This window comes from Aulostomus chinensis, chromosome 9 (assembly GCF_037954235.1).
Source record: "Aulostomus chinensis isolate RoL2024-O1b breed Wild chromosome 9, RoL_Achi_v1.0, whole genome shotgun sequence".
In the NCBI taxonomy this organism is placed as follows: domain Eukaryota; kingdom Metazoa; phylum Chordata; class Actinopteri; order Syngnathiformes; family Aulostomidae; genus Aulostomus; species Aulostomus chinensis.
In genome coordinates, this window is record NC_141328.1 from 14,395,126 (window position 1) to 14,860,125 (window position 465,000).

A 465,000-nucleotide genomic window follows, 5' to 3' on the forward strand; every position below is an offset into this window, starting at 1 on the left:
AAGGATCGGATCAGGGGAACAGCAGCCCTGTATCGAGCCCAGCAGCCCTCAGCTGTTCAGCACTCAGGACAGAGCTCGGCCAGCCTTCAGCACCATGGACAGAAGCCTCAATGCACTGCCCCCTGTAGGGCTAAAGGAGAGCTACAACCAGTTACAACAGCCGCCCTAGTGCTGCCAGGGCTGCACCACCGCCCGGCCTGCTGCCTATGTGGAGGTTAATATTTAAAGAGCTGCCCGGCAGCTGGAGGATGGGGGGGCGGGGGGGGGGGGGGTGAGGATCTCCTCACACACTCTCCTCATTAGGTTTCTACTCATGCAAACTTTAAGGAAGCACTATGAATGAAAGAAGGCCCCCCACAGCAGAAGGAAATCACTAGGTAGTAGTAGAAGTAGTATTTTACTGTACTGTTGCGCAGTAATCTGACGGTTTGGCCAACGAGCCTAAAATAACCTGGAACTGATACTACAGGCCTAAATCGCCGTGATCCCTCTCATTTAACAAACTCATCAGCTTTGTTCTCAGCCAATCAAAATGCAACCCTTTGTCATCGTGTTCCAGAACAGCCAATCAGACCAGACCAACCAACACTTGTTCACATAAAAAAAAAATACTTTAAAGTTACAGAACAAGTAAAACACATCAGTCCAGTTGGTAAAATAATTTATTCTGTGTTCCTTCTTTCTATGATTCAAAAATCTCCATTTCTAGATAAATGTTTTGACATCTGGCTAAAACGTCATTCAATCATAACTTGAAAAATGAGAAGAATTTATAACATCTGGACAGTACAATTAAAAGAGTACTTTGCCAGTGAATGATGAAGGTCTACTGAAATTAGGTCACCTGTGTAGTAGAAATGTACAGGGTTTTATTTTAGTCATGCTTGAGAAAAGGCAGGAAGGCTTGTTTTCGCACAAACAAAAGAAAACCTACAACTACCACAATTCACTGAACTGTAGTGAGAGCTCAAGTTGTGAAAACAGACACATTCCAGATACTCCATGACTAATTCAGACACTGCAGGCTACTGTACTATGTCTCTAGGAATTTGACTCTACACTGTAAATATGCTATAATATTTCAGCTGTTTAGCTTCCCTTTTTATAATGTTCATATATTGGCGGTTTCCTTTAGAGTCATGTCTCCTATAGTATCCCCTTGGTTACTGAACATTGAGCATGACAGCGGAAGACTTTTCTTCATGAAAAATAAAAGAGCTTAAACTGTTTGACTTTACCTTGGGCTCCTGTATTAACTCAGGTTCACTATAACAGACTTGTGGGAAGGTGGCTGAACTGCAATAGTTATTGATTTTGCCTTCTTACATCAATTTTTTTGAGCTGTATGTTTTTCTTAATGTACAATTTATATAGTAGAGGTCATCACGAGGATGCCAGGTCAGCATGAAGCCATCATTATCATTATCATTAACAAAACTCTCATTTTTACAACCAAGGGCAGCAGGGGTGGATTACAACATGCAGTGGTTTCCATCGTCATCTTCCGCTTATTCCTACACATTAAGGGTCGCGGGGGGGGCTGGAGCCTATCCCAGCGTCAACGGGCGAGAGGCAGGGTTCACCCTGGACAGGTCAACAGTCCATCGCAGGGCAGACATAGAGAGACGAACAACCATTCACACTCACATTCATACCTCACACTGTAAGTCAAAATGTTGATCACATGCAAGAAACAAAAAAAAAAATAGTGTGCTGTTCCTTTGGATTTCACCTGTGTTAAAGAGTCCATTGAACTATTTTGTACAAGCCAGAGTTTATATTCTGAGAGCACTGATCTTCATTTGTGAAGGAGCTGAGGCTCCAGAGAGTTCTTTGTGAGTGATGGTTTGTTTTTATTTGTTTTTTTCAAGAGCACAACCAATAAGGTTTACCGTTCTGGGTGGTACTGCATGAAAATTCCCTTTTTCTCATTATTAAAACAATACTGTCAGATTGGTCATATATTTAAATAACCTCGACAACCATTTAATAAAATAAGGTAAAGGTAATTTAATTTTGTTTTAGGAGAATGAGCAAATCATTTATACATTTTTCCCCGATTGGTAGAAAGTATTGATCACAGTAGATTGTGTTTAAACAATAAACTGCAATATTAGTCTGCTACATTAGTTTGTAGCCTCTTGTCAGTACTGACCTGGTATTTTCTACACAGATGCCAAAAACATACTCACGGGTGTGAATGTGGGTGTGTTTGGTTGCCTGTCTGTATATGCATCCCTGTGATGGACTGGCAACCTACCCAGAATGTACGTCTTCTTCTCTAATTCACGCCAGAGTTACATCATAATCATTGTATTGATCCTAATTTCGGCTGAGTTTCATTTATCTTTTATCCACCTCATTGCGGGTTAAAAAAAAATGGGTAACATGTCTGTATACTCCGGCACAGTAGGTGGCGGTAGACACTTTCTAAGCTAATTTTACCGTTCGTTATGAAAGAAAAGGAAGAAGAACCTTGCAGTCTGACTCCGGAGCAGAAGGTAGCGCTAATGCGCCAACAAGCTAGATCCCAACCACCGTGGAACAGCAAGAAGAAGAAGAAGCGCAAGAAGAAGAAAAAGAAGGAGGAGGAGGAGAGGCAGAAATTCCCCCGCTGGCACAACAGGGACTCCTGGCTCTTACCACCGCCTCGTCCCCTCCCCCTCCTCCTCCTCGGTCAGGTAAGTTTAGCTTTTGAACAAACCAGAGATGGAACACTTGTTTGTCCGGACTTGATTATTTGCTCTGCTGATATTTCAGACAAACTCTAAGGTCGAAGGACATGAAAAAGCACGTCAAAGACCGAAGTTATGTTGTTATTGCGGTGTAGATTCGGTGGTAGCTTTTACCAAATCCTGCCAACGTGAAGGTTAACGTAGGAAGTTGGTCATTACACTGGTTACTAACGTTACCAACAGCTTGGTTAAATCTGCAGACTGCTAGGTTAACGAAACTTCTGTTCTTCTTTTGTACACAGAGAGACAGAGACAAGTCTGAGGCTCTTTTACCTGAGTTTGTGCTGTTTTTTTATTTTTAATTTTTATTTTTTTTACCCTTTTCGTCCACGCATTGACAGAATTCATATGGAAGTGGCTTTATACTGTTTTTGCAATACTCGAAAATGGAGTAGCTATTGTCTAAACTCTATAAAGTTCTAGCAGCAGCGACAGTTGTGCTCATCTAAGTTCAGCATCTTGAGCTGACATGCAAACATTTGAATGCAAAAGACGTGTACCGGGATGGTGATGACACATTCTTAACATAGTTGTGCTGTACTGAAAGAGTCGTCAGAAAGCAGAAGCAATGAAGATCTAAAGACATAAATTTGTTTCCAAAAAGGGAAATATTACACCTCACACATTCAGAAAATCATAATAGATTTTGCCAGTTAAAGTCTGGTAATATAATATGCTTATCTTTTTTTGAGAAGTAAAATCTGTTTAAGGTTTATATGATGTGGCTATTTAACTTGCTATAACTCTAACAATTGATGGCCACAAAAAGAGAAGGGGCCTCATCTCTACACCAAAACAGCTTCTCACCCATTCAGATATATCAATAATGAAATGACCATGACAATGTATAGTCCCCTAAACCAACATGTCCAATACTTTTGGTCTGTTGGTGACACTTGGGGCTACTGTAGGGCCGTGAAACTTTATTTTGCCCGTTTTATAGGCAAAATTGTAGGCTACATGTCTATAATTATATAGAGACTTAAGTATAAGGGACTGGAAATTAATCAAAGGTTAATTGTAAATGTAGGACTAATCATGTCAACAAAATGTTACTTCTGATGAGACCAGTCAAACATTCATGGCTCAAAACATCCATCATCAACAGACTTTAGGTAGAGAGGTTGTATATGTGGTGCAGTTATGATTCCAATGTACATTTTTAACAATGAATATGACAGGGTCCATACAGGAGAGAGCCATACAAGTGTGTGTGTGTGTGTGTGCAGGATGAGTGTGTCCAGCAGGCTGGAGGTGTTGTGGCAGCTGGCTGAGAGCTGTGGTCTCAGTACCCTGCAGCAGGGCATGCAGCAGGTCTGGGGTCTCCTGCTGCTCTGTTTCATCTGCAGACTGTGCTTCCGCCTGGGTGAGAAACACTGACTGCACATCAACATTCTGCTTAAGCCTTCATGCGTAGACTTGTCTCATCTGCTTTGGATATTGAACTGCTCAATCATCATTCTTCCATCCATCCATCCATTTTCTACTGCTTATCCTGTTAAGGGTCGTGGGGAGGCTGGAGCCTATCCCAGGTGCCTCTGTGAGAGAGGTGGCGTTCACCCTGGACGGCTCACCAGTCCATCACAGGGCCAACACATAGAGACAGACAACCATTAGCTCTCACAGTCACACCTACAGTCAAACCCAGAACCTTCTTGCTGTGAGGTGACAGTGTTAACCACTACACCACCATGCTGCCCAATCATTGTTCTTAGGTACCTAAAAAGTTCCTGCATTTTCAACTACATTGATTTCTCATCATAATGATCAGTATTTCACAGCATGTTTTTGTGGGTCAAGAGCACTCTGATCTTACCTAAAAGCTAAAGGGAAGAATGAACATATTCATGAATTATACAGTTGTACTTATAGTGTTTGAACTCACAATAAATTGGCCCATTGTCTATAATATCCTTTTTTAAAGTAAAAAGTAAATATCCAGTACACTGAGAGGGGGGGTGGGGGGTTCAACAGACTTTCTACACACATTTATAGTCCAATAAAATGATGTCTTTCCAGACTTTGTTTTTGTTTTCCTCAAAATTTCTTTTTCATATTTTTTTTTCTAAAATGTCTTCTGGAGCCTTCTACATACAGTAGATTTATTAGAATGACCAGCAGCCCTGCCTTAGTGACACAGCTTTCTTCATGCAAACATATGCAGATGTGCTCATGTGTAATGTGGAGTATTTTCCTCTTTGTGTTTCTCAGAGGGTATTTCTACTGCCAAACATGTTGTGTCCGCGTTGGCTGGGATCTGCGGCCTCTTCATGTTCTTTGAGCTCCACATGCTGTGGGTGCTGCTGCTCAGTGGGCTCTGCTACCTTGTTCTGCTAATGGGTCAACACTCCAGCAGCAGGGGCCTCTTCCTCTCAACTACTATCCTCATCTACCTCCTGATTGGGTGAGAAAACGCTATTTACTAAACCTGTTATCAGTTCGGGTCGGGTTTGTTGAAACATCTTCACAGGCTATTTAGCACTGGATGCTTCCACCCAGCCACATGTCCATTACTCAAGGTAACAAACCCGGAACCTTCTTGCTGTGCTACCCTATTAATTACGTTAGAGCCACAATATTTATACAATGATGTGCAACCATTCTCTCTTTTGTCCAATTTAGATGATGATAGACTGAGCTGAATTATTGCAATTCCATACACTGATGGAGAACACATCAGCAATTACAAGGACACTTATTTAAGGACATTTCAGCACAAACCAAGAACCCTCTGATCATTAGTGTACAAGCTTCAACAGATTTACCACTCCAGATTTATTGAAGATGCACTGACATGTGTTTTGAGGTCCACAAAAGAATACTCTCTTCTTTTCTTGTAGCTCAATATTTTGTATTATAAAACAACAACAAAAATCCTCATTAAAAATACTTAGCATACTTGAATATTTGTCACGTTACAAATCCTTCATATGGGATGTTCTTTTAATATCAGAAATTGAAGTTTCTATGAATAAAAGTGACAACAGTCTTCCATTGTCAAACTATGCACATCATAGTCATTCTACATTGTGATGTTTAAATATTCAGCTGTTGGAACAAGAAGAAAAACACTTATGGGGGACTCCCCCCCCCCCCCCCCCCCCCCCCCCCCCAAGTGTAGAGAGTGCTGTTATTTAAGGGAAACCTTAATATAGCCGGTCCTCCTAACGTGGTCCTCAGCATTGTATAGAGCTTGTCTCCTGGTTTTATTCAGGGTTAGTCTGGTGACTGCTCCCACAGATTCAGATGTCCCAGGAATGCTGAAATGGCTCCTCGCTAGTGCGTGGGATCAGCTTTCCATCAGCTGCAACGCCTGGTGACAATGGGAACATTTTGCACAACTGGCACCTTGACAACATATTGTACATCAGCGTCTCCCTTTTGCTGTGACTCAGTGAATATGGCTGTGCATTTGTTTGCACACGCTTGCCCCCCCCCCCCCCCACGCACCTGATGTGTGTTTGCACACACCCCAAGAATATGAATAGGTTATAAATCTTAACTGTTGGTTAAGACTGGCTCGTCTGAACATTGTAGATCTCTTGGTAAACTAGCTAGTTTTTCCTATTATTTCTAAACATAGTGCTGCTGTTTGGGAACAAATTAACTTAAAAAGAAACCGCCCTAACTGCAGGTTTTTTTTTTTTTATTACAGATTTGTAATCACATTTTTCCATTAAAAATCGTTTTAATTAGGGCCTGAGCCAGAAGGTACTTCTGGCGAAGACCCTATTATGTTTGCTCGGCAGAGCAACACATTAGCAGCACTAAAAACACTAAAAACACACACTAAACAGTGTCCCAGGCCCCCCCAACACCCATGAGGCAACTGGGCCAGACGACCCGGAGCCAGTTTTCACATACACACCCATTCAAAACCTGGTATTATACTGTTCTTGCTCTCAATGAGTGCGCGCTATATGCGCATAATGCGCATAATGCGCATAACGCGCATAATCTAATTTGACCCCCTGAACATGCATGAAATTCGCTGAATTTCGGCACAATCGTTCGGTATGTCTCAACATTCACTAATCAAAAACAAAAACGCCACAAAAGTCTATAGCGCCACCTAGGGAGCCACACAAAAAAAAGATAATTTTTTTTAATTTCGCGCGCTATAACTCCTCACACAAAACTCCCACAGACATGGGACCAACACCGTTGGACTCGTCTCATCAAGCCGAACAATTCTTACACTCTGACCCCTCACCTATCTCCAACAGAATGTCCACAAATTGGACAAAACTGTCAAAATCAGGACTTTTTTTACTCCCCGAACAAAATCTATCTCCTCCTAAACCGTAAATGCCAGGGCTTCCAAACTTTCACACATTACTCTCCCAACTGTGCTCTTCAAAAATCTTTAAAGGCTAATATACTACGCGCTCGGTTTGGATTTTATAAGCCCTCAAAGTGGGGGAGACACGTTTCACGCTTACAATGGAAGTCAATGGGGAGGCCGTGTCCTCTCATGATACATACTCTCGAACAAATGCTTCTCACGTCTATACCATACATCGCACAGCTTTTAAAAACATATCACTGTATTCCTGACAAAAATCCCTACAAAAATATGGTATTTTGTGTTACTTTCCACCAACGTAGGCCGAGTTATTCAGCTTTTACACACTACATTTCTCTTAATCCTCCACTCTCTCCACTCTAGCACAGATCAAAGAAAGTGCAGCGGGGGAGGGGTTCTTAATGGGCCAGCTGGCAGCTCTGCTCTCAGCTCTGACAGAGATGGCAGAGATTTGTTTACTGTAGTCATGGAAACCACAATTGGCACTTCTCTGCCCTCATGTACATACTCTCATACAAACACTTGTCGCTTCTAAATTAAAACACTCACACCTTCAGAAAACACACCATTGAATTCCTGAGAAAAAACTCTACGAACTGATGTCTTTACATTACACTTTTGACCAACATATGCAGAGTTATGACTGTGTTTGTCAGTAAAACTGCCAAATCCTCCTCTGCTCTCCACTCTGACAGAGATGGCAGAGAGCGAGCAGAGAAGGGAGGGGCTCTTAAAGGGCCGGCTCTCAGCTCTGCACTCACACTGTGCAGCGCACTGAGGCTCGTATCTTCTAAACTACAAGGCCTAGGGATTTGCCGATTACACCGTTGGATTCGGGCCGGTGTCAAGGACGCGGCCGTAGGCCGCGTGGGGGCTCAGGCCCTAACAACGCTGCTTGCAGCTTTAATTAGGGCCTGAGCCAGTCCCTGGCGAAGACCCTATTATGTTTCGAAGTCACACTCGCCACTTCAAAAGTAAATTTGACCCCCTAAACATGCATGAAAACTCACCAAATTTGGTAAGCACATCGGGTGCGGCGAAAAATTCGATAATTAAAAAAAAAAGAGGCGCTCTACTCAATAGCGCCACCTACATACACAAAAAACCACGCCACAGACTGTAGGAATGTCCTACAGACATGGGACAAACACCATTGAACTCGTCTCATCAAGACGGATAAATCATACACTCACACCCCTGACCTAACTGTAACAGGATGTCCACAATTTGGACACGAATGTCTAATTTTGGACAATTTTGCGCCCCGAACAAAATCTATCTCCTCCTAAACCGTAAATGCCAGGGCTTCCAAACTTTCACACATTACTCTCCCAACTGTGCTGATTGAAAGTTGTTCAAGGTTAATATACTACGCGCTTGGTTTGGATTTTATGAGCCGTCAAAGTGGGGGACACACTTTTCGCCTTACAATGGAAGTCTATGGGGAGAGCGTGTCCTCTCAGGGTACATACTCTCGAACAAATGCTTCTCACGTCTATACCATACATCGCACAGCTTTTAAAAACACACCACTGTATTCCTGACAAAAATCCCTACAAAAATATGGTATTTTGTGTGACTTTTGACCAACGTATGCCGACTTATTCAGCTTTTACACACTACATTTCTCTGAATCCTCCACTCTCTCCACTCCAGCACAGATCAGACACAGTGCAGCGGGGGAGGGGTTCTTAAAGGGCCAGCTGGCAGCTCTGCTCTCAGCTCTGACAGAGATGGCAGAGAGCCAGCAGAGAAGGGAGGGGCTCTTAAAGGGCCGGCTCTCAGCTCTGCACTCACACTGTGCAGCGCACTGAGGCTCGTATCTCCTAAACTACAAGGCCTAGGGATTTGCCGATGACACCGTTGGATTCGGGCCGGCGATCCGGCCGCGGTTAGGCGGGGGCTCAGGCCCTAACAACGCTGCTTGCAGCTTTAATTCTGTTTGCTTTTCGAGTTTGTAATTGTGTCTCTATTGTGTCGTGAAAATATTTTTATCCATACCCAACCCCATGGATGTGTTTTGTTGGTTCACATTATGTTCTAGCGTTGGACTGGCTATGGGGTGACACACCCATCAAGGTTTCCCTGTCAATTAAGTTCCCGGTGTCGTGTTCACGTGTTGTAATGTTAATTTTTTTTCTCTGTTCTCGTTTCAGAGAATTGCACTTAATTGATTTGGTGACCTGGCATAAAATAAGAGGTAAATATTTCTTTGTTTGGTGTGAGAATCTGGTGTTGCAAGTTTTTTTTGTGTTGGTTTTTTTTGTTTCGATGTTTTTATTTCCCATCCAAAACGGTACGGCCTCACTAACCTTTACTTCCATTACATAATGTAGTCAATATATTCTTGCACTTTTTATTGTGCTGTTTCTGCCAAGAAATTTAATCTGTAGCAGTTTTGGCCTCATTGCCCTAATCCTTCATCCCCCGGCCCGTGGAAGGAGTCACCTACGTCATTTCTTGTTAACAACCTGCCAAAAGTGAAGTGTGTCTGTGTGTGTCTTTGTGAGGCTGTCAGATGGTGGTTGCTATGAAGGCCATTTCTTTGGCATTTGACCTGGACAGAGGAGCGCTGGGCAGCCTCCCTTCCTTAAATGAGTTCCTCGGCTACATTCTCTTTGTGGGCACGATTGTCTTTGGCCCCTGGATTAGCTTTACCACTTATAGGACCGCCATCGAGGGCAGCAAACTGGTGAGAAGTCTGTGTGTGTTTGCATGCATTCATGTATAGTCCTTTGGAGCTTATACATGTGTGTGTTCCACAGAGCTGGCCATGGCTTCAGAGTTCCTCTCTCAGCCTCCTCAAGAGTCAGATCTGCCTGCTGGTGTCCACCTGCATCGCCCCATATTTATTCCACTTGTTCATCCCCATCCACGGAAATGAAGTCACGCACAAGTAAGGGAAATTTTGATGTTTCAGAACTTACAGTGTCTGTTTATCTTCCTCTGCTTCCAAGGTTCATTTGAATCAGGTAAAGGTTTTGGGGTCATCGTTTTCAAGTTGTTAGACAGTACATTTCTATCTCTCTGAGGCACGATAATGCCATCAGTAGCAAATTAAGAAGTTATTGATTCTGTTCCACACTGAATGCTATTTCATGATTTGGTCTTTGGCTGGTGTCACCACACTGAATCCAACAGAACAACTATATAAAAAAGCCATCAAGGTAAAATCGTATGCTTCTCATCACTGTTCAATTCTTGCATGGTACAACTTGCTGAGTTTTGAAAATCTTAAACATTTCAAATATTGCTGCCTTATTTACAAAACCCTCAACAGGCTGGCTCCTCCCCCTTTGGAGGAATTTTTTTAGATGGCAACTTTAAAAAAACAGCGTAAAAGCATGGTTACTGTCCCAAATCTGCACTCGTGAATAAAATACTCACCAGCAGCTTAGTACAGTATAACTGTTGCCATTATCTCTTACCCTATCCTACTTTATACTGTTATTTATTGAGGAGCAGCTGCTAATATTGTCTGTTTTAATAGAAATGCATGTGGCGATCCCATGCTGCAGCACACAGCTGCATGGGATTGTTATCTTTTTAGTGCCTTTTGTTTTTTTTTTCATTTGTTTTCTCTGTGTGGAAACAAGCGAGAAAAAAAACTGTGCTTTTTATTTGTATTGTCGTCTGTGTGTTATTTATGATGTGTCTGTCTTTTGATGTAAGGACTGTGGATGAAAATGAGCTCCTAGCTAATATTGCATATTTGCATCATGAATGATATTGTGCCAGGGCTTTTGAGGTGCTGTGTCACATCATGGAGTCAAAGAGAACTGTCTTCATTAATAAACACCCCAAGTAAATCTGAAGCCACATAAATCAGTCAATCAATCAATCAGTCAGTCTTTATATAGCACCAAATCACAACAAAAGTCATCTCAAAGCACTTGACACAAAGAGCAGGTCTAGAACCTCACTCTTCAATTCAGATGAGAGAGACCCAATATTCCCACATGAGCAAGCACTCAGCCACAGTGGCGAGAAAAAACTCCCTTTAGCAGGAAGAAATGTCAGGCAGAACCAGGCTCAGAGTGGGTGGCTCTCTGCCTCAGCCAGTTGGGGTTGAGAGGGGGAGGAGAGAGATGGGGTGGGGGGTTGGGGGGCAGGGGGGTTAGAGAGGAGAGATGGAGGGGCAGAGAGGAGAGGGGAACACAGGGCCAGGACAAGAGAGTGGTTGGTCCAAGAGAGGAAGCAATCAACCCAGCATCTACAGCCCCAGGTGACCTGCAGGGCAAGAACTCTGGGGAAGAAGTTTCGAGAACTCTGGGGAAGAAGTTTAGGTTAATGGATGCTTTGATACATGCGAATGTTGTGGATAAAGATGGATCTAAACAGAGAGGGGGAGAAAGCTCAGTGCATCATGGGTGTCCCCAGATAGTCTAAATCTGTAACAGCATAAACTAGTAGCTGGTCCAGGATAAGCCTGACCAGCCCTGACCACAAGCTTTATCAAAAGGAAGGTTTTAAACCTACTCTTAAATGTAGATAGGGTGGCTGACCCCCGGACTGAAACTAGAGGATGGTTCCACAGGAGTGGAGCCTGATAACTTGAGACTCTGCCTCCCATTCTACTTTTAGAGCAATTGGAACCACAAGTGGACCTGCATGCTAGGAGCGTAGTGCTCTTGTTGGTTCATAAGGAACTATGAGCTCTTTCAGATATGATGGAGCCTGACCATTAAAAGCTTTAAAAGTGAGGAGCAGGATTTCAAAACTCTGTTCTGGATTTTAGTGGAAGTCAGTGCAGCGGTGCTAAGACGGGGGGTGATATGGTCTCTCTACTCTGCAGCTGCATTCTGGACCAGCTGCAGACTCTTTAATGACTTGTTAGTGCAGCCTGATAATAAAGAATTCTAATAGTCCAGCCTAGAAGTAACAAATGCATGGACTAGTTTTTTAGTGTCACCTTGAGACGGAAGGTTTCTAATTTTAGAGATATTGCGTAGATGAATAAAAGCAGTCCTAGAATTTCTTTGATGTGAGAACTGAAGGACAAATCCTGATCAAATATTACTCCTAGGTTCTTAACAGCGCTGCTGGAGGCCATAGTAATGCCATCCAGAGCAGTCATACCACTAGATACTTGGGCCCAAGCACTATAGCTTCTGTCTTATCAGAGTTTAACAGTAAAAAGTTATGTCATTCAGGCCTTTATGTCTGTAATGCATGCATTGTACTTTTGATAACTGTTGGCCTTCATCCGGCTTTATTGATAAACGGGCCAGAGTTGGTACCAGATAATCAACCACAAACATGGAGAAGCACAGAGCTGGGTCTTTCACTGAGGGTAAAACAGTGGTCCTCATCTGACCTGTGGAATGTAAATCCATCCATCAGGCTGAGAGAAGCAACAAGGGAGTCCCTTAGTTACAACTCAAAGTAAAAGAATCCTCTTCAGTGTGGAGAACCGTCTCTGATGCTTTGTGTCTATGTTGTGCGTCTCTGCCTGGTGTCTGTGTCTTGCACAGGTGGCTCCATGCCTATGAGAATGCCTTGTCTTTCCACTTCAGTAACTACTTTGTGGGCCACTTGAGTGAGAGCATCAGCATGCTGGCAGGAGCCGGCTGTGCTCAAGACAAGGACAACATCAAGTGGTGAGTTGAGCCAGAATGGGTGTTCCTGAGATGACACAGACAGCCTGCTACCACAGTGATAAGTAATAGGTATCCATTAAACAATATTTAGTCTAACCCACATTTACTCCTTGTTAGTCTTAATAGTAGCTTGGAACAACAAAAACCCACGTAAGTAATTTTACTGAATAGGAATGGTCATTTTTTATTTGATGACATAATTGCAATTGCTTAATAATCTGTTTTTTTTTATTGATTCTGCATTCATAATTGAACACTTTTCTATGGCTGACAGTAATTCCTTAAAAAAAATGGTATTGCTATTATTACCAAATAAGACGTGAGAAATCATGAAGGTTTATAATCAGTAAAACTAAGTAACTTCCAGTGCAGTTATTTTGTCTTCAAAATAAAAGAGCAGTATTATTGTCAGATTTGGCTTGAGAGCCTTATTCTGATCAATTCTGAGAGGAGGTCAATCTATTCTGTTGCCGTCTTGGTGTGATTAATCATCATCACTCATCTCTCTCATTTGGGCTACATTGGGTTTTTTTTTTTTTTTGCTGAGTTGTTATTTCTCCATTTAATCATCGTGTTTTGCTTAAAATAGAACCTTTCACAATCGATGTTTCCTTTTTGTTGGTGTTAAGGCAGAAAGCATTTGTGGGCAGTGGGCATTATTTAGCCAGCTTTGCGGATTCAGTCCAATTACATCCCCCCTTTTTTAAATTAATAACAAAAGCTAAGTGAATACGCAATTCTCTCTTCATTTTTATATCAGTTATGTCAAAAAAATATCATCTGTTAGATGAATAAACCAGGAGGTAAGAATACAGCACTCTGTACAACACAAACAAACTCTTAAAACCTACAGATATATTAAACGTCGACTTCGACTATAAATAGACTTGATTAGCATAGATTCAGCATTGGGCTAATATTTGATCAAATTCTATCAAACCTAAATCTAATGGCCTCCAGACAGTAGGCCAGGTTAATTGGTCAGTTTACTCCTGAAGGAAAATGTGGTTCTGGGTATAAAGCCTAATGTGAATTTAGGACATGGCAGAAATGTGTCCTCTACTGTCTGAGGATGGAGGAGTTTGGTCTACATGGGTTAGAATGTCATGGACGCCATGACGAAGATTTATTTGTGTAGAGGTAAAAAAACAACAACAAAAACAACAACAACAACAAAAAAACAGTCATCATACTTTTTCCAGGAGGCTTAACAATGGAGTGTTGAGTGATTTTGATGTGCGCATGTGTTCATTGTTCAGGGATATGAGTGTAGTCAAACCTCTCAGTGTGGAAATGCCTCGATCCATGATCCTGGTGGTAACGTCATGGAACATCCCAATGTCCCGCTGGCTCAAAACCTGTAAGTAGCAGCTTCTGCTCTGCCTTTTCCACAGAAAGTCTATCAGGTTTTTACTCTCCTAGTTTGTGTAGTTTAACAGCGGAGAGGTTTACTGCTGATATCCTGCAGTCAGTTGAGGAATCTCTCATTTCAACTTTTACTCAGCACTTTTCCAGGAACATTTGATAAAAAAGTTTGGATTTGATGCTTGAATTTCTTCTCTAACTACTGAGCCCATAAGGTGACAATGACTAGAAAAAGAAACTGTGCTCTGCATTAGTTTCATTACTATACTAATACAAAATTATTCACCAAACTATTTGTGTTTTATAGTTTCATAAAAATAGAAGTCGGTAAGATGTTTTTAAATTTCACTCAAAAATTTAGGACATAAGACAATCGGGCTCTATGATACACTAGTAGAATAAAGACAGTACTAAGTATGTAATGTGATGTAATACTGGTTTGTAGACTTCATAACCAAGCAACCTTTTAACCTCACGGAGAGAAGAATCCGTATAAAAAAAAACACTGAGTTCCCACTCTATTGACTCTGTAACATTTTGTTGACACGCAGATGGAGGTGGAAGTGCCATAATGGTTAAATAATTAAATCGTGCTGAATTTCTTCTTTTTAATCTCATGTAAACATAATTTTTTTCTACAGATCTTTTGGTGTGGGTTTGACAAGAAATTTCTACATTTGAAACGTTAATAATAGAGTTATTGTTAATAATGAATTCAAGTGTGTTACTGTGTTATTAAAGTTTTTATATGGTCCGCGGCCATCAGATGTCCCCAGTACATGAGTGTATTTGTATGACGTTGGTGAAATATCCTGGTGTGAGCAGGAACTCTGCTGGGCTGACTTGGCCTTGGGTGAGAGGGTCTGGTGAGGGGGGGGGGGGGGAACTGGTGTGGATATTTGCACAGTTTGAACAGTGCCCCTAATTTAGAATTTAGAAGCCGGCTCCAATGATTCAAAACATCTAATGTTTGGTTGAGTTCATGCAGACAATGTCACGGTGATGTCATTTTGCTCTATTTCTGTGCATCTTCCTCAGATGTTTTCAAAAATGCCATGAAACTGGGGACCTTTCCAGCCATCCTGGTAACATACACAGCCAGTGCCTTACTGCATGTAAGTACGATGCTCACTTCTATCCACAGTACACTAAACCACGTCAGAGCCATATCAGTCTTTTCCTCTAAAACACGTACTCTCCTGTCGGTATGGGTATATATGACATGCTCCTGTCACCCAGTAGTGCCATGCTGTATCTGTTCACTGAAGGGACAGATGACATACGGAAGCCTCTCAGCAGTAATTCCAACTGATGCACAGTCACATGTGTAAAATGCAAAACAACTTGCTGTCGTCATATGAGCTACATGTGGAGTTTGCTTTCAGGGTCTGAGTTTCCACCTGGGAGCTGTTCTGCTGTCGCTGGGCTTCATCACATACGTCGAACATGGTAGGAATGATATTTCTGCCAGTCCAAATGAAAACAAATGGTATTTTGTACATCATTTGTTTTGTCACCTGTTAAAAATTTGAAATGTTGCACAGGTCAATGAGATATTTTTATCACTGGCTGAGTTGATCGTCACAGTGAGCTAAAGAGAAGGTGATATACAGCACAAGAGGTACTGAATCAGAACAACAAGCTATGTTAGCTTTCCTGTTAAAGTTTCATTTAATAAATGTCAAGGAAACTTCAACCAAACATTGAAATGTTAATTTTACCATCCTGGCTGCAATCCTGGACTATAATTCGGGTCCTGCATCAAACACTTTCACCTCCCCAGCTGTTGCCAGTCAAAGACACATACATATTAATATTTCACATTGAGACAAAAAAATCAGAAACACAAACAATAGCGAGACCAAAAACTCAATCAGGACAATACATGCATCTGGTCTGAGTCTATGGGTAGAGGGAGCAGCACCTTTTCCACATGTGGGGATGGCCAATCAACACAGATATACACACACACACACACACACACACACCTACCTCTCCAGCTGCTGTCAGACACTAACATAACAATGTGCTAACCACTGAAGATATAGAACTTTACCTCATCCAAAAATATTGATTGTCATTTGATCAGTTGTTGCCGTGTTGTGCTTTCCATCTTCAGTTCTGAGAAAGAGGCTTGCGTCCATCTTCAGCGCCTGTATCCTGTCTAGGCCCTGCCCCCCCGAATGCTGCCATCAGAATAAGAAGGTCAAGCTTCATTCAGATCCAATCAGTAAAGTCTCATGAACTCAGTACTGTCGTCATGCAGGAGGACAAGAATCATGATCATGCTAACCTGTCTTGACTTCTGGGGTTTGAGTTCAAGGGGATGAATGGGTTCATAACATTAGCATCTAAACCCACTTTTTTTCCCAATGGGTAAAATATGCCAGTGTAGATAACACAATTATCAGTTAGAAAAAAAAAACAGTGGCTTACTGTTGCAAATCCCACCATAGGAGCAATTAACATGGGTTTCATTTTGAGAGTTGCTAACCACACCTCTAACACAATCACCCTATTTATACAGCCCCACATATACACGCAGTTTTGATTTTGTTTTGTTTGTTTTTTTATTTTACCACCACATGTATGGTTCTCTAATGGACTGGTCACCCTATTGTGTACGGAAATTCTTGTATCACTTTCAAATATTTAAGCCCAGTTTCTGAGGTCTCTTTCCCACATCTTACTGGTGGCCAAGTTATCACAGTGACACCAGATCTGAATATGACATACAGAAAGCCTGAGGGCTGTCTCACTCAGACTGGTTTCACCTGGAGCAACCAAAAAAAAAATTAGCGGTGTGTGTGATTATTTTATGCATTTGGTTAATGAACATCAAGGTAGAGCTGTTATACCACCATCCCTAAAAGAGGTCCCTTGGTCTTTAATTCCTGGAAGGAAATCCTGGTTTTCAGTGAAGGTTCTCAGTTATCAAGGTCACAGTGCCTCTGCAGTTCTGTAGTAGTAGACACATCAGGGTTAGAATCAAGATTTTAAATTGGCTCAACCATCCATAGAACCCAACAGCTTCCATGCCTTGAAAGTGTTTGAAACAATTTATTTGTACATGCTGGTCTGCTAAGGTAGGAAAACAAATGGGTACATCTCCACTGGGCAGCTTCTGTGCCGTATAGAAGATTTCTATTCAAAACTTGATTTATTCATGGAAGAAGCAAGCTTTCTTTTGCATTGTTACCTTGATAATAGAATCATACACACAATTAAAGCTGTAAGCAGCGTTGTTAGGGCCTGAGCCCCTGTGCTCGCTCTCTGCCATGTGTGTCAGAGCTGAGTGCAGAGCTGCCAGCTGGCCCTTTAAGAACACCTCCCCCACTGCTCTGTCTTTGATCTGTGCTGGAGTGGAGAGAGTGGAGGATTAAGAAAATTGTAGTGTGTAAAAGCTGAATACCTCGGCATACGTTGGTCAAAAGTCACACATAATACCACATTTATGTAGGGATTTTTGTCAGGAATACAGTGGTGTGTTTTAAAAGCTGTGGGTTGTATGGTGTAGACGTGAGAAGTATTTGTTTGACAATATGAACCCTGAGAGGACACGCTCTCCCCATAGACTTCCATTGTAAGCGTGAAACGTGTCTCCCCCACTTTGACGGCTTATAAAATGGGAACCGAGCGCGTAGTATATTAGCCTTTCAAGATTTTTGAAGAGCACAGTTGGGAGAGTAATGTGTGAAAGTTTGGAAGCCATGCCATTTACGGTTTAGGAGGATATAGATTTTGTTCGGGGAGAAAAAAGTCCTGATTTTGACAGTTTTGTCCAATTTGTGGACATTCTGTTGTAGATAGGTGAGGGGTCAGAGTGTATGAATTGTTGGTGTTGATGAGACGAGTCCAACAGTGTTGGTCCCATGTTTGTGGGACTTTCGTGTGAGGAGTTATAGCGCTCTAAATTATAAAAAATTATCTTTTTTTTTGTGTGGCTCCCTAGGTGGCGCTATAGACTTTTGTGGTGTTTTGATTTTTGATTAGTAAATGTTTAGCCAGACCGGTCAATTGTGCCGAATTTCAGCGAATTTCAGTGAATTTCATGCATGTTCAGGGGGTCAAATTAGATAATGCGCGTTATGCGCATTATGCGCATATAGCGCGCACTCATTGAGAGCAAGAACAGTATAATACCAGGTTTTGAATGGGTGTGTATGTGAAAAGTGGCTCCAGGCCGTCTGGCCCAGTTGCCTCATGGGTGTTGGGGGGGCCTGGGACACTGTTTAGTGTGTGTTTTTAGTGTTTTTAGTGCTGCTAATGTGTTGCTCTGCTGAGCAAACATAATAGGGTCTTCGCCTGAAGTACCTTCGCCTGAAGTACCTTCTGGCTCAGGCCCTAAATATTGGGAACAAGAACAAAGATGAAACCATTATCAAAACCACATATATTATTGAAGAATTCAAGTGAACCAAACCCCATTTTAATGCCAGCTGGAAATGGCACCATATGTCTGCCTTAGTCTTTAGTAAAAAGAGGGGGGGGGGGGGAAGATGAAGTTTGCTCCATGAACATGCACTCACTCTGCTTTATCTCTGTGTGCCCCAGGAGTATTGGGTGCTGCTGCTGAACCTGCTCTTCAGCTTCCTGACTATCTTCCACCTCACCTACCTGGGCTCAATGTTTGATCCCGGAGTTGATGAACAGGAAGCAGAAGAGGTAAAAAATTTTCAAAAAAAACAAGAATCAAATTGGTTTCTCACACAATTATTTCTGAGATAGCAATTTGCATTTATGCTGTAGCAGATCTCCCTACCAGGAAGGACCAGTTGGTTGAACATGTGTGCACTTGCTTGTTACTCCTGTTTGCAGGGTTACACCGCCATCCACACCATCCAGAGGTGGTCTGAACTGAACTGGTCCAGCCACTGGGTCGTGTTCGGTTGCTGGGTCTTCTACCGTTTAATCCAGTGATGTCAGTGAAGCACAGTGGAAGTGCTGGTAGATTTTAAATGGGTCGGTGGGACCGAATATCAATGCATTGAGGTCTGACTGAAATATCTTCTCACATGGACATGAGAGGGACACGAGGACTATTTTCTTAGCGCACATTATTAGCCACATGAGTGCTGTTTGTCTCCAGATAAGATGATGGGTCTGATCATTTTGTTGCAAGGGTCTTACATCATGTTCACATCCCAAAACATTTCAGTTTTAGATTTCTATACATTTGGATTTGAAAGTGTCTGTGTTATATTGTGTTTTTCTACCGCTACTATTATGTTTTGTATTTCTTCCATTAAATATTTCTGTAAATGTAAATGAGCAACTGTTTTGTCTTAGTCTGAGATCAGCGTCACAGCAAACAACCCCTCTACGTTACCCTGATATATGGTGACTTGAGGAACGAAACACTGGTAAATGTGGAGATTGCAGATAAGCACTCTGTACTACTGTTATGATTTCCAGGCTAAATCTAAAACGCTTGCTTTTGCACCTGTGCGCACAAAAATTTCATCCTCAATTTCTTAAAAAAAAAAAAAGTGTCGGTGACCACCAAGAAAATATGTTCACCTGAGAGATGTGACTTGTCAGCATGCTGATTTATTAGGAAGGTCAGGTTATTAAACAGGTGAGTGTTTTACTAGTCATGATAGAAGGACACTTTCAAATGGGCAGGTTTATTTCGTGCAAAAAAGACCTTGGAGGCACCCAACTACAGCTACTTGCACCTAAAGCTTCAGAAATGCTTTTTTTATTTAGGATGTCAGTATTTGGCGAGCACCATTTCCCATTGATCAGGCGATGGTTTGTTCATGCTTCTTAGATAGCGGCACCCAGTTGCTGGCTATTAGCAGGATTTGGAACCTTTCGCTTCCAGGCGTGCTCAGTGGGTGATAGATTTGGGGAGGATGCAGGCTGAGTAACAAGTGAGATGGTTTCAGTTTCTAGGAACTTTGCCCAGATCATTGCAGAATGGCAGCGTGTTTCATCATGCAAAACAGAATGACCGTTGTACAATAACAAAAAAGGATCAAAACCAAAAGAAAAGTTTTTAATTTTTGTCCTTGATATGAAGTGGGGCAGCACGGTGGTGCAGTGGTTAGCACTGCTGCCTCGCAGCAAGCAGGTTCTGGGTGGAGTCTGCATGTTCTCCCTGTTCCTGTGTGGGTTCTCTCTGGTACTCCAGCTTCCTCCCACAGTCCAAAGACATCAAGAGGGGACGAGGCTGATTGATACTCTAAATTGACCGTAGGTGTGACTGTTAGTGTGAATGGTTGTTTGTCTCTGTATGTTGGCCCTGCGATGGACTGGTGACCTGTCCAGGGTGAACCCTGCCTCTTGCCCAAAGGCAGCTGGGATAGGCTCCAGCCCCCGTGACCCTGAACAGGATAAGCAGTAGACATTGGATGGATGGATGGATATTGAAGTGCCGAAAACACTGCTTGAATAGAACTATGGAATGTTGAACAGGAACTCCTCATTGGGGTCAATAAATATGGAGAAATTAAATCCCAACTTCTTTAGGGAAAGAAGACAGAACAAAATTAAAAAAAAAACAAAAATCTGAATGAATCCTTTGAGCATAGGAGTCTGTGAACTGTCTATAGAAACGCACAAATATACAACAGAACATGTTGAAACAAACGGTTGGTGACCTACACAATCATTCCATTACTGCACTGATGGAAACACATGTCAGAAATCACACATGAATGGCTCAGATATCAGCTTCTGAGATCACAAACACAATCCATTTTTCCCAGTGTTGCAAAAATTCATCAAACCAGAGATTTAGCAAGAAGATCATTCCCTCCATATTCTGTATAGAGCTGACAGTATCTATCCAGTCAGTCTCTGTGCCTCTGTGTTACAGCTGTCTTCCTGGCCACTAGTAGTATCTTTAACAGATACCTGTCTTGCTCTAAAATATAAGCTGTGATATTTCTTAGATACATTGCAGGAAAGGAGCAGTCAATTCCCCCCCACCCCACCCCAGAAAAAAAGGTGTGGCAAATTTCCAATTATAGAAAAATTCGGAATAAAAAAGTTTATGCAACGTTCATTTATTGTGTAAATGCTGTGCTCTTGATGTGAGAATACTGATAACAGTTCAATAGCTTTCTTCATATGAAGACGTAGCCAGATACAGGATGGACTTGGATCTGCTACCGGTCCTCTTACCTGTGTCTAGTCAATCATCAGCCAGGTAAACGGTTCAGGTCAACACGGAAATGAGGTGATAAAAGGAGACCTTGGAAACGTCGTGGCCTCTCATCTCTGATCCAGGGACTTGGTTGCTCGGTCATTTCAGAAAACTTGTCAGGTGAAGTTGATGGTGACTTATCTGCTCTCATCAGTGTGTCTGCTGAGTGTAGAGAATGGGGCGAGGGGCCAACTGCAGCTGGATTGGGCCCGAGATCCCTCTGTCCTCTGAAATGTTCAGCGGTAAGTCAAATTCTCTTTATACTTCAAAGTTGAATGCTACTTGCTGATGCTGTTGATAGTATTGATAGACCTTGATTGTTAAACGTTGTTAAAAATGCAAAAAGCTTTGTAAAATGTTTAATATACAGTCCAAAAACAAATCGCTCGATTCATCAAAAAAATTTGGAAAATGGTCTTCAACACACTGACTGAGTTGGTGCCATCAGTTTTCATTTACGGGCAAAGTTATTTTGGGGGGTTTTATTTTAATCCCACATTTTGAAGTTGATTAATAATCAAAAATGAGTTGCGCCAACAACTTTTTCCACGTCCTTTTTGAGGAATTCTTCAGAGTAAAGTACATAATTGTAATAACTAATTTCATCTTTTAAATTTCATTTAAAAATGTCTCACAACAGAAACCAAGATTCAAAATCTTTTCAATATGAAACATTGTATCTTTTACTGAAGGTTTTAGACGGAAAGCAACACTCTCCACTGCTTTTGTTCAAAAATAAACTACAGGGTTATCACGAGGTAACTTACACGATGTACATGAAAAAGGAAAAATCGAATCATGCTTTCACCCTGGAGGGCAAATTAAAAGACATCACTGACTTAACATACTTGTCAAATGAAACTTTATCATTCTCATGGTCGCCATATTACACTGATGAAATAGAAGTGGCGCTAGCTCCATATAGCAGTACAGTCACCATGACTGGCTGTAGCTAACCCTCCACACCCAAGTCCACTATTGGTCCCCTCACAGTTGAGCATATGAAAATCCAAAAACCGGAGTAGAATTTTTTTTTTTGTAAATGAACAATATTCATTGGGAGAATAACAATTTTTTTTTCAGCTTGCTGCTTCTCTAAGACAGTTTTATATATTTAAAGTTTTCCATGCATGTGACATGAAAGGGCTTAATTCCTGCATACACATTGGGAATTTTTAGTTTTGAAGCCAATTTTTTTTTGTAGTCAAGTAATACTGAATTTAGAATTTAAATGGCACATGATATTAACATAATGCAATGACCGAAGTTATTATTTCGACACAACTCATCAAAAATAATGTTTGAATGTAGAAGGTTTGTCTTATCTAAGAAAATAAAATTTGTTTTTAATATGTATGTGTTTACCATGACTTTATACAAACAGGAAAAATCTGTAGAAAAGATGGCAGACACCATAAAATCCTTTTTTGAATCCAAATCATATAGCATTTATGAGAAGTGATGAAAGGATGAGCTGAAACCACATAGGAACCAAATGACAGAGTGAAAAAATAAAACATTCAAAAAAGTTAGAAAACGAACTAAAATCAAATTATCAAAGATGGCGGCACGGTGGTGCAGTGGTCAGCACTGTCACCTCACAGCAAGAAGGTTCCGGGTTCGAGCCCTGGTTCAGGCACAGGATCTTTCTGTGTGGAGTCTGCATGTTCTCCCTGTTCCTGTGTGGGTTCTCTCTGGTACTCCAGCTTCCTCTCACAGTCCAAAGACATCAAGAGGGGATGAGGCTGATTGATACTGTAAATTGACCGTAGGTGTGACTGTGAGTGTGAATGGTTGTTTGTCTCTATGTGTTGGTCCTGAGATGGACTGGTGACCTGTCCAGGGTGAACCCCGCCTCTCACCTGAAAGCCACTGGGATAGGCTCCAGCCCCCCCCTGTGACCCTTAACAGGATAAGCAGAAGAAAATGGATGGATGGTTGGTTTGATTATCAAAAATATGCCGCAGCGTGGTTCACAGATCAAAAATGAGAAAGAAATGGATACATGAATGAATCTTCCAGCAGAAACTACTTCAGGTTTTCTACCTAGGTGAAAAGTTGTAGAGGTTTCAAAAGAAAAATACATTTAAAAAAAAATCACAAAGTGTTTCAGAATTCCTTCCATTAAAAGTTTTTACTGTATTCATATATTTGTTGACACAACCACCCAGGGACAGGAAAGTCAGTCATATTCAAATTCAAGATCATGAACTTTTTACAAATATTAGTGTGTGATTTGATCAGACTGTCTCTTTTCTTAGCCATTAAAAATGAGCTGTGGCTCTTCCTCATCCCGGCTGTCCTTGCTGTCATTTCTCTGGGGGTGTTTCTGGAGGAGGTTGGCTTCGTTCTGCGCCACGTGCCTTCCTCCAGACGACAACGTCTTTATATGTGGATATTAGGAATGTACCCGGTAATGCCATCTTCCTCAATCCCACCACACCTAAAAACCTGTCATGTATGTAGAGTATTTCGCTGCCTCTGTGCGCTATGTTCCAGCATTTGACTGTACTGTCTATTTCAGGTGTTTGCCTTCAGCTCCCTGATAGCACTGTATGTGCCCCGCTCCTCCTCCCTGTGCAATTTCATTGCTTCCCTGTGAGTCTTGGCATGAATGCATTGAGTATTCAGATCTGTTGTGCGATGGTCCTGGTCTGAATGCATTCGTCCGTGCAGATATCACTCCTTCACCCTTCTAAAATTCATGGGACTGATCACAGACTTCTTTGGAGGGAAAGCTCAGATGCTGGCCACTTTGTCTGGACAGCAGGTCCCTCCAGATCCTGTCCCCTGTTGCTGCTGCTGCTGCCTCCCCCTGGTGGCTGTCAACAGGTACACATACCACACAAGCCTTTGTGGGGGCAGCATTTCATTTCAATAAGATAAAACATCCAATAACCAGAGGTCTTGTACCTCTTTAATATCTGGGTCTTCTTTAAAGCGTTAAGTGCAACCTGGATTTTGTGGCTGTTCCATCGATTGAGAGGGAGACGGAACCTGACTGTATCTGGATTTTGCATGGAGTAGACTAATGTTGCACTGTGGTGCATATATCCCTTCTTGTGACCACTTGCTGGTGCTAGAGAACACACCCTTACCCTATATTATATTAGTGTACATCACATAAGACACCAGAATCCTATAATGAAATTATGTTCGTTACGTCAGGCTTACTTCCTGTAAACACTAGTTCGGACAATGGATTAGAGCCTGTTCAGACCTGGTAATTAAAGCAGTTCAGAGTGATCTGATGAAAATAATACAGATGTGAACATATCCAGTTGGTGTTGTCTAGTCCAAGTCTCAAAGGTACACACCTCCACTCCGTTACTGGCTGCAGGGTGAAGCTCCCATGCAGGGTAAATGGAGAATTAGGAGGTGATCATGCTGAAAGAGTATGGCACAACTATCATGTTCATAACAAAATAACTAGCAAAGTAAAAAAATCAAATACAAGCAAATCCAAAGAACTGTGCAGAAACAGATATAGCCACGTACGTCTAATGGGCCGCGAGTCCCAATCGAGAGGGATTTTGTTTGTCTTATCTTAATTTTTTTTGGAAACAATACTACTTGCACCTTTAATCTTATGTACAACATATGTACATGTGAGTTCCCTGCTACATCTGGAGCAGTACAGATCAGTCGTTCTTTGTTGGACAGAGAGAATGAGACACTGACGTGCTGCTTCTTCTCTGCTCATCTGTGCAGCAGCAGTCGTGGCTGGATGATGGCTGCTGTGCTGCAGCTCTCTGTTGTCCGCAGTATCCTCTTCTTTGTTACGCTGGTCCTTTGGACTGATGAACAATATGACTATGGAGACGTGAGTCACACTTATTATGTAGTGGTGCTGTTATCTGTGATGGTGTAACATGAAAAGCATGAAGATGGCAACTGTTGTCTGACAAGCAATTTTCTTTCAATGTTTTCTGGGTTTCCAGGTGGATTCAGTCAACCCCAACTTGTATGTAAATGGTATCATCTGTGTTTCGACCTTTGTGTCCTTCTATGGCCACCTTCTCTTTTACAAAGCCACTAAGAACACTTTACATCACTATGGACTGGGAGCCAAGTTCATCTGCATTATCCTTGTGTTGGTGCTGTGTGGACTGCAGAGTGGCATCTTGGAGACCATGGGAGCTCTGGAGGTTATCCCCTGTACACCACCTTTCTCTGTCCTGACAAGGTCCCAGTGTAAGTCTCTCGACGTATCCCTCTGTTTTTTTTGCAGAACCAGTATAATATAACAAATACCAACATGCTTCAAGGATACATACCCCTCCATGACTGGGGTCTTGATCTTGCCTTCATAAACTGAACAACCGACGATTGCCCTTGCAGTTTATTTAATAGGATATTAGCACAGGAGGGACTTAGATTCTCCACTCATGTATTTGGGATTATTTTGGTTATAAAACTAATGCAACTGTTCACCTGAAGGACCTAAATGAGGCTCAGCAACATGTACAGTAGTGGCTATCATGAACTACTGGCGTACTGCTCCAAGTATAAGATGACCCTGATTATTGGACAACCCCTTTTTTAAGATATATTTCCTAGCAAACACAACAATAGTCACAAAATTACATTATCCGGAAGCATTTATGAATAACTTATCCACAGATAGATCGATCGACAGATCGATCGATAGATAGATCGATTTTTTTTGGGGGGGGGGGGGGGTAATCAGGCTTCATCATTTTGTACTGGTCCCAACATCAAAGACAGAAAATCCACCTGAAAGCTCTAACTATTTACATTACAACAAGTCAGATAACAGTCATTAGAAGTCATACTTCCATTCCATTACTAAAGTCAAATGGGAAGAATGTCAGGGGTTTTATTCTTGTTCATTAATTCCAGTGACTAAAGAGAAGTAGTTTGTAAGATGTTCATAACTTTTTGGGGAAGGCTAAGTAGCAAAACAAGTAGATTCTCACATTATATATGAAATTGTTGCTTGTCACGGTACTCACAAGCACTAGACATCACCGGCAAGATAGTTTGGAGGTGGATCCACCAAAAGTTGACTGGTTACTAAAAATGGCAGCAGCATTATCAGACTTATGAATGAATGTGGTGGTGGACTGTGTCAATAATACCATCAAACATGTGTCTTGTATCCAACTTTAGTGATATACCACTACTGTGTTATTGTGGAGATGTTCTGCATTGGCCTGTACGCACGCTATACTTTCCGTAAGGTGGAGCCAAGTATGTTGGAGGATGTGATGGAGCCAGTCAGGATCTGGCGGATGGAGAAGGCTGTTCAAACAGATGATGTTCTGATGCCCCACCACAAGCCGAGCCTGCTGTCAGCCGAGGTGTGCCCCAACCGCGGCCACGTCACTGCTTCTAATACTGTTTACAACAGTGACGAGGACAGCTTGTGCAGGATTGAGCACACACCACTGGATGAATTCTCCTTTCCTCAAGGCAGAGATCGGAGACCAGTGGAGCCCTTGGATGAACCTGGGCTCGATCTGACTCATATTACTGTTAGGGCTGATGTGAACTACCACAAGTCTAAGGATGTCACTGTGGTTTGACCAAAACATAAGAAAATGAATATTAGTAAGGCTAATCTACATGACCAAAGATTGTGGTCTTGGCTCACATCAGGGCAGTTCCTGAAACACTTGGTTGGAAATTGTCACATGCAAAGGAGTTCTAGCCAGCGGCCTCATGACATGTAAAGTTAAAAAAAAGGTTTTTTTTAGCTTGATAAAATCCACAGTCTGCTTTTGGGCGAGAGGCGGGGTTCATCCCAGACAGGTCACCAGTCCATCTCAGGGCCAACACATAGAGACAGACAAGCATTCACACTCACAGTCACACCTACGGTCAATTTAGAGTATCAATCAGCCTCGTCCTCTCTTGATGTCTTTGGACTGTGGGAGGAAGCTGGAGTACCAGAGAGAACCCACACAGGAACAGGGAGAACATGCAGACTCCACACAGAAAGATTCTGTGCTGGAGCCGGGACTCGAACCCGGAACCTTCTTGCTTTGAGGCGACAGTGCTGACCACTGCACCACCGTGCCACCTATAATCCCACCAAAGATTTTCAAATGATTTAAATCTGGTCAATGAGAAGGCGACTCCATGACATTCCAGGATCTTTTTCTCATCCAAGCTTTTGTTGACTTGGAGGTGGATCACTTTCCACAGATCACCAAGGTTTAATTTGTCAACAGAAGGCATCACCTTCCAGTATATATATATATATGTGTATGTATATACACACATATATACATACACATATATATGGGTACGTATGTAATATATATTGCTTTATTGTGATTTTTCTGTAAAAAGAATAAAAGTTCTGAAACTGTAATGACAATTATTTGGAAAACTACAGAACTTTTAGCCAAGCCAAGAAGATCCATACTTGCGGAACATTTTTGAAGCCATTATTTTTGTGATAAGATTTTGAGGTTCTTCATGTTGCAATAGGGAGATAATTCTGTAGTGAATAGTAAATGAGCATTGTTATTATGAGATTACTGCATAAATTAAAAAAAAGTTTGACTGCTGCACTGTGCAGAGTTGCGTGACTTTTTTTTAGAAACATTTGGAAATGCATGTACACACACAAAAGAATAATTTTCTTTACCTTTTATGAAACACTAAAGTTACACTTTGTTGTGCAGTAAATCATGCAACTGTACCAGAAGTCTTCAAAATAATCAGTATTTAAGAATTGTCACTGTAATGAGGCTGGTAAATTTTTGGGGGGGTTATAGAAACTTATTTACCACCCGCCCAAGAGCCAGACACCCTTCTCTCCTCTGTGCATGAGGAGCTGATACCATCCATCCATTTTCTACTGCTTTTCTCAGGTAGGCTCGTGGGGGTGGGGGGGCTGGAGCCTGTCCCAGCAGCTTTTGGGCGAGAGGCGGGGTTCACCCTGGACAGGTCTCCAGTCCATCACAGGGCCAACACATAGAGACAGACAAGCATTCACACTCACAGTCATACCTACAGTCAATTTAGAGTATCAATCAGCCTCGTCCCCTCTTGATGTCTTTGGACTGTGGGAGGAAGCTGGAGTACCAGAGAGAACCCACACAGGAACAGGGAGAACATGCAGACTCACACAGAAAGATCCAACAAGATCCTGCAAAAGCTGGAACCCAGAACATTGTTGCTGTGAGACTACAGTGCACCTCCCTGCTCTCCGTGTTTGTGAGGAATGCTTTGGAGTCAGCGCATGAACTCAAGACTATTGCTAGAGAGCAGGTGGGCCTGCTGCTTTGTGAGCTCATAAATGTTGCCATGCCGCACTTCTACAATGAGTGACAGTTTGTGTACAAGAGCGATATTTGTGTTGTTTTTATTGACTCCCAACACGCTGATATGAAACAAATCCAACATGGCCATTGATGTCCCTCCTATCTGGCTGCACCTGGCAGAAGTCATCATCCCCATGCTCCAGAATGAAGATGTCCCTATGTGACAGCTCTTCAGATGAGTGCTGAACATAAGAATGATAATGATGACAATAATACTAATATAACTGAGTGAAACACTGATTCATGATTTCATTAAGTCTTAATGTGCCTAGTATAAAACATCAATGCAAACAAGAAAAGATTCCTCCGGAAAAGAAGTTCAGTATGACTAATGTAACTTGAAGTTGGAGACAAGTGACAAGCTGAACTGTGAATTTATTTTCAGGGAGATCTCAAAGCCTCTGGTGCCTCAGGGGATCCTCTGTAAGCAAATGCTATGTTGTCTGCAGACTGATGCACACATTTCCACATTCATTTCAATCAAAACCAGTTCTTTATTCACTCCTGTGAAAGATATTTCCTCCTAGTTTGATAAGCAGTTTTTAGCAGATGCGATGTCTCTGTTTCTGCACCCCTAGCATCCCGAGGAGGTCAACATCCTGTGGACAGGAGCAGGGTTGAGTTGGACTGACTTCTTGTCCAAGGAGGACTATGTGGAGGTAGGTGAGCAAGCTGTGTGGTTTAACGTTAGAATTCCTTCTGTTTTTGATGTTGTTAGTTAACACATGGAAGAAACTGGATGATCTTAAAGACAGATGTCAGCTTACAGTATTTTAAAGCATCTTTGTATCACACTTCAGAACCCGGAGTTCATGGCAGTAAAGGGGACCAAAGAGAGTCCTAGTTGAGGGTCCCAAGTGTTGAGGAGCTGAGCCAGCAGCTGGAATGCTCCTCTGTGACAGCACCAACAACCAGCAGGTCACAGAATGGGTGGAGGTTTGTGTCACTTTAGTTTTCATGATCAAGCCGAGCTCCAAACTAACTTTTTACCTCAAGTCCCACGATTAAGATTCTTAATGGAGATTTTCCTTCACTGTTCTTCAGGTTGACTTGGATGAAGAGCTGCAAACAGTTGCCCCCTTTTTCACTTGGCTCCGCAAGGAGGATGGCCAGAAGTCAGAGCCGCAGACCCCTTTCAGCAAGAGGCATTCCAGAACCTATCTGTAGTGTCTGTATAGAAAAGGGTACCATTTTGTGCATGTATTAAAAAAAAAAAAAAAACCTCAAATACCATAATGGATATCTGAGATTGTTGGTGCAGAAAAACAATTTGAATTACCACCAAAACCCTTCAAATGCTGCCAACTCATCTACCTCGTTCAAAATTCCAGATGTCATAAATATACAAATGTTTGTCATTATACATGTTTAACTGCTAGAAATACAATGTCTTTTACTTCTCTCTAAAGTCCATTCTCCCGGTTTCTGACCCGGAACCCTCAAAGTTCCACATTATACTCGCGTATGTTGAGTACTGGACCAGGATCAGCTTCCAAAATATTCTGATGTGACATCATCAGAAATTCAGTGAGCTTAACGAAAATGGAAACTTTCACCACCAACTGTATGAATGGCCTTCAAACATTCAACTGTAGGAATAAGAAAAACACCCAGAATAAACTTCATGGGTTGTTTTCGCATTTGAGAGCATCAAGCCACACAAATTTTGGGGTACGTGTCAGCACCTCCACTAATAAAATCATAGTAAATAATAAATAACCTTTCATAAATTATTAATGCTTCCATTGTTGTATTTCTCCTTCAGGAACTTTTCAATTATTCACCACTCCACAGCCAGAGGTTAGCGGTTAGCGGTTAGCTTGCCAAATTGAGACATCTAAAATTGAATATGTTGTTTGGAGATGACCTAATGGGATTAAGTCAAGTCAACTTTATTTGTATGGCGCCAAATCCCAACAAAAATCATCCCATGATACTTTACAAGTAGAGCAGGTCTACCCGTCCTTGTAACAGGCAGGAATATCGAGCAGATCCAGGCTCAATGGGAAAGCCATCTCCTTTAACTGGTTGGGGGGGGGGAAAGAGAGCAGGAGAGTGGGGCAAAGACAAAGACAGATGATAGAAAAAGACAGATATAGAGAAGGAAAGAGAGGGGCAGAGATAGAGGAAAAAGAAATGTGGGCGATCATGAAAGATGGCGATGTGAGCGGGGCCGAGGGAAAAAACAAGACCGATTTCCTGCTCTTTTTTTTTTTTAACTAAATGGTTTAAAAAGAAGTTGAGAAAGGCTGTACTTGCATTTGTTTTTAAATACTGTTATTTCATGATAATAGAATATTATCTTGCTATCATGAGACAAACTCATGTAAAATAAAGATTTTTTTTATTCATACATCACATGATATACAAACTTGTACATCTGCCTCTTTCTGGTCCCCATCTACCTGGCAATCAATCTCCCCCTCTGTTTCTGTCCCTCTCCTTATGTGTCCATCACTTCTTACTTATCTGCATGTGCGCGTGCACACACACACACACACACACACACACACACACACACAAAATAACTATAAAATTGGCTAGCAAAAACATAAATAAAGACATTTTATTTATTCATCATTTAACACTGATAGAGGTGAGGCTGGAGGCCTACTGAAAAGCTCTGGTCTTGAAATTACCTCACCCGCACGTCCCGACTAAAAGGTAAGATTATAGATCATCCTAAACTCTGCTGATCCAGCTCCAAGGTCGGGGTACGACAGAATCATGTTGCTTGGAACCACATCCTACTTTCTTTGGCTGCTTGAGAGAAAACTAGAAATCTTGCTTTGTGTCTTCACAGGAGCTGACGTGGAGACTATAAAGACACACACACACACACATACACACACACACACACACACACACACGAGGCCCATCAGTGGACAAAACCCTCAATGCAACATAAATGAATGTCCACATCAAGTTTGTAGTGTGTGTTTAAAGTTTCAGAGCTGAGAATGGAGCAGCACGTTAGCCCTCTGACCATAAGACTTTACAGCACCAGAGGGGACAGTGTAAAAGGTGACCTGGATCATCCCATGATTCATTGATCAATTGGGGACAGGCTACAAGATGGCAGGGTGCACTTCTCAAGAAATAGTCCATTTATTAGTTACACCCATTTAACAATAACATGTCCACTGAGGCATATGGAGTATGTGCTCCTCCAAATATCATCCTGTGTTGACAGCATCATTACTCATCAGCGGTTCAGTTCCAAGCTGTTCAACTAGAATCAGGGCTTTCTATAAAACCTCTGAAAAATTGGAAAAAAAGATTTGTAGAGTCTTCCCTTTGGTGCCCTGCAGACTTTCATTTACAAAAATTGTGAATGGTGGAGGTCAGTGATTGTGAAATAAATCCAATAGTTCCGTAAATCATCCTTGAGATTAAAATGAAGTGCATAATAATGAATAAGACTACCAAATAATGGTGGACTTCAACACAGGCAAGTGATTGTGTGTGATTCTGAATGGTCATGATGCAGATATGAGATAGAGATATGAGACACACGGGCAGAAAAAAAAACATTTCTGACATAAAAGCTTCATATTTTACAGAAATTTTTGATAATAAGCTCAGGATAGTTTGTAGTCTCTCACCTTGTCCTGGCAGGTCTTCGCTGCCACCAGGAGCAGCTGCAGCACACTGACCTCCTGTCAAACCATCCAGCATGTCTTTGTACTGCTTCTTATGGTGAGGGCGGATGAATACGCTGAAGCCTTCAGAGAGGAGAGACAGACAGGTGAGAGATCAGGAGGAGGCTGGCGAGCATCAACAGGAACTCCTTCCGGAGGGATTATCTGGAACCTACGGACGAGCAGGCTGAGGTCCTCCTCTCTCTCTGTCAGCAGGCTCACTACTGTGGTCACCAGGGTCTCATAGTTGTCCGTGTGCTTGTACCTGCGGATGGCTTCAAAGAGCTGAGCCGATCGCTCTGCTCCTAGGGCTTTCTTCACCTCTGCCAGAAAGGAAGCGTGGACTTCCTTCTTTACAACAGAGCCTGATCAACACAAGAGCACATTCTCAACACCTGACGTGTCCGTTGGCAGAGTGTGTTGGCATGTGTGTGTGGACCTGGGTAAACCGACTGTAAAAAAAACAACAACTGGTAAACCTTTTCCCCTTTGCAAGCAGACAAGTTGTTTTCTGAGGCTTTCTTTTAATGTGTTTGTAATTTTTCCTTGAGTGTTAATGTTGGATATCGTGAGCCCACCACATATACGACGATATGAAATGCATCATTATTTTTTTTGATTAGCCAATTACTTGATCAACTTTCCACACTGTTGGTGCTCCACATATAACCGAAAAATCCCAAAGCGAGCATCTGAACATGGCAAATGTGGTTGTATTGGCACAAGAAATTCATATTTCAATTAAGGATGCTAGTTCTGGTCAAAAATAAAAATGTTATTCCAAACACCTACGCAGGGAAATGTTTGGATTACACACATCGGTCCACTTGACATTATCAGAGTTAAAAGTGCTAATGTACAATAACATTGAGAGGCCAGCGCTGATGTCACTTTGCCAAGTCTCAGTTAGCTTTAAATGCCCTTATTGCACAGTTGTAAAGGCGACACCATCCCCACGCGCAGAGGTGGTGCTGCCTTTGTAAACCTGATTATGACCGTCTCATTTGTTTTTCAGCATTTTTTTCTGGTCATAGAACAAATATGACATGTAACCTATGTTGAACAATTAGAATCATTTTTCAGAATGGATTAATAGATACACATTTCTGCTTGATATTTTATGTCTGAATCTGCAAGCGGGCCTTCATAGTAACATTATGTGCATAACATGTTAAAACTCCTAAAGAAGAGACTCGATGGTCTTTGTAATTAGGTGGTGGAAACAAGTGGATACATGTTGTTATCAGTTACAGGACAAATAAGTTGTAATATTGTGGTGTACAAGATATCAGTTAAAAAAAAAAATCCAACATTGTGTATTCCTAAGATTCTATTCAGTGAATCCAGCAACTAGAGTTATTCCTCAGCAATTATCCTTTGCTGTGGCAGACCATTATCTAGCCACTTTTATGTGATGTGTATATATGATGTGTAGCTGGAGTAGCGGGAGAGATTTCCAACCTATCTGCCAAAACTGGGAACTGAAGCAGTTCCTGTTGTTGAGTCTGTGCGTTGTGCTTCACACAGTAAGTCTCAGCAGTCTTTCCCTAAACGGGGTTTGTCTCCATGCAGGGACATCAGAGGAGCATCGTAGCAGCCTTTCAGGTTTCTGCTGCATTTACTGGTGCTAGTATGGAGTTTGGGTCCTTACCAGGTTTAGTGTCTCTTAGACCTGGACGGTTAAGGTGCTGTCCTCCTTGATTGAGCTGCTGTGTATTCAACTGACTGCAGGTAGAGGACACACCAGAGCTGGACGACACACCCGCACTGGTGTGTCCGCCTGTTGCTACCAGAAAAACGAGAACACTATTAATATCAGAATATCAACAGGTGGTTCCTTTGTTTGTCAAGTCTCTACACACCGTCTACGCTGTTGTTCAATGAGTAATCATCATCGTCATTATATGAAAACTAAACCAAGAGATGATAGTTTTCATAACTTTTCTCCAAGTGGTATGATCATGTGATTATTGAGTCGATGCTGGGCTGTGCTAAAGTTGCCATTCATGATGTGGTATCACTTCATTCACAGAAAATACAAGCTTCCCTTCAGCTGCAGGTAATTATCCTGTACTCAGCCATATTTTTCATAATATGCAACAACATTGTCCACAAGTACTGAATTATGTATATTTTTGATCTAGAATTCCAACAGTGTCAGAGAACTTGGAAGACGTATGCTCTGATATCTAAACTGGGTTTTATAAATTAGCCCCAATGAGTAGGCGCCACGTTATAGCGCATCCGGAAGAACCAAATCAATACCAGAGAGCTTTTGTTCCTACCACTGTTCAGCAGCAGTGTTTTTCTCTCATCCTTAGACAGCGAGTGATCAGGTTTGTATCCACAGCCGCAGCCAGTCAGCTCCAGGCACTTCTCATCAAATCTCTTTTTGTGATGAGGCCGTACAAACTGGTAAAAGCCTGAAACACAGAGGAAATATTAGGTTTACAGGTCAGCTGGTGACACGCTTCATCTGGTTACTGCAGCAAAAACGTGATTACTGGCTGAAGAGTACAGCATTCATTCAACTCTACTCCAATGCTGGTTTGGTTAGCTTGTAATAGCTGTTGGCAGAGAACAGCGTCATAGTAAGGAACTTGCTGTTATGGGCGCTTTCTTACACCGATTCCTGTTATTACATCGACTACTTCTGTCTTCAGAAATGTGCTTCGGCGTACTCTTTTGCCGCCATGTTAGATAAAGTCTAAACACCGCCAGTCTACACAGAATGTCACCAATTACGCAATTGCCAGTCACAAAAATCAGTGATTCGATACATCCACACACAAAGCTGTACATTAGTTTTCACAGACTCATTTTGACAGAAACTCAAACAGTCCCACTGACCAATGGAATGACCTACAATCACTTGGGCGTATAAATCAGACAGTAAGTGTGCTGCCAAATGTCTTTTGACTCACCACGGAGCAGACTGTGAGTATTAGCATCTTCATTCAGGACAGCCGTCTCTGACAGTAGCACGTCCAGGTCATCAGTCCTCTTGTAGGTCTGCAGAGCCTGGACAATTCGGTCAAAGTTGGCCTGGCTCAGGGACTTTTTCATCTCTGCCAGGAACATCTTCGCCCTGCTTGCTTTGCCTTCCTCAGACACATCCTCCAACACACTCCTCTTCAACAGAGTTCAGGAAAAATACACGTCACATCATAGGCTCTGTTCAGGGAATAAACCATGCCATTTTCCAGTGTTTGACAAATCTAAAACTGAGAAATGCAGTTGTACACGTTTGTATTGTATTACATTTCTTTTCAAAGTAATAAAAGGTCACGAGATATTTTCATGGGTTTTGATAATTAATTCTAAATATAGAAACTGACAATGTTTTTTTTTCCCCCTATGTAAGAGTGGGGGGGGGGGGGGGGGCTTGGATGTCCATCAGTTATTCAAATTGGCATCATCATCAAGTATGTAGCATACTTGTGGATTTGCATTTGCACCATCATGATAAGGCACTCAGAAGTTACAAACCTAATTCACTCACTCACTTTAAACCATACACCATCCGACAATGACACGTACCTTTTCTTGGACCAATTTTATTTTGCGTTTTCCTCCCCGCAACTCATCATCCATCCTCTTGTCATACTGAAGAGACAGTGTGGAAAAATGGCTTCCCTACAAAAGAAAACGTCAAATCTGAATCCTCTTGGAAACAACATGACAAATAATTGGACTTTACTCATGGTCTCAGGCAGAACATTTTCCCCATTTCAACACAAATTCTTGAAAAAAACATATTGTGGACATAGCAGGCCATCTTCACTGGCTCTAAGACAGAAAATGGTTTACTTAGGTCCTGAGGCTTGCCAGCTGTGTTCCATTTAAACTAAAATAGGAGAAAATCTTTGTAGTAAAAGAGAGATGACTTTAGTGGAGCCCATGTCATTCTGTGGAAACATAATTAGAGCAGATGGTTGCCAACTCCAAGCCTGGTTTCTGTTATAATCACCAACTACCATGTCAGGATGACATGGTGCATATAGAAACATCATATTACAAAGAGCCTGGGACAGCAGCTGTTCTGATATGACTATAAATATGAAAAGATATGATATGTAGAGGGTGGCACGTGGTGCAGTGGTGAGCTCTATCACCTCACAGCAAGAAGTTTGAGCCCCAGCTCGAGGATGGGATCTTTCTGTGTGGAGTCTCCATGTTCTCTCTGGACTGTGGGAGGAAGCTGGAGTACCAGAGAGAACCCACACAGGAACAAAGACATCAAGAGGGGACGAGGCTGATTGATACTCTAAACTGACTGTAGGTGTGACTGTGAGTGTGAATGGTTGTCTGTCTCTATGTGTTGGCCCTGTGATGGACTGGTGACCTGTCCAGGGTGAACCCTGCCTCTTGCCCGAAGGCTGCTGGGATAGGCTCCAGCCCCCCCGTGACCCTGAACAGGATAAGCAGTAGGAAATGGATGGATGGATAATATGTAGAGCTATGTAGAAAAACTATCAGAAGTCCCTCTTACCTTAACCTCCCCTAAAGCATCATCATCTGCCCCCTGTCTTTGGTTGTCACCGCGCTCCAGGGCATCCAGCAGGTTAGCTGGTTTCATCTGACTCTCTTGCATCTCAGACTCATATTCGATACAAATTCTGGCCATCCCTTTAGTTCCAGGGTGTCCATCTATGAGCAAGAAGCAAGAATGACAGACAATTCCTTGAAAGTTTTAGCACTGTTGAGAGGTCTGCAAATCCTGCCGCTCTCTGCACTCACTCAGCCTCCTCCTCTTCAGACTGGGAATGTGAGTGTCCAGCACCTTGGCTTTCTGGGTAGATGAGGAGCTCTGGGTCCCTGAACAGGAGGTAAAGCCAGAAGGCGGAGGTCCTGATGAAGACTCTTCACCACAACTCTCTGGTCTGGGCTTCTTCTCTGGCACAGGCCTCTGACTCATACAAACACAACATATCAAGAGTGACCGCAAATATTCCCCCGACGCAGCACCTCGCAATCCCACTCAAAGCTTCTTGTCTGCCATCCTGGCCAACTGTCAAAGAGCTACAGAAAAGATGGATGAATGTGAGAATCTCCATAGTAGGACTACTTGACTAGTATTACTCAGACTTCATTGGCTAAGAGCCACATAAACTTCTCGCCAAAGGTAGTTATTATTCAATTAGTCATTAAATGAAAGAAATTGATTCTTTTTCACAAAAACTGATGTTCTCCTCCTGGAATGACTTGAATCATAACACGATAAAAACTGACCTCAGTAATAGTTAAGAAAGAGCTGTAATCCAACTGAGTTCATAACCAAACCAAAAGCCTGTTACCTACCAGTTTCTGTGCAACTCTGAAGAACTGAGAGACATCGCGGACAATGTTCCCGAAGTTGTCATAGAGACGCACATAAGGCCTGACCCACGATGGGAGGTGAGCTCGGGCCTCAGAGTTCTTAAACCTGAGGAAAAATGTCAGGTTATGGCTGTGAAAATGAAAACAGCAGTGATACTGGTGGGCGCATTCATGCAGCAGCACTTGGCTACTCATGACTCATTAGATGGGGAAGTTGTGATGGTGACTGTTTCTTCTACGTTAATAAAAACAGACGGCACCTGATCGATGTTACAGGCAGCATAACGGATTCCACGGCTTCTCCAGACCCTTTCACGTCTGCCGCACATGCTCAGGGTGAACATGCTTTCATCTGTGATAAGCACAGGATGCCAGTGGTGGCCCTGCCAATTCTGGTGTTCTATGGCAAACGCCAATCAAGTTCCACAGCGCCGAGCAGTGAGCACAGGACCATTAGAGGACATCAGGCTCTCAGGCCACCCTCATGAAGTCTGTTTCTGATTGTTTTGCAAGAGACATTCACAGCAGTGGCGTGCTGAAGGTTATTTTGTAGGGCCCTGGCAGTGCTCACCCTGTTCCTTGCACAAAGGAGCAGATACTGGTCCTGCTGATGGGTTAAGGACCCCCACGGCCTGTTCAGCTGTCCTACAGCAACTGCTTGTCACCTGCAATCTCCGCAATGCTCTTGAGACAGTGCTGGGAGACACAGCAAACCTTCTGGCAATGGCACTGCCATTCTGGAGGAGTTGGAATGCCTGTGCAACCTCTTTAGGATTCTCATGCTACCGCTAGTGACACTGACCCTCACCAAATACACAACTAGAGAAAAACAGTCAAAAAATGAAGAGGGAAAAAAATGTCAGTGGTCTCCACCTGTAAAACCATTCCTGTTTTGGGGGTTGTCTCATTGCTGCCCCTCTAGTGCACCTGTTGGTCATTTCACACCAAAAGCAGCTGAAACTGCTACCTCTCTGCTACTGACCAGATCAATATATCAATATCTCAGAAGTTCAACTGACTTGATGCTATACTCTGATCAAAAAGTGTTCCTTCGATTTTTTTTGGAGCAGTGTACATTCCCGTTGAACTCAGAAGTCCGAATCTCTTAGTTACTGGTGTGGGCTTTCTGACTCCGAAAACTGGAGATACCCAACAAACCCAGAGATTGCAATTCAACATGGCTACTTCGCACATTAGTCATGTGAACACACATACATGGGCTGAAATGGCCTAAGAGTCCTCATTATTGTGAGCAGTCAAACATGTGACTACACACACTAACTGTTGGCTGTTGATGCAGAACCAAATGTAGAAAACTTTCAATCCTAACAGATATTTTTCAGGATCAGAATAACTTTAATAAAAAAGTACAGATCAAACTTGTGGACATGTTGCCTTCCTAATAAAGTAAGTGTAGATAATATGAGGGGTCTTGATGACTGACCTCTGATCACACAGGAAGATGGCTCCATAGTCATCCTTGTGGCGAATGACTCTGCCGATGGCTTGGTTCACAGCACGGAAAGCTTGTTCTCTGTACCACTGCTGCCCTGTAAGGTACTGCATGTGTGCATGCGCGCACACACACACACACACACACACACACACACACACACACACACACACACACAAAAGAGTAGTGATGAACAGGGATAGAGCCTGAAATCAGTTGCTGTTATCAGGACTGAAACTTACCTTCACACCAGGAATTTTCTTGCGGTTCATCTCATCCAAGAATTGCATCTTCAAAATGACCCGAGGGTCCATTCTGGGGGGGAAGGGAAGCCCAGTGATGATGACACCGCGGCCAAATTTGTCTGCAAAATCCAGACCTTCGCTAGCCTGCCACAAGAAGACATGTGAGTGGTCTCATCCTACATGTGATGTGAGAACGTTCTCATTCAAACACGTGACACTTGCAACATATGGAAGACTAATTAACACCTCAGACATCTGTTGCATCATTTCAAACTCATTAGCAGATTTGTCTATTCTCTGTTGTCTATTCAGCCAATAGCAGTTTGCACATCTAGCCCACAATCTACCAAAGCCACTGAGAGTCCACACTGAATGGTGGTGCCCCTTTCATTGAGTGAATTGGAACAGATTGTGTTGATGACAGGTGATTCGTTCAGCCAGTGAAGTCCTGAAAGATCATATGCCATTTAAACGCAGCAGAATTGGTATATGTGGCAATAGAACAGGTACATTACTGTCAAAATTAAGGGTGGGTACCGCAAGGACCGCACAACACAATATGTATCAAAAGTCGTGGGGTCACCATATGATAGCATCACGATATATTGCGATATTCTACAGGAATGTGGTGTCTTGGTAGGTGAGTTTACATGTTTATGTACGCCCCTTGTCACAATGTCCATTATCTCCTTTCATTTGCGTTCTATTTGACTGCTCCAGGCGCCATGGACACCTAGTAAACTCACCTTGCCCCGACACACAGCAACAAAGGTTCCTCCTTTGCACGCAGAGTCACTGACTTTGTTGTAGTAACCGTCCATCACCTGAGAGCAGAACAACAAGATCAGTGGCTATAATTATTTCGCTACTTCCATAAGCAAGTCAGGAAATACTGTTTATCAAATGGTTCCGCAGCCTTGGTGACCACTAAACTTTCTGTGGTCCATAGTGAAGATTAAACATAATGGCTATAAGAAAAAGGATATACAAAAGAGATAAAACTAAAAAAAACTACTCGAGGAAGGATCAAAAAGTTACACTGTGGTAAGTGTGATGAAATGGTAGCAGCATTCGGTGCATCTTTAGCAGCTTTTAATGACAATTTGTTTTGCGTGTCAGATATGTGAGGAAGCACAGCAGTCCAAGACCTTACTGAGTGATAGATAAACGTATTAGATTAGGGTTGTTTTGGGGTGGCAGTATGAGGTGACCTGAGCTGGCACCTGGTGTGAGGATATCTTCTACTTGTGTTTAATACTTTGTTGAGGAACAGGTCAGGTTTTAGAATAAGTATCAAATTTCTCAAAAGACAAGGAGGTTATGATGGAGTGATGGAGTTAAACAGAACAGACGAGTATGTTTGCATGCATTGAACTGCGAAGTGCCAACCGAGGAGCTTGATTTTCATCAAGTTGTAGTTTATGGCTTATGTCTAGCTGCTGGGGACTATATAACTGTATAGTATTTTAAGTGAAAAAAGGACTGCATTGCATGACTTTCAATAAGGGGATTCAAATAAGTGAAGCACTTTCTAATCATTGCTATTCCTGGGAAGAGAGAGGAGCTTTTGGAACAACGCACTCACCTCAGAAAAGGTTCCCTTTCCTTTAGGTTCCACAAACATAGGCTTTACATTCTCTATACGCTCTGCATGTCCACTAGACTAAGGAGAAAAAACACACACACAAATATACACATCATTAATTTCTCAAATTTGTTTGCTATAAACTGGCCATATTAACATTCTTCACCCATTTTATGAAGAAGAGTACCTTGGACAGTCATCAATATTTGAAAGATGGTTAAAGATAGTTGCAGTCTGAATTTCCACTTACTTTCCAGAATTCCAGAGTTTTTTCCATTAAGGGGAAGGAGGGAAAAAACACTAGGAGGCCATGAGGAACCACACGGCTCAGGTTCACTGAGAAGGTAGCACACCAAGAGCAACTGTCATGAATACTGCAAGCTCACATGAAAGCAGTCCTAGTGGCCATCTTAGTTGGTAGAACATGTCTTTTCCGGCTTTGCAGAGCAGGTTAAACATCTTTACAACACAGAGATTTTCCTCTTACCAACAGTATTTCCCAATGATGCCATGTTTTCAGGAACAAACCTGTTGTACACAGAGACAGGTTTGGATTTGCCTTATGCCAGTTGTATGGGGTGGAACCCTATTAAACATTAAAGTAAGGCAAGCAAATATGTCAGATTTTAAGGACCAGTCTATTCATTTTAGTGGTGGAGTGGCACACTGCAACCCCTCATTCCTCCCCCCTTAAGGAGAACATGGATCAGTACTGCAGGGCAGATTGACGTAATGTTAGCCTCAGAGCTAAAAGTTCAAAGCCCCGGTGGACCGGTGAAATAATCTTGTATGTCGTGTGGCCAGGGTGGCGCTCACAGACTCTTTTTATTTCACACCAAACTACACTCACTGACACCTCTCTAACTTTCCTTGCTGGGCTCGCTAATGTCCAGTAGCCTCACAGAGGGCCTCGTTGTCTGGATCAGCTCTCTTCCTTCATCAGTTCGTTTCTCTCTCTGTCATCATAATGTCTACCGTTGTGGTCGCCATGACAGTCAAACAGCTGCGTGATCAGCTGAACGTTGCCCTCTACTAGCTTGTTCAGACAAAACAGAACTCTAACACGTTGCTATTCGTAATATTTAAATTGGCGTGTCCAAGAAATGAGAGGATGTGCAGAAACACCTGCTAAGATGCCAGAAAATAGTGTTTGGTTGGTCCATTCTGATGACAGGTAATTCTATAATAATGAAAACATTGTTATGAATATTGCATTTAATTTGTGCCAATAATCCATCAAAACACAACACACAGGACCTTTAATAAGGTCTGTTCTTATACTCAGGAGCTGGAGGTTGATATTCTAAGACCAAAATTAGTTTTAGCTGAATAAGAAAAAGACAAAGGATATATTGTTAATAATTAATTAATTAATTATATATTTGCTAAACCAAATAGGCTTTAAAATCATATAAAACATGCAGAGGGGTGTGTATTGTGTTGACAGCGAGTACTGACCTTCTGTCAAATGCTGAACTTAACAGCACACTGTCTGGGCCTCTTTCAATGATGCTAACAAAGATCTGGTCTCGCTCAATCACATGGCTGTTCTCCAAACTCACTTCAAAATTTCTACATAAACAGGAAGCACAAAAAACACTGATGAAGGTCAAGCTTCTCCTGCTGTGAAGCAAGGATGAGCAGACTTTGGCACTTGGCATTCAGATCAGTGGTGAAGAAATGTTAGTTTATCTGAAGCGGGGGGGGCAACATACATCCTCATCTCAGCAGTGAAGGAGGCCAAAGGTGAAAGGGTCCCACTGGTCAGGATGATACAGCGAACACCTTGATTCTTCAGATCCTGCATGCTGAAGCCAGGAGAGAAGCACCAGTAACTCAGAATGTTGCCTGAAATATGCAAAGAAATACATAAAAGCTGATTTTAGCGAGTTTATTCAGAGAGACTGCACAAAAATAAATAAATGATTCCATAATGGCTAAGGAAGAGGTTTGCCTCATAGCGTTGAGAAAGTTCAGCAGCAGAGTGGAAACAGTGACGGAGAAATCACCACCATCCATCCATCCATCCATTTTCTATACCACTTATCTTGAGGGTCATTGGGGGGGGGGGGGGGGGGCTGGAGCCTATCCCAGCTGACATTGGGCGAGAGGCAGGGTTCACCCTGGACGTGTCGCCAGACTGTTGGAGGGCCATCAGGAGCAATTAGGGGTTCAGTATCTTGCTCAAGGATACTTGGACACGGTCACCGGGGGAAGTGAGGATCGAATCAATGACCCTTCGGTTGCTAGACGGACATTCTACCTCCAAGCCATGCCTCCATTTTAAATACATTAAAATGAATTTGAGGGGTAACCCAAGATTCTATTCATGATCCACCTCTGTTTTTGATATGTAAATAAAAGCACAAATTCAATATGAAAACAAAAAAAAAAAAGTCTTCAATTTCTAGAGCTGTGACCATAGTTCAAAATAACTGTATATAAATGTGATGACTGAATGCGGCAGTCTGACATGTCACAGGGTGTGGAGCATTCACATCACCTTGTTTCTTTGATGAAGATGAGGCCCATACATCAGTGGTTGTTTTTTTCTTGTTAAAGCTGTTGTCTTGATGGATATGAACCTGTGCCAAACACAAAGGTAATTCAGATGATATCACTGCATACGTAACTTAAGAGTGTAGATACTTAACACACCTTAAAATGAGCCGTGTTGGACTCCATCTGCTGCTTCTGGTCCTTCTCCGATGGTTCTCCACAGAACACGAGCTGCAAGAAAATTTGATTGTTGTTGTCGTCAACTGAAAAAACAGAGTTCCTTTTTATGAGTTATCCATCCACTTCAGTTAAACTTAGGAAGCAATGTTCCATACATTTTTGGAAACAAAATCCAAAAATCAATCTCATGAGGACACGGTTTGTGTTTTCTTTCCTTGAAAGGCAAGTTTGTGTCTCCAAGTAGAAATCTGCGCACAGTCATTTTACAAGACTGCTGCTCACCCAGATTTGATAAAAAAGGTACACAAACTGAGACTCACAAATATCTTGGTTTTCTTACATTCGTACCTGAGGAAAGTTCCCTCACAAGGGGATTCAGGTGTGATCCAAAATTTCTCAACAAAGTGTTGGATTGAAAATCTACTGGTACATTGCAGATTTCACCCTTAGCTCATACTAAAAGACATTGGCATTTCATTACATCTGACAATAGGGATGTACATCCAAAATTTCAGGCCATATACTTCCCCTATTGGTTTGCAGTGGGAAATATTAAAATTGGACCTCAAATTGGACCTTGACCTTCAAGTCAGCCCTACCTGTGTGATATCACAAAGCTTCTGCAATCCACTCGTATTGAGGAAGATTCCTTGCTCTGATGAGAAACACACAAAACATTTGTTACAAATAGGACTTTGCATTGAAAGAGCTTGTGTGATGCAGGATGGCATACTAAACACAAACGTAACGGGTCCCACATTCCCTGCTCAAAACAATATTGAAATAGAAGAATGTAGGAGAGCAATACTGACGTCCAGTTAAGTATCCAATGATTGCCTCCAGAGCTTCAAACATGTGCGCCTTGCTTTTGTATGTCAGGTGGGCTCTCTGGAGCAGCTCATAGATGAAGCTGAGACACACAGGGGACACGGACACAAAGACAGCTTTTTTTGAAAATCTTCTCACCTGGAGTGTCATTATGCTGTAGAATAGGCTTTGTTTATAGTCACACTTGGAAACTCACTTTCTTTTTTATATTCCTGCCTTCTGGCTTATGGGAGACTGCATGATATAACAAGACCAACATTATTCAAGTCTGAGAACTCAAGTAAGCAAGCTGGTAAATATGAGGGGAGATGCCCAGTGGGTGGTCAATGAGCAAAGTTTGTGATAATAGCTGAGGGTCAGAATGAAATTCCACTGCTACATTCACACAAAGGAATTTCCAGGTTTCTTGGAACAGCTACACAAACTGTGTGGGAATATGCCTTGAGCATGAATATGAAATGCTGGCTCCCTCAGATCACATACAAATGGTATCTTAGACTCAACTGAAAAGTGTTTGCTTGACTGATTATATATCGAGTTCAAATATGTAAAGAATAAAGCAGAAGAAATTGTCAAGCACTTCATGACTTGATTTACATATTTAAGAGGGAGCAAGACAAACTTACCTAATCCCTAGCCTTCTCCAGAAGTCACTGATTTCCTCCTTATTGAGCTTACCTAATACTAAATATCTAATAATTGATATCATTTTAATTTGTGAATACATTTGTATGTAATACATACAAACACATAGGCATACATCCAAAAGTCAAATATCTACAAATTTACATCATTGTTCATATTAAAAGGGTGAAAATAAACAAAGAAATAAGTATTGTTATTTACTCAAGTAAATTTATGACTGTAGTGTAGGTTGAACATCAAAAACACGGTGAGAACACGCAGTGGTGACGGAAGGTGACAGTTCACCTGGCTTCACCTTCAGTTGCTTAACATCCATCCATCCATTTTCTACCACTTATCCCATTAAGTATTGCGGGGGGGCTGGAGCCTATCTCAGAGGCTTTCGGGCGAGAGGCGGGGTTCATCCTGGACGGGTCGCCAGTCCATCGCAGGGCCAGCACTTATAGACAGACAACCATTCACACTCACATTCACACCATCTATGCAAATATTTGTGCTTCACATAAAGATTGAGATTTAATGCCTCACTTGCACATTCAAACATAACTTACACAAATAAACTTAAAATTCTACATATAGAATGAAATGTGTCATACAATCTGTCATCAATTCCCCACCTCCAAAATGTTCATATCCATGGGTCAGAGCCTCTGTGGAGGGCCACAGATTGAACAGTCATGGTTGGCTTGTACAAATTCAGATGTTTGCTTCATAAGTGTCCTACTCTTTCTTCTGTGTATTCAAAATTTTAAAATGAGGTCCCAGTTCTGCACTAACCTTTCTGTCCATTCGAATGGACATTTTTCATCACCACTGTCACAAGTGCTTGTTCTTGGAGGAAATGTGGAGTCTCATTAAAATAAATGAATTTAGATTTTTGTTCTAGATCTTCTCTATTTAGAAAATGTCATGAGATGACTTTGGTTATGCTTTGGTCCAACGTAAGTAAAAGTTGGCTCGGCAATCTAAGAGCAATGTGATTTTATGTGATGAGGTGTGTAGAACAGAGAAGTCACTGTCTCTTGACTCTCTACCTGCTAACTTTCACTTACATTCCAGGTTTTGTGATGCCTTTGTCACTTGGAACCTCATAGGAATCAATAGCAGCTTCCAGATCCAGAAGCATCTCTGTAAGAGTGCAGATAAAACCAACAGATTGACTAATGATCCAAGTTACCGCTGACTGGTCTCCTCTATTGAAAGAATTAATACTTACGTTTGACCTTAGCAATGGTCTCTATATTTATTTTCAAACCTGAAAGACCAAAAAAATGATAAGCAGGAATGAAAGTAATAAACTGTAAGGACACATTTGCTCTCTACATTCCCAAAAAAACTTTAACCTCATGTGTCAGTCAAATGTACGTGAGACCAAGAGCTCGTCAGACCTGAGCGGAGGCCTTCTACATTGAAGTCGGAAGAGAGAGAGTCCTCAGCACCGGCCTCTTTAGCCTTCTCTAATAGCAGTTTGTCCACAGCGCTGATGGCTGAAGCGAGGTCATAAGGCGTAAGGTCAAAGGATGTCACCTCCTCACACGTCTTCTCCTGCACACAAGACACCCAGATGGGGTTGAACACACTTGTGCAAACAATTTCCCAAGAAAAACTCTCTGTGATCCCTCATTGTAAGATCCTAAATTGATAAAAATGGTAAATGAACAAATATATGTGTTCTAATAAGTGCTTTACTGATCCTAGTCAATCTAAAACTGTCAAAATGTATATTACAAATCATAGTTGTACACTGATGGTTCATGGATGGTACAATAATCCATTAAGGGGGTCTTACCACGTTGTGAGCCTCATCGAAGATGACTACAGCTCCATTCAGCTCAATATTGTGTGCTCTGCGGCTCTGTAGAACCGAAACAAACTGAAGAACATCACCATTTATTTGAATAAGAGGGCTACCAATCCTACTGTAAGATCTCGACACGTTAATTCAAGTAAAAAAAACAAACAACCAAATCGACACTGTGTGTGCCTGATGTGGTTTTGGCAGGAAAGACCAACAGAATTACCCAGTTAACGTCAGTTTAAAAAATGAGAAAAAACTTTTCAAGACTGTATGATCAACTAAATATTTTTCATCTGACAGGTGGCACTGTTTTACTACTACTTCACAATGAAGTACAATCTCACTGAAACACATAAGACATTATCTTCTACACTGTGTTATACTTGTATTATAATTTTAATCTTCTGTAAATGTTTCCCCTGTACCTTTCCTCTACTCCCTTCCTTTAACACCTTATTAAAAATTTAAAAGGGTCATTGGACACGTTATTTTATTGCAATTTCAAATACATTATTTGGGAATTAGGATTATTCCGAGTTTTCTCAAAGTTTGCATCTTCAGGTATCTATAAGACATTGGATCGATGACAAGAACAGAAAATGATAGTTTGCAATCATAATGTTGCACAGAATATGGTTTGCTGACATTTTTATAAGATGATTTTCTCCCTTCTTTAATCCCCTGGGTACTGAATTATACTATTGGTGGTACTAAAGCACTCCGTGCTTTGTCACTCACAGCAGTCCGCAATGTGGGTGTTAACGTACCTTTGTATCCAGCAGGTAGTTATATGGCGTGAAAATTACATCCGCCTGCTGTTTCAAGGAACGGGAGAGGTAGTACGGGCAGGCCCTGCAGAATGAAAATGGACATTTTATAATTTCAGTATCCAAAACCTTTTCTTAGGGTGCTTTTAGAACTCAGCAGTTAGAGTGGTTAAGGTTTGATTGTAGTGAGGACACACTCCAACCCTTGTCCGAACCAACTACGAGCAGAAAACAAACAAGTTTCATATGTAGCCAATGGCCTAAGCCACACATATTCTTGTAATTCTAAATGTTTTTTGAAACCATTCACTTTTTTCCTTCAAAATTAACTGTCAAACAAATAAAAAGTTCAACTAAAATGGAGAGGACTGCTTCGGACCACAGGTGAAATCCCCCGTTTGCTCGATATCTGGGCCAAAGACGTGATATTTTCCTGTGCTAAATTCAACTCAAGCTTGTGAGCTATGAAACTGAAGTGGACAACATTAGAATATAGTGATGTGAGCACCCGTGCTTTCATCATATTAGAGTATTAGTACAAGACAGATTAGAGATATTAGTACAAGCTTGATGTACCAAGATGCTTTTAATCATCCCAGTGCTGTAAAATCTGGTCCTGAGCAGCATACGGCAGGGAAGACAGGGATATGTGATGGGGACTAACACGTCAACTCTACCATGACTGCTTCAGTCAACCACCCGGCTGTAACCCATAGTTGAAAACCATATGCAATGATTCATACATGAATGAGAGCGAGAAGGCAGGGTCTGGTAGATTCCCTTTGTCCTTACAGGGTAAAGATGACTAAATCAAGGAAGTCTCTGATTTATAGGTGTGGTGAAAAAAAAAATCGATTATTAATTAATCGCTATTGTGTTATGGACGAGTATGACTCCATGATTACATTTTCAAAAATTGATTCTTTTTTTTTTTGCATTGTTTTATTTTGAAAAAAAAATCATATCCTGCGGTCACCGAAAGTGGAATGTGACACGCCTGCAGCGGCGGCCAGAGCGAGGCAGCGAGTGAGTGGTAAAACGAGCGATGAAGAACCGGCAGCGATTAGCAACCAACCACTTCATCAAGCTCCATCTGGGCTCAAAGCGAGCGTGACTCACACGCTCTGTCGACATTGTCGGACTAAATTGAAGTACTGCGGCAATACCAACAACTTGAGGGCTCACGTCTCCCGCTTTCACCCGGAGGAGGCTGCGTGGGTTAAAGACGACCATGTGAAGCCCATCATTCTGCCGAATCAACATACTCTCGACCAGATGACAAAACTACCCCAGAGCTTGGAGCGAGCTAAAAAAAAAAAAAAAAAAAAATCACTACGTCAATATCTTACTTCATTGCAAAAGATTTGAGACCATACAGTGTTGTCTGTGTAGGTTCTCATTCATCCAGGTCATCGTAGATCACTTACGTCCAGTTGACCAGATTTTACTTCGCTTCGAACCATACAGTGTTGTGGAATACAAAGGCTTCCACTACGTGGCTACAATATTGAGCCATGGTATGGGGTACCATCCCGGAGCTTTTTTTTAGGGCCTGAGCCAGAAGGTACTTCTGGCGAAGACCCTATTATGTTTGCTCGGCAGAGCAACACATTAGCAGCACTAAAAACACTAAAAACACACACTAAACAGTGTCCCAGGCCCCCCCAACACCCATGAGGCAACTGGGCCAGACGACCCGGAGCCAGTTTTCACATACACACCCATTCAAAACCTGGTATTATACTGTTCTTGCTCTCAATGAGTGCGCGCTATATGCGCATAATGCGCATAATGCGCATAACGCGCATAATCTAATTTGACCCCCTGAACATGCATGAAATTCGCTGAATTTCGGCACAATCGTTCGGTATGTCTCAACATTCACTAATCAAAAACAAAAACGCCACAAAAGTCTATAGCGCCACCTAGGGAGCCACACAAAAAAAAGATAATTTTTTTTAATTTCGCGCGCTATAACTCCTCACACAAAACTCCCACAGACATGGGACCAACACCGTTGGACTCGTCTCATCAAGCCGAACAATTCTTACACTCTGACCCCTCACCTATCTCCAACAGAATGTCCACAAATTGGACAAAACTGTCAAAATCAGGACTTTTTTTACTCCCCGAACAAAATCTATCTCCTCCTAAACCGTAAATGCCAGGGCTTCCAAACTTTCACACATTACTCTCCCAACTGTGCTCTTCAAAAATCTTTAAAGGCTAATATACTACGCGCTCGGTTTGGATTTTATAAGCCCTCAAAGTGGGGGAGACACGTTTCACGCTTACAATGGAAGTCAATGGGGAGGCCGTGTCCTCTCATGATACATACTCTCGAACAAATGCTTCTCACGTCTATACCATACATCGCACAGCTTTTAAAAACATATCACTGTATTCCTGACAAAAATCCCTACAAAAATATGGTATTTTGTGTTACTTTCCACCAACGTAGGCCGAGTTATTCAGCTTTTACACACTACATTTCTCTTAATCCTCCACTCTCTCCACTCTAGCACAGATCAAAGAAAGTGCAGCGGGGGAGGGGTTCTTAATGGGCCAGCTGGCAGCTCTGCTCTCAGCTCTGACAGAGATGGCAGAGATTTGTTTACTGTAGTCATGGAAACCACAATTGGCACTTCTCTGCCCTCATGTACATACTCTCATACAAACACTTGTCGCTTCTAAATTAAAACACTCACACCTTCAGAAAACACACCATTGAATTCCTGAGAAAAAACTCTACGAACTGATGTCTTTACATTACACTTTTGACCAACATATGCAGAGTTATGACTGTGTTTGTCAGTAAAACTGCCAAATCCTCCTCTGCTCTCCACTCTGACAGAGATGGCAGAGAGCGAGCAGAGAAGGGAGGGGCTCTTAAAGGGCCGGCTCTCAGCTCTGCACTCACACTGTGCAGCGCACTGAGGCTCGTATCTTCTAAACTACAAGGCCTAGGGATTTGCCGATTACACCGTTGGATTCGGGCCGGTGTCAAGGACGCGGCCGTAGGCCGCGTGGGGGCTCAGGCCCTAACAACGCTGCTTGCAGCTTTAATTATTTTTATTTTTTTTAAAACACACAAGTCGATTCCAAGTCTTGACGATGATACAAAGATTCTAGCGCAAGAGTCGCTCAAGTCTGGTCCCAGGGTGCAATGACACGTGATTCTTGGACATCCAGAGCCACCATCTCATATGAGACTGTTGCACCTCATCGTGTCAACAGTGAGTGGAAGCATACTTCAAATAACTGTGAAAAATTATTGGAAAATCAATAATCGGCAATCCAGAATCCTTAATAATCGAAAATCTGTTGGTAACTGAATTGGGACCATAATAATCTGAATCAAATCAGGAAATCAGACAGATTAACCACCCCTACTGATTTACTATTAAATTCACTAGACTTGCAAAGAAGGGGAATATAAACATAATCAAACTTCTTACCTATGTTTGGTGCCATATTTGACAAGATCTTCCACATCCAGAATAGAATTCACCAGGTCTCTGTCGGTACTCTTCTCTGAAGAAGACAACATGCAAGATCATCCATCCATCCGTTTTCTACCACTTATCCTGTTGGGGGGGGGGGGGGGGGGGGGGGCTGGAGCCTATCTTAGCAGCCTTCAGGGGAGAGGCAGGGTTCACCCTGGACAGGTCTCCAGTCCATCACAGGGCCAACACATAGAGACAAACAACCATTCACACTCACAGTCACACCTACGGTCAATTTAGAGTATCAATCAGCCTCGTCCCCTCTTGATGTCTTTGGACTGTGGGAGGAAGCTGGAGTAGCCTTGTTTTATTTGAAACATATTTTCATTTAAATCAAAGTCCCTTCAGCTCCCAGATTTTGGGACACATGGCTACATGGATATTCAATAAAGTGATTTCTAATTTGATGTTTTCTTTCTAGATGCCACTGATGTCTAAAAAGATTTCTTCAAGTGTCAAATCTTCACCTTCAACATTATTGTAGAACGCACACGTCCTGGTGGAGACCTTTCCTCTGCACATATGGACCTGGAAAATGCCAAAGATGTTAAATGAACAGCACTACAGGTTTGTTTGATTGTTCATGTATCAGCTGATGTCTGCCTTTCACAGAAACATACCAGTCATGTTTAGCCTCCATTGTTTTGCTCACAATTGTGCTCCCAAGTAATCAGGGGTATAACTTTACAATAAAAAGGAGATACACAATATTGAAAGTCAATATTCATCAAGATCTTTATAAAGAAAATATATGATATTTACATACTGAAAAACACATGTAAACACCGTTTCCAAAATATCTGGAAAGATGAGCCTATAAATTTATATTTACAAAATTGTTTGCTCATCCTAAATAACCAATTATGAGCTAAGCTAAAGAGAATTAAGGAAAACATGAGGAAAAACATCCTACTGATCCCAATACATTTAAAAAAATGATGGATATCTGCCCATCCTATCCTGCATTCCGAGACTTAAATTCAGTCTTGCATCAGCTCAGAGACAACCTGATCATTGCCTTGCAGTTCAGGACTAAAATTGTTCAACATGTGCCTTTTACAGTCCTCTCAACCAGAGTCATCACATGATCAAAGCTGGTCACTTTTGCATATTTCGCCTGCTGGGGAATGATGGTGAGGTTATATAGAAATTACACGGGACAATGAAGTCTGTTTGACGGTTGGTCATTTGAGCCAACAGCAACGATATTTTTCATACGTTACAGGCATTTCATTCTTGTTATTTTCCATAAGTCGATACGGAATTTCATTTGGTGTCCTCTGTTTTAATTTTCATAGGCCTCATCCCTGCACTTTGTCTGCAAGTCAAGAGCTGAACTGACCCCCAGGCCTTGACCTGGGTCTGGGAGTAAACCTGTGGTGTCTTCCATAAATGCTTTATAATCATAAAATTGTTGTTAGATCACTTATCGATAGTAAAGCACTTATGGCGCCAGCGTTGTCTAGATAGCATAGCTGTGTTTAGACTGTTTGCGAGGTCACATTTGTGCCGTTGCTCCAATGAGGTGCTACTGGTAGTGTCTGACTGTTGACGAGGGGTGGAACTCAAATGTTCTGGGCGAGTTGACTCAACTTCATCTCACCGCGAACCTTGGACTTCTGTATCAGATAGAGCCAGATCCAGCCTGTTTCTTGTGTCCAACAAATTTTTTCTTCTCATAAAATTCCTCTACAATAGTCGGGAAAGGATGTTGAAAAAAAACAACTAAATAAATAATTGGGGTGTATTGGGGTGCGTTCTGGATTCTGCAGTCACTGATGCTATTTTTGGAACTTCCCCTGCAGGCTCTTCATTGAGTGACCAGGTTCTCACCAACTCCCCTGATCTAGATCTGATCTGACCTGATCTTCCCTGACCTGCCAGTACTCTGTCACACACACGGTGTACAGTCAAACAGTAACAGATCAGATTAACATCTGCACACTATCACAATATATGTTCATATCTAAAAAAAAAAAAAAAAAAAGACTGAGTACAAGGATAAACGATGAGGAAGTAGAAAGGAAAGAGAGAGAGAGAGAGAGAGAGAGAGAGAGAGAGAGACAGACAGACAGACAGAAAGACAGGGAGAGAAAGAGAGAGATATTTAATTCCCTCACCTTGATGTGGTTGCTTTCCTGACGCATCACTTCTGGGTGGATGCACAGCTGCTCTCTTGATCCCAACACACACACTTTAGGTCTGACAAAAGAAAAAGTCACTCAAGGGTGGAGAGAATGAGCCATACTTCACCTAAAAACTGTATTTTACTCACAAATAGTTATCTTGAGCTTGATTTGATAATCATTTAGTAAAACAAATTCATAGACATTTAATGAAACAATCCAATTGTTTCAGGGAGTTATCAGGCTTTGTTGATTTGTTTTATTTTGTTACTGGAAATTCAAAACACAAAACTGTACTGTACATTCATGCATATATATGCATGTAAAAATGTGTCTAATCTACCAGACATTTAGCTGTTGGTGGGCTTAAAAGTTCAGTTTGAACCCTGTGCACAATAACACTCAATAATAGTCCCAAAAAAAATAATGAGGACTTGATTTTGTACGCTACACACATAACAGTGATACTGCATGATGTATTTGTTGATTGTATGTGTGGAAACAGGGGCGTTTACCTGTATGAAGTGTTCTTTAGCTCACTGACAACTTGGGCGAGCTGGGAGTGTGTCCTGGATGCATATATAATCTTGGGAACATCTGTGTAGTTGGCTGCAAAACAGTGACATCACACAACAATAATGAGAATCATAAATCATAATAATGATGATTCAATTTCAGAGTTATAGCAGGCAGGAGAATCTAGAGCCACCGTCCCCTGTTCAGCCAGCCTTCAGACATTCAGAGTGTGTTCCCACCTGCTATTAAGGCTGAGCACTTCCAGTCAGATCGCTCAGGACAGATCTTAATATCAGGTGTACAATTGTATGGAGCATGACAAGAGAAAAATGTCCAACAACTCACATCAACTTGAATGAGCCGAGTCACTTCAGATGTGCGTCCATGCCCACATTAGGGATATACTTGTCCAACTCTGATATTTGTCCTTCACGGACTCAATTGAATTGGTTATTGGTGACAATGCTGCCTACGATCATGAAATTTAACTCTGTGGTATTGCATAATGTTGTGCAGACTACGCATCATCTGTAGGCCCCTAGAGCCCCTGCAGCAGGCTGCATTTTGATTGAAGGGCACGAATAGCATGGAGAGATCCAACTGCATGGACAGAGCTAATAACATGGAGAGGCTAATAACATGGAGAGAGCTAATAGCATGGAGAGAGCTAATAGCATGGAGAGAGCTGATAGCATGGAGAGAGCTAATAGTATGGTGAGAGCTGATAGCACGGAGAGAGTTGATAGCACGGAGAGAGCTAATAGCATGGAGAGCGCTGATAGCATGGAGAGCGCTGACAACATGGAGAGCGCTGATAGCATGGAGAGAGCTAATAGCATGGAGAGAGCTAATAATATGGAGAGAGCTAATAGCATGGAGAGAGCTGATAGCATGGAGAGAGCTAATAGTATGGAGAGAGCTAATAGTATGGAGAGATCCAATAGCATGGAGACAGCTAATAACATGGAGAGAGCTAATAGCATGGAGAGAGCTAATAGCATGGAGAGAGCTAATAGCATGGAGAGAGCTAATAGCATGGAGAGAGCTAATAGCATGGAGAGAGCTAATAGTATGGAGAGATCCAATAGCATGGAGACAGCTAATAACATGGAGAGAGCTAATAGCATGGAGAGAGCTAATAGCATGGAGAGAGCTAATAGCATGGAGAGAGCTAATAGCATGGAGAGAGCTAATAGCATGGAGAGAGCTAATAGTATGGAGAGATCCAATAGCATGGACACTGCTAATAGGATGGAGAGAGCTGATAGCATGGAGAGTGAAAAGCATGGAGTCAGTGAAAAACATGGAGGGTGAGAAAATCATGAAGGGAGAGGATAGAATGAATGGAGCTAATAACATGGAGGGAACTAATAGGAAAGCTTCAGCAGCTTTCAAGTAGTTTTTACTTAACAAGTTTGCACTTAATTATTTACTTTTTATATCAATACCAATTCTGTAAATTTATGTCAGTACTTATTTATTACATGTTGTTTCCAGTGTTAGCATGGCAGTCAAGCTTGATAGTACCTTACACATGGAACTAAGATCCAGTCTCTTCAACACACTGAGACATGGCTGGTATCCTAAGCCAAAGTATTGGGCTTGAAAACGTTACTGGTGCAACCCTAATCTAAACAAGTCTGACAGTGTTGTTACACAGCAACGTGTGTTAATTCTTCTCTTCTACTAGCAGCCCCTTCACGGTGTGCAACATACTGTCTTTCATCTTCATGAAAGGTTTACGCCATCACTGGTCTCTCCCGGCCTGAATCTTGTTCCTGACTAAACACTGTATATTCAGTTTGATGTGATCTGAACATACTCGGTGTATCACCATCTGTAGCAGCCGTCCCCCAGGAGGCCAGGGGTGTGCCCGTGGACATCTCCTCCTTGTTCATCCTCTCAGCTATCTTGTGTGCAGAGATGGTGTCCTTGACGTGCTCCCTCCAAGCCAGGGTGGCACACAGCAGGCACAGGGTTTTCCCCGTACCCGTGGGACTCTCCAGAACTCCATTCACATTCTGGAACAAAGAGAAAGACACGGACATGGTATCACAATCTGGAGAGAATTCTGGAAAACTCCTGGCATATTAAAATTCATTCACAGAGGTTTACAGATCTGTGTTATCGTCTGCTTCGTATTAACATTTCATATGACATGTTTCAGCAAATGACCACAGTAGTAACATGAGATTGTTAGGTTTACATAGACTCTTGTTATTCCTGCACGTTCCCTCAGCACATGGCTCTTTAGACAGCAGGGGTTCGTGCGCAGACTACATCTATTAAAAAAAACAAAAACCTTTGTATTTAAGAGTTGAATTGAAATCCAGTCTTAATTCATTTGCAGTTCTGGTTTAAAATGATGGTGCCAATCCACACACCAATCCAGAGTCTATTAAATTGCTTCCACTGAACCTGCTGTAGTGAAACTCAAGTCCATACATACGAACAGTATGGAATGATGAAGCGGGACTTGAGTTAAAATCCACTCCCATGTCAGGCTCTGTACCAAAATGGTAAATGGACTCAATTTATATAGAGCCTTTCTACCTTAGCAGCACTCAAGGCACTTTACAGTGTCATCTCATTCACCCATTCACACACACACTGACACACTGATGGCGAAGGCTGCGATGCAAGGCACCAACCTAGCAATTATGGGTTCGGTATCTTGCCGAAGGACACTTCGACATGGTCACTGGGGGTGAGGATCAAACCAGTGACCCTTCAGTCCTTCAAGGCGGCCACTCTACCTCTGAGCGATGATGCCCATTACGCCCATATCAACACATTGTCACACACACACACACACACACACACACACACACAAACACAGAGTAATGAGAGTGATGACAAGTTTGAACCCCAAGCTGTGGGATGGGACATCTATTTGGTTTAACATGCATTCAGCAGCAGGTGAGGGACAAACACATCATAGGGATGCAGCTTTCCCCTTCATGTATCTGTTTTTTTTTTCTCTGTTTGCCAGAGTTTGCTAGCTCTCTTATCTTTGGCTGAGTGTGTGCAGCCACTGTCAACCCCCATCCTAGTGCATTTGCACTGTGCCAATTAACCGGCGAGGCTGCTGGATTTGTGAGATCCTGACAATTAATCTTGCAAAAGCTTCAAATTATGCACTTCAATTAAATTAAAAAGGCAAATAATTGATATTTGCAGGTAGGTATGTACAGACTTTCAAAAACAGAATGAAAAGCTAATGCTGACCATGAGGGCAGAGTTTCACTCTTTTGAATGCAGTACCACACGACTACAAAATGTACTACCGGTCAGTGGTCTGCTGATGTGTTTCTGAACAGGTGTCTGCATGCTAAACTGGACATTCTCCACCCAGACACATTGGTTGCTGTTCATAGGAAGCAATACGGGCAGAAGCTAAGAAACCAATGAGCAGTAGACAGGTTTTGCTTTCTATATACTGTAGTTGCAGAATATCTCTGGTTGAGGAAATGAGTGGATTCCCAGGGTGATAGTGGAGTAAACAGGACCAGTTGTCTACGGAGTCCAGCCTCACTTACAAGAGGAGTGGGGATCAGCTAAGATGCCCACTCACAAGTGATGGACTTTGGCTGGAAAGAGACCGTTCAGCCAACACCAGTCCAAAAGGACACGTCAACATGCACTGGTGTGGAGCAGAAGTGTCGACATTGGTTCAGGTACCACATCCACCAGTCGGCGGTAGCGTACCAACAATTGTTCACAAAAGTGGACAGACACATTTCATTCAGTGAAGAAAAGTTACTTCTTTTAAGTTTTTTTTTTCTTTTAATCAATGGAGCATCATAAAAAAGCACTTTGTTGAATTTACTTAGAGAAGAGTCATTTTAGGCAGGCTGGGTGAATCAATTACAGCTGCTGGTAACAATATTCCCTTTGTGTGTGTGGGGGGGGGGGTGGTATGTGAAGAATCGAACCTTTCTTTCTGTGTATTTTATGGTTTAAAGTCTAGTGTGTTTACTGTTTTGTATTTTAGAAACTTGATTGTGTAGTCGTGGACACAGTTACCATCCTACGAAAAGGATCCTGGGAAATCGCGTGTTGTTGTGAAACTCGTGTTAAGTGAAGCCGCCACCCGTTTCAATTACTAAAGAATACACAGCTCAGCGCGACGTCAACCATGATCTACTTGACGTAAGAGAATATCAAACGTGTGTTCCTGAAGGACAGCGCAGGTTGGTGGATCACCTCATGGAACCAAAACCACAGCTAGTGTAGTTCAGTTTTCAAGTGTTGGTGACGAAAATGTTGGGTCACCGCAGGCTTCCGCTGGTCACGGTACCGTTTACACGATGACTGTCACTCACCCTCTGAAGACATTCGATCACTCTGCTCATGTACTCCTGCTGACAGTCGTAAGGAGTGAACGGGAAGTCCACAGTCACTCCTCTGAGTGACAGTGAAGGCATCGCGGATCTCCTGGAGCCAGTCCCAGCACTCTCTGCCCCCAACGGTACTCTCCTGTACACTGAAGTGACCGTTCGCGCACCTCTCAATTACGGAACCTGGACGAACAGGTGGCTGCGTGTCGGTGAACAGCATCTGCAGGCAGAAACGTCCTCATCTCTCTGTGCTTGGCGCCAGGAAACCGCTGCGTTTGGTACACATGCGCAGTGCACAGTCACCGTGATGACGTAGTCTCCGGTGCCTCCAAGTACTCACAGAACAATGGAAATATTTCATTGTTGCTATTCTGGCAAGGTTTTATCATTGTAAAATCGTTTAAGCCCATTTTTTCTCATAATATCATCTAATGCCTCATTCACAATTTGAAGAGGAAAAAAAAAGTCGTCCTAGCCTGGTTAATAGAGGTTTCAGGCTTTATTCACCCGGATGGTCTTATTTTGGTCTAAAATCAAATCAGTACATAAAATCTAATTTCAGAATGACTGGTGTTTGTCATCATACCCACGCAGATCAAACTTTTCAGTCTTCTTCTTAGCTACAGTATGTTTACATTCATATATCCTTCATAGCATGATTTATCCCTCACTTGATACTGACAACAATTACTATTAATGGCTGCGAACATTTTCTGAACAATAGTTAGCATAGTTAGCTCTTTGACCTTGACATGTCAACAACAGATTCTTCATCTACTTCTTGCTGTTGCTCATGTCTACTTCTGAGCACAAGTAACATGGACATTTTCTGAGGGGCACACATGTCAATGACAGGATCCATGGAGAACAAGAAAGCCCCTTCACTGTCATCCAGCACTGGTGACTCAACTGATGGGACCATGTAGAACTTTCAGAACTGTATCACACTCAAGAGTCATGACTCACCAAGACTGTCACTGCCACTTGAAAAACTCATTTTCCACACACAACAATGACAAATATACATGTATTCTATTATTATAATCATTGTCATATTCAGGTACAGTGAGGGGACAGTGAAAATCTTATTCCTTTCCAGGGTTGGGGAGAATGATCTTTTTCGGGTCATAGTAGTTCTCTTCTATGAGAGGCAGACCCTCTTTCTCTCTCTGCAGGATCAGACGCTCAGCCTCTCTCCTGGCCCACTGCTGCATCCTGGAAAAAGACCAAAAAAAGGTCACACACACGGTGATAAAGGTTTCATAATGAACTTGTTTGCATCCTGAGGGCTATGAAAACAAGCAGAAAGCTCAGGGCCAGTGACTTAGCACTTGACTCTTAAATGCATGTCTTGTGACCACTTGTAATTGAACTTAATCACTCTCCTTTAGATTAAAAGCATTACTTAGTCCTGCGTGTAAAATTTTAAAACAACATATTCAACCTCTTTTTCTGTTTAGCATGTTGATCGAAATATCCATTCATTTCATGTTGCCATTTTAATTCTATTGAAGGAATTATCATCTTTTTTGGACTATGTCTGGTTTATGAACCTGTTAAGCCGATTGCGGAGACAGACCTGCTTTGTTGACTTTTACAGAGACAGCAAGGCGATAGCAATACTTTTCTGTGATTATTGAATTGGAAATTAAAAGATTCCAGCACACTTTCCCTTTTGTGCCTTTTCTCAATTTTTTTACTCTATTGCACACACTGGGGAATAAGCTACAATCAGTTAAGATGTGGGGTGTTCTGCCCTTGGTGTTAATACTGAGGTGTGTTGTACACATGTATACAGGGATTACCGCCCCCTTTTTTATCACTAGTGTTCATGTAAATTTCAAGCCTCTTCAAGGTGAGAATGTAGGTGTTAAAACCTTATCAACCTAACAAACCTTTTAAGGTCTTGGGCTGTAACTGTTGACCAGTCTCAGCTGCAGGTGAGTGATGAGGCATCCTAAACTAGCTATCTCTGTTTGCAAGAGCTCACATCTCTCTCTCAACACCTTGTGTTTTACAACTACAGAGACATTCAAGTGGCAAACTTAATTCAGCTCCGTGAGGCTATTCTCAGTGGTGGAAAATCAGCAAGTGGCATGGCACAGCTAGCAAGGCGAGTAGCTAGGCATGCTAGCTGAGGTCCATGATGGCTCCACATCAACAACAGCTGCATGCCACCACATCATCCTGAAATCTCAGTGTGATAAATATTAAATGTGACATGTACTCTATTCATTTTGGGAGAAACTGACACCTCACAAGTTTCCTGCTATCAGACACTGCAAATGTTACCATGCCACTCTCCTGCTACCAATGCTGAGTGCCCACAAGGAAAGGTGAAATAAGCAAGACTTTTGATATGATTAGCAGTTTGAGAGAGAGAGAGAGAGAGAGCGAGAGAGAGAGAGAGAGAGAGAGAGAGAGAGAAAAGTGGGTGGTCCAACATACTGAAAAGCTAAAAGTATTCACAACTTGATGATAGTTAAGCTGTTCCAAACAATCAGCATCTTGCCTGTCACAGAAGGTTTGTGCAGCGACACGTTTTATTATCTGCAAAATTTTTCAGGAACAAAGCTTATCTTTACCTTCAGAGGCTGTCAGATAGCAAATGTAATCATGATTTAATAAATGAATCAATTCATATTTATGAGTGGGAGCAGAAGTGATCCCAGACAGGCAAAGATGAAGTGAGGACTCACCCATGGTCTGGTAAGTAGTGGAGGAAGGTACCGCCAATGACCAGAGCCACTGAGATGCCAAAGAAGCAGCCCAACCGCATGTTCCACTCATCAATCACCGGGTCATCAGAGAAGCCATGGTAATTGGGGTTCTGGAGCACACAAGGATGAGAGAGATAGGGTACAGTCCAAAGCCATGCTGTACGGTCATATCATCTTGGATCAAGACAGGACGGGAGGAGTTGACCATTAACCGTTTGTATAAATATTCAGATATTACAGGTGTTGTGTTTATTGACATGCAGTGACGTCACTGGCTGTCACACGGGGCCAGGTTTGGCGTTACCCAGCTTGAGCTTAAGCCTTCCCCAAACCTCTATGACATGCATTTCGTCCGCTAGCTACATATTTCACCGCAGACGAATGTTAACATTCATCTCCAATCATAGACAGAGACTCACCTTGAAAAACTGGTTGACCTCCTGTTGACCGGCAGACCCCTGAGGACCGTGCTTGCCGGTCACAACGGTCGAACCTGTGGCACTGCTTGATTCAGACTGCGAAACCAACCGAGCCTGTACATTTGGGAGGGTTCCGGATAAAGATGGTCTGAGACGTGCTAGTCGGATCAACATTTCGCCTGTTAGTAATGGATACCTCTATTCCGGAAACGGAAATATGAAGTTCTCTTTCTCCTGCTTTTCTGAGTTGACAGAGCTCAATACTGCCGACAAGAGGCGGCGCACGGTAGTGCAAGTCAGTTCTAAATAGGCAAGTTCCATCCATCCATCCATCCATTTTCTTCCGCTTATTCCTGTTGAGGGTCGCGGGGGGGTGAAGCCTATCCCAGCGGCTACGGGCGAGACGTGAGGTAGGTGAGGTTATTTCTCATTAACTTACTCAGGTGATTAACACGCAAAATAAAGTAAAATCTGTCTAAGTTAGTTAGAATTACAATCGAATAACAGTTTCTACCTAAACATTGTTGGATATCTTGGAGAGTTAGCGCAGTTACGCTAGACAGTCAGCTTTGGCTCCACAATATGACACATTTTGAAAACGATGGCTGCTCTAACATGCTCATGAGTGCAGCATATCGATTCAAATTCCAACGGGCCACCAGCATCCAACTGCTATGTCATATCTGTGTCATGGCTAACTTGGGTTGCTGGGTCATTTACCTCATCCTTTGCCTCAACCTTCGATCTCAGATGTCCTTCAATCAAAATTTCTGTGGTTTAGACTTTAAAAAAAAAAAAAGCTCTGGAAATAAATTTTACATTTGAACAACAAACCACTGCTATTGGGCCCCCAGGAATTGTGGGTCATTTCATCTCATGTGAGTAAATCATTGTTAAAACTTCAAAATAGTCATGTTAGCACACATCCTACAAGCTCATTGCAAAATACATACAAACCACTCTCCCAGTAACTTGCATTGAATATTTATTTATGTCCAATATACAACCAGTAACATTTTTGTGTTGTATGATTAAACTTTTGTGCATGTAAATAATTTAATGATGAACAAAACTTTTTTTTACAAATGCATATATTGCTAGCTCATAGTTCAGCCAATGACTTCAGTTCTTTTTAAATCTGCTATTAAATACTGATATACAAAAGGAGGCAAAACTAATTATAAGAGTACAATGATGACCACAATAACAAGGACCCCCCATGACCAATGACACCCCTGACGCCAGCAGCTGTCAAAGAGTGACTCCCCTGTTGGAGGCGGACTGTCAGAGAGCTTGGAGACCAACCAAAATAGGCCACTTAGAGTCCACAGGTCTTCAAGTACAAAATCACTGAAGAATAAAAGTTTGTGTTTCAGTATTTCTCTGAAATGTGCAACAATTCAAAAGACTTGCTGACTGTGGTGTTTGATCACATGATGTTCTAGAATATAAACACTGAGAGCAACAGTGGTGTACCGTAAGAAGCCAGGAGCAGCTGAAAATCTGGCTTCATATCTTTTCCCTCAATGTGAAAGTGGACGAGAAACAGGACTTAACTGTTCACCATCTCTATATCATGAGGAGGACCAACACCCTTTAGAACATTATACATCCATCAGTTCACAATTCACACTGCGGGCAGTTTAAGTATAAAGCATACCACGACACTTCATGACCATGTTCTATTAGGGTTGAAGGTCGGACGTTTGTGCTGCTGAACTGTACTGGGACGTACTGAGAGGTGCATACAAGTTGAAAAAAATATTAAAAACAGATCTCAGGATGACCTTGAATGCTTTAACGGGATTAACAAACCTTAGAGATTATAAACTCATTTAAACAATGCAATTAAGTCTCATTCTCTCATTTATGCACAGAATTGGACATTTGAGAATATGTGAATGATGTCCACTTCATCAATTAGATGACACTGGACACTCAAGACACTTCTGACTCATGGCTCAGCCAATAATGATAAGAAATTTGGTTTTGCAGAATATTATGTCACAGAGCAGTGTACCTTTGACCTTTTCAGTATAACACATCATCTCTTCCTTTCATCTTTCAGACAGTTATGTGAAATTGTGTCAGTCCCGAAGACTTCGACCTCCAACTTCTTCTGACTACGGGAGGGGGGGGGGGATGTTTGTGTCAATTTGAAGACTTTCCTCAAGCTGCTTCTGAAACATCATGTTCATAAGTATGGCACAGATGGAAAAATACAAAGAAAACTTAATGACATAATGACTCCAGTCCAAAGATCAACAAGACTAGAAGCGCATCATGACATCATCTTGAGACAAGTGTCAAATGTTCACTCAATTACTGTTATTTGACATCATTTAGGTTTAGTTTTCAGCATTTCGTGTAAATCCAAACTGATTTGTTCGAGGGTATTTTCATTTGACGGTGGTTTCATTGTTACAGAGTGTCTAAGAAATCTATTTCTTTTCTCGAAAGCAGCTTCTCAAAAAATGTCACTGACATACAGCACTCACAAATACAGTATACACTCAGTGCAATTCAATCAATTGCTTTGATCGATCTGAAACGTTTAACAATGGCCGACTGTCCCAGTGAATGTAATGCGTGACACCAAGCATGTTTTGAGTCAAAAGTCAGCAATTGGATACCAACCATATCCATCTGTCCCACATGGACTGAATGTGCCTCAAACCTAAAACGCTGAAAGCAACACAGTTTCTACATAAAAGAGAAAGATGATTAATCGTTCAAGGCTACTGACGCAAACATGTGAGGCACGTTTGTATGAAGGTTCGTGGTTTTGTCTTGTGCTCTCTGCTCTGCATCACATCCTATTCCGCTTTACTAATCCTTCAGCCAGGACTGTTAGACCTCCTCACCACATGAAGCAAGTGTAGATGTGTGACACCTACAAGGGGCAATTCAAGAAGCTTCATGTAGACAAACGTGTCCAATGTTCCCTTGACATAAAACAGAACATTGACATTTTTTTGGGAGTCTTTGGGAAACAGCAGAAACCAAAACATGATGCAAATCTGCAAAGACCCGTCCAAAACATGACAGAAAAGAACATACAGATTGTATGCAGTGTTTCAAAGTATTTGTACTGTTCCAATTTTTCTTCTTTGAAGAAAAAAAAAAAATCTGAGATGTGTTCTGTAGCCAGAGTCGAACATGTAACTGGCACTTGTCCCCTCAGCTCAACCTCGTCTCATTCAGGATCATAGAAGTCATCTCTCCACAATATTTACACATCAAGTGGAGACCTGCAGAGATGTTGGTGTGACTGAAGCAGAGACAGCAAACACATCAAGCTTATGGCAACAAAATGACACAATAAAAAGGCAATATCCTTTGGATTAAAAAGACATGCTGGAATGTTACTGTCCAGGTCCATGTCTCTGGCTCGGCCACCCATCAGCACTCCAAAAAGAACACTGCTACTAAGCAGCTGGGGACAACGTGGCTCGCTTCTTCATGGGCCATTCCAGGGCCGTTCCAGAAACTTGTTTAGCACTTTCATACAGTTGGTAGTCCAGTGAGAGGCATTACAAAAAAGGTGATAATCACAGCAGCAAAGGTAATATAAGGCAAGGTCCTCTGACTTCTGGCCTCTGCTTGGTTGAGCTCTGAAAACATCCTACCTCCTAATCAACATTCCCCATAATGCAGTTTAACAGCATCTCTTCCTTATCACATGTTCAGGTAGTTGGGATTGTGGAACAGCATTTAAATAACATGAGAGAAGGCAAACAACCTCGGCGTAGCCTATTTCCACCAACTCAGTGTTAGTGCCTCAGAAGGTCAAACTTTCAACCGTTGTCTGTCAGTGACTGACAGGTGACGTTAAGTAGCTAGTCAGAAGACTAGCGTCATGACAGTGACACGTTTATACATCATCACAATTACCTCCTGAGTACAGCCTAAATCAGGGTTGTCAAACTGATCTGCTAAAGGCCGTGTGGCTCCATGTTCTCATTCCAACCAAGCAAAAGCGACACATGATCCAACAACTAAGCTGTGTGGACACACAGTAGCCCAGTAGCCCAGTAGACCCCCCCCCCCCCCCCAGCCCGAGAAATCTTTCAAGCACTGTATAAACATGTTGTCCTCACCAAATCACAAGTGTTGGTATTTGCATGTGACAGCTCAGCCTCTTTCTGATGCTCTCTGATTTGTATGGTTGTGAGGTTGATTCATAAAGCCAAGACATTAGTGTAACCATTAGCGTGTATGTATTGTCCATCACATCTGTACCAATGGCATGGCAGTTTCATGCATTAGCAAGGAGGCTAAAACCCATAAGCACTAGTATCAGTTGTCAGTGCATCTCTTAAGGTGTCAAAGAGTGAGGTTTGCTCATTGCACAGCACTACTCTCTGGCCACCATAGCACAGGCATAAACTTTGCATCTTTCAATCAATTTATCATTAAATTATTACTTATATATTACTATTAATTCATTAGTAGCACTCAGTAATTTGAGAAATGTCTTACTCTTGTATTGGTGTGTTTTTTTTATTTTTAAACCTGTAAATTTTGGAAAGACTGACTTGGTATCCATGCTCTTTTCCTGCAAAAGTCATTGAAGACATCATTTAAAAACAAGACCAAACCTTGACTTCCAATAAATAAGTCTCACAGCCTTGAGCTTTTAGCACCACAGGCTTGCACCTGTAACCCAGCCATTCCCATTTTGTCTAACATGTCATGCATCATTAAACTGAGAGGATGTGATGAGAAGGGCAATTCTTTCATCCCTTCTTGAAGTACGGACAACAAAAGCCTTAACTTAAGAGGTTAAGGAATATTTTTAAAAAAAATTATGTTGTTGCAGGCATAATGAATATATGTATTCAAGCATACACAGAATGAAAAGATAAGTACTAGCCCATTTCCATGTGTGAGGCTGTCTAAAAAATAAAACCACTTCCATCAGTCTTCTGACAAGTTCACTGAAGAAGGCGAGTCAATGAGACACTGGGGATCAAGGCGTGGGAGAGAGAGGGACATGAGTTGTTGGCGAGGGAATGGTAGTTGCAAGGTTGTAAGTTGAGTTTGGAGAAGATGACTGAGGGGATGCTAAAGGACTGTAAATGGGCCTGGCAGAGAAGGTTGAAGAAGGGGAGTGTTGAGCAGCAGTAGCTGATGTTGGGGAGTCTGAGCTAACCTCATCCCCTTCTTCTGAGTCCCACACTTCACTCTGCAAGTAGTCTGCAAATAAGGCCTTGGCTCTCTGCAGCACCCTGCTTAGGTTGTGGCGCCGCACAAGGCGATCAAAGTGCATGGCTAACTCATTGTAATCCAAACTGTTTTTAATGATATGATCCCGGTGTTCCAGCAGAATGGATAGGCACAGGAAAAGCATGAAGGGATTGCCTTTTCCGAACTCTTGAGGAGGCGGAAGTGAACATGGTTTGATGCTGGTGGTTTCAGCTTTTGCAGAGTTAGGTGTGTTAGCTGTGGTGCTTGGGGATTTGTTGCCAGGAGAAGGGAGATTGTTGCAAGATGACTTGGAACCAGGAAGCGAGGGGCCTCTTCCAAAAGACAAAATAGGTGAAGAAAGAAGGGATCGATTCTGTGTGTGCGAGAAAGATGCTGCAGATGATTTTACAGCGTGGGCTGAGGGTGAGATGATCCCAGTACTGCTGAGCACTTGGGCGGAAGAATTCAGTACTCTTGAGACAGTTCTTGGTAAGGCCTCTCTTCCATGAGCTGTGGATTGTGGAGGAGAATCTGGAGAAGCACCTGGCCAGCTGGAAGGAGAAGCTGAAGGTGTGTGAGCAACAGATGAGCCTGTTTTCCAGGGGGGTAGGCCACTAGGGAACTGAAGAGGTGGTGAGCCAGGTGAGGAACCATTGCCACAGTTTTTAATGAGAGGTGTTCTTTCTCCTGGGTCCTCCTCACTGTCAACTGTGGACTGGCGGAGAGGAATTCTCGATACTGACCTTGAAGGTACCAGCCCCTGTGACTGCTCAACTTCCTGCATATCAAAGCTATCTTCATTTTGGCAAGTATAGTATTTAAACTCTCCAAAACTAGTTTGCCTCTCTAAAGGGGGAGCTGGTAAATCGGCCTTTTCCATGTTCTCTTGTGACATATCCAAATCCTGCCTGTCCTTGTCCTCTAAGACAGCATCCGTGCAGACATCTGGTTCTTCTCTTGAGGGTCTCAGCATATGTCGTCTCCGCTGCTTCTCTTTTTGTTGCTTGTCATCTCCAACACAGATCTCCACTGTCTTGTCTTTATCTGTGGATTGTACCATGGCTTCATCTGCCTCTGATGGTGGTCCAAGAAGCTCCACTTCAGTTTCAGGAGGGTCTGGGGGCAAAGAGCTCCAAGTAACCTCCAGCATCCTCAGAGCATCGTCAAATGCAAACTCTCGCTTGAGCTCCAAAAGTAACCAGCGGTAACAAAAAAAGAGGTCGTCAGCTCCTCGGGATACCAGATAGGAATAGAATTCAGAGTCGGAGTACTGAAGAAGTAACTTTAGATGCTGAAACTTAATAGACATGAGCTGCCCATCTGGCCGGAAGTTCCCCTCCAAACGTTTCATAATGCCACAAAAGCAAATGAATGCATGAGCTTCATTGTCCATCACCGCAAGTATAGGTGAGGCGATGTCACTCATTCCTTGACAGTATGAAATCTGGAAAACAACACATTCACACTCGTTAGACAGTAAAACTGACAAAGACAAGCACAGTTCTAAATCAAGAACATAGTTTTTGAGAACAAAAAAAAAAACTATAAATAAAATTTGCAGAAAGACTAAAAATCTATACTTTCTACAACAGAAACTAAAAATTGCTGAGGTTTTTTTTCCTATAAAAAGGTACATTTCTCACATTTTCCCCAACATTAAATGTGTTTGTCCTTGAGCCACAATGCAACTTTCCACAACCTTCTTGGATATGTAAAATAGTACACTAACTGGGGTCTGTTAGAGGAAAGGTAGACCCCAAAGCCTCACTTATCAACGTGCAGAAATCATTGCATATTTAGGTTTGATCTCAAGGTTGTCAACTGTAGTTGCTCATGATATTGAGATTTATTTAAACCAAAGTTACTTGTAAATATTAAAAGCTGAAGCTATGCATTTTCATTTGAAATTATAAAGCCAACAAGTCACATGATGAAGGATCGCTTGACACCTGTGGATGTGTAATGGCGAAGGTCGTAAGGAGATCTGTGAGGGCTGTCAAATGTGGACTGTCTTCTGAGCCTGCATAGTATGGGTGGGCTCGGTCTGTCCTCAGGACATCTTTGAGAACATTTCCACGGATAAAGTCAAGGTCCTCGTTGCTGACTCGGGCCTTCCATTCTCTCTTTAGCTGGTCATACTCCCTCGTCTTCCGCTTCATGTAGTCCATTCTTTCCTGTCCGCTCAGCCCGTCAGGGTAGACATTCAAGAGGTACCGCCAAACAACCTATACCACAGCAAACAATGCTTACAGGAAAGATTTTGAAATCATTTCAACAAGCTAACTATTCATATATCACACTCCTTAACCAAGATAATTATCCTACAGTGGTTTTTTATGCAGGAGACACAGGAAATGACATGATAAGCTTGTTTCCATTGAGCTTTGGTGTGAAGAGTGGGGAAAGGCTTAACAATGACAATGTGTTTATATCGCAATCGACAGATCAGGGATCCATAGATCGATCAGTCAATAGATCGATAGATATACACACATCATCAGTTGTGACAAATGAAACAATATTTTTCTAATATTTCTCAAACACTGTGCTCTGAATCACAAATAGGAGTCTGTGGGAACCAGAATCAACCAGGACAACTGACAAACTAACTGGACCAAATGTGATGACTGATTAAGATGTTGAGTTGCACCTTGCGCAGCGAGGGCTCCACGCCACCGTGGTAGATCCGTAGTCGCAGTTCCTCCGGTCGTGTCAACTGACCCTGTCCGTTAAGGTAACTGTGAAATTCAGCGTCACTCAAAGGGGGCTTGAAAGGCTTTATCTCCTCCCCATAGGACCAGCTGAAGGCCTGCTGGACTCTTGACAGGGTCCGGCCCACCTGAACACAAGTATAATGTGAGTAGTCTATCTAGTAGGGGGAGTGTGAAGAAAGTTCCAGAATGCAAAGCCACCTGTGACAATAAGGACTGGGTGAAGGGAAGAGCTGCAGATGCCAAAGACCTGGTCCTATCAGCAAGAAGCTGCTCAGAGCCGATCACATCTTTAGGGCTGATGATGTCCCAGTCCTCCATAACAGGACCTACGTTTGAACAGAAGTCGAACTTTGTAAAAGTATCTGAGACAATCATCACTTCACAATGATATATAGTCAACGTGATACATGGACTGTATTCATATAGTGCCTTTGTGGTAGTCAAAGAGCTCTACAAATACCGCTCAAACCAAGCAAAAGTTAAGGGATCTTGGACACCTGGTGAAACTACAGTATCTTTGTGAAATTATTAACTTGTGTTTCTAAAATATTGAGGGGCCAGGCTGTATTTATGCAGCTGGGCTGAAATCCATGCTCCCATCCATGAAAATAAACAAAGTTTTGCACAGAGATACAGTCCTGTGCCAAACTTCCTAAACTAGCTTGGTCACCTAATAGTCCCGATGGCAGTGCCACACCAACTGCCTACATGAAGCTGGCAACAATTTTGAAATCCATCACTCTGTTTTTCTAAACAACTGTCAGACTTGTTAAACCAATAGCTCCTTCTACATTTTAGCTCAATTAACAGCAAACTTGCTCAACAGCATTTTCAGACTGCCCTCCAGAAATCAGTAAGACAGATTTTAATTGATCAAAAAAACTGGCATTTCAGCATGACCACTATTGTAATCACTCCAGCAAATTCTCCCTAAAGGAACCTTAAATATTTATGTAAAAAATGAATGGTGCAAAATTTCTGCATTTTGTCTTAAAAACTGAATATTTTAAAATGATTTTTTCGTTGCCCTTATTGTCCTTAATTTTCCTAGGGGAAAATTGAGCAACATTAAACATTAGTTTGTCTCTTGTGGAGCGATCGACCTTTGTCAAAAACAATTGCAGGTATCTCTGTGTTGTCTAAATGGCGTACATGCATTCTCAGAAGTTTGTCAAAAAGTAAAGTTTTTAAGCTAGTTTGAAATCTGCTGTTACAAGTAACACAATGAACCACAATCCTTCAGCATTCTACCCACTTCTACACAGCTAGTTCCAAACTTATCTATTTATTATTGGATTTCTCACTCACATTCACATGAGGGAGGCATTTAGGTCAGAGGGTACAGCAGCAGCTGTCTGGTAATGGTTCAAACCTTGGATCTTCCAGGCCTTGTGTTGCCTGGTTAATACAGAGTGGGACTTTGCTCTAGTATGACGATAAACCTTGATTTATTCCTATTTCTGAGAACCTTCAAAGTTTTGATTATTTCTGTGAGCTGTATGTTGGATGCAGCACTGCTCTTACTGTCTTCTGAAGGCTTGATATCCATCTTTAGCTGCAGATATGGTTTGGCTGCACTGACGAATGCAACATCCAAATCCCAGTCAGACAACAGTGACAGATACACCTCAGCACCACTTCGATCTCGAGAAAGATAGCTGATACTGAAATTTCTCTTCCTGGTTTGAGGAAGCAAACACACACATGCACGCGCACACACACACACAAACACACACACACACACACACACACACACACACACACACACACACACAGTAGCTCTTGTTAGGACTTAGGTGTGATAGCTTTGAGTGCGGACCAGGGTGGTCCCTCTTACCCGTTTAAATCAAAGGCTCTGATGAGAATATGCTGCAGGACCTCCAGTGACGTTATCTGAGGATCAACAGCAAAGGAGCGGAACTCCACAGGAAGCACCCCGTCACATTTCTGAAAAGCATGACATAACAATTTGTGAAAAGTTCCAACAAAACATGCCACTCTTAACCCACTGAGTTTTGATCAAAAACAAAGGTCAGAAAATCACTAGCTTTTTGCTCTCCAAATGTCACTGTGGACGCAACAAGTGTGCACTATTGAGAGAGTGGGGAACATGCCAGCCATGCCTCAACATCACAGCTAAAAAGACCAAAGTTTGGAGATTCCTGCAAACCGCCACTGAATTAAAATGGAAAAAAGAATCACTGTAAACCTGAAAGGGTAGACAGTAAGTGGTATGTTCAATGATATGCAAAAGTCATCAATGTGTAAAATGTAGTTACACTGAGTCTGGTAGTCAATTATTTGATCTCAAGCAAGGACTTGCAGACTTTCGCCCCCTCCTGGGTATAGAGGCGCTTGACAAAGGACCTCCACAGATTTGAATCTCACGATATCCATATTGCTTTATACAGAAAGATGCCTCTCATCATCATTCGGAACAGAGGAACATCTGTACAGATGTTGATAACATAAATGCTATCCCTTTTGCGTGTGAGAAATTGCTTTCTTCATTAGCTCCAAGCTTAGATTCTTCTGCAACAGCCTTCATGTTCCTCTCTGTCTTTTTTTTTTTTGTCTATATACAGTTAGCCTAATGACTTTAAGGGAAACTGATATTTTTCCACAACAATGTAATAGTCACTGAGGAAGAGAAACTGCATCCACCATGGATGGCTGCAGCACTATCCTCAAGCTAGCTGGGATAAGTTAACCTGGATAATAAGAGAATGTACAACTAGCTGTGGATAAGTGAGATGTGCTCCCGCCACCGATAAGCATGAAGGGATTCTGTCTTTCAACTCATATTGTCAACCTGAGGACACCAGGACTGGACTGGTACATCAACAACAAAAATCAGAACTGAAATTTTGGCCTTGACCTGCCCACTGCAATCAATTGGACACACCTGGGGCCAGCAGTTTAGGCCCATTTTAAAAGATCACACTGAGTAACAGAGGAAGAGGAGCCAGGCCAACCCTGCTCCAAGCAAACCTTGTGGGACACATTAATATAGTGAATCATATCACAATTTCAATATTGCTGCAATTAACTGCAATTTAGATATGAGATGAGATCAATACTGAGCCGCAGAGCTATTTTTGATATAAAAAGGCATCAAGTTATGTCAACTGTAAGAAAGAGCATTTGAAGCAAACCAGACAAGTGTTGAGAACAGTCACTTATACTGTTTATGACAAAAGATGCCTCAGAGACGATAGCTGCTTCTCTAACCCAGCCTGTTGTATTTATGTGGACACCAGTCAGCTGGTGAACAATAACACCGCGTGAGAGGCTCTACAGCTAGACCTTTCACCTCAATAGTCAATAGTACAATATCACAAAATTGTTATTCAATAATTAACAACCAAACCGCAATGTTTTATTAACCACGACAACATGAATCCAGCTGACTTTTGACGTCAATAAATATTGTCCACAGCGCGCGCGCGCGCACACGCGTTCGCTGAGCATACAGGTGACGTCAGTCTGCGAGGGTTGATATACAGCGATAGCACTGCGTATGATAATGGGCTTTACACGACAACAGTGACTGTCATGAAGAAGACATGGCTGTGGTGGGGGGTCTGATGAAACAGAAAGCAGAACTGATATAGCTGTCCCAGACATGACGTCCAACCGCAGGACGTGGAACATTGACGTTAGCACAAGCCGACAGTAGGAGCTAAGACAGTAGACAGGTTAGCTCACAGGAACGGTACTTATAGCGAACTAACTATCTTAAAGGTATTGTGGTCCTACCTTGACTTTGACTCGAACCACCCCCCTCTCCTCCTCGCCCGCCATGGTCGGATCAGGGTGCTTGTTTTTCTTCTACACCGACATAGTGAGCAGCACTGAGAGAGGGTAGCATTGGCCGAGCTGCTGGTTGGTGACTTCTCTTCTCGTGTTTTGATTGGTGGCTGGATATGAACATATAGGTGAAATTCCACCACCTCCTGGACTGGAGTATGAACCGCATTAATTTGGAATTACAGTACAGTTTTACTTGACAACCTTTCATAATACCACAGTGGTGGAAAGTAACAAAATATATTTACTCAAGTACTGCACTGAACAACAGTGTTATGGTATGTATGCTTTACTGAGTAATAGTATTTTATGGTAATTTTTACATTTACTCCCCTACATTCAAAGGATATATAGCACCTTTTCTTCCTTACATTTACAGTATCTGAACCCATCAGTTACTGGTTACTTTAGAAACGAAGATTTTGCATAGAAAATAGAAGAAGAAGAAGACATAATCAGAGAAGCACAACTGGAACACGCAACTTTTAGAGGTCAGTGGTTTTCGGATTGAATGCTCCTACTGGAATACACAAATATTATGCAGCAGGCTTTTCATTTTGATACTTAACTAAACTCAAAATGGCATACTTCTATACTAGAATCAGTAGGATTTCTACTTTTACTTAAACAAATTAAATGCATACTTCTTCCACCACTCCAATACCAGGTAAATGTCTTAACACAACCACACTAGACACCAGCACTCATCAAAGTTACCAGTGACCTTCTACTGGCATCAGATGAGGGACTCGTCTCTGTCCTATTAGATCTCAGTGCAGCTTTTGATACCATTGATCACCATATCCTTCTACAGAGACTGAAACATGACATTTGCATTGAAAGAACTGCACTAAACTGGTTTAGGTCATATTTACTAGGTCGATCTCAGTTCGTACTACCTAATGATAACCCCTCTGAAACTACGACAGTCAGTTATGGTGTTCCACAAGGCTCTGTGCTTGGACCAGTCCTCTTCACCCTATATCTGCTTCCACTAGGTCACATTATGAGGAAACACTCAATTAATTTTCACTGTTATGCAGACAATACGCAGCTGTACTTACCGATAACACTGTATTGTCAGGACGCCGTCCAGCTGTGGTCCGAGTCAAACTGGGGGGGATCACGCCATCAAACACGGTAAGTACCAGTACTACATTGTCACGTGCCCGGGAGTGCAAACTTCGAGGGTACAACTGAACTCAAAAAATAAGAACCAAGTGTACTTAGCTTGCGCATACCTCAAAGTATTTGCTTGATACATGCACACCTGATAAATAGTGGTCAAGTATTGACTCATCCATATCACAGTGTGACAGGAACCAGCGCAGGACACACGGCAGCGATGGTAGCTGCACGAAAATTGCCAAATAGCAAATCAGTCTACTGACGCAAGTTTGACTGAGCTTAAAATCAAAAACACTCCACGGGTTAAATGTACCCATCATATACAGCTGCACACAGTCATTTCTCCTCGACAGCAAATCGCAGTATCCTGTACAATAAAACCACCACTTGGTTTCTTCTCAATATAACCTGTTAGTGATAACAGAAAACAAAAACAATCAGCATTTAGCATGAGGAAAATGATTTTTTCTTTATATTTGAATAAATCCTGGGAGTGGCAGTGACTGTTACTAACATCATGTTTCTGGTTGATTTAAAAAAAAACATGCTGTCATTGCAATTTAAAAAAAAAAAAAATCAACTTTGAGGCTTCAGGACAATTGTATTACCAGACAAGCAGTATGGAGGCTTTTTAGCAGTTTGCTCATCATAATGTGGACAGACCTGAGACAGTGTGTTAGAATTTTATAAGTAAACTATTTCCATATCCTTTCTGATCTGTTTAGAGCACAGGAAACACATTGGGGTACACCCGTTCCTCTCTTCTTGTTGACGACTTGTGTATTCACAAGCCGTCCTGAACTATGCTCACATGAATAATGCTATGACAAAAGAATACATTCAGTTCCACTCAGAACACGAAGCTGCCCTTCCACTTTATAAGGCATCTTTATTGAAACTGGTACCTTATATACAATAATACTTTGCTGATGAGCTGGAAATTATTATTAATGGCCCACATTCTCACTCAACATATTTAATGGGACAGACAGCTGAAGAAAGAACATGGCGGGAATATTTTCTGTCTTAAAAATTCCAAGACAAAGACATGATTTAAACCAAGATATGAAGTGAAAACATTTCACATAGCAATAAGAAAGCCTCCACTTGTTCTGGGATTGTACCCTCAGCATGTCCAGCCAGAGACAGCAGTTTGAAATGAAGCACGGACATGTCATCTGGTGCTATTAATGCATTGGAATGCTAGGTTAGTGGTGTAAAGAACCAGAGTGTTGTGGTGCTGTCCAGGTCCAACTGCTACCAGTTTGATTTAGCCTTCTAGGACTTTGGCAGCGAGGGCAGTGTTCTCCTGTCTGATAGCCTTGTAGTCCTCCAGAATCCTCTCCAGGTTAGCTACCGTTTTATTACTGTTCTCCGTCTCAATCTGTGGACAGTTTCAGAAAAAAGTTACACACAATGTCTCAGGGTGGTCCGTGCATGGTAATAAGGAATATTCTAAGACTTTGGGAGAACATAGTGCTTTAAGAACATTGCCTACAATGAAGCAGGAGAACTCCAAGAACACTGGTGTGAGAGAGATTCATGTCTGACAGCACCAAAAAACTACAACTAATGGTGGTGAAGGTCAGCGCAGACATGGCTGCTGAAGTTAAACATCTCGATATTTCACTTCCCGAACATGTCCATACTTGACGTTTGTAGGTTGCAGCATCTCTAACTCAGCCAAGGGGAACATGTGATCAGTGGTGTCGGTCTGGCTGTTGGCAGGATGAATAAAAATGTGGATGGATTCTGACTAAATCTGATACAATGATAGAACTTCTGAGCACAGAAAAAAAAGTGTTCTGATTTTGGAATTGATCTAGGACTGTATCCAATGATGCTGTATTGCCTTGGAGGAAGTCAGCACTCTCTGATTGCCCTCCAGTGTAAAGTGTTGCTGTCTAGGTCAGGAGTCTCAGTGAAACGTGGAATCAAAGTAAATAGATAAGTGATCATCCTTGAAGGTCTCCTTTCCAGTCCATTGACCATCAGCTCTTTCCAAATTTTCTATGCTAATGGTGCCACCTACAGGCTGTGGCCGCAATTTCCACCCATTGGAGTATTCCTCACAGGTTTGAAGGAGAAGAACCACACAACTAACCTCCTCTCATTGAATCTTTCCTAACTGTATCTCTGTCAAGAACATGGAAAAACCTACCTGCTCCTCGAGATCTCGAATCTCTCTCAAGATTGTACCAGTGTCCTCAATGGTTTGGATCAAGTGGCTGCAGTTCTGGAGAAGAATACAAGATGGTGAGAAACAGTGAACTCATTCTCAAATGAAAATGACTCAGAGATATGATGTTTGTCATACCTCATGCAGGGCAGCTAGGTACTTGTAGGATTTGCGGACGGACTCGTCTTTTTTGGCATCCTGAAAATTATGACCAAAAAAAAAAAAATTGTCAAAATGGTTTTATCCAAACAAATATGACTACGAAACAACCATATGAAATATTCTCATGATTCAAGAGCACCAACAGGCTACAGTCAACCGCTTTTGGAAAACATTTGAACTCATGATGAAGTTTCATATGCTATATAAACTTTACTTCAATTTACTTTGTGAAGATAAAATAAAAACACACAGCACCAGTAAAACATTTTAGGGAGCCTCCATTTTAACTCTCTCTGAGCACAACTTCTGATTTTACCATTTCAATCTCCAAAATGGTAAATGGACTCAATTTTATATAGTGCTTTTCTACCTTAGCGGCACTCAAAGTGCTTTACAGTGTCATCTCATTCACCCATTCACACACTCACACACTGATGGTGAAGACTGACATGCAAGGCGCCAGCCCACTCATCAGGAGCAGTTATGGGTTCAGTATCTTGCTCAAGGACACTTCGACATGGTCGCCGGGGTCGAGGATCGAACCAGCGACCCTTTGGTTGCTGGACGGCCACTCTACCCCTGAACCATGCTGCCCACTAACCCTATCAATGTATCCCAGAGGAGTGCAGGGTGAGCAGCCCTAGATCATCAGCAGTGAGAAAACACATGATCCCACCACACAGCTGTTGACCCGAAGAAGTTGGTGTTTCCTCATACAGCAAAGTAATTGATACTGTTATACTTAACACGTAAAGTGTATTTTGTCCTAAAGTACCTGTCTTGATCTCACAAAGATGTTTTTTTCCCCCTGTGCATCATTTTTGTGACTGCAGAAATCAGAAAGAGCTACTCATATAAATTAGCTTGAAGATAATGGTGCTCCATTGTTATCAGCTACAAACAGCAGAACACATCTGTTTCCCAATTCCAGCACATCATGTGATATAATTTACACTTTTTTTTCATCCAGACATATGCTCAGTAATCCACAAACACTTTGATTTGACCTAAAAAGAAACTAACTTGAACACTTCAAATTTGTTGCTTGTTTACGCAGCCCTAATTGGGACCAGTTGGCACATTCAGTGGATCCATTTTACTGCTCACATTTGTCCATGCACATTCACGTTTGTGGATTATTGGGCATACTGCTGGATTAAAATTACATGGATTATAGCCAATGAAATGTTTTTGGATTGTTTTGCGGTTAGTTGTAGTTTATGGCCATAGGGCATTGTTAATCGTCCTTCTCCTCCTCCTCCTCCTCCTATGCCTTATCCAGGTGGTCCAGGTTGAGGGGGCAGCAGCCTAAGCAAGGAAGCTCAGACTGTACTCTCCCCAGCCACGTCCACCAGCTCTTCCGGGGGAATCCCGAGGCGTTCCCAAGCCAGCCAAGAGATATAATCCCTCCTGCATGTCCTGGGTCAGCCTTGAGGCTTCCTCCCAGTTAAGCATGCCTGGAAAACCTCCCGAGGGAGGCGTCCATGAGCCATCCTAACCAGATACCCTTACAGATGGGGACCACCACCCCGGTCTGCCACTCCAAAGGCACCCCCCCCGGATGTCCACGCAATGTTGCAGAGATGTGTCAACCAAAACAGCCCCACAACATTCAGGGCCTTGACATACCTGGGGCAGATCTCATCCACCCCCGAAGCTCTGCAACCGCGGAGTTGCTTAACTGCCTCGGCAACTTCTGCCCCAGAGATTGGATGACTCTCCTCCCAAGCACTCCCCAAACTCTGTTTACTCCATGGAATATGTGTTGGTGGGATTGAGGAGTTCCTCAAAGTATTCCTTCCACCGCCCAATTATCTCCCGAGTTGACGTCAGCAGTCTCCCGTCCCCACTGTAAACAGTGTTGCCCCCCCCCCCCCCCCCGAGGTGACGGGACGTTTTGCCAGAACCTTTTCGGGGCCGACTGATTGTCATTCTCCATGGCCTCACCGAACTGGTGAGTGCCAGGTCAGTGCGGCATCTTCCCCTGCCAACTCCCCACCAGATGGTGATCAGTTGACAGCTCAGCTCCTCTCATCACCCAAGTGTCCAGAAAACACGGTCCCAGGTCAGATGATACAACTATAAAATCGATCAACAGCGACTTGCACAGAAGTCCAATAACTGCACACAACTCTGGTTCAGATCGGGAACTGCCGTTCCTCCCAATAACGCCCCTCCAGGTCACGCTGTCATTGCCCACATGAGCGTTGAAGTCCCCCAGTCGGACAATGGAGTCCCCAGTAGGGGCACCATCCAGCACCCTTCCCAAAGACTCAAAAAAGGGTGGGTATCCTGAACTGCTGTTTGGCGCATAAACGCAGGCAACAGTTAGGACCCGTTCCCCAACCCGAAGACGCAGGGAAGCAACCCTTTTGTCCACCAGGGTAAACCCCAATGTACAGGCAGAGAGTCTGGGGGCTATCAAAAAGCCCACCCCGGCCCTCTGTCGCTCACCCAGAGCAACTCCAGTGAAAGAGAGAGTTCAACCCCTCCCAAGGACTTGGGTTCCGGACCCGGAGCTCGGTGTCGAGGTGAGGCCAACTATATCTAGCTGGTAACACTCAACCTCTTCCACCAGCTCCGGCTCCTTCCCCACCGGAGAGGTAACGTTCCATGTCCCAAAAGCCAGCTGCCATGACTGGGGATCAGACAGCCAAGGCTCCCGCCTTGAACTGCTGCCCAAACCACATAGCACCGGACCCTTCCGGTTCCTCCTACCGGTGGTGGGTCCAAGGGAGGACGAGTCCATGTATCCCTTTCGGGCTGGGCCCGGCTGGAACCCATGGCCTAAGGCCTAGCCACCAGGCGTTCGCCATCGGGCCCCTACCCCGGGCCTGGCTACAGGGCGGGGCCCTGATGCCCCTCCGGGGTGGGTACTTGATCTATCTTCCATGAGTGGTCTGTTGAACCGTTCTTTGTCTGGCTCTTGGCCTAGGCCCAGTCTGCCTTGGGTGACCCTCCCAGGGGCAAAATGCCCCCGACAGCATAGCTCCTAGGGTCACTAGGGCACTCAAACTCCTCCAAAACGATAAGGTGACAGGGCACTGTTCGCTTCAAGCTAAATATATGTGGCAGGCTCTTTCTGCATTCCGGAGTCACAAAGGTGATAGAGGAGGGAATCATGTCATCATTAACTCAAGACACCTATTTGTGAAGACATAAATTGCTAAATACAATATTTCGGAGAAGCATCGCTTTAAACACAAGCTCAGGCTGAACTTCCTTGCTACTGCACAGTTCACCTGGGACAGAGGCTACTGTGTTGCAGGACAGTGTGAAATCTGCAATATGCATACATACATAAATGAAAAATGATTCTGGCATTACTGATTGACATTGTGTGACTGTAGGAAAATGATTAGATATAACAAGTGATGATTAGATATAACAAGTGCATTGGCTCATTGTTTGATGTTGTTGTTTGTTCAAGTGAACATTAGATTACAGATATATGTTAGATCCAGAATTTGACAAGAATATGGAATTAAAAACCAAAAAAAACTCTTTGTTCAGACCTTAAAGACCAGCTCATCTGTCACAGCAAAGGTCCGGTCCAGTTTTCCTGTCAGGTTGTTGATTTCTTTCTGCAACTCCTTTGTGTCTGACAGAATCTGTAAAAAGTCAACATAGTTTGGATCCACATCAGATATGCCATTCAATTTTTAGCCCTGACTCTGTCTTTTATTTAGAGCGTGACAGATGACACAGCCAATCATATTTTGCTATTTTAGTGGGCAGTATCCAGCTAGGTTGGTCTCTGTGACAATGACAGTCACATAAGTGTGTCAGTGAGAACAGTATCGGCTGAAGTATAAAAACAAGTGTGGTTTCTGTACAACAGACAAAGAGCAACAAATAATGAATTTTCATGCTCCTCAGCTGCTGGTGCAGAGCATCCCTCTAAACATGTGGATGCCCACACTGTTAGCACTATAGCTGTGGTTTTTTGGCGAGGACAGCCTTCATTACAGTGCACAAGCATGTGAATGTGTGTGTTTAGGCTCTCTTCACTCACTCACTCACTCACTGCAGTGAAAACCACCGTCTCAACATACCTTTGTAATTTCCTCCTTCTGCTTCTTGATGTTGCTAACAATCTCCAGAATCCTCTGTGTGTATGCAGCCCGAGATGCATCCTGGGGCAAATTTTCTAATTCTGTGACCTACAATGGAGGGAAACAAGAATAATATAAGTTGTCAGGCCCACACCTGGAGCACATGCTACCGAATGTGTTGTTAAATTCACCCAGACTAACAAGTAACCTCAGAATAGCTGGGCTGTTTCCTAGCTTTGCAAAGTAACGTGAATGGACTGATACCAGTCGTTTGTAGATTTCTTCCTTTTTCTTGGCCTCTTCTGTTGACACACGGATTTTTTCATGCAGAGACTTGATTTCAGACAGCTTCCTGGAAGATTCCAGCTACAAAAAATGCAAAGAAATGCCCAGTCAAACTTTGTTTTACTGGAGAAACTGAAGCTCTGTGGTTACAATCTCTTACATCGTGATTACTGCAGATTTCTTTGAGTCTACGGTGCTCATCAATGAGTGGAGCTCTGTGTTTCTCCCACTGAGACGCTAGATTCACCACCCGCTTGGCGCTGGCCTCCACCAGGCCCTGCAGGGACAAGAGAAACCTCCCACTGAGTCGAGATGGCTGATGGAATTGCTCAAATGACACATTGGTTCATCTCTCCTACCTGGATCTTCACCAGGTTGTTCTCTGCATCTGGTAAAAGGTCAATTGTTTTCTTCTTCAACTGCACCTTTTCCTCCTCCTCACTGTTTCCCAGCTCTCGCTGCTTCAACTCATCCAACACCTACAACCAGATACATGCATAAAGGTAGAAGAGGCATTCCTTTCATTAGGAAATCCTACATCCATTCAGCATTACTCCAAATCAGGAATGTTTGTCCCAGATCCCAGACTGGGTAAAGATAAATGTAATCTACACACACCAGTTGAGTGGGTGACGCAAATGCAAATGAAAGCTGTTTGCCAATGCCAACTGCCAAACAACTTTAAAGTAAGAGTTTCACAACCACTGTTGCTAATTGGAGGAACGAATGTAGGTCAAGACCGATGGAAGGTTCACAACCCAACTTGTCTTCAGCAGATCCACAGGAGGTAATCTGCAGCCCAAGAAACTCTCCATTGGGAAATACAGTACAGAGACTTACAGAAAAGAGAGAGATCCATGGCAATCCTTAGCTCACATGCTACCATGGTTTTGTGTTTATTTTGTACTGTAAGATGTGCAGGTTGTGGATTTAGTAAGCAAATACTAATATAAAAGACGTTATGCCTTTTGTTGTATTGCTTTGAAGACTGTCAAATACTAACACCTATGTGATGTCACCAAAAGGTTTATTGCAAAAACTAACATTCAAATAAGTATCAACATATTTAATTTTTTCAGACGTTTGAACATCTCTTTTTGAAGTTTTGCTATCCCTAGTATATGATAGAATGAACTCCACAGAGCTTTATAATACATGAACTCACTGACTTTTGATTGAAATTACATTCATTGATTATCCTGCTTAAGCCTCAAAAACTCCTCAAAACACAGTGCGGAGAATGCTGGCCTACAGTAAAAAACAGAGTCTTTTGGTTAAACTTTGAGCCGAACAGTCCCTTCTTCTGTATCTGTCTTAGTCTGCTGAGACGCCAACTGTCCTCTCAAGTGAGTCAATGAATGAAGAGTTTTTTTGTCTTCAGCAGAGCGGTGGTGAAGCTACAACGAAAGTGTAACTGAAGAGCACCAGCTGGCACTGTCCATTTGCTGCTTTCAGATAGATTTAATGAGGTTCTGTTACAGGAGCTGTTTTGAGTTTTAACTCAACAACTGTGGGGCCCTCTTGGCATTCTGTGACATACCTGCTGATCCAGGTCTGTCCTTGCTCAACACTCAAATGCATATTTCAAATGGGGGGCAGAGAGAAGACTGGACGGAGGGGTCATTTCCACAGTTTGTAACCCTACTTTTTGTTATGTTCATCAGTCAAACTCCCATTTTGAAATGTCAGAATACCATTGATTGTCTTGATGGTGTGTACAGTAAGTTGGTGTGTGTTTGTTACCTGTGCATTAGTAACACTCATGTGCTTCATTTCTGTTGTTAGTTGCTCCACATCAATGCAGAGCTGCTGAAGCTGCTGCTGCAGTGAAGCCAGCTCTTCCTGACGGAGCTGGACATCACCCTCTGATTGGCGCACAGGGGGGATGGAAGCAGGTACTGCTGCTGGCTCCTGGATAACACACACACACACACACACACACACACACACACACACACACACACACACACACACACACACACACACACACACACACACACACACGACAATCAAATTGTGGATTTAGAGATTGGTGGATTGGTTGAAAAATGCTCAAACTTCAACTACAGTACATTGCTTTTGAATCCCTGTGCTCCTGAAGGATTGCTTACTTGTGAGAAAGTGAACTTCTGTGTGTGGGTGAAGTGGGAGCCCTTGGTCAGGATGTGTTCAGGAGGGGTGGAGCCTCTGAACGTCTGCAGTAGTTCGGACAGGTCAGAGGCGGAGCGGAGACCACCAAAGGCACTTTCAGGAGAGGACAGGGCAGCAGGTCGCAGCTGCTCCTCGATACGTTTGCGCAGTCGGGTCAGTTTCCTGGCCCTATAATCCTGTTGAGGAAGACATACTGGATCAACATGGAAGCTTACAACAAGTATGTTTCCTGATAATTGTGCTGACCATACGCAAAACTGACACATGACAACTTTGGTGATTGTTACCAAATTTGAGTATGCTACGAGTTGCAAGTGATTTGATCACCAGTGGACAGATCTGACTGCACATGTGAACACACTCAGAGCTGTCCATCCATTCTGAACAGAGTCTCAGCTCGAGTTGTGAGGATCCAGTGAAGTAGTGAGAATGTGTCAAGCTGTCAAAGATGTTCATGTGAGTGTAGCGAGCGTGGTGGTTTGCCTGTGGTGTGAGGCGAGACAGGAGCCCCTGACTGTTCCACTCGTTGTCCCACTCCTGCGCCGCACTCAGCTCAGCTGTGTGCTGCTCCAGTAAGGACGCCACCACAGAGGCATGATGGGAGGGCTGGGCAGTCACAGGGGGAAGAATATCCCGTTGGTAGTCTTTCCTCTCTGAAAAAACAGTGTGCCACACACCACGCACAAACACACGCACACAAACACACGCACACACACACACACACACACACACACACACACACACACACACACACACACACACACACACACACACACACACACACACACACACACACACACACACACACACACACACACACACACACACACACACACACACACACACGTTTTTCTAATGCCTCCAGCATGTGTCCTCTGTAGAATTGAGGAGGGATCTGAATGGACTGGCAGCATTATTTTGTTCAAGGTCTTTATTTATATCCTAATAATATTAATCATATTATCATGTTACCCTACATGCAGACACCTTCTTAGAGATCATTGTGCTCTCAAATTTAAAATGAAATGATAAGGACTGAGGGGTAAAAACAATAGCAATACTTCTCATTACTAATAGGATTATGAAAAAACAAGTTTGAGCTTTGTGGTTGTCTTTAATGTTATGAAACAGTGTGCTGCGCAAGAACAAGTGCGAGGGCTCCTTTCTATTCACATTCACAGTGGCAAGACTCATAGGCGAGTAGTTGGAGCAAACTAACTACACTACAAAAGACTGCAGTAAAGAGAGGTCACTTGACTTCTGTAGTTTGGAACTCTGACTAAAACGAAACCAATAACTGTGCTGAGGAAGATGGCAAAAGAAGCGGCCTGTTGGATTATATGAATCAATGCAAGTCGCTGGAATACTAATTAAGACAATAGCCCTGAATTAGAGTTATCAGACCACAAACGAATTTCACACAAATATCCAGCAAGAAGGATCCAGCATGGACTGAAATAAGATTCATCATTTAATTGTTCTGCCCCAGATTAGTGGAATGTTCAACTGTTTGGCTGGAAGCGTTTGTCATGTTCTGACCGTGGAAGGTTGAACAATAATATGCAACCATCTGACCTCTACATCTTTCACTCAGGAGAAAAAAAAATCTCTCTTTAAACATGGTAGAGATAATGATTTGACATACTGTGATAATTACGCACAGATATGAAGTCTTTCATTGTTAGGGTTAGTATTTAGTAGTAGTAGTTAGTATATGTATTTTAGCTATACTACCCAGTCCTAGAAAGGTCATTTGTCCACCACTTGAAACTCACATTCTGACTACATATTAGATTAGGAATCATTGTCCATGTGTGCTAGACTTATTGTCATGTGGGGCAACACAACGCTCATACTACCTTTTAGCGAGGTCTTCCCTGGATCTGCAGTGCAGTGTGGTAAGCTGAGAGGTTGCGTGTAGAAGCTGTACAAGGGTCCTGTCATCTAAACAGGGAAGACAGGAGACTTGTTAGGTGTGGGATTTTAACATTTTGGATAATTTGGTAGATATCTGATGACATTTGTGTGTCTAATACTGGTACATTCACGTTTTTCCCCACCTGATGGCAGAAATCATCAAGTCTTCTCTGAAGAGAAATCAACATAATGATGCATATACTCATAGCACCCTCACACCACAGATACGGCTCTGAGGTCATTTAGCATAGGAAGCAAAAGTCTGATGTTGTTACTTTAGCAATTTGACATTTTGGGGGAAATCAGTATGTTGGCCAATGCTAACAGTTCATTTTTAAATCTAATATCTGCAGATACATTGTGTATTCCAAGTAAAACCTGTGTATACACCGTATACTACATTGTTATTATCAATGATGTCATAAATGGTACCATGTGAATATTAGAAATAGTAAAAAATAAAGTTGAGGACTCTAGATGAACACTCACAGTACAACAGTTTGTGTACATCAGGTTTCTATCCTGTAAAATGACTTGAAACAGCCCAATTTGAAAACTCTGCTTCATTTACAGACACCGAAGTGCAACTTTAGAAGAGTTTACTTGTGTTTCACCGTGCAGTGGCAGTCTGCAGTTTGGAGGCAGCCAGGGGACAGCAAGCTGGGCTTTGATGGCAACAGAAATGGCTCTCTGGAGGACCACGGATTTACCTACAGGAGGAGAATACAACTTACACTGACTCAAACTGTACCTTGCCCCCCATGAACCCCGAAACCCACCAGCAGTAACACTATTTATCACAGCCATAAGCTGTAAAGAATACCAAAGTATCATCTGAATCCCAAACCTTAAATAGTTCACGAACTTTAACTTAGCCAGAAAAAGTAACCAAATCTAAGCAAAAATTGGGATATTTCATCATCATCCCTTTATCTGTATGTCTACTTTAAATATTTACAAAAAAACTGTTTGTGCTAACTAGATCCTTTAAAAAAAAAAAAAAAAGCTCTCCTCCATCAGCCATGATGGACTCAGGTGAGACTGACAGGGATCACACTGTGTCCATAGAGTTGCAGAACAACTGAAGGTCAACTCTGTGACCTCTATACCTGTTGGCTGGTCAGAGGCCTCAGCACTCTCTCTGGGCAGTTTCTCCACTAGGAACATGAGCAGGGAGCGAATCTCCGGTTCGTTGCTGTACAGGAAGGTCTGGTAGCCAATCTCTCCTTTATATCCAATATCCTGCACAGACCAACAATTGAAATATTAGGAGCACAGGAGGTAGATGTGCACTGTCTAAAAACCTTACCGAGACAAAGTCAATCCAGGGACAAAGACCATGACATGTGGTGTTAAACCTCTGTATTTCGTTATTCAGAGCAGATCAGACACATACGCAGCTGCTGAGTCTACTGACATAACAGACAATCAGAGGAACTGCATCTGCATATATTTATACGCAAAACATATAGTCAGTTTGTTACATATGTGTTGTTAAAAACAGATGCGGCCAGTCACCAGTATTATGGTTTGAAATTTACTCTTCTATGCACTCATTCAAATGCTGCTCACACGTCACATGTCGGTGAAGAAAAAGACTCAAGAAATAATTAGAAATAACTGAATTCATCATACAGTGTATCAGAAATTCGTGAAAACATCCAAAACTGCAATATCTCGCAGAGAGGAAAAAAAAAAAATCCCACATCTTTCCCAAAATGTCAGGGCTTAGCTGCTGGCCCCTGTTTGACCCCTCTCCCAGGTTTATTCATGCTGCTGACAGACAGACAGACAGACAGACAGACAGACAAAAAAATGCTCAACTTTCAGTGACCTTTGTGCTAATGAGTAAAAGCCAAGTGACTATTTATGTGCTTTTATGACACAGATACTGGCCTCAGCACCAGGGTAGCAGCTAATCAGTTTCCCTTATACATGACATTCCAAGCTGTTGCTGCAGGCTGGGTCCTGAGAGAAAGGCTGTACAATTAATCTAAATTTATCACAAATCAGGCTATGACCAGCTTCAATTTTCAAATAGCAATATTTGTTAAAAGGCGAAGTATGTATCAAAATACCATTGTACATTAAATATTGTGGCCCTGCTGGACATCCTGCCTACAAAACATTTTCTACAGACCTTAAAAAAACATCTTTGTTTGATACAGATCCACACAACAATCACACCATTGTCATTTGAATGGCGTTTTTGAATAAAATTATAGTAATAGTGTAAAAATTACCATTTCCTCTAATTTCACATGGCAATCACAATATTAGTCCAAATAATTGCAAGAACGTGCAGCAGCTAGAACTGAGCCCACTTTACCTGGCAGGCCTGGGCCAGGCTCATGCCCACTCTGAAGCGGGCAGACATGCCAGGGGGGAGGGATGTGGGCAGCGCGCCACCCAGGCCTGGATCAATCACCCGGATACATCGAACCACCGCCTCCACGATAAGCTCACTGCTGAACGCTTTGACGCTGTCCACGTCCTCGCTCACTTCTCTGCATGTCAGGGGGCACAACAACACAAATTACAAGGCACAGCATAACTCATAGTAAACTGATAACCATGACATTACCTTACCTTGTTGTTACAGTCCAACCACTACAGAGTTAACAGGTAACGGCTAATTGTGAGTCAAGCATTCCGCTACACTGTCATCTCTCTCAGGATCAGTTCTCATTGGACTTGTACTGGACTATACTCGTGGTCCAGTTGTTTGGATCAATTAGCATCTATAAAAAAACATCACACGGACTCCCGTGGCACCAAGTAGACGCACATAAAACTAGAAACACTTGAAGAGTGACAAGTAGACACATTCTAATAATCAGATGAATGCATTTGATAAAACACAGTCACCATGAAAATATCCAAACCTGCAAAAAACTGAGCCTCACATCTGGTGGGTTGCAGGAGAACTAAGAGTGAACAAAGTTAGAATTTACAGAAGGCATCCATTAAGTTACTGGTTGTTTTTTGTTTTTGTTTTTTTTTTTGCGACTTGGATGGTTATAAGACAATAGGGTTTTGTCTGGACCTATTTTAAATGTAAAGTGTCGTGGGGATATTTAATTGAATGATACTGAATTGATTTTTTTTTAACTTTATTTCACCCGTGTTGTATCAATTTAGATGAATGAGATATTAAACTCACAAGATAAAAGAATGATAACAGTGAATAGTTTCCCATGTGTCAAAAGTGGTGTTCTAGATGAATCAGACCGAAAGTTAATTATCAGTGATGTTTTATATGCAGTTGTTGATCCACACAAACCATGTAGCCTGTTTTAAGGGCACTGACCACATGAATTGACAACAGTTCCTTGGCTCCATTTCATAAAATTGGGTGGGTATCATCAGGTAGGATCAAATATGGAGTATTTGTGAAACATAAGCTGTGTTGTCAAACCTCTGTACATATTGTGGATCAGTCGCAGTAAGCTGAAAAAATTCCTGTTTCATGTGATACTACAATAACGTCAAAATGGCATTTAGGTGCCATGCATCAGTTATAGGTTTTCATTCATCCAAACAACTCATGAACTTGTTAAAATGTGTCCCCAGAACCAACAGACATGGATGTTTCTCGGATGAAATGTGTTTCTCCAACAGAGAGGCAATATAGTTTTATGAGTCCAAGTCCCGTGAGGTCCTGATGATGAAACATACGACGGACGATTGCGTTTTAAGGGTCGCGGGTTTGTTTTAGAATTTTTTATTCTTTTTGTTTTCATAAGACAGGTTGCCATGCTAACGACCATTACAATTTACAAAAAACGTCGCACTTTTGTATTCATACTCCCGAGTTGTCTCAGAAAGTGACGAATCTGCCAGTCTGACGTTGGTAAATGGTGTGTCCAGTTGTCATGTCTGCAGCGGTCACCAGTTAACTGGGTCTCCGGATGGACTGTAACATCGGCACATGTGTCTTATCATGTGATGTTGACGCTGCTGATACTTTGGGTCGAGCTGGTTTTCGACTGGCAGCTAATGGTGATGCACGAATGATGATGATGATGATGATGCTAATCAAAAGTTTGAAGTAACCACTACCAGTTAAGGTTGTGACTCCGTTAACCACCTGTTGACAGGCCTAGCTGACTTGATACTTACGTGCCGACTTGTTTGAGGGCGTGGATCAAAATATTGTCAACTTCTTCCATTGCTGAAGCTCCTCTGTCTCTTAACTAGCTGGAATACGGCCGAGCAGCTGGTGCTACATCCAGTTAGCTGGTATCAGTGTGGGCTGGCAATGGGAGATAGCAGGCTAATGCCAAGGAACCAGTTTCCATCTTCTGTCAACTAGCAACTAGCTTCTAGCAACAAAGAAAGGCCACCACTCTTCGGTACTTCGGTCCGTTAAACTCCCCACTAAGGTCCGACCGTGCTGCTCAGAGATACCAAAGGAGTCTGACCGCCTTATTCGCCCAAAACCTAACACATTGACAGTTCTAGTCTTGTTCACTGGGAGGAAGTGTTGAGGGTGCAGCCGCGGTGTTTCTGGGAGGTTGAGTATCATCGATGGACTGATCGAAAGAACACAAGGAAACACGGCAGCTAAGAACTACACCTCCCAGCATGCACAGAGACAGACAGTCTCATGACCGGAAAGGTCTTTTTCTTTTTGGTCAGTAGTACTGAAAACATGTACATACAGAAACAGCAAGGCTACAGCTACATTAGCACACGACACGAATTAGATAAGAAAAAGAAGAAATAAAGCAATTGATTATTTGATTAAGTAAAATGAATAAATCTATTTTCTAAATGTTGCTGTCAGTCTGAAAGTCCTTAATCATATAACTATGACCTACATTATCAAAATGTCTCTGTAATAAGAGACACCACTGAAATATTTTGTATGACATACATGGGGTTATGTCTGTGTTTGTTTGTATGTTTTCAATGACCAACAAGAATTGTGGCATATTCTGACAAAAGTCTACATTTTTTAATCTGAAGAAACAATAATCACCAAAGATGATTCATAGATCTTTAGTATTTGATTTGATATATATTTATTTTGATCATGTAAATGACAATATAATAAAAACATAAAAAATAAAGATAATAGGTGAGCAATGAGAACTGAAAACAAAAAAAACAATAATTTATTTAGTATATTCCTAGAACATAAAAAAATGGGCTCTACTTTTGCATGACTATGGTATTTGCATGATTATCATATTCCTTTTATCAGATTTGTCCTTAGGAGGGTCAATAAAAAGCCAGTAGGTCACTTATAGTTGTTTTCAATTGCTAAACAAGTTTCATGAAAATGAGATCCACTGGAACTTCATCACCCTCTTTGCGAAGCTCAGGTCTTGCCTGGTAAAGGTGTTCATACTTTTTCATTGGATTCACACATTTTTCAAATCTGCAATCAAATCAGTTAATTCATATTTAATTTACAAAACAATAAAAAAATTCATTCATAAACTTGCAATTAATAGAAAAACCTAAAATGCGTATTTAAGTGCCAAATGAATAACTTGTTAATAAAACAAATAAAATACAATTCCACTATGTAGGTCTAGAATGGGCTCAGTGCATGACTTCCCAGATCATCAGGGAGTCTGTGTAACAGATCTAAACAAGATATGACTGCTTAACACCTATTGGGATGTACAGTAATAGATTTGTTTTTGATCATATGCCTGATTATGACAATATATTTTTCCATCCATACCAGGGGGGACAGAACCACCTGGATGCCATCTGAATAAACCTGTTGTTTCAGGTGCCAAGAGGGCCAGCACTCTATTGCCATATACACTCACTAGCTACTTTATTAGACACACCTGTCCAACTGTTCGTTAACACAAATTACTTATCAGCCAATCACATGGCAGCAACAGTTCAAACCGAGCATCAGAATGGGGAAGAAAGGTGATTTTAAGTGACTTTGAGCGTGGCATGGTTGTTGGTGCCAGACGGGCTAGTCTGAGTATCTCAGAAACTGCTGATCTACTGGGATTTTCACTCACAACCATCTCTAGGGTTTACAGAGAATGGTCCAAAAAAGAGAAAATATCCAGTGAGCGACAGTTCTGTGGGCGAAAATGTCTTGTTGATGCCAGAAGTCAGAGGAGAATGGCCAGACTGGTTCGAGCTGATAGAAAGGCAACAGTAACTCAAATAACCACTCGTTACGACCAAGGTATGCAGAAGAGCATCTCTGAAGCACAACACGTCGAACCTTGAGGCAGATGGGCTACAGCAGCAGAAGACCATGTCAGGTGCCACTCTTGTCAGCTAAGAACAGAAAACTGAGGCTACAATTCGCACAGGCTCACCAAAACTGGACAACAGAAGATTGGAAAAACGTTGCCTGGTCTGATGAGTCTTGGATTTCTAGTGCGACATTCGGATGGTAGGGTCAGAATTTGGCGTCAACAACATGAAAGCATGGATCCATCCTGCCTTGTATCAACAGTTCAGGCTGGTGGTGGTGGTGGTGGTGTAATGGTGTGGGGGATATTTTCTTGGCACACTTTGGGCCCCTTAGTACCAATTGAGCATCGTTGCAACGGCACAGCCTACCTGAGTATTGTTGCTGACCACGTTCATCCCTTTATGACCACAGTGTACCCATCTTCTGATGGCTACCTCCAGCAGGATAACGCACCATGTCATAAAGCTCCAATCATCTCAGACTAGTTTCTTGAACATGACAATGAGTTCACTGTACTCAAATGGCCTCCAGTCACCAGATCTCAATCCAGTAGAGCACCTTTGGGATGTGGTGGAACGGGAGATTTGCATGATGGATGTGTAGCCGACAAATCTGCAGCAACTGCGTGATGCTATCATGTCAATACGGACCAAACTCTCTGAGGAACGTTTCCAGTACCTTGTTGAATCTATGCCATGAAGGATTAAGGCAGTTCTGAAGGCAAGTGGGTCCAACCCGGTACTAGCAAGGTGTACCGAATAAAGTGGCCAGTGAGTGTGTGTGTATGTGTGTATGTATGTATGTATGTGTGTATATATACACACATATACATATATATATATATAAAATTATATATATATAAAATTATATATATATATAATTATATATAAATATATATGTATATGTATATAAGTAAAATGAATAAATCTATTTTCTAAATGTTGCTGTCAGTCTGAAAGTCCTTAATCATATAACTATGACCTACATTATCAAAATGTCTCTGTAATAAGAGACACCACTGAAATATTTTGTATGACATACATGGGGTTATGTCTGTGTTTGTTTGTATGTTTTCAATGACCAACAAGAATTGTGGCATATTCTGACAAAAGTCTACATTTTTTAATCTGAAGAAACAATAATCACCAAAGATGATTCATAGATCTTTAGTATTTGATTTGATATATATTTATTTTGATCATGTAAATGACAATATAATAAAAACATAAAAAATAAAGATAATAGGTGAGCAATGAGAACTGAAAACAAAAAAAACAATAATTTATTTAGTATATTCCTAGAACATAAAAAAATGGGCTCTACTTTTGCATGACTATGGTATTTGCATGATTATCATATTCCTTTTATCAGATTTGTCCTTAGGAGGGTCAATAAAAAGCCAGTAGGTCACTTATAGTTGTTTTCAATTGCTAAACAAGTTTCATGAAAATGAGATCCACTGGAACTTCATCACCCTCTTTGCGAAGCTCAGGTCTTGCCTGGTAAAGGTGTTCATACTTTTTCATTGGATTCACACATTTTTCAAATCTGCAATCAAATCAGTTAATTCATATTTAATTTACAAAACAATAAAAAAATTCATTCATAAACTTGCAATTAATAGAAAAACCTAAAATGCGTATTTAAGTGCCAAATGAATAACTTGTTAATAAAACAAATAAAATACAATTCCACTATGTAGGTCTAGAATGGGCTCAGTGCATGACTTCCCAGATCATCAGGGAGTCTGTGTAACAGATCTAAACAAGATATGACTGCTTAACACCTATTGGGATGTACAGTAATAGATTTGTTTTTGATCATATGCCTGATTATGACAATATATTTTTCCATCCATACCAGGGGGGACAGAACCACCTGGATGCCATCTGAATAAACCTGTTGTTTCAGGTGCCAAGAGGGCCAGCACTCTATTGCCATATACACTCACTAGCTACTTTATTAGACACACCTGTCCAACTGTTCGTTAACACAAATTACTTATCAGCCAATCACATGGCAGCAACAGTTCAAACCGAGCATCAGAATGGGGAAGAAAGGTGATTTTAAGTGACTTTGAGCGTGGCATGGTTGTTGGTGCCAGACGGGCTAGTCTGAGTATCTCAGAAACTGCTGATCTACTGGGATTTTCACTCACAACCATCTCTAGGGTTTACAGAGAATGGTCCAAAAAAGAGAAAATATCCAGTGAGCGACAGTTCTGTGGGCGAAAATGTCTTGTTGATGCCAGAAGTCAGAGGAGAATGGCCAGACTGGTTCGAGCTGATAGAAAGGCAACAGTAACTCAAATAACCACTCGTTACGACCAAGGTATGCAGAAGAGCATCTCTGAAGCACAACACGTCGAACCTTGAGGCAGATGGGCTACAGCAGCAGAAGACCATGTCAGGTGCCACTCTTGTCAGCTAAGAACAGAAAACTGAGGCTACAATTCGCACAGGCTCACCAAAACTGGACAACAGAAGATTGGAAAAACGTTGCCTGGTCTGATGAGTCTTGGATTTCTAGTGCGACATTCGGATGGTAGGGTCAGAATTTGGCGTCAACAACATGAAAGCATGGATCCATCCTGCCTTGTATCAACAGTTCAGGCTGGTGGTGGTGGTGGTGGTGTAATGGTGTGGGGGATATTTTCTTGGCACACTTTGGGCCCCTTAGTACCAATTGAGCATCGTTGCAACGGCACAGCCTACCTGAGTATTGTTGCTGACCACGTTCATCCCTTTATGACCACAGTGTACCCATCTTCTGATGGCTACCTCCAGCAGGATAACGCACCATGTCATAAAGCTCCAATCATCTCAGACTAGTTTCTTGAACATGACAATGAGTTCACTGTACTCAAATGGCCTCCAGTCACCAGATCTCAATCCAGTAGAGCACCTTTGGGATGTGGTGGAACGGGAGATTTGCATGATGGATGTGTAGCCGACAAATCTGCAGCAACTGCGTGATGCTATCATGTCAATACGGACCAAACTCTCTGAGGAACGTTTCCAGTACCTTGTTGAATCTATGCCATGAAGGATTAAGGCAGTTCTGAAGGCAAGTGGGTCCAACCCGGTACTAGCAAGGTGTACCGAATAAAGTGGCCAGTGAGTGTGTGTGTATGTGTGTATGTATGTATGTATGTGTGTATATATACACACATATACATATATATATATATAAAATTATATATATATAAAATTATATATATATATAATTATATATAAATATATATGTATATATGTATATGTGTGTATATATACACACATACATACACACATACACATTTTATTTCTATATATAATTTTATATATATAATTATATAATTATATATAGAATTATATTATTATATATATATAATTATATATATATAATTATATATATAATTATATATATATATAAAATTTTATTGCATCTGTATGACAACCACAAATAATAAAAAATAACACTCAAATCTACACGGTGTCTTCAGTATGTTTAATTTTCAGAATGTCTGTCTCAAAGATAAGAAACATTTTCCCTAAAATATTCCTAAAACTTTCAAATGTTTGGTGATAACCATCTTAAAATGTTATGTTATGATGTTCGAACACTTGCATAACATTTTCAAAACGAAGTTTTTATTTGTTTCCCTAATTGATGTTCTTAAATCTGCAGTTATGGACTCATTTTATATAGTGCCTTTCTACTTCAGTGGCACTCAAAGTGCTTTATAGTGTCATCTTATTTCATCCATTCATTCTCACACTCTGATGGTGGAGGCTGTGATGCAAGGTGCCAACCTGCTCATCAGGACCAATTAGGGGTTCAGTATTTTGCTCAAGGACACTTTAACATGGTCACCTGCGGAAGTGAGGATTGAACCAGTGACCCTTTGTTCGCTAGACGGCCACTCTATTTCTGAGCTATGCCACCCAGAACAGTTGACTGTTGAGTCCTCATGTCTCCCCAGACAAACCCATGCAGATGCACACATGCTTACAGAGGTGCTATGCATCAGACAAAATGAGAAAATCATATTTACCCTTTCTTGATTGTATACAGGCTAGCTTCTTCACATTTTCATCTAAAGACAATTAAACCATAATGAAATGTTTGAAATATGTTGTTGACACGATTCTTGGAAAGACTGGAAGGAAGTGGCAGGCGCTGAAGGCGGTCAACAGAGCTGAGGCATGGCTGAGGCACAAAACCTTAGTGGACATGGTGGCTTTGGGCTGGTCAGGATTTGGCAGTAATCCAAAACCTCACTATGATAAATCACGTGGGAAGGAGAAGCACCAACTAGTCCAGGATGAGATACGAGCAGAGGTGGAGGAAGAACGCTCCAGCAAGATGGTCGGCATGTACAAACAAGGGGCATGGACAAGGGTGGACCATGAGGAATATCACAAAATCACCTGGGCAGAGCTCTGGAGAGCCGAACCACTGCACATCAAGTTTCTCAGTCAGTTTATCCCAAGCCCAGCAAACCTGCACACCTGGGGCCTGGCAGACACTCCTGAGTGCAAACTGTGTAAGACGAGGGGTACTGTGGAGCAGATCCTGAGCTGACTGCCTGAAGGCTCTGTGGGATGGTCGATATCGCTGGCACCATGACCAGGTTTTAAGGTCTCTGGCTGACTCAATCTACACAGTAATCCAGATCAGAAAGACCCAGCAAGCCCCTAAACAATCTATCACCTTCAACAGAACTGGCCAGAAGGCTCAACATCAGCCAAGCACCTCAGGTGGGCTTCTTGCCACTGCTCGGGACTGGCAGCTTCAAGTTGACCTAGGAAGACAGCTCAAGTTCCCTGATTGTTACGACTTCACTCTGCCCAGATGTGGTTTTAATATCCAAGTAAACAAAGCAAGTGGTTCCTCTGAAATTGACAGTCCCTTGGGAGGACCAGACTGAAGAGGCCAACGAGCGAGCAGGCGAAACATGCCAAACTCACTGCACAGTGCTGGAGCAATGGCTGGAAAGACCGCTGTGATTCAGTTGAAGATGGGTTATGCTGGCCACTCAGTACACTGGACTCTTAAGCTCCTTGGAGCAATGGGACTAGAGGAGCCAACAGTTTCTTTATTATACTGTGCAAAACAAACCCTCTGCAAGGCTCCTAAGTAAAAGGCTGGGTGGGTATTTTTAGGCTTGTTGGACTTTACACTATAGATAGCATATCCACTACCTCTAATGGAATTTTCTTTCAAATGCTCAATATAGCTGATATATACAGGACTTCTTAAATACAGGATACATTACATGCAGAAAAAACAAATCAATCTATTTCCACAAAATTTTATTAAACATTGCAATGAAAAAACAATGTAACTGAGAGAATGTTCACAATAAAAAAAAAAATGAAGTGCAGGTTGGAGTACTCCTCTGCTGTTTTCAAAGTGAGGACACACCTTCCCCAGCACACATTGATACAAAAGAACCATTTCCAGACAGTGCATTATTGGTTCTAAAACATCGGACCTGCTTGTGAAACCGCTTAGAGCGCTGGAATAGTTAATACTACACAAATGATTCAAGACAGGAGCTAGCAGACACTGTGGTCTTGGAAGGACTGAGGTGTGCACCAAACACACGAGAAGAGAAGAAAACAATAGGAATGTAACAGCAAACTCAGAACATAATGTTCTAAATCCTGATTATTATTCTGTGACAGAGGTACACATACCTGCTCATACTGCCACACACAGGAAATCAACACAAACAACTCCATATCCTGAAGAGACATGTAGAAAAGGCACAGGTATGGAGTGTTGGTCTCAGAAATGCCCTCAGTAGGAAAAGACTGAGGGTCCTGCTATAGCACCCGTAAATGTGACAAACAATGGAATCATTTTTCAAACACTGCAACACAGAAATAACAATTGAACAAAAGAAATAAATGGCTGTATTACAAATAGGGAAGGCTTTTTTGGGAAGCACGGCTCTGGTAGAGGGGAAGTGCTTGGAGTAAACTTGCAAAAGTGATGATATCTGGACTGGACCAGTCCACAGTCCCATTTTCTTTGAATTCAGTGACCTAATTGGTGGAGAACCAGTGTGCTGGTAAGGTAAGATGTGTGGATATCCTGCCGACCTAGGAACACCTCCCCCCTGAACTCAACCAGCCCACCAGTACACCACCAGGCCAGGTGTTGGTCTCTGCTCAAGTGACAAAGGTTGAGGTGTTGCCATTGGAGCCCCCATCAGATTGTTCGGGGGTTGTACTCAGGCAGCTTTTTCAGTTTCTCCTGCTCTTGTTGACTGTCCTGTCTGGCAATAATCAGAGAGTGACAGTAGCCCATCACCACCTGGAAAACAAACACATAGTCAGACCCATCTGGAGCAGACACTCTACAACCACTGAAAGCAAAGTCAGAATATGTTAAGATCGGACCTTCCACATCTGGACGCGGTCTCGCTCACTTAGTTCCTTAGTTAGGAACAACGTTTTGATATTATTACCATTGTTTTGTCAGAGCTGGCATTGAGAGTCTATTGTGAACAATTCTGACTGGAGGTCAGGCACTTCTGCTGCTAGCTTGTGATTATTCACAGTAATGTAACACCCTGGTCTCCCTACTTGTTTTCAGATATATTACTATTTCCTACATTCTAAAAACAGATTTCTGAGGAATCAATCCTCCCTTCAGTGATTCACACCATTAGTGGAGTTGATTGATTTTTAAAGCGACACACTTCTGTAGACATGTACTGTAGGATACTTGTCCATTTACCTGTTCAATGTAGATGCCATCCAAGGTCTTGACCTCTTGGGCAGTGGTGGAAGATTTGGGTTTGTTATCTCCATATCCCTGTACAGAAGAAAGAGATGATGCACTCAGCTCCTTGCTGGATCACAGAAGCCTTGATTCCAAGCGATAAATGCTACATGGGAACAATGGCCTGAGATGTGTGGCAGAACTGTGCAGGTGCAGACAGAACCAGAATGACTAACTATGAAATGGGATCATCATGTCTCCGGTGAAATACCCCATATGCCCTTAAAGCAACCCTACCAACAGTGTAATGCTGCTCCCATAAGTGATTTTAGACAGTAGGCTGTTATTCTTGAAACAGAATCCATCTGTTCATTTTAGACGGGTGCTAAGTCACCAGCTTTAAGGCAGAACATGCCCTACGCTACCTTATTTCACCTAAACAAGAGCAAAGCAGGTTATGGCTGTTGAGGAAGCTAAAGTCACATGTTCTGAGCCAGCCACGGCTAAATTTAAAAGCTATTTTGAACTTAGATGAATGAGTGAGGCCTGGGGTCTTACCAACTCTCCAAATGTGGGTGAGGGTCCCCAGCTGATGGTGCTCTCATCTGCAGCAATGATGATGCTGCTCTTCCTGGTAGCCGCAAACACAGAAAAAAACACAACTGAACAACCATGAGGAACTAGACGTGAACAAATCCATGTCCCCAATCCAGCCATCCATCCCTTTTCTAAACTGCTTATCCATTAAAGGTGGGGGGCTGAAGCCTATCCCAGCTGACACTGGACGAGAGGCAGGGATCACCCTGGACGGGTCACCAGTCCGTCGCAGGGCCATCAGAAGCAATTAGGAGCTCAGGATCTTGCTCAAGGATACTTTGACATGGTTGCCGGGGGAAGTGAGGATTGAACCAGCAACCCTTTGGTTACTAGACGGCCACTCTACCTCTGAGCAATGTTGCCCCCCACTCGTCAACACTATCAGCTACTGTTTATTTTGTTAGTAGTCAGCAGAGACTGTAAACATAATGGGACATAAACACACAAAGAGGAAAGAACAAGTGAAACCCCACTCACCCACATGCCAGACTGCGTATCTTCCAACCACACAGATCCTGAACAGATTTGGGGTACATGGTGGACTCTCGGGAAGTGTTTGTCACCCCCCAGAAGAACAGACCCCCTGTTAATAATCAGATATTGATGAGTAAAGCAGCACATACAAAAAAAGTTACTGCTCATTTGATTTCATATTATTGTGTATTTAGGTCACTTGTCAAAGTGTAGTGTTACATAAAGAAACTGTAACTATGAGCATTTTTATAGTTTGACCAGTAATGTCACCTAGACTATGAGCGAGGCTAAGCACAGAAATCCAGTCTTACCCATCTCGCTGACTGCAAAGGAACACTGGTAGCCCGTATAGATCTGACTGGCACCACGCCCAGGGAAGTCAAATAGTTTGACCAGTCGGGGCACCATCTCATCCTTCTGCTCTGTGTGTCCCAGGCGCCCGTAACCACCAAAACCCCAGCTGAAAACCCTCTTCTGAGAGTCCAAGACCAGCTGCATACATGCCAGTTTCAGTGGAAACGTTAACAGGACAACTTTGTCAAGAACGACTTTGTGTAATGAAGCAAGAACTGATTGTACATGGAAATCACACTTAACATAACTTAAAGGTGCACTGAGCCTTGTTGAATGGTTTCAGCGCAATTTCATTTTTGTCCCAAATCGTAGGCATCTCACCTCGATCTGCTAGCTGCCTGCCCCCTGAATACACTATGAAAAAGTCCAGTCTCTGGAGATGACACAGTTCTCAAAAATGACAAACACTGAGTGCACAGGATGTGCACATAAACATAACAAACCACGTTCCAGCCAATCACTGACAAAATGATTGGGGATGGGTGGGGTGTTAGTGCACGTGCATACTTACAAGCAGAGTAGATTGAGTGATGTGGTAGCAAGATGCTAGATAACTGGACGGTGTCTAACAACTCTTTGTTACACTTTGGGAAATGGCTGAGGCACTACCAAAGAAAGGGTGCTCAGATGAATATTTGGCGAGAAGAAGAGAATGAGAAGGAATGAATGAAGACCCGCATTTACATTGGGGAATCGTTTTAAAGGTGGCAAGAACTCTGCCAACAGAAGGGCTTCCTTTCCCATGCACAATAGGATAAGTTCTTACTTGACAAGTAGGTAAACGTGAAAATTGGTTGTTGTATATGCATACGCTGCTCACAATACAAATATCGTATCAAGACTTATAATATAAATTTACTCACTGATCAGCTAGTTTGCTCTCATCTTAGTGATGTTAGCCAAGCACAGGTCCACTTTCCATGTCAATACGTGTTCATGACATTTACAGAAACATGGTGGAGGGGCAAGCTTGCTCTATTTTTGTTTTGTATTTAAAACAAAAGTCAACGGAAGTGATGTCAGGCAACAAAGCTTAGTGCACCTTTAATTGTTAATGGATTAGTTCTCACCGTGTGGTTGGCTCCACAGGCAACATCTCGGACCACCACATTGGGCACTGGCATGATTTGGCCATCCTTGGATTTCTCAATGAAGATGGCCACTCGCCGAGGAATCAGTTCACAGTCAAACTCGATGCGCTGGGCACGAGCGATGAACTTCCCATCACTGTTGTGTCCTGGAGTGAGTCACACAGGTCAATAGCGTACTACTTCTTCCAAGTCCATCCATCCATCCATTTTCTACCACTTATCCTGTTAAGGGTCACGGGGGGCTGGAGCCTATCCCAGCAGCCTTCGGGCGAGAGGCGGGGTTCACCCTGGACGGGTCAACACGGGCAACGCATAGAGACAGACAACCATTCACACTCACATTCACACCTATGGTCAGTTTAGAGTATCAATCAGCCTCGTCCCCTCTTGATGTCTTTGGACTGTGGGAGGAAGCTGGAGTACCAGACAGAACCCACACAGGAACAGGGAGAACATGCAGACTCCACACAGAAAGATCCCGTGCTCAAGCCAGAGCTCGAAACCAGATGCTTCTCGCTGTGAGGCAACAGTGCTGACCACTGCACCAACATGCCACCTTCTTCCAAGTCATAACACTTAATAATCCATAAAATACAAGATTCCTGATATTGAAACATAATACATTTTAACAAGCAACGAACACTTTGATGCCTGAAATGTGACCCTGACTATGTCAAGGTCAGTGATTATATTGGATCATTTTGGAAAGTGTGAGTGCCCTGAGTGGATTCTCCATTTACATTCCATCCAATGGCACTATCAGAATGGTACATCCTTATAAATCTGGCATATTTGGTCCGTACCCAACTGTCCGTATTCTGGGCAGCCGAAGGAGTAGAGGTTTCCTTTGCAGTCCACCACCATGCTGAATTCTGCACCACAGGCCACCTTAACCAGGGGTTGGCCATTGTAAGAAATCTAGAAGGGGGAGAAAGAAAGACGGAGAGAGAGAAAGGCAGAGAAGGTAAACCAAAAGCAACTTTTTAAGGGTCATTGTGTGTTAGTTCTTCTAAAACATTTTTCATTCTTGCTTATCTGCGCACTGTATTCGTAGATATCTTCGGCTACTGGTACATTCAGGAATGCAAGCTGGTGATTTCTCAACACTAAACTGGTTCCCCACTGTCACTGTGTCAGGCTGTTCTGTAACAGACTAGATAGGGATATCAAAAAACCAGCACAGCAGTACTGAGACGATGCCAAAATTCAGAAATAATGGCAGTTTGCAAATTACATCTGCAAAGAAGTGGTCCTGATTAGGGTTGTGAACAAAAAGAAAGAACTGGATGGTACCAGTGGCAACATGGCTGGAGCTACAGAATGACTACAGAGTCCATCGCCCTGTTGTTGCTCATGTTAACCTCCAGCCACAACAAAGAGCAAGTTAGTATATATCATTGTTTGCCTTTGCTGAAAGGGGAAATTAAAGATATATATATACTGATATGAGGGTGAAGTTATGATATTATTGAGTAGCAGGGCTCCAGATAATCTTATTCTCCAAAAGCAGCAATGCTTTATGAGCACAACCCAAAATATGGTAGTGACAATCATTGCAACACACTGATATTTTTTCCATAGGACTAATTGTATTGTAGATAAACACTTTATAATAAATGGATAGAAACAGTTAAATCTACAGACACAAAGTGAGGTACGGCAGAAATCAACTTATATAAACATGAATGCTTACTAACTTTTAGAATTTAAAACAATGTAAAATAAATTTAAAAGCAATTTTGAACTTATACAAATGAAACTCAACTGGGATCCTGTGAGCTGAAATCAAATTACAACCTAGGTAGACTATCATTAATGTAATAGATGTTGTGTCAAAAATAATATTCAGGGTTATAGGTCCTGACCACCAAACTGCTAGTATGGGGACACTCCTAGATCAGACTGTGAGCTAGAAATATACATCAAATATATCCTTCTGTATTGACCTCTGCCCTAGTATGGAGTCCCTGGTTTCACAGTGAGTGTGGTTGACATGACAGTGACAGCTTACTGGTGCTGGACTGAGAACTGCATCCGTCTGGCTGCCTTGACCGAGTTGGCCCAGCTTATTCTCACCAAATGAGTATGCGGTGCCATCCTCTGAGGAGAAAGCGGGACATAAAAAAAATACAGGGTCTTTAAGACTTACAGGCCAATTAATATATTCCGTCTCGTCTGACGACAGTCCTAGAAAAGTGCAGATAATCTAGGTCTATACATCTTTAAGGCACGCCGATTTGTTTAATTGATGAATATAACTGGTTAACTTCTGCAGAAAACTGAAAGGTATGATGAATTTCCTCATTGAAAATATATGCTCAGCTGCTCAATTATGGAGGTAAAACTATTGTAGTGTCCTGAGGCTCTCATATTCAAAACTCTTTGAGATTTGTTAATTTCTTCAAGGTCATGCTCCATCAATCTGTCGTCAATACTGCTTATCCTGTTGAGCCTCACGGGAGGGTGGAGCCTATCCAAAATATCATTGGACAAGAGTCCATCATTATGTTTTAGGTGTGTGGGAAGACGCTCCGGCACCCAGGTAGAACAGAGCAACTCCACACAGAAAGGCCCAATTAGGACGGAGGTCTTTAACCGTGAACCTTCCTACCCAGAGCTTTCTTGCTGTGAAGTAAGGCTAACGAATGCATTTTGTGTTGCTGCAGTCAGGTGGTTTTCCTTAGCCATCCATTTTTTTTAACAAAAAATATAGAAAAAAGACTTGATTTAGAGTTGATCATCCAACATCACTTCAAATGAAGTTAATCTGTTTAAAGTTAGGCTACTGATATGCATAAACCAGTCCATACCTGGGGAAAAGTGCAACATAAATAAATGCAGAGTTGAGAAAATGTGATTGTTGTGACCTCGCAGAACACAGACATGTATAGTACAGACTTTGGCAAGTAAACAGTTAACATTTAGAGTCATGCCACTGTATTGTGAGTGATTGTAAGAAGCTCTGGAGTTCTTTGAAGTTTTTACAAAAGTCATGATTTTTTTTAAAAACCTATTTATATTTTTGTATTAAAAGAGTTCACATGCTGTATTGCATCCTAACTAAATTACAGCACAAGACGTGCAAAAAAATACAAGCATTTTGTAATGACATCAAAATAAATACTTGAAGATATGAAATATACCAGAGGGGAATGATGAATAAGAAATGAAAAACAGGAGTCTGTTTTAATGTGTGACTTATTTGCATGTTGCTTTTCTTAAAAACATTTAGGGATCAATCCAGGTTTCTGATGCATCGACAATGTTATATGATGTATGACCAAAAGCATTCTGTAGTGTTGTGATTGCTACATGACAGCAACATACATTTGTGACTGCTGAAAAAAAAAGTCCACATTTTTTTATGCCAATCAATTCCATGTCCAACCATAATGTGGGTCACAATGAGAGAGTGACATTGTTTTTGGTACTCAGAAAAAGACAATAGCACCAGAAGCGTTGTTTGGTATAAAATAACTAAATAAAATAATGTATATTATTGGGCCTTTAAATTTCTTTGCATAATCATTCTCTGTGGCCATGTAAAATATCATATGTATCCTCACCAGGTGGTTGAATACACCTGGCGAGGAGATAAGTTGACTCAGATAGACAGACGGAGATTTCTTCTTTTTTATAGTTGGATAGTAAGATAAAGGTGCAGCCTACCTGTGAGTGCCAAGGTGTGATTGCGTCCACAGGCTGCAGCAACAATCACATGATCTGCCAGGGCCTCAATTAACTTGGGAGCCTCCAGACGCTTAGTGTCACCATGACCCAGTTGACCTTTGTCATTTCGCCCTGCAGAAGGTGGAAGCAGAGTTCAGTGATGGACAACTCTTTCCACTCAGTCAACCACAGCTTAGTTTCTGGGTCTGAGCAGAGACTTTTAGCAGAAAAAGCATTCCTTCTGACTGTGGAGAGTATGAAACATACCCCAGCTCCAGAGCTTGCCCTCGGTCGTCAGGAGGAGACTGTGTGCAGCACAGGGACCTGACATCACACAGCTGACCTGGACATCATTCAGACAGCCGTAGCGATGAGGACCCCAGAGATTCTGACCCAGGTTGCGGAAAGCCGCTGAAAAGACAGAGACCAAAAATGACACCTTTCTCATATCCATGTCATACACATCAGTGAACACCTGGCTCAGGCCATTTCCCCTACTTTTATTATTGACTGACTAATACGTGAAGGGAGAGATGTGTCCTAACACGAACTCAGGGTCAGTGCATTTCTCTCAGTGGATTACAGGTATTGTCAGCCACCAGGCCTAAACAGACTGAGTATCATTTATTTTTTACAAGGTTTTTAGACTCCTATCAGTGGGGTGGATAGAGCCAGGGAGCATATATATGTGGAAAGCTCAACAGTGACATCATTTGGTTTTAACAGTATAAGTGTAACTACACAACACACACTGTAGCTCATTGATTCGATACCTCATCCTCTGTCCTGCAGTGTATGAGGAAATTATGGGCCTTTAAAAAAATACACAACATTTTATTTGTGAGTCAAATGCTTAGGTTCTTAGTACCTGAACTGAGGTCATCCCTTTTAGTTAACTTATTATATTTGAATCTGTTTTAGCCATTCTGAAGGCTGTAATTTGGGAAGCTGCTCAGTGGTACTGACTTAGACTGAGCCGCTCCAATTATTGTGTCACTTTAATCCATAGGGGAAGGAAATATGAGACACGTATTAATTTAAGTACAGTTCAGCAGCATCACAAACAACAGCCGTCAAAATGTTAAAATACATCAACTGTCTCAAACATTTTCAATAAACACTGAATATTATCATCCTCACAACGGAGGATTTATTGAAGAACTGCTGTATTATACTAATATACTTAATAGCAAATTGATCAGTGGTTATAATTCTTTGTCTTTGGCTGATTGATGTATATGCAAATATATAAGAAAAAACCGCTGATTTTAGTGTGTTGCTGGCATGCTGGAAGGCGCAGCATCTCACCCATCTAGAGAAGGTCTTTGTCTATGCAGCTGCTAATGCTGACACCCCCCAACCCCCATCCAGCCTCAACAAAGCCGTTTTATCAGTATGTACCAAAGGAGGGACGCAAGATGGAACAAGGGGCTTCACAGCCTGCCCCAGGCATCAGTAAGCCCACCACACACACACCCGACATGCATACATATGAATAGACATTACTGTCACTATCATTTCATGGATCTCACTGACTCTAACACATGTATCCCAAACAAAGACATTTACACCTCATATGGAAACATCCTCAAGTGTCCAAGGGAAACTTGGTCTATGGTTGATTCTGTCTGACTTCTCAGTATCAAGAATCCCCATTCTGTTCAGAATCTCAACACCCATGACCAAAAAGTCTCATTAGGGGACAGCTGTATTTGCAGGCCTCACCGCTTTAAAGCATATGCTCCTTTCACATATGCAATGTTACACTGATGTCACCCAGAGGAGCTGCATGTGACACCCCAAAAGTCTGAGACAGGTGGATGGAAGTTGAAAGAGAAAGTCTCGCACCAGCTACCTAGAACAAAGTCTATACAATAAGAACCCCAATGCTCAACACTGTCACTTCGCGACATCTCTATCATGTGACTGACAGAAAATAGACTATAAACACCAGATTAAAAAAAAAAAAGGGGGGGTCGAGAGAACAGCATGCAAGTATGTGAGTTCATACCGGGTTTTAACATACATCTAGACATCTCCTGTTGCTGCTTGTGATCAGATCTCACTTTCCTGCTTGACACACTAATAAAAACCCACATTACTTCTGTTTGTTAAGTTTTTGAATGACAGGTTGCATGTATACATAATGTATGTTGCTTAAACCATGCCAAAATGAAAAATAGTCTGAATATTATTAGAGCTCAACCCAATCATCAGTTTTACCAATACAGTGATTCTGTTAGGAAAGTTTAAAAGTGAATCTGCACAGCATGGCTCCGATACAGGGACACACGGTACATCTTTGTTTAGCGAGGAACTACAAACAAAATCAAGGTAATTAGTGTTTCCACTGCTCTTACAAGGCTTTCACGCAGCATTTTTTCTTATTGAAATTTGGTCAGTGGTTGATTGTAAGTGACTTCTACCTGAGTTGATTGTTCTTTATATCAACTAATGGAAGTAAGCTGTATGTTTGATGTGTATATGTACTGTATCTGTCCTGCTCCAGGCACAACCAAGCTAGCTGGGAGGCAGCATGGCTCAGGTGGTACAGTAGCCGTAAAATAAATAAGGGTTACGAGTACAGAGCTCAACATTTGAAACTGTTAAAGTTTCATTAGTTGTATTTCAATTAAATTTGAGAGGGAATTTTATGCAAACATATGGTGTTTCCACCACAAGGTTTGGAACAAATGAAATGGGCTACATAATGCCACCAGATGATGGCAGTACAGGCAATGTTATACAAGGAAAGAAAAAAACTGAAGAGGCTGCATTTACTCTACTGAAAACTGTAAAAACAAAAGGAGTTCATTTACAGTGGATGTATAAAAATGTTCTACCTTGTTGTTTGGGCACCTCCTTTCTTCCAATCAAATCCCAGTTTGTTGCTCCAAAGATGAGCAGCTGACCTTTAACCTTAGGGCATTCAAGTTTCTGTGGAAAGAACACAGTGAGATTGACCCAAAAGAGCGCAAATGTCACAGCACTTTGTAAAAAGCAAACAAAAAACAAAAACAAGCCATACTGATGGAAATATTGGAATGAACATCACATGACAGTTTAGCAGACTCACTATTTTCTCTTTCACATCATCGGCCACAGTGACAGGCTGAAGACCAGATTTGGTGGTGGGCTTGCCAGGTTTCTTGTTGTTCTCTTGCTCATAGTCAAATTCATCATCACTACTGAAGTCCCTCTCTTTCCTTTTGCCACTAGTCCTCTTCTTTTTTATCCCACCATTCCCAGAGATGTCCGTCACCTTCTTACGTGGCATTTTTCAGTCAGAAACTGTTGGTGAAAAAAAAAAAAGGTTATTATTTCAGGAAGCATGTGACAATAATCCTCACCTGAACCCAAACTGAAATATATATTAAAAAAATATGTACTTTTAGGGGTAAGATATGAGCCACGTCTATTATTTAAGATAAAGGATGTGAGATTTTTTCACATCTGGCCCAGCTAAACACAAATATATGACACAATAAAAACGACAGTATACCATGTAGTCAGTTCCTAATATTTTAGTCATTTAGACAAACAGGACAGACAACGAATATATGGAGACCAATCATTTAGAGCCCTGAACAAAACAATTAACATAGCAGCTCTTTCAAACAAATTCAACAGAGGTCCGACTTTAAGACTGTAAACCTAAATTTAGTGTATGCTGATGTCTTAACTTCTGTTATGCCTTTACCCCTTAGTCTTTCTTCCTCAAGAGACTCTTGCCTTTTGTCAGGCTGCCGTTTCAGATAAGAGTTAGTAATGAATAACTTTTCAAGATAAAATTAATATAACAAAAGTAAATAGCTACTGAATATTAGAATGTTCGCATGCATTACGTTTCTAAGGATGTATAACAATGCGGTTGGAATAGACAGTAGTGGGCTTTTTAAATGGTCTTAATGTTATGGCAGATGTGTTACACATCAAACAATGGACAACCAACTTCTAACTCATGAGCAGCTTGTGAAAAATTAGTATTTGTACAAGTATTTCACAATCCTGACTTTCGACATGCTCATTGAGACTTCAACCAACAATTAATTTTGATATTAATAACTTTAAGCTAACGTCGCCCAAGACAAGCACCTTTTAAAGAGTACCGGTAAGTTCATTAAATATTAAATTGTAGCCAGTTTCACCAATGACAGTCTTTCGTAGTTATGTATGTGGTGAATCTAACTACTACAAGCGCTAGAATACTATAACAAAAAATGTAGAATGTAACGTTAACGGTGTCCGTGTGTAGCTAACCGCTAGCTTCATTAGGCTAAGTAGCTAACGTTCCCAGTGTCGCTCTTTGTTCGCATAATAGCAAGCTAGCTGACCTACTAATGCTCAGCGTGGGAAGTTATATAGTTAGCCACTACCAAACGCTCGAGGCAAACTTTGTGTTCCCTACAAAATTAACTAGTTCTCTTAATTCAAGAACGAACTAATATTAAGTAAAATGTACTAGAACACTGGTTAGGGTGATTAAGCTAACGTTACCTCGCTACTGTATGTTAAGCTAACAGGCAATCTGAATGAAGACAAGACATAACGTTACATGAAACGATGCTCCAACTACATACAAAAAAACTTTACACATATTTTCGGAGTGTATACGTTTTAAGTTAAGAGTACATATAGTCTGTATTGTTTCCTCTAATGTTGTCTGTATTTTCCTACTGCTAAAAATAAAGGACATGTACCGGTGATTTCCTGATTCAGCAGCTCTCTGTCCGTCTCCGGTTTGATTGATTTGAACAAAAGAAGCTGCAGTCTGCTTTCACACCACGTGGTGCCATGTACTCTTCATCCAGGAAGCCCAGAGTACTCGTACCAACATACACACGTCTAGAAATATGTGTGTTCTGTTACAGGACGCTGAGACAGCAGACACAGCAGAACAAAGCTGCTGGCTCCTAGTGAAAGTACTGGCACTTCAGACGAGCTGTGCAGAAAGAAGACAAGAATCCAAAATACGGCAAAATCACGGAAAGAGAATGAATGAAAGAACACCTATGAGTGTTTTCCCGCAGTAAACAACAACGTGTTTTGACGTTTTCGAATGATGACGGAGAAACATTATTTATGTCAACATAATAAACGTCGACTTTTATAGATCTTTTCATTGCGGGATATTTACTATGGCTTATCAAAGAGAAGATTTCTCAACTTTTCAGAGAGGTTTTATACTTTTACCATCAAGAGTACTATAAATAGTAATACTCGTATCTCCAACCTCAGAAACGCTCGACTCAACTTGAACAGTTTGGTTTGCAATGTACTCATGTTTCGTTTTTATAACGAATGCCTTCAATAATTATAGCTCATTTTCTCCCTGTTGGCCAAACACTACAGACCTTGAATAGAGTATTTGAATAGACCGTCGGTGTCTCAACCGGGTTGTTTTAGTTTTCCGGCAAGAAAGTGCGAACGTATGAGTACGGTACAAGATACAACAGCGACATCTGGCGTTCATTCTATGCGGGTAAAGCTAAAGCTTTTTCCAAGTTGTTTTTAATGACTAAAAGTGTGATAGAAAATCCTGGCGGCCTCGTTAGTGCCAGTGAAACTGCATACTGATCTTTTTTTTCCCCCCATGGTTGACGAGCACCAACCATTTAAGACAGGTAATATCTTCTGCACGTACACGCACACATACACACACACTTCATATTGTTATTATTTCTGTTTGAATAATAATCTTAATATTATAAAAACCTTAAATCATTGCCAGAAGAATTGAAAGGAACAGCACATGTATGTTTGTATGATTAAGTGTTTAGTATGTTCCTTTCATACTACCCTATACCTCTAGTACACTAAATTTAATTCGTTTGACAACTTAATTTTTTTACTCAGATGCCCAGACAAAAAGCAGCTTTGCCCCCCCCCCCCTCCTTGCAGCAGCAACCTGCTCACTTCCCCTCTGCCTGCAGCTGAATCTTCAATATCTTCCTTGAAATATCTGATGACCATACACCCCTCTTAGACCTTGGCAAACATTTAAATTATTTAATCTCTGTTGTCTTTTCTGAGAACCTGACTGGAGGAAGGAGGTGCTGGCTGCATTAAATACCTTACATTAAATTAACATGCAGGACTAAACTCTATTGATTATAAAAGGAGGAAAATACATTTGTTTTTGACCATTATGTCAGTTATTGTAAGGATAAAATAACAAAATTTTAGGTGAAATTTATCTTCTTCCTATTAGTTTTTCTTTTAGAAGAAGAAACAGAATGATGGATTTCAAAATTGCTGGCAGCTTAATTTTAGAGAGTTTGCCTCCCTTGGGACAATCATTTTGGTTGAAGTTAAGAGACCGTGTTGGGAGTGCCGTTGCAGAGGTGGCTGCGCCTCCTGCTGGCGTGTGTGGGTAGGAGCGCGGGAGGTTACTGGGAGAGGAAGAGGAGGAGAGAAGGAAATACCGCAGGGAAGCGCCAGGAAGAAGCCTGAGTTGAAGCCTGAAGTGACAGGGCAGCTACCTGAGCTGGATACCGCACCAGAAGGAGTGTAACCGCGGGTGTTGTCCGTGTGTGTGTGGGATGGACGTCCACACGGCAGGTGAGTGAGACATGACCGCTGTTTTTGGACAGTAAATCCAACGACGAGGCTCCGTGCCGAAACTACAGATAGAAAACATGGATTTGGATTTGAACTGTTGTCTGTCAACACCTCAAATAACAATATTGATCATAAAAATATGGTTCGTGCTGCGTGTATGACCTATATTTGAAGATATTATTTGCAAACACATAATTTAAAAAGCCATGAAATGGCTTAATGTTTTTTAAAAGGGGAAAATTTAATTAAAAAAAGTCAATTGGATGAACATCAAGTAATGTGAATTTTTTAAATGTGTAGTTTTATTTTTTTTGGATAATTTAATTGTGGTTTATTTTTTAAAATGTATTAGTGTTGTTTGTTTAGCAAGTGAACTCTCTATTTATGGCTTCATGTGATCATGTGACCAGAGGAGTACAGAGTACAGGTCTGTTTTGAAGTCTTCTAAACCAACAACAGGTTCGTTCTGCTCCTACTACAGCTCTGTCGCAGACCATCTGTGGTTTGCCTACTGGGGATGTGAAGGGTCCTGATTTCAAAATCTGCTACTCTTATAGGATGGCAGGAGCTCTTTTAGGGTGTCCATGAGAAGGTTCTTCCCATGTTCAGCTGGCAGGTGAAGCAGAATATTATGATACTGTTAGAATGTTCTTGCCAACCCTGAAGGATCTCAGCATCCTGAGTAGATTCTGTCACTGTTGAGGTTTTCTCAGGAGCTCCTCAGTTCAGGGAGGAAAATGTAAGCAGGTCATCACGGATTGTGCCCAGGTGTTGGTGCTCTTTGATAGGCTTGTCCTGGATGGTGGTGGTGGTGGTGATGATTGCCTCTACCTATGTGTGCTCACTATCAACTCCTTGGCCCTCTTAACTTTTCACTCACACTATTTACACAGTTGTTTACAGAGCTGTGATACTTTGTGGGGCTTGAAAGAAGAGATGAGTAGGGAATATTTACCTGGGCTGCCATTATATGTCATTTTACACCAAGATGAATTCTACATGAATCTGGATGAACACTTGACTCCTTTTCTATGCTGGTAGATGAATTTCCTTTTCTGTTTTTTTCATATTGTGTCAGGTTCAGTGTCGTGTTGATAAATGCATAGAGCAACTAATCAGCCAAGGTGAGAACTGTTTTGGACATTCAAAATAATATTATACAATTGTGTCTTTGCCAGACCCCAAAAAACAAGTTTTCATAGATGATTAATTAGTTAAAAATGTTTAATTTCTTGCAAACCAGCCAAAACATAGAGCTTGAGCTCAGGCAGCTGTTTTCTGATCTGCAACATTGATTAAATCTTCCAGAAATTCAACATTGTTGACAGCGAACCTACTGAATCGTCCATGTAATACAATAGATTGGAACATTGCTACAGCCTGCTCAATATTCACCAAATACTGTCATGAATTTGTTGGCATCCTGTTTGTATTGTTAGCTGGTGTCATCTATTTGCATATAACTGTAGCCTACGCCATTGCCTAAGCGGGTGTGTGTGGGAAGGGGCTGTGTTGAGTTTTGAAAATATTGGCGTATCATCGGCTGATATTCAAGAGTCAAGAGGATAAATGTGCCATGCCATGGGTAGCCCATAGACATGTTTGATGACAAAAAGAAGCAGCCGATAACTACTTGTGTCTACCACGGAATCATTTGATCTGGGAATGAATTTAGTTTGTAGCTTTTCACACTGATGATAAAAGCCCCAGCAATGAACTGCTTTCAGCAATGACTGAGTTTATTCCAGGAACAGCAAGTTTCATGGGTGGCTTGTTCATGAATGATATGATCTTCCTCAGTGGATCATGATTAGAATACCCAAAACAAATGGAATGAAATCTGCCCAGTCTTTACTGAGGGGTCTTGCTCTGGACCAAAAGTGTTGGCCAAAGAAAAATGAATGCCCATCATGGCTGGCTCATTGTTTTTAAAAACACATTGGATCTCATGCAAGATCAGTTTCCTGGAGCAGTATGAGTGCGTCCAGTCAGATTCATGATGACTTCAAACATGATGAATCCCACCTATTCTAAATGAACATGCGGTCCAGAGAATGGTAAATTATTGGGATGCACGATACTGGAGTTTTTTTAGCTGATATTTTACGACTGATTTTGGTCAACAGCCTACGTTTACCAATGTGAAATTATCTGTATAAAGACATGTTTGCTTTGAAGTGAACATTTGGTACACACTGAAAAACACATTTAAACATTGTAAATTTGAAAACGTTTTTTTAAATTCCCAATTACAAAAAAAACATAAATTATAGATTGTAGTTCCCTAATCATCTATGATGAACAGAGAAGAAGAACCCAGCTGTTATCAATATCAGCATCTGGATCATCCATCCATCCAACCGTCCGTCTGTCCATTCATCCATCCATCCATCCATTTTATACAGCTTATTCTGTTAAGGGGGGGGGGGGTGGAGCCTATCCCAGCAGCCTTCGGGTGAGAGGCGGGGTTCACCCTGGACAGGTCGCCAGTCCATCCTAGGGCCAACTATATAGACAAACGAACCCCCGTAATGGCTGACATGTTGATGTATCATGGTGACAGCAGACACATTCTCAGACTGAGATGTGTTCCTCTTTTATGGCCTGTATGTAGCCAGAGCACCATGAACCCTAGCTGCAGCTCCCCTGCATTTTGAACAATTACACAGTAAATTCATTTTCTTCTGCTTATCCTGATTAAGGGTCACGGGGGGGGCTGGAGCCTATCGCAGCAGCTTTTAGGCGAGACCATCGCAGGACCAACATATACAGACAGACAACCATTCACACTCAGTCACACCTACAGTCAATTTAGAGTATCAATCAGCCTCGTCCCCTCTTGATGTCTTTGGACTGTGGGAGGAAGCTGGAGTACCAGAGAGAACCCACACAGGAACAGGGAGAACATGGAGACTCACACAGAAAGATCCTGTGCTGGAGCTGGGACTTGAACCTGGAACCTTCTTGCTGTGAGGCGACAGTGCTGACCACTGCGCCACCGTGCCACCGTGTCTGGATCAACCAAAAATATATTTAAAAAATGACCATGATGAATTAACAATAAGCAATGGGCTTTTCCTCATAGTTTGAAAATAAAAAAGATGTTACTCTTTCAAATTTAAATTATTTATGTGTGTTTTTCCATCAAAACAAGATGTTGATATCATTTACATTTTTTTCATGCAGAAAATATAGGCACTGGAACATATTGACTGTTAGTCCAATCATGTTGAAGGTATTTGCAAAATGGCAAAAAGGAAGGAACAGCACGGGCACCTGTTTAACTCTTTCTCACACACACACACACACACACACACACACACACACACACACACACACATACATGCACAATCCAAACAATTGTGGATTTAGGATTTAGAGAATGGTGGGTCAGTTGTACTTAATTGGTACTATATGTCTCTCCTCTCCTAGATTTTGTTTGTGTGGAAAATTGGGTAGTTTCTCATAAATTGCTTGTGTGTGTTTTCAGATGGAATCTATGTACAAGCGGTTCTTGCTTCAGACCCGTTGAGTTACATGGTGTGACTGACTAGCTACAGTGTTGTTTGTTAGCTCCTGATGTTAATGATATACCAGTATTCATCAATGCTCTGTGAGGCACTCGGCAAGAATGTGCCTTCATCTTGTTTTCATGTTTGGCTTTGGGCCTGAACTGAGTGCAGTCATAGCAGTGGGAGTCTAGACAATCCTGGAGCTGTTTCCTGCTCCCAGCTGACAGCAGAGTTCCCTCTGCACTGCTATTGTCCATTCAGCTGCCTGGCCCACACCAGCCACAGCATGAAGGAGGTTTCCATATAGCCTAGTGAATTATTCATCTATATCTCTTTTACTTCAGCATGTTCTTTTTCTCAGCATGTTCTTATCAGATAACTTGAAGCAACAGGCACAAAACCACCATTGTTTATGAAAGAGAGATTGTATTTGATGTGTGAACGAACCAGGATTCATTTGCCTGGATTGAAGAATGAATCAACGCCACAGCGTCATAGTTCAGTGGCCTGTCATGGGTGTGAGGAACTGACTCGGGAAAGGACACGTTTGGATTTGCTGTGGAGGAATGTAAGACTTGTTGCCTCTGGCCTAATGCAGGAACACACAAAAACAACTACTCATGTTCTGCTGCTTCATTAGCAGCCGTGACAGCTTGTGGTTGGATTTTAGCTTCAGCTTTCTCTGACCTCGGTCAAGAAGCAGCAGGGAATTATCAAAGCTCCAGTCAGCTGTATTATCAGGGCAAGCCTTGTATATTGGCAAGTGTTATGAGTTGAATTAATAATTATGAAATTCAATACTATGCTTTTTATATATTTAGTTTGTGTCAAGCGGTAATTTTGGGCTTGCTTGGCTCAACTGATGATGGCATCAAATGGTCAAGAATCTACTTGCAAAGTAAATTTCTGTATTTTCTAATGACAAATCTCTATACATGTAATATAAGACAAGATAAGGAGTAATATGCTTATAAACTATACTTATATACTTCTAAATATAAGATAAGTTGTCAGTCTAGGTTTTAGCCTGCTTGCTGCCCCATGGCTGCTGAGATGGGCTCCTGCTCTCTGCCATCCTGGTAGAGAGATAATGAATAGATAAAATCTAATGTTCAAAATCCATGAAAACAACTTTGATTTTAGACACCCATTTAAATTAGAGATGGGGTAACGACTCATGAATATCGTAAATCATATCACTAAGGATGACGACATTCAAAGATCAGATGTCAGGATGATGGTGCTGGTCCAGATTCCATTCCATAGCTTGCGCTGGACCATAGTATATTTTTTGTTCATGTAATAAGTACTTTGTGGTTTACTACAGCCTCATGATATTAGTTGAAATATAATGGCATCAACAACTATGACAATAATGACAAAATACAATATACAGAAAATAGGCTGTGGTATCACAATCATCTGCAGATATGTGTCAGAAACAAGTTAAAACAGAAAAACAAAACTTTATGTCACTTGATCTTTAATTGAAAGAACTTTATTTTGATGCGTGTTTAACTGTGACTGAGAATGAAAGATTAAATGTTCTAGTGTGTGTTTTCACAGGAGCTGATGTGAACATCATGGCGTCTCCGCATCCGCTCCTCATTCATCCTTTAGGTAAGTCCTTCAGCCATCACACTGATGCTTTTTAGCATTCACAGTCATGACCTAGCTTCAGTACAGGAACTGGGAAATGTAGTAGAACTTTTAAAATCATGTGATGAATATCTGATGTTTTTCCTTGGTGTACAAATAATGTGTGTGCTTCTTGCATGTCATAGGTAGTGTGATAGGTGGTCTGTTACCAGTGTTTGCCTCTCTGTGTCTACTGGGTTCAGTCTTTTCAGGGATCCACAATAATATCAGCACAAGCTTGTTATCAGCTGATACTGGTCGTTTTTTTTAAATTGAATCTGAATCAGATATTTATACCAGCCCAGTTTTGCTCAAGCCTCTTCATCTTTCCTCATTATCTATTGTTTAGGATGAACAAACAATGCAGTACATCAAACGAATGCTTTTATTAATGCTATAGAATATAATTTGTTGGCAGGATGTCTCTGCAGGATTTAATACTTTCATCAAACAAAAATTTTTGCTGTTGTTAGTAGTTGGTGGGGCACAATCAAATCCAAAGTCATCAGGTGTGTCCTGACTGTGGAAATCTCTCCTGGGTAAAGCCTGACCCAGTAATCTCCTGCTGCTCTGCCATACTTACGCTGCATAAGACAGACCAAGCCTCTTCAGACCATCTGCTCCAGAGACACCTTGACACAAATCTAGCTGCCAGTTACGGCAGGTTTGGCACAGTGAACTCCAGGTGCCTCCTGTACACGTGCTTGATTTGTACTGCAGTAGCAGAAGGTATCCAAGTCCCGTGAATTCCATTTAGTATCATGGCAAATTAAAAGTGATCACATAACCTTCTCCATATTGAGCAATGGTATAAACCCTTGTTGAGCAAATAACATGAACATAAATGTTTTTAACAGGACTGAACTTCGAGCAGAGCAAGATTGGGGGGGGGGGGGGCATTAATGATGCATGAGTCCCCACATAGGGAGAGGAACATGGAGGAGCCCAGTGGATTAGTGGGGGACCTCCCAACAAAATAGGCCCACAGCAGCAGAACGAAGGGATAGATCAATTCAAGCCTGAGCCTTTTCTAACTATAAGCTTTAGTAAATTGGAGTGTTTGAAGTCTACTCTAAACTAAAAGGTGTCTGCCTCCTTAGACTGACACTGGACTAGATGAAAGTCCTGTCTCCCACTATACTCTGAAGACTCAAGGAACACAAAATAATTCCGAACTTTGATAGCACTATGCCGCCCAACAATTGCAGGCTTTATAGGAGAAAAAAATAGATTCTGTTCTGGATTATAAGAAAAAAATATCTGCGGAATACTTCTTACAACAAGCCCAAAAAATGTTAAAAATTCCATCTTGCATCATGTTTTTTTTTCCATTTAGTTTAAATGCTCTTTAAAGGCTCAATGGACAAGGTCTGGTCTCACTTCTCTGTCTGTTGCTGTTGGTGTATTCTGGACCTGGCAGTGGGCCTTCCTCTTTCACAGAGAACCCTGTGTCCTGTTGTGAGACCAAATAGAACTTAGGGCCGTTATTTTACAGCAACAATAATACTCAGTGACTCTGGAAACATTATGCTTGGTTGGTGTTGTTCCCCTTTCGAATACCTGAATCCAAAATGTTTCCAATCAGATGAGTGATTCATTTTTGTGGACCAAAAGCCTTTCTTTCAGTCTCACAAAATGGGGGTATCATTGAATAACTAAATGTGAAGCAATGACCATTTTATATTGCCAAGCCCTAGAGAGCAGTTTGGCCATTGACATTCAACTGACTAGTAGAATACCACACCTCAGTTGAAGCAAACACAAGGACATCACCCAAGTCAAGTCAAGTCAATGTCAATTTTATTTAGATAGCGCCAAATCACAACAAAAGTTATCTCATGTCACTTTACAGGCAGAGCAGGTCTAGTACCACACTCTTTCAATGAATTTACACCCAACAATTCTCCATGAGCAAGCACATCCTGCAACAGTGGTGAGGAAAACCTTCCTTTTAACAGGCAGGAACGTTGAGCAGATCCAGGCTCAATGGGGACGGCCTTCTGCTTTGACCGGTTGGGGGGGAAGAGAGCAGGAGAGCGGGGCAGAGACAAAGACAGATAATGGAGGAAGATAGATATGCAGAAATAAAGAGTGGGACAGAGATAAAGAGAGAGAGAAGGGAAGAGACTGATGGACAGATAGGGACGTGAGCAGGTAGAGCTACGGGTGGTAGCTTGAGCCTCTTCAGGTCTGCAGCCTCCTCCAGCAGCACCCAGGATCTGGGATGAGGGGAGCCCGAAGGCTCCGAAGAAGAACATGAGTTAGTAATACATATGAGTATGATTTATGTATGACAAATATAGGAGGACAGAGAGGAGGACAGAGAGGGAAGAGAGGAGGAGAGAGAAGCCCAGTGCATCACGGGAGATCCCCCAGCAGCCTAAGCCTATAGCAGCATATCTAAGGGCCAGCCTAAGCAGCCCTAACTATAAGCCTGATCAAAAAGGAAGGTCTTAAATCTGCTCTTAAAGGTTGAGAGGGTGTCTGCATCCTGGACCGAAACTGGGAGACGGTTCCACAGGAGGGGAGCCTGATAGCTGAAGGCTCTGGCTCCCAGTCTACTTTTAGAAACTCTAGGAACCACCAGTAACCCCGCATCCTGGGAGCGAAGGGTTCTAGCTGGATAATAGGGGACTAGGAGCTCTGTCAAATAGGAAGGTGCCTGATGGTTGAGGACTTTGTATGTTAGAAGGAGAATTTAGAATTCTATTCTAAATTCGACAGGGAGCCAATGCAGAGAAGCCAGTACAGGAGAGACATGGTCTCTTCTACTAGTTCTCGTCAACACGCAGGCAGCAGCATTTCGGACCAGCTGGAGAGTCTTTAGGGACCTACTGGTGCAGCCTGATAGGAGGGAATTGCAGTAATCCAGCCTGGAAGTGACAAAGGCATGGACTAGTTTTTCTGCATCTTTTTGAGACAGGATGTGTCTTATCTTAGCAATGTTGCGTAAATGAAAGAAAGCAGTCCTAGAAATTTGCTTAATGTGGGCATTAAAGGACAGATCCTGATCGAAGAGAACTCCTAGGTTCCCTACGGCCGTGCTGGGGGCCAAGGTAATGCCTTCCAGGGTATCTATCTCATTAGATAGGGTGTCTCTTAGATGTTTTGGGCCCAGGACAGTGACGTCAGTTTTATCAGAGTTTAATAAAAGGAAATTATGGGTCATCCAAGTTTCTATCTCCTTTAGACAGGCCTCCAGTTTAGTCAGCTGATTCATTTTATGAGGATGCATTGATAAGTACAGCTGTGTGTCGTCAGCATAACAGTGAAAATTAATCGAGTGTTTCCTAATAATGTGACCTAGAGGAAGCAGGTATAGGGTGAAGAGGATTGGTCCAAGCACAGAGCCTTGTGGAACACCATAAGTGACTGCAGTGGTTTCAGAGGGTTTATCATTAGTTAGTACGAACTGAAATCGACCTAGTGAATAAGACCTGAACCAGTTTAGTGCTGTTCCTTCAATGCCAATGACATGTTCCAGTCTCCGTAGAAGGATATGGTGGTCAATGGTATCAAAAGCTGCACTAAGATCTGATAAGACCAGCACAGAGACCAGTCCCTCATCTGATGCTAGTAGGAGATCATTGGTAACTTTGACTAGTGCTGTTTCTGTGTTATGATGAATCCTGAAACCTGACTGGAAATCCTCTAATAAGCTGTTGCTATGGAGAACGTCACACAGCTGTTTAGCAACTGCTTTCTCCAGAATTTTGGAGAGAAATGGAAGATTTGATATTGGTCTGTAGTTGGCCAAAACTTCTGGATCCAGGGTTGCTTTTTTGAGAAGGGGTCTAATTACTGCCACTTTAAAGGACTGTGGGACGTAACCAGATAACAGCGACGCACTGATCATATCTAAGAGGGAGGTGCTACCCAAGTAGCAAAGAAGACCAATGAATAAATATGTTTACTTAGCATCATCAGTATGAAGGTCAGCATTTCTTGGGTCTGATTTCAAATATTTTATCATCATCATTCATCCGATAGTTGTCTCAATATCAAGAGAGAGTGATTGATAAGGCTTTTCAAAATAAAAGTACAACATAATAAGTTAATATCAGTTCTGTTTACTTGTGAATATGTTTTGTTCAACTTCAGGGTAGATTATCTGGAAGCATCTTTTTATTTTTTATTTATTTATTTTTTACATACATACATACCATTGTGTTGATAGGGTTAAAGGGCTCAACGAACCCCCGTAATGGCTGACATGTTGATGTATCATGGTGACAGCAGACACATTCTCAGACCGAGTTGTGTTCCTCTTTTATGGCCTGTATGTAGCCAGAGCACCATGAACCCTAGCTGCAGCTCCCCTGCATTTTGAACAATTACACAGTAAATTCATTTTCTTCTGCTTATCCTGATTAAGGGTCACGGGGGGAATGGAGCCTATCGCAGCAGCTTCAGGATGAGAAGCGGGGTTCACCCTGGGCAGGTCACCAGTCCATCGCAGGGCCAACACATATCGACAGACAACCATTCACACTCACAGCCACGCCTATGGTCAGTTTCGAGTATTCAATCAGCCAAGTCCCCATTTGCATGTCTTTGGACTGTGGGAGGAAACCAGAGTACCCAGAGAGAACCTACACAGGCACAGGGAGAACATGCATACTCCACCCAGAAAGACCCTGTGCCTGAGCCGGGACTCGAACCTGGAACCTTATTGCTATGAGGCAACAGTGCTAACCACTGCACCACCGTGCTGCCCTGCACATAGAATTGTTTTTGCATTTAGCAATTATTTGAATTGCCTTCCAAAACTGCAATTCATTATATTACTTTATTGCCACATTGAAAAGTTGATTGGATCAAAACACAAGACAAACCCCATAAATGACATGAAGAATAGAAAAGAATCATACATTTGAAGATAATGAGTAAAGAAGCCAGGCCAAAATTAAAAACAAACAAAAAAACATGTTCTTACTTGCAGTCAGTGAAACCATAGTTCCATCCATCCATCCATTTTCTATACTGCTTATCTGTTAAGGCTCAGGGGTGGGGGATGGGGTGGGATGGGGGGCTGGAGCCTATCCCAGCTAACATTGGGCGAGAGGGGGGGTACACTTGCCAGTATGTCGCAAGGCCATCAAGGAGCAATTAGGGGCTCAGTATCTCGTTCAAGGATACTTCGACACGGTCATGGGGGGAAGTGAACCAAACCAGCGACCCTTCAGTTGTTAGATGATCACGCTACCTCCAAGCCACGCCACTTCTTGAAACCATAGTTGTATTTCATAAATTAATCACTTTCCCTTTCTTTTCTCAGTGTCTAAATCTTACGGAGTTTCAAACATAGAGGAAGATGAGGATGAGGATGAGCAGGGGGAGCCATTTGAGTTTGACAGCAATGAAGTTCAAGCTTCAGAGATTAGTTCTGGGTGTCTAAAGAAGAACGATGGGCCCACAAAGACAAACTCAGTGCAACAGCCATATAACCAGGCTATGAATGGAACCACCAGTAGAGGGCAGAATGAGCCAAACACCTCTTCACTGTACCACCAGCACTGTTCAGGTGAGCTAAGCTATGGGTGGCTTCACTTCCAGCCGGACTCATAGATGTAAGATGGCATTGATAACACTTTTTTTAAATTAATGTTTAATTCGTATTAAATTTCACTGTAATTCTTATTTGTAAATGTAATTCTGTGTTTCTTTTTTACTGTTAACAAGCAATGAAATGAAAATGTTTTATGACGTGTAGTGTTACAGTTTGTCTGCACTTTGGGTTAATAAGATAATAAATTCATATTTTACATCTATTCAAGTCTTAACATTAACTTTGTATGTAATTCATGTATGTGAAAAGTGGACTTTGGGTTTGGTCTGAGTGCAACATGATTGTTGTAAAACTGTGTATCATGTGGTAAATACTCAGTGATATGATTGGTTTGGAGTAGAAGACCGTGTTACGCACAGTTCCTTTAAAGAAATAACCTCATAAGTCGTGTATCAGGTGTAATTTGACTGGTGCAGAGCATCCATCCAGCCATTTTCTACCACTTATTGTGTTAAGGGTTGTGGGGTGGGGTGGGGGGCTGGAGTACCCAGAGAAAACCCAGGCAGGCAGAGCGATAACTCCACACAGAAAGATTCCGTGTGCGAGCCACGGCTTGTACCCGGAACCTTCTTACTGTGAGGCGGCAGTGCTAACCACTGCACCACCGTGCTGCCAGGCAGAACATCAGAATGCAAAAATAGTGTGCACTCTTTCTGCACCATCTCATAAATGGATCTTCATGAACTTTTTCAGGAAGATGATAGAAATGTTGATTTACTCTTAAGTAAATACAGTTTAAATGAGTGTATCAGACTGCAGGTGCGATTTTTCCATTTTGATTCCATTCAAACACTGCTCTTCAACACGGCCTGTTTGACTCTTATTTGCTTTTTCTTGTGTTACCTTTTAAAGTTTAAGTGACATTTAAGTCAAATTTATTATTATTATTATTATCATCAGGGGCGATTCTAGGATCGGAACTTTTGGGGGGTTCTGGGGAGCTTGGGAACCCCGTTAGAAAATTTTGAGCTTTGTACTTTAAAATGCATCAATCTAGTACACTTTGAGTGGCTAGAATAACAATTGAATAGGGGTTCACTGATCAACTTTTTGGGCCGATCACTGGACTAAGTGAAGTTTGTGCAGTTTTTTTAATGTGAGGTAGACTACAGATTAAAGATCAAAAGATCGAAAGCGTTCATTGTCATTGTATAGCATACAACGAAATTGGAGGGCTCATAATCGCTTATCTTCACCATTAATAAGCCTATGAATGACATTGTCAACATCTGTCATTATGTAAAAGGACCTCACTTACAAAAAAACCCATGTGTACTTACCTTAAATATCTTAAATGAGACTGTAAAATGCATTGTAGCACAATCACTCAATTCATCACAAAGCTGTTTAACTTCTCCTTACTTACTTGTCTCTCGTGTTCATCCATTGTCAAAAAAAGTTTGAAATTACTTAAAAATTTACAGTGGCTCAGATGTAGTTAAAATTAACCTAATCTTAGTCATACAGTTACTTCTTGTTAGTGTTATCATTAGTAATATATATTTAATAATAGTTTATAAAATAATGTAAGAATTTAGTCAAGATAACTTGCTCACTAGCATTTTGTCCTCTTTCTTTTTTTTGGGGGGGGGGGGTCAGAGTTATTGTGGGGGGCTTAATGCCACCCAAAAAGGGGCTAAAATTGCCACTGTTAATTATGCTGTATAAAATGTGGGAAATTGCTCGAAGACTGTCATGTGTACACAGTCTGAATAACTGTACTTTAATTATAAAATCTTTCTTCTTCTTTTTGATAGGTATGGAGGTCAGGGAGTCACCAGAGGGGTAAGTTATAATGAAATAAATAAAAGCTTGTAATCAAGGGAGGCTTGAATTAAAGGCAGCAGTACTATTGAGGAGATTTGTCTGAAAGTATCCAGAACTGAGTCCAACTGCCCTTGATTCAGCCCTGCTTGAATAACCATAAGCCCATATCTGTCAGACTTAACCTTCACATTGATGTCATGTTGACAAAATGAGCAAGAAGTCACTTCAAAGATCAATGAGATAGGCGTTATTAAAATTTGAGGCTTTAGGAGAATATCTACTGTTTAGACTCAAATGCTTGTTGTAGGAGTTCCACCTCCTCTGACCTTGGAATGACCGGAGAGATGGAGAGTGTCTGTAGAGCCAGCAGTACAAATGAAGGTAAGAAAAAAAGAGGAGAATCTCTAGGAAGATGCTCCTAATGTGCCCACAATTGTGAATGTAAATGTGTATGTTTGTTTGTTTGCACTCGGGACAGCCCAGACTTCACACCGAACCAAGGAGTGGTTTAGTGTGGTATCAGAGCTGACGTTGAGATTGAACAGAGGTATAAAAACTTGCTGCATCGTTGTAGCTTTTGTGTTGTAGCTGTTTTGTAGTGAGCTTCGACACATCTTGAAAGCATTAGTCCGTGTTAGCTGCCCTCTTCCCATGTAACTGGTGTATTTTTAAGGGCCCATGTTGGTGGCAGGTGCTTTTTTCAGTTGTTACCAGCAAAGAACAAGTGAGTGTGGCCGTCTTGAGAAAAAGCACTTCATACAGCATGTAAACTTTACAAAGACCTGCTCCAATACTCATCCTCAGGCACAATATGACATGTTAGATGGTATCCCAAAAAAATGGAGGCAGAATTTGTTCTTTAGTTTGTTGAGCCTAATTTATATTTCATATGGAAATGATGAAAGAGGAATGAAAGACAGTTTGTGGGACTCTAGAGACTGTCTTTGGTGCATTTTTCTTTGAATTCCATCTTCCTCGCTGTCACCAGTACTTCATCGTTAATAGACTCATCTATCCAAAACATGAGGACAAGAAACTGCAGAGAAAGAGTGTGAAGTACCTTGAGCACGGATATCTGGCAAGGAGCTGTAATATAGACTTAAGTCTTAAGTTTGACACTAACTTTCAAATGAAGTTTCTTCCCAGATATTGTTGTGCTGCAGCTACTTTGAATTCTTTCTCTGATATTTCCTCTATAGATTTGCTCCTATTTAGAGCAGAGCACTGGCCAGACCTTTATGTGAGTAGAATTAAGTGTGTTCATCTCCTGTCTGTATTAAAAACATTCTGTGGTTAGTGCTCATTTTTATGGGCATTAGAACAGATAAAGCAGCATTCAATGCCTCCAAGCTCAGAAACTAGCCGCTTCGTCTGACAGAGGTTTGTAGTCTCAGACAGACTCTTTTTGTTGTCGCTGATAACTGAAAAACAAATTAAATTGTTGGTTTCTTTGTTGTGTAGGGAAATCTCCTTTAATGCCAGAGGCAAGTCAGGATGGGTTCAGCAGTGCAGCAAATGGCTGTGAACCACAGCAGAGCAATGCTCAGGACGAAGTGTCTGCTGGAGACAGTGTAGACAGAGACGCAGAGGTCATCTATGATGATGTGCCTGCTGAGAACCCCCAGCTCCCTGTGGAAGGTTGGTCTGCGAACATATTTTAATCATGCATTACTCTAATTTTTATGGTATATTACACACTTGTAGACTAAACCAGATGTACCAGACCCATTTGCCCTATCATATTATTGGCTTTATTCATCCTATGGCCTCTTCTGTCCAGATGTGGATGACATCTATGAGGACATCCAGCGACCTGATCATCGTAGTTCCAACGGCTGGAGCTCCAGTGAGTTTGAGAGTTACGATGAACTGTCTGATGGCGAGATTGTTCCTCCGGCCCACAGCAGCAACAAGGTAAAGCTTTTGTACCTGAATATTGTGAACATTTTGTTTGCGTACTTTCTGTTGCTTGGAATAGCATGTATTTGTTTAGTGAATCATATCAACAGCAACTGTGCTGAAATACTGATGCAGGATGGAGTTGGAGTTGGAGTTGGAGTTTCATGATAGAGGCTCTTTCAGTGCCTTTCACTTTCAGTGCCTCATTTCAAAGTCGTGCTGGTGAAACTTAAGATAACTTGGGGAAACTGCAACCATCTCTGGGTTCTGGTGAGAGAAGAGAGGGCAGAGCATGTCTCATAATGTTACCAATGACCTCCTGCTCCACTCAACCTAAAGCCAGTGACAAGGTTGGGTGGAGCACAGAAGGACACAACCCTCTACCAAACTCACTCCAGCGATCTGGAGCATCACATGCCTTAAAGGTCAAAGCAAAAGCCCAACATTAAGCTAACTATCAAGTTGAACTTTGTCTGTTATTCCTTGACCCAAAGCTTGCAGTCATGGCTGAGGGTTGGAACCTTAATCAACCAATGAACTGAAAGAATCACATTCTGACTCAGGTCTGACTCAGGTGTGAGGAATTCTATAGAAACAAACATTTTTGGTATCTGGACAAAATAGTTTAGATTTACTATCTTTTTCCCAGAACATATTATTCCTAAAATGACGAGACTGATTGATGCAACTAACAGTAGAATATTGAATATAGATAAAGATGTGGATTTGGATAGGGTAAGGATAAAACATTTGAAAGGGTAAAAATTTGGGTATGGATAAGGTGAAGAATTTGAATAAGGATAGGAATGGAGATGGGAATAAGAACATGGATAGGTGTGTGGAAGGCATATTGGTTTTGTTTAGGATTTTCTAAGGTTTTCCTACTACAACTTGACTGAGAAGATCTCTCAATCTTTGAATCCTCCTCTATGGCATCCCACAACTGCTCCAACTCCAGGTGCCCATGTTAGCGTTTGAGCCTCAGCAGAACTAAGTTGTCACCATGAGGTACCTCAAACAGCTACATATTTGTGAACCACTTGATAAGATCTTCATTAATAATGTATTGATTATTGCAGCAGGAACCTCTGTGGAGACTGCGCCACTCTTGAATTTCAAGTTTTTCGATTTTGAGTAAAAAAAGAACCAGTGAGTGTTAACCTTGTTCCTCCCCCAGAAATCCCTTTTACTGAGGAGTAACTGGAAAAGATATGAAGTGTCACTAAATGTTGAGTGTGGGCTTATTTGATGAAAAGAGGAAGTGCATTATTTCTGGCAGTCTGTAACTGTCAGCACTTCTGTTTCTGTCAGTGTGTGTGTTACCAACGCCTTTGTTTGGACTTTCCCTCTCAGCTCACGTTTAATGATTTTAGTGACAAAACGGAGCAAATTCAGCACGATTTGCAGCTGCTTTTCCACTCTGGTGATTTAGTTTCTGCTTTGGGAGAGCTGTATGCTAATTTAAAGGTTAGAAGGAGAGCAGCTTTGAACGGTGATGCACTGATGCACGAGGTAGGTGCTTTAGTCAGGTCAGCAGGTTCTTAGTCTTGTTGAGTTTTTGTTGTGTTACCTAACAAAATCATGATTTGAAATGATTACGTGAGCGAAGTTCTAGTGTGGCTTATGAATTTTAAACTACCATTAAACTCTGAAGCTTTGAGAGATTTGTAGTCAGCCAGGCACAGAATGATGACGATGACGATGACGATGATGATGATGATTGTTATTGTTTTGGTGAAAAGTAATTATGTACATTCGCTCGACTTGGTGCAATTTTGAGGTACTTATACCTGAGTGTCTTTAATTCTATACGATTTTATACCTTCAGTTCATGCTACTTCACAAAGTTATATTGTACTAGTACCATTCCATTTGTTGAACAATGATATTTTTATATATTTGGTACATATACAGATAATTATAAATGAAGATATTACACGCACAGGCCTCATGATATGTTCTCAACTAATAATGTACGTAGCTCAACTTTGTTAGCTCCAGCATGAAGTATGAGATCATTCCTGTCATCAGTGATGGGTTGAGTACTCATTTGCTATTTTATCAGTATTTTGGGGTTTATGCAGGTACTATAACTTGTCGTTACACATGTGATGCTGGTTAGCTTAACCAGAAAAAACAATAATTCCCTGTTGTGTAATCCATACAAAGAGGCAAAAGAAAGTAAAACCGTCGATAGAGCAGAATAGGCTCCCCACAGCCGCCAAATATAACTTCATGCAGGAGTTATAAACTTGTTCAACGTTCATCACAACACACTCGGCTTTTGATTTAGAAACTTAATGTATGATGGTGTATTGAGTTACTTACATTAATTAACCTATCAATTTTAATGTGTCACTGGTCTCAACTAGCTTGCTCTTGGATCTCTGTAGCTTGAGTGGTTGCTGTTTCGGTGTGGTCCCTGTGCATTCCCTTTCTCCATGTTTTTAATATAACATTAGCCTTGAGACTTAAAATGTAGAAAGAACTAGTGATGTTATCAGTTTAAAGTATTAATGGCAATACTATTAATAAATGTGTAGAATTTGCTGTGGATTCTGATTCATGTATTGGTATTTAAGAGTGGGCTCTTGACCCAGTACCCATGGAGTTCAGTATATGAAAAATCTGGATTGGATTATGTCTTTGACTTCCTGCTTTGGTGGAACATGGTGACAGCAGACTAACGTTTATGTCACAATACGAAATGTCATTAATAATGTGAGCACACAACTATAGCATGTTCCATTATAGCCTATTAGCTGAGATGAATGAAAGTTAGGAGAATCATCTTTTTCCAAACCTGCTTCCCATCATTCGATCATATGACCACTCGTGTTTCTTGACCCATTCGACTTTGTACTCTCGTGTCTGTGGCATCAGAGACAACACTGTTTAAACTGATGAGCTATGAAAATAAAGCACAATTATGGCTCATTTAAAAACCATAATAAAAATTTTACTGTCTTATTTTTCTCTTGACTTCCAGCTGCCTGTAGATGTGCTGAGGTTGAAGGAGCGTTGTGCTGTCACCCGGCAGGAACTGGCGGTGCGTCTCAGTGCGCCCCATGTAGCTCAGCTCAGACAGAGCTGTGACAATAAGGTAGGACTCACTCTGACTTTACCAGCTAGTGATACAAACGTTTCTTGAATAGTCATTTAAAAAGTTGGATTTATTTGCAATAAACAGGACATAGGTCCTCTGTGTTTTTCAGGTGCAGCAGTTAATGAAAGCAGCAAGGAATGGCACGAAGGATGGTTTAGAGAAGACAAAGTTAGCCATGATTCGCAAAGTGTCCTTCCTGCAGAGGAAAGACTCCACAGGTACATCATCTGTAACAGGATTTACCTCTGCAGCTTACATTTTGGTCATGGGTCCAAGTTTACGGAACTGTTCCAGTCTTTTATGTCCCTCCACTACAAACTGGAGGCTGACTTTTTTCATACACAAACTGAAATTGAAAACCCACCTTTCTTACCCACCGTTTGTGGGTAAGTGATCTTACACTAATATTCATGCACAGTTTGAAATATCAAGAGGTACCATCATACCTATTATGCTTTGGAATTTGTATAAATATCTACAAGCTGTTTCACCCAAAAATCTTAGAGCGCACACACACATACTTGGTTTACTGTGAAGACTTCTTTAGTATGATTGTCTCTGCTCTGCATTCTTATTGCTCAGAGCCTGACCTGGCCTGAGCTCTGCAAATGTCAGAAATCCTGCAGTTATGGTCTATAAGTAGGTGAGTCTGGTTTGCATTTAGTGGGTCTATAATGGCAGGAGGAGTAGTGTGATGATGCCATCCTCCAACATCAAATGTCTTAACACAAAGTTGAAGGCATTCCAAAGAACCCACTGTGTGTAACAATCGATATGCGACTTTAATTTCATTTTTTTAAATAAGAGAACCTATGTGTATCTATATCTATATGTATCTATCTATCTGTCTCTCTCTCTCTCTATATCTATATCTATATCTATATCTATCATATCTATCTATCTATCTATCTATCTATCTATCTATCTATCTATCTATCTATCTATATATATTATATATATATATATAGAGAGAGAGAGAGAGACAGATATATATATATATATATATATATATATATACATACACACACACACACACACACACACACACAGATACACAATTCCAGCTAAATATCAAAGAGTCAAGTGAAAAAAACAAATCTGAAAAAAAAGAGAATTAAATAAAATAAATAAATTAAAAAAAGAGAGACCCACGTGTGAAAGCTTCTGGACCGGGATTTCTGGGATGATGTGATTGAATGCTGAGCTGAAGTCCAGAAAGAGCATCCTAACGTAAATACTCACTATCTCCACATCATACATGTCATTATTATTAGCCATAACAAATCAAACACACAGCAGTGTATAAAAGCCCATATCAACTACTGTACTTAATTATAACTAGAAAGACTGACATACATTTGAGAAAACCTTCTTTAATGTTAAACCACAAAGACTTGTTAAGGCTTGAGCTCTGAAGCTTTTGGGCAAAGACCTAATTGTTACTGTAACATTTCTGTCTTATTCTTTTTTCTTCCACCGCCACTTTAAACCTCAATTTGACCCTCTGAAGATGCTCAAAAACCCGCCAAATTTGGCACACATATCAAGTCTCGTGAAAATTTTGGGGGTTAATTTCAACATTTTATCAAAGTGCCAAATTGTGCTCCACAGCACCACCTAGGTATCAAAAAATGCAGTCCATGGTTAATGCTATCACATTCAAACTTTAAGACATGACTTTTGACACTGTGGTGAACCACTCCCCGACTCCCGCGAAGGCCCGTACCAACGCTGCTTGCAACTTTAATTTATGCTTGCATCACTGAACACAATGCAAGCCATATTCTTTACTCACTTGTAGACATGAGTGAACAAGCTGGAGAAAACAAGTGAGAAAGCTCTACCAAACACCAGAGCCGTACACAGAGAGAGTTCGGCCAACTCAAATCATGGTCGCCATGTTTGCTACCAATGCCAGAAGATTATACAACATAAATTTATGAGGCAGATACGCTATGGTGATATAAATCGCTAAATGACATTGTCAACATCTGCCATTGTGTAAAAGGCCCTCACTTTAAAAAAAACATGTGTACTTACCTTAAATATCTCAAATGAGACTGTAAAATGCATTGTAGCCCAATCACTCAATTAATCATGAAGCTGTTTCACTGCTCCTTAGTCTCTCGTGTTCATCCATGGCAGAAGAAGGGTTGAAAGTACTTAAAAAAAAATATTATGACTCAGATGTAGTTAAAATTAACCTAATCTTATTCATAGTGTTAGTGCTATCATTAATATTATCATTATTAACTCGCATAAACCCTTCCCAAGACAATATGTGATTCCAATTAAAAAAAATATCTATGTAGGCTAATCCTCCCAAGAAAACCACTCAGTTCTATCAAATAGATGATAACTAGCTTGCTAGCATAAGGCTAGCTTAAGGCTATCCTAAGTCTTGGTAAACTTAATTCACCATTCATTTCTAAAGCGGTGTTGGGAGTATTTGAGAGCATGATATGAATAATGATGATATGACTCTATTTTTCCGAGGTAAATTCTTCACAAAAGTCAAGGAGAGAAATTGATATTTACCTCTCATAACAGGGAGAAATCAGTTTGTGTCCAGAGTTTTCCCCCAACTTTCAGCTCCAATACCCTCCTCAGTTTTTTTGTCATGGGGAAAACAATGCATTTGTTTATGCCCCCTTCTTGCTGTGCATTTTGGCATTTTTTATTATTTGTGGAAGTTGACTGTTGATAATTTGTTAAAGTTGAAAATTGATCTCTGATATTTGCTTTGCTATGTGTATCATTGGATAAATATTGGTTAATGATAGCGAACATGGTTACCATGTTCCAATCCCATGACAGAATTGCTCTGAAAGTTAGAACCCCGAGTTGGCCGGACTCTTCTCTGAACGCGCCTCTGCCAGACACTGGTCAACAGCGCCCTCTATTGGCGCTCAAAGGCTATTCAACAGGCACTCGTGACACCAGTCGCCAGTATAACTAACGTTACCAATGTGTCGCCGTGAACGGAGTCCATGTAGCTAGCTGACATTAGCCAACACAGTTAGTTACCAAAGGTAACTGCTTTAGCTAGCTATATAATTACTTGGCAAGTATTATTCAACATCAAATTGTTGATATTTGCGTAGTATTAAGACTAGGTATGTCAAACACAATCACTAATATGTGGACATATAGAGAATCATCATCAGTAACTTTTACTACACAATTTGCCAGTCTCTTGTTTACTCTCCTTCTCGGACGAAGCAGCACACACTTGTCAGTTGGGGAGGGAAGATTGGGGAACCGAGCCACAAATTCCCATTGACTGTTGTGGTCGCAGATGGATAGATTGAGTGCGAGAGATGCAGGCATAGAGGACATGCGCACACCTCAAAGACACATCAAAGAGCCGTTTTAATTTGACTCTGTCGTGCCATGCAAGAGCCAATGAGTGTGTTGAGAATGCATGCATGCATTTGATCTGCTTGCCAGGGCTGTTTTGCTCCATTTCTATTTGGAATTGAGACACAGTATTGGTATCGTTGGAAAGGTATTTTTGTTCTCTTTATTTTTTGTGTGTGTGTGTTTGGGGGGGGGGGGGGGGGGGGGGCTGAAGTCCCCTCAAAAATGGGCTAAAATTGCCACTGTGCTTTTGTATTCTTTTTCCAGCTGATGGGAAGGAGGATGCAGGGTACATGGAAGTATCTGTGTGTGAGCTGAAGCACCCTCCACCACAATTAGGCCCCATGCCAGAGGGGCTTAGCAGCCAGCAGGTGTGTGTGAAAAGTTTATATACCCAACTCTTCTGTGTAGAAATAATAATGGATATGTAATTCAAGATCACAATTTATAGAGTTTCATGCTCTGAGTCATTCTAGCTATACTGGCAACTACATTTATCCCACATTATCCTATAGAGTCCAGTGACTTTACTGTTAGGCTTTATTTGATGCCACACATGCAGCAGATATTCGAAATTAAAAGCCTCCTTGTCTAATTCTTTTTTAAATCTTTAAATGTGAAACAGTTGCTGAAAGTGTAAATGCATAAAAAACAGAACACTGTATTTTATGTTTAGTTTACCCAATACCGTGACTTTGAAATCACTTCCTGGATTGATGCTTCTTTTCGATTACTCATTAAATTTAATTTTACAAAATGAGAATGTCTTTACTTATTACAAATGTTTGGTTTCAGTTTTTTTGCAGCTTAGTATTTTCATATACTCAAAATAGATTAATCACATGGAACTATTACGACACAATTTACCAAAATGTAGTTTCACTTCATTTGTCTGATTCAACTCTTTTGTTTTCCACTTAACAGTACAAATGAAACAAAACTTGGATGCTTCATCTTTGAAGAGTAGTACTGAAGCAATTCAGACAGTGCTATAAAAGTAACTGTGATTCCCAGGCCTGCTGGTATTTTCATGTGAGCTGATAATGTAATGTTTCCTTCAGGTAGTAAGGCGCCTCATCCTCAGCTCCATCGTGCAGAGTGAGAGTAGTTACCTGGACTCACTCAAGAGGATCCTGCAGGTAAGCAGCATGTCTCATGGAAGTCTGGAAAGGTTTAGGTATCAGGGCAGAAAGTTTGAAAGAACTTTCTTCAAAGATCTTCCAGTGTAATAACTTAACTAATATACCTGTTACCTCCTTTTCTTAGTGTGGAAAAAGAGGTTTGTTGCAGTAATGCTAAATATATTCACACTGAACCAAGTATTTTTCAGTTGGTAATAATGATAATAGCGTTGAGGTTGCAGGTTAGGACTGTGTCTGAGGTTAGTTTGAGACCCTCTGTAGCAAGTGCACTTGAGCAGTAATCGCAAAAATGGTGCTGTGATAACAACATGTTTCTGTCTGTCAGGAGTACCAAAAACCTTTGCTGGACTCACAGAACTGCATCCTAAACCCAAAAAAGGTGCGGCAGATATTTTACCGTCTGCAGGAAATCCATCAATGCCACTCCATGTTCCAGATCGCCTTGGCATCCCGCGTTGCTGAGTGGGACAACAGTGAGAAGATTGGAGACCTTTTTGTTGCCTCGGTCAGTCAAACACAACTGTCATTCCCTCCTAAATGGCAAACACACTTAATACCTGATGACACCATGATCACATCTGGGCGATTTTCAGATTCATGAACATTTGAGCTCAACCCATGGACTGAGTAATAATATTCAGGACAACCTTGTATTTGGATTTGTTTCTGCAAGTAGACACACAATGTTTCTGGCTTTGTTTCTGTGCTATGAAGAATAATATAAAGTGTTGTACACCCACACAATACCTGTTCATCGGATACATAGTTTACAGTAATAAAACAAGATGAGATGATGTTAGATTTTGAACTGGATCAGCAGTTGATAATTTACTGCAATTTATTGTGATACACAGGTCTTTCCAATGTACCCTCACAGAAAGCCCAAGGATGTTCGTATTCTCACTTGCAACAATGCAAGGAACTGTTTCAGCGTCCCTAGAAAGTCTAATCTTTTTAAAAAAACAAACAAACTTGTATGTCTTCAAAATATTACTTTGCCTTCTAAAATACAAACTGATAAATCTTTATTGTTGTCCAGCAAATAGTTTGTGTTCCCCTTGGAAATTGAGATACTCATATTGTTGCATCTTTCCAAGAAACTTTTGCATTCTCCTCCAAAAGTGTTTGTCTTTCTTGCAAAACTTTTGCTTGGAAATATTTGGAATGGAAAAAGCAATTTTGGGCAAAGCTCTAGTAGGTCAAAGCACCTCTAGTTGTGTCATGTTTGAAAGAGCAAACCAAACCTATGAACTCATGTTAATTTATGGTAGAAAAATATGAATCAGGAAAAAGTCACTAACAAATCTCAGAAAACTAGTCTTTAGCTTCCTTTTTTGCTCATCCTGTCCTCCATGACCTCCGTACTTTTCCTGCAAATCCTACCTGATTAATTTGTTTTGTTTTTGGACATTTTTGGATCTTCACAAGACTTTAGGACGCACACATATGGATCTGTCCTAACTGACCCATCGACAGGTCACCTCTGTGTTACTTCAACGCAACAGTCTTTCAGTGTGCTCATGCAGAGGTTTTGTTAAATGTGATCCCGTAAAACCTCTTTGCTCCACAGTTCTCCAAGTCCATGGTGCTGAATGTGTACAGTGACTACATCAACAACTTCACTAACGCCATGGCGCTGATCAAGAAGGCCTGCATATCCAAACCTGCTTTCCTGGATTTTCTTAAGGTTTTTGGTTTAACACTTCATGTTCGCTTGAATGTTCTGACACACCATTGAGGTTCCCAGTCGTCTGACAGAACTGACACACCTTGATTTCAAAGAATAATTCCAGTATGTTAATCCTCAGCCCACACCCAAGAGAAAAAAAAACAAAAAAACGGTCATACACGAGGTATGATGATATGATATCACCAGCAGGGGGGCGGTTAATGGCCAACAAATGCCAGTTTACTCAGCTGCTAATTTAAGCATGCTACTCAGTATTGTTACCATTTCAGTACAATATAATCAAGGGCCCTGGTTTAGAATACTGGAGTAACCTTTCATCATTTGGATCACTCCTTTTATTCTGGCTGTGTATGGCTTTGTGCTTACACCTGTGTCGTCAGCAACACTATAGCCAAGCACTTTTTTTGCCACTTTAAGAAATAAAATAGACAAACAAATAATCTGCCTTTTTCTACGTGCAACAAGTGATTCCACATTTTAATGTAGTTTCCATTCCTAGTCTTTTAACCTTCAACAGCAGTCATATAGCATCGTCTAATCCAGTGGTCGCCAATAGGCGGATCGCGGTCCGGATCCAGACCCAACGGACGTCACCTCCGGAACCAGAACCAGAATTGTAAAAAATGCTAATAATAATAATAATGAATAAAAAGTTATGACCAAGCGATTTTAACAGCTTATGTTTCTAAAAACGTTAAACACATTAAATAAACTATACATTTATGGTAGGCTATGTTTTTGTTTCTATATTATAATACCAGTAAGGTTAGCTGACGCCTGCGCTATGCAGCACGAGCTCTCAAAGCTGCGAGCTCTGTGGGACTGGTGCGCGCTCGCACTGCAAACTTAACACTGCGATTGACAGAAGGAAAAAGCTTGCGTTTGTTGAGAGGGGGAAGGAAAGAAAATTCATTCAGTTCGTGGCTCAAGAGAAGGAAGGCGTGCTTGAAGAGGACAATGGTAGACAGTGAGAACTGAACATTTAAAGACAAGTGGACGGAGCCGTATATGTTTATTGTGCCTCCACACAGCACTACGTCCGTGTGCCTGATACGCTCCGGGATGGTGGCACTTGTCAAAAATAGTTCAGCATTTCATTTTAAAGCAACATAGGTCTTTCATCAAGCTCTCAGGTTTTTATTTTGTACTGTTATGTGAAGCTGAATAGCAAAATGCTTACTTGAAACAGGAAAGGATATTGTCACATGTTTAATGTTAATGTTAATGTAGAAATGACTGATAATTGTTGAGATATTATTGAATGCACTTTAAGACCTATGTGGCCCCCTGCTGGACAATATGTTAAAGGTTAATGTGGAAAAAACAGACAACAAATACTGCTGAATTATTATTGAAATGTAGGCTACTTCATTTGATCTGAAAGCTCATTGTTGACCAAACAGACACTGATACAACTCTCTTCAAGTCTACTTACATTGGCTAAAAATGCCACTGAATCATAATGCACATCTTGACTGCTGGCTAACATGCAGAATTTTAATAGGATACCCCTGCTCTAATCCTTTCCAACTTTCTTTGATTCACTTTAGAGTACACATTCATGTTTGAACACAGCCCATAGACACATATTTAGTGCCAAGAAACCTGACTGAGCCCTCCCCTCCTCTTATGTGACTCTCAGAAGAAGCAGGCATCAAGTCCAGACAGGATCACTTTGTATGGTCTGATGGTGAAACCCATCCAGCGCTTCCCTCAGTTCATCCTACTGCTGCAGGTTAGTAACTAACCCACAGTCAGCATGTCATCCTCATGAAGAGCTTGTTTTGTAGATGGTATCAAAGTAAATGAAGAGCATTTTTTTTTAATCTTGGTGGGATGATTAGGCAGAGGAAGAACCCATTGGTGTGAGTGGAGTGATCCAAATAAAGTTGTGAATCCAGGATATCATAATAATTTATTGGTATTTTTTAGGATTGGTATTTTGGTAGGTACCGTTTTTTTTATCCTTTTTTGGAAAGCGAAATAATATTCCAGGGAAGAAGCTAACTTGTGGAAGCGATCTATATAATAATATCGATGATAAAACTAATTTAGATTTATAGGGTGCCTCTTGTGAAGCCCAGCCCAAGGAAAACAAACCAAAATAGAAAATGAACAACAAAGACAAACAACTCTATATCACAGACTGTGAAGTGTTCTTGGCCAATAACAGGATATGGTTTTAGCTGCACTTTTCTGTAATAGTGCTTTCAAGTTTAAATAATGTTTCATGTTATACAGTATGTCCTTTTAAGCTAATTGGAAAGTTATTAAAAAACACGTCTCTATTTGTTAAAGAAATACGAAAAAAAAACCTGGAAACGTCTCACTGAACATTTAGCTATAGTTCTTTTGCTTTCAACAGAAATGGAAGTGAACCAAAATATGTCACAATGCATCACTATGGATGATTGTTTCTTTACAAATGGAAATCTTACAGGTTTGAAAAGAATAAAACAAGCAATAATGAAAATTAGTTTATTAGATTTAAATCATTAATACATCTACAATCTGAAAATCTTTTAGCATCAGGCTCAAACAAAAGTTTAAAAAAATATTTAACTTTTAAATAATATATAATATATCAATGAAATGAATCATATTATGGAATTGAAACAGACTAGAAGTAACTCAAATGGTTCTCTTTTTTTCTGTCTGCTTGGCTTGGACAGAAAAGAGGAAGTCGGAGGTGGAGGATTGGGTTATATAACCTTGTGGATGTTGTTTGACCATGAGTGAAAGTCTGTTTGAAGCAGACTTGAGATTTAAGTCAAGAGTTTGCTATCCTCTATCTGCTCAGGACATGTTGAAGAACACACCAAAGTCCCACGCTGACCGGCTCCCCCTACAGCTGGCCCTCACCGAGCTAGAGACGCTGGCTGAGAAGCTCAATGAACAGAAACGTTTGGCAGACCAGGAGTCTGAGATCCAGCAGCTGACTCACAGCGTGGGGGACCGCAACCTCAACAAGGTCGCAGCTCTTTGATGGAATGGTTGGAGTGTTAGAGATTGTCAAGTGTCTGGATTTGTTAAGAACTTCATTTACTGCTGAGTAACTGGACTCTTTATCCTCGCAGTTGCTGAACTCGGAGCAGAGGCAGCTTATCCATTGTGAGGTGCTTACTGAAGTAGTATATGGTGACAAAGGTCAAGTTGTCAAATCAAAGGAACGGAAGGTTTTCCTCCTCAACGACGTCCTGATCTGTGCCAATGTCAACCTGAAGTGAGTACGCCAACACTCTAGACCCCAAATCTGCTCTTGATTCTACTTGACTGGGCCCTTCAGCTTGAGTATCCCTAATGTAGCACACATACTGATATCAATGTACTAGCTATATAGTTGGAAGTGTACTACTTCAGTGCTTATTGGGAATAAATTGTCCCACTCTAAAAGTAAAGATAACCATTAAGAACACAGCAATATGAGATTCTCCACGCGTTATCTCTGGTTGAAATATTGAAGAGACCCCAGAGATTTGAGAGATGATCTTCAGCGTAAAGCCAGGAATCAACTTACGACTCAAACACTGCTATGGCCTTTTCAGCCTTTGTTGTATGTGAAAAGCTAGCCAGTAAACTACATTTACTTTGCCACTCAGCATAACTATTCTGGTGTTTGTATATAAGTATTTATTCTTTAATTGACCTTTTATTGATTTAGATTCACCAGCTAGTTTCACACAACAATTTGTACTTTCAACTCCTCATTACTTTATTTTCAATGCATTTGATCAGAATGATTGATTCCTTTTATTTGCATAATTCCCGACATCCAAACTGATGCAGTCCAGCATGAATGAGTTGGTAACACGTGGACAGTTTGTCCCTGTAACCTTGTGATAAGACCATCTCAACTTCTGTTGCTGACATTAGCAGAGTTTTTACATGATGTGGCACTGTGTATCCTTCAAAAATGTTTGATACTGATACCTTAAACCATATATTTATGATCCTTTTTTGATACAGATTAAAATTGATCTCAAAATGAGAATGACAGTAATTAGTACAAATATATCAAAGTTGGATTCCCAGCTTTACAGAAGTGTATATACTACTTCTTCAAGGAAAGAATATGACTACTGGATTTGGCCATGTAACTATTGCTGTGACTAAACAGACATAATACTTGTGTCCACTAGGGGTCCTCCTGACATCAGCAGCCTGGTTCCCCTTGGACCCAAGTACACAGTGAAATGGTGCGCTGCTCTGCTGCAGACTCAGGTGGTGGAGGTGGGGCAGGACAGTCTACAGAGCAAGGATGGTGCAGTCCCAGCGAGACGCCACAGTTCCACCTCCAGCACTACTGGTATATACAAATCTATATATGTGTATCCCTATCAGACTCATGTCATGTAATTTGGTTGTGGAGCAGCACAATTATGCTAGAACATAAATCGATTAGAGATTAAGAATGAGATCACGATTCTTTTTCAACAAAAACATTTACCGCATTTCTAAAAATTAGACTAGCTGTTTAGACTGGGCTTTAACAGACAACGTGACATTTGAAAGTGCTGGACTCAAGCAGAACATATTTGCAATTTCGTTTTGCGTCAAGGAAGGATGTGGTGATGCACTGTATAATCTTCTCAAGCTTTGTGTGGTCTGGCAGGAATTAGAAATGTGGCTTATTCGAACATTCATTACTACATCATACTATATTTTATGGAGACATTTCAAGTAGTCTTAAAGATTTGTAATGTCAGCTTACACTGCTGCAGGGATTCCAAAGTTCTGCTTACAAGTTATGACCCCCTTGACATCATCCTCAGGTTGTAACCCAAAGACCTTCCACTCTCTGCAATGTGCACTATGAGCACAACAAACATCTTGCCCCCCCACCATAGCTTTTACTCAAGGCTGCTCATTTTCTCCCTCTTGTTTCACAACCTCTGTCTCTGGCTGTGTAGGTCAACTGTTTCTGACTGCTGCCCTCCTGCTGTTTCAGTGTGTGTTGGGTTACTATAGCAACAGGGACTGCAGAATGCTGCAAGTGAGGAAGAGAAATGACAGCATATTGATTGTATTTATATGCGGAATTGTTTAATTAACAACTTGTTTTCGCTACACCTGCTTGTGTACTTGTGATGGATATAGCAACTGAGATAATTCCACGACAATGAGGTCAGCACATGAAGGCAGTGTTACGTTAAAGCATTTGAATATTAGAGAATGAAACCTTGTGAGTTTGAATTGAGATCACATAGATCTGTGAATTAAGATGTGATATAAGAGTGCGCATGTGTTTTTTTGCTGCAACATCACAGTGTTATGTCAGGCTCAGGGTTGAGAACATGTTATGTGACTTGGAACCGCTCTGCCTCCTCATTATGATTTAGACAGGAGGGGATCCAGGCATAACTGCAGAACTCTTTTATGTTGGCCAGATACAGAAAGTCTCGAGCCAAAAAATGTAAAAAGGAATTAAAGCTGCAAGCAGCGTTGTTAGGGCCTGAGCCCCCGCCTAACCGCGGCCGGATCGCCGGCCCGAATCCAACGGTGTAATCGGCAAATCCCTAGGCCTTGTAGTTTAGGAGATACGAGCCTCAGTGCGCTGCACAGTGTGAGAGCAGAGCTGAGAGCCGGCCCTTTAAGAGCCCCTCCCTTCTCTGCTCGCTGTCTGCCATCTCTGTCAGAGCTGAGAGCAGAGCTGAGAGCAGAGCTGCTAGCTGGCCCTTTAAGAACCCCTCCCCCGCTGCACTGTGTCTGATCTGTGCTGGAGTGGAGAGAGTGGAGGATTCAGAGAAATGTAGTGTGTAAAAGCTGAATAAGTCGGCATACGTTGGTCAATAGTCACACAAAATACCATATTTTTGTAGGGATTTTTGTCAGGAATACAGTGGTGTGTTTTTAAAAGCTGTGGAATGTATGGTGTAGATGTGAGAAGCATTTGTTTGAGAGTATGTACCCTGAAAGGACACGCTCTCCCCAAAGACTTCCATTGTAAGGCGAAAAGTGTCTCCCCCACTTTGACGGCTCATAAAATCCAAACCGAGCGCGTAGTATATTAACCTTGAACAACTTTTAATCAGCACAGTTGGGAGAGTAATGTGTGAAAGTTTGGAAGCCCTGGCATTTACGGTTTAGGAGGAGATAGATTTTGTTCGGGCGCAAAATTAGACATTCGTGTCCAAATTGTGGACATCCTGTTACAGTTAGGTCAGGGGTGTGAGTGTATGATTTATCCGTCTTGATGAGACGAGTTCAATGGTGTTTGTCCCATGTCTGTAGGACATTCCTACAGTCTGTGGCGTGGTTTTTTGTGTATGTAGGTGGCGCTATTAAGTAGAGCGCCTCTTTTTTTTTAATTATCTAATTTTTCGCCGCACCCGATGTGCTTACCAAATTTGGTGAGTTTTCATGCATGTTTAGGGGGTCAAATTAACTTTTGAAGTGGCGAGTGTGACTTCGAAACATAATAGGGTCTTCGCCAGGGACTGGCTCAGGCCCTAATTAACATTGAATATATGCACTACCAGTCCAAAGTTTGGACACACCTTCTCATTTAATGTTTTTTCTTTATTTTCATGACTATCTACATTGTAGATTCTCACTGAAGTCATCAAAAGTATGAGTGAACACACATGAAATTATGTAGTAAACAAAAAAAAGTGTGAAATAACTAAAAACATGTTTTATATTTTAGATTCTTCAAAATAGCCACTCTTTTCTTTAATTACTACTTTGCACTATCTGGAGCTGGAGCCTATCCCAGCAGCTTTTGGACGTGAGGCGGGGTTTGCCCTGGACAGTCCATCACAGGGCCAACACATAGAGACAGACAACCATTCACTCTCACAGCCACGCCTACGGTCAATTTAGAGTATCAATCAGCCTCGTCCCCATTTGTGTGTCTTTGGACTGTGAGAGGAAGCTGGAGTACCAGAGAGAACCCACGCAGGCACTGGGAGAACTTGGAGACTCACACAGAAAGATCCCGTGCCCGAACTGGGACTCAAACCCAAAACCTTCTTGCTGTGAGGCGACAGTGCAACCACTGCACCACCGTGCTGCCTCAAAACAAATCTCTTCTGCTTATTGCTTTGCCTTATTCGTGGTATCTTTACAGCTATTCGACCATAAATGCCTGATTGTCTCCTCTGAACAGTTGATGAAGAGATGTGTCCCCAAGTGCAGTTAACTTGCGATTTCTCAGGCTTGTGACTTGGATGAACTTATCCTCAGCAGCAAAGGTGACCCTTGGTCTTCCTTTCCTGGGGTGGTCCTCATGTGAGCCGGTTTCGTCATAGCGCTTGCTGATTTTTGTGACTGCACCTGGGGACGCATTCAAAGTTTTTGCAATTTTCTGTACAATGTAGAAAGTAGTAAAAATAAAGAAAAAAAAACATTGAATGAGAAGGTCCAAACCATTCCCTGGTAGTGTAACTGTTATGAAAAAAAACCCCAAAACAAACCTAAATGGATTACCCCTGACCTATGGAACATTCAAATGTCTGACAGCAGAAGGGATAGAGGAGTGGCTGTTGTGCAAACAAGCATAACAGAGAAGCTCAGATACTGGTTGGTTTCTGGGGGATCAGCTGGCTGCAAAAGGAATTTAAGTATCTTTGTCTCACTCAAGTGATTTTGGAACAGATGTTGAAAATGTTTTCAGGCTTTTTATGTCTTAAACTGAAAGGCTGGGAAACCAGCAAAAGCTCAGAAGACTCAATGAAAAATTGATCAAAAACGACAGACTAGAAAGACAGAGACAGAGAGTTGTGGTTTCAGAGAAAGTGAATTCTTTGCTGCCCTCCCTTCACAATAGCTTCAGAGATCATTTCAAATTTCAGATGGCCATCAAAAGTATTCCCCATATACTTGTTTGATGTAACAGTTTCAACACTCTCATTTGCATTCTGTGACTACAACTCTTTTCTGCCTCAACTATTTGAGCGTTTCCTTTGTTTGAGACAATTTAAAATCGAAACCAAAAAGGGGACAGTTGTGCAGTTTGGTGGGAAACTGGACCTAACTACTGCCATCCTTAGAGTTCCTGCATCCATCAGTGTATAAAATAAACGGTAAGGTTGAAAGTATGCACTCTTGTGGTGGGCCTGTTGCGTTAGAGATGAGTGCAGTGTGAGATGCATTCATCTAGAGACCTTGAATCAAGATTTCTCTCTCCTGTTGACGTTATAAGGTTTTAGATCCCCTTCCCCCCACAAAAATTTGCATTATGAATATAATATCAAAAGTTGCTTCAGATGATTGTTCTTTAGGACAAATATTACAGTCAAGAATTTCCGGATATCAGGGATTTTGTTACAGTCAAGTGACTTCTGGAAAATATGGCCAAGGAAGTTAAGCTGCTCGGCACAATATCTTCTAAGACCCTCAGCATGCTTGGTATAAAGATCTGTCCTGATGAGTTTGTCTGTTACTCTGTGTTTCAGGTAAAGTGTTCTTAGGTCCTCCTAGACTGTACCAGGAGCTGGAGGAGCTAAATCATGACCTGGCTGTAGTGGAGGCAGTCTCGGAGCTGGTGGGAACACTCAGTGGAACCTACCAGGTACATAACACACATTATTGTTTCTCCTTGGACTGTCAAGTTTGTTGTTAATGTCCTATTATTATTTCTTCACAAGTATGTTTCCAGACACATTTTGCACATGTAAAAACCACAGTACAAATATCAGAAATTTGAAAAACATTGAAAACAGTTGTACTGTATGTCTTCAATTAGGAATACATTTGGAGAATACAAACCTTGGCTCACCCTTTTCTGCAAATCTGACTGAGACATCTTATACTGTATATCTACAAATATTTGATCCCCCTCCTATAATTCAAGCACCATTGCTGCACTTCAGGAACAATGGTGGACTTCAGGAAAGGTAGAAGTTGACCGAGATATGCTGGACAGGATGTTTCATTGAGTGCCAGAGCACTGGTAATGAAGACACAACCTGGGCTGTAACTTCAGAGATCAGTAAGGGAAGTAGTATCCTCACTTATGACAACTCGACATGGTACAGCTGCTGCACCGCTCACATTATCACCTGGTCTGCCTGTGCAGTTGTGTGGACAGCATAAGAACTCAACCAGCTATATCAAGAAATGAAGTCCTCTGATCAGAAGATACAGCAATATATTTTGTAGCTGGAATAAAGCTCTTTTATTTGGAGGAGACCAGCACTGTGAGGCCAGCTGACGCAGGAGGTGGCTCTGAGTGATCCCACTGCTTATCAGCTGCTCAAAGTCTTTCTCGTCAGAATCATAATAAGCTGATTGCTCTCTTGTCTCTGTTCCAGAATCTGAACACCACTGTGTCTCAGGACTGGTGTCTAGCTCTTCAGAGGCTCATCCGTCTGAAGGAGGAGGAGATCCAGAATGCTAATAAGTGTCGCCTGCGACTGTCCGTCCCAGGAAAACCTGACAAGTGAGTAACAGGACAAGAAGATATGTAAGATTGTAAGTTAAGGTCCCATTGTATTTCAACATGTGGTTTCTCCTTCTATATTGTCCAGGTCTGGACATCCAGTGAGCATCATGGTGGTCTTCAACACTCCAAGCCCCCTAAGTAAGATCTCCTGGGTGAATCGGCTGAACCTCGCCAAGATAGCTCAGAGTAAGCCAAGCACGCTCTAGTACTGTTCTTTGTTTGATAAAAACAGGCTTTGTATTCCTTGTACAGTAGATGTATTTGAATTGGTTTGTCTTCCACATGTTCTAAAAACTCTTGCCTTGAGCCAACCTCTGTTTTGGTTCCTCCATCAATTTTGATTTTGTTTCTAAAAATGCTAATATAATATTAAGTTGATGTATAAGCCATTTACAACATCTTGAAACCATAGCAGTGCAGCTGTTATAATGATCTGTATCAAATACCTTTGAGTGTACATGTTGAGGGCATATTACGCAGAACTGTGGTGATTTAGTCAATCAGCTGTAGGAGAAACATGTATGTTGAGTGATTTTTTTTTTCTCCAAAATCCATATTGGTGTTTATACAGGATGTTGTAGTCATTCAGATGTTTTAATGTGCTTACATAGACTGACTGTTCCAGAAACTTTGGAGAAGCAAGATAGAATTGTTTATGAAAAGACCAGATTCCCCTTCCTTATAGAATGGAATGACCTTTTTGAATTTTTAGGTCTTTTGGAACCACCCCATTTTTGAGAGTGAGTGTCAGCGAGAGTTAGTGGCTCACATATTGATGATGCTACTTCTTCTAAGAGTTTGGCTTTAAATTCATCATGGCCTGCTGCAGAGTTATTGAGGTTAAAAATTATGTCAAGCGCTCATCTGCATGGAAGGGATTCAAATCTACAAAAGGCGGGAAATAGTGAAGGCTCTGGAAATTTGTTAGTGTTCCACCTACATTGGCAAGGAAATCATTGGATCCCTGTGCCATATCAGGTGTCCCTTATTTCTCCACATTGAAGAGGAAACTTAAGATCTGTGTAAGCTGGGTGTTAGAATGGAAGAAGACAAAACCAAACAAAAAAAAGAAAACCTCACATGAATATTTAAAGGACAATAGGAGTCGAAAACCGCCTCTGGCTGTGGTACTGTAGAACTAGAATATATAGAATAGGGAAGACGCTCAAGCAGTTGCTCATTCCAAAAGTTTGCATGTGTGTGTGTGTGTGTGTGTGTGTGTGTTTGTGTGTGTGTGTGTGTGTGTGTGTGTGTGTGTGTGTGTGTGTGTGTTTTGCCTGCACAGGACAGGAGAACTCTCCAGGTTGGGAATGTGCAGAAGAAGATGGAAAAACCAAAGCTCCATTTAGTTGTCCGCTGTTGACCTGCAAACTTCCTGTTTTCTACTCCAAGACACTCCCACTGAAGGTGAGGGCTACAGAATGAACCGACACAACATGTACAGGTCACTGCGCACCCAGATATTTTGGAATGGTGTTGAAGAACTGATATTTCTGCCAGACTAAGGCTCGAGGCAAAGCATGTCACAGTATTTCAGCATGAAAATGTATTTCCAGAAACTAAACCATAAAAAAGAATTAGATGATGAAAGTGCTGAAAACCATGGCAGAGCCTTCAGACCCATTCTAGATGCTGTAGGACAATGTGCCCATGTTTAAATCAATGATTAATGCCTCAGGACCTATCATGAAGGCCAAAAAAAAAATCTTCATCCACAAATAAAGGAATGATGACATGGATTATACTAATGTAGACATAAATATAGAACAGGCCTCTTAGGATGATATTTAAATAAATATATAAACTTGTTATATGAATAAAATATACATAGATACATGTAAAAATGTATAAATTGATACAGAAATTAATAAAGACAAAATTAGAAACTAAATTAGAAGTCTGATCCATCCATTTTCCATTTCTACTTGTGTAGATGGAGGCAGCGCTTCATAGTCCATCTCAGTCCAGCCTGCTTGGATTCTGCACTGCCACCACATCCTTACCACAGGGCTACCTCTGGGTAAGTACTGATACACACGCCATTTCACTTTATCAGTGTGGGTGAACGCAGGCAGGCAGTGCTGAAGCACCAACAAGAAACCCTGGAAGCAAACATGAGGAGAAAGCTGGAGAGCATGTGCACCCAAGGGAAAAGATGACATTGTGTCCGAAGACTGAAGGAAAGCCTGGTATATATGGGAGGGTGGAGCTAAATAAAAACTGAGCACCCGCAAAGGCAAATTTATTTGTATAGCGCATTTCATACTGAATTGTATGATATATAATTCAATGTGCTTTACATGAATAGAGTAAAATACAGGAAGGAAAAAGAAAAACAAGCATGGACTAATGAATTACTCAAGGAATGAGTTACAGTGTGGACTTGCCTCGCTTTTAGGTTAACAGTGTCAAGTTAAGAACACACCCTGCTTTTCTCACTCTTTAACAATTTATAGATAGATTCTGTAAAAAACAAAAAAGCATTATCTGTCAGCAGAATTTTTTTTTATGTGTTTTCCATTTTTAATGAATCCAGGGATAGAGAAGAGAATTAGAATTTGCAACATTTACACTGTAATGAGAGCTTTCCTCCTTTTGTTGCTATGGTGATCAGGTTGCTGGTGGGGGCGGCACTTCAAGCCATGGCCAGGTAGAGATCTTTTCCCTGAACCGAGCCACTCCTCGTTTGGTGAAGACTGTCCCCTTGAATGCTCCAGTCCTGTGTCTGGAATATGTGAAGGAGCCATGTCTTGGCACAGAGAGGGAGACTGAGAGAGCGCAGATGGCCGTGAAGACAGGAAACATCATCTGTTTGGGTCTGCAGGACGGCAGGTCAGTCAAGGCTACTGCCTCAGCTCAGTCTGTACTTACAGGTACCTGACATAAGTTTCAATTTGTCACTGTCAGGAAGAAAAACTTAATATTTGCCTCTCATTTTTTGTGCAGTATGTGACTTTATATTGTGTGTCTGTATGTTGAAGCATCCATGTATACAGTAATGTGGACGCGGCAGTTCAGAGCCTCCTGACCCTGGAGACCCCTGACAGCAGTCCAGTTCTCTGCCTCAAACACTCACTATCCCTCCTCTTTGCTGGACTCGCCAATGGCAAAGTAGCTGTGTATTACAGAAAGACTGGAGGTGAGCCCCCTCACCCCATGAGCAGCACTTACTGACAGTGAAACCCTAGTTAGAGAAAGGTGGCTCCAAGCCCCTGCGAGAAAAAAAAATTAAATTAAACAGAGTTCTCTCTTAATTGCATGTTTCACACACAACTTTTAATCCTCCATTGTTGCAGTGTGGGTTTTATAACCCCTTATTGGGTAACAGGTATTTCTGTGTTTTGATTATACTGTTGCCTTTATTTTTCTTTGTTAAAATGGACATCTAACATTACTTTTATAGTTTTTACAGACTCTCTTACACTATATTAATTAAACTTAATGGGGGCATGGCTCAGGGGTAGAGTGGCCGTCTAGCAACCGAAGGGTCGCTGGTTCGATGCTCGACCCCGGTGACCATGTCGAAGTGTCCTTGAGCAAGATACTGAACCCATAATTGCGCCTGATGAGTAGGTTGGCGCCTTGCATGGCAGCCTCCACCATCAGTGTGTGAGTGTGAGTGTGTGTGTGTGTGTGTGTGTGTGTGTGTGTGTGTGTGTGTGTGTGTGTGAGTGAGTGAATGGGTGAATGAAATGACACTGTAAAGTGCTTTGAGTGCCGCTAAGGTAGAAAAGCGCTTTATAAAACTGAGTCCATTTACTATTGTATATTGATATATACTGCTCATGAAAAGGGAATTATAAACAAAATGTATTATTATCATGAACATTTATCTCTATGCATCTATATTCAAATTAGTCAAACAAAAAAAACCCTGCTTTTCTCTTTCAGTTTATCACAATTACGTAATAGATACAGTGGTATTGACACTAGAGGTTAATTCTCTGAAGTCTTACCAACTGAGGGAGATTAGGATCATGTGTGTTGACTAAATAGTAGTCATGATTTCCTGTGGCCATGCCAGTTCTGGCATCCGAGAGCTGAAGGAGATGTGATGGTGCCTGACCTGCAATTACCTTCCGCAGTACATCGTTGGAGCAACGACTGCATTCGCGCAAATAACCGTCAATTCAATCACTCATGTGAACCTAACCAAATATCATATCACATTTCATATGAAGTGTGGATTTACAGAAAGCAGGACATTTTTAGCATTACTGAGTCTTTGAAAGTGATTCTCGAGAAACTGTGCAAACTTTGACACCACAGACTTGACCTTTCAGAGAGACTGTGGGATGGCGACTCGTGCAAGCTGGTGTCGCTGGGTTCAGAGCCGGTCTGCAGTTTGCTGACTCTAGAAGAAGTGGTATGGGCCAGCTGTGCGAATAAGGTCACTGTCATCCAAGGACCAGGCCTCTTCATGCAGGTACAGTGGTTATCAGCCACAGGTGGACACTTCTAGTATACATGGACAACAGGGGTTGATTGGTTTCCCCTCCTTGGACCAGAGTAAACAGAGGCCTTAATGACGAGGTTGTCTTGTTCTGGTTTGTGTGTTTTTTTTACTTATTTTTTTGAGTGATGTCGCTTCACACAACAGGCGGGGTCACAAACTAACACTAATGCAGCCATGTTGACTTTGGTTTTCATTGTTCGCGTATGTCGATGATGCAAGTTCATGTAGTTTATCCTGCATTTCTGCATTGCACATGTCCCATCTAATACTAGTAGGATGGGTCAAGCCTTGAATGGCGGTTGACAGATCACATGACCCTGACTGTCTGTTTCTCTGTTCTCCCTGTTCTCATTCTGCACTGTAGAGCTTTGAAGCCCACTCCGATCCCAGCTATGCTGTCAGCCACATGGTACGTTCAGGCGGGGGTGTGTGGATGGCATTCACCCAGGGATCCTCCATTCAACTTTTCCATACTGAGACATTAGAACCACTACAGGAAGTCAACCTCTCGACTCGAACCACCCACCTAACCCCAGGCAAGACTGACAGCACATTCCCACTTCACTGGACTCGATACTTGACGTGTATAACCTATGTATGGTCCAGTCAGGATGAAAGCAATGTCTGATGCTCTGAGATAACTTAATTGCTAACAAGATCTCCACCACATATGGTTACCATAGCAACCACCAAGTTCATATCGAGCTACTTCCATTCCTGAATCCTCCTGAAGTCCTGATAGCTGGTGGTGCCTTTGCCATCAGTGTGTGAATATATGAATGATCTATGAAATATTTTATCTTTTGTTCAGTTTGTCAGTTAGGATTAGGCAAAAACTTCAGTCCCTGAAGGGGTGGATGGGCGGTGTGTGAGCCATGGAGAGAAGAACCTTCTACATTTTGTGCAGATTCATTTAACACATCAAAAAACTGCTTTTTATTTATTTTACATTGGTGCATTGGTGGGTTTGACTGTAGCAGTTAAAGAATTTTTGTATATACATATTCCAGGTCCAGTTATTGTCTCCAGCCTGCTGATCTGCCAGGGCCTGCTGTGGGTGGGGACCAGCCAGGGCATCATCCTCACCTTTCCTGTGCCCATCCTGGAGGGCATTCCCAAGATCACGGGTCAGCTGGCTGAAAATTCGAGTTCAGCCTCATGCCTTTATCCAAAATCTTTATTTTTAGTTTGATATTTTACTTAACAGCTGTATGATTGTCAGACCTAGCTGACAACACTGCTGGAAGTTTTGTTGTTGTAAGCAGTTCTGAGAGACATTTACATCTGGATGCTCCCAGTTACAGAGAGGTACAACACATCCCTCAGATAACCATGTAGCCATCGGGCTCAAACTTTATCTGTACACTGATCGTCGATTCAGTGAAAAGTGCAGCTAACCCAGTCTTGGTTTTCTCACTAAGTACCCATGTCATTTAAATAGCAAATGGCCATTTATGCACAAACATCTGTGATGATCTACAAAGGAATTGTGGTCAGGTACATGGTTGGTTGAAAACAAGTTCACTCAGCAAAAACATGTTCTTTTCTCCAACTTGCTCAATCTGTCAAAGGAATGGGAGACCACACCTCACTCAGACTACTTATAACCCCCCCCCCCCCGTCCCCTAGTTTTGCACCAGCATTTTTTTAGTACGCATCATTTAACTAATCCGAATGGATTAAACCAGAACCAGATAGACCTTAAATTTAATAGCAGTAAATGAGCTTTAAATAGGTCCTTGTGTGTATGGGTGCACTTTTGAAGCTGGTTTTCATCGCCTCTTTCCAGCAACTGTATGACTTTGAATTCCAGTTATGAATTCCATTTTTTTTCTCTGGATACTGCCCCTCTTCCCTTTCTGCATAAATATTTTATTTTTTTCCTGCAATGACCCCAACTCACACTCATGCCAGTTGATCCAACATTACTGTTTCATTCAGGTAAGGGGATGACGTCTCTGAATGCTCTCTGCGGTCCAGTTGACTTCCTGGTGTCCACGTCCAACACCCTGGCCTCTGATGTGCTCAGACGGGACTCCATCTTCAGCAGCAATGAGGAGGGGGCTAATGGAGAAGCAGGGGTACGGGTTAAAGGGGATGTAGGTGGAGATGTTGGAGGACCAAGGCTGGAGCAAAGCAACACACCTGAAGACTTAGACGGTCTTCCAGGTAGGGAGGAGAAGCCCAAGAGTTTCCTGCTGCAGTACCGCCTCCACTCCACCTGCCAGCTGCCTGGGAAGTTGCTGTCAGCCCAACCAGAGCAGGGCAACTCCAGAACCACACCGGACTTCTTTGATCACATCCCAGAGGATGGCTCCATCTATGAAGTGAGTGAGGACCCGGACGTGTGGGTGAGGGGGCGGTCTGTGGAGTTTGGGAAGGAGGGGGAGGCCAGGCGGAGTAAAGTCACCTCAACAGCCATCTTCTGTGGAGGCAGAGGATATCGCAAGATTGGACAGACCGCATCCGTAGACCCCTGCCCAGACTCTAGCGAAAGCACTCTGCTGGTGTGGCAGCTGCCTCTAACTGTCAGCCAATGACAGTTGAGCACGTCACCTGACTGACTTACTAGTCAATTACTGCCGTAGACTCCAAGCAACAGTTTAACTAGACTGTGCTCAAGTTAAAGAACATGACCCTTGTTTCCTTTTGTAATCCATTATAGTCAGTCCTGGTAACCATGGTAACCAGTGCCATTCATACTTCATCATCTATGCAACACATCTCAGAATTCAGAGGAGCTGTCAAGGACACTCCTCGGCAGGAGGAATTCTTCCAAGTCGTTCACTGAGACAATGTAGGCCTCTGGAGCACACACTTTTAAGCATTGTGCCGGTGTCAGCCTTCTCCTCAAATGGGTTCTACGTTACAAGCAGATTGCACTTTTACTTTTCTATTTAAATGTGTTTCAGGAGCAAGTGACAAATGCAGTACATCGCTTTTAGCATCTTCACAATAAAAGCCACAGCATACTCAAAGTAATTTTCCTCACGAGAAGCAGCAGCTGCGGGAAATATCAGGTACGTCTGTAGAGGAGGGATCAAGAACCATCTGTTAGCCTCCTCCAGTCCAGGGAGTGTGCACATCGCACACATGATAACAGGTGATTCTGATTCTGATGACAGAATGTCAAGACACTGGCCCTCATTTATCAATGGAGTGCACAAACCGCAAATCATCATATAACCAGAGCGTTCATAGCTCGCTGACCACAGCGTACGAATGATCCGGTGTTGATGAATGAAATGGCTAGAAACAGACGTCTTCTTTTTGTATTACACCCTAATATATGTGGTTTTAGAAGCCTTGCCCCGCGATTTTACAACACGGAGAAACGTGTTTGAGGGGAGGAACCTCTCCAACCTGAAAGTGTCCCAACACTAGCCCAACTGAACCAACTTGTTATATGTGACTGACTGCAAAGTGAAATAAAAGGAAGTTTTGAATTTTAGTTTAGAGTGAACTTGTACATCTTACTTGATAAGTGAGAGCCAGTGAATATAGAGATACTGGCAAAATCCTACCAGTATGTGTAATTTTACATCACAGTACACAATCTGGTCTGTAGGTTAAATGAAGAAGAGAGCTGTAATTATCACACTGTATTCTTTGATTTGAGTTCTCCCTAATCCCGGGTTGGTTGGGAGGCATCCCACCCTGCATTTACTGGTTCACTCGCCTCATCCGTGACTTCGTGAGGCAAGTGTGAGATCGCGTGAGAATCTAGTGCGGAACATACGGTAGCCATGTGGTCTGACGGTACACGCACATTCCTATCATCATACAGTCAAAATCTCATTGACAAGTAGTTTCTAGTTCCGATGTTTGATTCCGTGAAAATCTACAAAAGTAATTTCTCGTTGTGGTTGGTTGCTGTCATTACTTGCGTGTGTGTCTGTGTGTCTTGATTGTGGTTGCTGAGCTATTTTTGTTGTGAGTCTCTGAAATGGTCCACTACTGAAAGAATGTCCTTGAGGCCCAACATGTGCTTGTCATCGATATAAATATAGATACAAATAATGCTGCTTATGTGATGGTTGAAATGTTTCTGAAATAGAACAGTGTAGTGAACAATTGATCTCTTGGGAAATAGATGTCAACCTCTAGAGGTGTCTGTTTAAATAAACGCATTTTATCACACAAAATAACCATTTAAAATATATCTTTTTTCAAAGTCTGAATATTATGTGAATGGTCATAAATTGGAATCCAAATTTGTAATATTGTAAATAATACTGTAATAAATGAAATTTGCTTTATCACAGGCTGGGAAAAGAATCCCACAATTGAAATGTTGAATACCGTATTTACATAAATACACATTTATTTGTATTATATAATTATTTTGTTACGAATTTGTATAATATTTACATTTTAAGCATGTGCGTGTGTTTTATTATGTGTGAATATCAAGCACTTGAAATATGAAGCAAAATGTCATTGACTAGATGTCTGTCAACTTGTATTTTTACATGTTACCAAACACTTTGAAATAATAATTTTTGCGATTCGTTTACAAAATGTCCGTTTGTATTTTTTTCCCGTTCTTCATCCTTCCTGTTCAGCAGCGTTCCACATCAAGTCACCGACATGAAAAGACTGCCTTGGAGGATTTTTGGTCGTCTTGCTGTGCTACTGTTTGATACCTTATGAAAATACAGCAGCTCTTGTAATTACGTGGTCAAACATGTACAATAATTCACAAATCCAGGGACTGTTTTCATTTTGACCTCACTGAGTGGTACATGTCACAGACACTTTGAAATAAAACAAAACGTATTTAAAGCCACTTCTACCACATGTTTTATTTATTGGTGCAGCACGCATCGTGAGTTTTCCCTCATTTATGTTGCTGAATGAACACGTGGTGTTTCTAAATGTTGTGTTGTGTTTCTAAAGCATTTATCATTCTGATCCAGTAGAGAAGCTTCACACAAACCTGCAGTCGTATTCACGCTGACGCACGAGTGGGAGAAGGCAACACCAGTGAGCCTGAATGAGCTGATTTGAGTTTTTAGATGCAGAACCTGCTCTTACTTCACCTTCACTGTATAAGGTGATGCATAGTTAACGTGATGAATCATATGCCTGTGTTTTTTGGCTGGTACAAGTCATCTTTGAGATTCGAAAGATGTGCCCAGTAAGTTCATTAGTTACGGAATTGAACTGGGGAACTGGAGATGGATAACAGAATGGGACAGCTTCTATTAATTTTTCGAAATGTCATGTGTAATGCAATAACGTAATACATCTGTCAAATTCAAATATTGAACAGTTTATCATCATAAAACATGTAAACTGAAATTTGTGTTTGTTCTTAAGCGCGCCCAACGCTGCTCCATAAACATGAACGATGAAGTCAAGCATGCCAGTTAATAAAAAGGGGTAACTGGTGAGGATTGAATTTCAAAATGTTTTATTTATATATGATCTTGGAAGATGTGAAATGTTGTCAGTATAGCTGGGGCAGAGGAGGAGGAGGACACAGCGTTGTAGCAGTTTATGGTGTATTATTTTGTCGGGCTGCAAACGGGGGAACGATGGGAGTGACGCTTTAACAGGCCATTACATTTCCAAAGTTGAAACCAAAATTCTTCGTCAGAATATATGACCCCACTCTAACGGATTAATTTTGACATTAAACATCAAAATACTGCTTTTCCGAAAGTTCTGTCATACTCTCAAATGAATCGCAGTACATTTACTTTCAGTGGGGGTCATCACGTGACCAGTATTTAAAGGGTCCACAGATCACTTATCACAACTTCCTATTTTTTTGGGCTTTAAAAAAAAAAAAAAAAAAAAAAGATTTTGTTTTTAAAACAATATATTGATCAGGTCAATTAACCCAAACAACACTTGCTCATTTCATTTTCAGGAATGTATTTTGAATACAGGTCATATGAATCCGAGTATGTCTATGAGGTGTTGTTATTTTTAAAGGGACATCACACATTCATGATCCACAGAAATACACAATCTTAATGCACTTGAGAGAGCAAGAATGATATTTTTCATCCGTCGTCCCTCGACAGGTACATACGTACGGCAAACACACAACACACACACAACACAATAGTCTCTCAGGTTTTGGTGTGAGATCCCTTGGCTCCTCCCTGATTCCAGATCCTCATCCCTGCAGTTCTGTCCTCTTTCCTGTTAATTCTTCCCGTCAAACCATGACATCAGGAACCCCCATCATGCCTATCATCAATGTGATCAACATGATCAGTATCGTCTTTGCAACAATCTCTGTGCATTCTTCTGCTTTCTTTATCTAGTCTCAACTGTACTTGGACCAAGCCTCTAATCTGAGAGTATGATGCTTTCTATCCTCTTCATTGGTTACCTTCATCGCATCGCCCGTCTGGTAGAAAACACCCTGAGGATGAGTCCATCTGGCTGAATGTCTCCTCTCATACAGATTAACGCTGCTATGTGATGTGGAAAAGCTGAAAACAGAACAGCAAATGATATTGTTTGACAAGAATAAACAGCTTCATCGCCTACACCACAGATTCTGATGTGATGATTGGTGGTGTCGTTTCTGGTGCTTTGACTGGCAGGAAGGAGGAATGTGTTGCTCAACTGATGAATGCATTACATTATTTATTTTAAAATAAGGCTTCATACTTTCTGTGGATCTCCTGCTTCGAATGAAGACAAACACATCAGACATCTATCAGCCAAAACTCAGTTAAATAAATTTAGCAAATTATGAGCTTTCTTTTGGGCGGCACGGTGGTGCAGTGGTCAGCACTGTTGCCCCACAGCAAGAAGGTTCTGGGTTCAAGCCCCGGCTTGGGCACAGGATCTTTCTGTGTGGAGTCTCCATGTTCTCCCTGTTCCTGTGTGGGTTCTCTCTGGTACTCCAGCTTCCTCCCACAGTCCAAAGACATCAAGAGGGGACGAGGCTGATTGATACTCTAAATTGACTGTAGGTGTGACTGTGAGTGTGAATGGTTGTCTGTCTCTATGTGTTGGTCCTGTGATGGACTGGCGGCCCGTCCAGGGTGAAGATGGATGAGCATTCTTTTACCTTTTTTTAATAGGTTCAATCCAATCAACAGATTCCAGGCTGAAAGCTAAAAGTGAAAGAGCCCAGAGACCCTGGAACAAGAGGAATGATAGGATCAGGATGTCTGTGTTTCACCTTTAAAAGGCATTTCCTGATTTTATCAAAGCTGTCTTTTTCCCAATTATCTGTTCCAATTTTTACACTGTATTTTTTACATGTTATTCAGCGTTTTTATTGTACCCTTTGTTATATATCTCTGGCTTTATCGTAAATCAGTTTGTTACTGTTTTCTTTAATGGTATCACATAAATAAAGTTATCATTATCTATTTATGTCTGTCCCCAGAGACACGAAGACCAAAGACAAACAAATAACAGCAACAAAAAGGTCACACCTGTCTGGTGAAGGAACAAGGCGCTCACTAATATTCATTTGGAACCCCCCCCCAAAAATACAATTTGCAAATAAAACAAAGCAGTAAGTGAGGAGGTAGAAGTGAGTTTATTCTGAGTGGCTGTGGCATCTCATCTCAAACACTGCTCTCTTGTCAAGTGAGGAGGGACCACTCAGTAGTCTTCAGACTTGATAACACGGTGTACCAGGATGTTCCAGTAGGTGTGTTATCTTTGCTCCAGTTAATACCTTTTCTGAAACATGAAAGTTAAAATTGTTCAGGTCACCTCCTTTGAAGGAGGGCCAGAGTCTTTTGAATTCTTTTCTTGTGAGATGACGCTCAGTTCTACAGAAATTGTACCCCAACGTGTGGAGATAGTTTTGTTTCGACAACAATGAGAACAGATTTCCAGTACACGTGTGTAAATGTACGATCTTTTTTTTTTTTTTTTTTTTACAAAAACCTGTGCACTAAAAAATGTTTAATTAAAAAAATTGAATAAATAAAAATGTTAAATATATATATTCTGTAAAAGTAAATTAACAGCATTTGGAAAACTCTTCTTAAGCATTGAAGCATTTTAAAGAAGTCATTCCAGTTCATGTTTTGTCAAGAGAGAAATATTCCTCCATATAACATCTGAAACAACCTTTCCAAGTCCAAAGAGAACTCATGTCTCTTGAGCACTTGCAGAAATAATGTGATACCCTGCTGACAGCATCATCTTCACATTTCAAAATAAGAGCATGCAAACTGAATGAATGCTTTCTATGTATGATAAATATGTTAATGTGATAAAATATGTGCAGTATGTTTATTTGTTCTATCTAAATATTTCATACACTATTTAGCACACTTTCATATTTCCTGAAATGACAAGCCTCTTACTCTTTCTAAAATCCTGTTCAGTCAAATATTTTTAATGAGTAATATTAAGACTTTTTGCAGTGTGTGTCATAGTTTTGTGGTATATCCATGTCAGTGGCTGACGTGTACGCACACTTCCTATTGGTTGAAGAATATTAGCAAGAAACATGCGTCTTATAGTAGATTAATACTGGCATCCATTCATTACACACGTTTGTTTAATCCAACCCTTTTTCTTACTGTGGACTCCAGTACATGTCAACCCAGATGAGGTACAGGTAGTTCTGAGACACACTTATGCCATATGTAAGCAAACTTAAGAGAGGTGAATAAATATGATGAAGAAAGACAGGTGGTGATAAAAGAACATGTAGAAGCACAGATTTAGAACAAGGTGGCTAAGAAGAGATGGACGTGAATGTAAAGGGAGAGAGAGAGAGAGAGAGAGAGAGAGAAAGAGAGAGAGAGAGAGAGAGAGAGAGAGAGAGAGAGAGACAGCCTCTGTAATCCTCGGACTATAAACCAGAGCAGCTGTGTAAAGCAGCCTGAGTTTGAAGGATGGAAAATGAACGGCTGCAGTCGCTCTCTGCTCTGATGCCAGATGGAGGATCCTTGGGTCTGAGCAGCAGCACTCAGCAGGATGACTGCCTCCCTCTCTCTTCACTGGCTTCTCCTCCTTGGTCACACACTCAGTCTGACAGCTGGTAAGTGGACTTGACCCATGACTAGCAAGCGCTTCATGACACATTTGCACTGTTGGAGGGAGTGGAGGAGCAGTGCAGGAATAAAGGTCAGATTTATTTAGTTCAGTTTTGATTTGAGGTGTCAATGTGACACGGTATCAGAGTTTTTATGATTTTTCACTCGATAACGTTGATGACAATCACTGACTGGCAGTTTTTGGTTCAGTAACATTGGTTACAGCAGATATCCTGACATTTCCCTCCCTCTCCCTTGAGCTTTGCCTTTTTTCACAGCTCACACTCTCAGTGTTTTTCTTAACTTTGAAGTTTAAAATAGAATCAGAGAGATGAAATGTTACTGCACTGGCAAAATAACTGTGCTACTTGATGAAAGTACATCAAGTGACAGAGATGCGTAAGACAAGAGTTTTGGGATGTGGTATATACTGGTCTTGTGTCCAGTTATTTTGTTGGGGTTGTGTGACCCTGCATGATATAGCAAAGGGCAAGAGCACACAAATTAAACACTTCTTCACAAATGTTCTGCATAACTGCTGTAAAAATGGGACCATTGTTATGATGTGTTGCTTGTTTACCCAAAATTTCACACAGAACACGCAATACACGTCGTTGCCTTCTTAAAATAATCGCCTGTCATTTTTTCAAGTTTTTCAGAAAACACAAAACTGGAGAAAAAACATCATTAGGAGTTGATAAGCAAAAACAAATTTTTTTTTTGGTAAAAAAATGACTTAGGCAGTTCTCTTAAGAGGGTGTGACTATGATATAGCATCCTGGCTTTTGCAACAACCACATGTCATATTAACATCAACACTGCTGTTCCGTTGTTCAGACCGTCCCTTTCACACGGGCCTCTGCTACCAGCTCAGCAATGGGATAATTTGTTCTCCATTCCTGCAGTCCTCTACAGGCTGAGGCTGAATTGCAGTGCTACTCTCCTGACTAGATCAAACTGCATAAAAGGGGCTACTGGTTGCCCACCAATACAGTAAACTGGTTCTATTTTGGGATCTGGAGCAGTGCTAAATAGAATCAGATTTATTTTTATGTACAGACCAAGCTTTTGATCCACTCTTCTGGAGGAGAGCTAAAATATCTATTTCTAAGACTTGCAGAGCGTGAGAGCCATTTTGCAACTGATACTCTGGAGCCTCTGACAGCAGAGGGTTGCCCCTTTACATTCTTTGTGCAGGTGTAAAAAAATTGCAATTAAGAGTATTCAGCCATTTTCAGGGTTTCCCATCCACTGTTCTACTCATGTTGGCAGTGATGGAGAAACTTGTTTTTTTTGTAACTTTATTATCATCAATGTACCTAATATATTGATGGACTTTGAAGTAAAGGGATTGAAAGATGCTGCTAGACTGAAGAAGTCCCTTCATGCTTGATGGCACAGAGATATCCTGAGGCAGCAGATAGCAACAGCTTGATAACTGCAGTGATTGCGGAACCAAGACCCAGGTGCGGGGGTTTGGGCATGCAAGGCCCCAAGGATTTTGTGGCATGCGCAAGATATAGTGCACATCCTAATAATAATCACCACCACGTCTAGTTTTGAAAGGGATTGTAGAGAAAGACAGGGAGGACATGGGAGAGATAGAAGATGGCATCCAGTTAACGGCCAGGGGCCAGATTCCAACCCAAGCTGCTGCAGTAAATATTCAGGAGACTTACCTTTGCCTTGGCAAACCTAACATAACCAAACAGTTTCACTGTGTTTCAATATATGTTGGTTTATATCCTGTCCATTAGGAAAAAAACATTTTGTTTGTTGAAACTGATTAATGTCAGTGTTCAACCTCACATAGGCTATGTTTGAGCTGGAAGCCTCCATTTTAGATAAAAGTATAAAAGACAGTGTGTTCACATCTCAGGGTGAAGCTCTTTGCAGATGATGTGGTTCTTTTCATTGTTAGACCTTGTCCTCCTGCATGTTCATGTGCTGTGCTGAGCTATGCTGTGTGTGTGTGTGTGTGTGTGTGTGTGTGTGTGTGTGTGTGTGTGTGTGTGTGTGCGTGTGTGTGTGTGTGTGTGTGTGTGTGTGAAAAGAAGCTGGAGGCCATTGTTTTGTGACTGAACATGGTGTCTTGTTCCCTCCAGAACTGGAGTGAGTTGCTATCCCCTGAGCGAAGGGTTCAAACACACATGTTAAGTCAAATTAACATCTGGCAGTGGATTGATGGATGGGTTCAGTTATGATTTGGAACTCAAAGCTGGGATCATGGTCACCACCAGTGAGATGACCTTGATCATGTGGCTTGGCTCACAGAAACTCATTATTTATACTAGATTTCATTACGTAAGTGGTGTGTGTGTGTGTGTATTTGTGTGTGTGTGTATTTGTGTGTGTGCGTATGTGTGTGCATGCATGCGTGCGTGAGTGTGTGTATGTGTGTCTGTGTATGTGTATGTGTGCGAATCCAGAATTCTCGTTCTTGTGAAATGTATTCCCCAGAATTTGAATTCTAAAATGCAGCTTCAAGTCTTGTGCTAGGTGAGTAAGACACGATATTGATGTTGCTGACACAGGAGGGAGAAATCTCAGAGAAGGATCTATTAATGAATTAAGGTTTGTGTTGTAATAGCTCAAGAACATTTCCCCTACTGACTTTGCACCCTCACACAACTTTAATTTCATTTATGGTGGATGTGTTGGGGGACTGTACTCCTCCATAAAGGTGAACTGTATTTTTTTTGTTCTGGTTTGACTGTACAGAAATGATTCAGTGACATAAGTTGAAAATATTTCGATGGTATGGTGTACTGTATCTGGCTAGGGGCGGCATGGCTCAGAGGTAGAATGGCTGTCTAGCAACTGAAGGATCCCTGGTTGGACCCTCACTTCCCCTGGTGACCATGTCCAAGTATCCTTGAGCAAGATACTGAACCCCTAATTACTCCTGATGGCCCTGCAACGGACCGGTGACCCCCCCGTGACCCTTAACAGATAAACGGTATTAAAAAATGGATGGATGGATGGATGTTATATCTGGCTCTCAGTTGTTCAAATGATTCTGACAGTGTAGTCATATGAGCATTGAAACATGCTCTTACACATTCCAGGGAAGAAGGCTGTGTTTTAAATCATGGGCTGCCGGGCATATGATGAACTTGGCCTTCCAGTATGCATCTTCCCTTCATCCCCAAGTTCTTATTGCAGGACAGGTTTCTTTTTGTCTGTCAGGAGTAAGCTGGAGAAATCTAGAAACGCCTGCACTGGGTGAAGGATCTCAATCTACCCTATCCTATGAGAATGGAAGGGGGATCTCAGCCCTCCTGACATTAAAAGTACAAACCCCACAATTATTAATACTCATTTTGTATCTGGGGCTTTCAGCTACATCTAATGGTTGTCATCTAAAGTTTGCTCAGTTGTCATTTTATAAACTTCTAGTTTGCTGGTATGTCTGGATTCCCTCTAATCTACAACCACTAAGGCAGGCAACAGCCACCTCAACCAAACAAAAATGTCACGCCATCGCATCCCTGCCGATGTAAACAAATGGCTCTCTACCAAATAACTAAAACAACATGAGAGATCAACGGGATAATAAGCAACCAGTCATCTAGAGAATATCCTTATTTCTCCACAGCACATTCACGCATATTTCTCTTTATGATACTTTTTTTTATGAGTAATCCACTTCCCAACATCCTCCCATCCTTAAATAGGAAGCAGTCATTACAGAATTGACCTGGATCAACCACATCTCTTTCTCAGATCTACCCTTCCTCAGCACACCAATTAAACAAGATCCCTGCCTCCAAAACAGTACTGGTCTACTTGTAAAAGAGATTAAGATGGTGAATTCCAGTCCAACACACTCTAATTAACATAATTCTACCTTCCCAGCAGTCCTCTCCCATTATTCCAGAGGGACTTTTACGGCATCACGGTTTGCCGCAAACAGAAGTTTGATCAGTTTTGAACAGTCCTCCGTGCCTTTTCCCATACATCCTTCTAAAACAGCATTTTATTTGTTTAAACATACCCATCATTGGCATAAAATATATTTCAGTGAAAAACTCAAACATTCTAAAAAAACAAACAAAAGAAAACGTTCAAAAGCTTCAAGGACCAGCCAGGGCCCCCAAAAGCTTCACAGATAGTTCACTAATGAATTATAATCCGAGCAAATGCAAAGTTACAAGTCCCATTGTAATACATCGATCCTATAAGTAAAACCAGAAACACCGAATTGCAGTTGTGTGCCACTGAGTTATGTGCCTATCAGCGTGAATTTCACCTTTGACCACTACAATCTTTCAGTCCATCCTCAAGACCCAGTGATTTTTGAACCAAGCATGAAGAAATTCCCGCCAGTAGTTCCGGAGATGTCACCTTCAAGAGAATCGGATGTATGGACGACCTGAAAGCATGATGCCTCCAGCTGTTGTAGAAGCGGATACATAAAACAATGGGGTTTTTTTTCAATTTCTTTTGGAATTGATCTGTATCAAAATGTATTTGCTATCTAAATTTTGCTTTCATGAATCACATCCTCTCATAGAGATGCACATTCATTTGAACCCAGAAACTTCTTGCTGTGAATTGACAGTTCTGACCACTGCACCCCCCCCCCCCCCCCCCACAGAGATGTGGTTAATGTAATAAGCTTTAAGTGGCTTGATCGCAAAGATGATTCCAGTGTTTATACTGATGATTTTTTTACTCCGCATCCTATGTTCAATAACCAGTTAGGCAACAATGCAGGAAACTGTGCGGAGAGTGTGAAGGTCAGTTTGGTGGATGGGACTTTGTACATTTAACTCTGAACAAATGACAGTCCTGTCACAGGGTTGCAAATACTGTTCATCTGTTTAATCACAATCATAAACCAAAACTTTAACCTGCATACTACATAATCCCAGTCTATACCTGACTTTACCATGCTCAGAAATTCTAGAAACGTGTTGTCAGATGTGCATGGTCCTGCCAAATCCTCAGACCATCGTTCACGCCCCCTCCCCACTTGCCAGTCAAACAATGGAATGTCATAGTTCACAAGATTCATCTAGAAATGTAAGAGATATGAATGATGTTGTAAAAAGCCCATAAGGTTGATAGAGGACATGAACATTTTTAGGTCATGCATTTGTTAAATGAAGTGACCCCCTCTTGGTGAAGAACATAATGCTTCTATCACCTATACAATATGGCTAGCACGAGATAACCATTGCGCTCCGTTTTCAACAATATTGAAAACATGTAGTTTCACCAGAAAAAGAAAAATGAGTTTTTGAGGGGTGGCACGGTGGTGCAGTGGTGAGCACACAGCGAGAAGGTTCCGGGTTAAAGCCCCCATTCGGGCTTTCTGTGTAGAGTCTGCATGTTCTCCCTGTGCCTGTGTGGGTTCTCTCTGGTACTCCAGCTTCCTCCCACAGTCCAAAGACATCAAGAGGGGACGAGGCTGATTGATACTCTAAATTGACCGTAGGTGTGACTGTGAGTGTGAGAGTGAATGGTTGTCTGTCTCTATGTGTTGGTCCTGTGATGGACTGGTGACCTGTCCAGGGTGAACCCCGCTTCTTGCCTGAAGGCTGCTGGGATAGGCTCCACCCCCCCACAACCCTTAACAGGATAAGCGGAAGAAAATGGCTGGATGGATGGATGGATGGATGGATGGATGGCTGGATGGATGGATGGATGGATGGATGGATGGATGGATGGATGGATGGATGGATAGAGTTTTTGAGTTGCAGTATGGACACAAACACAGAGTGGTGGCTATGGGGTGAAACCTTATTTTGAATGGCACAAAGTGTTGTGATAAGACTTGAAAAACATTGTGTTCTTCTTATTTTGTTACAATCAATTAATGTCTACACTTTTGATTGGTGGTAGAATTACAATAAGACAGGGGGAACACACTTTTCTCCAAAGTCCCCTCATGAGTTGATCCACCCTTGGTAAATGAATGGACATGACAGTCTGGAAGCGAAGGGAACCTCTTTCCCTTTGGAGATTAAAAAAAAGAGAGAAAAAACCCATTGTCTATCTCTGACCCATATTGGTGAAGGTAATCTGTATTATAAAGAGATTAAACATTAGTGGCTGGTCAAACACGAAGGGAATGAATGTTAATCCTGAAGCAGTATTCACAGAGTTTCTGTGTATGATCTTGGGAAAGTCTATCTAGATTTTAAGAAGACTCGTGCTTGTCCAGTCTGCAGCAGGTGGAAAGCTAATTGCAGATGATACTGAGCCAGCCGTTACTATGGTAAAAAAAGAGGCTTTGATTGGATTTTTCTTGGGTGTAAACACACGGGAGATAAAAGAGCTAATAGTTATGGTTGATAAGAGTCCATAATAGTGTCACATCAGACAGTCAGTCAGTCCAGTTCAGCTGGAGGACACCTGGCAAGAGAACTGACGGCACCATCAGTGTCACACACACACACACACACACACACACACACACACACACACACACACACACACACACACACACACACACACACACACACATGAAGTGGATGCAGCTGGGACCCAGTATCCTGATGCAGCGAGTGTATTTTTTTTTTTCACTTTTTCACTTGAACTACAAGAAGTATTGTCCCAACTGCACAACCCCAAGAGGGCTCTGCTGGTAGGTTTCTCTCTCTGTAACTGATTTTTAACTGATTAATCCCCATTAAGCCACATTATTTGCTCCATTTCGTTTTCACTGAGGGATTTTCCCCCACAATCTTTTAAATTATCTATTTTAATTTGGCAGTCGGAGGTTAGCTTGCTTTCCTCTGGACTCTATCTGTACTGGTTACATGAATCAGTATTTCCCAGGTACTCCTTCCTGAAGGTGGCTCTCTGTATTTCAGTGGAATCATTTTACTTGAGCTAAATATTTTTTTTCTGTCTCAACCTATTTTCTTTGTGAGGGTGGTGTATTCAGGTGAGGTTTAGCAAAATAACTGATTAATTTAGATAAGTAATGAAAAAAAATTGTGTTAAAAAGAAAATTAATTCTTCTCTTGACCCCACGGATACAATTAGTGCATAAATGGAGAGCAGTGAAAAAAAGAAATGCTATGTATGTCACGTTTGACTAATCTTTTAAATTGTTATGGTTTATTTATTCATGGTATGTTCTCTGAGTGCTGCACGGTGGTGCAGTGGTTAGCACTGTCACCTCACAGCAAGAAGGTTCTGGGTTAAAGCCCCGGCTCGGGCACAGGATCTTTCTGTGTGAGTCTGCATGTTCTCTCTGTTCCTGTGTGGGTTCTCTCTGGTACTCCAGCTTCCTCCCACAGTCCAAAGACATCAAGAGAGGACTAGGCTGATTGGTACTCTAAATTGACTGTAGGTGTGAATGTGAGTGTGAATGGTTGTCTGTCTCTATGTGTTGGCCCTGTGATAGACTGGTGACCTGTCCGGGGTGAACCCTGCCTCTCGCCCGTAGCCGCTGGGATAGGCTCCAGCCCCCATGACCCTGAACAGGAATAAGAGGAAGAAAATGGATGGATGGATGTTCTCTGAGGGCAGCACGGTGGTGCAGTGGTCAGCACTGTTGCCTCACAGCAAGAAGGTTCCGGTTTAAAGCCCTGGCTCGGGCACAGGATCTTTCTGTGTGAGTCTGCATGTTCTCCCTGTTCCTGTGTGGGTTCTCTCTGGTACTCCAGCTTCCTCCCACAGTCCAAAGACATCAAGAGGGGACGAGGCTGATTGATACTCTAAATTGACTGTAGGTGTGAATGGTTGTCTGTCTATATGTTGGTCCTGCGATGGACTGGTGACACCAGGGTGAACCCTGCCTCTTGCCCAAAAGCCCCTCCCCCCCCATGACCCTTAACAGGATAAGCAGAAGAAAATGGATGGATGTTCTCTGAGAGAGGTCCTCTTGTTTGCACTAGGCAGCAAACGTTGCTCTAGATTTATCCTGCCAGTTGTGAAAGTTGAACCGGTGACCTTCTGCTCACAATGCTTCAACCTTTAGGCCATCACTGACTTTGAAAAGTGAAGTGTTCTGAAAGCATAGAAAATTAAAAAAAATCTTTCCTCCACTGTTTCATTTATTTTACTTTTCTATTTCAAATGTTTGTCTTGACAAAAATATTGACATATGTATTTGATTTACATTAAACAGTTCCAAAACATGCAATTTATTATTTTAAATTTACTTGACAGGTCTAGTTGAGACAGATCTTGCAGCAATCTCAATCCAGAGGGGGTCATCCTAGTTTAGAATAAAGGTTGGAAGCAAACGGAAATTGCAAGCTGTTCCGAGTACAAAATGCTATTCTACTTTTTTTTTCTCTTTCAACAGTACATGACATTTGCACTGTTTGGTAAGAATGGATTAATTATGCATGCTAGGATTTCTTAAGTGAGTTGTCTCTAAGTAGAGAGTTCAGCTTCTTGTTAGCCAGATGAACAGTGTAGCTGTCCCCAATGTAGAATCAGATCCTTTGATCAAATACGAGTGTTGACATGGAGGTGACACTTTATTTTCTCTGACAACCTCTTCAGTAGAAACTCATTAAAGTTTGTCCATAAAGTTGCAAGAGTTTCCAGCACTCCTGTAAATGGAGGTGCAGCACTGGGCTGTTGATTCTTCCTGCCATGTTATTTAAGAAATTTACAGAATTGTCATGAAAACTGACAACTGTCTTCTGTGAAAATTTGTCTATAAAGTCACGTGCAGTACTCTTGTAAATGGAAGTGCAGCACCAGCTCATTAGCCTTCTTCATACCTCCCTATCTGTATTGCTTTGAATATCTTTAATAACCTACTGTTACGTGTGGGTGGTGAGGGGTGAAGTAGACCCAAATGCAGACTGTAGGATGGTGCACAAAAAGAGTTTATTGATTCACGGGGTGACTTGAGACGAGGACACTGGAGGCTTGACGTGAGAGCTGGAGACTGACGACTTGACTTGAGACTGGAGACTGATTAGTGACACCAAGAACAAAAGACACGTAACACACGACATCACACGCGACGAAACACGATAATGGACCAACCTCGAGCAGAGGAAACAGAGGTTAAATACATGAGGGTAAACAGGGTACAAGTGGTGCAATCAACCAAGTGAGACACATAAGCTGATCACAGGAGGGAGGTCAGGAAGACAGGACATGACTTCAAAATAAAACAGGAAGCACAAGACAGGCATCATGACAGTACCCCACGGAGAGTCAGGGGGGCGGGGACCCTCGGCGACGGGACAGGAGTGGCGCCCACCATGACCCTTGGCTGCGGGGAGGGTGAAGCAGCTGCTGGGCTTGGGATGAGGGCTTGCCTAGGAGCACGAGGGTGGCCAGCCTTCTCACTTCCCTTAGGCCGGGAGCTCCTGGGTCTCCCAGATGGGGGCCGAGCCGACTTGTGGGCTCGCTGCACCGAGCGAGGACCCCCGAAGGCCAGCCGGGTACCTGTGAAGTCCTCCACTTGCTGAGACTGTTTCTCTTATGTCCTTTTCGCCAAGCGGCAAAAATATTCAAGGAGAGTTATGCATGGGGGGGAGTAAGTCCGCTGGGTCTTGGTTGTTGGTTGGTCCATTCTGTTACATGTGGGTGGTGAGGGGTGAAGTAGACCCAAATGCAGACTGTAGGATGGTGCACAAAAAGAGTTTATTGATTCACGGGGTGACTTGAGACAAGGACACTGGAGGCTTGACTTGAGACTGGAGACTGGTTAGTGACACCATGAACAAAAGACACGTAACACACGACATCACACACAACAACGCGACGAAACACGACAATGGACCAACCTCGAGCAGGGGAAACACAGAGGTTAAATACATGAGGGTAAATGGGGTACAGGTGGTGCAATCAACCAAGTGAGACACAGGAGGGAGGTCAGGAAGACAGGACATGACTTCAAAATAAAACAGCAAGCACGAGACAGGGATCGTGACACCTACTTTTAATAATGATGAACTAAAGTTCCTTTAATTGGATCAGGATAAAGAAAATGGATTATTAATTCTCAGAATAATACAATTATAATCAATTATCACCAGACTAGGACTTAATCTAGAGTCTAGTATTACTTACCTCACACAACATTGACAATAGTGTTGGTTTTCATCCCACTCTGCTCACTCAGGCTTTCCCAAATATTCCGTCCTTTAGGGTCTAAAGGGAATCTACAGAATACATTTTATACCCATTCTTTGATTTGTTGCTGCACCCAAAGGTGCAACAACCCTTCATTTTATGACACTTTAATTATAAGACCAACACACAGACATAAATTGTTGTATGGGGAAACAAGGTGTCTCCACAAGTAACATGGCAATTATTTTTCAGACCATCTATATTGCTTCTCTTCCTGAATGTACTCCACCTCCACCCACTTATACAGACAAAAGGTTTTTGGCCTTTTATCTGGCTGCTGGGTTGTTTCTCTCTGTAGTGGGTGTTGGGTCAGGGAAAATTTTGGAAGGATGAAATAAAATTAAAAACAGAATACTTGTTAACAACCCTAGTATAGGTTAGTAAGAACTTCGAGGAAGAATTTGACAGTACGCTCACTTCAAAGCTCAGCTGTTGAGTTGTCCCTGATGAAGTAGGGCAGATACAGCTGAACCTAAACTGAGTGGTGACAGTGGTATCACTACTGAATATCTCGTTTCAAAAACTGTAATCTCACTTCAAAATATGCTGGTCCTTAGCTAAATGATTTATCTGTTGTTTACATGGTGAATCAGTTATTGTGTGAGTGCGCATCTATCATTTTACTGTTATTCTGATATTTGTTAATCTGCCTGCCACATTGTTTGTGTGTGTGTGTGTGTGTGTGTGTGTGTGTGTGTGTGTGTGTGTGTGTGTGTGTGTGTTGACTGAGAGCAGATCTTGGCAAAAGGCCGGCTCTTTGGATGAAAAGCTACAGGGAGGATTAAGAGGAAAACATGGGGAAAATAATCTGTGGACAGGCTGACGTCATGCAGTCCAGGCCAGTGTTGTGGAGGTGAGGTTGGCTTTGATGACAAAGGGCAGCAGAGTGCCTTGCAGCACTGCCTGGCTGCTGCTTTGCAAGGTGACTTTGGTCCCAGTCCGTGTGTCAGACCGGGAGGCAACACCAAACGACCGAAAAATACACTCCAAAGACCACATCAGCTGGAGGCTGGACATCATGTCAGTGTAGAATCTCCAAACATGAAGGTATTGGGTAAAATGGTTTTCAGAAATATAAATTCAAAATGTTAAGTGTATACCTAAAACATGTTGGGTTTTTTTTGTTTTTTTTTTAAGTTTGTGACATGTTACATGTATAAACTACTATAAATGTACAACACTGTGGCTGTATGCCTTCACTGTGACCTTGACCACCAAAATCTTTTCAGTTCATTCATAATTCCCAGTGGACCTTTGAGCCAAATTTGAAACAATTCCCTCAAGAGGTTCCTGAGATATCATGTTTTTAAGAATGACAGACAACCTGAAACCCCTCAGCTTTTGCTGGGTGTGGAGGACATAGACTTGTTATGATGTAATTATGTGAATAGACAATCAGTGTGTAAAGTTTTAAATCCATCCAAAAATAAAAACTAGACAAAAGAGTCAAAAAATTGTCTGTTTTTTTTTGTTGATCTTGGTTTGGATTTTGATGGCAGGAGGAAGAGAAGGATTTAATGTTTGTCTCTGTAAATCTGTAGGAGGAATGACTCCAGACATGTCTGCATTTACATCCCTGGGACAGACAGGATATAGGCTTGAAATTAGTATTAACACAGTGCACATGCATGGGTTAAAATCAAGGTAGCATTCATTCCTCCTCAGGTGAGTGATAATGGTGATGCCAGATGTCATTAGATGGATCAGATTGAGGGGTCTCCCCGTGCCTGCATGGGTTCTCTCTGGTACTCCAGCTTCCTCCCACAGTCCAAAGACATCAAGAGGGGACGAGGCTGATTGATACTCTAAATTGACTGTAGGTGTGACTGTGAGTGTGAATGGTTGTCTGTCTCTATGTGTCGGCCCTGTGATGGACTGGTGACCTGTCCAGGGTGAACCTCACCTCTCGCCCGTAGCTGCTGAGATAGGCTCCAGCCCCCCCGTGACCCTTAACAGGAATAAGCGGAAGAAAATGGATGGATGGATGGAGACTGAGGGGTTTCCCTTATCCTCAGACCTTTTTAAAAAAAGAGGGATTGTGGACCCATACACAGTTCGAGACAAATCCCACTTCTGTGAGACACAGTAAAGTACAAATTCATGTTTTTACACGAAACCACGTCCGCGTCACATGTGATCGAGTGTGTTTCAAAGAGACGTGACATGATCAAAACCCATGATGACTTATTTTGACCCAAACATGTTTTGAATAGGAAAAAAACAGAAGAGGACCAAGGCATGTCTTTAGAAAAAGATTAAAATGCCTTTATTAACTTGACAGGTTCTAAAAGTAGAATGTGATTTAAAAACAATACACTTCTCTTTTTGAGTCTCGGTATATTGTTTGTAAAGACGTGCTGTTTTTTATTTTCCCATTTATTTTTTTAAATTTCCTGAATCCCTTTCACCAAAGAGCAAGGTCTTTCTTGAGCGAATACTTGAAGCTCTCCTGTTCTGCGACTTTACGTGTCGTGTTTTGTATTGGTTTTACATTTCCCATTTGCACGTACGTGAAATTCTTGCAGCTGCATTAACCCATTTAATCCCACAGACCGCAGCATATAACATAAACATCTGGTGTAAACACTGCTGCTCCTGGAGATTAGTGTGCACGAGTGTATGTTTGTGTGTATGTGGTGTATGTGGTGTGTTCATAAGACTAGCAGGGGTCAGCGTCAGCTTTTAGTTTAGTGCAGTGAGTGGATCCAAATGGAGGTAATGGTTAACATTCGGTGGTGACTCAACTGTTGTTCCCAAATGGTGGAACGAACTACCGAACTCTGTGCGTTCTGCTGAGTCCCTTTCTACTTTCAAGAGACAATTGAAGACTCAATTGTTCAGAGAGCACCGAGGCACTGAACCTGACTCTGCTCCTCTTTGTCCTGTGGGGTAGAATAAGTCAGAGGGTCCAAGACCCAGCACTTAGTGATTATGTAGCACTAACTGTGTTGTGTGATGTTGTATGTTTGTCCAAAAAAAAAAAAAAAAAGGGGGGGGGGGCGACACTTCTTCTGCCACTAGATGGCAGTACCTGTGACCAAATCACAACTGAGGCACTTTTGCGCTTCCTATGGACTTCTCCTTAATTAAGTCGAAATTCTTGCTTGTGTTGTACGTCGCTTTGGACAAAAGCGTCTGCTAAATGAAATTGTAGAATTGTAGAATTGTAGAACTGCATCACCATTTCTTAAAATCTGATGAACAAGAACAGCCTCATAAAGAAAGGAAAGGAGCAATTTCATATTAATTATTCTAGAGAGAAGAAGAAATCAAGAGCAGCTCCAGGAAAAGTCCCTTTTACACAATCAAGCACTGGTAATAGCTAACTGTTTCTTTTAGATTAGAAGAACTCTATATAGTCATTGTGCACAGATGCAAGGAAATTTGTCCATTTGAATTTAACCAGTCCTCCACAGAGTAGTGAGCAGTCACATGCTGTGCTCAGGGACCAAGCGTCTTGGTCAGAAGCACAGACAGGAGGATTAACCTGACAACACACTGTACAAGTCTTTGACAGTTTTAATAATTGTTTGATGACATAATTACAAGTCACATTTAGGGTTCCAAAGAAGTAGATTGTTTAGTGTAAATTTCCTTTAAATTCCAGGAAAATTTCATGGGAATTTTTCTTAATAGATCCCATCAGAACAACTTTGGATTGTAACGCAGCCTGAGATGCGGTGTACTCCGTCATGCCTTCAGTACCTCGGTATGGTGGGAAACTTAGGGGTGCCTGTGCCTTTGCAGTAGAGGAACAAACAATTTGTGGAACATAACTGCATTAGATCTGCCCCTTCGTGTCTGTTTGTCAGTATTAAACTTGATGTTAAAGCCCACTTATCAAGTCTTTGAAAGTCTTCAAAATGTACTGGATTGTGTCAACGGACGTGGAGTTAGCGTGGTGTTCTCGAGGATACCAGAGCATGACCAAGCATTACACAAGTCTTCTTCTATGTGCGGTTGTTGGACTGGTCATGTAGAAGAGCAAATGCTGACAACAATCTCACTGGTAAAAGATTTTGCCTGTCAGTGGCTCTCATTGTTTTGTTTTTTTTAATCGTTATTATTATGATTTCATCATGTATTCAAACCTCACCCAATGTAATGTAGCCAGGCAAATGTGTTATGCTTTCCATTGTCTCTGGGTTGTATCGGGAATGACACAACATCTACAGCCAACAAATATGGATACCAGTTGTCTCATAACAGCAGGCTGGAGTGTTGTCTAGCTCAGTATGCTCCTGTAGTCTTACACTTCAGGAGTTTTCCTCTCTATTGTGTAACTGCTACATTTCTCTTTACTTCTGAACTTTCTCACTTTTCACAGTTATGATTTACCTTTCTCTTGCTTTGAGTAATGTCTGTGTTACATTTACATCCAGGGTTAGAGTATAATATTTTCACCCTGGGATTTTTGTTTTTTTTGTTTTTTTTTGCAACTGGGTGCATCCTCAGTAGAGGTGCCGGTTGAGAAAGATCAATGACTGTTACTCGCAAAACTCCTGAGAGACGCCCCTCCCCCCATCAAGGCACCGATGTCACATTATTTATGGGATAAGTGGTGATGACATAAGTATTGCTTATGCTACCGTGGTGATATATTGAAAAAAATACAGCTTCATAATATAGAAAACCTTGGCTTGACCTTGAAATTATGTGAAGTATATGTTTGAGAGAGCGAGTGAGAGGCAGACAGACAGACAGACGGATGGATAGACAGACAGACAGACAGACAGACAGACAGCCAGACACACACACACACACACACACACACACACACACACATACACACACACACACACACACACACACACACACACACAAAACTACTTCTCTGCTCCCCTTTCTTCTCTCCTGATTGCAAATCCATCTCAGACGTTCCACTCCTAAGAGGAAGACAGGTAGAGGAGGAAGAGCACACAGAGGAAGGAATAAACAGCAGCCAGAGCAGGTTGCAGCAATATATGAGAGCATGCAAGACCCCTATCCTAAATGAAAACAGTAGCATAACAAAATGTTTGCTTGGACTTTTTCACATGCCGCATTCTAGTGCGTCAGCTTCTGCATGTGATTAATAAAGACACAGGGGTTGAAGTTTGTATAAATAATGTGATATACAAGTAGACCTACCAAAAACCTCAAAATGCCAAAACAGGGGAAGAGCCTCCTTTTCAGTTGTGGAGTATAACTACTGATATCGATTACATTTCTCAGAGACACCAGATGCTCTACACTTTGATTACCTGCTCAGAGGATGACTGGCCCTGTGAGTAGAAATTTCCTTTGGGTTACTTGTAGGATCCAGCTTGAATGTCTATCTTGTCTCATCTCCCAGACAGGAAAGCGGTGATCTTTCATCAACTCTAACAGATAATGCTGCTGCCAACCCCCAGAAGGACCTGGAACTTGGATTAGTATATTATTAGAGAATCTGAGCAGAGGGAGCGGCTCTACTGCAGTGTTGTGATGGAAAGAGAGCTGAGCCAGAAGGAAATGCTCTCACTCTACCAGTCAGTCTTCATTCTTACTCTCACCTATGGTCATGAATATGGGTTATGATTGAAAGAATTAGATCACAAACACAAGCAGCCAAAATGGGTTTCCTCGAGACAGCGGCTAGTATCTCCCTAAGGAAATGATGACAAGTTCGGTCATCAGTGAGGGACTTGGAGTAGAGGTGCTTCTGGTGGTTCAGGTGTCTGGTCAGGATGCCACCTGGGAGACTCCCTAGGGAGCAGTTCCAGGTTGGTCCAGCTAGGAGGAGGCCATGGGGAAACAAAATTAAAATGCTAACCAGTCAGTGCATCATTCATATAGTAAATACACCTCTAACAGAAACAGATAAAAGAAGTAACAACAAAATACATGATATGAAAAAACAAGCACAAACACACGCCACCATACGATCTTCATCATTTGCATAATCCTCTGTTGCACTTGAAGCATTGCATTGCACATCAGTTTATTTATTAGCTGCATTAAGTGCCATTACTGTATTACATAGGAACTGTTTTGAGTCCGTTTGTCATTGTTTTAACTGATCTTTACATCTGCCTGATGGCAACTGTTCAAAAAAGGGAGTGACCAGGGTGGAAAGTGTCTTTAATAATATTCTGAGCTTTTGTGAGACAGCGGAGTTCTTACAATGTGAGGAGAAAGCAGCCGACCATGTTCTGGGCTGTGTTCACAATCCTCTGGGCCACTGCGCAGCTGATGTACCACAGACATAAGTAGGATGTCTGTAGGCTCTTAATTGGGCAGCATGGCTCAGAGGTAGAGCGGTTAAAGGGTTGCTGGTTCGATCCTCACTTCCCTCAGTGACCATGTCGAAGTGTCCTTGAGCAAAGTACTGATCCCCTAATGGCAGGTTCCACTATCAGTGTGTGAGTGTGTGTGTGAATAGTAAATGGACTCAATTTAAATCGCGCTTTTCTACCTTATTGGCACCCAAAGTGCTTAACAGTGCCATCTCATTCACCCATTCACACACACACTCACACACACATGGTGATGGTGAATGAGACAACACTATAAAGTGCTTTGAGTGCTGCTAAGGGAGAAAGGCGCTATATAAAAAAAGAGTCCATTTATCATCCATCTATGGAGCACCGATAGAAAGACTCCAGCAGCCTCTGGGTGATGTTGGTTCTCCCAAGCACCCTCAGAAAGTACAGTCTATGCTGGGCCTTTTTCAGCAGCCCAGAAGTCTTCATGCTCCAGGTCAGACCATCCTCAACGTAGAGTCTAAGGAAGTGGAAGTCCACCACCCTCTCACTGGTTAGTGGTGGAATGTCTGTTTTCTTCTTCCTGCAGTCAATTTTGAGCTCCTTGGTCTTTGAGGTGCTGAGGAACAGGTTGTTTCTCTGCACCAGGAAGACTTAATGGAGGGACTATATCCTCACAATGGCTTGAAAACGACTTTGGATCCTCCAATCAGTCAATGTGACCAGGGAGAGGGAAGTTACTGGCTCTCTGTTGGAACTGCTACCTCTTTGACCAAATTTTGGGAAGGCAGTTGGGGAAGGAAGAAAGGAAGGAAGGAAGGAAGGAAGAATGGATGGATGGATGGATATTTGCAACAGTTCTGTCATTGTCCTCCACTTATCCGGTTGGTCCTGGTCGCGGGGGCAGCAGCCTCAGCAAGGAAGCCCAGACTGTCCTCTTCCCAGCCACCTCCACCAGCTCTTCTGGGGGAATCCCGAAGCGTTCCCTGGCCAGCCGAGAGATATAATCCCTCCAACGTGTCCTGGGTCAGCCCTGAGGCCTCCTCCCGGTCAGACATGCCTGGAAAACCTCCCAAGGGAGGCATCCAGGAGGCATCCTCACAAGATGCCCGAACCACCTCAACTGACTCCTCTCGACATGGAGGAGCAGTGGCTCTACCCTGAGCCCCTCCTGAATGACGGAGCTTCTCTCCCTGTCTCTAAGGGAGAGTTCAGCCACCCTGCAGAGGAAACTAATTTCTTGTATTCACTATCCTGTTCTGTCAGTCATTACCCAAAGCTCATGACCACAGGTAAGGATTGGAACGTAGATTGACCAGTAAATCGTGACCTTTGCCTTTTGGCTACGCTCCCTCTTCACCACAATGGACTGGTTTAGCACCCGCATCACTGAGGATGCCGCCCCAATCCGCCTGTCAATCTACCGCTCCATCTTACCCTCACTTTTGAACAAGACCCCGAGATAATTAAACTCCTCCACCTGAGGCAGTTCCGGAGTCTATCCCAAATTTAGTTCCAGGTACAGGTCTTTTGACTCCTACAGAGCACGGAGGAAAACCAGTAAAGTCATGGGGGCAAACTGATTACCTCTGTATGTGAATGTAGAAGAAAATATCACCACTCCACACACTTAATTTAGCCTGTCTTTTCTCTGATCTCTCTGGCAGGTTATTTAACAGTTTCCATTGAGCCTCTTTCCCATGTTGTCATTGGAGACACAGTCACACTAAAGTGCAACTTCCAAACGGATGGCAACCTCCGAGAGATTGTTTGGTTTCGTGTGAGCGCGCAGGTGAGGCTAATTCACTTTTCTCTTTATAGTGGTGGTAAACCAACCACCCTATTGACAAGAATTTAGCGCTTAATCACATGCAGGTTCTGTTCTTGTTTCTCATGAATGAACTTGTGATCAAATGAAGCACGGTTTATAGTTTTAATATTTAAACGATCCACTGTGGTAAGACCTTTCTTCCGCCACAACTGTGGCATGCATCTGAGGACCAAGACAAACATTGGAAAACTAAAAAGACTAACTCAATCTAACTTGAATAAATGAAGGTTGAACGAAACAGATCCGACAAAGAATGATCATGAAGTTATTCCAGACGCGAACTCCCAGACTAACCCTGAACCCTGAGTTTTGGGTTCAGAACAACTGCACAGAGTTAGCTCAAATGCTTGACTTCTACACAATAATTAATATGAACCTTCCACAGTCCCTTCATGTTGTCATATGAAGCGTTAGTTCAGATTTTACCAAGATGTTTTCACTGGAATTTATACTTAAATAATCTGTCTTTATTTACAAATGAGGTGATTTTGCATTTTTTGTAAAGAGAATTTCAGAGTACACAGGCTACCAGTCTGTGCTCCATTAGTGGGGGTCTAATGTCTCTTCATATTGATCTCATTTTAAGTGGTTTATAAAAGTTTTTTGAAGAGAAGAAAAAAATTGAAGGTTTTCCTGCATTTGATAGACGTGATGTCAGCTTGTGGAGAGTAAAATTTTAAAAATGAATTTGGTCTGAGCACGCTTTCAAAAGGGAAAAAAATGCAATCACTCATTTACGCACACTGTATATATTTCATTTTTCAGATATGTGTGCAGAGACTGTTGTTCAGATAACTGAATGGCTGATAAAAATCCATCAGTTATTCATCAAGGAATGACAACACTTTTAATCTGGGTGTCTCTGTGGATGTAGGGCTGTTTAAAGTTCTTCAGCTTCTATAATGCTGAGAATAAGGACATGCCATGACTGACAGCTGACTCAACAGGACTGCGGTGTTAGAGACCTTGAGATCATGTGCTTTCATTCCCTGATGAATGCATCATCAATTAAAATAAGATAATACTTTACTGATCCCCATTGGGAGAAATTTTAATTATTATTATAATTATTGATTAATTATCTGAACAACATTCTCCGCCATCGCATATAAGACACACTCCTCCTCTGCGTGTTCCACCGGTCAGTAACACAGCTATCAGAGGGATATTCTCTTCATCCGTGTAACTTTTGAAATTATTTTTGTTAACATTACTTTTTGTTTTCAGGCCAAGCTAACAAGTGTCCATGATTGTAAAAAGATCCAAAAGTAAAAGTCCAAAACAAAAACACTCCAAACAGGAATGTGACATCTTTGCTAAGAGTTCTTGGTGTACTTTCCCACAGGTGATTGAAGGAGGCAGTGCCAAGCAGAAGATCTTCACCTATGATGCCATGTACAACACCACTTACTCCCATTTGGAGGACAACCGCAGACGAGAGGACCTTGTCTACCAGTCAACTGTGCGGTAAGATAAGCTTGTACAACCATACATGCTGGGGTGCATTTAACGACCCATACATCCCTCAAAAGACAGAAGAGTTCCTGCAAATGTTCATATTTGTTGCACCCCTAATGTCAGTGATGCCTGAGATATTTCAGTGACAGGAAACCATATTTTTAGAAGAATTAAATAGATATTTTTCTTTTGTAATTTTGGATTGATATTGTTTCATATATCAGGGACAGAATCTAAGGTCATAGCATCCAGTTTGGGGACCTACTATTCTCTTCTTCTCTGTAGCATCCCTGCCTTTTGCAGATGGTGGTTTTGTCAGCTTCACAGACGAATATGAAATGTTCAGGATGAGAGTCAACACTGGTAAAAGGAGGGCCATATGTCTCTAATTGGAAATGGTGAATTTCTTCCTCTGGGTTGGGAGTGACTTTCTGTTTCCCTTTGGAGGTATTTGGGGCACATTTAACGGGAAGCTGGCTCCATGGTGGATCCAGAACATGCTGAATCTGATTTCGTCGTGTCTTGGAACACTGCAGGGTCCCTCGGGACAAATGTGTTGCCGGGAGGCAGATGTTTGGATGACCACATGCAACCCAGACCATCATCGGAAAAGGGATGGGAAGTTGTGGTTAATAAAAAAAATTTGCTGTCATCCTTATAATTGTTCATGATCAGGCTTCCAGAAGTCAAGATGGAGGATGATGGCCTGTATGAGTGCCACGTTGGGATCTACGACAGGAGCTCCAGAGACAAGGTGATCCTCGCCTCCAGCAGTATCACCCTCACTGTCATAGGTAGGTCTTCATCTCGGATGTTGTCTTAGTACTGTAAGTCCGTCTCAATGTTTTAAATGATTTCAGAAATATTGGATATATTCTTGTATGCCAACATCCAAGTTACAACAACAAATATGAACAAGAGCAGCTGTCTCAATGTTACTAGTAAGTGCTGTGTGCCTTACAGGCCATGTTCACTGACACAGTAATTTTACACATAAAAAGACCTGATGATGTGCAGAGCAGTAGAGATTCAAACCAATTAAATTCTGGAATTCTTTATGTGATAAATGATTTCATTTCAAGAAGCAATGATACTGACTTGACCAGATACACTCCAAAAGTTTGTTGTTGTTGAGTGGAGCACTGTTGTGAACAGAATTTCCCTTGGGGATGAATAAAGTATTCTGATTCTGATTCTGATTCTGATTCTGAAATTCCTGGGGTAGCAGTACAATGCTCTGGTGAAATAATATTCAGAATCTATTTATATATAATTTGATTGTCTTAAAAATATCTAAAATTGAAGGATGTTTATGGAGCAGGTATGACTACAAGTATGTCTGCGTATAACATTGCTGATTTGGATGTTTACCAGAAACCGAGTACTAGTATAACTGGTCTATCTGTAATCAATATTTGATCAAGCTGATTTCCACTTCTTCTGGTCTATATGCTAAGCTAGGCTAATTGTGTCTTGTCTGCTACTTGATACACAGACATGGTAATACCCATCTCAGCATCTCACAAGCAAATGTTCCCAAAATTTTACTCTTTCCTATTATGAAAATAGAATTGAATGACATAGAGGGCTCCTGTTGTGGTACCAAATCCCAAATCACATACAAATTAAACATCTCACGTGAGAGTTAGTTTGCTTCTTAACTTATTCCGGAGAAAAACATTCTCCGCACCAGTACGATGCATTGATACTTCTTTTCATGTGGATTCCCACTGCAGTACCTCCAAAGTCTATTTCTGTGGTGGCTGCCAACAGTCCAGCTCCTTTCAGCCGCTATGAGGCCCAGAACTTCACGCTGGTCTGCATTGTTACAGGAGCAAAACCAGCTCCCATGGTAAGGTCACTGCTCTATCAATCACTATAATAACTCCAGAAACAAAGTACAAGATTTGGGGATTGTTTGTAGTCTTATTGACCAGTCAGGTTTGAGAATGATTCCATGCACGCAGAAATAAATATTTAACCTATCTGAATCGACTGATTTTGATGGCTGTTTATCTTTCATGTATTCATATTGAATTAATTCTAGAATCACAATTTGCTAATCGGAGTGAACAACAACCACTAGAGGAAGTGTTGAACTGGATATACACAAGAAGCCCTGAAGTTGTTGGATTCAGAGATGCTGCTTTTTGTGAAGGCAAGGATCAGTTCAAAATCATGGAAAAGTATAAGTCGAAAAAATCTTTTGGAGATCTGAAGAGTGAAAGAGGATGCTGGTGACATTGAAAAAGAGAGTACTGCTGGTTCTGAAATGCTTGGTGCTCACAGATGAAAAAAAAACAGACAAAGCCTCAGCTTATTGCTGGCTGCAGCAGCAGCTTAAAGTTTGAAATGAAATAACTATTTACAGCTTTGGTGTGTACACTCTGTGACCTCTTTGGAAAATGTATTCAGAATTAATATCAGAGGATTAAAGGACTACTGCACATGTGATAAAATAGAGTCTAATATGAAAGAAGTGGGAGGCTGCACATCCTGAATGAGATCAACTATCAGTGAGACAGAGACAAGCAATATGATTGCCATTTGATTTTTTCTGTGGTCTGAAAGGGAACAGTCAGTTCAGACGCTCTCTTTGTTTACCCTGTGTAGGGGGAGGCAGAATATCATGTCCATCCGTGGTAAATTATACATACAACTAAAACGTAAGGAGGGCAGCATAGCTTGGATGTAGCGTGGCCATCTAGCGACCGAAGGGTCGCTGGTTCGACCCTCACTTCCCTGGTGACCATGTAAAAGTATCCTTGGGCAAGATACTGAGCTCCTAATTGCTCCTGATGGTGCTGCAACAGACTGGTGACCCGTCCAGGGTGAACCCTGCCTCTCACTCACTGTCAGCTGGGATAGCTCCAGCCCCCCCAACCCCATAGGATCCACTGGAGGTGGGGTACTGTACAGCCTGGAGATGTTGCCAGTCCAATATATAGAGATACACAAACATTCATGCTCACGGTTACACATACAGGCAATTTAGAGTCTTCAGTTCACCTAACTTAGTGAGAGGGAGCAAGCTGGACTAACAGGAGGAAACTCAAGTGGCCACAGGGAGAAAGTGCACAGATTTCAACCCAGATCCTTCTTGCCATGCCCACCTTGAAGGACATATTATTGAACAAAAGGTGATATTGTGAGCATCCACCTGTCAGAGTAAGATGTTAACATTCTGTTTTCTTTCTCGTCTGCTCACGGACACAAAAAATTAAAAAAAATCTTAAGTAGTTAGGGGTCTAGTAACTTGCTCCTCGACACTTAAAAATGGTGACCGGGGGAGTGATGATTGAGTCTTCAGCTATCAGACAGCTACTCTCAATAAAGTCTAAAGACTCATAAGACATTCCAGCCCAATAGCATTCTCCTCTTCATGGCATTACATCATGCACATAACATACATGTTAAGACAGGGGTGGAGGGGGCTGCTAATTTGACCCTTGGGTGACAGGCCAAAGAGGAACGTGGGCTTCCTATACCGTGTCCTGTGGAGGATAAATGGGTATGTTACAATAAGTAAAAGTTTTTTCACTGTTGTGTGTGTTACCTTAGTAACACATCAGAGAAGAATATGACATTTTGACATGTTAGACTTTGCATTGTACAGAATCAATATGCTTTATATGTACAGTATATATGGTTTATGGCCCATGATGTAAAAGAACATAAAATCAAATGCAGTTACTGCTGAGTGATTTGCTCTGAATCCAGACTGACACTTTTTTTTTAAAACATCCCAGCTGGACTGAGCTCATCCGTACATATCACTGCCTTTCAGGTGTACTTCAAGCGGGATGGTGAACTTATTGACGTGGTTCCAACTGCTCAGTCCTCCTTCTCAGTCGCAAACCATAACAAGAGATGGAGTCCGAGCCAGGCAGGGCTCTTAAAGTCCCAGGATCACTCCAGTAGAGACCTTGATGATACCAAGCTTCAGAAGTCTCTGTCTATTTTGGAGCAAGAGGGAAAGTTGGCTCGGCTGGGCCAAGAAGGGCCTGATGGTTCCAAAGAGGACCAACTGCAAGAGTTTGAGTCAGACCTCGAGCCAACCACTGAGGTGATCCCTGAGACGGTGGTGAGCCGGGAGTTCCCTCGCTGGGTTCAGAGCAGTGACCCACTTTACTTCTTCCATCACTGGCAGCAGGCATCAGGCGATGGCACCATGGAGGTGAGAGCCATGCTGACCTGGAGCCTAAACCCCCAGCTGGACAACGAAGCTCTGTTCAGCTGTGAGGTCAACCACCCAGCCCTGTCCATGCCCATGCAGGCTGAAGTCACACTGGGTTAGTCGAAGTCGTTCAACACACATACACAGATAATCTGGTTCAAATGTGGGATTAAGAAGTGTTTATGACTGCAGAACAGAACCACTGACACTCTGCTTGGGTCAGTGTGTGCAAACAAAAACACTGTCTTTTACTGATAATTGTTAGAATGTGGACATGCACCACCTCCATGAAACTTCTTTGTATGTGGAGTTTGCATGTTCTCCCTGTTCCTGTGTGGGTTCTCTCTGGTACTCCAGCTTCCTCCCACAGTCCAAAGACATCAAGAGGGGATGAGGCTGATTGATACTCTAAATTGACCGTAGGTGTGACTGTGAGTGTGAATGGTTGTTTGTCTCTATGTGTTGGCCCTGTGATGAACTGGCGACCTGTCCAGGGTGAACCCTGCCTCTCACCAGAAAGCTGCTGGGATAGGCTCCAGCCCCCCCGCAACCCTTAACAGGACAAGCGGGAGAAAATGGATGGATGGATGGATGGATGGATGGAATCCACAACTCAATGTCCGCATGTCCAAATGGTACTGTGGCATCACTCCTCTTTGTTCTGTGGCACATTACTATCATGCATTGCTGAAGTTGGTACTGCCAAGATTTGGTAATTGTAAAACACAAGTTGGACCAGCATGATTGTCACAGGTAAATTCAACAGTGCACAATTTCATGAGGCATTAGCTGAATGTAGCTTGCAGTGTACATGTTATTAGTTTGATGCAGAGAGAGCGAACACAGACTGATACTCAGAAAGGTCAAGATGTCCGGTTGTCACTTTCTTCCACACATCTGACTCAGATCACCGGTTCTAGTGGCAATAGAAAAGCACATTATACTGACTCTGTTAATGTGCGGTTTGGACAATGAGAGCTGACTCAAACCCCAATATAACCACGTTTTAGAGGACACATTCAGAACCATGACGAATTAACAAGGGACCACCACTGGATACATGGTAAGTAGGCCATTGTGAGCCTTTGGGTATACTTGTAGCCCTCAGCTGCTTCAGTTACATGTAAAGCAGGTCGACTTGTACTGAATGTTTTTCATAGAGGTGAGTGCATTGTTAAAATACTGGTAGCCATGTTAGGTAACACCTTTTTTCAGATGTAACAAATGTTCAGTGTCGTCTGACTGCAATGATATTTTTCTTTCCTCTCAGCTGCTCCCAGAGGACCCAAGTTAACCATGAGCCCCAGTAGGGCCAAAGTGGGAGACACAGTGCGGATCTCAGTCCAAGGTTTCCAGTTGGGACCCTCAGCAGTGAGTTTCCAAAGACATGTAAATTATAACAAATGTGCCCTTTGACTAGTTCTCACAGCGTATCACAAGTTTTTGGATTGGTTTCCTTCCTTCCAGGCAGCAATTGGTTTCACTTCACTTCACCTCAGTGTAGGAAAGAGTTCCTTTTTTCTCTTGTGGGAATGTGAAGCTAACAGGGATGATGTTTCACCCTCCACACTGCTGCTCTCCAAGCATTTTGGACATCACACAAGAGAGAGCTGGGAGGAAATGTTGACTTTTACGATCACATGGCTTTCCTCTGACTAACACTCGAATGGATGGTCACAAATGAAGTGTGTGTCTGTGCGTCCACAGAGTGAGGTCTTCCCTGAGCCCATGTTCACCTGGACCAAGGTTGGGGGGCTCCTGCTGGATGGCAGAGATGTGCATGATGGGAGGGAACTTGTCTTGGAGAGAGTTCCTGCAGAGCTGAATGGTTCCATGTTCCGCTGCACTGCCCAGAACCCTCTGGGTTCCACAGACACACACACTCGTCTAATTGTATTTGGTGAGCTTCATTTGTAGAGTTTTGATAACAATATCCTTTCTTGCCTGTTTGGTTTGTTCACAGAAGATGTTCTTTTTTTAGACAATCCACGACTGAAGAAAGGAAAAGAACACTTCATTGGTAAGTCATTCTGTATCAGTTGCACCAGACGTCTCATTACTGTAACACTCTTCTTTATGCAGCAAGTGATCGAACAATGTGAAAAATCAAACAGTTATATTACAGCAAGAGAAGGGCATGGTAATATATTTGAGAAGTTGCATGTGTCTCTACATGTGCAAATGAATAGAGGCTTACTTCTTTATTCAGTACTAACTTGAGTTTGTATCCTCTTGTCAGATCTTGTATCACTGAGCGTGATCAGAATTCATCAAAAATGAGGGAATCATTTCAACAATGTTTGTTCGCTTCCTGATTTCCTTCCAAACCTCACTACTCTGATCCTGCAGATTCTACAAGATCTGTCACTTCTCGATATATGAAATAGGTTGAGGTTCATTCATAGGTCATTCCAACCGAGCAAAAGCAACACCTGATTCGATTTAAATCAACAAAGCTGTGTCCACACAGCTCATTTGTTGGATCAGGGGTTGCTTTTGCTTGGTTGGAATGAAAACCTGCGGCCACACGGCCCTTTACTGGATCAGTTTGACACACTTGGTCTACAACATCACCCATGTCTGGATTGTTATAAAAAAACAACAACAAACAAACAGGAAACAGGCATTTAGGCTGATCTGCTGATACTAATGATGTGACCCTTATTAAATGGAAGTTATTTGTTCATCTGTAATGCATGGTGGTTTGTGTGTGCAGCCATAGATGCAGCAGTCAGACGGCACTGTCTCACCGTGACCCCCATGTTGCTGCTGCTGAGCTTCACCTGTGAACTGACGTGACCCATCGCTTCTACTCCACCATACTTCACCACCCACAACCACCTGAGGAACCTGCTATCCCATGACCACTGGCAGTAACTGAACCTCCACCCCACTGTTGAAGCTCCGCTCTGATGCTAAAACAGGAGAGGCCCAGAGGTGCTCTCCCGTGGTGTTGATCGGTGACTTGGACTGATTAGGAGGAGATCTTGAGTCCAGTGTTTGTATGATAACACTAGATCCAGGTCAGCTTTTCTCTGTCACCAATGTGCCCCACGGTAAACTTCATTCTAATAGAACACAGATAAATAAGATGAGCTGCTGGAACTGCCCACATTAGAAACTACAGCAGCTAGCAGTTAGCCAGAGCTGCTCCGCTGTGGGATCATAGGAACCACTTTGATTGATTTTGAGCTCCAAGAAATCAACATATGTGGATGAATCATTTGTAGTTATGATATCCTCCTTCAACCCAGCTGCTTTCCTGAAGGGAGTAAGAACATCATCAATGTGCTTCTGTAACACAGATATTCCCTTCATTCATGTATTCATTCTTGGCTCATTGTATTCCTCAGGGGGCATAATAAGGCACTAAGGCAGGACCCTTCCCTCCTGCTGGATAGTGTAAAAACTTTGTGTGTTTCTATGTAAAACTGGTGGACCTCTCAATTGGGAATTTAGAAGAGTTTATCTGGCTCTAATTGTTTGGAAGTCACTCGGTTTCTTTTAAAAATCCCCCAGATTTTCATTCCAAAAGTTTAGTTGTGGGATACAAGCAGCAGCTTCAATTTTAGCAAAGCTGCTATTCTGTTGATTTTGTATGATGATTATTTCACCAGTGGGGCTTCAGCTCGGGGGATGAATGCTTGCTAACAGGTTCTGCTGTCTGGCAACATCTGGAAATGTATCAGTGATGAATAGTACAGCATTCAAACACTGTGGAGGTGAGAACAGAGAGCAGGCAGCTGAACACAGCAATGACTGGGCAGAGTAATGAGCTAAGGAGGATAATAAAGAATTTGTACTGCTGAATAAATATTGAAGGCTCTCAATAATGATTTGTGGTCTCAAAATTATTATCTTATATGATATACAATTTAGTCCTTTAGCAGACTTATTGGTTAAACAAAAGGAAAAAGACTTTCAGACCCCAAAATGTTCTACATTCCATTATTTCATTGTTTTAGAGCGGTGGTATCACTTTGCTATTTAGTTTCTCTCTCTAGAGAGAGAGAGAGAGAGAGAGAGAGAGCCTATCCCAGCATCAACGGGCGACAGGCAGGGTTCAGCCTGGGCAGGTCGCCAGTCCATCACAGGGCCAACACATAGAGACAGACAACCATTCACACTCACAGTCACACCTACAGTCAATTTAGAGAATCAATCAGCCTCGTCCCCTCTTGATGTCTTTGGACTGTGGGTGGAAGCTGGAGTACCTGAGAGAACCCACACAGATACAGGGAGAACATGGAGACTCACCCAGAGCCCGATCCTCGAACCCAGAACCTTGTTGCTGGGAGGCGACAGTGCTAACCACTGCACCACTGCACCACCGTGCAAGACGAGGCTGATTGATACTCTAAATTGACCGTAGGTGTGACTGTGAGTGTGAATGGTTGTCTGTCTCTATGTGTTGGTCCTGTGATGGACTGGCGACCTGTCCAGGGTGAACCCTGCCTCTCGCCCAAAAGCCGCTGGGATAGGCTCCAGCCCCCCCGTGACCCTTAACAGGATAAGCAGAAGAAAATGGATGGATGGGTCATTTTCCTGTAACTTCCTACAAACTTTATGCTAGTCTCTATTGACAGACTCAAGTGCAGGACTTGGAGGTGTTTCTTTTTAGTCTGAGTAGTGTTGCCAAATCCCCTTTGAGCAGGCTGTGATGTCATACAGGTATTCAGTCTTTGCAGAAAGCAAGTGATTACACAGGCTGAAATACAAACCTGCATAGCTTGACATCTTAGTAATTTATTTCAAAACACACAAAAAGAGGAACCAAAGAAACAAAAATACTTTTACAACAAAATATATGTTTAATGATTTATTCATTGATATTTTTCAGATCAGTGATGTCACGTCAGATTTCAATTGATCACAATAATGGAGGTCTGCTGCTTACTAAGAATCAACAGAAAATGAGCAGTTTCTAAAGTCATGGACAGTGTGGTTAATAAAAATATTAATTAAATTAAAGTGGAGACACGTGCAACCTGCTGAAGGCAAGCAGCTCCAGTGTGTGTGTGTGCGTTTGGAGGGGGGGGCTTATCCCACCCTTCCTCAGTGCAATTCAACCTCCCCACCCCCCAAACTAATACTCGTATAGAAAATAGAATTGTAAAGGCAGTTTGTTACACCATCATTCATACAGTATGTACACTGCTGTGTCGCTGTATTTACACTTCTGTCTATTCACAAACAAGGAGAACACATCTGCAGCCTTCAGAAAACACCAAGCATGCTCACTGCATACCTTTACACTTGTGCTTCATCCAACACCAGGTCATGTGACCAAACTCATGTTTCATGTTTCCCTTTACTGTAGCTTTTCCCATAAAATGTTAAGAAAACAGAGGCTTATAGAAATCTTCTTCATATTCCAAGGAAGTCGAGAATCCTCCAGGAACTTTCATTTACACAGATGAACAAGAGGTCACGTGGTCAGGACTCCAGCAGTAAGCAGTCCTCGTTCTCACTGTCTGGCAGCATCAGCTGTTGCTCGTAGTAAAGACTCTTGGCATAATTGACTTCCTGGGAGATTTTGATGGCCAAAGACTCACTCTTCACATGGACCTGTGGGGGACATGTAGTCAGCCTTCAGACCTGTTCCTCATCAGTTCACCTGCATGAATCTGCAGGTGGGCTTTGTAAAACATTAAATACCTGCACATTCATGAGATTAATGAGAATACGAGTGTACACATTTCGAGAATAGTGAACATAGTGAATTGGCTCACAATACACTTGGTCTCTTCAGACCGCACATGGCATGGAGCTTACAGTTAACGCTGTAGTTTAATTAATATATACATTTGTTTCAAGTGTAACCATGTGGATTGATGATAAGTGGTCAGAGCAAAAATGAAAACTCCAGCTGTAAACTTGACAGGATAGAGGAAACGGCTATGCTAACTAGCCAATAGCCACCCTGCAGTGTTTGCTGCAGTCTGGAGTCCAAGATAAGGTACTAAAACACAAGCTTACAGAAGGGTCTCACATGGGGGCTCCAAATCCAACAGGAGCATCAACATACACACAAAGAAACATGATAGAACTCTCTACTAGTACATTTACAACCCTGCAAACGCAAATTGTTTGGGTGTCAAATAGTTGATAAATGTAAATAGGTCAGATGAGGCTCTCACCAAAGGTTTCTGGTGGGAGGGGCCAGGTATTGCCACACCACTACTTGTGCTTTCAGCCTTCTTGGTGAGCTGCACATACACCTTCCCATGATCCTTAGAGACCAGACAGTGGTATAGGTCATCATACTTGACCTCCAGGAAGATGGCTTCGCGGTCCACATAGTCTCCCGGCTTCAGGAAGTAAACCACTTTGGAGGAAATGAGCACGCAGTAGCTGTCGATGAGCTCCACTGCGATGAAGCTGCAGCCGTGGACAGAAACACACTCAAAGATGAAACCGCAGTGTGTGTGTGTGTATGTGTTTAAATGCAGTGTGAAGAGAGGGACTTACAACTCAGAGTGGATGTTGTCAGTGAGGCGGAAAAGCTGCTCCTGACCGTCAGCCTGAGTGGAGGAGTATCGAGGCAGAAGACCCTGAGGTCCTTTACAGCAGCGAGGCTTCCTGACACGTTGCACGCTCAGCCTGAATGCACACGCACACAAGCAAGCAAGTGCGTGACACACACACACACACGCACGCACGCACGCACACACGCACACACACACACACACACACACACACACACACACACACACACACACACACACACACTTGTTGGATCAAGAATGGACAGTTGCCATCTGATGTAGGATGTCCCGGTCCTCAATAGAGAAGACAGAGAAGGAGGACTATATCTGGTGTTAGATGGACCCACCTGTGGTTGCTGAGACTAGCCATGTCCCTGACAGTCTGTGCTGTTTCTGAGGCAAAGTCCAGAGCTCCAGCCACTGGTTTGGTCACAGTGCCAACCAGACCTTTACCAAGGCCTGAGAAGAAGCCACTGACTCCACCCTCCGTCTTCACGCCCTCCACTGTGGAGGTGATGATACTTGTCATGCCTCCTATGATACCTGGGGAAGGGGGCAGAAGCACTGGGGTCACTGATGCTGTGGATGTCCTGTAGAACAGCTGCACTGACAGACCAATCAATTCCAGGTATCATTTGTAAGAACCAGCAAGCACTGGGCCATCTTTTCCCACCTTTGGAGTTTACAGCTGCACTTAACATCCATCTGGTGAACTTCTTTCAGAACTGTCACCATATCAAATGTTGAGAGTCTTTGCTACAGAAAGTGAGATATTCCCCTTCTACAGATGCTTCGCTCCAGTGTCATGACAATATTTTTCCAGTCCTGATTTTTTAAAATTTCTTCTTATATCATTATTTTTTTTACATAACAGCAGGAAAATGTTTGCACGGTAACAATTTTTTATTAACTTGAGGTATAGATGCTAAGAGTGAAAAGGTACAAAATATGACCACATTTGGTTATTTTTTTCCTCTCCCCCTGGGACTGCTGGAAAAACAAAAAAGGTTCTTAGTGAAACATTATGTCTAATGAGCAAAAACCCATTTCTGACCTCGTGACAGCTGGCCTGGTGGGCTGACTGTAAACTACATTTAAAGACCTTAAGAAGAAGCAACTGTGGCAACCAATCATTAGGTATGGTATATGAAAATATTACTGGAGCAAACTTTGGACAAAAAAATCTGGTCAGAGCTGTTCATATCAAATGGTAAATAGCAAGTTGGCCCTGCGACGGACTGGCGACCTGTCCAGGGTGAACCCCGCCTCACGCCGAAAGCTGATGGGATAGGCTCCAGCCCCCCCGCGACCCTTAACAGGATAAGTAGAAGAAAATGGATGGAGGAGAGGAATAGGATACCCTAATTTTCTTGTAATAAGCTGCCCACTATTGGTGTGGAGTGATGAGCTGATTCATTCCGTGTGTTTCCCATTCATTCTCCATTCATGTTGGGGCCTTTCCACTATTACTAGGTGGAGAGAAATGCAGTAAAAGCTTGGGCCTGAATGTGTTAAGAGCTTCCAGGTCGTACCGTGAGCCAGGCCGTGGATCCCTGCCACCAGATGCTCTCCACTGGTGGCACCGTGATATCGGATGTACTCGCGCTCACTCTGGTGCCGGTTGTCCATGGTCTTACCCAGTCCATCTGATAGAGTTCCTGCAAACTGACACACACACATCCCGTCATTATTAAACCTTGACATGCTAAAGTGGTACAGCACATGACTTGAAACACATGTCCAACACAAACAACACTGTGGCGAGCACACATATGTGTAGGTGCATACCTTGGCAGCAGAGTTGGACACACCATGGGTCACGTTGCGTATGAGGCCGCCCACGTTACCATATCTGATGAGCTCAGACACGCCCTCGCTGACATCATTGAGGAGGCCCATGGGGTTTCCCAGGAAGTCCACAGAGCCCAGGATCTGAGCGGCCTGGCTGATCAGCTCCTGGGGACAGAACACAACCTCTGCTAGGACACAGCTCTGTGTGTGTGTGTGTGTGTGTGTGTGTGTGTGTGTGTGTGTGTGTGTGTGTGTGTGTGTGTGTGTGTGTGTGTGTTGTCTGTCCCTCTAAAGTCACCCTCAGAAGCCAGTGGAGTATAACTGGGTTTTCATTACATGACAGTATATACAAAGGTTGAAACTTGAATCTAATACTCATTGCCAGTCAGCAGACACTACAAAGACTTCAAAGGTTAATATATATGTTAGGAGGGGAAAGCAACGAACCATTCCATGACTGAAATATTCACGGGGGTTAAGAGAGGAAGATAACTCTATTTCCATGTCAGATTTCAAGTGATTTTACAGTTTTAGAGAAATTCATTGTGATATCTGTTGATTTTCATTTTAAATTTCTCAAAAAACAAACAAACAAACAAGCATGAAAAACCTAAAGCGTGACATGGAAGTACAGTTGTAAGGGTACTTTGCTGGATGTTACAGTACATGTCAGCTACAAAAACTGAACAGTACAAGCAGGTGAATAAATATGAAGTTTCTAATGACAGGGTAAAGACGTGTTTGTATGTGTTGGGGTCTTGCCTTAATAAATTACAGTTATGATATAATAATACCATATTAATAATATTTCCCATCAATGTACACGTATTTTAGAGTGCCCAAATGTTGGAGACCTACCGATAAATTCATATTCATCGTGTGCGGTTATAAATGGATGGAACAGCCACAAGTGTTACGCTCTCTCTTTTTCTCTCCATCTCCCTCACCTCTCTGAAGTGCTTGAGGATGTCATTGATGATGATCTCTTGGGTCTCATAGGGATGTACTCTGGTAAACGGGTACATGTTGACCACGGCATCCTCAAAGCGAACCAGTGGAATTCCCAGAGTGCCCTTCAGAGCCTAAATTGATGAAAAAACATTGAGCGAGGGCGTGTCTGAGCTCACTGGTGTAACTGGAAGAAACAGCACCACTATGGAGTAAATGTAGTGAATCATTGATGATAAAACAACACGCACTGGGGACCCAATGCTTCATGGGGCTCTCCATTTGCGTTTCCATCTTTAGACATCAATCTGTGTCGATACTTTAGTAATGTATCATTCGCATTTAAAAGAGTGTTTACTATAACTTAGTAGACTTGATGTTGAACACAACAGTAGGGAGGAAGCACACCTCCATTGAATGTGAAGATCAATCAATCTTTTTTTGTAGTTATTTCTGTAGTTCACCAAATTCAGCAAAAATAACTGACAAGAGACAGTAATGGAGCATAGGACCCTGGTGGAGGAAAAGAAATGGTTAATGCTTCAGTTAAAATGTATCTTTTCATAGAGCCCACAATTAATCCTCAAATCCACTTAACCTGAACAAAAAGGCACTGATCAGTCAACACTTTCTTTTCCAGACAGATACATTTAACTTTTTATCTAAAACAAGCATGAGAGTAATACGTGGGACAGAAGGGCCTACTAGAGAAGAAACATGTACCTTGAGTTCAGCAGGCAGCTTGTGAGAGGTGAAGACACTCAGCTTGACCTGTGGTAGGCTGATCTTCAAATTCTCAAAGTAGTAACGTTTGGGGGGTCCTGCATCTTCACTAGGCCTCTCATGAAGGTTTTCATCCAACTTCTCCAGCTCTGCATCATTACAAGCAGGATATTTAATAATTCACATTCAGCATCACACACACATATTGACAAAGATATTCCTTCAATCACCCACCAGCTTCTGTGTGTCCATATCCAAAGAAGCTGAGCAGCTTGAGGAGCAGTTTCTCCTCAATGATGACAGTGAAGCGCCTTGCCGTCACCATGAGGTGCTGTAGACACATCATGCTTAAATCATTCTCGTGTCATTTTGGTGCACACACACATACACACACACAATCTGATAGTTAAAAAGAGCATAAAAGGACATAGATGCCATGGTTGTATATGAGTGCATGTGTCAAAATCACCTTAAAGAGATCAGTCAGCATCAGGTTGCTGGGAACTTTGACGGAATTGACCTGCAGGGCCGGGCCACTGTCTGTGACACTGCCTTCACTGGAGCTGGGAGTCACACACAGCATGACAGGGTGGGTGGTGCCCAGCAGCTGGTTGTCCACCTAATGAGCACAATATGACAGCCCACATATTCAAACTGTACTCCACTATACCAGGAAGGATACAGCAGCACTGTTTGTGAGACAGCGCAGAAAACTGCCTGAGTTAAGACCGGCAGTGACATCAGACAGCTGTGTGAACCAGCTGCTTCCACAAGTGATATGGCGTCCTGCTGAAGGGGAGTGTTGAGTGTTGAGAACATGCCAATTTAGGTGAATTTGTTTCTGTTTTCTATATAAATCCAAATAAGTGCAGCATTGAAACACCCCCAGGAGATTCTGAGATTATATGACTCAAAATGAGACAAGCATATTTGGCAAATTATGACTTTTTGCAGTATGTTCTGATTCTTATTAAAGTCTATGCATAAGAGAGATGATAATGTAGACCAGCAAAATGTTTGTGCCCCTCTTGAACCAGTTTTTGTAGCTGAGAGGCAGCTCATTTACTGTCGAATGCATGGAACTGGTTCAGAATTGTCTCTGAACCAGTCCTGGAACTGGTTTGGTCAAAAGGGGTAAGGTGCAGCAGTGCTGGTTGGGAGTACTGGTGTAATGATCTACTTGGAGCACAGTGTGGATCACTTACTCAACACTAAAACTCAACTATAGAACAGATCAATCTGTTAATAGACTTTAAACTCAAAAAAATCTCACATTTTGCCATTTTTGATCTTGTTTTACCATTTATTTTGTAGATTAGACTTTTTAACTTGTTGGCACGTTGTGTGGCTAGTAGAGCTCCTCCTACAGATCGAATGTCGTCAGCTGGGCAGTGATGCTTTGGTTTTGAAGCAACTATTCTGGTTAAATTCGGGGAGGAAGAGCAGCCAAAGCTGTGAGCTGCTAATTACACTATTATAAAGAGTCAGGTCTGACAAGGACTGTTTCAGAGCGAGGGTGAATCAGAGTGCCACAGGAATGGACAGAAGGAGAAAAACAAGTTGTTTCCTGAACAGTTAAAGAAGTAAGTTTGCTGGAGTAGCTGTCCAAAATGAAAGTATGACCTAAAATATGATGTGACCCGTTTGATCGCCTTAATTTCAGGCTTGTGTATGTTACATGGACAGTTTTGGAAGCTCACCTGGATGTTCTGAATGCTGAGCTCTAACACCTCATTGACAGCAGTGCGGGTGAAGTGGACATCAATACCAGATAGAGTGGTGAAGACCAGCTCCTCAGGAGCCTTATTGACCAGAGAAACACCCACACCTTCCTCCAGGCTCACCAACACCTACAACGATACACAACAAACGATCAGCTGATGAGGTTTAACCTCACTGACAACGCCGAACAGAGGTTTGAGTCAAACTGTTTACTGTCTGTTTTGGATATACCATGAATCTGTCCTGCAGAGTTGAGGAGAGTTTTGCCAAGAATGTCATGTGATGATGATGTTGTGTACGTTACCTCCAGCTCCGCCTCCTGCTCGTTCTTTTTCACATCCTCTTTGCTTCTCTCCTGCTCGATGCTTGTAGAGCTCCGGATCATTCTCCTCTGGTTGAAGTCACTGATCTTTACACGGACAAGTACTGTTACTACAGCACACGATCTTCTTTACATAGGATAAACACAAGCATTCTGAAAGGTTGATCATTGCATCAAGCTACTACACAATTATGACCAAAAATGCAAGCATGACATTGCAGTCAGTGGAGTTTGGTCATCTAACATTTACACATATTGAAATTAAAATGATATCTGATGCACTGTAACACAAGGAATATAAGGAGTGAATGGAGGTTTTTGTCCAGGAAGTCACATGGTAATTCAGCAGTGTTTTGAATGACTGGAGGTAAAGAAGCAGCTAATAGGATGAGGCTCCATGGGGACGCTAGCCCGTTCAGATTCTAATAAATCCTACTAAAACACACACAGTGACACAGAGAGCAGAGACAACAAACACTGAACTAACAAAAGCCGCTAACAGAGCTGCTAAGAATAAATGCCTCATTGTTCCTTATTGGTCCCCCCCCCCCCCCCTTACCTGCAAAACGCGTGTGGGTCCATCTGGCAGCACCTGCACTGACAGCACCCCAGAACCAGGTCTCATCTTCTGGTTAATGAACTGCTGCTCAGGGCCAGGCTCCAGCAATCCAGAGTCTGGTCCTAGCACCACCTCTGCACCATCATACAGGCCTGCTACCCCGTTTTTTACCTTTCAAGAAGAGGTTGAGTTGATATCATTTATATGGTAGCAAACACAGAGAAGCAGTGCTGAGAGAATTATCAGGGTCTCACTCCCCAACCTCCAGGATGTCTACGAATCCATGTTTGCAATAAAATGTTGGATTCGTACTGGTGTTTCTTTTTCAAACATTTATATTTTTGAGAATACAAGTAATCATCTAGTCAGCCAACACTTGGTGTTCCTACCTGTACTACTAGCCGGGGAAGGCCGCATGTCAGCATGCCTGAGCTGAAATACCAGGTCTGGGTGGTGCTGCGACGTGAGTCTGGCCTCCTCAACATCAACGGCTCAAAACTGGGTGAGATGAGAAAATAAGATAAGGAGGGATCTTAACCTCCATGATAGATGTCTTTCACGGTCCATTGTAAACTCTGTTCACCTGTTGTCACTGACAGCTGCCAGCCCGGCAATGTCCAGAACCAAAGAAGAGTCCAGTGGGCGTGGCTGGGCCGGCTTGCTCTGAGGTGGTGATGAGCCTTCATGACACAGCATGCCGGTCCCTGTCATCCTCCACAGCTGGGAGCGCTTCCCCGGCTCCTGCCATTCAATCACAGCACGCTCTCACCAATGTATCACACCCAGTCACAAGGACAGGGATGTAGCCCTGTCCTTCTTTTCAGAATCGTATTCTTTTTAGTTTTCACCTGCAAATGATTTTTTTTCCCAAAAATAAGTTCAACTTTTAGTCTCCTGAATGCTAAAAATGTGGTAAATAGTGTCTCTCAACACAATCAAATTATCACTTCAGCGCTTTTTTTCTGTCTTTATTTACACATCTGCACAATAATCTTATTTTCTTTTCTTCTTTATTTACAGATTATCAATTCTTCTTCAGACTATTCATGAGTTTTGGCTTATTCCACTATTTGCAATCTCCAAACACCCCCAACAGTACCTTCTTTTTCAGGATGACTCTTTGCGTCTTGGTGTCCACATCAAGAACCAGTTCAGCACAGGTCACCAGGCGCTTCTTCCCAACTGGTCTCCTCTCAACACTCCTGCATGACCAAATCATGTCAATTACATGGAGGACTTTATACGAGAGCAAAAGTATGGATGAGAAATGTCATGTTACTGGTTCATACTGTGAGAAGGTGTGGGTGGCTGCAATGTAGATGAAATTCTCGTAGTAGAGTTTGTTGTATTCTCTGAAGAAATTCATGTCAGCCGTGACCTCTGAGGATCCAGCTCCCTTCACGGTCAATGTGAGATACGGGGCCAGTGTTGGCTCATCGCAGGCGTAGTCCAGCACAGAGCCTGCTTTAACCTCCGTATGCAGCCGCATGTCAACCACCCCGTGCTGCCAGAATTGGATCGGCACCTGAAGAGATTAAATCAAAGGCTTGTATATTCTTTAATTTTATGAGGATTTTTATTTTGACTCGAAGTCACAAATCCTCTCAAATTTCCTCTTAAGATGTTATGTTATTGTCAGAGAAAATTTTCTTCTCATTCCATGGCATCTAAAGTTTCACATGAATCAGATATAAAACAAAACCTAATAATATTTACGAGAGGAAAAAATACCACAACATGTATTACATTACCAGTTGTCTGGAGTGAATCCCCTTCAACACCCCAATCTCAGCCTGTCCATGAACCCTGTGGCCTACTTTGAGCCCAAATACTGGTTTAATAGTTTGACAAACTGATGATCAGTGAGCAAAACACACTTTTGAGGCAACAAATCCAACAATCGTGGCCGCATTTTCCCTGCGATTGGTCAGGTGTGTGTTACTACTTCAGTCATTATTTATGTGAACAAAAAATACAAAAGTGGGAGAAATCCATCTCTCTGTAACAAGTCATGGAACGCACCTCTGAGATGTTGTCAATGCGGAAGGGTGGAGGCAACTGGTCAGTGTCAGTGAAGGAGATCTGGTAGGTGGCTCCCTTCAAAGTGATCTCAGTCCGCAGGAAGAAGCAGTTCCCCAGACTGTCCCTGTTTGAACAAACATTTAAGTCAAACCCTCACCAGCAGTTTAACTGTTAAAACAAGTTTGTGATCTTAATGGTCCATTTGGAACATTTCAGGAATTAGACAAGGAAATCAAACAATGTGGGTTGCTCTTAATCCTTCAACTACAAAACACCAGAGCTAATGAAAGGATCTGTATTGACTGTTTTGCATTACTTCTATATTTCCCACAGGTTTTGTAACCACATCTTACTTGACCTTTATTTACTTTCAGCCAAACATGGTGACATGGATTCACCTCCGTTTGGCACTAACACAAACCCCACTGTGGCCATTTCTAAAACAAAGTTAAACACTAATCTTTTTTTCCCACTGCTCTCTCATTTTGTACTAAATTTATAACAGTTCTCATCTGATTTTCTTCAAATATCAACTTCTTATTTTTCTGTGTAAAAGACTTTGAATGACCTCTGTGTATAATAAGTTGCTGTGTAAATGAATACACTCTTGAAAAGAAGTAAAACAAACAAATAAATATCTGGCTAACTAACACCAGAATGATCCATCTTTAATCTGAGGCTGCAGTCAGAGGTCACCCCCCAGCCCTTCAAGGAAAGGCTGGTTAAGTTGGTGATGACAGACCTTTGCTCCTGTGTGGTATGCATTAAATATTTGGTTGTGTTCGTAGCAGCTATGCAGATGGAAGCTTGTTAAAATGATTTGATAGAGAATTTGGGCCTTGGATCAGAATCAGAATGCTACTGCATGCACATGTCACAAGTCCAATTCAATTCACCAGTCTACCTGTTGATATCAAACAGCTATTGTGAGGTATGTTGGTCCCTCAGAACAATTAGACAGTTATGCATTAGATTTCTGAAGAAAAAAAAAAAAATCTAAATTCCATATATGTACAAGTTTGGCAGACATAATGAACTACAGTCTATTATCCAACTGGAATGTGAGTTTGGAACATTAGGATTGATTTGATTTGATTCAAATGCAAGAAAGAAAGAAGACATAGGTCAACACCTGACAAAGCCCCCCCCAAAAAGAAATCTTTCTTAGTACATTTGAAAAGGAGTGGGAAGAAGTAAACACTTACTTAATCCCAACGCCCTTCGTGAAATCTGATTGAAACTAAACTTCCAGACAAACCCTTCATCCATTAATACACATAGCAAAGCGTAACATCCCCTGGACCATAATCCAAGATACCAAATGTAAATCTAGACAGCAAGCAGGTGGCTAGCTTGCTAACGAGCTATTAATCAACGACCAAAACACATCATCCTTGTCCTGCTGGAAGACCATCTGTTTATACTTTCTTTTGAACTGGTTTATGTTTGGACATTGCTTTAACTTCACATTCAAACTGCTCCACAGCCTTACTCCACAAAGTGATAAGGTAAAACCTCTCATAGTTGTTCTATTTCTGTACCTTTTGAAATTTTTTTTCCCCTTAAATCGTAATTCCCTTCTTGTATATTGAACAATTTTTGAATATTCCAGTTTGTTACTGTTGGACTTGTGCATTATTTGTGAAGCGTGTTTAGTTATTACTGAAGAGCATCTATGTGTCAGTAGCTCACCTCATGTTGACATGGAAAGACTTGGGTTTGTTGACCTCAAAGCCTCCAGACCAGGTGCAGTTGGGGGTGTCCATGAGGCGCACACACAGCAGTTGATCATAGTCATTGCGGGGCCAGTGGAAGACAACGCTGGAGCCGGGCAGGGTTGAAATGTAACCCTCTGGGTTGGCTGTACCCTAAAGTCAAAGCATCCATTCATCATCCCTGTCATGTCATATTTAGACTCATGCTGTGAGACATGTTGTGTACAGTGAGAAAGGTCTTCTAGTCAGTGTTTTATTGGCTACGATGACTGCAGTGTTCTCATTCACATCCTGTTTGAGTGGACTGAAAATAGACAATCCTGCCATGTGACCCAGTGATTGAACAGTTCATTCCTTACCTTTCCTCTGGCAAATTCTCTCTGAGCAAAGGCCAGTTTGTGTGTCGAGCGGTTGTCCAGCAAGTAGCGGGGGGCAAAGGTCACAATGTGAGTGTCCCGGTAACGTCCTTTGCCATTACGCACACTAATGCCTGCATGAATGAAACACAGATTGAATATATGATCAGAATGTCTCTCAGTCAACAAATGGAGGAGAAATGTCGAGTTGTACAGGGCTTTGCAACATGGTGCATTTTACTTTGTAAGATTTAATAAACATATAAAACTCAGCAAATATTTGTCAAATAATGAGTGAAATAATAAAAATAATTACTACTGCCTACAAGCCTTATTTGAAAGAAAAATCAGGCTGTGTCATCTCAGTTATGGTAAGAGCAAGTGATGAGCTGGAGCTAATATGTGACAGGTAAGAGTCTCACAAAGTGATCAGGATGAAGGCTGAAGAACTCTAACTTCATGAGTGACAGCATGGATGAGCAGGACTTGGCTGCTGGATTTGCTCTCTGTCTGTCAGTGCATGAGGTCGGCCTAAACGTGCAGTCTCTCTAATGATATGTGCGCTTATGTTGTTAATGAACAGCCAATATTTTACACTTCATACTAAACTATTAGACAATAGTTCCTTCCTCTGCTGAGTTTTGTGAGAAAGGAAGTACAGGCTTGCCCTAAATACAGGCTGCTTTACTCCTGGGATTGAACCAAATAATAAAAAAAAAAGTTACGTAAAGCCTTTTGTGACTCCAGAGGGATTTGAGTGTGTGACTTGAATGATTGAGTAGAAGTGAGTGATGCCACTTGTATCAGTGTGGGTGGATGAAAGTGTGACGCAGACACAATGTGTGGGTGTGGAGCTGGAGAGATGTGATGTTATCAGACAGATCCGCAGGGGAGCTTACTGAATCTGTTTTGCATCTTGATCCTGGATAGCAGATCTACATAAAATCAGTAGCTAGCATGCTTCCTGTTAATGTTATGACGGTGAATAGCAAAACTTGCCTATGTTATAGATGAGGCCAGGTCTGTTCCCATGCTGGATCACCTTCACTGCCCTGACTCCACTCCCTCCATCGAGAGAGAAGCCCTGGCACCAGCCTGGAACTCCATCTGGGTGGATCCCCTTCCCAATCCGCATAGTGCACCTGGGATCAAGGCAGTTAGGGAAATGTGCATGATGAAAAACCAACTGGGGATACTCTTAATTTACATCGTATTAATGGAGAAGATCTACAAATGCTGACGGACCCCTTTTGGCTGCTTAATGGCTAACTTGCATCTCTCAAAAAATCAGGGGTCCCGCAACTTTTTCCAGAGGAGAACTGAGGCACTTTCAAGTTACATAAATACGTAACTTTCAAGTTATATAACCCCAAACCTTCAGGATTCTTGAAGCCTTTATCATCTCATCTAAACCATAACCGATGCATACAAGGGTATTTTTTGAAACAAAGCTTTTTTTAGTTGCTTTGGCATTTCATTGAAACACAGAATGATTCTGCTCACCACTCCACACCAATAGTAGGCAGCTTATTACTAGAAAATCAGGGAATCCTATTACTCTCCTCCATCCATTTTCTTCCGCTTATCCTGTTAAGGGTTGCGGGGGGGCTGGACCCTATCCCAGCGGCTTTTGGGCCAGAGGCGGGGTTCACCCTGGACAGGTCACCAGTCCATCACAGGGCCAACACATAGAGACAGACAACCATTCACACTCACAGTCACACCTATGACTAATTTAAAGTGTCCAATCAGCCTAGTCTCCATTTGCATGTCTTTGGACTGTGGGAGGAAGCCAGAGTACCCGGAGGCTCAGGGAGAACATGCAAACTCCACACAGAAAGATCCCGTGCCCGAGCTGGGACTCGAACCCAGAACCTTCTTGCTGTGAGGGGACAGTGCTGACCACTGCACCACTGTGCTGCTGACAGCAAAGCCATGTCCTGCAAATAGGATATGTATTGTACTCTTTGTTTACATTATTATGTGCAAATGCTAGAGATGACTTCAGCAATGCTCATGCTCACCTCAGGTGGGGCAATCGTTGAGGTGAACTGTATTTCAATTAGAAAATCTGAATTCAAATGCAACTATGAAAACATAAAATTAAGCATTTATTTTTGTTTATCTTTTCAGAATTTACAACCTTAAAAAAATAAATGACAAACACCACCTCTGAAAATTTCTGTGTTTGGTGTTTTGAATTTTTTTCTGCTTAGAGGCCCAAATATGGACAACTCTGGGTTCTAGTCTCTGACTGACACACTTACAAAGCAGCTTGCTCCTTGTCAGTGTAGCAGAACAGTAATGGACTGAGGCTTCGGGCTAACTCATGCTCCTCAAACTGGCCAGCTGCATCTGCTTTGGTGTTGTCTTGACGGAAAATTAACGGCAGACCTGTAAAGGAAAATCTCTTTAGGAACTAGACAAAACAGACATTTGTTCCCTCCACAACTTCCAGATTGCATTTTTGTTGTAATCTGTAGTGCACCTGTAGTGCCCCTGACAACGTTACCAGTCTTGTTGATGAGCCAGTAGGGGGCAGAAATCAGGATCTTCAGCGCTCCCTGTGCTCGCAGGATGATGCGGATTGTAAGGCAAAGCAGGCGCTTGTTGGTGTCATACAGCCGCATGAGAACCACATAATTCTGAGTTCCAGGAGGAATCAGCAGCTCTTTGCACACAGAGAAGTTCTCTAACAGGACTCCTGAGGGACACACACCATGAGCATGGGAGTGGAAAGAGAAAAGGTGAATTTCTTGTAAATGACAGGCAAAGACGTGCTGACCTAGTTCCATGTTCTGCGAGGTGTCAACGGCGTGGAGCACTGCCTCCTTTCCTGGCTTCAGGCAGCCTTGGATGGCTGTTCCCTTGATGTAGTAGTTAAGGTCACAAGGCAGCAGGTTGGCCAGCACCATGGTGGGCAGCAGGTAGATGGTGTGGCCTGGCTGTCGATAGATCTGCTTTGCACTGCCAGAAAGACTCTTGGCTGGTTGCTGGTCAGGGTAGTTCTCTTTTTTAATGACCACACAAAACCTGAGGAGGTGCAGAGCATTGAACATCACATGTGGGGAAGACAAGAAACCATAACTAAATTGACTGACTTGATCTACCTAAAGTTTCTCTTGAGGTTGTCTTCAAAATCTGCAGACTGACACTCCCTCTTACTGCTGCTGATCTCTCCAGGCCGCTCCACACTGGTCCAGTGGATGGGAACCTTACAGAAGAATAAGCCCAGGCCTTTGGGCCGAGCCTGAAGCCGCCATGATGTCAGGTGGAGTGGGACTGCCAACGCCTGGCCAGGCATGATGGGGGGAAGCACAACTGGTTCTGTCAACACAGGGAATCATTTGGTGAGCAAAATCCAATATCAGGTCATGAAGATGAGATTCAATAATAGAAATGATCAAAAAAGAGAAGAAATCTAATTTACAAAAACAACAACAATTAGATTAAAATACACCAAATACAAAGCAATAGAAGTTGGAACCTGCAAACCTCCACCAAGGTTGAAAAATCCTCCAAACCTAGGGCCCTATTTGAGCAATCCATGGCACCAGAAGATTGGCGGATGGTGCTGTGTGTGCGCGGTGTGTTAAAGGTGTGTTCAGCTGAGGTAGGCATTAGACAACTAATTATTTATGAGTGTTCAGGTGTCATCACTCAAACCTATCAGAATGCTTTGTGTCATTCCCTTTAAAGCCCAGGGTGCGTCAGGACATGGCATGTTGTTATTTCGGTGGCCCACGCACTTCAACTACTAGAAGTGAGCACTTCTCATCTGGTGAAACGTACTTCCTCGAGCGGCAGGTGAAGGCACACAACCCCATGCCTTATGCTTACAGTATACAGGGGAGTAGCAGGCATCCACTTAAGCAATCAGAGGTAAAGCAAGCAGTGTTTCCACGTTGTTCGGTATCATTAGAACCACACAATGCAATGCAGTGCATCTGCACATCTGATTGATGCGACCTTTAAACAGAAATTCACACACAATGCCATTGATCAAAGACCATCCTCTTCTTGGTCTATGGTGCAAACTGAAGAGAAGAGAGAGAATTCTATACAAATCAAGTATTGAATTTTCATTCAAATACAACATGTCATACTGTCAGGAGCAGAGGGGCTGTCTAGTCTGATCTCCATGGGAACATCCAGCCGGTTCTTCACCATGAGGGCAGAGCGGACAGTTATAACCTTCCTGGCACTGCCCTCCATTGTGATGGAGAAGACCACTCGGACTGGAGGGAGGGCTGAGAACTGGGAAAGAATAAAAACACAAAAACACAGGTCAGAGACAAATTTCAAATCATACTGAGCTCTCAGGCTCGCTAACACAAGTGTGTTGGGTAGGTACTACACTAATTCACAACACAGAGGTCTTTTTCCTCCTGGTCCTTGTTTTGTTGGTAGATATCTTATATTTCAGAAGCAAGTTGATCTGCTCTTGCGTGAACTTTCTGTCAGTGCTGTTTACTAACAATGGCAACTCAAAATTTCCTGTGTTTGCATCTTGTTAGGTTCAAGAGAAAGACAGTTTTTGAATTTTGAGAATTTACTGAGAGGTGTCCCTAATATTTTTCAACCTAATTCTATACTGGGATGGAATATGAAGCATGACAAAGGACTGTGGTGTCTCTAATGTGACTAGTCTGGGGGACAATGCTGCAAGGTGTCTGCAGGGCCCTGTGGAGTGGTGAGGATATCAATATCCTGTGTGTGTGTGTGTGTGTGTGTGTGTGTGTGTGTGTGTGTGTGTGTGTGTGTGTGTGTGTGTGTGCGTGTGTGTGTGTGTGTGCATGTACATTGGCTCTGTTTTGAATCCTTATTTTCATGCACTCCTCAGACTTACATATACATGTGGGTGGATGATGTTGGTCCTGCTAATAGGGCTGCCAACCTGGGAGAAGAATGGGCAGAACATATTGAAAATCAATTATTACACGAGTCCATTTTGAAGTGTCACACACGATATCATCATCAACTAGTGTGTTGTTTTGGACTTTTTATACTTGTACTTACCGTGTTGGAAGAGTTGTTTCTGTCTGGAGCTGCATAACGGAAGAAAACACCCACTTTGTCCACAGACACTGGCTTGACCTGTTCCCATCCACACACTCGAACAAGCAGCTGGTGCAGCTTCAACTCATGAGTGTGTCTGCAGAAAAGCAGTAGGACGTCAGTGATGCGCAATCTTATATGGACTTGAACAGTCAGATCACAGTAGTGCAGTTTATAATGCTGTAACTTGTACTTTACTTCTCTTGTCCAACATAGAAAATTAAGCTGATGTGCGTGTCATAATCAAAATCAATTAGACTGATGGCAAATTCAATCTAAGGTCATCAAACTTGTAAGAATTAACTGTTGATTATCTCATATCTATTAGAGAAACTCCAGAGGTGCTCCACATATGAATGAGAAGAGTACCGGTGGCGGAGTTTCTCCCGGGCCTCAAACTCAAAGGGAATCTCCTCCCCAGGTAGAACCTCCCTCCACTGGCTGATATTGTGGATGTCATCAGTTCCTGGACCGTGGACGTCTGAGATGGAGTCTGCACTACTGCTGTGAGACAGTGCCACCCTGTGAAAAATACGTGAATAGCTTTCACATGAGAGAATCTATAATGGAAAGTATTACTCAGTTAGAGGTTTATCAGTGATGTGATCTGTGTCCTTACTTGAGGACAAGTCGCGGCACCATCATCATCAATAATTGCTAATTTGGTCGAAAGCATGAACAGGCTTAGTCAGTTTCATGTCAAAATTTTACAGTATGTCTACAGAACTTCTGGATCTAGGTTCTTGATTGTTGGTTCATCTGAGGAACTTGTGCATGAACATTTTCAGACCGCAGACTGGTGGCACATACTGGCAAATTATTGAATTTGTGGTTTAGAATGTGTTTCTAGATGTCTTCTACCAAAGTGGCAAAAATCAGTCCCCACCCACACAGTCCCACCCCTCTATTGTTGTAGTTCCTCAAAATGTATAAGCAGCCAGGGTCATGATTGACACGAACAAATAAAAAAATGCAAGATTTTGCTGTGTTGATCTGTGCTTCTTCTCTGGGCTGAGGCGCATCCCTGGTAAAATCTTCATGAGGCCTCTAAGGCAGAGACAACAACTGCCGGAAAGGCACTGTCAGAGCCACGGGAAGCATTTGGCTACACACAGAATTAAACTATGCACAGTTCGGGTTTTCACCCAATTCTGGCTCCTGGCATGATTAAATTGTGATGGCAATAGGTACGGTACCTTGTGGGTGTTGTGGTCAAAGTGGCGAAACACATGGTGCATCCTGTGTGGTTGCGCAGAGCATAGGGCACGAAAGGCTGCCTCCTCTTTGAAAGCTTGACATTTGCTGAAAACAAAGAGAGTCAGCATGAGTTTCAACACCGTGCAATAGTAGCCGATGTTCCAATCTATTATGCACTTGAAGTCTCTGCCAGTTTTGAAACATAAAATACAGTCCAAGCACAAGCATTCCAACATTATTTATTTAAAAGGGCACTCCATTGACTGGATACATGGATCAGCTGAGTAGACAAAGGCACTCCGGGTCAGCCTGTGAAGAGAGTGGTACATCATGTGTGTGTGTGTGTGTGTGTGGGGGGGGGGGGGGGGCAAATTATCTCATCTAGGACACACAAAAAAATTGACAACCAATGTCAAAACTAGAGGTGTTGTGTTTGAAAGACAGGGTCTGTTCACTGAACTAGACAGGGAGGGGAGGGTTCAGATGAAAATGAGCCTGAGCCACACAGCAGACCAAAAGACAGGATATCTCATCCTAGTGCTGCTTTGACAAGGGGAGCTGATAATATCAGCACATCAAGCAGATACTAGTGAATTTTAAAATATATCATATTATATATTCATATTGGCCCAAGTTTGCTGTAGTCTCTTCATCTCACTCATCATCTGACATTTAATTTGAACAAACAAGACAGGAAATATATAATTTAAATTCTTCCCCAAATGTTTTATTCAGAAAATAGTGACATCAGTAAAAAGCTATGGACCAAATCATGAGTATGAAGATTAGCTTATTGGATATTGTGAAAAAAGCCCATGTCGTGCATCCCTATGCGTTTATGCCACATGACTGCGTGGCAGGGTTTGATACTTTAATGGCACTGGTCCAAGTGCTTCATTACTACCAAGTATCAAAAGAAGCCTAACAGTTTAATACCAATATTTGATACATACTAACATTTTTGACTGATACGCAGCCGTACATATTGCAGGAGTGCCCTTTTTAAATGCTTACTTATACCTATACTTTTTCATTTTTTTTGGGAGAAAAAAAATGAAAATTTGCTAATTTTTCATGTTGGTTAACATGAACATGTGAGAAATATATAGAGGCCATACAGTACAAACAAAAATATAGCTAGCAATTTGTAAAAGAAAGTTATTGTCCCACTGTCTAGGGCCATACACCATTTTCATCTATACTTACCATGAATCAAACTGTATAATGTTTTTTAAAATCTTACAAAATTAGTTATATCTGAGTTAATCCTATCAAACACAAAAAAATACACACACCATGAAACAGTTACCATCGACCAAAAGAGCAAGATCAGTTTGACCAGTGTGTCCAGTAGGTGTCCAGTAGGCATGGTCCATGCTGACCATTTATCTATAAGCAGCAAAGGGCCAATTGTTTCACACATGATTTTCATATTAAAAAAAGAGAAGAGAACCTGCTGGTCACAAAGACTGAAACTGTCAATAAGCCAATAAGATGATCAGATCCACTTTAATGTCAAATGTTTGTTTTTTTCTTTTTTCCCCACAGCGGTTTCTACTGATCATGCAGCAGAGGACAATGGTGAACAAATGAAGCAAAAGTGGCGTGGAAGAGGGGGAAAGGGCAGGACGCTCTGGTGCTACAGAGAGGGAGGCCTCCATTACTGCGAGTGATGAATATTGCTTTACATTGGTTCAGTTAATACCACATTTTGTGCCACTTTGAGAGACAGGTGATCATGGGTTAGTTGTCTACACCTAAAATGGCATTTACCATACATCAAATCTTAATTGTAAAAAAGTATGAATTTTAATGAAATGAAAGATGCAATCCACTGATAACTAAATACTCATGTTTGATTTTATTTGGATTCCACATGGTGATCTGTAAAATCGAATTAATTTATCCATTCATCAGTATTTAGCTTTTTTCAATTGTAGTTAGGGCCTGACCAATATATCAGTCAGCTGACACATGAACTAGGTGACAATAGTGAACATAGAAAGGGTCTATTTTCAGTGCAGCAGAAAAATTCACAAAATTGGTTCCAAATATTGGTGATCTAGGATTTTTTTCTGCTCTCAAATTGGTATCGTGCTCAAAACTTCTAGATAGGTTGGGTGACACTTGTAGAACCACTTTGTTCCTCAAGAGGTGGCAGTTAGTCGTAGCTATATCATTTTGTGATTGGTCCTCGCTACATATCTACACAGCATGACAGGACAGCAGCCCGTCCATGCACTGGGGGGACGAGTGACAATGAGACAGCCTGAGAGCTGATAGTACTGTGGGCTGTTAATCACAGGTTTCATCATGATACAAACCCCGCATCCATGATTTTGACAAAGGATCCCATGATTTTCGATATCTCTTAAATCACTGCAATTTCGTATTTTGGCATTTGGGTTGCAAAAAAATTTAGGAACATTTAACTCATACAGGTAAAAATGATCTTTGAAAAGTGCACAATATTTTAATGATCATAACACGAGTAAGTAAAAAAATGTGAGCACAAGCACACCAGCGAGGCTGCCTACAACAAGCTGACACTGGAAGCTGCCGCCTAGAGCATGAGAATGTTGACCACAAAGGATGCAGATAATGTTGGAGCGTGGAAATTAACACTCATGCATCACATCGATGCATCAGGATCGTTTCATAGTGGCGGATGCATCAGTACATGTCGATGAATTGGGCTTCTCGTGAGCGTGCTGCTTTCCAAAAGCGTTTGTTTGGGCTATAGTCTGAACGGTACCTCTGGAATGAATCTGCTGCTCGAGGCAGGTCAAGCTGGCTGTGCTCCTAGTTCTAAGGTGAGCAAGAGGAGCACCTGACAACAGAACACACACATGCAGAGGGAACACATAATAGGGTCAAAGGGTCAATCTTCGTCCTCCTCTGTTTCTCTGCAAACACCTTTGAACAGCACAGGTCATACTTAACAACCAATCACAAGTCCAGTCATTTCCTCAATAACTTGGCTGAAGACTTGCTTTTGGTTATGTTGATTGAAAAAATAACGCTGACAGACTGATAAGAACACATGACTAAGCTAAAGGGACAAATTTACAGTACACCAGCATAGACCCTCTTTCTGGCATTAAAAAAAAAAATCTGTTCAGATTTATCAAGGAGGTGCAATCAGAATTAGTACAGGAAAGGCAGTCACTGGTCAGTAAGGTGAGTAACTGCCCTTGTTGCATATGTATGTCTGGGAATGCTCTTTCAGCACGCAGAAAAAAAGAGTGCATTCCAATGAATCACAAACATGATTTATAAAGGTCTGAGGGTGGAGGCAGGGGGCAAATCCTTCACAGTCCTCTTGTTCTTGTTTTATCCTTATATGGTCTCTGCCTAACTGATGAAAATTGAGCTGGGCTACAAACATGGTTTGAGTGAGTGAGTTAATATGTGTGTGTGTGTGTGTGTGTGTGTGTGTGTGTGTGTGTGTGTATACGTGTATTTGTGTGCGCTCCTGCGTGTGTGTGCAGGCCAGGGTTGCATAGCAAGTATTGAGTTAAAATTCTGGTAAAAAAACATCAATTCTGATAGCATGAAGCTACAGATAACAGAACAGACCACCTAATGTCCAGGCTACTGTATGATCTTTCAATTCCATTTTCTTTTACTTCATTTTCAAAACAAATTAAAACAATGCAATATGTGAAACATGTTAGTGAAGCCATGTGTTTGGGTTATATCTTGTGTAGTTACTTACTCGGTCCACTGCTGGGCGGGTCAACAGAAGAGCCCATCCAGGGCAGTGGGGGTGAAGTGTGGTCTTCCTCCTCATTACAGTAGTCAGCCATCCAGGAGCTCTTGGTTGTGTTGTACTGTTCTGTAGCAGTCAGATAACAAACATGTAAATGATCGTTTGACTGATTGAGGCCTGCAACTAAAAAATACGTTTTTTTTTTCAACTTCTACTCACCCAACAGGACAGAAGTTATGTTGACGTCCAGTCTCTGCTTGGCTTTAATAGCCATTTTGAGACGTGGAGGGTGGAGACGGCCAGCAGCTTGCTGCTGCCAGGACAGGGAGCAGGGCCACGGCTCGATAAAGGGCTCCCAGCCTGGCGCGCGCGCACACACACACACACACACACACACACACACACACACACACACACACACACACACACACACACACACACACACACACACACACACACACACACACACACACACACACACACACACACACACCTGTCATCGAACCTATAACTTCCTTTCATAAGCTCACTCATATTGGTGAATTTGGCCAGAAATCAGTTAGCTTTGGTCCAAATGAGAGATAAGTAGGTTTGTAGATAATCTCTATTTTTTTGCCTCACTATTAGGTAGACTACATCAAAGGAACATACAAAGTTTTGATCCATCCTTCCCAGAGCCAGAAGAAAAGGTGTTAGTGGGAGCAAATAACTGGCTTCTAGCATTAACTTGTGTTTGCCATGTTCATGTCTTCTGTATTTTTGCTATAAACATTTTTCAAATTTGACTGTTTACCCATGAAATACTATTGCAATCACTGTACACCCTTTGATGTTAAACATATAAATGTGAAAAACGAGATGAACAAATGAATTATATCTAAGTGACAAAATGTGCCACCGTAGGCCACTGATTGGGCAAGCACACGGCTGTCGCTGGATATAGAGCACGAAACAAAACAGAACAAAATTCTCAATTCTTTTTTTTTCCCATTCAGTGATTTAGTGCACTGGAGCTCCAACTCTGAACAGTTCATGATCAGGCTAAGGATGTTTACTGGCTTCTGGACAACCTGTTGCTTTTCACAAACATGCCGGCCTTTGTTTATAAATCTTAACAAGTTTGCTGCATGACTGTGGGTTAGTGATTTGGATTGTAATCCTGTTCTCTTTGATCAGGATCTGTCCTTTAACTCCCACATTAAGCAAATTTCTAGGACTGCTTTCATTCATTTACGCAACATTGCTAAGATCAGACACATCCTGTCTCAAAAAGATGCAGAAAAACTAGTCCATGCTTTTGTCACTTCCAGGCTGGATTACTGCAATTCCCTCCTATCAGGCTCCACCAGTAGGTCCCTAAAGACTCTCCAGCTGGTCCAAAATGCTGCTGCCTGCGTGTTGACGAGAACTAGTAGAAGAGACCATGTCTCTCCAGTACTGGCTTCTCTGCATGGCTCCCTGTCAAATTTAGAATAGAATTCAAAATTCTCCTTCTAACATACAAAGTCCTCAACCATCAGGCTCCTTCATATTTGACAGAGCTCCTAGTCCCCTATTATCCAGCTAGAACCCTTCACTCCCAGGATGCAGGGTTACTGGTGGTTCCTAGAGTTTCTAAAAGTAGACTGGGAGCCAGAGCCTTCAGCTATCAGGCTCCCCTCCTGTGGAACCGTCTCCCAGTTTTGGATGCAGACACCCTCTCGACCTTTAAGAGCAGACTAAAGACCTTCCTTTTTGATCAGACTTATAGTTGGGCTGCTTAGGCTGGCCCTTAGATATGCTGCTATAGGCTTAGACTGCTGGGGGATCTCCCATGGTGCACTGGGCTTCTCTCTGTCCTCCTATATGTGTCATACATAAATCATACTCATACGTATTACTAAATCGTCTTCTTCTCCGGAGCCTTCATCATCCCAGATCCCGGGTGCTGCTGGAGGAGGCAGACCTGAAGAGGCTCAAGCTGCCACCCGTAGCACCACCTGCTCATGTCCCTGTCTGTCCATCAGTCTCTTCCCTTCTCTCTCTCTTTATCTCTGTCCCTCTCTTTCCTTCTGCATATCTGTCTTCCTCCATTGTCTGTCTTTGTCTCTGCCCTGCTCTCCTGCTCTCCTTCCCTCCAACCGGTCAAAGCAGAAGGCCGTCCCCATTGAGCCTGGATCTGCTTGATGTTCCTGCCTGTTAAAGGAAGGTTTTTGTCGCCGCTGTTGGAGGATGTGCTTGCTCATGGAGAATTGTTGGGTGTAAATTCATTGAAGGAGTGTGGTACTAGACCTGCTCTACCTGTAAAGTGTCATGAGATAACTTTTGTTGTGATTTGGCGCTATCTAAATGAAACTGACTTGACTTGACTTGATGTTGGCGCATCCTTGTTCATCAATAATGTGAGTCAATAAATGTGTTTGTGGGTGAGCCTGGTGTCAGGGGTGCCTGTCATCATGAATTTTGCCTCTCACACTGACTGGGACTTATTGTGGATATGTATAGATGTAATTACTGTCACATATTTATGAGTTGACAGAAAAGTTAATTTTAACAGTACATGAATTTTTGGCCATACCTGCCTTAATAGTGTTTGAACCTGGTATCTGCACCTAGTGGGCTGTGACACATTAGCCTTTAGCTCACTCAACAATTCCATTCATTCATTCACAGGGAACTAAGCCATGTTCTATCGCACTAACTGATCACTAACTTGTAAAGGGGAGCTCAGCTAAACTGAGATATGAATGACCTCATAAGCTCTCATGTCTCCATTATAGACTACATGAATGAATAAGCTCACACTTTTTCTTGAAAGGGTTGCTTGTATTCCTCCCTGACACATTGCCAAAATTACTCAGTACAGTACAATAGTTGTAATTAGGGCCTGAGCCAGAAGGCACTTCTGGTGAAGACCCTATTATGTTTGCTCGGCAGAGCAACACATTAGCAGCACTAAAAACACTAAAAACACACACTAAACAGTGTCCCAGGCCCCCCCAACACCCATGAGGCAACTGGGCCAGACGGCCTGGAGCCACTTTTCACATACACACCCATTCAAAACCTGGTATTATAATGTTCTTGCTCTCAATGAGCGCACGCTATATGCGCATAATGCGCATAACGCGCATAATCTAATTTGACCCCCTGAACATGCATGAAATTTGCTGAAATTCGGCACAATCGTTCGGTCTGTCTCAACATTCACTAATCAAAAACAAAAACACCACAAAAGTCTATAGCGCCACCTAGGGAGCCACACAAAAAAAAGATTTAAATTTTTTTTTTAGAGCGCTATAACTCCTCACACAAAAGTCCCACAAACATGGGACCAACACCGTTGGACTCGTCTCATCAAGACGAACAATTCTTACACTCTGACCTCTCACCTATCTACAACAGAATGTCCACAAATTGGACAAAACTGTCAAAATCAGGAATTTTTTTACTCTCCGAACAAAATCTATCTCCTCCTACACCATACATGCCAGGGCTTCCAAACTTTCACACATTACTCTCCCAACTGTGCTGATTAAAAGTTGTTAAAGGTTAATAAACTATGCGCTCGGTTTGGATTTTATAAGGCGTCAAAGTGGGGGAGACACGTTTCACGCTTACAATGGAAGTCTATGGGGAGAGCGTGTCCTCTCAGGGTACATACTGTCAAACTAACGCTTCTCACATCTACACCATACATCCCAGAGCTTTTAAGCACACCACTGTAATCCTGACAAAAATCCCTACAAACCTATGGTATTATGTGTGACTTTTGACCAACGTATACCGACTTATTCAGCTTTTCCACACTACATTTCTCTTAATCCTCCTCTGCTCTCCACTCTAGCACACATCAGAGACAGTGCAGCGGGGGAGGGGTTCTTAAAGGGCCAGCTGGCAGCTCTGCTCTCAGCTCTGCACTCACACTGGGCAGCGCACTGAGGCTTCTATCTCCTAAACTACAAGGCCTAGGGATTTGACGATTACACCGTTGGATTCGGGCCGGCGTGAGGGACGCGGCCACAGGCCACGCGGGGGCTCAGGCCCTAACAACGCTGCTTGCAGCTTTAATTTGTCTCTATAGTTGACATGGTTTTTCCTAATTGTTTCCAGTCTTGTGTTGGTAGTTGCAAGGCTGGTTAGGAATACGCTGTAAACCAGGCCTTCCTGCCACTGGGTGTGGAAGCAGAGAGAGCTGCATTTTGAACATGATGCTGACAGGGGACCAATGGAGTCATTCCTCCAGTGCCAACAATGGGCAACATTTACTTCATAATAATCTGTTCAAGCAGTTAAACATTATTGACACTTCAAACTCATGTAGCATCTAATAGATGGGAAGAGGGATGCTACATTTGTCCAATCTATCCCTTTGTGGTTTCAAGCCATTACCTGACAGCTCTCTGTTGTAGTAATCTCCTGACAGACTGAAGCTGGCGTTGCCCTCCTGGGTGGAGCCAATCCGCTGCAGCACATACAGCCCTGCAAAAACATCATCATCAGGCTTACACACAAGTCTTTCACACTGAAGGTCCAGGACATGGAGTTACCTGGCAAAACAGTGTGAGCATTTTGCTTTTCAAATCAGAAAATATATTTCATTAACCCTTCTGCTTTCATTCTTTACCACTTATCATGTTAAGGGTTGGGGGGGGCAGGGGGGCTGGAGCCTATCCCAGCAGCCTTCGGGCGTGGACGAGTCGCCAGTCCATCGCAGGGCCAACACATATAGACAGACGACCATTCACACTCACAGTCACACCTACAGTCAATTTAGAGTATCAATCAGCCTCGTCCCCTCTTGATGTCTTTGGACTGTGGGAGGAAGCTGGAGTACCAGAGAGAACCCACACAGGAACAGGGAGAACATGCAAACTCCATACAGAAAGATCCTGTGCTCGAGCGGGGGCTCGAACCCGGGGCCTTCTTGATGTGAGGCGACAGTGCTGACCACTGCATCACCGTGCTGCCTAATCATTACTTTTATTGTCATTGTAGTTGTCACTTTGACGTCACAGATATGGCTACAGCGGTTGTAACTACATTACCTACACTGTGCATTTTTCTGCTGCACCGTTTTCTTTGACAAGACAACTTCTTAAAGATACATACTAGAGAAGGTGAGCTCGGCCAGTGGTATGTCACAGTCCAGACAGTCATCGATGAAACAGATGCAGATGCTCTCAGCCTTCACCTCAACCCCCGAGAGAGCAGTTGAGGGGCTGCAGGAGCCAAAGTCCGCTCGCACTCTGGGATGGCCTGCCATGTTCTCAGCATTCTCCAGCAGCCACGTGGCAGCCTGGTCTAGTTGGCCTGATGTACACACATTAGAGGTTGGAGATTTTGGCAGGTGGACGGCTTGACAAGCAGGTGAGAAGCAAACTCACCTTTGCAGTGGATCAGGGCTCTTCTGCAGTCTTCTTTCCTGAACCCAAGGTCTTGTAAATGGACTAGCTGGCCCTCTGTCAGAACCAAACACGTTGTGATCCAAAATTTAAGTGAGCACAGGAGTGAGAACAACATGTTCTACCTGGAACTAAACAGTAAAGCGAAACAGCACGTTTCAAAGCAAATTTTTAACTATTCAGGTACCTTAGCTACACATATTTGAAATTTCTGGCCCCCTATAACAAGATGTTTGTTTCGAAAAAAACAAAAACCAAAAACCATTTAGATGATGAAAAATGGAATCTTCCTACATGTCCTGGTCATTACATACCAACAAGGGCCTGATTCTTCTTCCTGGATCCATCTTTGGACGTATCAGTTGATTCAGTGCTGGGGGCAGGGATGGAATCAAGGTCAGAGGCCAGAGGAGTGCTGGCACCAGGGATGGATTTGGCAATGGCCAAAAAGAGCTGAATGTCATTGTAAGAAAGACGAATATCCAGAGCAGGAAACTGGATCTGCAAGAAAATAACATACACAATTACAGGGGCACGTGGGGGTACAAGGGGGCAAAAAGGGGCACCTGTTTACTACTAAACAGAGACAGGCTTAGTGCTAACAGGTGGCTGAGCAAAAAAAAAAAATACAATTGTGGATCTACCTTAAAGGTCAGTTCATCTGAGCTGAGGTTGTTGCTACCTTCTGGCTAACCCTGTCAATTTTATCAGCCAGTGGTGAGCAAAACTCAGGGAGAACTCACCATCCAACATGGACACTATCATGTTCCACACCCAACCTCCACACCAAGCAGTTCGCGACTTGTTCAGTACATTTTTTAGCTCAATATATTAAAAGTGCTGTTAAGATTTTTTTTAAAAAGGTCTGGCATGCTGTAGGCCTGGTAGCTACAATACAAAGCAAGGAACTCTGTTCTCTTACAAAATCTTTAAACCAACGATTCTACTTCAGCCATGAAAAACAACAGTTCTGACATACTTCTTTGAATGTGATTGGCAGGGAAACCCTGATGTACATTAATACTGATGGATTGTGCTTTTGTTTGTTTTTTTTGCAGCTCTTATTTCAAAGAAATCCTAACTCCTGACCTCCAGCAGTGGTGGGATGTCCTCCACACTGAAAGCGTCCAGAAGACCCGAGCTGCTTTGGTATGTGGGGCTACCACATAGCTCCACCTGAACATTGACTGGGTCAATGATTGAGAGTGCTGTTTCCTGCTCACTGCCAAGACGACAGGAGAACACCTGTGGGTGAGAAGGTACATCAGAATCAGAGCGAATAGAATGATGATTTCTTACTTCCATTTGGGACTGATCTCAACATTCCTGCCTGTTTAAAGGAAGGCTTTCATCACCGCTGCTGCAAGATTTTGCTTGCTCAAGGTGAATTGTTGGGTGTAAATTAATTGAAAGAGTGTGGTGCTTTTGTTGTGATTTGGTGCTATAAAAATAAAATCTAGTCTAGATTTGACTAACTTGGGTTTGTAGTTGCCAGGCAGTGTGTACTCATGCAGCACAGAGTAAATAAGACCAAATATACTTTGAACTGATGGTGAACCACATAGAAATAATGATATTTGCAGAAGTTTAATGTTTGTACAAAGGTAGCACTTAATGGAGTAGAAATGATGGTACATGTAATAGAAATATAAGTAGTTATTTTCACGTGATGATGTTTGGAATCCTGTTCAATGATGGAAGTAGTGGCGCAAGTGAGTCAGCAGCCACGTCACATGTTGGTCACCTCGATTCCAGCAAGACTGCCAGAGAAGGGTCGGTCCAACAGTCGGGGTTTGTAGGTGAGCACAGTGGTGCCTTTTAGAATGATGGCATTGGTATCCAGACAGGATGAGTCCTCCACAACCACAAATTCTGTGCCTGAAGACCAAAAAGAATTCAGATTTTGAAAAAAGGCATTTACTGTGGTGATATTATTCATATCTTGAGGTAAATGTGCTCTTTTATAGAATAATACCACAGAAGCTGGATACAACTCTGCAATCTCATTTTCTTCGTTTCTCTTTTAAAATCCACAATCAACCATATTTTTCCATCCTCAGATGTTGTGTTGACATAAGATGACCAATCACAAACCTAGAGAGCTCATTTTTGAAGAACAAAATCTTCACAAACATGAAGCTGATTACTGCAGCCGAAGCCGGGAAGGAGAGCTTGCATCTGAAGTTAACAGACCTCTGAGTGTCAACAAACTGTAGGTTAAGAATGAGTGATGATTTGACGAATCATATTCGAGTATTCCATTTAATATATAGGTTGTGTGGATGCGCTCATATGAGTATAGAGTTTTTATAGTGTGTTCATATTGCACACATTTTTTTTTTTAAATGGAAATCTGCCAATATGATTCCATTTAAATAGAAGAGTTCAACGAGTACAAGGCTTTGGTGCTATAATTTCTTTGTATATAAAGGGAGGAAGGAGGATCTGCAAACGGATGACAATGCTGTAGTGATGCAGTAGCTCTCATTAATCAGGCTGCATTCACGAGTTTGAGCTAGATCAGGATATACACTGCATTTGTACCACTAACCTAAATAATAAAAACTTTGGCGACTCTCTGACCTGTAACGTTGATCTTGACCTCTAGGCAGCGGTCCTGGTTGACTGGGACAGTGGACCTCTTGGTGACGACACCACTCTTGACTGTCTTTGGCATGACAGCCCCAGTAGTGGTAGCCGTAGCGCCCGAGCCCGAGTCCGTGCTGGTGTTACTGGGCCAGCGTTGACGAGTCTTTGCACCATCTAATGTCTTCTCCACAGGCACCTGCAGGAAATCCTGCACCAGCTGGAGCCAGTCAAAGATGAGGAAGACTCTTAGGTTGTTGAGGACCACTGTGAAGCAGGAGGATTCACGTGTGGATCTACAAGAAGGTGAAGCAGAGCTTGTGTCAAAATTCCCTTTCTATAATTGTTGGAACATGTTTCAGGTGCCTGAGAATCCCCAGTCATACCTGTAATGCAGTTCCAACTGCAGTGATGCCCGGTTTGTACCCGTTTTAGAGGGCTGGAGGATGCAGTCGAAGACATTGTGCCTGGTCTTGTCAGTTCCACTGGGGCTTTTGTTTGCATCCGAGCATCGAGTGTCATATGCCAGCAGTGAGTGAGACACCAGGTTGATGGACTTGGATCCATTAGACATACTCTCAAAGAGCAGCTTAGACTTCATGAAGTTAAACCTTTATAGAAAAAATATAAGTATAAAATTGCAATCTGGCTCAAAATATCCAGTCTGCTACAGAGTCGAATGAGACAAAATGCAATGTGGGGCAGCTGATTATGTCCTCTATACTCACGATGCATAAACAGAAATTCTTGCTAATCTAGAATAAATCTGGAAAAGTTTCACGGACTCTGTAAATTGAAAAAAGTAAAAAAGTACACCACTATTCCCAACACAGATCCTGTCCTCAGGATCACTAGAGACACAGATCACCTGGTAAAGACTGTGGGATAATACTGGTGATGTGATGTGATTAGCAGGAGAACACAGGCTAACCCCCTTACAAATCTCCTCACAGAACTCCAAAGAGCATATGGCTGCACAGACGAAGCCGCTGTAGGAGGTGAAAAGCTTGGCTCAGCTGATGTGCCTGATGTAATTTAAACATCAGACAAGTAACATAGGAAAACATTCCCTTCATGTCTAGTCATGGGGGATGTGGTTTAAACTCATACCCATGTTCGTATTCTGTAAACTATATCTATTACTAACAATGATTTGACATTTTCTGCAACTATACACTTCAATATACATTCGGAAAACCAGATGTTCTTTATATAAAGTGATTTAATAGAAAAGGATATGCTAACCTTGCTAGAGAGCGTTGGTGCCCACTACATGTACTGCTGTCCATGAGCTCCAGACTGACGTCAACCATGTCCACAAGAAATGACAAGTTGGTGTAGACGTCTCCACTTAAAACCGTCTGATGAGAAACAAATCAACCAGGTAATGTGATTGCCCAACTCCCCACTGTCAGAGGACAGGACAAAGGTGTGTACAAAAGTAGAAGTACTGTTATCAAAATATTACTCAACTTCAAGTACTAGTATTCGAAAAACCTGTGCATCGTAGATGAGCTGTACTGTTACAGCTTCAAGGTAGTCAGTTCACTTTACTAAGGAGAACATGAATAACTTCTGAACTGTTGTGTATCTATTCTGATATTATAAAATGTTAATATATACATTAAAAATAGATCAAGAAAACATGTAGCTTCAGTCATGACTGTTACAATGGTTGGCCACAGTGTGAGAGTGTTCGTGTGTGTGACAGCTTCCTCACATAGGTGCTGGGGTCCTGCAGGTTGTAGGGTCGCAGGAATTCTTCCACAGGTTCTCCCAGGTTGTGTTCCAGTAGTCCACGGATCAGCTGGTAGTGTTTCAGATCCAGAGAGCAGTGTACTGATGACAGGCTGCCGTGGATGGACATGTCCGGCACTGCATGGCTCAGCTCTCTGAGAACATTTAGGAACACAAACTTGGTTTTAGAGTAGGTCTGGTCCCATACAGACACAAGAAAAGCTGATGCTATGCTATGTTTCAAATCTACATGCTGAACACATGGATGTCCAGATCATTAAGGTGTAACACTGATTTTGATCAAATGTCACAACTTCATCGTATCAATTTGTCATAAGGAGCGTTCAAGTTTTGACCAAGCTGATCAGTTAATCCTCCAATCCTGAGAACACTTGTACAAAATTCACTCACAGTGATAGGGTTTATGAGAGTGGGATGGACATACTGAGATGAAAGGCAATAGTAATATCAACTTTTGTTGATAAGCATTCAATGCACTCATCTAGGGGATAAGAGGGAAGGGAAATGATACGGAAGGGGTGATATAATCATCTGTAAGACTTAACCATGAAAGACAGGGACATAAACTTTATGACTCATGTAAGAAAGTTGTCTACGTGTACTTGTCTAGGTTGCGTTCCACTTTCAGCTGGAGGCGGCAGCAATCTTTCAGCAGGTTTCCCCCACTGCGACGGACAAAATAAGATGGGAAAATGATGTCTGAGAATTCCGGAGGGTTCCCAGCAGTGTCCCAGGGCTGACAAGGCAGACGCTCTGCAGCAAAGATGTCCATCTGTTGCAGGTCTAGAGCGATGCAGTCCAAAAGACATACATGGTCTCCTAAAGGTGCGAAAACAAACAAGAAGTCAGATGGCAGTTTGTCTCTATTCCACTTGGTTTCACAGAGTTAGATGGTGAGATGCTAACCTGAGCCGAGAGGACCCTCGTCCTGCTGTGCCGACCCTGTGTCTCGCGGCTGCGGCTTGCCAAGGGTGAAGCCTGTACTGGAGGTGAAGCTGGTGGGGGGGGTTCCAGATTTTTCCTGCTCACTTTTCCTCCCTGCTGCATTCTGTACACGCTCCTTAATCAACAATACACAGAATAGACATATCCATAGATGAGCAAATGATGGAGAGTTTTTACACCACTGCACTGAGTCAAGGGCAGACATGCACGTCCCTACAAATTTGACTTCAAATTGCAGGGAAGCAGACCACAACAACAGTGACTGGCTTGCTCTGTGGCACGATATTTCCGTGGCATATTTTAACACACCATCTCATCTGACGTCTGAGCTCTTTTCTATGTTGCAGTCATTTCACTAAATGTAACTATTGTATCAAATGTTTTACAACCAACTCCAACATGTTCCACTCAGTTTCTGTCACATCGTTGGCAGTGGCAAACAATGTGTCAATCGAGCATAGAAACCCAGAGCAACACAGACACATAAGAGCTCACGATAAGCTCCAGATAATGAAGTGACACTCCCAGCAGACTCTTTATCACACTCTCCTGTTTCCTGTTGGAGTAGTTTCTCACCTTTATGACAATTTCATTTTGAAACACTAATATAAATCACAAATTAGATTTGTATTCTCTTTGCATCTGAAAGGGGAAATTGATCAGAAAAACTGCATAGAGGAGGGCCATTCAAATCATAGAACACAAACATGATCCAGGAGATTGGAAAACCGAACAGTATATGCTACACCTTAAACAGAACACTCACAAAACCAAATGCAAACCAATTCTCTTCAGCTCCAACAATGCAGTACAATCAACTCTGGGAAAAGTGAATAAGATCCATCCAGAAGCCAATCAACCCGTTTTACCTATGTTCCAAACTGATCTGAGATCAGGGTCTATGTTGCCCAATATACCGGGTTCATATCTGGTGTTATGGATTCTATTCTGGCATTGGTTCACTTTTTCCACAGCAGAGCAAAGAAAGCATACACTTGTACCTTGTAAGGGGATGGATCCTTATATGGGTATGGATGCGCATGCAGTATTACATTCTTCACAGTCAACACCAAATGAAAATAAAAAAGATTAATAGACTTCTACAACATATCCACACATCTCCCAAACAAATGAGGGCAGACTTAGAACCCATTCAGTATTGTAATAGGCCATGAATACACAAAACAAAAGAAAATTAGTAAAGTTAACTGTTAATCACAGAATCTTCAGTATCCCATCAGGCAGAGCTGCATTCCGTGTGTATTTTCAAGCAGTACATTCGGAAAATAAATTAAGATGATCATTAGTGCTGGGTTTCCACTGACACTCCAGCAGAGGTACTGATCCAGGCTAATGCATAAATGAGTACAGCATGGCTAAATGCATGGATGGATGAACAGGCAGTGTGACTCACCAGAGAAGGGAAAAAGGCATGTGCCATGGTGAGTTTCTCTACCTTGTCTCGGAGAGAGAAGGTCCCACGAGCCCCCGCGGGCAAGAAGCAGTTCTGCACCTTCAGCTGGCCGAGGTTGGCCACAATAACCCTTGTTGAATGTGAGCTTTCTGGAATGAGTATAACTGGAGCACCAGCCTCGATATCCAGCAAAACCCTGGATGCCCGCTGAGGATGGTCCCGCACCTGCAAACGGAGAGGGTTGAGAATACGATTTAAAAATCTATTCCGACAATATGTAGAGCAGAACCAGCAGAGTCAGAGAGTAGTTGGTTATTTCGGAAACCTCGAACTCATGAGGAGAAGCAGGATGACAATGCCTCCATCCATGGGTCACATGGAACAAACTCTGGGCTTCACAGTCGGAACCAACCACTACTCAATCTGTTTTTCAATGTTCAGATGTAATGTCTAGTTTGTTTTCATGCAGGCTGATTACATACAACATCAATGTAAAGATATGAATATACTCGCACCAGGCAAAAAAATGATAAACAAATGGTGTAAATACGTGAAATATGATTCAATCATGCATTTCAAGAAATTAAACATTTTCCTTCATTTGAGAAATGTGTGAGCACATGTCAGTCTTACTGGAACCAATCTGATCCGAAAAGCATTCCTTCAGATGATGTTTTGACCCTGTTTCGCAACTTCTACCAGGGCCTGCAAGGTTGGTGGTCATGTCTGATGACTGAAAGAACTTTTCTTCTCTGCTTCTTCAGACATTATGGGTGAATATTCACACTGAATACACATAAGTAATCCCCTGAGTAGGGTGAGATCACCATCATCAAAACACTGAATGGGGGAACATGTTTGGAAGACTAGTTTTTATCTCCCAGTAGAGTTCCAGCAAATCTAATGTTGTTTTTTTTAACTTTTCATTTGTCTCCTGTCTGTACACAAAAATATTACAGCAAGTTACACGGAGATGTCAAACTGCTATCATATATCTCACTGCTATCTATAGACACCATTGTGGGTGAGCCATACTCACAGCCTGGCCCTCCATTGCAGCCCTTTGCCTGCCAAGGACATCTTGTAGCTGTGTAAAGTGTTGGATGAAGGCCACCACCTCAGCCTGGAAGCGCTGAGTATGAACGTACTGCACTGAGGCCATCTGAAGAGACACCTTGATGTCCCATTCCCGCTCCAGGTAAGGGTCGGGTGTTCCATATCTGGATAGGCAAGAATTCAAAGGTGACCAAAAGGAAACAAATCAAATTTTTCTATATATTCAATCTGTTTGTAGAAGATATCTGGAGATATACTTTTGAATGTTGAAAATTAGTGCTTCTCCTCCTCGTGTGGTAAAGCGCTCTTGGTACAGATCACCATGCGGGGTCAGATCACTGAGGGACAAACTTCCTAAACTGCCTTGCAATGCCAGGTTCCCCTCTAAAATGTCAGACATATGATCACCTTCAACAAAACATTGACATGTTCACAAAATGTGTGCCAGCTTTGATACAGAGCAGTGGGAAAAAAAAGAAAAAAGAGATCAGTTTTTTTCTAATCCAGCACCCATCCCACTAGGTATTGGGTATGCGTGTCACGTTCCTTATATTCCTCAGGCCTTCATACATACCCAACATTTCAAGATGAGCAGATAATTTTGACACACTAGCTCTGGCCAGCTCGTTGACTTTTTTGTTCAGGACAAGAGACAAAGAATGGACCTAAGAATGAAAACATGAACAGATTTAGTTATGAAGCATCTACACAGGCAAAGAAGCCATACTGGTTGAATTTTTTTCACAATAATCATACACCAGTAGCCTGTTTAGCAGTGGAGCTATTAGCTAAAAGGCCAAATGTGTGTCTATATAGCATTCTCAATTAATATCCAAGCAAGTACATGATATTCTACAGAAAACATCTGTGTTTGGTACGCTTAATTGTAATATTCATTAAGTGAGTGCCGTACAAATCATTATAAAAATCTCTAACAACTTCCTCTCAGTCTGACAGTTTCTGAACATCACAGATAAATTAATGAAGTTACATGTATGTATTAATGTAGAGGAAAGTATCTTCTGTAAGTTCATGGTCTCCTCATCCTGACAGGACTGATGACTTTTGATTAAACAGCCTCAGAGAGCAGAGTGACGTCATCTAAAGTCCCATCGAACGTCATGTTAAACTGAGCTCCCTTCAGCCTGATTTTTTTTTTTTTTTTAGTATATTATGCTATCTACATAATTCTATTTATTTCAGTAGCTCACAGCTCTGCAGTCATATTTTCTGTGGGAAATGCTTGTTCTATTTTAATATGTATTTTCTATTCTATTACTAAGTTTTTAACTCACAAATTAGCAGGTACGATGCTTACCATTTTAACCAAGTTGGGTCGGAGTAAACGAATTTGGACTGGATAACGTCAGGAGGTCAAAATTGCTACAATGTACCTTCTGGGCACATTTGAAAGTTATGAAAATTCACTTTATTGTTTTAGACTGAAGTGATAGCATGACATTGCCATGGTTAGAAAAATCAAGACTGACTAGAATGCAAGGTGCTCTACTAAGTTCAGTAGTTTCACCTGAGGAAAAAAACAAAAAACAATAGCATACAGTTGTGACTGCAGTTGGTCCATCCAGCCAGACAGCAGTTTTTAGACAACTAATTTTGTGTTAGCAGATAAAATTCTGGGATTATGACATCTTCCTGCAATACAAAGGAGTGTGATAAAATGATTTTTTTCATAGTGTCCATTCTACAAGTGTGGTACATAAATCTATTTTTTTAACAATAACATTTGTTCCTGCCTTGATAATTCATATCTTTTGTCCATATGAGTCAGTTCAACTACATGCACCAGGTCTAAACTTACCTTAAGATCCAGTTTAGTGTTAACAACATCTATCGCCTCCTCCTCCTCTGAGATGTCTGGCTCATACAGAGGGTGTCCTGGCACTGTTTCAGGTGACAAAGGGGGCACTTTAACTGCATGATTATTGGCAGTGGAGCCAATACCAAAGAAGTCCAGGATGACCACCCATGTCTGTAATGTGATTAAAACGTCCAGGCAGTTAAAGTCGACATCTATGCTTCGTCCCACACTCCCATAGCGTGTTTTGAACTCAGGGTGGTTTTGGTCTACCAACAAAACATTGATGTGGACTAAAGAGTCGTCAAAGTCTGGGGGTGGCTCAGGGGAGGTTGTATGGTGGGTGGGGGAGGGTGGTGGAGTGCTGGGACAGTCAGGATCCCTCTTGGATTTGCGACTACAAGCTGATGGGGTGCTGGGATGCCTTTGGTAGAGTTGGAAGACATTCTGGGCCTCCTCCATGTGGGCAGGCAGTGAGCGAGGCATATCTGGGTACAAGGCATTGGATGCTGATGGACAGCTTTGGGAAAGGTACTCCTTCGGACTGAAGGTGGAAGGCTTGGGAGCTCCACGGGACACCATAAGATGCTTGTACTTCGACTCTGGATTTTGTTCCAGGAGATCCTCCATGAGCAGGGAACGCAGAGCCAGTTGAATTTCCAGTAAGTTAGGGTGATCTTTCTTAAAGTCTCCCTCCAGATCATGGAAGCACAGACTGACTAAGCCCTGACAGCCCTGGGTCAGATCAGCACTAAGCTGGACCTGCAATTCTGCCACATGTAATGTGACTTTCAGCTGAGTGAATGTAGGAAGGTGAAGACCTGATTTGTGAGACTGCAAAGGCAAAGGGGAAGAAAACAATGAGTTGGACAAGCTGATTTGGGGAGGGTCCTTTGCAAACATCCCTCCATGAGCATAAGGAAAGTGGTGAGGTCTGGTGGAAGAAGGAGTAGGTGGGGGGGGTGTGGGTGGTTGACTGGGCGTGACACGACATTCCTCAATTAAGGACAAACTGTCCAGAGTCTGGAGGACTTGTTCATACACAGCCTTGCACAGGAACACCTATCACAAAAGAGTCAAATATTAGTGGAACTGAACTAATAATGCACGAGGCAATTTGTCCAATCTTCTATAATAAACCCCCAACTGACACCATTATGTAAATCTGGAAACAACTCAAGAATCACTAATATCCCTGAAGTGTAATATTTCCAGACAACATAAAGAAAATTATAAAAAAGAAAGAATTGCAAGCAATAACTGTGTATAATAAGTTATCCTTTTCATAAGTTTTACAATGCCTTTTTTGGGTAATTATACATATGGGCTTCAACATAAAAATACTTTCGAAAAACTTCTTGCTTGTAGTTGAGAATTTACAGTACTGATGACAATGTATACCTGAACAGGGTTGACAAATTTGCCTTCAATTCTCAGTAAGCCTGTGCTCTTGCAGGGCTCCTCTATGGTGAGTAACGTAAACTGAATGTCCTCCTCAACAGGGACTTTCTCCAGGGTGAACTGTATCGTAGTGTCTTTCAAAATGTGGAAGGCTAGTGAAGAAAAAAATATGTGAGTAGGTGTCAAAGCTGCATATAAAATGAATTGCATTTCCAAGTATACAGGATTTCCCATTCCAAATACCTTTTCCTCGGTTGAGGGATTCAAAGAAGTCATGACGGGTGAACTGTGGTTCATCATGAAAGATACTGCTGCCATTACGAGATGGTGACATGCTGCCAGTGTTTTCCCCTCGAGGCATCTTCTTCAAAACCAAATGGCTCATGTTTAGTGAGTAAAGCCGAATATCCTTCACCAACACCTGTAGTCTCTCTCCTTCAGAGTCCTGCCCAGTAACAAAATTCTGGATTGCTATGCTCCCCAGATGTCCAACCAATAGTTCAGGGTGTCCAGGTTTACGAGGAATGGACACAACTGGTGATTCAATGTTGATATTTAGTGTCAGCTTCACCAAGAATGTGTCTAATGTGGATTCAGGCTCCTCCGTAGGAAAATCCTCCTCATCCTCAGATGGATAAGTCCAATTGTGACTCTGAGTTCGACTTCTTCTTGAGGGAGTCTCAAAGAGTGAAAACATCCCGCTATACTCTGCTGTCTTGGTGGCAAGGACTGTAGACACTTTGGTGGCGGCACTTTTCAGCATGGAACGAAAATTGTCTTCTACCTCATTGGCAGAGAGACTCAGTTCCTTCAGGAACTTGGCTGAGTGGTTATAGTGCAAAGATGCCATTTGAAGTTGCAGGGTGCAATGCCCTTGGGATTTTTCCAAAAGATGGAAATTTAAAGCTTCTGAAGGAGAAACTCCTGTGTCAGGAAGGAATGTTAATCCACTAGAAGTGTCTTCTACATTGCCAATGCTAACCACAAACTGGCTCCGACCTCCTTCCTGGGTCAAGTCCACCAGTTGCATGGACCCCAGTGAACCATTGATGTCTAAACGACTGCCCATGGACACGTTAACCTTGGTGCCAGTAATGCTGGCAGTGGCAATCTTCAACCCTTTCTTCTCAGCACCAAGGACTGTGCCTGTAGACACAGTACGTAGCAAGAGAAGGTTAAGGCGATGGATCTCCACAGTTAGTTCCTTGTTCTGGTCATAAGTGGCCTGATAGGTCCCCTCCTCTTCCTCATTGCTGTACTGTGTTGTATGCTGTTGCACTGAGGATGTCAAGGTGTTTTCTTCTTTGGGGAAAGACTTCTGGAGGAACTTCAGAAGCTCCACCATGGTCTCAGGGTTCAGAATAATGTCCAAGTTGTTGACCTGCATGCTTGTCACCTGAAGGGAACTGTCCAAATTCATAGAGGGACAGTCTGAGCTCACAAATGTGTACTCAAGCTTAATTAGGGCCTCCTGGTCTTTGAGGAAGGAACTAAGGACAGAGATTCTATCTGTGGGCATACATGAGGATAACTCAGTATGATGGACTTGATGTTCTGGAGATCTGCCGTCATGTGACACAGGGGAAGATGGCTGGCTCTCTCGGAGACTGCCTGTGGGTATGTCAAAACTCAGATGTTTATGGGACGCAACCAGGAGGTCAAAGTCTGAGCCATAGGTTTGTAGAGTGTCCACCAGGAGAAGACCGTGGACAGTCAGGGAGACCTCAGCATCGTAAGGCCGCTTGATGAAATGTGCATTTGTGCCAAATACCTTGAGGACAGATATGTAGCGCCCTTCACTCTCCACCCCAAGCTGCATGTAGTTTATGTTGAATTCAGCTAACAGAAGACGGGATTCCACCAGGACCTCCCGTGTGTGCTGCTCTAATGTCATCACGCTTTGGGTCCGACTCTTGGCAGAACCCTGGAGCTTCCAGGAGCTGTCCTCCCTGTGAAAGATCTTGTCATGGCGGAGAGTAAGAGGGTCCGGAGACCTTGGGCTTTTTTCTTGACTTTGGTCTCCCTCATCCACAGCTGGACCACTTAGCCTGGCCAGACAACTCCTCAGAGCAGCCATCTTCTCAAGGTTGATATGGACTTTGAGGTCTGGTAGTGTTCCTGACAGCACAGCACCTGGAAGCTGGGGGTCTGAGGTGTAGCGCAGGCGCTGTTCAAGTTGCAGTAACACATTAAATTTCTCCACCACGTGGGTAGGTCCCACCTCACTCTCTTGAAGATGTTTCCAGTTGTCCTTATAGCGACCCACCATTATCTGCAGATCCTTAAAGGACAAGGAGTATTTTTCATACAGCTTTCTGTTGTAGGCCTGCGTGCTTTCAAGGGATCTGGGGCTGAGAGGTTCAGGACTTTTAAGCCATTCTTTCAAAGGCAGGTCCAGCTCAGGAGGAGGAGACTCTGGTGGGGTGGCAAGGGGTGTTTGATACTCATCATCACTCATGTCTTCTCTTTCAGGTTGAGTAGTTTTAGAGCCAGCCTTTGTGTCATCTTCAAAGAAAAAGAATGTACAAGTTATTCTGAAACCTACACAGTACAAATTAAGCTGTTTGACTTCATTTGAATTAAAATGGTTGATGATTTTTACCTTGAGAATTTGTGAGGAGAATTCTGCCTAAATCCACAATAACTAACATTGGGTCCCCTGACTGGAAGTCATCAGGGAAAATCACCTGGGGTGCACAAATATCCAGTTTCATGGTCCAACGCTTACTATTTTCCTATAGATAGCAAGACAATGTCAGTAATGAGTATCGAAATAATTCAACAAATATTTATTTCATTTCATTATCAACTGGTTCGCTTTCTTACAATAAATTCTCCCACAAGCAGTTGATCAATAGTTTGCCGAATCTCTGCCTTGGTCTGCATCTTCAGCTTGTTGTACTGCCTCCTGGCAGCCTCTGCCACTCTCAGTTCTAACTCTGACTGATAGCCAAAACCTAGAAAAGAATAGGTTGAAGATAAACATTATCTGTTGGAAAAAGGATGAATTCATGGATAGTCAAGAGTATAGGATCAAATGTGTCAGTAGTACTTATATTACTGTTATCCTATACATCATGAAGTGAAACATGAACTTTAGTCATTGGAAATAGTCATCATTTGCACTTAGGTCAGGAACTGACGTCCCCTTTGCAGAGGTATGCATATGTTTTAATATAGATGACGGTCCCTGACATTCAAGCACCCGCCATACACAATCCCATTGTGACCATGTAAAATGTATCTAAATATTCTAATTAGCAATAAGATAAAATATACTTGGCTCCTGAAGAATATGAAAATGGCCCTGTGAATGGTCACAATCATGTTCTGCCTAAAACACACCTGATTAATTGAGTGATAAACTACACTCCCTGTGTGCCTTGTGATAGACTTCACATCCAGGACATTCATCAGTGAACTGATCTTTGATTGGGCTTTAGATCAATTAAATGGGACCCTTGCTGTGCAAGGCACAACTTGAGTGTCATACATGTAAACACACATAAATAAGCGTTTTCTGCTGACTTACCAGAGGTATGAACTCTTCCTTTATAGAAGAACTCTGTCACTTTCTTGATTGCTTGTGGGTTGTAGATGATGTTCAGTGGACTAGTTTTAACTTCCAATCGTCTTTCAAACTTACACCTCACAGGGTTACGCTCATAAAGCATTTCAAACACTGGTGATGAAGAACACTCTGCATCACATCCTGACGAAACAGGAATGGAACAAACTTTAGTGGGATTATGCAGATTTTGCAGGAAAATGAACATTTTAAACACGAGGTCAGATTGAGGACAAACCCAGGTTTGAAATAATTGACAACTCTTTGACCTTGAAATACTCTGCTTGATGTATTACCATGGAGCCACAGGAAAACTGGAAAATCAAATGCACATTCTACAGCACAATAATACCCTATAGAGAGGATGTGTTCGACTTTAATATTCTTCATATTGATAACTTTAAAATCAAGATTTACACCTGCAGAATGGGTACCTCAAATTGGTTATCGCACACCCACATGGTGTATTTGATTGCAGCGCCAGCACATTGTTTGTAAACTCTCATGAATGATAGTTGATGCAGGTTGATACGTATTGCGTGAAAAATGCAAGTCAAGTTACAACATTTTTCACAGCAGCGATCTAGACATCATAGAGCAGCGGTTGCCAGTAGGCAGATCGCGGTCCAGATCCAGACCCAACAGACTTCATCTCCGGACCCAGACAAATTGTAAAAAAAAAAAACAAAAAACACCACCAACAACAATAATAACAATAATAATGAATAAAAAGTTGTGACCAAGCGATTTTAAGGGATTATGTTTCTAAAAAAAGTGACACACATTAAATAAACTATGCATTTATGGTAGGCTATGTTTTTGTTTCTATATTATAATACCAGTAAGGTTAGCTGACGCCTGCGCTATGCAGCACGAGCTCTCAAAGCTGCGATCTCTGTGGGACTGGTACGCACTTGCACTGCAGATTTAACACTGCGATTGACAGAAGGAAAAAACGCACGTTAGTTGAGTGGGGGAAGGAAAGAAAATTCATTCAGTTTGTGGCTCAAGAGAAGGAAGGCGTGCTCGAAGAGGACAATGGTAGACAGTGAGAACTGAACATTTAAAGACGAGTGGACAGAGTCGTAGCAATAGCAAAATGCTTACTTGAAACAGAAAAGGATATTGTCACATGTTTAATTTTAATGTAAAAATGACTGATAATTGTTGATATTATTGAATGCACTTTAAGACCTATATGGCCCCCTGCTGGACAATATGTTAAAGGTTAATGTGGAAAAAAACACACAATAAATATTGTTGAATTATTATTGAAATGTAGGCTACTTCATTTGATCTGAAAGCTCATTGTTGACCAAACAGACACTGATACAACTCGCTTCAAGTCTACTTACATTGGCTAAAAATTCCACTGAATCATAATGCACATCTTGACTGCTGGCTAACATGCAGCGTAGGCCTATCAGTGAAATCAATGGTCATTAAAAAAAATTTCAATAAGCCTCCGGACCCAAGCTTGAAGACTTATTTTAAAGAACTGGACCCAACAGAATTTTAATTGGATACCCCTGTCACAGCATAAATAAATTGATATAAAAAAAAACACGAATGTGTAACAGTGTCTCAGTGACTCTACAACCTTGAGATTTGTGTTATTATGGTTTGTAAACCACAAATGGCCTTCACAAGACCTGAGGGTCAATGGATCTGGATAATCTGACGGCAGCTTGTTTCTGAAACTGTAATAAGTGACTGCAAATAATGTATGCATTAAAATCAATCAATTTATCCTCAGCCATCACCTCAAAACTACAGGTGTGTGTTTGATTCAAGTTCCACATATGTGACATGACTACCATATAAAAATTATACATCAAAAGTTGGATCAGTTTGACATAATCATCAATTTTGTTTACCAGCTGTATCTTAGTATTCTTAATTGTTAGAAGAGCATTGTTCAGAGAACCTTTAGTGAGGTATGGTTTTATGAAGGATTCATGATGGATAAAAGGGCATACAGCTACTCCTGTCAATCAACTAGTTTTATCATCAGTTATCAACTAAATCTATATAGCCATTTAATCAACCCATAATCAACTATGCTACCAATCTATCAATAACCTTACTTATCATCAAACCTTACCAGAGGTGCTGCTGGACTGTCCAGATGGTTGGTTCATGGCAATGACAACCTTGTCCTGCATGACACAGCACAGAGCAGAAAAGTAGAGTAAAATGTTTAACAGCTGCACTTCTCTACTGTCACATTGGGGCCTCCCTCTTGACCTGTTTCTACTCCTGCTTACCGTTTTTGGAGAGACCAGGACAGGGAATATGGTGCCCTGTGTGGTCAAGTCTCTTAGGAATAAACCACCCAACTGAACAGAGAGCAGAGAGGACTCTGAACGAGGGAGAGACTCAACAGCCACCTTCACCCCTGTGGAAGAGTAGAGGTTACAGCAATCAAGACATAGTAGACAAGTTGTGGGTCAGCTACTAGAAATAACAGAGAGGAGCATTGGGCATCAATCATGAAATGTTCTTAAACACTGCAGGGCAGTGGTCGCCAACAGGCGGATCGAGGTCTGGATCTGGACCCAACTCACGTCACCTCCGGATCCAGATAAATTGTAAAAAATGAGCTGTGTGCCTGATATGCTCCGAGAAGGTGGCACTTGTCAAAAGTAGCAACGTAGAATGACACTATCATCGGAAGCATGAAGAATTCTATCAAAATTACCCTCTTAAACCTGAACCGCAAACACAGAAAATACATTATCTTGAAGTGAGAATGACGAATAAAAGGATAGGCCTGGCTGTTGTTGATGAAATACAATAGTATGAGATAGCTACAAATTTTGAGCACTTTATGGGACAATATGTTTAAGGTTAATGTGGAAAAAACAGACAATAAATACTGTTGTAATATTATCGAAATGTAGGCTACTTCATTTGGCTTCCTTTCTAAAAGACAAAATTGAGGGCAGATGAGAATCAATTTAAGGCGATATGTTTACGCTTTAATCAGTCCAAAACTGGCCTAGTGTTCTGTAGGTCAGGCTGTAGTATTCAACCTGGCAGTTGAAAAGTGAAACAAATTTTGTTCAAACAGGGACAAACCTTTCCATTATGCTGCCGCTACAGTTTGACCCAAAAAGAAGACAACAGAGTGACAATCGTGTACCTGAAAACTCCAGTTGGATGACCCCACTCTCATGGAGCATCTCCTCTCTCCTGTCTTGATGGAAGAGAGTAACTCCACCCTTCTCAAGCAAGAACTCCAGCCGTGCAAACAAGATGTCTCGCCGGGTAAATGTGTTCAGAGTGTGAGAGTCCTCCAACGGGTCGAACAAGTCTTCAGTCTCAGCTGGAGAAGCATTATACCATCAGAGACAGAGTACAGGGGTATGTTCCACAAGTTGCCTGCCAATAAACTATACTGTTAATGTACGGTACGTTCTCATCTCCTAACTTCAACACTTAAAGCAATACTCCACTCAAACGTTTTCACCGCTCCAGCCATTCAGGCAGAAGTGGTGAAAAAACATCTCTAAGGCCTCAGGGCACCTGTTAGTGAGTACTTGAAAGGCAAAACATATTTTTTGTTGAAATAACTCCTTAAAAAACATTGTTAAAAATAATGAAATTAACAAATGATGCTATACAACAACGCTCTACTTTGTTAACTGTTGCTTAGTTTAACTGACTGTTCACTGGCAGTGATAGCACTATTTGTTCTCTTGTATTCATATGCCGGTCATATTTGTGACTGTTGTGTCTCCGTGGCAAGTAAAAGAAAAAAGGAGTCAAGGGATGAAATGCAGAATCAAGATGGCTGCTTAATGCTGTATCTCACCCAGAATATCCCAGGAGGATGGGCTTGGCAGGAGTTCCTCAGGGCCTCTTTCTGGGTCCTGGCCATCCCCATACCAGCCGCCCCAGCCTGGGAACCAGGATTGCAGGTACTGGATCATCCCCGAGCTGCCACTCTTAGGGATGGATGTGGTGGGTGAACAGGGCTGAGGGTCAACGCTGGGCTCTCGTATCATCTGGGTGAAGAGACAGAGAGAACACAAGCTGAAACTAGAACTAGAACATGAACATGTTTCAGAGATAACAGACAGTTTAAGATGGATTGTGGGGTGATCCTGGTGGGGCTTTTTTGTCTCAAAGAAGGCGACAAACATCTGCGTGAGTCATCAACTCCCACCTCAACAATATCCTCCTGTTTTCGAAACCAGTCGTGGACGATCTCTCTTAGAGTCTGCAGCTCTTCCACCGTCTGCTCCTCTTCTACTCGCCCCAGCTCACCCTGGTTGACAAAGACGAATGTAAAGAACATAATGCATTATCACGCTCAGGGTTGGAATCCATCACATAACTAATGGAAAGAGTGAACAGAAATAAGTGGACTACTGTTTTAAAGCCTCCAGGTTAGCATTTTGGCAATCATCATTTGGATAATTCAATCAAATTAAATCAGTTTATTTATAGAGCACATTTAAAAACAACCACCACTGACCAAAATGCTCTACAACAAAATCCAATAAAAAACTTTCAACATAAACTTTGCAAGCAGAAAATATACGGTAGACAAATGGAATTGTCATTTACAAAATAAACATCAGGCTGATGATTGAGACCATAAACTTGTTAGCAGATTGTTTATTGAGCCCATAAATCAATTGAGAGGTAAGCAGACTTGCATTTTTGAAATTAATATCTGATAATATAATCTACAGCCTTTGACACGAGATTAGAATTTGCCTGCAGGCACATCTCAGTGGCAGCGTGGCAAAAAGGGCCCTCTTAGCTGCAAGTAAAGATGAGTAGTACAATATTAATTTGTCATTTTCACTTTCTTTCATGTGTCATTTTCCTATATTTTGGAAAAAAAAATCAAGCAAATTTGATTAGAAAAGGGGATTGATAAACAATTACCAAATTACTAAAGATCCAAATAAAAGAGAATTTTTTACCCAATAATTAGCAAAAACACAACAATATTATATATAACTATACATGATGGGTGTGGTTAGCACTGTGGCCTCACAGCAAGAAGGTTCTGGGTTCGAGCCCCGGCTCGGGCACAGTATCTTTCTGTGTGGAGTCTGCATGTTCTCCCTGTTCCTGTGTGGGTTCTCTCTGGTACTCCAGCTTCCTCCCACTGTCCAAAAACATGCAATTTGGGGACAAGGCTGATTGATACTCTAAATTGACTGTAGGTGTGACTGTGAGTGTGAATGGTTGTTCGTCTCTCTATGTCGGCCCTGCGATGGACTGGCGACCTGTCCAGGGTGAACCCCGCCTCTCACCCGTAGATGCTGGGATAGGCTCCAGCCCCCCCGCGACCCTTACTAGTAAGGAATAAGCGGAAGATGATATTTGACACAAATATTTGATATTTTGTTGAAATATTCTCTTTGGGTCTCTACTGAAAGTGAACTTGGGGTCTTGAAGAAGTTTGACAACCCCAGTCTGAAAAGTTAGTGAATATGTTTCTGAACGGTGTCTATGTTACAGTACAGTACCTCTTCCTGGGGGCTCAGTGACACTCCTTTGAGCCTTCTGAAGTAAAGACTAGTGTAGGTCTGGGCATCTCGTGCCCGCTGCAGGGCAAAGTCCCAGCTGCCGCGACGCCGCTGCTCCCGGATCTCATTTAGATTGGCCTGGATGGCAAACATCCACCATTGTCTGTAGCTAAGAAACGAATTGTTAGGAGCTGAGGCAATCCAAGTGGAAAATCCATTTAGCATTCATGTTGGTATTCAAAAAGGTCTGCACATGTATGAAACTCAGCTCGCTTGTTTGATCCCTAGCAGAATATAAACTACTCTCCCAGGCTGATTAAATATTTTATCTTCTCACAGGTGTGGGACAAATTACAGTACAAAGTTAGTGGCTGTGAAAAGCACAGGGAGGAAGTTCTTAAAATGAATGCAGTGATAAGAACAAAAAATGTGACAATGTTTTCACAATTCTTTGAACTTTTTTACAGTATTTTTTTTATCAAGTGATGTAATTTTGCAACTTTGGCTTGCTGTACACCATCACACGCTGTGCTGTCAAATGTCATACCACCTATCACCACAACTGGTGGCAAAAGGAGATGACACTGAGGCTGCAGTATGCATCAGTGACAGACAGTTTTGCTTATTCTTGGGCTTTTTTCAGATACCCAAGTGCAAGGAGACTTCAATCCTAGGATTCATTCAACTGATGTAACAAGATCAGACTGCTTTTTAGTAACATCCCCATGTTCAAAAATCTCAGATAACACCTTGACGATTTATCTGAAGAGAAATGATGGGGGAAAAAAATGAAGATGTATTGTAACAAACAAAAACTATGTTCAACTTACTTCCCACTTAGGGGCACTTTGGGTCTCCACTTTCGGTAAAACATCTCCCTTTCCCGGCGGTCTAGTTCCTTTAGGAATGCCATGATCTGCTGGTACTGGACCTAAAACACAACACGTGAACACAAACGTACACGCAAACACACACCTGAATATTTGCTATTTGAGCTAATGAGCATCAACTGCCACCAGATGGACGATGAGCAGTAGACAAAAAGAATGCTTGGACAGCAGCTACAAAGATGTACCGGTATATGTGACCCCAGTGATCATTATGCTGCTTACTGAAATTATTTGGTTTGTTGAGCGTGTACTTACTCACACTGAAACTCAAACTATTCCGACCACTGAAAGGGTGGAGCAACTAGAAGGCTTTAATAGGAAAAATCTTTATGGAGTGTCTACTAGTTCTTCAAAAAGACAGTAAAATATAAGCAATTAGAGCATCACTGACCCCATTCAGAAGTGGTCCAGCCCTAATTTATTTGGCAGTGTGACCAAGTGTATCCAGGGACACACTGAAGGACCATCTAATCAACTGAAGTGCTTTAGAAATATTTCTAAGGAGTAGACCCTGAGTGTACTGATTTGCCTTCCACCTCTCTTCTTATTTTCCAACTAATAGGCACAGAATAAATGCCAATTATCATTAGCATTAACCTCTAGCAAACTGTAGCAGACATGAACTTGATCCAGAGTTTCTAACAAGGCTTCTTGTGTTTTTTTCAGATCCAAATATGATACTGGCAGCATTAACAAAGCCTGCCTGAGCTCTGTAGTGTGGGCCTAAATGAGGAAACCAGTTGACTGTTCAATTTCATGACTCATTTCTTTGAATAAGTGGGATCTAGAAACACCTATGAATTTATTCAAACTTCTATATTTGCTCACACTTTCATGTTACCTCTTGTTCCCTTTGCCGTCCTCAGACCCTCACTTTTACTGTATCCAAGATTCAGTGAATGACTCATCCCTAGGTGGCATGACACATCTGTCCTGGCTTGTACTGTGACCGCTAACACTGATAATGAAAAATGGCATTTTAGATAACAATACACACCTGGGACAAGCGGAAGGACATGGGCTCCAGCTGAACCTGGCCTTCAATCCGCGGGGTGTGTCGGGACCTCAGAGGCTCCTTGGAGGTGTTCCTTCTAAGCAGTACGGAGGCACACACTGGTTCAAAGATATACTGATGCTCCCTCATCTGCATACACTCTGTCATTGCATCCTGCTCACAAACAAAACAACCAAGGAAATTACAGAGAATCAGAGAGAATCACGCAGCAAGTAAAAGTCATTTAGCACTTCTTTAGATGAGATGACACCATATAAGAACACTATTCAAAGGCCAAGTATTATCCCTATAACGTGTGGTTCTGCAAACAAATCCTTGGGCCATCAACGGAGACCTTTGTTGACTCCAGAGGTCTAATAATTCTAAAGAACTCGGTCAGCAGTAGCACACATTTCTCCTTCTTGTCGCCAGATGCAGTCAAAAACTCTTTGCTCCTAACTCCTGATGCCTGAGTGACCTGACTGACCTGAATCTGATTTACTGGAAGTTTCCCCAGCATTTCACACTCTGTATCCCAGTAAACACTGAAATCTTCGATTTCCAGCTGCTTCTCTCGTAGGAGTTTCCGGGCGTGCTATAAGACAACATATAAATATTGATGTAAAAATACTTGTTACAGTGTAATGCAAAGCCTTTGGAGGAAGTAGAACTAAACCAACTACAGATGCCAATTATGAGATAGAGATTTTATTAAGACAGGGAACACCTAACACCAGCAAAATTACTATGCAGCGTGAGACTGTTACATGAACTTTTGTCATTTTATTAATTACATCTAAATGTGTCATTTTGATGATTTGATCATTTCTGGATTTAAAAACAAAAAGGTGAGAAAATTGAAATGTGAAATAAGTGAGCAGTAACATAACATATTTTTCGAAATGAAGACTTACAGTGTCTCTGGAGGGGTTCTGGGCTGAAACGTTGTTGATACAAACCCCAAAGGAAAAGGGCTTTTCTGGATTTGAGACATCATCCTCAAATCTCAGGTGCACATCTTGGATGTTCAGCTACAGAAAAATCATAGTTGTCTGTTAGAGAAGCTAATTCCACATGTATCAATTTAGACCACTGACACTTTAGCTTTTCATTATATTCCAGGGATTGATAAACTGGTTTATGGTAAATTGTTGAAGATACAGAAATCTCCCCCTCATCCTTATCTACATGTTCTATCTTTCTTGTGAAAGTGCTGTACTGTCCTGCCCAGGGGGACCGATCCTAAATGCATGCTGTAGCAACTCATAATGTAATAACGGCTCATAATGTAACAATGGCTTATACCGTGAGAAAAGTGTTGCATTATCACCATTTTTACCTTTGCCACTCCTGCAGGGTGAAAGTTCATGCTTTTACCTCTGTGATTGTCTGTCTGTATGTAAGCAGAATGACGACATTTCTGCAAAACGTGGTGGAGCACTAAGTTCATAACGACCACACCTGCACACTGACTACTTAGAATTCACTGACAGGCAGAGGCCTGTGTTTGACTATGATTTGTACATAGGTGGCACAACAGTAACAGAGTGGATTAGGGAACAGGGAGGGGGACTGTATATGATATGATATTTTGAACTTTTATTACATTTAAGTTATTACATTATGAGCCGTTATTACATTATGAGTTGCTACACGTGCCGAATCCTCATTCTTGTTGGAAGTCCCTGGATGTTTGCTTGATGAAACCCTTGAAATATAAAAGGGTCCTTTGTGTAACTCCCCTGGGGGGGTTCTAGGTGACACCCTTAAAGGTTTTGGAAACAACCCTCTAGGTGAAACCATTATCAATAAAAAAGGGTTCTCTGTAGACACTAACTTTTACAGAAGGTTCTACCAGGAACCAAAAAGGGTCCTCCTATGGGGACAAGGTAAAGAATCCTACAGGTTCTTGTTCATACTTCTGTTTCTAAGAGTGTGGCCGCATGTGGTTCAGACCACCACTGAATGTTGTCACAGTGATTTGAACTCAGTGTCTCCTGAGTGTGTTCACACCAGAACAACAAACGTCCACTTGTGATCAGATTGCTCAAGATGCATCATTATGCTAGCCTGGATTAGCATTTTACTATGTTGGGTTTTAACCTCAATGACTTTTCCCTGTTAAAAGTTTAGTAAGTTGCAACATATTGACTGCAAAAAATTTGAGCTGGCTTACCTCGATGTTTTCCACAATCCTGGTAACCACTGAGGCAGTAACCGAGTACCAGTAGGACTCTCCTCTCTGTTCACACTCACTCTGAAAGACAAATACATACAACGCGCTCATTGCCTCAGTCAACAACAAGGAGAGCAATAAGGAAAAGAAAAGAAAAGTGTTTCGTCAAACACAATGACAGGTTAAAAAAAAAGACTCAACTCCATTAATTGAAATCTGTTAGATATCCTCAAGAGTTGCAATAGGGACAAACATTAAATTAAATTTAAAGCCTTTTCATACCACACAGAATTCAATTTAGTTCTTTTTTTCAGAGATGTATCATTCAAATAATGAATAAACCCAATAGTGACAATATGGGCTGGAATTATTTATGTTGAATACATATTTATTTTAAGGTGGCATAGTGGTGCAGTGGTCAGCACTGTCGCCTCACAGCAAGAAGGTTCCGAGTTCGAGCCCCGGCTCGGGCACAGGATCTTTCTGTGTGGAGTCTGCATGTTCTCCCTGTTCCTGTGTGGGTTCTCTCTGGTACTCCAGCTTCTTCCCACCGTCCGAAGACATGCAACTGGGGACTAGGCTGATTGATACTCTAAATTGACCATAGGTGTGACTGTGAGTGTGAATGGTTGTCTGTCTCTATGTGACTGTGAGTGTGAATGGTTGTCTGTCTCTATGTGTTGGCCCTGTGATGGACTGGTGACCCGTCCAGGGTGAACCCCGCCTCTCGCCTGTAGCTGCTGGGATAGACTCCAGCCCCCCCCCGTGACTCTTAACAGGAATAAGCAGAAGAAAATGGATGGATGGATGGATGGATGGATATCTATTTCAAAAATTTTTTGGTCAATACATAGCTACATGTTTAGAATTAACCTTAGTAACAGATGTAGCATATGAAGAGAGAACCAGAGAAACTATATTATTCTGACTCCGTCTGATTCTAACCCTACAGAGGTTTCTGGTTATCTGCCTGCAGATGGATTTGAATTCCTCAAGATCCAAAACAATAGAACGGCATGGCTGCTCCTGATGGCCCTACGACGGACTGGCGACCCGTCCAGGGTGTACCCCACCTCTCACCCAATATCAGCTGGGATATGCTCCAGCCACACACACACACACACACACACACACACACACACACACACACACACAAACAATTTAGAATAATGGGAAATCACTTAATCTTAAACTGAATTTAGGAGAGAGTTATGAATTATGAATTAGCTAAATTAGAATCTGAAATATAATGGCTGTGATCTGAAGAGTGGACATGCAGCATAAAAACCATGAGTGTCCCTGTGAGGCAATAATGCTCAACATAGACTGGAAAGATGAGGATCTTTAATATTATTCAGCTAAGTTTACATCACATCTCTTTTTAAGTAGTGAGATCACTTTAGTTTACACACCACACAATCTTTCATATCTTTGTGAAATCACGTCTTTGCTCGCATCACATACAGCGCTGCAGCACTGATGGGCTTCCGATCTGGCGCTTTATACAGCAATCAACTAAAATCCATCAGTGCATGGAAAATTGGGACTAAAATCAATTTGTTTGAATTGGCATTAGGTAGTTTAATAAAAAGCATTCAGTCTTGATCATCCTACTTTGAACTTGTCCTCCAGAGCCTTAAGAAGACATTTTTTGCGCTCCCTCTCCTCCTCTCTCTCCTTCTCTGCATCATACTCCTCAAGCTGGGCAGGTCCAATGATGAGGTTCAGCTGGGACATTGAGATGACCCATGGGTCACTGTGAGGCCGGTAGAAGGGGATCTGGAGAGTGATTTTTCCAATGAAGCCTAGAGTAACAAAACATGGATCAAAGGAAATACAGCCTGAAGTCAACAAGTTTGAGTTCTGAGTGACGTGCTAGCTCTCGATCTGAGTGAGTCACAGATCTGTGATTCATGTAAGAAGTGTGAATTAATGGAAAAATAGATACTTGACAGCCTTACTAATATTCTGGATCTCCAGGCTGCAGCTCAAGGTATTGTGAAATATGTTGAATATTGCAATTGAAAAACTGGCTGTGAAAATGGTTTGAGCGGGGTGCCGACACCATACAGGAGGAGTCCATGGATATCTGTAACCGTATCCATTTATAGCATAGTGTTAATTATCACGTAAAGGATAGCGCATTCAAATCATCCAGAAAAAAGAACAGCTCTTTCAAATACTGTGTGCGGAGATTTACAACCTGAACCTGATGTTGCTACATTGAAATTCTGGAACTTTCTGCATTGCCATAGACCTGTTGAATTTTGGCTGTGATAAGTCAACATACCCTGTCACTGTTAAAATCAATAGAAGAACAGGGGTCCTCCGCCAGGTGACATACACATGAACTAAAATCTGGCTGTGTTGTGACTTTTGAGAGATCCTCCAGTCAGCTTCAGTGTTGCTCCTCAGCTATGGAGGACATGAACTCAAGATGCCAGCATGCTGGTGACAAGGTCTGTTGCTGAAGACACTTCCCAGGCACAGTTACAGGCCAAATCCCCAAACTTCTACAGTGCAACAACACATACATTTGTACTTAGGACAGTAATATTTCTAATTTTTTGTTCGCGACTACATTTTAATCGTGTTTTCTAGTTAACACAACACTCAACAGTTTGTTACAAGTCTGTGCAAAATCTGCATGTATGTCATTAATAAAAGGAAAATTTTTTTTAAAAAAAAGCAAATATGAGTAAATACCTTTCATCTGTTGATAATATAATTTTTTATGTAATTATAAATAGCCATTTGAATCTGGTGATTTTACATAGACAATTTATTTATTGAATTTGAAGCAAATTTGCTACTTTGAGTATATGCAACATTATCAGGATATGAGATTCTGGTTTTACCACACAGCCAAAGCATGCTAATCTAGCACAGAAGCACATGTCTTGTTCTATTCATGGTTAAAGGTCACTTTTAAACATTGTGAGGTTATTGCTCTGTGTTTCTCACCTGTTTTGACTTCAAAGGGCAGGTCAAACTCTCGGAGTGCATCTTTTCTCAGAGGGAGGTTCTCCAGCTCCACGGCACCTAAAGAACCACAGGATCATGTTCCAAATAAGAGCTGATGACTTGAGCAATCTCATTGTGCTCCATCTACATTCCAAGACCCTGGTGCACTTCAGTACCTACTCTTCCCTGCCTGTCTACTGACATTCATGGAGGTGTTGCAAAAACAACACGACAATATTCTGACTCCCTAACACTCAGACACCAAAAGGTTACAAAGGACATCATATTCTGATAAGAGGCTTCTCAAAATATCTAGTCATTGATATCAAGACATCCCTCTGTCATTGTAAAGCATCTTTGAGCATTTAGAAGACAGTTTAAATACAAACATACATTGTACATATGTATAAGGGCAATATATCATAATTATTATTACAACAGAAGAGGTAACCAATATACATATAGAGTCTATCATCAACTGTAGTGTTGGTAGGAACAAGAAAGTGCGGACGCACCTCTTATGAACACAAATCTTGGTGAAATCCCAGGACAAAAACAATCAAAATGAGCAAACATATTAGGGTCTTCGCCTGAAGTACCTTCTGGCTCTGGCCCTAATTATCATTTCATGTTAACCAAATGTGAACAAGAATGCTGGTGGAGTGGAGAGACAGTGTCATGGCTCTCTGGATGGAAATGTAATAAGAGCTGATGTCATGAAACCTGGTACATACACAGGAGAAGGATAAAAAAAAACTATTTTAGCCATTGCCATCAAACTTTTTAACCTTTTTTTGTCAAGACAATCTCGACTTGGACCTGTGCGAAACAACACTACTTAATATCCATATATACCATTTTACAGCTGAAATATGCAGTTCTGGAGATTACTTAGCTGTTGAAGCCAATGTACCAAGCTTAACAGTAAAATTCCATATCTACCCAAACACATGAGAAGGAGAAAAAACACATTCAAACATCTAAAACTACAAATACTGGAACATGGTTTGAGTGACCATAACCTTTGACTCCAACAGCATACTGTGTAAACCAATCATCAAGACTTGAAGGGAGCAGGAAGATGCGAGTGCTGTTACCTTTCAGGAGGGCGATGGAAAGCTGATCTGTGTTCAGGTTGCTGACATACTTCCCCAGGTATGTGTTTAGCACCCAAGCCACCAGGCCCTCCAACATCCTGATGACTGCTCTGACGTTTGGCAGTCAAAGACTTAAAGCACAGCTCTCACCTAAAACACATGGGACACAAGTTTCATGGCAAGGTGTGTCTGGGATCATACTGTCCTCAGTCTACCCCAAAAGGTTCTGATGTCATTGACCTCTGACTAGCAGCCTAATAAACATTGGCTCATACACCAGCTCACACCACTAGTCAGTGCTGCCTTCAGATCCTACTGCCAATACTGAGATCTGGTCTAGTTTCCTTTGTCAGCACGCTGTGTTTCAGCTCCAACTTGGATGTTGATTTTAAAAATATGGTTTGAGTCCCACATGAGATAGTGCCATGAGATAACTTGTATTGTGATTTGATATACAGTATAAATTGAACTGACTTGACTGTGTTTGATCACTGGGACGATTAGGTGGAGCGGTGGAACATCAGCCAAGGTCAGATTATGGAGCCAATCCACCTTCTATATCAGTGTGAAGAGGAGCTTTTTCTTTTTTGAATTTTCATTACTTTCAAGCTCTATGCCAGTAAACAGAAAGGGAAAGAGACAAAGCTTCCTGCATAGAGTTTTGCTATTTTGACAGTTGGCCTGTTGACTTCACTTGCATTATGACATCCCCTACAGATGAAAAGCAATAAAGAAAAGGCCTAGGTCAGGCCTATTAGCCATGATGTATTTCTTTATTACCAGAAGACTGGGCTCTGATAAATTCTGCAAAAAACACTCCTGGATCCAGTCCCTGGTCCAGTCTGTCCAGAGTCTAGCTTCTGCTGGCTGACAGACTGAGAGAACCAGACACCTGGCGGACAGTAGCAAACCTGAACCCATCACTGACACTTCACATTGTAGGTATTTACAGAATTAAAGGGCTTACCAAAGGCTACTTTCCCTTATCCGGCGTTGGCAAGTGAAGATACTAACAATAACTAAAGTTAGCTGTTAGCAAAGCAAGCTCATACGTCCAGCTAGCATGAACGCAGAAGCATTTATATAGAGCAGTAAGACCCACTCACCGTCAGAACCCGTAGCAGAGTTTCACGGACCGGTCAGCGTAGCTTGGCTGAGTCCATGTTGATGCCAGCCGGGTGCCACTGTCAGTCGGTTCCCATTTCTTGTCAGAGACACCTCAGACAGGACAACTGGCACACAGGTTAACATGAACTGTCACAAGGCGATCCGATATTCTCTGATGAAGATTCGCTACACCGGGACAAGGTGATAATGACAACAAAGTTATGTAAAAACTGTCACCGGGAGCAGACAGCTCCAGCGTCGGTGTGGTTGTGCTGACGGACAGGGCAAGGTTGATCCTACGAAGCTAACCAGTTAGCCAAAACTAGCATGCGAAGATAAAAGTGCTCACGGCCAGGAGGAGACACTGAGCGTTAATACCCAGTCAAAGGCAACTCAACCCACTGGGTCTTCATGGAGATCACGGTCAATCCCAGTGTTTGTACGACCTCGGACCTCTGGGTTGCTGCATCGTAAATAAACACACTTTCCACTAATGTCGAACTTCCAACACACTTCCTGTCACGTGACGAAAACAAGCCATTCCTCACGTGTTGCGTTGAGAGACCGTAGGAAAACGGGTAACATTTTTTTGTTTTCATTTCGATAACGTTTCTGGTCACAGCTGTATAGGTTTGACCGAAACATGAGCAGCTGAAATACATGGAAAATCATTTTTGCAAAACATAGCGTAATACAAACATAGCACATAGTTATTTTTAAATGAAGGAAACCAGTTTGCGCAATCTACCACCTCCATTACAGTTTTACTTGTTCAAAAAAAATGTTTAAAATAAGCTACGACTCGGTGCTGGGGTGGTTGCTGGCCAATTGTAAGCAAAAACTTGTCCTTGCAATATGAATGTAACTATAAATCTTGTATTCAAGGTACTTTTAGAGCCTCAAAACCCCATAAGCAAATGTCAATAATATATGTATAGTTTCATGGAGCAAACGCAATTTATAATCAATTAAATTAATATTTTTTGGCATTTGTAAACAAGCAGATTTTATGTAATGTTGAAGTCTGCATATAAGTTATTATTTGTTCAAACTGTGATTTGTGCTTTTGAAAATTTATTTTAGACCTGTTTAAACTGTGTGAGAACTGGAAAAAGGAAGAGCCACAATAACCTGAAAATCATTGATTATATTTGTTTACCCTACTTTTTGTTTTCATTTGATTCATCTCTTTCTGCTGTTTTGAGAGCTTTTCAAGAAGCTAGCTTGTATGTCTCTTTCAATTCAGATTTAACTTCTTGCACAAATTATGAGTGTGATTTGGGATGATCACTTAAGAGGTAAACCAAAATCCAGATCAATAAATATTCAAGGTAATTGTCCAAGCCTAAGTTAAGGAGAAAATCTAACGGAGTTATAAGCGTGAACAAAAGGTTTCACATGCTCTCCCTTTTGAATTTGTATTAGTTGTGCATAACCCACAACATGCTGAGCAGTGTCCACTTAAATCTGTCAGTGGGATTTGTTTTAACCTTCTGATTTTCAGAAATGTGTAAAGTGACAGGTCAATGCTAGCCTACAAGTCACAAAACAAAACAAGAAAAGGAACAAATTGGCCATACACAGAAGGTGAGCTGGTTGCTCCAGCAATCTTCTGACCAGGTAGACGACAAGCTGGCCGGGCTTGTGTAGCTTCTGTCTGCATTTCTATTACACTGTCGCTGATTGTTATTGATTGATTGGTATTGCACCCTTGACTATGTATGTATATTGTACATCATTGTGCATGATTTTGATTTTGATTTTGCAATGACAGGCGAGGGACTGGACCTGGCACAAACTTCATAATGTTGGTATGTCAAAGCAAGAGTGTTTTTGGAGTTAACCCCTGCAACGTCTTCCTGTAAAAACAATCCTCCTCCAGCTTAAGAGCTACAAGAGCAAGACTGACCTCCCCTTCACAACTGAGCTCTTTGATTGGCTTTAAACAAACCCTGCTGCTTTTTGGCGGATGGTCCAGGACCTTTGAGCTGGCATGAATGCTCATCCAACTCTGGTGGAGCTCAAACAAGTGAACTCTGGTTCTCACCAAAACAGGGGTGCTTTCACGTCTGCCTCATTTAGATCAGCTAAATTGCACTAAAGTTCCTTTTCCTTCATAGTGTGGTTCATTTTAGGTATAAAAGGAAACAGACTAAATATGGGAAGTGAATCAGTGTGTCCAGCTATTATTTTTAGTCTCCTTTCAGCATTTGTTTCCTGAGTTATCTGCTTGGCCTTGTATGGCCTGTTGACAAATGGCTGGGCTGTGTGCCTTGTGAATGCAGACTATAACTTTTACCATTTTTATAAATGGTTTGTTTTGTTGCCACTTCCATATTGTGAGGCATTCAAGCTTGAGTCAATGATTTTTCAAGTATTTGGTGTGACACAGAGGTGCAGTTTTCGTCACCATTCTTTCAGACTCACAGTCAGTGCCAGGGTATTGGGGAATAACAGTAGTCTAATATGGATGAAGAGGACTGGTGTGTCTGTCGTGTGTGTTTTCCACATGTAATGCATAAATATTGTTATTTTCAATCAAATTCTTCTTTTAAAGATTTCTTTAAGGCTGAACCCATGGTGCTTACATAATACAGCTCTTTTACTGGTGCTGAAAGACACATCACATGGGGTGGGCACAAAAAAGGAATTTGTCACAGATTTGTCAAAGTGAAGAAGGGATCTGGAATACTGTAAATTTTACCAAAATATTACAGTGGGATTTATTGGTTGGAAAAAAATCCTCTGTACATCACTCAGGATTTTGCTCATTGATATAGAAATATTGGGCGGCACAGTGGTGCAGTGGTTAGCGCTGTAGCCTCACAGCAAGAAAGTTCGATCCCGAGTTCGGGCCCGCTGCTTTTCTGTGTGGAGTTCACATGTTCCCCCTGTGCCTTCGTGGATTCTCTCCAGGTACTCCAGCTTCCTCCCACAGTCAAAAGATGTACAACTTGATTTGCGACTCTGAATTGACTGTAGGTGTGGCTGTCAGTGTGAATGGTTGTCTATGTGTGTTGGCCTTGTGACGAACTGACAATCTGTTCAGGTTGTACCACGCCTCTCACCTGAAGTCAGCTAGGATAGGCTACAGCCCCCCCCCCCACCCCCACCCCACCACCCCCTCCCGCGACCCTGAATGGATAAGTGGTATAGACACTGAACATAAAGTTTACTTTAATTCATTATGTTGACTTAAAACATGACAACTTCATAGTTAAACTACGTAAACATAGATGTAGATGACCTCTGTGTCCCGTAGCCCTGACCGAGAACACAAACTCAGATGGAAGAAATATTTTATTCAGAGATAATGTAGATTGGACATTGTGAAGCCAACATATAACAGCTGTTTGTCATCTTAAGGCTCTTTAGGGAGCTGCTGCAATAACCAGAGTGTGTAGGTAAAACAAAACAAAAAAACATGTGAGCTTGGATGGGCCATACCTAAAAGGCTTTTGACATAAATGCTCTTTTTCCAACATGTGATTAATTAGCAAAAGTACTCACCCAAAACATACTTTAGGAAACTTAACTAACATGGACCTCAACTTTTTTGTGATTCGAGTTTGCGACCTGCCTCCTCCCTCTGCCCTTTCCCTGCGCTTACATCAGACAGAATGATTTTTTTTCCCCCAGAGGCTTAACAATCTAAATTTTAAGCCTGAATGGAAACAAATAGAAAGAAATACATTCTCATAGTACTGAGGTAACTGGGCATGCTTGACATGATGCAAAACAGAGTTTTTGTAGACTTAGAGTCTTTAAGGCATTAGTTTAAGGTTTGTTTTTAATTTTTTTACACTTTATTTATATATTATTATATTTTTACTATTTTTCAAATGCAGGCACTCTGACTCTAACACATGCAGTAAAATCCATCCAAAGATAAATAATATCTCTGTTTTACATGGTAGAATGTAAAAATACATTTTTGAGTCAAACCCTGTTTATTCACCCACAATCATTTGCCTTGTCATTTCTTTTTTTTTTAAGTATGGCAAAGTGATTCCATGAAAATCCAAACTTGTATAATATTCTAGTAATAATCTTGGTCATATCTCCCATTTTTCTGCACACTTCACTTCTCTCCCCTCTCACTGAAGGTATGAAAAACCAACACATACCCTAAAATTCCCTTTACTCTTGCCTTGGAGCCCTCAGAGGATGTGTGGCTCACACTTGAGAACGGCTGTTCTAAACCCAAATCACTTTGTTGCTTGAGCCTTTATTGTCAAATATAATCTATTAAGAAAAATGTAAGTCAACTATATCAGTTGAGTCTTTGCTGGCCTGTCCTCTGGTCCTGGCCTCCATACCAGCCACAACCTAACTGAGAGGCTGACTGTAAACAAGTCGGAATTTCCTAACTTCGTGCAGGACGTTGGTGTGGATACGCAAATCCCTTCAGCCAGCTTAAACAAATGTTACAATCTGGTAAAGCCATGATTTAGGAATGTCTCTCCAATGACAACTAGGTTGTGCGGCAGGTCCTAATCCTCTGCTACAATTCGCTGGATCTGTCAGTGCATCACAGTAAGCACCTCATCAAAACTCTGCTATCAGAGGACATTGTCAAATTTAGAGATAAAATCCCAAATTTGCATGTCAGTCAACACTTCAACAGACTCCAAATGAGGCACTGCATTACATAACTAGAGTTGACTGAAAATAACTTGTAGGATTTCCCCACCTGTTCAACATAACTACATGTAAAGTTTCCAGTGTTGTACATGGGAGTATTTGTTGCAGCCCTGGAATAAAGAATAAAGTGAAATGAATAAAGAGCATGTGTTGGAAAATGTTAGAATAAAACCATTTTGTAAAACTCTTTTTAAAATCCTGACTGAACTGAGAAGCGTGGCACTTCCCCCCAGCTGTTCAAGTGAGGGTCCCTCTCAATGGGGGGAGGTCTGAATCTTTGAAAACCCAAACACCGGGTTCAATAAAGCCTGTTCTCTGGGTACCCACAGTGACTACAATTACTCTTACAATGTAAGAGTATTTCCTCCATTAACATGACCATTTTCTACAATTATCTTCTGATTAAAGGTTAGCTTCTTTGACTTGTTTTAGCTTGTCCTCTGGGATAAAAGCATGTTCATATTGATGCACCTATACGAAATTTAGCTGAAACAATACGCACCTATATGGAATTTTATATTGCTGTTTCACTATAATGGGAACTCAGGCCAATGGACAACTTTAAACATAGAGAATGAAAAAAGAACAATGATATTGGTGGTTATATCATGTTTTTGATTTATTGGGCTCCAACATGTAGTCTGCCATGTCTGTCAACCAAGTCATGGAATGATTGTGTAACTCTGTTATAGCTCAGAGTATTAAGACATAGTGACCATCAACAAAGAAAAACCTCCCAGGATAAGTCCTTTTGTGGGTCAAAGGTCCATAGTAACTTCTTCCTACTTGCATCATTGGTGGACACTGTATTTCCTCTGCAGTCCTCACGCATGCTTAGATTTCTTACAGGTTGGCTTTTCTGTTTGTCCTTGTGGCATAAGTGCCAGAACTCCTCCATCACTTACCAGAGTCTCTACAGTCGGCACTGTACATAGTACAAATTAGTAGGGATTGCTACATTCAGTGAAAGCCATATCTGTTGCCAGTGTTTCAAGCCTATCTGATATTTCAAAAAGCCAGGATGTAATTCTCCAGCTAACTCAATAGTGATACTGGCTTTGTCATGGTAAGAGCTTTCTTTGCGTGGCACTTGTTACGCTACCACGCTTGCTCTCAATTTGGGTTGTGCTTTCTCTAAGATAGCAACAGGACTTCCAAGCAAGGACTTCAGTCATTTCCTTCCTCCTCATCTCCTTTGTTGCCCTTACTGAGGCGCTGGAAGCAATGGACCGTGGAAGCGAGGAAGAAGCTGGCCATGATGGCTGCCACAGAGACAGATATGCCAGAGAAGATGACTATGAGGTAGTCAGTGAGGCTGAGGTTCCTGCGGCACTCCCGGAAACTCTCTTCAGAGAGTAAACTGAGGGGAACACGCCGCCCATCCAGGGGCAGGGAGCACTCAATTCCCTCCATGCCTGCCAGGAGAGACAATAAATTATAAATCAACCAGGACAGATTATTAAGTACAATCACCATTTCCATCTGTAGGCTGTATAGCGGACATGTTAACAGCTTTGCTCATATCTCAGGAGGCATGCAGCATAGATGAAGAATAAATACTTTGTGATTCTAACCCACCCATTGCACACATTTCTGACTGCCTCGTTTCCCTGCTACTTTAAAAAAAAAATCAAATAAAAGCAAAACAAATTAGTCACAGGCTGTTACTCTAATTCTCACTAATTGTGGCATGCACCATTTACAGACTGTACCGCCAGAAAGTTAGGAATTGTTGGTCACTTTCAAAATTAGGGTTAAATTGTTTGATACGTTACCACTTTTGATTCTTGACCAATATTTCTTTACGCTGAAGCCCGAAATTGACATCCTTGATGCACTCACTTTACATTCACATTTGCACATGTTAAAGGCTGTACACCATTAAACATCGTAAGCTCACTCAAACACACACATATATGAAAATATAAAACAAATAAGCCACCAAGAGGCACTGTAATAAGCACATTTCCTTCCTAACTTTTATTTCATGATCTTGATATAGTTTGAACTATTTCCACCCCTCTGCTGGCTTTGTAATTCCCTGAATCAAAACTCAAAAAGTTTCCCACCTTTTCATGATAACATAAAGTAGTAAAATGAACTTCTGATATCTGAGAGCCTTTCTCCAATAGTCATTAAATTCAGTGTAGATGATTTCCTCACAAAATCCTGATTTACCTATTATTTAAGGAATAGTAATCTGATTTTGATTTTCATCAGTTTCAGTCAGCCATCCATCAATTGTTAAGTTCTGGTAAGTAATTAGATGAAAACATTCAAACTTAAAAATACATAAAACATTTCTTCACTTTTTCATTCTTTGGAAACACAATTGTAGGAAACTTCATCCACAGGGGGTGCTAAGAGACACATTCAATAACCAGACAGCCTATAAGGGACTCACTGACACTCTGCCCAGTTGCTTTTTACTATTGAGAGACTCGATTGTCCCCTCCCCACACCCCTGCTGGCCTGTGCTCCATTTACAGGCCTGACCTAGCCTGAGAAGGCTTATATCATCAGTCAGCTCTACACTACAGACTGACATTTGGTTGGGAATCCCATGGGTCAGGATTTAAATTTCACTGAGTCACAGGACATTCTACTGTACACACTGTAACACGCGCACCCACACACACACACACACACACACACACACACACACACACACACACACACACACACACACACACACACACACACAGTATCTTTAGGGGCCAAATGAGCTTGCACAGTATCAGCAGATCAGCCAGAGTGTGAAGCCCCAAAGCTTTTACACTTGTAACACACTGGAGGTGGACCTGCTACCAGCACTCAGTTTGGGAATCATGCCTGAAACAGTAAAGGGGATGTTTAATGAAATTTCTTAATCAATGTAATATCAAATGTTTCAAATTCAATCAAAACTCAAAAGTGTTTCAAGTCTTCCTTTGATCTGTTCATGAAGTGCATTATATTTATACAATTACAACTTTTAACTGTTTCCTGTGGTACCAAAAAGTCAGTTGATCTCTATCCCTTTTATTGATTTGACTCTAGACTCGTTCTCCTTGTTCTATGGTCTTATCGTCGCATCAGTCACCCGTGAGACTCTGTGAACTGTTCGGTTCCGGTTAGATTGTCTTTAACAGAAAACCCAAATTACTCCAGGAGCAGAAACTCCCCCGAGGGAACTCCCCTCCATCTGCCTCAGCCCATTGCAAGATGAGCTCACTGAATCTTCTCACTGGCTCGATCAACACAGACATTCAAGTGCTGCCACCTACTGTCTGAAGGTATTTCTCCTCCATGAAATCCTGCCATCTTGTTTGACTGCAGGCTTAATTTACAATTTCAGCAACAGAAACCAGAACTTGTACAGAGTTATACTTGACTTTTATTTCAACACATGGTTAAGATTTAACTTGTTATTAAGATAGATTTGTACAGTCACTCCTGCAACTATATTGATCTTTGCAAAATATGAGCTCATCTCTAGATTTTTAATAAAAAGATGATTTCCTTCTTTTAAGATTTTAATCAAAGGGTGTCATGACATAGCTCTTTTCTGGCAGGTATCGGAAGATCAGCTGTTTACTGAATGATACTGATTTTGTGTTTACTGTTTCACGACTTCTGATCGCCTAGAGAACACACTGTTGTCTCTGACACTACTCCATTAGGTCTGAAGGTCCCGCTGTCATCCACAATCAGAGCTGCTATTTATCAGGCTACTCTGGCAGAGTTGTACATTCACAACCTTGTTGTTCTCTCTGTTACTGTACATTAGCATATCACTAGCTAGCACTAGCCAACTGAGCAAGTAAACCATCATTTCCAGCTCACCCTCAGCTCTGCCATGAATTCATCTGGAAGTATTGTTTACAAGAGCAACACAGAGATACAACTGATGATGATAGTGCTCTTTTTTATGTATTGGAAGATGCTTTTATTCAGAAGTCGCGACCAGATAAATGTGCGTTCTGCATCATGACTGGACAATTTCGTGTGAGCAGTCCTGTAGAATCAGTGATCAATTAATCACTGAATCAATGATATTTTATTTGTATTGCACTTTTCAAAAAAATAAAACGCAACACTAAGTGCTTCCCATAAAAAAAGAAAATGGCCCTGTGCTCTCATTGTCTGGTCCTTGTCAATACTCCAGCTACTGAGTTTTGTGCTCATTGTAACTACATGACGCTTTTCTCGGAAAGGCCAGAAAGACAAAAATTACGAGGAGCATTCAGTCTCTGCGATGGCTTGAGAGAGAAATGGCATAACTGTGGAAATGTACTTCCAATGGTGAGGAGCTGTCTTGGTTATATCTTAATGTGGGGCTCAAAACTGAGGTCAACATCAAATGTTACACCAGGATTTTTTACTCTTTGACAGGGTTTCAGAGCCAGTGATTGCACTTTTGTTTAGTCATTTTGTTTAGTTTCTCTCTCGGTGCTTCAGACCCAATAACTAAAACTTCCGTATTTATTCTCCGGTTAAGCCGGAAATAGTTCTCTGCTATCCAGCACTTCATATCTAAAATACAGCTAAAAAGTGTATTGATTGTCACATATCATCAGCAAAGCGATGAAGTTTTATGCTATGTCTCCTGATGACACCTCCAAGAGGCAGCATGTAGAGATTAAAAAATATTTGACCTAATATCAAACCTTGGAAGACTCAAAGTACAGTTTATAGCTTTTGGATAATCACTCATCATAGTGACATCCTAGTATTTGAACCAGCTAAAAACAGAACCAGAGACTTCATGATCTTGTCGGATCATGATTTTTAAAATCCTGCAAGGTCTATCAAGAAATTTCCTTAAGAAATCAAGGACAGCTGTATGCAGGCTACTGTGTGTGTGTGTGTGTGTGTGTGTGTGTGTGTGTGTGTGTGTGTGTGTGTGTGTGTGTGTGTGTAGGTGAATAGAGGGCATTAACAGAAGAGGTATCAGCTATGCTCAGATTCTCAGCTGATAAGGATGATGTCCATGGCTATGTTTCTGCCTGAACCTACGCTATGAGCTGCATTTTTATTTTCTCATCCTCTCACTCCTCCTTCGCGCTCCGTGACCTGCATAAATCACTAAAGTCCACCATCACAACACACTCTAACCTGTTATCAGGAGAGACACACAAATGCATGGAGTTATTAGTTGTATAGAAACTACACGTGAAGCCTTTAGGAAACTGAACTTGAGTTGCCACAAACTAAAATTAAGACCATAATATTTCAGCTGTCACAAACAAGACCGGAACATATGAGCAAAGCCATAAATGAACAGCAAGGAACCCAACACCACTGAAGCACAACAAACCCAAAACAACCTTTTAGGGCAGGGGTCAGCAGTTAGGTTTCGCCACAAACCCTTAAAAGCTCTCTAATCTGGTAGAGACTGACGTGCAGGGAAACACCCAGACAAAGATTGCTTCCCATGATGACCCCAGAAGGTTTGGGCAGCTGCTCCCTGTACTGGCATCAACCAGAGGAACACAGTTCCAACCCAGGTCAGGAGAGGTGTTGGTACATGGTTAAAAGAGATGTTTATCATGTTTTTCTTGGGCTGCAAAAACACACTTAGGGTTTGACTGAATACACAATATATCTGATGCACAGAAAAAAAATCACTCTAATTATTACATTTCTGTGTCAGGCAGACAAAGTGGCACAGAATATCCTCAACTCTTTTAGTTTGTGAATAGTTAATGTCGAATACAGTTGTTGATGGAAGGTAAGTCTGTCTTTCACCCATTTGAAATCCGAATCAGAAATACTTGACTGATTCCTTTTGAGGAACCTGAGTTAAGTGTTAATGTCACAGCTTTGTTGTGGCCTTGAATATACAAAGGAATGCATGTTATGCAGGTGAGCGTGTGGAACTGGTAAGGCTGGGGCCAGGGCTCAGGGACATGAGTTGCATATTCTGCTTGAAGCTGAGCTGATGTCCTCCTGACTACAGAACTTCACGCTGACTGCGCCGCCACTGCTCATTATTGGTCCATTCAATAAACCTCAAGTGAATCCACCATAATGTTTCAGTCTGGTTTGTGAAAAGTTGCATTGGTGTCAAAAGTGAAATGACTTCATTGAAATGTGACCTGCATGCTGGCTAGGGGTAGTTTAGCTTTAGCCTCAGTGAGCTAGCAAGAGTCTGCAGGGATGGAGCACCTGAGAGTGAAGGAGGAGGTGGAGGAAGAAGACGCTGGAGATTCCTTTCCTTCGTCTTCCTCCATCGGGAGCATGGGGGCGAATGGAGCACATGACCAAGGATTTCTGGAGAGTTTCACAAAAACCAAAGATGCTGCTATGAAATTAGCTGCCAAAGCTGGCAGTCTCTCTGTCGAGGGATGTAAACAAACAGCAGTGCCCATGTCCCAACATCAGCCACAAAGACCATCTGGGAAAGAAATCTGTGCTAAAATCAACTAGTTTTAGTTTTATCTTATATTTTGTTATTTATTAATTTTGTTTCAGCTCTTGTGCCTGAAAAAAAGCCAATGAGACAAATATGGGTCAATGAGTAAAAAAAACACAAAATAAAACATGTAAACAAACACAAAACATGATCCAATGATCAGGTGACGAAGACAGGGAAGAATTAACCAATCAGACTTGACTGTGTCAGTTCTTAGTCAAGGACAACCCTGTTGTCTTCATGTGTATCTGGACTCGCTAAAACATCACAAAAATCCTAAACTGTGAAAACTTCAGGCTTACGTAATGAGTATGATGCTTGATGTTGCCTTTTTAACCATTTTTCATTACTTCACTTACCCTTTCAATCCTATTCTTGGCATTTACCAGACATTTACCTCAGGAGTTAGTTACTGGTGAGACTAAAAAAGAAGGTGGCACTAAATGACTGATAACCTGGTTTAATGTTTACTGCGTGTATAGAGGTAAGTTGCCAACAGCTCCATGCATGCACGATTTATACTACAGGGCCAAATGCATCCACATACAGTATTAGGAACCACAGGAGATACTATTATGTAATTATACAACTCTAAGGCAAACCATCTGACACTGACTCTTCACCCAAAAAGGCATCTCTATTTTAGATGTATATCCACTTACATTTCTGAAAGTCATGCTTATTGACTGTTACTTGACCAGTGGAGTGTTTCTTTAACACCCGCACTTGATAACACCTCAAAAACATTTTATCCACAGTATAGGGAGGCACATCAGTTTTATTCTGCTTGTAGTTCTGCTGTACCCGAGAGTCACTAGACATCATTGTCAAGTGTGTGTGTGCGTGTGTGTGTGTGAATCACTGTGAGACCAGAAGGGGTTTTCCACATGAAAAGGGACTCAGTGACCTCATAGCTTGGTGATATTCCAGTCACGTGGCTTTACAACAGGCAGCCAGACTCATGCTCACACAGGCATGCAGGAGACAGACAGAGCAAAATACACACACACACACACACACACACACACACACACACACACACACACACACACACATACAAACACACACACGCATGCACACATGAACGCACGCATGTACACAGCTCGAATAAAGACAGGAACACAAATAGGACACCCTAATCTGAATTCATAATACAAACATGCAGATATTAAAGATATTACTATGCAAGCTAGACCGCTGAACGATAATATGGTATAGCAATACTGCAGTTACAAAGAATGCTTGAAAAAATTGCAGGGAAACATGTAAATCACTTCATTTATCAGTATATTCAGGTAGGTAAGAACACAAAACCAAAAGCTCCGGTTGATCCAGTTTTGCAGGTGCACCTGCAGCATCAGTGGATCTACTGCTTTTCTCACCATCTTGACTGAGAAAGGACATTAATTAGCCCTATTCTTCTGATTATAGCATGATTATAATTTATAATCGTGCTAAATAGAGCAGGCTGCTTTAAGACCTCATAGACAGTACAGTACACAAATTAATAAATTCTTAATTTCTGGTCAAATCTACTGCTTTCTGAATGATAAAAAATGATATCAAAAATGCTGTACATCAGTTCTTTCCAGACTGCTTATTCCCCCATTTCTGTGTTGCTGTGATAATAAGAAGTATCTCTTAATACTTTCTGGGAAGGGGAGGTCAACTGTGGGCAAGACACATCTGTTTTCTTATTTTTGTCTGAAATTTGTTCTCGCACAAAGCAATAAAACAAAATAAAAGAAGGGCTGTATGCCAATTCTGTTCTCTCCTACCTGAATGTGCTTATGAACTGTGTGATTTCACATGGTACGGATTGGAGGGTTTAGTATTTGTGTATGAAATGCAATGTGAATGTAAATGTTAAGCAAATATATTTGCATAATGCATTCTGTACATGCTGTTTTTTTGTGTCAACCTGCCCAGGGATTGGAGATGGAAATTAGAAACCATGATAATTTGGTACTCAACATTTTATTTCTGTGCTATCAGTGTTTTTTTTTTACATGGTTCCAGATAAATACACAAAAAATAAGTTGTATACTAACTTAAAGTGGGGTAGCATGGTGGTGAACTGGTTAGCATGTCGCCTCACACCAGGGCAGTGCAATACACATAAGGAAATGCCCCTATAAACCCATGTAAGAGAACTGCATTAAGAATAAAACTAAGACAATAACAGAAAAGAATGGAAAAGCAGAGGAAAATGACAACGAGAAGATTCTGAAAAATTACTGGTATGGTAATATGGCTTCCACAGGAAGTGCAATTTTTCAGATCATACATTTTGTCCAATGATCCAATAACTCAAATATTAATTAAATGTATCAAAGTATGTAAAAGATATTCAAAATTGTGTAAATGTCAAAATCCAATATTTCTGCCACAGGAAGTTAGCAAAGTGACATGGGGATGATGCTGCTTGGACCATGTTGAAAATGTGTGTTAGGTTTCATAGGATTCAGTGAAACTGTTTCTGAATGATAGTGCAGATACAAATGGCAAGTGGCAAAAAAACCCAAAACAGCATATGTGACACATGCCTCAGAAGATTCCACAAAACAATGTACCTTGATCTACCCACCCAACTCATTTTTATATTCAAATAATTAAGTTTGTTTTCTGTTGTGGCAAATCCATGATGTCAGGTGTCCTCTGGTTTGCTTTTGTCTCCTCCTTCGCTAAATGAATGCGTTTGTATTGTTTAGTCTGTGTGGATGCTGTGGGCGTGGATTTAGTTCAAAGTTAATTAATTAACTGCTACAGTCGGTTACTTATCCCCCACCTAACAAGGAATAGAGGTTGAACTATTCCTTGTTAGATTGTTGTTTTCCTAATGCCTCCAAAGACTGACAAGCCTCTGCAAGCAACCAGTGCACCTACTATAGGGTCCTCCTCATCATTTCCCCTTTTACGCCCAAGTGGAACTCAACTATCTAACACAACAATTCCACAATAGATCAGTGTCTGCATTTGGGTTCAAGTCATATCAGCCATAACTAGCTACAAACTGATCAACATAGACCCAGACCAGCAGACCCCCATTTCCTCCATCCAACTCTCACTGCTAAGGGTGAATTTGTGCCATCAAAATTTGTCCTCAGAGATGTTTTTAATAATATGCACTTTCAGTTGATGTGAATATCTTCCTAACCCCTCAACACATGCAGAGTGCCAGCATTATATAAAGGTAGGAAAATGCAGTTATTGGGGTTTGGCAGGTCCTTCTCTTGTTCCTTGCCTCCAGCTGTTAAAAGTTAAGGCTCCACAGTGATAGGATCACCTGGATCCCTCAATGTCCTCCTGCCCCCAGTATTCATGTGTAGTTTAATGCCTCTCCATTTTGGCGAAACATGAACGTGTGTAACTATGCAATGGCATTTGTTCATGGTCGCACCTGACTGTAAAAGTTCTGGGGTTATGCTTATCTGTTTTTTTTTGTTTTTTTTTGTCAGATCAAAGTTTGTGGATTACTGAGTATACAACTGGATAAAGGTGACTTGAACTGTACTGGGCAATGTGTTTAAGACATGAATGTTTCAGATAGTTTTTCTGTTCTTAGTGGTCAGACCTCCTAGTGCTTATGCCTATTGTCTATATGCTTAGTGCCACAGACAGCATGATGCACAATTCAGACCACAGGAGTTTTAAAATGCTGAGTGAATTTGAAAATTAGTTGCATTACATACTAAACATCAAAAATGTTCACCACTCTAATCTTTTAATAATGTACACACTACAACATTTTTTTAAAAATGGCACATCGCACACAACAGTGTTGTAACAACTTATTCAATTAATCTGCTCCATGTCATCTCTCTCACAGTTTTGTGAGGTAGTAGATGTGAGCAAGACGGATGCTGACGTGATGTAGCAAGTAGCTATAAGTAATGCTTTGCAGTGAGAGAAAACTAAATCAGAAGACCAAATCATTTCAGATATAGATATGTTCAGGAAGATATGTTAACCACAGAATCTTCAGTCAAAACTGGAAGTGAGTCTTTAATATCTGTATTTCCATATACTGGCCAATGTTAAGCTTAAAGGTGTCTTTGTGGCTTGGGGACACCATCAGCTGCTCCAGTAAAAGCAGGACTGCTTTTTTTTCATTTGCTGTTGGAGTTCCACTCAGAAAGAGGTGACGTAATCATTCCGATTTTTCATGTTTGGAGTGATTGGGGTACATGGCGCTCATGAGTCTGAGATCATCAAGACTGGATATCATTCACACACGCTGGATCACACTCACCCTTGAGTTAGGAACACTAAATATGGAACAAGAACAGTTCTGTACTTACTGGTGCATTTTTGTAGAATGTTTGTTCAACGGTACATTTGTAACGTCAAAAGTAACATTTTGTAACAGCACTGTACTGTTTAGTAATGAGGCTGACCTTAGCTGGCCAGTTGAGATTGAGACTGCCATGCTATTTAAGGTTTGGTTTTTTTCATTGATGGGGAAAAAATAATAATTTGAGTACAATTTTGGCATTTATTTGAGGGACATTAAACTGACAGTTGTTTCCGTATTAAGTATGTCTATGACAGAAAAAAATTCTGTCTGGATTTTGCTGCCCTGCTGTGGGACAAAGACTGCTGGATGTACTTTAAGCAGCTTATGTCTTACCCGTTGGGAGCTTGTGGCGGTTCTCTGTTAGCCATACAAACAGTTTAGCAAAGTGACAGGTGCAGAGCCAGGGGTTGCCCTCCAGACGCAGCATCCGGAGGGAGGGCAGCGGCTCCAGGACCCTTACGTCTAACTCTGTCAGGCCATTCCTCTCCAGTTCCAGCTCCCTCAATGAGGTCAGCCCAGTAAAAGCATCCTGTCCCACCATGCTTAAGTAGGGGTTGTTCCCCAGACGCAGTTTGATCAGACTCCTGGACTCTCCGAAGGTCCCAGAAGGGATATCTGTCAGGTTGTTGCTCCCCAGGTCTAAGAAGACCAATCTGGACGAAGTGCTCAGGGTTCCTTGCTCCAGCTGGGAGAGGGAATTATTCCTCAGGTCAAGGTAGACCAGATCGCTGTACAGGACCAAGAAGTCAGAGGGGATCCAGGGAATCCAGTTGTTGGAAAGCAAGAGACGACGTACGTCCAAAGGAATTGAGTCTGGTACTTCGGTTAGACCTTGGCCCGTGCAGTCCACAGTGTGGTGGTCTGGACACAAACAGCTGGATGGACAGTTGTGGCCTTGTGGAAGCAAGGTGGAAAAGATCAAGACAAGGAAAGGCTGCAGCCAATTAATGCATGGTAACATTGTCGAGTGGGCAGCAGCAATATTCAGGAGATGTGGGGTGAGGGGGTCTCAACAGGGAGTAAAAGGGGAGGATAGGAAAACAAATGGGAAGACCGGTCAAGATGACAGAAGGGGAAAGGGAAGGAAAGGTCAGATGACAAAGATTCAGCGTCCTGAAGATGGCATCATTTTATATTTCGGCACCGCGATGCTCGAATAAGCCAAAAAGCCATGGAGTAGCAGAGAGCGTTATTTTCCAGGAGATCATGTAATAAGCGGCCTAGATCAAATAGCAGCCTGCTGGCTTTGACGGAAGACAGGAGAGGAGCAAAAGAGAGAGCGTGCAAGAGAGCGAGTGTGGGGGGAGGAGGGAGAATGTGGAAGGGGAGAGGATTAACACAGAGGTAAATAGAAGCTAACGAACCAGAGGCGAGGGGGGCGGAGTTTGTAGGGTAAGCCACGAGACTTGAGTTTGTGTGTGTGTGGAAAATCCTCCATGTCTCATTTGTCAGCTGCTGAGGAAAACCAACTGCCTCTTTTATGAGTGGGAATCCTCGTTGACTTCAATTCCATCAGTGTGGTGTGATGTAAATACTCCAGACAGATAGATGGCGTGAAGATGAGGATGCCATCGCCATCTGTGACTCACATGTGATGCCGTGACATACATACAGCCAACAGCAGCCTCCCACACGGTCCTCTGGAATCACTGCCGTTTTTTTTCCTCACTGCCTTCCTCCTCTGTCTTGTCTCCTGGCTAGTTGGTGATGGAAAAGAGGTAGTTTCTTATCCTGTTACCATGACAACAATCCAAAAACATTTACTTGGAGCATGATGTACAGACAGGCTGCGCAAAATGTGGAACTAATCCTATACTGATATTTAAGACTCCAAGATGGATATTGCTATATTGGTGACGATTTGTTTTTAGAACATTAACCTAATTGTTCTCTCGAGGCCACATTATGTAATGACTATATGTAAATCAACAAAATCTAAGTCATGTCAAATGACAACCAACCAAAGACATTTGACACTGATTTTTTTCAGTTACATATTGGATGAGGAATTTTGTGTGATGAAGGAACTGGTCAGACACAAGAAAGAAGCTGGAGAATCAGAGATGGCTTACCCTGGACCACTTTATTGGACATGTTCACCACAGATGTACAAGGTTTGCTGTGAGATGAGGTTGAGTCAGCTCCCCCAGAACAACTATGTTCGACCTTTGTAAACAATCATACTTAAAATGTCGGACATGACCCAGTATTACCGAATTGGAACATTCTGCACATACTGTATGTGACTTACAGTACACGTAGTCTAAACACATTTATGCATAAAGATGCTGGTGCTGTGATTGTCAGTTTCGTTGTCATTAAGTGTTCTGACTTCAAATTTATGACACGAAAGGAGCATGAAAGGCACCACAGGTTAACTCACTGACCCAGGTCAAGGCCCTGGGGTTAGACTGGCTTTTTACCTTATTGATGAATTATGAAGCTGAGGAGCAAGAAAGTTCAAACAGAGGATATCAGCTAAAATTCCTTAGCAATTTGTAATACAAATCTGCTGATTGTTGAAACTGCACAAAACTGGTTTAAGTCAGATTTATGGGGTTGATCTCAGTTTATACTTGTTAATGATGATTCCTTTATGATCACTACAGTTAGCCATTGTGTTCCACAATGATCTGTGTTTGGATCAATCCTTTTCACTCTATATTTGCTCCCAGTAGGTCACATTACTAAGAAACATTCAATTAATTTCCATTGTTAAGACAATTGTCATGTCCAAGTAATCTGGTTGTGTTTTTGTTTCTCTTGTGTCTGTGTTCTCTTGTGGCTTCCTGTTTTATTTTGAAATTCAACTCCTCTCATTTCAAGTAACTTCCCCTTCCCCCGGTGTGTTTCCTGCCAGTGTGATTGTCTTCCCTGCCCTGATTGTGTCCACCTGTTTCCCATCACCTTTCAAAATGTATGTGTACATATAGTCTGTGTTTCCCTTTGTCCTGTGCTTGTTCATCTTGTCCTTCATGTCAAACTGTGCGATGTCATTCAGCACCACGTTCCATGCCTGGTCAAGTTGGTATTTTTGTTCCATGCCTCATCCAAGTTTGTATTTATGTTGATACTTTGTCTAGTCAGGTTTTTAGTCCATGCCATGCTCCTTACTTTATCTAATTTTGAGTTTCTTTGTTACTTTGTGTAGTCAGGTTCTCTGTCATAGCATTCATTTCATGTTTCACTATGGGAACGCCTCCTGCCTGACCTCATCAAAGGCACAAATAACATTACGCCAGCCCCAGTATGCTGGAGACAGGCTTCTTTCAAGGCCTGTCGACAACTGCGCCAGGGTGCAACGCTAAACCGTCCATTGACTCGTGTGCACAACTCGGTCGCCAGGTGTTTCATGCTCCATTGCACAGTTGGACACTCAAGTAGCACCATTTGTTACCTTCAGGAAATAGCATTATTTTCTGAATCCAGGTAGCAATAATTCTGCAAATAGCTAGTGTTATCAACACCAACTGAGAGGGTTAGGGTTAGATCGAATACCGATCGGGATATTGGCATTAGCGACACAGTACAACAGGTAGCAATATGTCCAGGAAGGCAGCAATACTCTCTCCTCATACTCCAGCAAGAGGAAATAGCAATATATCCCCCACTGGTCACCCGGGAGCTGTTTGCTAGCGTTTTTAGACCATTAGCTATCCATGGCTACAGCTAACAAACCCAGTGAAGCAGTGAAAAAACCCAAAACTTTGTCCCTGTTGCAATAAAATGTCTGACTGAGACACTCACCCCGTGTGTGTGACATGTCTGGGCTTACCCCAGGCTCAGGCTGCTGTAAGCTCCACGAACTAGTGTATCCACTGCGCTGCCTTCCCTTGTAAGCTTCTTCGCCTGCGACTGGCAACTTGTCAGTAGGAAATCCACTTGTGTGTGAAGCAGTTGCGCAGCAGGGAGAAGCAGACCTGTCCTGGGGTGTGACAATTTCACCTGGGCTAAGCTGGTCAGATGCAGACACCCTGCCCCTTCCCCGCTGACATCCTAGCAGGAGATTCGAAGGATGACGGCGACGAGTCAGCCGATTCGGAGCTCCTGTTTTCTGACGATGAGGATGAAGAATCCATCTTCCTGGCTAATGTCCAAAGGGCTGCAAAGCCCGCTATGGACAGTCCTTGCCCACGTCTCCTCTGGATCTTGTCATGCAGGACATGTGCAAGCGCGCGGCTAGCAGGCTCAGCATCTGGTGGCCTGTCGCTCAAGCAGAGGTTGTAAAATCTTCGTTTGATAGCAAGAAACCCCAAAGAAAGTCCCATTTTCCCGGAGCTACTCAAGGAGATAGCTGTGACCTGGAATGAGAGGCATACAGTGAGGAAACACCCTATCATAGGAAGGTCCCTGTTTGATTGCAAGGGGATGGTGTCCCAGGGGTTTAATATGGGACCCATCTTAGCCAGGAAAGTGCTTTGTGCCCCTTCACAGGGACCTGGTGTCTCAGGTACAGGGGGAGATATTCCACCCCCACCTGGAGAGGCTAGATCTATGGGATTGGCCCATTTGTGGTTCAATTTAAATACAGGTGGACCTACTCTCAGTGTTATTGACACTATTCAGTGTGACAGAGCTTCGTCAACCAGGACGTTGTATGAGCATAAGTTCCGTGTGTTTGAGAGCTGGTGCTTGAAGTTACAGGTTATCCCTTTTCAGTGCTCTGTGGCTGTGACTTCATGGGCTCATTTTAAAGGAGTTTCCATTCAAGAAGTGTGTGCAGCTGCATGCTGGGCCTCGTCCCACAAGTTTGCTAGATTTTAAAGGTTGGGTATCACAGCTCCAATTCTCATTTCTCATTTGGTCCTCAGTTCCTAGAGTGTGGCTTCTACTCAGTGAAGTGCCACTGGGGACAGCTGTCTTCATTACAGGCATGTCTGGCAATCCAGGAGTCAGTATTTTTCCCATCGTGAGACACGAAAAAAATGCTATGAAAGCAAACTTCAGGTTATGGCTATAACCCCCGGTCTCTGATAAGCATGAGTGAGGGGTCTCACCAGACCACCCTCCTTGCTATAGAAGTTAGGAAGAGGCAAGCTTGTTTTGAATGACAACTGTGGTTATGTCAACCTGATATATAGGAAGAGGGTCCTGTCCCTTCCTGACATAGATGTCACCGATGCCAGTGAATTGAGGCTGGTGTGATGTTATTTGTGCTTCTGATGAGGTCACACAGGACGCGTTCCCATAGTGCATAAGAGTGGTTTTGATTTGTACTTTGGTAATAAACTTTGTTCATCTTGCACCTTGCCTTGGACTTGTTAAGTTTTGGGTTCTCGTCCAAGCTCAAGTTGTGACAGTATGAACTAGCCAGCATGAACCCAGCTGACTCATCTTACCTAAATCAGCAGGAAGAACTGAGCCCCCCCCCATGTATGATGGCTCTTTTTGAGTATTTTTCTCTTCTTGCTGAGAACACAGCCAGACAGGAGTCACCAGTTACGGACTTTAGGGTTACCGGGATGGCACGTGGGGGTTCACACTCAGTTCAGTGAGCTACCAGGACAGCTTGAGGTCTGTCCAGGACAGCCAGAAACTCCTTGCTTGCAAGCAGAGGGCTGGCTAGCCACACTCCTACCCAGCTACAGCCACCTTTGGATGCCACTCCTGTTCTGGTGCTGAGGGTCCTGGCAGGCGCCACTCCTGTTCCTGTGCTGAGGGTCCTGGCAGGCGCCACTCCTGTTCCTGTGCTGAGGGTCCTGGCAGGCGCCACTCCTGTTCCTGTGCTGAGGCTCCTGGTGGATGCCACTGCTTCTCCATCATCAAAGGTCCTAGCGGACGCCACTTCTTCTTCATTGTCAAGGGTCCTGGTGGATGCCACTGCTTCTCTGCCGTTGAGGGACGCCACTGCTGATCCCTGTGCGCAGCTGGCCGCCTGCCTGGCTCCTGATTCCAGTGTCCGGCTGGTGGTCCAGCCCACCCTGTCCTGTAAATGGCAGCAACCCTCAGACTCTCCGTGCTCTTCTGCCCGGCCTCCAGGTCGTTTCACAGACTCTACGTGCTATCCTGCCCTGCCTCTGGGCCGTCCCCAAGACTGCCTCCAGTAAGTTCTGCCGATTAGTTCTGGTTTCACTTGTCCTTTTTTGTGTTTTGTGTTTTCCTGCCCTGACCTCTGACTGATGCTGCTGCTAGATGAGGCTGCAGACCTGAGGAGGCTCAGTTTTAGTTTTCATACTTGTAGTAATGATATCAGTATTTTTAGTACTTTAGTAACATTGACATTAGCATTGTATTTGTATTAGTATCAGCACTAGCACTTAAATGTGTTTACTATACTGAAGTTCATTGCTTCGATAGCTGGTAGTTTTTATTATTGTTAGCTATTTCACTAATGTTGCTGCTGCTGTAGTTTATTTTGTGTGTTATGGTTAGCCCTACTTACTCTTTCCATCATGTTCACATCCCCTACAGTCAATCTCTCTTCCACTTCTTTTTGTCCCTATCTGTCTTTGTCCTTTTCTTCTGCTTTTCTGTCCCTTTCCCTTTATTCATCTTTGCCCTTTCCCCCTTTTTCACACCCTCCCACCCTCCCAGCTGGTCAAAGCAGAAGGTGTTCCCATTGATCTGGTCAACGTTCCTGCCTGTTAAAAGGAAGATTTTTATTGCTGCCTTCGCAAGATGTGCTTGCTCATGAACAACTGTTGGGTGTCAATTTATTTTAATAGTGTGGTTCTACACCTGCTCAACTTGAAAAGTTGCACAAGATATTTTTTGTTGTGATTTGGCACTACACAAATAAATTTACCTGACTTGACAGTTGTTTAAAGAACTGCCAGAATATTATATGCAAAAAATTGCCATTGTCAATTATACCATGCAGCCTCATATGCCAAATGTTACCCCTTGTCCTTATTAAACCACCTTAACATTTCCATGAGGATTATTCCAGAAAGGAGATCATTCATGACCGTGAGAATGTGGGGTCCTCAACTCCAATTTCATGGCTGTATGAGCATTTCTGATGCTGATGGGCCATGAGCGACATTTACAGGTGACACAGGGAAACTAAGAATCTTATGGAAGCAATTACTCCTCAAGGTGATTTGCATGTCACAGACACAAAGAAGAGTCATTAACTCAGACACTTGTCCCTGAGTCATGCCTTACCAGCCGTGTGGGATGGAATGATCTGCATTTCGGCCAGGAATGTAACATTTCCATACAATTTCATTGTGCAGGCAAACATTATAATTTGCAGCGAGAGTCGGATTCCCTCATGTAATCAGAGCTATGTTATAAATGCATTGTCCCATGATGAATTTGTTTGTGAATTTTCAACAGTGTGCAGTTGATATGTAATGCAAATTAAATGTGGTTGACAAATATTGTGGTGAAGTAGCCTGGATCAACCCACTGTTACGATCCCTGTCTCGTGCTTCCTGTTTTATGTTGTAGTCATGTCCTGTCTTCCTGACCTCCCTCCTGTGATTACCTTATGTGTCACCTGGGTGATTGCACCACCTGTGTCTTGTTTTCCCTCATGTATTTAACTTCTGTGTTTCCCTTGTTTCAGTGCTGGTCCATTGTCGTGTGTCACGTTGTTGCGTGTTGTGCTTCTGCGTCTTGTCGTTCACTTAGATGAGTGTATCGCTAACTGTGCTTCTCAAGTATCAGTCTCAAGTCAGGTCGTCAGTCTCAAGTACAGACGTCAAGTCTCCAAGTTTCCCAGTTATCAATAAACCTCTTTTGTGCACCATCCTACTGTCTGCACTTTGGGTCTACTTCCCCACTTCCCCCCCTCACCCACTACTTGTGACACCCATGATTAGTTTATCTAAAGTAACAGGCTAGGAATGGTTACAAGCTTTTTTTCACACATAAACCCAAGTGCATTGAAGTGTGTATGCCCCTGAATATCATCTGATTGGATAGCATCATTTGTCATTGGTGGTTCTAGTTAGTGATGCACCTTTTTTTTACCTGTTAAACTACAGAATCAGTGCTTTCCAACGAGTCTATGATTTCATACATGGGTAATTTACATTTGTCCATCCAGTCACCCTAGACAGGTCACTAGTCCATCGCAGGGCCAACACACATAGAAAGACAACCATTCACACTCAGTCATTAGAGTATCAATCAGCCTTGTCCCCTCTTGCATGTCTTTGGACTGTGGGAGGAAGCTGGAGTACCTGGAGAGAACCCACACAGGAACAGGGAGAACATGCAGACTCCACAAAGAAATTTCCTGCGCTCGAGCCAGGGCTCGAACCCGGAACCTTCTTGCTGTGAGGCAACAGTGCTAACCACTGCAACACCGTGCTGCCTAGTTTACATTCGTCAGAATACAAATGTATAATGATGGGCATAATCGGATCGGTCTCAGATTTTCCCTCGCGCACTCATGCATTCAGTTTTGAAAGATGACCTGTTCAGAGTAAGTAAATATGTTTATGTGTGATATCAAACAAAGGACAGTCCCTCCAGCATTCCACTGAAGTTTTTTGTGGTCATTGCAGTAAAAAAAAAAGAAGAAGAAAAGAATGGTTTCATCATGGCTTTTCTTAAAAATTTTGAAAAAAACTTTTCATGATTAGTTAATCAATCACTTTGAAACATCTTAGTATTTATATAAATATAGTCCATATTGCTTAGCAGAGTTCAGTTCAGTGATGAAAATGCATGTCAAGTAGTACAGAGATGTTGACAGTTCTGAACTCTCTCTCTCTCTCTCTCTATATATATATGTATGTGTATATGTATGTATATGTATGTATGTATATATGTATGTATATGTGTATATATATATGTATATGTTTGTGTTTTATCTCATTGCAATTGATGATATCCTCGGTATATAAATTTATTTCATTATTCGTGTTGTTGGTTTTTGAATGTTGCCTGTACTGTATTTACTCTACTGCTGCAAACCAAATTGCATTTCTGGGACAATAAAGGCTTTTTAATCTGTTGTCTGTGTCATGATACCTGGTTATGATAAGCTGATGGAGTTCCAACAAAACAAGGGACTACTTTTATTCAATGCTTTCTCTAAGTACTTTGTAGTATTACCTCTCATTCACCTTTTCAAACTCATGTTCATGTACTACTTCTGAATTGCGCTCTGAGAGCTCAAACACTTCAACACATGAAGAGGACGACTGGATCATAATTTCTGTTGGGCTACACCTCCCACATATTTGAAATGAAGCATAATTAATGTTTTATATTAATGTTTTCATTCTCAGGTGCCACGGTGGTGCAGTGGTGAGCACTGTGGCCTCACAGCAAGAAGGTTCCGGGTTCGAGTCCCGGCTCAGGCACAGGATCTTTCTGTGTGAGTCTCCATGTTCTCCCTGTTCCTGTGTGGGTTCTCTCTGGTACTCCAGCTTCCTCCCACTGTCCAAAGACATCAAGAGAGGACGAGGCTGATTGATACTCTAAATTGACAGTAGGTGTGACTGTGTGTGTGAATGGTTGTCTGTCTATATGTGTGTTGGTCCTGTGATGGACTGGTGACCTGTCCAGGGTGAACCCTGCCTCTCACCCAAAGGCTGTTGGGATAGGCTCCAGCAACCCCCCCCCCCGACCCCTAACAGGAATAAGCAGAAGAAAATGGATGGATGGATGGTTTTCAGTCTCATTACACATAAAAATATTGACATTTAACCATCTTAATATTTAACCTGAAATACCACATTCCATCCATCATCTTATTCCTTACTAGTAAGGGTCGCGGGGGGCTGGAGCCTATCCCAGCATCTACAGGTGAGAGGCGGGGTTCACCCTGGACAGGTTGCCAGTCCACTGCAGGGACAACATACAGAGACAGACAACCATTCACACTCACAGTCACACCTACGGTCAATTTAGAGTATCAATCAGCCTAGTCCCCAAAGTGCATGTCTTTGGATGGTGGGAGGAAGCCGGAGTACCAGAGAGAACCCACGCAGGCACGGGGAGAACATGGAGACTCACACAGAAAGATCCCACGCCTGAGCCGGGACTCAAACCCGGAACCTTCTTGCTGTGAGGCCACAGTGCTAACCACTGCACCACCTTGCAGCCCAATACCACATTCCTTGTATCAGTATCAGTGCTTCCAAAGCCTGACATCACTTCCCTCTTGTGTCCAAAACTCAAATTACAGTGTGATGAAGTCAACCAACAGCTACGTACATGGTGAGTGGTCACCTTTAATGTACATCTCAAATGCATTTATACTTTTGAAAATGCTTAATGTAGAGTGGAATATGCGTGATGGGTATAAGCATATTAAAGAACGATGACCAATGGTGCACATATGGCAGTAATTCTTTAATCATAATCTTCTCATAATCCAACCACATCTCAGTTTAAGAAAATGCAGAGTCACCACTGTGTTTGTTTTACTAAAGAAAACTGCTACAAAAATAAGCTGTCATTTCTTTGCTTCACTTTTTTCCTTTTTCTTTATAAAATAGACCAATAACAGTATTACAAATAATTCAAAGTGATTCACAAGTATTCCATCAAATATACATTTATACAGGAAAAACAAACTTGAGCAACAAATCAAGGTCCAAGTGAGATCACAGTGTTAAAGACTGACGAGAGGTGTGTTAGGCAGTGGCTGAGCTTCCAGAAGCTCCCATTCACCCCTGAGTGTCCGTCCCAAGTGCCTGGGACCAAAAGGATCAAGCAAATTTTACCACTCCCCTCTAAACTGAGTTGAGATTTGTTCACAGTCGTCACACAGAGGAAGATTGCGCATAAAGTTGAAATGATGGATAAAAACATTTATGTTGATTGTTTTCAGGGGATTTGATTCCAGCTTTCATCCCAACTACAAAACAGCCTTACTATAGTGGGTGGGTGGGTGGGGGGGGGGGGGGTATTTTTGAGGCATGGTCATGGAACATTTTGTTTTGAGTGAGAATGTAAGATGGATAACAAACACATCTGCATACTCTCTATGAAGCAGGAGAGAGAATGGATCAGTTACGAAGATTTAAAGATCTTGTGGGAATTCAGTGACTATTTAAAATGAGAAGTGTTATGTCAGTTTATACTTTTGTGCCATGACTCTCTGTTTTTTTTAACGTGGCGCTTGATCACAAACTTTGCTGATGATTTTTTCCAATTGACTGTACAGTGGTTGTCTGTCTACTGTATATATGTAACCCTGCGATTGACAGGCGACCTGTCCAGGATGTATCAGGCCCTAGCCCTGAAACAGGATAATTGGATGGCAAAGCCTGGATGGATGGATGAAGCAGAGCATGATACTGGCAGCTCTTTGCTGAAAATTGGGTGACTACACAGAGGGTTAATACAGAGTTCACAGTGGAGGGGTACTCCGTCACTACATGAACTTCTTGATGTCCCAGTGACATTTCTCAGGAGGACTGCAACAGGTTTTTGAACAGTAAAGTGTAATTATATAGTGGGAATTTTTGCTACAATAAAATATTTTCAACAAAAACAACACACGATATAAACCTATATATATATAGAGAGAGAGAGAGACAGGGGGGGGGTATTGTACAAAATTTAACAAATAAACTGTCAGTCCTTTCTGATAAATATAGTATGATTTTAGACTCAAATCTCAAATATTACCAGAATTTCTTATTGTCTCAAATTTGAGGCAGTACTGGGGGTGCACTTTGAAGCAAGATATTCCATGAAAGGATCAATATTAGTGGCTGCATACAGGGCAAAGATGAGTAGAGGATTTAAATATTAGGTTATGTGAATAGCATGCAGTGTGATGCAAGCCTCTACTACTGTAAAGGCTTCATTTGGTTGCGTTGTTCACATACAGCTCAACAAATCTGCATGTATAAATGTATAACATGTTCTCTCTGCTGAGAACATCTTTCAGTTACAGAGAATATTGTCAGGAAAAAGCCACCAGATCACTTCCATCTCTCAACACTCTCCCTCCAAGAAGAGAATCTCATTGCCAAAGGTGACAGACTGAGTGAGAAGGCTGCAGAGCTTCTTATAGCTTATTTCTGGCTGTAACTCTGAGCACAACCTGGTCAGGAGCAGGTTTGATTTGCAAGTTACCATGGTGATCTGCAGGCAAAAGACAGGAACCATTGAAAAATGGGCAGCTCATCATACCCTAATTTCCCAGTAATCTTGCTTTGTAGTACGCTCTAATATATCTGTAAAAGCTAAAGCATGTTTGTATTGTTTGGCTGTATTTGCCACCCTCAATAAAGGAGAAAAAGCAAAACTTACGGATCATATCTGGTAATACACACACTACATGAATGGGAAGAAAAATTGGGCTTGTCAAAGTCAACAACAAATAGATTCAGCATGAAAATCTGTTCAACACCAGAATCTGTTATCATTGCTGTTTTAGAAAACAAACAAGATGGAGGGTGTTCTTTAGTCAGCTTAGAGGAAACTCAGAACCAATCTTAATGTTGAGTGGAGCTACTGAAAACACAGGCTCGTAATTAAAGAATAAATCCTCCTGTTTTAAATGTGGGCCATGTTTTTGGGACGGAAAACCATAGTAACTGGAACTGGTGTGATGTTGAGTGAAAGGCTATAACCTTTAGCTTTGAAGTGAGGCAATGAGACATTTGTTTGCATCAAATTCTGTCCAACACGAGCAGTAGTTTTTGCCATAGGACAACATGAAAATGTTATCTTGAGTGCCTGACAGCATCCTGGAGAGAATCCCTTTGGATAGAAGTATCGCTATAAAATGTCATGGTTGGGGAGACAACAGTGAGAGAGAGACAACAGTGTAAACGGGAGTCAGTGATAATGAGTGGAGAGTACAGACGGTGTAGCTTGTTGTTAGCTTCAAAATTATTAAAAATGACACACTGAAGTTGTTGCTTGATGTGCTACACGTGAATTAACCCTCTGCCATCCTACACCAACGCCCTTTGACCTGGAGAATAATGCTGATCAGTGTTGAGATAGCCCTACGTGTGTAGGAACTCTTGCTATCCATAATGGTTCTCTCAGAATCTGAACTTGTCAGTGCCAAAACAAGCACTCGTTGTGTAGGGACTTTAAAACGTACTGCATCCATCTCTACTTGCTGCGACACTGGACACATTCTAATCATACATTAGGACCTAGCTTAAAAAAATACTTTGCACAGTAATCCTTTAATACCCATTTGGAATTCCCAACCTCAAGCTAGTTCCTAGTTTTTCTAGATGATGCACACACACACGCACACACACACACACACGCACACACACACAGAGGGAGAGATAGAGAGAGAAAGCAAATGTAGCTCTTAAGAAATACTCGACATATATCAGCTTAAGCTTCTCTTCCCTTTATTAATGATTCCAAAGTGAATATATAATTCTGGAATGGAATATTTAGTATGCGGGATGTCATCGCACCGTGGTTGATTCATCCAGGCTGATACAAGGACCACAGGGGACAACTGGAGACGTTCAGTCATTTATTCTGGCCTCTGGTCAGCAACTCTCACATGATAAGAGAAGGTTTAGGGTGAAGCTTTGATCTAGCATTTTGACTTTTTCATTCATTTCTATAAAGGAGCACAAATGTAATAATCCTTACTGAGCTATCATGATCATATGCTCACACCTGTAAGGTAGGGGGTGGTAATCCAGTGTTCAATGGAAGTATATTCATTAGAAAATTGAAGATTTCCCTGCCCCCCCAATTCATGTAGGTATGTTTTACAGATGTCATACACAGTATGACAAAATAGTGCAGGCTGATTTTTCAAAGATGACTGAACAACATCCTTCAAGGGAAAAGGAAGAAGTAGAATGGAAGATTCAGAGTGGGAGATGTGGAAGCACCTTTGAAGACAGCAGACTTCCCAGAGTGATAGACAGAACATCGAACGTATGTGCAGGGTGTGTCGTGTTAACTAAACACATGGAATATATTCAAATATAAGCATGCACAGGTCAACATTGTACAAGTAAAGCAGCTCAATGTGTGTGACTTCACAGTGCACCTGAATATTACATGGAGAAAACAGTACCCTTTACCAAGTTGGTAACCCAGTTGTATAAAGTTTAAGAACCACATGAAATGAACAAGGATACACACTGCAGTTCAATGAAGAGGTTACTTCTTCCTCAAAAACAATAATTTAGCCAGTAGATCCCAAAGAAGAATGTTAACCCGTTAGAGATGGATGAAGTCAGTATGTATGCACAGTAACAATGATTCAGTGCCTCAGTGCAGTAGAAGAAAGACCTACAACACTCAGACTACATATGAGCCAAGTCGCAAATTCACTTCTCTACTGTGAAGTAAAAACAATGTTCTTAACTGCATCACATTTATAAAAAGCATGGTTTTATCAAAAGTCACATTTAAAAAAACAAAACAAAAATAGAGTTCTGAGCGTTGTCTGTTTTTTTTTTTTTGTTGTCTAAAAATTCACTTCCCTTTAGAATTCTCAACCCGGAGAGGTGAGAACTACAATACCCAGCATCATACTCCAGCTGGGTCATTTGAAAGCATAAAGGGATTATGCACATGGACAGATAAACAGATGGTGAGCTTCTGCTTCATCAATACAGAGCACAGGTACTAGATTGTTTATCCTAAAGAATATTTGACAGGATTCACACTAGGTTGGACTTTTCCTTTTCAATACTGTCTAAGACTGTCCTCATAAGAGTAGTAACAAAGGATATGAGCCTTAGTTTTAGGTTGTTGTACATAAATCCCAACTTCAACCGTTACTACAACCATACCTGAACCTTTACCTTTCGCTGTCCAAGGCCAATCAGGCTTCAGGAGACAGTCCTGACAATTGTGCTTGGAAAGAGGGAGCTGACAAACATCGTCATCCTGGGAACTGGGGCATCCATCTAATCTGCGTTGTTGTTAAATTAAAGGACAACCTCAAAGAATTTTCTACATCATTTTCTCATGCAAGCTTTATCTATGGGTCCCCGATCCTGATCCTGGTAGACCTGCTCTTTCAGGAGCATCCAGTGGGGATACAGATCTTTTAGGTTATCACCACCTACCACCAGCTATTTAGGAACCCTGAATCTTGTTTTGTCAAAACAGGGATAAGGACTTAACTCACTGATTTGTGTAACTATGAACAGTGAGAAAAATAAGTACAACTTATTTTACCTTGTTACGGCAAAAAAAAAACAACAACTTTAAAAAGACAGTGTGGACAGTGTTGCCCAATCCCACAGCCCCAGGTACTCTGATATTCAGAACTAGCATTCACTTTTTAAGTAATCTGTGCTACATTCGCTCTTCTGTGGGACTGGATAACACAGGGTCACCCTTGCTCCCTACCTGCATCAAAGAGCCTTGGGCACCCATGACCCTGTTCAACAGTTCAACAGCTATCCTTCTTTAGACCACTTTTGATCCACTCCCGGTCTGGATCACTCAACAAGACCTGCAGTCTTGGAGACGCTTTGACCCAGTTGACAAACCATTGTAATTTGGCCCCTTTAAAAGTGTCTCACATCCTTAAACTTGCCCATTTGTCCTGCTTACACCACATCAATTTAAAGAACAAATGAACAAATGTACTATTCGTGTCAAATATACCCCCTCCACTGACAGATGCCATTGTAAGTATACGGTAACGGTTGATCAACATATGTAATAATTGGGAGAAAATAGTCATAAAAATTGCTGGTGTAACATTTGATCTTGTGCTTCTTGTGAGAATTTTTATGCTGATTAAAAAAAATTAAACTTAAGGAAAGACATCCCAAATAATGTTTTTTTTTCTTTCTTTTAACATTTACAACTCTCAGTGTGTCCGTTCATCCCTGAGAACACCACAACATCTCTCGGCATCATCAAAGCTGTTCACATTAACCATTAACTCTGACACCTGTCCATCTATTTTCCATTTCCACAGAGTGTAAACAAAGTTTGCGGGCCAAAATAGTAAAGGCTATGATTTGTTGCTGGGTGAGTTATATACCTGGTGATTCGACCATCCTCAAGTTACTGTCTTATTTGTTCTTCTGCAAGAAATTAAGTTCTGTAAAACCTGTTGTTTTAAAACACATTGGGAGACTACTGAATCTTTTATTACGTCTATGTACTTTATAAATTGTATTAATTCAAACAAAGAGGGTGGTGCCACCACTGTAAACAATTCATTTGCTGAGGCATAAAAAAAGGAAAATATATTGATCTGTACAAGGTAACAACTGTGAGTAACACTAATTTGTTTGAAACAACTAAAATTAATTTTCCAACACACACATGTAAAGTAGGAAACAGTAACATAATGAATTTGAACCAAAGCCTTACTGGGACTTCAGCCTCACACAAAATGGGACAGTGGATTGACATTTTTCAGGACACTGACATGTATTAAAAGGCAAAAATTCTTATTTTCCTGTAAGAAGGTGTAACCCACCCCCCCAAGAATATCACATGTGTGGCCCTTCAAGACATCACAAGCCGTGTCGTTTTTTAGTCATTTTGAGAAGACTGACAATGGAGGTTAATTTAGCAGTCAGATATGTTCCCTCATCAGCTTTGATGTTTTGATATCGTTAGCAGCTATGGAGAGCTCCGCCATTCAAATGTGTGATGACTTTCGAAAAGAGCTCTTCCCTCTTTTCACTTAATTCAAAGCTGGGAAACAAAAATTGGAAATAGCAGATCCCAAACTACTTGTTGCATAAACTGAGCATAGGGGAAGCACACGGCTGCTGGTGTGGCTTCACTTCTTCTGTATATGTTCAGCATTTGCATTTGTGATTGTACACACACTTGCAAAAAATTGTTCCTTGAGTATTTTGAACAGGACTGCTTAAAATTGAAAATGATAAAACTTTGGGGCTTTTTTTTGGTTTAGATACTTGGAAGAGTTGCGGCGAAATATAATCTGTACTAATAACTCGTGACCGTAAGCAATATATCTCTCACATGAGAGTGCCAGTAGTGTAGCAGTGCCGTTAGAGAAGTAACAAGTTCATCAACACAAAAGCTACAAGGCAGAAACCTTTAACCTGTCTTTCTTTGTCTGTATGCAGTTTGAAACCACTGTGGATTCCACAGGTCCCAATGATGGGAGGAGATATAATCACAGTGCCACATTGTCAAAGTGGTTTTACCCTAACCAAGGTTGGACTGTTATTTCCTGCCTGTCCTCTGACATCACGATCCCATAGCAGGGGAAGTTACAATGCTGCTAATACACCTGTTTTACAGTAGGCTGTTGATAATGTTGGGGTGTGTGCAACCCCTAATCAGGTGGGCAGTTCTAACACACACCATGCTGACTGCAGCCATCAAAATGATATTTTCCATTTTACTGATGGTAGTCTTGCAGCCAACAGTGTTTAAGGTGCTAGCATCAACTCCTGAGTTTAAACGCTCCAAGTGAGAAGTGGAAATGAGCACAGATTATGGGCCCAACTAAGCTCAAGCTGGTGCTGAGTCAAGCGCAAATCTCATTGCTAGTTTCCAGCAGACGTAAATGACATCTTCATTCCAAATGGCCTTGCCCTTTAACTAGCACAGAAACTTGCACTCTGTCTGCCACGGCAGGTGTTAAGTATGATAATTAGGTGTGGTCTGGTTCGACCATGGCATATTGCTATTTTGGGAAACCAGAGAGTTTTTGCACCATAGACCAAGAAGAGGCTGGTCTTTTGTCAATGGCGTTACATGTGAGGGGTTATTTAAAGGGCACATCATCTAGGTAAGTAGATGTGTAGTGCTGCGATGCAGTTGTATGATGAAAAGTGGAAACATTGGCCACCACCTTCTCCCTGGCCAATGTTTCCCCTCCAATGGCTTCAGTGGATGTCTGCTGCTCCTGTATATAAACCTAAAATGGGCTTTAAAGGGAATGACACGAGGCACTCTGATTGCTTTGACTGATGTCATGCCCAAAACATACGTATGTATGGATTAGGTGTCTAATGATTGGCTCATTGCACCGTGATTTGCTCTCTGATTACATAACAAAATGAGGCTGACACACCCCGCACACAGAGCCTTTCTCCAACTGCCTGGTGCCATAGATTGCTTACACAGGGTCCTATGACTTTCACCTCAACTTTCCCGTCAACATTCTGTCACTGACGATAACATTTCTTTAGAATACAAATTAGAATAAAAATTAATCGATAGCCTTTAGAGTTATCCTGCCAGCGGACAGAAAAAAAACCCTGCCAGTGATCACATGACCTACGTAGCGGTGGTAATTCGGTGGGGGGATGGCAGAAAAGATGACCGTTCCCCCTCAAGAAACAGAAAGTGTATATTCTTTCACATGATTGCTTTAGCTAGTAATGCATCATCATCCTCTGTTATTGAACATGTTTGCGACATTGAGCCTAAATTACACAACGTGAGTGCTTCAGTAGAACTGAGAATTGGGGTTGATATGATGAGTAATAAATCTTAGCAATAATAACTATAACTTCATTAAATCTTGTGTGGCCTTGTTACCTGCAGGTCAAATTCTAGAAGATCGCTGTGAGACATCTCTACAGCCAGCGTATAAATGTGCTCCGGTTCAACCTTTGACTTAATACAGTTCAGAGAGAAACCATGACGCTGCATTCCACTGTGCAATTCTCCCTTTTCAAAAAAAAGAAGTGTGAAATTCCTACTGAATGTTGTATCTTGGTGCCAGCGGGAGCGAGTATGGTGTATTACCATTGAATAAAGTCATTCAAATCCAGCTACTCTTGGACTGGGTCAATTCCATCATCCTGCTCTGAGCACGTCACTGTTACCTGAACATAGAGCAGCTATGAAGAACGCTAGCAAACGTCGCTGCTGTGGTGCAAACCGATGGAACCTTCTGGAGAGAGTTGGAAGGGAGGGAGGAAGGGAGGGAGGATGAGGCTGTAGTCTATGTGCAGGTCATCAGCCCTCCTCAGAGGCTCCAGGAGAATACAGGTGTGGTGGCTTCTGGGTTTCCCAACAGAATGTCTGTGACCTCACACCTCCACTGAAGTGATCTGGTTCATCTGAGCCCTCATGGACTGGATGCTGTTAAGGATCTTTTTCTGGTGGCCAGCCAATGTCACCCCAATCCTGAGGATGTCCCTGGGAAGACAAACCATCATTTCAGTTACATGCCATGAAGGTGTAATACTGAGTGCAAGTAACACTCTGGTTTTACCAATCATGGGTAGCTGTTCAAATGTATTCTAGTTGGGGAAGTTAGAAGTCGTTGTCACGATCCATCCAAATACAATCATCGGTGCTGTGAAACAATCAGTAATTACCCTATTTCATTTCCATTAACATAAATAAATTAAATTAAAATAAAAGAGGGAGAGTGTTACTTGGAGCAAAAACACAAGAGATGTATGCAAAGACAACTCCATGCTTCTTATATTGAACAGCTGGATACATGTGATGCTTTTAACAATTTTGCTATAATTTTGATGTCTGGTTGATTTGGGCTGACCTATTTATCATGCAGTTTCTCTACTTAAGTTCTCCTTTCAGTGCTCCCACACTCAATTAAATGCCCCAACTCCACCTGCCAGGGTCAATAACTGATGCTCACTTACTAGATTAGGTCTGAGGATGGTGAAGTATGTTGCTGGTCAGCAATTTTCTGCACTTTTGTACTGAGTGGGTGATGTTTCTATCACCCTAGGAGAGATACTACTATTTCTGGTCTAGAAAAAAAACAAAACTGCTCTCTATGAGGGGATGGCACCCTTGCTCCCTCCATTGGTCTGTAGCCACTGCTATCATTACAACAATGAGCGCACATGGACTTGTTTGCCCCTGATTTTTTTTCGCAGGTTCCCCAAAGGGGACCCATGATCACAGTCACCCTGAAAAGCTGAGAAAAAAAACCTCATGTGTGCATTGGTGGGAACAGAGAACTGAATCTGTGACGATAAGGACAGCTCTCTTTTTTTAACCAAAAAAACAAACAAAGTTGAGAGTGATAAACATGATAACATGTCAACCATATTGATTTTTCTGTTTTCGTCAAGATAAAGTATGGAACATACTCCATGGTCATTTGAGACACCACATCAAAGCTGGTGAAGCCTTCGTTGGCAAAGTTCTCCTTGTATTGGCCCATCTTGATTGCGTCCAGCCACTCATCCACTGTAGTGAAGGAGGAGAAGTCTGGTGTGCTGCGGTCCAGCAGAGGTAAATGAACACTGCAGAGAGAACAAAACACAGAATATAAACAGTGAGATGTCTGCCACTTGGAGGGGTGGAGGCCATTTGTGGTGTAAAGTGATGTAAGTCTACCTTGATGACAAAGGTGTCATGGCCTTGAGGCTGTTGGGGTTGCGGATCATCTTGTCCAGGGTGCTAACAATCTGGCTGAATTTTGGTCGATTGTTGCGGTCTTTCTGCCAGCAGTCCAGCATCAGCTGATGCAGAGCACTGGGACAGTCCATGGGTGGAGGCAACCTGTAATCCTGCTCTATAGCATTGATGACCTACAAGAATGGACACATGTGACAAGAAAATGCCTTCATGCAATTTTGCAATACAACAGTTTACAGCAGTGGCAATTGCTCCAAGACTGCAAGGGAAGCTCAGCTTCCCCTAAAGTGTCACCAAAAAAAAAAGAAAAAAAAAAGTGGTGAAATATGTACTGCTGTGTGTACATTTGATTGACTAAATACACACTAGAAAGCCTTCATCTTTTGTTCAGAATCAGCTACTTATCACAGGTAACCCCCGCAACTTCCTTCTCATTCAATCCCTGCAGTGCCACAGCGCTTTACACAGTCGGGTGCTCAGCTTCTACTGACTTCAAAGGGGAAGTGTAGAACGGGTTGTTCCACTGCAGCGAAACTAGACGGTCATTGAATAAATGCTGGGCTTTGTCTCGCCCATCAGATGCTCAGTGTCTCTGGGGGTCTATGGGGCAGTGGGCTGGCCCGGACGCTCGGCTTCTGCATGATGATTGGATGAGCTGTCCGAGGTGGAATCCTTTTTTGATTGACAGCAAAATGAGCGAATCAGCAATCTTGAAGAATAAACATCCACCGCAGCATTTTCCAAGTTTTTCATTCCATTGTTCTGAACTGATCCGGAGACTTTACCAATCCCCAGCGACTTTGTCTTTGTTAAAAACGACTAGCTTTGTGTTTGGCGACTCTGTTCTGTCTGTCATGATGTAGGCCAGAAAAATGAGCTTCCCCTCCTTGAAAGACCAGCAGCCGCCACTGGTTTACAGTAAGAGGATGAGTGAGTGAGTGAGTGTGAGAGAGTGAGAATGAGAGAGAGAGAGAGAGAGAGAGAGAGAGAGAGAGAGAGGGAGCATAGGTATGATTGGCAAAGGACAGAAAAGTACTGTAGAAAAATATAAGGTCCACCTACCAGGAAATTATGCGACACCCCCCCCCCCCCCCATACATGCACACACACGCACAGTGACATTACTTGAACACATTTAGCACCTGTCTGTAGCTGCCCGCATGAGGCAGCCCTATGGATCATTTTATTTTGGGTTGAAAATGTATCACAGTATCTGGATTGATCATGTTCGGCGCATACATCGGACAGGTACAGGCAGCTGCATCAAATTACCTGGCTGTACCCCCCCCCCCCCCAAAAAAAAAAGGATGTCCATTCAAAGTAGGCTGACAGCTTGTATCCATGAGTATGGTCTTATCCTGTACAGCAACTGATTTTTAAATTTTTAACATTACATCTGACCCATTGCATCATTTGCTGTTTTTCCTTTTTCTAATGAATGCTGATTAGTAGCTTACATCTTGATTGCTCATGTCCCAGTAGGGTCTCTCTCCATACGACATGACCTCCCACATGACGATTCCATAGCTCCAACAATCACTGGAGGATGTGAACTTCCTGTACTGAATGGCCTCTGGAGCTGTCCATCGAATGGGGATCTTCCCCCCCTGGAGACAGAAGGGAGCATGTCAAGAGGAAGTCCTTATTGCTGTTGTACATAGATTTCAACATCATGTGCCCTCTCCATTTAACTCATCTGGCTCTCAACCTTCTTATGCCAGTTTGTATTTGTAGCCCCTCCTGCCCTGACCCTGTTCCTTGCACTGTGTCCCCCGCAGACAAAATAGTGTCATGTTGTGTTTTAGATTTATTTAACTGCACCATCAAATAAAATGGTTAGGCGTAAAACAACCATTACATAAAAACATTCTCATATTAGTGGCTAAAACTTGAACTGTCTTATGGTCTAACAGACCTCAGTTTACAGTTTTCAGAGTTTCCAAGGGACTCTGACACATTCAATAAAATCTATGCCAAGATAAATCATTGTTACAAATGCTTAAATGTACAAAGAAAGATAGTTTTTTTTATTTTTAAAACAGCAATCTTGCAACCCCCATGACAGTCTTGACCCCCAGGTTCAGGAGCTCTGCTCTAAGGAGCAGTGAGTTGTTCTGGTACGAACTCAGATCTTTGATCAGGAGCATTAACCTAACACACATCTTTGATGGAGGTTAAAAGAGAAGCACAGACACAGGGAGAACATATACACTTGGCACAGAAGGGACCAGGGACCTGGACTTGAAAGCAGGACCTTCATACTTCAAGGGAACAGTGCTCAGCACTCACCTGTTCTACCAAGTGGACAAAGTGTAACTCAAGACAGTGTTTCTAAATTGATCCCCTTTTTTTCAGTTAATTGAAACTTTGTTAAAAATTTGGGACTGTTGCTCACAACTTGGATCACTGAGAAGGCAAATGATGAGAAAGACTGATGGAAGGCCTGCCTGACGTACCCATGACCAGGCTTTTCTAAGGATCACTTGTAAGCACCTTAACAAGCTAGCGCCAGGCTGTCTTGTCTTGTAATTTTTTCCTCAAGAGTTCAGTGCAGCGTGAAGGACTAGAGGTATGAACCAACTCTCATAGAACTAGAAATTACAGCACATACCTACTGACATTGCCTCACTTGGTGAAAAGGAGAAAACTCATTTTAGCTGCTTTACTTATCCTGTCAGTCACCACACAGAACTGACTGCCATAGCTATACAACATCTACCCCCTAGAAAACTGAGAACTTGGCCCCCTAAAAAAAATTACCAGCATGATCTAAAACATGAAATTCATGTGATCCAATGGCAGCTACTTGTGATTAGTACAAGTGAAATTAAAAATGAAGCCTGTGGGTAAACTTATGAAACCCAAATTCCAAAGTGAAATACTAAGAAATACCAATGTGAACACGATGAGGTGGAAATCTATGTGACTGTATCAACCAGGGAACGTCATAGAGGCCAAAAGCGCAGCAATGAGGTCAAAATCATAGCACAAGATTTGGGTTCTTACTTGTCATTCCTATTCTATTCTGACCATTATTTCCCATGTGTCAGACGTCTGTGTAATGGCAACATTTTTTTAATATTCCTGCCTTAATTTTCAGCCCACCCATGACTTGTTGGTCATTTGTTCTCTGTGTATTAAAGACATGTTTGTACTATCGCAAATGTTGGTTCAACAAGGCAGAGAAGCCACATTTAGACTCTGAGGTGGACAGATATCTAAACAAGAACACAAATCAATGCTAACAATGATTATGTGTGAGTCTCAATGGAAAAAAAATGAAGGGGAGAATCCAGGTGGAAAAATGTTTACAGTCAAACAGGAAAAAGAAGGTCAAAAACTTATAAATAGACATGAAAAGAACAGAGAACTGTGGGTGCACAACAGTGCAGGGAAACACTGACAAACTCAGCTTTAAATCACAAAGAACTAATGACCAACAGAACACAAACGCGTGGCAAAAAAGATGGAAAAAAATCAAACTGAAACCAAGATATCAAAGGCCAAAACACAAAAATTGGGGTCAAAAAGCCAAACATGAAATTACAAATAAGTAGTAAAAAAACTACGAAGCAAAAAATAAAAAGTAAAAATTTAAAAAATATTTTGAGCTGAATAACAGACTGTTCAAATGAAATCCAGGCATGTAACAACCGTTAGAATTCTTTTTAGAACTTGTAGTATTATGTGTTTTCCATTTTAGCCCCATAAATTGTACCATGGCATCATTTTTACTACATTTGTAAAACCTGCAAAATTCACGTGCTTGGTCTCTGAGGCTCAGCTTATGCTCAAGAAGTTAGCATTTTCTTGTTCATTTAATAAAGGTAGAGTCCAAAATCTGGTAATATGCTGTCCTCTGCTGGCTGAATGTGGAACATGAAGCACTAGCTGTACTTGTAAACATCCCTCCAGAAAGACAACTACTGCATCTGTAGTCCACGTTGAAGACTCACCAGGGCACTGGTGTAGGTGGGGTCTGAAGTATCATCCTCCAAGAAGCGTGACAGGCCGAAGTCAGACACTTTGCACACCAGATTACTGTTGACCAGAATGTTTCGGGCTGCCAGATCTCGATGGACGTAGTTCATGTCACACAGGTACTTCATGCCAGCTGCGATGCCACGTAGCATTCCCACCAGCTGGATGACAGTGAACTGCCCGTCATTTTGCTTTAAGGGAAAAACAGGAGTAAAATCCTTATTAGCCTGCCAGATCTCCTCTCTCCTGCATCACTCGTAGCTCGCACCAACAGAGATTTTTACAAGTAATAATTGACCTTTCCATACTCATTTGGAGTTGAACAAGATGAGCAAGCTCCAGCACAGACTGTAATTGAGGCACTGAGCATATACGCTGCCAGGACCACTTGCTTTGACAAAATACTCTGTTTCATCAATATCCCAGGATATTATACCGGATCTGCTGGGATGGGGTTGAAAGGTCTGGAAAAAAGGCTGTGAGTGATAAGTTGCGCTATTTTTTTGATCCTAAGGTTAAGAATGAATGATACCAAGGACTAATTAAGACCAATATATTGAACAGTTGTGAGATAGACCATTGCTGATTTGTTTGTTTTGGAACCAAGGATTTGATTTTGTTTTTTTAACTTACATGAGTGTTATTGTTGTGACTGTCTGCGTTGTTTTTTTTTTTATTGAACTGCTTGACATTAGTACATTAACTAAGTACAAACGTATTACTAAAGGATGAGAAACAGAGAAAGGGGGTAGGGCTAGAGAGGTCCTCTGTCCTCCTTTTTTAACATGAACCTCATAACTTAAATTATTTAGAAAAACTGGAATTTTGATTTACTTTATTTTTACTGAAGATTTTTGCGTATACATATATGTTTAAAACTAAAATAATAATGATAATAAAAAATATTATTATTATTGTGAATGCATCTTAACTAACAACGGACTGGCGAACTGTCCAGGGTGTACCCCGCCTTTTGCCGAAGCCAGCTGGGATAGAGTCAAGCCCCCCCCCCCCAAGTTTGGGAAACTTGTCTCTAGGGGTCTCTATACATTATGTTTATGGTGGTCTTTCCTCTGGTGTCAACGTCACTCTGAAAATGTAGAGTTTATCTCTCTGCAATCATGCATCTCCTTTACCCTGAGAAAAGAGTCCAGAGAACCATTCTCCATGAACTCAGTGATGATCATCACAGGGCTACTCTTGGTCACCACCCCCTCCAGATGGATGATGTTGGGGTGGTCAAACTGGCCCATGATAGATGCTTCGCTCAGGAAGTCCCTCCTCTGGCGCTCAGTGTAGCCCGCCTTTAGCGTCTTAATAGCAACCAGGATCTCCCTTCTCCCGGGCTGCCGCAGGTTCCCACTGCACACCTCCCCAAACTCACCTGGCAGAGACAGAAGCAGAGAATTTATACTTGAAATATGTATATCAACCTCAGCAACAGTAGTCCTGGTTATTTTATTTTCAATTTCCAAATGTCTCCATGTCAAATTTTTAAGTTATCGCTTTTACTGCCTCTCTTTTTGTGTTTGTTTCAAGATTTGGAAAGCAAATTGTATGAAATATTCCACATAACAACTGATGATTAAGATGATCGAAATATTAGAAGGATATGTCTTCATCAAAAACAAGAGCTCGTAATTTTAATCCTGAGGGGTGAGAGGATGAAAACCCAATATGTAAACAGGTTCTTGAGATACTCTTGACACAAAATGAAATAATACATTGCACATGTACGTGTTATTGTGTCATGCATGCCCTCTGCCCTCGTACTCCTTTACCTGCACCAATCACTTGTTCAATCTTCACACAAGAAATGTCAATCTCTTTAGCAAACTCTCTCACTGCTTCGTTCGGGTCTTCGTAGGTGAAGGGGTCAATGTAGATCTTCATCCCTGGTGACACTTCAACAGGGAGACAAAAGAGACATTAACAGTTGTACACACAAACATGTGCAGACTGAAGCAGCACCCTTTCACCAGCCTGCTGTGTATCAGGAACATCCCGACTGAACCAACAGCCTTTGACACACGAGAGGACATAATTGAATAAATTGCACACACACAGCCTGGTAGTTAACTTAGCATGATCCTGTTTCCAGAACACAGAAAATTAGTTGGACCAATCAAGCATCCACTGTGTTGTAGAGACGCACTTACTGTGACCACTGGTGTAATGTTGAAGTTTGTCTGTGTACTCGGACTCTGGTCTGTCTGAATTCCTCCTGGTCAGGGGACACATGGACACACGGACACACACGCACACACACACACACACACACACACACACACACACACACACACACACACACACACACACACACACACACAGATACCCACATGTCAGCTCATCCTCCTGCATCCATGAATGGAGAGTATATGAAGCAAGGGCCGCCCTTTCAGTTCTTTGCTAACTCTCAGGACACTGTGACTACACACGATTCCAAAGCTTTCATAACTGAGTAATAGATTTGGAAAGATTCCCCAGAATGATAAAGTTGCCACATCATGTATCCCATCGGTCCCAGCGGAGCAGCTCTTTCCACTAGCTGCTAATGCTACTGTTTTGTGCATTGCTTACAATAAAACTAACTAACTAAGCCTAAGCAAACTGCTTATAATCTGCATCTAGTAATGCTAGAAGCAAGGCAGATGAGCCCTCAAACATCTACCCTGGATCAACTGCACAAAGGAATAGTAAGTCTGGAACACGATACCAGCATTTATCAAGGAATCCAGCTTGCTTAGTTATTCAGGTTAGCCTTTAGTTAGCGATGCACTTTCCCTCTGTTGTGCTTTTTGAATGCACTCACATGCTTTTTATGCATTTGACCCCTCTGAATCTTTTTTTGTAAGCTACTTTTAATCTTATGATATTCATTTTTATTTTATTGTCTTTTCAGTGTTCTCTTAACACAGGTCAAACATTATTTAAAAAAATGCTTTCAATTTTCTTCTCTCTTTGTTTGTAAAAATATTGAGCTCGATAAATAAAGTTTATTATAATTATCATTTGATTATGATTATTATAATCTGACTTCCATTTGGAACCTCAAAAGGCTCAATACACATGCCATATTTATTCAGTAGTTCTCCCCTACACCTGTTGCACACTTGATGCAACTGATTGGTTCTCTTCCCCTTGAAGACAAAAGACCAGTGTGTCACCTCACTGGCAACCTGCTAGGCCTGCTTACCTGTGGCAGACAATGATGACCACTACAATGGCGATGATCAGAACCCCTCCAGCAGCAGCAGAACCAATTATGAGGGGGAGCTTCTCCTGAATACTGGAGTTATATTCTTCTGCAAAGCCAAAGGCAGAACATAAAGATGGTTCAGATTTGGCTCAACACCATGTTCACACGCGCCTCTGTTGCACACACATCTAAAAGAGACAGTTGAGTTGATCTGGTAACTGTGTGCTCGTGATGCAGTTATGGCATCTCTGGAAAGGACGTAGTTGGAAAATGTTCATGTCATACCCATGAGTGATTCTCTCTGGCATAATTAGGATAAATAATTATTTCTATCTTGAACTCCATAAAATTCATATTAACAATATATACAGTAAAGATTTCAGTTTCCCCACAAATGTATTATTTATTTGCAAAATGTATTACAAAGCTGAAAGGACAGAAGAAACTTTTCCAGTGTGAAACCAAACTGAAATAGGTTAATTGATGATAGGTGCTTATCAAATAAATCAATAACAACACTGAGAAGGGTAAAAGACAGTAAATCGCATTAGATAGAACAGAAAAAGAATATCAGAATGACATCTCAGAAAATAAGACCCACCAATGAAATAGTAATTGATCAATATCAGAAACAATCCATGACTGTGATAGAGTATGGCTTTGTAATATTCAGTGGCCACTCCTACCTTCTGTCATGGTTTGGAAGTACATTTTGCCACTAAAGCGCCCAAATCCAGCGACAGTCCTGGCGCGAACCTGAAAGACATAGATGGTCCCCGGCTTCAAGCCTCGTATGAGTGCTGTGTTAGTCTGACTCCTTGTAAGAGAGGAGTTCCACTCCGCCTGGTTCTTTAAAAAAAGACACACATAAGAGACCCAGAAATAAGATGGAGATCAGAATCCATTAACAGATGCTTTAACACCAACCCTGCTGTACCTTCTCATAGTACTGCAGTTCATAGTCCAAAATTACTCCATTGGGCTTATCAGGCTGCGACCAGGACAGAGTGATGCTGTTTGGGCTCCTGCTGACTTGATGGATGATGGATACAGCTGATGGAGCTGAGAGCAGCACACAGGGGAGGAAAGTTAACCGCTGTAGAGAGAAATTCCTCAAAAATCCCTGAGACAACACTTATGAGGACACTAACCGGCCTGGTTGGTGGTGATGTTGACAGACGTGTAGTGAGGGGAATAAGGACTCTGGTCAGAGACTCCATTAACAGCCTGTATTTCGAAAGTATACTGGGTGTGAGCCAGGAGGTCACTGATGTGAACGCGGGTGTCCGTCAGTCCCAGCTGACGAGGTACAAACTGCACGTTGTCTCCACAGCGGGTGCAGCCACCGCGTCCGTTACCACAACTCTTACAAATGATATTGTAGACAACATCGTCACGGCCGCCGCCCTCCTGCGGTGGACTCCACTCCAGCCTCAGAGATGTCTCATTCACTATGGAAATTACATTTTCTGGAGCAGATGGAACAGCTGGAAGAGAAAGGGAGGGAATAAAACCATATAGTTATTATATTGTATTGTGCTATCCCTAAAGGAATATGATTTGAATGAATGTTCTTTATTGCCCCAATATTCAAGTCAGTGTATTCATCCATCCATCCATCCATCAATCTATCCATTTTCTATACCACTTATCCATTAAGAGTTGTGGAAGTGTGTGTGTGTGTGTGTGTGTGTGGGGGGGGGGGGGGGGGCCTGGAGCTCATCCCAGCTGACATTGGGCAAGAGGCGAGGTACAACCTTGACAGGTTGCCAGTCCGTCACAGGGCCATAAGGAGCATTTAGGGGTTCAGTATCTTGCCCAACGATACTTCAACATGATCGCCAGGGGAAATGAGGATTGAACCAACAACCCTTTGGTTGCTAGATGGCCACGCTACCTCCAAGCTATGCCCTCAGTGTATTCAAGTTCACATTTACCTTGATTTGCAGTAGATAAGTACAAATAGAAAGATCAGACAGTTTTTGTCTTTTACATATATAATATCAAAGATCTAAGGGGTGATTTTTTTTTGTTTAGCGCCACTTATAAATATATATACAAATTCTTTGTAACGTGTGGCATAGTGTAAAAAGGAGGAAATAGTCCAGGGAGCCATACTGAAGGCATTTTCAACAACTGACATGTTTATGAAATCCTGCAGTCTGCAGACCAGCTCAATTTACACTGATTTCTTTTTCACTGACTGTCTTGCCTGAAACAGCTATATCTTTCCTGTTCCTGTTCTATTCCTCAAGTACTGAAAATTTTAAAAAGGAAAAAAAGAATAGAAATATCCCTTAATGGGTGCTGTATCCAAAACAAATAGGTAAAGAAGAGTATAGGGTCCAAGCAGCAGGATTTATTTAGCTAAAGTAACGATTTGAGCCAACAAGCTCTTCCTCGGTCTTGTAAAGTGTAGCTGTGAATTGTCCTTTTAAATATACATAAAAACACACATAGAGAGCTTAAACACATGATCCTCTTCCAACTCACCATAATTCAATACTGATGCATACAAGTATTTTTGCACAATTGTGATAATTAACATTGCATCCATACGCCTGGGTATACAAACAAAGCCATAAATTTGAAGCTGAACTGACTTTAGTCCTCACCGTATGTCAGAGACAAGTTGAGGATAATAATAATGTAGATTTTTAATGTCTGGCTTCAGTCTCAGCCTCTACACAGACGTAAACCTTATCCCTGTTGTTATATAGTCAAGGTTTTTTTTTTGTGTTAGTCTTATGCACTATTCAGCTTGAACCTTGCTCATTGTTTAATATAGCTTTTACTTTCAGATTTTTGTACACTTTGTTTAAGGCTGCAATAAACACTTTGGGCCCTATCTTACACATGGCACAAGCTGGCACTCATTCAAACACAAGGGTCATTGCTAGTTTCAAACCAGTGGTCTGGCATGACATGGTCTGGTGCAACTATGATGCAATGTTATTTCGCGACACCAGAAAATGTTTGCTCCATAGACCAAGAAGTCACTGGTCTTAGGCCGATGCCGTAACAAGTGAAACGTGATTTAAAGGGTGCACCAATCAGATGAGCAGAAGTGTGGGATTTCAATGTGGTTCTACTGATGCCCAAAAATGGCATGCGAGGCCTGTTTCACCTCCAGTAGCTTTGCGTGATGTGTGCTGCTCCCACATATAAATATATTGGGTGATAGTCGAACCTCTGACTGAGGAGGAGCAATGTAGTTTTTTTCCCGGCCATGGAACCGTGGATCAGCTCTTCACCCTCACTAGGGTGCTGGAGGGGTCATGGGAGTTTGTCCAACCAGTCCACATGTACTTTGTGGATTTGGAGAAGGCTTATGACCGTGTTCCCAGGAGCACCCTGTGGGGGGTAATCTGGGAGTATGGGGTAGATGGCCCCTTAAAAAGGGCCATTCGGTCTTTCTTCTGGGGGAGTGAGAGTCTGGTTTGTGTTGCCGGCAGTAAGTCCGACTTGTTCCAAGTGAGGGTTGGACTCCGCCAAGGCTGCCCTTTGTCACCGGTTCCATTCATAATTTTTATGGGCAGAAATTCTAGGCGCAGCCAGGTGGTGGAGGGGGTCGAGTTTGGTGGTGGGGGGATGTTGTCTCTGCTTTTCGCAGATGATGTGGTCCTCTTAGCTCCATCAAACCATGACCTCCTCTTGCTGGGACAGTTTGCACCCGAATGTGAAGGGGCAGGGATGAGAATCAGCACCTCCAAGTATGAGGCCATTGTCCTCAGCCGGAAAAGGGTGGCCTGCCCACTCCAGGTCGGGGGCGAGGTCCTGCCTCAGGTGGAGGAGTATCTTGGGATCTTGTTCACAAGTGAGAGTAAGATGAAGTGGGAGATTGACAGGCGGATTGGGGCGGTCCGTTGTGGTAAAGAGGGATCTTAGACAAAAGGCGAAGCTCTCGATTTACCGGTCAATCTACGTTCCAACCCTCACCTATGGTCATGAGCTTTGGGTAATGACTGAAAGAACAAGATCGTGAATACAAGAGGCCGAAATGAGTTTCCTCCGCAGGGTGGCTGTGCTCCCCCTTAGAGACAGGGTGAGAAGCTCAGTCATTCGGGAGGGACTCAGAGTAGAGCCACTGCTCCTCCATGTTGAGAGGAGTCAGTTGAGGTGGTTTGGGCATTTGGTGAGGATGCCTCCCGGACGCCTCCCTCAGGAGGTTTTCCAGGCATGTCTGACCGGGAGGAGGCCTCGGGGCTGACCCAGGACATGCTTGAGGGATTATATCTCTCGGCTGGCCTGGGAACGCCTCGGGATTCCCCTGGAAGAGTTGGTGGAGGTGGCTAGGGAGAGGACAGTCTGGGCTTCCTTGCTGAGGCTGCTGCCCCCACGACCCGGACCAACTGGATAAGTGGAGGATGACGACAACGACTCTGATTGGTTTGAGAGTTGTCACCCTGAATCACACTTATGAATAACTATGCATCTATGACTGCCTCTTTGCTCCATGGTTTGTGTTCTGATTACACACCCTCTAAATACAAAAATGAGGCTGAATACGCCCAAACGCATGACGCACACATAGCACCATCTGCTAATCGCCTGGTGCAATAGATTGCCTAAATATGCCACTTTGAGTTTGAGAACTGTGCTCAGCTTCCCCCTCTTTCATTCCCACTCCACATCTTGTTTCTCCCCCATCCCTTTGCTTCACTTAATGAAACACCTGTTCATACATTTTTCTGCATGACACCAAATTTAAAACATCAACATACAGTAAATGTCTAGGGTAAGTGGTCCGTTCAATTCTTTGCCCTTACTTTAATCTGACCACACTTCTTCTTTAGACATGGACAGGTTTTTATATTGTGACTTGAGTTATACTGATATACATACTGGTACATGGCATCTGTGGAGGATCAGAGTCTGTGCGGTAGAAACTGTTGCGACACACACAATTCGTTGCCCCTTCACTGGTGGTTCTGCTGTTGATGGGGCACTGTAGACACCGGTGGTCTCCCTGTGCAGCCTTGAAGAAGCCTGATACACAAGCTGGGAGGGCAGTAGGCAGCAGGAGCAGGAAGAAGGAGGGATAAGGAAAGGGAAAGAAGAAATAAAAACACCTAGTTTATGGACAAAAGACATGGTGTACAGGAGAAAAGAATGTAAATATTGGATGAAATCAACTTCATCACAGTGGGTGTTTCAGAAATGACAGTATTTTCTTTAGTTAGATCCAAAAAATACCCACACCATAGCCAAGCAAGGTTAGTCATGATGGGGAGGATATCTCATAAAGGTTAACTTATTGAAGTGACATGTTTTGGGCCTACTGTACGTCAGATGCTTCTTTTTAAGGTATTAAATCATCATCTCATGACACCCACATTTAAACCAACAGATCAGGTGTCATGTATATGCATTATACATATAGACATATATCTTAGGTTGATTACATTGTTTATCGAGACCAAACTTTGCCCATGAGCAAGTACTTGGTGAATGTGGTGAGACAACTTTCCCATTTCACAGGTAGAAACTTTGAGTAGAACCAGAAACTGTGAGGGCGGCCATCTGCCTCGACTGGCTGAGGACGAGGGATGGAGGGAGAGTTTTTGTTGAGTACAATAAGAGAAGAAAATCTTTCTTATATGGAGGAAATTTGCCTTCAGCATCAAGCTTGTCATGTGGCAACTAAATATCCTTGAACAGAAAGATGAAACTTAATCTTTTAGTAGCATGAAAACGTACTGCTCTTTTTCTCATCCTGGTTTTACTTAATTGCTACAACTGACGCTGACTGCTTTCAAGCAGAAACCTCAGTCACATATTTTACACCAGCTAATCAAACTGAACAAACAATAGCAGATTCAGGCAGCAGATATCGATGGAGATTTAGATATGTATTTTAGGGAACATCATTATTTTCCCAGTGTGTTCCCTCTCTCCCTGAACAAAGATAGAACCACATGACTGTTCTGTGATTACAATTCTGCACTACAGGCCTTTCATATCTGACACCAATCATCTGACCATAGCTTTGGAACTCAGTTCTGGTCTTTTCCAAATTAAAACAATGTAGCCTCCTCATTAATCATTACTATATTTAATTCATCTCAAGCGACCTTTCTTTTATCAATCAGAAAGTTGATTTTCAGGACCCACCCCAAAAACCCTGAACCTCAGAGGACGTTGTTATTAACTACAGACTGCATCTCATTTGTCAATCACTGGACAAATAAATAGGAAAAACTGTTGACAGAGGAAACAGAGAGTACATATATTTACAAAATAAGTCCTACCTTACTAAATAGAAAGACGACAGCAAAAGAGAGTCTCCATATAAGAATACATCACTCATACATTCCGTAGCGGAAATATCCAGATAAATGAAGTATATCATTTTGCATTAGGCTCAGGAACTTGGACGCTAAGTTGGAACTCAGACCTAGTTTGGTAACATATTCAACAGATAGTTATCCAATAATACAAGTCACACGCGCAATGTAAGGGAACAAACAAAACAAAATAAACCATAAAATAAAAATGGTTAATGACACAGAGAAATAACTGATAAAGATCCTTTGCCCTTTCATCTTTAGTAAAGCAGGAGTTTTATTTTTTCAATTAATGTTGAAAAAGCTAGGATTTGAGTAAAGCTCAACGCTGCCCTATTAAGCCCCCACAAAATATCCACGAGAGCCAGCCAGGGTGAGCCAATAGCTGGTTTGATTGTTTTTGTGAGCATAGAACACCTGAAAGTGACATGCTATATATACCTGGTTACCCTGTTTTTGTTTGCTGGATGTATAAAATACAAAAACAACAACAACAAAAAAACAGAAAAAAACAAAACCATTGCAAGTAAATGAATGAATGATTTGCTATATATATATATGGGGAGGAAAAAAAACATGTTCAGTGACTGATGGACTCCATTAGTGGCATAATAGCTTCCATGTTGGCTCCATAGGGAGAAATCAATAAATGTTTAATGTCATAATGCACTAAAGGGATTATATTGTCTGTAAAAAACCTACAATCTCATAGTAACACTGGAAGCCATCATCAATTAATTTCAATTTCAATCTAAATATCAGTATTAATATCTAAACACATAAACAATATGAGCATTGTAACATCACATGGGTTGAAACATCTTCTGTTTTCTATCAGCCCTGCACGACCAAAGCTGCCATCAAGGTGACACACTGGGATGCAATAATAACGTCATTTCCAAGTAAAAGAATATTAGTGCCCCCAGTATCGAGGTATGGGCTCAATACTGAGTGGAGGTCTGTGAACCCGCACCAATTGTCCAGCCACCAAATCACCAATCGGACCCATAGACCCCATGTCATTTCCTCCGAAATGATCCATCAACACCTCAGTTAAACTAAGCTGAGGCATATGGTTCATGGCATGGACATGGTCGTTTTTTGGGTTTTTTTAATGTGTTCACCCACGGTTGGAAAAATGAAACTTGCAATTATAAATGGGAAAGATAAAGTGATCTTGTGTGTTAAAGTTGTTGTTAAGTGGACGTTGTTGTTAAATGGACTTTGTTGACATTGTATGTAAAGACAATATATTTTCTCTTCTGCTTCACTTGAATTTTATGTCTCCATGGAATCATAAGCTAAACTCAAACAGTGAACAGCCGATGAGCGTTATACCGTGTGATATAAGATTATATATTAGAGAGAGAACATTTTTATCTTGTGTGGTAGAAACAAAATAGTATAATACATAAGTACATCTTGAACTGAAAGAATTGCTCTTGTAAGCATGATAACTGAATACCTATGATATTTGGAGTGCTGGCTCAGAATGTTTTAAAGACATTAAATCAAATATATATTAAGGAATTACAACTGATCAAATGTAACTAGACGTGATCCTGCTACAATACTGAGTGCTGAAGGGGGAAACAGATCAGGCAAACCAATTGTTATCATCAATGTTTTGGGGAAGTCTTTAACTGACGGAATATCACTGTTCTGTAAAAATTCATAACTTAGGAGGAAACTATGACAGTTTAGCTCCGGGCAAAGCAGTGGTTGGTCAGTTGGTCCACCATCTTAATTCAGACTGAAATATCAAAATAGTAATCCTGTCAATTTAATATGCAGTATCTTCTGAAAGTGCAACACCAATTATATTCTGAATATATTTTCATGTCAAACTAGTAAATGTCCCAACATTTCACAGGAGAATTTGAAGTTTTTGTAAAAATATCTCCACAGCACATCCAGTAATTTGTGTGAAACTCAAGTTCGGACATATCAGGCTGCACCGGTAGGTCCCTAAAGACTCTCCAGCTGGTCCAAAATGCTGCTGCCCGCGTGTTGACGAGAACTAGTAGAAGAGACCATGTCTCTCCTGTACTGGCTTCTCTGCATTTGCTCCCTGTCAAATTTAGAATAGAATTCAAAATTCTCCTTCTAACATACAAAGCCCTCAACAGTCAGGCACCCTCATATCTGACAGAGCTCATAGTCCCCTATTATCCAACTAGAACCCTTCGCTCCCAGGTTGCAGGGTTACTGGTGGTTCCTAGAGTTTCTAAAAGTAGACTGGGAGCCAGAGCCTTCAGCTACCAGGCTCCCCTCCTGTGGAACCGTCTCCCAGTTTTGGGCCGGGATGCAGACACCCTCTCTACATTTGAAAGCAGACGTAAGACCTTCCTTTTTGATCAAGCTTATAGTTAGGGCTGGGTTAGGCTAGCCTTTAGATATGCTGCTATAGGCTTGGGGGATCTACCACGATGCACTGTTGCTGACTCAACCTCTTCTCCAGAGCCTTTGTGCTTTCCCACTTTCCAGATGCCTGAGTGCTGCTGCTGCTGGAGGAGGCTACAGACCTGAAGGGGCTCAAGCTACTACAGCATTAGCATTAGTAGTATTCACGTTAGTATTCGCAGTATTGTACGAGCATTAACATCATCATTGTGTTTGTATTGTATTTGCTAGCACATAATGCTCACACACTAAGATTGATTATTGGTAGGAAGTTGTTGTTATTGTATGCTGTGAACTCACTTTAGAACAATTACAAACATAGTTTTACATTGTAAATGAAAACTAGTTGAATTATGTGAACATTTTTGCCCATTATATTTTTAAAATTTTGAAACTTGCTTCAATAAATGAGAATGAGGAAAAAAAAACAAAAAAACAAAACAGTTCCTTACCTCTGCACACTGTCCCGTTCTCCACCGCCTCATAACCAGCTTTGCACATGCAGCGCCCGATGGGCACCATCCACTCCCCGTCTCCGTTACAGTACAGCTTGATGGGTACATCTACTTCCTCCCCATTGGGAACACACACTCCTCTGGCTGCCACCAGTGAGGTGCTCTCTGCTCCAGACAGAGTCTCAGGAAAGATGGCACCGTTCTGGATCACGCTGGGACATTTCCTGTAGAAAACTCTTACAGCTATTAGCGACATGCATGCGCCATAATCCTGGAAGGCGAGGTAGAAGCCGTTACGTGAGACAGGTCCAAAACTCCTGACTTCACTGTTGATTTTCATGATGCGGCCGCCGAGGTCAACCTGAGAGAAGCTCTCATCAGCTGCTATCGTGTCCACTTTGACCCAGGGGTTCTCCATCCAGGGTGGGGAGGATTTAGTGGCAGAGTCCGAGTCAGACTCATAGTAGTACAGGTTAAAGGTCTCTTTGCAGGACCCGGGTACATTTGGTATGGAGTTACAATCACGGACTGAGAACTTCATCTGGACATGGATGCGCTGTGCGCCGCGGCGACGAATGAATTTGGTGCGTACCCAGTTGTTCTGGCTGCTATCGAAGACATTACACACCTGATATGTTCGGATTGTGTTCATGTTCTCATCATAGCCGCTAACTTCCTCCCACTGTAAAGAGACAGAACACAAAACTACTAATCTCCTCAGGCATCAAATGTGGAAAGAAATTCAAATATCAGTATCAAATATCTTGGATGTAGAAGTAATGTAATTGGAAACCAAAAAAAAGTAAAGCCTTAAAAAAATCCCTTTTTATGCCTTTGTTCAGAACAATTAAATAGCAGCTGATCTCAGTCAGATCACTTCCCACAATGCTTTAGTGATGTCTTCCCAGCACCCCCAGCAGCTTCTCTGCCGTAGGTTGTATTAACAATGGTTCAATATTTACACCGTTAACTTGAAGTTATTTCACAAAAAACGAGTACATGGGAGAGAATGTTTAACAGGATGTTCGCAAAAATCAGGGAAACTGTTACTGTTACAAGAGTAACAAAACATTTCAAAGACATATGTTTTTGTATTTCAGTGACAGTACAATGCTTGGATATTTTTTTTTAATTTTGATTGATCTTTTTTTTTAAAAAAATTCGATATTTTGACCAAGACATTGATGTGAATGGGTATCAAGCATCAATTGAAATGTGATGAAAAATGAAATCAAATGTGTGGCTGGTACCAAGCTGCTCAACAGATTGTATTGGGTTTATGCTTGCCATCTGAGAATCTCACTCACCCCCTGTGATGGGTGGATGGTCCAGCCCAATTCTGCTGTCGCTGTTGTGGAATCCATGAGTACTTCTGAAAGAAACAAATTTGTGAACATTTTAGCATTCCATATGCTACTCTTTCCACATATATATACAGTATGTGTGTAAAAATTAAAAGAAAATGCAGCATGTAAAATAAAAATGTTTCAACATTAAATATTCAGTCATTACCTGGTTCTCAACATTGGAAATAAAATGCTGTCTAAAATCAATGTAATGTTGTATTTGTGCAGGTATTATTTAAGACACAATGGGGAATAGTGAAATATTTATCCATAATTATGTTACATGTAATTGTCAGCATATTTATTTGGGGCCCAAATGTGTGTGTTTTTGCAAGAATTTGTAAATCAGTGAAAATGAAAACACGTTATTTCTTGTGTGGTTTTTTTTTTTGCATCGCATTTTCAAGACTTTACACGCTTCAGAGTAGTCTGCGTTTATGTTTTTAAATTATGTTAAATACACCAAGAACACTCCAATTCATCCACAATTTACATCATAATCACCAGCACATGCACATTCCAAAGAACTGGCTTCAGTACGATTTTTACAGAATTAACTCATGTTAAACTAGGATGTGCTTTTTGTTTATGCCACAACATTAGAATGGACTATAATTGACTGTATTCTATATTGGATTATTTTAACTACTGTTGTACTTTTTAGTACAAAACTGTTACACTTATTATAGAGGGTGATGGCTGTTTCAGGGGGTTGAATTTCACCACCACAAACTCCCAAATTACAAGCTATTTTTCTGGGACAATACTGGTGTGTTACTCATAAAAACAAGTATGCAACCATTCAAATACCAGCATCATTTTCATTTTATCTGATATCATTAAAGCTCATGGATCTGTTACTCTAACTGGACTCCACCTATTTATAATCTGAGTTCGGCACAGACCCGTGCATTTTTAAAAGGCGTTCTAATTTTGTTCTGTTTCTTGCAACTGTAAGTAGACATTCTGTGTCTGCCCGGGGGCAAACGCTCCTGTCCCCACATCCATAAAGCCCCTCTGAGTGAGGTCCATTAATTCCATGCCATCCACACACCACTGAGTAGAAACATGCTGCTAGCGCTGCGTTTCTGACACATGTTCAATTATTCACATCATCCTGGATGTCTGATACTGAGTAAAGCTTCTTCCTGCAGTGGCTCTGAGGGGAATTACAGTTGATCAGGCTGTTGGCGGCTGCTAATCAAGCTCAGCACTGCCTGCATCCATGTTCCACATTCCAGCTACAAAGAGAATCCGACTTCTCAGTGATTACAGATTCATTCTTTTGCACACACACACATATACACACACACATACATGCATGCACACACATACATACACACATACATGCATGCACACACTCACACACAATTATGCTCACTTCAGTGAGTCTGTGCATGTACATAGTTATTAGCATTCAAACAGAGCAGCAGGATATCACGGAATGTTCTCCGACATAATGCGTCTAGCTTTGAAGCTTTTCTTTCGCGAGTAAAGGACAGAAACCACAATCTAACATTCACTACACAGTAAAATACAGGTGACACTGTAAAGGTGTGTTGTCCCAAAATAACAATATAAAATTATTCTCAGTTTGTCCTTAACATGTTAATCCACTTAGTGTTTTTCACTTGTTCATTCTTTTAGCAAAAATAGATAGTATCTTATGGAATGATTACATCATCCTATATTCTTTTCATGTAGTAATATCTTTCTGTTCAGGTTTGACTCTGTCTCAAAGAAGAAAGAATAACAAAACACAACAAAATATAATGCACATCTAGTCTACATTACTTTCACCTACATGCAATAATATGTATGATACTACCAAACCTGATATGAACTATCACCAGAAATGATGCAAAACTGTCTGGAGTCTCTCGTAAACTCTATCGCATATGAACATACTGTAGGAGTAGGAGTTGCCTCCATTCTACAAGATCACGGCATTCACAAAACTCACTGAACAGACTCTCATATATTGAAGTGCTGTTGTAGGAATAACACTGTTATGATGTGAGTTAAATTGACTTTTTGGTGGAAAGCCTACTCATGCTGTGTTCATGAATCTCAATTGCAGTGGCAGATAACAACAGTGGACACACAGCCACCCATCCATCTATTTCTATATCGCTTATCCATTAATGGGGGGGGGGGGGGGGGGTGGAGCCTATCCCAGCTGACATTGGGCGTGGGGCAGGGTACACCCTGGACAGGTCGCAGGGCCATCAGGAGTGATTAGGGGTTCAGTACCTTGCTCAAAGATACATCGACACAGTCACCAGGGGAAGTGAGGATCGAACCAGTGACCCTTTGGTTGCTAGATGACCAGTCTGCCTCTGAGCCATGTCCTTCCAGTGGGCAATTATCATTTTATAGTTTAGCTCAAATTTAGAAAATACATAAACAAGTTAACAGTTGCCCAAAAATCATTAAATGTTATGATTTTGCCAGGAGCACCTCAGTGACAGCCTGCAGCAGAGTAGCAGCCTGTGGTAGCTCTGTAACAGTGCCATGTGGCTCTGGAGTGGCAGCCAGCACCACGTAGACACTGCTCTGTTTTCTTAGTCTTTATTAGTCCTGTTTTATTACTTTAAGATTGAAACTGGGTCATGAAAACACCAATGTAAATTGTGATGTCATGTGGTGCTGCCAGTCCTTCAATCTCAGTCCAGACCGTTTGTTAATGCAGCTGCAGGAAGTAGGAGTGATGGGGGTGCTGCACCGGCTATGCGCAGACCTCAAGATCAAGTGACGAGTCATGTATGGACAATTGTTACTGAAGTACTTCACTGCCCACTAGTGGAACTACCACAAAAGCAGAGTTTTTATTATTTTGCCAAATCTCAACAAACTAACAAAAGATGCAACAGAGATGAAGTGACAGACGCTGCCTTGTGGCAAAATCCAAGCACTGTAATGAAGAAAACGTATGGCTGAACTGAAATTTTGTAAAAGGTGACTACAAGCCCTGGAGGAGGGCCAGAAAAATGCAACAGGCATGCGAGGTCCAAGTGTCATAATGATGCCATTCAAAAAAATGAACTGCTCTTAAAAACATAGCCAATTAATGCGCTTTGATGTGACCGCCAACCTCAGGCGACAGCATGGCATGTTTTGGAGCTAATGTTAAGAACAGCGCTACCTTGGAACAAAAGGGAGTGGCTTTTTGAAGTGACAGCAGTCATGATGACATTTTCTATGAACTAATGCTTGACTTTATGTTCAACCTTCTGAAAGAGAGAGCGTTAATTCTGAGGAGACACAAGAAGCTCTCGGACACAATTCAAAATGTAGTCATTCGGGAGTGCACTTGTGCGTTTCAAACCAAGATTATTATTTATGTAGATTATGTATATGTGTGTGGTTATATGTTCGTGCTCGCTGTAAATTATGTCTCAGAACCCCCCCCCCCCCACACACACACACACACATCTCCTCTGAGATCAGACCCACTTTACCCCCTATCACTCTGAAATGCCAAACTTTAATTCACCACGTTGCGCTTCATTATTTAAGATCTTTGAACTGCACCATATAAACAAACAGCATTAATAGTAGCATTAGTGTTCTACAGAACAGAAGACCCAGTAGCCTGTGAACATTAATGAAATGGTGTATTTATTGTAGGTTGACCATAGAGACAGGCTAGGATCAGTCTGTTGTTGGACTGTAGGAGGAAGCCGGAGTACCCAGAGAGAACCCACGCAGGCACAGGGAGAACATGCAAACTCCACACAGAAAGATCCAGTGCCTGAGCCGGGGCTTGAACCGGAACCTTCTTGCTGTGAGGTGACAGTGCTGACCACTGCACCACCGTTCCTCAATCTGTCCAATATTAACATACAAATACACAAAGCACAAAAATAGGTTGAGCAATCGATGGGTAAAATAAAACTTAAAAATTCCGATACATAATAATATATTGGCACTGGCCCCAGAAATCCAGCATCAGTGGGACTTTACTCCATGATGCCAGTATGGCCATGGATTTATATATACTGTATTCCAAGGTGCTCCCTGGGAAGCCCCTGGTGCTGTCCCTACTTCAGGCCTACTGCATTGGAGACTTTCCAAACCAAGGCCTGCCTGGCTCACAATCCAGAATCACAGGCAACATGCCCGCTCTGACAAGGTTAATTGATATAATTGACATGACGTGCTACAGACCGATAGAAAGTCACCATTCAGTGGCCGCGGGCAACATGCCACCCTGTCAAAGAGCCAAGAGCCTCACTAAAGATCCCTTGTTAACAAAGTGGGCACCACTTACTGAGTGTAACCAAATTATTTATACAGAGCGAGCTTTGCCAGAGGCAGGAGAGTGTTAGTGCAGAACTGCACACACACGTGCACGCACACACACACACACACACACACACACACACACACACACACACACACACAAGACAAAGGGATTGACAGTCATACAGGACACTGAACAACTTAGGCAGCATTTGACACTTGCTCATCATCAACAAGTGGCTCAGCAGCTCAGAGTATAGCAGCACACATGACCTGGTAACTGGTAACATATAGAGAAGATCATAATGTAACATAGGCGCGGCTGACAGATCAACTTTGTTTTTGCAAGTGTACATTTTGACTGGATCTATTTTAGAGTTGTGAATGGGTGAGTGGTTGTTTAGTAATAAGAGGGTTTGATCTCCACAGACTATTTTGAAGTGTCCTTTAGCAGGACACTATGAACTTCTGTGAGCTGTGAGCCACTGCACCTTCTGCCCCTTTGCGTGCAACATGTGTCTGATTATACAAAGCAGTGTCTCAGTTTCTGATAGGTGTGACTGATTTGTCTGTGGACCAACCACCACACTTCATGGGTCTCCCCTGCTTCTCCTTACGCTCTGGCTTGGCTCCTCCCCAAACAGATATTCAAGTTTGAGCTTATTAACTATTCTACAACAAATAAGCATGCCGTCATCATACAGGCAAAATTGAGCGAACAGAGTTTGATTGTGTTTTACAATGTCAACAGCAGCGTTAAATGTGCTTCTGTGAAAATCAGTATTTTTTTTTAAAGGTTTCCATCAGCTAAAACAGCCTTTGGCGCTTAGATGCTGGACAGGAGATTGTGATTTGTCCCTTCACTTTGGACCCATCAAGTTGTAGGATTCAAGTAGATAGCAGCTTAGCTACTTTGCGCCCTAACCTGCTTGTCGAACACCACAAATCTCTGGGGTTTCCATCTGTCAGCACAGTGCTATGCTGGCTGTGTGAGGCAGTTTGTGACAGATGCCATATAGTGGCTGTAGTCATTATAACCACAGGAACCCATAGACAAGGAGTGTTGGGATGGTGTTAGATGAGGCAACTTTTATATAAAAGACTGTTTTTCATTTCAGCTTTGAAATGAAATTCACGAAGAAAATAACTGCCCCTTACCTTCGACAAAAGCCATGAAATGGCTTTTTCTTTTCCTAAACTCAAACCAGTCACATTCTCAACTAGTCAGTTCACTAGTAGAGCTACCCATTTAAACTGCGAGATCTAACAGTTTTTCTGTTGCTCACTGCTTGCCGTGTCCAACTGTTGTTTGGATCTGGTTCTACTGTATGTATTAAAGTCTCTATTAGGAAATCCTGTGTGCTTCTTATATTTTTCGGGAGCTTTAGTGTGCTACCTTTATAGTTCAAGCATTGCACGCACAGGAAGAACCTAAAAGCAGATCAGTTTTATTGTTCAATCAAATAATGTATCATTCATTTCACATTCATGAAATGTTTCTCAGTACATGAGTTGTCCTGACTGAAATGACTTTAGGTTGGTTTTTTTTTGCAAGAACTTGGCATTATATCAAAGAAAATATTGAGATAATGTTTGTGTCAACATCACCCTCACCTACAGTGGGGTTTTATGTGCCCATCACGAGAACAATGGAATGTTTTTTACAGGATAGTTTTCTGCCATCGTTAGATTTGTACTGGTGTTCAGAAACAAACTTAAATTTGAGAAGCTACTTTTGTCTCGAAATGGCCCAGTTTTCCGGCTGCTCGCTTCCTGTTAGTATCAGCAGCGATTAATGAGGAGCTGGAAGGGAGCGGCGAGCCAGGTGTCGGAGGCGCCACTAAGCAGGAATAAAGAGGCCATCAGCATTGACCCGCAACCAATTCCCACAGATTTGGTCCAGAAGTAAGCACGAGGATGGGTGCAGATCAGATCTGCATGTCTCTGTTCTCCAGCACCAGTACAGATCAGCATTTTTACCAAAAACTGTCATTAACTTGGGGTGCTATCTTTCATTCTAATCTTGAATTGTCTGTCTTTGAAACCAGGTCCTAGATCTCTCCAGGATTTCATTGTAAGTCTCTGTAAAAATTAACAAAAAAAGCAATGGATGCAGCTAAAATTCTGTCCACAAAATGGCCCAAAGGAATTCAGAAAACACACTTGAATTTTTTTTGCCCTTTCTGACGAAGCGCAACAGCCTTTGTAATTATATTAATTTTTTTGATTGACAAAAGAATCAAGAGGCATAATTTTTCAGTCAGAAGATTCGGATTCTGAGAATTTTACTGTTTGCAAAAAACATCAGAGAGATGGCTGAAAACACAACATACGGTAAACAAACATATTTTAAACGAAAAAGATGCAACAAAACGATCCTTAAATCATTGATTACTGTGTTTAAGTTACATAGGGTATGTATCGGGGTTATATCTTCATTTTTTTACAAAAGTTTGTGGCAGTGACATTAAAGAAGTTTTATTAAGATGGACAGCCAGATAGTAATGACTCGTACAGGAGGTGAGTTGCGTGTACCGTGAATCATCACGGTATACGCAACCATTAAAATTGCAAAGCATACTTCACTTGATCCTTAAAATTTACAGGATTTAAAAGATGGTCAACTGTGTTGGAAAAAAAAAAAATCTTAGGCTGTTGTACGGATTAAGACCATCCAACTTTTAGCTCAGGGTTTAGCTCAGTTGACTGGTGGCCAAGTAACAATAAGTCCTACCATGCAAACGCTTGACTAAAATATGTTTCTGAGGACATTTGGGGTGAGAAATAGTGAACACAGTAATTGAATCTATATCTATATTTGAATCAAACAAGTGGACTGGATTTGGTCTGTGTATGCACATAGAATAAGTGCTAGCAGCAGGTGCTTGGATATAACGGCTTTGACTCCTTGCTTGTGCATCCATTTTCCTCTCTCTGACTGAGACTGAGGCCGGTGAAGGTCAGAGCTTGACTGCACAACACAGCACTCATCTGAGCAAATCACTGAATTGAGAACCAAACATCGAATCCAGGACATACGTTTCAGTGCATGGTGCGATACTGTAGCATTGGTTTGACAGCATTGTGGTTGAGGTCTGGTCAGGGTTTATTGTACAAAAATACTTAATTTAGGTTACAAGAAGATTTTGATTTAAATTGAAAAAAAGGAAAAAAAGAAACAATTTACTCCGTGGGATTTCAGTGTAAAACAATTAGCTAATTCTGTCTGTTCATTAAGAGTCTCTACGGGTGGATATGACTTAAAATCAATATCACACTATTCCAAACTTTTACCCCTTTGACAGTATGATGTTTTTCCTTTAAAAAAAAAAATCAAAATTGTTATTATTTTATAAACCTTTTACACTGTCCAAAAAAAGATGTCTGACATGTTGTGCACTGTAAATATGTTGAACTATTAAATGGAAATATTAGAAAAATAGCCACAATAAACTCAGGAGTTGGTGAGAAGTTCCATTGTATTTTATCTCTATATAATTTTTTATTTGAATAGATTTAAAAAATCTAGGTGTGATGATTCTGATGTTGAAATTTTGGCATGATTCATAATATTAGACTGAATAGTCATCCTTTTGTCATTATTCACACTTACAAAACAAAAAATTCTTTGTGACAGATTATAAAAAATATCAGCTTATGTTTTCAATCTTTTTTTTTTGCTTCAATCACTAAGTTGGTTTAAATTTATAAACATGAAAACTCCATCCCCACTCATTTGTCATTATTACTACATTACATGTGTAGTCAGTAATAACGGTGCCTTGCACGGTTGTGGCATTTATCATATCATAAAATCTGTGCAGCCTGACAGGAACACACACACACACACACACACACACACACACACACACACACACACACACACACACACACACACACACACACACACAGAAGGTGCAAACATTACCAGCCTAATGCTCTCGGGTGGTAATAATGAAGAGCAGTGCTGCAGAGTGGTGCATGTATAAAAGCAAGAGAGCTGACATTGGCTGGAGCTGCAGCACGCAGGGAAATGAGGACAGTGTGGGCTGTTGAGGGCGGGGTCTTCATATATGTTGCCCTCCTTTTGTGACTAGACCTTTGTCATGTTAGCTTCTCAGGCTCTTCCATGTCTATGTAACTTAACTTCTTCAAATGAGGGAACTACTCAGTATCAGCAATGATGTTTACTGATGATCTCTTAATTAATGTCTTTTGAGTATTTACTTTGGTAAACCCTAATGCATCACTAAACATTATACATGGGCTCCATCTGTTCCTGAGTTACACACACACACACGCACACACACACACACACACACACACGCACACACACATGCACACGCATACACACGTTGATATATATACTTTTTTCTGTAGGAATTAATAAAAGTAGGGCATAGAAGAGGAGAGGTTACTCCAACATACATAATCCTTGTAGGCTGCTACATTATACACCACGATGGATTAAACCAACAGAGTACATCGGCAAAATTCAAATTGTAAGTCAAAGCACTACAATTTGTACACACAAGCTTCACACAGACTGTATCAGGAGGTATTTATCCTGAGCCAACAGTATGTCTAACCTTTCTCTTGATTTAGAAACATTATGATTATCTAGCATTTGTGTCGTGCAATCACTCCCTTGGAGTCCAGGTATCATGATTAAAGATTAAGAAAATGAATGGATGGATGGATAGTGTTTGTTTAGAATATTTGTAACTAGAATGCATGTACACTGTTTACCACCGTAGATGAACAAATTAGTGCCTCTGACAATGATTGGCAGCATGATACTGGTGGCAGAATGACTGTTTAGTAATCAGAGGCTCACTGCTTCAATGCCTATTTAATGTGTACCATTTGAAACAATTAACTATGTTTACTTTGATTATCAGAGGCTTGACTCAGTAAGGAGAAGGAGAACTGGAGGGCTACAAGCTAACCGCTACTAACGCAGCAAACAAAAAAGAAGCGTTGCCTTGTTTGTGAATCATAACCTTAAATGTAAAATGACAGAAAAGAAAGAACAGCGTAGAAGCAAGGCACATGGACGGTGCTTAATAGCATAATTAAAGGAGCTACTGGAAAATCTGATTATTTAAATCACCTTATTAAATATAACCAATCCATCTTAAACAAAAGAGACTGCCATGAATTTAGTGATTATTTTGTGAACACAGACATAATTTAGCTAAAGAAATTTTGGACCCAATAAAAGATCCAGGAGACAAACACGCATGGTTCCTACAGCTTCTTGAGATACAGATGCAGCTCCACCCATGACAGCCTGGCATACGTTCCTTCCTTATAGTAAATACAGGAACAAGGCAGCCCACTCTGTTTTAAATGGGCTTGAGTTTAAACAGCTCGTCTTTTTTTGACACACTGGACCAGATTGTTGGGCAATAGTCCAGATGTGACAAGACTCGAGATTGTATCTCTTGATTCTGTGGAAGGCTCATCTGATGATCCTCTCTTGGAGGAATTTGTTCTCCTCCCATCTGGTCAGAGATACAGTACAGGCTCTCCAGGCTAAAGAGCAATGGGTTTACATTTTCCAACGTTCCACGTGCACTAAATGCACCGAATTTACTCTCATTACTTGACTGCACGGCGCAGCAGCACTATAATATCACTGTCAGCTGTGTAGATTCATGACTTTAATGTACAGATACGGTCTCTTTTTATTTTGGTTGCATTCTATTACGAGTGATGTCACAGGTTTTCTTGTATGTCCTGTTTCTGTTACCCACTGCTGCAAAGCAAATTTATCCTTGAGGGAGAACACAATTTTGAAATTAATTAATCAGACAGTAAATGTAAATGGGAGCAGAAGTCTTAGACTGGGCACATACTTGGGGTGAGTCAGCTGAGTCTTTTTATTTGGTTCCTGTGTGAATACGTGTTGCACACTGAGCATTAATGAGTCTCATCCCCTTTTGTTGTATCCTGTAGCCTGAGTAGACATGACAACAGACAAGCACAAGAGAAGGTGGACTTCGCAAAATGAGACACTCAAATGAATGCTTTTCTCAATATTAATATATTCACCCACTCATTACCCAGCATCCAACAATCAAAATAACAAATGTAAAAGTTTATGAGTCAAACCACCCACACGCAGATTTACTGTTCTAACTGTGATTTAGAAGGCATCTGTCTCTGCGTCATAACTGTGGCACACATAATTAATTATTCAGCCAAATTAAAACATCCCAAATATTGGCCACTTCACACACACACACACACACACACACACTGCATCCACTAAAGTCAGGCATTGGGATGCAGAAAGAGGACATCTGTGTGAGCGTAGATAGTAATATCAACATGATAGAATAATTCATTGATTATGAAGCCGACAATAACGTTCCATCTGCCACCCACCAGATCAATGTGTACATTGCACTCGAATCTTTCCTGCTACCTCTATCACCTTTTCAATTATGTTGAACAGTGTGAGTTTTCCAGGTGATTTCTGTTGTTGAGTGCTGTATCAAAATATGATCCTTAAAGATTTGCTTGGGTGATCCGAGAGATGGCTTTTAGTCATTAAACATTTCCATGCACTCGGTAATCAGCAGAATCTGTGACAAGGAAGCCCCCAAACCACAGACCGTATAGTTCTAAACTCTAAGACCACAGAAGAAGGTCTCCAGAGGAAAAAGAACACGAGGTCAGGGAAGGAGGTGCTGTTGACAAACACGCCGAACAGGACTGTGACTAACCAGGGTGGATTTATTGATTTATTTATCAGTTTATTTGACAGACATGCAGGCATTGTTACAGCTAATTAAAGTGCAAGTGATGTTATGTTTGTAAGACTTCCAGGCATGGCTAATTTGTAGTCCTTGTCCCTGGTTAAGTTCTTGGGAAATAATAAATTATAGAGCACTCTAAAAAAAATGATATCAAATCGAGCAAGTAGATATAAACAAGCGTGCTCAGTGCTCCTTATATTACTCAAGAGGAGTCATGATATTGATCCATAAGCCAATCCATAGCATTATAGGGGATCCTGCTGGCAGATAAAGCATAGTCTAAGGTACATTCCTGTCTGAAAATATAAATCTGATAAATGCTTATGGGCCACATGAAGATGACCCTAAATTCTACAACAATTTATTCCTGACAACTTCAAATCTCTCTGGACACGATGTAGTAGCTGGTGACTTCAACTGCACATTAGAGTCGTCAAGGGATAGATCGTTAGGAGCTGACAACTCTCATACTAGGACAGAGAAGACAATACACCATTTTATAAAAGAGTTGGATTTATTGGATATATGGAGGTATGGAAAACCAGATGCAGTGGAATCCTGCTGCTATTCTGGCACTCACAAAACCCATTCACGAATTGATTTTTTCCTAGTTTCAGCACCACTTGTTTCCGAATTGAACAGTGCTGGTATATAGCAGCAGAGCTCTGTTTGACCATGCAGCAGTATCCTTGATATGTGAAGATGTTCAGCTTGTAAGAGACCCCCCAATATGGCGCTTTCGACCAGAATGGCTTATGGACCCTGCATTTGTAGATTTCTTAGATAAACAAATTGACCTGTATTTTGAATGTAACACTTCTGAAACTTTGGCTAGTTTAAGGTGGGAGGCGTTTAAGGCCTTCATTAGGTGTCAAAACATTTGTTTCATTAGTTCAAAGAAAAAAGAGAGCACAACTTGAAATGAGGACACAAGAAGGGAAAATTAAAAAACTCTTGCTCTCACATCTCAATAGAATGATCTATCAGCTAACATAGCAGCTGCTAATGTTTTGAAACAATCATACTGTGAACAGTTAGTTGAACTATCAACAAACAGCAAACAGAAAGGTCAATGAATTATATAGAAGCTCCAAATGGGAAAACTGTTGTAAACCCTGAAGAAATGAATGAGACTTTCAGGGTCTTCTATGAGAGACTGTATAGCTCTGAATGCCCCCTCGGTCTGGATGGGCAGACAAAATTTTGAATGACCTCAATATCCTCAAACGTGCAGAAGAGGAGATTACCAAATGCAGCAGGGTCTATGCAGGCAGTAAAAGCAGCAGGCATTGATGGCATTCCCATTGATCGACATAAAACGTTTCAGTCCAAATTACTGACCCCCTTAATGGTGCTGTTTCAGGAATCCTTCAAGAATAGTCGCCTTTCGACAGCCATGAGGGTTTCCTTAATTACACTGCTTCCAAAACCAGGAAAAACAAATACCATCCATCCATCCATTTTCTACCGCTTGTTGGCCTTGATGTCCATTATGACAATAGCTATGACAGAACTCATCGCTATGGCAACAGTGAATGACAGCCATGTTACAGAACCCTCAGCTTACAGAACCCTCAGCTACTTCAGCTCAGGACTCGGGCTGCTGCCGCAGGTGAGGATGATATAAGAGAGGAGGCAAAAAAAGATAGGGGCAATTTCATAAAGTCTTAACATACTGCAGTTGAAGCAGAGATCGAGAGAAATTAAATGATAACTGAAGTGGAGCAAGACATAAATCCACTTGACTGGTGGAGAACACAAGATACACAAGAAGTGTCCTCAGACCGTAACCTGTAAACATGCTGCCATCCATTCTTCTTCTTATCCTGTTAAGGGTCACAGGGGGCTGGAGCCTATCCCAGCTGCCTTCAGGCAAGAGGCTGGGTTCACTCTGGACAGGTCGCCAGTCCATCACAGGGCCAACACATAGAGACAGACAACCATTCACACTCACAGTCACACCTACGGTCAATTTAGAGTATCAATCAGCCTCATCCTCATTTGCATGTCTTTGGACTGTGGGAGGAAACCAGAGTACCCAGAGAGAGGGAGAACATGCAAACTCCACCCAGAAAGACCCTGTGCCTGAGCCGGGCTTCGAACCCGGAACCTCCTTGCTGCAAGGCAACAGTGCTAACCACTGCACCACCGTACCACCTGAAAACTAAATACAAAATGTTAAAATATGTGACCAATTACACACCAAATTCACGAGTGTCAAATTTCTAGTGTTGAGCCAGTTTAAAGTGTTGATGTTCTGGTGTTAGTTCTAGGAGAATGAACTCTGCACCAGTGACAAAACGTAATATTATGGGTGTAACATTACAGAGTTGATGGTGTTCAACACCAATCTGACATGGACCTTGATTTGATAAATCAACCTTCAACATCTGGGATGTCAAATGATCAAGCAAAAGATATGTGGGCTTCAATCATTGCAAAGCTACAGGGCAGTGGTGCTGCCAACAATGCTGTATTTTCTGTTGTTGAAAGCATGGAGGAGTATGTCAATGAAGTTCACGCAAATCTTAAAGAACAAGTGTTACATGCAGTGCCTGCTGAAAATCCCAGTAGAGGCGCAGTGGAAGAAGTCCTTAACAATACTTTCAATAATTTTAGTGACCTAAACACACATTCTAAACAGACAAAGCATTTTAGTGAGAAATGGGGTGTTGTTGAACCACTAGAAATTCACTTAGGAGTGAGATATGATTGAAAGAGAAAAAAAAATATCCGGAGTGTATGAGCGGGTACCAGGAAATGACACTTTCATTTACATACCCCAGTTAAATACGTTCATTTTCAAGAATGAACGAGTGTGTTGTCAGATTAAGAAATCTGCTGCTGTTCGTAGTTTATACCAGGATTTCTGTGATGGAAAATACTATAGAAATCATGCACTGTATTCAGAATCAAAAATAGATTGCAAATTGAAGTTTATTGAGATGACTTTGAAACATCAAATCAACTAGGGTCAAAACAAGGTATTCATAAACTGGGATGTCTGTATTTTACACTCTGCAATTTGCCACCATGTCTAAACTCATCCCTGATGGATATCCACCTAATTTCTTTGTTTCATTCGCAAGAAGCAAAAAAAAAACAAAAACGGTATTGACCAAATACTTACTTACTCCATTTGTAGAAGATGTAAAGGTATTAGAGAACAATGGAATGAAAGTGTCATTTGCTGAACAACCTGTGTTTGGCACCATTGCACAAGTAACAGGTGACAATTTAGGTCTGAACTCAATTCTTGGTGTTGTTGAATCTGTCACTGCGCACCATAACTGCAGAATGTGTCTCACTGACAAAGCAACAGCTCAAACAGCGTTTAGCGAAAGTGATCCACGCGTGATTTTCGCGAACCAAATTAACCTATGAGCAGCATCGTACCTTGCTGAGAATCCAAGGGAAAGTTCTTGTTTTGGGCTCAAACGTAATAGTACATTTAATTCAATGTCATTGTCATTTGTGTTTGATATAATGCATGATATCTTAGAAGGACTGTACAGAAGCACTGTAAGTTGTTGTTTGAGTATTTGAATCAGAACTTTATTTCTCATGAAAATGTACTCCAGCATAGATATGCATTCACCTATGGCTTCATGGATAAAAAAAAAAATTGGCCAACACACATTAATATGTTTTGCAGTGGCAGTGGCAGTATCATAACTGGGGGAAGAAAAAAAAAAACCTTTTCAGGGATTGACAATGAGATAAGGTTTTCTGTTGATGCTGTGAGGGCTTGGTAAAAAAAAGGACATCAGTGATATCTGAAAATTAATTATATATATACAGTATATAATTTTAAAGGTCTTGATGAGTTCAATTGAATAATAAATGACTAATATCACTGTATTTTGAACTTTACTCATACTTTTTTCTTCATAATATGACTGAAAACGCTGTCATATTTGATTTCTTGGTTAAAATGTGATCGTTTGTAGGTTGTTTTTTTTTAAATGATATTTTAAAATATGAATTCCTCGAGGACTAACCACTGTAAAAGTGATTGCTTAAATATGTTGTTTTAAATTTAAAAAAAAAAGATAATCAGGCACACAGTTGCCAAATAAGCTGTGAAGCTAACGGCTAAACATCAACTCCTTCAGTGATGCCCACCTAAGCGGGTGAAGTCAGCCCAACACCATAGAACGCCATTACCGATGTTAAAACTAGCGTCAAAGGGAAGGTAACTGTCAGTTCTCTGCTAATGACAATAGTTGTAAACACTTTGGAAGTGATCACATAGGTGGTTGCTTGCAGGCTACCCAACATCCACCCACTGCTGGTGCCTGTGTGTTCAATGTGTTTGTGTGTCTCCACCTCCATGTCACTGGTGTGTTGGAATGTCTTTCTGGGTCCAGCTTATTCGAGGATTCAAGGTTTTTATTTGCCATTTGTGCATAAACAGACAGTCCAGTTACATTGGAAATCTTGTGCGGTATTTCTCCCAGTCGACAGTCATAAGTAGAAGTAGAAAAACAAACAAACGTCAATGTACAGAATAAAAAAAATTATAAAAATATAATACGAAAAATTGTAAAAAATCTAATATAAAAACTCTGAAATACACAAATATACAGAAACGTATACACACATAAACCATATAAGGGGGAGAGAGCGAGAAAGAGATTGCGGTGTTGTAATATTGCACTGGAAAGTGTTTGCTTTTGTATTGCAAGGGGGTGAACCGCGTGTGGGGGTGATTGTCTCCACAATGTCATGGAACAGAGCTGGTTGATGTGGCTAGGGAAAGGGAAGTTTTTGCACCTGATTTTGGATAAGCAGCTGAAGATATGAAAAGCCACGCAATCTAAAACACTGAGGATGTCAGTGATCGGATTTTGAATCAAATAATGAGGCCAGTGAAGATTCGCGCCTCTCTTAGGAGTACTGGTATCACTTTCTCCAGCCATCATGCTTTTCCCAGTGAGAAAAAAAAAAATCAGTTGATGATGGAAAATGTTTTGTTCAACAAGAGTCCAGCATACAATGGAATATGCAATATATTATTGCATCTGTCATTGTTCACCTCCTTCCTTGTTGAATGTAAGTGTATACATCAGTAGGAAAACTGAAATTTCCACTGTGTGCTACTGTGGCCACATGAGCTCTCTTTGTGGGTCTTGCTTAATAACGTGTTGATACATCTGCCCCCCAGTGTAGAGACTGATGTCACATGAGCTAAATCTACTGATCTCCTGGGAGAAAAGAATATGCTTCAGTGGGTTTATGGTCTGCTACAACTTATGCATCAGTGCATTCACAGTCTCAATACCATAATATATTAATATAGACTTTTTGAGTGTGCTAGCTTTGGGGAAAGTAGTGTTGGCTCACAAGTAGGAAGTGGTGTGACTTGGCAGGATGGTGCTTCCTTAAAAAATCTTTCAGGAATATTGTAGAGTCCTCTGGGAGACTCATTTCACTGAGACCCTCAAGCCACTGATGACCAAGATCGTGTGATTAATGGAGTCAGCTGAAAGAACTGGAAATCTATTATTGTACTCTAAGAACAAATTGATTGAACTTGTACATCTTTTGTGTGAAGGGAAGACTTTCTTGAGATGTTCCTTACTGCCTGATTTTGACTTTTGGTTGAGCAGGTAGGGGAGGCTAAGCACCAGGCGGACACAGTGTCATAAAGCCAGATTACAAATATAAGTCCAGGAAAGAATTATCGATGCTATCATTTGTATGACCTCTAAGATGAAGCATGTCTCGTTTCATATCTGACTGTTGATCAGGAATGTTGCTGAGATCAGACCATTTATCACAACCTGAGGCAAAACAGCAGGAAACTAAATCCAAGCCTTAAGTATTTAATCAAATTCTCTTAATTACTTTGCCACATAATTGATACTCTTAATTGACTGTAGGTGTGACTGTGAGTGTGAATGGTTGTCTGTCTCTATGTGTTGGCCCTGCGATGGACTGGCGACCTGTCCAGGGTGAACCCTGCCTCTCGCCCGCAGCCGCTGGGATAGGCTCCAGCCCCCCCCCCCCCCCCCCGCAACCCTTAATAGGAACAAGCGGAAGACAATGGACAATGGATGGATGGTTCTTGCCACATTGAAATTTTCACCCAAAAACTGGGAAACGATGATTGACTCAGCTTAAACCAACAGTCACATGACGATGTTTAGTAAAAACTGGTCTAAACTGCAGACTTCAGGATGTGAAATGTCTGTTTGAATACACCTATGAAGAGGTTGTAAACATCACAAAAGGAATTATATTTTGCCAATATTGGTAACACTCATGGGCACGTGTTGTAGGCCATAGACTAATTCTATATTTTTTCTATTGCAAAATTAATGATCAAAGAGATTTTTTTACATTATTATTTATAACATCATTACTGAGTCCTACAGCATTACAGACGTAGGAGCTCTCCCTAGCTGTACTCATGATTGCGCATCTTCTACACGTAAAAAGGTGACATTCATAAAATATCTTCGCCTTCTTAAAATAATGGCCAAAGTTTTTCATAAAACACAACAAATTGGAGGCAAAACATCATAAGGAATTGTTTCAGGCATAAAAAAAAATTGTCAAAAAATGACTTAGGCCATTATTTTAAGAAGGTGACGATACTGTATGTGACAGGAGAAAGAAACACTGATTAAAATTCCTTTATCAATCAGATGTCTGTCAGGAAAAGGGTGTACAATCAACTCCACACAAAGCAAACATTTGTTAGTGTTTGTGTTTCCAAGATAGCTGCTTTATATACAAAATATAATATGTAATGAACTCTATAGTATAGCAGGAGCAGGACCTAGAAGGGTCAGTGGATCTGCTGGTGTGAAGGTTTTCAATATTCAGGTTTAAGTTCCTCTTTTTGGCTGGATTAAGTTTCTCCATGTCGTTAACTCAATGGACAAGGCTTCTGGAATAAGAATATATTGAAGCCTGATATTTAAATGAAGATTTTTTTTAAGCCACTATCCTTTTTAATATTTGTTTAACCTTCAGAGATTTTAAAATGTGACAGTTGAAATGTCTTAGAAGACCTGCTTTAGTTAGTGGAGACCCTCTGTGGACTAGCTTCAGCAACAGTGAGGACAGTCTGGGGCTTTGCTTTGGCTCTGTGTCATAGACTCCACCATCAAGTTTAAATTCACAAGTTTGCGGCAGTCATAGGCCAGTGAAGAACTGGGTCATGGGCTGTTTTGATGCTCAATGTTTTCTGTCATTGCTCCCAGAGGCAAAAGAGCACTGAGCTGCGCAAAAGCTGAGTATTGATTGGTTTAAATAACTGACTCATCAGAAATGTCACCATAGGCTATCAGACAGCGGAGTTTTCTTCAAAAAACAAACAAACAACAACAAAAATGCTGCCTCTAAGGTGTGTGGACCAGTGTTGGGTTGGAATTATCTTCAGTCTTTGCCAAAGTAAATATCAATTATTGTCATACATTGCAGCTAATTTACATTTTTGCAAGGGCCCCGAGAGTTCAGTTCTGAATCAAAGTGACTTAAAACACTAAATGAATTCAAAAAATAAAAACATCATAGGCAGCTGCTAGTTAACTTGCTCATCTGTACTGTAGCTTTCATCATGACCACAGTTGGAGTCAGTGATGATGGAGCAAGCAACCCTGCAGACCCTCCTGAGCCTCAGCGTCTGTCATGTCACTAGTATGACTAAATGACTAAATGTATAGTTGCACTCGTAATATGCATTACTTCCAGTGTTCATACCTCCTAGGGGGTAATGCACATTACCAGTCATGCATTAGAGTGTTATATTATATTCATTTCATATGAATTAATTGTAATTAATAGCATTACACATTAAAAAAAATATCAGCAATTAATCTACAGTTACTCCCCCTCAAAATAGCACATAACAACTTTACTGTTGTCAGCCTCCTACTGATTTGGACGAATTGAATTCAATAGTTGGATCTGCTCATCGCCCAGCGGCAAGTTAACTTCCATCCATTTTCTCCCGCTTCACCCTGCACCACTGTGCCGCCGCAAGTTAACTTACAACATATCAACTGTTTACATTCAGCTGCTGAAATGCCACATTTGTGTCAGGTGATGAGAAAACAAGGTTGCTGTTGAAGGTAAACTGTATACATTTTGGTACTAAGGCTTGTAACACTGCAAAAACAAACAAACAAACAAACAAACAACAGCACATCCAAACCCTAGACACGTGTACTGAAGCTCATGGAGGTACACTAGAACACCAAAGAGGAGCTCTCTCTGAATTAAACTGATAACATTGTCACATTTCTCTGGCAAATTCCTCAAATTGTAGAGATCAGTTGATTTCTGGTGTCTTTGAAGAGAAACATTTATTTACGCATCATTACAGCACTGAGGCCATCTTTCAACATTGGGAAAGGAGTTGGTACACCCATGTGCCCATCAGGAGACACTCTGTGCCTAATTGCCACTACTTGCATACACCTAGAGGCATTTTGTAAAGCTAGATGTTTCAATTCTCTCCTGAAAAAAATATCAAAACTTGCTAAAGTGATCTATTTACAGTCACACTTCACAATTTAAATTAGGGGACACACCTGATGTTGATCACTACTTTGTGCACATTCAGCACTTCTGTAAGAGTCAATGACTGCCGCGAAATATTGCTTATCAACATCGAATTTTATGCACCCGGTAATTTGTGAATATCCTGTGCAGTCCACTGAGCAGGAAACTACTAGATGATTGTAATACAGCTTTCATTAAAAAAGTGGCTTCCTTCCTCTGACCCAATAAGTGTGTATCTGACATTACATCATTTCTAATGCTGCAGTATTTTGTTGGCTCGAGGCCAAGCTTTCACCAATATTTGCTGACAAGTGCAGTTAGTTGCAGCTCAAAGGAACTGCTTCTTGTTACAGAAAAATAGTGACCTATAAATCTTCTCATCAAATGATCATGGTGTTCTCAGTCAAATATGAGTCAGTGTAGCTGGAACGACACTCCAGCACCAGCACTGTGACTGGTTTTGTTCAGAACTTGTCGGTTCAGTTGTCCTTGAAAACCTCTCATGCTACTTCTGCAGGCTCTTGTGCTCCTCTGGCCTTGCAGTGGCAGTGAAAGAGTCTTTGGGGTGGTGCATGGGACTGATTGTCCTATTTGTCCACATCTGAGAAACTCTATTTAAGCACTGACTTCGTGGCAGCCTACGAGCAAGGTTGTACCACAGGCCATTGCAGGATTTGGCATAATATGACAGGGGCCATACTGGAATGAGTACCAGATATGGATCAGAAAAAAGTGATCAAACAATCAGAGTGTCTCGACAGAAAGAAAAAAGCAGATCCCTGCACACAGTTTTGATTTCTACCTTGAGGTTAGCTCAAAAGTCATTTCTCAAGACAAGAATAGATGTTCAAAGTGGTGGTGCTTAAATATAGACAGTGATAAAACAATATATGACAGTTGTGTTGGGGATGAGTTACACACACAAACTAGAAATTAACAAGAGAAACACAGCTGGAGGTCTGTATAAGTGAATCCAAACAAGTTCTCAGATGTTTGTACCAACCACAGTTTCTAACACTGGTAGTGGTGGCCCAAATGTTAAAGAAGCAAACATGTGACAGAGGGATTGCAGGTTCAATCCCCAGGACCAGCAAGATGAGAACTGGGTGGAAGAAGAAGCAGTGGTGGCCCCACTGGGGTGCCCTTAAGCAAGGCCCTCAACCCTAATCGCTTCAGCTGCTCAGTGGCCAGTAGATCAGAGTCTGGTTGTACTGGGCAGCTTGCAGGTGTGAATGTGTCTTAACGTCACAACATGAATTACGGTCAGGGCACTCCAACAAGTAAGAGTCACTCACAGTTAATTTCCCCTGACACTCGTAAAGGTCAAAGAAAGAAACTATGAAATATAAATGATGTGTCACGGCTCACTGTCTTTCAAAGGGAGTTTTTGTTAAAGAAAGTCTGGAGGTCCTTTGAAAGAACAGCAACAATATCACAGACAAAAGTGTTCACAGTGTGGTTTTCATTTCCACTGAAAAAGATATGGTTTTTGTTTTTGGTAAGTAAAGCTGTTGTAATCTTTTATATATATATTTCCATTCATGGTGTTGAAATGAATATATCCATGCTAGTTTGAAACTGAGTTCAGTTACATATAAAAATGAAAAATAGAGGAGACATGTCCTACAGTTAAATGAGATGGAAATGGGGAAGTTTGTTTACTTTGAAAGTAACAACAACAAAACCTCCCACCTCCAGTTTTGCTCACTTGAGAAACAGATACAGAAACAGATATGAATGTGTTTTCACAAAACTCTCATCAGGTCTGAGATCCTGTACCTACATTTTTAACTCAGCTTGACCTGTTGGTGCAGCACACATTTATCAACAGCAGGTCATTACAATTAGTTTTATAAATCACAGGTGAGACATTTTTCTTTTTTTTTCTTGCTGCACATCCCTGTGTGTGTGTGTGTGTGTGTGTGTGTGTGTGTGTGTGTGTGTGAGAGAGAGAGAGAGAGAGAGAGAGAGAGAGAGAGCGAGAGAGAGAGATTGCGGCATTGTCTGGTCTGTGTGTTGTTATTGGATTGTATAAACACTTGCTATTAAGGTAGAGGTCAGGCAGAAGTGCACCCAACCACACCTTTTATTGATACTCAGATAAGTGCAAATACAGTTGCTACAATAAAATCCCGGTGTAATGTGTCCATAACTGCCTCTTTACAGGTGTGTTTACTTGACCTATTGTCTTTATTGTGTTCACCTGAAATCAAATACTTTGATTTTTCTTTGGCATCATATATTGACCACATCCATTTCTCTTCATTAAGCTTCTTGACTTAACGACAGCACTGGGACAAATCCCCGCAGGCCAATTGAGCAGTCATTTTTTTAAGTTGTTATTTTGTTTTGCTGGTGGTGGTGGGTTTGTTTTTTGTTTTTTTAGCAGACAGCATAGTATCCATGTAAAAGTACATAACCTCACAGGAGAGATGCTTTGTTGGCCCACTTTGATTTTACACCAGCTCAAATTGTTCACACTGCACCAAGAAGAAGAGCAAAGGCAAGCTTAAGCTACAGTGGCTGAGTATTACGATTCTAAGAGCTAGCAGCACCAGTGCTAGGAGTCCAGGAGAAGGAAAAGCACTGCTGGGAGGGGGATAACATCTCTGGTCAGTCTTGTTGCTGGACCAGGCTCCAAGCACAACACCAAAGGTAAGACTGGGACAGGAGGAGCATCCAACAGATGTATTAACTCATGATAGCTACACATATAGATGCTTAACCTAGAGTGCCAGTTATCACACAGAAAGATGAATCAAATTAACTGGGTGAGGTATAAGTCCCCTCTAACCTTTCGATCTTCTAGTTTTCAGAAATGCATAGGGAATCATCTTGTCCCTGTGAAGGACTGAGACACACAGCAGGTCAGACACAGTCCCAAATTGTCCAGGATCCCTGTTCAGATAGATGCCCAGTGGCCCTGGGGCCAGAGTGTGAGTCACAAATTTTTGGGTCTGGAAACATGTTGGAGCCCTTTGAAGCACCATGCACGCATGCATTATTACTTTAGGACTCAAATGTGTATTTATGAATTCATATAAATACCAGGGCCATTTTTAATCCCAGTCCATCCTTGAATCATACTGTAGAGGGAAGCATTATCTTTCAGATGAGCGACCTATGATAACCTACTTTCTTCATAAAACTCAAGTTGGTATTGATGTCCGTTGTGACAATAGCTATGACAGAACTCATCGCTATGGCAACAGTGAATGACAGCCATGTTACAGAACCCTCAGTTTACAGAACCCTCAGCTACTTCAGCTCAGGACTCGGGCTGCTGCCGCAGGTGAGGATGATATATCAGAGGAGGCAAAAAAGATAGGGGCAATTTCATAAAGTCTTAACACACTGCAGTTGAAGCAGAGATCAAGAGAAATTAAATGATAACTGAAGTGGAGCAAGACATAAATCCACTTGACTGGTGGAGAACACAAGATACACAAGAAGTGTCCTCAGACCGTAACCTGTAAACATGTAACCGTGCTGCCATCCATCCATCCATTCTTCTTCTTCCATTTATCCTGTTAAGGGTCATGGGGGGCTGGAGCCTATCCCAGCAGCCTTCAGGCGAGAGGCAGGGTTCACCCTGGACAGGTCGCCAGTCCATCACAGGACCAACACATAGAGACAAACAACCATTCACACTCACAGTCACACCTACGGTCAATTTAGAGTATCAATCAGCCTCGTCCCCTCTTGATGTCTTTGGACTGTGGGAGGAAGCTGGAGTACCAGAGAGAACCCACGCAGGAACAGGCAGAACATGCAGACTCCACCCAGAAAGAAACCTTCTTGCTGTGAGGCGACACTGCTAGCCACTGCACCACCACTGCCCATAACCATGCTGCTCTGTAGCCAAATGTTGCTTTTCACACATTACTCCAAGTAGATGAGATTTCCCAGAAACCCAGCTCCTGTCAGAATTCAAGCTGCTGACAGCCTGCTCCCTCTGTGCAGCCCCATAGTTGTAAATATGATTATGGACTGTAGATGAGTGGTATTTGTTAACAATATGATTAGTATTTTTCATGCAGTTTAAACCAGGCAGAATCTCAAGTGATGAGTCTTTCTATCTTTTTAGGTTTCGTTCCAGGCAGCGTCTTGTGGCAAAAATGTTGTTTTTGCAGAAGGATGTGTGTGATGATCCGTGTTTTTGGCTGGTTGGTTCCTCAAATAAATAAACAAATAAATATCCATATTTCATTATTAAATTGGGTTCCATATTTGTCACCTTCTTAATAGTACTTGGTAAGGAGATGGTTAGATAAATGAATCTGAGAACAGCTAAGCTACACTAGCTTGTGATGCAGGGGCTATTCTAGCACTTTCAGTGCACGGCACGCATCCGTGGCGAATCATCCAACTGCATGTCTGCTGTATTTGCAAAGTGACATACACAACATGAAATTTCATAGCGTCCATGATCTGACATTTTTATCTAGTTTTGTTATTATGAGACATTTTATTCCTATTATCATCATAATTTTTGCCTGACATTTTCTTGTGACCTTTAGCTAATTTCTCACTAATTTAGCTTCAACTTGTGAGCAACATCACTTCAAATGGAGAATTGTGGCTTATCAGGCGTCACTCCAGATCAAGAAAGTTTTTGTTCGATTTATTCATGTGATAACTGTGAGAAGGAGAGTGAAATGAAACTACAAGGCTACATTGCTGAATACACACCAGTGACTCTTAAGGGCACTTGGGATACCCCCAAACCACGCTTTGAGAACCCCATACTCATACAAACACAATACTCGGACTGATCAGAGCCAGGCACAAGTGAGAGAGCCAGTAAATAACTCCCTTGATGGCATCGTTAGCTCGAATAGATTCATTCCTCAGGAGGCTTTGGAGATGGTGCTGGAGCGGCAGTAAGAGCATCCCCCTCATTCACAATCAAACAGTTGGAAAGCGGCTTACCTTCGACAGCGCACACCGTTGGCAGTATCCATAACAAATAGAAGAAATCCGTGATCATTGTTATTCCTGGCGCTGCACTGTAAAGAGCCAATGCGTTCATCGCGCAGCAGCCGTCCAGCAGCGGGCCATTGACAGCGCGTTCATTCAGGCGCACAGCATCCTCATCCTCCTCCTCCTCATCCTCAGCAGCCGCAGCAGAGGGGATAAAGACTGAGGAGCTGCTGCCGCTGCTGAGGACAGTTAGGGCGAGACCAAGAGGCAGGGGGCGGAAAAAGACGGACATCCCCCCTGCATCAGAGGTGGTCTACGTAACCTCCAAGTTCTTGTTGCGAAAAACAAAATCAATGGACTACAAGTTAGTGTGGTGTGAGAGTGTGAGTGAACTAAAGTCTCTGATTGTGGGTCATCAGGTGACAGCCATGACTGGATAGCTGGTTACATAAAGTCATCTACTGTAGGTCCTTTACAACTCTTAAAGTGGGCTTGTGGCTTAGCAAGGACGCAGTGAAAGCTTTTCCTTCACAATATGAAGCTCCAGCTCCAGTTTAGTGGCCAATTCATGTAGCATTTTTCACCAGACTAGAACTTTGCTTTTTATTTCTCTTTTTAGACATGCAGTACTGCAAACAAGTTCAAGATGCTGGAAAAAACCTCCTAGACATTCTACAAAATTGAAAATCTGTCTATTCAGTGAGGCTTCATGTCGTGCTTTACTAAACAATACCATGCTCATTCTATTACTCAGCTGCTGAATCCGTCATGTGAAATCAGAATTCTGCTGTTATTCAGTACACATCATACTTAACCCTAGAACACTGACATCAGGTGATTTTCACCCACACGATTCTTGTCATGTGATGTGATGTTCTCACCCTTTATAAAACCCCAGCAAGTACATCAAATGCACTGCCATATTGATTTTATTTACTGTATCATGTTTCATCGATGGGCTGCTCGGTGGTGCAGTGGTCAGCACAGTCGCCTCACAGTTAGAGGGTTCCGGGTTCAAGCCCCGGCTTGGGCATGAGATCTTTCTGGGTGGAGTTTGAAGTTCTCCCTGTTCCTGTGTGGGTTCTCTCTGGTACTCCAGCTTCCTCCCACAGTCCAAAGACATACAATTGGGGACAAGGCTGATTGATACTCTAAACTGACCATAGGTATGTAGGCTACAGCCCCCCTGCAACTCTTAATGTAGGAATAAGGGGAAGACGATGGATGGATGTTTCAATGATTTTGAAAAACTTCAAATGTTTTATAAAAAAATCATTACAAGAAATGTTTGAACACCCCTGTGTAAAAAAGAAAGAAAGAAAGAAAGAATAACAGTAATAGACAGGCGCTACATGTACACCAAATATTAAGACATGGGACTTCAAGCGCCTCGATGTGGTTGTTTTTTGTGCGTTTACAGCTAACTAGTTATGATGCACAGGTCAGGGTAAAAAGAAAAAAAAAAGCCTGAACCCAAATCACTATTCATCAAATTTCTTCTTTATTTATGCCTTATTGATTAAAATATCATAATTAATTTTTTTTCACAGCACACCTGAAATGCCACGACATCTCGCTGTAAACACACAGTCTTTGTTATTAGCGCAACGGCTGAAACTGCCTTGCTGCATCACGGTGACCAGGGTTGCATGATGAATAGATATCAGTGGGAAAAAAAAGAGACCCTGAAAGATACTGACCTGTACCGAGTGCTCTCCGTGGTGCTGATTCGCTTCGGTGAAGTTTTTAGCACCATCTTTGTCTCCACCCTGAACCTGTTATACTGTACTCTAACCCCGCCCATTTCTGGTTACCCCCCCCCCCTCAAAATACATAGATAAAACCAAGTATAAGGAGTTTATTTTAGAGCAAAGGAGTCAGCATACCACCAAAACAATCAATACAACTCAATCCCCAGCTGCAACAGCACTAACAAAATCAACATGACAATAAAAGGATGTTGCAATATTTTTTCTAAATTTTCATCCATCTCTACAGTCTCATTAGTGCACCTGCAGGTTGTTTTCTTCACACCATGGCACCAGCCGATCCCCTCTTCCAAATATGCGGACATATTACCGTTTGCAACGAGGCCGATCAGGGGGATATCATCTCCAAACAATACGTTTAATGGATTGACTGTTGGAAATGCACCCATCTGGGAAGTGTGAATAATATTAACTATGAGATAAGTTCCTTAGATATTTGGTGACAAAGTTGTAAAGATAGGGGTGTCTGTAGCATTCAGTATAATGTCACATGTACTGTGGATGTCACTAGAACATTTTTTTTAAAAAGGCAGCTGAAGCTAAAATTGCAGCAGCAGGTGCAGCAGTCACACTTGAACTTTCTCTGAAATTTTGGTTTTAGTTGTTTTCACTATTCAGTTCTACTCATCGTTGTGTATGTTGTGTTAAACTTTGATTGTATGTTTTTCTTCTTTGATGACAGATTTTTCTTATTTCTATCTCTGCTATACGGACATTCGCTTGTGAACTTTGAATGTCAAGTTACTTTACTGAAATGTACAACAAACACATTTTATTTGGTTGATTGATTGATTGATTCATTCATTGCTGAGGTTCTCCATGTTAAAGTTACAGACTGAAAATAGATCAAAAGAATTATTATGGCATAGCCTATGCAAGGAAAATGTTGCCATTATTATCAGTCAGACAATCACTGGAGGGATTCTAACAGATGAATATATTATTTAATATTAATTGCAGTGTAGAAAAGATCATGTTGATGTATGAAAGTGATTGAGTCTAAACATCAGGTGAGAAACTGGCATTACAGATAAATTTAAGATACAAAGATTAAACCTGGCATTGCATTAAATTGCACACACACACACACACACACACACACACACGCAAACAACTACAATATTGAAAAATAAATCACTTGTACTTTTTCAAATTTATTGAAGAAATAGAGGCAATTTTTACTTGAATATTTTTATGGGAGGAATTGCGTTATTTTTTATGTGAGTAAAGCTTTTCCAGAGTCCCACTGATGAAGAGCATCGTAAGAGCAGAGTTGTGTACCTTAGCTGCTCTGCTGTCATGTCCACTGAGATTCTACTGCTGTCGGAGCTATTTCATAACACTGAGACTGGAGTGGAGGAGAGAGAATGAGGGAGAGATTGGACCTAAGTAGAGAGAGAGGGAGTGTGTGTGTATGCGTGTGTGTGTGTGTGTGTGTGTGTGTGTGTGTGTGTGTGTGTGCGTCGCATGCACATGCGTGTGACAGAGGAAATAGAGCAGAAGAATATGGGCCTGACAAAAAGGAATCCAGCCTGCCTCCAGATGAGTGAGGGCAGCAAAACAACAGATTAGAGGAGCCCAAGGCTTGTTCCCATGGAAACCTTTGCCCAGGGAGTCGGCAATGAGAATGCAGCAGATTGTAGGTCAGACACACCATCAGCGACCCAATCAGACGTAATCTGTCTTGACTTGTGGGTCATAGATTGAGCAGTAAAGCCGGTGCCTTCCTGTGGCTGCTCTCTCTCTTTCTCTGTCAGGGTTCCACTGGCCGCCAACAGAGGATAGAAGGAGCTCTGGAGAGCAAGCTGTGTGTAAACACACAAACACACAAAAATCAGGCCACAAAACCACAGAGTGGCTGCTGACATGTAGCAATCTATGTTTTTTTTCTTTCTCCTGATAAAAGTCTCACTAACTAGACAGCTCAGGATGGCAGCTGCTTCCAGTTGCTCTTAGTTGACTGGCCCAGCTTCCTGTGGCGAGTGTGATCTACGGACATCTAGGGGGGAAGTCAGAGATTGCAACCCCTCACTTATTCCTCCCTTTCCTCAAGGGGAATACTTAATTTGCTAAATTTGACCAGCAGCAACAATCACTTCTTTCAGAAAAGAATGTTACTAGTAATCTCTGCAAGACAATAACTTAGTATACCTAGAATTCCTCAAATCACAGTGAGAAATGTCTTCAGACTCATTCAAACTTTGACCAAGAAACACCACGAAAAGCTTACAACATTCATTAACTTCTTGACATTCTCACATGAGTCAACTTCTACATGTCAAATCATAGTTTATTCTTTCATGGTGATTATAGCTCTTTTTCGGGTTTTTAGAGTGATGACACAGCAACAGCGGGAGAGTGGTTGAAATTCTCCTTAAAATATTTCAACTGAATCATCCTCAGAGCCACAAATTTCACTCTACACATATAATTTTAAACAGGAAAACTTCTCCGCTGGGATTCTAGGATGACTTTTAAAGATGTTGAAGGTAAAAGGTCAAGGTCACCTCCGCCTCACATGATCAAGATATTTCAGGAACACCTTAAGGTAATTTCTGGAAATGTGCTCAAAAATCAACTGGGTCCCAAGGATGAACTGGCAAGATTTTGAAGGTCAAAGGTCACCGTCACAGTCTAATTCCATATTTGTCATACATTTTCAGTTCCATTTATATATTTATATTGCTATTCCACATATTCACTCTATATAATATACTGTATATAATGTTCAACTTTAACATCTAATTCCCCTGTAAGGGCCAAAGAGCGTTGATTACGCGATGACAAAAACACACCTCAACTATCTCAACAGCAATCACTCACTGAGCTGTGTGCATCTCTTCAGGATGTTGTACACCCAGTGGAGTATACATGGGAAATGTTAGCAAACAGAAATAATTTGTTCCTCGTCGTAGCGAGGAAGAACATTTCAGGAAAAAGGAATTAGCCGTTTTGCTTGAGTAAAGCTGCATGAATGCTAGAAGCAGAGTGGAGTTTCTGACACAACTTCTCCATGATCTCCACATCTTCTGCTGCATTGATCAGCTCATAGACGCCTAGATGGTGATAGCTTAGCCTGTAAATTGAAAAAAGAATATCCATCTATCTTCTTCCGCTTATTCCTGATAAGGGTCGCGGGGGGGCTGGAGCCTAACCCAGCAGCTTTCAGGTGAGAGGCGGGGTTCATCCTGGACAGGTCGCCAGTCCATCACATAGAGACAGACAACCATTCACACTCACAGTCACACCTACGGTCAATTTAGAGTATCAATCAGCCTCGTCCCCTCTTGATGTCTTTGGACTGTGGGAGGAAGCTGGAGTACCAGAGAGAACCCACACAGGCACAGGGAGAACATGGAGACTCACACAGAAAGATCTTGTGCCCGGGCCAGGACTCAAACCCGGAAGCTTCTTGCTGTGAGGCAACAGTGCTGACCACTGCACCACCGTGCAGCCAAATGAAGGACATATTTAAAGTAAAACTTAGTCTCGTTAAAATCCCAGCGGTTATAGAGTGGCTGGAGTTTTGCAAGTTGGAAGGCTCGGCTGGCACTGCTGGTCCCAAAATCATAAAATTTGGCTTCAAAGAAAATTTTGACTAAAAACAAAAAGGGGTGGTTGTTTGCAAGATCTGCAGTGCCAAAATTTTGTACACCCCCAGTACCACGTCAAACTTTATTCAGCATTTCAGGCTTTACAAGGAGAAGTAAGTAATGTGGCATCTCGCTAGTCCATTGTCTTTAACCTGACATTAGCTAATGTCCCTTCTCCTTAACTCAAAAGTGTGAAGAGCTCATTGTTAAATTTCAGACCACCTCAAGTTTGAGTCATGTTGACATTTTAGTTTTAATTAATCCAGCCTCTTTAAATAACAGACAATTTGATCATAATACGTTATGATTCAGTTGGCAGATCTGTTCTGGCCACCTGCTTGGTCTACATTTAAATTTAGAGTTTGTCAGCAGCTAGTTAGCTAGCTGCCAGTGTCTGCAGCCTCAGGGCTATGAAACGTAGTGCTAATGTATGTCTAACTTAGTTATTTACTATCGCTGTTGTTATGCTGCTTATTTAAAGAAAAAGTTCGCTTTTTGATGCAATTTTTTTTTCCCGACATTGAAATATTTGTTGGCATGCAAGCACAAATATACTCACTGCTCTGTCTCTCTCTCTCTTGATCACATACACACACACACACGCACACAAATACGAGACCTACTACACTGTTTCTGTTTCTCTCTCTGAGACCTCTTTGAGGGAGTAATGGACATAGGTGTCATACTTGTTCAAGTTCCACATTTAATGCAATGTTTTTTGTGACATATTGAAATATTTGTTGCAATTAAAAGTAGCACTTAAAAACTGTTGTCTTCCAGCTTACAGTTTTTCTTAATTGTTTACACAGAAATACTGGTACTTGAGACACAATGACCACAACATGTAGCTCATGTACAGACCCCCTGAACCAATTATGCTAATGTACAAGAACAATTACTGCTTTACACTCAAATTACAGTCCTAAAACACACTTTTTTTTCCCAAAACACTTCACAAAATCCGCTGCATTTGGCACAATTTATTGAAGAAACTCTTGTTTTCACAAGGAACAGACTGTCATTCAAAATTCTAGAGTAATTTGCCCTACTAATCACATGACTCACCACATGGGCAAACACCTGTCACACAGTTTTACAGTTAGCAATCAGAGCTTTAGTATAAAAGGGCAACATGTGAGCTCAGCTGTGTTGGAACAATGGATGCCAACATTGGAAACAGAAGCAGAGCCAGAGGAGTGAGAGTAAGAGGAGAAGGACGAGGAAGGCCAAGGATCATAATTTCTGATGAGATCTGAGCCACTTTGGTTGACCCTGTGGTCAACCCCAATCATATTGAGGAATTTTTTTCTGCCTGGAGATGGAAAGTGTACGACCGAAATCCACAAATATGTATACCCCTTCTCGAAGCTATGGACGACGCATGTGGAGACACAGCAGTTGATGCTTTTCATGGCTGGATTTGTCAAGCTAGGCGATATTTCCCCCACTGGCCAGGGAAAAAAAATGCTTGAGATGTGGATGAGGTCCTGTAGCCTGACCAAAACAGAAGAGGATGCAGCATGTTTTTTTGATGTAACTGTAAACAGTAAATTCCTCTGTTGTTTTGTATGGAAACCACTCTATGTGCAACTTTGTGTTGTGGGGATGTACACTGTGTACATTGTTTTTGTGGGGAAAAATAAAATGTAAATGTATCTTCAGAGTATTAAAAATTCCATCCATCTTCTACTGCTTATCCTGTTAAGGGTCGTGGGGGGGGGGGGGGGGGGGGGAGCTGGAGCCTATCCCAGCAGCTTTCAGGCAAGAGGTGGGTCGCCAGTCCATCACAGGACCAACACATATAGACAGACAACCATTCACACTCACATTCATACCTACGGTCAATTTAGAGTATCAATCAGCCTCGTCCCCTCTTGATGTCTTTGGACTGTGAGAGGAAGCTGGAGTACCAGAGAGAACCCACGCAGGAACAGGGAGAACATGCAGACTCATACAGAAAGATCCTGTGCCCGAGCCGGGGCTCAAACCCAGAACCCTCTAAGTGTGAGGCAACTGTGCTGACCACTGCACCACCGTACCACCAGTATAAAAACAATATCTGAAAATATTTTACAATATTTTGCGCATCAGTGTTCAACTGGTTCCTCTAAATGTCTATTCATATGGAAGTTTCTGCGCACCATTTGAAAACCCAATATTATTTTGAGAAGAAATAACATTGGTCTGAATGTTACTTTTAATTTTGCAGGACAATTGAGGGTTTTTTTTCCCCATTGTGTGTTTTTTGATTTGTGTGTAGTGTTTAGAGAGTATGAGGCATGCTTTCAGAAAATGTGTGTAAAAAATTGAGGAAATCTGTATTATGATCTTGTGACTTGACTTGTGACTTACTTGACCATAGCTTTGACTTGACTCGACACTCACAAAAATGACTCGAGACTTGCTTGAGACTTGAGGATTAAGATTTGGGACTTACTTGAGACTTGCATGTGTGTAGCGTACTCCCACCTCTGGTTTACAGTAAGGGTGTCATGAAACCAGCAAAAGAAATTGAACAGCATTGTGAAACTGGGAATAATTCAGAGGTAAATTATGATGTGCCTGTGTATGCATGTCAGTGGCATTACCATTTTATGAATAACTTGAAAATAATCATGTCACGTAAATAAAAATGGGTTGGACATCCAGCAAGAATGACCTTTGGTTCATTTTACTGAATGAAACAAACAAATAAACAAACAGAAAAGGATGACAATAGAATGTCCTTAATTCTACCTTTTAATCCAGGAGCTGAAGTTCTAAATGCTGAAGATGCAGAGGAGCAATTTCAGGGAGTCAATTGACCCAGAGCAGCAGTTAGCATCCTGTCTATGGTAAGATGATAATTTCATTTATTTTAAAGAAATATAAAATTTGGATAGAGACAAATAAATACGAAAACATGGGAGGGTGGGGAGATTCAGTTTTTTTTCCTCTTCATCTACCTCACAACTCTCTCACCACAAGCAAAGGTACAGTACTAGCCTGATTTTGGCATAAAATAGTTAACATAATTAACATAAACATTCTGGAAAACATGTCAGATCAGTACATTTAGGGATTTACACATTACCTGCATGGAAATACATTTTGATTTGATCCAGTTAATTGAAACTGATAAACAATATAAAACAGGTAATCCAAGAAAACAGCCCAAATAATATTTAAAAGCCACATATGTGTTGGGATCCGGGGTGATGAATCCGTGTTGTTCCTTTAACCTTTCAGTTCTTGCAGTTCTCCACCAGAGGGCCTCATAGAGCAGCAGCCATGCAGCAGAGTGGACTTCAGCAGGTGTGCAGTGCACACCTGTAGATCATCAAGTCTCATCAGACTGAGGTTAAGAGGAGCCTGTTGCCAGCCCTTCAGTGCCAAAGTGTTAAGCTACAGTGGTTACTGCTACCAGTGTCCTGGACCTGATCTTGCACCCTCCTGGCTTCTTGTGATCAACTGCAAACCCTCTGTGAAGATTCTGGGGTTCCTCTACCCACGGCTGGCTTCACAAGGCTCGTCTTCCTTCCTCAGACACAGCATAACTTGTCTGCGCTCCAACAAACTCCATGCCCTAACTCTCAGTTCAGGATTCAGCTGTCTCCTTTCACTCAACACTCCTGAGCTACCGCCACATGGACTCATTCTCCTGGATGCCGTTCATCCCTTCCTGGTGGATCGTCATCATCTCCACAGTAAAATCTATCATCTCCAATTCCATAAATCTACTTCTCACCTTTCCTCACTCCGTCTCCACCAGTTCCTGTGACTCCAGAAACAACCTGGACCCAGTACAATCTTGTTTGTTTGTTTTTTTAAACTCCTTGAAATGTCTTACTTCCTCAGCGTGTTTGGGTCAGGTACTTGCAAAAAAAATTCATGACATTAACTCTCACAAAGGCAATACTTTTTAACAAGTCTGCAGTGGTGTCTTCAAATGGATTAAATAAAATGTGAATATTCTAATCAGTGAGAATCTATGGTGGTGCAACTGATGGGAAATGTCTGTGGAATTCTCTGAACATGTTACTGCTGAGTCAGGTCATTTGCAACTTAGATTTTTTTTTCTTCTCATGCATTTGATTCTCAAATATACCAGTCCACAGGACCTTTCTGTGTGGCGTCTGCATGTTCTCCCTGTTCCTGTGTGGGTTCTCTCTGGTACTCCAGCTTCCTCCCAAAGACATGCAAATGGGGATGAGGCTGATCAGATACTCTAAATTGATTGTAGGTGTGACTGGCTCTGTGATGGACTGGCAACCCGTCCAGGGTGAACCCCGCCTCTCGTCTGAAGGCTGCTGGGATAGGTGCCAGTCCTCCATGACCCTCAACAGGATAAGCGGTAGGAGATGGATGTTAAATGATTTTGAATGTTGACTTATTTCAGTCTATGACTTGCAGTAAAATGTTCACATATGGGGAGAAGACTTTTTCTCGTTCTTTTTAAAGAAAGTTGGACTGGCACTTCTGGCAGAAATGATGGAGGGCTTGGTTGACTACCAGTCTCCATCAATGGAGAAATCAAAGTCATTTGCTGACTACAATGCTTGTCTGTTAACTAGGAATGAGGCAACCTTTGCTGTAGTCAAAGATGGAGAATGGTACGCTGTTTCCCATTCTCATGATTGTGATTCATATGGATTTGTCTGTGGTGCTGGTCCAAATTTTGTTGGGCCCTTAAAACACTAACAGTCTGTTCAAAGTGACTGGTGCAGCCAGTGACGTGTTCAGCTACAACAAAGCAGAACCGACACATCTTTCGCCAAATGGTGACGGTATTCTGAGCACCCAGGAAAAATCTCATTGATGCAAAGACCAAATTTGTACTTCTATGGACTCAATATGATAAAATGTCATTATCCACAGGTGTACAATGATATTCTGTCTGGCAGCATCTCACACATAGCAGCTATGACAGTCACAGTACATGTGTATATATTTATGTGTACATGTTCACATTGAAGTAAATGATAGTGATGTGCTAAAGTGCAGTCAGAATTATTATTCCTGCAGCAGTCTTAACAGCCATGGGGAAGAGGCTGTTCTTCAACCTGTTGGTGTGGGCTCTCATGTCTCTGAGTTTGCCAGAAGGGAGGATTATCTTGTCGTTCAGTGTATTCCTTACTTTTCAGGTTTTAGTAGTTCCTGTTTTTTATTTTGAAATTATCTTCCCAGCTGTGTCTTGACAATTGATCAGTTCTTGTCAATCACAGCCCTGCTCCTAGTGTTTTTCTTGTTCATTTAACTGCCCTCATGTTCTCCACCTGATTACAATTTTATTAAAGATACAACAAGTATTTTATTTCAGACGTGTCAGCTTGTCTATTTTTTTCCCATCCAACCTGTTCACTCCCAGAGATTCAGTATTGAGGTTTTTGTTTTTTTACAAAATAAAGTTTCATCAAGCCCAACCTGCATCCCTGTCTGTTTGGATGCAGCTCCACCAGGAAAACTGACAGCAGACCTGCCTTTTTTCTGGGATGACTGGAGTTTCTAAAAGAACAGACAACCTCAACCATTCACACCTACAGTCAATTTAGAGTATCAATCAGCCTCGTCCCCTCTTGATGTCTTTGGATGGTGGGAGGAAGCTGGAGTACCAGGAGAGAACCCACACAGGAACAGGGAGAACATGGAGACTCACACAGAAAGATGCCAGGACTCAAACCCGGAACCTTCTAGCTGTGAGGTGACAGTGCTGACCACTGCCCACACTGCAGTCTGGTTCAATGAAACTTGCTACAACTAAAAATGTAAATCTGCTACAACAGAATCGCTTAAAAAATTCATCTTTTTTAAGATCAAATTGCACAATTTACAGGTACAAAATTGATAGAACTGATGGCCCACTGTTTTTTTTCTGGTCTACACACACCAGAATAAGTGAGTAATTAATCTTTCAACACAGACACAGCATTACATTTTTGTGACAACAGCAACCTATTGTCATCTTATGTTTGCACATTTTAGTATTAATGCGGCTATTTTGGTTTGATTTTTTTTTTTCTCTTTTTGAAAATGCCTTATGATATTCTGCAGGTAGTTTTATTTATTTGACAGCGTACCCCCACCAGCCATTTTCAATATTTTTATTCGGTCACTACCAGGTTTCTACATGAATGTCTTTAAAAAAGAAATTAGCAAAACAATAAAATCCGTGTAGTTTGTCAGTTTTTCCATTTCTGATGAGAAATTGTGGAACAAAAAGTGGGAGTTGCTTCTGTTCATGTTTATTCATTTGGTGCTTCAACTGGCAGAACAAATGAACAAAGGTACACTGACACCCTTCGTTTCTGTATGCTCCTCTCAACCTTCACATCCACGCAGAGGCTTCTCCGGAATGCATCTTGTTCACTGTGAACACTCAGTATACGTATCAATAACAGCAACTTACCATGAGTTGCCTGTTTGTATGTGGCCACGGGATACTTTACCCTTCCTGTCCGTCATGTGTGGTGGAGAGCATTAGATGAGTGATGCATTCCATGGAATTAACCCCAGAGGATGTGAGACGGTTTGATGGCTGAGGGTGAGTGCTTAGTGGGTTTCTGTCACATAGCCCTCCTTGCATTTGTTGCTGTGGCTGAATCTCCCTACAGATTATGATGTCACGGTGGAGTGGGAATAGAATCAGCGCTTCAGGGATCACAGACAGGATTAAATGCATGTAGGTAGTGGTCTGCATTGAGTGACTGCTCAGGATCAGGAGAGCTGCTGTCCATGCGGTCCGGCTGGCTTCTCCTTTTGGATGCTTCAGGGAATAAAACATAGATTTTTGCCATCTGAAGATCAAGACAAGAAAGATCATGAAGGTCTGAACCTTATATTCCCAACTTCGGTAAGCTGAATGATCAACCTGTTTGTTAAAGCTGATTTCGTGGCAGTTTTACATTAATATTCAGAAATTCCAAAGGATTGATTTGAAAGAAATGGGATAATTACTTTTTGTTCTGGTGGAATTACACTTACAAACTTTTTTAAAATTTTTAACATTTCCTTACAGATTTGCCACGTTGCCAATAAAAAGCAGTAAACAAGATGAAGGTGAAATGGACCATGCTGGGCATGGTTGTCTTTTTCCTGCTCTCAGTGGTCATGACCTGCTGCTTCATATGGCAATATAGAATGCCTAAACTGAAGACAGGTAAGGTTTATTTTCCAAAGATGATTTACACCTTCACCTTCACAACACCCACACATAGACTTTTTATAGAGGCACGCTGGATAACTTTCCATCCTGGAGCTACTTTTGGACCCGGGCCTTCCTCAGCCTCTTTGGTATAATTGCTTGTTTGCAGGAGCAGGAGCAGGATTACACAAAGCTCCAGCAGAAGGATTACCAGCTCTGTTAAAGCAGAATTTAACTCCTGTGAAAGAGCAGCAGGAACAGACGGTAGAGCTAAGCAGCGAGGGGTATTCCTGGATAAAACAGCACTGTTCATTGTATTCAATCACCTTTTCTTTGCATGGAACATAAATCTGACTTTGGCTCAGGAAAAGGAGCAGCCTTTTGATCAGTCAAACACTCAGGGAAGCTGTATAATAACACAAGCTAACTTTACAACCACATAGTCCTGGGAAAATGAAAGCAGGCTGACATATTTAGAGCACATAAAATGCTGTAAACTGCGTGTGATTGTTTATGGCTTCCATCTACTACCCTTTCTACATAAGCGACAGTCTTCTGGGTTAACAAAGTATCGCATTTAACTTTATTTGAACAAAAACAAAAAACAAAACATGAAATCACATAAGAAAAGAAAGACAGACGAAGTGTTTCTTACATATTAAAATTGAAAGTTAATATCTCTCAGAAACAAATCTGGCAGAGTTACTGTGTTTAACATCTTGAGTCTGATGACATTTTTGACTCTTTCCCATTGATTATTGCCATCTCCTGTTGCCTCTGCAACTGGAGTGGGGCATTGATAGCATTATGCCTGAAGAGTGACACAGTACACCCCGATATGAGCAGGTGTACAGGTCTACAGTGCTGTCAGACGCTGCCAAAACTAAACTGGTGATATTCTCTAATGGCAGGGAAGTGCCTGTGTCTCCTCCCAGCATTTTATCATCACAAGGGTGTGAGATTGAACCTCTGACCTGTTACAAGTATCTCAGCATTTTACTTGATGATCTGCTTTCTTTTAAACCACATGTAGAAAACCTGGTAAAAGAAAAAAAAATTAAGACTGAAACTGGGATTCTTTTCCCGTCACAGATCTTCTTTTTCTTTTTCTGCCAGGAAAAAGTTGGTGGCTCCCACCTTCCTCCCTGTACTTGATTATGGCGACCTTTTATATATGTATGCCCCTGCGAATTGTCTGCGTTCTCTGGACACCGGTATCATGGTGCATTAAGGATTGTCACTGGATGTAAAGCCCCCTCTCACCACTGCACTTTATACGCTCAAGTTGAGTGGCCATCTCTGGCAGCACACCGCCTTATACACTGGCCTATTTTTATTTATAAAGCGATCTTGGGTCTGCTCCCCGACTATTCATGAAATTATTTCTCCAAATCCCAAAACAATTACCGCTTATGTTCTAACGAGTTTTATGTATTAAACGCGCCCAAAGTTAATTCTGAATTTGGTAAGCATTTCTTTAAGTATGCTGCACCTGCTGCTTGGAATGCACTGCAGAAAACTTCAAAAGTTAAAGGAGCTTATCAACCTTGGATCTCTGAAAACGCGTGTGAGAGAAATTGAAGCAGCTTCATACCGCACTTGTTCTTGTTTTAATGTGGGCGGCATGGCTCAGGGGTAGAGTGGCCGTCTAGCAATCAAAGGGTCGCTGGTTCGATCCTTGACCCCGGTGACCACGTCAAAGTGTCCTTGAGCAAGATACTGAACCCATAATTGCTCCTGATGAGTAGGCTGGCGCCTTGCATGGCAGCCTCCACCGTGGTGTGTGCGTGAATGAGATGACACTGTAGCGCTCTGAGTGCCGCTAAGGTAGAAAAGTGTATATAAAATTGAGTCCATTTAATGTGACTCTGGGTCCTGTTGCTTTTATTTTGTAATGTATTTTATCTCTGTTGCTGTGTGATTTCTGTGTGTTTTGTAATTGTCGCAACTTTTCTATGCTGCTGTCTTGGCGAGGCCTCCCTTGAAAAAGAGGTCATTGTGTCTCAACAGGACCGACCTGGTTAAATAAAGGCAATAATAATGTGCGGTAGCATGTACTCTTACACCTATTGCAGCTATACTCAGGCCATGTTTAACTAAAATTGTGGCTCAGACTTCATTTAAAATATTTGGGCCTCTATTCTTTCCCCTGCCTCGCCCCCGTCCATATCGGCATATATTCAAACACCATATGTACTTCTCATGCAAGACCCTAGTTGCCCCCTGCTTCTTGATCAATTTTTATAAAAGGTTCACTGGAACCCCTAGCAATCCATATTTTTGTGGGAATTTTAGTATTTCTCTGTAGCACATGTCTCGAGTCTCAGAGATGAAATGAAACTCTCAAAACTTTTGTTAACCCTCCAAATCATCCAGAGACAATGGCGTATGCTTCAGCGCATTCAAGCATTCTTTGCAACCGTGTCGTTTGCTGGCTTGACACCATTGCTGCTTATGTCACGTTGATCAAAAGAATTAAACTGGTTCTTTGTTGAATAGTTGTGCACCCCAAACACCAAGACATATTTTCAAGACAGATTTTATGAAAAAAATTCTATTGGACTTTCTTTTTTTTTTTCTAAAAATGATTAAATTCTCTCAGGTGAATCTTGATCTTGAGGAGAATGTGCGTCAGTCTGAGAGACCTGTGGGTCACACACATGGGTTTTTTTTATGGTACTGTGAGAATGACCCATTTTTAGAGCATTTAACTTATAAAACACATTTCAGGACACTCAGAGACATATTCAGCATGACATGAAGGATTTCCAGCACTATCTTAAGAGACGAGGACAGATCGAACAAAGCGATGACAATAAATGACGCTACTAATGAAAAATAGATTTAGAAAGTGCATGAGCAGAAGTTCCATGTAATGAACGGAGCCAAATACAGTTTAAGTACAATTTAAAAAGTGTCATGAGAATTGATAAGCTAATGTAATGAGGCTTGTTGGATCATACAGAGGATAACTGTTAAGATGTTGCGCAGTTCTTTTCCTGATGAAGCAGAATTGCCCCCCTGAGGGGAGTCTTTGAGCGAGAAAGAGTAGGACTGCGCGATATTGGGGAAAAATGGACATTTAGATCATTTTAGATAATTTTCCTGAGGGATTTCCTGCAATATATATTGTGATGTGAAAAATTGCAGGATTTTTCACATAAGAATCTACTTTGTCTTATCATTTGTGGATTAAATGTTTCATCCAAATGGTAACCCTAAGTGTAGCATATTGGGCTTGCAAACAGTTTTTGTTAACTGCAGCGACAGCAGCCTGGAGGACAGTGACGGTATTTTAAAGTCAGACAGCACCACTTGAAAAAGACATGTTGAATTGGTGTGTGAGATGAGATAAAGGTGTGGAAGTTACTGATGGAGGCAACAAGCTTTAATTGCCTCCCTCTATGTTGTTGATAGTGAAGCTCTGGCTGCTCATCATACAGTACGTGGGTCCTAGACTGGAGGCTTGAAGGATGACAGCAAGGGCAACTTGAGAGAGAAGTAAATCTGTGATGGTAAAACTGATTGTCAAGCAACTTTCTTGCTTTGTAACCCTGGCTTCATAGTGTCATAATGTCTGTCTGTATAGCACACATACACTGCAGTTTACCTTTCACCAGGGAAGAGACTGAGCTAAACCACACAGTAATGGATGCAGAGAAAACCATTTCAGTGATGGCCTGACAGAGGGGAGAAGGAGATGTTCAATTACTGTAGCTGTCTGAAGAGGAACATTCCTTTCTGAGCCCTTTAAATGATGGAAGAGATTTTGGTCTCCCACTCAAGATCGTAGGTGATTGTGGTACCTAAGAGTGTGAACACCTCCAGTGTGGGTGAGAGGATTTATGTAAATCAATGATCATCTCTACTGTCTTTAGAGGGTTTATCTCCAGGTTGTTGTCAAAGCATCATGCAGCCAGGTGAGACATCTCGTTTGTCGCCAGATTCATCCATGTTCTCAATGAGGTCAACAAGGGTTGTGCCATTCCCAAATTTAATCAGTTTGATGGAAGAGTTATTAGTGTCTTTTGAGTTTCTACGTTCAGTTCAAAAGGGCAGACAAAAGTTGCTTTTGCTGACCATTTCTGCAGGTACAGTAGTGCAGGAGATGCTACCATGCTTCCACTATCATATAAATATTTCAGATATGATGAAGCTGTTTCTCTTCTCTTTCCTGCAGAAGTGGCTGTAAAATCAGCGTCAGTGGAAGAGATGTGTCCCCGCTTCCCTGAGCCTGTGTCCCTCAAACATCCCATCACATCACTGAGGGTGGCTTTAGAAAAGGTGACTCTCGTTCAAAATGTATACCCTGATGTTTTCACCGCGATATAACCCGATCTACTATGAGTTGGCTGACATCAGTTTCTCTCAACAGGTAGATGTACTCCTGAGGACAAACATTCACAAGACCAAACTACCAGCCATGTCTGCTATTGTGGTTTTAAATGACTCTGTTCTCTGGAATGGAAATTTTGGAAAGAGGAACATAAGTGACCCCTCCTCACCCGTACCCAATGAGTACACAGTGTACAGGTGAGCTAAGTCTTACAGTCAGGTGCGGTGTGTTTGAACAGAGGTGAAGATGAAATGAAAAATGAACAATAATGACAAAGGAAGCGCAGATGTGCCCGCATGCCAGATTCTCCATTATTAATATTAGCAGGACTGAAATCTGTTCACCAGTCTATAATATTAGGAGCTCCATCTGAGCAGTAATCCTTACCCCACATGATGCCACCTGCAGTCTAATTCTGCTCTTAGATATTGCATTTGATCTGAGGATTAGAGTTAGAATTAGAGGTAAGCTTAATTATATTAAGTAAACTTCATGGGATCGATGGAACTGAACCACTCAGTAAATGAAGTACTTATGTCTGTGCTGCAGCAGTGGGAATCACAAGCATTATCAAACAAGGACATATCCATTGAATGAATTGAAATAAGTATGTGTAATTCTCATTGTAATCATTACAATTGCAGAATTGCAAGCCTCTCCAAGATTTTCCCTACATTGATGCTGTACAAGCTGTGGGAGGATGGCCTGGTGGACTCTCTGGATGACCCACTGGAGAAGTACGCATACAACTTCACCATTAAGAATCCACTGGGGAAAAGTGGGGGGCCAGCATCCTCTTCAACCAGGACTGGTAGCAGACGTTCACCTGCGCTCACCTTACGCAGGATGGCCAGCCAGCTCTCTGGTAATTATAATGCAGCCATCTTTGATTCATCTACAGCTAGAGATAAAAAGATATGACAATTATGCTTTATAATGTTGAAATAGCACAGTGGAATGGTAGCTTAACCAGTCTTAAGGCTTTTAGATTAATTACATCTGATTGTGATTGTGCCCACTTAACAGTAACCTGGTGCTATTACTTTGGATAACAACTTTATTACATGTGCACAAGACAGTGGAGGTTTGACTTATGAGCCAGAAAAAAACAAAAAACAAAAAAAAAAACCCCACTTATTTACAACATCATTGACATCATCAATGACATTGGGTTTTCCAGTCAAACCTTAATTGTCCCCCACTGGGATAAATAAGGTTTTCTGAATCTGAATCTGAAAAATGATGCAGCAGCATTATGTGAAGGAAGCACATTGGTCAGCACAGTCCCTCATACTCATCAGTGTGTAATCCCTTTTAAGGACACGTCTTTACCACCTACTAGAGCACCTTAACTCACCTGGGCTCCACTGAACACGGGGAGAAGCTAAAATTACCCTGAGCTGTGTCCAGAGATGGCTTATCAGCTCAGTTCTCTCAGAATGAAATGGAGGGATTATCAGAGGGGGAAGCCCCGCTGAGGGGACACATACTCGATACTGAGACTGGAGCAAAGACACTTTAAATGGTTATTATTAGAAAGATTACATGCAGTCAAAGGACTGGATGATGAAATTTAGGGGGGGGGGGGTGTATGTACCTTCTCACGTCATTCATTCCATCCAACAATTCAGTAATTACAACAGATAGGTTGAAGGTTTGACATATTTTTCCATGAAAAGTCAAATTTTCATGTAAGTCTGGAATACAGACTAAGCATTTAAGTAACCCTGCAATGCTAAGAGGGCTTGATGTGGGCCAGACTTTGTCCATTATGTTAGAGTACAGAGTGAAGGGTCTGTAATTTTTTTCATTTTTTCTGCCTAAAACTGAAATGCAGATGCTGCTTTGTTTTGGGGGTCTCTCTTTGTTGTTGTTGTTGTTGTTCTTTTTGTTTTATTGCATTTCAGCATTACATTTATGATCCATTATCAGTTAGAGTGTGTTTACTCCTCTAGTGTGCTGACATTTCTGTGAATAGATGCAATTAAGGACACTGCCTTATTCAGTATCCCCACGAGAGATGCTCTAAAAGGGGTCAGTAATATGATTGCTCAACATCATACCAGGCATTGTATTGGATGGGAGACTATTGACAAGTGTCATCACAGAGCTTGAAACTTAGGTTCTGCTTAGGTTCTGAGTGTGTGAATTTTGTGAGCATAACCTTTTTCACTGCTGAAAGGAAATCTTCCCGCTGGTTGAAAAACCAACCTATGTATTCAATACATGACTTGAAGAAAACCCTCCACTGATTTACTCACTAAGGTGATCTAATATTTTTACAGGGTTACCCAGAAGATTAAGGTCAACTAATCTCCTTTGGAGTGGAGACACACAGACAGCCCTTAATTTGTTACAGGATGATGTCCTCGTGGCAGATCCTGGAACCAAGTAAGACTCTGTTTCCTTCCTGTCTTGTTGTATTTTTGACTCTGATGATTTGAGATAGTCTGCACATCTTTAAGGCTAAAAAAAAACAGAGAGGGGTTGACCTTTATGTCTATGTATAGAATAGGGATCAAGGGCTGCCCCTGATCAAGGATTTTCCTATCTGACTAGGAGCCATTAGGTCAAGCATTCCTATTGAAGAGCTGCTCATAGCCATTTATCTGTGAGGCTTTGCTCTCTCTCCCAAGCGAACATACTGACAACACCCAGAGCAGTCTACCACCAATTTGTATCAACACATCTGTGCAGCCCGACCTCTTGCTCTCAAACATGGAAAGCTGATCAAATATAATACAAGTATCATCACTCAGTGGTTACTTAGGAAGTTTCCTCTAGGCAATGATATTTGTATTATAGTACAAAATGGTGCTTGAATCTGGCGTACACCACTGATTTATCATACAAAAAAACTGTAGTATGTCTCCACTGATATATAATGTCTGGTGATGAAAGACTGGCCATGTAGATGGTGAGGGGCTGGAATGAGACGAGATTCTACAATAAAACTTACTGTTTATCATATATGTGTCATATATGTCATATATGTCATATTAAACGGAGAGTGCTGAGTTGTTTATTGTGCTGTTTAAGGCAAAGATCACATTCAAAATGAGAGGACTGAGTGTCATAATACCGTCTGATACTGTGCACATCAGCAAGTAACATTTTGTTTAGCTGTGGTTTCCGTGTGTAAAATCCTGAGAGTGAAGCTGTCAGATGCAACAGAGGTAATGCAGAAGCACACACACTTTAGATTGTCTTCAACTATAAAATGGCATTTTTAAATGGCCTTTTTGATGCCACTTATCGATGACATCATATTGTGACTGTGTGGAGCCATCAATCAGAGTGCTGTAAACACATGCATACTGCGGTGACACTGGTGCAGACTAGTGATCCCCTTTTCTGGCTCTTCCTTGTGGTTGTTGCCGTGTGATTCATCCTTGTAACATTCATTTAACATTCATAAGGCAATTTAGCGTGTCAAGGGTGCGATGTGAGACACATTTCACACGTGCACGTTTCCAAGTAGTCTGAGATTTATGAAGGGAAATTGCATGTGGATGATCATACGCATAGTTTTATAAATGTGAATTTTGTGGCCTTGGCCATATTCGGCTTATTGGCTTTTTATACACTTTTAATGTAAACCCTGTGCACTGAGACATCTATCATGGTTGTGAATCATCTGATGACTTTTGCTTCTCTTCTCCTCTGCTAACCTCTGGTCAGCTATCAGACCCTTCAAAGATCTGTTTGATATTTTGTGTGCACTGGTAATTTGCATACATCTGTAACAATACTGTGTCTTTCCCCTCAGATGCCACTACAGCAATGTTGCCTTTTCCTTACTGGCCAATATCCTGGCCCAGAAGGTGACTGGCTCAGAATTTGAGAAGTGGGTGTCAGACAACATTCTAGAGCGGATAGGCATGGAGGACACTGGTTTCAACATCACACCTAACATCCAAAAGCAGATGGCTGTTGGTGTATACAGCAGTGGCCAGCCAGCGCCACTCTACAACCTGGGCTGGTATCGACCCGCAGGTCAGATGTACTCCACAACAGCTGATATGGCCAAGCTCATGATGGCTCTCCTTGGGGCAAATGGAAGGAGGCTGCTCCGACAGGACACCCTGAATACGATGCTGACCCCAGCTTTCAAATGCCATAGTGGCTACTTTGCCAACTACACTGGCACACCATGGGAGATCAACCAGCAACTTGGCTATGACATCGTGAGGAAGGATGGTGACCTGGATGGCTACGCAGCCACCCTTGCTCTGGTGCCACGGCTGAAGCTGGGACTGGTGATCCTGATGGCTGGTGTTCGGCCTGCAGGCCAGGATTTTGCAAGTCAGGCCTACAGCTACCTTATTCCTGCATTGGAGAATGCTTTCAGGGATGCACTGCGAACCCTTAGACCACCACCTGATCCAGCTCCTTATTTGGGTTTTTTCACTTACAGGAATATGACTTTTTATGAGATTAAGGTGGGCACAGATGGGGTGCTGGTTATGCAGCAGTTTGGACCACAGGTAGACAAAAATGTGCCATCCAAGTACCGAACTATCCAGCTCGAATACCTCCAGGACAGGGTGTTTAGAGTGGTGTTTGAGAGCCCATACCCTTGCAAGCTGAAGGTGAACAGCGCTGCAGTCTCCCTGGAGACACAAGACAGACAACTTTTCAACTTTTACCCCTTCAACAAGAAAGGTGTGTCACCAGGGTTTGATTCCCCAGGACTCAACACCTACAGGGTCACAAGGATAGCTGGCAGACCATATTTTATGACATGAAAGGACAGACTAGAACATTGTCTTGAACTGGTGCATAGTGTCAAGCACAAAAGCAAAGAATGTCTGTCGGTGACTGCTTGGTCAGTGTCATGGCATCCACATTTGTAAATGTGATGAATTTGGACTTGTATTGTAGCATTCCTGCTTATCTTTTAGCCACATCTCCAGAGGAATATCAGACAGAAAATAACCAGCAGAGGAAAACAATGCTGTCTAATGTTTTTAAGATGGTAAATGTAAAAAAAAAAAAAAAAGAATTCATTCTAAACCTTAAAGTGCCTGAAGTGTGACCTAGAAAAAGGAAAACACATTTGAAATGTGCAGTTCGCAAGTTTTCAAGACTCAAGACAATCTACCTGGGACAAAATTAAGCATGTTGTCTATGAGAAAGTCACCGATGATAAGTGTCTGAAGGATTGTCATTCCTCCTCTAGGCTGGAAAAACAACTCTATATGCAACACGTTTTCCCAGGGTTGACAAAGTAACATAGCTGCAGTTTCCCTAAAAAAGTCCATAAACTATATCAATACATCTCTTGAACAGATTCAATAAAAATATATTATTCTCAAGAAGGGAGGATTTATGACAGGGCTGTTGTTATTATACTGAATTAGTTTGATCTAGGTAGAACTAATAAATTAGCCACTGACTATAATAGTGATTTATTGTTTTGTTTTTTTTAATATTCCCTACACAAAGAACACAAAGTCCAGTCCAGTCTACCTTTTAGAGTACAAAAAGGTAGAAATTAGATTTTGTCTCACACACTGACACGTCAGTCATGTAGAATAGGCTAAGATTCTGTCTTACTGTTCAACCTTTTCTAAAACACATTCAGTGTAAATCTTACGCAAAGGTTTGAGGCATCTCTATGACATTGTGTGTATCTATCAGTAACAAGAACAGAAGACCACCCATGAAATGAGACGATAGCTAACTTTCTCTTTACCCGATTTTTGTAATGATTTAAATTCTATTCTCAAGAATCTGACTGGGGTCTTCAGAAACTCAGCACTGAACCAATTCAGATTCTGCTAGTTTTCAATCACACAAGTGTTTGAAAGATGTTGGTGGCAGTATCCAACTGGAGCAGCGTTACACAACATTGCAGTGTTAAAGAGGCAAGAATGAATGGAAGCTTCAAAATGTCTTCTTTAAATATATGCAAGTCCAGTTGCCCTCATTCAACCCTCCTGGGACAATACAATCATTTTATACCAGCCTCTTGGTGGCTGACTGTGTGTGTGTGTGTGTGTGTGTGTGTGTGGGTGGGTGGGTGGATGCGCACGCGGTCATATCTTCAACATATCTTCAATGTTAAACTCATTGTACACTGTATATGAACCTACAACTCCCATGAGCACTATGTTAACATGCTCAAAGTGTGAACCTTGCATTGGTGCGCATCATCTTTTCATGTTGCCAAGTTACAATTTCATAACAAGAGGAAAAAGTAACCTTGTCCTTGTTCAGTCTTTTCAAGTGAATCTCAGAGAACAGTTAGTAGAGCTGGACTGTGCCTGTAAAAAACATCTTTAAGGTGTCTTTCATGACTATTTAAAGGGGTTTATGAATAAAAACCTAAATAAAACATAGTCTTGTTGAGGCTGATTGACATCTGTGTAGAAATGTACATTTTTTTCAAAAGCCCTGGTGAAGTGAATTGGCCACATCAGGTAAAAAGTAATCACAGCGCATTAGGATGTTGTTGTTGTTGTATTTTAATATAACAAGCCAGTGCAGAGAATAACGCTGAATATGTACATGAACAGCAGTGAAAATTGCTTAAGTACAATATTTAGGTTTCTCCTAAGTTGTAGGCCTATGCATTCTTTAATAAATAAAATATGACAAGAGCACCACTAGATAGGACCTACTGGATTGAAAATCTGATTGTCGATCAGTACTTTCAATGCTGCCAAATGTATAATTCATGCTATCATTTTAAACACATGCCACTGAAAGCACACTTTACTTTCATACATGCAACAACCGTGGTGGAAAGGAGAGCCATATTTTGACCTCGTGCAGAAAAGGAAGGAAAACTAACCCTCTGCTAGCACCCTGTCCAAGTGTAGCGGGGAAGTTTGAGTCCTTAATGATCCTACTACCTAAAACATATCACCTTCACAGAGCGGAGTTCTGTACACATGATAAACAGCAACAAGAATTACCCAATCACCTCTAGTACCGGTCCCATTTCTCTTGAGTACAGAACACGCAGCACAGCTTTTATGGCATCATAAACAGTCCCCGTTGTTTATCATTAACCAGCCTGGCCAAACCTGTGCCATCGCCAAACCCTTTATAAAGACACTGCAGCATTGTTGTCACTAGAGCAGAGCAACTGCAGACACTGAAAAAAAGCAGCAAGATGAAGACAAGCATCAGTGTGTCCGTCATCCTTGCAGTTGTGTGCCAGCTGTCCGGCGCTGTGGTGGTCAGGGTAAGAACACCAACCAAACACAACCCACTAACTTTACGCATGACTTTCACTTTGGAATTTTGTCAACTTAGAGGCTGGAGGTTTTGAACAAAATATATTATGAATACATACCACCAACTACATAGAAGTGTTTAGTTTTCTGTCACAGTGAATCTGATCATCCCAGTCTGAAGGAAATGATCGGCATGACCGACAAAAGCTGTGGTCACCTCGTTTGATCAGAGAGCATTGATTAATTTCCACGCATTATTTAGTTTTTACGTTTTCTTGTTGAATAAAACAAAGCCCACTCAAAGTTATTTTTTTAATCAGCCATTAGAACAGAAATGAAACAAAAAAGAAAATGATAGGTTTTCCCTACTAATTAGTCTTCAGCATATTTTAAAACGCTAATTGAACAGTTTTGTTCAAGTTTACATCCACACTGTTTTTGTCCAACATTATTTGCTGCAGCGATGTCACTGTACACACGCACCTATTTATAAGAACTTAAGCAACCTCTTTAGTCTTTACATGAAAACATCAAATAAACAACATATCTAAACAACATGCAGTAAATTAATCAGCTGTAAGGAGGATGGCTGTTACACTCCAGCTTGTGGGAGGTTTTAATTATCAACGACACCTTGTGCATAAATGCTCTTATTGTTTCTGCGGGGATCACTGCGAGTATCAAATACACATATAAATCACACGTATGTTTATCTCTCATACAATAACCAGCAAATATACTTAGATATTAAACTTTTAGCATGTCAAACTCTCAGGTGAACTGTGAACGCGACTGCTGCTGCTGTAAAATGATCAAAGAGATGTTACCGCTGCGCCGTTATGTTGAAACTTGAAATACCCATATGACGTTATAGTAGATTCATAGACCAACATACCTGTCAATCATTAATTTGAAAATCTTTTTTCACAATAATAACTGGGATTCAATGAATATTGCTATTTCAATATTTGCTGAATATGAGTGTCAGCAAACATTCTCTGTGTGAAAATATTTTCTCTCGGTCTTTATTTAACTACGAACCCCCATAATAATATCATTGCTCATCGGGCTGTCATGTTTATGCTGAATGCAAACAAGGAGACCAAATTTATTGTATCACATGTTGCCAACTGATCATGTATCCTGCCCTCACATCTGTCTGTCATAAACCGTGTCATTCCAGGCCTAATTACCCGCCCCTACCACACAATGGTCCTCATTTATCAAGCAGTTTTAGAAAGCGGTATTATGGGGGATGACTAAAAAAATGATATTAACAGATACAAAGAATACATGAAGAATATTGGTAAGTGACTTTTTATTTTTCCGGCTGTGGATTTTTGGTGTGGTTTTATAAAGTCAGGTCTGGTGTCTCGTTTCATATTTAGTTTCCCGTTTGCCACAAAAATAACTGGACAAACAGAAAATAAAATACCTCATTGCAGGCTTTTGCATCTGTCAGGTGTGAGATACAGTGTGGCATTTATGAAAGTGGGACTGCATAGTGCAATTTTTTTTTAATTAAAACTTTCTTGAGATTATGATTATTCTGATCAACATACCTAGTTTTTTTTAACCCAATCTTACATTTATTCTGTCTATCTGACCGTAATCTTATGTTTATTTTGAGTTGAATGCGCAGACCAAGAAGAAGAAGAAGAAGGCAGATGTTTAAAACTTATTAAACTTATTCTCCATACCTAACAACTCCCTCCCTCCTTTATTTCCCTTGGAGGTAAATCTATTGACTGAATCCACATGCACACCAGGTCTTTTCAAATATCACATTCAACCTGATTTTTCCTTGAAAGCACTCACTAAATAAGATACATTCTTGTTAATACTGAAGTAAATACCAGGTATCCCAGTATATTTTATCACCATGTTTGAATGCTGTTTGTATTGCAGTAACAGGTGGTTACTAACTGGACTAACCAGGTCTTAATCCTTACAGGAGGGAGAGTATCACTTCTCTCTGGAGTCAGTGAAGGAACTGGCAGCTCTGATGAATGGAGGCGATGAAGCTGTAGAGAAGGAGCTGCATCTGTTTGAGGCCAAAGCTGCAGCTGTCTGTTCTCACCCTGAGCTTCCAGACAATTTCAAACCTCTGTGTCAGGGGCAAGATGCTGGGGCAGCTCTGTCCAGGCTGGGTAAAAAGCTTCCTCTTCTTCTTCTTTTTTTTAAAGAGAATTGTGGGTAGTCAGTTGTACCATCATATGCAGGGATTACATACTTTTTTTAATTGTTTTTTTTTAATTGTTTTTATTTCTTTATAGGGCTGGCAAGATTAATAAATTAATTAATTCCTTTTAATTCATTGATTAAATACAAAAGTCACACATGAAAAAAAAATGGATTTAGCTTCGACATGGAGACATGCAAGTACCAATCTGATGGCAGTATACACCATGGCTCCGTTTCGTTCGCTGGAAATTAAAAGACTCAGTGGGACATTGAACACATTCAGCGGTTTTATAAAAGACTAACAGAGGCCAGTTTGACAGCAAAGGATGACGTGACAGTACCAAGGTGGTTGTCTTGCCAAATTTGGTTCTTGGCAGCCTGGCCTGAATCAGCTAATAGGACCGCTTAACATTAGCTGCTGCACAGCTAATCGAGCTTAAGTTCTAACAGCCAACAAACAAGGCTTTCAGAGCATCAGGAAACTCCATAAGTCATCATGGTACTGGACACCCATTCATTTATATGGAGAATAGGAATGTACAAGATTTACGTGGCACTTCAATCATTCATTACCTAATTCGATACACTGACTGAGTCATGACTCTAGATAAAGGGAGCCATGCCAATCCCCGGGCCATGGATTGCATTAGTAATTGAAAATCCAATACATTCATGACCTTAATTGCATGTAAGACACAACTTATCAAGAATAATTAACTTTACATTTTTCCCCTTTTCCAGTGATGGTGGCTACCCACTCTGATGCCTGTGAGATCTGCGAGTCTGTTGCCTGCACCGGCTGCTGAAGAGAGAATCTGCACACTGAATAAAAATTAATTGAGACAAAGTCTAAAGTCAAGAAGTAAATATGCAAAAAAAATTACATAAATTAGATGACAGATTTCTACCAATTTGTTAATGTGATTGTTACTGGTGGTGTCTCAATCAAAATTAGTGGTTTATAAATCTGGTTGAAGCTTATTGATGCTACAAAAATATTAATAAAACACCTGCAAAATGACACGTTGATATGTTTCTATTCAATAAAAAATATACTGTATATTCACACAAGAGTGGAGCCCCATGGGTGTAGGGGAGAGAACTCTGTCAAATTTTATTCACAGGGACCCGAATTATTTAGTTCAAGACTGATGAACTGTACGCTACTAGAAACGGGTATGTTAGCGAATAACAGAGAACTGAGTGGAAACTGTTAGCGTGTGTGCAAGTGTGTCCCATTCCTCCATGCACTTTAACTACACTTGTGGTCAGATTGTAACTGAGTGGTATTTGGCCACCAGTATGATGCAATGACGCTTGGTGAACCATGGGAATTCAGAGATTGAAACTGGAGACAATCAACAAGTACAACAAGCAATGAATACATGCATATACATACATGAACATACACAGTGATTTTAAGGTAGCAAGTGAAATAAAACAATTATAATCCAAAAAATACGGATTAATGTACTATTGAACTGTTAATGATCAAATCACAGCCTGGGAGACTGGAATGGTGATGTGCCTGGAGATGCAGCAGCATCCAGATTACGCTCCAAATGAAAAAGTTCTGAAAAAAAAGGTCAGATGTTGGAAGCCTGGTTGGGCCCTGCTGCCAGTTTGGTAAAGTTAAAAAGATATTCAAAGATTCATACTTATGGGATCAATAACTCAAAAGCAAAACACATCCATTTTCTTCCTCTTAAGGGTTGGGGGGGGGGGGGGGGCTGGAGCCTATCCCAGCAGCTACGGGCGAGAAGAGGGGTTCACCCTGGACAGGTCACCAGTCCATCGCAGGGCCAACACATAGAGACAGACAACCATTCACACTCACAGTCACAACTACGGTCAATTTAGTGTCTCCAATTAGCCTCGTCCCCTCTTGATGTCTTTCACATATGTCACACAAGATCGTGTGCCTGAGCCGGGACTCGAACGCAGAACCTTCTTGCTGTGAGGCGACAGTGCTAACCACTGCACCTCCATGCCACCTCAAAAGCAAAACTTTTTTAAAAAAACAAACAAAATGTTTCTCCTACTGTAGTAATGTAGACAACAAGCTATAACTGAATTCTCTTCCAAGCAAGCTGTCCTCCGGCCTTTATGAATTACAATGGTCTCTACATGCTGCCGGCTGCAAGTGCTTAGTGTTTTGGGGCTTTACAAATTACAATGACTTGATTTGGAACTGTTTGAATCATACTTTGCATTAAATAGATCTCTGCTGTTTTTTCTCATCTGTGCACTTCTGATTTGGCATTGCTCTTTTTTGAATTGAAACAGTGCCAAATTTAGACCTTGCACTGTCAGGTTTTGCTCCGTTTCTCTTTGCTAAACTCTCCTGAGACTAAACGATATTTTTTGGTAACTGCTCCAAAAAGTTATGAAATGTTTTCCCTGTACCTACCTGTACAAAGGTCCTTGCCACTGGTCTACTTCCCCAGAACCGAATGCTGAATAATGCCTACCCAACTTTCCGCATGGCAGCTGGTATTCCTTGTTTTATTCAGTTCAGAAGCCGTCTTCTTTTTTGGACACATCCTATCAAATTCAGCAATAACAGATTTCTCCAAAGGATTAAGGATTGGTTCTCTGAAAGGACATCAACCATGCCTAGACAGAAATAAGGATTTCTCAGCATCCTCTTTTTTGAAGGTCATTCTGCACCTCGTCCAAGACCCTCTTGAACTGACGTGCAAAGCCAAAAACTGTCTACACATTTTTTCTTTCTCCATCATCTTCCTCCTGAAGTAAAAGGCTATTTTTTTTGTCCTCCATGCCACTCATGTGGCATTTTATATTAAGTCCTGCATGGCTTTAACATTAATCTGGACAATATTGGTGCTGTGTTTTCCAGTTAATACAGTGCACAGTGAGCAGAGGATTGAGCGTCACAGTCATCAAGGTTGGGGTATGCAACCTTGCAAATGTTGCATTCTATGTACTGACAGGAATTGCGTTCGCCAGTTAAAGACTGTTTACTTTTAGCGTTTCACACACTGGCAGAGGAGGTGCATTTCCATCTCCACGAAGAGAGAGAGTAGTAAAGCAATCTTTTGGTGAGACTGGAAACTTTGGTTGCAAGGTAGCCTGAAGCATCTGTGTATTAAGGATCTTCTTTGTCACGTGTCGCACAACTATGTTGTATACATGTTTACACCAAAGGGATCAACTTGAAAGTGCTTTATGTATCCGGGCATCTTGTGGCCCTTCATGATATTTGGATTTAGGTTCATCTCAATGAAAACCCATCATTGTTTTTTTTACCTTCTGAACCACTTTGAAGAATATTGTTGTTCAAGCTTCGGTGATGATTCCTTTAATCGCTTCAGCTATGGGTGTTTCCTGTAAAAGAGCTGGCCCACTCCTTAATGAGGAGCTCTTGCAGTTCTCTGGCAATTCCAGCTCTTTATATTCTAGCCTGGTTACATGTCTAACAAACACACAGCTCCACCTTCGGTGTGTTACATAGCTAATAGATGAAAAATGAATTGTAAACAGATAAACATTGTTAATGCATACGAAAGCCATCCTTATTAATTAACTCACTATCATCATGAAGATTATAGAATTGAGAATTTGACACTCTTGACGCAGTTGATCAGCTTCCATTGTTCCTGTGTGTAAATGAGTCCATATGTCAGCTAGAATGAAGAAAATATGAGATGCACATGGGTTGATTTCATGCTGGAATTTATTGCAACTGATTCAAATGTGCAGGCTGAGATAAAACAATACATTGTGCTTTCGTGCTTCAACAGGACTACATCCCATCTTTGGTGCTCCAGTCAGTTTGAAGACAACATTCTCTAAATTGGATTGTTCATCATCAAATTGTGGGACAGGATAGTGGTACCTGCTTAGCAAGGGCAAATCCATTTTTGGTCTATATATTCTTCTGCATTTGTTTTTTTTTAATTTAAAAAAAATCTTACTGATCAATGCTTAAGTATGCAGAAAATATACAAAATAAAATTACAACCAAGGAAAATCTTAAAATGATTGGAATATGTCTCTTATAAAACATCTTCAAGGAAAAAAAAAAACTTTTTGGGAAGTACGCCAATTTTTCCATCTTCCCTTGAGCCTAATAAGTAGATGGGAAGGTTAGCATACCTCTGTCTTGCCCACAATAGTCCAGCAGCGGTAATCTCATCTTTTTCCAGTCACTACGCTGTTACAAGTGCAGCAATCATTATTCATCACAGCTCATTATTATCCGTCGCCCAACGTGGTGGTTTGATGTCTAAAACACTTCATTATGAGTACTGTCCTCAGTATCAGCGCGCAAATGCGGTGCGCATTATATCAGTCGTTTTATCTCCAGTCGCACGATCAGAGTGACCACAGCTACAGTTTTAAACAGTCGTGGTGACTGCAGGGGCCGAGTCTGTTGCAAAAGACGTTTCACGTGAAAGATCTAAGGCTTCAAAAGTGCAGAGGTACTTCAACGAACCACAGCACGAAACTAAAAGTTGGTTTTTAACCCTCATGTGTAAACCTTTGTTTACACTGCGTGCATTCATTTGAGTACTGAACCAAAAAAAAAAAAATAAAATAAGAACGCTAAATTTACTTTCCCTGGTAACAATTTACTTTCATAATGCAATAACCAAGTTACTTTTTCAGTAACTAATCATGGTAACAAGCTACTACTTTTCAGTAACTAGCACACAACAATATAATATTACTGCAGGCAAAGGCCACTTATTTGGTGTCAACTGACTGAGTTATACAACACTTCCCATCCAGTATCATTCTTTTCGCTCCGCTAAGTCGGAGTCCACTGGTCTCTCTGGGTCTCTACTGCAGCACAGAGGAGAGAAGGGTGACTACTCTCTTGCCTGGCTCAGGGGACAACGGACAATAAGCATAGTTCCTAAAGTTCCTTTGAGTGGGCAATCCTGCTGGTCACCTGTAAGTTACCAAAGGCCACTTCATTAATGAGAATACCATCACAAAATCTTAATATAAGGGCAACATTTACTGGACATTATCATCGTTCTGACCAATAATCAACAGGTCATTGTAAAGTGTCTCATGATAGTAACAACAGCAGTATTCATAGTAACGCAGTAGTAAGCAGCAAATGGTTTGTTAGTAGGAAATGGGCCTCTAGATAAACCTTTGCCAACAATGATGTCTCAAGAAAAGATTTGCTGATGAGGATGGTTGGTATTTCCCTTCAATGACAAAAACTCAAGGATAAATAAAGGCAACAGTGAATGTAGAGTTAATGTAGCCTCAGCTGGCGTGGCTACAATTTCTGGATCATAACCTGGAATTTACCTGCAGAGATAAAAAAATGACAGAGAAGAGAGAGTGTTAGTCCCCAAGTAGAGCCCTCAGCAATGGTGATATGATGATATGATACGGTCCAAACTACAGCCGCAGGTCTTCCATCCGAGCCAACCAGCATTGTCCTCTATGTAATAAACACTGTGGCTTTCCAGGCCAGAAATCAAGGGATTTCTACTTTGCAAGCAGAGCATTACTGTTTGCACAAAAAAAAAAACAACAACATGGAAATAATCACAAATTTTACTTAATTTTGCTTGTAATTAAAAAAAAAAGAAGATTGTAGAATGGAATTTTTTTTTTGATGTGTTGTGATTTTGTGTTCTGTGATTGCAATTTTTATAGTTTTGCTCTCAAACTTCTGTTTGATGGATAATAAAGAGAAAAATTACTCTCCATGCCATGATATTCAACACTCCCTGTCCCTAAGAACCATGCATACATCAGGCCTCCTGTCTTAAGTGGAACATTTTAACAGTACAATCTTCTGTCATATTTTTATGTTAGACTCTGTTCCTGTCAGAGAATTGTTCCACTGGATGCTTTGTTTCTAGGTGGCAGCTAATGGTGTTTGCTGGCTTGAAGGTTTGACGTAATATTTTTGTTCTTCAAATATTCTACTACACTAAACTACTGACTTGGGCTCACATCCTAATAGTTGTGTGGAAGCGATCCTTGAGGTTTTTGTTTGTTTCGTTTCCAAAATCAAGAGCGAGCTTTATGACAATAGACAAGTGTCACCGTCTTACATGCTGGCATGATGGACACCTCAGCAGTAACAATACTCTTCACTCCCAGGTTGGACAGAGCTCCTCTCACCAGGCCACAGGTGAAAGCCAGATACTGCAGACAGACAGACAGACAGACAAACAGCAAGGTCAATTTAAGTGTAGAGCATCCCTGTCAGCATGTGCACTTTAAATTAAAAACCTAAAGCATCATGGAGAACAGTGACGGTATTTTAAACTTTAACAACGCTGCTTCAACACCCACTGGCTGAATTTGTGTCTGAGATGACGTGAAGTCACAGAGGCACCAAGCTTTCATAACTCCATGTATGTTGTTGACAGCAAAGCTCCGGCTGATGATACCATGAGGGTTCTAGATTGAAAGTGGCAGAAAATGGCTGCAAAGTACCATGTTCACCTGGAAAGATGGACAGAAGTGGCAAGTTGTGGTGTGTGGTTGGTTGTGGCTATCACTCCAGAGGGGCAGGCTCTGGTTTGTGCTTGTAAGAAGCCGCATGTCAATTGCACTTGGGGACCCTGGGGATGAGATTCATGTGATCCAGAAGATTCCTGTAAAGCCACTAAGAAGTTGTGGAATGACATTTTGAGTTCTTTCAACTCTTGCATTGCACGTCTGACGGTGTGACTACTGAGCCTGTGCACCTGGCGATGATGAAACCATGGATGATACTGAGAGCCATAGTCATGTGACCTTTTTTGACCATAAAAATCTCTGATACGTTGTATGCTAAATGGCCATGCCAAATTTAGTAAATAAAAGTGGTACCACTTGGCCCACCTGACAGCTCTTTGAGTTTCAGCCAAACGAACAAGGACAACCAAGAGATACTAGTGAAATAGTCAGGGGGATTTGAGGAAATCCAAGAAACGGATTTTCATGAACATTTGTGTATTCACCAGTATGCTACATTGCAAGCAGGTGAGGCAGGTGACACCAGCGAATGAGTTAGCTACCAATCAACCATAGCTGGAATTTTTTGCAAAAAGTACGAGCTCTGTAGAAGCAGAGTGGGGTTTCTGACTCTTCAAAGGTGTATGGAGAACGACGTAAATCTTAGAGAGGTAAAAAAGCTCCAGCAATGCTTCTAGTTAATCAAACAACTTCATTAGACCAGTTTTTAGCTAGTGGCCTTCATCAGGGTCATCAAGAAACACTTTTTGCTGGTTAAAACAAAATACAGGACAAGAGAAATCTGAATATCCCCCAGCACTTTTAATTCATGGTAATTATAAACTTGTCATTACATCAATCGTAAGTCGTACCTGATTGCAATGAACTAAAACTGGTTGCTGGGAGCAATCTTGACTTCTTTTTTTTTTTAAGCGGTCATAAAATCAACTTTAAATGTTCTGCCTCACCTACATTTAACTATTTTTCTTATTTTTGCACAGTCAAATATTTTAGTTGCTTCTTGTGAGTTGACATAAATGAAACAGATTGTGTCAACAGCCTCACCTCATCTGGACTGCAGGCACCGGAATATTGTCATAATCATATTATGCAGACTGTGATATCAACAAATATTGAATCATTGTCCAAGGGATCAATATTATATCGTACCACTTGAAGCTAGTGATACCCATCACCATTATTCAGAGGCTCCATTCACAAATGTGGAAAGCAGTTCAAAATGGGGGGGGGGGGGGGGGGGGGACTAGCTTGTTCTAGTGTAATTTTTCCTTCAACTGCTTCAATAAAAGGAAAGGTGTATGAGAAGAAATCAAGGTTTGTTGAAGAGAAAAATACAGAAAGAGAAAACACCTTCGGAGCATCCTCCAGATACTGCTTCCCTGCTGACAGCTGGCTCAGTAAACGGAACCTATTGTCCTGCAGAACGTAGATGCCCTGAAACACATGACACAAGAAGCACTGACATACAGGAGCACAGGAGCTACTGGAACAGCACAACTGCACAATGATGACATGTTAAAACGTGTTACCTGGTGATTGGTTCGGAGGTTGTCTATTTGCTTCTTGAAAACACAAGTCCAAAAGTCTTTGCAGATGAACTTCATAATGTCCAGCTCATCTTTGAAACGTGCTGTGTCTTTTGTCAACCTGCAGAGAAGAAAAATGTTCAAGCGAGTCTTACTGGCACAGATGGAACTAGCAGAACTCCTGGCAAGGGTTTCTGAATCTTTAGATGCAGAAATTCGACACACTTTTTAAAAAAAAAAAAAGAATTTTTGCAGTTTGTGTCAATGTCCTTGTATTTGAACTGGAGATATGAGATTCAGTTACGTGAAAGGCTTTGATTTTGAAATCCTCGTCCCCGTCGTCTTCTGCTAATCCGGTTGAGCCGGGTTGCGGGGGCAGCAGCCTCAGCAAGGAAGCCCAGACTGTCCTCTCCCAAGCCACTTCTACCAGCTCTCCCGGGGGAATCCTGAGGCGTTCCCAGGCCAGCCAAGAGATATAATCCCTCCAACGTGTCCTGGGTATGCCCCGAGGCCTCCTCCCGGTCGGACATGCCTGGAAAACCTCCCGAGGGAGGCCGGGAGGCCGGACACCTTAGCCTGTGACCGTATGGCAGCCTCTCGAATGCTGGGAAGAGAGCGTGGAAGGGGTCCTTCAGGATCTATGCAGCCATGCCACAAACCTGCTGCTCATACACAGCTGTCAGGGCGCAAATTGAAAGTCCAATTATCTTGGAACACACCTTGACAATGCTATGTAAGCGGTTCTTCTCCTGCAGGTTGATGGAGTGGAACCAGCAGACCACTGAGAATGGTAAGACAGACTCTATAAATGTATAGAAGAAGGTCAGAAGGATCTTGCTGCTGACAGAGAAGGAATTCAGTTTCCTCAGCAGGTACATTCTCCGGCGGCACTTCCTTCATCTCCATGTTGGTGGACAATCTCAGGTGGCCGTCGAAGATGGTCCCCAGATATTTGTACTCTGTCACAGTCTCCACTGATGACCCATGGATAATGGTGGAGACAGCAGAAGCCAGCTCCCTCTGTTTTCCTGAGAAGGTCACCGCCATCTCCTTAGTCCTGCTGACATTAGCTCCAGCCGAGAGGTGTCACACTAGTCAACAAACTGCTGCAGGGCAGGTCCATGGTGCTGGGTGGAGCTGGACAGGATGGACAGGAGGACTGTGTTGTCAGCAAACTTCACCAGATGACAATCAGGTTGTGAGGTCCTGCACTCATCAGTGTAGAGGATGAAGAGCAGTGGTGAGAGCACACAGCCCTTTGGGGAGCCTGTAGAGGTGGTAAGGAGGTCTGACAGGTTGTTGTTGATCCAGACTCTCTGTGCTCTGTGGGTGAAGTGGTACAGGATCCAGCGAATGAGCTGGTCGTCCAGGTTGCAGTTTAGGTAGAGCCTCTCTGCCAGGATGTGGGGCTGCAGGGTGTCAAAGCAGAGGAAAAGTCTGCAAACAGAAGCCTGGCCGAAGTGTTGGGAAGCTCCAGGTGTTTGTGGATGGTGTCAGTGATGAAGGCTTTGGCGTCAACTGGTGTCACCTGCTTCACCTGCTTGGTAATTGTAGGGGGCCGAGCTGTGAGCCTGTCCAAGAGAGGACGTGCTGTTAAACGACCCTGTCCATGGCTTTCATCATGTGAGAGGTGAGGGCCACTGGGCGGAGGTCATTAGGGGTCTTGGGAGGGTTCCTCTTAGGGATGGGGATTATGGTGGGTTCAGTATCTTGCTCAAAGATACTTTAACATGGTTACCGGGGGAACTGAGGATCGAACCAGCGACCCTTCGATTGCTAGACGGCCACCCTACCTCTAAACCATGCCACCCCCTGACCTCAACCCAAACCAGATGGTTTGGGATGAGATGGACCACAGAGTGAAGGCAAAAAGGCCCACAAGTGCTCAGCACCTGTGGGAACTCCTTCAAGACTGTTGGAAAACCATTTCAGGTGACGACCTCATGAAGCTCATCTAGAGAATGCCAAGAGTGAGCAGAGAAGTAAATGAAGCAATGTGGCTATTTTGAAAAAATCTAAAACATAAAACGTGTTTTGAGTTACTTCACACTTTATTGTGTACTACATAAATCCATGTGTGTTCATTCACAGTTCTGATGCCGTCAGTGAGAATCTATAATGTAAATAGCCATGAAAATAAAGGAAAATAAACTGAGAAGGTGTGTCCAAACTTTTGACTGGTAGTGTATATTGCAATTGCAATATGATTTATAATACATACATTTTTACAATCCTCTCACTTTCATTGAAAAACACCATTACAATGATTCTGGTGTGATTTGTGTTGAGATTTGGGAGGGAAAGATATAATGTGAGGTGATCATCATTAACAGTTCATTTACGAGTGTTCTGGAATAAAAGAATCATATCCACTGTTTGGCGCTTCCTCAGAAGATGAAAGCTTAAATGAGCGCAAGCAAGAACACAGGGAGAAGATTATGGATCCAGGCCATTAAAATGAGGCAGACTGTGGTCCCAGTAGTCTTACAGACTGTGTCTCCCTCTGCTCTCATGATGCAAACCTCTGATCGTTTGTGATTCTACCTTTATCAGAATCAGAAAGGACTTAAATGCCAAGTGTGTTTGTACATACAAGGAATTTGCCTTGGCATTCGTTGCAACAGTAAAAAATACAGTAGAATAAAATTGTAACATATACACTAAAACTAAAACAAATACAAAAATAGACACACTGCATATAAAGCAATAGGAACATTTACAGTGGGGTGGTGGTGGGTTTAATGTGATCATGGGGGCCCTCACGCACATGACCACACAGTACAGAAACATTTCAATCTAATAATTCATATGCAGATTTTCCTGTATTTCTCTATGAGATACAGGATCACTGCCTACCTGGACACATCAGATGTCCAGGTGTGGCCGGGAATGACATAAAGATCTGTTTTCTGAGGACTGGTGCTAGCCATGTCCTCTGTGTCCCTGATGTAAGCAGCTGTCCTACTGTCTCATGTCTCCTCCCGTCTGAGCCTTGTTGTAATTATTTTCAGTCTGAATTAATTAGCTTAGAGACACATTAGCATCATGCTCCTAATAATTGTCAAATATGGTGGGAAAAGACAGACTTCACAACCAACCAACCAACCAACCCCACGCAAAACCAGGCAAGTTGAGTGAAATTAACAGGACAAACAAACCACACAAGTTTTCGTTCTGCTGCTAACTCGTGTGGCTAAACCTTCATTTGATCAGTAAACTTCGACTTTAATAGCTAATACTCCACGTTCTAGACTGATCCAAGGGCAAACATAGAGACCCCACTCTAAGGTCTACACTACTACATTACACCTGCTACAGTGTTTGGGCACAGTCTCGCGAGGCTGTCAAACAGCTCTTGTCCCAGGCATGCACGCGCACTCGATACTGTTCTTACACAAGAACTCGACTGAACCTTTTGTTGACATCATTTACGTACCTCTCTATCAGTCCTTGTCCAACTCGAAATCCCATGTTCTCCAGCTTGGTGATATTTCTACCATTCTCCTGATGAGTGACACATGAGAACTGATGAACAAACGCAGATGATGCTCGACTACGAACGTAAAACCAGCAGAAGTGATAAGTTTCCCACCGTCTCTCCGTGCTCAGCTGATTTGTAGATGTACTCTATCACCTCATTGTGTAAAAACTGGAACGGAGCTTCGTCAGCCATTCTTCTTCCTCTAAAGTCTGTGGTTTTGACAGTAGCAACTAGCTAACTAGCTAGTTAATAGGAGAAAAAAAACAACAGTTCTACCTTGACACTTAGGCTATATTCGAGGCACCATCCCTACACACAAAACAAGAAAATAAAAGCACAATCGTATTGTAGTGGTCTTCCTCACACAAGGACACAAATCTCACAACTTGTTACCGGATGTCGTGACTGGACCAGAGTCCCTACTGCATCATTAGCGCTACCCCCTGGCCTGGAGTTTGGTGTAAAATAAGAGAAGATGGTATGATGGCTTCGGCATCACTACATCATAAAGTTATATAGTTGTGAGATAATAATTGATTTATTTAATTTCAAGATAAATTCCAATTTGATTGTAAAACAAGAGAAACAGAAGCCTGACGGGGTGTTTGAGGTGTACTATTAGGTGGGGAGTGACAGACATCCAAGGGGGTAAACAGTGATAAAGCCGCTTCTCTGATGCAAAAGGTTGAAAGCTATTTTTGTTTGTCTTGTTTACATTCAGATCATTTAAATGTGAGTACATAACTGACATGTTTAATGCTCTGAATATCCAACCCCCAAAGACCAACTACAGAAGGCGATCGCAAAGAGAAATGAGAATTTAGCTGATAACATAAGACAAAAAAGCATGCAAACAAATTTGAAAGTACTTGATTATCCTAACAGGGAAGAGAGTTTAAAAAAAGGGGAAAGAACTGCTTTATGATCATAAATGAGTAAAACAAAAAAGTACAACAAATACCGACTTTATTTCATGAGACTTCTTCTGGCATCATAACACAGAGGCAGTGTTCATACAACTTTCAAAGAATGAATTTCAGGCAATTTTTAAGAACTTTTGAGGTACCAATACCCAAGGCTCTCTTAGTTTTTATCATTACACCTTATTTATTGAATGCAACTGTTAAAAATAAACTTTACAGAATTCCTTATACAAAACTCTTTGCGTCAGTGTATTAATATTGATATTCTCACATCAAATTTTGACAAAAGCCAACTAGAAAAACAGAACCAGAATCATATATCCTCCTCGGTGGAGGTAGTTAAGCATTTTTCAAATCCTCCAAGACTTTGTACAAACCCTGCAAGAAAAATTACAAAGAATGGCTGCCATGTTCAAACTATCGCCACAATTTTTTTTTTTAAATGTATGAGAAAGCATATGAATATATACCCCCTTCCCTCTATCATATCCTCCACTTCATGCACAGCGGAGATGGACGTTAGGCTGGTAACCTCTGACTGCTTCCCCTGGTGTTCAGTAGGATGGCAGCCACTTTATGGGACAGTCCCTGTCAACACACACACACACACACACACACACACACACACACACACACACACACACACACACACACAAACACACGCACAAAAGTGTGAGACTGTAGGGGTTAACCAGCTACAACATACAATGATCATTTTAACTGCACCCAGTGGCAGGTTTACAATATCGTGTGTTGATTTAATCTGTTTGACAGAGGTGCTAAATTGTTTTAATGATTATTGAGGCTTTAATGTGTCACACTGTTGACCTGTATTTGGTTGTTCCTGAGAAATATTAGGAATAAAGATGTTTATGATTATTACTAATGACAAATATTAGGAACACTTCTCTGTCTAAAACTTTTCTGACTTTGATGGTGAAGCTAATCTATTTGTGTTAAACTTTGATAAAATGTTATAACAGAAGTGTAACATAACTAAGCAAATGCATTCAAGTTCTGCAGCTAATTCTGAGCCACAAGGACTTTACCGAGCCTTTGTATCTTATGGTGCTATTTCTCTGAATCAACCATAATAAAGAGGTAATTAGTGTACTTGTGTACTTTTTTCACCTCTTCATTTACCTGACAGATGGTGTGTGTGTGTGTGTGTGTGTGTGTGTGTGTGTGTGTGTGTGTTCTTGTACTTGCTACATATTGAGGACTAGAATACCTATTTAACCAGCAGAGTGAGGACATTTTTGGAAAGTGAGGACATTTTAGCAGGTCTTCACTTCTTCTTGAAGGTAAAGACTTGGCTTTAGGGTCGAGGTTAGAATTAGGTTCAGATTAGGTTTAGGGTCAAGGTTGGGGTCAGGCGGTCAGTTGAGATGGTTAAGGTTAGGGTGAGGGGCTAGAGAATGTATTACGTCAATGAAAATCCTCACAAAGATATAAGTACAAGGATGTGTGTGTATGTGTGTTATTGTACTTGCTACATACTGAGGACTAGAATACATATTTAACCAACAGAATGAGGACGTTTTTAGTGTGTGTGTGTGTGTGTGTGTGTGTGAGAGAGAGAGAGAGAGAGAGAGAGAGAGAGAGAGAGAGAGAGAGAGAGAACTGGTTGGTGTTGGGCATGAGCTCAAAACATTTCATTCATTTTGATGGTATGATGTGAACAAAGAACTGCAAAGTGTTACACAGTTTCCTACAAACTCTTTTTTCCTGCCCACTTCCTTCACCTCTACATCTGGAGCACCCCTTTCCTGTCCTATCTTCTATTTATTCCCTAACTCCTTCTCCTTCCATGTCTGCTCTACTCTAATGACTATTCAGAGTACAGTAGAGTTACATATGGTGTACCACAGGGTTCAGTTTTAGGACTGATTCTCTTCACTCTTTACATGCTCCCATTAGGTGACATAATACGGAAGCACTCGATCAACTTCCACTGTTATGCAGATGACACACAACTTTACTTGTCGATGGAGCCAGACGACACAAGCCAGCTTACTCATCTGCAAGACTGCCTAAAAGACATTAAATCCTGGATGTCTTCTAAATTCTTACTGCTAAATTCAGATAAAACTGAGGTCATCATGTTTGGACCTAAACACCTCAGGGACACACTCTTGAATCGGATCTGTACTCTAGATGGCATCACCTTGACCCCGAGTACAACTGCAAGGAACCTTGGAGTCATTTTTGACCAGGACCTTTCCTTCAGCTCCCACATGAAGCATGTGACTAGGACCGCCTTCTTCCATCTGCGAAGTATCGCTAAGATTAGGAATATCCTTTCCCAGAGTGATGCTGAGAAACTGGTGCATGCATTTATCACTTCTCGGCTGGACTATTGCAACTCTCTCCTGTCAGGATGTCCTAAATACTCCCTAAAGAGTCTCCAGCTGGTCCAGAACGCTGCAGCGAGGGTTTTGACGGGAGTTAAGAAGAGAGAACACATCTCTCCCACTTTAGCTTCTCTCCACTGGCTTCCTGTAGGATCTAGAATCGACTTCAAAATCCCTCTGCTGACTTATAAGGCTCTCAATGATAAAGCTCCATCCTATTTGAAAGAGCTCATTAGTCCCTACTGTCCTACCAGAGCAGTCCGCTCCCAGAATGCAGGTCTTTTAGTGATTCCCAGTATCAATAAAAACAGACTGGGAGGTAGAGCCTTTAGTTATCGGGCTCCTCTACTGTGGAACCAGCTCTCTCCATGGGTCAGAGAGGCAGACACTTTAACTACGTTTATGTCCAGGCTTAAGACCTTCCTTTATGACAGAGCCTTCAGTTAGGACTGGTTCAGGTAGCTCTGAACCATTGATAGCTATGCTGCTATAGGCTTAGACTGCTGGGGGACACATCAGGTTACATGGAGCCCTTCCCTCCTCTCCTCTCTACTCCTCTCCTCTCCTCTCCTCTCCTCTCCCCCTCTCTCCTCCTCTCCTCCCTGCACATTTTTGGAACTGTCATTACCAGTACTTGTTGCACTTTGTAGTTTGGCCTTGGTGTCTCACAGTCTCTCTGTGTTTCCACAGATCCACCGGAGCCCCAACCGCCGCCTGCATCGCCCCCCCCCCCCCTCTCTTATTCCCTACTGTTACACTGGCCTGCACTCCCCTTCCATGAACCAGTCTGCCATCCAGTCACCTATCAAGCTGGCTTGGTCTCCCTGCCTCCCCTACCAGAAGCTTCCTTCTTCAACTGTTATTAACATTTCCGTGTTTCCCACATTTTGCATTGTAAACTGTTTTCTCCTCTGTAACAACATCTACTGCACGTCTGTCCGTCCTGGGTGAGGGATCCCTCCTCTGTTGCTCACCCTGAGGTTTCTCAGATTTTTCCCTGTTAAAAGGGTTTTCTATGGAGTTTTTCCTCAGTCGATGTGAGGGTCTAAGGGCAGAGGATGTTGTTATGATGCCATGTGAAGCCCTTTGAGACAAACTGTTTGTGAATACGGGCTCTACAAATAAATTGCCTTGCCTTGTTCCTTTCTTCCTTGTTTTCTTTCCTTATACTTGTCTTTATTTTTCATCTTCCATCTTTTCCCTCTTATCTTTTCCATCCCTTCAATACCTCAGCTCTCTTCCATCCATCAGTCAATCATTGTTTCCCAGTTTTTGGGTGAAAATTTAAATGTGGCAAGAACCATCCATTCACCCTGGACAGGTCACCAGTCCATCACAGGGCCAACACATAGAGACAGACAACCATTCACACTCACATTCACACCTACGGTCAATTTAGAGTATCAATCAGCCTCGTCCTCTCAATTAAAGCTGTCTTTGGATGGTGGGAGGAAGCTGGAGTACCAGAGAGAACCCACACAGGAACAGGGAGAACATGGAGACTCACACAGAAAGATCCCGTGCCCAAGCCGGGGCTAGAACCCGGAACCTTCTTGCTGTGAGGCGCCAGTGCTAACCACTGCACCACTGTGCCACCTCATCTCTCTTCCTTTTTTGTGTTTGCCTTGAGCTTCCTCTTCATGTTCTCCCTTCATGCATTTACTCTGCAATGACGTAAGAAATGCTTACAGAGAATGGCAGATACGGTGCTTGAGATGCTTTTTGTATTAGTCAGATGAATTACACCCAGTAAGCTAATTTCTGTCTATAACTATTACTTTTATCACATGGTTTGGTTTTCCTCTACTACCCTCTACGCCTTCAAATTTTTAAGTTGAGTTTCTGTATGACGCATAAATCCTGATATACATCTGGGCAAAATTGCTGAAAACGCCCATTAAAGTCATACCAGACGGAAACCGAAAGCTGTTTTTTCTACTACTAACTATTTGGAGAACGTGCATGATTATTGTGTCATATGAAAGATAACCCGCTTATGTTTCTTGCCCAACAGTCCAAATGAGTGTCGTTGCTCCTGGCATGTTTAAGTAGAGATTTATATAAACAGAAATAGAAGGCTTTTATACAAACAGCTGAATGCAGATGAATAATGCTGTTAAACATTATCATCAAGATTGACCTCATTTAAGTTCAAATTTTATCAAGATATCATAGAAAAGAAAAATTCCAAATGTTTGTCTAAAAGAATGTTCGGCATTTATGGCAGGTCAAATACCATTTGGACCCATTCTGAGCATCGTTTGTCACATGTAAAGAATTGAAAGGTGATAGGTTTATATTCTATTAATTCAAACTTACTCATAGTGTTACCATTGTGTGGCTTATTAATCCATTTGATCAGTCTTTGAACACGTAGTGATATACCCCACAAGATCTTTTGGATTAAATGTTTGTATGTGGATTATCTGGACTTTTAACAACACAAAAAGACCATTGATTATCGCTGGATTGACTATTTAGCTTCGGTGGTGAGAAGCATAAATAGCGTTCCAACGATCTATGACATTAGTGGGCAATTAAAGGTGTGCATTTGGTAGAGTACCCAAATTACCTGTGATACTTCTGTCCTTTCCTTCTCTGGTACTCTGTTTCATCCACCGTCCACACTGCTCCTTTCCCGCCCTCCACTCGGACGAAACACTTGTGCAAGCTGAGGTTGTGACGCACGGCATTCTGGGTAAAACCAAATATTTGAAATGTCACAGAAGCAAGGTAATATATGTTGTTCAATCGAAAACAGAGCTGAGTGTTTATTTAGGTTTAGCACTGTTCCGTTCTCTATGATAAATTAAGCTACTTGAATACAGTATACATATAAGTAGTGCTATACTATACTATACTTTACTATACTATGATTAATGTACCCTTATTGTAAAGGGGAAAATAAATGAGCCCAACTCCCTCCAAGATCTGGTTTCAGTAGGAAAGGGTCCAAATGGATTTCAGTCCCACTTCCATAGTCACAGGTATTTAGCTCGAGAGTTGCACTAGCGGTGATGGTAAAAACAAACCCACCTGGCCAGCAGCGCCTATCAATGCAAACATCGTAAACACTCATGTACACACATGCCACCTGCCCTGCATGGTGCTGACTAGAAACACCGCAGTCACACCTCATTACTACACAGTGAGCAGGCTACAAACAGCTCACCACACTTATGCAAACAGTGCATGCAAACTGGCTGCAAGTCACCGTGGAAGACAATTGAAGCGTAAGCACTATTCTGTAATAAAACACATATTACCCACATTTTTCACAGCATGATGACTTAACTGTTTGAAGAAATTCAAGTTATTGACCTGAGCAAATCGAATAAGTTTGATACCAAGCAATAAAATTTAATAATAAAGAATTAAATAAAATATATAAAGAATTTAATAAAAATTCTTATCACAATGTGACTGGGCCCTCAGAAAAACACACAAGTGTATTTCAGTTTACAGTACTAACATGTGACATCTCCAACAGTGTAATGCACTGAAAGCAGATATCAGTTAAGGTTTGGACACGTCGCTACGTCGCTTTGGACAAAAGCATCTGCCAAATGAAACTGTAGAATTGTAGAAGGATCAAACCTTCCAGGTGGCAGTGTTGTGTCTGAAGAAGTAGAACATGCTGGTGAACCAGTTGTATATCTCATTCAGAGTGCGCTGTTTGTTCGGAGACTCCAGGATAGACTGCACACAATGACACACAGAGAGATGAGATTCACAGGGACCATCTGAGATTAAATCCATCAACTACATATTCCACAAGAGATTAGCAAAGGCTGATACATGTCTTGTGGCCATATCTATGTTCAAAACAACTCAATCTTCCATGTATTTGAAACAATTGCCGTAAAAATCTGAATCTTTACTGTATAGTTTACGATTCATTTCAAAGCAATAACCCTTTGACAGAAACTCACCCATCTTATCAAGTAGGCATAGGTGTAAGGAGGCCGGATGTTGTTGTATTTGTAATAATCAAGACCGGGGACCAAATCTGTACAATAACAATAACAATATGGCATCAAGTCAGCAATTACAAAGAAATACAGGACAGAATGGTGAAAGCGATCAGCAATCAGAATGAATGTGATTTATGCGTCACAGTTTTTCTAACTAAAACTATCCCATTCTATTTGAATGATTACATTTGTAAGAAAATTACCCCAAGTCTACTGGCATTCATATACAGTTTCTTCTTGTCAGTTTCTAGTTGGACTATAATAAAAGCAGCCTGAGGCTGTAAAAATTAGTAGTTAAAATTCATGTGTTAGGACATTATGTTTAGCACCCATCCATCTGGATTTGTTTAGTCTGATTCATTTGGTTAATTGTTATACAATCAATCATTCATGTGCCAGCTCAATTTTTGTTTCAATTCTGCATTCCCAAGGTGGTTAGCGTTCCAGGTTAATTTATTCCCCATAGTTTTCCCACTGTGTGCAGTGCACAGTTAAGATTTTGTGCTTATCGTAGCAAACTATTGAAATATATTCAGGAGAAGCAGTTAAAACCACATCTCTACCAGTGATGAGGATGTATGCAGAACCTGGAAAAATTTCTCAGATACCTTAATTCATGTGATATTTAAAATCATTGAGCATTATGGGTGTGGCACTAACAAGAAGAAACAAACTTGAGAGGCTTTAAATGCAGTGTCACATAATACGTATATAAATTGATGTTTGCCGCCTGTATGAAGTCATCAACAGACTGTTAAATCAAAATTGCAATGCAGGAATACTCAACAATATTCATCATCATGAGCCTGAGACGTATACATTAAGTATTCTATTCTAATAGTGTTCTTTTCTGATATCTAGGAGTCTAAAATAAGGGATGTATTTACCCATAGCATACTTAACAAAGTTAACTGGGTTGTTTTTTGCAACTGTTGTCTATCATTCACTTCTCTTTCCATCGTTTGTCTATATGCATGCTTTCACTCGGTGACTGACTACATCTGCAACGTACTGCAAATTTGATGTGTGGAATATTTGTGAAAACAGTCAGGTTATACTGAGTCCTTTAGAAGCAATAATGACACCTGGACTTTCACAAATGTTTTTAGAGTCCAATCAGGAAATCAGGCATACACTCTTGCAGATTTGTGCCCATGCCTCAAACATTGAGATTACTGTTTATTTACAGCAGAAAATGTTCTGCTGCATGCAGAAACAATATTACCTGGCAGTAGGTGGGCAGAACCACCAGCTGTGAAGCTATGCTGAGCCCACTCCTCCAGACGCTTAATACTCAATGTTTTCATTGTGTTATTGTCACCCTCTGCTTCCTGAGGCTGGGGGAGAAACAGGTGAAGGCTGTAGGGCCATTTACAAGCTTCATTCTGCACAGAGTGATGGAGGCAGGCGTGAAACTTTATTGGCTTATTCACTTTCACAACACGTGAAAAAAAAAAAGTTGATCTTATCAAATGGAACTGAAACAAAGGTGTAAACCAAGCAGTGTCAGAGCCAACGTACAGCATCACTGGACTTGTGTTCAGAGAGGTGCAGATGAAGCTGCATTGCCATGAGTTTCTGTTTTTCCATGATGAGCTAAAAAGAAAGAGAATGCACGTTTGATTTCATACCAGGATCGAGACCCACACAGAGCTACTTAGCAGCGTTTTAGCTAGAATGTGCTGTAATATTGTACGATCTTTGACCTACTGAATCTACTTTGGGGGTTTTTGACAAATGTATGCTAAACATATATTAACTGCAACTTTTGCGTGTCAAACTAATAAGCCTCTAGTTAAGAAATGTAAAGTACATGTTTCTTTTCACACAACCTAATCTCATGCAAATTATACAGTTCATGCAGAATTTTACAAAAAACATATATGTAAGCATATTAATCCCAAACTATTCTGAACGTGAAAACATAAAAAAATTATTTTAACAAATTATTTTGCCTACTGTCTTACACCAAGTTATCTGAAAACAGGTCAAAAACTAAAGAATTAATGAAAGAGACAATTATTCATCACAGATTTCATCACTTCATAAGACAGTGGAGGACTTTCTGGTCCCAACCTGACTCTCCATGTACTGAACAATATCCTGCTGGACCCTCCACTGAGCCAGACTTTTGTCCCCATGATTGTGCTCAGAATGGAGATGCCTAGAAGACAATTTAGCAGTAGATTAGAGATGAATGAAAAACTACACCATATTTGCAAGATTTTGTGTGTTATCAAACCCAGAATCAGAGAAGTTAACAACAGATTTCAGCTAAAAGATACCTGAAGCCAACCCACCTGTCTTCTCTGAGATGTCTAACTAATCCAACAGTAACTGAGAAAGAAATCTGAACATCCATGGAGGTCCCTATTCCAATCAATTAGCTTCTGGTCAATGAATGTAATGATGTATTCAACAGTAGTTACTTTAAGAAACTCGGAAAATCTTCAGAAATTGCATCACAGCCAGGCCAACGGCATATTCCACTCCCAAAGAGAGCACTGGTGCCTTCTGGGACACTGAAGGAAAGAGAGACATCACAGTGATATTGAGGTACAGGGAGAGAGAGCAAAGGCCACCCCCAAGATCCATTTCACTTTCCTGAGATAAAATACAAATGTCCTGAGAAAACTGAAAATAGATACATGTTCAATATTGTTTATGAAATAATGTTAAAATCATATCTGTAGAACCTTGTTCTCTCTCTCTCTCTCTCTCTCTCTCTCTCTCTCTCTCTCTCTCTCTCTCTCTCTCTCTCTCTCTCTCTCTCTCTCTCTCTCTCCCACAAAAGCTGTCTGCACTGCCCTGCCTGTTGCTTTTTGACATGGACAGGTGATCGACTCTTGTGCTTATCTAGTCTTTATGATTAGGCTTTAAGTGGCATGTCTGCATGTGACCAGAAAATAATACGTATGAGTTTTGTTCTACATGCAAGCCACTAAAAATACTAAAAGAACATACCAGAAAGACTTTTTTCCATCCTTTCATTGTGAAAGTGGTAGTCATAACCTAAATGATCTTAATGACTAATTTATCGTGTCAACTATTATTATGTGATCTATTTGTTCCAATAACATTTTTGAAAGTAAAAACAAAAAAGTAAGAAGATTAAATCAAAAAGCCAGAGCTTAAGTGGACCAGCGTCGTATGCATGGGAGCGCATACATAGATGAGTCGGATTTTATGAGAAAGTCACAGTTTTCTTTCCTGAAGAACCTGAAAAAAGATGAATGATGCACTGCTATATTCGTTTTACCTGACTGATGTCTTAATTATTTTCTGATATTTGTTTGGTTTACCTATTGTTTTGTATCCATCTGAACTAAAAACAACAACAACAACAACAACAACAAAAACCCAGGGGTGAAAGCCCTCGAAATCTCATATTTAAAGTGTGTTCACCCATGTAAAAACACAACATTCTAATTTTTGGGAACAAATGGTGATGCAGTCTTTAAAAATATGAACGATCATATTTAAATTCTTAAAAGTTCACAAGAGGCAGTCCTTGTACAGCCCATACGGTAGCGAGTACGACCTTGGTTCTCACTACACAGAGGGACTGAGTGAATGGCTGTAAGGACACAATCCATCACAAATATTATGAAACATAGCCGTAAGCCTATTTTAAGTCCACAAATTGAAGGCAAGATCAGTTTACTTGACCTTTCTTCCTGTGTGGGAGAAATTTACCACTCATCAAACCAAAAATTTCTATTTTAATTGCAGCAAATTTTGGTCAAGGAATCAATTAAATGACGGCTATTCTATGATGAATTAAGTCACAGGAAAGTTATATTACTGATTATTAAATGTCAACAGTCACCTATCAAGGACACCGGTGTTGATAGAGCTCTGCTTTGGACGGTCTCCTCTCAAAGGCAGGAAGTGATGGCTCTGTACAAGAGAGGAGCCTGTGCATGGTGAAGAGGTCTGGGGAGTATGGTCTGCATCCACCTCTTCTTTGGATATGGCTTCATTTGCACAATTTCCTTCATTATGAAAGAAACAAAAATGAAATGGTACTGGCATCATTTTGAGTCTGAAAAACTTACATGCCTCCCCACATGTTCTTGCTGACGCTAATGTTCTGCAAGGCAGAGGACAGCTGAGGACACTGTGTGAATACCGTGTTGTCGTCTGTAAGCTGTTTGGGAAACTCGACGCAGTACTGATGGTCTCTGCTGCTTCTGCTTTATGCTGTCCATACTGCACCAACACTAGGAAGACAAAACACAACCCACAGTACCCAAGGTATGAGTGCCCAGTATCCTAACCATTTGACCACCCGTGTCCAGAAGTCATTGCTATATTAATACCAAGTGTGGTCCGTCACTGGGCCTGACCAATGTTGCTCTGTATTTGTTGCCAAGAAATCATACAGAGGACACAAATAACTTTGAGAGGTCAGGGAGGCCAGAAAGATGGGAGGGTAGGGACAGAACAGACTTTCATCTATACTTTTGGCCAACAGCACATCATAGAACCTAAGTCATTTTCTCACATGTATGGAGCAGACAGGCCTCAACCTGTCTAAGCCTGCTAACCACCTAAAGACACTTGCACCCCAAAACAACAGCAGCAAACCCCTCTGTAACCATCAACTCACACAGGCAAAGTCTGCATGGAAAATGGTATAAATTAACATCTAAAATAACCAATAATGTTTGTATTACTGCGGAGGAATTTTGAGTAATGAAGGAATTCATCACACACAAGAAACAGACTGGAGACTCTGAGATGGCTCACACTGGACACTTTCATGGATGTCCATAACAGATGTACAAGGTTTGCTGTGAGATGAGGTTGAGTCAGCTCCCCCTGAACATCTCTGTTCCACCCCTTGTAAACAGTCATACTAGTAATGTTGGACACTACCAGTAACACCTACATCTGACACAATGTGACCTTCACCCAGTCTAAACACAGCTATGCATCAGGAGAACACTGGCGTCATAAGCGGCAGCTTTACTATCAGTAAGTATTCCAACAATGAATTTACAATTATAAAAGAACTTATGGCAGACACCGCAAGATCAATCCCAGCTCCATGTCAAGGCCTGGGTCAGATCAGCTCTTATCCTTACAGACTAATCATGCGGATAAGACAGAGAAAGTTAAAACAAAGGATACCAGATGAAATTCCTTATCAGGTACACATATCATCGGAAGCACATAAGATTTGGATGTAAATGAGTGCACAGATTTGTTGTGACGCTCCTCAGGAACAGAGAAGCCATGCTGCTTTGAGGTATCATCACATCATCTTCCTCTTCCTCATCTTTGTTTTTCTCTGTCACCTCAATTTCCTGACAGAAATGATGAAATATGAACATACCGTAACTCAAACAGACTCAGTCCAGCCATGTTTGCTTATAGATAATTGATGTGTATGATAAGGTTGATACATCTTGTGTGATTATTGGAAAACCAAAGAAACAAGCAAGATCTTAAGTTCACTGACTAAAATAATGTGTAGTATATTTAATTGAAAAAAGTGTACTCAGGACTGGACGTGATGCAAGCAAGTGAATATCCGATTGTTTCAGTGCTTCCCAATGAAGATGCCCTAACCAGTATAATTATTAACTAGAAAGAAAAAAAGAAAAAAGAAAGATAGGAAGACAACTACTTCACTTGGGATGTGTAGAGTGACGATTAGATACGTTTTTTTTTTTTCTATTAGGAAAAGGACTGGAGATGTAAAGAGATGTGTGGCTTGTAGGTGTATGAAGAGATGTACAGTATAGGATGTAGGATAGGAATTCATGGAGATGTGCGGAGATGTGTGGGGTGTAGGGGTGTGCAGAGATATGGAAGGGTGTGGAAGTTGTAGAGGTGTGACTAGATGTGAAGGCATGTTTGGAGACATAGAGGGGTGTATGGAGGAGCTTGCTCTGAAGGGTCCTCCCCGTCTAAAGAAGGACAGGTTTGTAGGTTAAATAAAAGTTAAATTTAAAAAAATCTGGATAAAGGTTTCTGACAAAATTTAAATCAAGTTGTAAAAAGTTATGAGAGCAGCAATAATGTTATTTTTCGTTGCGGCATGAATCACAACACTAGAACTATTCTGTGAATGTTACAATATAAGCCTTTATTTCAGATGGCTGTGGTTGAAGCAGTGTTCAGATGAGAAGGCTTTCCTGTACCAGTGCAAGTGCACCTGTGAATAACCACACTTCTCTGTCAGAGGGCTGACACACAGCCTCACCACAGCACTCAACAGAATGAGTGGGAGATGAAAGCGCTTAACTTTTGTGCAGCACTCTTCTCCGTCACCTGCAAACACTGGGATTTGTGTTTGTTGCAGATGCCTGGATGCTATAACCACAACTGATAGTATCATCATGGGAGTAGTTTTATTACTTGCACAAGGTTGTCAACATGATTCTGTTATTCTGAAAGTGCTTCTCTATATTTTGAACATTTAATACTCTCACACTTTGTACATTAAAAGATTGCTTAACTGCAAGCATTTAGTAATCGTTCCATACAAAGAGATGCTTGTGTGTGCAACACTGATGTTAGTTATTTTGTATTTAATGGGGACAATTTTCATGATGGAAAAAAAAACATAAAATGAAGATCAGCGAAACAGAGATAAATCAAGCAGTGACCTGGTGCTCAGAATATAATTTTAATAACTTTAACTAATGAAAAACATACTTTTTTTAGACACAAACTAAAACCTTTATAGTCCTCTTTGGTAAACCTATCCTAATCCATCTATCTATCTATCTATCTATCTATCTATCTATCTATCTATCTATCTATCTATCTATCCATCTATCTATCTATCTATCTCTCTATCTATCTTTCTATCTTTCTATCTATCTATCTTTCTATCTATCTATCTATCTATCTATCTCTCTATCTATCTATCTCTCTATCTTTCTATCTATCTATCTTTCTATCTATCTATCTATCTATCTATCTATCTATCTATCTATCTTTCTATCTATCTATCTATCTATCTTTGACTGTAGAAAAAAACCCTTCTCCAATGCAACTTCTAGCCTTTATGCTAAGCTAGGCTAACTATGCCCTTGCTCTTGCTCTGTATTTTGCACAAAGATAGTTAAGATTGTTATCAAGACCATTACACCCTAGCATGCAGTTGTTTGGTCACGAGCACACGTACACGTACACACACAGAGACACACACACACACACACATACACACATACACACAGTAGAAATTGAGAGGACACTCAATATGTTTGTGGCTTCTCACGGTTACTTCTCATTCTGGCTTTGTTCCTCGACATTCTCTCCTCTATTAGACAGTCATCAAAGCCTCTGTATGTTTCAATAAAGTGGGGAGAACTTCAGTCTTGACTCTACACGCTGGAAGAGATCTGACGTGTCGGTGAGTTAACATCTGCCCGCCGCAAATGGGTAAGAAGAAAAGTTTTTCTTATCAGCCACAGGAACGTGACAGATACCTCATAACCCTGTTTTATTATTCACACATCACTCAGCCCAAACATTTATATTCAAAAACACTGGGTTTTTAGATCTTTCACATTAAATGACTCAAACAAGTTTTCACAGATCTATTATTCAAATAAAAATAGCTTTGAAGCGGCGGAGCGGTATTTTCTGGTATGTCACATGTTTCCTCACTGTGATCAATAGGAAGTCCTGCACCTTTGTGGAGGAAGGGGGAAGTTTTTACACGAAACAAAACTTATTAGATCATAAATTATAAAAAAAGGGGGGGGGGGGGCTAGATCATGGAATCTATACAAACAGCTTTTTCCCCAAGTACCAATAAGTGCTACCAGTCCCGTGAAATCTCTATAAACTAGGCTTTTATAGCTATTTTTTTCTCCCACCTTGCAGCCAAATGTTTACTGAATTTTATTAATGGATTGACAATTGCGTTCAGTTCAGTGTCGTTGTAAGCTTGCCTGCCTTTTCTGCCCCAAAGTGGTTTATGTTTCTATTACTTAGTTTCTGTTTAGTTTTCCTCTGTAGCTTTTTTGTTTGTTTGTTTTTGTATGTAATAAACAATCCATCTCTTTCAAAGCCTATCCCAGCATCTTCAGGTGAGAGGCAGGGTTCACCCTGGACAGGTCACCAGTCCATCACAGGACCAACACATAGAGACAGACAACCATTCACACTCACAGTCACACCTACGGTCAATTTAGAGTATCAATCAGCCTCGTCCTCTCTTGATGTCTTTGGACTGTGGGAGGAAGCTGGAGTACCAGAGAGAACCCACACAGGTACAGGGAGAACATGGAGACTCCACACAGAAAGATCCTGTGATGGAGCTGGGACTCAAACCCAGAACCTTCTTGCTGTGAGGCCACAGTGCTGACCACTGCACCACCGTGCTGCCATTGATTCAAAATTTGGTAGAGAAATTTTTATACATTTTAAGGTGGGATTCTTAGACTGGCCTATCATGATGTAGATTGAACAGTGTGCAAGGGTTAAGCAATGATGACTTTTCATTTTAAATAAATAGCAAGAAAACTGTCTAGGGTTTAACGTTGTGGCTTTGAGGGTGAGGGTTCTCAGCTGACTCCCACTAGTGGATGGACCCACAGTCCAGGTTTTATTAACTTTCCCCTTTTGTAGACTGAAGGGAAAAACAAGATTTCAAAACAGGTTTGTGGTTGGAATACTAACAGGTTTTCACATTGACATTCATTTCATACTAGTAGTTTCTTTTGGTGAAACCATGAGCTGAAAAATCCTTTTGCTCTATGTCTCTCTTTGTCTACTGAGACATCAAGCATCCAAACAGGTGTGTGAATGAAAGGCTTTTTTTTCTGTTCAGCAGAGCACCGAAGAAGTTTGATATTAGAGAGAAAGTGAAGTGGAAGCTCACTATCTTATTGTGCTCCCTTCAAAAGGTTCTGATTGTGCTTTTCTCTGAATTTGAAAACGCTTGTGGTGCCATCCTGATAGTCTGCCCCCCGGCACTACTTCATCAGCCCTGTTTCAGTAATGTTGAGTCAAGGCTAAAACACACTGGTGACAAACAGAATGTGTCATACCAACCAACCCTATTATTTTCTATATACAACCCCCACACAAGGGGCGGTAGGCGACTGTTCACTTCTAGAGCAGTGTCACATCCTAAAAAAATTACAAACCTGTCCTGGCCTTTTACAGGACTTCTTACTCACCTTCAACCTCGTAGCCGCACGCTTGTTTAAAGTCTCGCCATGCATCAGTAGAGCTTAGTGGTGTTTTCTCATAGAATTTATCGCACCCACTGAGGAGACTTCAACTCCAACTTGGACACATCCAATATAGTGAAAAAAAAACAACAACCATAACCTTCAAACCTGAACTATAAATGCTAAGAAAAAAGAATGGAATACACATACAGAGTTTTGGGGGGATTTTTTTTTTTTTTTTTTTTTTGCACTGCCTGAGCCCGACTGAAGCTGATCATTTAACATAAAGCAATGCCCAAAATCTGCCTTGCCCACAAAGGTTTTCTACACAGGATTAGACTCAGATTGAGATTGCAAAAACATCCTTTTCATCCAGAATTCCTTTTGTGCTCTGTATTGTATTGATATATACCAAAGAGTAATGGAGCATATGACTCATTATTGTGTGTGTGTGTGTGTGTGTGTGTGTGTGTGTGTGTGTGTGTGTGTGTGTGTGTGTGTGTGCGTGCGTGCGTGCGTGCGTGCGTGAGCGAGCGAGCGCATACAGACTGTGGAAACTATGTGTAACTGAGATTTTCCAATAGCTGTATCGGCTCTCTTGCATCCTCAAATTAAATATCAGTCAACAAAGTGAAACATTTGTTGTACGGTAATGAGCTGTACATTGTGAGAACTTGAGACATAACAACCCCTTCCCACTCGCACACATCTCTATGATATTTAACCACCATGGTTCTTTCTGTTCAACTTTTCCAGTCCATTCACCAGAATTAAACATTTCGCCAAACCACAGATACGTACCTACATATGTCAAGATTTGAACCAAAATGATACTACATATGACAAGAGTGAGGCAGTAATGTGATGATGTCTATATATTGCAAGGCAGGTTGGGGTGGTGGACTAGCAAACACCTGAAGCGGCTGTCTGAGTTCTGTCCTGTTGTCATTTTGGGTTTCATAACTTAAACTCAGCTGTTTCCCAAACCAGACCTTCACCGCAGCATTGATGCATAAAAAAAAATGTAATTTTTAAGAGGGAATTTCATTTCTAATGACTTTTTTTTGTCAGTATCACCTCATCAAGTAAAGTCAATTCGTACAATCTTCTGCTTTCATCTTGGGTTGAAAAATCGTTGCAGTTACACAGAGTTGACAGTCATAACAAAAAGCCAACATTTTATTCCGGTATTTGCTGGTCTGCATGTTTTCTCACTTAAAATGTAGCATTTTACTTATTTGCTTCATATATTTTACAACAAATATTACATTAACACATACTGGACCTCGACTTGTGCTGGACAAAGACATTAAATTATTATCGGTTGTCTCATCTAATTATTGTCAAGACAATTTTACAATCATACTGAAGGTTTTAGAAGACTCAATTTGTTTCAGTATAATACACATGAAAAATTAATAGTTGCTATAATTTTACCACACAGTTTAGAAACTGGTTACTAAATATTTGACAAGGTCTATACTGATACTTATTATCCCAGCAACTGGTTGAATCACAAAAGTACAAGTGGAGGGACTTTGATCAAGGTCAAATCAATTGCATTGATCAGGAAAAACATCATCTTCTATCCTCAAATTTCAGTAACTACCTGTATTATTGACTCAAATTCCCTTAAAACAAATTATGTTTACCTGAAACTCAACTGATTCATCCAGGATTTGTTTTGTTATTTCTATTATTGTTGTTATTTAGTGTGTCATTTGAATAATCTTTGGGGGCATGAAAATCCACAATTGTACACAAATATTAAACACAAGTGAGATGTAAATTAAACCAAATTCAAGCGCATTTGGCTGGTGGCATGTGTATTTCCAACCTTGATCTAAACATGCAAATATATTCCTCTGTTTTTCTACAATCTTAATTATATTGCGACTGCCTCTGAGCTCTCCTCTGTTCATAATCAGTCTTCATTACTGAGTTTCATACCTGAGAGAATGAATTCCCCTGAGAATGAGGCTATACTGGACACTCAGGCCAATGTAATGTTGTTCCTTTGCACAAAATAATTTGGTATATGAAGTACATTCACGTTACGTTGCATATCTGTCTCTCCATTATCTGTCTTTGTCTCTGCCCTGCTCTCCTGCTCTCTTTCCCCCCAACCGGTCAAAGCAGAAGGCCGTCCCCATTGAGCCTGGATCTGCTCGACGTTCCTGCCTGTTAAAAGGAAGGTTTTTGTCACTGCTGTTGCAGGATGTGGTTGCTGATGGAGAATTGTTGGGTGTAAATTCATTGAAGGAGTGTGGTACTAGACCTGCTCTACCTGTAAAGTGTCATGAGATAACTTTTGTTGGGATTTGGTGCTGTAGAAATAAAATTGACATTTACTTGACTTGACTTACGTTCTATATAAAATATGACATTGAAGAAGTATGATTGGCAGACTGGGGCGCATGAACTGTTTCCTGCATTCACCCTTGTTTGATGTGAAGCTGAAATACCGCAGCCAAGTGTTTAGTCTTTATTTAGTCAGTTTGCAGATGAAAAGACTGTAACTTCTGAGAACAGAGATCAGCCGGTTACTTATTATTGGGACCATTTTCAGCACAACAGGTGAAAAGAATTTAATTGTCAAGTACTGTTGCAGGTGCACCTGCTACCGTGTGTGTGAGTCTTTTACCTCCTCATGATAAAACGCAAGACAGTGGTTCAAGCTCATAATCTCAATGATGATAAACACACACACACACACACACACACACACACACACACACACACACACAAACCAAAACAACCTGGAAAGGCCTGTTATTTTGTGAGAAAATGTATGATTTGAAATACGTGTGTATGTGTTGAACACATCCAGAACCGACACCACCGCCATCCACTCTAACACAACCTGTCACTTTCTGTTTAGAGATTGCTTTTTATATCTGTTTGTGATATTCTCCTTGTGATCGGAACAAATCATCAGAAAACAAATACAGTGTTTGAACTTGTTAAAATTTAGATTCAAATAAGATTTGCACTTACTGTATCAGCTCTGCACGGAACCTCCTGCTTGCTTCTATCTTCCTTTCTCAAGTTCTTCAAGGGAGAGACTCCACAGGAAATAAGGGCTTCAGCAAAAATATGACAGACCTAAGTCTGCAGTTGAGAGGTTGCAGGATGGAGACACAAGAAAAAAATAATCAAGAGACACACACAAAAAACAAATTATATATATGTATGTATATATACATATATATATATATATATATATATGTGTGTGTGTGTGTGTGTGTGTGTGTGTGTGTGTAACTTTGAGTTGTTGGTGCCATGTGTCGCACTCACCTGACGGCTGCTCAAAATCTTTGAGGAAGAGGGTGACTTTGCCACTCAACATTTATACCTACAAGCAGAGACGAAACAAGGAGAGCAGTCCAAGTCTGAGAAATCCCTCATCCTATATTTTAGCACCTTATATTGTAAATTCATACACAACATGGTGTACAGCTGCAAATCACAGCATGCAATTTTATAGACTAGTCTAGTTTGTATGTATCCTCCAAAATCATTTTTATATTGTCAGGATTTCAGAGAAATGGATGAACGAACATATAATTAGTTTTTACTTTTTTAAAGATATCAAACGAAAAGTAGAAGTGTTTGAACATTAAATATTGTTCATGGAATTGTTGTAAAGACAAGACAAGTTAAAAGAACAAAACTCTGAGGGTTGCTGACTCCGAAGACATTTATTTACTTTCGTATGAGTCAATGTTGTGTTATACTGGCGATAATCATAGAAGACGCATAGCTTCCCCAGCCGAGAAAAATACTGTTTATCTCAAGTAACATAACATTTTCATATGTAAATATCAGCCTGAGCGTATGTTTTTAGCATGTACTTGCTCCTAACGGTTTCCTGTGTTTGTGTCGTTCTGTCAGTATAGTTGTGGTGTGAACTCCATCATCCACCTCAGCGACGATGAGTTTTAAGACAACAACAAGCTCTAGTTATTTAGTTAATAGTTACTGTGGACTGCCTGTAATACTTGTTTAGTTACTGTGCATCATCAGGTTTGAATAAATAAAATCTCATTTTGTCAGTAATCCGTGTATTGTTACTTAAGGTGGCTCTGTTTGGGTAAATAGTCCTGTCCCTCCATCATTTTCTATACAGCTTATCCATCGAGTGTCGGGGGGGCTGGAGCCTGTCTCAACTGACATTGGATGAGAGGCAGGGTAGGGAGAGACACCCTGGACGGGTCACCAGAGCCATCACAAGCAATTCGGGGTTCAGTGTCTCCCTCAAGGATACTTCAATGGTCACCGGGGGAAGTGAGGATCAAACCAGCAACCCCTACGATTGCTAGATGGCCACTCTACCTCTGAGCCATGCTGCCCCCTGGATAAATAGTAAAAAATACTATTTGCATCAAAAATCTTTGTTGTATAATTATGCAATCAAACATTCATTTGAGAGCAAATTTAACAAAAAAAATCTCTTTAGTCAAATAAGTGATTAAGATGTATTGAAACAATTTCAAGGATTTTTTTTTTTTTCTCGGGTGGGACGTAAAGGTATATCAGGCCCCATCAACACTTTTACAATTTTGTTGCAGTTTTAATGGTTTTGCACTCAAATCAACGTTGTGGTTGCAAACCTCTCCTGTTGGAAACAGAACAGTTGCAAAGTCTAGCTACAAAAACGCACTACCCACCCTAGACAGAGCCCTCAAAAACGAACTCATGGAATCATAGTTCTTTAAAATCTTATTGCCTTTCACAACGAGCTGAATAATAACTTTTAATCTCTTATTTTTTCACATTTGTGTCAAAAGTACCGTGCCTTCATATTTTGTTTTGTTTTGTTTTGTTTTTTTTGCTATTCTGTAACACACAACACAACACTTTCATCTCAGTCCAAATGCATAGCTGGACACTTTTGGAGAATATATGATATATATATATATAAATATAATATATTAATGATTTTAAATCTCTGTGTTTCACATCTTTCAGGGTTCCGTTATGATTAACTGTTACACATGACGGATGTGCTGGAAACAAGGTATCATTTTTACATCTGCATCTATGGCTCACAGGTACCTGGGGCTCCATGTAAATGATGGTTCATGTCTCTAACTTTTCTCGTGTGAATATTGTCAGTGTGAACCTTCTGTGACTGTACTCTGATCCCAAAACGCTGATTGAGTGTGAGAATTGTTTTGATTCTTGCACACGATGTTAAGGGGGACTTGCGTGCTTACTGTAAATGATGTTTATGATTCAGAGTGAGAATCATATCGCCGCTGTGCCAGCAGATTTGGGCGTGATGGTTTATTCGGCTAATTCACCTCAAAGTGGGTGTATGGATTTTTCTCCAGACGCCCACTTAATGTAACAATGTGAAAGGCCTGAATTCAGCATTTTCCTAAAAGGTTTTTTTCTAAAAAAAAAAAATACAGAAAGAAAGAAAGAAAGAAAATCCATGATGTGCACTTTTTGAATGTAGCATTTTCTCCATGTCAATTGTTGCATTGCACTGGAGATGCACTTTTCTTCCGTTTTGTTGACCGTAAATTCCCCTCAAGACTTTTCAAGCGTCGTCGTGCTACAACAGGGCCAACAGTTTCGTCTCACCAGGTAGATCTCCTGCTCAGCCAAACTCACACGGTCCATTTTTATTTTATAAACGAAATTTAAATCGGACTGCTAAAGTTGTTTTGTTATAATCCTTGATATGTGTTCTCTGACTGTCTGCAATGCTACTTAGCAGCTTCTCCCCAAAAAAGATACTTGATTTTTACAAGAACATCACGTTTCATAAAGTAGCGCTTCAACAAACAGAGTGGAATTTTTTCAAATACAAAAATTCATTCATTTTTATCAACTGGGTTAAAAAGTCTTCATCATGCATCACTAGTTATAAATATTATGGCACCATGACAATTTGGGATTATGTGAAATGTGAACATTTTTTTTTTTAATGCTCAACAATGTTAACATAGCAACATGGTGCTAAAGTATATTGAAAATATTCACACATTGTACAAATACAAGCTTTTTTTTCCCCCATCATGTGAACAGGTACTAAAAAAACACCTAAGAAACTGCCTTGGCACCGTGAGGCAGCCGCAGATCAGGAAGGACAAGTGGTACGGGTATAAAATATGTAATGAGGTCTGTCACTTCAAAAGCAGAGTTTTTTGTTGTTGTTTTTTCACAGTGGATTAGACTGTCTCTTGAGAATCAACAACCTCAAAAGGTACGTAACATTTCAGAAGAGGAAGCATTAAGAACAGTGAGAAGGGGGAAGCCCAGTATCATGCTTGATGACATTCTAACAGCTCACTCTGAGGTTATGTTTTATGTTTTGAAAGGTCATCTCATCTACAGAATGCGACTAAGGAGCAACGGAAGCCAGAGACATTTTGAATCTCAATTTCCTTTAAAAGCATTTTGCATATATTAATAACCTTATTACATAACCTGTGTTTTCGATGGACTGAATGTTCTGTTCAGCTGTGTTTTCTGGTATGTCAGATGCTGCTTTGCAAGCATTAACGATGTCCCTGTACTGTAATGAAACCATGGGAACAGTTTCATTGTCTTGAATGTATGTATAATAATAATATATGTTTAATCTATGTTGTATACTTCACATAATAATGACTAATAAAAAAATGCAACTTCTCGTGTATTCCTTTGTGTCCTGCAGGCGGTCCACTTTAGTGACAAGGTGTTCAACGTGAAGCGAGCTCACCACTGCTCTGGAACAATCTGGGCTCTCATTACGGAAATCTTTCTAAGCCCTATCTAGTCCTAATATCCTAGTTTATCTAAGTTTAGGATGACAATTAGAATTTTTCATATAGCTGAAACGTGTTTCCTAACCTTAGGGGGAAAAAAAATCCTACCTTAACGTCAAATAATTACTGAACTAAAACTTTGAACGTCCCAGACTGACAGCCGCTCCTTCTCTCAATCTCCTGTCCAGGTCTGTGCCTCAGCAGTGGGACGCAGACCAAACCTCTGTCAGTTATAACAAATTTCCATACGTGCCTTTTGGATAATCAGTGCACAGATCCTAGATCTAAATACGCTACTTCATCATAGATATGATAGCAAGAAGAACATGACAAGTAAACCTAATATAATGAGATTTATTTGTTTAAAAATTGATTGAAATTGCAAAGACGTGAAAAAGGGAAATTCAAGCTGCTACATTTTTTTTATTTCATACTTCTATGCACATTTGCACATTTTTCAAAAGTTGTTTAATATTTAAACACAGCCTTTTATTTAAATTTGTGTGACAACATGCCTTAGTTGAAAAGTCTCTAACTGCACTATGATTTTACATTTAGTTGTTGCCAACACCTGCAAGGTTATGTCAGTACATTCTGTTTAAGGAACTTAATCATAACACTATTTTCAGGATCAGGGCCTTTGCTCAGGGATTTTTTTTTTTTAATCAAAATCGAACTCTCAAATTTTAACTGAGTACCCCTGCTCGGCTCTAGATGGTTCATGACTTATCAATGACACAGGCAGTTTTGAGTCCATTCTTAACCAATAAAAAGCCACTGATTAAAGAATCAGGTTTACATCTGTCGTTGGTATTTCTTAGATTAAGACGAATCATGAAGTCTGAGATAGACGAGCACAAATCCAGCCACAAGTTTGCGTCTGTATGAGGGTTATTTTCTGTAATCGGGCCCCTAGTCTATCTCTGCTTTCTTCTGCAACAGGAGGCTGAGTAGACACTTTTTCTTCTACTTGGTAACACTTTAGAGTTTCTATAAAAACTGAATGAGCCACCTCAGTAAGAATAGTTATTATGAATCCAAAATAATTCTCTGGCTATTGCATATCTTTGAACCAGGGTCATAGACAGACTGAGCTCATGTTCTTGATGTGTCTTGGTAACGTTCGATTTTTAGCAGTCCATTAGTGCAAGTTTCATTTCTGGCAAAAATGAAGTTCGATCAGTGACTGTCTCGATAATCACAGGCGAAAGCATACGTGTTCACAACTTTGCTTTAGAGACCCTGTTCTTACAATCAAACATACATTTTGGTTTTAAAACCAAAATGAATTGCATCGCTTATCATTTTAGGATGTGTCTGGAAATGATCAAATATTAAACATAGTGGTACGAATTTTTTCAAACCATATCAGCAAAAAAGAAGAGTCCCAGCCTCGTGTTTGCCTTCATAAGTAAAGGCCAATGTGTTTACAATGTCCAAGCGGCCTTTTCACTTTATCATTTTACTCTAGTTGATATTTGTATAATATAACAGAATAATGATGATAGTTTTTCATAATCAAGTGCACTCTCTGTATTAAGATGAAAGCATCAAAAAATGCAATATTTTTCCTCCTATGAATGGAAACCAGGAGTGCTTCCTAGCTTACCACCGGAAGAAAAGTGAACCTGAAATCCAGCGAAGGTTTGTGCTGTTGCACCACCACACAGTCCAAGTGTGATAAGGTGGAAATATCAGGAAAGACTTTTCAATATTTTACAAGGTTTTCCTGTTTAACCAAAACCTGCAATGTTTTGTTGCATGCCATGTAGACATATGTATGGCATGTAAATAAAAAAGAAAAAGAAGAAAGAAAAACCTTTGTGATGCTTAGATAACATGTCGTTTGACTTCTTCAGTTATTTTGGTATTTCTGTGCTTTTTGGTATTCGTCCATGCCCTAAAACCGCCAAGGTAGAGACATAAAATAAAAAAGGCTTGCAAATAGATTTTTCATTTCTTTTTTTCAACAGCACCATCCCCTCTACAAAGGCCTGTGCTGGCTGTGGTTTTCATTCTAGCTTCCTGCTGGGGGGGTGGAGCCAGAGGGCCATTAGGACATGAGGAACGCCGACTTACTGTATATTGAGATGAGAGGATATACATTTCTGTTTCTGTTCTGTTTCTAATGGTTAGTTTTGGTATGACAAATAAATATCTGTATTTCATTTTGTTCTTGTGTCTGTCAGTTTTCCAGTCTCGTTCAATTTGAGGCCCGACAGTTAGACTCAGACAATGACTAGTCAAAGTGATCCATGGAAGTTTATCCAAAGAATGATTAGTCTGGGGCTTGGTCTCCCACACGGAAAAAACCTATATGTCACCTATATGTTTGACATATAGGTGACATATAAAGTTTTGGCCAATTTCCTATATTATATGTACATATTGGTTGCATATGATGGAAATGGGCCAACTTGTTTTACACTTTACTTATATGTCAAACCAGTATGTGGACCTATATGACACACATATCGATTCTTTCCCATGTGAAATTCGCAATTTAAAAACAATATGCCTTTACGTACATGAATAACTAAATCCATGAATCAAAACCCCAAATCTCTTTAACTCTAACATAACTTTATTCACATACTAGCAGAACAAAAATAATCAAACATCTTCTCAAAACAAACGGGAAAAAAAAGATAATTCATGGCTTCTCGTGCAGGCGGCGTAACTAAGTGAGCTTGCTGTTTATAGCAGTGCCCAACTGCTACTGTATACCCAACTTACTTGCTCCTTGAATGATTTTTGCTCTGTAAACCGGCCATGTTGCACGACGTTAAAAAAAATAAAATTAAAATTAAATATCCTAGTATTTTTTCTTGTTTTTAATCGACAATCTTCCATATATTTAGTTCTATGTTTCAGGTCTTAATTATAAAAATGATAATAATGTAAACAACACTGTTTAAATGAGGTGTGAAAAAAAAAAAACCTCCATAGCAAGCCTACTGTGCCTACTGGCCATGAATACCATTGGGTCAACCACATGAAGAGGTGATCACAGCCTCCTACACCCACTAGTAGGCAGAGTAGGGCCCTACTAGCCCATGTCTTTGGGATGAAGGTATAAGGATTATGCCTATTCAATGGTATGACAGCAATCAGGAGACCCTTATGCCCTGTATTATGAACATATAGGGCCTATATGTTGATAGATAAGCTATATAGGAGACCTATAAGCCCTGCATTATAAATGACATATATGTGAATATAAACAAGTTATATAGGAGACATATGTGGCCTGGATATGAACATATATGCAATGGAATTGAACATATAGGCAACCTATATGTGACAACTATGTAGCCTATTTGGGACCTATATGTGGCATATATGCGCATACATGCATCATATAGTTGCATATATGCAGAATATAGGTTCTTTCCATGTGGGCTGTGCTGATGGAGTGGAGAGGCAGGAGGAATAAAGCTTTAACTGACAACCAGAGTGGTAGTTAAACACAGAAAAACACATGGAAATTTAGCATTAGTGACCTGAACATCTTCCGCAGCAGGAGGATGAGACTGTCTTTCAGTTGTGCAGAGGGAGGTTGTGGGTGGAGACGGAGCCGCTCAGACAGCAGACTGGAGAGAACACAAAATAACCTACAAAGAATACTTCCACTCTCATGGCATCTAAAAGAACAAGGTTCACCTCAGGAACAGTTTTCTGCTGAAGCAAAAACTTCTTTCTCAACTTGTCTAAAATGTATTTCAAAAGCTAAACAGTGAGTGCTCTCTGTGCTGTTGAGTTGATAACGATAGTTTTTTAATTTGCTGGTAAATTTTTTCTGCATTTTGAAGATATTTTTAAGTAACAAACACTAAAAGTAAATCATGTCAGCAAAATACAATATTTCAATGCAAAACACAATATATGATAAATGTATACACATACAAATATAATATCCATATGTGTATGTATATATCAGTGCTGCTTAGGCTCAAATAAGTGTACATTTTTCACTTCTTCATTCATCTGACAGTATGTGTGTGTGTGTGTGTGTGTGTGTGTGTGTGTGTGTGTGTGTGTGTGTGTGTGTGTGTGTGTGTGTACATGTGTTGAGCACAGCTGCTGACTGTCTGAACAATACATCCTTTACCTGGCAGAAAAAGAGGTGTGGCATTTATTTAAGAGCTGTTTTTGGGGTAAATAGTATGAATGCTTTGCTGCCTCAAGATAGGATGTGCCAAAAAGTCACCTGACCTCACCCTGTGGGCACATTTGTTGTGTATTACTGGAGATGTGTAGCTGTGATTCAGCATTTTGCAGAGTACAGCTTCCAGCAGCGCAGACAGCTGTTGAGGCACCATGCTCCACCACACAAAACCACAAATATGAGGTGGTGAGGTGGGCACTGGTCCAGGCCACACTGTGAAGCTCCTCATGCCACATGTTCCAGTGACCGATTTGAGTGTCCTAGCATGACTGTTATTGAGATTTACAGAACTGCCTCATTAGTCAACACAACAGTCTTCCTCTCGGATTGTGTTTGGCAGCAGCAGTAGAACACTTGTGCTTGAATCAGCAGATAAGAGTAAAAAACAAATTGGAGCTAAGGCCGCTGTATATGATGAACTGATCATTTTTCACCTCCATTCAACTTCCATTCACTGAGCCTCTCCTGACATTCCATCGAGCCCCCTCCGTGGAGGCCTCAATTTTGGAAAACCCAAGAGGTACAGAGATGCTGAAGCTCATTAGAGCAAAACAAATGACATAGTGCTACCCTGTTAGCCCTGTGAACTAACATATACTCTTGGCAGTGCTAATAAAATTGAATCAAAGGAACCATCTTCAATTTTTTTCAAGATCTGTACGACATACATGTCATTACTGGCATTGAAGCATCAAGTTCTTGTATAAAAACCCAACTGGTAAACATTTGAAAAACAGCCATGTTCTTTCCCGACAAGACTTCATTAGTCTGGGATTATTTATTTTAATTTTAATTGAGGGCAGCACAGTGGTGCAGTGGTCAGCACTGTTACCTCACGGGAAGAAGGTTCCAGGTGTGAGCCCCGGCTCGGCACAGGATCTTTCTGTGTGGGGTCTCCATGTTCTCCCTGTGCCTGTGTGGGTTCTCTCTGGTACTCCAGCTTCCTCCCACAGTCCAAAGACATCAAGAGGGGACGAGGCTGATTGATACTCTAAATTGACCGTAGGTGTGGCTGTGAATGGTTGTCTGTCTCTATGTGTTGGCCCTGTGATGGACTGGCGACCTGTCCAGGGTGAACCCCGCCTCTCACCCGAAAGCTGTTGGGATAAGCTCCACCCCCCTGTGACCCTTAACAGGATAAGTAAAAAAATGGATGGATGGAGTTACAGCATATTTATCCTTATCCTTGCGCAACATACCATCCCTAAAAGACAGGAATTAATTTCAGGTTCACCTATCAAAATATTGCGGAAAGGCTCTGTGATAGTTGTCATTTTTTTGTCTTCAGTTTGGATTGATGTTTCACAGTCGCCACAGACTCTCATTCTGAAATGCCTGTACATGTAGCTACAGTGCAAGGTTCAGAGTGCTTCCAAAATGGAGATGGCCTACATTCAGAAATGTACCTGATCACTTCATGTGTAGCTGCTGCAGCTGAAACTGTTCTCTCATTTGCATTTGGGAGCAGGTTTATTAAATAATTTAATTATTTCTTTCATTGTCAGAGAGATTCTGCTGGTTGAATGTGGTCATGTGAACTGCCAGGCACCAGTTGGTGATCGATGACCTGGATGTTAACTTGACACCATTGAAACAATGGCTTAATCTGGATCTAAGAGTAAATTATATTAGTTCCCTTGACTGCTTTAGCTTAGCATTAATATGTTCTGGGGAATTTTTTTCAATGTTTATATTCATGAAAAAAATCACAACCACACAAGTCAGCATAGACTATGAAGGTATTGCAGTTACCTTTATTTAACATTTCTGAACTAAGGCAATTACAAAACTTGAACTTTGCCTCTGCATTTAACTCCCCAGGTAGCACAGTATTTCCCTCCTAAGGAATGTGATGTGATGGTTAATCCATCCATCCATTTTCTACTGCTTGTCCTGTTAATGGTTGGGGGGGGGGGGCTGGAGCCTGTCCCAGCAACCTTTGGGCGAGAGGCAAGGTTCACCCTGGACAGGTCGCCAGTCCATCACAGGACCAACACAGAGAGACAGACAACCATTCACACTCACAGCCACACCTACAGTCAATTTACAGTATCAATCAGCCTCGTCCCCTCTTGATGTCTTTGGACTGCGGGAGGAAGCTGGAGTACCAGAGAGAACCCACACAGGAGGAGAACATGCAGACTCCACAAGAAAGACACCATGCTCGAGCCGGGGCTCGAACCTGGAACCTTTTCACTTGGAGGTTACAGTGCTGACCACTGTGCTGCCCTGCCTTGGTTAACTTAAATGACAGTTAAACAAGAGGCTACAGAATTAAATTCCCGAACACCACCGTCATTCTTGCAAGTCTAACTTTGTGGTTCAAGGGGAGAAAATCTGATTCAAATTCTCCACAGAGACCCGTCCGGGGTGTACCCCGCCTCACGCCTGAAGGCTCCAGCCCCCCCGAGACCCTTAACAGGATAAGCGTTAGAAAATGGATGGATGGATTCTCCACAGAGGATAATTTTGATCATTAGCTAGGATGTGTTAATCATCTGAGGACAAGTCACTGTGAGTGAGCAGGTCATGGCACAGTGATATTTGCTGCTGCAGAAGCTTGAAGAGTGTGAAATATTAATTTTATTAAAAAAAAAATTCAAATAATCTCTCTGGGTATTCCGACTTCTTCCCACCGTCCAAAGACATGCGATTGGGGACGAGGCTAATTGGATACTTTAAATTGACTGTAGGTATGAGTGTGAATGGTTGTCTGTCTCTATGTGACTGTGAGTGTGAATGGTTGTCTGTCTATATTTGTTGGCCCTGCGATGGACTGGCGACCTGTCCAGGGTGAACCCCGCCTCTCACCCGTAGCTGCTGGGATAGGCTCCAGCCCCCCAGCGACCCTCAACAGGAATAAGCGGAAGAAAATGGATGGACAATTCAAATAAGTGATCCAAAAGAGAAGTCATACACAACCCAGAATCCTCAAGAGTATCAGCATAGCCTCTGATTGATACACCCCACTGATGCCACAGGAAAATTTACCCTACTTGTCAGTTGGCCATCAACTGAGAAGAATCTGGGTGCAGAAACATGACCATAATTCCCTTTCTGAATCTCTAGGTACCTTACTTCTTAAAATATTTGACCAACCCCCCCCCCCCCCCCCCCCCCAGAAGGTAGAGCAGCTGTTTAACAAGGGAAGGGTCCCTGGTTTGAGCCTCACTTCCCCCGGTGATCATGTCGAAGTGTCCTTGAGCAAGATTCTGAGCCCCTAATTGCTCCAAAATGCCCTGTGGATGGACTGGCGATTTGTCCAAGGTGAACCCACCTCTCGTCCAATGTCATCTGGGATAGGTATAGAAAATGGATGGCTGGATAAATTTTCACTCCTGAAATGCCAAGGGCATTGAATTAATCCAAAGAGTGAGTGTTCACTGCGGAGCTCTTTCCATGGAGCTTCAAGATTGAATACAAAATAAACATACCAGCCAATAGCACAACTGTACACTGTGTCACCACAAACAAAACACATCATCATATACAACATTTAACTCATTGAGTTATAGTGGGATGGATGTCCTGGGCTCTGTGGGATGAATCTGCCCACAGCCCCCCAAAGCTTCGCACCGCCCCTGTCTATGAAACGTTCAGAGCGGATTAAATCACTGGTGACCAGCAGGTGTTTGGATGCTGCGCTTATTGTCGAAACCTGCCGAACTCGGGGTGGTCTGTTCCCGATACAGCCGTGACCAACAGACTAGCGGCACCGACGGAAACTTCATCTTATTTCGGATGTTTATCTTCACGGTACCAGGATCCCTCCCAGCCGGCTGGCCGCTGACGGGCTGCGGGAGAGAATGAGGATTGGCCTCGGTATCAGCGACTTGCTCGGGGCTTCCTGGCCTCAGTGCAGGCACCTGCTAGCCGGGATTTTACAGCCCAGAAGCCCCTCCGTTATCTCGGCATGTTAAAGGATTTAAGGGACGCCAGACGTGAGATTTCCATCGGCTTGACCACCACAATGAGAGAAGAAGTGTTCTTCAAAGAAGCCAGGGTCCACGGGGCGTCTGGGGATGTCGGTCCTCACCGGCTCCAAATGAGTTCACTGATGCTGCTGTAGGAGGGGACACCCGAGCCCGCAGTGATGAAGCAGCTGTCCCGTCACGGGGGCTGGGGACTGACCAGGCACCAGACATGACATGCACAAGAAAAAAGTGGACCTTTTGTTTTTAAAAGGAATCCGCAACAGGCTTCTCTGAACACCTAAATACTGTCCACACAGATTTAGACCGTGACACCGTGATCTCATCACCGGGAGCTAGGCTACTGCAGCCGTTCTCTCGGAGTTTCCTCCCGGTTGGCTTGCTCTGACATCACACGGCCTGAGAGTGGAGGACAAGCAGCCCTCAGCAGGTGAGCAGCACATCACAACATGACTTCCATTTTGTGTTGCCTACAGGTCTGTGGAATGCGAAATGTCGTGCTGCCTGCCTCTGCAGCCCTGCATGCCATGTATGTGTGGTTTTAGCAGCTCCCTGTAGGCCCAGATCAGCCTGGCGGCGGGGGGGGGGTCATGGGATGCACAGTCCCTCATAATACTAAATGCATGCATCCCAGCAGCTGTGACGCTGCGCAGGGCTCATGATAAATAAATGAGGGAGTGCAGCAGCTCTAGGGCTTTGCTCAGGAGTGGGACAGCCAAGTGATTTCCTTTAATTTGCTGTAATGTGGCCCTTGAGAACATAACTCCGCCCCTGAAAAGATACAGGTTATGTAGGGAATGATTTGAAGCCATCCAGACATCTTCCTGCTGGACTGCAGCAGCAGCTGGCTACCTCTCTAGTCCTACAGGCTGCATGTGACCAGGCCTGATGCTGGGCCCCCCTCAGACACCAACCCTGTCTACATCTCATCCAGTCAGCTCGGTCGCCTCCTCCCACCCACATCAAGCCAGAGGTATTGGGCTGCTGTTGCTACCCAGTTCCTTACAGTGACTCGGCCCTCCGCCGCCAACCAACTTCCAGCTTGGAAAAGCCCCTCCTTCAAGTCACACAGCCTTTCTTGCACTTCCTCTTAGCTCTCAGCCTGTGACGCTTAGAGGGCTGCAGTTCCCAAATCCAAGTCTAATTGATATGTGTGAATGGGATTTGATAAACATCTTTGTTGTTGATCACGTTGAACAACCACCATCCAGCGATTTTCCTTTTTTTCCAAATTGAAATTCCGCAAAAGCCTCAGCTTCAGTGATAGTTGATTTTGATTCTATATTCTGGATGGTACAGTCAGACAAATAATACATTAAAAGATGGATACAGAAGTGTGTGTCTGTCCTTGGCGATGACTGTTTTGAGAAGAGCAGCAGCAACAGTCAGCTATGCTATCATGCATACTGGGGCTGCACATTTGATCAGCCACTGCCCTCTGCAATTTTCAAATCACAGCAAGACCAAATCAGAATCCACAGAAAATGTGAACTCTCAAATATGCCACATCTGATCACGAGTACTATATTGGTCAAAATAATGCCAATAAGATACTTTTTATCTGAATCCTGCAGCTGTGATGCTCACCGGGTTTACATGGGCTGTAGCATTCCAATAAGAATCAGAATAATAGCCTGGTCTCAATGTCTCCTGTCTCAGTTAAAACAGTCTGAGCTGAATAGGAGGAATTTTTCCATCAGATTGAGTGGTGGTGTAAAACTTTCATGATCTGTCCAAAAGCAACATATTTATAGTTAAGCTGGAATCTCTAATCAGAGTGATTTGAATCAGAGTGGGGGGAGAAAAAAAAAATCCTCGTAAATAGCTAATGACTGCTAATTAGTGCTAGCGTGGTTATATTGCTTCACTCCACAATATACCATATAAATTGTTTATATATCTATAAGCCTTTGATCGAAGCAAAATCCCATCTTATGTTGAAGTAATAAGAGTAACACAATATTATCCTTATAAGTAGTGGTGCTGAAATGTGAAAAAAAACAACAACTTGAGTTTAGAACAAGTACCTCAAAAGTGCACCTGAGCAGATGAGCCACCGCTGTTCTCGTCCAAGCCGCTGACGTTACTGTCATTTGATCAGCTATTGAACTCCAATCAGAAACGCTTTTCTTCAAACAGGTCATCCTCAGTAAAACTAGGTTCTTTGTGTGTGACGGTAATAAAAAGTTGTTTGTTTTGAGGCAATAGAAACAGCATAGTCCAGGAGATACATCCTGGTAAAGCAGATTGGACTTTAATGATGTTCTTTCAAATTGATTTTCTGCTTTGCTCTTTGGACTCATTGATCACAAAGATCTTACAGCTAGTCCCCCTCAGTTTACTTGACAAATTTTTAACCCTCAGCTGATCGCTAAACAATATATGTATCACGTATACGTACGTGAATATATGAACCTTGAGATTGCAAAAATACATTGATACCAGACACGAAATGCAAGCTTATTACGAAAGGGCCATCTATCTTGCCAGGGTTGCACTGTCCTTACTGCTTTACTTAATTTGATGCATTTTTAAAATTTGATTGCAGTCAAATAAAATTCATGGGAAAACTATGGATTAAATAGAAGAAATATCTGTTCACATCCATCACACTATTGGGGCTTTCCTGAATAGCATTTTATTCAGATTACGCTACATCCTTAGATTTCTGTATATATGGGAGTGTCTGTGAGATGGAGACTGTTGTAGATTGAGAACATGTCCCGTGCAGAACAAGCCACCGAGTGTATTTGACCCCACCCGCTCCCAGGTGCATTTCTACATTATAGGATACTGTATAGTTGCAGATACTGAGAGTCCAAAGCATTCAATATATTTCCTGAGCAAGAAAGTAGATATACAGCATTGAAGATCTGCCTAATTTACAGAAAAGTCTGTCCACCTATTCTGACCTGGTTTTCACAGTTTATCCAATCAAAAGACTAGTGTTGCCCCCCCTGAACCTTGTTGTTTCTAATTATTTGTCACCAAGTCACCTGAGATTCTTCAAGTTGAGTTCAGAGCAGTCTGGAGAAGAGAGGAATACTGCTACTGATATTGTACTACTGCTGTTTATGCACATTTGAAGCAGACTTTAAGTGAGGTCCTAGGTGTTTAAACCTTTAATCTGGCGCTGTTTACCTTGATCAAACATCCAATTTGCTGACCTAGTGTTGAGCTGTTGCGGCCCTGTTAGCAATGACAGGTCAGGGCTGCTGGCGAGCGATGAGGCTTCCTGCTTTAACTTTGGCTCTCCCAGCTCTGATAACATCTCATGTTTAACCTCTACGCACATTGGAGTCAGCGGCAAACCCCCACATTAGTCACCCACGTAAGGCTATTTTCAGAACATCCCAACCAAGAATGCAACGGTACCTATGCTGCCATCAAAGACAGCCAAATGTTCACCACTTGCTGAGATGTCTCCTGTCGCCGTTGGACGAGAGATGCACTGTAACTTGTTCTAAGACAAAACAAAACCCAATAGAGCGAGCTCTCCCTTATAGATGAGGCTGCTAATGTTAGCTCGCCTTAGTGGCTAAGTGCCATTAATAACAGAATAGTTTAATTTTATCGTCAACTCAAGTTCCAAAGTGGAGAGTTGTAACCACAAAACAGTCGAATTTGAAACTTAAGTCAGGTCCAGCATTACAAAATACAAATGTTTGGGGTTCAAATTAAATTGTGAAATGTATCAGTTTGAAGAAGTAAAAGTGTATCCCACATCACTTTTGACAGGCATAGGAGAACCCACAGGGGCGGAGGATCATTGTCGTATGAAATCTGTGTTCCAAAACAAAATGGTTTGCCACTCAATCAGAATTTCACTGATTTTACTCCATTGGGAAATGACTTTATTTGCCAACAGTTGTTCAAAACCGAAAGACAGGAATCATGAAGAAAGTAGTAGTAGTAGTAGTAGTAGTAGTAGTAGTAGTCACTTGCAAGACATGAACAGATCATACAGGAAGTGGAGGAACCTAGTCATCAACAACTCTGTGGGTATAAGGCTGTGCCTGATGACCAACATCTCTTATCACAATAATAACGCATATCCTGATAACAACACGTCCTGATACAGCACATTTTCTATGATTTACATCAATAGATTGTTTAATTATAAAATCCCCAAATGGAAAGAACTTTATTATTATTATTCGTATTGTCAAGTTATCAACAATTCAGGATCAGATTTATTGTCACTTCCACAATACATCTAGATAGATAGATTGGTAGATAGACAGCGAGACAGACAGTTAGATGAATAGGCAGATAGATTAGATAGATGGTTCTCATGCTCCACCGAGCCTTTGCGCAAAATTCTGTGCCAGCAACAAAAGGTTTTATCTTGTAAAAACAACACATGCTGTTGTTTATGGCAGAATTAAGTCTTATTCACATGCAATTTGGCCCTGAACCTGGGGTGCATGTCTTATTTAACCTCTATGCTAAAGTTGGCACTTCTTACTTAACTTGCTTTTCACCTCCTCTTGGCTGTGAGCTTGGCCAGCGGGCCAAAAGGTGTACACATGGCTGAGACATTCCCTGCCTGCCAATGTTAGGTAATATTACTTTAAAATTGTGATATTTTATATTACATTACTGGGAAAAAGGTAATTTGTTACAATGATGAATAGTGATAGCGATTCCTCGACCATGTAACCAGCTGAAGGATCATGAATTGCACTTCAGTGACGGTGGCTGCTTCAGCCGTTGCTGTAGCATCAGTCTCCTCCTCCATGGGCTTTGTCACCCCACCAGTGTTGCTTAGTTTGCAGGTGCTTCCTCAAATTTGAGGTAGCGTTCACAACAACTGAGAGAACAATCAGTATTTAGCTGTGATGTTCATGTCCCTTTACACACACACACACACACACAACCACCACCACCTCCACGTAGGGAAGAAAACAGAAACCATGAATTTCCCACACTTTGAAAATGTAATTTGTAAAATGGATTACTGACACAGGCAGCACGGTGGTGCAGTGGTCAGCGCTGTCATCTCACAGCAAGGAGGTTCCGGGTTCAAGTCCCGGCTCCATCACAGGATCTTTCTGTGTGAGTCTCCATGTTCTCCCTGTTCCTGTGTGGGTTCTCTCTAGTACTCCAGCTTCCTCCCACAGTCCAAAGTCATCAAGAGGGGATGAGGCTGATTGATACTCTAAATTGACTGTAGGTGTGACTGTGAGTGTGAATGGTTGTCTGTCTCTATGTGTTGGTCCTGGGATGGACTGGTGACCTGTCCAGGATGAACCCCGCCTCTCGCCTGAAGGCTGCTGGGATAGGCTCCAGCCCCCCCGCGACCCTTAACGGGATATGCGGAAGAAAATGGATGGATGGATGGATTAACCAAGGCAGAATTGATGGATTACTGATACTGTTAAACATGTTAAAAACTGTTGTTTTGATGTACCTGCAGTGAAATACAGTTACTTTTAAGAAAATATCCTGATTATCTTGCTACTGTCACTGTATTCATTTACTCCCCTAGTATGCATTGTCTCATTAGCAGCTATGCTCAGTTTGTCCACAAGGTTGGACCCTCATTATATAAGAGATAAGAGTCTTTGTCATTTTATTATTTCTATTAGTATTTTTTGTCATTAGGGTTCTAATCCCAAAGGTTTTGGACTTTATTTTGTTTTGTCTTTGATTGACTGTTGATGTGCCTCAAATTTCTGAAGCAGCCTCAGCATCATTTATTGATAGTTGTTGTGTGTCGTGCACCAGAGTAGTGAACAAGGTGGGAGGCAGCACACAGTGCACAGTGCTTCTGTCAGCCACAAAGATGTGGAGAAGTAGAGGTCAGATCAGATAATAATATTTGGGGAAGAAAATCCCATTTTATAGTCTTCCTCTAGCTTTAGACTTAAAACTGGAAGATTCTGCAACAAGGCATACAAAAAACATCATTCATTGTTGTTTTTAGGTTATGTTCCTATTCATTTTTATACTCACATAACCATCACAAATGGCAATAATGTCTTGCACTGTAATATAAGGTTTTTGTTCATGATATTTTTCTTGTTTCACTGTTTTATGAATGAGGAAGTAAATTACGCAGGTCTTAACCACTTTTTTACGTGTCATTTCTTTCACTTTTCAAGTTTAATTTGCCTTTTTAATGACTCAAAGTTAGCAAGATGTTTCCCCTCCCACATTCCTTCTCTGTGGCTCGAGAAGTCAAAGAGGGTCAGCTATGTAGATTTAGTTCATGTATATTAAGCTTAAAACAAGTGTGCCAACTCTGAAATGATGAATCCATGGCCTCTTTATTCAGCTAAGCGGAAGACAATGGATGGATGGACTTTGATTATAGATGAAAAATAACTAACCTGAACACTTACAGTTTGGTACAATTGTTACTGACTCCAACTGTAATTGCGCTAGCTAGTGGCACCTGTTTGCTATCTTACAAGTTTTATGGTTAAGGGTGTAAACTACATTACAACTACAAACTACCGCTAATTTCATTTTATATAGTTTTGCTGTAGTTAGTGGTCGGTCTTTATCCATGACTGGTGTTTTTTTTTTTTACTTCTGGGGCACTATGAAGTCATGCTAAGAGGAAAAAAAGTGTCTTTGAACAATTTTTGGGTTACAAATCATTCCAAAAAAATATTTTTTTTTAATATAAAATGTATACAATCTGTCAATCACCTGCCTTGGTTTTAACCAGAAACCAACTGTAACACAGTTGCCAGATGGTTGAAGGTTTCATGGTTAAAACTTAAGAAATCATCAAGACATCTTGAATTTCACAAGTCAAATGTTTGACTTTCTGTCTTGTAGGGTACCACGTGAAGTGATACATCAAACACATATCTGTCTGTGTCTTTTGTGGTTGTTTTCAGGCTCTGGGACCAGATCACGAGGGGATACCATAACACAATGGAGCAATGTGGATTGAGGTGGTCTTGTTCCATGTGAACTGCAGAAGGACAGCAACCACGAGGACGAAGGAACAACTAGCATACGGAGGAGGTGGTGGAGGAGGGCTGGCTTTGCTGTTTGAAGAAAAGACGGAATGGGTGGGGGGGCATTCGAGATGCCGAATGGAAATGAGAGCAGTGAAGGGCCTGCGGGCCCCATGGCAGCAGTGGTGGCCACCACAGGAGGGATAATAGCTGAGAGTCCCTCCTCGGCCGTCTCTACTTACATCAAACTGGTGCTACTGGGGCTGATCATTTGCATCAGCCTGGTCGGCAACCTGGTGGTGTCGCTGCTGGTACTACGAGACCGAGCCCTGCACAAGGCACCTTACTACTTCCTGCTGGACCTGTGCCTGGCAGACACCATTCGCTCAGCCATCTGCTTCCCCTTTGTGCTGGTGTCTATAAAAAATGGCTCAGCGTGGACTTACAGTGTGCTGAGCTGCAAGGTGGTGGCCTTCATGGCTGTTCTCTTCTGCTTCCATGCCGCCTTTATGCTGTTTTGCATAAGCGTTACACGCTATATGGCCATTGCACACCATCGCTTTTACTCAAAGCGCATGACGTTCTGGACTTGTGTGGCTGTGGTGTGTATGGTGTGGACGCTGTCTGTGGCGATGGCTTTCCCACCTGTTTTCGATGTGGGCACTTACAAGTTCATTCGTGAGGAGGACCAATGCATCTTTGAGCATCGTTATTTCAAGGCTAATGATACGCTAGGCTTCATGTTAATGCTGGCTGTGCTCATTCTAGCCACACATGTTGTCTACATGAAGTTACTCCTCTTTGAGTACAAGCACCGCAAGATGAAGCCGGTTCAGATGGTTCCGGCAATCAGTCAGAACTGGACATTCCACGGGCCGGGAGCTACTGGGCAAGCAGCTGCCAATTGGATTGCCGGATTTGGCAGGGGTCCGATGCCACCCACTCTGCTGGGAATCCGTCAGAACTTGCACAACCAGAACCGTCGCCTTCTGGGCATGGAGGAGTTCAAAGCTGAGAAGCAGCTTGGCAGGATGTTTTACGTGATCACCCTGCTATTCCTGGTGCTCTGGTCTCCATACATAGTGGCTTGCTATTGGAGGGTGTTTGTAAAGGCTTGCACAATACCACATCGGTACCTATCCACCACTGTGTGGATGAGTTTTGCCCAAGCTGGCGTCAACCCTATCGTCTGTTTCTTCCTTAACAAAGACTTGAAGAAAGGGCTCCTTTCCCATTTACCAGCCTGCTGCAGGACTAAACCTCATCTGCCACGAGAGCCTTACTGTGTCATGTAAGCACACATGATGATCTGAACATGGAGGGAAAGCAGGGGGCAGCCAAGAGGATGTTTGCTGGGAGTGATTGCTTGAGTTATTGTGGCGTTTGATTCAATGCAAGCTATTTTGAGGCAATGAGTTTAATCCAGTGTCAAAGTAAAAACACTGCAATAGTAAGCATGTATTTCCATCCACCAAGCCCTTTCTCAATTATGATACAAGCACTCACAGAGAACAGGAAACATATTTTGATTGCCAACAGGCAAGTAATAATGCAGAAATTGTGGAAAGAAAGCCAGACAAATAGCCAACAACAAATTACACGAGTCGCATCAAACGAATGTTGATTTGGTGACTACAAGAAGACTAAAAAGGACTGCTAAATAGGACAAAGGAGCAACCAATCTGGTCAAAATCAATATTCTAATAAATTCAGATAATGTTAGATGTATTAGCATCTATAATTGATTAGGGATTTCTTTTTGGAAAATGTTTTTAAATTATGTATTTATTTTTTTCTATTACGCTAACAGCAACTTGAGTTTTATTTTATTTGTGGGGCTTTCTTAGATAGTGGCAGTTAAACTATGGGGAGAGATCCAATAAACATCCCTGGCCAGACTTAGACTGAAGAGGTTTCTATCCATAACCTTTGGACTGTATATTTTTGATGATTATTTAAATTTAAACAAACAATTTTTAGGAAATCTGAAGCAACCATTGCTTCAATTTCCACACTCCACATCAATAGGGGGCAGTATATTATCAGAAAGAAATGTCTCAATCAACAACTATTCTAAATATATATTTTGGGTCAACTGAAAAAACTGGGTTTTAGTTTGAGGAACCGATTAAAGTATCTGTTGCTCTTTGGTGAGTAGTTAGTCTAGTTGGACTCACCTAGAAAGTCTGCTGCTGAAACGTGTGCTCTAAATGCTGTCTTTTACTTTTAAAAAAATGCACACGAACCGGCGCTGGTAAAATTAAGCCGCTGGTGAGATCCGATGCCAAAGTCACCGAGAGATCACAGTTTTCCTGCTGGCAAACAGTCAAGTGTTGGAGTTCCAGAGTACTGCTTCTAAAAGATTCCTTCTAATTTCTTAGGTCCGTCAGTGGTCTGAGAGTGGTCCATCTATCCATCCATATACCAACCAAGTCTGGTGTCATGACAGTTTGATCATTTTCTCACCATGCTTCCAATTGTTTGACTAGCAAATGGACCTGCTACCAGCACAAAGCACAGGTGAAGGTCGACTGTCTAAAATGCATCCATCCATTTTCTATACTGCTTATCCGTTAAGGGTCATTGGGGGCTGGAGCCTATCCCAGCTGATATTGGGAGAGAGGCGCGTCACCAGCCTGTCACAGAAGCAATTAGGGGCTCAGTATCTTGCTCAAGGATACTTCAACATGTTCACTGGGGGAAGTGAGGGTCAAACCAGCAACCCAGCGAACCTTCACTTGCTAGACGGCCACTCCTCTGAGTCATGCCGCCCCGTCTAAAATCTACAGCTATGTTATGTTCCATATGATTAAAGGGCTCAATTTTCAAGATCAAAAATACCGTGAGCATCACATCTTTTTCACCTTGAGGAGCTTTGGTGAATTCCTGTTGAAGCTTTCCTTGTGACAAGTGACCCCACCACCACCACCACCACCACCCCCACAGCACATATGATTAGTGCATTGAAATCTCTGTTAAGATCTGCATGTTAGAAGTCTCCCAGTTTTTATATATATAAATATATATGTATATGTGTATATATATGTATATATATACACACACACACATATACATGTATATATACATGTATATATATATATATATATATACGTGTATATATACGTGTATATATATGTATATATATGTATATATGTGTGTATATATATATGTGTATATATATATATGTGTGTATATATATGTGTGTGTATATATATATATATATATATATATATATATATATATATATATATATATATATATATGTGTGTGTGTGTGTGTGTGTGTGTGTGTGTGTGTGTGTGTGTATTAGAAAGAGAAGCTTTCCTCAGTGGTTGTCACCTCTCCAAGACAACAACCCTACATGCAGTAAATATCATGGAACATTTAAAACACAAATTTAAAAAAACAAACTGCAGTAATAAACTTGACAGGACAGAGAAACTTGGAGTACAGAGGAAACTTTCCAAGGATGGAAGAACACAGCATTAAACTTCTGAAATACTTTTTGACAGACAAGCATGAAACAAGTTGTTTCCTGATCAGAGGATCCATCCATCCATCCATTTTCTTTCGCTTATCCTGTTAAGTGTCGCGGGGGTGGGGCTGGAGCCTATCCCAGCAGCCTTCATGCGAGAGGCAGGGTTCACCCTGGACAGGTCACCAGTCCATCGCAGGGCCAACACATAGAGACAGACAACCATTCACACTCACAGTCACACCTACAGTCAATTTAGAGTATCAATCAGCCTCGTCCCCTCTTGATGTCTTTGGACTGTGGGAGGAAGCTGGAGTACCAGAGAGAACCCACACAGGGAGAACATGCAGACTCACACAGAAAGATCCAGGCCCGAGCCGGGACTCAAACCTGGAACCTTCTTGCTGTGAGGCGACAGTGCTAACCACTGCACCACCGTGCCGCCAATCAGAGGATCCAGTCACTTTTAAAACTCTCCAGAGGAGAATGCTCCACCGCAATAGCAATTTTGCAAGTCACAGGCACACCTGGCTGTGAAAAGAAGGTGATTCTAACTGTGACTGGTTACATTCTTGTTACACCCAAGATAGACCTCGTATTGATTTAGAGACTACTTACACCCCCTTTGTGCGTTGTGCTGGATGTCCCACCCAAAATATCGATTGGCGAACTGACCTGTGAGAATTGGATGTGCCCTAAAACCACTTGTGGCATGCTTGTCAGACCATGGGGTTTTTAGGTCACTAAAACTGGGCTCAAGAGTCATGAATGTTTGATTCGTCTCAGTTGTTGTAACCTTTCCTTCATATGATTGGCCTACTGATCATAAATAATCATTCAATTCCTATCAAACAATGCCAAACCAAAGCGTGCACCAATGCAACTCATCATCATCGTGATAGATGTTCAGAAATGACCGAACTTTATGGATGCCTTTGTTTAGCAGAGATGTTTTCGAACTGCTTCTATATCAGCAGTCCGCAAAATGAAAACGTGGATGACACTGTTATTCTTGGACCCAAACATAGTAAACCTGTTGCTTCACTGACCAACCTAAGAAAGAAGACCGGACTTTTTTCAAGCAGTACTTCACCTCCATATCATTACAACAAAGAAGAGGCTACAGATTGAATTTAGCAGAGTACCTGGATGCAGCTGCTTCCCGCAGCAGAGACAGGGAGTTTTGACAAGTTTGAATTGAAGGACGCACTGACAGATACTTTACGTAGTTTTGTTTCACCAGATCGCATTTTTAACATCTGATGCCAAGACGAAAATCTATCTACTATGCAGTGATCTCACTATAATGGAACAACAACAAAAAAGCCTGTGAGGCTGTTCTTAAAAACTTAGTTGAAGATAAAACCAGAGAGAGATGCACATTATGTTGAAATGTATTTCATAATTAATTGCGTGCCAGTATTAAACAGAATTCTTTGACGATACAACAAATGAATTATGTCCAGAAAAAAGTTCTGTTCCTTTTCTTAAAAACAAAACAAAAACTTACATGATTACTTGCATCGGCATAGCCATGGATGTACAGCAGACACTGGATACAGTGTTAGTGTGAGGGAAAGAAGGCCACTGAAAGCTGCTGAGAAACGTTTGAATTCTGGGTGCAGCATAGCTGATCAGCAGGTATACAAGGGAACCCTCCCAGTTGAGCCAGTTTAACCCTCAACTAACCCGAATGGGAATAAAATGATTTCATGTGTGACAGTGACTTTCTGTATCAGAGGGCAAATCGGGGAGGTGGTTGAGTGCACTTTTTGATGGTTGGCAGGTCGATTCTTGCTTAAAGCTGTTTCACAAATTTAACTTAAATTGGTTTTCTTTGACTCAAATTTACCAATTCGTGACCCAGCTGACACACCAGAAAACAGTATTTTTACACCATGAGTTTCCTTTGAGGACAATTTTGTCTGTGAATGATAGTTAGAACATTATTGTAGAACCAGGGATTCCATGTTCCTCTGGCCACCTGAGCATATTGTATTTTACTACCATGTACGGATAAGTAGGTTAAGAGAAATTAATTAATTGAAGTCGCTCAATTTTGTTCTGAAGTATCACTGCTTACCTGGTTTAATGTAGTCTCCAGTCACTCCAATTAAGCTGCATATACACTGAATGTGGAGCACATTTTTTTTACGAGATCAAATTACATCTAAAGTCAATTCAAAGACATGAATAAACGCAAATTTGTGTCTGTTCCTGTCAGGTGGCACAAATGTGCGTCGCATGGTGCGTACATTTTAAGTGTGAATGATCCATTTTCAGATCTCAGCATATTTGTGCAAGTTGAAAATCCTGAACTTTGAGCAAAAAAATTGACCTGAAAACATGTCAAACATGGGATGGTGTCAGAGACGTGAGCTGGCAGGGGATTTCAAGATGATTTGCCCAAATGGGGCTGTTTTTGACGGCTGACAGCATGACTGCTAATCACGTTTCTAGTGGGACTTTCCCTGCTTGAGTGAGAGACTGATGTTCCACGGCAGAGGCTAGACTTATGTTGGTGAATCATGTTGAAGTTTGTTGCTGGCTTTATGTCTCTATAATTGCTAAATACGAGATATTTCTATGGGAGATGTGAGATCTTGTGAGCTGGGATGGCTAAGCTAACTTGCAAGCATCAGAACTCGACAGGTGCAGTGACAAAGTGTACAATCGACGGGCAACAGTTTAACATTTGATCAGCAGACTGTAAGGGTTACCAAGATTTAAAAAAAAACAACAACACAAATTAAAAGCCTACATTTCTGCTTAATATATTCTTAAAATGTACATAAACAGGGTTAACACAGAATTAGCATTATTCTGTTCCCTAAAGGGGGATCAAATGTGTGAAGGACACAAATAAAAATACATAATCCAGATATTAAACATTGAAGAATGTTGACATTTTTTTGTAGATCAAAGAAAAAGTAGCGTTCTCCACACCCGCGTTAGCCACAGAGCAACACTGGGCTGCACAAGACATGCGGCTCCCTTTATAAAGCAAATCAAAACAGATCATCTATAATTAACTTGAGCTTCATCCAGACCACAGATAAAAAATGCTCCAAACACAGGCTCATTTTTAATTTTGTTAATGAACGAAAAAATCTTGCCAGTGATGTTACCCACAAGCCTTTTCATCTCTCACTCACACAAAAGAGAAAGCCTACAACAAGGAATTCTCTTCAGCCTCAGAACGAAATGCTTCTTGTTTGGATTATTTTCTGAGAAGTCCAGAGTTTCATCCTTTACTATTTATACTGAAAAGAACCTCAATCTAAGGCGTTTTCTAGAATGACTTCTTGTAACTGGACACTGATGTCTGGCCAGCTGCAGAGGTAGCTGAGGCTGAGCAATTTAGATAGCGTCCAATCCCAGGTTGGCGGCTCTCCCTACTGCAGACACTGTGGTTCACAACAAGAAGTGAGAAGCTAGTGAACAGTGTTGTCTGTCAGCCCTACCTTATCACATATTTTTGTCATCTTTTGGATGTTGTGGGCTTTTTTTTTTTTAATTATTCTTATTTTCCACTTGAGTAGACATGAGCAGTCGACATCCTTTCATGTTTTACTGCTCCAAAAACAAGCTTGACCCCTTCATAGCAGCTAATTGTTGACGACAGACAGGCTTCAAATTAGGACTCAAATTTTGCCCCGATCTCACAGTTGTGAAGCAACTGTCAAACACAGCCCTGGCAATAAAAAAAAAAGTAAAAATCCTTCCCCAACTTTATTGGTAATTCTGACCGGCTCAGAGAAATTACAACAAACCAAACCGAAGCAATCCCATAAACTTCCTGGAGGTGGCAGGATAATTCAAGCTATCATGGAAACTCTGATTCACCAAACCCTGATGATTCCGTTAACCAGCTTTAATCCAGAGTAAATGTCAACTTTGTGTGATTGTAAAGTAGAGACATGGTGAAGGTCTGAAGGTGCAGGGGGACGCTTTGTAATATGACAAACTGTGTTTTTTTTCTTATTTTGAAAGTGGAGTAGGGGCAAGAGCACAGGGATTGTAATTTGTCGGTGAATGTTAAAAAAAAAAAAAAAAGACGCGGTTTTAAAAGAGTGAGGGCAAAATTGCGGGGGGTTTGAGGTGCCCCTTTTTCTGTGCTGTGCCATATCTGACACCCCAAAAAACAGCATGCCATTAAGAACTGCTAATCCTGATTTTATTTTCAGAATTATGGCCTTATTCCATAAAAGTTGAATCACTTAAACAAAGAGTAGTCACATTTCTCTCCCTTATATGCACTGAAGTCAAAACGAAGAAAAGAGGACACTGCTTACAAAAGTGACATTTGAGGGACTTGTTGCTGTTCCCATCCAAACCGTGAAGAACTGTGGTCATGGACAGATGATGGAGAAAGGGGGTGAAGGAGACCAATGAAGGTAGTAGATGAGACTTTTCTGTTTTAGACTGACAGAGACCCAGGCCTCGACTCAACCCTGCCCTGTGTGTTTGTGGAATCGTTTCTCTTGAGTTTGTCTCTCAATTATCAACCCGAAGGAATGAAGAAGAAGAAGAAGAAGAAAAAGAAGAAGAAAAAACAACAACCGCTCTTTCCATTTTCATTTGTGAGAAAAAGCCAGAATTCACAGTTGATGCTCAAGAGCTTTTTTTATTTGCTTCAAGCAGGTTATCTTTTGTAAATTTACTGTGATCTCTGTACTATTCTGTGTGTATTATATTGACTGCAAACTCACTTTGAAATGCAGCAGATTTCCTGATCATCCTATTTTTTACTCTGTGTGTGTGTGTGTGTGTGTGTGTGTTTCTACTGACAGGCATGAATGTGTGGATGCTTAAGATGATTGTTACATGGATAGCGAAAGAAGGGAATGAAACATTTTGACTGACCACTCCTGCAAATGCTTTCTCTGTATTCTTCACATGGACCCTGTTCCTGACACAAAGATCTGAATGTGTTTACTGCAAGTCCCTTTTTAAACATGAAAGGGGTAATTATTATTATGATGATGATGATGATGATGATGATGATGATTATTAATTGGAAAGGATTTTTGTAGATATTTAGGGACAATGGAAAATCCAAACACTTGAAATAAAGACAGGCCAAATATGTGTGCATACACTGGCCATTTTCTGAATGTTTCATTGGAAAACGAATACATAAAAAATATTTAAAATAAATATCAATAAATTACAATTTGTATGATCTTAAATAACAAAGGATTTTTTGTGCAACACACGATTCAGCAGCTTCACTGGACATCAAATCACAATGACAATGAGTGCCAAGGTTATCGTTCCCCTAAAATGATAACTGAAATAATTAGCTTGGATCCTATTTTGTAGTTTTGGTCATCACTTTTATCAGTAGTAGGAGGAACACGAGCTAGGCAGACGTCTGGCAGGTGAAGAAAGAAGAGCTGTCAGAGGATCAGATATGTTGAAAGTAAAACTTGTGAATTATAATGAGGGGATGATTATTGACATTTGATCTCAACAAGACTGCATTTTAATTGCCGGTGTGATGGGGTCTTGGATGTACTGTCAACTGACTAGTTTGAGGTAAACTAGTTCAACTGCTGCATTACCTGATCATCTGATGGCTCCTGGGTCTTTGCCCCCTCACACTTTCACTGAAATGATGTTGCCATATTCTCAACCTAAGAGATGATTACTAAATAACCAGGAACTGGGGATGCATATTATTGTTTTAGATTTTATTTTAAAATTACAACCAATTCAGTGGATAGCTGATGTTTGCCGAAGCAGATTATCTGGGTTGTCTTTATTTCCAAACCATTTGGAAAGGCCTATTGTTTGTTGTTGCTTCATCATAAACAGCAACATATAGCAAAAAATGAAAAAAACCCACCTTGATTTGCTGTGCAGACATTCATATCAGCGAACGGACCAATATATTAAAAAAATTATCAATATCTACCGATTACCAGTGACAGCCGATATTATCGTGCATCACTACCACTGACTAATATAAATGGTGACTAGAACTACAAAAAATAAATAAATAAATCCATGTAAAAATAAACTGAAATGATGCTTAAATCTTTGCCTGTTGTCTCAACCTCCCACTCACACCAGGACGCACGTGTGATGGTTTGATGGGTTGAACTTGTTTCGTAGTAAACGTAACGCTCAACCACAACACACAAACAGTCCATTTCAGACCACATAAAAAAAGTTTCACAATGTTTCACTGAGAGTGGAAAACATGTATGTAGCTCCTGAAAGATATCATGTGTTTGGCAAGGCTGAACAAGCCCCAAAAAACCCCGCAGCAAGTTGGAACTACAACAAACCTTAATTTATTCAGATGGACTTATGAAAACTACAAACTGGTGTTGAACATATAGATGTATTAAATTCATTTATTTCACAGTTAAAATCTATTGATACACAATGGGTTCAGAGCATGAAAGGGCAAGGCTAATATATTAGCAGTGTTAAACTGATTTTCCCCTGAACATAAATGGGTTCCTGCACCAGCCCTCCACCAGGTCTGGCAAGAACAATTCTGGCAGTTCTCATGTGATCCTGCTGCCGTTCACATTTTTGAGAAATTCATGAAAATGACAATAAGGCATACACTTTTAATATAAAAGTAATCCTGGATCTTCCCCATTGCATTTCCTCTTTAACCTATGGCTCCAGCTCTCCGCCAGCCTCATCCTGCTAAAAGACAAAGAACCAATCACATGACCTCTGAGGTGGCACGCTAGATTATCATTCATCAGTGCTTCAGGCAGTTTTCTAAACTTCTGTATTTCAGTGAAAGATAATTTATAAATAATCAATATCTTTAAAAAAAATTCTGTTAACAGCAGAGTGTCTCCTGTGAGTCACTGCAGCAGTTCTACTGGTGTGATGCGTTTGATGTCAGTGTCACTGGTGTGACTGGGCACCAGCAGCTGGAAATGAGCCAGAGAGCAACTTGACAAGTGAACGCGCAATTCAGCCTCCGCTCGCTCACATTGCCACACCTGTCACTGAATTCTCCTGCATCAGTTTAATTTTAACCCAAATTATCAGGAGTTAAAGGAAAGTTCAATATTATACATTAAATTCAAAAGTTAACAAACCTCTGCTGACAAATCATGGAAACAAGTCAGTCGAGCGGAAGTGCAGCTTCCCTTTATGCTGTTTTTTTTTTTTTTTAATTTTGTTCAGCCACTCAGTCAAGCTACTTGTTCAGCACGTCTTTGTGGAATTATGATTTCTGTGGTCAGTGGATCCATTTTTTTTCAGTACAGAAATAAATTTGATCTGAAATTGTCAGGTTATTATAATGATGACATATTACATGATCCATCCATCCATCCATTTTCTTCTGCTTATCCTGTTAAGGGTCATGGAGGGGGGCTGGACCCTATCCCAGCAGCTTTCGGGCGAGAGGCGGGGTTCACCCTGGACAGGTCACCAGTCCATCACAGGGCCAACACATAGAGACAGACAACCATTCACATTCACATTCACAATGGTGGGATCACTAGTGTTCATTCATAACTTAAAACCTGACCTTGACCTGAAGAAGTGGATCACGTGTGTGTGATAGTCAGAGCAGGATCGACTCTCATATTATTGATTTCAAAAGGATGTTCATGATTTTACATTCCAAACACTGCATGGTGGCGCAGTGTCTTCAAATTTCTTAACCAGCAGAACATCAAAGAGGAACCTTTCAGGAAGGTGAGACCAAATCTTTGGCTCAGCAGTGTAACAACAGATATACAGCAGGTAGAGAAGGGAAGAGACTGATGTTTGGTGGTTTGTAAACTTTACTTTTACATTATTCTCTAAAAATGGCTTTTTGAAATGACCTTCATTTTTTGACATTAATGATTTATGATGTCAGCATGTAAGGTCTGATTATGTTTAGGAGTCAAATAGAATCCAATACTTTTTCTCAGCCCCAAAAGTGTTTTTTGTTGGTTCAGGCAAGTCAAGGAAAGTTCCACCCACACAACTGAGCTTTACAAGCTCGAGCAACCCGTCCAGGGCGCACACTACCTCTCACCCAATATCGGCTGGGAAAGCCTGCAGCCCCACTCCCCCACCCCCCACCCTGCAACCCTTAACGGGTAAGCAAGAGGTATAGAAAAAAAAAAGGATACTTTACTTGCCATAAAAACTCTTTTTGAATGCAGAGGAAAATAATTTCATTGTCAAATGATGGTAATCAACCTCTGTTTGATTACACTTAAAACAGAAATGTAACTGCTACGGCCCGTAAAAAAACAAAACAAAACATCGCAGCAGAAATTCCATCCTGGACAAGTACATGTACTTCTTCATAGAAGTTAAACCAGAAACATGAAGCTCATGGCAACAGAACATAAAGTCTTAATCAGATAACTAAAGATGCTCTCAGGGTGCAGACCTCCGCTGATACCTCCCACTTCTCCACCCCGATGTCTCACTGAAAGATTACATATGTCTGATTTTCACAAAAGTATCCGAATCAGGAGGTTTTTTTTCATTGAGGTTTATGTAAAATATCCAGCTGCACCTTGAACTAATTTAGTCTCAAACTTTACTTTCCTTTTACTTTCCTGTAAATGTGGTTGAAAATCTGTTACTGACCTTTTTTTGTAATCCTGCTATTAAAATAACCTTTTCTACAGATGTAAAAATTTCATTCTAAGATAATGGAGTACTGATATTTTGAAATCTATCAGTATTTGAACAGTAAGTGCAACAATAACATAAGAGTGTGAATAATGACAGGTAAAAAGCTTGGACTGCAGATGTGATCAGACATAATACATTGTGTACTGAATATTTGTATACATTAGGGAGCAACTTTAGAGATTCGGCTAAGAGCCCGAGAGCTTCCAGACAATCACCTTATGTCTCTGACCCAGACGCAGTCCCCCTGGCCGACGGCATGCGTCCATCTTTCCCTGACATCAACCACCTGTGTCTCTTCCCTCAGAGCTCAGGAGGCTCTGATCCTCCACAAATCTGGCAAATCCAATTAGAAGCCATGTTGCATGGAGTGAAGTGGACACGCTCATAATTAGACGGTCAGCTCCTGCTGAGGACGCACACGTCTGGTCTACATTCTCATCCAAGACCCCCCAACCTCAATCCTGAAACATAAAAAGCTCTGAATGAATTACCAAGAGTTTGGGGGGGGGCCATTAGAACAATATTAGCAAGAAAATCTTAGCAATTCAGGGATTAAAAAAATGAATTCCATATTTTTTAATGGATTTCATGTTAAAATGATGGCGAAAGATCATTTGACCTGTCAGAAGCATTTAAATAAAAGTGAAATTAAATTAACGATTGCGCTACAGACCCCCCAGGGAGACAGAGGACCCCCGGGGGTCACCAAACGCCACTAAGAAGCCTTCATTTCTACAACGTCTGAACTATTCTTTGGAGTGATCTGAATGTTAGTGCAGCAAAAGAAAAGGAAGCACAAAAATGTGACTGGATGCAGTGTTCAGCCTCCAACGCTGAACAGGACCGTATTTAAGCCACAGGCTATGACACGAACATATCTGTCCTACAACACCATCTACTGGTACCCTTAGAGAGGAAAGGAGCAAAAAACATCCATCCATCGAATTTCTACACTGCTTATCCTTTAAGAGTCATGGGGGGCTGGAGCCCAGCTGACAGTGGGTGAGGGGGGGGGGGGGGGGGTTCACCCTGGAAGGGTTGCCAGTCCATCACAGGGTCATCAGGAGCAATGAGGTGCTCAGTATCTTGCTCAAGGATACTTTGACATGGTCACCGGGGTAAGTGAGGATCTAACCAGTGACCCTTTGGTTGCTAGAGGGCAAGTCTACCTCCCAGCCACGCCGCCCCTTGTGAAAAAAAAAAAAAAAAAATTTAAAAAAATAGAAAAGGAAGCTTTGTTTGCCTGTATATCAGTTTATTTACATTGATTTTGTTCTCAAACTATAAGAAGTCACACTGATAAAAACAATAACTAAAATGTTCAAATATACACACTTCATGAACAACTATTTGGTCACAAAATAGAGCACAGCCTGGCTTCACTGTTAAAAGATCACTTCACCATAATCTACGAACTGTCAGGGTGACCATGAGAATCAACTGTTCTTTGCTGTGTTCTGGGACAAGCGATTCTTCAACATAAATAAGAATTTACCTGCAATATCTGCCATTTTGAACGATTACACATGACAAACGATAAAAGGAAGAAAAGCTCAATTTGAAGTTTTCGATTTCACTAAAATATTTCGAAGTTCACTTTTGACCTTGCTCAAAAATGTGATTCGCGGGGAGACGTAAACACCTTTTCTGAATAAAGTTTTGACGTTAAGATGAAAGGAAATGATACTCACAAGGACATTCAGAGATATGATTCTGCTCAGACAATGACGGTGTAACATAAAGCCAAAACCTCGATTCCAACAAACAAAAAAAACGTCCTGTTGTGAAAACGCTTCGACATAAATGAATGAATGAGGGAGAATGTTTCTGGCTCTTGGAGAGAAGGAGGAGTGAGACAGACAATAACCCATAACAGGACTAGATGAAAACATAAACATACATTCTCTTTAGCTGATTTTTTTTTAAATGTACAATACGTTTGGATATAAACATGATGGTTGATGTAGTGCGTTAATGTAAAGTCTACCTTTGGTGAATGGAAGAACACACACAGAGACTTGATGTAGTTTGTAAGTGTAAAGTCTGCCTTTTGTGAATGGAACACACACACACACACACACACACACACACACACACACACACACACACACACACACCTGTGTGCTGTTCCGGCCCCCTGGTGTTGTCTGTTCGGTCCGGTTCATTGCATAGAAAACCATATCTTTTTTTTAAAGATCCGCAAAAAATGTTGATGAGGAGCAGAAAGCCAGTTACAGCCTCCAACCACAGTGTCTCCATGTCTCTGTTGCACTGGAAGTGGTGTCACTTTTCCTCAGATTACATTTATGTAAAATCATGAATGTGTGAACAGTTCACTTCATCCAATAATAAGTAGGACATCCCAGAGTTGTTGATGAGGGACGCGTCAGGGTTGCAGCTCAGACCTTCTGACCCTTTGACCAAAAAAATTCAATCCTACTGAGAATTTAACCACCACATAGGCTACATCCACTGAACCTCAGCGGCCCTTTGAACCTCTAATGACAGTTTAAAAAAAATCAAAATAAAAGGCAGTTATTTGCACATTCTAATGCTACAGAAAAACAGACCTACATTTGACCCTGGACACTGACATCCTGTCCAGAAAACATCAGTGTATTATCCAAAGGGATAATTGGTAAAATGCAAAGAGCTGGGGAGAGCATGACTACTTCATATCAGCTGGCAGTTTCACTATTTCATGTGGACTATTCTCATGCCAACCGCAGGAGCGTCACTAGCAGCAGAGCGAATGAAGCAGGTAGGAACTCAGTCAAGCTGGGCAGACACACTCCACCAGGATCCAGTTCTGAATAGACAAAAGCTGTGCACTCTGAGGTTGCTACTCGACTATAAACATGAAGGAAAAACAAAAGTTGGAACCGGTGTGGGCTGCGAAGTTTTATTTTTAACACTGTAGAAGCCAACATGTATAAAACACAACTCAAACACTATTTCAAGAAGCTCGTAATGTATCACAGTTGACTGCAGCAACAAAATGTCGAACCTGTCACAAATCCACTGACCGTCTCTCGATGGTTTGAGGAAATTCATTAAACATGACACTCAAACTTGAAGTCAAATTGTAAAATAACTTGAGTAAAACCACTTTGGCTTCAAGGTACCTTTTGTAGGTAATCCAAACATGCTAGTACTTCGCATTGCAAACCACTAGGGCTAGCATGTTCGCAGAGAGTTGGAGTGTCAAAACCTTTTATAGAAAACAAGGAAATTCTGCTGCCTGAGCAGGAGGAATGAGTTCAGCAGCTCACCAATGATCACAAGTTTTAGTTAATGACTAAAAGGATGAGGTTACTGACAAAACAGGAGGGAGGCTGTCCTGGACCCCATCCATGCCTCCTTAACCCTGTACTGAGTCACCATCACCAGATAATTAGCAACGTACTGATACAGGTTGTAGGAGTACAGCTGCAGCCTTCTGGTACCGCTGTGGTTCTTTCATCCTACATTGATACGTTCAGGAACTCTGTGGTATTCCTGAACAAAATGAACCGCTTCTAGCTTTGTCAGATGATTATAATCCATGTAGCCATTTTAAAACAGGCAGCTTATGACAACTTGTGGCAAGTAAAAAACAAACAAACAGTTTGCTCTATTAATTCTAGTATCATTAATGCTCACATCAACATTGCTCTAACAAAGCCTCACTACCATCCAGCATAGGACCTTTAGCACAGAAAGTCTTTCATTTCAATGGGACGGAGATTTAAAATAATGGAAATTAAGTACTCCTGTAACACATTGTCGCACACTAAGATAGCCTTGATTCTGTTGAAGTACATCAGGTTGTGGTTTTCATCTTGCAAGTCCGCCATATTCAAAAATAAACAGCTTTCATTAAAGTAAGGAAAAATAGAAATTTATATAAAAAAAATCTGTACAATTGTTCACATCTTTACACTGATATGGGTGATTTATTCCCAGCTGTCCCATGTCAGAACAGGTATTTCCTACATGAGTCCGAACCACACCGGCATTCCACTCGAATCCTCTTCTTCGGAGAGCTGGGGAGCCCTGCTAAACTGAAACTGGAGTCCATTTTGGTGCTTTCTGTATCAACTGGATCAACTGGAAGTAAACAAATTCAAGTCATTGATGCAGACTAATAATAATATTAATAGCCTGAGTTTATTTTATGTAAAGTATAAATGGTAGAATTCTGAAATGTAGTCATCCTTGAAGCGCTGAAGACGTTGAAAACTGGAAACAGGAATGAATATTTCAATAATGTGAATGAAGTGTAATATATTTGGTTAATAAAAAGAACACAGACATGGATGGCCAAGGACAAAGCTCTTCCAGACACACAGGAGTACTACCTGTAACAAACTAATTTCAGGGCTCTTACTTCTTTTGCAAAGTCAATTCAAGCACTTTCAGCGACATTATAGATATATTTTTACGACATTATCTCCTCCTCCCAGTAACAACATCCAGTAAGACCCTCTCAACTCAGGACTGACTCAGTCTGAGTAGCTGGAATAGTCTGCTCTTGGGAAGGAAATTTCTGGTGTTTCCATGATGTCCAGGACAGACTCTGGGATGTGTTCAAAACCCTACAATGTCCCTGCTCCTCAAAATCAGACACTCCATCTCCAAGTCTCAATACAGTTGGTTAGCATTCAGGAGTAAGCTCTGTTTAGGTAATAGAGATATCCTAGCTGACAATTCCTCACCCTAGGAAGCATAACCCAGAATTTGAAAGCTGATATAAAGCTAATGTATATATGTGTGTATATACATATACATATTTTATATACATATACATATCTATATCTATATCTATATCTATATATAGATATATATAGATATACATATAGATACAACAGTATGGAATGCCTGTATCTCAAACGTGTTCTCAAATTTATTAGTCCTTGATCTGTTTTTTTCCAACTCCTTCAAACTTTCAGCAGCAGAAACGTTTACACAGAGAAACTGGAATTAAAAATAAAATTTGTTACACTTTAGGACAGCCAGGACTTTTATAGACAAATATCATATTCAAACATATTCACACTGCACCAAAAACTCGGCATTTCGACCCGCGTCCACCGACCCTCCAAGAGACCCGCGTGGCTCTGCTCGGCTCACCTGCAGCGTGAAAGACGCGACCTTCCTGTTGCATTCTGATTTTGTCACTGTGCTGTCTATCAAGGTGACATTGTGGAAGCTCTGGGAAAAAATGAAATAAAATAAAATTGGGCTGGGCTGGGCTGGGCTGGGAGAGCTGCTCACTCATCTCTCAATAAAGTTTTGGCCTCTCCCACGCAGCCCTCACAGCGGGAGCTCAGACCCGCGTCTGCTGGAAGCTTGAATGCGCCCTAATGCCGAGCAAATGCGGGTACAAAAACCCGCTTTGACCCGCATTTGCTCGGTGCCGCGTGTTTCAGTGTGAAAGGGGTAACAGACACTTTTGTCTTCATCATGACAAGACTGACGTTTTTTTGTTTTTTTTTATTGAGCAGCCTGAGGTGCAGTGTGACCTCATCAAAAAACATCTGGACTGCCATGTTAAACAGATCTCCAGTCCACCTGTTCTACTTTTTATGATATTCTGTTTTCTCTATCTTTCTGCAGCTCATAGGTTTGCAAATACATGGCATTTTCTGTAGGACATACTTCTTCTACTTAAGGTTGGTCCTAGTCTCAGGTCTCTGTTAAGCTCTTCCCCAGGTTTAAGCCCAATGAATAAATCTGACACTTACTTTGCATCTTGTAGTCGAAGGTGAGTTCCTCTCCAGCCCGAATGGATCGTGTTGAAAATAAAGCAATTCTAGGTAATCTCTCATCTATGTTGTCAATGAACACGTTGAAAACTTGCAGGTTGGGGTTGCACTAGAAAAAAAGAGGGGGGAAAAAGTATTGCATTGGGCTCTACATCCACACTCAGACTGTGAATTAAAATATAGACCAATACATGTGAGTACAACAATTTAATAATAACTGGGGCACAAAGTTTCTTAAAAATTGTCCCCCTGCAACAGGACCGCGAATAGTAAAATAACAAAGCTGCATTTTTGGCAGATAACTAAAAAGATCTTTTTTTGAGCGAAACAACTTGTTAATGAGCAGTTAATGGCGGGTAGGAGATGTTTTGTTTTAAGGCCTACCTTTATTTATTTTGTCTTTTCAGTATAGCCTGACTGGTTTATTTTTCTTAATTTTTGATGGCTTATTTTTCTTTATTTTGATGAAACCAAAAACATAGGCCTACTGTTTGTCTGAGTTTTAATAATAATAAAAAAAAAAACAGTCATGACTGTGTTTTTCTTACCAAAAACATCATGCCTGCCTATTCACTGCCCGAAAAATGTGATTTAGGTTCCCATAAAGGCCCAGAAATCCCCCTAATTTCCTGCAGTTAACAATAATTCACAGCCTGTGGAAGCTCCGTTCACCTTTGATAGAAACAAACCATGACAATTGCAGAGGTGTTGATGGCTCTAATTTGTACATGAATAGCAGCGAAACTGCGCCTGGCCTATTGACGTTGACAGATACACTGCCCACTGGTGGACAAAGCATTTACAACGTAAGTTTGATAAAATATAGGTCTTACTGACGGCAGTAAAAGGTCAAATTATTATTAATAAATATTCAAATATTAATGATAAGGAAACAAACTTCAAATATGATTTTGGGGTAAAAGTCAAAGCCCTAATGAGTTTCAGAGAATATATAAGATTCCCCTTCCAAAGGTTTGTGAACGTGACAGTATCTATCAGTAGGCTCTCTTTGTTTTCTGAGAATGAAAGTTGTAGGAAATGCAATTTAATCTCATAAGCAGGCATAAACCCCATAAGTTCATCTAAAGAAACTATCAGTCTGTGTGATCTTAAAATGAATCTGATGTTAATCAGCGGTCTAGAACACTTTAAAGTCTACCCAATTAGCAGTAAGGCGAGACTTCCTCTCTTTTTTTTTGTTTCAAAGGAGGATAGATATAAATACTGATATGAGGTGAAAAAGTATTGAGATGTCATACCCTGATATTTTGACCAAAATTATCCCGGTCATCTGTCTTATCATGGTATTGTTCACATGTGCTTCAATAACTGCGCCCCTGGGATCACTGTCCACTTAAAAAGATCAATTTTGCAATAAAGGGTCATTATCAATTTCTGGCCAAATTAAAGTAAAAAAAGTGGGTTTAAAAAAAAAAAAAAAAAAAAAAAAAAAGGATGAAGAACTTTTTGAATATGCAATGTACGATATAGGAATTACAGGCCAGAATGTGTGATCAGGGATTAGAGCACGCCCTGCTGGTCAGGAGTTGCAAAACCAATATCATGTTAATCTGCGTAGAGTTGTTCTGATCCTAATCAGTATCGGAAATGCCTTTAATATTGGGTAAGTCCCATACCGTGATACTATATTCCTGTGAGAGGGATAACTGCTTGTGCCAAGTTTCACTTTGAATAAATAAAGGTTAAATAAGTAATAATTTATTGAGCAGAGCAGCTGCAGTTGAGCTAAAAGAAGATGATAGACACAAACTACACCGTATGTACGCACCTGCTTTTGGCCCCTCTGCAGTACTGCAGGGGGATTTTAAATGTCTGGAAGACTGTGTGATGCATCAACCAAGAATACAAATAAATGAGATGGATGTTGCGTGGTCTGGCTACTGGGTTGGGCAGGTGTGAGTTTTCAAACGTGCCTCTTTTAGAGTTGTTTTTCCCCCATTGGTACAGACTGTGAAAGCATCAAGTACCTTCAAGTTTTAGGTGTGAAAGGAAACAAGCCAAACAGAGAAAGCCGCGATATTCTGACCATGTGACATTTGTTTACAATCTTTGGTGCACTTGATAGAGTGACAGTGCGAAAGCAACCCAATCCAAATTAAAAATGCAAATGTGCTAGACCCGCTCCCCTGATCCGTACCAAGCCTGCGTGAAAACCCCTTTAGAAAAACATGGCCCGGCGCTTCACCAACACATACAGCTTAGCGTGCATGTTGCTGTGACCCTTCAAACACACTGGTTACTCTGCGCACAACTGATGACACTCACACTGTGGTTGACGAAGTGAGAGATGTTGCCTTGGTGGGCTGCATCCACTGTGTACACATCCTCCACATAGTCCAGGTCAAACAGGTATGTAGAGCCTTGGCGGTCATACACGTGACCTCTCCTCTCAGCTTCATCTGTTGTGATGATCTGGAGGAAACCACAGGTTATAGGTGTAAAACACATATTCTCCTATGACACACAAAAGAAAGGCAATTGGATTCAACAGTTGATTCTTTTTTGTTGACAGTCATCTAACCAGCTGAAATCTACATTTAATATTCCTTATTCCCACTTTTTCCCCCATTATCTTCAAATTAGACATTGTGCCAAAGAAAAAAATTCCAAATTTTGAAAACAGGCCAGAAAGTTGCCCTTTCTATGAACTTCTGCAGTTTCCTCTCGACTCCAAACATCCGATTTCTCCTTTTGTGTGTCCTCTCTGTCACTAACCGTTTGAAGACAGCCTGATCGACTGAGCTGAATCTCGGTGTGTCTGATGACATTTGGACTGAAGGTTTAACTAGAATCCAAACTTGTTCTATTGACACAAAGTTATTCAGTTCAAAGTCATTCAAAGACCAAACTACACAAAATGTATACAGTTCTCCAAAGTGTCATAGAAGGTAGAAGTTATAGGAGGTTCCTTAGCACATCTTTTCTGGCTCAGCCCCATTTTGCTGACAAATTTACTCGTAGGTTTCTGAGGTCTATGAAAGGGACACACCTGCTTACCCGTCGCTGGCACTGTTCAAACGCTTACACTGCTTTAATCTATACACCTGACAAACAATCAGCACTGATGCTTGGTATGGTAGCTGCTGTAAATCACCTGCCCCTCCCTGAAATGATGACAATCACACAGGTAGATAGGGTACACCTTGACAAGTCTGATGCATCCAAAGGATTCTCGTATATATGGGGTCCTTGCACTGCCTGTCTCAGAGAAAAATCATAGATTTCATACTGTCACAATACACTCGGGTAATCTATACTCATGTGATACCGTGAAAAATACTGCATATATCTACCCTATATGGTACTTTTTTTGTTTTTTTAATTTTACATGTTCATTTGTTTGTCTTGTTTTCTCAGGTCTAAATGGATTCTGAATATAAAACTGAAAATAACATGCAAAAAAACAGGGAGCACGTTATACAACAATAAAAGGAGTTGTAGGTCAGCCCTGGTTTGTGCCGATTTCTGATCAGAACATCGTCAATACAAATTGGTATAATTGAGTGGAACATAAAACTCTGAGAAACCAGAATTTTGAAAAGGAGACTAGGAGGGTTGAGTCTTGGAGGTTGAGGGAAGTTCTTCTCCTTACACCTCTATTGCCTCCATTTTGTCTCTTGCCACTTTTGCTGTACAGCTGCTGTATGTATTAATATGACACTTTTGATTGTTTGTAGACTGTATGTATATGGATGTCATTATATTACATTTTGTTATTCATATATTGTAATACCATAGTGACATAATGGAAGTAATCATTATATATATATATGTGTGTGTGTGTGTGTGTATATATATATGTATATATATATATATATATATATATATATGTGTGTGTGTGTGTGTGTGTGTGTGTGTGTTAATCGCCATACCTATGATCTACACGATACACCCTGCACGCTCACATACACAATCTTCCCAGCCTACCCAACAATTCAATAGTTCTTGTTTTTTTCATGCCCCATGGTACGGTCTCATGCAGTGCCCCCTGTCTGTCGTAAGTGGCATTCATCCACATGAAACAGTGCCATACATTTAAATCTGAGGTCATTTCTGAACAAAGTTGTAAACTCCAGTAAAATGATGTTGGGGTCATGTTAAAGGGGATCGGAATCAAACAAAGATGTTTTTCTTGAAGTCTGAAGAATCACATCATGCAGCACCACAATATTGAAATTAACACTGTATTTTGATACATAATTGCCTTCAACAAATACTTGGTGTGCAGTAGGTTGAATTGCAATTTTGATTAAATCCTGACTGATTGCAAAGCCCAAATTTTGTTACGAGTTATGTGGATTTACTCTGTTTACACCCTTTATTTACACATTTCACTGAAAACTGATAACTTCGAAAGGGCTCCCCTTCCTCAGTAAAAGAGGCTTCATCAGCCTTATGGGGTTAAGTGCATTCCTGTAAACTCAAAGCAGGGTCAAGCCTTTGTCTTACCTCTCCCACGTACTCCATTACGAATGTGTTCTTCTTGATATGCTGCAGCGTGCGAACTCCCCATCCCCGGCCATTCTCTGTCTTAAAGATGCACAGGTCGAACTGGATGCCTTTCTGCACCACTCTGTTGGGACAGTCAGGGCCACAGCTGCACTGGGAGTTACACTCATATATGGGCTCCCCGGGCCGTATACGGACCTGGCCCCGGTCATTGTAGGCAATGCGGTGCAAGGATGCACCTGGGCAGCAGCCATTCACTGGCTCGTCTAAACAGTTCTTACACTCACAACCTACAGCCATTTCATCTAACACGATGCCCTGGCCTACTTTGTAATTGTTGATGTAAGTGAAGTTTTTTGGCGGGCCTTCAAAGTCTACCTCGTTCATGACAAAGATGCGACCAGGGTGGTTGCGAGTGTGGTTCAAATGGGCCTCCCAGCGCCGCAGACTCTGACGGAGTTTGGCTTTCATAACTAGAAAGGATGAGATTTCCTTGTCCAGCTTTTTAGGGATGCTGCGTCTCTTCTTGCGCCTCAACTCCTGATCCAGGTCATGGTGGAACTGCTTCATCAGTTTGGAGCATTTAAGGTTTCTCTTGGGTTCCCAGGTATTGTCTGTCTCTGGAAAGCCCCTCCATTTCACCAGGTAGAATTCTTCTTCCTGAAACACACAATACATTCAATTTCAGTCAGAAAACTACGTTTTCTTTTATGTTCGTCTACGATGTGAATTCCTGGATATCAAATGCTCATCTGTCATTTTCTGAAGTGGTCCCAGCAATATTTGTTGTTAAAGCATACAACATCTGAACAATGCCAGGGAAGATAATGTCGCCCTTCATCAACACTGTTGTGATGTACGATTCCCTCCTTGTACAGGACGCACCTACATGTCATCACAAAGTACTATTTCAAAGTTAATATTTTTCCCTTGGGTACTGAGTGCACAGACAAAAGTGGAACCTTTAGATAAGCTCATTCACTGTATAACACATACACAACTAATGGGACTGACAGCATAGGGAACCAGGTCGCATATCCAGCGTGCAAAGGCCTTAACTGAACGACTTGATTTTCCGTTGCTCTGCCACACATCATCACTGCTGTGGAACACAACTCCATCCATACAAAGTTTTATGATCAAAAGAGCTGACTGAAGATTAACCAGTTAAAATCTGATTAGACTAAAGATATGACGATAAATATGTGATTTATGAGCATTTCTGCCATTTCAAATTCATGATGTTTAAGTATATACAAAATGAGGACATCACATAAACTTGTTTTTGTACAGTAAAGATCACCATTGGTAAATATCAGCTTGAGCGAGTGGTAAAATATCGGGAAACAATTCAATATTGTGCATCCCCAAATGCCATAAAACACAACACTCCATTTTGATTATTTCAAAAACAGAATAGGGGAACTAGAATAAGGTAAACCCCTTACTATGGATGAAAGCCTCATACAACCCCACTTTAAATGATCTGATCCGTCCCTTCTATCTTTGCCTGGCAGGCACTGTGAGGTTGAGCCTCCACCCACTGAATCTATACTCACTTGGTAACAATGCATGTCAGTTTCAACCCTCAACATACCGATCAGCTCATTTCCCTCTAAAAAAAAACATCACATTGCCACCACAATGACTGAAATTTGTCCAATTCTTGTTTAACAAGTCATTTGGGGCATTTTTACAAGCTGTTTGTTCATTTTATACGGTTTTCAAGCCAATGTAGTGTGCAAAGTTTTCTCTAGACCGACCCCTTACATTTCTACAGCTAAATGCAGTCAACTTTGAATTGTCTATTTTCAAAAAGACACTGGCACAACTTCTGTTCCGTTCAGTGAACGCTGCACACGTCACCTCTGAAACAAAATTTAGAAATCTGATATTCGCAGTTGTGTGCACTGTACTGATAGCTTACCTTTGTCTTCTTGTAGTCACAGAGAAACTCCACTTCATACTCATTAACGTTGGCTCTGGTCACCCCCAGCTCTTTACAGTGGAGCCCCTCTTTGCGGCACAGGGCCTCAAGCTCATCCCAAGACATCTTACAAGGTAAACTGCAAACTGATAGAGAATCTGTTAAATGCATTGACAGCACAAGGATTAGAGTGGTTGGAGGTATGGCACTCTTGTTCTAGGTTCAAGGCCTGCGCTTATTCTGAGTGTCATGTCACTGCCAACACCTCTAAAGAGTAAGTCACCCATTGGCCACTGCCATACAAAGTTTCCCCTCACCGGGAAATCCTTTATAATGTACCCCACTGGTTATAATCAAAGATATTTGTGCTCATTGCAGTTTTACTTGAAAGTATGACTCATCTGCAGCACAGTGGAAGTGTGCCACTCTTGTGACAGTTCTTAGTTATGTTCAACCAGCATGTATATTGTCATTGTCCAATTGACCCAGACTATAGCAAGCATCCACAGTCAAACATTTAGGGGCAGATCATTTCATAAAATTGAAAGAATGAGGCAGTTAGAAATTACACGTCTACAAAATACTAGAAACAGTTAATAAAGTTTGATAGGGTTTTTTTTTGTTTGCTAAAAAGATTAAACACATCTCCCTCTCCATTCAGCCATCCATCATCCATTTTCTATACTGCTAACCCGTGGGGGGGGGGGGGGGGGGGGGTCGAGAGGTGGGATTCACCCTGGACGGGTCGCCAGGGCCATCGGGAGCAATTAGGTCCTCACTTCGACATGGAAGTGAGGACCGAACCAGAATTCCGTTGCGAGACCGCCACTCTCAGTCCGAGCCGTGCCCCCCCCCCCCCCCACACACACACACACACACACACACACTTTCTTGATGTAAACTTTATAGATTATGCTGTGTTTGACATGCACCAGATATTTCCCATTGTCACATCATAAACCATCCTTTTTCTGCCTGATTGTCTTTTCGATAAAAATGTATCTGACCAGAGACACATCGGTAAATTTGGGGTTTGAAGTCTTTCCATAACGCTGACTGGCCACTTCCTTGACTGCCTCACTCTCTGCTACAGGAAACGCTGAGCAGCACAGTGGCTGTACTGTGACACCTACCGAAGCAGAGGTGAGGCGACTGTATTGTATTCACATTTCATCGAAAATATGAATTATTATTTGAAAAAAAAGCTATATTAAGAGTAGCAATACTGATATCCCACAGAAAAAAAAGTTTAATAATATATTATCATATTGATGTTCTTTCCCAACCCTTGAGTACACGAAAGAAACGGGCGGGCCAGATCTCATATATTCAGCGTTATCGCTCTCTAATAAAACACCGGTCGTGTAAAAAAGTAGTAATTCATTAATAATGCGTTGGTAATTCAAGGAAACGCCAGTGACTAGATGTCTACACACAAAGAATTCGATGCTTGTACGGTCGAACCGGACAAGAGCACCACACACGGTAACATAAGATTAAAAAAACACACACAATCGTCTCCTGTTAATCGTGGAAGAATACTTGCAGTTACGAGAACTTGTTCGGTGCAAGTTATCGTTTTGCCCGCCTCACGGCGAGACCCTACACCTCCATTTTAAAAAGGCACCATAAGGGCACGTTGATATGCTTTAAATGCTCTAAAATACCGGGAATGTTTCAAAGACTAACCACCGTAACTTTAAACTCAGTCGTATCACAAATGAGGCGGCACCGCACTGCCGTTAGTTCTACTCAGGAAAACTAACTAGCTTCCTGGAGTCCGCGTCATATACCCTGCCACTTCAGTTAGTTATGGAAACTCGATGACAGAGAATCGAGCACATGTCCGGTACACAAGCTAAACCGAATAATAGGAGTGAATACATGTACAGTGGAATATAAAGCTTATTATTGTCTTCATGGGTTACCTTTCAAAATTTCCGCCATGTTTTCCGCGCAGCCGCCAAAATAGAGGATCGTACATGGCCGGAGAAGGTTCTCCCACAGAGGAGACTGCGGCGGCTGCTGATTGGATGAGCGTCATGTGTTAGTCAGGATCTGACGTCATAGAAAAGGTTTTGATTTTATTTTTTTTAATTGGAAACGAATCATTTAAAAACCTTAAATCATAGGAAATACACCTCTGGGTAAGACATACATTATATGAAATAAAGCTTGTAGCAAATGACAGCAAATAGAAAATACATTTAAAATGATTAAAAAAATAATAGCAACTCTCCATTCTTTTACAGTAGGAAAGGGACCTCAAATTTTTTCAGCTCTTCATAATCATTGAGGACAGACTGCTTGTTTTTTTTTATTAGTTTTGCTTTCTGTTTTCCATGAGTCTTGGAGCACGGAGATGAGATTTTCAAATGAAAAAGTACAACAGTTCTATACGTAATTGACCTTTGAGGGGTTTAGATCAAACCTCAGTCCAAAATTGTTCAACATTAGTCCTCATAATCAAACATTTACAATGTAAGGAAAAACTGACCCAGAACATGCTGTGAAGGCATGGAATATGAACAGTATGTAAGGATTAAATGAGATCTTATTATGGAAGTGCTGACACAGAGCCCAATTTGTGTGGCTTGACACTCTCAAATGGGAAACTAAAACTTCCTCATTAAAGCAACATTGTGACACAATAAACACGACTCTTGTTGGATTCCATTGATGCAGTTCAAACAGAGAGTTAATATTGATTAGAAAGGATGAACCAAAACAATTAGGTATCTTCTTTTGAGGAGCCTGGCCCATTACATAATGGATTTCGGAGGAGACATGGCTGAGAACGTCTGGTCTAACTTTTGCATGGGTTACTAGTTGGATACGATGAGAACAATCCTTGAAATTGCAGAATGTGGAACTTTGAAAGCCATGGTTAAAAACAGTGAGAACAGACTTTAGGGAGAGAGGCAGGAGACAGATTGTGTCCAGCAGTTAAATAAGGAAAATGAAAAATATTTGTATATTCGTGACATCTGTAATGAAGTAAGAGTGTTTGTGAAGAGTTATTTCTTAATACATGCACAAAATAAAACAGTCTGGGAAGCACAAATTGTCCTCTGCCCAAGAGTAGTCCAGGAGTCTGTTTCTATTTCTATCTACAGAAATTTCAGATAGTTTCTGGAGTGCCTCGTGCTGAAGGGGGTCTGAAGCTCTGACTTCTGGTTTTCCTCCTCTTGCTCACAGAGCCTAGTGAAAAGGGGGGGCCACTGGTTCCATGTCCTTTTGGTCTGTGCCGGTCTGCCACTCATTGAAGACCTTGACCTGGAGGACATCCTCATCATATAGAAATCAAAGAGCTGCAGATCTGCAGGGACAGAACAAGACGTCAAGGTTGAGCAGTTATTGATTTGTCGTCAGTCAGTCCTGAAACGAAGTGGACACCAAGTCCTCAACATGAGAACACTGATACTGTATCGTGGCAGCATTGACAAAGACCCCACCTACAAGTTACAAGAAACCAGCTCTTCAACCAAGTCAGCCTGAAGAACAGTGAAGGAAAATCTCCATTAAAAATCTTAATCATGGGACTTGAGGTAAAAAGTTAGTTTGGAGCTCGGCTTGATCATGAAAACTAAAGTGACACAAACCTCCACCCATTCTGGCTCAGCTCCTCAACACTTGGGACCCTCAACTAGGACTCTCTTTGGTCCCCTTTACTGCCAAGAGCTCCAGGTTCTAATAAATGATGCAAAGATGCTTTCATGAGGGACATAGATGGCCATGTCCTCTGCTGTCTCCAGGATCTCTTGTAGCCTGCAGAACCAAAAACCATCAGTCTGACTTGAAACACACATTCTGACCTTTGATTTTATAGGTTGGCTTTTAACTGAGTTCTCTTTTACCCATGCTTTTATTTGTTTGTTGTCTTATCTTGTTTGTTTTGTTTTGACTTACTGCAATGTGTAACTGAATTGTGTTTTATGTCAGCAAGGCACTTGTTTTTTGAAAGGTGCAACACAAATATGTTTATTAAGAATCTGAGAAACGCTATTTTTCTCATTGAAATGTTGCATTTGGAAAAATTAATTGAATAATGCCAACTTACTCAATTTACAAAACAGAGAAGATTTACAACAGACTGGAATTAAAGGATTCTTTCAATATATTAATACCTGCCTGTGGCAGTAGGGGATGCCGCCCCCTCCCTCCCTCCCCGGCCGATTTGACAAATTATGTTCCATAAAATCACCTTTAAAAAGTTTAGGCTCACTAGCTACTCCCCTGACTGTAATCGACGATCCTCCCAAGGTTTCCAGGCGAGCCGAAAGTCACCTGAAACGAGTCTGTTGTCACGAGCCCGATGGATGAACCTACTTCCGACACCGAGTGACGTCAAGGTATCGCGAGATTTTATTCAGTCCAGTCCTTCCATCATGGCAGGCAGTAAGTTGGTGCTGGAAGGAAGAGTAAGTATCAGAAGCTTCGTTCTCGGGCTCAGCGTGGTCCTCATCCCTGTAATTCGAACCTGCTTTGGCCACCTTGACTGGGTCTTTGACTATCTGACGGAAACTCCCGGGAAAGTAGCTATTTGTCTCCACGTTGCAGTTGTCAATGGCCTCCTGTTCGTCATATATAGGGGACCCCTGTATAAGGTAAGCATTCACGGCGGCTAACAGTTAGCCAACTTTCGTAGCGTTTCAATTTTTGCTGTCCCGAAACTCTGCTATTGCACTGTTAATGTAGCTCGCTAATTTTAGCATAGCCGACCTAAGGGGGTAATCTGATTATTCAACAGAGGAAGGACACACGGACACACTCCTCTACCGGCGACAAAAAGTGTTTAATCGGATTAGGTTTAGAGCCCTGAAGACCTGGTCACGTTACTTTCGTGTTTGATTCTCAAAGGTAACTCGGTGTGCTCATGGTATCAATTCAGATTCCATTAAATAAAATCTCTGCCTTGAATTCGGCTTTGTGCTCTCGATTACTAGTTTAAAGGGTGCAGGGCACACCAGCTAAATAAACTGTGTAAACGACTCCATTGGTGTGTCACAACACCTGAAACATGTCTGTTAGTTGTGACAACCCTGTTAGTGGACAAAGGTGCTGCTGGAACTTCCTCACAGGTTCCCGTTAAGGCTTTCTGGCAGAATGATGTAGTGGGTTATGGTTGAAAAGTCCCTCCCGTCCATTATTCCCATCCTTTTGTTGTTGACCCTGATGGAAAAGGTCATGAGATCAAGGTAAGGTGGACAGGAGAATTCACAAGGACTTAGGACAGGGCAACAGACTGCACTCTTCACTGAACAACTTCATGAAGCGACTGCATGTTACTGATGTGTGTCTGCCTCATGAAGTTACAGTTTTCTAGAGACTGACTACACAATGTGCTTCTTAGGGACATCTCTTTGTTAAACAATGAAAATATTAATTATCATTTGGTGAGTTTGAACATGAAAAAGGAGGAAGAGCAATTAGGGATTCAGTATCTTCTCAAAGGTACTTTAACATTGTTACTGGGGGAAGGGAGGATTGAACTTGCGACGTTTCTGTCGCCAGATGCTCAATCTACCACTGAGAATGCCATGAGAAGCCATCACATGAAAGGAAATGATTGTCATTTAGAGTCCTGCTATCGGTGTTGTTCATCACACGATTCCCGGTTATTGTTGTCGGAAATGATTGTAACATTTACATCTGGCATGTAAGTTATTCTACAAAACCACTGTAACATCATATGATTATTTTAATTTTCAACATCATCTGGTTGCCACAGTCGCATCTCTTTGATCAGTTGTTAGCAGTGGCGTAAAGTTCATTCATCTGAGAGCTGAACATGTTGAAAACTAAGATACAGAAGTGTATTAGCAGGTTATGGCAATGGAGATACTCTAATGTTTGGACTTAAGAGGTGTCATTGATGATTTAAACCTCTGACATGCCAGAATGAAGCAGCCATCCGTCTTTACAGCTTACAGTTATTTAATGTGTGTTGATGTTTGTTGTTTATCAGCAGCATTGCCAAAGACACTGATCGCTGTGTTGCCTTGTGTGGACTAAACCTAATTGTTCCACCTTGTCACAGGTTGCTGTAAGAGCCTGCTTTCTGGGAGTTACCTTTGGCTGCGGCTTAATCATTAGCTGCTCGGATACTACTTGGACGCATTTTGGCTGGTATGTTCATCAACATTTAAGATGTCACTTTGCTTTAACAAACGTGATTGTTACGAAAGTTGTTTCTTTTTTTTCCAAATCTGTCTCTGCTAAAGTGCTCAGAAGCTGTCAGAGCTACAGCTACCAACACACAAACCCCACTGCTACTCACATGCAGTGCTTAGCATAACTGAGTACCCAGAAAACTTTTAGTTACCTGTCATATCAACATTTTCTATGGGATGCTATACTACAAAATACATCCGATCAATGGCCCAAACAAGGTTTTTTTTTTTAATTTGCGAATGCAAAAAAAGTAATTTTGCTGTCAGATTCATTCAAGACCATGTTGCCAAAAAAAATGAACCCCCCCCCCCCCCCATTGAAGTCTTGGGAGTGTCTTCTAATGAGAAGGGTTGAAAAAAATCACTGCAGTTAACTAAAAAGTAGAAAGCCAAACTGAGGTGACCGTTTCCCATGATACAATACGGCATACACTGCATAGGCATGGCATGCATGGGTGTGAGTCCATGAAGGAAGCCTCTCTGAAAGCCCATGCACCAAAAAAGCTTGCTTAGAATTTCTTTTTAGGACTAATGACCTCAAAACTGTATGGCATTGCAAAGATGAGGAGCACAAAGAAAAATGAATGGTGCCCACAGTGAAACATGGCGGTGGCTGTGTCCTGATATTGGGCTGCATGAGTGCTGCGAGTAGGGGGGAGCTGCATTTCATCACAGATGTACTGCTCGATATTGAAAGAGAAGATGCTACCACCATGTGCCCTCGGTTGTCGTGCACTTTTCCAACATAACAATGATCCAAAACGCACATTGAAGGCCACTGTTGCATGCTGAAGAATTTGAATAAAACTGAATATTTCTAATCTTAAGTTAAATTATTTGTTATAAAAACTTATTTTCACATGCCATGATAGGGGTTTCTGGTTTGTCCTGCAGTTTGCATATGTAAGTGGGGGTCATAAAGGGTCAAGAGATGGGTTTGGAAAATGCCAACTTGATTTAAAGATCTTAAGCTGGCCATTACTTAGAGGACTGGGAAGATATGTGACAATAACTGTGGAATGTGTCTGTATAAACGGGAGTAAGCAGAAACACGCAGTTGTAAGGTATATAAACCCAAATGTTAGTGCTTCAAAGTGGAGTCTTTTGTCTGTAGCCTCACGGATTTCATTGTAAAACACTCCTTCTTGTACAAGAAATTAAATTAAACTTAAACTTTGTTTCTTTGGATTCAGCCTCAATCATTCAAAGGTCATTAAGATGTAATTGTTGTGACATTATTGACCTTACTTACCTTACCTTACTAACCTTACTTGATGTTATGAGTTAAATGTTCTATAAAACTCAGTCTTGTAAAATTTTTAGAAATTGTTATGTTCATTTAGATGTTGATTTAAAATCTTACTTTTCAAGGGGGGGGGGGTGTACTCAATTGTGCTGAGCACTGGAATATCATCTACACCCAGCACACTGTTGGTGTGAAACAGGGTCCTTAAACCACTCTTGTTTTGGATTCAATGAGTGTAGAAACATCCAACTATATACCATCTTTTCAAATGTAGTGATATTTTCTGCCTCTCTGTTACAACAAAGTAACAGGATTCCAAAAGATAAAAGCAAATATGTCCTTTCTTGGCTTCCATAGACGCAACTGTTTAACTGTCTCATAGCACAGTTTAATGGCAGCACGGTGGTGCAGTGGTTAGCACTGTCACCTCACAGCATGAAGGTTCCGGGTTCGAGTCCCGGCTCGAGCACGGGCTCTTTCTGTGTGGAGTCTGCATGTTCTCCCTGTTCCTGTGTGGGTTGTCTCTGGTACTCCAGCTTCCTCCCACAGTCCAAAGACATCAAGAGGGGACGAGGCTGATTGATACTCTAAATTGACCGTAGGTGTGACTGTGAGTGTGAATGGTTGTCTGTCTTTATGTTGGTCCTGCGATGGACTGGTGACCTGTCCAGGGTGAACCCTGCCTCTTGCCTGAAATAGGCTCCAGGCTCCAGGCCCCCCCTTGAACAGTTATCATCACTTAACAGGATAAGTGGAAGAAAATGGATGGATGGAGCTGTTTTAATAGTTTTATTATAGCTGGTTGTTCAACTTGGTCACTCAAGTTTTGCTTACTAATGATACAAGCTTTCTGCTTAGGATTGTCATTGATTGTAAGAGTATCAATATGTGCATCTTCTCTGCAGGTACATGTGCTCCTTGTCCTTTTTCCATTACTCCGAGTACCTGGTGACGGCCATCATTAACCCCCGCAGCCTGTCTCTGGACTCCTTCCTGCTCAACCACAGTGTGGAATATAGCCTGGCAGCGCTCTCATCATGGTTGGAGTTCACAGTGGAAAAGTTGCTGGTTCCAGGTTGGTGTGTTTGTGTGTTTCTATTTTGTTGAGGTGGCTATTTGTTGACAGTGTCCCTCCCATCATGTCAAAAACTACAGAGCAAGAATGAGTTGGACATTTAGTGGTGGTCCTGATGAATGCTATGCAGAGTAAGAATAGAGGGTTTACATATGACGTTACGGCCACCACAGCGTGGCAGGCTCAGCACGCATCATTAAAAACATGAGCTGCATTTACTGACCACTTGGAGCGCTTTACAGTCACCAGTCCACCCCCTGTATTTAGAATGGTTGCAGGAACTGTGACGAGGTCACGCAGTGAAATGCCCTAATCTTCTAATGCAGGGGAGCTCTGTCTTTTTTTACATGAAGGCGCATCTCTTCATACAAGTAACAGGCTGGGGCCTCGTAAAAAGTTCCTTATTTATTGAGGCTCATCTAGTTAATTAAAATCAAAGAAAAAATTTGAAATGTATTTATGAAAATGCCCTGCCCCGCCCTTCCATCTCTCCTGCAGGCTGTATTCAATAGAGTTCTCACTTTCTGTGTTCTTAAAGTCGAAACATTTGGCGCCGTCTCATTGCTACGGCGTGGTGACGCTTATTACATTGCTTCAAGACAAACTAGCTAACACAACCTGTTAGATTGCTCGAGTTCCACGTGATCAACAAAATTCATAACAATCAATCATGGCTTGATCATGCCCATTCCTAGTCCACCAGGGTTAGTTGATTATATATAGCGATCTACTGCATCGTTGGCAGATCCACTTGAACAACATTGTGCAACAGCTGAAGTGGGAGAAGAGATAGCAGATCAGAAGGGGGCGCTGCACTGTAGTTTGTGATGAAGAAAGCAGAGAATGAACATTTAGCCTGCACCCCCAAATGTTGGCATTACACATGTCATCTATGCCAGAAAACACTACTGAGCATATTTGAACACTATAAAATGACATTGTGGGATTTTTTTTATTTATTTATTTTTTTTACAAAAGTTGAGGGGTTCTGTTTGGGGAGATAAAAGCATGGTGACAGTCTGTCTCTGACTCTCTCCCTCTCGCTCTCTTTCTCTCTCTCACTCTCACAGAGCTGAAGCAGCTCAGCTGTTTGAGCATTGTGGGTCTGCTCATGGTGCTGTGTGGGGAGGGCCTGCGCAAAGCTGCCATGTTGACAGCTGGGTCCAACTTCAACCACATTGTACAAAATGAGAAGGCCCAGAGCCATGTGCTGGTCACCGGCGGGGTCTACGCCTACTTCAGACACCCCTCCTATGTGGGCTGGTTCTACTGGAGCATAGGAACACAGGTGGGATGCAACACAAATCCACATTACACTGAATCCCGACCAGAAACTGTGGAGTGGTTTCAACTTCAAATCAATTTGACCCTTGTTTGTAGTTATTCGGTCCAAAGACTCCAGAGTCCTGATGTGGACTAAACCACTGATAATGTCTGCAGGACATTTCTAGTGTTTGGTGAGTAATAAGCTATAACAATATGTCAAGTCAAGTCAATTTTATTTGTATAGCGCCAAATCACAACAAAAGTTCTCATGACACAAGTAGAGCAGGTCTAGTACCACACTCCTTCAATGAATCTACACCCAACAGTTCTCCATCAGCAAGCACATCCTGCAACAGCGGCGACAAAAACCTTCCTTTTAACAGGCAGGAACCTCAAGCAGATCCAGGCTCCACATGAGCAGGTGGCGCTACAGCTGGCAGCTTGAGCCTCTTCAGGTCTGTAGACCTGTAAGACCGTAATGTAGCTCTTCACCAGTCAAGTCATCCTGGCATGCCAGATCTCTGTTAGTAGAACATGTGCTCAGTATGCAGACCTCCGCCAAACATGGAGAATCTTATTAAATGCTGTTTAATAACTGAAATAACATGATCTTAAGTGCAGAAGGCATCTAATCACAGATGTCTCTATGTAGCAGGGTGCAGCTAGACGGGAGAATAACTCATTTCCACCAGGCGCAGCTTTGTTGCATAGCTGTGGATCATGTCCATCCTCCTAACAGTTGCTGTTTGCACCATCAGCATTCCAGCTCATTGCACTTGTCTCGCCTGGCATTGTTAACTTGCTCAGATTCTGCTGATTGGATCGTTGTCTCTTGTTTTATTGCATTTCTATTGTGTACGTAGACTACACGGTGATCTTTTCTTCCTGTTATGTGGTGGGGAATTTGCACATGATGTTTTATTTTTTAAATTGACTGTATTCACTATGTACCTACCTATGTATCTGCTCCGTGCCACTTGACACACCTTCCATTTTCTATAGAAGGTGTGTCAAGTGGCCGCAATGCAGTTTTTTCTCATGTAAATTAGGGATGAAAGGCAAATGAGGTGGAGCTTAGAAGCCTTGCGGGTGGAGTTGGCTCATCACTTCTGTGTTACAGGTCATGCTATGTAACCCAGTGTGTATACTGGGTTACACGATAGCCAGCTGGAGATTCTTCCGGGAGCGCATTGAGGAGGAAGAGCTCTCCCTCATCCATTTCTTTGCAGAGGACTATGTGGAGTATAAGAAGAAGGTTCCTACCGGACTGCCCTTCATCTCAGGCATCCGTGTCAACTAGGACTGGGGGCCGGATGCTGGACATGGCGAACTCAAAACTAAGGCAGGCCAGACCTGGTGTCTGTGCGGTGTTAGCCACGGACACTACCCGGGGGGCTGAGCCCTTTATCTTATAGACGGAGACATGACAGCACGCAACCGGGCCGCTGTTTTTCTACCGACCTCCAAAATCCAGTTACCTCCACTGACTAGTGTCTATTCCAGTAGCACTTGCTCACTCCTGAACTTTGTCGTGTTTGCTTGGTTTTCACTGCTGCCCAGTTACTTTGAAGAATGACTTGTGCATCAGCTGAGAGAGAAATGACCAGAGTTTTAGATGTTTCACATTCACATCTTACATGGGGGGGGGTTCCATCTGCAGTATCAGCCAAAGCTCTCGGCGACCCTGGATTAGTCATGGGTCTGTCCTCACATCATTTTCAATTTATCAACTTAAATATCACACAAGCCCCAACTGTGGTTCTATATCATCAGTATGAGGCAAATAGAGGGACAGTGTGAAATATCATCTGTTGTTTCAAGAGTTAATCCTGGAGGGGGTGACGAGGGCTTGACTCAAACATTCACACTTAAATCCACACCCCCACAAACCTCAGGAGAGCCACACAAGCAGAAAAGCTGGAACCCCTGATGCCTGCATTTGGAGCAATTTTAAAAATTCAGGCCGTCTGAAATCTGGTCCAGATGTAAAAGGGTTATTTAAGTCAGGAGCAGCCAGGGAGCGGTGGTGGAAATCATGGAAGTGCATTCTGGTTTTGACTTTTCTGCTCTCTCTGGTCATGTAGCACTGGTTGTCTCCTGAAAAGATGGCTTTATCTATGGATACCAAGAAGCTGTGTGTCATTGAACTTAAAACCAGTAAGAACATCTAAATAATGGCTAAGGGAACAATAAGTGACATTTTAATTTAAATAGCAATAGTATTAAAATGTTTAAACTATTTAATCAGGTTTTTAAGACTGCTGGTTGATTGGAGGAGCAGTTTGTGGTCATGTGCAGCAAGTGGACAGTGACTAAGGTCCATCATGGACTGTTGCTTGTCAAACAAGCTAATCAATGCAGATCACACTACTGGGGTTTGTCACTCCTACTTGTCCGTACACATGATGATGATGATGATGATGAGACTTTGAGTAAGGTCAGCCCACTAGACAGCTTTGATAACCACCACTCAGACAGGACAGCACTGAGCATCCACTGCGTACTCCAGCTGTGGAGTTAGACACCTACATTGTGAATCGCCACTGTCTTCGTAGTCATGGATGGGGCTCCTTGAGTCAGAATGATCTGAAAACAGAATAGATCTAGTTGTTGGTGTGGACAGGGCCTCCTTTGTGTTGCCATCATCATCATCGTCATTATCCCAGAGTGTATCACTGTCCTGAAACACACTATGTCCCATTATTTCCATCCTTGTTTCTCTCGTCCTGCTCACAATTGTGCCGTTGAGCTTGACCCTCAGCTCTGCTGCTAGCTTGTAGATGCAGAGTGTGTTAGTTGCACACACGAGGAGTGTCTTGGTTTACACTGAAAACTTCACAGGGTAACTTAAAGAAAAGGGGTATTGGAGTGTGACAAAGTACATCATATTTGTAAGGGATTGTGCCATTTGTCAACTCCTGGACCAACATGTAAAACACATATATATATATAATCTAATAAAACGGCACCAATCAACTTCAGGGTGTTCTCACCTGTACATAACGCAGCACTTGCCAGCCTCACACCCTCATCAGAAAAATTCAACGTAAGAGTGTGCAATTCATATGAGAGTAGAAAAGATTGATTACTACACAAAGTTTTAAGTACTTCATGAAGGGTTAGGGTAAAGTGCCACTTTGATGTTGTGAGAGAGAAAATATGTATAATATATTTGGCTTTTTCCTCAAGTTTATTACAGATATATTACAGTTTATTCAGTACTGCTAATGAGAGCGGCTGTTGACCAGTGGCACAATCTACCAGATCGTGGCGTGACCTAGAGAACGTGAGTCTGACAGAACTGTAGCATATCAGTGATGTACACTGTCGAGAGTGATATGATGTGAAGAACAGACTGTTGTAGCATGTAACACCAGAGTCGGGTTTTGAATATGTTGCACTTTTACTGTACAAATGTCAATTTATCACAGGCCTGTATCGAACTGTCAGACTACTGTGCAGTTATTCACAAAGCATTTTCTCAGCAACGCGTGTGAAATAAAACTGAAGCGATTACTGTACATAATTTTTCCTTATTGGTTTGTCTTTACATATTGAGGGGCTGAGTCAAAAGCAGCAAAGCCATCCAGAATCCTGGTTGTCATCTCTGACCCTATCCCAAACCATCTAATCACAGTATGACCTACCAGGAAAAAAGAATTTATGGCAGCCAAACAGAACTGTGTATTAAAACCACTTCAGACATTTCAAAGCAGTGCACGTCCATTATATTTGGATGATGAGTTCATGAGTTGCGTAATTGACAAACTGACAGAAAACGTGTTTCATTAGATGAAGTCATGTCGATTTCACCATCCAAACATGGAGTGTTGCATGTACAGGGGCGCACAGTATGAGAGAACTGTTTTGTACTAAATCTGTCATAACCCTGCCAGTCCAACATCTCCTTTCTGATCGACTTTTGGCCAGTGGTCCTCACTCTGATGGTGGTGAAGTGTTTTGAGAGACTTGACCTCTCTCACATCAAGAACTTCATCCCAGCTACACTAGACCCTCACCAGTTTGTCTACAGAGTGAACAGATCCACAGAAGACGCCATGTCCCTCACTCTTCTCACCACTGGTCTGACTCACCTGGAGAGACAGAGTACATATGTGAGGATGTTATTTGTGGACTATTGCTCTGCTTCTAACACAGTCATCCCTGCCAAACTTATCACAAACTCCACCAGCTCGCCCTCAGCTCACAGCTCTGCAACCGGATCCAGGACTTCCTCACAGAATGCCCACAGGCTGTGAGACTGGGCACCTGCACATCCTCTACAATCACCCTGAGTACTGGAACGCCACAGGGGTGTATGCGTAGTCCCATCCTGTACTCCCTGTCCACTCACGACTGTGTCTCTGAATTTCACAACAACACAACAGTGAAATTTGCAGACAACATAAATGTGATGGGGCTGATCACTGACAGTGATGAAACACCCTACTGAGTAGAGATTGACAAGATGGTGCTCAGAGAACACCTGCTCTCTAAATGCTGGAAAGACCAAGGAGTTCATCATCAACTTCAGGATCTTCATTGGGGGTGAAAGAGGTAGAGAGTGTCCAGCATCAGGTTCCTGGGAGCTGACATACAGTATCTGAGGACCTCACATGGACTACAAACACCACCACACAAGGGAGTACCACAAGGGACGCTGATAACCTTTGACCGCTGCTCCATAGAGCTCATCTAAAGTACTAAATGTCAAAGTGGTACCGCAGCGGACGGGAAGGCACTTCAGCGCGCGGTATCTAGTGCACAGAGAATAATTGGAACTCAACTCCCCACGCTGAATGAGAGCTACACCATCAGGTGCCTCAGAAAAGCAACCAGCATCTGCAAAGACCCCACACATCTGTGCCATCACCTGCTTTAACTGCTGCCATCAGGCAAACATTATAGAGCCCCTGCACCCACACAAGCACACTGAACCATAGTTACTTCCCCTCAGCAGTGGCTGCCCGAAACGAATCCAACAAACTCTCCACTTGACACACTCAACTATTACAATGCAAACGTGCTGCTGCTATGTGACAGTATTTGCACTGTTAAATTATTATGAGCCTTCATATTTGCACAATGCCTGAAATTACATTTGTGGCTATTTATATTTTTATTCATACTCTTATTTATTTCCTGCTATTTTTTTTATATTGCATTGTTGTATCTATGTTGCATTTTATTGCCCTGTATCTACTTCCTACTGTTTTCTATATGGCATTGCTGTACAGAGCCATAACAAAATTTTGTTCCACAGAACTTGTATTCTGCAGTGACAATAAAGGCTTAGTCTGTTCTATTCTATTCTATTCTGTAACCTGAAAAGATGTGAAGAAGAAAGTAAAATTATGGCTCACAGTCCATTCAACATTTTGTCAGCTCTTCTTCTCCATTGGATTCTTTAGCAGCAGAGTAGTGGAGAATGTTGGAGTGTATCTGATGGATTATCATCCTACATCTTCAAATCAAAGATCAAGTTACAGAATTGCGGAACAGATTGTAAACAGCTTGCAGTCATAATGCTGTGACCACAGCCAAGTACCATAAGAGTTTTGCCTGCAGTTGTAATATGTAAAATCATCACAGTGACCACAAGCTTTCGGATGCACATCAACACACACACACACACACACACACACACACACACACACACACACACACACACACTGGCTGCAGAACATGAAAAAAATACTTTTGTATCTAAAAAAAATCTTTTTCTGTTTTTCACAAACTGGCAACCCTCAGAAATTACTTCATGGGCCCTGTGGAAAACACTACAATTGATTATACCTGTAGATAATTTTATTTTAACATGTTAAAAATCACCATGAAAACACATGACAAAATACACAAAGTTGAGCTCCGTTATTCAAATTCAGTTTCTGAAATCAAAACCCTCCCTGCAAACCGTTCTCTGGCGTGGGGGTGGACAGCAGGTCGAAGCATGAAAAGGGTTGAAAAGACATCTAGGTTGCACCTAAACACAGCAAAATCTGTTTCCCAATTACATGCATCAGATTATACCAGGTTCACTGAAAATAAACTACGATTTTAGCGAGCTAGCTAGCTATATTAACTTGTCTTAAATTATACTGGTAACTCTTGAGATTAAGTTGTTTATTTTATTTTCCTGTGTAAACATATATTTGAGAATGGATGGTCATGTTATAACAGGCCTGGGAAACACATGTATTCATATATATATATATATATATATACACACACCTTCTCATTCATCCATCCATCCATCCATCCATGCATTTTCTACTGCTTAGCATGTTGAGGGTCGCGGGGGTGCTGGAGTACTCAGAGAACCCACACAGGCACAGGGAGAACATGCAGACTCCACACAGAAAGATCCTGTGCCTGAGCCAGGGCTTGAACTCTGAACCTTCTTGCTGTGAGGCAACAGTGCTGACCACTGCACCACTGTACCACCCCCTTCTCATTCAATGTTTTTTCTTCATTTTTACTACTTTCTACATTGTAGATACATACTGAAGACATCAAATATATTAAGCACGATAAATATAATTATGTAGCAAAGAAAAAAGTTAATATTTTAGATTCTTATAAAGTAGCCACCCTTTGCTTTGTTGACAGCGCTGCAAACCCTTGGCCTTCTCTTAATTAGATTCATCCCCTGAAATGGTTTTCACTTCACAGGTTTGCCTTGTCAGGGTTCATTTGTGGAAACTTTTGCCCTCTTAATGGGGTTGCGACCATCAGTTGTGTTGTGCAGAAGTCAGGCTGGTACACAGCTGACAGCTCTACTTGACAACTGTTAGAATTCATGTTATGTCAAGAACCAATCAGCTGAGTAGAGAGAAATGACAGTCAATCAGTACTTTAAAAACTGAGGGTCAATCAGTCTGGAAAATTGCAAAAACTTTGAATGTGTCCTCAAGTGCAGTCACAAAAACCATCAAGCACAATGACAAAACTGGTTCACATGAGGACCGCCCCAGGAAAGGAAGACCAAGAGTCACCTCTGCTGCTGAGGATTGGTTCATCCAGTCACCATCCTCAGAAATCACAAGTTAGCAGCACCTCAGACTAGAGCCCAGATAAATGCCACACAGACTTCTAGTAGCAAACACACCTCTACATCACCTGTTGAGAGGAGACTGAGTGAGTCTGGCCTTTATGGTCGAATAGCTGCTAAGAAACCACTACTAAGAGAAAGCAACAAGCAGAGGAGCCAAAAAACACAAGGAATGGACATTAGACCAATGGAAATCTGTGCTTTGGTCTGATGAGTCCAACTTTGAGATTGGTTCCACCCAACGTGTGCAGAAAAGGTGAGCAGATGGTCTCTACATGCATGGTTCCAACTGTGAAGCATGCCTACGGAAGTGTGATGGTGTGGGGGTGTTTTGGAGGTGACACTGTTGGGGATTTATTCCAAATTTAAGACTCACTGAACCAGCATGGCTACCACAACATCCTGCAGCCACATGCCATCCCATCCAGTTTGCATTTAGTTGGAGCAACATTTATGTTTTAACAAGACATGACCCCAAACACCCCTCCAGGCTGTGTAAGGGCTATTTGACCAAGAAGGAGAGTGATGGAGTGCTGCAGCAGATGACCTGGCCTCCGCAGTCACCTGACCTCAACCCAATACAGATGGTTTGGGATGAGATGGACCGCAGAGGGAAGGCAGAAGGGCCAACAAGTTCTCAGCATCTATGGGTACTCCTTCAAGACAGTAGGAAAACCATTTCAGGTGACGACCTCATGAAGCTCATCAAGAGTGCAAAGCAGTAATTCAAGAAAAGAGTGGCTTTTTGAAAAATCTAAAATATAAACTTTTTTTTAGTTATTTCACACTTTTTTGTTTACTACATGAATCCATATGTGTTCACTCATACTTTTGATGACTTCAGTGAGAATCTACAATGTAAATAGTCATAAAAATAAAGAAAAAACTTAAATGAGAAGGTGTGTCCAAACAGGCGGCAAGGTGGTGCAGTGGGAGGAAGCTGGAGTTCCAGAGAGAACCCACGTAGGTACAGGGAGAACATGGAGACTCCACACAGAAAGATCCGGCGCCCGAGCCGGGACTCGAAGCCAGAGCCTTCATGCTGTGAGGCCACAGTGCTGACCACTGCACCACCGTGCAGCCATTTAAAATAATCATAATAGATATATACATTCACTAGATTGTACTTCTTAGCTGCACCTGCTCATAAAACTTATTTTTTACTCAAAAGAAAAAGAATCATTATCCATCCATCGTCACATTCCGCTTATTCCTACACACATTAAGGGTCGCGGGGGGGCTGGAGCCTATCCCAGCATCAACGGGCGAGAGGCGGGTTTCACCATGGACAGGTCGCCAGTCCATCGCAGGGCCGACATAGAGAGACCAACAACCATTCACACTCACATTCATACCTACGGTCAATTTAGAGAATTCAATCAGGCTAGTCACCATTTGCATGTCTTTGGACGGTGGGAGGAAGCCGGAGTACCCGGAGAGAACCCACGCAGACACGTGGAGAACATGCAAACTCCACACAGAAAGATCCCGTGCCCGAGCCGGGACTCGAACCCTAAACCTTGTTGCTGTGAGGCCACAGTGCTAACCACTGCACCTCCGTGCAGCCCAAGAATCATTATAAATAAATGAAATAAATTTTGCATGTGTTAGAGCAAAGATTAATAATTTACTGTTCTAACTGAAAATTCTGTTTTTATGCGTTTCACAAAAGCAAAAAGTTTGACCGTGTTTATCAAATAAGATAGACGGAAATATAAGACTTTCCTCTGCTGAGAAAATCGTGCTTTTACAGTGTCAACATTTGGAAATCAATTTCTAATCAATTTCAGTTCGAAATCGATCAATGATTCCGCGTTTGATTAGTTGTCCAAATTTAACGCATGCGCAAGACTTGCTCTTCCTTTCTGCTAGCTTCCCCGCCATGGCACCTACTGTAAGTACAACTGCGGAACATGAAATTGCTCTAAACTGTCTGTGGGGGTGTTTATCAAAGGAAGAGAACGGAAGATGGTGTTAGGGCACTGGTGTGTAAATGGTCTAGATCCAACTGAAGCCTTCGGTCGGCTAGTTTGAGGGGGGTTTAGCGAGCTCCCGAGAGGGACCCGTAGAGGCCCGTGTTGCCACTGAGCTAACATTAGCACCCTGGAGCTCACCACGTTTTGAAGAGGAGCAACCTCAGTCTGTGGAGCGCTTGTACACATCACTGCTGTCCGTGGTTATCGCGAAATTACGAGGCGTCAAAGCCGCATTTCTGTGACAGAAACATGACAGGTTTGCTTTGATACGCGGCAAGTCCGCGAACCCCGACAGTAAATACCGTTGTTTGTCGGCGTTTGGAACATCGTATCATGTTTGACGGCACTGAGTCAGCTGAGGGTCGGTATCGAACGTAAGGACGGACCCTGACCTGTGTCCTGTCTGTTATAGCAGAAGAAGCAGAACACCGGCAAAGGTGGTAAAAAGAAGAAGCAGGTCCTGAAATTTACGCTGGACTGCACCCATCCTGTTGAAGATGGCATCATGGACGCAGCCAACTTCGTAAGTCTACCTTTCATAGCTTTTGGAATGATCCTGAACTAGTAAGTAAGAATGTTCGCATAAAAGTGAGTAGGGGTGTTCCTGTACTGAGCTCAGACACCCTTTAAACAGGGAGCCCACTCTACATGTAAAACACAGGTCTGATGTGATGAATCGTAAAATAGAAAAGGAATTTGTTTGATTAATGCAGGGACACACAAATCAATGTGTTAACATGTGTGGTTGGAGCTTTACAGCTGTGCTGCAGTCTGAGCACTATGTAGCTGGTTAGTTCAAGAATAAAGAACCTTGGGGTCAAATGGCGGTTAAAGGCAACTGTCATCGTATTTTGGAGCATTAAAAAGTAGACAATGAGTAATCAACAAGAAGTGACCAGTCATCAATGACTCAAAGTCCCTTTTGGGGAAGTAAGAACAGCCCTAAGATGTATCATTTATTGTTGCCTGAGCAACAAGTGTGCATGCTTATCACTTAAAGGTTTTCAGTGCTAAACGGCAAAGCCAACATTCCACAGCAAGTTCATAAAATGGTCCATTACATGGAGTTTAATCAGCTTCTGGCTCTTAATAAATCTTGTTGTAACTTGTGGGGTTCAGAGTGGTAAGAACATAGAAATCAATGAAAACAAACCAACAAAACGATCAGTTCAGTTTAGAACTGTTGATGTGTGTTTGTGTGTATTCAGGAGCAGTTCCTCCAGGAGCGCATCAAGGTCAATGGGAAAGCTGGTAACCTAGGTGGAGGTTTGGTCTCAATTGAGAGGAGCAAGAGCAAGATTACAGTGTCATCTGAAGTGCCCTTCTCCAAAAGGTAATGCACACAAACACACAAAATGTGACTTGTTTTTGGTGGCACCTCTGGCTCAGTTGGTGGAGTAGGTGGTCAGTAATGCAGCTAAAAAAAATCCAACCTGTTCCAAGCCTTTGCTTTCAATTTGTTTGTAGTACACCTGCTGACACCAGGTCATACCAGATTTCCATTTATGGACAACTGTCAGTTTTGGAAGCACAATATTCAAAATAAGTCGGAATACTTTCAAGTGTGGACATTTATAATTTGTACAGGTGCATGAACTGCAATTGATTTCATTTTCTTTCTTTTTTTTATTTTTTGGTGACCTGCTGATACAGATTTTTGCTGATTACAAATTTTATGTCCAAGAACTATGTTTGACTGAATTAAAAAAAAAAATCAATTTAAAACAAAAAGATTTGAATGCAGCAACCAATGAAGGATAGAAGAGGCTGCAGGCTAAATCTGGGCCCTTAGCTCTGCCCACTAGCTTTAGCTGCTTTCTCTTTGTTAGCCTCCTCCAACTGGGCAGGCTGATGGAGCTGGAAGGGTCTGATGAGGCTTGTTATGGCCCCCTGCGGATAATTTTGGGCTTACGTATTTCACGAATTGTGAGCTTTGTGTCCTCATTGCTCACAGTGAAGAACTTCCACAGTGACCTTGAATTTCCACCGGGTACCAGCTAAAACGGGGATCACGTCTGCCCTCCACACAGCTGCAGTCTCAAACTGCCCAGCCAGCTTTGTTAACATGCTCAGGTTCTGCTGGTTGGGTCATTGTCTCTTATGTCTTTCTGTCACATGCACATAGAGTGTGTGTTTATTTAAGTCCTTTTCATGTCTGTTATTGTAATCGGGGGCCTGCACATGGCGTTGTATTTTGAAAATTGACCGGCTGTACTATGGTACTATTTGTATGGAGAGTTCTTTTCTGGCTTGGTCTCAGTCAGCTGCTGCTGAATTGATGCAGCATCTTACAAAACAGACTCCCTGCTATTTCGAGCGAAGTGCCGCACCATGGCAAATGACCAGTTAGGAATCAGAAACCTGTGATACAAGCACGCGCTGAAAATCAGCCATTTTCGGTCCCTGGCAGGAAATTTGGTGCATTGCTGGTAACTTGTAATTTTATTTATCTAGATGGGGACACTGCAGAATAGAACATTAACTTTGAATACAAGCAGGAAAGAAGCATTGTACCAGGTTTAGCATAATTGCTAGTTTTCGTGCTGTAGTCTCTGTTTGGTCAGTCATCGTCCATTGAGTCATTTTATTGAATGGATCAATATAGCAAAGTCTTCATGAGGGTAACTCCAGTGTAATGGAAAAACTAGTTAATAAGGTATTTTAAACCAGTGACCACCAACTGGTTGACTGGTTGCAAATTTCTTGATACCGCAGCTCTAATGTGCCTTGATGTAGCGCCAACATTTTTTCCCTTCATCAGTGACAACACACTGCACTTCCTGTGGGCGGTGGTCTACCGCTAGAAGTCCTGTCAACAAGATTGACTGGCAGGTTCGCATCCTGTTGCTTACTGTCTTCACTTGCTGCATCCGTGCCAAATGAAGCTTCGCGTCCTCATGTGCCTCCGTAGTCTTCTGACGTCATCCAGAGAAAGTTATGAAACGATGATTTTATTCTGTTGGGGGGGGGGGGGCATGTCATTAATTCTGCATTAGTCATTGCCAAGATGTGTACGTGTGTGAATGTAAGAGCATTTATGGTGTGTTGGTGGGGAGCGCAGCTGTGGGGCCTAGCCTTGAATACTGTGAGAGCCTCGCTCTAGGCTCACGTAGGCAGACAACGTTCTGGTCGTCACGTGACGTGCTCAGCAAGACGGTCATCAACACTACGCAGACCTCAGTCATCACAGATGAGCTTGTTGATTGTGGTCCAAGGAAGTCCATGTTGACGGACTTATCATTTTAACGGTTTAAAGATATTGGCCAAACAGTTAAAAACTTGTGTCACTGGAGATGCATAGAAGCCATGTATCAATCACTCATTCAACTGAAGACATGTCAGGTGCACAGCCAGATTTTTCTGTTAGCTGTTTGGCAAGTGAAGGAAGTTTACCCCAACTGAAAGCTCTCTCTGTGTGTGAGGGTTCAGTTTTTACTTTTGTTTTGTTCATCTAAATGTTAGACTGCAGAGCAGTTTTGTTACTTCTCCACTCTAGGTGGTTGCATGTGTAATCTTGTTTTGAATTCAACTTGGACAGTGTGACTAAATTGACCAGGACAGATGGCGGCATGTGGCACTGGTGGGATACATGTCATGACATTAGTCCAGGTCAAACGTATGCAGTAAATCTGATCCATTTGACTTGGTGATGTGGAGAGGCTCTGGACAGAAGCTGCTCAGAGGAAGATTTGAGGAACTGAAAATTCAGGGAATCCCGAGAGCCAGTGCAGTCATCCTCTGCCAACTGGAGTGGTTTTCATCTGGGGGGTGGGGTATCCTCAGGGCATGTGTGCACATGGCACAGAGGTGGCATGGACTGGGAGGAAGCTCAGTGCAGGGGTTTGGTTTCTCTGATGTACTTCACCTGCTCTCATTTTTGACTCTCATTACTCAGATACCTGAAGTATCTGACCAAGAAGTACCTGAAGAAGAACAATCTTCGCGACTGGCTACGTGTTGTGGCCAACACCAAGGAGAGTTACGAGCTCCGCTACTTCCAGATCAACCAGGATGAGGAGGAGGAGGAAGATGAAGATTAAACTCACAATTCATCTTATTTTGTACATTTAAATAAATGTTGTTTCCAGTTTCCGCTGTTTCCTTGAGTGTTTTGTCATAGTGTTTGTCCTCCAATCATGGATTTCTCTCCTGTGTCCAAGGCTTGAACTCCAGGTGGAGACACACCCAATACATCCTTTTTTTTTCTTTGATTTCTCACATAAACATTGAAAATCATCGTCATCACCCTCACATTGGAAATCAACCCAGCTCGACCATCAAATCATCCTGTCTCCACCCACAATGTAATAAAACAGATGGATCGCCTCAAAATATCTTACACAGAACCCACAAAATGTGATGCATTTGTATTGATGCCTTATCTCAAAGTGAATCATGGCATCTTACTGTCGCTAACCTACAGATTTGAGAGCTCGCTGGAAAACTGTTCCAGAGGTAGAAGGGTTCTGCTCAGCTGCCATTTTTATGTGAATGAGGTCAGATGCTTCATGGTTGGAGAGAAGATGTATTAATTGCTGCATTTTCAAAAATGATGATCCAGCAAATGCAAAAGAAGTTTGAGAATCAAGTCTTCAGTAGTCTGCTTTGACATGAAGGCCACGCAAACATTCAGTAACGACTTGCGTATGGTTGAAACTACATCTTGCAATCAAGTGAGATTCATCATGGCGGCATGCAGTAAAAGGACATTCATCTCATGTCTATAATTTCACCCACCTTGTCTTCTCTCTCATCTTTCCTGCTTTTCAATCTAAACACGTTAGGGATGTCTGCATTTTTAAAAATTAATACAAGAATGTAAACAAAAGTCTTCAGGCACAGAAAATGAGGAAGAGCTCTGAAAAAAGTAAATAAAAATGAAATAAATGATGCTTCTGTATTATTTCCTTGTCACACCAGAGGTCATTACGTGTCCATTTCTATATAAACTGAGACTGGGGAGACTTGAAGGTTTCCTTTTCATGAACGTCAAAGCTGTGAGGTGACTGACTGAGGTCCCACCAGCTTTTCTTTCCTGAAGAAAAGCAATGTTCCCTTTCTCAAAGTCCGAATTGATCCATACGCTGATACATTTTAATGCTTCCCAGTGTCTTTGCACACCTTAGGACAGTCTGTCGTGGGAATTAGGTCACTATAGGGGGGATTACTCCCTGTCGGATAGACCGTTCCAGCGCACATGATGTTCAACACGAGTTCCGTCAATTCTCGTTTTTCTCTATTGTGAACTTACATGTCCACTAGAGGGCACTCTGACTACATTTGATCCAGAGCAGTCTACAGCGAGAGTTCGGCCAACTCAAATCACAGGCGCCATGTTTGCTACCAACGCCAGATGATTCTACAACGTAAGTATATGGGGCAGATACATTATGTTGATATAAATCACTTATCTTCACCATTAATAAACCTATAAATGACATTGTCAACAATTGTCATTATGTGAAAGGCCCTCACTTAAAAAAAAACCAGTGTGTACTTACCTTAAATATCTTAAATGAGACTAAAATGCATTGCAGCTCAGTGAATCATGACGCAGTTTAACTCCTCCTCATGTTCACCCATTGCCGAATAAAAGTTGAAAGTACTTTAAAAAAATTATAATGACTCAGATAGTCAAAATTAACCCAGTTTTTTTCCTACTGTTACTTGTTAGTTTTATCACTAGCTACTTTATTATTTAATTTACATACACACTATGTTTTCACAGTATATAGCATCCGGTTGGCAATTGAGATAAGACATATTAAATTCAAGTCATGATGATACCCCTGCTTTTCGAAGTATTCAATCTAGATAACCAGCTCACTAGCATAAAGCTAACTCAAGGCTATCCTAAGTCTTGGTAAACTTAATTCACCATTCATTTCTAATGCGGTGTTGGGAGTATTTGAGAGCATGATATGAATAATGATGATATGACTCTATTTTTCCAATGTAAATTCTTCACAAAAGTCAAGGAGAGAAATTGACATGTACCTCTCCTGATAGGGAAGAATCAGTTTGTGTCCAGAGTTTTCTCCCAACCTTCAGCTCCAATACCCTCCTACATTTTATTGTCACGGGGAAAACGATGCATTTGTTTCTGCCCCGTTCTTGATGTGCAGCAGATTGGCATTTTTGAATACTTGTGGAAGTTGATTGTTGATAAAGGCGGCACGGTGGTGCAGTGGTCAGAACTGTCGCCCCACAGCAAGAAGGTTCTGGTTTCGAGTCCCCGCTTGGGCGCGGGACCTTTCTGTGTGGAGTCTGCATGTTCTCCCTGTTTCTGTGTGGGTTCTCTCTGGTACTCCAGCTTCCTCCCACAGTCCAAAGACATCAAGAGGGGACGAGGCTGATTGATACTCTAAATTGACCGTAGGTGTGGCTGTGAGTGTGAATGGTTGTCTGTCTCTATGTGTTGGTCCAGTGATGGACTGGAGACCTGTCCAGGGTGTACCCCGCCTCTCGCCCGAAAGCCGCTGGGATAGGCTCCAGCCCCCCACGACCCTCAACAGGAGTAAGCGAAAGAAAATGATGGATGGATCTCTGATATTTGCTTTGCTATGTGTATCATTGGATAAATATTGGTTAATGATAGCGAACATGGTGCCCATAAAATACATGACTGCCTTTGATCCAATCCCATGACAGAATTGCTCTGAAAGTTAGAACCCCAAGTTGGCCGGACTCTTGTCTGTACACGGCTCTGATTTGAACTATAAATGCTGGGAGTTAAATACAGCAATGTTCCAAGAGGAGAATGAATAATTTTGAATTATTAGCAGCGACAATGATGATATGCTATTTATATATTTGATCTATACTATGAATGTGGTTTCTTGCTGTGATATGGAAATCCCCTCAAAAATCCAGCAAAGTGATTGGATTGCATTTGATTAACTGCTGCATTTTCTAATTGACAACCCATATAAATTCATCCCTTCATATAGGCTACGGTTAGGTCATTAATTACAACTAATCCACTAATTCAATTGTCTCACTGCCGAGGGGATCTCCCATGATGCACTGGGCTCCTCTCTGTCCTCCTCTCTCTCTCTCCTCCTGTACTCATACATGTTACCAACTCAATCTCTTTTCGGGAGCCTTTGTGCTTCCCCACTTCCCAGATCCCAGACTGGTGCTGCTGCTTGAGGAGGCTGCAAACCTGAAGAGGCTCAAGCTGCCACCCTAATATCAGTATTAGTATGAGTACTAGTAATATTTATATCAGTATTCTCAATACTGTACCAATATTAACATCAGAATTGTGTTTGCTAGCACATAATTGCTCATATTATGCTAAAATTGATTGTTTGAGTAACCTGTCGATGTTATTACTGGTAGCTAGTTGTTGTTATTGTTTGGTGTCTTTCTCTTCAGCCTGCTCACCTCCCCGTCTGTCTGTCATTCTCTCCCCCTTTCTCTCTCTCTTTATCGCTGTCCCTCTCTTTCTTTGTCTATATCTGTCATTTTTCCATTATCTGTCTTTGGCTCCCAGAGGAAAAAGGTCCCGACATTTTTACCTTAGGAGAACAACACACATGCTGAAAACATTCTGCAAAAACACACACGCGCGCACGCACGCGCGCACGCACACACACACACACACACACACACACACACACACACACACACACACACACACACACACACACAACTGACTGCCTGACCCCAACCTTGACCCTAAACCTAATCTTTAACACTCAGGACATATATGCCCAAACCTAACCCCCTATTTTTACACACATTAACACTTACACACACAATTCTAACATAATCCCATACACATCCTAACATCCACATTACACTATTTGGATTGGGAGTTAGGTGTAGGCGAGTTTGATTACAGGTGAACTTCAATAAAATCTATATGGTTCTGTGTGGGTGGTCTTTTTTATTATTTATTTATGTGTCCCTTTAATATGATTTGTTGACATGCTACATGATTTGCGGTGTTTTCATACTTTTGTGTGCTCTCCTTAATCTGATTTGAAGCACTTACATTTATCTGATATATTTTCCTTTGACATAGTTATGTTTTTATTTTTATGAAATGGCCACCTCCACCCAATTTATGTGCACAATTCCACTTACCTCTTTATCCCCTCTCTTAGTCCTACCACCGAGCCGGACCTTCCAGCTGGACTCGACGTCCTCTCTCCTCCTCTCTCTTCTTTCTTGCCCCTTTCAACCCCCTCCTCCCCCATCTTCTACCCCCTCTCCTCCTTCTCTTCTTATGCAGGCACAGGAATGACCCCCTGAAAACTAAAATATTGCTTTTACTCACCTTTTCTCCGGTTAGGTCCTCTTTGGGGGCTCTCCCCTGATCCTCCACTGAGGACCGCCCCCCCCCCCCCATTCTTCTTTTTGTTTTTTCTAAAAATTAAACTCGAGACACACCTGGTATTCCTGTGTGATTGAATACTTTAACTTAAACTGGTATCATGGTTTATAGATATACACTCTCCTAGCGGACATAAAATAATTAAGTTAATAACCTGTTGCCAGTGCATCCACTGTGTCCCTCTACAGTGACACATCTCTAGTCCCTAACCTAAACCTAATCTGAACCTGATTCTAACCTCGACCCTAAAGCCAAGTCTTTACCTTCAAATGGCCCTTTGAAGATGTGAGGACCCGCTAAAATGTCCTCACTTTCCAAAGATGTCCTCACTCTGTTGGTTAAATACATAATCTAGTCCTCAATATGTAGCAAGTACAAGAACACACGCACGCACACACACACACACACACATACACGAGACTTTAAATCGGTTAGGACCCAATTTAAAGCAAATACCCATTCCCTTTGAGCCTGGATCTGCTCAACGTTCTACTTGTAAAGTATCATGAGATTAATTTTGTTGGGATTTGGTGCTATACAAATAAAACTGACTTGACTTGACTGCCTCCATCTGGCTTCCCAAACAGTGGACTCTCTCACTGGTGATGGCTTTGGCATTAAGCACCATCTTGATCAATTTGTGGACCTTTCCCTCAACATCAGCCCAGCTTTCCTGCGCCGACTCCTTGATCCCATCAAAAATGAGATTATTTCTTCTGGATTGATTTACCAGGTACTTCGCTTTACTCAAATATTTTCTCATGTCGCTGTGGCAAGAAAAGGAGACTACCACTGCTTAGGTTCTCCCAACAGCTCGTTTCAGTCCTCAGCTTTCTTCATATTTGAAGGCAGCTTTTGCTGAATGTATCTGTTTTTCAAGCTTCTATCTTAATATTTTAAATTTAACATTTTTGTGTGTTTGTTCTTTTGTTTTGTTTGAATCCAGTATTTTGATTGACTATTGGTGCCTGTCACTCCATCTGTTCTGCCAGATGTGAACCTGAGCATGGACGTCTGTCAGAGTCATACACAGTGGCGGTGGGTAAGGGGTGACACAGGGTGGCACCCGCCCCCCCCCCCCCCCCCCGTAATATTATTGGCCACCCCGTTTCCATTGGCTCTGGTTGTCGTCAATCATCCTCTGTAGCGCTCCAAGTGGTGTTGCCAAATCTACTTTATTTAAGCGGCTCTGCGCTCATGTTGTCGATTGGGCAGGTTTCCGTACCTGGTTGCAGGTTTCTCTCTCGAAATCTGGCAACACGTTTCATTTTCTCAGAGCAGAACCATCAAGTAGAAGTGATATTGAGGGGGAAGAAAACAGCTCTGGTTGTCACACAGAGTTGTCCCCATTCTCTATACAAGTCTATGTGGAAGAGCCGCCATAAGCGGCCCCATGAAATGAACTGAGTTGTTGTGTATTTCACGAAATACACGACAACTCAGTTTATTTCACTCTCTCATAAGTGTCATAAGTGAACAAGGTTTTGATTTTGAAAACTAACGTAGTAACATTACTGTACCAATTCATTCAATCTCTGTTTTTACCTGTAGCATTAGCCTAGCCAATTAGCCACTATTAGTATTTTCTTGGCCAGGTGACTGGTCCCTCTGACACTCTTTCTTGGGGCAACGACCGCATCGCGGCTGGAAAGGTGACATCGGCCACCCCAAAGTAAGTGTTGGTATCCCCTGCGCCCCCCCCTCGAAAAAAACTGTGGATCCGCCCCTGGTCATACAGTCCAGACGTCAGAGAAACAGGTCAGACACAGAAAAGAAACTCACACGTATCTAATCACACAGTCCTTGTCCCACACATTAGAATTATCTCTCATCTGTGTTTGTGTATCATTGTGCTGAAACATTGTTGGTTGCATAATACATGCTAAGTTCAAACAGATTGCAGGCAGCTCTTCACTTTAGCCACAACTGAACCCAATGTGATCAAATTACATCTTCACACCGTATCCACACCCAGGCCAAGAACCAAAATATAACTGAGATGTATTACATTTAATTGAGCATTTATTATATATATATATATATATATATATATATATATATATATATATATATATATATATATATACACACACACACATATACTGTATGTATATATATACATATATATGTGTGTGTGTGTATATATATATATATATATATATATATATATATATATATATATATATATATATACACACACACACACACACATACCATGAACGGCCAACTAAGTGTGTGTCAATGACTGGTTTCACCAAGCTGAGGAGAGGCTTGGCTTCCTCTTCATCAAAGCCATGGACTTTAAAATCCTACAGGCTTCACACAGAAAGAAAAAACACATTTTTAAACCCTACTTCATTGTAGGTAGGTGTGTGTGTGTGTGTGTGTGTGTGTGTGTGTTGTATGAGAAAAGATAAAACATGGTGTTGGACTTTGTGTCTGGTAACTCACCCCTTTCTCAGCAGCACTTAACTCTTCTGGATGATGGGCTCCAAAAGGTTTTCCACAGTAAGGAGACCTATGGAGCCAAAAGCCAAACAAAAGGGTCAAACACATAAAACAGGACAAAAGATTTGGTGGAAAACTGGCAACCCAACGACACTACTGTGTTGTGTTTATTATTTTATGTGATCTGCTAGTGAAGGCAATTCAGATGCTGCTAGTAAGCATCTCCTGGACTCTGCTACTGGTGTTCTCAGTATAAAAGTGCAGTGTCAGAAAATCTCCTTGTGCCTGTCTGGTCTTTTTCCCAGTATTGTTCTCTCTAAAGGGTGTGCTATTGTAGAACTGTAATCGTAACACGTCATTCAGTTTGTGCCTGTAAAGCCAGTGGTAGAGCTTCCCTGTGCCAGCTCAAATGGAATCATACTTCATGTTTTTGATAAATTTCACTCATGCAGTCTAGACAAAATGTCCATTACACGTACAATATACCTTTGCTGTAACTGTTTTTCACCATCCATTGTCTTCCGCTTGTTCCTATTAAGGGTCACGGGGGGCTGGAGCCTATCTCAGCGGCTTTCAGGTGAGAGGCGGGGTTCACCCTGGACAGGTCACCAGTCCATCACAGGGCCAACACATAGAGACAGACAACCATTCACACTCACAGTCACACCTACAGTCATTTTAGAGTATCAATCAGCCTCGTCCCCTCTTGATGTCTTTGGACTGTGGGAGGAAGCTGGAGTACCAGAAAGAACCCACACAGGAACAGGGAGAACATGCAGACTCCACACAGAAAGATCCTGTGCTGGAGCTGGGACTTGAACCTGGAACCCTTCTTGCTGTGAGGCGACAGTGCTGACCACTGCACCACCGTGCCACCACTCTTTTTCACTTTCAGCTTAATATGACACAATTAACACCTTAAGTGTTTAAAAAAAACAACTTACATTTGCTTGTCTTTGCTGTTTAAGTGACAGTGATTCTGTAGTGGACTTGTGACTGGGTGCTTGGATGGATGGATAGGAGGAGTTTCTGTTAGAAAACAGTAGCTCAGAGTGGCTCATTATCAAAGTGGACAAGAGATAGTTCATTTTTGGGACTTTGAAATTAGTCCCAAATTGTTAATTTTGATCTTTGAACTTTAATGAGTCAAGTCAATATCAAGTCAATTTACACCCAACAATTCTCCATCAGCAGCACATCCTGCAACAGCAGCGCCGAAAACCTTCCTTTTAACAGGCAGGAATGTCAAGCAGATCCAGGCTCAATGGGGACGGCCTAGAGAGCAGGAGGGTGGGGCAGAGACAGACAGATAATGGAGGAAACCAGACATAGAGAAAGAAAAAGAGGGACCGAGATAAAGAGAGAGAGAGGGAAGAGACTGATGGGCACTAGTTTAATCTGTATGAACTGAGCAGCACTGGTTGATGAGTGGACAGAGCAGTAGACACGGGACAGATGGAGGATGCATGTACACAATCAATGATGACTGTCTTGTATCACTGAATTGAGTGGCATCACTAATACCATCACTGTCATGCACAAAGTATGGTAATAGCATCTTACCGAAGTGGTGAACACATAAGGGTCTTATGCATTATAGGTTTACAATATTTATTTCATAGACTTTATCCTGGCTTCACTAAACTCTTAAGTGTCTTCCTTTTTGGTGCTGTGGGAATGAATAACTGAGGTAAAACCCTACGTGTTGGAACCCCACACACTGTCGGCAGTAGGCACCTGACACCATTTGTCTCGAGCAGCGTTGAATCCAAAAAATTTGCCAACAAAACCTTTTTGTACATGGTGGCTCTTCCTATTTGCTTCTGGGTACAGTAGGAGGATCCTTTTTGCTTGGATATTTTAATGTCAATTTAGAGAACTCATATAAGATAATATATTTTGTGAATTGCAGATGCAGGGTGGTGCAGTGGTCAGCACTGTCGCCTCACAGCAAGAAGGGTTCTGGGTTTGAGCCCCGGTTCATGCACGGGATCTGTGTGGAGTCTGCATGTTCTCCCTGTTCCTGTGTGGGTTCTCTCTGGTACTCCAGCTTCCTCCCACAGTCCAAAGACATCAAGAGGGGACGAGGCTGATTGATACTCTAAATTGACTGTAGGTGTGACTGTGAGTGTGAATGGTTGTTTGTCTCTATGTGTTGGCCCTGTGATGGACTGGTGACCTGTCCAGGGTGAACCCCGCCTCTCACCTGAAGGCTGCTGGGATAGGCTCCAACCCCCGCGACCCTTAACAGGATAAGCGGTAGAAAATGGATGGAGGGATGGATGGATTTTCTGAATTCAGGCCCAGGAATTTACTTGACATATTGACCACCTGTTGGACTATTTGATCACATTTTGCAGCACTACCAAACGTTCCAGCCATGCACCTACGTATGTTTTTACTTAGTTTTGTTTGTGAGAAATAAGTAGAATGGTCCATATCAGCAGGCACAGCTGTTCTAACATAGTGAGGTAGTTTACTGTCACCTTAACTCAAACAAGAACTAAATGTTGCTCATAATTGACAAAACAACACTTGAAGAATGCAGTTGGAGTCAGCTCTTTTGTTAATGTGTGAAAATCCTTTGCAGCCGTACCAGGTCTCGTAGCTCTGTGTGTAGGAGAGCAGCTGCAATGACAAGCTGCTGAACTCATACCACCTTACTGATAAGTAAAAACAGCAGCCCCAAAAGTGTCTAGATTGTCTGGTAACCTTGACACTTCCAGTGCTTCGGTGAGACTGTTTACCATCTTTGTGAGTGCAGACTGTGAACAGGTGTTAATAACATCAAAACTAATATCAGAAGTAGTAGAATTATAATCTCAGTAAGATGTTATGCTCTATTTATGAGATCTGAAATGCAATGTTTAAGTCACATGGTGCAAGTGCTTTTGGGGGGTGTCTAAAACATTCGGATCACCTCACAGATGAATGGTCTGGGCGCGATGTCTGTCACAAGGCATACAAGGGTTGTCATTAGTCCCTACATTTATCATAGGTGCGTTTTGGGTGTAACATGATTAGAACCTGTCACAGTGGCTTCTATCCTCCTTGATGGCTGAATTGATTTACAGTTATATAGACAAATATTAATTATTTGTGTTTTTGCTTTCAAGCTGATGCTAAACTAAGTGGAGATTGTTCATTTGCCTATAGAACGTAGTATAGATATAAGTTTAGTTATGACGCAAATTAGCAACAACAGACATGAATAGTCTGGTAAATATTTTTTGAAATTACAGGTTCCTTGTTACGTATTGAATGCGCCCCAACTGGCACTACCTTTGTTATCTCGGCTGCAGTCTGAGTGGAAGCGGTGAGTCCCGAATTCGTGATGAGGAAACCTTTTTTCATGTTTGTCAAAAAGATTTCAGATCAGTGTGTAATGTTTCACTTTTCCTCTTGACTCAAAGTTTCCCTAGGCTAATCAGCGCTGTCCTGGAGGGACAGGGAGGCTCTGCAGGCTGAGGATAGGCAAAATCACAAAGAAAAAAAGCCTTGACGAGCAAAATCTTGTCAAAACAGACAGGAGGGCCTGAGCGTCACACTACCACGCAGAATGATGACAGGAACCGGTAGCAAGTGGAAGGAGAGCCAGGGTGATGATATGTTGATGATGATAATCAGGAGCAGGAGACAGAGGGGAAGCCGCTCAGGCCAGGACAGATTTTTTTTTTTTAATTTGCTGGTTAAATGTCCCACGAAACTGCATGTAGGATATACCTGCAACCTCTGTCTTCATGAAACGAATTCAAATAGTGACTCAACAATTCTTCAATACAAAAAAACTGTCTCTGTAACCTCACCGTCAGTATGAGAACATGCCAACAAATTACCTGACCACAGCTCTTTTAAGATGAACACACCAGTGTAAGCACAGACAGATGCAGGTTTGTTTGCTAGTAGAAGAACATGGACACAAGGCAAAAAATCCAGACATGACACCAGGGGCTTGGACTATGACACAAGATTACAGGGTTTGCAAAATAACTTCAGTCTATATTTTCTTTACTATGATGGTGGCTGACTTTTTAGTGGAATATATCACTGTGGTACCAAGACGCAGCCCTAGCTTGCAGGCTAGGACCTAAGATACAGGGTTAAAACATATACAAGCCCTGACCATGAGCCTATCATGTCTCACGGAAAATGTCATCCTTTATTTTTTGATGTCTATGAAGAGATCATGGGAGGGTCTGTCCTGAGTTTGACAGAAAAAACCCTGCTGCACAATAAGCCAAGAAATGTGTGTTACTCCTTTGTACTTCTTCACAAATGACACATTTATTAACACCAATATTGTTTATAACAGATATTAAATGCACCATGATGCCACCCATTCATTTGCTAACAATTAATCAGATGATTATTGTCCGATCTTCTAATGCTTATTCACAGTAATGTTAAAGTCTGTGAATAGTTGGCTATTTGTTGCCGCTCTCATTCCTGCTGTGGCTGCAGCGCTGTGGATGTATTATGGTCTCACATTTCTCATATTTGAGAGAGTATAGTTTTTTTCCTCCTAAGTGAAATATGCAGCTCTCCACTTCTCTATGTTGGTGCCTTGTAGCACAGGCCCCTGCACTGCACCATGCAACTAGATAATATCACCCAAGCAATTATCTGTACATTTTCAGGGGGCTTTGCAATTTTACTCCATTTTTTTCTGAAACCATCAAGTACTATTTTCTTTGCAGGAAAAGATTTTGCATCAAAAACATGACAAAATCTGATGAAGAAGTCTATTCGAATGTGAAAGCTGCCAACTTCATGGGAACATAATCAGAAAGTAGCGTAACTAGAACACACACAACTTTAACCATGACCTTTAGAGGTCACGGGTTCAAGGATTAAATGCTCCCAAACACCCAACATCCCAAGGAAATTACAGACAAACATCCTGTTGAAGGTGTACATTTTTTTATTCTAAAATAAATATTTTTGAATATTTTATTCTAAATCAGATTCAAATACTAAATAATGTACTTCCACTTAAGAAGAGGTTTTAATGGAGCTTGTACCAGAATACTATTTTTTTTCTAGTTATCTTGTTTTTTTTTCCTTCAGAGAAATGTGTACTGGCGGCACGGTAGTGCAGTGGTCAGTGCTGTTGCTTCACAGCAAGAAGGTTCCGGGTTTGAGCCCTGGTTCAGGCACAGGATCTTTCTGTGTGAGTCTCCATGTTCTCCCTGTTCCTGTGTGGGTTCTCTCTGGTACTCCAGCTTCCTCCCACAGTCCAAAGACATCAAGAGGGGACGAGGCTGATTGATACTCTAAATTGACTGTAGGTGTGGCTGTGAGTGTGAATGGTTGTCTGTCTCTATGTGTTGGTCCTGTGATGGACTGGTGATCTGTCCAGGTGAACCCTGCCTCTCACCCGAAGGCTGTTTTGATAAACTCCAGCCCCCCCGCGATAAGCGGAATGAAAATGAATGGATGGATGGATGGATAAATGGATGGAAATGTGTACTTATTCCACCACAATACAAGATCCAGTGCCTTGCTATTTTATTTCTCACCAAAAGGTTTAGCCCCCCCCCCCCCCCCCCCCAGTAAAGCACAAACCTCCATCAAAGCCAAAATATAAACCAAATACTATTTTTTCCATATGGTAATGCTGAAAATGGGCTGAAACCAATAGTAGTAGAGTCATGCCTTTTCTTTTCTTTTTTTTCCCATCTAGCCTATGCAGGGGAGACACACTCATCCTTAACACATCTTACGCAGAATGTTGTAATCAAAAAGCATGGAATAGTGACAGCTTTTGATAAGCGTTCATACTTGGAGCAGCAAAACTCCTCCTCAGATTCACTAATCTTACATACAGATACATACCATCGATTTGTCCTGTGATGCCTCATTGCAACCTACACCAGGCACAATGAGAGACAGTTTTTTCCAGAGGAGGATACACGTAGCGGCAGTTTTGTTAGGACAGCATGTCAGTCGCTTTTCTGATTTAATCCCAAAGTCTGTATGAAAAGCATATTTGCAACATTTACGCCGACCGAACCTTTGGGGTGACAACAACAGCTCATTCATGGCCATGAGAATGAAATAGAAGTGGGGGATTTGGTAGAAAAGGTGCACATGGAGCAAGATAAGAGTGAATAACACTATCTAACTGTGACGCAAGCAGCTACAAGGAGAAAGCTCTCCCCTCCTGGCTTATAAAACCAAGTGTGAACAGCTGTTACTTTGTTGTTGAGAAGTCAAAAAGGGACTGCCTGCCTGCGAGAGAATTCTCAAAGAAGTCTCCAGTTTGAACTAGATTACCGTATATCCAGGGGTGGAGATTTCGATTCAGCCAGGAGGTTTACTTCCAGCTCGGGAAATCCTGAATTGTTCATTCAGAATGACATGAAGCAGGGACAGGACCTCCCTTGCAGAACAATGACAGCAACAGAATTGATGCTCATCATTAAAAAAAAAAAATTGCAAGAATTATTCCTATGAAATTTTCAACAAGTACACTTCCTCTTAAGTGCCTTTTTTTTTGGGCTGTGAATGCTCAGCTTGCAAAACTTGTAAAAAAAAAAAGAAAAAACATCCAATGGCTGGAAAAAAAAACATCACTCCAAAAAAGAAGAAGAAAATAAACAAAACTAATAATGCGAGACTTATATTCAAAATTGTTTTTCATTAGGCTTGAGATGTGATCAGCATTTTAGCTTCATCTGTGGAAAGACTATACTACTACTACTACTACTAATACTACTTTTATACTCCAATCATTCCCACCTGGAGAGGGGGAGGTCCTCACACGTCATAAAGAATATATAATCATCTAAATATGGGAGTCAACAGAGACACCGTCCTGATGAACACATCAGCTCAGAGAGGCTGCCAAGGAATCCCAGGTTAATCACACAATACAGAGATGTACTGTCAGACACTCGTAAAATCTGCTGATGTACCTTACAATGTATAGAATGAACAGTGAATAAGTAAAAAAAAAAAGAAATGTAAAAATGTAAATTAAATAAAATGATTATTTCATGAATTCATTCATTTATTGAGGTTTGAAGAGGTTTGGTGTGAAAAGAACAATTCAAAACCAACAAAAGTGGTGAGTGGCCCACTTTTTTAGACTGGCCAAGATGAATTTATTTACTCAACTCTACTCCCTCCCGTCCCTTTACTAGTGTTTTTTAGTCTAAAGAATAACAGACAAAATTCTTCTGGTGTTTGCATTGTCCTGTAAGGGGGGGGGGGGGGGGGGTACTGTCCCTGCTCCATGTCATTATGAATGAACAATTCTGGATTTCTTTGACTAGAGGTAAACCTCCTGGCTGGATCTAAATCAACACTCCTGGATATACATTCATCGAGTTCAAACTGGAGACTTCTTTGAGAATTCTCTTGCAGGCAGGAAGGTGTTTCTCACTTTTTTAACTCCTCAACAACCAAGTAACAGCTCCTCAAGAGAGGAGCACAATGGGTTCCCTTTGGCCAATTATTTCATTGTTTGGTTTGCGCAACGATTGCAGCCATTGACCACAGTCTTGGGGGCCTTATATTCTTAATGCATTTCTCTGATAGACTGTTCCATGGAGTTTGAAGGACATTACAGCTTATACAATAATGCTCATTCCAAAACTGTCTCCTCAAGCCTGGGTTTTGAATTCCTCCAGTGATTAACAGTTTTATCCCAAAAAAGAAAAAAAAGAATTGTCCCATTGAGATATTTAACGGCGGCACGGTGGTGCAGTAGTCAGCACTGTTGCCTCACAGCAAGACCCGGTTCATGCACGGGATCTTTCTGTGTGGAGTCTGCATGTTCTCCCTGTTCCTGTGTGGGTTCTCTCTGGTACTCCAGCTTCCTCCCACTGTCCAAAGACATCAAGAGGGGACGAGGCTGATTGATACTCTAAATTGACTGTAGGTGTGACTGTGAGTGTGAATGGTTGTCTGTCTCTATGTGTTGGTCCTGCGATGGACTGGTGACCTGTCCAGGGTGAACCCTGCCTCATGCCCAAAGGCTGCAGGGATAGGCTCCAGCCCCCATGACCCTTGACAGAATAAGCGGTAGAAAATTGATGGATGGATGTTTTTGTCATGATTCTTTGAGCTTGTGGGATCAAGAAATTCACAAACCTGAGACAGCTGAGTGTGAGGAACTTGTAGTCTGATAGGAAATGAACTCCTAAGAGTCATTGATCTAACGTCTCCATAATTTCATATTGGAAACAAAAGGATTTGTGTCTTTGGTCCCACATTTGGTTTCCCAGTCTCCACACTCCAGTGTTACAACAGCTTGGTGTGACCATTTCAGTACCAAGTGTCTTAATGTTATGGAATACAATTTCTTGTCATGCATCAAGTGTTGCCTATAGAAAGTCGTGCAGTCTGGGCTTCCTTGCTGAGGCTGCTGCCCCCCGCGACCCGGACTGGGATAAGCGAAGGACGAGGACGAGGACGACCAATTTTTATATTGTAAAAAAGAGGAAAGCTATTGCCATGAGAAATATTTTGGGAAAGTATGATGCTTTTGTCAGGAATGTCTGTGTTCATTTACAAAGCAGCCTGACCAACAAGACTCAGGGTGACTTTACAGTCCCGGTCAAATTTTACGTCCCACCCCTAACCTCTCATTCGCACTTCTCACCCATGCTCAGTCACATCCTAGCTGTCAAATATTCATGGGTGTGGTTGAGTCTCCAGCTGAACTCTTGGATCAAAAAGCGCAGTGACGCGTGTGCTGCCGTCTTTTCAAACGTCTTGCCGTTTTTTTCTGCTCAGCCTTGGTTTGCCACTATTGTGTGCGCTCCTCCTTCTCTCCAATGCTTCCTTGTATTTGCAAGATCATTGATCCCTTCATCTGCTGTCAGTCTCATCATCATAGCCTTCCACCACCATCACCATCAGTGTGAGGACTTTGTGGACGCTGCTCTGAGGCCATATCCTTATAGTTTCTGTGTGTTAATAACATTGTCTTTTTCATTCAGCTTCCTGATTGAAATATTAGTAGTCACAAATATGATTTATTCCTTTACAGTGTTTTTTTTCTTCCATTTTTATAGCATGCTACTATTTTTGAAATAGAGAGAAGTCATATTTTTCTGAGATGTTCCAATATTCAATACAACTTTTCATTCATCATATTCTCACAGACTCATTTGTCGCAGCCGACCATTTCTCATTTAGTTTTCCTTTCTTGGACACATCAGTTCGATGCATTTAACACAACATACCTTTAATCTTGATTATACAATATAGTATTTTATTTTCAAAGTGCAATAAATAATGAGTTAAAAATATTACAAAATGTTTCTTTATGAGATGAAGGCACTGGTATATATATGTGTATATACACGTGTGTGCGTGTGTATATATGTACATATATATACAGAGATAGATATCTTTCTTTATATCTATACGGATAGATTTTAGATTAGATTCAACAGATTGAACATCTCTCTCTGCCAGACACAGCGATAACAGTGGAATAAATTACAACCTTTTAGAAAATAACAAAAAAATGTTGCAAAGATTTTATCTGAATAGGACAGAAGGACAGAGGACATTACAAGGAGCTTGAGCAGCAGCAAAATGTCCAGTTGGATGTTCAGTGTATTTTGGTTTGTTTGTTTTTGGTGCCAACAACATCCAAGATGGCTGCCAGTGATTTTGTTATGCCCCATGGCAGCTGTCCAACTTTCACCTAGTCAACTGATAACCTGGTGCTTTAGTGTGCCAGTCAGGCTGCTGAGACAAAGAACCCTACTTAGTAGAGAAAGTCTTCAAGTCAATATCACAACAAACTGCAGAAGTCTTCAAAACTTGTTTGGTCCCGTTCAGTTATTGTAAATATTCAAAGAACTGATATCGATGGTGATTACAAAGAGATTGTTCTGTGGGGGGGGCTTGTTGATGGAGGTTTGATGGTTGTATGCTTTGAGTTCATCTTCCTGTGTGATGATGAAACTTTGCTTTTCCGGCGGTATGACGGTTGTGTTTTCTTCTTATAAGCTTCTCTCTTTGGACTGTTGGGTGTCCCCAGGTGCTCTAAAAGTCTCTTCTGAAATACTGCTTGGAACTGCTGCTCCTGCAAGACAAAAATAAGGGAAATGAGGAGTTTCAAGGCCTCATAATACAGTATTTTCTACAGCAGTTAACCTTGGCCTTGTGTTGGTCCACTGTTAAGGTGCACTACTGGTTTTGGTAAACAAGCTCAAATTATTATTGTCATATTAAATGTGTTCCCTGATACCAAGTGTTTTAATGGAGCAAACAGATCTGTGTAATCTCGTGATATATGGACCTGTATAAATGCGTGTATATATATATATATATATATATATATATATATATATATATATCAATTCATATCACTCTGCATCTGTGTGTCTATATTATACTTTTCAGTGGTATATAACACTGCAATTGAGATTTACACTGTATTCGTCATTCAAAATACCTGCTTGTATATGAATACTTAATTTTAAATTAATTTCACAATGAAATAAATATGAGAGCAGTAACCGCCTGCTTTACTGCTGGTTGCCCAGCAACCTCACATTGATGACAGCATTCTCAGAAACTATTTTCAATGTTTTGACAGAGATAGCCAAGTTGTTTGCCCTGTTTCCAGTCTTTGAGATAAACTAAAATAAGTACATACTAATCCGTCACAGGCACGTATCTTGGAAAGACAAGAGAGAGCGGTATCAACGCCATACCAGTTTTACACAAAGTCAGTGTGTAGCCTAGGCCTATGTGCAGGTTTTTTAGTGATAGGCTCCTCTCCCATTAATAGCAGATTACGTTATTTAAGTTGTTTCGTCATCAACAAATTGATGATCTTGTAGGAGTCACTGTGCGAGATGCTTCAGGCAATAGTCAGTGTTTCTAAAACTTTTTTCAAGCAGCAGAAGTGACTCTGCGTAGAAGCTATCCGCTGTTTAGCATGCATTTTATTCATTACTGTTTGTCTCCCCTGAATTAAAAAAGAAGAGCAGTGTAACTGCAGTTGTTATGGTTTAACTGCCACAGTGCACAGTTTGAGGATGGGAGAAATAAAAATACTTAGCATACAAGTCTGAATGTTTCAATCCCTCCTGAACAGAGGTGGAACCAATAAATGCATGTGACAACGGCAAAGTCAGTCATTTGATGTGTCAATGACTGTGCCTTTTCTGATTGACAGATTTTAGTATTTATCCAGTTGTTCCTTACTTCCTGGTACAGATAAAGTGATACCTGAGTAAGACGATAACAAGGAGGGAAACAGTAGAAGATAGTAATCCATCAGACCTTGAGTTCAGAGTGCTTTGCCAGGGGTTCAGAAAAGTTCAAAATGGAACTTTTCACACGTGGGCAGTAGAGTTCTTACCATGACTGTCTGAGTAGTACTATGCGTTGTGGCTGTCGTTGGGTATGCTGTGGTGTGCTCCTGGCTCTTTGGTTTTGCACAGTACATCTCCAGGTGATGCAGATCGCACCCTGCTGAGCGGCAGCACTTGTCCACGATCCCCTTCCCTCTGGGCCGAGCACCGTAACCAGACCATGTGCCCTTACCTAGAGAAAGAGAGCCAAACACACCAAACATCAGAGTCCCGTCTGTTTTTAAAGTGCCACTATATGCCCGGGTAACAACAAACAGACCAGTTTTGCAGTCCTTGTGAAATCATTGGGGGCTGGCAGGGCAAAGAGTCTATAGATAAGTGAAAGCTTTTTGCCAATGTTGCCATTGTTGCCACTGTTATTGGTGAACCAAAAGGTGCTCTTCTTGTCAACTAAATTAGAAGCTAATTGGTCCGACTGTCTGTGATTCAGTCAGACAAACATTGCTTGAAGCCTGACAAGATGGATTCTATTATATGAACCATTTGAAATTCACACTGAACTCTTATATATGATTGATGAACATGTGTTGACTTAGTCAATACAGGATAAGAAGATTTTTTTCCCCCTCAGTTTTTCAGTTATTGCAATTGTTTCTATGCCAATGGTCTCCATCGTGATTTTGGCGTGAACATTTCAAGTTTATTGAAGGATGGCCACTATTCTTGTTTACTCGAAATTTGCACACTAACTTTGGTGACAGCCTAAGTCAGCAATATAATCATGAAATAAAAATTCTGTTTATGTAACAAGAGCATAAATAGATTGCTTATTTTATTATTTTATATTACTTTGAATGTTCTAAAGTAACATGTCAACATTTTATTTTGTCAGCCAAAAGATCTTTTTCAAATTTTTCCCATACGCGTGTTTGTATCACTGTCAGATAATCCATCAAATGTCCAGCTGAAGAAAATCAAGATGCTGCTGATTCAAAGCCATAATCACCACATATTTCCTTATGATGGGGTCTGTAAATAGTCACTAAGCCTCCAGATATGTTTGTGTTCAAATAACATAGAACAGTAAAAAGTTGCAGGTTATTTCAACTGCTGCAGCTGTCAATGTTCATTTATAAATTCCAGCAGTTTGAAACTTCGACAAATCGACCACATAGCCAAAGAGGACAAGTCACATGACCACCTACGACCAGCAACCTGTACAGCTGATGAAGCTGTCTTTGGCTACGCCAGTGTGTTCCCATCCCTAGGAATGTCAGCTCACCGTGAAGCTTGCATTAAGGAATGCCACAACAGTCTATGAGCCTCAGTCAATAATCTCATTCATTCTATGTGAAAGAGATATATTACGTTACCAAAATTGACTTTTCTTCACTCTAATGAAAGCAATTGACTCTGCCTCTAGGCAGCACGGTGGTGCAGTGGTCAGCACTGTCGCCTCACAGCAAGAACGCTCCGGGTTTGAGCCACAGGATCTTTCTGTGTGGAGTCTGCATGTTCTCCCTGTTCCTGTGTGGGTTCTCTCTGGTACTCCAGCTTCCTCCCACAGTCCAAAGACATCAAGAGGGGACGAGGCTGATTGATACTCTAAATTGACCGTAGGTGTGACTGTGAGTGTGAATGGTTGTCTGTCTCTATGTGTTGGTCCTGCGATGGACTGGTGACCCGTCCAGGGTCTCCCATTGACTGTCACTGGTATTTCCATAGACATTTATGTGAGCATGTTTGCATTTTCTTTCATATTGTTGAAGTGAATTATTTGGTTGGGCATAGATTCTTAGTCATTGTCTCTGTTTCTGTTCTCCTGCTAGTTCTCTTCTACACCTCCCTTCGTTTTTAAGTATAAAAGCTTCACTTGTTTCAGATAACAAGTGTTTTAACAATATTGCTATCACTGAGGCACAGTGTTCTGGTGAGTATGTTGCCATTTTGGTGGGTTGCTAACACTTTGACACCAGATGGAGAGGGTGGCCTTGGATGGAACGGGGGAAAGGTAATCAGGAGAAAGGCTTGCGGGTAATTCCCTGTGTGCAGAAGTAGAGATAATATTCTTTAAAAAAAATCTAATGCCAGCCAGATAGCTAAATATTCAACTCATCTCAACCCAAAATTTAACTGGTCAAGTGGGCTACATGTCAAATAATTTGAATTTGCTAACAATAAACTACTATCACCCCTCTCTCTCCCTCCCTCTCTCTCTCTCTCTCTCTCCCTCCCTCTCCCTCTCTCTCTCTCCCTCTCTTTCTCTCTCTCTCTCTCTCTCTCTCTCTCACACACACACACACACACACACAAACATGCAATCTTCAGATATGATTTTGCATTAAAGCTGAGTTTATCCAACTTACTGTAAAGACCTTCAGTAGAGTGGCTGCTTGTTGTGTCTTCTCTTTATGTAAATAATTTTAAAATGATATGACCTGTTTTATTATTTTGGGGCTGATAACTTAGAGTTCGTGTTTTCATCGTGAGATGATGACCATGACTCTATCTGTGTTAGACATCTGTACTCGTGTAATTCTCAATATACAGAATATAAAATAGAACTAGATAACAGCTGGCAGTACTGTGCTGTAGTAATTATCCATACATGAGGAAAATCTCCAGATTTTATTCTCTAATTGCTCATAATGTAATTGATTGCATTCACTAAAAAAAAAAAAAACTACACACACCAACAGCATGTCCACGTAACTGGAAATTTCAGCGGTATTTAGGCGCAAATCACAGCAACAAATGGGGAAACAGGAAATAGGAAATCACAACACAAATGGACTCAATCACAACACACACACAAAAAACAGAAAACACAAAAAAAGAAAATCATTAAATTAACAACATAGCAAATAAAACAAATCTCAAAACACTGCAACAAAGTGGAGAGTTCAATTTAAAAAAAAAACAAAAACAAAAAACCAAGAATTCACCTCTGCAGAGATTATGTAGAAATTCTCTGAGCTCAGATTCATTGTGTTCTTGGCCATAAGCAGACAGAACTTAGAATTCATGTTTTAATATCCACAAGAATCCATGCAAACCGGTTGTGAACAAAAAGTTCAGAGGCCCTCTCTTCTCATCCCCACAGACACCAACGCTTTAACTCAGATACTGTAATGTTGGTGACCTCATGAAGGTCCCTTTGGTGCCTCCACCAAGCCAAACCCTCTGATAGAATTTGATTATAATGCAACACAAAAGAATCACATGAAGACAGACTTACCTAAATAGATTCCACGATCACCACACACAAATAGGAGGTCGCTGAGGAGGTCTGAGCCACAACGGAGTCTTGCAGCCTCAGAAGCCAGCGGCCAGTCTGCCAGACAGATGATGGAGTAGAACATACACAACACCTGAAGACATGGAGTACAAATGTAAACACAAACATTTCACGTTTCTTCTGTCAAAGCCAAAAGTTTATCTGCTTTGGGACCCTGTTGGCTGATGGGTCAACCATGACAACATCCCTTTCCCATCTTGGCTAATTTGGTCTGTTTTTTGACGCAGAGATGTGTGAAACATCCACACGGTTGGCTGCAGTGATCGCTGCAGGTTCACTGTAAGTTTGTTTGTCTGTTAGCTTGATTTTGCTGACACACTTTCCATATTGTAGCTGCAACTTAGTGGCAAAAGTTTGAGGACAATTTGATCATGCACTCTTATGTTTGAGGGAGTTCAAACTACGTTGTGCAAACTACGCAAAGTGGGAAATAAATCAGGATTGAGAGAAAACTTTTTCTGTTATACTCATAAGATACCTTGCATACAGTGATTGATGACAAGCGCCGAGTACATCACAATTCAAAAATGTATACAAGAACATGAGGATTTGAATGCACAGCATCTTTTGAAGGATCTCGGCTAAGAATGCATATTTAATGATGGCTCGTTGAGGCCTTGGCAACAGTATTTAGCCAACAATGGAAGAGCGTGCAAACAATAAATTCTAACATGAAGACAAAAGGTTGAGGTTGCACTACAGGCTGCGGTCCCAGCACCTCTGCAACTTTGTTATGCAATGTGTATGTAATGATTTAAAGAGTTAGCATCCAATCTTTTAGTATTGAAGAACTCTGCAGGCTTGTCACTGTTGTGTTATTTTAAGTGTGACGACATAAACAGGCTTCATTTAGGGAGTCCCCTTCTTCCATTCACAGCAAGACAGTGATGGTGGAAGCTTCCCTGCATAATGACATCATGACAATGCTGTGACTGACCGTCTTAACCCAATATAACGTGTCTGTCGTGTTCTTAAAAGAACGGTTTGCTGTGTAGAAAATGAACAAGCGCGTGTGAAATGCAGCTTTAAAAAAATTGTCAAATAAAAATATTCAAGAGAAGTTATTTGAATTGATTTTTGAAATACGTTGTTTCGTTTAAAGGAACGTTTTTAAATTTGATTTCAAACAAAAAACAATATGCGCTGAGTTCAGTCGTGAATATAGCTGCATGTGCTCGTGATTAAACTTCTCATTTTGAACACCCTAATTCACGTATCTGGCTTTAGTTTGGTTGTAGGCTGTCAAAAATAACCACAACCATCACCAGTTTACTGATGTTTGTTTTGCCTTGTCTTTATTTTGTGGGGAAAAAGTGACCAATAAAGAAGAAAAAAAAACT

General features: G+C 41.6%; 21 protein-coding genes and 1 long non-coding RNA gene across 48 annotated transcripts in view; 8 read left to right on the forward strand and 14 right to left on the reverse strand.

Annotated features, from left to right (window-relative positions):
* The window catches only part of myt1a (myelin transcription factor 1a), a 23,171-nt gene extending 23,049 nt beyond the window's left edge, over positions 1-122 (reverse strand). For all 4 annotated transcript variants that reach the window (XM_086213898.1, XM_086213899.1, XM_086213897.1 and 1 more), the window contains exon 1: positions 1-122. This exon is cut by the window's left edge and continues 129 nt beyond it. The gene's annotated coding sequence lies outside the window, so the exon portion shown is untranslated.
* Positions 123-2,509: 2,387 nt separating this feature from the next.
* LOC147255866 (protein-serine O-palmitoleoyltransferase porcupine-like) lies at positions 2,510-19,285 on the forward strand. Its single transcript, XM_086212659.1, has 13 exons — positions 2,510-2,681; positions 3,965-4,101; positions 4,947-5,139; positions 9,198-9,241; positions 9,552-9,733; positions 9,807-9,937; positions 12,516-12,641; positions 13,901-14,001; positions 15,045-15,121; positions 15,392-15,455; positions 16,126-16,211; positions 18,561-18,671; positions 18,825-19,285. The coding sequence occupies exons 2-13, from the start codon at positions 3,966-3,968 to the stop codon at positions 18,924-18,926; spliced, it is 1,353 nt and encodes a 450-aa protein (XP_086068785.1). The 5' UTR covers positions 2,510-2,681; position 3,965; the 3' UTR covers positions 18,927-19,285.
* A 9,526-nt stretch (positions 19,286-28,811) lies between these two features.
* rtel1 (regulator of telomere elongation helicase 1) lies at positions 28,812-58,183 on the reverse strand. Of its 5 annotated transcripts, none has more exons than XM_086213902.1 (33): positions 57,891-58,183; positions 55,388-55,586; positions 53,565-53,658; positions 53,044-53,125; positions 51,391-51,451; positions 50,876-50,951; positions 47,418-47,502; positions 46,642-46,707; positions 46,241-46,397; positions 46,069-46,107; positions 45,905-45,980; positions 44,192-44,289; positions 43,979-44,034; positions 43,359-43,430; positions 43,204-43,285; positions 42,416-42,548; positions 42,159-42,272; positions 41,188-41,228; positions 40,951-41,036; positions 40,701-40,778; positions 39,862-39,939; positions 39,113-39,259; positions 38,862-38,977; positions 37,400-37,523; positions 36,839-37,007; positions 36,591-36,748; positions 35,639-35,734; positions 35,023-35,230; positions 34,384-34,521; positions 33,750-33,884; positions 32,275-32,463; positions 32,063-32,182; positions 28,812-29,627 (listed from the first exon to the last, which is right to left on the reverse strand). In XM_086213902.1, exons 1-33 carry the CDS (start codon positions 57,990-57,992, stop codon positions 29,593-29,595), a joined length of 3,510 nt encoding a protein of 1,169 aa, XP_086070028.1. In that variant the 5' UTR covers positions 57,993-58,183; the 3' UTR covers positions 28,812-29,592. The 5 variants fall into 5 exon arrangements, with proteins under 5 accessions (XP_086070028.1, XP_086070027.1, XP_086070026.1 ...); XM_086213901.1 differs by lacking the exon at positions 28,812-29,627 and adding an exon at positions 30,785-31,275 and having other exon boundaries at positions 33,750-33,878; XM_086213900.1 differs by lacking the exon at positions 28,812-29,627 and adding an exon at positions 30,785-31,275.
* A 735-nt stretch (positions 58,184-58,918) lies between these two features.
* On the reverse strand, positions 58,919-61,269 carry ndufb11 (NADH:ubiquinone oxidoreductase subunit B11). The gene is made up of 3 exons (XM_086213908.1): positions 61,045-61,269; positions 60,605-60,735; positions 58,919-59,120 (listed from the first exon to the last, which is right to left on the reverse strand). The coding sequence occupies exons 1-3, from the start codon at positions 61,216-61,218 to the stop codon at positions 58,991-58,993; spliced, it is 435 nt and encodes a 144-aa protein (XP_086070034.1). The 5' UTR covers positions 61,219-61,269; the 3' UTR covers positions 58,919-58,990.
* A 392-nt stretch (positions 61,270-61,661) lies between these two features.
* Positions 61,662-72,842, reverse strand: tbc1d25 (TBC1 domain family, member 25). 3 transcript variants are annotated; one of them, XM_086213905.1, is made up of 7 exons: positions 72,708-72,842; positions 70,786-70,895; positions 70,473-70,627; positions 69,147-69,274; positions 68,885-69,073; positions 68,184-68,459; positions 61,662-67,678 (listed from the first exon to the last, which is right to left on the reverse strand). In XM_086213905.1, the coding sequence occupies exons 1-7, from the start codon at positions 72,750-72,752 to the stop codon at positions 66,017-66,019; spliced, it is 2,565 nt and encodes an 854-aa protein (XP_086070031.1). In that variant the 5' UTR covers positions 72,753-72,842; the 3' UTR covers positions 61,662-66,016. The 3 variants fall into 3 exon arrangements, with proteins under 3 accessions (XP_086070031.1, XP_086070033.1, XP_086070032.1); XM_086213907.1 differs by lacking the exons at positions 70,473-70,627; positions 72,708-72,842 and having other exon boundaries at positions 70,786-70,893; XM_086213906.1 differs by lacking the exons at positions 70,473-70,627; positions 70,786-70,895; positions 72,708-72,842 and adding an exon at positions 70,257-70,381.
* A 1,470-nt stretch (positions 72,843-74,312) lies between these two features.
* On the reverse strand, positions 74,313-89,139 carry ccdc22 (CCC complex scaffolding subunit CCDC22). Its single transcript, XM_086212660.1, has 16 exons — positions 88,758-89,139; positions 86,965-87,142; positions 85,745-85,877; positions 85,239-85,345; positions 84,578-84,662; positions 83,202-83,371; positions 82,679-82,894; positions 82,311-82,478; positions 80,927-81,046; positions 80,728-80,844; positions 80,547-80,648; positions 80,283-80,390; positions 79,743-79,838; positions 76,204-76,263; positions 76,048-76,122; positions 74,313-75,270 (listed from the first exon to the last, which is right to left on the reverse strand). Exons 1-16 carry the CDS (start codon positions 88,805-88,807, stop codon positions 75,157-75,159), a joined length of 1,899 nt encoding a protein of 632 aa, XP_086068786.1. The 5' UTR covers positions 88,808-89,139; the 3' UTR covers positions 74,313-75,156.
* A 6,957-nt stretch (positions 89,140-96,096) lies between these two features.
* On the reverse strand, positions 96,097-108,632 carry rcc2 (regulator of chromosome condensation 2). The gene is made up of 13 exons (XM_086213914.1): positions 108,419-108,632; positions 106,795-107,009; positions 106,562-106,655; positions 103,986-104,129; positions 103,719-103,850; positions 102,061-102,149; positions 100,853-100,967; positions 100,029-100,195; positions 98,916-99,096; positions 98,608-98,713; positions 98,092-98,164; positions 97,549-97,626; positions 96,097-97,122 (listed from the first exon to the last, which is right to left on the reverse strand). Exons 2-13 carry the CDS (start codon positions 106,993-106,995, stop codon positions 97,018-97,020), a joined length of 1,485 nt encoding a protein of 494 aa, XP_086070040.1. The 5' UTR covers positions 106,996-107,009; positions 108,419-108,632; the 3' UTR covers positions 96,097-97,017.
* A 1,071-nt stretch (positions 108,633-109,703) lies between these two features.
* On the forward strand, positions 109,704-152,592 carry arhgef10lb (Rho guanine nucleotide exchange factor (GEF) 10-like b). Of its 5 annotated transcripts, XM_086213909.1 has the most exons (30): positions 110,290-110,738; positions 110,837-110,895; positions 111,358-111,403; positions 115,358-115,411; positions 120,708-120,953; positions 122,756-122,783; positions 123,073-123,146; positions 124,227-124,403; positions 124,546-124,679; positions 127,654-127,767; positions 127,880-127,988; positions 131,398-131,501; positions 132,192-132,269; positions 132,598-132,777; positions 133,843-133,959; positions 135,605-135,697; positions 136,763-136,933; positions 137,040-137,185; positions 138,102-138,268; positions 142,359-142,474; positions 143,217-143,344; positions 143,433-143,533; positions 144,633-144,754; positions 145,281-145,367; positions 145,962-146,179; positions 146,329-146,486; positions 147,631-147,773; positions 148,168-148,339; positions 148,814-148,930; positions 149,745-152,592. In XM_086213909.1, exons 2-30 carry the CDS (start codon positions 110,881-110,883, stop codon positions 150,341-150,343), a joined length of 4,014 nt encoding a protein of 1,337 aa, XP_086070035.1. In that variant the 5' UTR covers positions 110,290-110,738; positions 110,837-110,880; the 3' UTR covers positions 150,344-152,592. The 5 variants fall into 5 exon arrangements, with proteins under 5 accessions (XP_086070039.1, XP_086070037.1, XP_086070035.1 ...); XM_086213913.1 differs by lacking the exons at positions 110,290-110,738; positions 110,837-110,895; positions 111,358-111,403 and adding exons at positions 109,704-110,279; positions 119,805-119,938; XM_086213910.1 differs by having other exon boundaries at positions 110,290-110,895.
* Positions 152,593-156,628: 4,036 nt separating this feature from the next.
* Positions 156,629-184,465, forward strand: LOC147255873 (immunoglobulin superfamily member 21-like). The gene is made up of 10 exons (XM_086212661.1): positions 156,629-156,786; positions 174,738-174,862; positions 176,247-176,368; positions 177,035-177,153; positions 178,096-178,211; positions 180,147-180,651; positions 181,807-181,907; positions 182,244-182,436; positions 182,518-182,556; positions 183,253-184,465. Exons 1-10 carry the CDS (start codon positions 156,723-156,725, stop codon positions 183,333-183,335), a joined length of 1,467 nt encoding a protein of 488 aa, XP_086068787.1. The 5' UTR covers positions 156,629-156,722; the 3' UTR covers positions 183,336-184,465.
* A 910-nt stretch (positions 184,466-185,375) lies between these two features.
* On the reverse strand, positions 185,376-242,310 carry vps13d (vacuolar protein sorting 13 homolog D). 5 transcript variants are annotated; one of them, XM_086213916.1, is made up of 71 exons: positions 242,147-242,310; positions 241,797-241,922; positions 240,691-240,840; positions 239,594-239,671; positions 238,244-238,434; positions 236,630-236,710; positions 235,368-235,484; positions 234,941-235,048; positions 234,457-234,627; positions 233,400-233,500; positions 232,570-232,738; positions 231,249-231,350; positions 230,895-231,087; positions 230,223-230,405; positions 229,345-229,475; positions 229,182-229,236; positions 227,042-227,221; positions 226,336-226,466; positions 226,112-226,244; positions 223,753-226,014; positions 223,510-223,661; positions 222,112-223,170; positions 220,867-220,957; positions 220,550-220,676; positions 220,276-220,456; positions 219,237-219,461; positions 217,784-217,937; positions 217,480-217,696; positions 216,840-217,011; positions 216,365-216,480; positions 215,506-215,730; positions 215,117-215,415; positions 214,278-214,411; positions 213,623-213,778; positions 212,848-213,034; positions 212,516-212,590; positions 212,241-212,441; positions 211,521-211,610; positions 207,369-207,509; positions 207,156-207,275; positions 206,193-206,267; positions 203,437-203,542; positions 202,610-202,762; positions 202,202-202,337; positions 202,032-202,079; positions 201,289-201,439; positions 200,293-200,509; positions 199,968-200,215; positions 199,695-199,886; positions 199,450-199,576; positions 198,182-198,324; positions 197,186-197,316; positions 196,804-196,979; positions 195,112-195,235; positions 194,379-194,614; positions 194,189-194,291; positions 193,673-193,830; positions 193,479-193,587; positions 193,090-193,260; positions 192,513-192,617; positions 192,187-192,336; positions 190,956-191,105; positions 190,721-190,817; positions 190,487-190,635; positions 189,763-189,897; positions 188,813-188,980; positions 188,557-188,689; positions 187,372-187,567; positions 187,008-187,139; positions 186,677-186,917; positions 185,376-186,104 (listed from the first exon to the last, which is right to left on the reverse strand). In XM_086213916.1, exons 3-71 carry the CDS (start codon positions 240,785-240,787, stop codon positions 185,973-185,975), a joined length of 13,197 nt encoding a protein of 4,398 aa, XP_086070042.1. In that variant the 5' UTR covers positions 240,788-240,840; positions 241,797-241,922; positions 242,147-242,310; the 3' UTR covers positions 185,376-185,972. The 5 variants fall into 5 exon arrangements, with proteins under 5 accessions (XP_086070042.1, XP_086070041.1, XP_086070043.1 ...); XM_086213915.1 differs by having other exon boundaries at positions 242,035-242,310; XM_086213917.1 differs by having other exon boundaries at positions 219,279-219,461; positions 241,797-242,310.
* A 3,182-nt stretch (positions 242,311-245,492) lies between these two features.
* Positions 245,493-258,389, reverse strand: lrrc38a (leucine rich repeat containing 38a). 2 transcript variants are annotated; one of them, XM_086212662.1, is made up of 3 exons: positions 257,469-258,389; positions 252,592-252,696; positions 245,493-247,856 (listed from the first exon to the last, which is right to left on the reverse strand). In XM_086212662.1, exons 1-3 carry the CDS (start codon positions 258,094-258,096, stop codon positions 247,609-247,611), a joined length of 981 nt encoding a protein of 326 aa, XP_086068788.1. In that variant the 5' UTR covers positions 258,097-258,389; the 3' UTR covers positions 245,493-247,608. The 2 variants fall into 2 exon arrangements, with proteins under 2 accessions (XP_086068788.1, XP_086068789.1); XM_086212663.1 differs by lacking the exon at positions 252,592-252,696.
* Positions 258,390-267,386: 8,997 nt separating this feature from the next.
* ephb2a (eph receptor B2a) lies at positions 267,387-319,630 on the reverse strand. The gene is made up of 16 exons (XM_086213920.1): positions 319,431-319,630; positions 294,931-294,995; positions 293,621-294,305; positions 289,324-289,479; positions 285,630-285,965; positions 285,416-285,540; positions 285,165-285,327; positions 284,476-284,584; positions 283,439-283,503; positions 283,061-283,183; positions 282,416-282,663; positions 281,255-281,470; positions 278,756-278,905; positions 277,278-277,471; positions 277,028-277,183; positions 267,387-276,098 (listed from the first exon to the last, which is right to left on the reverse strand). The coding sequence occupies exons 1-16, from the start codon at positions 319,528-319,530 to the stop codon at positions 275,990-275,992; spliced, it is 3,000 nt and encodes a 999-aa protein (XP_086070046.1). The 5' UTR covers positions 319,531-319,630; the 3' UTR covers positions 267,387-275,989.
* Positions 319,631-331,201: 11,571 nt separating this feature from the next.
* On the forward strand, positions 331,202-342,683 carry lactbl1a (lactamase, beta-like 1a). 2 transcript variants are annotated; one of them, XM_086212664.1, is made up of 7 exons: positions 331,202-331,612; positions 331,778-331,918; positions 336,084-336,187; positions 336,279-336,436; positions 336,884-337,104; positions 338,525-338,630; positions 340,009-342,683. In XM_086212664.1, exons 2-7 carry the CDS (start codon positions 331,813-331,815, stop codon positions 340,985-340,987), a joined length of 1,674 nt encoding a protein of 557 aa, XP_086068790.1. In that variant the 5' UTR covers positions 331,202-331,612; positions 331,778-331,812; the 3' UTR covers positions 340,988-342,683. The 2 variants fall into 2 exon arrangements, with proteins under 2 accessions (XP_086068790.1, XP_086068791.1); XM_086212665.1 differs by having other exon boundaries at positions 331,202-331,586.
* A 654-nt stretch (positions 342,684-343,337) lies between these two features.
* On the forward strand, positions 343,338-346,618 carry LOC147255878 (guanylin-like). Its single transcript, XM_086212666.1, has 3 exons — positions 343,338-343,434; positions 345,381-345,576; positions 346,352-346,618. The coding sequence occupies exons 1-3, from the start codon at positions 343,363-343,365 to the stop codon at positions 346,414-346,416; spliced, it is 333 nt and encodes a 110-aa protein (XP_086068792.1). The 5' UTR covers positions 343,338-343,362; the 3' UTR covers positions 346,417-346,618.
* Positions 346,619-349,295: 2,677 nt separating this feature from the next.
* Positions 349,296-357,495, reverse strand: trappc6b (trafficking protein particle complex subunit 6B). The gene is made up of 6 exons (XM_086213921.1): positions 357,191-357,495; positions 357,035-357,102; positions 353,602-353,719; positions 353,423-353,506; positions 351,661-351,754; positions 349,296-350,902 (listed from the first exon to the last, which is right to left on the reverse strand). The coding sequence occupies exons 1-6, from the start codon at positions 357,269-357,271 to the stop codon at positions 350,871-350,873; spliced, it is 477 nt and encodes a 158-aa protein (XP_086070047.1). The 5' UTR covers positions 357,272-357,495; the 3' UTR covers positions 349,296-350,870.
* Positions 357,496-358,070: 575 nt separating this feature from the next.
* foxp3b (forkhead box P3b) lies at positions 358,071-376,587 on the reverse strand. 3 transcript variants are annotated; one of them, XM_086212669.1, is made up of 11 exons: positions 376,471-376,587; positions 368,463-368,553; positions 368,160-368,325; positions 366,760-366,852; positions 366,407-366,494; positions 365,852-365,926; positions 365,556-365,667; positions 364,289-364,365; positions 363,954-364,055; positions 362,929-363,050; positions 358,071-358,590 (listed from the first exon to the last, which is right to left on the reverse strand). In XM_086212669.1, exons 2-11 carry the CDS (start codon positions 368,539-368,541, stop codon positions 358,557-358,559), a joined length of 948 nt encoding a protein of 315 aa, XP_086068795.1. In that variant the 5' UTR covers positions 368,542-368,553; positions 376,471-376,587; the 3' UTR covers positions 358,071-358,556. The 3 variants fall into 3 exon arrangements, with proteins under 3 accessions (XP_086068795.1, XP_086068793.1, XP_086068794.1); XM_086212667.1 differs by having other exon boundaries at positions 365,556-365,715; XM_086212668.1 differs by lacking the exon at positions 376,471-376,587 and having other exon boundaries at positions 365,556-365,715; positions 368,463-368,891.
* An 11,406-nt stretch (positions 376,588-387,993) lies between these two features.
* Positions 387,994-398,252, forward strand: LOC147255881 (putative G protein-coupled receptor 173). Its single transcript, XM_086212670.1, has 2 exons — positions 387,994-388,764; positions 395,189-398,252. The coding sequence occupies exon 2, from the start codon at positions 395,362-395,364 to the stop codon at positions 396,544-396,546; it is 1,185 nt and encodes a 394-aa protein (XP_086068796.1). The 5' UTR covers positions 387,994-388,764; positions 395,189-395,361; the 3' UTR covers positions 396,547-398,252.
* A 10,375-nt stretch (positions 398,253-408,627) lies between these two features.
* LOC147255882 (histone-lysine N-methyltransferase SUV39H1-like) lies at positions 408,628-421,549 on the reverse strand. Of its 4 annotated transcripts, none has more exons than XR_015117879.1 (7): positions 421,424-421,549; positions 419,496-419,641; positions 417,569-418,228; positions 416,214-416,317; positions 415,385-415,531; positions 413,078-413,207; positions 408,628-411,440 (listed from the first exon to the last, which is right to left on the reverse strand). XR_015117879.1 is itself a non-coding variant. In XM_086213922.1 (7 exons), exons 1-7 carry the CDS (start codon positions 421,440-421,442, stop codon positions 411,307-411,309), a joined length of 1,317 nt encoding a protein of 438 aa, XP_086070048.1. In that variant the 5' UTR covers positions 421,443-421,548; the 3' UTR covers positions 408,629-411,306. The 4 variants fall into 4 exon arrangements, 2 of the variants coding, with proteins under 2 accessions (XP_086070048.1, XP_086070049.1); XM_086213922.1 differs by lacking the exon at positions 416,214-416,317 and adding an exon at positions 412,464-412,544 and having other exon boundaries at positions 408,629-411,440; positions 421,424-421,548; XR_015117880.1 differs by lacking the exon at positions 408,628-411,440 and adding an exon at positions 412,468-412,544.
* Positions 421,550-421,578: 29 nt separating this feature from the next.
* On the reverse strand, positions 421,579-424,246 carry LOC147255883 (uncharacterized). Its single transcript, XR_015117881.1, has 3 exons — positions 423,700-424,246; positions 423,098-423,263; positions 421,579-422,814 (listed from the first exon to the last, which is right to left on the reverse strand). It is a non-coding gene; the product is annotated as an uncharacterized LOC147255883 (long non-coding RNA).
* On the forward strand, positions 423,777-434,532 carry icmt (isoprenylcysteine carboxyl methyltransferase). 2 transcript variants are annotated; one of them, XM_086213925.1, is made up of 6 exons: positions 423,777-424,102; positions 425,536-425,624; positions 427,820-427,989; positions 429,060-429,277; positions 429,370-429,446; positions 430,376-430,521. In XM_086213925.1, the coding sequence occupies exons 1-5, from the start codon at positions 423,815-423,817 to the stop codon at positions 429,397-429,399; spliced, it is 795 nt and encodes a 264-aa protein (XP_086070051.1). In that variant the 5' UTR covers positions 423,777-423,814; the 3' UTR covers positions 429,400-429,446; positions 430,376-430,521. The 2 variants fall into 2 exon arrangements, with proteins under 2 accessions (XP_086070051.1, XP_086070050.1); XM_086213924.1 differs by lacking the exon at positions 429,370-429,446 and having other exon boundaries at positions 423,780-424,102; positions 430,376-434,532.
* Positions 434,533-438,154: 3,622 nt separating this feature from the next.
* LOC147255885 (large ribosomal subunit protein eL22) lies at positions 438,155-442,372 on the forward strand. 2 transcript variants are annotated; one of them, XM_086213926.1, is made up of 4 exons: positions 438,155-438,200; positions 438,695-438,805; positions 439,491-439,615; positions 442,178-442,372. In XM_086213926.1, the coding sequence occupies exons 1-4, from the start codon at positions 438,189-438,191 to the stop codon at positions 442,320-442,322; spliced, it is 393 nt and encodes a 130-aa protein (XP_086070052.1). In that variant the 5' UTR covers positions 438,155-438,188; the 3' UTR covers positions 442,323-442,372. The 2 variants fall into 2 exon arrangements, with proteins under 2 accessions (XP_086070052.1, XP_086070053.1); XM_086213927.1 differs by having other exon boundaries at positions 438,161-438,200; positions 438,698-438,805.
* A 15,926-nt stretch (positions 442,373-458,298) lies between these two features.
* Positions 458,299-465,000, reverse strand: part of igf3 (insulin-like growth factor 3) — a 7,032-nt gene continuing 330 nt past the window's right edge. The window contains exons 2-4 of the mRNA XM_086212671.1: positions 463,601-463,733; positions 460,410-460,594; positions 458,299-459,122 (exon numbers count right to left, since the gene is read on the reverse strand). Coding sequence (XP_086068797.1) covers positions 458,913-459,122; positions 460,410-460,594; positions 463,601-463,733 — 528 coding nt within the window. The 3' untranslated portion in view covers positions 458,299-458,912. The remainder of the gene's footprint in view (positions 459,123-460,409; positions 460,595-463,600; positions 463,734-465,000) is intronic.

Coding starts and splice junctions, on each gene's coding strand:
- LOC147255866 (XM_086212659.1), top strand. CDS start 3,966: ATGAGTGTGTCCAGCAGGCTGGAGGTGTTGTGGCAGCTGGCTGAGAGC. Junction 9,242..9,551: donor GACCTGGCATAAAATAAGAG/GTAAATATTTCT, acceptor TGTCTTTGTGAG/GCTGTCAGATGGTGGTTGCT. Junction 9,938..12,515: donor GGAAATGAAGTCACGCACAA/GTAAGGGAAATT, acceptor TGTCTTGCACAG/GTGGCTCCATGCCTATGAGA.
- rtel1 (XM_086213900.1), bottom strand. CDS start 57,992: ATGCCTTCACTGTCACTCAGAGGAGTGACTGTGGACTTCCCGTTCACT. Junction 37,524..38,861: donor ATCTTCCTGTGTGATCAGAG/GTCAGTCATCAA, acceptor ATTTTTCCTCAG/GTTTAAGAACTCTGAGGCCC. Junction 32,464..33,749: donor TCTAAGAGACACTAAACCTG/GTAAGGACCCAA, acceptor TGTGTTGATCAG/GCTCTGTTGTAAAGAAGGAA.
- ndufb11 (XM_086213908.1), bottom strand. CDS start 61,218: ATGTTGATCCGACTAGCACGTCTCAGACCATCTTTATCCGGAACCCTC. Junction 60,736..61,044: donor AGGTCAACCAGTTTTTCAAG/GTGAGTCTCTGT, acceptor TGTGTGCTCCAG/AACCCCAATTACCATGGCTT. Junction 59,121..60,604: donor CACTACTTACCAGACCATGG/GTGAGTCCTCAC, acceptor GTCTTTTTCCAG/GATGCAGCAGTGGGCCAGGA.
- tbc1d25 (XM_086213905.1), bottom strand. CDS start 72,752: ATGGCGGGCGAGGAGGAGAGGGGGGTGGTTCGAGTCAAAGTCAAG. Junction 69,275..70,472: donor TATCAAGCCTTCAGAAGACA/GTAAGAGCAGTG, acceptor GTTCAAACGTAG/GTCCTGTTATGGAGGACTGG. Junction 67,679..68,183: donor TCGCCATTACACATCCACAG/GTGTCAAGCGAT, acceptor GTTGTTTTCCAG/ATTTCATACTGTCAAGGAAT.
- ccdc22 (XM_086212660.1), bottom strand. CDS start 88,807: ATGGAAGAAGTTGACAATATTTTGATCCACGCCCTCAAACAAGTCGGC. Junction 81,047..82,310: donor TGAGTGTTACTAATGCACAG/GTAACAAACACA, acceptor ATCTGGTTGTAG/GTGTTGGATGAGTTGAAGCA. Junction 75,271..76,047: donor TTCGAGATCTCGAGGAGCAG/GTAGGTTTTTCC, acceptor AACTGTCCACAG/ATTGAGACGGAGAACAGTAA.
- rcc2 (XM_086213914.1), bottom strand. CDS start 106,995: ATGCCACGTAAGAAGGTGACGGACATCTCTGGGAATGGTGGGATAAAA. Junction 100,196..100,852: donor CCCAGAATACGGACAGTTGG/GTACGGACCAAA, acceptor GACTCACTCCAG/GACACAACAGTGATGGGAAG. Junction 98,714..98,915: donor CTTTGCAGTCAGCGAGATGG/GTAAGACTGGAT, acceptor GATTATTAACAG/GGGGTCTGTTCTTCTGGGGG.
- arhgef10lb (XM_086213910.1), top strand. Junction 148,340..148,813: donor AACCACCCACCTAACCCCAG/GCAAGACTGACA, acceptor TACATATTCCAG/GTCCAGTTATTGTCTCCAGC. Junction 148,931..149,744: donor GGGCATTCCCAAGATCACGG/GTCAGCTGGCTG, acceptor TGTTTCATTCAG/GTAAGGGGATGACGTCTCTG.
- LOC147255873 (XM_086212661.1), top strand. CDS start 156,723: ATGACTGCCTCCCTCTCTCTTCACTGGCTTCTCCTCCTTGGTCACACA. Junction 177,154..178,095: donor TATCACCCTCACTGTCATAG/GTAGGTCTTCAT, acceptor TTCCCACTGCAG/TACCTCCAAAGTCTATTTCT. Junction 182,557..183,252: donor AGGAAAAGAACACTTCATTG/GTAAGTCATTCT, acceptor TTGTGTGTGCAG/CCATAGATGCAGCAGTCAGA.
- vps13d (XM_086213916.1), bottom strand. CDS start 240,787: ATGTTGGAGGGCCTGGTGGCTTGGGTGCTAAACACATACCTGGGGAAG. Junction 213,779..214,277: donor GCAGTCTTGCTGGAATCGAG/GTGACCAACATG, acceptor TCTCACCCACAG/GTGTTCTCCTGTCGTCTTGG. Junction 212,591..212,847: donor GAAGAATCAGGCCCTTGTTG/GTATGTAATGAC, acceptor TGGTTCTGACAG/AGGGCCAGCTAGTCCATTTA.
- lrrc38a (XM_086212662.1), bottom strand. CDS start 258,096: ATGTTACCATGCATTAATTGGCTGCAGCCTTTCCTTGTCTTGATCTTT. Junction 252,697..257,468: donor CCGCCACAAGCTCCCAACGG/GTAAGACATAAG, acceptor GAAACTCTCCAG/AAATCCTTGGTCATGTGCTC. Junction 247,857..252,591: donor ACCTCCTCCTTCACTCTCAG/GTGCTCCATCCC, acceptor CTCTCCTGGCAG/GCATGGAGGGAATTGAGTGC.
- ephb2a (XM_086213920.1), bottom strand. CDS start 319,530: ATGAACGCATTGGCTCTTTACAGTGCAGCGCCAGGAATAACAATGATC. Junction 285,966..289,323: donor TCCACAGATGCCATGTACCA/GTATGTATATCA, acceptor TTTCTCTTCCAG/CTGTTCCATCTGCTCCAGAA. Junction 278,906..281,254: donor CCACCTACACCAGTGCCCTG/GTGAGTCTTCAA, acceptor TTCTGTCTCCAG/GGGGGGAAGATCCCCATTCG.
- lactbl1a (XM_086212664.1), top strand. CDS start 331,813: ATGAAGGTGAAATGGACCATGCTGGGCATGGTTGTCTTTTTCCTGCTC. Junction 336,188..336,278: donor TGAGGGTGGCTTTAGAAAAG/GTGACTCTCGTT, acceptor TTCTCTCAACAG/GTAGATGTACTCCTGAGGAC. Junction 336,437..336,883: donor AATGAGTACACAGTGTACAG/GTGAGCTAAGTC, acceptor TTACAATTGCAG/AATTGCAAGCCTCTCCAAGA.
- LOC147255878 (XM_086212666.1), top strand. CDS start 343,363: ATGAAGACAAGCATCAGTGTGTCCGTCATCCTTGCAGTTGTGTGCCAG. Junction 343,435..345,380: donor CCGGCGCTGTGGTGGTCAGG/GTAAGAACACCA, acceptor TAATCCTTACAG/GAGGGAGAGTATCACTTCTC. Junction 345,577..346,351: donor GGCAGCTCTGTCCAGGCTGG/GTAAAAAGCTTC, acceptor CCCCTTTTCCAG/TGATGGTGGCTACCCACTCT.
- trappc6b (XM_086213921.1), bottom strand. CDS start 357,271: ATGGCTGACGAAGCTCCGTTCCAGTTTTTACACAATGAGGTGATAGAG. Junction 357,103..357,190: donor CAGCTGAGCACGGAGAGACG/GTGGGAAACTTA, acceptor GTCACTCATCAG/GAGAATGGTAGAAATATCAC. Junction 350,903..351,660: donor GGTGTCCATCATGCCAGCAT/GTAAGACGGTGA, acceptor TTATCTCTGCAG/GTAAATTCCAGGTTATGATC.
- foxp3b (XM_086212667.1), bottom strand. CDS start 368,541: ATGGACAGCATAAAGCAGAAGCAGCAGAGACCATCAGTACTGCGTCGA. Junction 364,366..365,555: donor TTCTGCCCACCTACTGCCAG/GTAATATTGTTT, acceptor GTTATTGTACAG/ATTTGGTCCCCGGTCTTGAT. Junction 363,051..363,953: donor ACAACACTGCCACCTGGAAG/GTTTGATCCTTC, acceptor GGTTTTACCCAG/AATGCCGTGCGTCACAACCT.
- LOC147255881 (XM_086212670.1), top strand. CDS start 395,362: ATGGGTGGGGGGGCATTCGAGATGCCGAATGGAAATGAGAGCAGTGAA.
- LOC147255882 (XM_086213922.1), bottom strand. Junction 413,208..415,384: donor CTCACTTCGTCAACCACAGT/GTGAGTGTCATC, acceptor CTTTTTTTCTAG/TGCAACCCCAACCTGCAAGT. Junction 411,441..412,463: donor TCGCGTCTTTCACGCTGCAG/GTGAGCCGAGCA, acceptor GTTTACTTCCAG/TTGATCCAGTTGATACAGAA.
- icmt (XM_086213924.1), top strand. CDS start 423,815: ATGAACCTACTTCCGACACCGAGTGACGTCAAGGTATCGCGAGATTTT. Junction 425,625..427,819: donor ACTTGGACGCATTTTGGCTG/GTATGTTCATCA, acceptor TCTTCTCTGCAG/GTACATGTGCTCCTTGTCCT. Junction 429,278..430,375: donor ACTGGAGCATAGGAACACAG/GTGGGATGCAAC, acceptor TCTGTGTTACAG/GTCATGCTATGTAACCCAGT.
- LOC147255885 (XM_086213926.1), top strand. Junction 438,806..439,490: donor TCATGGACGCAGCCAACTTC/GTAAGTCTACCT, acceptor GTGTGTATTCAG/GAGCAGTTCCTCCAGGAGCG. Junction 439,616..442,177: donor GAAGTGCCCTTCTCCAAAAG/GTAATGCACACA, acceptor CTCATTACTCAG/ATACCTGAAGTATCTGACCA.